This window comes from Phyllostomus hastatus, unplaced genomic scaffold, assembly GCF_019186645.2.
Source record: "Phyllostomus hastatus isolate PE091 unplaced genomic scaffold, TTU_PhHast_1.1 phas_scaffold_78, whole genome shotgun sequence".
Taxonomy (NCBI): domain Eukaryota; kingdom Metazoa; phylum Chordata; class Mammalia; order Chiroptera; family Phyllostomidae; genus Phyllostomus; species Phyllostomus hastatus.
Genome location: NW_025334041.1, coordinates 7,794,889 through 8,280,916, shown reverse-complemented (window position 1 = coordinate 8,280,916; position 486,028 = coordinate 7,794,889). Strand labels below are relative to the sequence as shown.

The window sequence follows — 486,028 nt, the reverse complement described above, 5'->3', positions numbered from 1 at the left end:
TAACATAATGGAATAAACCACGAAGGAAGTGACAGTAATAGCATAGGGAATATTTCCCTCAAACGTGGCGTTCAATATAATTAATACCTAAAATATCTGGGGAGATGTTTCATATTTATTCCAGGAAATCCGAATAAACACACGCACAAAGGACTATGAACAGACATGCAGTGTCACAGTGCATGGAAACCAGGAAACTGCACGGAAAACTTGGAAACCAGGTCTCCGCAATCCAGCTGTTCATGCAAGTGACCTGAGCCTAGAAATGCCTTGCAAGACATTCTGCATCTAGTCAAGAAGAATGCAGTCTCAGGAAGCTGTTTGAGAAGCAAAGAAAATGTAACCTAACAGAAGGAAGTGGGGCGTGGAGGGCGGTGGCTACAGAATCTACAAAGGGAGAGATCAAGGAAAGCAATGAGGTGGCGTTAGCTCAGCAAATAAACTCTAAGCGCACCTGAGAGTGTCCTGGTGGCTAGAGGAAAATATGCAGCATGTGGAGTAAGGTACAAAATGGACCGAACTTGGTCTCATGTTAAAGAAAACAGCCTCCAAGTCTAGGCACGCCCCCGTGCTGACTCCATTCCCACCCAGCAACATTCGGACAGTGTACCGCGTCAGACCGCACCACGAGGAGTAGGGTGTTCAGTCCGATCTCAGGACTGGGGTCAGGGGAAAGACATCTCTTCTACTATAAGTCAGACACTTGACACTGTGATTTAAAATGTAATATGACTTTGGCCGTGGTGGCAAATTGTACTCTACACGTTGGCTGCCATCGTCTCTCCGATCTCGCTTGTTCTCTGCAAATGAGCTTGACCCTCCTCCCGTGGAGAAGTAAGCCCTGTGCCTCTTTCCTTGAATCCAGACCATCTTTAGTGATATGCTTGTAACCAGTAGACAGGAGTGGAAGGGAGGTCTCCTCTTTGAGTGTGGGTCAGAAAAGGGCATTCGGCCTCCGCTTGGTTCTTTTGAAATGTTTCCTCCTGAAGCCTTCAGAGAGGTTCCACTGCCCTGGAGGCCACTATGCTGGGAGGAGGCCCCAACTAACTCCTGGGGAGAGATCCTGTGACCTGAAAAACACACAATAATAAAGAACAAACAAAAACAACAACCACGACAACAAAAGAACAAAACAAAGAGGCTTTGAGACTCAACAGACAGAGGGATGTCAGGGCAGGCCCCACTGCCTGACACGGTGCACGCCAGAGATGAATCTAAGTGGCTCCCATCAAACAGGCTGGGCTGGAACAGCCCTGCCCCTCCTAGGGCGGCTTTGTTGCTGGCCAAGATATGCCCCTAACATAAAAGAAAAGAAGAAAAACATAAAAAGAAAAAATACAAAACAGTCTTCAACCACAACCAGGGACCCTATAGCAAGCAAGCAAAAAAGCTGAAAACTTCAGGATATACTTCTACACAGAAACTAATTGAGTTCTTCACACTTGCAACTGGGTCTTAACTGATTCAAATATTTGCTTAACACAATGATTTTATGTCTTAGCAGAAAGACCCAGGGATTGGTAATTCCATTTTAGCAATTATTTTAGTCAAGACTCTTGAAAATCAAAAACCAAAATCCAAATCAAACTGTTTTTTTAAAAATGCATTTATTGTCTCATATATTTGAGATGTCACGGGGTAGAGCTTCAGGAATGGCTGGATCTAGGTGCTGAAATGTTAGAGTCAGCAATTTCTCTCTCAGCTTCACTTTCTTTTGTATTGCCTCATTCTGATGGAGGTTCTCCCATTGTGGGGGCAAAGGTGGCAACAACTTAGCAGCCCCAGCTGGTAGAAACTTTTCTCAGTTCCATGTATTACACTCACTGGCTTAGCAAGGGTCCTGTAGTTGTCATGGAAACAATCACTGTAGTCAGGGAGAAACAGTACTCCGTCTAGCCAAGCCTATGCCATGTGCCCACCCTAATTCCCAGGGGTGGGATCGACTTTACCCAAGCCATATAGACTAACAGCATTAACAGGATGAATTATATTAGTAGGCTTTCTATTTCAATAGAATAAGCTCTAATAGGAACAGTGAACACTTCTTTAGTGCTACATGAAGTTTCTCATTGGATTCTGGGATTGAATAAGGTCTGTAGTAATCGTACAGTGATCATGTTTTATCTTCATCTTGCAGGGGAAACTTCCCTTGCTGAAGGTCATTTAGGTAGTCCGTATATGATATGTATCATTCCTTCGATAAATTGTTGAACTCAGCTTGCTCATGTTTTATTTAGTTTTTCTGCATTTCTACTTATACATGAGATTGGTGCCCAGTTTCTCTCTCTCTCTCACTGTCATTGCCACATTTCAGTATCAGGTCTGTTTGCATCTGCCGACCCTGAGAAAGAAGATACCTACTAAGTAGGGCTCCTGGTGGCTAGCTGAGCTGGAATTTGAAAAACAGAGCCTAGCAGCCATTCCTACCCAGGGGCCTCTCATGCAAACTGAACTTCAGGGAGAAGCCTGAACTGGATGGGTTGCCTGCCTCGTGTTCCTGTCCTCCGAGCCAGGTCCCGGGCAGAGCGAAGTGGAGTGTGGCACAGTGGAGAGGACCAGAGCAGAGCTGTCTGCCTGGAGAGGGGCCTCACTCAGGGCCAGGCCCGGGGAGGTGTCTCACAACTGTGCTCTTCATAATTGAGCTGTAATACTCTTGAGCTGTTCCACAGCTGCGCTGTCCTCACGGCCACGCTGTATTTCTTAAGCTAAATGCGCCGAACGACTCCAATGATTTTCTTGGGGCATCTGAGTCTATTGTGAAGTCACGTGTGTGAGAGCGTGTGGGATGTTTGCTGATAAGTCAGCTGGCCGTCCGGCTAGATGGCTTGGGGGACACTCACAACCAGCCATTTAAAACTTTCCTCAGTGCGACCGTGAAGGCGGGGGTCTGGCAGCACAGGCCCCCCTCCCCCTTTCTAAAGCATTAAAAGAAATTCCTGACAAAAAGTCCTGAAGAGTGGTTTCGGTCTTTTTCAGTGTAGAATCCATCCTTGTAACTAAGTTAAAAAAAAAAAATCTAAGTTTCTCTCCCTCCCCAAAGCAGCAAGGGGTAACTGGATCCACAGCCACGTAGGGGCCTCTCCTGTTTCTAAATCCGGAGTCTCCAGGGACAGGCGGAGACCAGCGGGTCTGCTTAGGCGGTAAATGCTTTTCTCTCCCAACTTTGGGCCAATGCCCAGTCCCGAGGAGTGCACGATTTCTCCCGCGGGGACGGGTTCCCTCAGTGGCCGCCAGCCCTCTTCCCAGGGCGGGCCAGCGGGTCGGAGGGCTGGGCCAGGCGGCGGCGCAGGGCGCAGCCGGCCCCGCCCGCCCCGCGCAGGGCCGCAGCTCCTCCCCTCGCTCGGATGTGGCCGGGGGCGGGGGACCAGGGCGAGGGGGTGGTGGCTGTGGTCCGGGGAGGGCCGGGAGTCTTTTCCACGTTTGCAAACGCAGCTGCTTCCAGGCCCGACCCGCGCACCGCCCGAGCTCCGCGTGCCCTCGCCCGCTCCTTTCCCCGCAGCCCCCGATGGCGTTCAGGGCCCGGGGCTGGCGGCCCCCACCGCCGCCGCTGCTCTTGCTGCTGCTCTGGGTGACCGGGCAGGCAGCGCCCGTCGCCGGCCTGGGCCTGGGCTCCGACACGGAGCTGCAGATCGAACAGCGCTTCGTGCCTGACGAATGCCCGCGCACCGCGCGAAGCGGTGACTTCGTGCGCTACCACTACGTGGGAACGTTCCCCGACGGTCAGAAGTTCGACTCCAGGTACCGCGCCCCGAGCGCCCCCGGGGCTCTCCCGCTTCCCGCTCTCCGGGCAGGCCTTTCCCTCCCGACGGACCTCCCCCAGCTCCGCCCCGCGCCTCCCGCGCGCCTCCCTCTCCCTCCCCCCACTCGGGCGCTCTCGGACCCTAAACCCCCTACGCTGCGTGGAGAGCCTCCCCGCCCTCGTGGTCCCAGGGTCCTCTCACCCAGGACTGGAATCTTGGAGAAGACCTTGCGCGGCGCAGTTGGGGCGAGTCACGCCCTCCCTCTGCGCCCTGCTCCTTTACGTACGCGAAATCTACGTGGGACGGCCGCTCCGCGGGTCGCCCCGTGGGGTCCACGTGGATGTGCGCCTGCCGCCCCTTCCCGGTTCCTTCTCGCAGGCACCTTCCCCACACATGATGCGCGGCCGTTTATGGAGATATCACAACGTGCCAGGGTAGTTCTAAGTGCTTTCCATATAAGAAACTCATTTAGTTCTTACAACTTGAGGACACTGAGTCTAGGAAACTCGTTTAAGTGGAGTCGGGTTGAAACCCGGACAATCCAAGTCCAGAGTCTGTGCGGCTACCACTACCTCCCTCTGTCTGGCCTTAGAAAACCTCCCTTAGGCGGGAGGTAGTCCCGAGCAGTCTCTGAGCTTTGCTGCGGGCCCTGCGCCGTGCCCACGGTTCCTTCCCTTAACCCAAGATCACAGCCGCTCTGCCTCACTTCACTCCAGTGTCGCTTCCTGAGTTAACAACCCCTTCGGCTCCAGCTCCAGGCCGTCCGCCCCGAGACTTTGTCACCACCAGCCCAGGTGCGGGCCGTCTGAGTGAACCGACGGAGTAGGCTCAGAGGACTGTTGAGCATCTGCTCTGCGCCCTAGGCTGGGCTAGGCTCCTTAATGAAGTTATCTTTTAAAAAATGCTCTTATCACCCCAGTCGGTGTGGCCAGTTGGTTGGGGCGTCCTCCCGTACACCAAAAGCTCTCGGGTTCAATTCCCCATCGGACACATATGCAGGTTCGATCCCCAGTCGAGGCCTCTACAACAGGGCAGCCAATCGGTGTTTCTCTCTCTCCCCCTCCCTTTCTCTCTCCCTAAGAGCAATGAAAAAATGTCGAGTGAGGATTTTTAAAAAATGCCCTCCTTTTGCCTTTTGTGAAATGACAGTGTGTGGATCTATAAAAGCCGTTTAGCCTGCTATGGGGCACACAGCCAGTGCTTAGAAATGCTCGTTTTTACTATTGCTTCAATCACTTCTTTCTTTGGAGATATAATTCACATGCTATAATCGGCCCATTTACGGTGTGCAATTCAGTGGTTTTCAGTGTGGTGGCAGAGCTGTGCAATCACCACAACTCTCTAATTCCAGAGCATTCTCATCACTCCAAGGAAGAAAAGCTGGACCCCTTAGCCACCACTCAGTCCCTTCCCCGCCAGCTGTAGGCAGCCATTCACTTACTCCTCGTCTCTTACTGGCCTGGTTTCTGGCTTCTTTCGCTTCATGTCTTCAAGGTCTGTCCATGCTCTAGCCTGTATACTCCATTCATTTGTATGGGTGTCTATTTCATTATAAGGCTGTACCCCATTTTGCTTATCCATCAGTTGGTGGGCACTTGGGTTGATAACCCTCTTTGGCTGTTACGAATAGTGATGTGTGAACATTTATGCACAAGGTTTTGTGTGGATGTACGTTTTCATTTCTTTTGGACATATGCCCAGGAGTGCAATTGCTGGGTCCTTATGGTGACCATATTTAACTTTCTGAAGAATTGCCAGACTGTCTTCCGATGCGGCTGTCCCATTTTACGTTCCCGCCAGCCGTGCACGAGGGTTCCCATTTCTCCGCATTCTCCCAACGCCTGCAATTGTCAGTGTCTTTACTTACGGCCGTCCTAGGTGGGTGTGAAGTGGAATCTCACTGTGGTTTTAAGTGGCATTTCCCTCACGGTTGCTGATGCTGAGCATGTTTTCACGTGTTTATTGACCATATGTGTGTCTTCTTTCTTTTGCTTCTTCAGTTAGAAATAGGGAGGAGTTTCCTGCTCGTGCTGATGGTATTTAGGAACGCCCACTGGGACCCGTCGTCTGGCACTTTCTACCCTGCAGGCACAGCTGCCCCTCTGGGACAGTGTGGGGCAGCGGAGAGAATGCAGAGCAGCGACCATCCATTCAGCAAACGTGTATGCGGTGTCTGCCCCTGCCACTGATAGTTCAGGCAGTTACCTGGTGGGATAAGTACAGAAAAAATAATAGCACACTCTGCTTCTCACATAGAGCTCACATACAGTCTTTATCACATGCCTTTACTGATAATTCATTGGATCTCAGATAAGTTCATTTAACCTTGTAAGACAGTGAGGTAGATATCTCATGACGAAAGAAGAAACTGAGGTTCAGAAAGTTCAAGTAATTTGCCCATGGCAGCCAGCTGCCGAGTGGTGGAGCGGGGCTTTGAACCGAGGCGTTTCAGTGCCGGAGTGTATGGTCGACCACATCCACGATGGAAGACAAGCTCGGAGCTGTGGAAGCACACAGAGGGCCTAACTAACTGTGTGTGGGCCGCGGTCGGGGCATGGGGTCAGGATGAAGTCTCGGAATGGCAGGGATAAGCGCTGAGGGGATTACAGTTTACAGGGAGATGCGGAGGGGTGCGGGTTGCAGGCAGCAAGGACGTGGCTGGTGGGGGGAGACGCATAGTAGAGGCCTGGAGGTGGGGGCATCGTGTAGGGGGACAGTCGGGCTCTTCAGTGTGGCCTGAGCTTGGAGTGGGGACATGGCAGTGACCGGGGGCAATAAAAGGACCAGGGAGAGGAGGCCGGGGAGGAAGGCTGGGCCAGCTTTAGAGGGATGTTGCCTGCTTGTGTATATGGAGTTTGGACTTGGTCTAAGGACGACGGAAAACCCTTGAAGAATTTTAATCCGGGGAGTGAGGGACCAGACTTGTGTTTTACAAAGGTCCCTGTGGCTGCAGTGTGGACAGTGGAGGGGAAGCGGCAGGGCACACAGTAGGTCCTTCAGTAATGTGAGTTTTTCTCTAGCACCCCCACTCCTTGGGGAATTGATGAAGTACTAGGGCATGGCTTTGCCATTCCTGCTCAAAGGTCTCGAGCGAGGGGAACTCGAAGGTGTTTGGGCTTTGGCTGCAGATTGGCAGACTTTGCCGGGAAGGAAACAATGGCTGTCACCCTGTCCAGAGTCATAAACCTCAGAGGGCCTTTCTTTCCGCGGAGCTTTCTTCCTGCCTCTCTGCCTGGTGCTTGGGAGCAGTTGGTATCGTTTCAGCGGCTGGGCATTTGCAGTTGCCAGGAGGTCCAGCCCTTCAGCCCTTGGCCAGTGGCTCGGACATGGCTTGGTTTCATTCGGAGCTGCTGTGGGCTCTTGAGCATGCCCCCGTGGCACCCAGGGAGGAGAGGCCAGCTCTTGCTCTTGCGCTCCAGGTCTTGGAGCACCTTGTCCACCACTCCTGTCCTGAGCCAGCTGTTAGGATTTTTATAGCACTCCTAGCGCCACCCCCTAGAAGGGAGCGATCCCTTTGTTTGCTCTGATATCCTCCTAGGGACTGATGCTTAATGCGTTCCTATTATCTTCAGCAGGCAAACTAGCATTTGCCCAGTTCACCCCCGGCCTCCAGGCCTCTCTGCAGGTCCTTACAGTCCAGACACTCAATAAACGTTACTGGGGGCATACTGTGTGCCCCATTATGGGTGGGGCATGCTCTAACACAGCGGAGTTCAAACTGTGCATGTATCAGAATGCCCTGGGGAGCTGCACAGTTCCTACTTCAGTGGGTCTGGGGGAGACCTGAGAAACTGCACTCCTAGCAGGTTTCCAGGTGGTGCTGACTCTGCTGGGCTGAGGACCACACTTGGAGAACCACACAGGCTCACATTTACTTACTTATTTATTTTTTTTCCTCACCTGAGGACATTTTTTTTTTTCATTGCTTTCAGAGAGAGAGAGGGAGGGAGAGAGAGAGACATCGGTGCAAAAGAGAAGCAGTGATTGGTTGCCTCCCGTACATGCCTGGACTGGGAGTTGAACCCGCCACCTAGGTATGTGCCCTGACTGGGAATCGAACCCGCAGCCCTTCAGTTACGGGATGACGCTCCAACCAACTGAGCCATACCAACCAGGGCTCATAGACTCATTAACAGAGGTCAACTCTATTTTATATATTCATTCATTCATTTATTTATTTGTTCATTCAGCAAGTATTTACTGAACATCTACTGTTGTAGATGCTGGGATGTAGCAGAGAATAAGACGGGTAGAAATCCCTGTCCTTCAGGGAAACTGCTCTGTATGATGATGCTACAGTGGTGGCTGTGTGTCATAGCTTGGTCCACACCTGTGGGATGCACAACCCGAGAGTGAACCCTCGTGGAAACCGCAGACGTGGGGTGGCGGTGCTGGGTCAGTGTAGGTCACCATGACGAATGGACCGCTGAGGTGTGTGATGGCGATCTCGGGGCGAGCGGAGCTCGTGGAGGAGCAGGGGCTTTGTGGCAGGTCTCCGTACCTTCTCCATTTTGCCGTGAACCTAAAACTTCTTTAAAAAATGAAGTCTGTCTGAAATAAAACTGCTGCCCTCGAGTTGGGGAGGGCAGGAGACACACACCCGTTCCAGTTGGCTTCAGCAGAAAGGGAGGGAATTTTTGGATGGATCTCTGATTCCTCCCAAGGGTGCAGAGTCATGAAGCCAGGTGACCTTCTGCATGTCCCTGAGGGGTTGCAGAGGGGCTTCCTTCTTCCCCTCCCTGAAAGGCGAGCTCCTACAGACTTCCATACCACACCCGCGGCCTCTTGGGTCTAGCGATGCTAACCGGAATCTGATTCAGGTCCACACTCCCAGGAGAGCATCTGATTGGTCCTGTCTGGGTCAGGGGCCCACCCCGGTGGGTGGCAAGGGAAGGGGTGGTAAGGCTCGCCGCGTCTGCGGGCCTGGTTCCCAGAGAGGAGCCAGTGGGCAGGGTAGCACCCTGGATGGTACGTTTTAAGTGTTCTCAGCACAATAAAGTAAGAAAATGGTAATTATGTGACATGATGGATATGTTAATTAGCTTGATGTGGCAATAATCTTATGCTGTATGTAGCATATGTTTTGATCTACGTAGATCAAAACATCCAATCGTACATACAATTATTTGTCAATTATATCTCAGTATCAAATTATACCTCAGTGAAAAGGGGGGAAGTAATGTATCCAGTTTTGTTTTTTTGTTTTTTTTTTTGTCTAGAACTCGCATTGAGAACGAGCTGACTTTTCCTTCAGTTCTCACGGCAGGGCAGTTTTCTCCCCGCTGTGTGATGGCTGTTCTTCTGTTGTTTCTGGATCTGCGATCAGAATCATCTCAGCAACACGTACTATACCTGTATATCAGTTTTGCTGAAAGTTTAAAAGTTAGTTTTGAAGAGTAATACATGTGGTAATTAAAAACCAGTTAAGTAATTCCACAAAGCTTAAAATTATAGTCGCCAAGCTGCTAGGAGTGGGGAAAGGGCTCCGGGGTGGGGTGTCGCTGATCTGAACGCAGACTCGCCAGCTCCAGCTCCTGGCTTCCTTCTGCCCTGACCCCTTCCAGCCCGCCGGCTCTGCCCGACACGCAAAGGGTGCTTGGCCACGCCCCCTTTGCGTGCACGAGATTCTGTGTCTTCCCTTGTAGGTCAGTCCCTGCTGCTCCGTTCCCTTTCCACCCTCCAAAATGTTGTTGCCGTCTCTTCACAGCAACGGTCTCGTTTCCGGTGTTCTGAGTCCTTGTTTCAAAAGAGGAGCTTAGGAGCTCGGGGAGGAATGGGCTGTGGGGGCCCGAGGGAGGGAATGTGTTCAGTTTGCCATATGTTCTTCGAAAGGTTCGTCCTCATTGCAGATTGCACTTAGAAATAGAGCCACGGTATTTATGCCTTAAGAGTACAGCTCAGGGGTAGTCGTTTGTCCTGAGGACCACGCTGCAAGGTGATGTGTGCACCCTCGGGTGCCCAACCTGCCTGCCGCAGGCCGTGTGTGGCTCAAGGTGGTTGTGAATGTGCCCCAACACAAAATCGTAAATTTACTTAAAACATGATGAGATTTTTTGTGTGTGTGTGATTATGTGTCTCGGTGTATTTAATGTGTGGCCCAAGACAACTCTTGTTCTTCCAGTGTGGCCCAGAGATGCCAAAAGGTAGGACACCCCTGGGTGAGGCGAATAGGATGGTTTTACATGACGTCTCCAGCCTTAGTGGGTTTAGGGCTGCTCTTCTTGAAGAGCGCGACTGGAGGGTTACCACAGCCACCTCCCAGCATCCTGTGGGTCAGGGGAGGGTAGAAGTGTCAGGGGAAGGATGGAAGGGTCTTTAGCAGAGAATGAGCAGGAGAGAAAGAGAAGCTGGTGGAGAGGAGAAGGGACTATTGGAGGTAATGGATGATTTCCATTGGCCTTTCCAGGCCCACTTCGCCCTGTCCAGTGATATAAGAGGTTTGTTTTAGTGACCCCCTTGTCATCAGGCTTCTGATTGGGTTCAGCCAATGGGGCATCAGCAGCAGAAGAGAGGGAGGGAGGGAGGTGTGCAGATGGAGATGTTTATCCCCAGGCTCCCTGTCTGCAGAGTCGATGTGGACCGTGCCCCTAGACCAGAGGTCCTGCCTTAGCTTCTGTCTGGTGCCCCGAGGTACCCTCTCTGTCCCTGGATCCTTCCGGCCCGCCTGTGACAACAGCACCCCCTACTTGTCCTCAGAGGTACTGAATGCCCCTGTCTTTTCTCTGCACCCTGTGCGCACACACACTTTTGCACACAGCCTCTTCTATAACCCTTTCTTGGAACTGCCTAGCTTGGGCATATCACCTGTTTCCTGCAGCGCCTGACCCGGGATGTCTGCAAAGGGTGTCAGTCCCTCCGCCAGATACTGGGACAGGTTGTGTAACTGCTCCTTCCCGAGCTTCCTTTTCATGACCGGCTCTGGACGGGACGCTGCGCGTGAACGCATGCCAGGTGTAGTGATCAACACACATTTGCCACATTTGCTCAGAACGACTTTATTTTTCCAGATGGTCAGAGTTTTCAGCAGTAGGGAAGACCGGTCTTGCATTGTTAGTTTCTCACGCATGTGGATTACACGTTTTCTTACAGAAGGGTGCTTTTTGATTTTAGCACTTTGCTCAGAGAGGCATCAGGTGAAGAAATAGTACTGCAAAGCACCAGCGGTTCTTTGGGTTTTTTTGTTTTTGTTTTTCTTTTAAGATTTTATTTGTTTTTTAGAGAGAGGGGAAGGGAGGGAGAAAGGGAGAGAACCATTGATCAGTTGCCTCTCGCGTGCCCCCTACTGGGGACCTGGCCCGTAACTTAGGTATGTGCCCTGACTGGGAATCGAACCTTCGATCTTTCAGTTTGCAGGCTGGCACTCAATCCACTGAGCCATACCAGCCAGGGCAGCAGCAGCAGTTCTTACTAATCATCTAGGGAGGCGCTGTGCCTGGAGGGTAAGAATTGAACAGTCCTGGGTTCTAGCTTTTCTCCCCACTTGGCTAACTGTGTGAATGTGGGAGATTTTTCACCTCTGAGGAGCCTGAGTATCAGCACCCACCCGAAAGTGTTGTATGAGGAAGTGTATGGAAAAGTTAGTTTGCATGCCCTGGCTGGTGTAGCTCAGTGGATTGAACACAGGCTGTGAACCAAAGCATCGCAGGTTCGATTCCCAGCCAGGGCACATGCCTGGGTTGCAGGCCATGGCCCCCAGCAACCGCACATTGATGTTTCTCTCTCTCTCTCTCTCTCTCTCTCTCCCCCTCCCTTCCCTCTCTAAAAATAAATAAATAAATCTTAAAAAAAAAAGAAAAGTTAGTTTGCCACTGTGCCTGACATCATAAACACTCTCTAAGTAGTAGTTACTATTCAGGTGCCGTGGATGAAAACAGTTATAAAGTAATTTTCAGCCTGCACATTGGTGCTGTTTGCACATGTTCTGTGTCCAGAGAGTCTCTGAAGCTCTGAGTTCTGGTCCGTTATTAACACAAACCCGCCAGTTTGATGTTTGTCCAGGGCATGGCGGCCGGGCCACGTGAAATCCAAGAGCAGCCATTCGAGGGGGCGGGTGTCTGTGCTCCGGAGGTTGAGGGTGGAGGTGTAAAGCCAGCTAGGGTACAAAGCTGACCATGTTCTTTTGTCCTCTGGCCTGTTGGCCTGAACTTGGAATCTTGCTTTCTGTTCACTGCCCTTGGAGAAAGGAAGGCTATTAAAATGGGCCGTAAAACTGGGAGGACAAAGGGAAGTGGGGTGGGGGGGGGGAGGGGGGGTTGGTGTGCGGAAGCTGCCCTGGCTGGTCCTGAGGGAGACTGCGGTGTTTTCCTGAGCTTCTTTTTTTTATAGAGGAAATGAATAAAGGGTGGATAACCAAACAAAAGGCAGTGCATCCTAATGAGGTAAATTCCAACATTTTCGTACACAGCTGTTACATGATCATTTTGACAATATAGAGAGACTGAAAGAGAAAACAAATTAAGTCACCTAAAATCTACCCATAGATTATCACTGATAATATTTTCATGTATCACCTCGTGGATTTTTTCATGTGCATCTATCTAAATAAATTCAAAGTGGGATTATTTTCCATCGTGGCTGTGTAACCCACACTTTCTTCTTTGCCAGTGAATAAAAATGTGTGTTCTTTCAAATTTTTCATTGGTGTGTGATTGGGATATAGCATATCAGTTTTGGGTGTACAACACAGGGATCTGATGTTTGTATGGACTGCAGAATGGTCACCGTGGTAAGTGCAGGTAACATCTGTCACCAGACATGGTTACAAAAATGTTTTTCTTGTGATGGGAGTGTTTAAGATCTACTCTCTTGGCCCCTTACAAATGTGAAATACATGCACATTACTAACTGTAGACCTCAGGCTGTGTATCACATCCCCGTAACAGAAGTCTGTTATTTTTAAATGGCCATACACCCTTCATTGTGTGTCCTTGCTTTAAATGCAGCCAGCGCCGTACCCTTGACCTTGAAAGTCATCTCCAGGGTTTCGTTGTTACGCACCAAGCCCTGCCGGCGTGCTCTGCAGCACAGTGTCTGAAACTCTGGGGGTGTCTCTGCCAGATTGTTTTTCGTAGCCAAAGTCTACGCCTTGCTCTTCTTCCACACCCCCCCCCGAAGCACCCAGCGGTCTCCTCTTAGGCTAACCCTGGTTGTGTGCTGACTTCGACACTGCAGAGGGTGAGAGCAGGAGTCATAGTCGTGAGTCCGTGGTTTACCTTCCAACCTAATGGCCTCAGCAGTCAGCCTTTAAACCCCATGAACTACTGATTTCGAGACTACATCGGACTTTCTCTTACCTACAATAGTTATATAACATTGGCATGACCCTTAGGTGTTCAGAGCACTTTTCATGTTATTATGTCATACGGATCTGGGGGTGGCTATAATTAGTTAGTCCTGGTTTTTTGTTTGTTTGTTTGCTTTTTGCAGTGGAAGAAACAGGCTAAGAGAGTCTGCGTACCCTTTATGCCTCCCCATGCTGCCGCCTCTTGTTAGACTCACTGACTTAAAAGAAAGGAACTGTATCTTAACCTGGGCCTTAGTGTGTAGGGTGTTGCTTTTAGGGACCGATCACACAGCAATGGCGTAAACTGTATTTTTCGTAGAATATTGGGAGCTGTTTTGCAAAATAAACTTAATATATATTTGCGGGGGGACGGGAGCGTCGTGCCGATGCTCTCTAACTAGATCTTCGGGCAGCATTCACAGCAACTTAAAAATTCCGCCCTGCAAGAACTCTTCCTGGGCCTGGAGGCCCCCTGCCGGCCGTGTGCCTCGAAGGGCCCTTGCTCTGGCCATGGGTGCATTTTCCGAGGGTGGTTTCACTGAGGGAAGGGTTAGTGACCCTTTTCTTTCTCTCTCTCCCCCTTTCGGGCCATCAGCTATGACAGAGACTCCACGTTCAACGTGTTCGTGGGGAAAGGACAGCTGATCGCGGGGATGGACCAAGCCCTGGTGGGCATGTGCGTGAACGAGAGGCGCTTTGTGAAGATCCCCCCGAGGCTGGCTTACGGCAGTGAAGGCGTCTGTAAGTTTCCGTTCCGTGCTCGTAATCACGTGTGCAGAAGCCACCAGAACATTCGCAGGCTGTTTGGTCAGGCCGACCAGAGAATCTTTGGAAGCTCCAGGTTGGGAAATAGGCAGTGAACACACACAGAGCTAAAAGTTCTCTCTGTCTTGCTTAGATTTATTTCTTCTAGCTACGAAAGAAGGTGGTATTGACACAGGGGTAGTGAATGTTACCCTTGTTGAGAGAAAAATTTTGTTTTTTCTTCTTTCCTTCGGTTTCATTTAGTGGCAGGGGGGCGGGGGCGGGGAGTGTGGCTCATGCTGGACTTGGATGCCAGCGTCTTCTCGAGCCCTTGGCAGGACCCTAGGTGTTTACGTGGCCCAGAAGGCAGCAGCTTCTCAGCGTGAGCTTTCTTTATTCCTAGCGGGTGTGATCCCCCCCAACTCAGTGCTGCATTTCGATGTGCTTCTGATGGACATTTGGAACTCCGAAGATCAGGTGCAGGTCCACACTTACTTCAAGCCCCCGAGTTGCCCCCGGACCATCCAGGTGTCTGATTTTGTGAGGTACCACTACAACGGGACGTTCTTGGACGGGACGCTGTTCGACTCGAGGTAAGTCCCGCACCCACGCTGCTCTCCGTGAAACGCCCCCGAGCTCCTCCGTCTTGCCTGCTTTTCACGCCCCCAGAGAAACCTGAACACAGACCCTTCCCAGCTTTTGCCAGCACCGACTTCTCCCCTTGAGGCTTTTGGGTAATACTTGGTGCTCCGCAGTACCAGAGCCAAAATTGTAATACGTCTTGGAGACACCTCAGAGTGATGTCTATCTAAATTAACAGTATTTTCAGGTCTCATGAAATGAAAGGCCCTATTACCCAGTCATTCAGGCACTAGTGGTTCATGCTTGCAGTGTTTCCGTGGAAGGAGGAGGGTGAAGGCAGGAGGCACATGAAGTGATGGAGAAGGGTGGGTGTAAGGTGCCAAGCTGGGCACAGGGAACCCTTTCCTCTATTCTGGTGTATTTGGTTAGACAGAGGAACGGGCCTATTTTTGTGAATCGCTGTGGCTTCATTACAGGCTTTTATAAATTTGAGGACATCTGCCCCGAGATTGGGAGCAGAGATCCACGGAGGCTGGTCTCCGGGGCCGGGGGTGGGTCCTTCGTGAACCGAGATGTGGGTGAGAAACACCCTATGGGGAGTGAGCGGCGAACGTCCTCATGGTATGGGGCTTCCCCGTTTCTCGTTGGTTTTCAGTCATAATCGCATGAAAACATACGACACGTATGTGGGAATCGGCTGGCTGATCCCTGGAATGGACAAAGGGCTGCTGGGCATGTGTGTGGGGGAGAAGCGCCTCATCACCATCCCACCTTTCCTGGCCTACGGAGAAGACGGAGACGGTGAGTCCGTCTCGCCCTTCAAGCCGCGCCCGGCGGTCTCTGTTTTAATTGCTGAAATGAATTCAACTTGCTCTGTGAAATCCCCAGACCTTTCAGTCTGGATCAGCAGTTTTCAGCCGCCAGAATTTTTGAAACAGGCAATAAATGCTTGGCCATTCAGTCAAGGGGCACTGACCTCTTTTCCCTTAGACTGTCAAATAAAAAAAAGTGACAACGGCCAACATAGCAGTAGCTGTCCGGTGTGAACGCCCTGTCTTGAACCATAAATATGGGTCATGTAGTTGAGTTGCATCTTGTGGGTTGTGTTGCATAATAAGGTTACGTCTGGTTCATTCTTGGTACCAGCGATCCTTATGGACAAGTATAGGCACATGATTTTTTAAAAAAAGTCACTTTGGAGCAAAAAGGTAGGTGATTGCTATTATTATTTTTTGTAAGTCAATCAAAATTATACATTTTTTTCATATTGGTAAAAAATATATTTTTTGGTGGGCCGCAGAGGTTTACTCATCAGTTGAGGTGTGCCACAAGACGAAAAAGGCTGAAAATCACTGGGCAGACTTGCGCTGTCCAGCACGGCAGCCGTTAGGTCCATCCGTGTAGCCGTTTACGCTACCCAGTGCTCCTGTGCTGGGCGGGGCGGACACTGAGCACTTCCCCAGGGCGAAGGCCTGTGGGGGACAGTCTGGGTCACCTGCTACCTGATGACTGCGGGACGGCCACTCCACTTGTTCACGGTCACTGGCGTTCACCGTCTGCCGCTGCCTCGTCAGCTATAACCTTGGGCATCAGGCTCTCTGGCCCGTTTTCCCCATCTGTGAAGTATTTGAACTAGACGGTGTGGAGATTGTAGACCTCAAAGTAGAAGTTTAGCATTGGATGCCAGAATTGCCACTTTTTCCCCAGATTTGTACCTCCACTTCCAGTATGATGAGTTTCACCTGGGATATTAACTCCGTGGGGAGATGCAAAGATATTTACTGTTAGAAAAAAATTAAAAACATAGACTGTTGGCATAAATGGAATTACTCAGTTACTCGTATTTTGAATTTCAGGCGCAGTTAGTTGTATTGATAGGCTGATAGAACAAGAGACACCTAGGCCTTTGAACAAGCAGATACGTATGTAGTTAAGGAGAGAGATGAGGGGGTGGGCAGGGCAGGAGCGAGTGGTGGGGGGCAAAGGGGACAACTGTCATTGAACGGCAATAAAAGAAAGAGTAGGAATGAAAACCTGATGCTGTTCAGGAATTCTGCTGACAGTGCTACCCAACTTATAATAACCCCCTAATACAATGTTTTCCAAGATACCGGGCTGGAGGGAGGAGAGGGGAACTTGAGTGGGTGGGGCTCAGCCTTCCCCCCCTCCCTCCACTTTTATATATTCACACGCTGGGGACCTGCAGATGGGGCCTTTAAGAAATGGGGTGGGGGGTGGGGGAGTTCCTTGCTGCAAGAAGAGTTTGAGAACGATTTCCGTAAAGATGTCTTACTTCTCCCTTTCCCAAGACATGTCGTTATTCTTGCCAGTGCTCCAGTGGTCTCCTCCTTGCCCAGTGGCCATGCATTCGCCCGGGTACCCGGATTCTTTGGACGTCGTCCACACGCACCCGGCATATATGATAAAACTAGATGCCTAGCCCACTATGAGGAATATTACCTACTTATTTTAAAGAATTAATAATTTAAATATTTAAAATACATAGTGTATTTAACATAGTTACTTCTTAAATACTTTCTACTTTAATACTGTACGGAGCTATCCAGGTATCCCTTTGCATAAGTGAATTGTATGGTATGGGAATTATAACTCAATAAAGTTGTTAAGAAAAAAAACCCCAAATAGTCAATTAGTACACAATAATGCCAGAAACATGTAAACCCTGGGGTGACTTTCAAGGTTTTCTTTTTTTTCCTCTTAAGTTAAAAGGTAGAAAAGGGAAGCCTGGTGGAAAGGATGGTGTGATGGGAGCAACAGGTGTTTAAATCTATACGGAGGAAACGAAGATGCAGGAAGGTGGGAAGGACGAATATTGGGCCGCACAGCCTCCCCCGTGCACGCCCACGTTGCAGGGACAGACAGCGCATTCCAGAGGCTGACTCAGCAGCCTGGTGGCGCGGATTTCATCCTCTTGGCCCTCCCCACCCCTCCTGAGGGGGGCAGATAGCCAGCCGGAAGAGCACAGGCCTGGCTTGCCACGTGGTTCACGTGCCCAGGGCCACTCCTTCGCATGGTATAACAAGGGCGAGGAAGAGGGTTGAGTCAGTGGTTCATCCTTTAACTTCCTCGTATCCCCAAGTACTGGATTTAGAGTTATTTACTGGCTGATGCTGATCTTTGCGGGAAGAGCTAGTGCCCAATAATCTCGCCTTGTGAATATTGTCCCGTGATATTCAATGTATCTTTCCCGTTGGAAAGATCTGAAAGAGGCAGTGCCATCCAGCAGTGAGATAGAAATGATTTGAGGACTATTTCTATTTTAGATTACGGGTGCCATTTTTCCCTCCTACCTTGGCTAACTTTACTTTTATTTATATCTTGTTTTTGGAGGCATTTAGAGGATTGAATTTTGCATATTATCTCAAAAAATTGGCTGTGGCTTCCAGAGAACACATCTAGGTAGTGTTCCCCAGGACCAGACCTGAGCTTTGGAATTTGTGCTTTTCGATAGCTGTGATTTGCGTTTGTACACAGACTAGGGTTTGCATGTGTTGCACGTGGGTGCACCCACAGAGCCTCGATTTGCCAGCACAAGCATAGAAAACAGGGCCACAGTGTTACTGGGGACTGGCCTGGAGGGGGCCTGCCTCGGGCCAGCCTGCAGTGTGTGGGTTCTTGACTTTGTGTAGGGCATATTTCACAATGCGAGCCCAGGTGACTTTGCGAGCACATTTATTACGGCTGGGGGGCGTGAAACAAAGGAAAGGCTTAGGGCTGAAGAAGTAACAGGAGAGAGCCTAGGCAGTGGTCTGCTTTGGCCCCCTAGAGAAGGTAGAGTCAGGAGTGAAGGTCGCAGAGAGAGAAGTCAGCCAAGGCGGGGCTGCTGGTAGCTAACCGTGGAGTCAGAGGGACAGGGGGCTCTGGAGACAGGACTGGGGAGTAAGCCTGGTCGAACTGCCGCTGCCCACTGCTCCCTTGGCTGCAAGCCTCCTCGGGACCCTCAGAGTTTGGGAGGAGATAGAAGGCTTGTGCTCGGGAAGGGACGTGGGTGAGCTCTAGAGTGAGCCACCCGCTTAAGTCTTTGTCCCGAGGGCTTTTTACTTGTTTTTGTGTGGGTGCGAGTCTTAGGGGAGGGTTTCAGCAGAAGGGTCATCAGCTTTCCGGGTGCATTTTTGATACCCCGAGGTGTCCAAACAAGCGCGTAGCGGGGTTTGGGAATAGTCTTTGGTCTGTTAACACTGTTTTACTTTTATCTCGGGTCTGTCTGGCTTTTAGTGGTGTTTTTGTTATTTGTTCCCCTGACTTCATCTGTCCTTGGGTGTAGCTGGCACAGATGGCATTAACTGGGTCTATGTTTTCTATTTGCCCAGACCAGGGTGAGTTAAGCTATGTATTCTCTCCAGTCAGGGAGGACCAGCTGGAGCCATTGGCCCTCGAGTGTCCTTGGTTAGGGAAGAGGAAGTCTTGTGATTCACAGCTGGCTGTGAGCTGCTCAGAATGATTGGCCGTGTTTATGTTTCTTGTCTCAGTTTCCCCGTTCCACGTGCCCAGGAATTTCCCTTGCTTCTTCCTGCCCTGCCTCACCAGTAGTCTCTCGTGTCATGACTAGCACTGTGCTCCTTTTCCTAAGGAAGTCAGGCTTCCAATTACACCTGCCGGCCCACGGTGAGACACCGGGGGGAACCGCCCCAGACAGGGAAGACCAGGTGTTTCCTTGGCTTGAAAGCGTCAGGGAGGGTGTTGCCCCACCACGGAGGGCGCTGAGTTGTGGTCCCAGTGCCTCCGCCTCCCGGATCTCCTGTCCTGATCTCACGAGCCTCCTCTGCCGCCCTCTAGGGAAGGACATCCCGGGACAGGCGTCGCTGGTGTTCGATGTTGCCCTGTTGGACCTTCACAACCCCAAGGACGGCATTTCCATCGAGAATAAGGTGGTGCCTGAAAACTGCGAGCGACGAAGCCAGAGCGGGGACTTCCTCCGGTATCACTACAACGGCACGCTGCTGGACGGCACCCTCTTTGATTCCAGGTGAGGGTCAGGAGCTGCAGACTGTCAGTGTAGATTTTACGTACTTGTAGAGAGAGAGGGAGAAAGAGAGGGAGAGAAACATCGATGCGTGAGAGATTCTATCATTTGCTTCTCGCAAGCCCCCGCCTGGGGACCTGGCCTGCAACCCAGGGATGTGCCCTGACTGGGAATCGAACCGGCCACCTTTCGGTTCACAGGCCAGTGCTCAATCCACCGAGCCACTCCCGCCAGGGCAGGTTTCTCTTTTCTGATACTGAATTCCTTCAGGGGCTGTTAGGACTGTCTCCTTGGGACCTGGGGGAGACGAATCTGAAGGAAAGCAGGAAGACCTCACCCTAGACACCCACTGTCCCTGTTTACCGTGCTCAGTTCCTCCAGCATGAACTCAGCGACGGGGCCCGGGGTGGGAAGTGGCCAGAGGGAGATCCCGGCGGTAGCAGGGGAAACAACAGACTTGGTGCCAGGAGATGTGGGTTCCAGGCCCTGGGCACCGTGCACTGGCTGTGTGTGATTTTGGGCAGCAGTTGAGCTGCCTGTGCTTCAGTTTCTTACCCGTTATTAGCACCTTCCTCGAAGAGAAGGTGTAAGAGATAAGGGAGCTAAAAGCGCTCCGCAGACTTTAAAGGACTTTTTTTTTTAATGCAGGGGACTGGTTGGATCTACTCACCTTCCTTCCTGCTGTGGGCAGGGCTAATGACGGAGCCTCCGTCGCTCTTCAGAGCTGTGTGTTGTTTACGAGGCTCGGCCTGCGGGGTGCGGAGGGCTGGGGCGCGCCTGGCGTCCGCTGTGTCTTGCTCCTTCAAATGGCATGTGTTGTTTGGAAACTGCTCCTCGAGGGCGAGGGCGAGCAAGTCGTGGCAGCCCGCTGCCTGCCTCTCTGAGGTGGTGGACTTCGAGCTTGTTTAGTTATCCAGAAACATCACCGAAGAGTTGTTATACGGTATTATTTTACATGAAGCTCAGAATTAAAGTATGCATTAAGATACCTTGTACCACCTGTCCCTGCCTCCCTCACATCCCCCGGAGCCACCACGAGCTAATCACTTTTTTTTTTAATCTTTTTTTTTTAATATTTTACTTATTTATTTATTTTTTAGAGAGGGAAGGGAGGGAGATAGAGAAACATCAATGTGCGGTTGCTGGGGGCCATGGCCCGCAACCGGGAATGTACCCTGGCTGGGAATCGAACCTGGGACACTTTGGTTCCCAGCCCGTGCTCAATCCACTGAGCTACGCCAGCCAGGGCTGAGCTAATCACTTTTATTAATAAGTTCCTTTTTGTTTTTTTTAGTGTGTGGATTTTTTTTCTAATGCGGATATAAGTAGATGCAAATGTTACGTTATGTTCTCACATTTATGGTATATAGCATGCAGAATATGGTACACGGTATTGTTAGCAGCACAATGGCACCAGAATGTTCCTGGCGGTTGGACCTGGGTTCAGCCACCTCCGTTGTTGAGTTCTGGAGCCAAGACTCAGATACAAGCAGAAGTTTATTTAGAAAGTCACAGAGGGAGGAGAAGTGAGCCGTGGAAGAAGTGAGCCAGCTGGGCTGTGTGGGATCAGGAAACGAGTTGCAGAGGCAAAGAAGGGCCCTTAGGAGACAGCAAAGATACACACCTTGCGGAAAGAAGAAGGGGGAAGGGTGCAGGCGTGCCCCGGGGAGAGTGCGCAGGGGACAGGAGGGGGCGGGGGAAGAAGCAGGTGTGCTCCAGAGAGAGGAAGAGCAAGCACTGGGTCCTCCATCCCGAGGGTTTTCATCCCCTCTCCAAAGCAGGAGATCTTAGGGGAGGTCTGGGGGGGGGGCGGGGGTGGTTGCCAAGAGAATATTCATCAGCACTTCCAGGTGTGTGCTCTCAGGCTCGTGGCCTCTCCTGATTGGTTGGCGCCAGGGCAGGGGTTTGTTAGTCATTGTATCTGGTCCTGATGTCGGCTGTGTGTTGCTCTGTCTGGTTTTGCTGCTTTTCTGGGCCTGGAGCTGAAAAACAACTGAGGCCTGGATGTCACCTCTAGTTTGACCAAAACTCGGGCTCTGTGGCCAACAGACCGGAGGCTTGGTTCCTAAGATTGTCTGATTCGGGTCAGAATCCCATCGTCCGGAGGGCTTAAAGCTTCAGGCAGTGGTCGTGCAGGGGCTTGTACGGGGGTCTCCGCCCCCTTGCTCCTCCTCTAAGGGGGTCTGCCACAGGACTAGTGACATGCCTCCCTGGGGGTGAGGCCCCACCCTACAATTGCCCACACTAGGCTCCCAGGGCCCTGGGGACTTTTGGTACCTCACCTCCTGTCCTTGCTTTCAGCTCGTGCCTAACTGCCCACCACAGTATGTCCACTGTGAAATCTTCTTGCTTTCTTTCACCTTGAGATTCTTCTGTGTTAATACTTAGAGAGAAATCATTTATTTCTTATGTCTGCCTGGTGTTTCATTGGGTGAATGTATCATATTTATTTAAGCATTTCTCTGCTGATGGCCAATTGAGTTCTTTTCTTTTACTATTGTAGTAATCCTCCAGTATGTGTGTGTATATTATTACTTGTCATATATGAGCTTGGTTCTGTCCTTTATTGCTTGGAATTCTATTTCAATTTAAAAGCCCTTTTTCTTGTAGATACGACATTCTTTCCATTCTAATGGAATCACAGTTTTCTCGGGTTTCAAACAGGTTTTCATTTAGTATGTCGGGATCCAGTCTGTACTAACAGCTAAATAATATTCCATTGGAGAGATTTGTCTTAATTTGGGTAATCAGTCCCTGTTGCTTTCTACCTTTTGACATTTTAGGTAGGGCCCAGTAATTACTTGTAGCTAAATCTTAAAGGATCTGATAAGTTATTTCCTTGGGATACGTATCTGGAGGAATCTCTGGTCTCCAGTGACGAGTGTTTTCACAGCTGTTGGAAAACACCACCCAGTTGTCCCTCAAGGAAAGTTCCATCAGCGAGAGTGCCCCGTTCCCTGCAAACTTGGGGATGCTGGGCGTCATTGTAAACTAATCTTTGACAATTTCTAGAAGAAAAATCCAACCTTAGAGCTGTAATCAGAATTTCTTTGATTGGTCTTGAGGTTGAAATTTTTTAAAATATTTATTCACTCTTTGGATGTCTTCTTTTGTGATTTACCTATTTATTTTTTTTGCCTGATTTTATGTTGAGGGTATTGGTATGTGCCTTTTTCTTATCGATTTGAAGACTCTATACTACAGGTATTAACCTTTTTATGGCTGTATGTATTGTTGAACATATTTTCTGTTTATTTGTATTTTAACTTTGGTTATTGTGATTTTTGACTTATTTGAATGTAAACTTTCTTCTGGTTAAATATATTCTACTTCTCTTTTTATGACTCCTTTATTCTTATATAAATTCTTATATATTCTGTCTTCGGTGACTTCCTAAGAAGTCTGTCTCCTCCTTTAGAGTATATAAATGTTCACTTGCATTTTTCTCATGTCCTTTTTTCTTCATTAAAATTTTTTTTAAAAAATTTATTGATTTTTTTTTTTTTTAGAGAGAGAGAGAAACACTGACCTATTATTCCACGTGTTCACAATTCATTGGTTGATACCTGATTGGGCCGTGCATGGGGATCGAACCCATAACCTTCGCTCTAACCAACGCTCTAACCAACTGAGCTACCCAGTCAGGGCTCTCATGCCCTTTTAATGGTTTTATTTTTTATCCTGTAAAATATTCTTTATTAAAAATTTAATTTTATAATGTATTATTTTCTTATTATTCAGGTGAAATAATGCAAAGATATATAGTTAAATATAATAATTTCCCATCAGCCCCTTCTATTCTCGCTACCCAGAATAAACACTAATAACCTTCCACAGTCTCTCTCCACGCTTATAAATGCTTTCATGTTTAAATCTTCAATCCATCTGGAATTTGTTGTGGTGTTCAGTTCGGATCTAACTATTTTTTTTCCAGATGGTGAGCTAGTGCTTCCAACACCCTTTATTGAATAATTCTGGTTTTTTCCTCACTCATCACAAATCTGACTTTTATTAGGCACGAAATGCTTAGGTACACTCTTGGGCCTTTGTCTGGAATTTCTGTCCCTCACCATTGGTCTGACTCTCCCTGGGCCAGTGTCACCCCTGTAACTGGTGTAGCCTTTTAGTTTGTATGATAGAGAGCGTTCTTTTCCTTTTTTACACATTATTATCTTCCGCTAAGTGACACATGGACACGGTTCCGAAACCCACAGAGTGTAAGAGGGTATGCCGTGAAGACTTGAACTCTGATTCTTGCTCCTCGGTCACCCCGCTCCCCTCTTGACAGGGAAGGAGTGTTATGAGCGTCACAGGTCTGCATGCACACGCCGTGAAAAACGTCCCCCATTTAAATTTTTACAGGGATGAGAGCTTGCCATATCCTGCACCCTCAAAACTGTGGCCTTGATTATTCCTTTTTCCAAGTGAATTTTAGGGCCCCTCGGCTCCCCCATACACCCACCACTCAGATTTTGACTGGAATTGTTTTCAAATTCGTGAATTAGTTTTGGGGAACATGGATAGCTTGACAAACCGCAGCTTTCTCATTGGGGAACAGGATGGTTTCCCATTTATCTCTGTCTTTTTTTAAAGTTATTTAAAGTTCTCTGCACATCAAGCCCGCCCTGCCCCTCCAGTCTCTTTCCTGCGTCTTGGCCTTGACCTGGCTGCTCCCCATCAGCCGGTCCCTGCATCCCCCAGTGTCCACCATCTCCCCCAAACCTATGGAACCTTTGCCGACTATTCCAATGGGTGGCTTTGCCCTGCTCTGAGGGACCTGCCATCTCTCCTGCCACCTGGCGCCCCTTTCCAAGGGGATCCCACCTCACAGGTAGCCTCCTCTGACCGGAACAGCTGGGGCTGAGCTGCTCATGGCTGAGGGTCACCAAACACCTGCTGGCGAGGCAGCCCCCTGGGGACGGCGGGGGGGGGGGGATGCAGAGAGCCCCCTCCTGGGGGAGGGGAATCGTCTGTCACAAATGTCTTCACGGCTGGGGCTCTGTGGTCTCCGAGGGGTGTGAGAAGGAAGGCCCCTCCCTGCCCTCCTGGCCCCCCCCCTGCCCCAGGCTGGCATCCTTCGGCTGTGTTCGGGGAGGTAACGTGGATCCGACCCGCTCTTTCAGGGCAGCCTTTTCACCACGGGGTGGAGGCTGGCACAGACCGCTGTGGCTCGGGGCTGGGGAGTCGACGTGGCAGATGAAGTTTCATCATTTATTGCGGAGTCATCCGTCTTTGGGAAGCTGCTTCTGCCCTCACCAAACTCATGATACTTGAACTCCCTTGGCAGTGGGCACGGAGGCTGGAATGCCTGGGTCCCCGCCAGCGGCGTGGGGAAACCCAGGTCCGCACCCGCAGGCAGCGCGGTGAGCCGGGGCAGAGCCGGGAGCTTTCCTGGGCTCTCCGAGCACCTGCTGCTTTTCGGGACTGGAATACTCGTGTGCCACCTGCACAGATATTCTCATCTTTCGATGCTGGAGACATTGTCCTTGGACACACTCTTAGTTTCTTTTTTTATTGATTGGTTTTAGAGAGAGGAAAGGAGAGACTGGAAGGGGGTGAGAGAGAGAGAGAGAGAGAAACATCAATTTGTTGTTCCCCTTATATTTTTTCTTTCTTTTTGATTGTTCCACTTATTTGTGCATTCCTTGGTTGTTTCTTGTGTGTGTCCTGACCAGGGATTGAACCTGCAGCCTTGGCGTATCGGGAAGATGAGCTCACTGAGCTCCCAGCCGGGGCCTACTTTTAGTTTCTGATAAGGGCTCCCCTTGATGCTATTTTCATGAACTGGACACAGTTGCCAAGTGTACCGTCCAGCTGGCATGAGCTACATTTGTATGGTTGCTCCTCATCACCCCATCCCATTCATAACCTGACCAGAGGGTTGGTGGGCTTGTTTCTGGGGGTGCTTTTGTAGATGGCCACCTCCACGCTGTGTGTGGACAGAGGGGCCTGTTTCCTGAGATTGTGAGGACACAGTCTAAGGGTTCCCTATGTCCCTGGGGCTGGTGGCTTCTGTATCCTGTTGCCTCACGGTGCTGACTAATGTCACAGCTGCTGTGGTGTTCCTTGTGCGGAACCTCTTTCTTTTCTTCTTTTCTAGCTACTCACGGAACCGCACCTTTGACACTTACATTGGCCAGGGCTACGTGATTGCTGGGATGGACGAAGGTTTACTTGGCGTTTGCATCGGAGAGAAGCGGAGGATTGTGATCCCCCCTCACCTGGGGTATGGGGAGGAAGGGAGAGGTGAGTGCCCGCTCCCTTCTCCAGGTCCCACAAAGCAGCACCGATGGCTGCTTGCGCCCCGGTTCCAAGCTTCCAGGGCTTCTTGAGCGAAATGTCAAAACTGAATCCATCTGGCTGGTGTGGCTCAGTGGACTGAGCGTTGGCCTGCAAACCAAAGGGTTGCTGGTTCCATTCCAAGTCAGGGCACATGCCTGGGTGGCCGGTCATGCCAGGTCCCCAGTAGGGGGCGTGTGAGAGCCAACTACACGTTGATGTTTCTCTTTTTCTTTTTCTCCCTTCCTTCCCCTCTCTAAAATAAATAAATAAAATCTTTAGAAAAAAAAGTAAATTCCAAGACACCCTTTTTGCTCTTTACCAGCTTTATTCGAGGTATAATGTATATACCATAAGACTCACCCATCTTAAGCATCCATTCGGAGACTGGTAGTAAAGGTAGTGAGTGAAGGCACCACTCCCTTAGTCCCGTTTCAGAACAGTTTTGTCACTCTCATCCCAAGCTCCCTTCGGAAATTACACAAATAATACACGTTGACTTTGGACACTACAGACCGAGAAAATGAAAATCGGCCCTAATTTCCCCACCCAGGAATACGCATTGTAACACGGTGGAGGAAGAGTGGCCCCGTAAGTCCGTGTCAGTCCCAGACCCTGTGAATATGTGACCTTTCATGCCAAGAGGGACTTGGCAGATGTGGGGAAGGTAAAGATCTTGAGATGGGGACGGGATCCTGGGTCACTCAGGTGCCCTTGGTGGCCTTATAGGAGTCTTTGTACGAGGGACACAGGAGGTCAGAGAGAGGAGGACTCGCTGAGCTGCTGTCTTGGGAGGTGGAAGAAGGGACCGCACGTCCAGGAAGGAGGGTGGCCTTGGGAAGCCGGACAAAGCAAGGACACAGGTCCTGCCTTGAAGCCTCCAGGAGGAACGCATCCCTGCCAGTACCTTGGAATTAGACTTCGGACCTTGAGTTAGGAGAATAAATCTGCACTGTTTTAAGCCACCAAGTTCGTCGTGAGTTGTCACAGCAGCGATAGCAAACTAATACAGCCGTGAAGTGCAGGCTGTTCTGCCCCTTGAGTGTCCGTGAATCTGCGTCGATGAAAGGAAGCACGTGTCCACCGATGCAGGTGCTGGCAACACGGGGCCCGTCTCTGCACGCGACTCTGTGATTTCTCTCGCCGCCTAATGAGCTGTGAACGGCTCTCTGTGCCGCCAGGCAGTTTTCATGGTTGCATAGTATTCCACAGCAGACTTCCTTTCTTAATTATGTTTCTTCTCACATGCCATTTTTTGGCTAGCTCGCTTAGGAATCGTTGATACAGCGTTTATTTTGCTCTTGTTCTCTTTTTGCTGATGGGATTCTGGCTGGCCTGGCAGGCTGTACACATTCCTTTTATTAACCTGGATTTTTGGAATTTCCCCAGTAGGGTATGTCCAGAGTATCTAAGAAAAAACAGGTTGGTTGTACCGTGGATAAATGTAATTTATCTCCTGACTTACACTTCTGATTTATAAAGCCACAGCTGACTGCAGCTTAAGACACATTCAACAGTCTTGCCTCAGGTCCAGTTTGTCTAGGGGCTTCATGCTCTGTTGTTTTGTAGCATATAAACTTCTACTTCTAGCCAAATGCATGCAGAAACAGAAAACGACTTTCCGAGTACTTGTGTTGTGTAATAATGCCCTCAGGACTAATCCTTCCTCTCTCGAAAAAGACTACATTGATGGAAAACATTTGCTGAAATGATTTTTCTCCTTTTGGCTTTCTATCAACTATGAGACAGAGCTCTGCAGAGAATTATATAAGGTTGTGGGAAGCATCAGAAGGCTCATAAATTTTCTGGGCAGGAGGCTGCTGCATCCCGCGTCATTTGTGGCCTCGGGGGAGGGGCACCCTGCCCTGTAACACCCAGGTGCTTTTGTGTGGGGTCCACCTCTGTCTTCCTGTGACTGGCGCTCATGCCCACTCAGTAGCGGGGTGTGGTAGGACCTACTGCTAACCCCAGAAGGGTGCTGGAGCACAGGGGAAGCACTCAGCGGCTGTCTGTGGGAGGAGGCAGTGCTGGGCCCTGCGCGGGGCTCTCGGCTCTCGGGCTCCGTTCTTGGCACTGTGCTCCCTCTCAGCCATTTTTCTCACCGGGCTGCCGCGGAGGCTAAGAGAGAACACGCATGGAAACTACTTCTGCAAGGGAAGGCGTGGTTCAGAGGTCATGTTTCCAGGTGGAGGCAACAGTGGAGGAGAAAAGCACCTCCATGGTTTTGTGTAGACCAGACAAATAGGATGGCTGCAAAGGCGCTTGGGGAACCTTGGGTGTTCTGTGTCATAAGGGGTGTGGGTGGGCAGTTTGGGCCGGGGGTCTTTCCCCACGAACTTTCCGTAGGTTTTCTCTCTCTTGCGCAGTGACTCTCACCCTCATCTCACCTCTCACTTCTGGGAGGAGCGGGGTGAGCCTTAATGTGGCTGAGCTCTAGTGTCCTCGTCTGCGGGGAACTTAGCCCTAAATCTTTCAGGCTCATTGGCTGCATGGGGCTGGAGCTCATCAGCTTGCATTGTAGTCCGAACGGTGCTCTTAACTGGCTGCGTGACCCTGGCCAAATCCGTGCCTCCGACTCCCCAGCTGTTAAGTGAGGGTTAGGTTACCTCCAACAGCCCTTGCAGCTTCATTCTTCCGGAATGCTGTAGGATTTCGTGTCTGAGTCCCCTGGGCTGAGTCCCCTCAGTGGACACCTGTGAGGACTCCTGCGAGGAGACGCGCGTCCCGCTGCTTGGAGCGTTCCCTCACTCATTTCCCGCGTGTGTCCTCCAGGGAATATCCCCGGCTCGGCCGTGCTGGTGTTCGACATCCACGTGATCGACTTCCACAACCCCTCAGACTCCATCAGCATCACCTCCCACTACAAGCCGCCCGACTGCTCCGTGCTGAGTAAGAAGGGGGACTACCTCAAGTACCACTACAACGCGTCGCTTCTGGACGGGACCCTGCTGGATTCCACGTAAGGGCGCCCCCCCCCGGGATTGAGGGGGGAGGTGAGCCCCCCCCCCCCGGATTGGGGGGCAACAGTCGTGCAGTCCCAGGATCCTCCTTTTCTTCTCATCAGATACTGGCTGAGAACCTCCGTCACTGTTCTGCCTGTGCCCGCCCCCCAGCCTTAACCGCCCCGCCCCCTTAGCCCCGCCCCCCCCCCCCCCCCGCCCCCAGTGCAAAGAGCTAAGCCTCCATCCCTGCTCAGGAGCATCATTGCGAGTTCCCCGTGAATGATCGCCTGCCTCCCCCCCCCGCCCCTCAGTTCCTGGGAAGTTGTCTTTCTGAGAAACAGCTCTCAAAGCTACTGTCTTTACTGCTTCTTTAAACATGAGCCTGCAGATGACTCCAGACTCGGAGCCGGGCACGTCACGCTGTCCTTTGTGCCCTGCCTTCTGCCCCACTCCTCTCCTCTTCTGCTGGGGCCGGCCTCCCCCTCCCGCCTCCCGCGCCCCTGCAGTGGGGCAGGATGCGGCTGCCTGTCCTTTCCTTCCGGTCAGCGTCTGCCCCGGCTCCCTCCCTCTCCTCAGAGCCTCTCCTGAGTCCTGGGGAAGAACCAGCTGCTCCCTCCTCTGCAGTCTCCTCGTGTCTTCTGCAGTGCCCCCCTTTTATCTTCGTGTCTGTCTCGGTGGCCGGTCTGAATACCCGAGGGACGCCCTCGGTATTTATTCGTGTTTTTCTTCCTCACACCTCGCCCAGAGCAAGTGTTTTGTAAACGTTAATCGATTGAGAGGACGCTGGAAAGACATTAGAGGAATCAACAGTCTACACTAGCATCAGGGGCGCTAAAGGAGCTGTGCTTCTTGTGCATCTGCGTCTTCAGATGTCTCTGCGAGTTAGTACAATATTCCTCTCTTTGGGAAAGAGACACTTTGAGCCTTTCTTTAGATCTCCATGTAAGTGCGTCCGTTTTTGCACTGAGTCTGGCTCAGGTTCCTGTTCGGTCCTGGGGAGAAGAAGGACTTCACATACACAGTGTGTGCTGCACTTATTCCAGATGCGGAGGGTCTTCCCTCCCTCCCCCAGGTCCCTCTGCCTCCTGGCTTCCCGTGACAGCGTGCGGCTGGGGAGAGCCAGGCCTGGAGGGCCAGCCCTGGGGACGCACCGTCCAGGCCTCTCTCTGCTGCTGGGAGACCCTGTGCACTCACGCAGTGGGCCTGTTTGATCGCATCCAAACCTGTTAATTATTATTAGCGGCAGCATCTGACGAATCTCTAAGAAAGTAAAAATGCTTCCAAGAAATTATGACATGCTGTCCCTTGTAGCATGTACCCCAATTACAGAGATGTTAAAATGTGAGAAAATATGCATCACAGAGTCAGTGAAACAGGGACTGGCTTCTGGGGCGAAGGCGTCCATGGACGCGGCCGAACAAGCCTCCTTGCCCCCGTGTCGGAGGCCTGCGGAGGGCCGTGGGGGGGGAAGACTGGCTCGTGGTTGTTTTAGGGCCTCAGTGAGTTCACGAGGTTAGAACGGTCTGCAAGGTCGAGGGCATAGGTCATTGTTCTTGCTAGTGTTCACATTTTCGCCTGGCCGTGGAAAGGGGGCGCAGGGGCGGGAACCGAGCAAAGGAATTCCGACTTGGTGTGTTCAGGATGTGCCTCTCTCTCGGGGTGGGGGTCATCGGCTTCCCAGCCTTCTCCTGTGTGTTCGGTGGGTCCACATTCTTCCAGAGCAGCTGGGAGCCACGTGACGCCCCCTCCTCTTACCTGAGACTCCATTCTGCATCTTGAGGGTCATTTGTGGGGACCACGCCCTTGCTGGACTCTTCCCGGCGTGAGCATCCTGGGGCGAAGGGCCGTGCGGCGGGCTTCTGCCCACCTGTGTGTTCTGGAAGGTGGGACCTGGTCGCACTCCAGCCCTGGGAGGACCCTACGAACAAAGGAGGCAGCCAGCTGCTGCTGGGAAGATAGAGGGAATGTTGGAGGGAAGCCAGAGAGGCCGGATGCAGGCAGGAGGCAGGAGGCAGAAGGCAGGAAGCCTTCCAGAAGCTGGGAATGCCCGGAAGGAATGAGAAGAATGTCTGAGAGACAGACTGGGGGCAAAGGAAGAAAAGAAGGGCCCCAGGGAAGAGAGTCAGTGTGGTTTTCAGACATGACACATGAAGACACGTCGCTTGCTTGGAGGGTTTTCTTAACGTGTGTTGAAACTGGCCTCGGGGAGAGGAAGAATGGAGATTGGTCATGCGATGCCTGAGTGCGTTCCTGAAACCCAGTCGTCCCCTGGGGGGTCCCGGGGGTCCCAGCAGAAAAGCAGTGTGAAGGCGCCTGTGTGCCAGGGACAAAGGAGGGATTGTGTGGGCAGCGGCTGCGCAGGGGCCGCTCCCCCCGGGCTGCGGGCTGCGGGCTGAGGCATCCTGTAGCAGTTGGTTTTCTTTCTGTTTTGTCCCAGGTAGGACAAATGCAAACCCTGTTTGGGTTTCCCAGCCCCAGAGGACCCACCGGGCCCTGGGAACCCGCTGGAGGAGGGAAGGAGCTGGCAGCCCTGTGCCGTGGGGAGGGTAGGAAAGCAGAGGAGGGGATATGACCCAAAGGGGCTGACCCCTCCGTGTTGTCCCGACCTGGTGAGGGGCGCCAAGGGGCCTCTAGGACACTGGGAGGCTCTCTCTCCTCCTTGGCAGTGAAGAGCATTCACAGGAAGTGACGGGAAGGCCATAGGTTTGGAAACACATTTATTTTCAGCAGTGATGGGGGTGAGAGAGCCCCGGGACCGTGGCCGTCAGTGATGGTGAAGACCACGGTTCAAGTGAAACTCTGTGTTATTTTTCTGCAAAGACTGTTACAGACCCAGGCACCCAACACCCCCGAGGCCACCTGTCAGTGGAGTCTTGTGCACTTCCTCTCCGCCCAGCCAAGTGCAGTGTGTCACCTCCTGTTTAGAGCGTTCCTGTTCCCGTGTGACAGCTCTCCTTGTCTCCGTCCTGCAGAGGAGGAAACTGAGGCCACGCCTCCCAGGGTCGGATTACCGGGCCCAACCAGGATTCACACGCAGGCCTCGCTGACTCTGCAACCCAGGGTGTAACTGCATTTTCTGTTTATAACATTCCCATGGAAATGTCTGACGAGACTATTGACTAAGACCTAAAAAAGGAATTGTAAGAGCAGTACAAGGAGCTTTGTCCCCGCTGAACCATTGGAGAGTCAGTTGTCCCCACACTGTCCTGTCACCGCTGAGCGCTTTTGTGGGCTGTTCCCCAGCGCCAGGGCCCTTCTCCTGCGTAACTCAACCCCGGCATTAAAATCAGGAAGGCAGCATCGATCTGTCGCTACCTTTTCGTTTTCAGACACCACTTCGGTTCGGCTGAATGTTCCCAGAAGGTCTTCATTCGCCAGAGGACCCCACTCCCATATGTTCTAACACTGAACCGTGCCTCTGTCTTCCTCTGGTTTTCCCCTGGACGCTTTAGAAGATGGTCGGTGTTTTGCTGTTGTTTTTTGCAAAGTGTCCCCCGTGTGGGTTTGTCTGTTGCCTCGTGACCCGAGAGGGGCCCTGTGTCTCCGCCAGCGACGTGCCGTGCCGGAGAAGCGGATGACCTACCTAACCAGGGACTCTCCTCTTCCTCTTTCAGGTGGGATTTAGGCAAGACGTACAACATCGTCCTGGGGTCCGGACAGGTCGTGCTGGGCATGGACATGGGTCTCCGGGAGATGTGCGTCGGAGAGAAGCGGACGGTGGTCGTCCCGCCCCACCTGGGCTACGGGGAGGCTGGCGTCGGTACGTGGTGGCGTGAAGGGGTGTTTGGGGCACGTTCCTCCGAAGTCTGTGTTTTTGGGGTGCCATATTTAGAATCACGATATGCTTCTTCCATTTTTTAAAATGTTTTTTTATTTTTATTTTTCAATTACAGTTTACTTTCAATATTAGTTTGCATTGGTTTCAGGAATACAGCGCAGTGGTTAGACCACAATGTGGAATCACATACGTGACGAAGACTCCCCCCTCGAGACTCCCAGGGCCCACCTGGCACCATGCATAGTTACGGCGATATTATCGACTACGGTCCCTGTGCTGGACTTAATCCCCGTGACTCTTCGGTGACAGCCGGTCTGTCCTTCTCCGTCCCTTCACCTTTGTCGCCCAGGTGCCCTGCCCTGCTTCTTCCCTTTTGAGCCCCAAGAATCTGTTGGGTTTTTTAAAAAGCATTGAGCATTTTTGTATAAAGACCCCTGTGATTTCAGTGTTGGTGCCACGCTAATGCCCCACGCCCTCTTGAGAAAGTGGGGTTTCTATGAAATGAACTTGGACCTTCGAGCCCGCGTGTGGGAAACGTCCCTGCAGGAGCTGACAGGCAGCGTCTCGTAGGCGGGGCGAGGCCAGGCGCTCCCTTCGGGCCTGTGTCCGGGGACAGCGGAAGGCTACCGCCCTCTGCTTTTCACTTGTCCGGGTTTATCTGTCCAAGGAGGTTTCCTTCCATGAAAGATGAATCCACGTTCTGGAAGTGCTGGCTTTATCTCGCTCGCCCTCACAGCTGTCAGGGTTCATGTACTTGACGGTTTTGGCCAGAGTGAGTCCCCAGGGAGGACTTGGGAACCACCCTCTCTTCCGGTGTGTGAATGCTCCTGCTGTCCGGAGGGGAAGGGGGAGGCGGCGGGGAGTGCTAACTCGTAAAAGTGATGGGCGTTTTGGACTGATTTTCTGTTTTCAACAATTGTTAAATAACTGTAAAAATACTCCCTGCCACTCCTTCCCAATCCAAAAAGAAACAAAAAAATATGTTGTGTATCTTACAATACAGTACTCCTGTGATTATATACTAAATAATTATAACATAATCTGTAGTAACAATTTTAGGTAATACAGATTATATTTGTATGTATAGTCACATACTTATATAACTTCTTTTGGGTCCATGCTACATACAAGGTCCATCCAGAAAGTATCCAGCCATGCACTATGAAAAATAGAGACATTTACTGAAGAAGATACAAGAAACATTGTACATAGGACAGTGACCCCTCAGTCCCCTTCGAAGTAGGCACCTTGGGACCTCACACAGTTCTCCCAATCACTATCAGCTGCCCCTTCCTAATTTCCTGAATCTGATTAATGGTCTGAAATCTCTTCCCTCTCAAAGGTGATGTTAGTTTTGGGAAAAGCCAGAAATTGCAGGGCATTAAATCTGGGCTGTAGCAGGGTGGGGCTGAGTCACCTGGGTGACTTGATGTTTTGCAAAACAACTGCACGAGACGTGATGCACGAGTCGTTCATTGTAGCGATGAAGCTGCCAAACACTAGTTGCCCATAACTGAAGCCTTCTGAATCACCTGAATAGTTTCCACAGAGGAATGGTCAAGCTTAATGCAAAATTTGGTGCAGATTCATTACTGTACTTGCTCAGTCATTTTGAAGGCAATGGCCACACAGTACACACGCTCATTCAATGGCATCTGCTTCCCCTACTGACTAGTACAGTGAAGTTGTCATTGTTCACGCATGCGCATTCCAGTCCACTCTCCTTGTCTGCCAGGTTACATCAATGTTGCAAAAGCCATTCTCGTTATATTAACAACGGCTGGATTTTTCCTGGACAGACCTCATATACTGTTTTTGACTTTGTGTTTACAGTCCTATCTTGGATCATGATTTTAAGGCATACTCTATTATTCTTACAGTTCTGCTGTTAGATTTATTCAAAAGTTCCTCCATTGGAGTCTCTACTAGTTAGTGGCTTTCAAACATTTTTCGCCAAGATACACAGTAAGAAATACGTGTATCTCCTAATCTCTGTTACAAATAAATATGTACACGTACACTTAGTTTCATATATTAAGCTGAAACTCACGTTTCATAAAATGTTACTTAACCTTTCTATGTGCAAGGTACCTGGATCTGCTTCGTTCTGTTCCTTCGTTTAAACAAAAGATGCAGATCACCACCCTCTCAAATCACTTGGTGACTGCCTCGTAGTCACTACCTGTGGTTTGGAGAAACCAGGTGCTGATGCTGAATGTTCTCGCCTGCCCCGCGGCAGCGAGAGCCCAGGGGGAGGAGGGAAGTGGAGGGGGCCTGTCGGCTGCCGAGGGGCGCTGACCCGCCCCCTCCCTGTCGCCGAGGCAGCTGGAGAGGTGCCGGGCAGTGCCGTGTTGGTGTTCGACATCGAGCTGCTGGAGCTGGTGGCCGGCCTGCCCGAGGGGTACATGTTCATCTGGAACGGCGAGGTGTCCCCGAACCTCTTCGAGGAAATCGACAGGGATGGCAACGGAGAAGTCCTGCTGGAAGAGGTAACCGACCTTTGAAGGCGAGTGGGACTGAAGGAGCTCATGGGGCCTGACCGGGCCGGGGGACCCATTCCGAAGGGGAAGTCTTCTCCGGGTGCGGGGACACCTGTGTTTGTTTCCTGTGGTGACCCTGACCTGCACACTCATGTGTGCCCTGCACTGTCCCGTGTGCTCTCTAAGGTGAGGCTCTTTGAGGAAACTGAGGCCCCGAGAGGTACAGGCATGGATTCAGGGCTCACAGATCTGGATGGGTTCCCAGTTCCGGGGGGCCCACGCACACCTGCCCTGGGCTAAGTGTGCTTCACACACGTTATTTTGGTTGGCCCTCTGGAATCGTCCCTATCTTCTCAGAAGAAGCCACTATGCCCAAGCTCACACGGCTCCCCGTGGTTGGAGCCAGGACCCACAGGCCTGTTTGAGCTTCCGGATCCTGTGTTGTTTCTCCCGTATTGGATGCCCCTGTGTGGACCTGTCACAGCCCTGGGGAGTCCAGCTGTCATCCTTTCCCTGCCTGCTTGCCCAAGGACATCGCTCCAGCTTTCTCCCATTTCTCGCACGTTGTCCGCACGTCCCCAGCTGCTGGCCTGCTCGCATTGGCGCTGAACCTGGCCTTGCGAGGGGACCAGTGCCCCTCCCATTGCTGGGTCAAGTAGTCGGTCCTCCCTGTCTGACTCCTTTGCATGACGCCGTCTTTCCCCAGCTCCCAGACACCGCCACTTTCTTAGTGTTCCTTCCGTCGCACCGGTAGCTCCTCAGGAGTCTGTTCTCTGATCTAAAATGGGAGTGGGATCATGGCCCGCTGCAACTCAGAATGCTGTGGCAGCCCCCTCCCCACTTCCCAGGTCCTTACCGTGGCCGGTAAGGGTCCTACAGTGGCCGGTAAAGGCCCTGCAGAGGCCTCCCACAGCCTGCTCTCTGTGGCCTCCCCGCCCGCTGCTCTCCTCCTGCCGGCCTGTGAACGCGCCCGGCACGCAGGCACCAGCCTCCGCACCAGCTCCGCGCTCTGCTCCGGACACTCCTGCCCTAGATAACTGGCTCCTTCCCTCACTTCCTTCACCCCTTTTCCCAGGTCTTCCTTCTCCACTGGGTCTCACCCTGACCACCGAGTTGATGCTTTGACCCCCTCGTCCCCTTGTACTTTTGATCTTCCCTACTTGGCTCTGCTTTTTTGTTTTTCTAGAGCATTTTACTTTGCAGCTTAACATGTAACTTGGTGGTGGTACTCATTCTGAATGTGTGTCTTTCCTACGAGAATATGCTAGAATGACTAGGGCAGGACGTACCTCCAGGATGCTGCTCCGCATACAGCAGACGATGGGTTTCTCTTGTGGGAACGAACGGATGTGGGCAGCAGGGTTCTCCCAGGCTGGGTGGCGGGGGGCCAGCCCTGGGGAAGAACTGGGGGCGGGGGGTTGATGTGGGGAGACGGGACGGCTCCAGGAGCCACACCGCGCGTTGCCTGCCTGGACGTTGGGGGATTTTGACCTGCACCTGGCGAACAAGCCAGGCTGCGGAGCTGCCACGATTCTTCTCTCTGCTTCGCCGGCTCAGAGGCGGGTTCCGTCCTGTTCGGGCGGGGCTCGGCGCCCTCGGCTGCTCTGTCTCAGGGTCTGTGTGTCCTGTCCCCTTTCCAGTTCTCGGAGTACATCCATGCCCAGGTGGCCTCTGGCAAAGGGAAACTCGCTCCTGGTTTTGACACCGAGATGATTGTGAAGAATATGTTCACCAACCAGGACCGGAATGGCGATGGCAAGGTCACGGCGGAGGAATTTAAACTCAAAGACCAGGAGGCCAAACACGACGAACTCTAACCCAGATACAAGCCACCATGTGACACCAAGGGCCCCGTCACGACACGGCGTGCCGTGAGGGCGTGAGGGTCTCTCAGCAGGTGAATTGTCAGCAAGCGGTCGTGGGTCCCACATCAGGGGTGCGTCGATGCACGTGCTGAGAATTTTAGGCTGAATGCCGGTGATATTAGACAAAATTGGGGCGCAGTGCCTTAGCATGGGCTGTGTAGGACATGGAAAAGGCTGTCCTGCCAACCGTTGTGTGTGGGTCTCCTGGGTAGTTTTGTTGGTAAAGGAAAATAGTGTCACACAGAAGTTACAGCCATCTTGGAGGGAACAGAAGAAAAAGGGTCCAGGATATCTATGTAAAGAGGATGAAGAAAAAATTTTTTAACTTGCTGGTATTTTGCAAGCGTTGCCCAGATGGGCAGAAAAAAAATAAAGGGCGTGTCCCAGCAGGGTTCCCAGAAAGCCCCAGAAAACTCAGCAGCCTGTACAGCCTTCTGGTGAGGCCCAACCTCCACCTCCCCCCGACACACACACACACACACACACACACACACACACACTCTTCTAGTTATTCACGCCCCTCGCCATTGCGGTCCTCTGACTGGCTGGGTAACTTGGGTATCAGTGGGCCACACTAAAGGCATCTAGGACCACGGGTAGAGAACTTGATTCTGCGTCTGCCACGTGGGGTTCCCTGCGTCCCTCTTTCTTGTCCCCATCGCTCTGTCCCGTAGTGCACTGAACCCTTTGGTCATCAGTCAGAGACGCCCCGGGCTGCTGGCCAAGCCGAGCTCCACAGTATGTCACTGTGGCCGAGGTGGGTGTGTCTTCCCAACAGGTGAGCTTGAACAAGGTGACATACTTCTACTCATCTGTGTCCTGGACAGAGAGGTGCCCTAAAGCCGGGGCCTCACTCTGCAGAGGAAGGCGAGGACACCACACTGGCCGGCCTGGCCCCCCGTTTCGCGGTAACCACCCTGTGTCCTCTGTTCCCAACTGGTGGTGGCTCTCACCCTGAAGTCACGCAGGATTTCCCTTCTGAAACTGCCTTGTTTTACTAATTTAAACGGTTTTGTACTGACGTAGCTCTGAGGTAGTCCGTGAAAACACCAAGCACTTGTTCAGCTGAATGTTGGAAAACTGACCTTTTCCGTGTATAAAATGTTGAAGTCTCTTGTCCGGCTCTGTGGTGGCTTATTTGAATGAAGGCTGAGAGGACCCCGTGGGAACGAACCGTGCAGTCAGACAACAACCCAGTGGGACTGTGCCGGTGGAACTGGGAGAGCGCCGAACAGTATAGAGTAGGGGGTGAAGGGCCCGGGTCCCTGCAGGAGGCACCCTCCTAGGGACTTCTGCAGAGCGGCTAACGCGAGGGCTGTTGCAGAGGCGTGGACAGGACTCGGGGACCCAGGACAGCCGGTGGCCAGCAACCCCGGGAGGCAGTTACCACCTGGGTGTGGAGGGTCGCGGGAGCCCAGGCAGGGCCGTGTGGTGGGAGCAGTGGAGGGCCTGAGCCGCTCCCGGCACTGGGTCTGCTGCGGCAGCAGAGACGTGTGTCCACCCCTGCCACGGCCCAGGAGCTGAAACCAGCTGGCACCAGGAGGGAAGGGAGCGGAGGGGCTGGTGGTGGAGGTCAGAGAAAGGTGGAGGACGAGTCAGGGAGGGTCAGGGCGGGAGCAAACGGAGAGTAACATGGCACAAGGGTGTGGGGAACTATTAATATATGTATGTACGTACTCAGGTTTTTAAAAAGCAAATGTTAATTGTTTACTTTTTTGCAGAAGCCACCTCAGGGGCTCGGGGTGCTTTTGGGAAGGGAGACGCCCAGGCTTTCTGCCTGCTGCTGCCAGGGTCACTGATGCTCCTTACCCCTCCCCCAGCGGGTGCAGCCTGTCACTCAGTTTCACTGCACAGGGGTCCTCCCTCCCGTGCCCGGCAGGCCGATGACCGTGCTCCGTGGAACTGCCCTCGGAGCGCTCAGGCCTGTCACCCTGCACCACCCTCATGTATCTGCGCAGGGAAAAAGCCTTGTGCTTATCCTCTACCCCAGTTTTTAGCTGGTCCTGCTTGCATGTCTTCACTGGGGGACACGGGCTGGGGGAATAAAGTTAAGCTGCTCTGGAGGACTTAGGGACTGTGAGCCGTGCAGCTTCAAGAAGAGACGGACCTTCTAGCATGTCTTTGTTTGTAAACTCTGCCTGCCTGCCTGTAGGCCCCTTGTTATTTGTGTTCTCTTCAAAATACTTGTCTTAGGTATAACAGCTTCTTTTTTCCTCCTGAGCCATCCACTAGGATGGAGGAAGGTGCAGGAGGGCAGGAAGCAAGTCTCATTGGTTAACGACTTTCTCTAGAACCCCATTCACAGTAAGGACTTCCCTGTTCACTACTCATTCAATCCTCACCTCCAGAGCTAATACCTGACTTTACAGATGAGGAAACCAAAGCTTAGAAAAGTTAAGAAACTTGCTCCACATCATAGGATCAAAGACTCAGATCCAAGTTTAACTGATTTCAAAGCTTGTGTCCCTTACAACTCAGGCGTGTTGTGATCAGTTTTGTGCTGAAGTATGAGACTAAGTACAGAATTTAGCGTGATGGTTGAATTCCCAGTAACCTTGAGAGGTGTCAGGATTAGTCATTCAAGGTCACATGCATCTTCCTTTCTGATTCTCTGTAGTGTATACCAGAGAAAACCCTGAACCTGAACTCTGGATGGAAGAAGTGCCAGCGTTCTAATCTGCCTGATCAACACTGGTATCTGTTACAGCAGGGGACGGTGATATCTTAGGAAATCTCTCTGGAATGAGCTAGTACCGCTGACAGGTTTTTTTTTTTTTCTTCCAGTTTCATCAAAATTGTTCATCTTAGCACCAAAAACTGCCTTGCCTCATAAAGTAAAACTTGAAATTCTTTAGAGATGTGGCAGTTACTGTACACTACCAATGATCAGTAGGGCTGCAAAAGGTATTTTTGTTTTATCAATTCACCCAGACTACGCTGGGGGATATAACAGCTTACACTTTCGTGGGTGGATAACCTAACAATATTGAGTAGTTGTGCTAAGCTATTCTGAATGCAAATACAAGTTTTAAATGCACACACAGATGTCACAGGAAACGATCCACTTCTCTCCAGCTCCCCCGCCCCAGGGCACAGCTCTCCCTCGCCCATCTAGAGCCTGCATCATCACCCTGGCGCACAGGTGAGCAGACTGAGACGCAGCTTAAACAGCTCGTCCTGGTCTCACACGGAGGGGTAGGAGGAGGAGCCAAATCCAGGCTCTGTGGCCCCTTTCCTCCTGGCTGCCTCCCACGGCTCTGAAAGCCGAAGTTGGAACCAAGTATTTTCAACGTCAGTAGCAGCAGGGGCAGCAAGCTGTGATAGGGTCAGAGGCACAGAGCGGAAGAGGCAGGGGCCTTGGCTTGGTCATCAGGGTTCTGTGGACGTGGCTAGAAGGGCTGTGGAGACTGTGCCTTCATTTTATAGGGAGGTGACTGACCTACAGTCTTGGTAAAGGACTGATGCATGACTTGAATGCAGGTCACAATTGCAGTGTTCTTGACACTGACACTGCAATATGCTTTTTTGTGGAAGCATCCTATAAACTCCTTTGGAAAACAGCCAGGGGGGCAAGCAAGCTCCAACAGAAATATAGGGGTAAAAAGCTATCATGAGATAAGAGACTCCCAATTTTGTTCGGCGTGAAAAAGTCCTCCAGGTAATCCTGACACTCCCGTGCATGCTGTCTGCTTTCATTCAGGACCCTGGTTTGGGGTTTGATTTTGGAAATATCTAAGCAGGGAACAGTCTGCTTTTCACCAGCCCTCACTTGCACTGTTGACTGTAGCAACCACGAGAAGTAGTGCTGGAGGGTCGGGACGGGCTGCCTCAGGACAAAGGTTTGCATCTCTGAGATCTTGCTTCCCTGCCTCCTGATTGGGCTACAGATGGTAACCACACCAGGTGTCCAGAACCAGCTGGGTCGTGCTTTGTGCATATCAGCTCAGCTGTTTTAAGAAAACCAATTAGCTGCTCATTGGCACAGGAGTTACAGGGTTGGAATCAGGGTCGGAGTCATCACAACGGCAAGTCTAAGCCATTTATGAGGCAGCAGAAATTTGTGGCAGGAAGTAAGACTACGGAGGGCAATGATGGTTCCTGACTCCGCAGTATGACACCCAGCTACGCTTTGTTTCCCGACAGCCTCTATGCCACGGAGTCATAGGTCACACACACACAAGCCGAACCTGGCGGGTGCTTAATAAATATTTGTTGAATGAATGAAGAATAACAGTTATGCTGTAGAATTTAAAAGGCTTTTCAAGTTTATTTTCAGTGCATCAATATACAACATATTATAATTAGTGGTATGTGGATTTCAAGTTTTTTCAAACACCAAGTGCTAGTATGTTCGGGTAAATTTCAATTTTCCCAGAACAAAATAACAAAACACAATTTCAGGAGATGGTGATCGGCATAATTCACTCAAAATACAAAAATGGCAGTACTTAAAACCACACATGTAAAAAACTCCAAAACTTCAATGATAACATTCAACTACAAAAGTCACTCTGGAAATGCAGGGAGTTACTTTTCCAATTTTGACGTAGAGGTATTTTAATGTTAAAAACATGGTGAGGAGTGTTTTGGGAGATGTGGAGGAAAAGGAACTGCTGGTTGACGGATTCAACATGTCTGAAAATACTTCAAGAGCAAGGATGTGTCATAAATAAAAGTCTTTCCGCGAGACGAACACACGAGCAGTCCTTGCGCCGGCTGCGCCCGCGCGAGAGACGCCCTCTCGGAGGCTGTTATTTATACAGAATCTTCTGTAGGATGGAGTTGGCTAGCTCCAGGGACTCCTCTTTTACTAGAACAATGTCGTAAGAGTCCATGTAGTTGTCTAGAAGCTCATCCACCTGATCAACGACAGCAAAAAGCCATTTGGATTAATACACAGGAAGAAGCAAATCATTCCAGTACGAACCTCATCATTTTGTCTTAGATCTGCTGGGCAGCATGTGGTAAATTAAAGTCACTTTCTTAAAACGTCTGAAATGAAGCAATACTTTTAAGTATTCTGAGTTTTAAGGCTCACAGAGAAACTTTCCCCGTGGGGGCTTTTCTCCCCAGAGGAAATCTCTCTGGTCTGGCGGTTTCCCAGCGGGGACACAGTGCCCAAGGGACCCTGGGCGGCGTCCGAAGTTCTGACTCTCACGATGAGGGAATGCCACTGGCGTCCCGCAGGGAGAGGCCAGCGAGGCCTTTCACGTGCACACCCTCCCCCGCCCACACCTGTGAGCGTGCGCCCGTGCATCCCAACCCCCTCACTCATCGCCGAAGGAAAGCGGGGAGGAGCATGCCCGATGGCTCCAAAGGAACTGCTTTCTCAAGGACCTGATGGAAACAATCGCCTATCAAGTTTCACTCTGGTTGCTTCTTAGAAGGAAATTAGGTGACAGATTTGTATACTCACTCTATCATTTAGATACCCAATTTTCAGGATGTGTTCAACATTGGCTACTCCGTCCGCCATTCGCAAGTCGCCCTGGGAGTCTCCCAGCAGAATTATGTTGCTGTTGTCTTTCAGTTGGCTGAAGTATTTTGAGTTCTTCAAGGCACCGTCATGTTTGTTAAACACGTGAATTAGATCTCCTTTAAATCCTTTGAGCACCCCCTATTAACGACATATAACTGCTTTGAAGTAACAGGTTTTGCAAATTTTATTTGCTGTAGTTTCATACTTACAATAGATAAGTACTCTGAGAATTAACTTTCCAGAGACTTTAAATGGTGAACACAAGTTGAAAGTCCAATTTTTACTTTTCATTTGGTTCCTAACCAAAAGGTCCTGTTTTATGTATCATATATTGTCTTCATTAGAAGAACTTGTTCAAATGACATCAATTCTAATTCATTCCCCACCCACCCACCCACCCACAGATGTTAATTCCTTAGCGTTGTTGTATTAAGTTGCATTTTAAAAAGTTTTACTAATTGTTATATTAGTCTATAGCTTGGGAAGCAAAAGTGTAAGGAGTTAATTTTAAAATATGGATGTGGGGGAGGTGGGATGGGAGAAGGGGGAAGGGTTTTCAGGAACAGGTATAAAGGACACATGGACAAAACCAGAGGGGGTGGGATCGAGGGTGGCAAGTGAGGATGGCTGGGGTGGGAGGAGTGGTGGGGGGAAAATGGAGACAACTGTCCTTGAATAACAATAAAAGAAATTCAAGAAATGAATAAAAGTAAAGCACGGATGTAGATACGACACTGGGGGAGATGATGAGTCCCACAGTGGGCCTCTCAATGTGGCCCCATTTAGTGAGTACATATGGAATCATAAATAACAAATGCATTTATACGATCAAAATACTGACAGACTTTAAAAGTAATGATAAAGAGTAACTTGATATTCTTACATTGTCATCAAAATCCATGAAGTTGGACACTACTTTGACATTTGAATAATAAACCCCAGCTTGACGCATAATCTCCTCCAGTACATCTCCGATACCAGCCGAAAATATGAACACAGGGATATTGTGTTGTTGGAGCTTACTGAAAAAGTTCTCATATCCTTCCCTGCAAGGTGGAGGTACAACAGGACCGTTAAAGCGGGGACTATCTCCCTCTCCCTTAGGTGATAGAAAGGCTCACACATTTCTACCTCATTCTATGGCTCACTTGGTTCTCATTTGAAAGCACTGTCCAAGGGGGCTGTTACTGGTGTCCGACACCGGGACAAGTTTTTCAAACAACGGTTAACTTTTACCCTCCTTTTAATAAACTCTAAAAGAAATCAGGTGATTTTAGACTCGCACTGGATGTGCATAAGCCCGCGGTTCAGAATGCGCACACTACTGAACAGCAGATAATCAAGCCGTGCCTGGGAAAGCCCGTTTAGGGCGAGTGGGCAGACCTCCTGCTTGTCACTCTGCTCAAGCAGGCCCTGTTGCTAGTGGCAGGGGCTGGGCTGCGCTCTCTTCTCCTCTGGCGCCTCCTGCTGAAGACCTGGGGCTACAGGTCGTGTTTGTGTCTGAAAATCTTTTCCTCCCTTTCTACTCTTCCTGGGCTGCTGGATAAGCTGCCCGACACAGGAATGAAACACTTAAGAGCTGTCCTCTCACTCCTTCTGACAGTTAATGCTTTCCTGCTCAGAAGTAGGTTGCCTTAAAAACGTAGCATCATCACACACACACAAAAAAAGCATCGTATTTGCCCAGTGAGTTGCAGAAGTTAAGAGGTGGTAAACAGAATTGAAAAGTAAGCTTTTAAATGTTAATATCTTATAATTTGTGTTATTAGAAGTCTATTCATGATTTGCAAAAACAGATTCACCTTTCCTAGAGATAGCTTTCAAGGGACTTGTTTGCAGGGTGATGCCCCCTCCACTGAGCCACACCAGTCAGGGCAGTTTTGAAATTTTTAATTTGGAGAATGGAAATGCAAATTAGTACTTTAAGCTCACAGGCTTTTATTCTCTACATCAAGATCTAACATGTCATTCTAAATTCCTTAACCACTTTTACTCTGTGACAGGTGGCACAGTCTGTGTGTTATATGGATATTCTTATACATTATTTTAATAAAAATACACACTTCAATGCAACATGTAACAACAATTCAAGTCTGTATACCGTTGACAACAAAAAATACACAAGAAACTTACTTGAGCATAACGTTAGATTCTGCTACGACTTCTTGAAGTTTAGCTTTCGGTAAAGCCTGTTCAACAAGCAAACCATGTGATATAGTGTACCTGGAGTTTACGACCAAAGAAAAACAAAGTCAAGGAAAGGAAATTAAAATATCTTTATTACAAAGCATTCTTCAGTATGAGAAAATGCAGTATTTCACTTGTGATATTTTGGAATTAAATTTCAGATCTTTAAATTCACCGCTAATGAATGTATACCCCATGTGTCTCAAAAGGTGATACACAAGTTTTTGCTGGATTTCCTGGTTCTCCCTAATCTCTGGCTTACTTTAAATGCGTTAATAAAACAATGGAAGGATACTAGGTGTAAGCCTGTCCTGGGTCTACAGGTGAGACCTACAACCTCACGGGGCATTATCATTTCTTTGATTGCAACAGGAATTAAAACAAAGCTGTTTTTTCACCTGTCTGTGGTCTGAATTTTCATGAAATGCCTAAGTACGGAAGATGCTGCTTAGTGAGCAACAGGGAAAGTCCTTGTTATGGGAAGTTTTATACAGGGGTGGGCAAAAGTGGGTTTATGGTTGTTTGCATGGAAAAACAACACAGGGATAACCCTGTGCTTCATGTATTCACAACTGTAAACCTACTTTTGCCCATCATATCCAGGTGCTTTATCATTCCATAAAAGCACCTATAATCACACCATCTCAGTGGAACAGGCCTTTAAAGTCTCGCTACCTGATACCTAAAAATCCCTTCTGTAATACTCCTCAGTGAAACCCCTTCTCTGGTTTGGTTCCCACCCTGTTAGTGAGCTCATTCTCCTGGGAACCTTATATCACTGCTAGAAAATTCCAATTGCTAGACAGTCCTTCCGTCATGCTGAAAATCAGTGTTAGACCGCCTTCTGAGTCTGCTTCCAATTCCACATGTTGAGTAAGTCTGGCCTCTCTTCAACATCTTATACCATAAACATTGATGAAGTGTGCCAGGTACTCAGGTGATGGGATAATGACTACAAATGCATCATTTTTGGTCTCTTAAGATTCTAACACCACCGGGTGTTGCTTCTCGAATCAGAGCTCTCTATTCGTGGAAACACTCCTCGAGTGGAATGGCCCCAGCTCCCGGGATTGTCTCAGGGGACTCCTCTCGACCCACTTGCTGAGTCTGCCAGCGTTTCTCTCAACAGCGCCCTCCCAGGGTTCGACGCAGTGTTTCAGTGGGCCCTGCCGCCACCAGCACGGGGCCACGTCTCGGAAACTGTCACCTGCTGGTCCCACGTCAGTTCAGAGTCTGTCTACAGCCTAGCGCTTTTCCGTTACACACCCAGCCACAACTTGTCCATATACTTTAATGAAAAAAATTCTTGTTTTAGGTTTAAGGCTTAAGTGCAGAATTATAAATTTATTCCTATCAATCTTCATCTAAAAAACAACAACAAAAAACCAAAACTAATGCCAGACTGTGAAAATGATGAGAGAATTAGAGCTTATTATTAGAGAAACAGAGATTATATTTAGTTACTGCTGTAAGTCATTGCACAATTCATCAATCTATTCACACATGGAACACAGGGAAACAAACCATGAGTATAACTAATACAGTTTTTTAACCGTCCCACTGTCCAATACACACTTACCATTCTACCATATAAGGGTACTTCTGTTCTACAGTGAGAACAGGGTCAACTTCAATAGCATAGTATTTTTCCTTTAGCTGCAGTAACTAGAAAGAAGCACATAGTGTAATCATGAAGACTGCAGAGATGTCATTATTCTGCTTAATTTTATAAAGCAAAATAATAGAAACAAGCACTAAATGGTAAAGATTAGATCATGAGTACCTAATACATATATCAACTGAAAAGACCTTTGTTAATTTCAGTTTACATGTAACTGAATATACCTGCAAAAAGCTACTTTTCTTGTCTCTCTTTTTTTAATTTAAGTACTTTCAGGTCAGCAATCAGTGAAACTGACTAATAACCGATCAGTACCAAAAAAAATCTTCATTCTCATGTGAAAGTATTAAATTTGATTCACCTTTGGACTCTTACTTTGTTATGACAGACACAGAGACACCTACTCAAAAAAGCAGAGCATTAAGGCAATTTCCTGATAAATTTAAGGGAGCAAAGCCTGCATACAACCAAAGTAGTTTAGTTTTAACTTTCCAGGTAAGGTAAGGACACCAGAATATTCTGGCAATCATTTAAAAGTTTTTGTGTACGTTTTGTTGCTATTAAAAACTAAAATCTTAAAAAAACCCAAAAACCACTGTTTTATTTTTTTTCTCTAAAATAAGTTTGAGTGCTACAATCCAGAGAATAAACCTAACATTTATTGAGTGTTTACTGTATACCACGTTTGGCTGTAAGCACTTTGCATTCATTCTTGTCTGTGTGAATGAACCTGAAGAAATTCTCCGGCAAAAAGAGTGATGATGTCTTTCAGTAACCGGATTACTGTCAGTGCTCTTACCTTTTTCCGACATTCATCTGTAACCAGCTTACAGTTGTCAATGACATCTAAAGAGAAAGAGCAAACAACTCATGAAAAGAAAAAACACTCTCACTGGTGAGTGACGTACTACTTTAAAATTTAAATGCCAAGTCAAATAGCACAGTCAAAATCGTCAGGACGATTTTGCTGGTCTGGCGCTTTAATCCACATGGCATCCCTAGAGAATCTATTGGTTTTAAAATCCATGGTTTAGTGATTGCTCGTTGAGACCGCTGAGCTAGATACTTCAAAGTCTTCACTGTGAGTTGTATACTGACTAGTCCCCTTAACACCATCCTTTGTAATTAAATAGAAGCAAGGAATGCATCTGTAAAACACATGATTTTTCTTAATAAAATGTTAATAAACAATGTGAAAATCTGGAAAATATAGATTGTAAAAGAACCAAACATTATAATTTTACCTTTTAATCAATTACTAAAATTTTAGTATATTTCCTTTCAGTCTTAAAGTTTTATGCATTATCAATCAGATAAGAGATTGAACTAAATCTATACATCTGAAGTCTGCTTTTTTTTTTACTTCACAGTATAATCTGTATTTTTTAAATATGATTAAAAGCTCTCCACGAATATCATTCATGATGGCTATATACTCTGTCATGTGGGCATGGCATCATTGATACTATTTCTACAGTGTTAAAATTCTTAGGTTGTTTCCAAGCTTTTGCTAGTATAGATAATTTTATATTGAAGTTAGTTACCACTATTTCTGTGAATACAGTCCCCGCCCCCCAACTTTTGGGGTTAACTGATTAGAAATTTCCCAAAGAGGAATCACTGGGGCACACGCTATGATTTTCAGGTTCTGATGTAACTGATCAGGATGATGTCTCAAACTGCAGGTGCACCAGCTGTGAATGAGAGGGTTTGCGTCACTGCTTCTGTCAGGGTGAAGAGTATTGTTTTAGAAACTCACTGCCAAGTTCCGAAAATGAGAACAAAAAAGGTGTCTTGCCTTAGCAACACATTTTAACTTTATACCTATTTCCTCACTTATTCTTTAACTTAATTTACACATAAATGATACAGAAGTTTAGTAACATTCCTAGAAAATGTAACTAATGGATAAATAGTGTTTCTTAAGTTTAATCCAAAATTTTAAATCCACTTCTTGAATAATGAATAGACCACATTTGGAGAAAAAAAAATTCTGAAGTCTTTATTCCTCTTACAACCAAAACCATACAGGAAATAGCCATGTATGTGACCCGGGGAAAGACAAATCCTCCAAATGCAATAGGAAAAAGCAGGTCCCCTCACTTCCAATGTCCAAAAAGAAGAAAACCCCCCAACCTTATAGATAATATTATAGGTAGAGGATCTTAAAATAATGATTACTTTCATGATTTTGTTACACGTGCCACACTTACTATGACATGTTGGACATCTCTTCCCTTTGTAGGAAAACCTACTCAGTGTCATGTCAAAGTCTGTAATTATCTGTAAGAAAAGGGAAGAGGCATTATAAAAACACAGCTGCAAGGCCAGGCCCATGCTGTAAGCTTCCTAAAGGCTCGGCACTGTGCTTGGTACCTGGTCCCCACTGTGAGTTATTCCCTCTACATGGCGTTTTCTAATGCAGTTCATATACAAAGTCCTGAAAATTACCTTACTACGGCTTGCATGCCTGATTCCTGAACCACATAAAATCTGATTAATCAGTATGGGAATGTACAACCGCAGGTAATATGGTTACAGTTATCCAACAGAAATAAAACACTGCACAATTTCAGCACACTTGGTCGCTGTACAAAAATGTAGTGAAAGCAATTAAACTAGTAAGAGGCTTGGCTGGTGTGGCTCAGTGGACTGAGTGCCAGCCTGCGAACCGAAAGGTCGCAGGTTAGATTCCCAGTCAGGGCACATGCCTGGGTTGTGGCCAGGTCAACTGTTGGGGTGTGCAAGAGGCAACCCATCACACTGATGTTTCTCTCCCTTTCCTCCTCCCTCACTTACCCTCTCTCTAAAAATAAATAAATAAAATCTTAAAAAAAAAGATGGAAGAGCAACTTGAAACTGTACATACTTGGTATTATTCTTAAAATAGTTTAATACGTATGCATAATATTAGTTAACTTAGTACTTAATATTAAAGAACAGCTAAATTTATTTTAAGACTATTAATTTTTGTTTCCAACAGGGTATTCTATATATTTTTTTACCAACTCTAGGTATCTCCTTCAGATTTTACATTCTGCAAGGACAGGCAAAACTCATCTATCTACACTTTCTTGGCTCAGATTTCAGCAAAACAGGAGATGAATGTGTCCACCTGAACATCAGAAATGAGGGTCAGCAATAAAGGCTTCTTGATAATTGTTCACCTGAAGTTTATTAGCTCCTCCTTTGATGAGACCACAGATAATTTCTTCTACTCTTGCAGGGTTCTTGATGCGAACTGAAGTTTTCTGAAATTCTGGCATCTAAAAAGAAAAGGACATTACATGACTATTTTTAACTCCTCTTTTCTCAGGTTCCTTTGATACCAAGCAGAAGCTTATATTATTTAAAGGTTTTAAAATGTTGAGGCATTATACACAAACAAGCCAACCACTTGTTTGCTTGTTTGTGTATAAATGGTATCAAATTACCATTCATCACCATGTCAAGAATTTTAACAGCACATGAGTAGCTTTCCATCTACAAGATTAAGACAAAACTACATTTGTAATTAATACATTATCAGAGAGTATAATTTTTCTAATTATAAAAGTCATGCAGGCTTATGACAGACATTGCAGAAAAAATGTCTGGGATTCTATTACCCAAAGATAAACAAATGACCATTTTATTTTCCATGATTTTCATTTTTTGGATTGCAAACATGCATATATATGCACATGGTTCATCTCCTCACAGTATACTTTTGCATCTGGCTGTCTGACATTAGTATTATTACACATGCAGTTAAAAGAAAATGTTTTCAACAGAGTTCATTAACCAAAATGGAACGTAAGAATTGAATGGAGAATATATTTGAACTTTGTGATAAAGAATTTTCTTCTGAGAATCTTTCTGCTTAAGATTTAGTTTCTATTCATATTTACTTTTCCAAAAATTTTTTAGCAGGAAGGAAACAAATATTACAAGCTTATTCCCCACAATTTACCTTTGTACAGATAATTAAATTATATTTAATTTGAAAAGTTACTTAATGATGTTCGCTCCTTTATTGTACTATATCCCAAATAACTTCACTGTTCTTGGCATAAATTTTACAACACATTTATTCCAAGTCAGAACAACCACTAAAGAGCATTAGATTTATTTCAAATCAGAACAACCACTGAAGGGGCTTAGGCTGCCACAGGGATGGTTTATGCAGGCTTTAGTGTTTCTCAACAATTTAATGCCTTTTTCCCTACCATGGATCAAAGTAACTTCAGCACAAGTACAACACTTACAGCCCATGTACAAGTAGGCGGGGAGGAGGAAATTATGGGTCACCTTAATAGTAGGCTCCACAGTGTAAAAAGACAGTAACAGAGCCTCAGATCAAGGTTCTATACTGGCTTGTACCTGACAATCTCTATTTACTTGACATCATATTATCTGGGTGTGTTATCACCAATGTTAACATACTTCCCCTGGGTGATGGACACAGTTACGAAAAACTCCCTAGATCTAGTATCTGTGCTACAACAGAGCCTGACCAGGTAAGTCTGTTGGGTCCCATGCTGTCTCTACATAATGGACAAAATTAGAAAAACCAGAGGAAGGCTAAAATGTTCTCCAAAGACTGGAAGATGGATTCAGAAGTGTACAGGAAAGAGAAATGCAGACATTAAGATTTTCTCCATAAATGAAAGACTTGGACTCACAATACACTTACTTTTACAGAGCTGCATTGAAGAAGGAGAGGGTAAGCTACAATGCAACTGACCTTCATACAGTGATCCTTTTAATGTAACTGGGCTTTAAAGGGTTTTAACTGATTAAGGAAGGTTATCTGAATATATATATAGTGGTTTTTCAATAGATGAGACAAGCAGATAGGCACTTGTTTCTCGATTCCTTTTTTCATCCATTATTCTATTCATCTTCTTAACGAAGACTTACCTGTGCCCACTCTGTGTCAGACGGCCTGACTAGATGCCAGGGATGTGATGAGGGGCGCCACTTTACAGGTTTCCTGCTGAGTTTTAGGAGCCACTGCTATTTTGGAATGTCAGCTCCATGGCACTGGAAGTTACAAATGTCTCAGCCAGTAAGTTCATCTCCTAACAACTAAATTCTGCTCTTACCTCTACCTTAAGAGACAGATGCCTCGTAATCAATATATGCTTGACCCAGTAACTAACTCATACTGAAAGCAACAGGAGATCGATGTCACTGACTATACTTTCACCAAGGAAATGGAACACTGTATTGCAGTAAATCCAGACTGAGGAAGACATCCGGCCTCAAGCAGGTCACGTCCTCCGGTTTCCGAGAATAGGCGGGGGGAGGGGGGGGGGAGCACCAAGGCTTTGGCCAGGCTGACAACTTCTAGACGGGCTTCTTCTCCACAGCTGTGGTCCAAAAGAGACCCCACGGCTAGAGGCACTCGTGCCCCTGCATCTGCACCACACACAACCATTCCTTTTAAGATGGATCAGAAGTTAATTCCCAGATACCACTGGATGAAATAGCAGTGGTGAGAACGGATTAAAGAGCAGCTACTTTTCCTAGAGAACACAAGAGGGTGGTGGACACAGGTGTAAGAAATACAAAAGTCATAATTACATCTGCCTTGGGTTACATGGATACACTACCCTCCACCCCACAGTACACATAAAATGTCACTAAAATAGACTTTGGGCCAAAATGGAGGCGTAGGTAGATACACTGTGCCTCCTCACACAACCAAAATAAGGACAACAATTTAGAAACAAAATAACAACCAGAACTGGCAGAAAACTGAACCGTATGGAAGTGAGACAACCAAGAAGTTACAACAGACACATTCATCCTACCATCTAAACTGGTAGGAAGGGCGGAGTCAGGCAGCCGGGAGGACAGGGGTCACAGCACAAAAAGTGGTGGCACCGGCGTGTAAGCCATCCCGGGTGTGCAAGACTGCAGCGGGCGGACCCGGGGTGTGCAGGTGGCCGCTGGCAGACCCCGGGTGGCAATGGGCAGACCCAGCGAGGCGGCGATTGTGAAGCAAGGCACTGCCAGCAACCCAGGGACTCAGTGCAGGGAAATAGAGCCTCGGGGCACTGATTGAAAACACCTGTGGGGGGGGTTGAGTTGCCGGGAGAGACTCCCAGCCTCACAGGAGAGATCGCTGGAAAGATCCACAGGGTCCTAGAATGTGCACAAGCCCACCCACATGGGAATCAGCACCAGAAAGGGCCAGTTTGCTTGGGGGAAGTGGCTGAAGGGAATAAAATCCGACTGAGAGCGGAGCAAGTGCCATAGTTTCCTCTCCGACCCCGCCCCCACATACAACGTCACAACCCAACAACTGGATCGTCCCGCCCTGAGGAGCACCTAAGGCTCCACCCCTCCTACGTAACAGGTGCAACTAGACAAAAAAAAATATGGCCCAAATGGAAGAACAGATCAAAGCTCCACAGCAAATACAACTAAGCGACCAAGAGACAGCCAACCTATCGGATGCACAGTTCACAGCACTGGTGATCAGGATGCTCACAGAATTGGTTGAATTTGGTCACAGATTAGATGAAAAAATGAAGGCTACGCTAAGTCAAATGAAGGAAAATGCACAGGGAACCAATAGTGATGGCAAGAAAACTGGGACTCAGATCAATGGAGTGGATCTGAAGAAAGAAAGAAACAACCACACAGAAAAGAATGAAGAAACAAGAATTCAAAAAAATGAAGAGAGGCTTAGGAACCTCCAGGACATCTTTAAATGTTCCAACATTTGAATGATAGGGGTACCAGAAGGGGAAGAGCAACAAGTGGAAAAGTTATTTGAACAAATAATAAAGGAGAACTTCCCCAATCTGGCAAAGGAAACAAACTTCCAAGAAGTCCCGGAAGCTCCGAGAGTCCTAAAGAAGCTGGACCCAAGGAGGAACACACCCAGGCACATCATAATTACCTTAGCCAAGATTAAAATGAAAGAGAATCCTAGAAGCAGCAAGAGATAAGGAGACAGTTACCTACAAAGGAGTTCCCATCAGACTATCTGCTGATTTCTCAAAAGAGACCTTGCAGGGAAGAAGGGGCTGGAAAGAAGTATTCCGAGTCATGAAAGGCAAGGACCTATATCCAAGATTGCTCTATCCAGCAAAGCTTTCATTTACAATGGAAGGGCAGATAAAATACTTCTCAGATAAGGTCAAGTTAAAGGAGTTCATCATCACCAAGCCCTTATTTTATGAAATGTTAAAGGGACTTACCTAAGAAAAAGAAGATAAAAGACATGTACAGTAAAATGACAGCAAACTCACAATTATTAACAACCACACCTAAAGCAAAAACAAAAACAAACTAAGCAAACAACTAGAACAGGAACAGAATCACAGAAATGGAGATCACATGGAGGGTTAGCAACAGGGGAGTGGGAGGAAGAGAGAGGGGGAAAGGGTATGGAGAATAAGTAGCATAGATGGTAGGTAGAAAATAGACAGGGGGAGGGCAAGAACAGTATGGGAAATGTAGAAGCTAAAGAACTTATGACACATGGACATGAACTAAAGGGGGGAATGTGGGTGGGAGAGGGTGTGCAGGGTGGAGGCGAATGAAGGGGGGGAAATGGGACAACTATAATAGCACAATCAGTAAAATATATTTAAAAAATTAAAAAAGTCACTAAAATATTTCTAAGATATTGGAAATTTTACTTAAATATTTTAGAATGGACCTAAGAAATACAATGTTTTGAAATACACCTGAAATGTGTGAAAGATGATCAGAATATCAGAACATTAAGAAGCACACTCAGGAGTGTGCATTTCGTCACACTTTTGTCACTTCCTCAAACCCCGTGCAGTGCACACGTACCTGGTTGGAGTGTATGAAGTCATGACCCTTTGGATCTGAAGGGCAGGTTACTATGAGTGGTCCAAAGACCTCTGAATTTGATTATGATACGATTTTATGGAAGATAAATACAAGGTTGAAAATTTCCATCATTTGTGAACAAAAGAAAACGAATCATTCCATGAGGCCATGAGGCACAATGCTGGGGCACGGGCAAGGCTTCCCTGACAAGAATCGGGACGTGCCGCTTGACTGGAGCCTAATCGGCATCAACACTGAAGATGACTACGAAAAACCCAACATGCCTTTATTCTGGCCGATCTTTAGAATATTGTATTTGTGCAGAGCAAACAAACTCCTATTTGTCTACTTCCCTGTTCAAAAAGCAATGATTTCTAAGCTGATGTCAAAGATACACAGGTTTATTCAAAGCTCTATAGCAATGTTAGATTATTTGATATTATCTTACAGATACTTTATTCAATTATATACATGGCAAGACATAAATGAGCAGCTCCATGGCACAGCCACAAAACTGTCTTAGTATTCTTCTGAAAATAGCCTACATAAAAATCACTGTAAATTACTTAAGAATTTCTGCCCAAAACACATCTCAGGGGATGTGTTTTTTCCTTTGTTTTCTAATGTTAACATCTGGTGTAAGCAAAAGACTTCACTGCACTGTACAAAGTAGTGGGTACTACGATTTTTATGAAACTATACAAAAAGTATAGGTTTACCGAGACTGGCACATTTACTCACAGATGACTGATTCTATGATTTACTAGAAGATTATGCACGACTGAACTGTAGTGACAGCCCTATCTCCCTCGCCTCCCCCATATTTGGCCAGTCTCCAGAGTAAGGTCCTATAGGCCAAATTCTTCCACTCATTCACTTACCATACAGTCATTAAGTATAAGGCACTATGTTAAGCAGGTCTGTAAGTGATACAAAACTTTTAATACTTCTTATACTCAAGATACATATTCTATAACAGATTATAATAGGGAACCCAAATAACTACTACCTTGCCAAGATGCCCAGATAAAATACCAATGGAACAGAAGAAACGGAGGTTATTTATGCTGGGGTCAGAGGATGACGAGCCAGCTGAGCTAGGCTTTCAAAGAGAAGCAGGGTTTGGCTCAGCTGAGACTGGGAAGGAATCAAAGTGCAGGGTCTAATGTGGGAGACAGATAAGCAGCTCTGCTCGTCTAAACCCCAGTGTACGTGGAAGAGGGTGGGGGAGGGGAAGGCAGGAGAGCGTCAGTCAGTCAGTCTAGAAGAAGAGATGCGGAGCCAGACCATGGAAGGTTGAGGCTAACATCCTAAGGAGCTTTTAGCCTACGAGATGTATCAACCTTTGTAGAAAAGCAAACCCAAGGCAAAAAGTGTGTAAATTAATGCGATGATAATAAAAAATAGTAAGTACACATCATTCTTTGGCTTCTCTTCCTTCCGTAGTCTTTTTGTGGGTTGACTACATGGTTACCTGCTTCAAAAACAGGGTTCTGGGACCCAAATAATGAAAAATTATATAGTAGGGCATTCCTATATCACTTATATTCATTTTGGTTAAAAAAATAAATTGACCCAAGCAAGAAAAGTTTCTACTAATTTAATGCTACGTATCAGATATTCAAGCTCAATTATCAAAGAATCAAATAGCAATCATGCAATGGAGGCAAGGTTCACATCCATGAGTTAGGCTGAACCATATGAAATTGCCAATATTGGACCACATCTGACATATAAAACAGCAATTTCATTGCATGATTCATATGCTTCACCCTTACAGCAGTAACGACACTGATGACAGCTTTCCCAGAACTTTGAGTCAGCTCTCTCCTCCCATCACACACTGGATGGAAACTGAGGCTGAACAAGAAATTTACGAACTGTGACACACTACTGCTATGTGTGTGCTAAGTCTGTTCTGGTTTGTAAGCTCAAACCAGGAAGCCAGAAAGAGACACAGTGAAAAAATGAAAACAACAACAACAAAAAAAAACAAACAAAAAAAAACCCCAAAAACAAACCAGAAAGAAAAAATAAGAAAGATCATGGGAGAAATTGTGATTTTTAGGATTTTAAAACTGAATTTGGAGAATGGATATAATGTTTTCCACATGTACAAATAAATTTGTTACCTACCTAATTAAAACACTCACTAACGTAATACAGGAGAGTTCTTACTACGTGCTGGCAGGCACTTTACATATTTTTTTCACTAATATAAATAAGGACATTTCAGTTACAAGATGAATAAGGTCTGAGGTCTAATGTATAACATGGTAACTATAGTTTATAACTATAAACTATGACATAGCTGACATTTATATTTTTGTATAATTGTAATTTGCTGAAAGAGAACTTCAATGTTCTCACCAAAAAATAAAACAGTGAACATGTGAAAAGTAATGGATGTGTTAACTATAAAGGAATCTTTTTACATTCCATACATACATTAAATCATACATTGTACATGTCGAATATCTTACAATTTTCTTTGTCTGTTATACCTCAGCAGAGATGGGGAAACTGTGAGTAAGGACGACATGAGGTGGTTGGCAGTTCCTTCCTCTACCTGAAAGTCGAGGTCCTCGCCCTCCTTCCAGGGAAGCATGGCTCTGAAGGACGGAGGTAAGATTTCAAGCCAGTTCTGCCTCCAAAGGCTACATTTTTCCCACCTCACCCTGATGTCCACAATGTAATGAACTATACTGTTGACCAAAAAGGTTTTTTTTAAATGTAAATAAATGCTTGTTGTTTTCTGTTCAGAGGCCTAAGATAAGATGTCTCATGCTGTGTATGATTTAAGTGTGTTAAGCAAGGAAAATTTAGCATGAAAAAAATGGGGTAACCATCTTTTCTCACCATGGGGTAACCATGCTGAGAAACACGGTAATACACATTATATTTCAAGCAAAAAGATGTCAAAGGTAAGGGGAAATTCAATTCAACAAATTTTTGAGGGTCCACTGTGTGTCAAACATTGTGGAGAAAGAGCTGGAGAAGGGTACAGCCCCGTAAGTAACTATCTGGTTAGAGGCGGAGGCAGAAGTGGTGAATTCACCATTAATAAATAGAATGGGAAATGTTTAAATACCCACCATTTTCACATGTACAGCAGAATCTTGATTAGTCATATCTCAGTTATCCAGTCTTCTGGATTTCCCCGGGTGATGTCACAGCAGGAGAGAGAGAGAAAAGGTACACGTGACACACATGCATTTCAGTCTCTTCCTGTATGTTAATGACTCATGAAGGTGGTACTTTGGGAATGGTTTCAACGCCAAGTTCCTGGAGCCATCTTCTTTTTCCCTAAGGAGCTTCATAAAGATTTGACTGGGTCTCACACATTTGGGGTTAAAAGTTCGGTATGGAGAATGTGCAGCTTTCCTTTAAGAACTATGGTGTTAAGAAGATTTGAATAGATGGGTGGGTTGGGATGGGAGTAAAAGGTAGAAAATTGTACTGCAATAACAATTAAAATAAAAAATATTAAAAAAAGAAGATTTGAATAGAGTTAAAGTGAAGTAGATATTTGCAAGAAAATGCTTTACTACAAGAATGTTTTATCAGCATTTTCTCTACATGTCAGGATGAAGTTTGTGGGAAAACTATGCATTACTATTACTGAATCAATGAAGGGCTATACCAAAAGAATGTAAAGGAGAAACATGATATACGTACTTCATCTTTAAATGTCTCACATTAAAATTTTTAATTTTGTGAAATGATGTGGCTAAGATATGAATTGTGTTCAAATCTAGCATAGTATCCAGTACAAAACAGATATGTAATATTATTTGTTAATGATCATTTTAGGGGTTTGGATAAAATTTATACATGTTTAGTTTTTAAAATATCTCATTATAATTTTTTTCATTTTTGCAGTATAAATCATAAGGAAATTACTTATTTACTTTGTGATACTCAATGATTTTACTTTTACTTTATCCTACATAAGTAAAATTTTATAATAAAAGCACTATTTAAAAAGGGCAACTTTGTTGAAAGATGAAAAAATCAGACTTTTTCTTAAACTTTAGTAATAGAAGTTGGACATTAGATATCTGTGTTCTTGATAATTACAATGTGTTATAGCAGATATATAAAAATTTATTAAATTCTTAAACACACCCCCCACCTTCCATTTTAAGTGCATGAAACTGGGAAATGTCTTATAAAAAAAGTATTCTCACGCCTTTCTCAGAAAGGCTATTACTAAGGCGATGATGACCTTGTAATTGATGGCATCCTGGAGTTGAGTAAAAAGTACTTCCAAATAGTAAGATGCCTCCAATTTTTCACATGTGAAAAAATAATGTATCTGCTGTCCACATATATATACATACACTCTATATAACTCATAAAAATTTGATCACCACCCCCAAATGTAATTATGATGGTAGTTTGGAGGTTAGTAGGTAATTGCAGATACAGTCATCAAACGGTCAAATTTAAGTCGCCTTTGGTCTAACTTCCGTCTGTCCGAGTCGGCTCTCTTCAACACGCACCATGGAAGCTGCCTACGAGCCTACTTCCTTACTTACAAAACCAAAGCATACAACATCGAGTGCTTATGATTTTCCTTTGATGTTTTATATCTGAAAAGGAGACTACGTTTCCAGAAGGCACTATTTAAATAAAAGCATTTTATTAGCTGGAGGAAGAGGAGGGAGAATGTGGAAGAGTACAATCGGGTTTATAAAAATACCATATGCTCTGTGGGACACTGGAAATGCCCAATGAAAACAGAACTCAAGCAGTGACAACACAGTTCAGTATCCGGGAGTCTGAGCTCTTTTTGTTGCACATGGCCAGGGAGCCCGATTTCTCTCCACCCCCAACCCCCAAGTTGGGTTCCTTCTGTAGCATTTGTGCTTAGTTAAAAAAGAAAAAAAAGGCTGTGTTATTAGTTGAAAGAGTAATCGTCTTGCTCATGGTCTCTTTAAATTGTATTTAAGCAAAACGCACACCAAACAGAGTAATGAGAAATTTGCAACCGCTAAGTTTCTAACTCCGGGGCATTATTTTTGATAATCTGGATACTCTGCAAGTTTCAAGTGCAGGTCTTACGCTCTTCCCAGTCCCCAATGGCAATCTGACCAAAATTTATCTGTGTTAAAAAATAATCTCGCATTAACGAAGTGATACTGCAGGCGTAATACAAAAAACAGCCTGAGGTCACTAGCATTATAAAAGTGTAAAGACTAAGGCGCAAATGTCAGCATTCTGGCACAATTCTAAAGAAGACACAGAAAATGAGGGCAGGGTATTTTTAAACCAATCGGCTTGTAAACCTATACTCGGTATATAAAGTTCTGGCTCGCTCTGCCAACAGTCATCTGTCGCAGATGCTTCAGGAGAGTTGTTGGAAAAAACACATCAAGTGCACAAGACCTGTTCAAAAATAGAAAATACCACCCTTGAACTATGAACTCTCTCCAAAGGATGTCTGGAAGTCTGCCATCTTTGGAATCTTTCATTGTGGACCAGATCGTGTGGAAGGCGGAAGAGAGCTGCTGTGCTCTCTGGGGGGGGCTGAGGTCTGTACTGCAGGACCAGGCTAAGACTGAAGCAAGAGGGAAGACCTGCACTTGAAGAGCAGAGACTTGGAAACTGGAGGTTTCAGCTATCCTGGTCTTTCATTCTGAAATGATTAACTTTACCTTGAAAATACATTTACAAATCAATAAACTGAAAAGTTCTATGGCTACATCGACAATATCTACTTGTCTTTACACAAGTTTTAAAGAATCTGAATGAAAGTTGAATACTTCTAAAAGCCCATGATGTTCTGTTTTGTGGGGAAATGAAAAGACCAAATTCCTTATTCTAATTAGCTCAAAAAGTTACAATTCTGCTTTAATTTTGATCTTGAGTCATTTAAACTAAATACCAATAAGGTAATGAAATCTTGGCAAATGGCGTACTATTTGCCTAAGGAAAGGCATGCGGTGCTGTAACACAGACCAGGTGTCAGTAACACCACCGGACACCCACAATGAACCCATTTCACTGCCCTTCTCCACCAACCTGCGTTACTTGTCCTGTGCTTGGTCTTTTAATAATAACAACACTTTCTTAGGGTAATTAGCACATGGAATAATATCAAACTATAAGTTTATTATTTCCATAGCACTATAAATCAGTTGCTCAAGGCATTTAAATCATTCTCCCTAATTAAAATTTCAAGGCAGCAGTAAAAAAAACAAACAAACCGGAAAGTGAAACTTTCTCGATACAAACATAAGACAAAAATGAATCCGAACAGCAAAAGGTGGGAGAAGAGAAAGGGGTAGAAGAGGAAAAACAGATTTCAAAAGCCAGTTATTTAAAAATTGGCAATTTATAGCAATTTTCTTAAATAGTAAAACTTAGCTCCTTGTTAGAATTTAATGAATACTTGTGAAAATACGTAATTTCAGAGCCTAGAATTTATTCATCCACCCTTCCCATCTACACTGCCCTAATACATAATAGCATGTTTCAAGATGAATTAAACCAAGACACACAGAAATTAAACAGTTTATTCTGATTACCCTTAAGGCACTTTGAGTTCTTCTCTCCTTGAATTTGTCCTAGAACCACAGCACAGGGGGTAAGCAATATCCAGAGATGCTTGGATATAGGCTGCCAATAAAAACCAAGTAAAATACTTTAAGAAATAGCCTGCTGCATTAACTAATTTTCCTGATTAAAAAAACTATTAAAATGAGGTAAATTCAATTATTTACATGTGACCTAGTCATAATGTTCACCTTTCATGGTAATATGTATGTTTGAACCTTAATTTTACCATATGCAGTTTGTCGTAAGCCTTAGAGACAGTGATCCAGCTTTTAGCAATTCATGAAACATAGCAGTATAATCCTATTCCATGATATCCTGGATAAAGCTCAGAGGCACAAGATAAAAAAATTAATTACCTTTATTATTAGCTACAATAAATAGTTTCTAATTCACAAAGCATGTGGCTATCAGCAAAATTGAGCCACAGCAACTGAATGAACAACAAAATTGGATCTTACAATGTTTTTCCCTTAAGAAGAGATTTCTGAGGATTCTTTGCTTTTCCTTAACATCTAGATGTCAAACAAGAAGTTCTTAAAATTAGATCCTATAAATTTCTGAGACCTAAGACACTGCTAAGTTTTATATATTCAGATCTTTGCAAATTACAGTTTTGCATTATACATTCTATTTTCAGTTTCTTTATTTATGCTTTTAAATGCCTAAAATTTCAATCAGATACTAAACCAAATAAGGATCAGATAAAGTTAAGCAAGAGAAGCTCATTTGTATGCATGAACTGCACACACTTACCCCGAAGGTAACCGGACCAGATACACCAGCAAAAGAAAATTGTTCCTGTCTGAGAAGTCCTAATATAGCACAGGTGCAGCCAAGGGGCGGTCCCGAAAGCCTTGGCTAAGCTGTCTGCGAAGCCAGGCTGGTGACGCATTACTATGCTCTGCTGACAGGCCTCCCAGCTCGACTGAAGTAACGTGCCAGTTAAGAGAAGGTAAATTTGTAGCATTATAGCACTGGCAACTTCATGTGCAAAGGAAAAAAGGAACTGCAATATGAACACCAGTATTTCCTTCCTCACGGTGGGTTTTCTTGCAGGGGGTGGGGGTGGGTGTCAGTGTACTTGTGGCATGTGTGTTTTTCTGTGTGAATATTGTATTTCAGTGCAGCATAAAAAAGATCCGGTTTGTAGTTGGCTGGGGAAGGGGCCATGCATATTGCCCATGGGCACCGAGTTTCGGTCTGGAAGGTGAAAGGACTTCTGAGAGGGATGGTGCTGACGGTTGCCCAACTGTGTGCATGTACTTGAAGCCACCACACTTACAACTAGTTAAAATGGTTAAGTTTTTTGATATGAATGTTTTACAATTTTTAAAAGATTAGCTCATGTAAGACATGTGGGAAAAAAGATATGATGCATGTATGTATGGTCAACAGAATACTAACAGTCTTTATTGCAGGAGAGTGGGAATTGAAGTGTTTTTTAATGTTTTGTTTCACATTTTCCTAGTTGTTTGACAATTTTAACAGGACCATGCATGGATTTGCTAAAAAGAAAAAAATTCTGATCACGAATTGTGAAAGCTAATTTTTATGGTTAAAAAACAACTGAAAAAAGTTCCTTTCCTGCTGGAAATGAAAGCAGTCAATCTGTTGTGAAGGAATACATTTTTAACTTTTATGATTTATTCTTTTCAGTGCATTTCCAACGTTTGAGCAGAGCCGGTCTCGGTTTCACCCGAGGAGTGCTCGCCCCGTGTGCCGGGGCCTGATAAAGGCCGCCATGGGCTCCGGTGGCTTTATCGTCAGGAACAGGCAGGGCCCAGCCACCCTTCCGTAAATGCACTTTTCTATCGGTCTCCTCTCCTTTGCACTCGAGAGAAATCAAACCCACACAACGCTTCAGCAGTCAACTTGGTGAAGCAGCATTCTCTGTTAGGAACAATCCTCCAAATGTAAGAACTGCTTTAAAAAAGGGACACTAACAAATTACCCAAACTTGGTCTGTACCAAATGCTACAAACCCAGCACTGCTCCCTTGTTGTAGTAAGATGAGAAGACACAATGCATTCGCCTCTAAGAGCAAGTCTGTATGTACTCTCTGGTCGTGGGGGCTCGAGGGTGACGAGGTGGTTCATTTGGAAAATACTTCTGTGTCAATGGGTGAATACGATGACTTAACTCTTGGTCATGTATTAACACAGTTAGCGATGGTAAGAATTTTTGAGACATCATTTTGAAAGATGACTTCAGATAAATCACCTTCAACAACAACTACTACAGAATGCTGGAGTTAAGGCTCCACCTCAGTGACCAATATCTAAATGTTCAGAAGAATTCAGGAGAGGTGCATAAATTGTGGTATATACATAAGATGTAAAAGTACAGTTTTAAAAATAATTTTTAAAAATAGCCAAAATATACTGTACATGTACGATGTGCCAGATACTGCTAAGCACCCGACATTCCTCACCCCATGTGACGCTCATATCCCTGGACAGTATGCATTACTATCAGCCTCATGTCACAGGCAGATAAATTCAGGCTTGCAGCTGGCAAGTGGCAGAATTGATGCAACCTCAGGCCTCTCTGATTTCAGAACCTGTGCTTATAAATCACTGGACAGTACTGCTCTGTCAGAGCAGTATTCACAGAGGCATTGAGGTGTGCATGATCAACCGCTGAGGGGAAAAAGTCATGGGTGTCTACAGCAAGAGTTCCATTTGCGGACTAAATCTTCATACAAGCATGGGAGGTCTAAGACAGAATAGGCATGACAGTATCAGTGATGGAATTAAGAGGCCATTTTTATCTTCTGAGCTTTATAAAATAAACGAATTCCTTGGAAAATTAAAAAAGTGGCTTATGATTAAAAACGTTACAGCCCTGACCAGCATGGCTCAGTTGGATGGAGCATCATTCTGCAAAGCAACAGGTCGCTGGTTTGCATCCTAATCAAGGCACATGCCTTGGTTGTGGTTCGATCCCAGGTCTGAGCACCTACCAGAGAGACAATTGATGGATGCTTCTCTCTCACATCAATGTTTCTCTCTCTCTTTCTCCCTCCCTTCTCTTCTCTCTAAACATAAATAACAGGGATGCTTGGGTCTCTGAGACGGCTTTGGCTCTGCTGATGTTCTGCATGCTAGTCAGAGGAGACTAGAACACAGGAAGAATGAGTTGCTTGCTCCCTATAGGGGCTTCTGCTTTTTAGTTCCACCCAGTACGCGTTACCAAATATCCGCACGGGAGTGGGATGGTGCGGCTGGCGAAGTGTCCCTCCAGTGGGGAACTAACATTCTTCGAGTACTTTCTTACCCCTGTCAGTCCCAGAAGCATGCAACAGCCCTCTATATGCATACTAATTTATGTTAATGAGTAGGCTTAAAATAAAGATAATAGTTCCCCGTTTTGATAGATAAAGAATCTAAGGTTTGGAGAGGCTAAGTCACATTACTTAGTGTCACAAGAGCTGTTAACACTTTTTAAAAAATACTACATCATGTTGTTTCTAGGCAATAACAATGCACAGAGCAATTACATGAGAGGGCTAGAGATGTTTTGAATGTTTTGAAACTGCCACCAAAAAGATAAACAGGATGCAAAGAAGACACTGAATTAAAAAAGTGAATTTGGTTTCAATTAGCTGTAGGGTACTTTTTTTGAGAAGGGATATAAAGGAGCTACAAGTAAGAAGTCATAAAGGCAGTCTCTTCAGCAGCACAGTGGACACAATGACTGGGCCCTGTTACCTTGGAGTTTCTTTACTCGTCATAAAAACAGAAACCACTCATTCATGGCTCCTAATGCAAACTCGAGACCTGAGTTAGACGTGCCAAAGAGCAAATAACTTCTCATACAGGACACAACTTTTTTGGGAGATTTTTCTCTCCTTCTAACATTGAAACTTGCTCTTTTTAATCAATGGAGAAAGGGATATCCATTTGTATTTCTGAATAGCTACATCTTTTTAGATACTGTCAATTATCCAATCAATTTAAAAACCTATAATTACTTCAGTTTGTCATCACAAAGTTTCTGAGAATTATAAAAAGAACAAAAAAGCCCACAGAAAATAAAATCTCTCAATTTAACCTTAATTATTTATTGATTAGTTCATTTCACCCTTAATCTTAGGATAGAGGAGTAAAGGGTATAAAGTTATTACATTAATTAATAGTGGTGTGTGAAAGAAAAAACTTCATAATCCCACATAAAACCTGTATTATTTCTCAATAATCTGATCTAAGAGTTAACTACTAACTCACAGTCTACCATAATCCAATTATCATTCAGCTGTGCAATGTACTTTTTAAACTTCAGTATGAACTTGACTGACACCCTAAGGAAGTTATTTCAAACCAAACTATAAAGCCATATACAGAAGACAATTCAGTAGGAGGTGAGATGCAGTACTCTGTTTACAGCTCTTGTAAAACTTGTTCTGGTCAATTGCTGCACCATGTAAATAGAAGGATGACTTTGTAAACACGCAAGACACCTACCTAAGCACGTGATCTCTCTTAAAACTCCTCTGAGAACAGCCAACTTAGCTCAACACTGTGACTATTTAAAACAAAATTAAAATAAGGTGCTGTACATGTTTACATGAATACAGTTTAAAATGTTCGAGGAGCAAAAACAAAGATGAAACAATAAATTACTACATTTTGGGAAAATGAAGAGCAAGTAAAGATCATCTCATAAGTTTTTTATTGAAAATCATTCCTAAAGTTTATTGTTTAGGTTACTGCTGGTAAAGCTGATTGCTGCATTTATGAATTTACACACATATGTGCAAGCTGAGGAAAACCTATGGTTCAGATTTCAGTGCATTCTTAAAAATTCTACACAAAAATCTAAGATTGAGTAACTTAATTTTCAGAAACTCAAAGTTCTTGAATGGGGTGTATCTCATTTTTACTTTCTTACATAAAAAGTAATATATTCTGTAGTTTAAACTTGTGTGAAAGAGCCTTGACTTGCAGGCCAGGTTCCCCAGTGTGAAACATGCGAGAGGCAACCACACATTGATGTTTCTCTCCCTCCCTTCCCCTCTCTCTAGAAATAAATAAAATCTTTAAAAAAAAAAAAGAGCAGGCCTTCTTTAAAAAATTAAACTACTGTAGAAGAAGAAACAACATTGTTGCAACAGGAAGGTCAAGTTCAAGAAAATGGGATGTAAGACAGTATCATAAATGAATGGAGTCTTTCTTAGCTCTCCTCTCAAATGCATTATGTTCTAATACTTCAAGATGCTTAGCACTGAAATTGTTTCCATTTTATATCTGAATCTTTGTGCCTGAAATGGAACAAGATGAAAAATTTTGTTTTAATTTTGAACTCTTTCCACATTACACAGTTGGTATTCTGTCTGTCGAAAAGAAGCAGCATTGTTTAGGATTGCTATTTTGGTTACATTACAGATGGCAAAAGGTTATTTTGTTTAAGCTTTTATTTTATTATTGGTGTATTATATCCAGTATATTTAAATACAGAGTACAAAGACTTAACTCACTATGCCCTTTTTGTTGTGCCAAATAAACTCATTTAAAAAATAATAAGGCAGGAAAATGATGAAAAAAAAACTGTAGCAAAGAGTTACTAGAAATTATATGGAAGAGTAGTAGGTAATAACTTGAGTTTTAAAAGTATATAAGGTTTTGAAAATGTTCATAGGCTTGAAAAGAACCTAAAGAATATACTTTTTTACATTTTTAGGAATTCACGTAGATTTCTCACTTTCAATTTCTGTGCATATTTGAAACTTCTCATGATAAAATATGGAAAAATAGGTTAACTTACTTCTGTTTCACTGTTTTACAGTTTGTTCATTCAAGAAACAACAAAAGATAGCCCTTAAAAACTTCTTTGAAAATAAACTCAATGTAGTAAACCAAAGTATGTAATTTAACCGTCGAAAAGTTTTGATGACATGTATTACATTCAACAATGTATGTCGTAGAACAGAACTTACAGCCTTCCAAAGCTTTATGGACAAATTTTAGAGTGGTGAGCTCTTTCAAACTTTTAGAGAACAGATGCCTCCTATGTCAGACAGGCTATTTAAAAACACATGGAAAGAAGGTAAGCGATTCAATTCTGTTCATGAAACTAATTAGTATAAAACCCTGAAACAAGCTTGTCAAAAACAGCACGAAAAGAGGAAACATGCCTAACTTCAAGCATGAATACAGACATAAGAGTTCTTAAATAATCAGCAAGTGACAAACGAAACCCAACAGTACAAGGGTCATCATCTAACACAACTGCATCAAACGTATTCTAACGATCCACAGTCACCACACAGGAACGACAGGAGCGTGGGGGACCGCATGTTCTTCTTCAGACTCCGTGGTACTTTCTAAATTGTCTGTAATGAATATATTGTACACCCACAAGGAAAGAAAGATTATTTTTTAAATCAAAGCTACACGTTCCAAAATATAAGAAAGTAAGACTGTATGTGTATGATGCTGCTACATTTTGGAAGAAATGAGGTTGGCATATGTTGTCACACTTATGAAGATAAAGTAAAAAATTATCTACTGGAGCGAAATCATGCCTGGCTGTTTTTGCTTGCAGCAGCCTTCCTCATTCTATGGCTGGGAGGGTAAACTGAGGATTAAGAAACACACACTATTCAAACAGTATGCTATCTTCTCCGCCCACTCTGACTACAGCATGAAGTCATAATGTGTCAAAGTGCAAAGGAAGCTCTGCAAAACATTCTCAAGAATTAGTACATTGGTTGAAAGATGCCATGGAAAGGTTTGAAAAGGAGGGTCACATTTAGATTGCTCAAAAAATGGGACTAAAACAAAAAACACTTGGGAAAATACATTTCTAACATACTGTCATGGTTAAACTAATTTTATAAAGAGCCTCTGCAAATCAAGAAAAAAGAACTTATATGACTCAGAAAAGGAGATAATAAATGGCCATTTATTTTTAAATATTTAAACATTTAAATATTTAAATATTTATTTATTTATTAGAGAGGGGAAAAGGAGGAGAAAGAGAAGGAGAGAAATATTGATGTATAAGAGAAACATGGGTTGGTTGCCTCTTGCACGTCCCCAGCTGGGGACCTGGCCTGCAACCCAGGCATGTGGCCTGATGGGGAATCAAATCTGCAAACCCTCCGTCCACAGGCCTGTGCTCAATCCACTGAGCCACACCAACCAGGACGATTTTCAAAAGTTCGACTTCAAAAGTAATAGAAATACTTAAAAATAACTACTATTTGGAGAGATGAGAAAACAAAATCCCTACTCCCAGGAAAACAGGGACCGAGGGACTCGAATGACCGCTGGTGGAACTGTAAACCGGTCCAGCCCTTCCAGAGGGTAACCTGACAGCACATTCGAAGCCTTGGATTTGTGCTTGCCCCTTGACCTGCAACTCTATTCAAACAAACAACCGTGGGGTGGGGGGGGACAACTGCTGTAAGACTGTTCATGGGTCTATTTATTGTAACAAGAAAACAGGAAAACGTAAAGGTTCAAAAATGACGAACTGGCTAAATGATTTATGATATCAGTATATGGTATAATAACATAAAGTAATATAATAGCTATTAAAATAAGTATAAATTTACTACTAAGAAATAAATTAAGTGGATAATCTTGTTAAAAACAATGTCACAGTACGATCCAATTTTAGGAAAAATTATACTTAATATTTATATGCATAGAGAAAGAAGGGAGTATGCTTATTAAAATATGGGGGGGTTAAGGGGTATAAATCGTGGCTTACCGTTTTCCTTATATAGATTTAGTTATTTTTATATCAGAAAAAAAAAGAATCAAGGGGGAAATGGAGCTTAAAATACATAAATAATTAAAATGGACAAATTCCTTACAAAAAGCGGATCTTAATTCAGGTACTGATGAGTCCTCAATTATTAAAACTTCCCTAATGCTGAGTCACAGGCTTGGAAATCCCTGTGTATGGGTGGACCCCATGAGTTAATTTTTGGAAATCTACAGTGAATCACAGAATCTTTTTTTGTTGTAAGTGTACCAGAGGGGATTCAAAAGTGAGTCAAATACATATAGAAGCTTTATCCTTTACAGAAACCCATGTTTTTCACATAGTTTTAGTGAAATTAAATCTCAGTAACTGAAAACAACTTAAGTAATTATTCACGCCCAAGAGTGCGACCGGGACTGGTCCTGCAACGAGGACCGCAGGTGCAGAGGGATTAGGCCGTTTTGTAGCCTAGATGCTCAGGTTAAAAATTGTTCCTGAAAATTTAGTGTAATGCAGGACGTCCTCCTATCCCCAACCTTTTTAAAGTTAAGAAAGATTATGTTATAACTAGACATCCTATGTTTATTTTATTTACAAATCTGAAAGCTCAAAGAGAATACTGTTTAGAGACCATTTTTAAACATGTTACTTAATCTGACCCTACCACAGGATAACATGATGTCTGAAAGAAAGTTGTGAAAAGAATAGCTTTGTTTATTAATAGAAGGGAGAAGGTAAGAGAATTAACATTTATTGAATAAGTACTATGTGATAAATACTGTTTGGCATTCTATGTATATCACCTCTTTTTAAATTTTAATAACCCTGGAAGGTATTGAGAATAGTATACTGTTGGAATTATCCCATAGTGCAATAAAAAATACAACACAGGCCTGACCTGGTAGCTCAGTTGGTTACAGCATCAGCCCAATATGCCAAGGTTGCAGGTTCGATTCCAGGTCAGAGCTCATATAAGCATCAACCAATGAATGCATCAATAAGCAGAATGGCAAATCAATGTCTCTCTCAAATCAATTTAAAAAATACAACACAAAGATGGAACATACTGTTTTTTAAAAAAAGATTTATTTATATATTTATTTATTTATGAGAGAGACGGGAAGGGAGGGAGAAAGAGAGGGAGAGAAACAGTGATGTGAGAGAGAAACATCAATCAGTTGCCTTTTGTACATGCCCATAGCTGGCAATGAACCGCAATCTAGGCACGTGCCCAGACCAGGAATCGAACTGCCAGCCCTTTGCTTTTCAGGCTGATGCCTAACCAACGTCTTTGAGTCACACCAGCCAGGACTGGAACATATTCTTAATATAACACCCTGAAGGAATCAAAGGGGTAGGAGAATTTTTAGATGAATCCTCTCCATTCCAGAGAACTGGAAATGGAGGCTTAGAAAAGTACGGTAACTTGTCTGGAGCTAAGCCATTATTAGAATGTGGCCCCACTGAGACATGGATCAAGCGCAGGCTAAACTCTCAAACGTTGTACAGTACACAAAAGGGAATAAGTACAGTACGTATTCCCTAACAAGACTGCCTAGTGTTCAAATCACAGATTACTTTACTTTTTAAAGAAAGAAAACACAGTATATCTTTACTGGATAAGCCACAATACTTACAATATAGAGAATAACAGAACAATAATTATGGAACACTAGGTAGGTTTTCTTTTTCTACCCAAACTAGGGACGAATGTGACAAAATCATATCCATAGTACACGGTTATGCACAAAGGACAAAATAGAATAGAATATTTAATTAGCTTGGAAAGACAAAAAAGTTAAAGCTCAGCAACACAGTGACACTTTGCTAACAAAGTAATTCTCATCCCAACTGGGAAGTCTGCTTTACCAAAAAGCTTCAGAGAGCTAGAGTCGGACTGAATGCTGACCCTGCTGCTTGCTGGTTGTTCCCAGGCAAGTACAGAAATCTACAATGACCAGCTGGACCGTGTTTTAAGGATTAAAGAAGGTAAACATGCAGCGGGTGCTTGGTGCAAAGTTTCCATTCCTTCCTCCTGGTTACAGGATAATCGGACATGGCCAAATTAACCCAAATGGGAATCTGTTTCCAATTGTTTTCTAGTCCCGGTGTAGCCCAGTGTTTTCTAAAGATAACTCAGTGGGTTTCTATTTTATAACATTTTGGTATTCGATACTGTGCTTAGGTTCTCAATCTTTCCCTGTCTCCCTCCATCTGAATCAATCCAGGGTCTCATTCCCTAAGAACCCTAAGTGTTTGACAGAGAAATCTAGGTAAGTTGATAAATTGTTCATGGAGGAAACAGGGTAGGAGTATGATGATTTTTTTTTTTTTTGGATGACAGTGCTCTGACTCAGGGTGTTGGGGTGTGGGAGAGAGGGCCGTGCCCTGACAGACTGCAGAGCAGATAAAATGGGGGCAGGAAGGAGCTGGCGGAAGCCACAACGTGTGGCTCTACCCACCTCCACCTACTGATAGGCAGGAACTTGCCAAACAATGTAAGCAATCCTCCCGTGAATTACTAAACAATTTTGTCATTTACTAAGCACCCTGAAAATGAGGAAGACAAACAACATGTATGGAAAAACAAAATAGACAAACAGCATTTATAGCTGTAATGTCAGAACACAGTCCTCTTTGTGTGCAACAAAAATTGACTTCCACGGATGAAAGTCTTCTTTAAAAGAAAGGGTTTATTAGGCCACTGCTAGCAAGAAAAAGAAGACAGGTCCTGGGGCGTGGCGTCTACGCCACCAGCATCCGTCCTGGAGTTGGCAAGAGTTTTCACACAACACGTAAGTTGTTCTGAAATAATTTACCGGCACATTAGCTGTAGACAAAAGGGGCTGGGAGCAGCCGAAGCCCAGCGCAGGCCAGTTCTGGGATAGGTGCAGAGACTCGTAAGGAAGAACGGTCTGCATTAGCTGTGAGTAGTGGATTGGAAAATTCAAGAAGCAGAGGCTCCTGGCTATCTTTTCTTTTAGACAATCACGAAAATAACCACCTGAAAATGAATCCAAAATTCCAATTTACACTCAGGAGTGTGGGCAGTCTTCTGTTGGTTTAGCCCTGCACTTGTTTCTTTTGGCTCTTCCTTCCATCTTCTGGCCTGCTGTAATTTGATTTAGGACATCTTACCATTGTCTTCTTGTCAGGTCGTTTAAATTGTATGGATCGGTTTGAACAACACCAAGAGAGTAAACAAAAGTGCACAAACAAGAAAGGTAATTTAAACACGCAGCATAGCTCCACTGTGCCATAGCAAGGACAGAAGTCTGCCACCTGCTGACAAAAGTGATAATTGTACAGACTTCCCTGATTGACATTTCAGGTAAGGTTCATAACATTAGATTTCAAAGTAATTATTATATAAAAGACGTAAATTACAGCCTCTAATTTAAAAGAGAATACAGGTGAAAAGGACTCAAGATTACATACATGCTTCTTTTCACAAAAATATTCCTTGATCATTTATTTAATCCTCAGCTGAGGACATGCTTATCGCTTTTCAGAGAGAGGGGAAAGGAGGGAGAGGGAGAGGAATGTTGATATGAGAGAGAAACTAGGGGCTGAACCTGCAAACCAGGGATGTGTCCTGACCAGGAATCAAACCTGCTAACTTTCGGTTTACGGGAGAACGCTCTAACAGAGCCACCCTGGCCAGGGCAAGATGACTTATATGCTTAATTCAGTAAGTAGACATACTGTGATGCCTGGATTATTTTAAATGAGCAAACAAAATAGGGATCTCTGGAAATGATCAACAGAAACTATAGGGAACATCCAGACTACTCTAAGTTAAGGATAATCTAAAACACTTCGCAAAAGTCATAAGGCCTATAGATTTCACCCTGTCATTCTGTGTCTCTCTGTTTAAAAATTTTTATTCATTGATTTAAGAGAAAGAGAGAGAGACAGAGAGAGGAAACATCACTTTGTTGTTCCTCTTGACTTTTTGTTTCACTTATTGATGCATTCATTCGTTGATTCCTGTATGTGCCCTGACCGAGACTGAACCAGAACCTTGTCATACGGGGCGATGCTCTAACCAACTGACCTGCCCAGCCAGGGAAATCCCTCTCTGTTCTGTCCTCGCTCTCTGCTGCTTTCATGGCAGTCTTGGATCTCATGATCTTTCATCCAGGCTTTAATCCATTTTTTAATCAAAGGTGGCAGACTGTGCCACCCCAGTGTATGCCTTTTTGGCCTAAGGATTATTTTGAGTAGATTATTTACAGAAACAGCAGACACAGGGAAGGCTGAGAAAACACAGAAATTACCTTTTGTTAAAAAAAAAGTAAATTTATAAAGGAAATCTCCATTTGTAAGGGTGTCTTTTACTCTGTACCAGAACGAGGACAACGAAATCACAGGTAATTCTTAACAGCAGGGAAGCACTGCCTTAAATCTGCATATGCACCTGCCGTCACCCCGCCACATTCCCCTCCCCCGCCCCATAACAGACCTCCCCCATCCCCTTCTCCGTTGTTTAACTGCACCTGTCATAACTCTAAATCACCTAGGAGAGTCACTCATCTCCCCAAGGGTGTCTCCCATGTGTACATGGACAAGACAAAAGGGGCGGTTGTGTGCGAAGTTACCCCACAGGGTGATACGACCATAAATTCCTAACTGGGCAGGTCAAGGTCACAGCCCAACCTATAACTTCCTTAGTAAAAGGTTAACCTTACCTTAAACAAGCCTTGTCCATTGTTCTGGTGCAAAGGTTAACACACCTTTGCAGTAAGTAGAACCACCCTCAAGAGAGCACATGAGGTTAACTGTGCCATAATCGCGTCCTCACCTTGCTTTCTCCCACCCTCAGGTGATGTTCCTTACACGCCCTCCTTAATCCAGTTTGGCTCAAAGAAATTCTTATAAAAATTATTTACAGATTTGGACGTTTCTTATGTTGACATATATATGTGAATAAACTTTGGTTTTGTTAAAGAAAAAATTCACAGCCCAAAATGCCGTTTCTCATGCTAAATGTCCATGATACCAAACCTCGATTTAATACCTGATGTAACTGTAGTTCTAACCTCTTCCAGGCACAGTTTTTTTTTTTTAAATGGAGGTGATATTTATTTATTTAGATTTTATTTATTTTTGGAGTGGGGTAAAGGGAGGGAGAAAGAGAGGGAGAGAAGCATCTATCAGCTGCCTCTTGCATACCCATAATGGGGGACCTGGCCCAAAACCCAGACACGTGCCCTGACTGGGAACTGAACCAGTGACCTTTCAGTTGGCAAGCTGGTGCTCAATCCACTGAGCCACACCAGCCAGGGCGAAACACAGTCTTAATCAACCAGGATAGAATTTTCTGGTCAGGTACCATGGGGTGATCGACTGTCATACAGGCCCTCTCCATCCACCACATGGAGAGGCAATCTGTATAAAAACTCTTCCCCTAAAGAAAAGAGGTGCTACTGCAAAATAATCCTTCTTCCTACAAGATCCTTCCGTTTTTTACCACCCCTCATACCACCCTTCGAAACTGGAAAAGTTACAGAGTCCACACTGCCTGTCACCACCAGAGCCAACAAGTAGAGACAAGGATTGAGTTGTGATGGGTGCTTTATTCAGATGCCAGCGATGTGAGAAGATAGTGGGTTACGTACACCCAAAAACTGTCTTAACATCTCATCTCAAGCCAACCTTCATATAAGGAGAAGAAAGGGTAGGTAAGCGGTTTGGAAAAAAGGTTAATGGGATAAGAGTCGCAGTCCAGCATGATTTTCCTAGTATTTTGGCACAATTTTTGCAGTATTTCCTTATCTGTTGATCGACGATTCTAAAACTGCATCCCTCCCTGGAATCCAATGGCTCGGACACCTTGTCCATCACGTGCAGACACAAAGGCCCGCACAAAGGTCACATTGCTTGTCCACCTTCTGGAGTCAGGTAGGTCATGCATTCCAGTTCTTGGAATACCAGCTTTCTAAATGCCTCAGTCACTTAAGCCTAAGGAGTTCGGCTGAAGCTAAAATCTTTAACTCCTGAGTTCCCCATCTATTTGCTCGATGGGATGCTGCTCCATTCATGAATCACCTACTAAGGCCAATTAGGTCTTTGAATTTACTCGGGTGAATTTTGTTTTTTAAGTTTTTTTTTCTCTTGTTAGTATGTCTTTTTGTAGGTGTTTTTCTTTATAACCATTTATCCCCCTTATATTCTCTAGTCTGCCTTTTCTTTTAGGGTTCCCGGGGGAGAATTTAGAAAGTTAGAGAGAAAATTAGTTTTCCCTCGATCCACTCCTCACCTCCTGATTCTAGTAAAGCCACATTAAATGTTCTTAGTTGCCACATTAATCACACTAAAATGCACTCCAGGCCTGGGAGCACTGCCAACCCCGGGGGGACTTCAACATTAGCTCATGGGATCGGCTACTTCAAAGAATCAGGTCTGCCCATCTTTGTTGTGGTTTATCAAGTCAACACTCAGGAGATAGTAAAAAAATCGCCCTATTGAGGGGGAAATGCAGCTCATCCCCTTGAAGTAATGCAAATGAATCAAGTAAAGGTACCTAAGGGCATTCAGGCTTTCAGCCAGAAAAGAAAACTTCTGGACAGATTAAAAAAACTAGTGCCCAGCTCAAGTGTAGCTCCAGCTGAGTTCTTTATTCTTTCTGGCACTTCTTTCTCTGTTGATCAATAATTCTTTACCTGCATCACTGACATTCCTTCCCTGGAACACAATGGCTCAGATGCCATCTCCATTACCTGCAGACCCCCTGGGGCACCAGTCTGAATCGATGGTCAACTCCCCGGAGTCCCACACCTCATGCATTCCAGCTTCTGCAATAACAGCTTTCCACATACACATCAAATATAAACTACAGGTAAAATCTTTACCTGCTGAGTCCCCCTTTCATGATCATGATTGCTACCCTTCAAATACCACCATATCCATCAAATATTACCCAATTCCTTTGAAATCCACATAGCCTTTCATTGGTATCTCATGTTTGTAACTCATTCTAAAGTACTCTAGAGGTTAAGCTAGTTGTGACACGTAATTGTGGGAGCAGCTTCTACACCTCATTAGCATGTATGAAGCCAGTGGCCATGTCTCAAGAGCTATGTAAGATCTAGGTATTTTAAGTATGAATGAAAACGTCTTTTGCCTTGACATAGCCAGAAGAACAAAGCTAGTCTGCGTTTGTGTTCTTCACTGCTGTAGCACCAAGTACCTAGACTCGTTGGAATGCTCTATTTTTGGAATGCTACTGACCACTGGTAATACCAGATTGTATACATGTGTTTTACTTTGATCAAATATTAAGTCAATATATACTGAATGGCAAGTGGCATGGAAAAAGAATAGGCACTATGGTGTGGTGTGGCAGACTGTTAATAACTGATCAACTCACTCTTCCCTTCCTTCTTACTGATAGAATCTCAATTTTTTCAGAGTGTGGCAATTTGCTCAACCAAAAAGTAAAATAAAATAAAAAGATCTCAGCTTCCCTTGAGTTGGGGTGACCATGTGACACTGTTCTCTGCAATGACATGTAAGGAGAAAGTTCTGCTTTACTTGAAATAGGTTTCCTCCTTCCTGCTATCTGAAAAATAGGTGTGTTGGCCAAGGCTGCAACACCATCTCATGACCATAAGAAAAGCTAAGAAAATTTCACAGACTTCTGCTGTGATGTCCTTGTATCCTCTAAATAACATCAACAACTGCCTGCTTTTTGGACTTCTCATTAAATTACAAAAATAAAAATAATATCTGTTTACTGGGGTCACTGTTTTGGGGTCTTCATTTACCTAAGTCAAATGCAAGTAATAAAACAGAAAGAACAAGAAATATGTACCAGTTCAGACACTTAAAGAACATGTATGACAGTAAATAATATGACAGAATATAAATTGCTAAATTTTGAGGAAATCATCAGGAAATGCCACAGGAGCTCAGGGAATATGCTTTGTGGAACATAACAGGAATTCAACACATTAAGTAACAATATAATGGATTCATATCTCAAAAAAAAAAAAGAATTCAACACAGGTTCTAAAAGGTCATAAATCTGAGCAGTGTTATAAATTGCATAAATGCTGAGCTATGGAGATATTTAAAAAACCCTAAATATTAATCCACTTTCCAGTGTAAGAAACATTCAAACCTGTAGCGAGTTTTTGGTGAGTCTGAGCCAAACTGACAGACAACTGCCGAGAAGCAGTAGCTCAATGGATTGAGAAGTGCTCAGGAGAATGGCAGCTCAGCACCTTACTTTACGAATTAGACTCAAAAGAGGAGCTCTAAGGGGGTTACATGAAGTCCGCTGGCGATGGATTAGGGAGGTGGGGGAAAGCAAAGCAGGGAAACCTCTGGGATTGGATGAAAGGTAAAACTGGACTTTTACTTAATAAATTTTAATTTTAGACCATCCTTTGAGCTCGTCAGGTTAACGTGGCCCCTTTTATTTCACACACTAAAGCAGTTATGTTTTGGTTTCCCCCCTTCCTTTTTCTAAATATAGACTCAGGACTTGCCTCTTACTCAGTTATGGTGTCCAGACATCTGATACTACTTTACCACAGAAGAAAGGAGGAAGTTTTTGTTTTAAGTGTACCTCCAGGAAGGAAACACACTATACTAAAGTTCCAAAAACAGCACCAACTATTTAGGGAGTAACCCTGGATGTTCACAAGGAAGCGGTAAATTGCTGAGATGTGGTTAAATCAGAAATGACAATTTTAACTGGTTGGGGAGCTTTTAGAGACAGCTCCATCTCCCCTACCCTGTGGCCCAAGTAAGTCCCATCCTCCTTGTTGCTCCCTAGGGGGTAACGTTAAGACTCTACGTTTGTTCTGGTTTTGTGCTTGCATTTTATTGCATTTGACAGGTAATTGAACTTAGGGAGAATTTAATAAAGGAGATGAGAAGAACTGAGTAAGATTAAACCATCTCATCTTTGTTTGAAAGATTAGTTTCCTATTACAGAAAAAATAAGTAATTTGTTGGTAAATAAAACAAAAAAAAAACAGAATTGGAATATACCTATATTTTGCTGTGTATAATGTACACTTTTTTTGCCCAAATTTTTGAGGGAAAAATAAGGATGCACATCATACATGGGTATAATGACTACATACCATGGGCATGATAATCCCATGTATAATGCACACGAAACGTGGGTGTGCATCACATGTGGTAAAATATGGTAATCCAGTAATGCAGGAGAAATTAGTGGAAGTTCAGAATGAGTCACCCAAGGTGTGCCTCTAGAGGGCTCAAGAGAAACCTCTGTCCTCTCTTAATCTACAGGAACTTGAAATAGGGGCCCTACCCATCAGAAGAGATGATCAGAGATAACCTTTGACCTATCTGTAGGGCAGGGCAAACTTCTATTTACTTAACATCTGCTCTTATCATCCTGCAATACAGTCCCCAAGGCACCTTAACTCACCTCCAGCTCAGAATGTCTCAGACACCCATGTTCCCTTTGTGTCTCTGGACCTCTCTGCACACAAGGTCCCTGGCTGTCTCATGTATGTGGGCTTCCCATACATATGTATGTACTAAATTTGGTTATTTTCTCTCTCCTTTTTCCCCCAGGGGACAGCGTGAACTCAGTCCCTTACTGTTACAGAACAGACCTGAGGTGGGAGTGGGGGGGTGAGCGATATACTATTACCGAATGAACCCACCTGTGTACTCTGGGGGCCTCCCCCACTACTAGGTTTGCCTTGCCTGCCACCAGGGAAAGATGTCTCTCAGTGCTAGAGATTGGTAAAAAGGAGAGGGATTATTATTTATTTAAAAAGTTACATAGACTTACAGTAATGACTTAATGTCTTCATTAAAAATACTGAAGTCCTTTAGAATGCCTACAAATGCACAGTCCTTCCTTCTCCCCTTTGCCCTGTCCAGGGTACTGTATCTCGGGAAAAGAAGTAGAAGTCCATGGTTCAGGGTCCTGGCACCATCAGCTGTGCCACCGCCATGATCTCCAGTTAATCTAAAACCATGTGGCCCACGAGCAAGAATCTTTTCACCCCTTTTCTTCCAGGCAAAGTCTCTCCTGCTTCCTAAGCCACACGACAAAAAGGAAGCACCCTAAAGCCACATGGTCCCAGCCAAAAAGCCCCAGCATGGCTGCCGTACTGGGTTTAAATTCCAGCACCAATCTTCCTCTGCAGCCCTATTTCTGACTCCTCCCACAATCCGTTACTCCTGCCAGCATTTCCGTATTCTTCCAGCTTTACTGGGCTGCCACAGTAAGTCTGGGCAGGTGTGCCCCATGGCGTGGAGCCAATCATCTCCAAGCTCTCATGCAACCAGGGGAAGTTGCCTCCCAGTTCCATCATGTGTTGAAGTCACTCCCATCCCCCTGGCTCAAAGCATGGCCACAGCTGTTTAACATATCCATGAAACCAGTTAAAGATTACAGATAATGTTAAATGACCACTCTAGAGTAACTGTAAGTCTAGAGGTTACCTGCAAAACTGTTGCTATCCAAAACAACTCTCAATGGCCCTGCTCCATGTGTCCCATTCCCCAACTCAGACTTGTGGGGGTGAGGACATTCTATATATATTTTTCTAATATTTCCTGGACACCCTGAAATGGGGTTTTCTAGAACCCATTACAAATTCCCCTTTGGGGGTCCCCCCTTGGCTGCACCCTGTTACATCACCACCACAAATTACACTGTCCAATTTCCCACTTTGGGGGAAATCCTAGGACTCAGCAATAGATAAGTGTCACCCCAGGAAAATCACCTTCGTGACCAGGGTATCTCCCCTGCCAGGTAAGTAAGTTTATCTTCTCTTATAATCCTGTCATGTCTGATTATTAGACCAGCCAGAAGAACCTTGAGGGTAAAGTTTCTTCCTTCCCACATTAGGAAAGCAAGGTGGTATGTAAAATTAGGAAAAAGAAGTAATTTAATAGAAGAAGGTAGGTCACATGGACAGAAATACAGAATTAAGTAGGTAGAGGCAGGTACTGTAAGGCTGAAAAGAGTAAAACATAATGTAAATTAAGAATTTGCAGAAATAAGCAACTGTAAGTCAATGAGTATACGCTTGTTCAGAGGCAAGGATGTCCCTTATTCTTTTCCAAAGACATCTGTGCACCTGTGTTCTCTATCCCCTGACTTCCTATCTCCTCTGCAAACTGGCTTCATCATTTCCTCGTCTTTCTCACATCTTGAATCACTTGCTTTTCACCACCCTCCTGCCTACCATCAGGCTCCTGTGTCCATCATTCAAAGACAAAACACAACACATGTCCCCAGCACATGTATTTCTTACACTCGACAATCACTTTCTGGTCTTCATCACTTCGCTGTTTTTCGAGTGGCTGCTCAAACCACCGCCACAACAGCCTTTCAGCCCAACTTGTGACCTCTGCAGTCTGATACTGGTTCTGTCCCTAGTTTTGGAAACACTTCCTATTATTCCACCTTTAACAGCTGTTTTCCCACTGAACACCCCTCAAACGGCACAATTCCCAAGATTTCCCTTTTCTTCTTGCTCTAACATTATGGATAAGATACAGTATTCAGCCCTGGCCGGGTAGCTCAGTTGGTCGGAGCAGTGTCCTTAATGAGCCAGGGTTGCAGGTTTGATCCCGGTCAGGGCACATAACGGAATCAACCAATGAATGCACAAATAAGTAGAACAACAAGTTGATGTTTCTCTTTCCCTTCCTCTCTCTAAAATCAATCAAAAAATAATTTAAAAGAAAACATATCCATCCTCACAATCAATTTTTAAAAATTTCTTTTTATAGGGGAAGGGAGGGAGAGAGGGAAAGAAACATTGCTGCCTCTCACGGCCTGATAGGGGACCAAATACCGAACCCAGGCACGCACTCTAACTGGGAATCCAACTGAGCCTCACTGTTGGGGCCCCACAACCAACTTCTTGATGTCATAAACTGGTTGTTCCATCTCTAATATGAAGTGAAAACGATTACATATATCAACTCTAACAGGTTTTTTTGCCACTTCTGAAACTGTAGTAGGGGAAGCTCTTCCCAAAGGATCACTGCCATCTCAAGTATCACGAGAGGAGTACTCTAAGGGTAATTGGAAATACTCAGTTCACTCACAGCAAAACCTAAGATTAGGCAAAAAATCATCTTAAATGATGCTATAAGCATCATCCTAAAAGTACTATATATTTTGTGTGCTATGTTCTTAACAAATAAATTTGTGTGAATCTTTTTAATGAATGGTAATTTTTAAAAGATTTTATTTATTTATTTTTAGAGAGGAAAGAGAGGGAGAGAGAGAGAGAAACATCAATGTGCGGTTGCTGGGGGTCATGGCCTGCAACCCAGGCATGTACCCCGACTGGGAATTGAACCTACGACACTTTGGTTTGCAGCCCGTGCTCAATCCACTGAGCTACACCAGCCAGGGCTTGAATGGTAATTTAAGATACCATTACAAGTAACTGTTATCCAAATTATATTTTATATGAATCATGGACATAAGAACCTTTCCTTTGGGAAAAAAGTAAACCCTTTTGCTTGATTCCATTTTTCTCTGATTATCACCCCTTTCTTTTTACAAAAAAAGTTCTCAAAATGAGTAGTGTACCTTGACCACCCTCCTCCTCCTACTACTACTAAGTCACCCTATTAAAACTCTGACTAAATCTCATTTCCCTCCTGTCACTGTTTGATTATTCTTTTTCTTAAACTACCTGTATTCACGTCCCTTTGGGCTTTGGGAAAGCTATCCAATATCTCAATACTCCTAAAACCATGCTTCTTTTTTTCTCCAGCAACTTATCTGAGCATTTTCTGCAAAAATCACTCTCTGGCCTTTAGCTCTTTTCTCCTTCTCAGAACACCTCCTGGACTGTTTCAATTTTAACTTCTATGTGGCTCCCCAAATACTCTCTCCCTAGTACAGCCCTCTGTCTCTAAACGCCTGATGGGCATTTCCACTCAAGTGTCTGAAAACAGACTCCTCTTCTGTCTGAAGCCTGCCCTCCCGCCTCGTCTGCTTCTGCTAATTGTATGGTGCCACCTGGGAAAAAACATTTTGGAATCTTTAAAAAAATATCTATTTTTTAAATGTGTTGATTGGAGAGAGAAGGACAGGGAGGAGAAGGGTAAGGGGGAAGGGAAACATCAATTTGTTATTCCACTTATTTATGCATTCACCGGTTGATTTTTATAAAAGATTTTATTTATCTTTAGAGAGAGGAGAAAGGAAGAGAGGGAGGGAAACACCGATGCGTGAGAGAAACACCAGTTAGCTGCCTCTTGCACCTACCATCTGGGGACCTGGCCTGCAACCCAGGCATGTGCCCTGACTCACAACTGAACCAGCAACCTTCCGGTTCACAGAGCCACACCCGCCACGACACTGGTCGATTCTTGTATGTACCCTGACCGGGTATTGAATCTGTAACCTTGGTATATCCGGAACAAAGCTCAAACCAGCTGAGCTGCCTGGCCCGGTGGAATGAACTCTGAACCTCATTCTGTTGTCTCCATATCCAGTCAAGTAGGATTTATAAAATGGTACTTTCAATGAGCAACCCATTATAAGAACAACTTAAAGCATAGTATCAAAGGTCTCTGAAATTTGGCTCCAACTTGCTTTCAAACCTTGTCTCCTACTCTCCCTAAATTCATAACCCGCATTTGTCCCAACTGGATCTGACCATCCACTGTTCGCTTCACTCTCTTCCTCTGGCTATACTCACGTTACCAGACACCTCTCATACCCTTCATTCCTCTGAATTTCATTGAACCTATGGCCCAGCTCAAGTGCTACTTCTTCCAACGTTCCCTTCTCTGGCCACCCCAACCAAGCCCAGCACCCACCAGGACAGTGCTGTTTTGCTTTCTTAACTGATGGACCCAAATGCCCATAACAGTGGCTGCATGCAAAGGATATGCAGAAGTCTGAATTTCCGAAGAGCTTGTCTTCTGTCTATCCTCACATTTGTACATGCCTCGTTTCCTTCAAACTCAAGGTCTTACATTGCTCCTAGTGTTTTTACTTTTTTCCTGGTCGCTACTGTGAACAGGACTCTTTCTACTGCAACTTTGTTTTTGCTGGCATATTAAAATGTTAAAAGATTTTTGTACTTCAATCTGGTCTCTGGTCACCTTAATGAACTCATTAATTCTAACAGGTTTTCAGTTGGATCATTAGGATTTTCTTCTTTATTTTTTAAAGGATTTTAAAAAATTATTCTGTAACACAGGCACAATTACTTAAATTTCATAAATTTTTATTTAAGGTATTTCACATGTTCTGAGTCCTTCATTTCCTCATGAGTTTGAGTCTTACTCCCTTTTTTGCTCCACCCAGCCAGGTGCCATGACAGTGGGTCCTACGTAACAGGAACAGAGATGACCATGTGTTGGCAAACTATTTGGTCAGTAGCAACCTACAAAGATTCGCTAGACAAAGGACATCTGGAAGATTCCAGAAGTCTAAGACAGCTATTATAAAATCTTACTAATTACCAGTGGCCATTACAAAAATCACATACAGCTTGTGTTGTATTTATATCGGACAGTGCTGATCTAGGCAATGAAAATAAGTAAGGGTTAATAAAATTTCCCCAGTAGGCTGAATGCTAGCAATGAAGCAGAAAGAAAATCTAGTGGGAAAATGTTTCGTGGTCATATCCACGGCAAATGAGAAACTGCAGGTTCATTAGGATTTTCAAGGCAGACAATTATGTTGTCTTTAACTAGGGAGTTTAGAATATTCCTTTCAAATATGTATATTTTTCTCTCTTTTTTCCTTAGAATTTTTATGAGTTTACTTGAGCAAAGCTGATGACATGCTGGGAACCAAGATCTCAAATGCTCAGCTACTTTTTTTCTTTGATGAACATATTGGCCAGATCAGATTTATCATTTTTTTACATCTCAGAAGGCACGAGCAAGGTGTCAATCCCTTACTCCTATGTTACACACAGCAGTCCTCATGTAATGCTGCACATGAGAACATGATGTGTATTTTAACAATAAACTCAAGTGATTTCACACTCATTTTTAATTCGAATTCAGTGATATAGAGGGCTTGCAGAAAATACAATACTTTACAGCCTTCATTTTCTTTGAGGTGGGCTCAGTTTCTTCTTATAACAGATTAACTGGGCAAGGATAGCTTCAGAGAAAAAAAGGACACAGAAAAAAGAGAAAAAGATGACATATGCTCATTAAATAACAACAACAAAAACCCCAAACCACATGTATTTGTGAACCTCTCTTTAAACAGACAGACAGACAAACAAACAAACAAACAGACAGGAGTGCTGCTTAGGGAAGGCTGCTGCTGCCAGATACCAGACTGGGCAGTGGAAGCGACTGAAATTTATTTTGTCACAGTCCTGGAGGCTGGAAGTCCAAGATTAGATGTCGGTCACAGTTCTGGAGGCTGGAAGTCCAAGGTTAGTTGGTGGGGTTGGTTTTCTCTGAGGCCTCTTTCCTTGGCTTGTGGGCGGCGACCCGCTTGCTGCCTCTTTCACGAAGTTATTCTCCGTGCACAAATGGCCCTGGTTTTCCTTCCTCTTCTTATAAGGACACAGCAATGTTGGCTCAGGGCTGCTTCCTAACAACCTCATTTTAATTTCATCACCTCTCTGAAGGCCTTGTGGGGCTCCAAATGGGCTCACATTCTGATGTTGCGGGGGTTGGGGCTTCGACATTTGAATTTTGGGAGACACAATTCAGTTCCTAACAAAAGGTGACATCTAAAAGTTTTCATAGAATGTTAGGCTGTAAGAGGATGTTAAATTTTGAACCTGCCTGTTGAGGTTCAACCCAGGAACCAATATGATGGGTATCACACTTAAGGCAAGGGGAGGAGACCTCCATGCACACTCTGTAATGAGGAAAGGGAGAGAGTTGGTTTCATGACTCTTGGGCCCTCACCCATTTAAAGAATAAAAAAGGGTGAAAAAAATGATAGAAGACACACCTGTGAAGAGCTGTTCAAGGAGGTGATTTCTTAAGGTGAACTTTACAGCAGGCTGGCACAAGGGCCTTTGGAGGGATCACTTGGAGAACTTAAAATGTGTTTGCTGTGCAGGACTGATGCGTGACCCATGCTACAGAAAGACATGCAGGGGTTCTGTTGCGCTGTGTCATGAAGAGTTCCCTATTTTTAGTGTTTGTTTTTTTAGAGGTTTTATTTATTTACTTCTTAGAGAGAGCAGAGGGGAGGGAGAAAGGTCAATGTGTGAGAGATACATCAGTTGGTTGCCTCTCACATGCCCTCAGCTTGGAACCTGGCCTGCAACTCAGGCACGTGCCCTGACTGGGAGTCGAACCTCCGACCTTTTGGTTTGCAAGCCAGCACTCAATCCACTGAGCCACACCAGCCAGGACAACTTCCATATTTTTTACAATTTGTTAACACTGTACTGTTTAATGGATATTTGCTAAGAGTATAGAATTGAAATGTCCTCACAAAAAAAAAAAAAGAAAAAAGAAAAAAGAAAAAGATACATATGTAAGGTGATGGATGTGTCAGTTAATTTAGATGGAGGGAATCCTTTCACAATGTGAATGTATATCAAATCACCACTATGTGCACTTAAATACCTTACAGTTTTGTCAATTATATCTCAATACAGCTGAAATCTGAAAAAGAAAAGAAAAGAAAAAGGGGTTCTGTCCTAATGAGCCTGTAATCCTAGAGTTTGTCAGCGCTAGGACTGAGTGAACAGCTCCAGAGACTGCGTGGGGAGAACCTAATGAAGTCCAGCCTCGGAACCCTGTCCTTCAAAGCCTAAACCCTGTTGGGGTGAGTTTCTCTGCCTGGCAGGACGTGTTCAGTGAGGGCTCAAGCTTTGCTGCTGAATCTTTGTTTTTAGGGAGAGTGGCCATTCCTGGCTGTAAAGGCCTTATCTGAGTCCCGGGAGAGAGCTGGTCGAACCTGGTTGGCTTGCTTGATGGGACTGGGAAGCTAAAACTGAGAAGTGACGGTCAGCAGATATGAGGAAGGACTCGATACTGCATGACTCCAAGAGAGACTGGAGGAAGGAAGGAATTCAGGCTTGCAATTATACAATTCTTTCCCCAATACCAGTTTCATTCGTGCAAACTTCAATTGTATGTGTATAAACTTACGTATGTACATGTTTGGTAACCTCAACCCTTTTAGTGCAGTTTACAAAAACTGCAAGTCATCCTTATGGGGATAATTAGAAAGGGTAGTTTTCACAATAAGGCTTAGAAGAGAGAAACAAAGACGAAAGAAAGTAAGTTCAGTGTACAAAGATTATGCCCCACTGGTAGTGTCCAGGAGGAAACATGACGGTACAATGTCAGAGGAGCTGACAGTCTGCGCTCTGTGTAATAATTACAGCTCCCTTTGAAAGGATAAAGCCAGCCCCAGTTGCTATTGTGGCACCATTTGCCTAGCAGGCCTCTGACCCTGTGAAACATGACTGACATTTTTACTCTGCTGAGCTTCTGTCCCAGGACAGGAAGGTACTGGGAAGCAAGAACAGAACTCACCAACTGCTCCCTACAGCCGCAGGCGGAAGATGACACTGGAGCAAACTGCAGACGCACCTTCCAATGCCCCAGCGCCCAGGGGCCTCACAGCAGCATCCCCCCCAACCCTTTTAAATCCACTTATAATCCAACAAAAGCTCAAAGCCCCCACCCCTCAGTGCTGGTGTATCTCTCCACTCCATGCCCCTCTCCTTTCTTGGAGAGTGAATAAAAACTTGACACTTCTCTTTGTGAATTCTCTCACAGCCGGCATCACCGACCACCCTAACACCATGTTCAAGTTACAGCGCTTTACACTGAACTGTTTTTATACACAGCGCTGCTGGCACCAAATGTGTAATGCTTTTCTTCACACCAACCAATTCAACTCGCCGGCAAACTTGATTTTGACACTATTGACAGTAAGTGTCTGATCCCAGGAGTAAAGGACTCAGTCCCACAAGTCTGTCCTCTACTTCAGATGACAGTCAGCAAGTCCCGGGTTGCCACTCACAAGTCTGACAGCCTGGGTGAAAATTTGAGAGTTCCCACAATCCCTTCTTTAGGTCCCATTATTTGCACACAACTGGGGAGAGTGCTTTTTTTTTTTTTTTTTTACCATTACAGGTTTATTACAAACCAGGCAGCTTTCCTTTAGGGGATTTTATGGAGGCTCTGTTTTATAGGCAAAGTTGATTAAGTGATTGGCCAGGGGCCATTAGTCCAAACTCCAGCCCTTTCTCCCTCCACAGAAAGACAGAGGGGCACTGAAAGTCCCCATCCTGTGACCACGCCTGATCTTTCTGGATGCACCGGCCCACACCCACATCCTGAAGCCACCTTGGGGCCACCAGATGGCAGAGTCCATCTCATTAGCATGCAAGAGACACGCTTAACACTCCCCAGAGTCCAAGTGTGTTCTGAGCTATGTGTGTACCAGGAACCTGGGACAAACAACAAATGTATTAGTTCTTGTTGTATCGGAGACATAAGAAAAACCAAGGAAAATCTGAGAAACTGTCACGGCCAAGATGAGGTACGGAGGCATGATGACTAAATATAATATGATATTCTAGATGAGATCCTGGGACAGAGAAGGACATTAGGTAAAAGCAAAGAAAATCTGAACAAAGTATGGATATTTAAAATGAGTAAGTATTAATTTTAACAAATGCTCCATACTAATGATAATAACAGGGGAAAATGGTTGTAGAGTATAAAAGGACTCTACTAACCCACTCAACTTTTCTGTAAATTTAAAAATTTTCCAAAATAAAAAGTTTATTTAAAAATTCACATATGTTGACCATGGTAAATTAATCAGTAATCTTCAAGAGATTTGGGGTACAAGGAAGAGAAATCTGCCCACACCAGCTCCACTGTTTGGCTGGCCATTACGACGCCTTGGGGAACACACAGAATGATGAATTAGGCTTGAGGGGAACGAGACACCAGCTACGTGGAAGGGCTCCTCTGGTCTCCGAACATCTCCAGCACGTGTTCTGTCTGGCTTCCCCGGTATGTGCATCTTGCTGCCTTGGAGCGCAGTCCAGCTGCACTGCACGCAGCCACTAGCAACTCCCTGTGTCTCCCACTTAAAACTTAACAGCAGCACGACCTATTAATCCCAGTGCCAGAGGTCATCTACTGACCTCGTCAGCTTGGGGTGGGCCCACAGGGTTGGGCAGTTACTGCTGGTTCCATCACCCGTGACCAGTATGCGCTGCGTTCATTGGACATCCATGGGTTTGTACGGATTCTCTAAGGTGGGGGATTTCCAGGGTGAGGTGGGGGTGGGTGGGCAGGGCATGCCGCCTAAAACACATCTATTACCAAGAGATAAAACCAGCATTTGAATTCAGGTCTTCAGATTTCCAGTCAAATGTTTATCTCATTTGTATACGTAACCCATTCAAGTTACAAGTTAAAAACATCAAGCTCTTCAGACGTTTTTCCTTTTAACAGCTAGTAGCAGTCTGCACAGATATAAATTAATATAACAGTGGGTCCACATACGTGTATGTCAAGACTGACTGGTTTCTATACTACAAGTAAGTCAAGTCAGTCTGCCTGATGGCCTTCATTAAGAGAAGTGACGTAGCAGACCACACAGGAAGGTATGGTAATCAGTTTTCTTTTCACATGCACAGTGCAAATTTTCTTTTTCTTTTCTTTTCTTTAAACATCAATGTGCAGTTGCTGGGGGCCGTGGCCTGTGACCCAGGCATGTGCCCTGACTGGGAATCGAAACTGTGATGTCTGGTTCGCAGCCTGCGCTCAATCCACTGAGCTACACCAGCCAGGGCCAAAATTTTTAACAGAAAATTAAGTTTTATGAGTCATATAAAGATACTCATGAATAAATTTTTGGTTTGGGTCCCACCAAAGTTCTCTAAGCAGGACGGCACCATAAACAAAATGAAATGTCTGAGATAAAAATCGGCTGCTGTGGTTATACAAGTGTAGAAAAGAAGTAATAACCCAATACTAATTTAATTCTAGCAATAAACGAAACCTACAAATATTAGTGGCATTAGAGACATGTAGTGGTAATCATTTTTTTACTTTCAGTTACAGGAAGTATTTCTGTATTCCACCTCCGTCCAGTAGCAACCTAACAGTTTTTTAGATTTCTCAGCTGACAAATTTAAGTAACACATGAAACTAAAATAATTAATATTTAGTAGAGTTGTAGGTTGTCAACGGACTTGTCATAAATATTTAACCGCACATGCTCACGTGTGCAGCGCATGATCGGGAGTACACCTGGACTCTACACTCCATCCAGAAAGTATATCAGAAGCAAGGCAGTGAGTAACCTATCTTGACTCTAAAAAAACAAAAATCCCCGACTTTGGAGCAAATGCTGTTTATACTGTACCTCAAACAGAATACTTGAAACACTCTAATACAATAAAATTGTAGACAGATTTATAAAACGTTATGCAAGACGTTTGGGAAGAAAAAGACAGAAGATGCATCCTGGCGGGTTCGAGAGAAGAAGAAATAATATCCAAATACAATAGCACTCCAACTGGATAGATGGCATTCTTTGAACCACTGCGAAGTTACACCGATTCATAATCTGGCTCATCCTAGCCACGGTGCAGAAAGAACTGCTCTGTTAGAACTGGATGAACTGCAAGGGCTTGGCGGGGGACGCGGGAAGGAGGGAGGAACACGTCCAGGCGGCATTCAGTTCATTTCTAGAGAAACTCACTTTGCAGCGGGAGGCAGCTCGTGGTCTCATCACCTAGTTGCTGCCCGTTTCCAAAGAAGACCCAACAAAGGCCCGCCTGCCGCCGTCGAGGGCCCAGATCGGGTCCCCTGGGCTACCCGAGCGTTTCTACCGCGGCCGTAGCCCCACCAGCCGTCTCCCGCCCCGGCGCGCCGCGCCCCTGCACTCACCATCTCGATGATCTTGGTCTTCCTCCCCGTCCTCCTTTTCATGGTGAATAGGTACTGGGCGAGCACCACCGCCGCCACCAGGGCGCACACACTGGCGCTCGCTACCGCGCCCACCCGCGCCACGGCCGCCCGGTCCATGAACAGAGAGCTTCGCGCGCCTCCCAAGCGGAAAAGACCAGGCCGTGGGGCGGCTTAGGGGCCCCCCCCACAGGCGCGAGCCTAGCGACGGGGCCGAGACGCTCTGCGCGAGCCCCGCCCCCGTGGAGAGCCCCAACCGCGAACGCGGAGGGGCGGGGACCGGGGAAAAGGCGGGGAGGGGGGCGTGGCCTGGTGGGCCGGGGCGCCGCTACTGTCCCCGTCCTGAAAACGGACTTGTGTTGTATTAACTTTCTGTCTCTGCGAGAGAGAACCTAGCAGAGGTTCGTTCTAGCCCAGCCCAATAGAAATCGGATTCCAACCTTGGTCCTTCTGGGAAAGAAATCCAACTTCCAGCCTCCTCAGCCGCTCCGGACTACAACCCCCAGCAGGCCACGCGCGGCGCGGCCTTCGCAGTTGCGCAGTAGTGTAGACCGGCCAGTGTAAGGGAAACGGCGGAGTAAAAAGGCGACTAAGGGTATGTGAGAAAATATTTTCAAACCATATACCTGACTGATGGGGGTTAGTATCAAGACTACGTGGCCCTGGTAGGGTGCTTAGAGGGTTAGAGCAGCGGTTTTCAAGCCATGTGCCTCAAGAACTTTTAAAACATGCAATACCTGGTTATTTCGTCAGCGAAACTGACCTCTTTTCCCTTAGGTTGCCTAAACCAACAACAGCAAACCCGACAATTGCCAAGACAACAGTAGCCCTCTGGTGTGAATGAATGGAAATTATACCCGTTTTTTGTCAGCTTCGCAAAAAAGATATTTTTAGTGTACCGCAGAATTCGGTGATTCGATTCTGTGTGCCACGAGATGAAAAAGGTGGAAAGTGGCTGGGTTAGGGCATCGCGCTGACGGGCCGAGCGTGTGGGTTTGATCTCGGGTCTGGGAGACGTCTGTAAGAACCGGTTGCGGATGCATAAGTAAGTGGAACAACGAATCGGTGTTTCTCCGTCTCTCAAAGCGATAAATACTTTAAAAAAGATTTTATTTATTTATTTTTAGAGAGGGAAGGGAGGGAGATAGAGAGAGAAACATCAATGTGCGGTTGCTGGGGGTCATGGCCTGCAACCCAGGCATGCACCCTGACTGGGAATCTAACCTGCGACACTTTGGTTCGCAGCCCGCGCTCAATCCACTGAGCTACGCCAGCCAGGGCACGATAAATATTTTTTAAAGAATATATAAGGCACTCCAACAACTAAACATCAGAAAACAAACAATCTGGTTAAAAAATGGGTGACAGGCTCCGCTAGACGCATGGCCAAGAAGCTCCTGCAAGGACGGTCGAGGTCTCCAGGCATCAGGAACGTGAAGTGGAAACCCCGAGGAGACGTGACGTCGCGCAGCTGGGACGCCCGCGGTAAAACAGAGCAACACAAAAGCGGAAAGCAGCACGTGCCGGCGAGGAGGTGGACAAACGGGAGCCTCGGTCGCCGGCGGCAGGAACGGGAGCTGCTGCCGCCGCTGCGCCAGACGGGCGGGCGCGCCTCCAGCCATTACACCTCGAGCTGCCGCGCGGTCCAGCCGCCACCCCTCCTCTGGGTGTCCGTCCGGAAGAAGAGAAAGGGGGCGCTCGCGACCGGCCCTCCTGGGCTCATTCCCAGCAGCGCCGTTGGAGAGACGTGGAAGTCGCCCCCATGCCCGTCAGCCGAGGAACGGCTAAAGGAAATGTGGCCCTACTTCAAGCGGAGTACCGCTCAGCTGACGCGTGGGTCGCCGGCCAGCAGTGACCACGGAACGCTGCGGATGGCTCGTCGAAAACACGCGAGAAAAAACGACATGCACAGAGACAGACCAGTTTCTGTGGGGAAGTAGGGACGGAATGGCCACCCCCCTCTAGTGGGGAGCTCGCCGCTGTACCGTCCAAACTGGCTTTTATTGGGCTCGTTTTGCATAATAATTCAGGTAAAGCACATTACTCATTACGAGGAAGTAAGGAACCATAGAAAACAAGGAACTCTGAGGGTCTATTTTGAGTCGGGATCAAAGAGCTGTTAAGACTTTGAGGAACAAACTAACTTCCTCCTTGGACCCTTCTCATTCAACTGAGAGCATTCTAAACAAAGCAGATTTCACAGGATTTTACATACTCTTTCTTAGGCCTGATCACCTGGGGAACCCGCCCTTTTCAGCACAGAGCTGCACCACCCTCTGTCATTGTTTCAGGCTTAGGTGGAGCACGGGAACTAAGGCAGCCAAGAGATTAGGCGATTTTCTCCCAGACATGAGGACTCAGGTTATATCAAAGCTGAGGAGTGAGAGTCCAACACCCCTTTTTGCTGTAGCCCCCCAAGTCCTTTTGGGGGCCTCCCAAGTGATCATGCCTGTCTTAGATCATTCCCCCCGTGGGGAATCTTACCCGTCATTGGCTAACCGACCAAGCATTGGGGGTCAGTTATGAATGAAGCAGCAGAAGCAGCGCTCCTGCCAGGGAGATAAGCTTTTGTCTCCTTGCTGGCTTATGGTCCAAGGCCACGCCCTCAGCCTTAGCCTTGGTGGGGTTACAGCTTCTGATACCAGGCAGGGCGGTTCCCAACACTCAGCCTTGGAAAAGAAGGAAGTCTGCCAAGTTCGAGGGCAAGGATGACCCTTACCGGACGTCCCCGAGTCACTCCTCTTGTTTGATGAAGTCATCAGACTGTTAGAAACCAAAAGCAGGATGGTGGTTGAGGGGCCGGCCGAAGAGGAAACGGGGGAGTTGTTCGACTCAGTATTACTGAGTTTCGGTTTTGCAAGATGAGAAAGTTCTGGAGGAGCCCTGACCGGTGTGGCTGAGTGCCCTGGGCGTCGTCCTGCAAAGCGAAAGGTTGCCAGCTCGACTCCGGTCAGGGCACAGGCCTGGGCTGACAGCTCGTCCCACCTGGGGGCATGGGAGAGGCGATCCCTCTCCCTCACTTTCTTCCTCCCCGCCCCTCTGCGTGCTGTAAGATAAAAAACCCAGAGCTCTGTTTCACGACCAGGGGCCTATCAGTAACACTTCTGTACAGTACATTTGAGAATGGTTAAGTGGGTAAGTTTTATGTGTTTTATACCACAATTTTCTAGAAAGTGCTATGACAGCAGGGCAAAGATGGCTTGAAGTGAGGTGTCCCTTCCTCCACTGCTGTCTTTTTCTGCCGCATCCCACTTACCACCTTTTCCAACCTTTCCTCTTTGTGAGCAGCAGGACTCACTCTCACCTGCCTGGTGTCTTTCAAGGGATTAATGCATGTTCCCTTCTGGTCTCGGCAGTGACAGAGAAGGGATGCAGGGGGATCCTTGGGGTGATCCCTCCAACTCTGTCCTACCTGGTGAGGCTCTCTCTTTGCCTGGGACAGGGAACCAGTTGGAACAGGAGAAGGAGAGGGACATTTAGGGCAAGAGGTTCTTGGGAAGGTGGAGCACATGCGTCTGGTGAGAAAACAAGTCTGGCATTAACTGTCACGGGCATGGATGCCCTCTTTTGTGTTTTCTTTGGTGGAGAAGATGGATCCCATGACACTCATGTCACCTTATGGCTCTGAAGTGACTTCAGGTAATAAAGATGGGAGACAAAATACAATGAAAAGATATTGCTCCATTGCTCTTACTGCTCATGAAATTCCAAGGGTTTCGGGAACTGTGAGCCAGGAACGGTGGACTAAGTCCAAATATGAGAAACAAGTATTTGGCCATCTGAGTAACCAAATACATACTCCTTATAAATCACAGTGTCACAGAAGGACCAATGGAAACAACTGAACTGTGATAGAGGGAAGGTTAAATGAATCAGCACGTTCACACCAAAGACTGTTGTGGCCATTTCAAGCTCACAGTAAGCAGTAAGATTGCCCAGGTATACAAAGTGAAAGGAAGTCATAGGACAGTATTCAAAGTGTTATTCAGTTATGTAAAACAAGTGTGTGTTTGGTAATGCATTTTTAAAAATATTGGGAAGGCCATATACATAAAACCATTTAAGTAGATGCTCATTTTGTACTGCATAATGGCTCTGAATTGGGAACTTTTTATGACCATACATTACTTCTATAATTTTAAAACAATTTTTAAATTCTCACTTGAGGCTGTTTATTGGTTTAAAAGAGAGAAGACAGGGGAGAAAGGGTGAGGGGGAGAGAGAGAGATCTATTGCTTCCCATATGCATCACAACCAGGGATTGAGCCCCCAACCTAGGTATGTTCCCTGACTGGGAATCGAACCTGCAACCTTTTGGTGTACAGGATGATACTCTAATCAACTGAGCCACCCGGCCAGGGCTTAAAACAATTTTTAAATGTTTGCAACACAGCAGTCGAAAGAATTTGAGGACATGAGTGAGCAGGGAAAGTGAAAGGAAGAAGATTCCCTGAGGAAGCAGGAATACATAATGATAGCATGGGTAGTAGCAGAAGCAGCTAATGTTCAGTTAGGAATCGAAAGGGGCCAGACTGTGTTCTAAATGCTTTACAAGTATTAACGCCAATTCCTGATGACTGTGAAGTCAGTGTTGTCAGTCAAGGAAATGGAGACACAAAGGAGGTCAAGCAGCTGGCCCAATCTGATATGCCCAACCCGACTGAACCACTGTATTAATTTTCTGTTGCCGCATAACAAATTAGCACACAGTGGTTTAAAACAACCACCATCTGTTATCTTACAGTCCTGTAGGTCACCAGTCTGGGCAGGTTCAACTGGATTCTCTGCTTAGCGTCTCCCATGACCAAAATCAAGGTGTCTGCAGGGTTGGACTCCTATCTAGAGGCTCTGGTGAAGAGTATGCATTCGTTACTGAGTTGGAAAAACTGAATTCCCTTAGCTCTAGACTGACTTCCCCTCTCCTTGCTAGCCTGTGAGTTAGAATCTGCCAGTTAGTAATTCCAGTCTGTGGTACCCCGTGCATTGCAGCTCTTCGTCTTTACCTTGAAAGTCAGCAGCAGCATGTGGAATATTTTGCCGGCTTGGAATCGGTAAAAACCCTGGAATTTGACAGGGCTCTTACAATTTGGTTAGGAACACCCAGGTAATTTCCCTCTTCTTGTGCTTGTAACAATGATCAAATCATAAGAATAAAATTCACCATGTTAACAGTCTTGGAGATTAAGGGAGAAATCTTAGGGCCGTTTTAGAATTCTGCCTCCCATAACTATGATGATGGATTGGTAGGTTGGTAGGTTGGTAGGTTGTCTTTGTGAAGGGAGGTCTGAGGGCTCCCAAAACCTTCCTGGAGAGGAGTGGAAAATGTTCAGCTTGAAGGATGATGTCTGAGGATGAACTTTAAGGACTCAGTTGAGTTTGGAGATGATGAATTTGTGGGGGTACCAATCTACACAGCTGTGTGGGTTTAGGTGCAGAGGAGGTCTGAGGTTCTGAGACAGTTGGACAAAAGGACCGCAGCTCAGGAAGAGGTAGGGATAGTAGCTAACTTGTAGGGGGTGCAAGGGCTGCCTAGATTCCAGTTAAAGCAAGAAGTGGAGGGAGGCTCCCGTAAGAGGGGGAGAGAAGGAAGCATTTTCATAATTAAACTTTACATACCTTTTAAATTTCAAGCACATGCATGTATTATTCAGAAATAAAAAATAAACACATATGAAAAAATAAATAACGACCTTTTATTATCTGAAGAACAGAGGAAGGTCCAGCCTGCAGGCTGGGAACTCAGCAGCCTCACTGTGGAGGGTGACAGCGCCCGGGGCGCGTCCTCAGAGCCCCCTCGGTCCCGACCCGCCATCCCGCCGTGTCTCAGGAATCTCACACCCCAGTGGCCAGGAGGACGACACCGGAGAGAGCTTTCCTGCCAGAAGTCAGCTGCCGCCTGGAGCAGGCCCCTGGGAAGGTGCGAGTCCCTCTCCGCTGGTCACACCTCCACTGGAAGGTAGGTGAGAACGCACACGTGTGACCCCAGGCAGCCTCACTGGCGTCCTCTCTCCCGTCCTCGCCGACCCCGCGGTCCCCTGCTCTCTGGCCCCGGTGTCCGATCCCCGCCTGAGACGAGAGTCTGAACGAGCCCGGGGCCTGTCAGTCCGAGTCCGAGCTCTCGTGTGACTTGGAAGACTTGTGCTTTCGTTTCTTCTTCTTCTTCTTTTCTTTCTTCTTTTTCTTATGCTTTTCTTTCTTCCTTTTTTTCTTGGGTCTCTCATCCTCTGAGGAGCTGGAGCTGCTCCCATTGTCATCTGAGGTGGAATCTTCCAGTAACTGCTTTAGCTGTTGTATCCTGAACAGGTAAGATTGGTCAGAGGACTATAAACTGTAACTTAACTTAAAAATTTTTTTAGGTGTAAGATTAGCAGTGAGGGTAACAAAAATCACAAAATAATCACCTCATTAAGCACAGTTACCATTTTTATTTTTGCATGTTTTCCACATCCTTGTCCCCATCCACAGCTATTTCATAGGACTGTAACCAATGTGCAAGCATTCTGCACTCTTTTCATTGTGCTACATATTTCTGCATGTTTCTGTAGTCCCTACTATTATAACTTCCTTTTTTTTAGAATGTAAAAGTTTACAAAAACTTTTAGTCTTCATAGTCTATGCTCACTTTGGTATGGTTTTTTTTTTAATGTTCTATTGTTTATGCTATTACAGTTGTCCCTTATTGTTACAACTTCTAACAGAGACATACTTCCTAAATCACTCCCCCACTGCCCAAGTTCATACTAAGTAATCTACCTCCTCAAAACCACTCCTCTGATACTGGAATGGTTCTTTCCCACTTAATATAATTTAAAACTTTAAAAGGATATTGTCATCATCAGGGAACCTCACCTTATATCCTTCTCGTGTCTTTTATTCTCCCGTATGATGTCATACATGGGATCCTCATGTGCCTTGAGGGTTAGACAAGGTTAAGGTTTCGTTAGGCTTAATAGATTGTTAGTTAAATTAAAATTAAATCCCTGTTTCACTGAAATTGGCCCACCCCCCTGGTTTGGTGTAATTTTATATTTTCTATGTTCTAATTCTTCCTGAGGGTCACTATACTTCAAACTCACAGAGTATAAAAAAGATTTTCCAATTATACAAATATAGGATTATAATTTAAATATTCTTTATAAGGAAATAAACCTGGTAAAGTCATTAATAAATAATTCAAGGTTAGAAATATGGAGGTAATTCTCATTGTTTATGTGGACAGATGATCAAGAGAAATTATGGAAAATAAGCGAGGTGGAAAATGATATGTAAGAATGATTCATTTGTCAACCAATGATTGTATGGGTAGGTGGAACAACAAATTGACATTTTTCTCTCTCAAATCAATAAGTAAAAAAAAGAATGATTCATTTATAGATGCACAAAAAACCTGTGCCCAAAAAGAAGTCTGGAAGTATACTCATCAAACTACTTACTGTAGTTCCCTTTGGGGAGAGCAGCAAGTTTGGACTTGAAGAATCAATTTTGGAAAAGCTTATTGAAATGTTTTCATTTTGTTAAAATAAGGCAAATGTAGTAGTGCAGTAGCTATATAATTTAAAATCACTTAAAGTACTTAAAAATATGACTGCACATAGAGTGAATTTTATGGTATGTGAATTATCTTTGAACATGTTTTTCATAACAATTTCACATAGTAAATACAAAAATAAAGTTAAAAATAGCGATTATTTTACCACCTGGGAATATCCACTGCTGGCAGTTTAGTGTGTTCTTAAAGTCATTATATAATTTACAAAAAATTATAACCATATTATATATGGCTCTATTTTCTTTTTCACTTATGTTTCCATGCACACCTTCCCATGACATTACACCTTCTTCTAAAACATATAAATAATTCTGAAAGTGATCCTTCCATATTCATAAAAATTTGTGTATCTTGATGTTCTGTTATATCCTTAGGGTTAATTCTTAGCATTTAGGTTTCTAAATTTAAAAATATTGAATGTTTTTTAAGTTTTTGAGATTTATCACCAAATTATCTGTTAGAGGAGCTATAAAAACTGATCCAGCTATCAATGATTTATCCAGATAAATGAAAGCACAATGTCAGCTTGGTATGTGCTGACAATCCCAATATACCAGATACACATAGTGAAAATGGCCGAAACTGTTACTCAACAGTGAATTTTAGCAATAACTGAATGGTGAATTAACACCCCTGGGAGGTGACTCTGTTAAAATAAAGTGAGGAAATGACAGGTCTACTTTACTGTTATCTAATGGGGACATATCACTTACGCACACTTCCAGTTTATAATGTAAAGATATCTAATCTGTAGATAAGAACAGGAAACTAGCCCTGGCTGGAGTAGCTCAGTGGATTGAGCGCGGGCTGCGAACCAAAGTGTTGCAGGTTCAATTCCCAGTCAGGGCACATGCCTGGGTTGCAGGCCACGGCCCCCAGCAACTGCACATTGATGTTTCTCTCTCTCTCTTTCTCCCTCCCTTCCCTCTCTAAAAATAAAAATAAATGAAATCTTTTAAAAAAAAAAAGAACAGGAAACTAGAACGCTGTTTTTTTGTTATGAAATATTTTTTTACATAATAAAAAACAAGTGAGTAACTGTCTGCTTCAGAAAAAGAATCAGTGTCCCCAAGGCATAAGCAAATAACACTTCAATAAGAAGTTAGTTTTTTTGTTAATGTAACTAATCTGTCACAAATTTTCAATTTAACAGAGATGCAGTTAACACCAGATATTTGGCCAAAAGGTTTCTGTGAATATATTTTCCATAAACCTCCAGTTCACGTGTGATTGCCTGATTCATGGGTATTCACCATCTTTTGTAAACGTACATTGACACTCTGGGGTTTTACTTACTACTCTGAACTGTTCTAACTTTTGGTTGCCTTTGATAAAGAAAGGGCACTCTTTGTCGCCCGTTCGGTGACCATACCGTTTACAACGCCAACCTAAAAACAAAGAAAAAGGGGATATATTTTTGTGAGATAATGTATTTTTACTTAATAAGATAAAGTTATCAGTAGCTCATATTAAAAGTATTCTTCATTAGATTCCGATTTTAAAAGCAAATGCAATCAGTGGAGGAAACATGTAGGATCCCAGAAAATAGAGGAAAATTAATTGCTTCCTGAAGCATCCTTTAATCTTGGAGCTTTAGAAATGAACCAAACACTTACTAAGCAATCCCATGCAAAAAGCAAAGTGTAATTTCATTTTATTTTTTAACTGTGTGTTATGGGTTGAGTTATGTCATGCTTCTTTCCCCCTTCCTCTCATTATGTTGAATGTCTTAACTCCTAGTACTTCAAAATGTGGCCTTATTGGGAGATAAAGGCTTTAGGGAGGCCCTCAGTAGGAACAAACGCTGCTGGCACCCATTTCAGACTTTTAGCCTCTAGGACCATGAGATAATAATTTATCTGCTTTAAGTCACCCAGTCTGCGGTACCTGGTTTCAGCAGCCTGAGCAAACTATAGAGGCATCAGTGTCGACCAAGGAGTCAGGAAGAAGCATTATAACTAAGGTCAGCCAATTCTGCTCCATGCTGGCTGCTCCTGAATATGTGTAGTGACAGGAAAGGAATGCTGTTCCCTTTCTATTTCTGAGAGTTGGTAGTAGGAAACCATTGGAAAAAATGAAGTTTAGGGACTCTTGATTGCCCCTGACATGCCCCTGACCTTATCTCCTCACTATTTTGATTTCCTTCCAGCTGGGGAAGAAGGAATGCACTCTAATGCTAATGCAGACCCCTTAAACAGATGTCTGCCTTTATGACAAGGATGGAGGGATGGTCAGTGCCATGGATTGGTATGTGGGTATCAAGGATCCAGACCATCTGTGATCAAAACTCTGTTAAAGGAAAGGTGATCCCTGTAACTCAAAGTGTGGTTGATGGATCAGTCACGTGGGAGCCTGTTATAAACACAGACTATTGGGCCCACCCCAGGTGTGAGGAGCTCTGCTCTAGATAGCACTCAGATCACGGAAATCGGTGAGAGTGAGAGTAAGGGTTATATGTATGTTTTTTCTCACCTGGGATGGATCCATGTTTTGTGGAGTCTGAAACCTACATAACCTAAGGGGAGGTGAGGGTTTTTAGGGAAAAGAAAAATCTTGCCTTGGCAAGACAGGGCCGTATGAGCTCATGTTTGGGACTTCACAGGCCTTTAGAAGGTGCAAGTAAGGGGCCAACTTCATTAACTTCATGGTAAAACTGGTTCTAGTCCTAACCAAACACTCTTAATTTGCAAGTCAGTGAAAAGAACTGAAAATAGTAAGTGAAACACAACTAACTACCTCATTAAACAGAACAGTGATTTATAAAATTAAAAAAAAGTTCAGTGGACTGGGTAAAGATGGCAGACTGAAACAGTCATTTACTTTCATCACCTTCCATCCCATAAAAATGACAACAAAGAGAATACCTTTAAAAGGGCATGAACCACAAGGACAGGGACAATAGGAAAAGAGACAGCAGTAAAAAATTTTGGAAGTTAGAATGCAGGTAAGTGTGCAAAATGAACAGCAGATCCCAGGAAACTTGATTCTAACCCAGCACAAGGGAGAACTGAGAACCAAGTCAGTTTCAGTTTGTGGAACCCCCTGCATCTCAGGAACTGGCAGCATCCTCTGGAAATGGAATTGAAGGGGTAGCTTAAGTAAGGGGGATTGCACCTCTCCCCAGCCCTGGAGCAGAGGTTCATTCTTCGGAGAAGGTGAAAGGAGGGTTTCTGGCCGTGGAGGCCCCAGGCCCCTTGGAAGGCAAGGCGCCACACTGAACACAGGAAGGGGAGGAGGACGACTGATTGCTGATGCTGAGACTTCAAAGCCTCGTTCCTCACGTCAGGCCCTGAGACACAAGAATGTGGCCTTCACCTTTGGCCAGAAACAACTTTTCTGTTAACCAGCCGAATGAGAGTCAGAGATACTGTTTACTGTAAAATGACAATCTCAGAGCTTACTGTTTACAACAATAAATCTTTTGTTATCTGTCAATCAGCCCAGAAAGGTCACCCTACAGTGAGATCCAGTTACCAATCTCCGCTCAAAAGTGAACTCAGCCCTTCTACCTCTCTCACTGCTGGACAGGAGGTGGTGTGGTGCCAGCCTCCAAGAGCACTCCAGCAGGCCCCGGTCCTGGCATGCTCACCGTCATGCAGGCGCCTTGCACAGCGAACAGGCCTCGGCTGTGTAAGCAACAGCTTATAATTGTTGAGGGTAGGCCATGAGATCCAGTGTGGCTTGCACCTTGCTGTCTCTTGGATCACTGGCTCTGGGGGAAGCCTGCTCTAATAAAACATCCGTAGAGGTGGGGATACATAGAAAAACTGAGGGTTTTGTATAGGAAGAAGTCAACAGATAATGAAGAAACGTGAAAAATCAAGGGGCAGGAATATAGGGGTGGGCAAAAGTGGGTTTGTAGTTGTGAGTACATGAGAGGGTTCATTCTTATATTATTATTTATTAATTATGGTATTACTTATATTGTAACTGTAAACGTACTTTTGCCCACCCTTGTATAATCATGTTATTTAGAAAATGTGAAGCTAAGCTTCAAAATACCCTAAGAGAGGTTCAGGTGGTTAACTTTGAAGTGAGGGGAAATGGGGAAAAGCTCTTTTAATTATGTGCATGAAGAATCTCTGTACACACAGATGTCTTTAACAGCCTGCGGGGCCCTTTCTTCCAACGCCACCTTGTGCAGGACGCAGGTGCTGCTGCTCTGCAGGGGTGCGGGTGTGCACGCAGAGCTCTGCCCGGCCCAGACCCACCCTCTGTGGCCTGTGGCTCCTCTCAGGGTGAACCTCAACGCCACTGATGGAGGGGGACTGACTGAGGCAAGACCCAAAGGGACCTGCCGTCTGATGCATCCCTTGTGCCCCATGTCACTGCCGCCTCCTCGCAAGACCCTCTCTGTTGCAGGAGTACTGCACAAGAGTGCACTCCGCAGGCAGCTCCGTCCTGTGGGGAGGCTGCTGCCCTTGGAGGCAGAAGCCCTGGAGTCACACCTCTGCTGCACCTCTTACCTCGGGCCACTTACTGACACGTGCGCGTTGGTGTCTGACTCTACAAAACAGATCATGCCGTGACTTTAACGGAGTGAGGTGAGTGAAAGGCTAAATGTGCTTTGTGACTGGTGGTCCGTAACTTGCGTGTGTTCAGGAGGACTGGACGCACTTCCACACTCACACTGCATGACTTTGACCTCCTTCCCCAGCGGCATCCAAAGGCCTTTTGTCGGTGCGTGAGCCAGAAACTCCCTGGCGTGTTCATTGCCCGGTACGTCTGGTATACAGTCTTCTGGCCTCGTCTCATCTTCCTAGAACAGAAAACGGTGTGTAAGCAATGCGGCCAAAAAGCGCTGGAATTCTCTCCCACCTGCTTGAGAACATGGCATTGCTGGGCTTTCTCAGGGGGTGGAGCTCCCACGGTCATCATTACTTACCCTCCCAGGAACCGGAAAGACAATGAGACTGGACAGACAAATGGAAATAACTGCACCAGAGGAATTACATCATGAGAATGAAGCAGCTGTTCTTGGAGAAAGGTTACTAGTGTTCACTAGTAACGCAGAAATCACGTGCACAGAAATGATTTGTGAGTTCCAATTCTGATTCTAAGATTACAAGTTTTCCGCTAACTTTCATGAAATGTATTTTCACCACCAAAGAATTGTATTACAAAATTAATGAGTTTTTAACCTTTTGATTTTTTTCACATTTCCATGAATATTAAGTTTGTAATGAACTTTTTTAAAAAATTGAATGTTAGCAAACTGAAAAGGCTGCTTTGGTCTTGAACCAGTCTTCCAAGTTTCTCTCTCCCAGAGAGGCTGACCTGGGCCAGGCTGCTGGAGGAGGGGCTCCTACATCAGGGACTGGGGGCTGGATGAGCGCCAGGGCTCCCCAGGGTCTGCTGGTTTCTGAGCTGGTGACACTTAGGGGACCAGCACCAGGTGAGTGAGAGTTGGCACTGTGGCAGCAGAGCTTGGAGGAGGAGAGAGAAGGGAGTGGCGATGCCTGAGGAGCACACATGGGCCTGCTCCGGTTTCCTAGGGACAGACACTGGGCTGATGAAACTTCTACAAAGGACCAGGCCCGTGACAGAGCCCAAAGTGTGTGACTGGAGTCTGCAGAGAAGAAACAGGACCATCGTGGAGGAGATTCAAAACCACGGGCAGCTGTTTTCATAACAAGTGACTGAGCTGGAGCACTGAGTCTGACATGCCTAAGAGAGTAACCAAATGGACAAACTTCACACTGACCTTGATAAGCCCAGGAGGAGGTTTCTCGTAGCTAGAAGGAAAAGAAAAAGCCACCATCAACCACGTTACCAGGAACATGACACATTTTATTATTATTACTTTTAATTCTCACCCAAGGTTATGTTTATTGATTTTAGAGAGAGAGGAAGGGAGGTGGAGAGGGGAAGAGAGAGATGAGAAACATCGATTGGTTGCGTCTTGTATGTCCCCTGACCCGGGATGAACCCCCTCAACCTTTCTGTGTATGGGATGATGCTCCAACCAAGCCACTGGCCAGGGCAAAAAGTATACTTTTTAATGAAAACTTAAAAATATGTTATATCTAAAACAGTTAATAAAATATGTCCAGCACTCAAGAGATCACAGGTAATGAAACTGATGGTATACCACATCATGTTGAGATTTAGAACTTAAATTAACTGAAATAATAACTAACTTGGGTCTTAGCACAATTTTATTTTCGGAAGAAGGGAAAGCAAGAGATTATAGGGAAAATGTGAGGTAAGAAGACCTGTGAGTTGATTATGGTTCTAAACTGTTAGAGCAGTCAGGTTGTTTACCTAGCATAGCTTTCCCTTATTCAACATTGAATAGGGTAGCTCCTAAAACCCTTCTAACGATTTAATGTTTTCCTCATCCGGACCCTTTTCTTACGCATCCCCTGTAAAGACCATTTAAAGAGAGTAAATATGGGGGTGCAGTGGTTAGCATGGCTTGGGTAAGGGGAAAGTGAAATGCTTCTCCTGTCCTCTGAGATGTGAACAAAAGCATCTTTGGCGGTGTGATACTCTGATTTGTAATAAGAAATACATTCCTGGTCTTCATTCACTGCTCCTGGCAAAGAGCTCCTAAAACCCTCGTAATTCTTACATAAAGCTATAAGGGCATCTTTTGTTATAATATTGAGTTTTGTTCCCAATTCCTGATATAGCTCTAAAGCAATAAAGGTGAATATAGTTTCTTTTGTTATTTATAAGAAGCATCTTTCAGTGAAACTGAGTTTATGTTAATGCTGTGACTTTTGGAAAGCTCCTGAGGATGGCGGCTAGGTGCCAGGGGAAGTACCCAGGTGATTAGAGGGTTGGACTTTCAGTTCCGCATTTAGGGTGGTTGAATTAATCACCAATGCCAAAGATTAATCAGTCATGCCTACGTAATGAGGCCTCTATAAAATCCCAAAGGATGGGGTTCAGAGAGCTTCAGGGTGGGTGAACACACGGAGTGTGGCACCCCTGCATAGGGCATGGTTGGGAGCTCCCTGCCCCTTCCCACGTCTCTTGCCCATCTACCTCTTCCATCTGGCTGCTCCCAGAGCTACATCCTTTTATAAAGAACCAGTCATCTAGTAAGTGAAATGTTTTTCTGGGTTTCATGGGCTACTCTAGCAAATGAACCAAAATGCAGGAGGGGGCTGCAGGAACCTCTCATTTATAGCTGATCAGAACACAGGTGACAACCTGGATTTGGCGATTGGCACCTAAAGTGTGTGTGGGTGAGGCAGTCTTGTGGGACTGTTCCTTTAACTTGCAGGTTCTGATGCTCTATCTCCAGGTAGACAGTGTCGGAATTAAGTTAAATGTAGTTAAATGTGTAAGACATCCACTGGGTGTCCTCTGAGAACAGGAGAGTTGCTCAGTGGTGTTGGAAACCCGCCACGCAGCTGGACTGTAGTGTGCTGTTGTAAGTGAAGTCTGAGTGTAGTGAAGGAGAACAGGAGTGTTTTTTCCTGCACAGTAGGTGATGGATGAGAAGTGCCGTGAGCAGCCACAGCAAGAAACACTTCCCTTTGGCTTCCTCTCTGCACCTTTCCAAATAAGGAGTGGGATGGAGCCTTCTCTGAGCTCCTTCTCACCATCACTGATCCAGAGCTTTTCTGAAGGGACGGAGTGGGAATTATTCCCTAAAGGTTACACAGTAACGGGCAACAGTGTGGTGATCGAGGGGGGAGGGGGCCTAAGGGGGATATATGGTTATGGAAAAAAATACAGTAAAAATAAATAAATAATTTTTAAAAAGTGAAAAAAAATAAATAAAATGATTTACATTCCCTTAAAAAAATGGATTACATAGTAAATAACTTTTGTGATACGCTGTTTTCCAAAGCAAATACTGAAAATATTTTCCAGTGGAAAGCTGTGGCATGTCTTAAGCCCAGGCTTCTCTTAGCAGCAACCGTTTGCACAAGTTGGGAAGGGGCTGTATTTCACTGGCAGCCAGACCCTAGCAACAGAAATGCTGTGCTGTAGGCAAGGGAGTCTGGAAGGGAAGTGGTCAGTCTATGCATGTGCCCCACAACCCGATGATCAAGACTAAGGGAAACTGTAAGCAAACATAATCGGTGGGGAGGGTCTCCGGGGGGAGCCAGGGCTTGTGGCAGGTCTGGCACTGTACAACACCAGGAGGGCTCTACCTGGGAGAACCCTGCAGGAAGAACTATGTTTATAATAAAGCCCTCTGGTCTCAGCTTCCCTTTTCTGAAACCTCCATTTCTCTTCTACGAAAGCCCCTCCACCTTGGTACACAGGCCGGAGTGTGCATGCGGCTTGCCATGTCTTTGTGCACTGGGTTGCAACCCTTTCCTTTTCTTGAGTAAATTCTTTTTGGTGACAAAACACTTGGCTGATGTTTTTCGGTTGACTCGAACAGTGCTTTCTTTTTGCCATAGGAGCCGTACAAATAACATATGGCCAAACAAGCTAAGATCCAAATTCCTGAACAGTATGTAAATGGTTTTTTCCTAGGTGAAAAAGGAATTGGGTGGGACTGCATATTTTGAAATCAATTATTATTAGCAATGGCCTTCCCTAAAAGGTACATTTTCCAACTGTTTCCACAAATTTAAAGACATATGGTTAGTATTTTTTTTCCTAGTGCTAAAGAATTCCTTAGTTTATGCAGCATGTTAAAAAAGATATTTCTCAAATAGTAAGGTGATACTTAACTATTAAAAATAATAGATTTGGCCCTGGCTGGTGTGGCTCAGTGGATTGAGCACCAGCCTTTGAATCGAAAGGTTGCTGGTTCAGTTCTCTGTCAGGGCACTTTGATTGGTTGCTTCTTGTACAGGGCCTGATTGGGAACTGAACCTGCAACCTAGGCACACACCGTAACTGGGAATTGAACTGACAACCTTTCTTTTTGCATGATAACACCTACCCAACTGAGCTGCACCAGTCAGGGCTATAATGCCTCACTGTTAATGAGGAAGACCTAAGGATCCCTACACAGTAGGAAAAAACCTCTCAGTAAAAAAGATCAAAAGAAAAGGCAAATAAGAAACAGGCAATGGAAGATGAAGAAAACAAAGACTAATAAGTATCCTCAAAGATGAGAGAAGATATGTCATTGATGAAGTTAGCAATAGGATTCTATGAAAAAAAGGATTCTCAGAACAAAGACAATGTCTTGAAAATTAAAAATATAATTGGAACTTAAAAAAGTGCAATGGTGGAAGTATTGGAAGATAAATCTTACAGAAAGTAGAATGAAAAAACAAAAAGATGTAAAATAGGAGAGAAAAGATGTAAAATAGGAGAGAAAAGACAGAGGATCAACAGAAATCTAAGGAAAAAAAATGGAGGGAAGGAAATTAAAACGCAAATCATGTATGAATGTTAAATGCCATGAAATGTTAAGAAAATTAAAGTTTTTAAAAATCCAGGGAGAGGAGGAATAAAAAAAAAGAGAGAGAGAGAGAAAATCCAGTGAGGAAAAAGTTTACATTATCATAAAACTGCAAAATACCAGGGTTGAAGAATTCTTTAAAGCCTCCAAAGGCAGGGTGAGATAGAACAAGTAACTTATACGAGAAAGGGAACCAGAGCGGCATCAGATTTCTGAGCAGTATTGGGAGTTAAAAATGGTGCACGCCAGCTCTGAAGTTGGGTGAAAACAATTTTAACCTGGAATTCTGTACCTAGCCAAACTCTTATCATGTGTGAGAGAATAAAGACATTTTCAGGTATGAAAGGACTTAACAAATTTACCCCAAATGCACTTTTTTATAGGAATTACTGAATGTGCTTCAACAAAATGAGGTAAGGACAGAAGGAGGAAGACAGGGGATCCAGGAATGGGATCCAAGGCTCGACAGTGGTGGGGGCAGTCGCAGGATGGTTGCTGTGCACCCGGTCTGGAAGGGAACCAGAGTCTACTGGAGGAGAACAGGAGTTAGATTCTAGGTTTAAAAAAATTAATTGACAGATGCTCTGATGTGGAAAAAGTACTCTCACTTTCAGACCCTTTGGAATAAAATTAGCACTCAGTAATAGGAAATTAAGCAAATTAATAGAAGAACCCCCCCGAGGCTCTTATTAACTACCTGAAAAACAACACTGGTATGAAAGCAAAAGAAATCATAGAACACCATTTGGCTCAAAAGTGAAAAGTACTGCATAGTTTTAATAATGTTAATACTAACTTTATTTAACAGAATTATAATTGGAAGGGTGGAGACAAGAAAGTTAGGGAAAGAGAACTGAAGCCTCACCTTCTATGACATGAGGTTGAGAGGGAATGTCTATTGTTTAATAAAAAAAAAGCAGTATAAGCAGATAATTTAAAAATATGTAGCTGAATCCCAGTAGGAAAAAAAAAACTAATAGTTTACTAATTGAGGCTTAGAGGGAGGGTGCAGAGAGTGTGTGAAGTGTGTGGGGTGGATGAAGAGTAGGGATGCAGAACCATGCCCCCCACCCCCTTTTTAATCAGTCTTTTAGGAGTATTTGATATTTGAACTACATGACTCTGGAAATATAAATTTTTATTTAAACGTAAACAAGTTTCAGAACTAGCCAAACCAAATAAGTGAGCAACCAGAAAGTTTTAAGTTGCAAACTGAAAAATCTCATTGGTCTGGGAATCAGACACCTGGGTTCCTCTTTAGTTATACTGTTTATAGGTTGATGATTCCTTGATCAGATTACTTGACTCTTGAACCTACACTTTCTTATCTGCAAAAATGTTATAATCTCTCTGACGTCTGTGAATTGCACAATAAATGTATAGTATTAACCACTGTCTGGCACCCTACAGTTGAAGACATTGAGAGGTGGGCTGGGCTGGGCTAGGCCTTGCCTGAGCTTAAGCTGGGAAAGATTTTTGAGTATCTGCCTTATTGAGCAGATGGAATGAGCCAAACAGAGTCCCTGACCGGGCCAGGCCTGACCGGGCCAGGACTGTGGGTGCCTGCCATGCAAGGGCTCTATCCTGCAACCACTGCCCTACTGAGGTGACATTCAGCTCAAGGGCCACACTGGAAAGAGCAGGCGGGGCTCCAAGAAAGCATTGCATTGGGTGTCAAAGCTCAAGAGGCACTGACTCCTACAGCTGCTTACAGGGTCGCAGAATGACGGACAAGAACGGGAAGGTCATTAATGCAACTTCCCACCTGATGTTTCAATCTCCTTCACAACCTACCCTCCTCCCAGTGGTTACTTGGACTCTTCTTGACCCCTCAGGAGCTGGGAGCCCAGTGCCTCTTAAGTCGGGCTAGGCTCACCTGCAAGAGTGTATGTGTGACTCGACCTAACCCTTTTTTTGAGCTTCCACCCCTAATCCGGGTTCAAGTCCTCAGGGCTGGAGAGCAAGCCTAACACTCTTCTACCGGTCTGGCCACCTTCGCAGTAGTTAGGGACAGGTCCCTCACCCCTTTGTTTATTCTTACCACACTAAGGTTACAGGACTGCGTTTTCTCTTCCCTTAGTAACAGAAACGAAAAGACTGTATCGGGGTCACAGTGGGTCCTGTGACCTGAACACCGTGAAAGGACAGGGACCGAAGCGCACTTCTCGCGTATTCAGTCTCCAAGTCCAGAGAGAGCGCGTAATAGAGCGCAGGCGAAACTCTGACAGCGGCACGTGGACAGCAACAGCCACTCAGTTCTGCGGAAGCGCCCCCTGCACCCTGTCCCCCGCCTCCCGCTCCCCGCCAGCGCCCCGGAACCTGGGGGTGGGGCCCGCGCTCCCACCCAGCTCGGGCGGCGAGGGGGAGCCGGGCACTGACCCTCCCTCCCGCTGCGGGGCGGCAGCACCGCGCTGCGCGCCGCATTTGATCAAAACCCCAGCCGGGCCGCCTGCCCCCTACAGGCGGGTCTCGGACTGTGGCGTCCAGGCGGCGCCCATTCCTCGAAGGGGCCCGGAGGCGGGCGGGGACTCACAAGGACTCCAGGTGCTTGAGCTGCTGCAGCTGCTGCGCGTCTTGTCGTCGCCGCTTCTGCTCCCGGCGCCGCTGCAGCTCCTGATCCCGCGGCTCCCGCGGTCGCCGTGTGCCCTCGGCCCCCGAGTCGGCGTGCCCGTGCCGGGAGGACATCGCTGCCTGCGCAGCTCAGGCGGCGGCGAGGACGACACTTCCTCCGCGCCGTGCCCGCCGGGTCACCGCAGCGCCCCCTCCCGCCGCCGCCCGGGTCGTCCTCCCGAGGCGCGGTCTGGAGTTCTGGCTGGGAGCACCGGCCCACTGCCTGGCCGGTTAGAGCTGGAGGTTGGATCGCGCCCCCTGGCGGCAGCTGAGGGCCGGGATGCCGGCGGTGGGACGTTGGGAGTCCTTTTCTTCTGCCTGAGGACCTCTCTGGCTAGGAGGCTCCCCTCGCGTTGTTTTGATGGTTTTATATCAGTATTAAAAAATTAATGCTTTTCATGATTATGAAATACTTATATCTTTAAGAAAAGTAACTTAGAATTCATTTTCTAGGGTAATGTTAATTGGTAATGACAAACAGGACCTTTAAAGCGTAAGCTAAGATCCAATGAAGGAAGTTTCAAGGTTGGTTACTAGGAGGGTATTATACCTACATTGAATTTGAAAGCAAAGATGTGTAGACCCTGAGAAAAAAGGCAACTACCAAGAAATACTCTTGGTAGCTAACTGGGTTTAAATATAAAAAACGAAAATAGCACTCATTTCTAAATAGGGGCCTATCAGACAAGCCAGTTTCAGGAAGAAGACTTTACTGGATCTACCTCCTACCCTGAACTGTTCGCCTGCACTGTGTGGGGGATGTCTGAGCCAGTCTTTACAAATGAGAGCCTGGAATCCCAGTTGAACCAATAGGACTGAGAATTTCACTGTCTAATCAAAGTTGCACAGCTATATCCCTGACCAATCAGAGCAGCTCCATTTTGACCAATCTGAACAGTGCTGTTTGGACCAATCAAACTGTGAGAATTTGGAGTTTTCATTTGCATGAGGGTGGATCAATGATGGATCAGTAGTAGGATTTTCTTTTCATTTCATTATTATTATTTTTATTTTGAGAGTGTTTATTAAAGCTGGTGACCCTGAAATAAAGAGGTGGCTAAGAAGCAACAGGATAGACTAGGCAGGGCTGCGGTCAGCTCACTGGGCAGAGAAAAGTGGGCATTGGAGACAGTTCAGGGTGTTAGCGCAGGAAATGCTGCTGCCACCCATTGCTCCCCTGGTTGCAAATCTTGTGGGGGCCTTTAGAGTTTGAGTTGAAGGCCTGTGGGGGAAATAAGAGTTGGAAGGGAAAGGTGCTAGCATGCTCTTGGACTTCTTTCTATATAGGTTAGCTCCCCTCTGGATTGAGGAGTAGGCTTTCCCTTTCCCCTGAAGGCTGTATTTTTCCCTTTGGAGCTGAAGACATCTCACTGGAGTGTCTCCTAGGGCTGCCTCTTTGCCACAGCTGTGCTAGGTCGTCCGTGAGTTGTAATGCCATTGAGCTGTTCTACAACTGTGCTGTATCATAATTGAGCTGTTTGCCATGAATCAAGTTTCCTGCTTCACATCACCCCCATTTGGGGATTCCTGTTGGTGTTGAATTGGCGCCGATGGTCAACAGATGAAAAAAGGTTTGAAAAATTGGCATTTTTTGTTATGTTCAATTGTAAAGTTGAGTATTTGCATACCTATATACTAGGAATCCAATCCAATGTATATGCAATAGAGAATATTTAGCACGTGATCAGGAGAAATGTACAGATAACTTTATAGCAGCACTTTTTCCACTAGGAAAAAAATTAAACCACCAGAAGTTTGCCCCACCATCTCAGTGATCTTGGTCTTCTGATCTACCTCTTCCAGGTAAGCACTGGGCCAGCACTACCCTCACGCCCACCTGGGCCACTGCAGCTCATCTGGAGAGAGCCTCGTGGGTCTCTTAGGGGAAAAGATGAGGTCGCTCCTGGAGGCTTTGGTCCTGGGAACCCGGATCCTGTGGAAGGGCGCGGACGACCCGCCCCCGCAGAAAGCCCCACCCAGGAGCGCCGAGGGGAGGGGACGGAGAAGCTGCTGGAGGTTTGCGGCTTAAGTCCGCGGCCGAGACTCGGTGGAGAGGGTGGTGGATCTACCTCAGCGCAGAAATCGAAGAACTGTCCAAGGCCTGCAGAGGAAATTTGATTAATTACCTTTCTCTGCTAATGAGCACCCAACAGTAGTTCATCCCAGCCCCGCCCAGTAGAAATCTGACTCCCAGCACCGCCTACTCAGAAAAAATATTCCTTCTTCCGTCGTCTTAGCCTCCCCGGACTACATCCCCCAGAAGGCATCGGGGCTCAGCCATCTGACTTGTGCAGTAGCCTTCGTTGAAAAGTGCTATGACAACAGGGCGAAGATGGCTTGGAGTTAGGCGGGAGCCGGGAGGTGTCCCTTCCGCCGCTGCTGTCCTTTCTCTGCTACATCTCACTCACAGCCTCCTCCTTCATCCTGTCCTGTTCTTCGTGAGCTGCAGCTCTCGCCGTTGTTCTTGCCTGCCTGGTCTCTTCCAAGCGATCGATGCCGTTTTCCCTGCTTGTCTCTGGGGGTGACAGAGAAGGGATGCAGAGGAGCTCCTTGGGGTGATCCCTCCAACTCTGTGGAGCTGGCAGTGCTCTTCGCCTGGGGCGTGGAACGAGTTGGAGCCGGAGAGCAAGAGGGAGTAGCGAAGTTAGGGTTGCGTTTCTCTGCACTCTCCGCTCTCGCTCTCGCCGTTCCCCAGGACCCTGGCTGGCGTCCTTAAAGGGAAATCTGCGGAAAGAGAGTTCGAAGGAAGGTGGGGCAGGACCCACCTGATTCGGCCTCAGGTAAGAAAGTAGGTGTGGTATTAAACATCCAGGGCATGGATTCCCTTTGTGAGTTTTGTTTGTGGGCAAAATTGATCCTCTATTGCCGTGTAATGGTTTGGGGGGATATGGGGTGACAGGTTTCTTAGGAAGGATGTTTGCGTTGAAAACAAAACGAAACACAACTACGAGCACGATGTGTGTGAAGTCCCGAAAACATTTTACAGAAAGGGTGGTAAGAATTCTTAAAGATTGCATTCAGGAATGTCACGTGGTGCACGAGCATCCTACTCCTGTGGCACTTTAACAGGTCTTGTGAGCAAATGGTCAAAGCAGTTCCCAGCCTATGACTGAAGTGGGATGCATGTACTTATATCCTCTGATTCCTTCTTGCAACAGGATTATTGCTTCACTTTCTCCCTTTACATTGCAGACTACAGCAGCGTCGATGAACTGACCCGATTTTATTAGCATCTCCCTCCTCCAGCCAAGTCCTGAAGTTGACTAAGATTTCCAGCAGAAATTCAGTTTTTTTTTCCTAGCTCACTTTTACTTAAAAAAATGAAACCATGTCACACACGTGCATGAAACTATGAGTCTTAAAGCCTGCCAGCATTCAGAGAGGGAGAGATTTTTCTAATTTATTAGGAATATGTAAGTTGAGAACATGAGAATAATTGGTAGATTTTTTTGGTGAATAGACAGAACCATTATTCAGAAGAATCTAAAAAACTTTAAAAAATTGCAAATAATTTACAAGCTATTTATGAGAGTTTAAGGGATTTTTCACTTTGTGTAATTGTTGTTCTTAAATTACAACTACACTTATGTTTATCGTACAACTTAACCGATGGAAACATCACTAAAGGGAAAAAAGTCCGATATCAATAGTATATAATAATTTTAAAAGTTTTCCAAGGGTCTCCAACTTATTGCATCTCTGGGCCACACATCAAATACATTGCAACACGTGATCACAAAAAAATCTTGTACTGTTTTAAGTTAATTTATGTACGGTTTTGTGTTGGGCCTCATTCATAGCCACCCTGGGCTGCATGTGGCTCACAGGCTGCAGGTTGGACATTCCTGTACATCTTTTGATGTATGTAAGCAAGTCTTACCTCGCAGGATTAAGACTTTCAAATCTTTCTCAAAAATATTGAAACATACGAACTTATAAAACATCTCTGCTGATTGACAACATATCTATGAAAGATTACTGTCAGCCTTTTGAATGTCCCATTTAAACCTCAGCCCAGAGGGTCGGATTGGCCCTGTGTAAATTTGTCTTGCTCACAGCACACCGGCACCACCATTACTTCTTGTAAGTTACCACTGACATTTATCTGATGTGTCCTGTGGGTTGGGTATTGAGCTAAGCAGCTACATGTTAGGCCATTTTATCCTCCCCCACCCAGAACAGTTGGGAGACTGGGTGGTAAGGAACTTGTCTAAGGTCACATCGCTGGAGTATGGGGTCAGAAAGACTCCCTCTCCTGTGCTCTATGCCTTTTGTGTCTTTTATTGAAAGTTCCAACACTCAACCCTTACCATTATGTCTTCAAAAGCAGCATTCTATTGCCTGTATGTGCACTTGCCATCTTTCTTGGACTGGAAGACCTGAGTCCTATTTTGCAGAATTTGCGGCAGCTTTAGCACGACCCAGAGAAAGCAAAGCTGCAAATATGAACAACAGCAGTGTCAGAGCCTTAGCCTCCTAATCCCAGAATCTGCCTTCCTGACCACATGTCCCTGCACAGGCATTTCTCTAGCCACCCTTCCATATTGTAGCACCAGGCCAGTGAGGTGTTGGAATATGCATATCTTAAATAAAAACTCAGACTGAGCAGACTCTGTGTGGGAGATAATATGTGTGTAAGTAGGTATTAAAAACAAAAAAAAATGTAAAGTGATAAGTAGGGAGGAGAATTTCTGGAGCTTAGGGGATAAAAAGATTATCTTCTATTTATCATTCTAATGAAGCATATGAAATAAATCTTTTGTGGCTATTTATAGGTATGCACCTGCTAAAACCCTGTTAAACCTGTTAAAATTATTGTTTTCTAATCATCCTTTAACCCTTTAATTAAATGTATGAACTGCTTTTCTGCATTTTGAACTTGCAGGGATTAGAGTTACTGTGCACAGAGGTGCAGCCTTTCGGTCTTTGTGGTGTGGCTGCACGGGTCTAGGTTCTGGACTAGACAGCCTGGTTTGGGGTACTACTTCCACCACTTACTAGTTGTGAACCCTTGGGCAGGTTTCTTAACCTTTCTGTGTGCAAGGGATACCTGAATAATAATACTACCTATGATTTATTTTGTATTCTGGTAGGAAGATTAACATAGAATACTTACAAGGCACTGAGAACCCTGCCTGGGACTAGTCAATGATTAGTAAATTGTAGTTATTCATTTCCTTTCCAGGGAAGGGAGATGATGGGCATTGAAAACCTGATTTCTGGGTTTTGTTTTTCATTTGCTTAGAAATAAAAACTCACAGAGGAGCTGGAACTCAAACCTGAATGAATAGGGGATAAAATATGAATTCTTGTTTCTTCTTTAAAAAAATTTTTTTTATTTATTTACTTTTAGAGAGAGGAGAAGGGAGGGAGAAAGGGGGGGAGAGAAACATCAATGTTTGGTTGCCTCTCCAGCGCCCCCAATTGGGGACCTGGCCTGGTGGGCAGCTCAGGCATGTGCCTTGACTGGGAATCCAACCAGGTATCTTTCTATTTACAGGTCAGCACTCAATCCACTGAGCCATACCACCCAGGGCCTCTTGTTTCTTCTTTTTATTTAAGACTAAACCAAGTAAAAGCCAATTTTATACACCCTTAATTTTTGTTATTTGGAATACTTTTTATTTTTTGTAACAGAAAAGTCAGGTTTCATGATTGAAAAATGCCCTGTTATTTTTCTTTACTTCTTTCTTCCTAACCTGCCAGTAACTGACTTCCTCTACCTGCTGTTTACCTTAGTATCTTAAAGTCAAGACCTGTATCTTTCTGAGCTTGGAAAATTCTAAATTTATGGTTAGTTTTTCTTTCTCTCAATGTGGTGGTGGTTCTTCCAAGAGGAAGGGTAAAGTGCATTTTGCTGACTTTCTGGATTGAATGTGCTAACTCACTGTTCTTCTGAGAGAGTGGGAAATGCAACCAAAATATAGGCGTATCCTACTTTAAAAAAGGGAAACTTTATTGTATTATGAGAAAATGTAAACATAAACAAAAGCATAAGGAATACTCAGAAACAACCCCTCATGTATCCAACACCATTTACTCTTTCAAAAATAACAGTTTTATTGAAACATAATTCATATAATTCACCCTTTTAATAGGTACAATTCAGTGTTTTTTTGTATATTCACAGATATGTGCAACCATCCGTCGTACTGCAAATTTTGAATGTTTTCATCACTCAAAAAGAAACCTTTCATCCTTCCTCTATAACCTTCCTGTGCTCTCATTCCATCAGACCTAAGCAACCACTAATTAGTTACTTTATATCTCTATGGATTTGCCTATTCTGTACACTCTATGTAAATGGAATCATACAATAGGTGGCCTTTTGTGGCTGGCTTCTTTCTCCTAGTATAATGTTTTCGAGGTCCATCCCTGTGGTAGCCTGTCTCAGTACTGCATTCAAACAAGGATGTCTGGCAGCCTTAGGTTGTTCGACTTGCTGTCAGACCCATCTTTAAGACCAACGTGGAAAGGAACTCCCCTTTGTCATCTATTGTCCTGCAGCTAAGTTGTCATTTTAAAGTTCCACAGTTTTTGGGAAGGGAATCAGTGGCACGCCAGCTGAGCACAGATGAGTGAGTGAGTGGTTGCTCACTTCTCTGAGAGCAGGCAGTGTGCCCTTCGGTGCGTCCGTCTGTCCTTCAAGTCAGAGAGAAGCACTCGTTGACTATTACTGGGTACTGGCCATCAGCCCAAATTGTTGGTTTTCCTCTTGTTCCTTAACTTTTTAAAGATATAAGTCCTTATGTCCTTATGTAATAAATTATTGTTCATAATGGTGCACCATACCACCCGGGACATGGGGAACCAGTATGAGGAATTTGGATATAATGGAATTTATGCACTTTTGCTATGCATTACCTATGTTTTGCCCTGGGATGAAAGTGCACTTAAGGTAGTTGTGGTCTTGTGAGGAAGAGCCATTTGTTGGACCTAGGTTTCAGTTAGCATTGTCCCCACTTCCTTTTAAAAATTGTCATAAAGTAGGTCCTGACCAGGTAGCTCAGTTGGTTAGAGTGTCGTCCCCATGTGCCATGGTTGCAGATTTGATTCCTGGTCAGGGCACATACAAGAATCAACCAACGAATGCATAAATAAGTGGGACAACAAACTGATGTCTTTCTAAAAATCAATAAATGAAAAAAAATATAAAGCAAAACAAAGAAATCCTTTCACTGATCTATGCTTTTTCAGTTAAGTTGCGGGAAGTGGCAGCCCAGTAAAACAGGGATCTAGAGTCCGGGAAGCGGTATGCTAAAGCCAGTTTCTGCCATTAGTTGTGGGATTTAGGAGAGTCATAACCTTTTTGGGTCTCTCCTATAGAATGAGAGGATCAGCTGGTTGATGGATACTTTCTAGCTGTTAAAACTTCGTGAGTTGAAAAAATAAGTCTCTTTTTCAAGCTTTGGAAAGGTAACTCGTGGCAGGTGTCCCAGGAAAAAGAAAGGGCAGGGTGGTGGGGAAGAAGCGCCATACTCTTAAGAAAACATCCACTTAGGCTGTCAGCTCCTAGTTCAGCCAGTGCTTTTTGAAGTTTAAGGTGCATGTGAATCTCCTGGGAAGTTGCGTGGGGCACGCTGAGGTTCTGCATTTCTAAAAAGGATGCTGCTGATCAAGGGACCGCAAGGAGGTAAACTGCCTGGGAAAGGAGGACTTTCAGAAGCCAACAAAGTGCTGGGTGACGAAGGAGGCGTCGATAGAGCAGGAGGCACAGGAAGGAAGTCAGTGTTGCCTGTGCAATTTTTTTAAATCAGGATACGTCTTTAACTTTATGATAGAAGACCGTGAGAAATTAGTGCATGATGCAGAACATTTCCATTTACAATGTTGGAGAGTTCGTTTTTACATTGCAAGTTTTTTCCCCTTTATTCTAGGAAGCTAAACAAGTTTGTTGACTAACAAAGGTTTTTAAGGCCATTTTCACACAATAGCTATTTTCACTGAGTCCAGTTATGTGTTGTTTATGCTCCAGCTGCAGCTACGTCTCTTGTGGTCCCTTATCTCAGCATTTTGCTTTTTTATGTCCCATTCAATAGCATTGATGGGAAAAACTCATCTCTTTCACCCTCGCTTGGGCATTCGGTGTGCTCCATAGGCAGACCCTGTGAAGACCACAGTCAGACCCCTTTGAGGAACAGATCTTCCTTTCGTCTCTTCAAGGCTCCTTTTTTATTTTTTTAAAGATTTATTTATTTATTTTTAGAGAGGGAAGGAAGGGAGAGAGAGAGAGAGAGAGAAACATGAATGTGCGGTTGCTGGGGGCAGTGGCCTGCAACCCTGGCATGCGCCCTGGCTGGGAATCGAACCTGCGACACTTTGGTTCACAGCCCGTGCTCAATCCACTGAGCTACGCCAGCCAGGGCGAAACTCCTTTTAAACTGGCTGACGCAGAATGTGCGCAAAGGCTCCCCTGCTTGTGGGTGAGCCTGCTGATTTCTGTCCTGGCCGGGCCTCCCAATGGAGCTTGTCCCCCCGCCACCCCCCACCGAGTCTTCATTCTCCATGACGTGTCAGCAGCATTTCATATTGCCGATCACTCTCTTTTTCTAGATCCACTTTTCCCCACTTCCGTCCAGACATCAATCCTGGTTTTCCTTTGATCTCATTGGAAGCTCCTGTTCAGTTTTCTGGCACATTCCTCTTCTTCTGCCTTACCTCTCGCCCTGGAGCCCTGTCCTTCCACCTTGGAAGCTGGTGCCGGGTTTCCTCCGGACTTCCCCCTTCGCTGCACCTCATGCACCTTTTCCTTTTCCTGGTTAAGCTTTGTATCCTTTCTCTGTAACAAGTCTTTGCCGTGATGCTGGTTATATGCTGAGTGCTGTGCGTCCTAGGGATTCACTGAGTGGTACTGTGAGTGAGTCATTTTCTGTTCTGGGCGAGAGAACGACGTACCTTCATCTTGGCTGTCCAACAAGTGTGGCATATTACAATTTTCCAATGTATCTGGAGTGCGTGCTGAAAATACAGGGCATTTACTAAATACTGTTACTTTCCTCTCAAGTAAAAACTCCAGTGAAAGTGTGTGAAAGTGTGTGAAAGTGTTTATTATTACACGTTTTGAATACTTGTTGCCAGATTCGAAGCTCAGTCATCTGACAACTTGTATGGTTATACAGTGCTCTTAGTAATAACAAGTGATACAGATGTTTTCCAGAAACCCTTGCGTGTATATTAAAACTCATTATGAGTTTATCTGCGATGTGTCTTTCTTTCACTTTCTTTAATATCTTGCCCATATCTGACTCATTTCTTTTTTAGCATAAAAAGAGGGTCTGGAATGGAGTTTTCCTTCTTTCTATCTTTTTTATTTCATGTAGTTTGTTTCTTTAAACTTGTCATTTTGAAATAATTTTATACTCACATAGAAGTTGCAAAAATAGAGGCTTCTTAATACTGATTATCAAAACCATTAAATTCACATCAGTACAATATAATACACATCTTATTTCAATTTCACCATGTTTTACATCACATGCATTTTCCTTTTTGAAATATAGTTCTAAGAAATTAAAATTTATCCCATGAAACTATCACCAGTGCCCTGACTGGTGTGCCTCTGTTGGTTGAGTGTTGTCCTGCAAAGCGAAAGGTTACCAGTTCGATTCCCGGTCAGGACACATGCCTGGGCTGTGGGCAGGTTCCCGGTTGAGGGCATGCCAAAGGTGGCTGATCAGTGTTTGGAGTCCCTCCCTCTCTTTTTCCCTCCCTTCCCTTCTCTCTAAAAATAAATAAATAAAATCTTTAAAAAAAGGGAGAAACCATCACCATAGTCGGGTCATGGAACTTTCCCATCATTCCGAAGAAATTTCCCTGTACTAGCCCCTTAAAGTCACACCCTCCCTTAACCCTGCAACCAGTGGCCTGTTCTCCATCAGTTCAATTTTGTTGTTTTGAAAGTGTTATAGAAATGGGATTATTTAATATGTGGCCTTTTGGGATTGGGTGTGTTTTTTTTCACTCAACATCGTGTCCTTTAAGACCCATCCAAGTTGTTGTTACTTTGACTTTAAAAACTGCCGAGTTTTATTCCATGGTGCGGATGTATCATAGTTCGTTTAGCCATTCACACGTTGAAGGCCTTTTTGTTTTTTTCATCATTGTAGGTTTTAAAAACAATCATTAAAAGGGTAAAAACCATAGCAATAGCTAATGTTTACTGAGTCCTTATTATGTGCCAAGTGTTGTGCTAATACTACTATATTCCATCTTAACCGTTTTAAGTATAGTTCAGTAGTGTTAATTAGGTACATTAACATGTTTGTGCAGCCAATCTCCGAAATCCTTCATCTTGCCAAACTGAAATTCTGTATGCCATAAACAACGACTCCCCATGTTCCCCTCCCTGAACCCTGGCAGCCACGGCTCTGCTCTCTGTGAATTTGATGGCTCTTGGTATCTCCTGTGAATGGGATATGCGGTACTTGTCCTTGTGGCTGGCTTATTTCAGTAGCTTAATGAAGGTTCACCCATGTCCCGGGGCATGTGTTCGAGTTTCCTTCCTAATTTTTAAGGCCGATTGTATTCCATTGTCTGTACATGTCACATTTTGTTTTTCTACTCATTCGTCGATGGACACTTGGGTTGCTTCTGGCTTTCGGCTGCTGTGACTGATGCTGCTGTGAACTTGGGTGTATGCATATTTCTCCAAGAACTTGCTTTCAGTTCTTCTGGATATATATGCAGAAGTGGGATTGCTGGGTCATATGGTAGTTTTTATTTTTATCTTTATTGTTTTGGTAGTTTTTATCTTTAATATTTTGAGGAACCACCATACTGTGTCCACTGTGGCTGCACCGTTATACATACTCAGTAAGAGTGCGTAAGAGTTTCAGTTACTCCACATCCTTGCCAACAATGATTATTTTCTGTGTGTTTTTTTCAAAGATTTTATTTATTTATTTTTAAATGGGGTGGGGGAGGGAGAGAGAGAGGGAGAGAAACATCAGTGTGTGGTTGCCTCTTGCATGTCCCACACCAGGGAACCTGGCCCGCAACCCGGGCTTGTGCCCTGACTGGGCATTGAAGCAGTGACCCTTTGCTTTGCAGGCTGGCACTCAGTCCACCCAGCCACATCAGCCGGGGCTCTGTGTGTTTTTTTAATAGCCATCCATCCTAATGGGTATGAGGTGGTATCTCACTATGGTTTTGATTTGAATTCCCCAATGATTAAATCTTTTTCTGATGGGCGTCTTTTCATGGGCTTACTGGTCATTTATATATCTCCTTTGGAGAAACAGCTAGTCAAGTCCTTTGCCCATTAAAAAGATTTTTTTTTTGGTTGAGTTGTATGAGTTCTTTATGTATTCTGTATATTAACTTTTTATCAGATACAGATTTGCAAATATTTTCTCCTGTCCATTAGGCTGCCTTTGTGTTCTTCAGTCCTCACGGCACCATTCTTACCTGGATCTTACAGATGAGGAAGCTGAAGTATAGAGAAGGTCAGGAATCAGGGACTTTCAGTAGCCTGGCCCTGGCTGCATGGTTGCTACGGGCAGAGCAGGGATTCAGACTCGCGCCAAGTGCCTCCAGAGTCTGCGCTTGTCACCACCATGTCTTCTCAGCTAATGTCTGGGCCAGCTGTAAGAAAATGAGTCACCTTGGTTTCTGCAGTTAGCCTCTGTGGAGGCCTCCTTTAAGAAGCAGGTTGAGCCCTGACTGGTGTGGCTCACCTGGGTGGGCGTCGTCCCGCAAAGCAGAAGGTCGCCAGTTTGATTCCTGCTCAGGGCTCGTGCCTGGGTTGTGGGGTTTGGTCCTTGGGGCACGTGTGAGGCAACTGACTGCTGCTTCTCCCTCACACTGATGTGTCTCTTCCTCTCTTTCTCCCTCCCTTCCCCTCTCTCTTTCTAAAAGTAAATAAAATCTTAAAAAAAGAATTAGATTGATCTACATTTTTTAAAAAAGTAGTTCATCCTCGTTATTTACAAATTCCATATTTGTAAGTTTGCCCATTTGCTAAATTTTATCCACGATCCCAAAATCCATACTCATAGTGTTTTGAGGGCCATTTTCATGGTCATGCGCAGACTGGCAAAATCTGGGCCACCTGATGCACACTCCCCAGCTGATACGAAACAGCGACTCTGTCGCCTTGTTTCAGCTCTCAGACTGTAAGCAAATATCCTTTCCGCGGCCTCTTTAGCACCATGCTTGTTTGCATTTTTGGTGATTTTGCTATGCAAAATGCAAAATTAAATGCCATGCTGAAGTATTGTCTAATGTTCTTAAGTGTAAGAATGCTGTGATGAAGGTACCTTATGGAGAAAATGCATGGAAGCTTCATTCAAATGAGTTTTAGTGTTTTTGGCCATTGAGTTCAATGTTGACGAGTCAACAATAAAGTGGCTTTAAGCAGAAACACACACGCACAAAAGTTACGTGTTCAATGGTTGGTGAAAATGTTGTGACTGGAGGCTCGAGGCCACCTGGCACTGTATTTCCCCAGGACCAGTGGTTCCGTATTTGCTAATTCAGTGTTTGTCGTGTGACTTTATGGAACAAAACTTTGAATAGGGAGAATTGACTGCGTTTTCTACTATCATTTAAATCACTGCAGCAGGAAGGAAAGCCTCATTTCTGTTCCGTTGACTCTCATAGCATCCCAGGGTATGTGACGTTGTGTTGTGATTCAGAAGGTCCAGTGGGCGTTCCCATGCACCCTGTCAGGAACTCAGTGGTGGGAGTGGTGGGTACACCCTCCCTCTAGATGAGGAGTCAAAGCACAGAGAGGTGGTGTGGGGTGCCTGTGGACACATGGGTAGTGAGTGGTGTAAATGGGCCTGCGACCCAGTTTTCCTGCTTCTTTTTTTTGGTGTGAGTTTCCTTTTTCATCTTGCCTTTCCACAGTTAGAACCGGGAAAGGGAGTGAGTGCTTTCTGGGCACCTGTCCCATGCGAGTTCCAGTGTTAGGCGTTTGAAGCATTTGATCTCGTCCGCCCTTCTCTGCAACTCAGTGCAACAGCAGATGCTGCAGTCTTTCCCGTGACCAGACTGGAGGGAAGTCAGGTGTTTTGCTAAGGAACTACGTGCTAACTAGTGATGGTAGAATTAGAATCTTGATCCTCCCAGGAAAATTTTTTTTTTGTCACTTCGTGCAGTTGTCTACTGAATCTCCCAGAAGGGAGGACTGGCCCAACACACACGTATAATTTCTTAGCCTGGCTTGCCAACGTCCTTGCGAAACATCTGATTAATGCTTCCACCTGTTTGGGTTTGTGTTTCACATAGGTCCACAAAAATACAAGAAATTAAAGTTAATGCAGCACTGGTTTTGTCAAAGTTGTCCAGATTTCATTTGCTATGCCTTAAGAGAGAATTAATTCATAATTCATGTTGTGAAGAGGTTTTTTTTTGTGTGTGTGAAGTGGACTTTTTTAAAATTATAAACACACTTCTTTTTCTTTTTAGAGTGAACAAAAATGTCCTTGTTTAAAGCCCGTGATTGGTGGTCTACTGTTCTGGGAGAAAAAGAGGAATTTGATCAAGGCTGTTTGTGTCTGGCTGATGTTGACAATACTAGAAATGGACAAGGTGAGTAACTTATGGCCACACATCTTGGAGCAAAGCGTTACATGGATAAAACAAAAGCAACTTCCCTTTAAAATATGTACTTTATAGAGCCTAGGTGAACTGTCATAATTATGCACTAATTTTATTTTTTTAAATTATTTTTTAAAGATTTTATTTATTTATTTTTAGAGAAAGGGGGAGAGAGAAGGAGAGGGAGAGAAACATCAATGTGTGGTTGCCTCTCGTGTGCCCCCTAGTGGGGACCTGCCCCACACCCCAGGCGTGTGCCCTGACTGGGAATGAAACTGGAGACCCTTTGGTTTGCAGGCCAGTGCTCAGTCCACTGAGCCACACCAGCCAGGGCTTAAAAAGAATACTTATCACAGTATGGTTGTTCCTTTGTTCGGTGTGGCTAAGTATTGTCCCCTAACATTTTTCTTCACTCTGTTTTTCTTGCCTGTAATGAAAACAGTGAATCTGGGGGACAAGGTGAGAGGAGAAGATTACGTTGCCAAGGAAGAGCGGGGGCACTAAAGTGCAGTGGGCACCTGCCCAGTTGTGTCTAAGGACAGTCGGGCCCCTGTCCTCTCAGTGATAGGAGATGGGAAGGCCTGTTCAGCGGGTCTCCTGGGAGGGCCTTCAAAGATTGCCAACCCTGCCTCCTGCCCAACTCTCTGAAAGCTCCGTGATTTCCCTATTATTTGGCAACGTAAAAGAGGCACCCCATGAAAACACCTGCCAGAGAGAGCAATGTCAAAGCCGTTTCTGCCCAAACGATCTCATGCCCCTGTGGGTTGTAAACTGTACTTCCTGACTGTCATACCGCGGGTGACACCCCTGGATGACATACTGTGCACTCATCGTTTCCCTCAGGGCTCCTCACTGGGGGCCCCCCGTGGGTTCCCAATATGCTGGCATGTTGCTTCCCCCTGATTCGTGGACCCGCTGTGAGCTGCTTCGTCTGTTCACGCAAGCCTGCTGTACACGTTGTCCTGTGTGTGTCCCACACAGAAATAAACCACCGATCTTTGTCACTCAGAGCCTGGACCACTGTGTGTCATAGTGTCCTGGGGTGCTTGTTGTGTATGGAGACTTCCCGTTCCAGATGTACAGGACCCTAGAGGAGCATGCTCTCTGGGGGTCGGTGGACCAGAGGGGAGCTTAGGTGTCTGCACTTTGGACAAGCTCTCAAGTTGAGTGGTGGCATGCTAAAGTCTACGTATCATTATCACTGATCTCACGGAGGGGAAGGTTAATGGGAGAAGAAGTGTGGGACATGCTCTGTTTGAGGAAGCAATGTCGAGCAGGCAGGGCAGAGGGAGGGAGCAGTGTGCTGGTCGTCGTGTCTGACACTGTGAGAACGGGTGAGGTGCAGGGCGACAAGGTGGGCTAAGAGGGCGGGAACCTCAGCACCATGACCCGGAGAGTTAGCGCATTAAAGTGGGGGGGAGGGGGTGGGGGCTGGGAAGGGTGGGCAGTGATGGATTCCTAGAAGGGCGCAGGGCTGGGACCTGGGAGGCGAGGTTTGGTGGCATGAAGACTAAAGGGGTTCCATGCCATTCAGCAGGGAGTGGTTCATCACTGCCCTTGGGTAGGGTGGATGAGGGGGCACAACAGTAGCAAAGTCAGATCTTCACTGAGTGAGGGAGTGGGAGGGTGGGAAGACCGAGTGTTTATAGCCCTTTAAAGAAACTGAGGGGTGCAGGGAGGGGGAGAAGGGGGGATGGTTGGGGGCAATGTCGGGTGAAGAAGGTGGACAGAACTCAGCGGGTCACATAGAGGACATAGTTGGTAAAGCTGGCACCCAGAGAAGACGGTCCGAGACGGGGTCCGGTGTGCTGATGGAAGGGGTAAGCTGACACAGGCCCGAGGGCCCTTTCACTGTGGCCCAAGGCGGGAAGGTCAGGGTGAAAACAGAGGAGGAAGGGGAGTTTGCTGTCAGGCTGGGAAGCTGAGGCAGGCATGCCAGCTGACCCTTCCTTTGAAGAGGTCCGAGAGGGAAGGGATTCTGATAGGCATCCTGATACTGTTTTAGGTGAAGCTGACTCAATACACATAAGGATCCCTCGCTCACCTTGAGATCCTCGTTGAAATTAGACACTGGGCGTTTAAAGTGGTGCCCGCTCTCCTCCGGTTCTTCTCAGTTCAAGACTCAGACCCTCGAGCCAGATAACGGGAGTGGGGGTGAGAGGGAGAACCTGACTGGTCCGGGTGGGGTTCCGCGCCCACCTGTGGCCCCGAGGGAGAGTTCAACACAAGGGTCACTAGAACGCACGTGAGGCTGACCGAAAAGCGTGTGGCTCCTCCGTTTACCTGTCAGCTGCTCAGCCTTCAGGCCGGCCTCCTTCGGGCACCTGTCCCTGGCACCGCTGCACCTGCACGTGGGCGTCCCCTCTGCGGCGGGGACGGCAGGTGCACCCGCTGCCTCGGGGGCACTTTCAGGGAGCGCTGGCCCTTCAAGACCAGCGTGTCTGGGTGCTCCCCCTTTCCCTTGTCATTCAGCCATGGCCGCGGTCCAGTCTCTGCCGCCTCCAGACTAAGTGGTGCGTCCATCTGTGCTCACAGCCTGTGTGTAGTTGAGAAGAAGAAGAGAAGGAAACATTTAAAAATGTGAGGATGATGGAGAAGTAGGAGAAATTGTATGGCAACCTGAAGAAGTCATGTTGGGGGCTCCCTTCTCTTTTGCGACTGGTCAGCTGGCAGTGTGATCCTGCTACTACGTTTTCTTCCTGACTTGCTGGCCGTCTGTCTGGTTGGTGTTGGCAGGGCCAGGCCCCCTGGGACGCCTCTAGGACCCTTCTGTGCCTCTGGCAGCTGCTGAGAGCCCGGGTCTTCTTTGGCTGGTAGATGTTTCACTCCACGCCCTGCCTGCGTTGTCCCTCCATTGTCACTTGATCTTCATGTATGTCCGTGTCCTCGCATGGCACTCTCCTCCCTGGCTCCGTTTTCTCATCTGATGAGGATGCTGATAGAGTGCTATCACACCTGATCAAATGGGACCTCATCTTAATTCAGTTACATCTGCAAAGACCCTGTTTCCAAATAAAGTTACAGGTACTTGGGGCTAGGACTTCAGCCTATCTTTCTGGGGACACCTGCTGGAGGTAGAGTCCTCTGGTTGATGGTGAGACCTAGGAATCCCTTTTTTTTTTAAATAAGAATTTTACTTATTTATTTTTTAGAGAGGGGGAGGAAGGGAGAAGGAGAGAAGCATTGATGTGAGAGAGAAACGTCGATGGGCTGCCTCTTGCATGCACCCTAACCAGGGGCCTGGCCCATAACCCTGGCATGTGCCCTGACCGGGAATCAAACCAGTACCTTTTTGCTTTGTGGAATGATACTCAACCAACTGAGCTACACAGGTCAGGGTGTCAGAATCCTTTTTAATACAGTGTTTCCAGTAGCTGCAACTAGCTGTAGAGTTGACATTCTGATTAAATCAGTTTACAGCCTTATACCAATCCTTTGATAAAACAACTTGCTTTGACCAAGTTAAATTATGACTACTGATAACCAAATTGAGGCTTAGGAAAAAATGTGATATGTTAATATATTTGACTGTTGGTAAGTATAAAGCTACTTTTGAAAAGCTGTATATTATTGAATAAGCTCACTTTGATGACATGTTCTGTTGGTAGATCGGGCTTTGTATATAAAGCAAGACTCAATTCTTTCAATTTTTTTTAATCTTTATTTTTTTTAGAAGTTTTTCTCTCTTTTTTTTTTTTAAAGATTTATTTATTTTTAGAGAGGGAAGGGAGGGAAAAAGAGAGAGAGAGAGAGAGAAACATGAATGTGCGGTTGCTGGGGGCTGTGGCCTGCAACCCTGGCATGCGCCCTGGCTGGGAATCGAACCTGCGATACTTTGGTTTGCAGCCCGTACTCAATCCACTGAGCTATACCAGCCAGGGCCAATTCTTTTAATTCTTAGATTTGTTTTTTAACATTAAAAAGTTTATTTCCAAAGAAATGTTGTTGCTGTTTATTTCTTCCTAATTCTTTTTAAAAAAAATCTCTCCTCAGATAAAATAATTGTGGGTAGCTTTATGGGATACCTGCGAATCTTTAACCCCCACCCTGTGAAAACCGGAGATGGGGCTCAAGCTGAAGATTTGCTTCTAGAAGTTCATCTACAAGATCCAATACTGCAAGTGGAAGTAGGAAAATTTGTTTCGTAAGTACAGCCCACAAGTTCGGGTATTTTATTTTACTTGGAATATATCAGTCCCTTACTGTGTCACATTTAAGGATTCTTTAAAGAAGAAAAGACTATCCATGAACTTAATATATTTTCTGGATATTGTCACCTAGGTGTTCCTCATTTACTGAATTCTCTTTAATGTGGAAACCTGTACATTTAAGGTCAAATCATTTAGGACAGTTTTTGTAGTGACAGACCTAAGATTCCTGGTGGATCAGAAACTTAAAAGAGATAAGCTTTTGAAAATAACCAAATAAACAAATAGAAAGTATTCATTTAAAACACTAAATGTCCAGTTTATATAAGTATCTCTTTAAATAATTAGACAAAGTAACAGTTATGCTATTTGGCACATAGCTTTGAAGCTTTAAAACGAATTATGTGTTTGGGGTAGAGAGGTCCTTAGATCAACCTGCAAAATTAAGTCTTCCCTTACAAGGGCTTCATTTTAGAAAACTGTTTATTAGTTCACATTCTGTTTAATATGAGCGCTTTTTATTTACTGATGATAGTGCTGATTTCGTCTTATTTTCATACATGAATTTTCTTAAAACGAGTCTGTATTTCTTTTTTTTTTAAATTAAGTCTGTTGGGTAACGTTGGTTAATGATAACATTACATCAGTTTCAAGTGTACATTTCTGTGATATATCATCTGTGTATTGCACTGTATGCTCAGCACCCAAAAAGTCCAGCCTCCTTCTGTCACCATGTATGTCACCCCCTTTACTCTCTTTACTCTCCACCCTACCCTTTCCCTCTGGCAACCTTTTATGATTTCGTTTCGTTTGTGCCTTTGCTGCTTTCTGTTTTATGTCCCACATACGCGAGAAAGCGTATGGTTCTTGTCCTTTCCTGTCCGATTTTGCTTAGCGTGATACCCTCAGGATCCATCCATGTTGTTGAAAATGGCAGTATTTTATCCTTAAGCCTGTGTTTCTTAATCATTTATGAAAGTATCCCTTGTGAAAAGTTACGTAGGCAGTGGTGGTCTTGTTTTCTCTGCCTCTTCTTTCTGACCCCGTTTTGCCTTCTCAGGTCGGGGAGTGCCCTGAACTCTGGATTTTGGCTCACTCCATTCGCTTGTCATAATAATTAAAAATTACTTATTGATTGATGTTTTAGAGAGCTTGAGAGGAAAGGACGGAGGGAGGGAAAGAGAGAGAGAGAGAGAAACATTGATTTGTTGTTCCGTCCATCTATGCGTTCATTGGTTGTTTCCTGTAAGTGCCCTGACCGGGGATCAGACGCATAACCTCGGTGCATCAGGATGCTGCTCCAACCACCTGAGCTACCCAGCCAGGGCTGCTCATCACGATTTATTGGCCCCAGCTTCCATTTCTTCAGGGCCCTGAGTCCTGCTGAAAAACCTGACTGTTCCCCCTCTTTTCCTGCTGTGTCTCATTTTGAGGGAAGCAGCTTCATGGCCGTGCTCGCCTAGGGCTTTCACACACTGTGACAGGGTGCAGGGGGAGATGCTGTGACCGGCGTGGCTGGTAAACACCTACTCCGTCTAAAAGCTGATGGTGATGAGGTGCCCCTGGTGTACTTCTCTCCTATGGTACGGGATGGGTTTATACCATAAGGGGATGAAAGGATTCCTGCCTCTAAAAAGCATGTTTGCCTTTCTGTTTTTTTTTTCAAAAAGTGAAGTGCTGTGACAGCTATTCTGCCCAGTGGCCTGGTGTGTGGCCTCCGTCGCTGTGATCACTTGTGGGAAGGGAGGAGGTCAGCCGTAGGGAGTGGGTTCTGTATAGGCACTAGTGAACTAGCCCCGTCTCCTGCTCTGCCTTTGGAGGTGAGGCAGCTCGCCGGAGCTCAGGCTTCAGGTCACACGGCTGGGGTTCAGACCCAGATCTGCTTGCCTGACTCCATGCTTTACTGGCCCCTCGCGATGTCTTTTCCTGTGCGTGACGGAAAAATTATGTGGAGTGTTCAGGGCACATATAAGAAATTTTGAAGGCAATATTGGTTATTTGATCATTGTGTATATTTGCATTTTCTGATAGTACAGTGAGTGGTATTTGTATATTCATTGTGACAGTGTTTTGCAGGTGTTGTCTAGTATAATCCTTGTTTTCTAAATGAGAGACTAGCCTTCCGAAAGATCGAGTGATCACACAAATATCAAGCTGCAGAGTCAGCGCCCTAACCAGGACTTCGGATTTCAACGATAGTCCCTGTCCTTCAGAACAGAATCTCTAGGACGCAGATCATACACTGAGGCCTGCTTGCAGATGTGTCTGAAACTGAAGAGACTTGCCAGCATTTGAGAGCCACGAGGAGATCTTGCTCCGCAGTGTATGATGTCAGTGTGGCTCAAATAAACTCACTTATATGTATATGCAGTTGAGCCAGGAGATGTCACATTCTGGCTTTTCTTGAAGAAAAAAAAATGTGGAGACGTGGCCACAAGCCCGGACCTGAGTAGTAGTGGCCTGCGTTAGCCTGGCCCCAGCCGCAGTGGGTCCCAGCCACTGATACCCCTTTCTCATTTATACGTACTTGCTTGATCCTCGAAGACTTGGGAGTTCGGATTTCTAGACCCTGCCTTCCTTGTCTCTCGAAACCACTCAAGAGGGGCAGGGCGGCAGAGTGGTGACAGTGGTCAAACTGAAATACTTTTAGTGCCTCTCATTATGTTCAGAACTGGAAGTGATACACGCCATTTAAAATCATCACTGTTATTTAATAATGATTAGCGTTTTGTGGTGCTTTGCACTTTGCAAGGTGCTTTCTCATGATTTCATTTCATGCAATTGAAAACCCTTATTTTTATTTTCCAGGAGGGGAAACAGGTTTGGAGAGCTTAGGTGATGTGCTGAATGTCACAGGTTAATGAGCTGGAGAGGCAGGGCCTGCCGGGAGAGCCCTCTTGAAGGGGCCTCTAGGCACCTCCTCCGGGGGGTTCCCTGGGCTTCCGTTTGAAGGCAGCTCCGTAGCCCAGCTCCTGAGCCTCCGGGACTGTCAGACTGGCTGTTGGCTACCTCTGTTTTCCAGCTTGGAATGTCATCTAGTGAACTGTTTAGGTCACTCATGGTAGACCGTGGTGATAATCTCTTGTAAAAATTATTGAGTAATTTTTTGGTTATGTCTGAAACTAATATTTAAATTTTTAAAACTTTCTCCATTTTTCAGAGGTACTGAAATGCTTCATTTGGCTGTGCTGCATTCTAGAAAACTTTGTGTCTACTCTGTCTCAGGTAAGAAACATATTTTTCTGATGTCAAATTTCTATTAAAAATTGGCTTTTTATTTATTTTTTTATTTATTAAATATATTTTATTGATTATGCTATTACAGTTGTTCCAATTTTTACCTTTTGTGTCCCTCTGCCCAGTACTCCCATTCCTTCTAGCAATCTGCACCCTGCCCCCTGCCTTACTTAGTTCATGGGTCATGCATATAACTTCTTTGGCTACTCCATTTCCTATACTGTTCTTAACATCGCCCTGTCTATTTTATACCTACCAATTTGTAGTTCTTAATTCCTATGCCTTTCCCTGATTCACCCCCATTCCCCTTCCAGCTGATAACCTTCCAAATGATTTTCATATCTATGGTTCTGTTCCTGTTCTGGTGGTTTGCTTAGTTTGTTTTTTTATTTTTATTTTAAAAATGATTTTATTTATTTAATTGTAGAAAGAGGGGAAGGGAGTTAGAAAGAGAGGGAGAGAAACAACAATGTGTGAGAGGTACATCGGTCGGTTGCCTCTTGAACGCCCCCAGCCGGGAACCTAGCCCACAACTCAGGCATGTGCCCTGACAGGGAATTAATCGAACCAGTGACCTTTCGGTTTGCAGGCCTGCACTCAGTGATCCACTGAGCCACGCCAGCCAGGGCACTTAGTTTGTTTTTTAGATTCAGTTGTTGATAGTTGTGAATTTGTTGCCTTTTGAATGTTCATAGTTTTGGTCTTCTTTTTCTTATATAGTTCCCTTTAACATTTCATATAATAAGGTCTTGGTGATGATGAATTCCTTTAACTTGACCTTGTCTGGGAAGCACTTTATCTGCCCTTCCATTCTAAATGATAGCTTTACTAGATAGAATAATCTAGGTTGTAGGTCCTTGCTTTTCATCACTTCTTGACAGTCCCTTCTAGCCTGCAGAGTTTCTTTTGAGAGGTCAGCTGACAGTCTTATGGGAATTCCTTGTAGGTAACTTGCTGCTTTTAAGATTCTCTCTTTATCTTTAATCTTTGGCACTTTAATTATGATGTGTCTTGGTGTGGTCCTCTTTGGGTCCAACTTGTTTGGAATTTTCTATGCTTTCTGGACTTGTATGTCTATTTCCTTCACCAAATTAGGGAAGTTTATCCTGCTCTCCCTCCCCTTCCTTCCTCCCTTCCTTCCTCCCTCCCTTCCTCTCTTCCTCCCTCTCTTCCTTCCTTCCTTCAAGGGTTTTTATTTTTACTTTCCCAAGGGAGGGAAAGGGCTAGGTATGGGGGGATACACCAGCCAGGGAAGTGTTCTTTCATTACTTTTTCAATTAAGTTTTCAATTTCTTGTTCTTCTTCTGGCACCCCTATGATTCAGATGTTAGTACGTTTGGAGATGTCCCAGAGGCTCCTTAGTTGATCCTCATTTTTTTTGAAGTCTTTTTTTTTTCTTCTTGCTGTTTTGATTGAATGCTTTTTTTCTTCCTTATGGCGCAGATTGTTGATTTGATTTTTGGCTTCATCCCCTCCACTGTGGGTTCCCTGTAGACTTTTCTTTATTTCACTTAATGCAACCTTCATTTCTGCCTGGGTCTTTTTTATACTGTTGAAGTACCCAATGAGTTCTTTGAGCATCCTAATAGCCTGTGTTTTTGAACTCTGCATCTGGTAGGCTGCTTATCTGTATTTTGTTTTGTTCTTTTTCTGGAGTTTTGTTCTGTTTTGTTTTTTTCCCCCCCATTTGGGCCATATTTCTCTGTCTCCTCAATTTGGCAGCCTCCCTGTATGTTTCTGTGTATTAGGTAGAGGTGCTTTGACTCCCTGACTTATCAGCGTGGCCTATTATAGAAAAGCTCACCTGTAAATTGTGTGGGGCAGAGCTGTGGGTAATCATCAAGACAGAGCAACCTGTTTCACCGCCTCATGGCTCTGTGTGGGCGAGGACTCAGTAAGGGGATAATGCCACTGCCTGGCTTCTGGAAGTTAGCCCGGGAGGAAGCTGTCTCCCGGCACTCACCCTGTTGCCAGTCACTTCACTTTCGCCCCCTATGCCACTGGTGCCCTTCCAGCTGTTGCCCTGGTGCTGAATCCCAGCGGGGGTCAGTCTGCATAAGTCCTGAGACCTTTGTGGGCCTTTTAAGAGCAGCCTCCTGAGAATCCTAGAGTTTCTTCTGCTGCCCCAAACCCCACTGGTTTTTACAGCCAGAAGTTGTAGGGACTTACCTTTCTGGCACTGGAACCCTGGGCTTGTTCACCTGGCCTGGGCCTGGGATCCCTCGCTCCTGAGATATCCCTCCTGATTTTTATCTGCCACACATGAATGTGAGACCTCCTGTTCAGTCGCCTCTCCACCCCACCCTGTGTCTCCATGCCTCTCCGCCTCTCCATGTGTCCCCATGTCTCCGCCCCTCCTACCTGCCTGGATGAATGTGGCTTCTTTAACTCTTTGGTTGTTAGACTTCCATACCGCTTGATTTTCTGATAAATCTGGGTGATATTTGTCTGTAGTCTAGTTGTAGTTTTTACTGCAGTTGTGTAAGGAGGCGAAGCGTGTTTACCTACACCTCTATCTTCACCAGAAGTCTGGGCTTTTGAACATTGTGAAGGAATAGATATTCTCTAATGCTGACTTGGTGGAGAACACCAGACATTCGGTTGAAGGTTTTCTTATTTTTTATTTTTTAAAGATTTTATTTATTTTTAGAGATAGGGGAAGGAGAAAGAGGGAGAGAAACACCGATCAGTTCCTTCTTGCATGCCCCTAACCAGGGACCTGGCCTGCAACCCAGGCATGTGCCCTGACTGGGAATTGAACCAGAGAACTTTCAGTTCATAGGCTGGCTCTCAGCGTACTGAGCCACACCAGTCATGCCAAGGTTTTGCTATCTTGGTTAGAATTTTCCCTTTGTTCATTTGTTCTCTTGGGTGCTTAGGCTGTTATATTTTCTTGGTCTGCTATTTCCCTGCATAGTTAAAATTCTCATAGAGGGTTCCTTGTAATCCCCTTTCTCTCAAGGATCGCATCCAGGATTGCTCTAATAGGGGCTATTTCTGGGTATTTAGGACTCTTCAGTCTTAAGGAATATTCAATAGCAGTAACAAATTCATTAGGGGCTGAGTCATAGTGGTTCAAAGTACATTTTCTTTGGTGAACCTCAAGTCCTTTTTCTTTACAGTTCCGACTTCTTGGCCTCTGGTTTTCTTCACTCAACCCGACCTCAGGGCAGTTATCTGATGCTTATTTGGGTTTCATTCTCAACACTGCTCTCTGGGTGCAAGAATGCTAGTTAAATGTGGAATAGTTTCAGCATTTTGGCCTTTATTAAATATAAAAGGTAACTTAAAAAACTTTGTTTCTGTTATTAGATAAATTTTAGTTCAAGTTGAGAGAGCTATTTTTATGGATATCAATATTGGGAAGTGTTTTTATGGGTACTATAATAAAGTCAAAGTCTGGGGGCCTATTCCTTATCCAAATAATATGCATCTTTGGAGTTTGCTGTAAATGTAAGCTTTTTAGGATTTGTGTTTCTCACACTCATTCTCTTGATTTGAGCTTTCCTCATATTTTTCTTTCATTTCAAATACCGATTTGTTTTCCCCATCTCTGAGCTGGATGTTGTTAGGCAGTCTCTTTCTGGGGTGAAGGTCTTTTGGGTCCCTAAGGCAGGCTCAGTATCTGGCACGTGGTATGTGGTAGGCACACTTGTTGAATGAATGAGTGAACTAGCTTCCAGGTAGTGCTGAGGCAATTGGTCTTGGCTCATTATGATTCTCTTCATGTTACTTTCTCCCTTCCTTTTTTTTTCTCTGTTACCCCTATTATTTCCTTTTCCACTCTTTTTTCATCAGGGGCCTGGATAGTACCTCTCATGGTCACTGTGGAACATTCTCATTGGTTCCAGGGTAAAAGATGTTGCTCCTCCTGGTGGAGGGCAAATACTGAGTGTTGCAGAGTCAGCGGGAAGGTATGGTATAGGCCACTCCATTGCATGAATGCCGTTGTTCTTCTGTTTTCCACTGTAAACCTGCTGACTGCTAGGACTCCTATTAACTTCGTTACACGGACCACGGAAGAGGAAGCCTTGGCCACGGTCACCCCTGAAGACTTCTTAGAGAGTTGATTCCTTCTGGGAGCCCCGTGGCAGCTCCGAGAGGGCAGGGGAGGGAAGCATGCTGAAAACTAGAAATGGGGTTAGACTCGTGGCCTTCCCTTTGGTGGCCAAGGTGGCCCCCTTCGGCGGGTGGGTGTCTGAAGACAGGGGCCTTTAGAGCTGCACTCAGGCACGCAGGGCACAGTCGGGGGCAAGATGTGTACGTTTATTAAAGAAGCCCACGGAAAGAAACTGGCACGTTTGCTCAGAACTTGTGCATGGGACACGTGGGTCCTCCTGCAAATCAGTGTTGAAAATGAGAGTTTCTCGTCACCAGGACGGTGACTTTTATCGCTCTTCTGTGCGTGGCGTTTGCTCACAAGCCGTGTGTTCTGCGGGGATGAAGAGGCGTCTAGACTTAGACTGCCTTCCCTTACGCCCGCCTCGCTTCCCCTCTCCGTCTCCTTTCGGCAGCCTCTTACAATATTTGTAGTCTGACCACTTGTATATTTTTCCTGGCTTGGCTTAAATCCACAAGCAGGGAAGTTCATGTTTTTGTTCTTGAAAAATGTTTCTTGAAGTTCCTGCTGAACTTTTACCTAGCTTTTACCGTAACAGGGGATGCATAAACATTCTCTAGTTTAAGGGAAACCACTGGTGTCTGCAGATGCAAGTGTTGCTGAACTTGACATCCTTACCCTCAAGTGTCCCTCCCCAATTATCTTCTGTCTTTTTTTTATGCCCTGTGTGTGGCCAAAAAAGATCTGAAGCAAACTAGAGGAGGCCTCCTGGACACACCAGACACCCCTCAGTAGTCAGAGGCTACTGTGCCGACTTGGTTTTGGTGGGTGAGTGTCGTCAGCGGTGCGCTTACTCTGGGCAGCCAGCAGGCCCCCGCTGGCCTGTAGGTAGCCCACCTTACTGGACTCAGGGAGAGAAAGCATCACGTGTCATCTGAGGCTCCTGTGGGATGGGCTTCAGCTTCTGAGTAAGTGGTTACAGATGCGTGAGCATAAGCCATACTGATTATGTCCTCTTAAATATTCTTTCCCAAAACTTGTGTACTTCTCAACAAGCATTTACTATAAGCATTAGACATATTTATGGAATTTTAATGTTTGCCACAAGAGGGCAAAAACATGTGGTTCCTTACTTTTGACAGACTTATATAATCTAATTTGGTTATTTAACACAATGAACCTTTTAACTTACTCTTTAAAGGTTTTTATTTTATTTAACATCATTAGATTTTTCAACAGTTATTTCAGATGGCTCCAAAAACTGTTGTCAGGGTGACTTTTGATTTCTCATAGGATTATTAAAGATTTAAATCAGATTCTGTTTATATAGGGTCAAACAGCACAAATATAATAACATCCATTTACTTTCTAACTGAGGAAACTTTACAATAGCTTTAGCTATATGCAGACTGTAATTATGGGTATGTACTTACTATATTCAGTCTGTGTCTCCAAGGGCAAAACCTGTATAAGTAATTTCAATTGTTTGTCATTGGAACTTCTCTAGAAAAAAAATGGCCAGAGGTTTCAGGTTTTCAGACACCACTTTTGTTATAAGATGGTAGCTATGGCCAGATTGCTAAGAAAACTAAGTTTTTAAGTACTGTCACCTGACATGTGGACGTTTTCCAATATAAGCGGCGTGCTGTCAGGACACAGGCCCCAGTGTCACGGCAGGGCCACTTTGTGTCGTGTCCCCGCTCAGCCCCAGGTTTGCCGACCCTTCAGCTGGTGGGTGTGTGCGAGCTCCTTCCTTCCTCAGAGGGTGTGATCTGCTTTTGGGTGAAGAATGAGATTTGTAACTTCTGTAGGGACAAACCAAATGTTTCTTGGAACTTCTTTTTCTTAGGTTAATGCCAGGAGTTATTTGGTGGGTGGCTCCCCGCACCCCCGACCCCACGTGGCTCGTGTGGTGGTCATTCTTCCTCAGTCGTTGCCGTACGGGTTTCACTGCCGTTTGCACCCCGGAAAGTTTTCATCTCCTATCAGGGTTAGCTGGAAAATTTGAGTCTTTCTCTCTTTTTTTATTTTATTGGCATGCAAAGCCTATTATTACCATTTTCAAGGGCATAGATCTGAGTAGAAGTGATTCTACCCCAAGAAGTCCTCCTCTGGTAGTTTTTCTCTTTCAACCCTCCTCCACCTTCCAAATGAGTAAGAAAGGCCAGGCTGGGAAAGGAGGAGGTGGAAGCGACACTCTTCATGCCATTCTCCTTCGGGACACTGTCATCGGCTCACCAAGTTCCCTGGGAGTGGCTCAGTGAGGGACAACCAGGTACCAGGATGTCTGGTTCTGGATCTAAAGACCTAGTTCGAGTACTGGGCCCTTTACCAGCTGCGTGATTTGGGGAGAAATTTCTTAATTTTTTTTTAAATCCTCACCTGAGGACATGCTTACTGTTTTCAGAGGAAGGAAGGGAGGGAGAGAGAGGGACAGAAACATTGATGTGAGAGAGAAACAGATGCTGCTCTTTTGCACCTTATGCCCTGGCTGGGGATTGAACCTGCAGCCTTTTGGGTTAAGGGACGATGCTCCAATCAACTGAGCCACACTAGCCAGGAGTTAAATTTTTTTTGAATGTACGGTGCCTCAATTCTAAAATGGAAAGAGACATATTTGTATTCTTACAACCTCAGGGAATGTTGGTCAGTCCTTCTGGACAAAAAGCAAATGCTCATGTGTACATACATGTCTGTCTGTATGTGTGTACACACACCATCTATATTTAGGTTGTTTTAGTGATCTAATACTGTATAGTTTGGGGACTGTTTTATTGGCTTTTTGATATATTAAGTTTTTTTCTTTAACTTTTACATTTTTGAATGAGTGAGAAAGATGTGTCTTCATGGAAAAGCTGTATTCTTAATCAGTTTTCTTTTGAGCACCTCTTTTAACCCTGATCATTTCCAGCTGATCTCTGGGATACAGCTTCAACTATAAGTACTCTAGAAAGGCCAATAAACAGAGTAAAATATGGATAAATAATCTTTTCTTATTTGGAAAGAACTAGAAAGTGTTTATAACACATATGATTTGTTAAATGCAGAGAAAGCATCCTCCTTTGTTTTGAAGGAGATTTTTCTTGTCAGACTTAAAATAAAACATCATTGTCCTATTTACTTGCTGAGGGAAGCTTTAGAAAAATCTTTCCATTAAATTAGAATATAATGCATTAGGGCTTGAGTATTTTGCAAATTGGGACAGAAAATTGAATTGCTTGCAAGTGTGGGCAATTTTTTCCTTAGATACTTTGAGTCATATCCTTGCTCTGTTATTGCTTGTAAGTGCAAGGAACTTAATCTCATTTATTTCAGAACTGAAATTGGAAGGTTTTGTTGTTATTTAAATAATTGCATGTTCCTAATACATAATGAAAATAGATAACAAAGTGTTACCCAGGGTGTATTTCATCTAGTGATATAATCTAGCTGGGCAGAAATTGTTTTAACTGTGCCGGTGTTCTTTGTCCTCAGTATGGTGATTGTTTATGATTGTTCATAATGCACAATGTTTCAGTGTTTGGCCATTTAAATTTTTTTGAAATTCAATTACTTGGAATTGGTGTGGAGGTTGAGAAGAAATTAATATTTTTTAGTGTGAAGAAATACAAAGCAATAAAAGGATTTCTTTTTCTCCGTAGGAACCTTGGGTAATGTGGAGCATGGGAACCAATATCAGATCAAATTGATGTATGAACATAACCTTCAGAGAACGGCCTGCAATATGACTTATGGGTCATTTGGTGGTGTAAAAGGTAATTTGCATTTATTCGTGAATGCGTTATTGCCAGTACCAGGTTTAGAATACAGCAGGTCCTCAAATAATAACATCATTTCGTTCAATGTGGTTTAGTTGTAACGTTGATGAAATGTCGTAGACATTTAACTTTTGTTTCTGTCAGCCTCTGGTGAAACTGGTCCCATTATGTGTTGTCTCACTTACAGCTGAAGAACCTATCTGTGATGTTAAGTGAGAATGTATTTGGCCATATAGAAATGGATGATTATGTGGTATGAATCTCAGAAAGAGTTAAACATGTTTTACCAAAAGCTTTATATTCACATACCCAGGCAAAATAATAAGGAAAAACTTTACACATGAATGTGTTTGATTTTTCTTATAACCAGCATTTTTATGTGGTCTACGGAGACATTTCTAAAACTGACTTTTCTTCAGAGTCTGTCTTTTATTCGTGGGCCGGTGGAAATGGAGCTTTCTTGTGGTGGAGCTGTGTGCCTGCCTCTTGGTGGAAAAAGGAGTCGATCTCACTGAAGGGGGTCCCTGCTCCGCCTGCGCTAGTGCAGCCGGCCTGCCAAACCCTCTCTCCGCCCTCCCGTCTCCAGAGCCATCTGCACAAGGGCTCCAGGACCGGGGGCCAGGAGAGACTGAAATGCAGGCCTGATCCTCCTCTCAAGCCATGCGCCCCCAGAGGAAGGGTGCCTTTTCTGAATGTCACAGAGCCATCACCTTTACCAAGACCAGCTCAGTGCAGCTGGGTTCCTCTCACCTTGGGGGTAAATGTTTCTATTAGCACAAGGGCTACCTGCAGTGCCGGCGCCCTAGTCCCAGGGCCTCAGGGTGCCTGCAGTTTGGTGCTTGCTTCCGGGCACCAGTGCTGTTGCTGCCGGAGGGTCTTTGTGTGGAAGCGAACGCCTTTCGCTCCTCCGCGACAGCGTCATCTAGCTGTTGGCGCTCACTGGAGGACCAGCAGCCCACTGGTGACGCACACATGTGTGACTTTGTGTGGCCCCTGCAGAACGTGCAACTAGGGATTTCAGAACACATTCACCCTTTTCTGGCTGCTGTTTGTATGAGTTGATTAGCCATTGAATTAAAAAGTAGACTAGCTATTTAGATTTTTCTTCAGTGACAGGAAAAAACAACGTTATTTTGGAAGTATCTTTCATTCCTGTGAATTCAGGTTTTTTAGAAGATTTTGCTTATTTATTTTTAGAGAGAGGGGAAGGGAGGGAGAAAGAGAAGGAGAGAAGCATCAATGTGTGGTTGTCTCTCACACGACTCCCACTGGAGACCTGGCCTTTGATTCCCAGGCATGTGCCTTGACTGGGAATTGAGCCGGCGACCCTTTGGTTGGCAGGCCTGCACTCAATCCACTGAGCCATACCACCCAGGGCCCGTGAATTCAGTTTTGTCTTACCTAGAGGTGACTGTAAGGAATGGGTGAACTTGAGCACACCAGTTAGCAGTTGGGGGTGTTTTGGGTGGTAATGTGCAAAGAAACCATTTGAGTAATTAACATGAAACGATACAAAACCCTGGGCTGGAATGTGTAATTGCTGAACTTGAGTAACAGGAATTCTTTGAGAAATATGGGCGAAGTCTAGGGTTAGGTGAATAGAGGACAGAAGGAGCTAAAACGTGATGAGAGGCTACCTGCTGTCAGTGAAGTGTCCCCCGCCAGCCGCAGCTGCTGGAGCTGATTTTCACTGTTCTTTAAAAAAATGTCTGACATGATTGGGAGACCTAGGCCTTCCTCATTTAATTGACATTTTCAATTCTTTTTTTGCCTACAAAATTCCCAAAAGCCAAATTGCTAAATTCTGTATATCTGAAGTCCAAAAATTAAGACAGGAGAAAAAAGTGCTTTAGGTAAGTGGAAATAAGCATTTTTTTGGTAGCATCACAACAATTCTTTAGATCACATGTTAAGTGTCATCTTTTATAGGTTGCACTGTCCTTTTAATTTTATTATCAGGTAATAAAGTTTTAAACTAATCAAAGAAAAATAAATTCTTTGATTTTTGTGTGACATTTTTGCTGGATATAATAATGGACTTCCAAAGTGATAGAATCGCTGTTTTGAAAAGAACAGATAACTTTGTATTTATATGATATGTTCTCTTAGTTCTTAAATTATGCCTTACATTTCAGAAGTACCTTCAGAAGAAACAAGAGGATATTCTGACATGTTTTACTTTCCTGTGGTTGAGCAGAATAGTACAGATTGAAACAGAGAAATAGCTGAATAGCAGAAGGAATTTTTTCATTTCATGAGTTTGAAACACTTATCATTGAGGCATCTACAAGAAAACACGAAAAATTGTGGGGTGGTAAATTAGTAAAAATTAGACATATTGGGGAGGTTCCTGAGGGTATGAGGGGTTACTGCTATTGGGTTTCTTTTTGGGACAATGAAAATGTTCCAAAATTAGGTTATGGTGACAGTTGCATAGTTTTGTCAATATTACTAAAAATTATTGAGTTATATTCTTAAAAGGGTGGTATGTAAATGACATCTCAATCAAACTTAAAAAAATTAGCCATGGGGTAAACCTAATGCTGGAGAGGTTATGGTGGTCTCTGTCCTACATTGTTCATGGCCATGTAAAATGATACAACATTCTTATAAGGCAGCTGGGCTATTAAGAGCCATGAAAATGTTCTTGGGTGCAGAAATGTGACGCGCGGGAATGCACGTGAGGAAGTAATCCAAAATGTGGGACAGTCACATCAGGTTGTCTTGTGTTAATTTATTCTTCACTCTTTCTATCCTCCCTTCTTTCCTTTTGTAGCTACCTATGTGCATTTACTTGTAGACAATTAGAAGTGATTAAATTGTGTAATGGAGGAGAATGACTAAGTTTTGATGCATTGATTCAGTGGGTTATTGTGAAGCTATGAAGATTAAGTTTTGTTTGCTTGAATGAACATCTTCAAACATAATCTTTGTCTGCCTTTCTGACTATTTCATTAGGATAGACTGTAGGAATAGAGTTACTCACTCAGAAGGTCATAAATTTTTTCCCCCTCAATTTGGAAGATCAAATACTATATAAATAAATTGTAAAAAGTACAGAATTTAGAAAGCAGAAAATAAAAGTCACTCCAAGATATACATATGCCAAAAGAAAGCCCATTTTCTAAGCCTGTCTCTAGTGTTTTCTTTTTCTTTATTTTTTTAAAAAGGTTTTATTTATTTATTTTTAGAGAGAGGGGAAGGAAGGGAGAAAGAGAGGGAGAGAGACATCGATGTGCAAGAGATAGATCCATTCGTTGCCTCTTGCGGGTCCTCAACTGGGGACCCAGCCCACAACCCAGGCCTGTGCCCTGGTTGGGAATCGAAATGGCCACCTTTTGTTTTACAGGCTGGTGCTCAATCTGCTGAGCCACACCAGTCAGGGCTCTAGTGTTGTTTGAATGTGTATTTTTCTAGGTGCGAGCAGATCATTCTCTCGCAGTCCAATGGTTTGGCGTCTTTGCGTCACACTGGAAGAAGAGTTGTCTTGGGCCACACATTAAATACATTGTGCCACGTCATCACAAAATAATCGCATCATGTTTAAGGTAAATTTACGACTTTGTGTTGGGCCGCATCATAGCCATCCTGGGCTGCACACGGCCCACGGGCTGCAGGTTGGACACCCCTGGGTGAAAACTCCCCTACACTTCATCTGGGCTTTAAAGAGGACGATAAAAAAACCCCTTGCCTTTTACCTTCCTTGGTATTTATGACGGCTTCTTGTGGAGTTATTAAGTTGGGGGTAACTATGTTAGCAGTCCTCAAGAAAGGAATTCAGTAAAAAGGAAACCTGGCTGTATTGTAAACCAATGGAAGGCAGTGGAGTTTTCGGTGAGTGCATCAGAATGAACCACCACTAGATGGCAGTCCTCTACAGCCTTGGGCCTCTGTCGATACTGCTTTTGTAGGGTATGGTTAGGAATCAAAAATGGAGGAATTTTGATCCCAGCTAATACTTTGCCTTTTACTAAAAATAAATGCACTTGATCCAACTTGCAAAAAAGTAATGGAGTGGTTTTTTTTTAAATTAATTATAGTAGGCAATGCCTGAATATAATGTTAAAATGCATTTAGGTAGGCTTTTTAAAAATTTTATTTTAGTATTATTATCATTATATTATTTTATAAGAGAAAGTTTACTTAGAAGGCCACAGAGGCAGAAGGAGCGAGCCAGCCGGGCTGCGCAGGCTGAGAAACAAGTCACAGAGGCAGAAGAAGGCCCTTGGGGCTTAGGAGAGAGGAAGGCAAAGGCAGCACACCTGGGGAGGGAGGCAGGGGGAGGGTTCCCATCAGAGCACAATGGGCTCTTGATAAAAATGCAGCTTCAGCCCTGACCTGCACGGCTCAGTTGGCTGAGCTTCTACCAGCAAAGGAAAGGTTGCCGGTTCGATTTCCGCTCCAGTGGGTCAAGGCTCATGCCTGGGTGGTGGGGCAGGTCCCGTTTCGACTCCCATGCGAGAGACAACCAACCCATGTTTTTCTCTCACATTGATGTTTTCCTCCCTCTCATCCTCCCTTCCCCTCTTCCTAAAACTAAATAAATAAACTCTTTAAAAATGCAGGTTCTGATTCTGTAAGTCTGAAACTGTACCCGAGAGCCTGAATTTCTGACCATCTCCCAGGCGATGCCAAATCTCGGGCTCTAGACTGATGCTATCCAGCCCTGCGCCAACCAAGTGCATATCACCTGCCTGCCAGCGCTCCCAGTGCTTTACAGGTTGAGTAACTTACTCAGATATGCTTCGTGAGGGGCAGCGGAGGGATTCTAATCCAGACTCTGCCTCCAGAAGCTTATGCTGTTAATCATACTGAACTGCTTCCCTTTCTGGGCTGTGAGCAAATTTACCCTCTTCCTAATGCAGAAGCAAACTGTCCCATTACAAAGGGGTGTGCTTTGGTTTGGTCACAGTTAGTGCCTGACTTTGATTCTTTGTGGATTGTGGAACACATGTTGAATAAGCTTTTTGGAAAAGTGCCCTCCTCCAACAATCAGAGAGGTTATAGGTAGAAAGGTAATACAGGAGTTGAAACTAGCGAAAGAGTAAGTACTGTTTTTTTTTTTTCTTTTTTTTTGCTTGTCTGTTAAAGCAATCTTTTGAAAGCACCTTTTATACATTTGCAGTAACTCAAAGGTACATTCATTTGATGGAGTAAGGTTTGGTTTTACCTTCAGCCGTGTGCAGTGCTTATTAATGAGAAAGAAGTGATAAAGAAATAGGAACTCTAGTTTTATGAACTAGTTGGAGAATATTTGCCTAATATCTTCCATTATTCAGTCTACTACGTACCATTCCAGAACTTAAATTATGACATTTTCCATATTATACATTTTAGAGGGAAATAACTGAAATGTCAATATTAATGGCTGTATTGGGCTTTTTTTTTTTAATTACAGAGGGGGTGGAGGGCAGCATCTTGAAGTTAAAAGGTGTAGTTCTTTTGATTTGAATCTAAGCTACTTTTATTTTAAAGGGGTGTGTGGCTGTGAGTATCTATAAAAACGTTAGTTTATCTTTGCTTCTTACGCTATTGACAGATTAGTGCGTGTAAAATTTAATGGGTGGTGTAGCATGGGCAATCAAATTATGGTTTGGAAACATACTAAACAATTTTGAAAGGTGGATTCGGATTGATTTGAAACTATGTTAGTAAAATTGATGGAATTTATTTGGTTTGGTTAGTTGAACTCTACTTGGTTTTGAAAAAAGGAACAAATGATAGTTCTGCCAGATTTTTCTCTGATTTTGTTTTCCTGGTGTCACTACAGCTTCCGGTGGTTGTGGACGTGGTGTTTTAGCTGGTTAACAAGCTCGCCATGGTAGAACACTGCAGTGTCTGCACCAGGAGGGCGTTGGCACTGACTGGCAGAGAGCCAGTGGTGGGGGGAAGAAGGAATGTCACTGTTCAGGGATCACATCTGCACATGCTTAGCTTGGTGAGACACGCTGCTTTGTGCAGTCAGTCCACTGTGATGCGTCTTGCTACCGTCAAGAGAGTTGAGCGAGAATTTCCTTTGCTCGTGATTTGACTTTGAGACCCGATAGTTAGTTATATCCTCAGTTACACAAAATTTGTCCTGTAGGACTGTGACAGGTTGCTGAACCTTATCATGCGTAGGAATCTTTCAGGTGCTCGACGGGGACGCTGAGATGAAATTGTTGATTTGTTGGAAATGTGTGGGAATTTTCAGGGACTGAAGCGAGTCTGGCATTAGTGCTTCCTTGCATCACCTCCTCCTCTGTCTGTCTGTCCTTTCTTCCATCCCTGCATCTACCCAGTGTGCATGCACTGAGAGCCTTCTGAGTGCTCAGGCCCTGTACTAGTTTCTTGGAGTGAACAGATGAATGAAAGGCACTTTATGTTCTCAAGAGGCTCACAACCTGGTGTGTGTGGGGGCAATACAGACTAAGAACTAACTGGACCATAATAGAGATGGACATTACAACGTTATGCTGGGGCCCTGGGGGTAGCGCAGCTCTTCAAGGCTGAGTGTGTGTGTGTGTGTGTGTGTGTGCGCGCGTGTGCGAGTGAGGGGAGGGGAGTACATGAGGGTGGGCAAGTGTGCCGTTCCCCTTTTTCATTCCAGCTCTTCCTTTTTTATCCACCTTGATCTGGGGACCACTAGTTCCAGTGTCTGATACGTGAGCAGTTGTGTGGCCCTTGGTATAAAGCCTTCAGTGCCCATGGGATGGGCCTCCCAGATTTCTTCTGGGCCAGTTTGTTCCTCTCGGGCAGTGTATTTTTCAGACTTCGGAGCACTTTTAAAATTTTACTTTGATTTAAAGACCTTGGTATTCTCAGGCTACTAAACTGGTTTTTTACTTACAGCGGAAAGCCCCGAGTAAAGCAAAGCAGCCTCCGTAACTCCCAGCCGCCCTTTACCAGAGAAGGACGCAGTGTGTGTAGGTTCTGTGCGGTGGCCACAGTGGTGCTGAGAACAGCAGACTGCAGGGCAGGGGTGGGAAGAGGAACGAACACCAGAGATAGCCGACAGGAGAGAGAGCCTTTGCTCGAGAGAAGTGCAGAGACAGGAGGGGGAGGGGAGAGAGTTTGAGGAGTAGAAGGGGGTCCGGGGTGTCAGAGGTCAAGCAGCCGGAGTGTTTGTTGAGAGGAGAACCCTGGATTTTGCATTTGGAGGCCAGCGTTGATCATGAGCAGTTTATAGAGGAGAGGAACGTCAGCCTGGCTGCTCCGTGGAGAAGCAGCGGAAACCCTGAAGGGAAGCTCTTTCTGTGGGAGGTTTGGCCATGAAGGGGAGACAGAGAGGAGGCCCCAGCTGGAGGGCCCGGCTCCACGCCAGGGGCCGTCTTCGAGGTCTTCGAGGGCGCAGGGCGACATCTCGGTCCGAGGAGCAAACGCCTCCTGCGGTGTTTCTGGAAGGGTGGGCTGGAATGCACTTTTGATGAAACATTATGCTGTTTGGATTATGAAGGGCTAGTTTTGTTCCTTAAGATTTTATTTCTTATCACGTAATTTGTGCTTTAGTCACGTTGAATTGCCTTCTTTTCATGATGAATTTGTGGTTTATGGAAAAAGGCTTTTAGATACCTCATTAGAGATTATGACCGTCGTATGGTTCCCTCTTCAGTTTTCCCCCCGTCTCCAACATTTTTTGCTTTCATCTTACTTATTTAATCCATATATGTTTTAAAGACTTTTATTTATTTGTTTTAGAGGAAGGGAAGGAGAAAGAGAGGGAGAGAAACACTGACGTGTGAGAGAAACCTTTGACTGCCTCCTGCACTCCCCGAACCCGGGTTCCGGCCCGCGGCCCAGGCGTGCGCCGGACCAGGAATTGAACAGGCGACTTTTCGGTTTGCGGGGTGATGTGCCGTCCGCTGAGCCGCACCAGCCAGGGCCCCATCTATCTTTCTACACATTAGTCCTCTGACTGTCTGTCTGTCTATTATAATTTTACTGTGGTAAGAACAATTAACATGAGATCTACTCTCTTAACAGATTTTAAAGTGTGATACACTATCGTTACCTGTAGGCCTCTCTAGGTTTCTTGATCATACATTTCTGTTTTACATGAGGGTATTTATTTTTTGAGCTTATCTGGGCATAGCCAACTCAAGCCTTAGAGGACCATTAACATCAAAGCCCAGAACCTCCCAGTTTCTGCGGAGGCCACAGTTGTGCTTTTCCATTGGGTGTGTTCCTGTTCTCTTTCTAACCTCGCCTTTGGCACCCTGAGGATTCTTTTGACTGCACTTGGCCGTTGGCTTAAGCAAGAATAGGAGACGTGCTGCTTATCATCTGGGTCTCCAGTGTGATCGGACCTCTTGTTTCCGTCTCCTCAGACAGGCTCTTCCATTCTGGTCCCACGATGGCTATAGCAGCTCTCAGTCTTGCTTCTCCGGTTCTGGTCCACGTGGAAAAGTGCCCGCCTTCCTCCAAGGAGGCTCAGCCAAGGTCTTTCCCCAACTGATTGGCTCTGGTTTGCCCTCTCGGAACCAGTCACTGTCAGCACGGGCATAAGAGTAAGCGTGGGTCAGTCCTCCTCTGGCCGCTGAGACTAAGGGTGGGGAGGAGTGGCTCCTCAGCGGAATGGCGGTGAGTAGTAATCCGTGGCCAGTTGCAGGGTTCTGGAGCTGACCAAGGAACAAGACGCGGCTGTCAGACGGCAGTGGCACACCGTGAACTTCATTTTGGGTGTGCTTTGACAGGAGTGCACATGAGGGAAGGTCCTCAGAGCAGGGCACCTTCCACAGACAGCGACACAGGACAGCCCCCCAGACGGGGGAGAGGGTGGGAAACCTGCGGCGGGGGTGGGGGAAGGGGGCACTGAGTGGGGCCCTGTGCTGAGGAGGTGGCATTGCTCAGATGCAGGATGGGCGTCTGCGTCAGGGAGGCATGACGGGCGGCGGTGACTCAGCCTCTCACAGCGTCGGGGTTTGTCTTCTCTGTGGCTAGCAGGTGTTGGGTGCACTTTCGCAGGCTGTGCTAAGCAGGCACATGCCAAATGGCTAGAAATATGCTAATCTGGGCTCTATTTAAAGCAACTGGAGGTCTAAAAATCTGAGTTCGGCATCTGTGGGCTTCGAGTTCACAGTCAGCCTGCTGCAACGGAGTGAACAGCAGGGCCCCAGGATGCAGGGGCCACCTCGGACCCATTTATATAACGCCGACAAAAGAGAGTGCAGTGGGTGCTGGGTGGCCCAAAAAGTGCGCGTGTCCACTGCACTTGATTTCTCTTTCTCTCCCAGAACTTCTCTGGTGCTGCTGTGGAACTGATGGGAGAGGCAGCCCGTGGTGGGGGGAGCGGGTGCGGGTGCGCGGGTGCGCACGGGGTCAGAGGGTCAGGGCCCAGCCGTCCACGGTGCGCTCTGCTCTGGGCTGCACACAGCCTCGTGCTGGCTTCATTGTGGGGGGCTTGAGGGCAACCGGCGCTGCAGATGTTTGTTTGTATTTAGGGATTTGCTGTAATTCAGTTTAATTGAGTGCTTTTCAAGGCCATTTGTCCGTTTTTAGTCCTGGTGTGTATAGCTCTAGTGGGCATGTCCTATACTCAGTGCCATCGCCCAAACACGACCACCGACGGTGCTCCAGGGCTCCATGGACTGCGACCCACGTGCTCTGAGCGAACCCCGAGTGATTTTATCTCACTGGAGTTCAGCTGTCCTGCCGTCAAAAGGGCACAAACACGGAAAACGCACGTTTATCGTGCAGAGTCTGGTGCTGTATTATATGGAATGTAAGCAAGTTGTGGAAATAAATATGTTGAATAGATGTATTTCTTAGAAAAGCTTTCAATTCATATGACTGTATCCTGAAATCAGTTGAAGAATTTATTAAATATTGGTCCTCATTTTGCCTTCAGTTGTAAACACATGGATTTACTAGCAAAGGAAAAAAAGACATTACTTAGGTTTGTCTGTAAGCAGCAGAAATAGCATGGTATTTGACATTCCTAAATGTTATTATATTTGTCAGTTTTTGCACTCCAAGTCACGCTTGCCTTTTCTTTCAAATGGCAAAAAATTTTATATGGTGAGTTAAAAATTGTGCACATTTTAAACTCTGGGAAACTCTTGAGCTACACGTACTGTGTGTCTGAATCACACTTAAGGATTTCTGGTAACGGTGTCCGCAGGTGTGTGGGGCATACCCTGCACTGGTACCCTGGGATAGGTGGGGTGTATCCTGGTGAAGTACCCTGGAACTGGTAGGGAGGACCCTGCACTGGTACCCTGGGATAGGTGGGGAGTGCCCTGTGCCTGGACTCTGGGACTGATGGGAGTACCCTGCACTGGTACCCTGGGACTGGTGGGGAGTGCCCTGTGCCTGGACTCTGGGACTGATGGGAGTACCCTGCACTGGTACCCTGGGACTGGTGGGGAGTGCCCTGTGCCTGGACTCTGGGACTGATGGGAGTACCCTGCACTGGTACCCTGGGACTGGTGGGGAGTGCCCTGTGCCTGGACTCTGGGACTGAGGGGAGGACCCCAGACAGGCACTCTGGGACTGGTGGGGAGTGCCCTGTGCCTGGACTCTGGGACTGATGGGAGGACCCTGGACAGGCACTCTGGGACTGGTGGGGAGTGTGTACAGCAGCACTTCGGACAGACAACACCCTCTGCTTGTTCGGTCACCTTGCCTAGTCAGGTTCCTTTCCCAGTCTACAGACTACTTGGAACAGTGCTTGTGAATGACTTCTGTTCCGCGGAATTTGAGATTTACTGCCATGAAGTCGTTCTGAGAGTCATTTTGCATCTGTTCCTTCGCTTCCTGTCCACATTGTGTGGATGGTCCGCAGGTCATTTGAGACTGGGTAGATGACACCGAGCCATGTGTCACTTGTTTGCAGATTGTCCCTCAGTTATGACAGTGCTGATTTGCATACAGAGCGGCAGGGTTTCGGTTCTGTTTTTATTTTGTTGGTTTAGTTCTGCAGCCTGCCATAGCAGCCTGCTGTTGCCCGCCTTTAAAATTTAATTTATGTTCTTAAACTGCTCAGTAGTGTGAAATGTTTTCCGAGAGCTCTCTTCTGGTTCTTGGCTCTGTTTTTTCTTTTTTTTTTTTTTTTGCATGGTATCTTCCTTTCTCCCTGCCATTTTTCTGCACTGCGATTGTGGGTTTGTCAGGCCAGTCTCTTCTGGTCTTGCTCAGGCTCAGCTTGACCAGCTCCTGGGGGACTAATTTTAAGGAGCTGGTAAATTTCCCTTGCTTTGGCGTTCCCCTCTGCCCGTGACCCGCCCCCCCCGTCAGAGATGAGTTCATTTTCCTTTCTGTGACACACCTTCTTGAGGGCTGGGTGCTGCTCAGTGTCTCTGGCCTGTCCCTTGTCTGTGGGGGCGTTAGGGATGGGAGGGGCAGGCGAAATGGGTGTCTGCCACCAGAGCACCTTGCTGGATGATCTGGCCTTAGTCCCGTCTTCTGTGGTTTTGCTAAGTGTCTCTAATCAGTGTTCCTGCCACCTGGATGGTCTGTAACCTGTTAATCTTGGAAGGTGGGGAGATGTTCTCAGACTTCGGAGGTTTTCTTAGGGACAGCCCCATCTGTTCCTTCCCCTGTTTGACGGGCCTCGGGCCTCGTCAGAACCTGTTTGTGTCCCCACTCCCCCTCCTCCCCACCCCCACTTTTCTCCCGACCCCTGGGGGTGTGTGCAGGACTAGGCGAGGCAGCTCCCCTCCAGCCCATCCTGCTGCCCGGGCTCATCACTGTTGCTGGAGGTGTTTCACCTGATTGCTGTTTCTGTGGTTTGTGGCCTCTACGGCTCTCTCTCTCTGCAGAAGATCACCAGCAGTGGTAAAATGTGCTTTTCTTGTCCGGTAGAAGGGAATGTGGTGAAGGTAGAGCTTCTGGCATTCAGGGCATTTCCGTTTCACCAGGCTGTCTGAGTCCCCTCTGGGTCCTTTGTTTTTCACAGCCTTTGTGGAGTTCCGAGTTTGCACCTTCCCCAAGGCTCCGAGTCCAGCTACCCAGATTTTTGGAAACATTTGTTTCTTGACGGCTACCGTTTTTTGAAGGTTATAGCATGAAACTATGTTCTTTCCTTTGATTCATTGGTGCCGGAGCGTGTTTAGTGTTTAGTATCATGTACTCACTTATTGATTTGTTTAATACACAATATTGCATTTGCAAGAGTTTTTGAAAGTAGGCCTTGGGTTGCCAGATTTGAGAACTGGATGTTCAGAAAAGTTCTGTAGATTCAGCAGTTCAGTTGTTTGGATGATTCTGGTGGACTCCTTGAAAGATAATCTCTAAAAAAATTTTTATATTATATGATCTATTTATTTAGTGTGGGTTGATTTCTTTGTACTTGATGTGAATGTCTTTTTGCCAGATTATTCTTGGCTTTTAAATTGTGTGTTTTTTAATGCGGTCCAGTCATTGCTTTCCTATAGGATTTATTTCATTTCTTTTAAGCTTAGAAAGTTGTCTCCTGTGCAGTTTAAAAAAATTTTTTTATTGCATTTTTTCCCATTATGATTTAGTCTCCTTTTATACCCCTTTCCCCTCTCATGTGCAGTTTTAAGATTTCTATCTTTTGTGTTTTGATTTTCTAGCAGGAATTTTTATATTATTCATAGACAAGACTACGTGGAAAGAGAGCTAGTATTTATTATCTCCTTCACTGCAGTATCCTGTGCTGTTGCGTGCAACCCTGTGAGAGAGCTGACTTAATCGCTCTTTCCCAGAGTGGGAAACAAGCTCAGAGAAGGCAAGGGTCTTGCTGCAAATCATACCTGGGCATCGGGAGGTGCTGGACCCAGAGTTACCTGATTTCGAAGTCCCTGTTCTTTCTGATGCACACCCTTCATTTAAGGGCCTTGCTAGTTAGAGAGAGGGTCAGTGAGAACGGAGAGGGAGGACAGGGAGGCATCTCTGTGAGCTCCGTGAGGGCGGAGGCCACGCCCTTCCCTCTCCACTGGACCTGAGGTCTGGTGCGGTCCTTTACCCATAGTGGGTGCTGAGTAAGTATCTGTTGAGTGAATGCACCCAAACAGCCATGTGATTGGACAGGACTGATGTTACACACACGAGGCTTTAGGGGATATTTTTCCAGAGAAACAAACGTTAGCTAGTGCCCTCCTTTTAGCTAGCTTCTGAGTTTTTTCTTCTTCTTTCACAAACACACGTTGAGCCGGTGCCACGGTGCAAGACCTGTGGCAGTTACGGCCTCCCGCTGCGGCCAGAGTGGAGGGAGCACGTGGGGCCCCCGGACTCCCCGCTGCTTGGGTCCGTCCCCGTGTGCCCGAGAGGCAGCGCCTACACCAGGCACCAGGCGGGCTCACCAGCGGGAATCACGAGTGTTCCCATCTAGTTGGAGTCGTGTTTCTGCGTGTTATTCATCCTTTTGTTGTAATAATGTTCTTCTGCATAAAACGTGATATTCAGAATTAACTGAGTATTTGTGATAACGTTCACAGATCGAGAAGTTTTAAGTTTAAAAAAATTATTTAATTTCCTTCATTTTTAGTACAAAAGACATTCCTTCTTCCCTTTAACCCTTTATCTCTCTCTTTTTTTGTGTGTGCCTTGTAAAAGCTCATTTTCCTTTAACGCTTCCAGTTCTTTTATTTTATATTGATGTTTTTGCAGTCAGATGGAGCTTTAGGAAAGTAGAATTTTTTCAGGGAAGGTTTAATGTAAGAGTGTAGACATACTGTGGGCATGGTGTAGACTCTAAAGGTTGACAGCACAGTGGTCCCACGTTTGTGAGCGAGGTGGAAAGAAAGTACGGCATAGGAAAGGTTCATATGCTTGGGAAATAATTGTCAGTAAATGAGGTGAACAGATTTTACTAACATATATATATATGAGTATGGTAGAATGTTTTTTAATGATAAAAATAACTTCTATAAGCTTGTATGGGATTACATTGTCACATAAATAAAAACTTTTGAATTCTTTGGAAGAAAAAGCCCGCCGGAGAAAACAGTGAACTCCAGAATCAGTGAGTTGCCTTCTGCCTCACCTGGAGGATGCTCGGCCGGCCGGAACACAGCCTTGCTCTTTCGCGTGGGGACGTTAGTGCCAGTGAAAGCTGAACAGTGTTTTCCTTCTGGGGCGTCCACAGATAAGGCTCCAAAAACCCTCGTTTCACCAGTGAGCCGTATGGCCTTGCACTTGAATAGATGTGGTCGACACTCCAGAGAATCACGTTGGAGCAGAATTCCTATGGCGTGCTGGCCCCTGTTCCTTGCCTAAGCACTAACCCGTGGGTGTTTTATAATACTGGAGAGCTTCCCTCATTTGTTCTTAAGATCATTTATGGATCCACAGTGACAAGTCAGAAGATCAAGGGGACCATAGGACTGATTCTCATTCTGTGCTGGTTTTTCTCATATGTATGGTATTCATTTATAGACTTTCTGGTCCAAGACCCATAAAACAATGTTACTTTGAAACAGCGTCTTCCTGTATGTTACGTCGTATAAAACCTTTAGTTCCTGGGGGAAGGTCATAAAAGAGGATTCCCTGTCGTCTGCAAATTCATTTCTTACGTGGCCATTTAAAGTTGTTACTTTTCCTGAAAGGTGGGTTCTCATTCCTCCCCTGCACACACCGTCGATGTTCGGTGGTTAAATACTTCACTGCCTACTGTGGCTAACAGCGGGGAAAGGCTGGAAAGAATGTTTGAAGTTTCTTGGTGTTGTTTGAAAAAAAATAATAGTTTCTTTCGTGGTGGCTGGATGCCAAGACTGGAAGAGTATTAATGGGAACGTCTGTGGTCAGCTGCGTTTGACGAGAGGGCGGTTGAATGTGGTCGGCTCGATAGGAGCTGACAGCTATTTCTGACCCATGCACATCGTGGTCCCCTTCATTACAGTGGAGAGCTATTAAACATTTTACTCAATTGAGGAGGAAATGATTACCATAAAACTACTTTGTATTCAAATGACACTGAGATATAAAGGTCTCCAACAGTTCCAGAATTCATCTACGGAGCACATTGTTGTGGGAAATGGACACTCTTTCCCTCCCCCAGTCTCTCTCGAATTGATTCAGCAACCCTTTAATATTCTATATGGAAACTCTTGCTTGCAGATTTAAATTCTAAAACACAAGGGAGAGATTTATGCTAATGTTTGTGTTTACTACTACAATGTTAAAGGTGTTTTAAAAGTATTGCATTAGTAATACTCTGGGTAGAGGAGAGATATATCTATATATCTATATAGTCTGTTTGGAAAAAGTCCATTGTTAATATAATGAGAACAGTTTGCACGACATTGATGTACCCTGGCAGCCAAGCAGAGTGGACTGGAATGCACATGTGTGAACGATGATGACTTCACTGTACTAGTCAGTGGGGGCGGTAGCCACTGTCGAGTGAGCACGTGTCCTGTGTGGCCATTGCATTCGAAATGACCGAGCGAGTAGAGCAACGAATCTGCATCAAATTTTGCATTAAGCTTGAACATTCCTCTGTGGAAACTATCTGGATGATTCAGAAGGCCGCAGCTATGGGCAACTGGTGATTGGCAGCTTCATCACGACAGTATACCTGCGCAGGCATTATGTCTGGTGCAGAGTGTTTTTGGAGAAACATCAAATCCGCAGGCAACTCAGCCCCACTACAGCCCAGACTTGGTGCCCTGCAACTTCTGGCTTTTCCCAAAACTAAAATCACCTTTGAAAGGGAAGAGATTTCAGATTCTTGATGAAATTCAGGTAAATACGACGGGGCAGCTGGTGGCAGTTAGGAGAGCTGTGTGAAGTCCCAAGGCACCTACTTTGAGGGGGTCTGTGGTGTCATTGTCCTATGTACAATGTTTCTTGTATCTTCTTCAATAAATGTCTCTATATTTTATATTACATAGTTGGGTGCTTTCTTGACAGGCCATATATATATTTATATACACACACATATGTGTATATATGTATGACTAATGTGAATGAAGCTGTTATGAACATCCTTACATAATTCTTTATGTGGACTCTACAAAAATAAAAATCTCATATAAATGTAGGATGACTTTTAAAATTATAGTTCTAGAAAGATTTCCAATTCTTTTTGGTATTGTAATATTTTAAGACACTCAAGATTATTGAGAGTAGAGTTCTAATTTGCATCTTCAGTATTTCATATAGTACATAATTTAAATCCCTTCTGGCTAACTTAGAATATTAGAAATGATTAATGGCATATCAGAATAAGTCTCCCTGTATCATATTAACGTTTAAACTGTAGTTAAAATAAGCAGGGTTTTAAATCTGAGTTTCCTTGCATTGAAATTTGTGACTAAGAACCTTTCAAAGCAGCATTTCTGGCTCTTTGCTAAAATAAGACAGTGCTATTTGATATGGAAACAATAACTGTGAAGCATTCCTAAATCTAATTTAGAAAATTACATTCATGATTTTAGGGGACTGTGAACGTAAAAATGTGTGAGTGGAAAATAAAGATTTCCTATGGCGTTTTGCAGCTGGTTGATGAAGTCCCGTCCAGTTCATTGTCCTATGGACGGAATTTGTGCAAGGTTTTGGAAGGCAGGGGTTGTGTGTTAAAAGTGCTCATTTCCAAGGTGGTACAAACTGGTTTTAACAACCCATCATCTTTCATTTACCAAAGGAAATATGTACAAAGAAAAAGGAAAGTGTTCAGTGGGAACACAATGTTGAGATGATGAAAAGCTACAAGGAAAGAAAAAAGACTTTAGAAGGACTACTAAAAAGAAATAGCTTTTTTTCCTCAACAATCTGTCTGAGTTCATTTTGCTTTCATTACATATCTAGCCCGGAGGCACAGTATGCCGAGTATTACAACAAAGAGGGTGTTATAAGGAGTCCTTTTTTTCAATAATAAAGTAGAACATATGTGTACACCATGCAACTTTGTAACAGGAAACTTTATAATAAGGGAGGACTGGGCTTAGCTTTTCCACAATTTTGGAAGAATGAGTTTTATTGGGTGTTAGACAAAGAAATTATCAACTGACTTTTATGTCGTAAGGTTGAAAGATTTGTTACGACCGTTTCTAGACTTCAGCAGCGGTTTTAATGTGGGTCCTGATATATTAGGAACAGTGCCTGGCACTCTTAATATGTCTACTGTTGCTAGTCCTCTTAAGGGATATGATGTTTAACTTCTGCCTTTCAGTGAAAGATTATTCAAAATCCTGTTATTCTGTGGTTTTTCTCAGCAGTATTAGGCTGTTCTTGAATTGATCAACACATAATATAATTTGGGAACCCAATCAATGGTTCTTTTCTTTTTAAAAGATGGTGACAAATTCTTTTGCAACGTGGGAAATTGGCTCCATCATTCATCCCTTACTCTTTCCTTGCTCCTGCTGCCCGACTTCCTGAAAACCATATTGTTTTGATGTCAGTATGTAGAATAGATTATCTGTTGGGGGTTCAGTGTGTGTTAATTATACTGGAAGAAACGTAAACTGGACAAATGATATAGGCTACTGGGCATCAGGCTTAATAGGTTATTCAGTTAATGAGCACACAATTAGGGATCTTTAATATGCCCGAACCATATTTCTTGTAAAATTTCCCCTGCTTTGAGATTAACTGGCAATAGCTCTGTTTTTGGCCTTTAAAGGCCAATATATTATGGTAGAGTTTTAGGGTCTATATAGTGCTTATTATAGAATAGTTGAGCTGTCTGTATTTATCACGAAATTACTGAAGTAAGCCAGAAGAAGTGTAGAAGTCAGTCTTTTACCTTTTGCCTCTCCAGTAATCTATTTTTAAAATCATTATACATACTTATTCTCTTCTCTCTCCCACTTAAAAATGATTACACACTATGCACATTTATATCCTATTTTAAATGGAAGGTGGGGGAATTTAATGATACCCTTTTATATGGTTTGGTCCACTGCAGGGCAGTTAGAAAATCAGGTGTGAAGTTCCTAGGCTTAGAAGAGAGACGGTAGAAGTGTGCTAGCCAGATATATTATTGCATCTTTAAAAATAGACCCTTTAAACCTGGCAAGATCACAGAAGCATTCAAAATAGCTTTTAACTACATGCAGTTAATTTGATAAAAATAGAACACACGGTACAGACAAGCTGATGAAGCCATCGGCACCCCCAATTCCCCTCCTCTCCAACGTGATTCATATCTGCCCTTTTTCCTGATGTTGTCTATTGCTGTACCTCGGTGATAAGGGTTTTGATTAATGGGGCATGTGTTTTCTTACCCTTTTCCCAGTTATACCACTCTTCTCCTTTCTACTGCCACTCACTTCTGTGCCTACAAACCAGACACTTAAACTTCTGTTTCTTGTTCCGTCCACTTTCAACACCTTGATTCCATAGTTTGTCAAACGAGCACGTTAACCACTTTATGTTTACCATTCTTTCTTTCTACCTTAAGTCGCTTCTGCCCACTCCACCCTTGTTCTTGCCTTGTCAAGGTTGATCATGTTCACCTACTGGTCTGTAGTAATAGCGAAGTCTTCCGTGGCTCCTCTGTGGGTGTGTAAAAGTGAAAGCGTAGTGGGTTTGAAGCACGTGAGTGAGTGGTGTTCAGTACGTGAGTGTACCAGGGTCCCATTTCCCGCTGTGAGCACAGTGTTCTCAGCCACTCAAAGGAAAATGCTGCTGTGTTGTTTTTTTTTTTAAACATACTTTTCTTCACAGGTTTGTAGGCATTCTATCACCTGTTTTTTCTAGGAATTCAGTTTTTATCAAATGTGCTACAGAAGAGGTTTGGTCAAAAAGACAAAAGCCGTGTCATGATCAGACTCCTCGGATTCTTCTGCCTCTGCTTCTGCTGCCTTGTCCTCAGCTGAGCAGAGGTGGTGGAGGGGACCGACCCGCTGCTGCGGGGGCAGGTCCCTGGGCCCCTGCATTGCAGACGAGGCTCCCGATGGGGACACGGGCCAGAGCCTTTGCAAGTGAGCCTGGCCAGAAGGCTCAACATTTCCCCCAGCCCCTTTAATGAGGGCATTGTCCTCATCCTCCTTGAGCAGCACCAGGTCGTGGGGCAGGGTGTGGGCCCTGGGGATGCAGGCGAGCTCAGAGGCGACGCCACGAGGAAGCGTGGCCTCGCCCCAGAGGGTGGACTATTTTATCGGCAGCTGCGGAGAAGTCCGTCCTCCTGTTGAATCTGTCAGTCCCCTCTAGTTCCTGGAGACGGTCCTGTCATCCTGGAGATCTGGGACTTTTCCCTCCTAAGTTTTTAGTTTTCAAATTATCCTTTTTTTTTTCCCTGGAGTAATTTTTTTGTTCTTTTGTTTTTCTGGGGCTTTTCTTATTTCAGGCTTTCCTCAAATGTCTGGTGGTCAGTCTTCATTTGAGGATGGATCAATAGAAAGACTAAGTAGTATGGCTGTTGACCAGCTGGCCTAGCTTTAAAGTGAGTAGACAGGGAGGGGGCTCAAAGGGAGGGTCTCCAGACGCGAGGATGCGGGCAGGCAGGCCGTGCGCTCACAGGGGCTGGCGTCTGTGCCGGGCTGTGGTTCGTCCAGGCAGGTCGACGTGTTTCCAAAAGAGAAGACTCTTCCTCCTCTCTGCCCCGTTTTCTTTTTTTGTTTTGGGCCTGAGGGACAGTCAATACCTGGCTGCTGAGTGTATGACATGTGGAAGGAGGACAAGAAAATGGGCTGTTGGCATCTGTCCTTGCTGACTGTTTAGCAATCTATTTATTTATTTGTGTGTTTATCTATCTAATCTTTCTTTCAAAACATTTTTTTGAGATCTGTCACCTATGCAGTTTGCATATTTGTTGTACACAATTCAGTGGTTTTTAGGATACCCCCAGACTGATGCAGCCACCACCACATCGATTTTAGAACATCTGCACCCCTCCAGAATGAACTCGTGGCCCGTCAGAGTGGTTCGCAGACTCCGTTTCCAGTGTGTGCAGGGGTGGTTTCCCGCCCAGCACCCGGAGCTTCTCACCGACCGGCCGGGCCCCATGACCTCCTCCTTGGTTCAGTTAGTTTGCTAGAGTGGCCCACAGGACCTGGAAACCAGTTTGCTTACGAGATCGCTTGTTTTCCATAAGAGGATATGACTCGGGAACAGCTGGTTGGAAAAGGTGCCCGTGCACAGAGCAAGGTGTGTGGAGAGGGTGTGGAGCTTCCATGCCCTCCGCCAGCGAGCCACCCTCCCACACCGCACGTGTTTACCAACCAAGAGCTTCTCTGAGCCTCCTTCTTTTGGGTTTTTATGGAGGCTTCATTACATAGCATGATTGATCAAATGTTTGACCATTGATGATCGATTCCAATCTCCAGCCCCTCTTTCCTCCCCAGAGGTCAGAAGGTGCCACTGAAAGTTCCACCCTTCTCTGATCACATGGTTGGGTCACTATATCTTTAGATGAGGTTCAGGCACCTCATTAACATAAAAACACCTTCATTAATTTCAACACTTACTAGATTCCAAGGATTTTGGGAGCCGGAAGTCAAGAACTGTGCATAAAGACCAAATACATATGAGGTGTATATTTTGGTCATTTGAATGACCACATATATATTTCTTATAAATTACAATATTGCACCCATTAACAGTCTCTCCCCATTTCCATCTAAGCTCCTCAGTCCCTAGGCAGTTACACTCTGTCTCACTAGATTTGCATATTCTGGGCATTTCATGTAAATGAAATCCTACAATATGAGATCTTGGTGATGGTTTTCTTTCACTTACAACATGATTTCAAGGTTTATCCACAGCGCAGCGTGTACCAGTACTTCATTGCTTTTATTGCAGGTGGCATTTCATTGTGTGGGTAGACCACAACGTATGTATTCATCAGTCGACAGGCATTTAGATTTTCTGTTATGGCTATTGTGAATAATGCTGTGATGAACATCTATATGCAAGTTTTTGTGTGGACATAAGTTTTCATTTCTCTCGGATATAGGAGTGGAATTCCTGGGTCCTGTGGTAACTCAATGTTTAACCTTTCGAGGAATGGCCGGACTGTTTTCCAAAGTTGCTACGCTGATTTTAATTCCTACCAGCAATGCACAAGGGTTCCACTGAAGGATGAAGTTCTCCAGGGCCTTGTCAGCACTTGTTCTTACCCATCTTTTTGATTATAGCAACCCTAGTGGGTGTGTGGTGGTATCTTACTGTGGTTTTGACTTGCATTTCTATGGTGGTTAATGATGTTGAACCTCTTTTTATTCACTATTGGCTGCTCGTTTACATCTAACAGTAGCAATAAAGGCTGGCTGTAAGCTGTATGTCCCTGGGGCCAGGGGCCAGCACTGGTCACCTGGTGGGCTTCCCTTTAGGACAGTTAGGGAGCTATCTGGCTGTTTCACTGAGGACTCTAATACCTGTAGGTGTAGGTCATTTCTCTTGAGGTGTTTTTTTCTTCCCTGGAGATTTAACTCCTGTCCGGGGAGCATGGGCCTGGCCCCATGTATTCTGGAGCCGGGTGGGGAATGGAGATAGAGGGTTGACTCTCCAGGATGTGGACTTCTTCTTCACCCATGTATTTTCAGGAGCTGGCCCCGTTCCCGTGCTGTTCCATACCTAGCCTCCCCTAACCTGGAATCCCTTGTTCAGCTGAGCGCCTCCAAAGATTGTGCTCTCTGTGCCCTGTGGCGGTCTGGGGATCTGTCCCTTACGCAGACTTGTAGATAACCCGCTTGTCTTCAGGTCACGGCTCTCCCCTCATTTTGTGGTGCCTGGCGCTTTCACTTCCTGAGCCCTTTCAGAATTTTAAGGGTGAATAAATCTGTTCCTCTGTAGGCACTTGGATTTGACCTTGCTCTGGTCCCCTGCACTGTTTCTCCGTTCCCGTTCCACCTTCACAGATGGCTACTGCCGGTCTTCCCATTTCTCTGAAGGAGCTGATGTCTGCTTATTTTATTCTTCGTTGTTTGGAGTGGGGTTTTTAATTTTTTTTTTCGTGGAGGAGGGGATGTAAGAGTCTTTAATTCACTATCTTGAAATATCAAGTCATACTTACTCTTTTGATATAATGCTCTGTAAAATATGGGGGAGAAACTTTTTCTCAGAGTCACTAGTCCAGTAAAAGAAAATGTGAGTGGCTGTCTCCACAGGCTCCTAGTTTTTCCCCTGAGTGAATCCATAATGAAGGGGTCAGAGTGGTTGCCAGGCCATGATTACAGAAGCTTGGCTGTAAGTCCTGGGCAGAAAGCTTGGTTGTCTGCCCCCGGGGGTGAGTGAGTTACTTCACCTCTGGGACCCAGCGAATGTTCAGACAGTTGAGTAATCCCACTCAAAGGCACGTGGTTGGCAGCAGGGCAAGTAATATCTGAGGACTTGGCATAATAGTGGGTGTGGGATACAAGGGGCACGTAAACGTTTGATGGGACTCTGTCTCTTAGTTTCCTGCAGTTTCGTTCTCAGTGCTGTCAACGGGAATCGTTTTGCCCAGAGAATGGGGGCGGTTTGGACGGACGCTGGGATTACTCTCATTCTCATTCGGTTTCTGGAGGGAGAGGAGGTGAACGCAGTGTTAGTCCACAGTCTGCGATCAGCATTTTCCTCCAGTGTTTGGGACACAGTCTGACTGCCCCGGGTTTCAGTTTTTCACTTCCAGTTAGGAGGCCTGGCTCTGTCTCGTAACAGCACGTAAGTCATTTCACACGGTTCTTCCCAGCCACCCAGCACTTGACGTGCCCGGAAGAGTCAGCGTCTGAGATAACATCCACGCAGCACTCAGTGCTGCGCTTGGGTCCGTTCCCCCACTGTCAGCCTCTGGTGTAGAAAATAAGAGTCTGTCGTAATCATTCTCACCAGTGAAGACCTGCCAAGGACTTTGAGTAGCTCAAGTTGGAGCATATGCTCCTTCTTGAGCCCACTCCTGAGGTCGGAGGATGGTCTGCCCTTTATGGGTCAGGTCTTGGTTAAGTGCTCAGCTCTTTGGTGGGTGGTGTGAGTTGGGGAGGTGGTTAGCGGTATTTGGATCACATAGAGTTTGGAACAGATGCTGTCTGACAAAAACTGGACGTTGGCTATACAGAGAGAAGACCAAAGTCTAGAGCAGTGGCTGTCAAACTTTAGTGTCGACCAGGATGACCTAGAAGGCTTGTTGGAACACAGATCTCTGGGCCCCCTCTCAGATTGTCCGACTCGGGGGCGGGGGTGGGGCCCGAGCGTCTGCATTTGTACCAGGTTCCTGGTGATGCCGATGCTGCTGGTGCAGGGGGGGGACCACCCTCTGACAACCCCTACTTTTGAACAGTGGGCCCTAAACTTCAGTGTGCACGCAGTTCTCTGGGAGGGCTTGCCAGAAGTATTCCTTCTAGGGCCTCACTTCCAAAAATTCAGAGTGGAGAAGTTTGGGACGGAGCCTAGGAATCTGCATTTTGAGCGCCCCGACTAATTCTCGTGCAGGAGCCACAGGAGTTCAGCAGGCCATGCCATGGCAGGTGCTGCTGTGGGGGCTTCCCGGAACAAAGACCGTGAGTCAGTGGTCCTCATTTACTGATTTCCAGTGAGTTGGAAATGGCTTTTTATTTATTTTTATTCTTTTGTATTTATTTCATTTTTAGGGAGTTGGGGAGTGGGGAGAGAGAGAGGGAGGGAAACATTGATGAGAGAAACATAGATCAGTTATCTCTCACACACCCCCAACCAGTGACCTGGCCTGCAACCCAGGCATGTGCCCTGACTGGGAATCGAACTGACAGCTTTTGGCTTGTAGGCCGGTGCTCAGTGGCGGAAGCTACTTTTTAAATGTCCACATGTACATTTGCGTCTGTGTGAATATGAATCTCAGGCCTTGTCACAGTTGCGGTGAAGCGATGGACCAGATGCATTGCTCCAAGTTAAACTCACTGGGAAGATTTTCCTTAGAAGATTTTCTGTTTTTCAGGGGTACGCTGGAGTGGGAAACTGAGCAAGCCGGCCATCAGTATTGGGTAGACCCCCCAGTGAACCAAGTCTGTGTGTGTTTTCTTCTTCCGATCGGAGCTCCTAGGGACCCGCTCCCCGGGGACCTTGGAAGCGGCAGTGGGGCAGCAGGAGTGGGCCCTGTGGGAATTTGAGCCTCTTGCTCCGTCAACTTATGCTTCTTTTTTTCTATATTTCATTTCTACTTAATGTTGAAATGCTGCTTCCCATGCTCAGTTTCATGACTCAGGTACCCACTTCGTGATGGGCAGCTCTGGTCTTGGGTCATGTTGCTGCTTGGTGTCCTATAGTGAGGTGTTCAGTCTCCACCATAGCCCAGCAGAACGAGAAGCTGTTTCTCAGGGGGGAATGATTGTTGACTGAAGACTCTGTGGTCTGTGCAGTGACTCTCCCTGTGGGGCTTTTCGGAGGTGCTGTACGCGTCTCCAGCGGACCTGTCTTCCGCTGCAGATAATTCAGGTACCGCTGGGCCTGCTGGGCCATAAGGCAGGAGGCTCCCATTGCAGCCTCGGTCAGCTGTGGCGCCCTCTCCTGCTCTGCACTCTACCTAAAAATAGTAATTCCACTCGACTGTGCTGTACCTTGCTTCTAGAATTCAAAGAGACTCTCCAAGTTATGTGCTTTTGTTCTTTTTGGAAGCCAGTGTAGTACAACATTTTTTTAGAGGGCGTACCCTGACATGCCCCAGACGTTCCTGGAAACTTCACTGTGTGCAGGCCCTTGAATTGTTGTGGGGTACTTGCTGTTTCCTGCCCACCACGTCTAGTTGTAATGTCATCAATGGATTTGGACTAGCATTGAGTTCCTTGGGATAGATGGCAGGATGACCAAGTTCCCCGAGGACAGCCTTGTAACAAAGATCAGGAGAACGGAAATAGCCCGGAAGCAAGAGAGTGAAGATATCCATTTTGTTTTTTTGCGCACAAAGTGTCTTTGCTTTTAAATGATTATCAGTATACTGAGTAATAACATGTAACATGTAAAACTTCTTGAATTCTATAATCTAGGAATTTTGATTAAGATAAACTAAAAGCAGCCCAAACAGTTACACTAGTACTCATTGTTCTAACCCTTAGTCAGAAAAGACTGTTTTCAGGTTGGGGACTGATTCACACAGGTTACAGATAACTATTTACTATTTTTTCATGGATAAAGTCCCTGATCTTTAAGAAAACTGTAGGGAAAAAAATTAATCTCCATCTTTCTTCAAAATATTTTTTAAAAAGTGTATACAAGAAAAAGCCAGTATTGATATAAATGTTGCTTGGGCTGAAAGGCACAGAAAAACAGACATTTCTGTAATGAAAAAAATCACTACATTTCTAAGAAATACAAGGTAAAAAGATGAAATCTTTGGATAAGCTGTAAGTTTGTACAAAGAAGCTGGATTTGCTATTTTCCAAGAAGTAAAGGAACCCACTCTCTATTGTGCTGTAGTGCTGTTTCTCGACGGGACATTGTGTCTCACAGCATGTAGGTTGCGCTGTGCTGCAGCTTCATGTTCCGTGAAGGCACTGAACTGCCATCCATGGGACAGGGACTTCGTTCTCTTTATCCTGCCCGTTTGAGCGGCAGTGTTTATTTCCGGCCGGAAGTCACAGACCGAGGCCAAGAAGTTACCCAGGACTCCATCCCTGTTCTGCCAGAAATAGGCCTGGCGGATGGTCATGCCCTGGGTCTTCTCCACGGCAGCACTGCAGCTGACTGCCCTGGGATCCCAGAGCCGCAGTGTCCTTGGCCTTAAACGTTTTCTCCCTCTGCGGGTGGTTCTGTTCAATTTCAGCCTGAGCTGCTGTGACCTGCGTCCACCTTGGGCTTGTGGGTATCAGACGGCCTCTGGGCAGCCCGCTCCTCGGCCGGCGGCAGCTGCCGGATGCCCTGTGACTGACGACCATGGCCATGGCCTGTTCTGCCACCTTCAGCAGACGACGGGAACAGCTTCTGACTGTCTTTGTTAATTTGTATTAAAACAATGTACTAGGTTAATATTTGTACCGGGTTTCATGGGATGTGTTGACCTTTTTCACTAAATATACCGTATTTTTAAATGGTAGCTATAATTGGAATCTCTCCGAACTAAGTTTATGATAATCCACAGTCACTATCCAAGATCCATTTGGCTTTTTCACGGGCCAAACAGGACACTGAATGAGGGTGTGTCGTCTTTGTGTCTTTCAAGTCTTGGATGGTGGCACTAGACTCTGCAGTTCCCTCAGAGAAGGGTGCTGAGTTTGAAAAGAGTGCTGTGTTGGTGGGTCGGGGGCAGTCCCAAGGGATTCCAGTTAGCCCTGCTATCACCAGAGCCTTTGTAATAAATGCTCTCCACCAGGCAGGAGCTAGTGCAGGTCTCCAGCCAGGTCCCGAGTGTGTCTGTCCCAGCTGTGCACTGAGCAGATGGGACAATCACGGCAGGAGGAGCCGGCCGGCGCGCTCATTGGGTTCACTCTGAGAAAGAGCGTGAGCAAGCCTTCACTTGTAACCGGAATTCCGGCAGCCCCAGTTTGACTGGTGAGTCCTGTGGCGTTTGAATTCTCAGGGATCAGCCAACCCTAAAAAGGTCTGTGTGTTTTCTTCTTTGTTCGAGGTGACCCTATCCCTCGGCTTCCTCTGGCATTTTTTTTTTTCCCGCTCTGAAGTGTTTTCTTCTCACATTTTATCCACTTGTTTGTGTACAGATTCTAAGGGGTGCCCCATGGTAAGGATGCCTTGTGCGAGGGAGTATCGCCTTGAGAGGCAGGGCGGTCTGATTCCCTCGCCAACTAACGGCACCTGCCCAACTTCTGTGCCGTTTGGGGATTAAATGTTATGGTTGATTTCATAGACACTTATTCTCATGACCAGAAAACAGTCCAGAATGCATTTATTACTCACTGGACCCATGTTCTTAAATTCCCAGGTGAGTGGAGGTCATTCTTCTCCAGGAAGTGGTCTAAAGTGCCCCAGTTTGCCGCCCACCCCCACTTCTGTTTGGTTAGAGGAAGAAACTTCGCGTGTCTTTATCCCATGTGTTGGAGCCAACGTGGGGGACCAAGAGAGACAGTAGAGGCTTGATGAGAGGAGAAACTTAGAACCATTTTATCATTAAATTTATAAATATACTCTATAAATATATATAAATATAGATTATGAGATCGTTTCTCTTTGATTTGCATCCTGTTCCTTTTTCTTGAAATTTTTTCTTAGAAAAATTTTATGCTTTTGGGAGACTAACATAAAAGGGAAGACCTGAGTGCTGGTTCCTGCATTAGACAGGGGAAGGGTTGTTATTACCATCTGTAATTCACTATTATTAGTTCCCTTGTTCTTGCCCTCTTGAGGATCAAAGGCATTGTTTAATGCCATTGAACTCTGATCCCTTATAAGGCAGCACATACTTCTGAAACGAGGCCACCAGGCCTTTTGTGTTCTTGTTAGATGCACGTTGTCATAATGTACACACTGTTCTTTTGGCTAATATAATGACATCCACACTTCTGCTTTTAATAAGAGTAAGAGTACTGTAACCTCTTTGCACATTCCGCCATTAAAAATAGAATGGTTCTTCCATTAGTAGCAGAAGTTCTTTACTGATGGTTGACACTATTTTTGGTCCCAAACCGAGACCTCAGTCCAATCCTTGCAAAAAACAAAGCTGTACTCGATGTTGTCTGTTGACCAGGGAAAGAGATCAGTGTCCCTCTGTACGGAGAAAAGTGATTATTTTCCATACAAGTGTGGATACTCTGTTCCGCTCAAGGAAACAAATCACTGGAGTACAAAAGAATTGCCTTTTAATAATGAATACAGTTCCTGATCTCTTGGGAAAAAAAGAAGATATCTGTGGGGAGCATAAAGGCTATCAGGTAATAAGAACCGTGCTGGAAATCGGCTTTAGTGCCTGCAGGTCTACCGTGCTCGGCTTCTTCCCCGGCCAGAGCTGTGGGGCGGCTTCGACCGCATTCAGCGCGTGCGTGTGCGCCTCGCGCGGGGCCGTGGGAAGGCAGTGGGCTCTTGGACGGGCCAAACTGCTTTTTTTTCTTCGTTGTTTGTTTGGTGAAAGTGGGATAGCCTTTCTTTTGAAAATAGTTACCCAATAAAAATGTAGCCTTTTGGAAAAACAGTGAATACATTTAGTGCAATTTGACACTTCATTTTTAATAACTGAAATATTCTCATACTTGATGTATTTATGGAAATTTTTACTAAAAAGGCTGTATGCTAATCATCATTTGTTATGTTACAGAAAAGAACATACTTAAGATAATTTTCAGTCCCTAATTTTTTGACACTAAAGATGCTTTTTTTTTTTTTTTGGACATTTAGCATTTCTGCTTATATGAGCCATTATTTTATGGGTCAAGTGTTTTGGGCTTAAGAATCTTTGAAAACAGAGGAAATTATTAAAATTAAAATGTTTAGCTTCCCAAACACTATGCACTGGTTACTTAAATTTTATACAGACTTCATGCAGTGTTTATACCGTGAACATATTCTAATTATATTTTGATACAGAGTAACGTGTAATTCTCAGACTACACGTATACTTTAATAATGTGGATCTAGATAACACCGGCATGCAAACAGCAGTAGCTGATGTGAGGTTCAGAAGAAACACTTGCTAGCTGAAGGACTTTCCTCTTGAGGCATGGGCTGGAAACCATGGTGAGTCTGCTAAGTGATTCCATCTGACCTGCAGAAAATCACTCGGTTACATTTTCACTTTGCACATGTCACCGACAAAGCCAACTGGCTGGAGTGAGCTTTCTGAAATGGACATTTCTGGCTGAGCTTTTGGAAGACTGCATTTTTTAAAATGTAAAACATAAAAAAACTCATTGTTCACCGGTTGCGCATTAAAAGCAAATGGCCAATGGAAACAAGATGGACTGTATGAAGCTCATAGGATAAAAACATTACATTTTGTGTACAGTTTTAATTCTGTTTGTAGGAAGTTTAAAAATAATTATGCTTAATATAATAAATCAACCTCCCTGAAAAAGTGAAAAGATTTAGAATCAACCTCAGATGTTACAGAGAAGGGTACGTTGGTATAGCTTAATAAAGAAAAGATTTTGACATTGTTCCTTTTGTAAACATTTAATCACAGCTGTATATAGATTTCATACTTACTGCGTGGAGACTTGGGAAATTGATGCGAATCAATGAACTTTTGTACTTTAAGGAAATGCAATCTGGGCTGGAAAAAAACTCTCCATTCCGGCAAAAATTTCTGAGTTTGAGTCCTTGTTTTGCCATTGACTGACTTTGCGGTATAAAACACGTCCTCTTTTAGCCTTGGGTTTCCCTCAAAATATGGTTGTATATTTGCCCGATCCTGTCATTGTTAGTAATGAACTGTTATTTGTAAGTGGCTTACGCGCCTGGTAAGAAAGCTGATGGTGTAAATTCAGGGGATTATTTTTGCAGTGCGCAGTAACTGAACTGGCCAAGCCAGAGCTTGTGCACCACGCGTGGCATTGAGAAATTGTTGAGTGAGTTTTCAGAAGCTGCACAGGCCTTGTTAGGTAGTTAGGATTGACCATAGGCTTCTTTTGTGAAGCTCTTCTCTAGATCCTGCTAGAAGGACGAGATAAATGAATGCTAGTGCCCCAGCCCTAAGGAAGGAAAGAAACCAACAGGAGAAGGCAACATACTCGAGTCAGTGCTGACTTGTGCCCAGTGCTTTGCTGGTAATTGACAGACCTCATGTACTCACCTGTATAAGTTGAAGGGCCTCACAACAACGTTTCCTGAGTACCTACTGTGTGCTGGGCATTTTGCCAAGAGTCACATAACTAGTTTGTTTTACAGGTGAGGAAACTCAGGGTTAAGAAATTGCCTTAAGGGTGTATAACCGACAGGTGGGCAGAGGGCACATTTCACACCTGTATTGCTTCACAGCTGTGGGCAGCATCTTCAAATGGGAAGTTTGTTGAGTTAGGTATCATGACATGAAAAAAAAGACACATTTCCAAATTGAGGGATAGTCAGAACAGATGTCACTCTGATATTTTTTATTGACACTGTGCTGCCGAATGTGAGAAGCTCTCAGGTGTTGGGATGGTGGGGCTATTCCTACTTGACCTGCACTTGGGATTTGCTTTAGATGTTGCCAGAGTCCTGCTGTGGTGAGACTGAGTCCTCACCATTGTAGTGATTCCTATTATATATAAAACTACTTGGTACACAATCATGTCCCTAAACACAAAGGCTAGATTTAAGCAGTTCTGAGCAGCATCATGATCATGAAATGTGAAGATAATTGTTTCTCAGGCAAGCACACTGTGATTTTATTAGTGAAAGAATGAGTTCTAGTGATACCTTCTTTTGTACATATATTGATTGCCTATTGTAAGTTACCCAATTCACATGTTTACCAATTTACATTCAGCCTTATACCTACGAGTACTAAACAAATGCCAATACCCTTCTTAATTCTGAAATTAGCATGGAATAATAATAAAATCAAATACTCTGAGCCCCTTTTACATGCAAGTTATACAATTTCACTTGGCTAAGGATAAGGGGAAAGAAATTAGGTTTCATGGTTTTGGTTTAGACTAAGAAATTGGTTTTACAGCTGCAAAATTAAAGCCATGCACCTTTTCTAAAGTGTAAGGGCTGAGCCTAAAGCCCCTCGCATGTTCAGCAGCGCTTTCTGCACATGCAGTTTCTCCTGTCCTGACTGCACTTACCTGTTCTGACCTGAGGGCTCCCCAGTGCAGCCAGCACCTACTCGGAGAACCTGATCTGCTGGTACCACTTTCTCCGGGGAGCCCTCCTGGTTTGGCCTTCCGGTTTGGTTGTGTATGCTGCTTTATTTCTATAGAATTTTTAAAAAGAGTTTATTTATATTTAGAGAGAGGGGAAGGGTTGCCGAGAGCCAACCCAGCCCTGCTGTCTGACACAGTCACAGAGGGAGCCGCACGTCCGCACAGTAGACACAGCGGGAGAAAGTACTTGGCACTTCTCTGCTTAATCATTGTATTACTGCCCGTGCTTAGGGTCTATGTGATTTACCATGGGGCTGGGACAAATGGCAATTCCACAGAAGAAATACAGTTCTTTGAAAGTAAGCAAGAAAATGACAGCTCATTGGAGAGTGACTCCCTACCAGAGTGTCCTCCTAAGTGGGCTAGAGAGTTAAAAGAATGGGTATTGGAAAGATTATTATACACTCCTTTTCTATGAATGCTTAAGTGATCAGGACCCCCATGGTGTTTATTGCCTAAAAAGTCAGACATCAAAGATAGAAACAAAGAATAAAAATACATCAACACCAAGGTGGATGGCAGGCAGCCGAATGGACTGAGCAAAACAAAGATTATTTATTACTTGCACAAGATGATAGGGCTCTGGCGCTGAAGTGAGAAGTGAGAGATGGATACTAACCACACTGACCATGAAAGCCTTCCACATGTCCTTTGCCAGTGAGCTAAAACAGCCCTGTGCCCAGCTACGTGCCCAGCTTGCAACTTTAGAATTATAGATGAAAATTAAGTTAAGCTTTAAGAAATTAAGGTGTTATATAGTGTGGTAAAATGTGTTACTGATTAATTGCAAAGATTAGGAGCTAGAGCTTGGACAATAATATGCAATAGAGAGTTGCTTCCTATTTTCTACAGAATAAGGATAAAGCAAATATGCCTTAAAAACCTCATTTTTTAATTGCTTTCACATATGCCACATGTACACACCCAACTGTATAAAAATAAAAAACTCAAGAGCCCAGGCAGAGATGCCTGGCCGCTGAGCTTGAAACTGCACCTCTCATGTTTTTCCTTCGCTGATGCCGTCCATCCATTGGGAATCCCTGGACCTGCTGGAGCTGGACTCCGGCAAGGGTGGAGAAAGAGAGGGAGAGAAACATCAATGCGTGGTTGCCTCTCATGCACTCCCTTACTGGGGATCTGGTTCACAACCCAGGCATGTGCCCTGACTGGGAATCAAACGGGTGACCCTTTAGTTCACAGGTCCATGCTCAACCCACTGAGCCACACCAGCCAGGGCTATTTCTATAGAATTTGTTTATACATTACCTTTATTATTGCATGTATTAATAATGATTAATTTGTTTTAGTATTCCTTGATCTCCGGTATTTTTCTTGAGATCAAGGGCTATATTTTTATTCATGTTTTTAATATTCAGTACATAGCCCAATGCTAGATGTACAGCAAGCAATTAATGTCTGGAATGAATGAACATGCTAATTATAGCTTGATTTAAAAAATATGTATAAGATTGAAATCAAGCACAGTGAACTCCCTGCAAGCAGTATTTATTTAAAACAGTCCAGCTTGAAATGAAAATGTCTTCTTTTGGTCATTTCATTTTAACAAGAAGAAAACAATATTAGGGAAACTGCTCTCTGCTGTGAGAGGTCATGTTCTTGACCAAACAATTCTCTCATTTTTCGAGCAGACAGAATTATTTGTCTGATTCCCACTGTCTGGGTCTTGCTCACTGCATCCGCAGCGTGTCTTGAAGTTGTAGATGTCTTCCTTTATCCTTCAAATTTGTAAAATTGTAGTTAGGCATAGAAGGCTTATGAGATTCTGGTTTGATTTTTTTTTTTTTTTTTTTTGGCAAGACGACTTTACAGCTGGTATCATGTACTTCCATAAGGAGGCATGTGATACCTGATCAGATATCTGTCTGTGTTGTCCCTAGTGATTGGCGATCATTGTTTTATTAGGGGTTCAAAATGGTATATCCTGATTTTATCATTCCTTTATTATACATCACCTAAAATATATTACAAGAACAAATCTTTAATAAATTACCAACTCTCTGGTTCCCCAGAGGTATATTTCATGTAGGAAAGGCAGGGTAAAAGCTTGGTTCTCCCTTTGTTTTCAAAATACAGGGTTGGTTCCCTTGCATCCTCCAAAGATGACAGAGTAGTTGTTGTTTTTGTTATTTGCTTATTATTATGAAGTCATGGATTTAAATATTTGATGCACTTGAATGTATTAGAGTTATTGTTTTTTAATCCTCACTCAAGGGTATGTTTATTGATTTTAGAGAGAGGAAGAGAGGGAGAGGGAGAAAGAAAAAGAAAGAAAGAAAGAAAGAAAGAGAAAGAAAGAAAGAGAAAGAGAGAAAAAGAGAAAGTTACATTGATTGCATCCCATACATACCGTGACCAGGGATCCAATTTGCAACCTAGGTATGTGCCCTGACCAGCAATTGAACCTGCTACCTTTTTGGTGCACAAGATGTCTCTCCAGCCAACTGAGCCACCTGGCCAGGGCAAAGTTACTGTTTTTATTAATGCTGAAAATTATCGCACGTTTGGCTAAGAGAGGTTTTCCAAGTTTGCTCCGGAGCCCTTTAGACATAGTTTCAGTAATCTTTGTCTGCTTTCTTGCTCTCTGTTATGAGATGTTCCAGACTCATCTCATATATTTCCTCTTCCAGAACTAGAATCAATCATTTTTTAAAGGAGTCTGCTTCTTTTTTGGTGGGAAATGACATTTACAATCTGGGTGCTAGTGGTGCTCATTGCTCCTGAACCTTTTGGTGGATAGAATATATAAATACTTTTTAAAGGTAAAATATATTATGGGTTCATATTGATTATACTTCTAATTCACATTCAGAACTACAGAACTTTTACTTACCTCATGGATCTTGCATATACATGCACTTGTGTTCTAGACCACTTTGGGAAACACTGTTCTAGTCATTGGTTTGCAGACTTTTTTTTCTTTCTGAAATATTCAAAGCTACAGCACACCCCTTTGGCAATAATGGCTTGGTGGCAATGATTTTCATTCTCAAGGGAAAACAGAGGTGGAGGGAGTATCTATAGATTTTCACTGGTGGGTGGGTGTTAGGGCTGTTTGAAAGAGCAGCCCTTACCCAGACCCCCTTGAGAATTCATACCCAGAAACGGAAAATTTTCCTATGCTCTCCATAATAGATTTTTAATGTTAGAATTTTGAGTGTTGGCATGGAAGATCATTTTTAATACATTTTTAACTGTTAGATGGTGTCAGCTTTAAGATTTAAACAAACACACGGGTCTGTTTTTATATCTTGTGGGTCTTTTATTGACAAGTGTTAGATAAGTACTGCTAGATTAGAGAAATCTCTTTCTTCCAATAGTAGAACAAATTAGAGGGTGGAAAAGTCAAATTCATAGATTAGCCTTTTGGTGCTACACATTTTATTGGGAGGGAGTGACCAATACCATATTCTCTGATTTATAGTTCATACTCAGAAGTGTTAATTATTGCTTAAAAATAACTTCTTTTTAAAATTACCAAGGCAATGTATAATTTGCAGAAAATTTGGAAAAATACAGGAAATTATTAAGAAGAAATTTAAATCACCTTTAATCCTAAAATTTAGACATGAACAAAAATACATATATTTGTAAATCAAATATTGATTTAAAAGCTTTGTTTTTTTTTAAAATTGAATTCATCGAGGTGACATAGGTTAATAAAATCATATAGGTTTCAAGTGTGCAGTCGTATAACACATGATCCGCACACTGTACTGTGTGTTCACCGCCCAAAGTCCAGTCTCCATCCATCAGCATTTACCGCCCCTCCACCCTCTTCTACCTCCCCCACTCCTTTGTCCCCTGGTGACTGCCACGCTGTCCCTGAGGTTTTGCTTGTTGCTGTTTTCGTGGTATGTATGTGTGCATGTATGTATATTTTCTTTTTGAAAGAGCCATGGGATTTTGATGAGCACTTAAAACTCGAGATTAAAATATAGAGTCCTCCCTTTCTGGGTGAAAATGGCACACAATGATTGTAAATTCTTGTTTAAAAAAAATAAAGATGCTAGAGCTCATCAGTATTTTCACGTAATTTTGACTGTATAAATTCTTGTGATGGCACATACAAGGATATCTTTGAAATTGGAAGAGTCTTGTTTATGAATGAATTATCCATCTGAAAGATTAAAGTTAATTTCCTCGTATGTGTGTCAACTACCATCTTATATAACACATTAAACCTTGCAACTGTTCCTATATAATATATAGCCTAGGTGTATATGTGTGTACATATATTTATATATATTTGTATCTGTTTCTAATTTTATAAACAATAAAAGCTAGGTTTGAACAGAAGCCATAGTCTTTGCGATATAATTGAAAACACATGTGTTTCCATGTAGGCAAACCTAAGGCAAGTAGTAACACTCAAACAATTCATGTGTTTAGAAAATGCTTTCAGGACTTTACATGTTAAATCCATAATTCTATTACAAATATTGAATTTTGTAATGAGAAGCATTTGTTCATTGACTTAGACTTTTAGCAGTATTTAACAATGAGATATTTAACAGAATTTAACAATGAGAATGATGCATCATGCTGTGTCTATTGGAGAAACAGCAGGGATTGAGAAATGAGACATTGGTTAAATCTGAAGCTTGGCATTGATAGTTTAGGTAGGTGTTGATGATGCTGAAACATCAATTTATTTTATTTTATTTTTTAAAAATCAAGTGTCTCTTTTTTCCCCTTTATTTTTATAGAGGGGAAGGTGGGGGAGAGAGAGGGAGAGAAACATCAATGTGTGGTTGCCTCTTGCATGACCCTTACTGGGGGCCTGGCCCGCAGCCCAGGTGTGTGCCCTGACTGGGAATCGAACTGGTGACTCTTTGGTTCTCAGGCCAGCACTCAATCCACTGAGCCACACTAGCCAGGGCTATTTTTGTTTTTAATATTTCTTTTAGAATGTACCATAGTGATTGTGACTGATTCCAAGTAGTTAGTAACATGTAACCAGGTCACAAATACATTTAAAAAAATTATAAATAATGTGTTCAGAATCTTATTTATTTTATCTAGGAGAGGGAAAGTTTTCATTATTAACTTTTTCCCATCTCTTTCTTAGAGAGATGGAGTCATTAGAGATTTATTGACTAGTGATTTATTTTATTTCATATCGTATTAAGGGATATGGACATTTTTTAAATTTTATTTTTTTTATCCTCACTTGAGGACATGTTTTCATTGCTATTTTTAGGGGGAGAGGAAGGGGAGAGAGAAACGTCAATGTGAGGGAGAAGGATTGATTGGTTGCCTCTCGGACACGCCCAGACCAGGGATCACTCGCACCTGGACTGGGGATGGAACCCGCCACCCAGGCAGTCAAACCCGCAACCTTTTGGTTACCGGAGGATGCTCCAACCATCTGAGCCACACCCACCAGGGCGAGGATGGACTTTCTATGAGGAGGAACAACACTGCATCTCATACATCAGTTTATGTTTTTGTTATGCCAACGACTCTTTTTTAAAATGAAAGCTGCTGGTATTATATAGCTGGCATCCCAAAGTGTGAAGTCGGTAAAGAACTATTAAAATATCTTAGATGGAGAGTAGATGTGTATTTGATGAAGAAAGAAAAAACAAAAGGCAGCTGCTGATATTATTACTTTTTCTTATGTTAGATATATCTTTTAAAGAGGGCTGTTAACTTGTAAATTTCTATTGTCTTTCCAAGGGCTAAGAAAAAGAAACATTTTTGGGGACTGCAGGTTATAGTTATGAGTCTGGCCCTGTGCCAGGTGCTCTCATATGTTTGCATTTAGTTCTTAAAACAACCTGTGAAGTGTGTATTATTTTCATCCTGCGGATGAGGAAATTGGCAGAGTCAGAGTTCTATAGTTATATATACTTGTGTATGTACAGATGTGTATGTATGTATATGTACAGATACATACAAATACACACACATATATTAAAAGATTAAAAAATTTCAAGGTTTAAATATCATAATGGCAATCTCAAGGGAACAGAGAAGAATGAAGTCTTGGAAATACTGATTTTTTTTTTTTGAAAAAAATGATTGTACCACTAGAGGAATCTGAATGGACAATAATAAAACTAGTGGTTTTATAGTGCACTTTCATTTTTCTCCTTGAAATTGTCATTGCTGATATATTCTGATTTTGAATTTGACATGTGTCAAGTATATTTCAATATTTTATTAGAGGAGTGCCATCAAGTAAGGGGTCCTTCTAGTGATCTCAGAGTGTGGATCCAGAGAACAGGAGGTTCTGCTTTTTTGGGGAATGAGGATGGCGCCTTAGGCAGCATGAAGGGTTTATTTAAGTGGCTTCACTTGCCTTTCCACCTGTGAACATGTAGTTTTCTATTCCCTTTTCCTCTTTCTTTCTTTAAGTAAGACGGGGTTCAGATCTGAGGTTTCTGGGAAATCCACTTGAGGTAGGTCATGAAGGACTTGCCTTTCTCTTCTGAAGGAGGTGGCAGTCTTAGCACATTGACTTCTAATTAAAACCAGAGCTCGAGGTTTCACTAGGGAATTTATTATTACTTTCAAGCAATGAGAATTTTGAACTTGGGAGTGGAGTTTTCTCTTATAAATCTTACAGTGCATTTGGGCCTCAGGATTTAAAAAACCTGTGGACTGGCCACTGTTCATTAAAAAGGTTGAAAGTCATCATTTTAAATAGATTTGTGGCACTTAAACTTTCATTATAATGCTTGGTTTATATTTTTATTTTTATTTTTTATAAGGGTACGTTAAGTGCAGCAGCTTCTGTTGGAGTGATACTAAATTGAGTTCTTGGCTTTTCTGGCAACATTTTTTTTTGTCTTTGACAAAATTGGCTGGATTTGTAAAGTTATACATATGACTGAAGACGGAAATATTTGTGCCCTGACGTATACAAAGTAATTGTGTGTGTTGTGTGTGCACAACATAAGGAAGTGAGTAAGGAAGTGAGGTGGAAAAGTGGAGGTGCCCACCTGGGCAATTCAGACTCTGACTTCTAGGAAATACTTGGCTCTTTTCTGTCTTTCTGTGTGTATATATCTATATATCTATATACCTACATATGTATATCTATCTATCTATTTATACATGTATAGAAACATACGTGTGTATATGTGTCTAGGTATAGATATATACCCATATACATACCTACATACATACATGGGTGGGCAAAAATAGGTTTACATAATACAAAAATAAATAATAATATAAGAATCAACTCATGTACTCAGAACTGTAAACTTATTTTTGCCAACCCCTGTATATATGATATGTAAAAAATTCATTATATTTTTTACTCACTTTGTGTGGCTAGAAACCATATTAACAATTATATATTCATGAACTTTTAGATATATAGCTTTTTTTTGTGTAATGAAACTGCTTTAAGGAGTATTTTTCCTTATAACACTGCTACTTTATAGATTATTTATAAATTAGAGAATACAGTCAAATGAATAAACACAATTATATGAAGGGTTACTATTTTTATGATAATTGTGGTTATGAATTCACTTTTATATATTTATTTCTACACACATACATACTTTAAACAAACTGGGTTATACTCTTTATTCTCCCTTTTTTTTGCCATATAGATTGCGACTATCTTCTCATGTCAATAAATATATATCTACTACCCTGGCTGGTATGGCTCAGTAGATTTAGTGCCAGACTGGGAACCAAAGGGTCGCTGGTTCGATTCCCAGTCAGGGCACATGCCTGGGTTATGGGCCAGGTCCTCAGTTGGGGGGAGCATGGGAGCCAACCACACATTGATCTCCCTCTCTTTCTCCTTCCCTTCCACTCTCTAAAAATAAATAAATAAAATTTAAAAAAATATATAAATCTTCATTTTTAATGGCATAGAATTTGTATTATATACATAACTATATATCAGTTAATGCCTGTTGCTATATCTACTGCTTTTCGTATTTTTCTTCATATTCTGTGGCAGAACCAATCATTGGTGGAGTCTGAGCTTCAGGAATGGTGGGCAGTTTGATGGATGCTCGCCCCCCACAAAAGTTGTTTTTTTAAAAATAAATTTAAGTAGCATGTTTATTTTAAAAAATCCTTAGATGAGGTTTATATGAGGAGGGAAATAAAATAATCTTTACTTTTGCTGTGAAGCACTAACTAATCATCATGACTATTTTAGTGTATTTATGTTGTCATTTTACTCTGACTTTTTATGCCGTAAAACTGGATTCATATTGTATTTACTCTTTTAAGGTCTTTTTTCTCATTTAACAATATCATGAGCATTTATTTACTAAATCAAGAACAATCTACTGTAATAGAATTCTAAATGATTGTAGAGAATTCTGTGATATACCTCTGCTGGTGGAATTGTTTCTAATATTTTACTCTCAAAGATTCTATAGCCAGCCTGAAATTTGTATGGAACCACAAAGGAACTGAAGTAGCCACAGCAATCTGTAGAAAGAACAGGTGGAGGAGGATATGGGGGGGTACATGCTGATGGATGGAGACTTCGCTTGGGGTGATGAACACACAACACAGTGTACAGATGATGTATTGTAGAATTGTGCATCTGAAACCTGTGTAATTTTGTTAACCAGTGTCACCCCAATAAATTTAATAAAGAGGAAAAAAAAGAAAGAAGAACAAAGCTAGAGGCATATGATACGTTGTGATTTCAAACTATATCTATAGTAATCAAAACAATCTGGTACTGGCATAAAAACAGACACGGAGATCAGTGGAACAGGAAAGAGAGCCCAGAAATTAATTTAAGGCCAAGGAGCCAAGAATCTATAACGGGGAAAGGATAACCTTTTCAATAAATAGTATTGGAAAGATTGGATTGCCACATGCAAAGGAGTGAAACTTGGATCCCTATCTATGCCATATACAAAAATCAGTTCCAAAGAGATTAAAGATTTGAATGTAAGACCTGAAACTATAAACTCCTCGAAGACATAGGGGGTAAGCTCCTTGACATCAGTCTTGGCAATGATTTTTTTTTTGGATTTGATACCAAAGCAAAGAAACAAAAAATGGGGCAACAAAAGCAAAACTGCACAAGTGGCAAATAACACTGTGTGAGTTTAAGATATATGGCATAAATTATCTGACTTACTTATATTGTGAAATGGTTACCATAATAAGTTTAGTTAGTATTCATCATGTCATAGATACCAAAAAAAAAAGAAAGGAAAAGAAAAATATTTTTTTTTACTAGTGATGAAACTCTTAGGATATACTCTGATAACAACTTTCAAATATTGTATCTCACTAAAACTGGAAAGGAAAAACGAAAGAACAGTTAGCACCACAAAAATCAAAAGGGAAATAGAAATACAGAAATTTTATATTCAAAACAGAGTTGCCTGATGATCAAAAGTGAGCGTAATAAGAGTAGCAAGGAGTAGGTAGTATACATTTTTCTTACTGATCATAGGATGACCATCTGGATTTATTATTTCTGTTATATTTTTGTTAAACTCTTTGGAATGAAAAGTGGGGTTGGGCGAGGCCAAAGTGGGACCTTCTCTTGGACTGCATCATTACAATCATTACAGCAAAATGTGTTTATGAGATTGCTTGCGACTTTAGAAATAATCACTGCCTATTAAAAAAAAACAAAACAAAACGAAATAACCAAGTAGGACTGCATCAAACCAAAAAGCTTCTGTACAGCAAAGAAAACTTATCAACAGAATGAAAAGGCACCCAATGGAATGGCAGAAAATATTTGCAAATTGTGTATCTGATGAAGGGTTAATATTCAAAGTATATAAAGAGCCCATACAATTCAATGGAAAAAAAATGCCATATTAATGAGAGAATATTTTAGGGATATATTGCTTAACTTGGCTTTGCTTAATTTGACCTACCTAAGGAAGTTAAGGTCTGGGAGTTGAGTTAGAGTCAGTGTGTTAGGAACCTAATTGCTTTGGTTGCCATTGTGAGTGGAATCTTTGTTCCATCACATTAAAATTACTTTTAGGGGGGATAGGAGGGAGGACGGTACACAGTGCTGCACTGCAGTTACTTTTCCTTTTGCTCCCATTGGTGTTAAGAAGTCAGCTTACAGTCTAGCAGCTCTAGCTGTTATTCCTCTGCTTGTTGGTCTGTTTTCTTTTCTTTTCCTATTGCTTTTAAGAGATTCTTTGGTGTTCCTCAGTGTTTCTCTTGGATATCTAAGGAAGGATTTATTTTTACTTACCCGACTTGGAATTTATTTGGCTTAACACTGGATCTTAGGATTGGAACCCTTCAAACACTCAGCCATTCTTTCTTTGAATATTACCTCTTCCATATTCTCTCCTTTGTCTCCTAATGGGAATCTGAACGGGTACATGTTGGCCTGTCTTACCCGAGTGTTCATGTCTCCCTTGTCTTTCCTGTCTCCGTTTCTTGTTCATGCATTCTAGATTATTTCCTTAGACTTCGTTTCCATTCCCTAAACCACTGCTATTTCCAGATAATTTCTATTGAAACTACCTTGGAATTTTGTTAACTTTGTTAAGTCTAATTATATTTTTAACTTCTCAAAGTTTATTTGGTCCTTAAAAACCTGCTTGGTCATCAATTAAGTCTCTTGATGATATTTTTAATACCTGTTTTTGTTTCTTTGACTATAAAATGTAGTACTTTTGTATTCTCTCTGGATAATGTCAGTATATGAAATGTTTGCCGTTCTGATTCTGCATGCTATTATTTTTGCTGTCTCATGCTCAATTTGCCTTAATTCCTTGTATATTGTGATTTTGCCAGTGAGGCCATATTCCTTGGAACTTAACCCATGGGGGTGGTCTGTGTGTTCCTTCAGAGATTTGCATTTCCTTTTGTCAGGTGCTTGCTGGTACTTCTAACCCAGAATCTCTTTATAGTAAAGTCACAGGCCGAGTCTTTGTGGGCAATGATTAGAGTGAATTTGGTCTGAAAACCCACAGTAAGATCAGCTTGGTGTTTGTGAATTCTTTGGAGAGATTCTTTTTTTTTCCTTTGTCTGGTTCCAGGTTTTGAGATGTGCATTTCATTTTGCTCTTTCCTGGCCTTGAGGGCGAGTGCTGCTTCTGAGTTCTCCGTACACTAAGGGTAGAGCCCTTTGCAGATGTGGCTTTGTGCTGGGAGGAAGACGGTCATGCCCGGGATCAATTAGGTGCCCCTCACAGTGCGGGCTCCCAGGCCCTTCTCCTTCACCGGATGTCATCTGAGACCCTGAACGCTGAGGCTGACCCGGACCTGTGTTAGGACAATGCCCCAGTGGCTCTGTTGACCTTTGTGGGGTCCCACTTTCACTTAGTGTTCAGCTTCTGAACATGACTTCCGTTTTTTGGCAGCGTATTGATGTGCTTAAAAACTCTGCTTTAACCTGCCATTTTGTGTAAGCATTTTAATGGGAGAGTCGGGGTCTTATTTGCTATTCTCCTCATCTACTTATTTTTAATATTTGTTTAGTTTTATTTATGTTTGTAAGCAGTTCTTTCGGAAACCAGGCAAGAATAAATACATTATAACAAGGAATTCACCAAGCAGCTCTCACGTTTTATCTGCTCAAGTGAAATAGTTAACATTTTGTATTCAAACCTGATGATACCTGCAAACACACAATTAATTATGTCCAGTTATGCTGATAGGCCGTGCTGAATTTGAAACCAGAACAGGAGTGAGTACGTTGTTAGGGCACCTCCTCTGTGCGTATTTTCAGCCGAGGAGACAGACTGGGGATCGGAAGGGCTGAGTTCTGGCCCTCCCCTTAACCAGTGTGCGTCCTTGGCAGGTCATCAGACTTCCCTGAGCCTTGGGTTTCCCCACGTTTGAGTGAGAACAATGGTTCTTGACCTTTCCAAGTTACAGCATAGTTGCTGGCGTTGGATGCGCTAATAATGTATGGGCCAGCGCTCAAAAACTGTCATTATTACTTTGAGGTCTTTAATTTGCTTCCATTAATCTCCTGAGACTTGGTCATCAATGCATTCATTGATTGCTACCTTTGTTCCATATAACCTCTTGAAACCTACCTCAATTTTTAAGCCTTCTTTAATTTCCTCTTTGTATGACATTGTAGCTCAGTTAACCTTAGGGCATAGAGCAGAAACCGAGAAATGTGAAAGCTGGTTGAGAAAGGTGTATTGAATTGTACTTGGAGTGTTACTGCGTTAATACATGTCTTTCATGTTAGTATCAGACGGAGCTGTATTCCAGGGTTTTAGGGCACAAAGGGAACAGTGAAAGCACATGTACTGTCCAGCCAGTATGGTGACAGCCTTTCAAGCCTTTTGGTAGGATTTGACTCTTCATGTACTCGTCAGCAGAGGGAGCCTTTGCCTCACTTTTTGGTTTCAGAAGTCTTGGTGGTGAGTTTGTAAAGAGCCAAAATATTTATGGAAAATGCTTGTTTCCTCACCCAGGATTGAAAAGGTTTTGGAACCAGTTTTTCCTTTGTTCCTATAAAGGAAAGCCTTTCTGTCTGAGTTCTTGGTAATAGTGGTTCTTAAGAGCTGGTTGGGGTGTCCTTTGACAGTGCTTAATGCTGGGATAAAGTAGTGCTTCTCAAATGCCATGCCCTGTTAACGTTTTGACGGGTCTTGAGGTAATCAAGGTAAAATCAGCTGATGTACTAAATTTTTTTTTAAAGTACTGGCAGAGGCCATTGTACCTTTTTAAAAAAGATTTTATTTATTTATTTTTAGAGAGAGGGAGAGAGAGAGAGAGAGAGAGAGAGAGAGAGAGAGAGAAACATCAATGTGCAGTTGCTGGGGGTAATGGCTTGCAACCCAGGCATGTACCCTGACTGGGAATTGAACCTGGGACCTTTTGGTTCGCAGCCCGCACTCAATCCACTGAGCTATGCCAGCCAGGGCTTGATGTACTAAATTTTTCATGGAGCTACATTTTGTTCAGGTAAAGGGTTTACTCAGTGCTAACATTTTCTACTTTGTACTTGCATGTGTCATATTGTTTTTGCAGAAACTGTTGGTGATATTAGTCTCTTTGTTATTTAAAAAAAATCCTGATTGGGCAATTCACAAGGTTCACAACCCTATGATGATCCCCAAGAATTTCTGAAATTTTATAGATCAGTGAAATTCAAGAGCCTGGGAATCACTGCTTTAGCAAGTACTTGAGCAAATAAAGACTGGAATTTCTGAACTGAACCATTTCCAACTTTCTGGTCAATTTTTGTCCCAACTTTCCCAAGATGTTTTCTATCCTTTTATACCTAAAGAGCTAGATGTGATGATCAAATCATCTGCTATCCAAGATACAGATAAGGACAGGTATGAGGGAAAGTTGTTCGGTGGTTTTCCTTGAGCATGCGAAATTTAGGATGAAGATCAGCACACATTTCTGTCGTGCTCCAGTTACTGTGCTTCGCAGTCTGCACATGTCCCCTTCTGTAATCGTCACAGCCGTGTCACAGACGGAATGAAATTCAGCAAAGTAGCTAATGTCACACACCTGGGGTGTGTCAGAGCCAGGATTCAGAACCATATCATCTTACCTTTCTGATTCAAAATCATGGCTCTTTCCACTACGTCTTAATACTTGAGTCCACATTCGCATCTGTCCCGCATGTGCTCAGTTTGTTCTTTGGTGATGTGCCACCCTGCTCTGGCAGCAGCGTGCCCCCAGAGAGTATCCTGTTCGGCAGCCTTTTGGGGGTACTTTTCCTGCTGGCAATAATCCCTCGTTTCATATCACCCAGAAAAAGACTCTGTGGCCAGGGCTCTAATAATTACTAATGCTTTAAAGTTTATTCTGTGCATGTGTTTGAGGGTAGAGTTTTATATAATGCTGAAGGAGGTAAAGATCAGGTTACCCCTTGGGTTTCCTCTTCCAGCTTCCACAGTTTACTCTTACATTTGGGTGGTTTCCCCACTGACACGTATCTGTTCCTGTTGGGGGTCCTCCTGCATCTCACCTTCATTTCCTGTGTCTTTCCAATAGGCTTTATCTTTCTTAAGAGCAGAGTTATCCTTGACCTGTCCTCTTCTTAATATTCCTTCGTGTAGCTAACGTTGGGCATACAATGAGTACTTCGCCTTTTGCCATAGAACCAAACCGTAAAATAATTTAGAGTTACAATTTGTTAAGTGTCATGTATTAAAAACAAATCATTTCGGGGCTTTCACCATACCATTTTTACTTCAGTGCCATTCATTCATCCATTCACCAAATATTTGCTGAGCTCAGCTGTACACGGGGGACTGTGGCAGGCATGGAGGTGCAGTGAGTAAAGGGAAATGCCAGATCTCAGGGCGTCTCCATGTGAATGTGGGGATGTTGTCAACTATCTTGGCCCACGTGGTGATCATTGGTGTCTTATTACGGCAGTCTGACGCGCGTTTTACTTTTATGAGGGTTCCGTTGACTTGAAAACATAGTTTCGGAGCACCAACGTCCCCGGGACTGCACTCAGTGCTGTGAGCCAGACAAGGAAAAGAAAGGAGACTTATCTTCAAGGAATTTATGCTTCAGTTGTGGATGTTTGGGGTATGCCACATTTAGCTGTGTCAGTAGGAAAAATATTGTCAGTGCTAATGAGGAGCGAGGCAGAATGTCCTAAGAAACAATGGGGGGGGGGGGCGTGGGTGGTTGGTGTCTACAGTGGACAGGGGAAGGCCGTGACGTGGTGGCACTGGACCTGGGGTCGAGGCCACGTGGGAGGGTTTGTGAAGCCAAGATGGGGGAGTGGCACCCGAGGTGAACTGAACCAGACTGACCAACGCATAAGGCGTCATGTTACCCGAAGTATCTGGTGCCCGGGACCAGAGGGGAGGCAGTGGTCCAGGTCCATTTAGCAGACTCATCGGAAGAGGTCTTCGCAAGTCCAGCTCGTTCATTTGTGCTTGCTCCTGGAGACACTGAGGTGCCTGGGGAGTTTTTGAGTGTGTTATAATACGATTGTTACATTTGTTTTTGTGACTTCTATTAAAGATACGGCATATTAACTGCTTCTTTTAGAAGAACCCAAGGAAATTGAATGGACCAAACAGTGGTTGAATGGCACATTGAACTTAGTGATGTGAGCTGACATTTGAGGAAGGTGAAAGCTACATTTGTCATTATCTTTAACTCATTTTGATTGCCTTTTTAAATGGTATGAGTTTAGATAAAGTCGAACCTCAGTTGAGGATTTCCTGACTTTAGTTATTTTTTTCACTACTTAATTTAATTGGTTATAGTGAGCTCAGTGTTTTTTTTCCTTGTTCCTTCTTTCGATGAACTGATGATTTTAGGGTTAAGAGACTTAACAATATATAAAAAGCAAATATTGAGCTTTTGGAGTTCTTACTTTATGGGACTAATAATATTGCAAATGGGGAATATTTGTACACAATGAAGAGGTATTTAAACATTTTTCTCTTTTTAATATTTCTGGGGGGAAGGGTCTCTGGGTTTCTCATCACAACAGGTTATTATGTTGAGAAAGTGACCTCCCTTTGAACTAGTTATTTAAAAACAAAATCAGGCCCCCAGCGTTATATTCACTCTGGGAGACTTTTTCCTTCGGATGAGCTAGAAGAAAGGAATGCTGATACGTAGCGGGCGCTTCTGCGTGACATCACCTGTCCTGTCTTTCCTGTGTTGCTTGGGGTCGTCCTGCGAAGAGCATCAATAAGAGAGGATGGGGAAGAACATGGCGTGTGGGGGGCGGTGTGGAGGCAGAGCCGGCTCATTCCCAGACGGGGCTCTGGGGACACCCGCTGCGTGCACTCTTCTCTAGGGGCTTCAGTGGTTATCGCTGGAGGGAGATTGCCGTTTTGAGAAAAGTGAATTTAAAATGGGCAGATAATCATGTTGAATAGCCAGCAGCTGACATGAACCTAGGTTTTGAAAGATTTTTTTTATAGTTCTTAACATCTTAAAAACCCTTTGCTTTGGCAAAAAAGGAGAATTTCTGATTGTGCGTGTGCTTCTCACGTTAAATTTTATTTTATCTTTTTTGCTTGGAAGGATTCTACCCCTTAATTGTAAGTTTTTCACCTATGTTGGTTTGTGGGGAATAGGGTAATCCAGTAATATCATTTACTTATCATTCATCGCTTGCTTACCGTAAGCACCGAGCAGTGCGTAGTGCTTTTATTGTATTTTGTCACAGCAGCAGCGTGTAATCCCCTCATACCACTGCTTTACGGGCCAGGAAACTGGCGGTGCTTCCGGGACTGAACCGAGGAGGCAGCAGATCCGTCTCAGGTTGCAGCTCTGTCTCGGGTTCTGGGGTTCTGGGGTTCTGAGGAGCGGGCTGCCTCTTCATCAGCAGCAGCGGCTCCCCTCCCCCAGAGTTCACTGGTCTCAGACTCTCCTTTCTACACCCGGCTCCCTGGTGACCGCCTGTCTCTGCAGAGGGCCCCTGCTTCTGCGTCTCCCTGTGTCTGGCCAAGTCTCTCTCAGTCTGCAAGGCCCTGACCTTCCATCTCTGTTCTTGATTCTTGATTCTTGAGTCTTCCAGACACTGTTAGCCATGCTCCCATAGCCGTCTCAGTTATTTGAATATGCCCCTGTTCTCGTATTGTTGCCGTATGGGTTAACTCCCATAGTCACTGAATTTCCGAGGGTAGCAATCATGCCTCTCCTAGCACGTACTAGGTGCGCAGGGGATGTGCGTGGAATTTGCTGAACGAATGTGAGATGCAGAGAACGTTATCAAGCCTGTCATGATGTTTACATCTCACGAAGGAATTTATGCCGTATTTTGTGATGCAAGTGATGATATAATGTTCAGGGCCTTCTTCCAAACCCAGCCTTACATTCACATTGAATCCATCACATATAATGCTAATGTAATGAATGACTGTAATTTCTTTATAATATGTTATTGACCTTGTTCATGGTTCAGGGGGAAAAAACTGATAAATAACTTGGTGGCGCACACACTGGTGGTCTTTGTCGGGCTGTTACAGTTCTCATGAAAATGAGACACATTAAAATGTCAAAAGGCAAGTTCATAGGAAGAGTTAGTGTGTAGACCCAATTTTTATTTTCTTGAGTTTTAAAGTAATTAGTTTCATGAAGTTATTTATTGGGGTAACACTTGCATAATAGTTGAGAATTTGTGCAATTTTTCCCTGGTAATATTTTAAAATATTAGCTATTTAGCTCAACACATATATTCTATTTATTGGTTTACTCTGCTGAGGGCTTTAAAATTTATTTATTTATTTCTAACTAAGGTTTTCAGCTTAGAGTCTTCTTGAGTATTACATATTATCAGGCACTAATTACTTTTAAATACTCAAATAAAATAGGATATGAGGAAGAGAATCATTAGAAAGCAGTTAGCTATTTTATTCAATTAATTACTAATTATTAATTATTAAGCATAGCCAAATTGTAGCATGGATCTCAAAACAATTGTGGTAGTCTTATTTGTATGATAATATGAGTGAAAAAGCACAAAAAGGTTACTTCATGGCAAATTTACAATCCTGCAAGCTCTAGAAATACATCTACCTTTTGTTTTTAAGTAAGTATGTGTTGAAATCCCCTTCTGAACATTTTTATCTCCTTGCTCATAGCAAACATGTTATATCATTTTTGAATTAGGTTTGCAATAAAGGTTAATGAGTTAGGGTTTCAGTTTTTATGTAACAACAACAACAAACATTTTTCCGAGCGTGTGTAAAACCAGCGGAAGTTCCACAGACTTTTGGACTCTTCTGTTCTTCTGTATCAGTCTCTCAGTGTTTCCTGTCTGCCTTTTTGACTACCTATACAGCTGTTTTTCATGTGTTCCTCAGACTTGGAGAAAGACCAAGTATTTTTGACAGCTGCATGCTGAACTGCAATATATGCTTGGCCACAGGTCACGTTTGCATTTCTTCACCTGTGTTTTTACTCATGGTGTAAAAGAAATATGAGCGTAGAGAGAGTCAGAAAACACGGAGCATGCTGAGTAATGGTAGGTAGCCTTCTTTCACGCACGCCACTCCACTTCCTGTGCTGCGTCGATTCCGCAGGAAGAAAAAGACAGCAGAGAAGTGGAGGAAATGGTGCTCGGGACTGAACCTCCGTGGGGCCCTTGCTGCTGTGGTCGTGAATGATGGAAAATGCTGTGGGCCAGCGTGGGGGAAAGAACTCCTGGGCACGAACACACACACACACCCCATTTTAGTGACCAGACTATAATTTAGTAGCGAAGACTGTTAATCTAGCAGTCTGTCCAGCATGTAATTGATTACCAGTTTATGCATCATGGTAAAGCTTCGGCTACATGATATTTTAACACCAGGAAATGAGACACACTATTTAATAAATATTCATTTCATGAGACTGCCGTAATGGAACTTTCCTGCCCTCACCCCTCAGCTCCACAGGCGCAACAATTTTCTTTGCCTTTGAAAATGAAAAATACTGATTTCCAAAATCTTTTCAAAATGGTTTTGGTAGGTCCTTTCTCAAACTGTTCTGAGATCTTGCAAATCAAAAATGGCTGTTTTTCTCTCTTCCTGGTCTTAACCAATAGGAGAAGCATCCAGATTTAAAATTCTGATGAAATCTCTAACTTTCCTAATTATTTCAACATTAAAAGATATTTTTCTCTGTATGGTTTAGGCATACTTTTTGAGGAAGAATCATTAAGATGTTGTCATCCATTCATTCAGTTGATTTTACATTTCATGCCCTGTTGGTAAAACTTGATCCATTCATTGGATCAAGTCTAACTGCCTCTGTATGTTTTTCTAATATGTTCCTTTTCCCTCCCAGAAAATTCCTCTACTTTTACCTTTGACCCCTATTCATGCTACCTATCCTTCTCAGTCCTACCTCTATCACGAGACCTTTCCCAGGAAGTTCACTGCCATTGAGCTCTTTGATTTCCTGTAGCACTGAGTCTGTTTCACCTCATTTAGATGGTCTCCATTAACTTATGTTACTTGTAAAAATGGATTTAGTGTGGTATCAGGGAGCCTCCTGGGGAACAATCATGGTAAAATGGAGCCAGAGAGATTCTGACTTGAGTTCTAGCGCTGTCCTTTTCTAACTTTTTTGGTGTTAGGCAAATTATTTAAGCTTTGTGAGTGTCAGTCTTCTTATGTGTAAAATGGGGCAATTGTCCACCTTTTAGAGTGATTCAAGGTTATTGCTAATGGGCTGGATAAATGGTTTGTCAAAGACCGGGGTCAAACAGGTGCTTGGGAAATGGCCGTAGTGGCCGCTCTTGCTGTGGCTCTGCGCTCCTTGCAGCTCCTAATGTGGCACTGCGAGTGTGGGGCGGCACCACGGGGCACGGTTCACCGCTGGGTCACTTAAAGAGCTCCTGCAGTCCCATCGCTTTTATGAAGGCTTCCTGTTGGCTCTGTTCTATCAGAACTACAGAACTTGCGTGGTGTCTCTGGACCGTTCTTTCCGTTCCCATTATCTGTAAGGGGAGCCTCTGGTATGTCTTCTGAAGTGGCTTCCAAAACAGTGATTGGAAGGATTTATTTATTTATTTAGTTTTGAGTAATGTTTTGGATTGGTCCCTGCATTTTTCTAAACGTCAGCAGCCAGGATTGTAATAAATAAAGCATCTTTCACTTACTTCAAAGGCAATATGTGAAACACATAGAATAAAATCTCAGCCAATGGAGCTGCAGATGAATAAACTATTTTGCCTAGCTTACTTCAGCCCAACAGATGCTTATTAGCATATCTCTGATGTGCCAGGCATTTTATAGTTGTTGGATTACAAAGATGAGCAAGAGTCGGCTCCTGCCTGTGGGGGAAAGACATAGAAACTGATCATTTCAGTCGTTCATTGGTTGCGTGGGGATCCCTGGGATCACAGATGGAGGATAGTTGAGGGGGAAAGAGAAGAATTCTAGGAAGACAGGAACCTCAGCCTGTGATGTCTCTTTGAGGACAAACGGGATGATCCCCTTGGTGTAGGGACAGAGACCCAACTCAGAGAGACGCCCACATTTATGGGAATTTATTGCCTGCAGAGTTCACCGGTAGGATTGACTCCAGGTGGGCTGAAGGCACCAGCTCAGCAGTGACTCCCGTGGCTCTGTCCTAACTGTGCCCATGTGCGGTCACATGGCCTCTCCTCTGTGATTCCGCATCCAATCCTCCGCACACACTCCTCCCCAAGGTGCAGGAGTGAGGTTTTCTCTCGTTCCAGCTCGACCTAAGGATTTAGGCACTGGTGGTAAATTGTACCTGTCCCTGAGCCAGTCACTGTGACTGGTGAGATCCTAACTGGCTTCCCTAAGTCAGGGCCTACCCTCAAGCTTAGAATAAAGTCAGTCTCACTCAAGCCTCGGGGCTAAAGATGAGTGAGGAAGGGAATGGATGACCAGGAGGCAGCCAGCAAGTGTTTACTAGAGCGGGGGAAGAGAAATGAAAGAGCCTTTTGGGTAAAGGTAGTAATATAAGCGAAAGTAGGAAGCACGCCCCATCCCAGTGTGTGTGGGAAACAGCAAGCAGGTAAATGTTAATTTGACATGTAGTAAGAGACGTAGAAAATAATTATAAAACAGTAATGTGATGTTATATTTACCATCTGTGGGATCTAGTTTCCATATATTATTTCACTGAATTCCCCCAACAACTAAGTTAGGCATGTCATCTTGCAGGTAAAGAAACTTGAGCCCAAGCTCACAGCTAATAACCGGGGAAGCTGGACTCAAACTCAGCTCATCCGCCTCTAGCGGCAGTCCACGTGGACACTGCAGTGCATTAAGTACTGTCCTCTAGCTTGCTGGAGTTTCAGAAAGAAGACCTCACCCACCACGCTGAGGAGCCGGGTTTCCTCTGGGGCTCCAGTTTTCTTCAAGCTCTAACTCCTTGCCTTGCCACGCATGCACGACAAGGCACTGGCTCTCAAACTTGAGCATGCATCAGATAGCTTTTTAAGGGGGTCCTAACACCACATTTCCTGGTTCAGTAGATCTAGAGTGGGTCTCCAAAATTTGTATTTCTTTTCTCTTCTTTTCTTTTTAGAATTTGCATTTCTAAGAAGTTTCTAAATGAAGCTGAGGCTGGTGGTCTGGGAGCCACACTTTGAGATCTTTGGGAACTGAAGATTTGTGGTTCAATGATATTCTAACCTATCAAAATGCTGCTTGGAAATACACGTGCTCTTACCTCACATTCTTTAATAATACAGGAAGCAAGACTACATTTGGTCTTAGTGATGTCCTCCCCCAAAGGTCAAGATCATTGCATAAGTGTTTTATTGATTGAATTTCTTCTGTCTCTCTGATTCTTGATTTATTAAAACTAAATTTATTGCTCTCTTTCTAGGGCTTGCTCAGTTCGCTAATGCTCAGTTCCCTCTTGACTGTTCAAAGGTATATTTGTGTAGAAAAGACATATGTTTAAACACTTTATTTTATTGGTCTACATTTTTAGTATGAGAAATTAAAATATCAGAAAGAGTAACATGAATACTCATATTTCCACCATCTAGAGTCAACAGTTGTAAATGTATATACGTGTGTTTACACACATTTTGCTTTTAATGAACCATTTTAAAGTAAGTTCCAGACCTTGTGCCAGTTCACCCACAAATAGAACAGGGCATACTGCTTGGGAAGAACATTCTCTTCTGTAATCACAGTTCCATGATCACATTTAAGAAAATTAACAATAATTCCGAATGTTTTCTAACATGTAGGCATATTCTAATTTCTGCAGTTGTCCCAATATCTCCTGTGTGTGCAGGTGTGCGTGTATTTGTTATCAGGATCCCATCGAGTGAAACTAAATCCTAAGGTTCTGCAATACTGAATGGACCTTTTGGCTCAGATAAATTGTGTGTTATTTAAATAACTGACTTGATTGTTTTAAGGAAAACCCACCTTAATGATGGCTTGAATAAAGAAGATGTTTATTTCTTTCCTTTGTAACCAACTGGAGAGAAAGTGTCCTGGGCTAGTTGGGGAGCTCTGTTCTACTCAATATGTGGCTTCAGTTTTTGAGGCCAAGGTAGCTGTTGCAGCCCTAGCATCATGCGGGACAGAGGGGAGGGGAGTGCATACTCAGTCCTGTTACAGGCACGTTTGGATGTCGCACATGTCGCCTCTGCTCCCGTCTCATTGGTAAGAATGTAATCATGTGATGTTTCTGCATATTAGAGGCCTGGAAATGCAGGCTGTGTTCTGGATGGCCATGCGTATGGTGATAATTCAAGTGCCCGAAGAAAGACCGACTCCTGGGGCAGCAGGTAGCATCTCTGCCACAAGTTCTCTTTTTGAAAATGACTGAGCTGTTCCAAACGATATTAAACCCATTTAATTACCCTGAATCCATTGCGATGTGACATTTCTCTTTTGAGCTATAATCGGGCTTGTCATTGCTCCTATGCTGAGCCCAGAATGTTATTTTTAAAAAATTATTTTACAGATGTTCTGTCATCGTTTTTTATTAGGGCATAGCCGTTGTTGCTGACAGCTGTCAGTGTGTTCACACTTTTCTGGTTTGCTATTTTCTTTTCTCTGGGCTGGGAAAGCAGGTGACAGTCCCCATCATAATAATGCTGTGATGGTGTGTTTTATGCGTGCTGTCCAGTATTAGGGACTTCGACATCTTACATCTAACTTTGGAACTCTTATACAAACAGTCATTTTGCAAGTGAGGGAGGCTCCAGCTCCTGGGATATCAGCAACCTGTGTATGAGAACTGCACTGTTAGAACCAGAACTGACGTAAGAACTGAGGCCCTGACTGAGGCCTGGGAATCTACCCGTAAGAAGTTTCATGGTTTTCATTACAAAGACATTGAAGCATCTTTTTCAATGATGACTTAGAGGCATTTTTATACTTTTTTATTTTTGCTGGCTACAGACAAATGGGATTGCTAAATAGTTAAATTCTCAATAGACAAAGTTCTCATTGCCTAAAGAGATCTCTGTGACTATACTTGTATAACATGCATACAAACTCATAGCTTTTAGGGAAACCTTTAAGAAGCATAGTAGAAAACTATTAGATTTTAAAAAGCTTAAAACAGTGACTGTAAATCTCACTGAGCATCATAAAAATATGAATACTGAGGGAATACTCTTCAAAACAGCTTCAGTGGGAATAATCCTTTTCTCTCTAGGGAGATCCCAGAGTGGTTCAGATCTGTGTTTAGTGGGCGTTCTTATGCTAAGACAGAATTCAACCTGGAGCTTCTCTCTGGTGATAGAACTATCGAGCAATCAAGATGGGCTAGGGCATGTGGCGGTAATAAACACCCCCAAATCTTAGTCTTCTTTTTCAAAAAACTCCTTTGGCAACACATTTTCTTTTTAGAAATTGCCCCTGAGTCCATAGTCAGATACAATAATTAGAATGTCATCCATTTCTATGCAATTTAATTTTATTTGACCAAAGTATTCTTTAAATTTCAAAATTTAAGTGTACTATATTGGCACTTATATCCAAGGTAATATGGAATAGTTCTACAGGACTTGCTGTATGTGGTAGGTATGGGTTAGAGACAACAAATTAATTAGAGGATTGACCTTTTATTTATTTCCTTAGTGAGTAGCTTACCTGTATTTTTTGGACCATAGGACATACCTAGGTTTTAGAGGAGGAAAATAGGGGAAAAAATTTGAAGCAAAAAATGTAAAATATTTAATAACATAAATAACACAATATTTCACCAATATAAATGTAAACAGAACTCAACAGCGGCATTAACAACCGTTATTCTTCCCAAACTGGGGGGGGGGGTGCATCTTGTAGTCCGAAAAATATGGTAATTATTCTTTGACATTGTTCCTCCCTATATAATCCCACCAGCGGAACGTAAAAAGTTACAGCCACCAGATCTTTTTCAGATTAGGGATACTGCAGTGTCATAGAAGTCATCATCATTATCATCCTCTTAATATATTTTAAGAATTGTGAATTTCATGGTTGATACTTATAGACTGATAGTAGAAGATCCTTTAAAATCAATCTGTAGTTTAGTGCAATCCATGATTATTAGTATTTTTGACTGTGTATATTTTTTTCACTCCCAACAGTGATTAACACTGTGACTTGTGTAGAGTGTGCTGTGTTTGACAGGTGCCCAGGTCACTGGAAAGAATGAGGCTGGTGTGTTCTGAAGAAAAGTAGCCTTTTGCAGAGCAGTCGTCATACTTCTGATTTTGGGGAACATGATACATTGCAAAGAGTCCTGATTGTCGTTGAGGATTATCTTGAACTAGGAAATTTAACATACAGTAAATGAGAGTAATTGTACTTAAAAATATAGACATCTAAATCCTTTAAAATGGAGATGTGTATATATACTGATACACAATAATCTGATGGCTTCATCAGTTCATAATTTAAAGTTTGAACTTCTCCTTTTCCCCCTGGGGGAAAAATAAACTTATGACATATTTGTGGTGGGTAGCGATAAATATTTAAGAATAGGTCAACTAATTTTCTCTAATTCTTCTTCAGGTAGAGATTTGATTTGCATCCAGTCCGTGGATGGGATGCTGATGGTGTTTGAGCAGGAGAGCTATGCTTTTGGGCGGTTTCTCCCCGGTTCTCTCTTGCCTGGCCCGCTTGCCTACAGTTCCCGGACAGATTCCTTCATCACCGTCTCTTCCTGCCGACACGTGGAAAGTTACAAGTAAGTTTGGATGTCCGGCCTTTGAAATCATGGTTTTTTGGTGTGTACGTTGCTGATTAGTTCTTTTCCACAAAGAGCTTCAATATCACAAATAAAGAAGACCTCCCCCCCCCCGCCCACCCCGCTTTAAAATAAAATGTACTTCCCGTGACGCAGAGGTATCTTTTACGTGCGGTGAGATATCTGAAAGGCGGTCTGGTGCAGAGGCTGAGAGGAGGGGTGTGCAGAGAGGTGGACCTGGCTGGAACCATGACTTTGCTACTCCCAGCTGTTGGGTGGTCAGTGTCCTGGCTGCAAGGTGGATAATAACAGCTCTTTGACAAGTTTTTTATGAGGATGACGTGGTGTCAAGTTGCCACCCTATAGAAAATGTTCAACAATTCTTGGGACTGTTCCCTGAAGTATAAATAATAAAACACAGGGTCAGCGAAAAAAGCCCAATATAAAGATGCATATATGGAATTGTTTTATAAAAAAAAAAGAATGTATGTGTACATAGGAAGAAGTCTGGCAAGACATACAAGCGTTGTTACAAATGTTTATAAAAGAATGATGATAATAGAAGTGAAGTATGAAAACAGCCCTGTGAAAGCAGTTTATATTTTTTACTAGAAATCCTTACTGATCTTGGTGACTTGTGTTTAGAGAGAGAGCTTTTTCTCCTCTATCAGCTACATTTCAATAAAAGTTAAGCTTCTGAGGTTTTGGAGGCTGTGTTTTACGTTGGAAGGGAGAATGGGGAAAAGAAGTCCATGCTGGGAAAGAAATCAGCTTGGGGACTTACAGTGTCTTCAGGAACTTTTTTTGTTGTTATCTTACTGATGGCAACAGTTAGAACTTTAAACGTCTGAGTAACACTTCATTATAGTTTTTTGGTATTATTTTTGGCCACACGTTTTTCCCAGGGCAGGAAGAAAATATAAATCCATCAGGCAACAGCTGTACATTTTTGTCTTCAAGTTTCAATACAGCATCCATAGCAAGGCGATGCAGTTTTCCCTTCGCACGTGGCAACCTGGCTTTTGTGAATTACTGTCAGGGCACCTAGGATCCAGAACTCTGAAAACAGGCCAGTGTTTGTGACGAGGAAGTTGACTGGTGGAGGTAGTGTATCATTATGTCACATTCCTGCCGTCACTCCTGTGGCCCTTGTCCACAGGAGATGAATGAGTTGTGGCATTGCTACTGTAATAAATAAAATATTATAGTTATCTTGAGAGGCTGAGAAAAGTATCTGTATAATGCATTCAGGCCTGTCAAAACCGAAGTAGTATTGAGGAGATCTGCTTTTCAGCTTTCCACCCAGTGCTGTGTCTCAACTCCTGCCAAGCTGTGATTCTGGCGGTGCTAGACAAGGGTCACAGCACGGAGATCTGAGTGCTCCATGACCTACTCTTTGAAATATGTGCATAGGAATTAACTTGGTAATAACCCCAGGAGCGACTGGATGAGGAAGCGATGTGTAGGTTCCCTTAATGCGTAAATTTAATCCCACCGAAGCTCACGCTGTTTTAACTGCGGTGATTCAGCATGCCAATCTGTTAAATTCATCTCCATTTAGGACTAAAGAATTCACCACTTGATCCGTCATGTGGGTCTTTGATAATGGTAAAAATGCATGGGTTATGTGATTATTGTGCAATGGTGACAGTTAGGAGGGTTTATAACATTAAATAGTGCGTTGTATTTACCTGCGCTTTCAAGTTTAATAGATAAAATTGAATGATAATCACAGGTGCAGTTTGGGATGGGAGGAAGCGTGGAAACCGTAGGTTCTTTTGAAGCTTCACTAAACATATTTATAATCAGTTAATAGAATTTAATCAGTTAGTATAAAAGGCTTTTCAGACAGGACTCATTTTTCATTTTTGATACTGTTGTTTAATTACTTTAAAACAAGCTCGGTTATGTTCAGAGAGAAGCTAGGGGAGGCCGTGGGTCTCCGACTTCAGTGTGGGAAGCCTGCTCAGACGCTCATTTGCAGATTCCCAGTCCCCAATGCTCTAGATCTGGGTTTAGTAATTTTGGGAAATGTCCCAGAAATTGTCATTGCAAACACACAGGTAGGATTCTAATTCAGGGACACACGTTGAGAGTTGTTTTTCTTTTGAAGTGAGGGAATCGTTGGCCTTTTTGGGAGGGGTAGCTTCTGTATCACTGTACTTCTGGCCATATTTATCAAACCTGAGAATCATTTTCTATTCTCTTTTTCTTTCCTTGTCAGAGTTATTTAGTCAGTAGATCCTGACCTTTCTACCTTTTTTTCCTCTTATTCAACCATTACTTCCTGTTACCATTGGCACTGAGGCCTTTATTTTTTCACTTAGATATCTGGTTTTCTTGACTCTGGATTTTAGGGTCCTTCTTATAGCTACCTTAAAATATTTTTTATCCTCACCTGAGGATGTTTTTCCATTGCTTTTAGAGGGAGAGGGAGGCAGAGAGGAACACCGATGTGAGAGAGAAACATCAATGGAATGCCTCTGTTATGTGCCTGGATGGGTAGGTCAAATCCACAACCCAGGCATGTGCCCTGACTGAGAATCGAACCCACAGCCTTTTGGCTATGGGATGGTGCTCCCAACCAACTGCACCACATCGGCCAGGGCTATAGCTATCTTTTTAAAACACCCTTTAAGCCAGAATTTTTGTTTCTCATTAAAAAATCCAAACTTTCTTATATTGGCATTTAGTGCTCTCTATAATCAAGTCCCATTTTATCTCTGTTATGTTGACTTTCAGATTTGAATAGACTTTTAAAGTTAACTGGTTTGACTATCCCTCTTTTTTCACCTCCTAGAGATATTTTTTGGCTAGTAAAGTGATTTTTGCACAATATCATATATTGCCTTCTTCTACTGTGCAAAATGTTCCAGAGGATGGCTTGCATTATCAGGTTCCTGAGACCAGAATCTGTCTTAAATATCTGCTCACTGATGGAATAATTTGGTTTGTTTGTTCAATCTTTCATTTAGAAAACATTTTTCAAGAGGCTCCTATGTGCCACACACCGTGCAAAGTACAGGAAGTGCAAGTTAAATGAGACCTGTCTCTTGTCCTCAGGTGGCATGTAAGCAAGTGGGGGAGGTGGCAAATCAGTTGGCAGTTTCAGTTCGTTGTGATCCAGGATGCAGCAGAACTGTGCACGGGGTACTGAGGAGGCCTGCAGGGGACTCCTTTAAAAAAGAGTCGATTGTGGGGAGGCTCCCTGAAGAAGTGTATGTATTTGCCATGAGTTTTGTTTTTCTCCTTTGTGCCCTACACTTTCCCTGCACTCTTATAGTGGCTCCCAGTATATTGTAAATAGATAATAGGCTTTAAATTCATATTTTGAAAACTACATTTGTCAAATTTAATTGACAGTACTTAAAAAAGAAGAGTATGTTCTTTGCCAGTCTCAGCCCCTTGTTGAATTGAAATATCTGGGGTTCTCCCTATACATCCACTTTCCTTCTCTCTCCCCTTTCTGGCACAGGCTGTTCTCTTTCTGAGATGCTCCCCCTCCCTGCTCTGCACACGGCAATCCCGTCTGGAAGCCTCCCTGCTCCCTTCAGGTCTTCTGTGACTTGGGTCTAAGCCGCATCTCCTCCTCCTCAATTCAGAGTAGTTTTCCACGTTTTCCACAAGTGCTGTTCATGCTTTCATCGATACTACATATTTGCTTCTTTTTCTTCTCAACTGAGCTTCATGATCCTTGATGGCAGGGATTTTCTATCTCTTAAAGTGCCCAGCACTGCACCTGCCTGAAAGTAGGTGTTTAAGAAGATCTTGATGAATGTGCAAGGTTTGTAGGGGATGTTTCTGTTTTGCTACTGGCTTCTCTCAGTGAAAAGAAGTCATTGCTTCTCTCTGGCACACTCAAGGACGTTTTAGCTACAGTTGAAAAGGAACAACGTGAGGCTTTGTGTCCAGGGCCTCCATTTCTAGTAGAGTTCCCCGAGTTTAAATATCAAGGGTCCAAATATCCTGCTATCCTTTGAGGTGCCAGCTATGTTTCATTAGAAAATAAATGATTTTGGAGGGTTTCCCTTTTGTACTCCGTGACACCTCAGTCTATATTTTAGTTCCTTGCTGCCGTTTTTACGATGTGACACAGAAGAGCACTAAATTACGTGGTTGAGTGTGTCACTGGTGCTCCCCAGGATCCATTAAGCACTTGCGGTTATTGAGCTAAAAAGCACCGCCGTTCACCTGGACCTGCTGCGTTTGTGATTACCCCCTCTCCACTCTGAGAACCACGTGAGACAGTCTTTCATGAGATCTTGTTGCCCTGGGCCGCACTGTTCCTCAGCAGTCTCAGCAAGGGAAGCGTGTTCTGTAGCTTTATCACTGAGCGCTTGCCTGCTAAGAAAAAAATCCAAGAGTTTTCTTTATTTTAGAATTTCTAAGTGTGCTTGGAATTCTTTGGTTCTGGAAATAGATTACCATGTACATTATTGGTCACAGTTCAGAGGACTTAAAGGAGAACCATAAAATAGATGCCGCTGTAGGTTTGTCGTCATCTGCATTTACTGTCAGCTCTGCTCAGTAATAAAATACTCTTCTGGGTCACCTTCCAGGGAGAGGCAGGATCTGGACTTGGACATCTGCAGTCAGTTTGGCTGTGTCTCTGCTTGCTGTTCTGATGTTAACGAGGCCACTTTAGGGGCTCACCCCTTCCTCAGATGAAAGAAGAACTCTTTGCAGTTCTATAAGAAGCTTCAAACAACTCAGAAGCTTTGGATTTTTGCAATGATCTCATTAATATCTGTATCTTCTGGTAGGTTGGTGTCTGCTGCAGGAAATTAACCATCTAGGTAATTAGTTGCCTAAGGTTAGATCCTCAGCAGGACCAGCTCTGGGTTCATGTTCCAGCCACCAGTGCACACTGTTTCTCTTACCATGAACTGCGAAGAGTAAAACAATCCTGTTTGGGGGTTGGAATGTGAGGTCTAATTATTTGGCACTTTTGGGGACATAGGCATTTTGAAAGTCAGTCTCAGTTGGTATGGAGACGTTTGCTGCAGCTGCCCATGGGATTTTTTCGCAGGGTTTTCCAAGGCTGAGCCCCTCATCCTCCTGCCTGCTGGTCTCATTGCCCGTGACTCAGTCCTCCCTGCCGTGTGTCTGTCCTAAACTCCTCTCATGGCCTTTCATGTCTCTCACTGCCACACGCCTTTGCACGTGCTGTTTGTTTTGCCGTAACGCCTTCACCTCTTTACCAGCACGATGAGTTTTCACTCACTCTTTAAAATGTAGTGTTCTCCCCCTGAACCTAGAGCAAGAACACGTACGTTCTTCCACTGCAGTGTCTGCTCCTGCCACCTTGTTCCCTTGGCACTGTGTGCACACCTTCTGCTAGCACAGTGCGTTCTAAGTTACACTTATTTGTACATGAATCTCCACCACTTTGGGAGGTCCTGGTGGGTACAGACCATGTAGTAGTTTTTTCCTTTGTCCATGCTTGTATTAGGCCCCTGCTCTATGTTTAGTGAATGAATGAAATTTGTATACTTTTTCTCAGACAACGTGAGGTGTCTTACTAGAGCTTTTACAAATTTTCCTCTTAGCTGTGGAAGAACAATGCAAAGAGTTGTGCTTCAGTAGGAGGGAAAGGAATCCATAAGCCTTAAATTTCTTCATTGACAGTAGGATTATTACTCTAACATATCATTGATTAATGGGAAACAAGCAAATTTAAACTTTCTGGCTAAATCAGTCACTTCTAGAGTGAATGACATTTACAAGTTAAATAATGATTTGTGCTAAATGTTACTACTGAAATAAAAGCTGTAAAACACTTATAGAAAGTAATAATATCCATTATTGAGAACTTATTATATAGATAGACTACTAGGTTATTGATCTCTCTGCTTATATAGACCTTTATCTGTCTGTCACTTTATCAATGAATGTTTAAGCACCTAAAATATACCAGATACTATACTAGGCACTCCATTATTTTTTAAATTCTTTGAACAATGTTTGAGTTAGAGATTATTCTTCCCATTTTATATATGGGGAAGATCAGACACAGAGTGTTTAATTTTCCAAAATTCACTGAACTAGTAAGTGATTTAGCTGGGGCTTAGACCCGGGTCTTCTGAGCTCCATATTATGCGTTAATAATTTCTGCTACATCTGGCTGCCTTGCATTATTTACATTTTTTTCTGTTTGGTGTTTTGGTACTAGATCTTCCTTGAGTATTGCTATTCGTCACACAAAATTTAATGGAAATGCTTTGATATTTGGCAGAACTATTTTCTCAGTATTGGATTTTGGGACATATATAGTTGTCATTTCTTGATTGTGATAGTTTTACATAGTCTTACATCAGAGTATCATTTTGTAAGAATTCAGTCCTCAGTTTTACAGTTTTTAAAACCAAGGTCAAAGTGGTTCATAAGGTTTATAGATTAAGTGCTTTATCTTCTTGATCAGCATATTGAGATAATATGCATTTAAAGTTTAAAATAATTTACACTTTTTAATTATAAAGTCACTTTTAATTATTCCTTATCTTTTTTACAGGTACCAAGTACTTGCTTTTGCAACAGATGCAGATAAAAGACAGGAGACTGAACAGCAGAAACTTGGTTCTGGAAAAAGACTTGTTGTAAGGCCATTTTTTTAGTATATAAAAATTTCAGTAATGTTACATTTATTTTTTTATTGATTTATTTTCTATTTTTTAGAGATTTTATTTATTTATTTTTAGAGAATGGGGAGGGAAGGAGAAAGAGAGAGAAAAACATTACTGTGTGTTTGCCTCTCATGTGCTCCCTACTGGGGACCTGGCCCACAACCCAGACATGTGTCCTGACTGGGAATTGAACCAGTGACACTTCGGTTTGCAGGCCCATGCTCAATCCACTGAACCACACCAGCCAGGGCTTTATTTTCTATTTCTTAAATTATTTTTTTCTATTTTTCAATTAGTGTTGACATTCAAGATCATTTTATATTAGTTCCAGGTATACAGCATAGTGGTTAGATGTTTATGTAATCTACAAAGTGATCCCCCCACCCCCACTCCCATAAGTCTAGTACCCACCTGGCACCAACACATCGTTATTCCAATGTTGTTCACTGTGTTTCCTGTCCTACACTTTACATCCCCGTGACTATTTTGTAACCGCCAATTTGTAGTTCCTGACCCCTTCCACCCAGCTGCCCAACCCCTCTCCCATCTGGAAAACATCAGTATCTATGAGTCTGTTTGTTTTGTGTCTTTTATTCTTTAGATCTCACGTGTAAGTGAAATGATACAATATTTGTCTTTCTCTTTCTGACTTATTTCACTTAGTATAATACCATCTAGGTCCATCGATGTTGTCACAAATGGTAAGATTTCACTCTTTATCGCTGAGTACTACTCCATCGTATATCTGTGCCACATCTTCTTTATCCACTCATCCATCAGTGGGCACTTAGGTTGCTTCCATATTTTGGCTGTTGTAAATAATTCTGTAATGAACATAGGGGGTGCCTGTATCTTTTCACATTAGTGTTTTGGATTTTTTCAGACAAATACCCAGAAATGGAATTCCTGAGTCATTAGGTAGTTTATTTCAATTTTTTAAGGAACCTCCATACTGTTTCCCAGGTTGGCCGCACCAATCTGCAGTCGCACCAACAATGGGCCAAGGTTCCCTTTTCTCCACATCCTTGCCAACACTTGTGTTTTATTGATTAATTGGTGGTAGCCATTCTGACAGGCGTGAGGTGATATCTCATTGTGGTTTTAATTTGCATTTCTGTGATGATTAGTGATGTGAGCGTCTTTTCATATGTCTGTTGGCCATCTGTTGTCTTCTTGGGGAAATGTCTGTTCAGGTTCTCTGCCCACTATTTAAGTGGATCTTTGGTTTTTTGATGTTAAGCTATGTGAGTTCTTTATAAATTTTGGATTTTAACTCCTTGTTGGATGTGTCATTGGTGAAAATCTTCTCCAGTTTAGAAGGTTGTCTTTATTAATTATGCTGTTACAGTCGCCTCACTTTTTTCTCCTCTTCGTTCCCCTCCACCCTGTACCCCTTGTCACCAGCAGTCCCTGTTCGTGTCCGTGGGTCATACATGTAAGTTCTTCGGCTTCTCCACTTTGTATACTATTCTTAGCCTCCCCCTGTCTGTTTTGTATCTACCATTTACACTTCTTATTCCCTTTACTTTTCCCTCATTATCTCCCCGAACCCTCCCCGCTGATAACCCTCCATGTGAACTCCATTTCTGTGATTCTATTCCTGTTTTAGTTGTTTGCTTATTTTTTTTTTTTTTAGGTTCAGTTGTTGATAGTTGTGAGTTTGATGTTATTTTACTATTCATATTTTTGATCATCTTCTTTTTCTTAGATAAGTCCCTTTAACATTTCATATAATAAGGGTTTGGTGATGACGAGCTCCTTTAACTTGACCTTGCCTGGGAAGCACTTTATTTGCCCTTCCATTCTAAATGGTAGCTTTGCTGTATAGAGTAATCTTGGATGGAGGTCCTTGCCTTTCATGACTTGGAATACTTCTTTCCAGCTCCTTCTTGCCTGCAAGGTTTCTTTTGAGAAATCAGCTGATAGTCTTATGTGAACTCCTTTGTAGGTAACTGTCTCTTTTTCTGTTGTTGTTTTTAAGATTCTTTTCTTATTTTTAATCTTGGGTAATGTAATTATGATGTGTCTTAGTGTGTTCCTCTTTGGGTCCAACTTCTTTGGGACTCTCTGAGCTTCCTGGACTTCCTGGAAGTCTATTTCCTTTGCCAGATTAGGGAAGTTCTCCTTCATTATGTTTTCAAATAAATTTTTAATTTCTTGCTCCTCTTCTTCTCCTTCTGGCATCCCTAAGATTTGGATGTTGGAACATTTAAAGTTGTCCCTGAGGTTCCTAAGCCTGTCCTCATTTTTTTTGAATTTTTGTTTCTTCATTCTGTTCTGGTCGAACAGAATGGTTCTGTTCATTTCTTCCTTCTGGTCCACACCATTGATTTGAGTCCTGGTGTCCTTCCCTTCACTGTTGGTTCCCTGTGCATTTTTCCTTATTTCACTTCACATGGCCTTCACTTTTTCCTCTATTTTGTGACTGTACTCCACCATTTCTGTGGGCATCCTGATGACCACTGTTTTGAACTGTGCATCTGATAGGTTGGCTATCTCTTCATCGCTTAGTTATATTTTTTCTAGAGCTTTGATTTGTTGTTTCATTTAGGCCATATTTCTTTGTCTGGGCACAGCTATTACATAGTAAGGGGTGGAGCCTTATGTATTCGCCAGGGCAAGGCAACTCACATCACTGTGTCGTGGTGTTCTATGTGGGGGAAGGGTACCAGAGGGAACAATGCCACTTGTTTGGCTCCACCCTGGCTTTCTCTGCTGGCTTTCAGTCACTTCCCCTACTATCCACAAGCAAATTGGGCCTTTCTGGTGCTGATTCCTGGGTAGGTGGGCTTGTGTACATTCTAGGACCCTGTGGGTCTCTTCAACAGGCTCTCCTGTGAGGCTGGGAGTTTCTCCTGCCCTCACAACCCCTGCAGGTTTTTTCAGTTACAGGTTTTGAGGCTTTATTTCCCTGTGCCGGAACCCTAGGTTGTGTGATCTGTCTCACTCCCCAGTTGTTCCTCCTGGTTTATTTGCATGTGAATGTGGTACAACAGCTGCCACCTTACCCTACATGGTCTTCCAGCCACTGCCTTGCTGCACATCTGCTCCTCCCTGGTTGCCTGTCTTCTCCCCTCCTACTGGTCTGGATGAATATTTCTTCCTTAACTCCTTCATTATCGGACTTCCATACAGTTGTCCTTCTTTTGCTTGTGTGAGGAGGCAAAGTGTACCTACCTACCCCTCCATCTTGCCCGGAAGTCAGAAATTTCTTAATAGTATTGATATAAAAGTGTTCTGTTTTTTAGCAACTAAATTGATCTTAGGTTTTCCTTTGCAGGTAGACTGGACTTTAAACATTGGAGAGCAAGCCCTTGATATAAGTATTATGTCTTTCAATCAGTCAGCATCTTCTGTTTTTGTTCTTGGTGAAAGAAACTTTTTTTGCCTGAAGGATAATGGACAAATTCAGTTCATGAAGAAACTTGATTATAGCCCAAGTTGTTTTCTCCCGTACTGCTCAGGTGTGTAGAAAGATTCTCTTTTATCTTTTCCATATGTTAAAGCTGCGTTATATACATCAGAAAGAGGCAAACTCACACATGTACATTTTAAACCTCTAGGAAAATAGTTTTATACTGAGCATGTAATGGAAATTTTGACCTTTAAAGTTTGAATAGAAGTTTGATATAAAGCACACATTTGGGTTTGTCGGTCATTTTACTTTGTACAAAATGATTTGTAGAATGGGCCTCAGGCATACATTTAATGCTTTCCAAAATGTGGCTGTTCAAGATGCTTCCAAGAGAACATCAGACTCTTTTTTATGGGCAGAATGGAGCATAGTAATGCCCAATAGAATGACTTTTCTGTAGTGAATGCCCAGTAAATCACTAGCTTAACTGTGCTAAATATTAATGAAATTCATGCTTGCTAGATGAAATGCAAAAATGTTGGCCACTATTTCGTTATAGTTTCCAAGTCTATAATTTTTTCTTTTAAACGTTAGTTCGAAGTTGAAAAATCATGTCTTATTACTTAAAATCTTTACACTCTAACACCAAGACATTATAATTGGTTTGTATCATAAATCCCCTAAAAGGAATATAATATACTGTGGCAAAGGACAGTGTCCTCATTATCCTCTCTTTCTGTCTTCAACCTCCTCCAGTTTCCGAAGGGACAGTGAACACGCTGATTGGAAACCATCACCGCATGCTGCATGTTTTTCAGGACGTGACGCTGAAGTGGGCCACGCAGCTCCCCCACGTCCCCGTGGCTGTGAGAGTGGGCTCTCTGCAGTAAGTGACTCAGTTAACACTTTTTTAAAAAAGAGAATCCTGGCCAAGGGATTCTCAAGACGTTTTATGGAACAATGGCAAGTGATGTTACTGAGAAATGAATTTTACTGAAAAAGTGGCATTGCGGTGCGAGCGTCAGCGGTAGAAATAATTTAAAACATAACTGCAATTGGAAAAGAGGAATGTAAAAATTCTTTTTTTTAAAGATTTTATTTGTTTATTTTTAGAGAGGGAAGGGAGGGAGAAAGAGAGAGAGAGAGAAACATCAATGTGCGGATGCTGGGGGCCATGGCCTGCAACCCAGGCATGTGCCCTGACTGGGAATCGAACCTGTGGCACTTTGGTTCTCAGCCCATGCTCAATCCACTGAGCTACGCCAGCCAGGGCGGAATGTAAAAATTCTTAATTCGAACCATTGATAATTTTTATTTAGTATTTCTAGTGAGATATCCTTTGTAAATTAAAGGTTTCAAGAAAATGGTTTGCCTGATAGATTTCTTTTTCAAAATAGGAAGGAATTTCTGTAAGCATTGGATGCTTAGCATCCAGAGATCCCTTGTTGTTGGACTGTGAGACCGTTGTCCTTCAGACTTGCGTTAGGCCTTGTGCCCAGTGGGGCAGAATCGCTCATGATGACGTGTGTGAGACAGTTTAGATATTAAATAGGGCCACTTTGTATTTATAATGATAGGCAAAATTTATGTCTTGATATTAAATTTGCAAAATTTATCAAAAACAAGAGAAAGGTAATGGGAAGTGTGTATTTTTTCAGATTGTCAGTATAAAAGGCAAGATCTCAGATTATGCTTAGAAATTGAAAATCTTGGTAAATGTATAGAAACATACTTTCTATAAAGTGTTGTAGGTTCCCGGATTTATTCAGTTTTGCCTATTATATCATGTTATTGACCATTTATAAACTATACATAGAATTCTTCTGTGGCATGTACGGTATCTATCTGATCAGTAGGACTTATCCCCCCAAATTAGGAGCTTGAATGTTATGCATCACATAAGGCATGTTGGCCGACAATGGTGGTCCCATAAGATTATGATGGGGCTGAAGAATTTGTATAGCCTAGCGACGATGCAGCTGTCGTCACATGTAGAACAACACACCACTCACGCGTTTGTGGTGAAGCTGGTGTAAGCAAATCTGCTGACCTGCCAGTTGTATACAAGTATAGCACATACAGTTATGTACAGTGCATAATACTTGACAGTGACAATAAATGAAAATGTTACTGGTTTATGTATTTATTATACTACACTTTTTATTGTTATTTTAGTGTAGTCTTTCTATTTATGAAAAATATTTTGCTGTATAACTATGCCATATTACTTCGGCAAGCCTCATATACCTCATGATTACCGAGTCTCTTAATTGTATCATTTTCTATTGCGTTGGATTTAATTTTATGTTATTTTGTCCCTCATGGTTCCTAAACACACAAAACCCACTGCTAATGTTGCTAGTAAGAGGCCACATCAAGTGACTGGACTGGAAACGAAATTAGAATTGATTAAGAACTAAGAAGGTGGAAGATCAGCAATGGTTATTGATTCCAGTCAGGCCTGTCCCCTTTCACCATAGTTACAAACTTGAAGAATAAGAACCGAGTGACAGAAGCTGTGAGAGGATCTGCGTCACTGAAGGCAGCAAGACTTAACAGAGATCGAAGGAGGATCTCTGTTAGACGTGCAGAATCTTCTGATGACCAGACACAGACGTGTATTCCTTTCAGCACCAGGCTGGCCACGGGCAGAGCAAAAGTGTTTGTGATGTTGGAAGATGAGGCTGGACCCGACTACAGTGTTGAGTTTCTGCTAGCTCTGGGTGGTTTAAACGTATCAAAATTTGTTATTCAAGCTATGTATGGTGGCAGGTGGGTAGTAGACTTTTAAGGATAATCGCATAGTAAGTTCTATAACATCTAACTACTCGGTTGTGCACCTCAAACTAATATTATATGTGAACTGTAATTTAAAAATAAAAAAGGTTTGAGAATTGAAAAAATTATTATTCATCCCATAATGTACGAGTGAGTGGCAAGTCTGCGAGTGCTGATATGAGAGCAGCTGAGGAATTTTTGGAAATTCTAGATAAGCTGACTGTGGAGGAAAATTATTTACCAGAGCAAATATTCAGTGTGGATGAAACCTTCCTCTTCTGCAGAGGGAGGCCTGAAAGGACTTCCATCCACAAGAAGGCCAAGTCAACACTAGGTTTCAAGGCTCTTAAGGACAGGGTAGCAGCCTTGCTGGGGACATGCTGCAGGCTACAGATGGAAGCCCTCTGTGACCTGGCTCCGTGAGAACCCAGGGCCTTCAGACACAGGAGTAACCCCCCAGCCCCCCAGGGAACTACAGGCACAGTAAGAGGGCATGAGGCATGAGGATGCAGCTCCTCTCCCAAGGTGCCCTCTTGAGTTGCTCTGCAGCAAAATTGCGGAGTAATGTTTGGGGGATTAAATACCTTTCAAGGCGTTTCTTGTTGTTGATAATACTCCTGGATACTCTCCTTTTATTGGCCTTCCTCATCCCAATATCAACATGGTGTTTCTCCCTCCAACCATCACCTCTTTGATTCAACCAATGGATTAAGGAGTTATATCAGCTTCTAAGACCTCTACCTTGCAAGGACCTTTGCCCAGGCTGTTGCTGCAACTGAGGAAAACACTGAGAGGACACTGATACAATTCTGGAAGGGTGGCCACATCCATGATGGTATCAAGAACCTTGCTTGGGCTTCAGGTGATGTCACCAAGAAGCGTATGAATGGCATCTGGTAGACGTCACTCAAGAGGTTTGTCCATGACTTCAAAAGACTTGCCGATGATGGAGAAGTTGCAAAAATCAACAAGGCTGTGGTGGAGATGGCAAATAGCTTTAACCTGGGTATGGGTGAGGGTGACGCTGAGGAGCTTCTGGAGGTGGCTCCTGAGGAATTGGCTAATGAGGAGGTGTTGGAACTGGAACAAGGAATGCAGAGCTGAAGGAGGGACAGGAGGAAAGGAAGCTGCAAGAGAAGAAAAAGAAGAACCCAAATAAAATTCACAGTGAGAGGTGTAACAGCAGTTTTTGCAGATCTCAACAAGCTCCTTAAAAACTTTGAAAACATGGACCCCAATAGCAAAAGGTTTTCATTAATAGGGAAGAATGTTTGTGGTGCATTATATGTGTACAAGCAAATCTACAACGAAAAAAAAAAAAAGAAGCAAACTCAGCAACCCCCTGTAGACATATTTCTGAAAAGAATGGCACCTTCTCAAGAAGAGCCTCAGGCAGGCCCTTCAGGGGGTGTTCCAGGAGAAGGCTTTGCTATCACAGGAGAGGGTGGCTCCGCCTGAGTTATTATTGCCCCAAGACCTTCCAGTGGGACAAGTCGTGGCGGAGGAAGACAGTGATGTTGGTGATCCCAACTCTGTGTAGGCTTTGGCTAATGTTTGTGTTTGTGTATTAGTTTTTAAAATTTGTATTGTCCCCTGAGGCTATGTTCATTGATTCTAGAGAGAGAGGAAGGGAGAGACAGAGATAGAGAGATCAGTGTGAGAGACATCAATTGGTTGCCTCCTGTATGCGCCCTGACTGGGGATCGGACCCACAAACTAGGTATGTGCCCTGACTGGGAATCAAACCTGCAACCACTTGGTGTACAAGATGATGCTCCAACCAGCTGAGCCACCTGGCCAGGGCGGTGTCTTAGTTTTTAACAAAAAATAAATAAAAAATACTTTTTACAGCCATACACAGTATTTGTGTTTTAAGCTAAGTGTTATTACAAAAGAGTTGAAAATTGAAAACTTGTAAAGGAAAAAAGGTTACAGTAACCTGAGGTTAATTTATTATTAAAGAAAGGAAAGTATTTTAAAATAAGTTTAGTGTAGCCTAAGTCACGTCCCAGGCCTCCACATTCACTCACCACTCACTCACTGACTCATCCAGAGCAACTCCCCATCCTGCAGGCTCCATGCATGGTAAGCGCCCTGTATAGCTGCACCATTTTTCGTCTTTTACTGAACCTTTTCTATGTGTAGATACACAGATACTTACCATCGTGTACAACCACCTACAGTGTTCAGCACAGTGGCCTGCTGTGCAGGTTTGTAGCCTAGGAGCAAAGGCTAAACCGCACCGCCCAGGTGTGCAGCAGGCCAGACCATCCAAGGTCTGTGTAAGCGCACTCCATGATGCTCACACACGACACAATTGCCTAATGGCTCAGAATGTGTCCCTGTCGTTAAGGGACGCATGACTGTGTTGTTGTTGAAGCTCAGTTAAGCGCATTCATATTTGCATTAGTGGTTAATCTGAAACCTGAATGTTGGAGAAATGGAAACTTTTGAAAACATTGCATATTTTCAAAGAAGTTGCTTTTTCATGTTTTATGGGAAGACACCATCATATAATTCTAATTGGTATTCAGTTAACACAAATTGTAGTTATTTTGTACCTGAAGAAAAATGTAAAGTTTTGAGATTGGCTTTTGCAGTGTTCACAAAATGGTCTTTTAAGTTCAACCAAACACTCAGACTCACCAGACGTGTTACATACGATTTACTTAGAAGGATTTAGAACAGGAAAAATGTCTTGCCAGCAGGGCCATGTCAAGTATTTCTCTTCAGGGAGAGTAATTCTCACAACAGCACATATATCCTTCCAAGAGTTGTTCTCTTTGGCCCCCGAGTGACAGCACAGGTGCAAGAAGACAGGTCCGCGCGGGTGGGTGTGGATTGCAGTCTCCGTGCCCCCCCGCAGCCAGTGTCTTCAAACACTGAAAGGTCATCGTGGTTCATGTAGGTGTGTGCAGCATGGGAGAGTGATGTGTAGAAAGGCGTTATTGAGACCGTTTGGTTGACATTCTTATTCTACACGTATGTTATTTACAAGGAACGTGCCTACGTCGAGTCCCCATACTCAAGCTCCAAGTTATGGCTCCTCAGCAGATAGGTATAGTTAATGTACAGTTGCTGGTCCAGATGCACCTACAAATCAAGGGTCTAGTAGTAGCTGAAGTGATTATGAGTAAAAAATCAAATTTCTATATAGTGTGCATCAAGATGCTTATATGAGAAAATAGCCTGTCACATCTAGACTTTGGTGCTCGTGAAACTTCTATTTCTCATAGCTTTCTTTTAATTGTTTAAAATGATGCCATTAATGTTGCCATTCATGATTTCCCCAGTTAATATATAGCAGTAACTCACTGGAAGATTTTTCTTGTTTTTTATATACTTTAACATAAAAGTATGGGATTAGACTGTTTGAAAGAATTTCATTGTAACTTTTGGAAAAATTTTAAAAGTGATTATTACCGACTTAGCTATAGCGTATTTATATTTAGAAGTTATTGTTTGAAATTAGAAACACTGAAATAATTTGGCTTCTGCTTTTAATTACTTCTGGGGTTCAACTTTTTGGGTAGAAGCTTCCTTGGCTGAATGTGTTTATTTGTAAAGGAAATTGCTGCTATTTTAATATGTTTCTTTTTAGTGAATAAGAAATATTGGATTTGGATCAAGTTGATGCAATTATACTTAATAACAGCATTTTGCTCAGAAACTAAGATGCTTTATTTCTCCCACTCCCACCTACTTGGCAGTCCTAGCCCTCTCCACCTTGTTTATTATAAGCCAATTCTAAATCCGTCTGTGTTTCCTTCTCTTTTTTTTTTTTTTTTAGGGTAGACGGGCTTCTTGATGAGACAGAGTTCTTTCAGTTTAGTTATTTTAATTTTGGGTTAGACTATGGGAATGTGAAATAAGCATATAGTTTACAGAGTCAGAAGAGTCTGAATGTGATAATGTTCTTTAAATTCTTAGCTATGGTTGTTTTCCATTTATACGGAAGCCAGGCCAAATATCATACGTCTGCTGTGGTCGGTTTCCCAACTGGCAAATAAAGATCATCATTTATCGGTAACGTATTCTCTCTGGAGATATGAACTGTACCTAAAAGGGGAAGTGGATTTGACTGAAAGTTCAAAGTGGTGGTGGCCTTTCCAAACTTCAGCTGGCAGCCACAGCCGCTGCGCTTTAAAATCTTGTTGCAGCTCATTTTATAGTATAAACAATTTGGTCTAGTACTTCGGAGTTTTTCTTCCTAGACTGTATCCACAATAGTAACTTATGTCAGTGTTTACCATGATAATTTTTAGCCTTTATTGATGTAATACCAGAATATTTTCCCTACTTCTCTGGATTTTCAAATTTCTGGTCTTCAAGTTCTAATTCGAATCACATAAAGAAGCCTTCCCTATCCACCCTGGTCTCGATAAATACGTAAAAGCCATTGTTGTTTGTGTGTGTGTGGAGGGGGTTGGCTAGGAAGACCACATAAGAGTTTTAAGTTGAAGAGCTTCTCTTACATATGAAAAATGGAGACTCAGAGATGAAAGGATATTATTTCTCTGAAAACAAATTTATTAGGATCATTTTTTAAAATTTCAAAGTGACTTTTTCTTTCTTTTTTAGTTTTTCTTTTTGCTGTTAATTGTCATCTTTTTTTTTTGTGCTTTGTAGCAGTGGGCCTAGATATGTACACTTTTTTGTTATGTTATAATTTTAAGGATTTCTTTTGTTGTTTAATAATTAACATTCCACATGAAATTGGTAAGTATTCCTTGAATTGGGGTAGAGCAGAGATTCTGTTTTGAGAGCTTCTGCATTTCGTTAACAGTGCCGAGGTCCTTTTGTCCCAGGCACCTCTCACCGCCATGAGTTCACAGGGGTGCGACCACCTGGCTCCTTCCCCAGCTGCACAGCACGTGCTCCTCGGGTGCAGCCGGCTGGCGCTTCAGCTGAGCCCACGCCCCTTTGTCTTGGGAAGGAATAAGTGAATCTTGCATCAATGTTTATCTATAGCAGTATGTTTTAGTTTCTGAAAGACCCCTTTAAAGAAGAATAGAAAAAAGTAAAATGTTAATCATTTTTTAAAGCTGCATTTCCTTTTTGGGTGGTGTCTGTTGACCCTGTTATAGGCGATAAAGCAAGCAGCACACCTGTGCTTTCTCCCGCCTCTCTTCCTGCCATGTTCTTAAACGTCTGCATCCATTTTGGTAAACATAATTTTCACAGCCCTTTCAACCTATTCATACATCTAAAAGGACTCAAAGCTTATCCCAGTTCTTTGACTATTCCTGAATTATCTCAACTTACTTCCTGGTAAGTTGGATTTAATCATCTGGTAGTTTCTGAGGAAAGGCATATAAATCTCCTTGCATTCTTGACAATTGTTTATTGCTTTTATACTTGAAGGTTATCTTGGCTTTCCTCAGAAATTTGGATGTTCCATTTGGTATTGATAGTTGCTGTGGGAAAGCCTGAGCTTGGCTTAATTTTTTTTTGGTTAACATCTTATTGAGTGAATTATTTTTCTGTCTTGATGCCTATATCTGACTTATTTTTAAAAATTTTTAAAGGACTGCAAATTCTCTAGAATCGTCTCACAATTGATTAATTCTGTACCAGTTTGTCCTGGGACAAGTGAGATTCAAAAGATTCAAGTTTTTATTCACTACAAGAAAAAATTTTCCAACTATACCTGTGACTATGGGTTCTGCTAGGTTAGTTGTCTTAGTCAATGTTGTTGTTATAAACATGTTAGCCCCACCCTGTCTTCCAGGCTAGCAACTGCTCATTAGTTATTTGTATATATATTTTTCTGTTTTGATTTCTGTGATTTTTTCCATGTCTCTCTCCCATGCTCTTCAGTTTGTTTTTAGTGTATTCTGATTTTTTTCTTGTTATTGTTCCTTAATGTGGCTTTCATCGCAGTAGCTTTTGTTTGAGCTTTTTTAAACAAAGAGAAAATTGTTTCTTTCATTTTACTGATATGCTTCTGGTTGCCCGATTTCTTCTTTTGTTACCTTAGAAAGTTCTTGGTGTAGATAGTTCCTGCCTTTTATTTATGTTCCTAATCCCCCTTATCTCCATCTCTTTATTTGCAATTTCTGCACATAGATCCTCTGTTAAATACTTTGCGATTATTGCCCATTTTAAAAACGGTGACAGCAGTTTGCTCTAGAATCACGTGGGAAGTGATGGGAGAGATTAACGAGCTCCGACCAACTGGGTCTTGTCACCATCTCACTGGGTTTATTTTCTCTTTTGCCCTGGGGGCCCAGCTCCCCCAGTTTCCAGGGTCCAGGAGTTCGGCGTGTGTAACAGAAGCCCCCCTGTGTCCCCAGTTGCAGGCCCTTGGTGCTGTGAATCTGTGCCTACTGCTTGGCCTCTGATCTTCCTTGATTAGGCAGCTACCTGATTAATAAATGCATCTTTCACTTTGACTCTGGTTCTCTGAGGTTGTGTCTCCTGCATGCACCTGTGCCCTTGGGTCTCATCTTGCTGGTCTGAGACCCAGCTGTGTTCCACCCAGAGCCTGGGAGCCCGTGTCGCCTCTGAGCATCCTGTCCCACTGTGGTCCAGACTTTAACATGTTCAGCAGGAGGAGATGGGCCTCAGAGTTTGTTGATTGTGAGTATAGTCATTTCCTTGTTCAGTTTCCCTTTTCCAGGCATCAGTGGTGGTGGTTGTTACTGTCGTCCTTTCTGTTGTTGTGATGAGTTTTGAGCAGTTTTGCTCCACCACCTTTGACTGGGAGTCATTTATCAGTTGATGTTATTGTTGCTAGGGAGAGAATTATGGACAAGTTGATGTTTGTTGTGTTGTAAGTAACTAGTTCTTCAGGCATGGCTGCTTGTAGAATGTTTCTCATTTTCTATGTAAATGTCACATTTGTCCCCATATGCTTTGCATGTTATTGTTTCCCTGGATACAGGTGGCAGTGCAGTGAATTTAATCTGTGTAAACCACTTGTCTGCTGAAGAAAGCTTCCTTCTGTTATGCATTTGATTAGTTCTTCAGTTCTGTTTGATAGAGTCCACCCTTCAGGGAAACTAATACATTTTGGTTGGCTATTCATTTTCTGTTCCCCATATCTGCTGTCTTCTTCTTTGTAATTTTCGTTTCTTTGTCATGCCCGCCCCCCTGTTTTCTGGGAGAGTGTTTTATATCCCTGGTTTGAGCTTCCACATCATTTGTTTTGCTCTTTTCTGTGTCTCCATGGGAGATTTATGTAGTCTACTGAGCTGTTACCTTGTACCTACCACCTCCTGCATCTTTGGTATTATTAACCACTGTAGTACATGGCAGGCCATCATACCCATGGTGCACTTGTGCCAGGTATGTCTTACTTTGGAATATTTGATAGTGTTTATTTTGGGACTCTATCTATGAACATATAATGTCCTACTATTGATTTCTGTTCATTACTTGGCCAGTTATTATATATAATTTATTACCTCTGTGTGGATGTAGATAGCGTAGGAGGGGCTGAGGGCCATGGTCAATTCTATTGAAGCAATTTGGGGGTTAGATGAGTTGCATTATTTTTGATGGCTATCATTATTTACATGCACATATTTCCATTGTGTGAGGTCAAGAACCTTAATGAGGCGATCTGTAGGTTTTATATTGATTGATTTTTCTATCGATTAATCAAGAATTGTGCTTGTAATGTCCTTAGAGCCATGTGGCTAAGCCAGCCTATCATTTGGTGAGCCACTTTTATAAACTTCATTATTGCTACTTTAGAAGTTTTATTCACATGAAAACGACTTGCAGTAATCTTATAAATAAATTAGGAAACCATGTCTTTATTGTTATTTGCCAGTTGGAGTTATGACCCTCAGAAAAACTCTCCTTATGAAATCTTCTGCTTGGTCCTGTGTTTTCACTGTCATTTTATTTTTTATGTAATAATGTAAAACACAGCATCTTCCATTCTCATGAAAAGTTTACTAGTAATTATAGTTCCAGATTGTTTGACTTTGTAGCATTCCGCAGTAAACCTGTTCAGTTTGCCTGCCAGAGGTTTTAGAAGCACTGTATGGCCCAGGATGAGGAGTTGGACTTAGAGTGCTAGTTGGGTTTAAGCTTCTCTGTTTTATGAATTAAATGTTTTAATGGCAGAATTCTTATGACCATGTATTTCCACTGAAAGATTTCTTTGGACGTACTGTCCCTGAGCCTGGGAACTTCTCTTGAAAAACGAAGCTCTTAGTCTAAAAAGTGCCTTTGCGTTTTGGGTTTGAATCTCGCACTGTTGACTGGTGGGGGGGGGTTACCGCGATAGTGGCTCCGGGGCGGGGGTGCGGCTCTGGGGCGGGGGGTGCGGCCGGCCCGGGGAGTCGGTTGCCCTCTGGAACGGTGGCCAGCGGGAAGGCGCTGGCTTTTCACTGGGCATGGTGGGTTCTGCCTCAGCAGTGAGCACACGTCTCCCTGCCCCCTTCGTTCTAGAGATCCCTCGTCTCAGGTCGGTGGCTTGCGCTCAGCTTTCTCGGAAATCCATGCCATTGAGCGTCTTCTCTCCTCGTTTCAAAGACTCTAATTTCTAAGGTGGAATGAGTTTCTTTTACTATCTCTGTGGTCCAGTGGAAAATGCTTACATCCTCTAAGTGGCTTACTGGAGAATGTAAACAGGAAACAAAGTGATGTTTGGGGCGGTGTTAGATTTCTATGCTGCTTAGAACTTTGGAACTTCAGGTGGACTGAGTTCCCTTTCCCAATTCACGGGTAATGGCCCTTATTTTAGAACTGGCTTTGGAGTGCCAATCTGGGCTATCGGCAACATAAAAAGAAACGTTTTCAAATGTGTACATCTTACTGTACAGGCTAAAGCTGATTAAATTAGGATTATCAGCTTATAATTATCTAAAAATCTAACTTATAATTAGAATCAATTGTTACCTGACAGGAAACGCCAGAACTACAGCCCGTGCACTGGCATTGTTGCATCGTTGGGGTCTTCACTTCTGACACGAACTAAGTCAGTAGCTTACTCCAAACCTTTGAAGTGTTTAAATGTCAGGTGCGATAGAAACTGCCGATAACTCCCTACATGTTTAAAAAACAAATTTGGGAGAAAGATGGTGCATTTCTTCATGTTAAGAGAAGAGCATATTAATTAAAATTACTAAGAAATGTAACATAGTCAATAATCATGTCATCTTTTAAGCCTTCTTTGTGACTTTAACTTGAAATCTGAAAGTACACCAAATCTCGCCTGCTAAGTGGGGCTTTAGCTTTCAATGATCTGACCTCTGTGACCCACTGAGTCTGCCCCTGGGCAGAGAGGGTTCCCATGTCTTCTGAGTGGAGATCTGTGCTCCGTGCTTTTCCTGCCTGTAGATAAAGTCTACTGACTCTTGTTCACTGAACTACAGTTTGTTGCTTAAAGTAAGTGTGAAATAAAAACAGAGGCAGAAAGAGTTGTCTCCCTGCCTCTTTGATTTCTGCAGGCTTCTGGACGGCAGCCGATGCTCCGTTCCTCCCTGTGGCCCAGCTGTCAGTGATCAGTGTGGCCGACAGCAGGCCCCCGCGCCGTTTCAGCATCACCGCCTGCAAATGGCACCGTGCGGGGCTTGCTGCGTAGTTGCGTGGAGGAGGATCGCGAGGACCAGCGTTATAGCTTGTTGAAATATGTGCCCTTTTAGTTTTTTGGTGTTTTGGTGTGTGTGTGGCATAGTGGTACGAGGAAGTGATGCCTGGGGGTGATGTGCTCCAAGACGGGGACAGGTTTCCCTTGGTTCAGTGGTGCAGCAAGTTTCTCGTGATTGAGAATTAATTAGTCTATGGATCATTCTTAAATGTATCATTGAAATGAATTACTTTTAAAATAAGGGAATCTACTAACACATTTTTTTATTTCTTGTGTTTTCTCAGACGATAGTATTTTTTTTTACCAGAAATAGAAATGTGTAGTACTGTTCTCTACAAAAAATTATTTTAAAGAAAATAGCTATAATAAGTAATTTGTGCCAATTTTAGTTCAGCAAATATAGCACTTTTGTAGTTTCTTAAAATTAAAAAAATTAGGGTGCTAAGCAAAATAAATTTCTTTTTAAATAATATGAAATACTATCAAATCGTTCTTATCTATTTTATCTGCCTAAAGGCAGACCTCATAAATTTTAGTTATTTCTCTTCATTTTAAATTTTATTTTAATCATTGTTCAAGTACAGTTTTCTGCCTTTTACTCCCATTCCAGCCCGCCCCCCCATCCCTCCCCACTTCCCTCCCATTACCACCAGTTGTTACTCTTTTGGCTCTTTGATCAAACAGCTTGTGTTTCCTAGTGTAGAATTTAGAAAGTGAATTTTTTGCTCTTAAAAATGAAGTCTCAGTCCTCATGGTAATTTTGGATTGATTATTCATTTTAATTCTCTTTTTCTTTTCTATTCCTTAATTACCTAGTATCTAAAGTCTGGTCTTTGAAGAAGGGTTGGATAAAGTTTCGTTAAAATCAGGAGGATAATTCTTGTCCAGGTTACTTTTGTCCATTGTCAAGGGCTGTAACATAAAAATACTTCAGAAAAATCAACCAGTATTTGTTCTGTGTTGTTTCTAGGGAGACTATTGTCATCTTTCTTGTGTTATCCCCCCAAACGCATGTACTCCAGTTTGTACATATTTCATGAAAATTCACATTTATTTTGAAAAAGCCTTTCAATATGATGTCACATTTGAGTCCAGGAAATCCAGTTACAATCAGAAGTAGTATTTTATTTTTAGGGATATGAAAAATAAATTATACAGTACCTTGAATTTTGGCAAACCTCATTTTCAAGCTGTTTGAACCATCCAAGTGATATTCAGGTATGTAGTGGAATTTGCTAGCCCCTAGAAGCCCAGCGAGTTCTACAGTATTTGGTTTCTTAAAGGCAAACTCAACTGAACAGCACTGTTGGGTGAATTTCGTTCAGAGTGCCATGTAGCATATGAACAAGCCAGTTGCCTTCCAGTGTGAATTCTAATAGGTCTTCGTTCCTCAATCTAGGCTCTTTCTGTGGCCAGGCTTGGAGTCCTGGGATGTGTATGCTGTGTTGAGGGCCACTCTGGTTCCGCGTCTGGGGAGGCCACCTTCTCCAGCTGAGGTTTTCTCCAGGGAGCTGGCCTGTGGAATGGGCGTGTGTCAGAGAGTAGCCTGGTGGTTCCCAGGGGCTGGGGCTGGGGAGATGCATAAGCGCTGGTCAAGGGCACAGGCCTGCAGTTGTGGGATGAGTAAGCTTTGGCATCTGACATGCAGCACGATGACTATAGGTAGTAATACTGACATTCGTACTCAGAGTTTTCTAAGAGAATAGACCTTAAGCATCCTCACCACAAAAGAAACACGAATGACAACTATGTGAAGTAAGGGATGTGCAAATTAATCTGATTGTGATACTCATTTCACAAAGTATATGAAATCACGTCAACTGTGCCTCCATAAAGCAGGAAAGAAAAAGAGGACTAGGCATTTTTTATTTTTGCGTGGGGACCACCCTTATTCTCTTCCTTCGTGCTCGGCTGTGAGTTCGTGCTCAGTGGACGGTGGCTGAGCGAGTGACTGGCTGACAGCAGGGGGCGCTCTGCAAACGAGTGACCCTTAGAGGATGGCTCAGAGGCACAGTCTGCGGCAGAGCTGGAGTGCTTTGCCTATGGAAAATTAAAGGAGCATTTGCCTTCGCTACTTAAGTTTTTTTGACCATGATGCATTTGTTACGAGAGTAGGTTAAAACTATGGCCTAACACAAGGGTTTTCAGTTTTGTGGGAATTTAATTTAGTCTCAGTAATACTGTCTTCTCTTCTTTGGATGACGAGCATTTGTTTGTGGAACGTTTATTTGTTTGTTTAGGTCAAACATTTTACTGACCTTTCTTTATTCTGTTAGACATAGATGAATACCTCATGAAGAGTCTTGGATGCGTCTTCCATAAAGGGCATGGTTGCAGTTTGAATTTCTTGTATGCGTAATTATTCACTATGCTAAAGAGCATGCCTGTACTGTTACTTTAGATCATAGAAAAGACATTTTAAAAGAATTATGTTTTTATTGGCCTTGACTTTGTGTCAGCAGTCACGAGTTCAAGTATTTTTATGTACAAAATGTCTCATACCACTTTATAGAAAGTTTATTTGATTATTTCTAATGGACTTTGTCAAAATTTCTTTCACTTATATAATTGGCATAAAGATATTTATAGGCTTATCAAACTTGTATCTATATATGTTAGCACTGATGACTTAAAATGCATAATTTTTAAAAAAAGATTTTATTTATTTTTAGAGAGGGAGAAGGGAAGGAGAAAGAGAGGGAGAGAAACAGCAGTGTGTGGTTGCCTCTCACACGCCCCCTACTGGGGACCTGGCCCACAACCCAGGCACGTGCCCTGGCTGGGAATTGAACCAGTGACTCTTTGGTTTGCAGGCCCGTGCTCAATCCACTGAGCCACACCAGTCAGGGCAGAATGTATAATTATAAGAAAGCTAAATATCTGAAGGGGCTGTGGCAAAAAGAATTGATAATCAGAAGTACACAGTATGATTGTTCCCTGGGAAGAACACCAGACTTTTAAATGGTGAAGTGGACAAGCAGAGGTCTCACAAGCAGAAGAAAAAGGACCTGTAATTTGTCACAAGGGAGGAACTGAGTTAATGCATGTCACAGTACACATAGATTTCTACCTAGGCCTTGAACAGGCTCATACATTTAACGGAAACTTCTGGTGCTTCTATTGAAATACTGTTTCTTGAGGTCACATATTATCTAGGAAACAGTGTAAGCAAAGAGAAGTTGTAATAACGTCAAGTATATGTTTGGATAGGTCCAACAGTGCGGCGTATCGTCCATCACGTCCTTCCATACTGTCTGTGGTTTCTCCCTTTTTCTGTGGGTCTCAATAATGTGTCTTGTTCCGTCAGTAAGTAAGAACCTGTATCTGTGGACCACTGTGTCACAGTGGTTCATGTGTTTTTAGTTCCTAGAACTGTTATTGAGTAATGTATTTATTTTCCCACAATGTCTTCCATTCTCCATTACATACCTCTTTACTTCATGACGGTCTCCTGCTGGGAGACTTGCCTTTTTTTCTAGATAAAGAGGTATGACCAAACTTTTACTGTGCTTTAATGTAACTGCTAGGAATACTTGCATGCTACTTCACTTCTCCGTGGAGCACAGGTTACTACATTGCCCTGAGGTGGGGCTGTCTTAAAGAAAACTTCCTTACTCTCAGAGTGGCCTCGAACATTTGAACTGAAGGCATAGAAACACAGAACTGCGCATCTCAGTTTAATACACATTTTCTTAGAAGCCTTTCCAGGTACGTAATTTACTCTGAATTATCTGATGCTGTGACCCTAAGACTCCGTCTGAGTATCTTTCCGTTCGGTGATGTCTGCTGCCGCCATCAGCAGCGGCGCCCTGCCCTCCCCCACAACAACCTTCCACACGCGTGTGTGTGTCTGCGAGTATGTCTGTTTGCATTCCCATCGGCTGTCCTCCCCTCACAGTGTTGGCATGTGGGCGGCTTTCTGGAGAGGGGACAAGGCAGGAGGCTGTGGATTGAGGGCAGCGAGCATCTGCGCCCTCGCTTCTGTGATGCTGCTCAGCGGTTCCAGCTGCTGGAGACCCGAGCTGGCGCGCTGGAAGTGGCAGCTTTAATGTGATGCCTTAGGGTTGTGTTCCTACTAAATAAATCATGTTTAGAAGCTTTTAGGCAATCGTAGTCATGCTTGTATTTTAAAAAGTCTAAACGAGGCACACATTAAAAATGAATTTATATTCATGAAGCCAAATTTGATTTTCTGGATAATGACCCATTCATCTAGAAATTCAAATGGTTGCTTTTAGGGTTCGTCTGTGTAAAGTGACAGCGTTGAAACAGTGAGCTGTGCTGTGGGGGTCTGCGCTTCGTCGCAAGTGGTTCTCTGGATGGTGCGTTTGCAAACGGCCTCTCCTTTCCTAAGCAGACCTGGCTCTCGTTGGAAATAACTTAATAATATGTTTACTCTTTGAATAAGACCGACAGGATCTTTACTTAGTCTTCTATTTAGATCTCTGGTTTAGGAGCGTTTCCTTCGGTTAGCACCGCCTGAGTGGGCGCGTTGAAAATGTGGAGCACGGTTGCCGATGAAAGGGTGCACAGAGGCAGAATGAAACCTCGCGGATTTCTGCCTTTGAACCTCACAGTGCTGGAGTCTGTGCTCAGTGAGGTCGGGTCTAAAACTGGATCAAAGGGGGAGAAAATTGGCGGCATTTAGGCCCCGCTAACGTGCAACGCGAGAGAAAGAGGTGACTTGCCATCGGGGTTGAAGAGCGAGATTCTCAACCAGAATGGAGACTTTCCTGGTTTTTTCTCCTCTCATTCTCCTGATGTTATTCATACGCAGTTTTGGCATTTAATTTTATATTTGAGATGGGAAATTGCCAAAAAGCATTTAAAAAATGGAACCTCAAAGATTGACTGTATAGTTAAAATTATTTAAAAAGCAATAAAGTAGACAAAATTAAGAAATAAATTTAAGAAAACCCCCAAATTTTATGAGACTTAAATTTTAAACTTTAGTTTTCCTTTACTTAATTACAGTTACAGCTTTTCCCTCATCTCTTTAAATTTCTAGTTTCCTACCCCCCACCTTTAGGTTTTTTTTTTAAACAGTATAGTCTATTATTATTTTAGTTTATGGAAAGAAAACATAGTCCCAGATAATATTGGAGTAGAGCAGCTTTCTATTTTAGAAAACATTGACGCTGAAGAACAGATGTGAGAATTTACAACATGGCCGTAGCAGGCAGAGAAATTAAGAAAAAGTTATTGAAAAATACATTGCTGTATGATTTAATCACTACCGCAATGATTATTTACTTCAGATTATTGACAAAATAGCTCAGAGAATATTACAATTGAATTTATTTTTGTTCATCTACAACTCTTGATAGTAGTTTTCTGAATAAGATCTCAGAATTGGTTAGTACTTTTAAGTTACAGATCTGTGGAAAATATTACATACCACATATAAAGTCCTACATCATTATAATTTAATTTGTGAATAGATGATATTTGATCATATTTTGATACATTTTATTGAGATTATAAACAAACTTGACACCTCATTAATTTAATGCAATTATTTAATATTCACAAATTGCATTATTTGGCATGCTTTCATTTTGGGTTTATAGTTTGGAAATTCTTTTAAGCCAGGGAATGACCACCAGCTCAGCGAGCGGTCTGCAAGAGCGAGACGGGGCTCCTGCCGAAACGCGACCTGTGACCCGAAGTTGGCAGGTCTCGTGGCCTGCCAGGGAAAACACTTGCAGGGTTCATGACTTTCTTCCGTCATCTCGAGAGATTCTGCCCCACTTTTCTCCTCCAGTAACTAACCTTTGACCTCCCAGACCTGCGTTTCTTTCCAGTGCGGGTGAATAAACACTCCTGGAATGTGGTGAGGAAAGGTCCAAGGCCCCTGCAGGTGCCCTGGAGCAGATTCCTTCAGGATTAATCTGGCACCTCCAGCCGCGGTTTGTTTGGGACAGGAAACCAGATAGAATTCAATAGTTTATCTTGAATCTTAGGACTTAGGACTTCTGTTACAAACAACAGAAGAGAAGAAGACCAATTCCGTTGCCAGTAACATTTACTCTTCAAAGGAAAGTTTTTTTTGGTCTTTCTGTGCCTGGTTATCTTCAAGAGTTGCAGAGTGAAAAATAAAATTTCAGTGGAAATATATTTCTGTCTCTGATATAGAAAAGGCATTTAAAAGAGTCATTGTTGACAGGAAAGGGAAAACATTCTGATTTTTTGGGGATGTAAGCCTTAGAAAACAAGCCAAAGTAAAAAAAAAAGAAGTAGAAATGAAAAAAACTTACGACTCCAGGGATGACCTGCTGTGAATTATTTCAGAACTCACTGGCTATCTCAGATGGTTGGTTGCTTTTCCTCTGGAGCTCACCTTACTGAGTGGGCATCCACTTTGTTTTCTAGGTAAAAACCACTAACACCACTATTCTGAATACATAAAGCAGTTGCTATAGACAACATACTGTAAATACTGTAAAGAACAAAATGAGTTCATGACTCAAGAATACAAAGAGGCATTTCTTAAAGAAATTGTACCTATTGAGTGGTCTCTGTAGGAGGTGACTGTGGCACATCGACACTTAGAATCTAAAAGTAGGGAGCGCATTTTGCCAGTTCCCGTTAGGTGCTTCTGGCGTCAGACCCGGGAGTCTGGAAGCAATAGAGGAGTCAACAGGCTGAGAAGCAAGAAGGAATAGATCCTTTCTGAGGCATGTACTTTCCACCTTTTTGTAAAATAAACGGACGACAGGAGATATGTTTCACAATACTACCGAAGCAGCTGACGCCTGAAGTTTAGTTGAGTATATTTTATGTGGAAACAGAAGCCGCTAAGGACAGGGGTTTGAATGCATTCGATAAGTTCTGAGTTGGGTGGTAAAATAGTACAAAATGCAAAATGATGAAAGGGTGCTTTTCTTTAAATACGGAACATAGGACAGAATCAACTTTGTTCGATGCGAGTACCATCATGTTACTGACAACTTCTTGAATAATTGGGCTCCTTAGAAATAGTTATCAAAGACATTTTATAAACATTCTGCAGTTTCATTGGATAGAAATTTTATTATAACCACTCTTAGTAAAGATATGCTCGGTTTTATTTATTTGTGAATCTAGACTTCGCATTAATTTGATAATACATAGATAAGAAGAATCATAGTCAGTGCAGTAATAGCATGGTCCAGGACTGTTTTAAAAAGCCATGTTTTTGCTGTGGGGGTGTCGTGATGGTTAAAGCAGAGGACTCTCACCACTAGCTTACTCAACAGCTCTGACAGCAAGGTGTTTGAGTTCTCTGGGCCTCAGGCCCCTTGTGGTGAATGGGGCTAATAATAGTACCTCCCTCATGGGGTTATGAGGATCGAATAAGCTAATATTAGCACTTAGAGGAGTGCCTGGCAATAGCACTATACATACATGTTTTAGTCAACATTATTGCTAGATTTGGTGCATTTACCAATATGCTCACGTTGACACTTATTTTACTTACAGAACCCATACCTGTAGTTAGTGAATCAAATTTCTTGCAGAAATACAGTTGTCTCTGAAGTAAATCTCTCTTGAAGATTAAGCCCAAGACAGGAACACTAGGCAAACTTTATTTCCTGGTAAATGCTCTGTAATTGTTAGCCAGCGACATCCTTTCATGCCCACGGGTACAGAGTTTTGTTTAACTTCCTCTGCTTGCTCGATCACATCAAGATGAAACAGTTCCAGTCAGAGGGGTTTGGAACTGTGTGTCATAGAGGGGTTTGGTTCAGGAAGGCTCAGGCAACGGTCTCTGAGAGCAAGGACTTGAGCTGCAGTCCACATGGAAGCCACGTCGAACTGGTACCTCGACACAGTACAAAGGAACAAGTCTTACTTTTGTTTTCCTGCCTACTGAACCAGGACCATAACCAACCTGCAGAAAAACTACGTTGGCTCACGGTTTAAATTAGGAGCCAGGAGTCTTTTATTGTAGTCGATGCTGTTTTTCACTCGGAGAAAATTTGGAAGATGCTTATCTGTTTAGTGCTGCCAAGTGCGTTATTAGTATGCAGACCCCGCAGGCAGCAGCTGAAGTTGTTTTCCAAACACACGCAACCTGTGTAGCTGTTGTGCACTTGGCTTCAGTACTGCCAGCCGCGCTGGGTCTTCTACTCACAGTTGCATGCATGCTAACAAATGCTGCTAGTCACAAGAGTAAAATGGGAGGATGGGTACTGCATTTTGATGGTTTTTATCTTTTTCATTGTTCTTGGTTTTAGTTCTTAAATTACTGCCATTATTTGGGGGCATTTCCGATCACGAGTGTACATTGGAGTTCTAACATACGCATTTTCTTTTTGTTCAGGGCAGTTATATTGTTGTGAAATGGTTTGCTTTGATTCGACCTGATCAGAATTTACTTTAGCCCTCAGCTGGCTGAAACAAGATCGAGCTAATGTATAGCACTGTTTTTCCCTCGTGATGCTGAATTGGGGCAAAACCACTTCCTGTGCTAATGTTCTCTTCTAAGATGTATGGGTGCTTTTTTTATAGGCAGAAGAATTATCCATACTAGTTACATTTTAATCTTGTGGTAGGCAAAGTATACTATTGTAAAAGGTATAGTTTGCTTCTTTGCCTCTGGTATGAAACATGATGTGTTAAGTATTAGTCAAAAAGTTGGAGTGGGATGGGTCTATTTACTTCATAGCTAAGTCATGTGGTCCATTTTGCACCATACCTGTGAAACAAAAAGTAATCAAAAATAATAATGACAATAACAATAATTTAGTATTTAGTAAGCCCGTATTTTGTACCAGGAACCAGTTTAAGCTCTTTGCATTAAATAATTGACACTACACAACAATTTTTGAAGCAGATACTAGTATTAGTATTGTTTTTTACCAACGAGATAACAGAGGCTTAGAGATGTTAACATGCTCTTTCGAGGTCCCAGTTTTGGAGCTGGGGTCCAATTCCAGGTGCTTCTGACTTTAGAGTCTGAGCTGTTAGTGTCTGTTCTGCTTTTACGACCTTGGATGTTACAAATAGGCATGACTGTATAGGTCCAGTGCTTGGCACGCTCCCGTAGGGCACTTGAGAAAGCAGTTGTGAACAAGGGTAAGAGGTAATACTGGGGGGTGATGAGACTAGCAGTGGTGGGAACTAGTGTCATCCGTATGTGTGAAGGCACAAGAAAAGGCACTGCTTACTGGGTCCTGGAGTAGAGCTGGAGCTGTCGGAGAGGGCCATCTGGCAGGACTGTTGCCTTAGGCTGAGCGACACGGCCAGCCTTGGTGACCTCGCGGGGAAAGTGCTGAGGAAATAAATACCGTGACCCCAATTTCCTCCCTCTCTCCAGTCTCTTGCCAATGATTCTCATTGGCCAAACTCAACTGGAAGCCAGAGGAAAAGGGATCTTTTGATGCAATGGTCAGCTTCTTCTGGCACAGAGCAAATTGGAAACAGATGGAAAGTTTGCAGGACAGACGGAAAATATCCAGTTCATGGATGCACTGCCCCAGAAATGGCTTCTCCAAGTCAAAGCATCAGTGAATCCAGGATTCCCTACTTCTGTCTCTAATCATTTAACCGGCTTCTTTTTAATTTTGCATTCTATTTTGTCTTCTTAATTACAGATTCCAGAAACAGTGGGTTGGTAGGGAGGATGTAGACTAAGATCCTTTTCTTCTAATTTCCTGGGTTACCCTTAGGATTTCAAACAAATGAATGTTGGATATGCCTTTTCTTTTTCTTTTTTCCTTCTTCTTAAAGATAGGAATAATATCAGTACTATCCCTATTCTAGGTAGATGCAATGAGGGTTCGTGCAATAGTAATGAACTTTTGAACTTTGGACATTAAATAATACATAAATACATACACATTTTAATTTTCATCTGTCTTCTTCCTTCCTAAATCTTTAAGCTTCTGTCTGGGATTATTTTCCTTCTGCCTAAAAAATATTGACTTTTTTTTGTATGGATCTGCTGGTAAGTAAATCTTTCAGTTTTTTTATATGTCTGAAAAGATTTCTTTATGTTCATTTTTTTGTTTTATTTTTTTAATCAAATTTTTAATTGTTGTTTGAATATAGTTGTCTCCATTTTCCCACCACTACTTTCCCCCACCCCACTCACCCCCACCCCTACCCTCTATCCCACCCACCTTTGGCATTTTTGAAGGATATTTTTGCTAGGTATAGAATTTTAGATTAGCAAGTTATTTTCCTTTAGCACATTGAAAATATAAATGTGGTGGTTATCTGGCTTCTGAAGTTACTATTGGGAATTTAGCTATGTTATTCTTTTTTCTTAATCTCAAAACTTATTTTTTATTATATTTTTTCCATTACCATTTAGTCCTTTTATACCACTCTTTACCACACAATCACCACACTGTTGTCCATGTCCATGAGTCCTTTTTCCTTTTCACTTGATTTCCCCGCTCCCTAACCTCCCCTGTAGCTCTCAGCCTGCTCTCCATCTATCAGTCTGTTTCTATTCAGCCTGTTAGGTCAGTTTGTTCATTAGATTCCACAGATGCGCGACATCGTATGGTATTTGTCTTTCTCTGACTGGCTTATTTCACTTAGCATAATGTTCTCCAGGTCTATCCATGTTGTTGCAAAGAGTAAATTTTTTTTCTTTTTTATAGCCAAGTAGTATTCCATTGTGTAAATGCCCCATAGTTGTTTTATCCACTCATCTACTAAAGGACACTTGGGCTGTTTCCATATCTTGATGATTGTAAATAATGCTGCAATAAACATAGGAATGCTTATGTTCTTTTGAATTAGTGTTTTTGGGTTTGTTCTGTTATATTCTCAGAAGTGGAATTGCTGGGTTGAAAGGCAGATCCATTTTTAATTTTTTGAGGTATCTCCATATTGCTTTCCACAGTGGCTGCACCAATCTCCATTCCCACCAACAATGCAAAAGGTTTCCCCCTTTTCCACATCCTCACTAGCACTTGTTGTTTGTTGATTTATTGATGGTAGCCATTCTGACCTGTGTGAGGTGATCTAGTTATTTTTTTGGTTCTTTTCTGACTGCTTTTAAGATTTTTCTCTTTTTGATTTTCAGCAGTTTTAGTATGATTTTTTTACAACTTGCTTCTTTCTAAATTTCTTGTTTCAAGAAGACCTGAAATGTTGGGGTGTTGTTATTTTTAAAAAAGAAAATTGATTTTAAAAAACCAGTAGGTAATGAGGGTTGATGTAGGTAAGTGAACAGGCTATACTTTTAAATATTTTAATGTATTTCTTCTTAACATTGCTTCTTTTTCTTCTCAGATTTATTGAGGTAGACTTGACAAATTAAATAGCATATATTTGAGGAATGCAATGTAATGGTTTGATACACAGCCATATCTTGGTAATTGCTGGCTTCAGAACTTGTCAGAAGGGTTTGCATATCACCCGTCGCATATTGATGAGAAAAATGTTTCAGCACTCGGCGCTTGCTCACCACTTGGTGCCCCTGCCTTGCGCTGAAACAGAGGTCGATGCGCCAGTCTCACGGTAGCTCATGAGCTGTTAGGTATGTGTCGGTGTTTGGCATTCGTCGAGAGTTCCGGAATGAATTAATGAATGTGTATGTGATCACTGCCATCAAGCTAGCTAACACATTCATTACCTCACATAACTACCATTTGTGTGTGTGTCAATATTGCTTCTTAACCGAAGAATGATGATAGTGCAGGAAGTCAGAAAAGGTCAAAGAGAATCTAACAAGGTTCCTCCTTTCCCTTATCCAATGCCAGAAAAGTGGAAGACAAGGAAAGGGTAGACTTTCCCCCCTTTATCTGGAATACCAGGAGAGAAGAGAGAAGAGAGGCAGGTGATTTTTAGGGATCTTATTGTTTACTACAGTATAGTGTATAGACTTGTTAGTATTCTCATTAGTCTTCATCATTTCATGGTGAAATAATTCATGTTAAAGGGACAGATGCTTTCTAATGAAAAGCATTACACTAATTCAGAAGTATCACACAAAGTGAAGGAACTTGAGAATGGTAGAAGATTGTTTATTTTAAAAGACAAATTACTTTATCTAATGACTGTCAATCTCTAGTCAAGGCCACAGGCTTCTGAAGCCATGTTTTCTTCCATGTTGTGTGTGGGTCACCGGCCAGCAGTGACCACGGAACGCTGTGGATGGCTCGACAATAAACACGCGAGAAATAACAACATGCACAGAGACAAACTAGTTTCTGTGGGGAAGTAGGGACGAAATGGCCACCCCCCCCCTAGTGGGGAGCGCGCTGATTTACCGTCCATACCTGCTTTTATTAGGCTCATGCTGCATAATAATTCAGGTAAAGTACAGTACTCATTAGGGGGAAGTAAGGAACTATAGAAAACAAAGAACTCTGCCTGTCTATTGAGTTGGGGGTCAAAGAGCTGTAAGAGTGAGGAACAAAATAACTTCCTCCTAAGACCCTTCTCATTCAACTGAGAGCATTCTAAACAAAGAAGGTTTCACAGTAATTTACATGTTCTTTCTTAGGCCTGATCACCCCGGGAAATCCGCACTTCTCAGTACCGAGCTGTACCACCCTGTCATTGTTTCAGGCTTAGGTGGAGCAAGGGAACTAAGGCAACCGAGAGATAAGGAGATTTTCTTCCAGACGCTGAGAACTCAGGCTATGTCAAAGCTGAGGAGCGAGGGTCCATCACCCCCTTTTGCTGCAGCCCCCTCAAGTCCTTCTTTTGGGGGGCCTCCCAAAGTGATCGTGCCTGTCTTAGGTCGCTCTCCCCGTGGGGAATCTTACCCGCCTTTGGCTAACTGACCAAGCTTTTTGGGGGTTCAGTCATGAATAAAGCAGCAGAAGCAGCATTCCTGCCAGGAAGACAAGCTTTTGTCTCCTTGCTGGCTTACAGTTCCAAGGGCGTTCTCTTAGCCTTAGCTAGGTGGGGGTTTCAGCCTCTGATACCAGTCAGCGCGGTTCCCAACACTTCCAAACCCCAAATTGATCTTCTGTTAGCATCAGGGAGGCCTCCCATACTCGATCCCACCAGGGCAAGGACATGGAGGGAAAGGAAAACAAGGAACTTTAAGATTTCAAATGTTTAAGAGTCTTTTTTGCCATCACTAAACTGTGTGGAAGGGATGATGAGGAATGCTTTCTCTGATAATAATCTGAAGTAGTTGTCCTAAATCCTGTAAGCCACACCTTGGAGTTCCTGGATTGACAGTGTGTGATGGAAAGTATCCGAAGCATTTTGATTTCTTGAGAGGTTATGTTGTGAAGAATTTGTTTTGTAAGAGGAGACATACAAAAAGCACGTGCCATTGTTACTACCTGGAATCCAGTAAAAGATAGCTTTTGCAAATTCATTCCACATGTGTGTAGGGGTTGCTTTCACAGTTAGGTTTTTTAGATGCCAGAGTAATTTGTTACATATTTTAAGCATCGAAATGCTCCTTGAAATTCAGTGCTCCTGTGACTCTAACATGGTATATAGTAGAAATAGCACAAAATAAAATATTTCAGTGAGTAATTGCAATAGCAAATTCTATGGACACTGTACTGGATGAGATGATATTTGCAGGGACATCATAGCAGTGAGTATCTGTGAGGGGTCCTCCCCAAAAGCTACTACCTTTAAGAGTTATGTTCTTAAATGATGTAATTTAAAAAAAAAGCACGAACACAAAACAATTTGATTGAATGACAAGCAATCCACTGATTACCACAGTATAGTTTTCAGCTCGTAACATGTATTTGCTTTTAAAATACCACTTAGCTGTGTATGTGCAGTAGCAAAATTAGGATTTTTTCCCCCTTCTTCCTGTGGTGTGTTTATTGGATTTTAAGTGATGGCAAAATCCTGAGGTCATTTGAACCCTAAGGAATTTACAGTCTGCAGTAATAGTAGTAGCAGAAGTTCTCAGTAACTATAAAGGCTTTTCTCATTTCCCACTTAAAAGGGCACATGCCTTGTGTGGTCTGCTACTATTGACGACTTATCAGAGACCATGTAGCATTTAAAAAAATTCCCTATTGGTACTGAAATGTGTTTTAAAAACGGACTGTCCAGGTTAGGAGCACAATCTCTGCCTTACCTGTTGAATTTTTGTGTATATTTGTTAGCAGTGATTCCTCAGCTGTAGGCACTTTTACAACCTAAAGATGCTACTACCTTTGGCTCAGTTCCAGTAGATTTAGATGATTTGTTTACTGTTAAATGTGATTGCATGTAAGTCAGTTCCGTAGGCCTATAAAAAGGAGATAGATTTGTACTGTTATAAAACCCTTTGAAGCTATTTAATTTATATTATGTTCTGTCGCAATATTATCCCTTGATACTGTACAAAAATGAAGTTTTAAAACAAACCAATTGACATCGTTAGCAGGTCTGCAAAATGGCCTCAATCATGGAATGAAGAAGAAGTTAAAAGCCAAGAAGTAATAAACTAAGAAGTGTTCGTTCACTGGGGTGTATGTGTGCAGAGAGGCGGGAACCAAAGATGCACACGTGAATACTCTTCATCTTCTGCCTGGTGAGGGGAGGGTAGGCAGGATGTTGTTGGCCGGCTGCACTCGGCGGCTCGGGCAGCTGTCTACCTGCATGCCCCGCGAAGACCACACCTACCACGAAGACCACAAGGTCTGCTGAGAGGCTGGCCATCGAGTTAGGGAGGATTGGGGTTGGAGGATGCAGCTCATCACAGAACCTTCTGCCCTCCTAGAGGAGAAAGTAAGGCCTGAATCAAGAGGTTAGCTGCTCAGAAAGACTCATGAATACTAATTCAGAGGTTGATTTGTCAAGATGAGCCTAAACTTTCAGGCAGGAGTAATGTAGGTGAGAAAATAGACATCAGTGAGTTTCTGAAATGTTTTGTTTTGACTCATTTGTGCTGCAGAATTATCACTACTAAGGTGTCTACTCACAAGATTTGTTTCTTTGCTAAAGGTCTGAAGTTTGGAAGCCTGACTTTATAGAGCTATGGGAAAACACCATTTATCACAATTCCGAGTATGGGAATTTTCCTTCCCTTCCAAACTGTGTGCCACCCTGATTCTCTATCTCAGCCAGTTGACGGTGTCCCTCAATTATTGTGGCAGTTTTGAAAAGATGAATAGATCTCTTATTGGTCTTTTTGAAAATGCAAACCCAAATCACTACTTAATCAGAGATGTTTTTAAGAAAAGACTTTGGACTTACTGTCCTCAATCCTGACATAGTTTCTATGGGGGAAATTAGAAGATTCCAATTCTGACTTACGGCCTTTTAGGAGACAGCAGCCATATACTTGCAGGGGGGAAAAAAATAAAACACTTTAGAAGCAACATGAAGGCAAGCATCACATCAGTTGGTATAGACTGTAAGTTTAAGTACCAGTTGGTTTTTGGCACAATGGAAATTAATGAGCTTTGCAATCAGAACTCAGTCCATTTAGTAGCCATAAAATCTTGGGCTAACTTTCTTCTCTGATTCTGAATTTCATCCTCTGGGAAAGGTAGGTGACAATAAGGAGGGCTTAGTTTTGTGAGTCTTAGTTTTGGAAACATTAGCATCGCTGGAGCAGGCTGTCTTTAAGGAACTTTCATGTCTGGACCCCAGAAGGAGCAGGTAAAGGTGGTTTTTAGTAGTTTCCCCAGGAGATTCTCATGTACTCCTGGAACGAAGAATCACTAGCCTAGACTGAGGTAGTGGTAAATGAATCCAAGACTTTTGAAGACTTAAAATCCTAATTACAGTTGAGCTAGAAGGGCATTGAATCATCTGGTTTAACTGCTTCATTTTGCAAATGAGGAAACTCAGAAGCAAGTAAATAATTTGATTTAGTGACTTATAGAGGGCATGAAGCTGGGAAAGAATTACGGTCATTCTTTGGAACACAGTGATAGTTAATTGCAGTGATATTGAAAGTGATGGCAAGTAGAAAAGAACAGGTTTATAGAAAGAAGAGTTTGGTTTTCAGCATGTCGAAGTTAATGTGGCAGAGGGACCGATGGAAGTATATGTGTGCAAAACCCCTTTTGAAACTGGAGAGACTCACACGTGCAAATTAACATAATTCAAGTGCAAACACTCAGAGCGATCTGGCCATGTGATATTTGAGATTACAGGCTAGGAGTGAGGCTGGCATTTGTCAGCACGGATTTAATAGCTCGTAAACATTGCTTTCTCAGAGAGTTAGCAGAGAATGGGAAGAAGAGAGGTGTCAAACTACTCAGTGTTTCAGGATTCTCAGCAGTAGGAGGTGGGGAGAGGAGCCCTTGGAGACAGCCAAGCAGTGGTCAGAGGAGTGAGCAAAGTCCAGTGCCCCTGGAGCCGGAGGAGTGGTGTGAATCACAGCAAAGATCTGCGTGTCTGCAAGACCCGTGTGCCCACGTGTGTGGGGGGCGGGTATCGCCCGAGTGCCGAGGTGCTCACAGGCAGGCTTGCTACCTTCTTCCCCTCTTCGTCTGCCCCACAGAATCCGACCCTCCTGCTGCTGTCTGTCTAATCTGGCCGCTGGGTTTATACCCAGCCTTCCCAGGCTAAAACTTAGGAACCTTCTGGGACTCCTTTCTCTCATTCTTTCCCCACGTTTAGTTTATCATCATGTATTATTATTCACTGGATCTGTCATGTTTTTTCTGTCCATTGTCATTATACTATTTCCACTAATTCCAAAGCCTATCACATAGGTTTTTTTAAACTGTGTTTTTCTGAAGCAATGTTAATGTTATCATTTCTGTTATGTTAGAGCAAAACCATGGTCATCATGTAGGTAAGAGTTCATTTTCGGAGCAAAAGAACCCATACACACACACACACACATCCCAGGAGGATAAACGACATCATTAATCCTCCAAACTGGGGCACTCCTGAGAGTGAGGGGGGATGCTGTTAACGATTTCACCAGGACACGGGCCCGAAGAGGGACCACCCCGCACACCCCAGGATGTGTGATCATCTGGGTCAGCGCTTCCCAGCTGGGAGCAGTCTCACCCCCTCAGGGACGTTGGGCCCGTGCCGGCAGACATTTCTGGTTGTCATACCTGGGGGAGGGAGAGTGCTTTCTGGCGTGTAGTGGGAGGAGGCTGGGGTGCTGCTCCACACCCTACAGTGTGCGGGGTGGCCCCACAACAGGGAGCTCAGCCCCCACAACAAGGACTCATTTGGCTTCCTTCGTTTAGTGCAGCGGTGGGGGGTGGGGGGGTTAGCCTCCCTCTGTACCAGGTCCTGTGCTAGGTTCTGGGATACGTTCATGAGCAAAGCGGTCACCGTCACTGAATTCATGGAAGTTGTAGTGGGGAGACCAAGATTAAATCCGTAATTGCACAAATAAATATGTTGTGTCAACAGTGGAAAGTCCCATGACAGAATCGTACCTGGCACTTTGGGAGCATATAACAGGGCGCCTTACCTAGCCTGTGGGCCGGGGCAGAGCTGTCTGACGTTTGAGTAGGAATCTGGGGGATGAGTAGGCAAAGATCCTTTCTAAAGGGAGGGGCGGAAGAGCATACCGGTCACCAAAGGGCCACGGAGACCAACAGACCCAGAGAGCCGGCAGAGTCCAGTGGGGTAGCAGGGTGGGGTGGCGGGGGGGTGGCGGCGGGGAGAGGTGACCAGAGGAGCCGGGTGAAGGAAGCGGCAGTCTGATCCTAGCTTTGACAAAGGATTTTGGTTTCTGAGGGGAAACCGTTGGAGGTATCTGATCCCGGGGACGATGTGATCAGCACTGCATGGGAAGGAAGAGCTGTTTCCAGGAGTGCTCACGCCTTCAGGGGCAGACCTCGCCTGGCCCGCCTGCCTCTGCGCCCTCATCCCTCGGTCCCTGCAGTCTCCTCGCATCCCTGCCTTGTTCACTGCATGGTGTGCAGGCTGCCTGCATTGTTTCTCCTCAAAAACATCTCTATGGCACCATTTCCGTGGCTTAAAAACAGGGCCCAATTTTTCCCACTGACATTCTTCTATTCAATACAGTGTTAATCTAAATAGTAAGAAATACACTTTTCCCAATGGGTCATATTAAAACATGCTTTAATTTTGAAAGGAAAGTAATGTGGCTCAGAAACATCTGCATTTTTTGCAGAGTTAACTCGTTCTTTTCCTTTTTATTGACTTTGTTGGAGTGACACTGGTTAACGAAAGTGTACAGGTTGCAGGCACACATTTCTGCAGCACACCCTCTGGACACCGTGCCGTGTGTCTGCTGCCCCAAGCCCAGTGCCTGTCCCTCACCGGTTACCCCACTACGGCGGAGTTAACTCACGTGCAGGAGAGGTGCGTGCCCCGCTGGGGCCCCGCTGCGTCTGCAGCGGCTTGTGAATCCATGCCTCCACCCCCTGCCCGTGCCGTTCCTCTACCTGGGATACCTTTTCCCACCCCTCTCGTTTTGTTTAAATTCTTGTTTTTCACGTCCTCCATGAAGGCATTCCTAGTGTCAAAAGATTGGCATTTCCTAATGTCCTTTCCTATGTTGCCACTGGGCTTTGCTCATCCACTATGTCACTGAGCACCGTGTCTAGTGTTGTCTGGAACAGGATATGGGAACCTATTTTCCCGAGTGACTGGACATGAGCCACAACTCTGTCACCGTTCATCACATGAAAGATGTGAGATCGATATAAAATGTATCCAACTTTATTTATAGTTATCTAATATCCCTTTCTTAATCGTTTTAATCACCAAATAATGAGGCAATGACTAAAGGAGTAAGAGCGTTGTATTGAACACGGTGTCATGGAGCTGCACAGACAATGCCTATGGAGTGAGTGGGTGGGAGGGGCAGGATCAGTTCTGTGAATACCACATAGAGGCTGCGGAGGACTGGGAAAAGGTATTGTTTCCTCTTCACTGGGATGTTTCAGTGGCTTCCTGTTGCTTGTGGGGTAAGGCCCATGATTCTTTGCAAGACCTTCAGAGTTTCTTTCTACCTTTAATTTTTGTCACCAGCCACTTTTCCATCCGAGTCCTCTATGGGGAGGAGTAGACTTTCTGGCTGATAGGAACACGTGTTTCTTAATACTTACACTCATGCCATTCCAACTACGTGCATCACCTCCCCAGCCTCCCCACCCAAGCAAATCATGCCTTGCCTTCTCGGCCCAGTCTGAATCTTACTCTCCCTGCTAACTTTGTCTCCATGCCCCTGTCACCCGTGAACATACCATATATTTATTCCTCTTGTGCATTGTGTTTTTCTTCCTCTTTTTTTTAATTTGTATTTTTAAATATATTTTTTAGAGATTTTATTTATTTATTTTTAGAGATGGAAGGGAAGGAGAAAGAGAGAGAAACATCAATGTGCGGTTGCTGTGGGTCATGGCCTGTAACCCAGGCATGTACCCTGACTGGGAATCGAACCTGCGACACTTGTGTTTTTCTTCTTATTAGAATGGGAGCACACTAGAAAGCTTACTAGCTTTCTGTGGGATTTCTTGCCTGATAGTCTCACTCTGAGAACTGCGCGTGGTGCATCTTTGACACGCAATAGAGATTTGTGGCACGAGTGGCTCTGGCCTTCGTAAAACGCTGTGCCCAGGTGTCCTGGACTCCGAGGGGTGTGTCCCCTGCATGGAGGACACTTGGCTGGGGTGCCCTGTTTTCTCTCTCATCTACTCCTGCTCGTGTTGTCTGCTGTAGGGAGTACTTCTCTCTCTGGTTTCGATGTCCTTTCTCTTTGTTTCTTTGGCTCCCCTGTCCATCGTCTACCAGGGCATGCCTCATGCACTCTTGTTTGATTCACACACCTGTGGTGCCCACTGCATTTGAAGTTCTCAGAGGAAAACCACCAGCGTAACCTGCCTGCTTGTCTTTAGCATCTAGAATGGTGCCTGAATACAGTAGGTAATAAATAAGTAATTTCTGTAATGATGAAAGACGTACAAATTGAGTCAGATCCTTATAAACATGTTTTGCTTCCCCAGTACAAAAGAGTCACTTCTAGAAGTTACATCTTTTTTTTCCCCTCTGGTTAACGGTTTACTTGTTTAGTCTGTGAGCATAACTTGTCAGACTTAACAGTGTTGCGTTGACTTTCTAGTTGGTCTAATAAGACGAGCTAGTTTTCAAAGGACAGGCTGACCTCTGAGTTCTTTTTTTTTTTGGTCCTTTAAAAACAATTTATTTTAATCATTGTTCAAATACAGTTTTCTGTCCTTTAATTCCATCCCAGCCCACTGACTTCGGAGTTCTTGATGCTTAGACATTTCTTCACTGCAAGAAATTTCAGTCCAGTCTCCCCACTACAACCTCTGCAGTTTCTGCAATTTGCTGTGGCATCTTTTTTCAGGGCTCCTGCTACTTTGACACCTTTAGAAGCGCCTTGGCTCCCCCATTTCCCTTGTCCTTTTCTTGGGCGTTCTAATGACCACGTCTCTCCCATTAAATAGTCCAGCTCCTGATTATTGGGGCTAATTGTGGGTAGCAGTCGTAACTGAAAACTGTTTACACTAATCTCAAATTGCAACTTAAAAATTGTCTTACATTTTTGATTCCTCGGAAATCAGTGTGGAAGGGTGGGCCAAAAAAAAAAAAAAAACAATGCCTACGGTGAAACAGGAAACTTAGATTCTATGCTTGATTCTTCCTGGTGCCTAGATTTTTGTACTTATCACGAGCTATGTGTGTGAAAATGTGTTGATAGGAAGCTTTGCCTGAGAGATGGTCATGTAGGAAAGGTCCAGGAAGGCGTAATTATTTTAAAAAATTGCAGAAGTAACTCCTCAACACATAGGTGCTAAAAATACAAAGGTGGTTGGCTTAATGCCTGACTCGATTCTGGTAAGGGCTCGATGCATTAGAAAATTATGGCACCAACCATGTCTTCTTTCCTGCATCAGGGAAGGATTCCAACATCTAGTTTATTTATGGAAAGATTCATTGCCTTGAACGTCTACTTTAGAAAACTTCCTTCTTTTCCTCAGGAGAGAATATATTTGCATACCGGCTCTCTTGGCATTTATACGTTCAAGGCACAGTGCCGGGTGAGAGCTGCCACCTGCATACTCAGTCTTCCCACTCCTTCAGTCATTGCCTTATTATTTGGTGATTAAAAGGATTAAGGAAGGGATATTAGATAACTGTAAGTAAAGTTGGATACATTTTCTATTGATCTCACGTGTTCCATTTGAAGTGTTATGGGCAATTTCAGAGGTCTTCCTTGTTGACTTGATAGTCTGTAATTATTGATTGGTCCATGGAATGTTGTGGTGTTTCTTATTTGCTTATAAGTAGGTATGACGAATTTAGAATGAATTGTTTTGGAAAACTTCATGTAGATGAAGTCATTGTCCCTGACATTCAGGGATACAAATTCAATGTTATATAATCCCTGCCCTGAGGGAGTTTACAGCCTGGTCAAAGATGACAAATGTACAAAAAATTTTTAAAGATGCTATAACATTTTATAAGTTCTATTACAGAAGTATTATTTAGTGGGTGTAGTGAGGTGGTCTGTTTTATCTGAAGGTAAGAAGATTGGCTGTGGAAGAGGTAATGTTTGAAAGAGGAGTGGGCACTTGGGAGGTCAGTCGTGTTAATTAGCTTTGCTGTGTAACAAACCACCTCAAAACTTAGTAGCTTATAATAATGAGTGTTCGTTTGCGTCATGATTCTGGGGGCTGTCAGTTTGGGGCTGGGCTTAGCTGGGTGCCTTTTCTGCTCTGTGCTGTGTGTTGGTTTTCTGGGTTTGCTGTTACAAATTACAACAAGCTGTATCTTTCAGAACAATAATAATGCATTCTCTCACAGTTCTGTAGGACAGAGGTCCAAAATCAAGGTGTGAACAGGTCTGGTTCCCTCCGGAGGTTCTGAGTGAGAATCCGATTGCATGCCTCTCTCCTAGCTGTTGGCAACTTCTGGCAGCCCTTGGTGTTCTTGGCTTGTGGTCTCATCACTCCAGTCTCTCTCTTCCTCTGCCGTTACCTGGCCTTCTCCTCCATGTTGCTCTGTGGCTTAGCTTTTTTCTTTTGTCTCTTACAGGGATACACATAATTGTCCTTACAGCCCATCCTAATTCTGAGAATGATCTCATCATTCTCTTAGCCAAAGCAAGATGTGAGTTTAGTCCAGAGTCAAGGGGTGCAGAATAGACTTCACCCCTTCATGGGAGTTGTAAAGTCACATTGAAAGAGCCGTAGATACTTGGCTAAAGAAAATTTAGGCCATTTTTACAGTCTGCCACACTAATAGAGAGGAATGGGCAGGATGGAAGAGATGGTTAAGTGGGGGAGAAAACACTTGTGGCATAAATATAGAGCTAAAATCTCAGGCGGTCCCTAGGTCATGTCAGGGTAGATTTACACATCATCTCTATAGGTAGTGTGTGGGTGGTGCCGTTTATATATGCAGGGTGGGGCAAAGGAGGTTTGCAGTTATTTGTATGGAAAGTAATACAATACTTAATAAATAAAATAGAAGAATAAAGTCCATGTTTTGCATACTCACAACTGTAAACCTCCTTTTGCCCCCACCCTGCGTTTATGTATGTAATGCATTTTATTTGCTGTTTTTTAACCCCCCAAATTTTTACATTATAGACAAGTTTAAATATATACTAAGTAAGTGGATAGTATAATGAACTCCCTTGTACCCAGTGCTCAGCTTCAACAATTACCAACATTCTGCCATGCTTCCTTTTTTATACCTCCACCTCCTTTATTTTAAATTTATTTTTTAAGATAAAATTTACATACATTGGGAGGCACAAACCTTAATGGTACAGTTTCAACAAATAGATACACCTGTGTAACCCATGGCTCTCTCAAGTTACAGAACGTATCCATCACCAGAATTTTTCTGGGTCCTTTTCCAGTTAATAACTCCCTTCTCCCCTGCTTCCGGGTAACCACTATTCACACTTTTTTTGGTAATAGATACGTGTTGCTTATTCTGGCACTTCATGTTAATGGAATTACGCAGTATGCACTTTTTAATATCTGTCTTATTTTGGTCAATATATTTTTAAACATTATTTTTTGTTGCATGTAACAGCGATTATTTTTTTATTGCTTAGTAGTGTTCCATTTCATGAATATACCATAATTAATTGTCTTTTCTTCTGTATAAGCCTTTTTTCGGGCATACATTATCAGTTATCTTAGATAAATAATTAGGAGTAAAATTTCTAGGCCAAAGGGTTGATACATGTTTAATCTTACAAGAAGCCACGAAAGGTTTTTGCAAAGTAGGGGACCTACTTTAGATTCCCGCCAAGGACATGTGAGCCCTCTGGTTGCCCCACATCCTCTCCAGCAGTTAGACTGACTTCTAAACAGGAAGGTGAAGGCAGCGTGGAGGAAGGGTGGAGGAGACAGGCGCGGAATCCATGCTGCTCACGAGAACCACGTAAGAAGCCCTTTCAGCCCAGGGCACGCAGGCGAACTGAGCCGCGAAGGACAGTGGAAGAGCGGCGCATGCGTACGGTCAGGTACGGTATCTCTCTGCAGCTACTCTGAGGTTCAGAACACTCAGGGACTGGGGAGAGTTGAGCGTGAACCAACCTCCAAGTTCTACTAACATCATCTCCTTGTGCACCGGACACATCAGCATTAATTCAGATTTCAGAAACAGTTGTCGAAGAACAGACCGTATTTCGGTGTCCAGCTTAAGCTTTATTTCCACCGTCAAGATTTCCCCCATCTCCCTGGCTAGCAGTGGCTTTCCTACTTCTGAACAGTGAAGTACTTTCTGCTTGTCTTGGGTACTTATGTCTTCTACCCCATGTTACACTTGTCAGGGTGCATTTCATATTCTTTTATGGGAGTGTGGTGTCTTTGAGATAATTTTTGATTTTCAATTCCATTTATCTGTGTGCTCTATAGCACTTCAGATGGTGTTTGAAAATAGTTGATGAATGAATGCATGAGTGAACAAATGAATGAACGAAATACAGTGGAGAAATGAGAGGTAAACAGTAAATAAAACAGAACCTAGAACCAAACTGTGCACCCCCTTTTTGCTTTCTGTTTCAGTGTTAGCTCAGTGAGGGCATTAAAGACCCCAAAGCTGGTTTAACCATCAGAACAATTACAATTGAGGTTTTTCCAGCATGAAAATTATTTCTCTTTTGTTTAAGACATACTTGTCTTCACAAGAACTAACCTGAAAGCCCCATCCCTGTTAGATTCTGTGGTTAGTCATTAACAGTCATTAATCTACTTTATAATGCAGATAATTTTAACAATTGATAACTCGCATCCAAAGAGATCTTAGTTTTTTTCTAAATGTACAATGTTGGAACCTGCTGATAATAGCGTCTTCCAAGTGGCTGTCTGATATGCTTTTGCTACTGAATTCCAAACAGGTGTGTCAGCTGGTTTCCCCTCAATCAGAGGGAACAGGAAATACCCATAATCACTTTGTATTTAACTTTGTAGATTGAAGGGAAATATTCATAGGACATTTTGCGTAGAATTGGCCTCTTCTTTTCCTTTTCTTTCTTATTTTCTGTATTTCATTTCTGACTATTTATGCATTGTGCTAAGAAAAATAATGGAGAAAACCCTTCTGTGGTTTATTTAACATACAATTTAGTTAAATGTAAACTCATTGTGTAAAAAGCACTTTCTATTTGTTGACTACACAGTCTACTCTGAAAAACCATTCTGCGTGAAGAGTCACCTGCTGCCTTCTGAGGGCAGCCGTGTGGGGATGCAGAGGTTCGGGTCTGGAGCCAGGAAGCCTGGCTCTCTGTGGCTTCGCGTGTCATCTGCCGGTAACCACGATTGATTATTCCGTCTTACCTGGGAGCCGGGTTCATTCCTGTGTTTCCACAGTGGAGGCACTCAGTGCTTTTCCTCACCAGTGATTGGGGATTAAATGAGACGATGTGGCTTTACCTTCTAACTAGGTTTTGATGTCTCCCCTTTTCTCCATTCCTCTCATCTCCGCCTGGGCCCCCACCTCCCCTCCCCTGCACTTACTGTACTCCCCCCACCTGGAGTGGTCTCTCCGCGCTGCAGTCCGAGGGGTTCTTTGTAAGATGAATCTGATCATGTTATTTCTCACTCCTATACTTAAAACCCTTTTGTGATTTCCTATTGCTTGAGGACAAAATTCACTCTTTTTAATAGTTTACGTGGGTCTGTGTGATTTAACCCAATTTCTTGGCCCCATCTTGACCCACTCCCCCCGTGACTTTCTTTGTTCCAGTGTCCCGGGCTTCTTTATTTCACTGAGTGTTTAATACATCGTCTTGTCTTGGAAATACAGAAAGGCTGCAGGGGGAACAGGTCTGAGCCGGGCAGGAGGAGCCAGGATCAGGAACTCAGTGGCAGCCACGTTCAGCTTTAGATGCCCGTTGGCCCGGCACGTGGGGAGCAGTGGAGTGGGCTGCTGCCCATCCATGGCTGGACTTGGGGGGCGAAGTTTGTCTGCAGGTGTAAACATGGGAGACGGCCCGCCGAAAGGGGTGTTTAAAGTCACGAGACTGAATGAGTTCACTAAGACCAGAGCCATCTTCCTTCGGTCTACCTGTTTTTCACCCGAGGGTCTGCTTCTGGGAGGATGCAGCCTTTGCGTCCTCTGCCCCGTGAAGCCGTGTGCAGTTTTCTCGTGCACGGTTATGCACTCTCTGCCTGCCGTGCTGATGGCACCTGCATGTGATGTTGCAGTTGCTATTTTTTTTAAAGCGCAAGTTTACCTTTACAACTAGACCAGTTTGTTAGGGGCAAGACCATGTTTTATTTGCCTTTGCGGCTTCTGTTATTGCGTGATGGTGGGACGAATCAAAATACATTCGAGTGACCAAGCCCAGCGTGGTGGGGCTGAGAGGGGGCTCAAGGAGAGGGCCGTGGAATCGTGTGCTCCTTTCCCAGGCAGGGTAAAAATTGCATGAACTAAATATTGTTTAAGTTTTCAAGAGTTTTTGATTACGGATATATAATAATAAAATCCAAACTTACAGTTTGACTTAAAATATTTCTATTTTGTGTAAAAAGCAGTTGAGCAAGAAGACATTTGATTGAGTGCATTTCTTTTAATTTATTTTTAAAACAATTGCTCATTCGTTTTGTTGTATTGGCAAACAAAAGAAACTGTTCATTTTTTAAAGTCTCTTGTAAGCTGTATTTTAAATATTTTCAGGTTGTATATTTTATAGCTTGGCCTTGTCAGAAAGAGAGAATTAGATAAACATTTTAGTGCTGTAGATTATTTAAACTCTAAGTCGACAATTTAAATTCGGTATGTGGGGATGGAAAATGGAACATATTTTTTTCTTATGAAGACAAAATAGTTTTTTATCTTACTTTGTAAGAACTGTAAGACATGATTAAAAATAGCTCGTAATCTCACTAACCAGAGGACTCACCATTTTGTTAGCATTCAGGGTTTTTTTTTCCTGGTCTGTGTTTTATACCTGTATTTTATAAAATTAGGATAAAATGTTTATACAGTAGTATTTTGGTTTTTCACTTAATATTTATTTTTTTTACTATTTTTTCTGAGAGCAGATATTTTGTAAGACGTGATTGTTTATTGCCTTCTAAACATTCTATTATAGCTGTATCATGATTAAAAAATATTTCGCCTTTTTCTTATCATTTAGTTGCTTTTAAAATTTTCTTAATAACTGTGAAAGGAGGTTACTGTATAAAAGACAATGAGCATTTTTAAGTCTTTTGATATGTATTTCTAAAATGTTCTCTGAAAGGATTTTTAACAAATTTACATTCCCGTTGAAAGTGTGTGAGAATTTCTATCTCCATGTACCTTCTGTAACAGTGGGGCTGATTTTTAAATGCAGTTTTTGCTAGTTTGAGATATTAAATAATCAAATATAGCTTTTTAAAGTATATATTTTATTGATTTTGGAATTTTTAAAATCCATTTATTATTTTTAATGTGAATTGTACATTTCTTTTGACCTTTTTATTTTCAGGTATAATCTTATTTTCATTGTTTTGTAAGAGTTCTTTACATATTAGCTGAAATACTTCAAATTGATTTTACAGGTCGAAAACAGTTGAATATTCTTAACTTCATATGGTTTAACTTAAATTATGTGTTTTATGTTGGTTGCCAATGTTTTCCCAGTTTGCCTTTGGTTCTTTTTGCCACGTTGTTTTTTAAAAGCATATAATAAGTTTAAATTATTGTTGTGGTTTGGTCTAGAGATCTTTTCCTTTGTAGTTTCCTCTATAGCTTTCTTGCAGCGAAAGTTCTTTCCATCCCAAGGGCAGATAAATATTTTTGTAGTTTCATATTTTTAAATTTAACTTTTAAAATCCAGCCGGAGTTTTGTTTGAATGTACTATTAAGGCAGGGATCTGTTTAGTGAGTGATAAAACAATTACTTTCAGATTCCTGAGCAAACACTATTGTTGAATGTCATGTCTCATTGCTAAAAATCACAGAACTGTTGTGTGTCCTGTGCACATAACATCTGTGACCTCGGTTCTTGGTGAAATACTGGTGTCCTGGGTTAGCGGGTGGGCTTCAAGGATCGGCAGTAATCCAGAGACCTTAATGCTGGCGATGTGAACTCTGCTTTCATGGTGTAAGGAGCGCGGTTCACAGTCCTCCGTCTGCTCGATGGCTTCTTGCAGCAGGAAATCCTGTCACAGCTCACAGAACCTGCCTCCCACATTAACTCGTACGGACGATATTGTTAAATAAAGTGTTCTTGAAGTAGAAAGGCTTGACCATCTTAAGAATGTTTTACTTTTCCTCTTCATACTTAAGTTGGGCTTTACTTTAAGGATGATATATATTTTTAAAGATTTTATTTATTTATTTATTTATTTATTTATTTATTTTAGAGAGGGAAGGGAGGAGAGAGAGAGAGAGAGAGAAACATCAATGTGCGGTTGCTGGGGGTCATGGCCTGCAACCCAGGCATGTGCCCTGACTGGGAATCAAACCTGCGATACTTTGGTTCTTATCCCGCGCTCAATCCACTGAGCTATGCCAGCCAGGGCCCTAAAGATGATATATTTTAAAGTTTGCCCTTTGCACAAGACTCCAAGAGACAACGTGACTTACTAAGCCGTGCTGCAGGCCTGAGTCTCGGTGCCCGCCCCACACAGGGCCTTCAGACACAAGTCCCGAGGACTCATTCTGGAGTTGTCGGCGCTCATTGCAGGGTTACTGTGGGGCAGAGCGTGCAGTGTAAGTGGGTTCATCTCTGGTCTGCATTTCTGTTATTTGATTTAAATTATATGCAGTGGTTCTTATGCTTTTGACATTCGGTGAGTCCTTTCAGTAAGGCGGGGGACTCTGGCTCCTCCTTTTTTCCATTTGGGTACCTCAAGCACCAGTAAAGAGTGTTTTTGAGTGTATGTATTTCTGTTCAAACTCTTCCTTTCTGAACTCAGAAACTTAACAGGTTCAGATAAATTCTTAGATAAATCCCTTGTTGCTATGCTATCTAAAACAGTGGGACAAAACTGATTCAGTAATGAGCTGTGCAACTCAGTGACCCAATAAATTTGCGAAGTGAAGGATGCTGGGATTAGGCCATGCAAGGTTTCCTGCATTATGGAGCACTCCGAGGGTGAGGATGAAGTGGAAAAACCCTTCTGGGTTCAAAGGACTGATGATCCTACCTCCCCGAGAAGCCAGCCAAAGACCTGCCCCTAGTGTCCCAGAGTGTCTGAGGATTCATGTCATTGGGTCCCTAGACCTGTGAGGGGCTGCGTGGAATGGGGAACCCACTACAGGGACCACTTCGAGGGGCAGAGCGTTTGCCCTGGTGAAGTGGGCTTGTCCTGGCTAGAGGTTAGCATCTCCATGACCACTAGGGGGCTTCCGTTGCCCGCAAAGGAAGGGCCAAGCCCCCAGGTACTGTGGTGTTGCTCTTCACACTTTATTTCAAGAACAAAATTTCATTTGGGGAGTATTTGTTTTCTGAGATAGATCGACAGAGCCAATTCATAAAAATTAAAGACCTTTGAGAGTCCTCTAGTCTTACCTTCTCACTTTGGAGATGAAGAATATGTAGGAAGGCTTCTCTAAGTTGACTCGCTGTCTAGTGGCAGAGTCAGAGTTAGAAGCCAAGTCTCTCACCCACTCCGAGTGTAGTTCTTTAGCTGTCGAGTCAGTGATGTAACTCTCTGTTCTATTTCTCTGAGGTTACCCCACAGGGCAAGGTGGCACAGGTTGCGCCTGAGCTCTGGAGAAAGCCTGTACGGGCGTCACAGTGAAGGCAGGCGGTACAGGGGTGCTGGGCCACCTGATGAGAAGGCTGGGACAGTGTGGCGTCCACTCTCCGTGCAGTCGGGGCATGAGAGTGACTCAGTTTTGGGGAGTTTTAAGAATTCTTATTTATTCTGAATAAGGCCTAGACCCTTATATAACGTATCCTTTTTCTTCAGATGAATAGCAAGAATTAAAAAAAAATTCTTTTTCTCTAAATTATGTTTATGATTTTCATTAAAATTTAACCTTTAGAACAGAGTTGATAACCCTTTTTCTTCGTAAACAAAATCCGTGGTCACTGGAAACTGTAAAAACATCAGGCAAACAAACTCATTATGTATCAGCTCAGAATGACTTACGACAATGTGGAGTGTTTTTTCTTCTGGGAAAACTATGGAGGAAGCAAATAGTGTTCATTTCAAGTACTGTTAATAGCAAATTCAGCACAACTTACGACTTCTGTTTTTAAAAATCGTGGGCTAAATTTTTGATTTCTATGTCATGGCGAGATTCCCGAGCAGAGCAGAGCTGAGGAGTCTGAGGGAAGGCAGAGGGAGTGAAGGGACGGGGAGGGGGGATCGTCGGGACACGCAGATGGTGGAGAAGGGGCTGCCGCATGGGGAAATGGGGTGCTTCCACCTAAGAGGGAAGGGAGGGGGAGGAGCGTGCGTGAAGGAGGTGGTTGGTGGCCCTGGGGAAGCAGAGCAGACACGAGTCCCACGGGCAGAGAGGAGGAAAAGGAGGAGGGCAGGAGTGCGTTTCTCTTCACGTCCTCCCGGGGTCCACTCCGCCACCCTCCTCGCCGTTCCCCTTCACAGTCCTGCCTTGGCTCCCGGGCCTCACCCTGGCCTTCGGCCGGCCAGCAGCCCAGCTCTGGGTCCACTGTGGCTCCCCAAGTGGTGTTCGCGTGCTCAGCATGAATCTGCCAAGTGGGAGCCGGAGAGAGGAGGAAAAGATGCAGTACTTGAACGACGGAATACTACTCAGCCGTGAAAAAGGAGAAAATTTTACCCTTTGTGACAGTATGGATGGACCTGGAGAACATTACACTAGCTGAAATCAGCCAGTCAGGGAAAGACAGATACCATATGATCTCACTCATGTGTGGAATCTAAAGAAACAAACTGACCTAACAAGCAAAACAGAGAGAGACTCGTTGATAGGGAGCAGATGACAGCTAAGTGGGTGGTGGGGGGCCGGGAGGAGAGAGGATGGAGGGATGGAGCAAGAAGGGAAAAAGACTCCTGGACATGGACAACAGTGTGGGGGTTGCTGCGGGGAAGGAGCATAAGGGAACTAAATGGTAATGGAAAAATACAATAAAAATTAAATAAAGAAACAAAGATACGATAATAGAAAAAGCTCTTGAAGCATGGTTTGCCATGTAGTTAGGTCCCCAAAATGGCAGCTGTTAAAATAATTGTTAAAGTGTTTTTTTTCCCCTTTGATAAATCAGAACATTGGGAATGCTTCTGTAAATATAAATCATGTTTGAAACATTTGAGTTGAGAGTTGGATGTGGAACTTTAGAAATAGATATGTCATATTCTTAATGGTATATTGAAGCTTAATTGAATAAAAGTGTAGTTGCTCAAGTCTACATCCACTGACAAATTTAATGATGTCTTCTTTTCTCTGCTTTATTGTAGTGATTTAAAGGGAGTGATCGTCACTCTGAGTGACGATGGCCACTTGCAGTGTTCGTACCTGGGGACAGACCCCTCTTTGTTCCAAGCCCCGAAGGTTGAATCTAGAGAACTGAACTATGATGCACTTGACGCAGAGTTGAAAGAACTTCAGAGAATCATCAGAGATGTTAACAAATCACAAGGTATCTCATTTGAAGCTTTTTATTATTTGATTTTCCTGTTCATTGTAGAATTCACATTATTGTGTATGTGGGTAACGTTTTGTACGTATGAATTAATTTTCTCCTCCAGGCTTAATTAAAGTCATAGTTGAAAAAACTGTGCAGCTCTTTAGCACACAAGGTCTTTGTGCTCAGTTTGTATTTTGTAGCTTCTGAAAAATACGTCCTGTTTAAGATACTGGTTTTGCCAGTGTCCCTTTTGCAGGGACAGTGCTATCGAGTTTTTTTCTTTGTACTCTAAAAAAACAACAAGAACTTCTTTGGGTAGTGGCTTCAGGCCTTGATTCTTATTAAAGTTCAGAGTGGCCATTTATTAACTTCTAATATACCTGAAAAAAAGTGTTAGTTGCTCTTTTTAAAAGAAACCAAAGCAGTACATGAGTTGCCACTTTGTTACTAAAAATGTGGTCATTTATAGCTTAGTAATATACTTTATGCTTGTAGTTAATTAGCCGTCCAAATGGAGGGCAGCCTGTGGTGTGCTGATTTCTAATGACTCAAGAGACTGATGATGTTTTCGGTTCCTGAGTTTTGGATAACTCAGTATTATCTGACGTTGGGATTCACAGGGGTATAATTTTATTGTAAATTAAAAGGAGAAATAAAACACCAGTCCTGAAGTTTGAGTTGGACATGTGAAAAGCATTACTTTAAGTTTCCTTCTCAGGGTCAGGTAAAAAGTATTTTTTTAATGAGAGAAAATATGGACTATTTTCACATAAAAGAAATGTTAAAACAAGTAGGAATAATAAAAGAAGCAGAGCATCAAAAGCCAATGAAAACAACAGAGCCAATCTTAATCCTGGTCCAATCATCTTACGAGATTTATGTATTTTTGAGTCTATATTACCAAGACAGATTCAGACGGTATTAGATAATATATATATAAATATATGAGTATTAAAGAGTAATTATTCTTTGGCTTCACACCTTCTCTTAGAAAGTTTTGAAAGCAAACCAGTGAAACTTAGGTCTTTTAAGTCGTATCTCTAATTAGTTAATTTGTTGTCAGCAGCCCCTGTCAAGTAGAGAATGGTTAAAATTGAATGTGACACATTGCAATGTGCATTTTTCCCCCATTTTTGATACTAGTGTTTTGGGATTATTGGAATTATAAGTCTCACTTTGTCATTTAAAAATATAATTGGGAAAGAGTGGCATGTATATGAAACAGGAAATTTCTAGAGTTCATTAAATAAATGTAATGTGACTTTTCACTCCAGATTTTGCCTTGAGATTTTGCTCTTTCCATAAACAATGTGCTAATGATATTTTGATTAACACTTAATTGTGTAAAATGTTTCTCAGAAAAATCCCTCGCAGCTAAAGGTTATTTTTTTGTGACCATGGCGATGCCCTTGGGTGAGAAGGTTAGGTTGTTTTCCTTGTCATCGCCTTGACCCTCTGTGTAATTTGAAATAACTGCTAATTAGGTTAGGGATGTGCCCACGGACTTGGGTGCAAAGTTCATTATTTGCGTAACCTTGGGTTTCAGTTGATATTTGAAGTTCTCTGCCCTTTCTCCACCATCATTTGGTTTTATTCCTGAAAAAGAAACAAAGAGAACCTTCTTTAAAAAGAGAGGCTTTAAAAATACTTTATTTCTGAATATGGAAAAAAATTAGTATTCTGTACTCTTATAAAACTGTGGTATATTTTTTATTAAAATACCTGTAATTATATGAAAGCACTAAATTGTTTCAGTATAGAAAATTATGAGAAGTTAAAACTCTGAACTTTTTGATGACCTCATTATTCATTTAAATGCCACTTATTTTAGTATAGCAACTTAAGATTACAAAAAAATTTCACAGTCTTGTGGGCTATGTTCAGTACTTAAAGCTTTTTTTTTTTATTTCTTCAAAGTAAGGGTTGCAGCAAAATTTAAAGCCCATTTAAATAGTACATTTTGTTGTACACATGGTGTATATTATCTACCGTAATGAAAGTGTTTTGAACCCGATTTTATGTGTGTAATGAGGAATGCATGTTGTAAGGATGAAATTACAGTAATGATTTCAGAACGGCTTATGGATTCTGAAGCGTTTCGTACTCACCTCCCTGGTGTGAACCCTGCCCAGCGTTTCTGTTCCCAGTAGTCAGCAGCGCCTGTCAGTGGGCACTTTCAAAGGTGGGGGAGTTTCCTTGTGGCACAGACAGTCGGTCAGGTTCCCTCCTTGGGGTGAGTCTGAGGGAGTGAGCACGATACTGAGCCTCCCGCCCAGCGGCGGCGCCTTCAGGAAGGGACAGAGAGCAGCGGGACGCGGGGTTGTTGTCAGAAGTCTGCATCCCAGGTGAACTACATCCAGGATAACCCAGCTGCCTCCACCACCGAGTACTGCCATCCTTTGTACTTGGAGGCCTTGTCGGAAGGGTTGTGTGGGGCTGCATGTAACAGAATACCCAACTAAAGTGGCTTGTGCTACTTTCCCGTGCAAGAGAAGGCCCTCGGCTGGCAGACCAGGGTTGGCCTGGCAGCTCCCCTGTCATCGGGGACTGCGGCTCCTTCCTGCCCGGAGCCATCTGTCGGACCAGGGTGGCTTCTGGAACTCCTGCCCCTGCATCTGCAGCTGCGTCAGCCCGCAGGAGGAGCTCCCCTGGAAGCCACACCCTGGACAGCTTTACTCACATCTCACTGGCCGCTCGAGGCTGCAAAAGAGGCTGGGAAACTTAGGGTTTAAGCCGAGCACTTTGTTGCTCAGAATAAAACTGGGCTTCTTGTAGTAAAAAAGAACTGAGGAATGGTGGCCGGGTGGGTGATGAGCAGCCGTCTGCACTCTCACTAAGGAAGTTCTGGAAATTCCTATCCCAAATATTGCAGTGTTGGCGGGCACGCCCGATGGCGATGGTAGGCAGGTCTTCTCTCCATCAGACGGCTGCTTCTCCCGTGGCGTCGGCCCGTGCTTTCCACCTTCTCAGCCCGCCACCTGCAGCGTGTGGGCCACGTTCCTCTGAGAGTCAAGGGTGGTCTCAGCAGACCCAGGCATCATGTGCAAATTCGATTTCCAGAGAAGAGACAGAGTTCTCTTGAGTCCCCGCTTTTATTGAGGAGGTTTGGCTCTCCCAGAAGCAAGTGCCAGCACCCCACCCACACCCAGCTTTTCTTCCCTCACATCTGCCAGGATGAACCCCCTGCTCGTGCCTGAAACAACAAATGGTCCGGGGAGTGAAGTCACCGTGATTGAATTTGACCAGTCCAGTGACTGTGAGATGAAGGTGGATGCGGCGACAGAATTAGGGCTCGGCCACAACGAAGGAGGGGGGAGGGTGGGTGTTGAGTGGGCAACCAACAGTCCCTCTCTCTCTCTCTCTCTCTCTCTCTCACACACACACACACACACACACGTCTGTCCGGAAAAAGTCTAGTCACTGTTAATATAAGGAGAACAGTTTGCACGACATTGGTATAAATTGGCAACCAAGGAGATTGGACTGGAATGCACATGCATGAACAATGGCAACTTCACTGACCTACTCAGTGGGGGTGGTAGATGCTGTTGAGTGAGCACGTGTCCTGTGTGGCCGTTGCATGCAAAATGAGCAAGTAGAGCAACAGATCTGCACCAAATTTTGCGTCAGGCTGTAACATTCCTCCGCAGAAACTATTCGGATGATTCAGGAGGCTTTCGGGGATGATGCAATGAGTGCAGCGCAAATGAAAGTGTGGCTCAGATGCTTCAGAGATGGTTGAGAATCTAGTGAAAGTGACAGGAAGTTCGTTCTGGAAGGCCTGCAACAAGCAAAACACCCGAGATTGTTGAACATGTACGGGCTGCAATCTGACAGGGCAAGAACTAGAAGCTGATCTGGGGATTCTAAAAACTTCTGCATCTGAGATTTTGATGCAGGATCTTGGCATGAAATGTGTCGTGGCAAAATTCATTCCGTGGCTTCTGCTACCAGAGCGGGAGGTACATCGCGCTGCAGTCGCCAATGACATCATTCAAACTGCCACCGATGAACCAGACTTCCTCAAGGTCATAATGCTGGGAGAAGCACGTGAAGTCCCAAGGTGCCTGCTCTGAAGGGGACTGAGGTGTCATTGTCCCCTGTACAATGTTTCTTGCATCTTCTGCAATAAATGCCTCTATCTTTCATCTTATGTGGCTGGATTCTTCCTGGACAAACCTCATCCGCACATGCACACACTCGTACTGTGTGAATATCATTTATGTTCCTTATTTAGGATCTCTGTCACTTGTTCATACTATCCTATTCACCATAGACATTTTTTAAATTGTGGAACTTGAAGTTGTGACACTAACATGAATGTGGTGAAGAGAATTCAGACAGCACTAATAGGGCAAACTGCAGGTCCTCCTCTGTGAGGTTTTTGACAGGGAACCTTTATCAAGAGCATTTGTGCGTTCTTGAAGGAGATGTTCATGGTTATATAACCACATACTAGACACATTGTGCTGCATCTTCTGTGCCTTGCTTTTTCACTAATAGGCATATCTCGGAGTCTTTCTTATCAGTATGTAAAGATGAACAGCTCTCTTATTTATAGCTTAGACCATTGCTCAGCACAGATACACCATAATTTTGTTAGCTGTTTCCCTGTTGACAGAAATACAGAGATTCAGGTTGTTTGGTTTTTGTTCCCAATAAGTACGAGCAGCAGAGGATTCCCTGGGCATGTCTGTGAACTGGCTGTGACTGTCACAGTGTAAGTCATACAGGTCCTGCGACCTGACAGTTCTGCTCCCCAGCTGTAGAATGACTTGCCTTCCAACGTACTTCCCTTCAAACCAGCTTCCCTTCGGAAGGACTGTACTGATTTGGGCTCCTGCCAGCAGTTAAGGAGAAGGCATCAAAATTCCCAACACTGATCAGTCAGTAGGTCCCATCTTAGCTAATATCTTTGGGGGAAGAGACAGCTTTGCTTTGAAGTATGGTAGAGGGGACAGAATTAACATCAAGCTTCTAATTCTGTAATGTATTAGTTTTTTAAACTTGTATGGGTATGGGGTTATTTTTTGACTTACAGTATAGATAACCCTTAACTATACAGCAGGTTTTACTTGATGATTAAATGTCTTTTCTTTTTCTGTTTTCAAATTACAGGTGTCTGGCCCATGACCGAGAGGGAAGATGACCTGAAAATCTCCGTCATGGTTTCTCCTAACTTGGACTCCGTGTCTGTAGGTGTATTTGCAGACTTTAAAAGGGTTTGTGATTGTAGTGGACTTGGGTGAATTGGGGCCAAAATGTATTGGTTTAAATTATGTGCCTTCAGAAAGAAACTTTAGGGAGGGAGGATGACAACTTTTAATCTTCGTTATTTTCTAGAAATACACATTTATAGCCTCTTAGTGTGGTAAGGAGTTCCTTAGGCAGATTTCTGCCCCCCAAAAGGAGAGGGGGACCAGTAGAAGAGATTCTCACCATTATTCTGAATCTATTTTTTTTTAAGTTTAACTTTTTCAGTACCAGAATATTGAGATAGTTCTAATCCAGATGAATAACACTGACCCCACAAGACTTTTGTTGAAGGTTTAGTGACGTAATGTTCACGAAAGGCCCAGCTCAGGGTTTGTGAGTGTGCGGCCTTTCATACATTATGGTGGTTGTGAAGGGGGAGGAGATGAAGAGTAAACAGTTGGGCCGGGGATCATTTTTCCCTCTATTTCTGTCCGTGTGTCCCAGGGCGAGGTATTTAGTTTTCTTAGTCTCAGTTTTCTCATCTGGAAAATGAGAATGGTAGTAGAATCTCTTAGGTTGAATTGTTATGATAATTAACCAGTATCATCACCATCAGCACCATCACCACCACCTCCTACATTTCGCTACCTGTGTCCTTCACCACCGTTACCTTAGTGCTTATCACACACGAGTACTCAACATATACTTGCTCCGAGAATGAATGAATGAAGCTGAGAAACAGGAAGGATGAAAGGGGGGTTGTCCTTGGTTCTATCGCCCCATCTCCTTGTAAGCACTTGTTAGATTATGACTGGTTGTGTCTCACTGCCTGCCGTTTGGGCAAAATCTATGTGTTTATCTGTGTTCCTACCAAAGGCTGATCGATTTAGACAAGGGATCAAATTCACTGCTTTTATGTAGTTGGAGTTCACGTCATGTAATTTTGCTAAGGAAGTGATTTTAATATCTAGGTATCAGAGCATAATATAGTAAGTAGTTGTCATAAATGTTCAAAGGTTAGTTTTAGTATGAACAGCCAACCCCAGTTGTGATAAAAACCACGTTAACGTGGCCGTGGCATGGACAGTTGCGTACACTTACAGGAATAGGACCGTGCGTGAAAGAAGCATTCACCAGCCGCGCCACGGAGTAGAGGCACTGTCTGAAACGCTGCCCGCTCCGCGCACGCCGCGTCTCACTCCGCCTGAAGGGCGCAGTCCGAGTGGGACATTTCTGCTCCGTTAGCCGACAAACGTACACACGTTTTCTTGCCTTGGGAATGATCCTTTTTTTCCTCTGGGCCACTTGTTAATTTTTTTTTAGATTCTCTTAAACATAGGCTTTTTGGAATGAGGAATTGCCTTTCTGTTCTCTAGCAACTTTTGGTCTTTGTAGGAAAAGGCTTATGTAACGGCGCTATATTGTAATGTATGTTCCCCTGCTGTCAATCTGGAGTAATATTTCCTTTCAGCTAGGTGTCTCTTTCCAGCTTCGTTTTCCCTCTCGCTCATTTTTCCTTCTTAAGAGAGTCTTGAGAGTGTAGCCTTCATTCCACTGGAAAACATGAGACCAGCGACTCATGTGGCTCTGGTATAGCCACGTGTCTTTGTGTAGCCGTTTCCCTCTGGCTCCACTTCTACTTCCCGAAGGACTGCTGTCCTCGAAGTCCCTCGGTGTTTAGACGATGGGTTGAAAAGAGTAGGAAACAGGAGATGTCTGTGTCTTTTCTAGGTCTCTGGACAGCTAAAGTAAAGCATTTCCTGGATTCAAAGTACTACTAGAGCAGAAAGCCTGGCTTAACATTTGATTTTGAATCATTAATATGAAAGCACACATCTACAAAACAGTGCAATTTCTATTAGAATGGGGTCTTTTAGAGAGGAGGCGAGCATTCGGTCCTATCGTCCTGCATGCGAAGTTGGATTCGAGTTCATATGTGATTTCGTAGCGAGTCATAAATAGAATTTGGATCTCCCAGCTCTTGACTGTGCCGGTGCCCATTATATCATAGCGGTCTCCATTGCTTAGATGTGGCTTAATTTTTCCTGGTGAAAACATTTCAAATAGGTTAAGTTAAAGTACAGTGGGTCCATTCACTGGCTGGATAGAGGTTTTAGGACCTGAGTGGTTCCCCAGGTATTCGTTTGGGTATTACTAGAAAATACGTTACCCCTTCGTTTGATTCTGCCACAGAGTGAGACTTTTTCTCTAAATCTACCAGTCTAAAAAATAAGTTATAAATTGTAAGGAAATGTTTGCTCTATGATATTATACTCTAAATTCTTTGACAGGTAGAGCCAGGTAGCCTGGGCCGATGCTCCAAGAGTAACTAGTTTATCATATGAGCTAGTGGAAAAAAAAGTCTCACTCCTACCTTTATTCTGTTTGCTAGGGGAAAGGGTGCTCAATATTTATATTATTAGTTATGTGTCTTAGTTACATGTTCATACTGTTAGTCGGAATTAAACATTCCTTTGTCGAGTTAAAAATAAAATGGCCTAAAAGAATGGCATAATGTTTATCTGAGAAATGCAGGGTGGCCTTCTATATAATATAAAGGATGTGTTACTAGAATTAATTAGTTTCAACACTTAAGTAAATTTGGCAATGGAGTAGCTTGATAATAAAATATGTGACTTTGGGGGGCGGGAGGGTGGGTGTCTGAATATTATTAGCTCGTGACTTTCTAGATGAAGACATTCAAAAAGTCACACTGACTCTCTGAGTCTGTCACTAGGGTGATAAATCCTTTACAGTTGTTTTTTCCCGGCTTCCGTGGTGAGAGGTATGGATTGCACCTGGGTTTTCACTCATTGTTTCCTTCCTTTCTTCTCTGTGTTTGCAGCAAGCTCCTGACGCTGAGGTGGGAACTGACCTTGTCCCTTCAGTCACGGTGAAGGTATTGTACCGTGGTTCTAGACTGTAACATGCAGACAGTATTACACATTTTGTCACATTTGTCACCCTATAAATAACCTTTGGAAATGTCAAACACACACTTGATATTTCCACCATTTCCTCAGCCTTGGGGGGTGAATCAATAACCTTCATTGTTTTTCTACAAATACAACACTGATCATTGCATTCATAGCAATGTGCAAGTAATACAAACAATTGTTATGACTTATTCTTATTTAAATGTGTTACATGATCCAGGATCTTTTTTTCTAAATACAACATGAACATTAAAGTATGCTGAAGTGTGTCATCACCACAGACCAACCAGTTGATGGAAGCATCGTGTATATACTGGGGAATTATGTGAATGCTAATAATATCTTTCTTCCATGTATCATTATATGTGGGTTGGGAAAGAATTTCCAGTCATCTATCTGCCATAATATTAGCTTTTAAGGGGTATATTTATAGCAAGAACATATGAAATGAAGAAGCCACAAAGTAGAGTAGTGACAAATTGATAGTCCTAAAAAAACAGAGGATGAACGATGTGGTTTTGGTTAAAAGTTTTGGTCCTGTCATTGTAGAATGTTAGACGAGAACTCAAATGTAGAACCCTCTTAAGGCATTTAGATTAAAGTGTGGTAATCAGTCAGCACACTATTAAGCTGAAAATATTTATCACTGCCCAGTCCTCGGAGCCAGGAAAAGTTGTGGATCTTGGCGATTCACTTAGTTAAAACTTGGACCGGGCTTCACATTTTCTTAGATTATGGGTTGCTGTCCTTGGAGAAGCTTGACAGAGCACCAGGCTTTACCAATTGTGTTCGCTTGCCCTGGCCCAGCGGGTGGCCCTGGTGTGGGGATCTGTGGTCGACGCTGAAGGGAGCCCAATCTTTTAACAGTTTCCTAAGCTAATTTTTTTGGCTTCTTGCCACTGGAAACAAGGGTGGTCTTTCCCCAGTCTTCCCGCCCCTATTCAATCAAAGGCTCTATCTCATTAATACTTCTGAGTCTGGAAAAGCGTTAGTGGCAAGAAATCAAACGCTTAAGGAAAAAAAAACCTGCCCAGTTCCAGGAATGATCTATAGACTTTTGTGTGGGGGACCCTTTTTTTATATCTATCTACTGATATTGTTCAGACACATACACATAGTGATTCAGGCACACAGTATAAATTGTGAAAAAGTCTTGTCGCTAAACCAGATAGCGTTGCTCACGTTAATCCCCGCCCCCAGCTACTACTTGTTGCTGTAAGTAAACACACCTTTCTGTCCCATGAAGTTCTTAGTCTTTCATGTGTAATAGCTGCCTTAAAATGATGGCATGGCACTACTGGAGAATTCTCTTTCATTAGTGCAGTTTACTATATTTGAGAATGACTAAGTCGTTCCTAACTCCCTTCCTCATTGCCACTGGAAGAGCTCAAGAAAGAAGGCAACACACAAGGGTTGCACCAAGTCAGCTGGACGGATGCGGCAGACACAATGACTTCCTGATTCTGTCTGACAGTTTCTGTACACATTTCTGCTATAAGTCGCTCCTTATAGCCTTTTAGAGCAGCGGCAGCCAAGATATATAACCATGCAAGTTTCCATCATAATAAATCCTGTTAATTGAGAAAATGTTTCCATCCGTTCCAATGGGCGAAGACGTGGCTGCCTTGAGTATGTGCGCGTGATGTGAGAGTGGTTGTTCGTACCTGGCCTTTGGAGTCGCAGTTTTATATCTAGGATAAAATTTGGTATTATATTCCCTAAAGATCATGTTTCATTTTGTCAGAAGCGGAAAATAGCATGGAAAATTCTTTTATTAATGTTTTATATTTTTCCCTCAATATTTTATAATTATTTTTTCTCTTAAAATACGAGGTTTGTGATCTAGCCAAGTCTTTAACTCCTTTTTTGGCTCAAACACAACTCTTCTTTGTTACTGTAGTTATTTTCCTCACACATCTTCTTGATTCACTTTCGAAAGTGCCTAGCCCATTGTTAGGGTCCAGTAAATCCGTGTATGTGTATGAGAGCTGTTGTAAGTGCACATCTCAGCCAGATGCAGACACTTGTGTGACAAGGGAAAATGTGCGATCTTGTGGAAGCACACATTGTCAGGCTAGGCCGAGTCAGGTGTCTGCTCCCTTACAGGTGGCCTGTCACTCTTCAATTGGACTTTTCATTTTTGTTCCTGAAACTAAGTTTTCAGCTCTCTTGTGCATATTGACTCGAAGGTCTCGGTCATTTATTTATTTTCTTTGAACTTCTGTTTTTATTTTATTATTTATTTACTCTCATTTTTATTTTTTAAGTTATATTTTATTGATTATGGTATTGCAGTTGTCCCAATTTTTCTGCCTTTGCTCCCCTCCACCCAGCACCACCCACTCATTCAGGCACTCCCCCCACCATCGTTCGTGTCCACGGGTCATGTGGACAGGCTCTTTGACCACTCCACTTTCTCTACTGCACTTCACATCCCCATGCCATTCTGTAGCTACCTGTTTGTACTTCTTAGTCCCCTCACCTCTTCACCTGTTTCCCCACATCCCTCTCTGGCAACCATCAAAATGCTCCCCATATCCATGATTCTGTCTCTGTTCTTCTTGTTTGCTTCATTTGTTTTTTAGGTTCAATTGTTGATATGTATTTATTGCCATTTTATTGATCATAGTTTTGATCTACTTTTTCTTAAGTAAGTCCCTTTGACAGTTTATATAATAATGGTTTGGTAATGAACTACTTTAGTTTTTTTTGTCTGGGAAACTTTTTGTCTGCTTTGATTCTTAATGACAACTTTGCTGGGTAGAGCAGTCCTGGCTGTAGGTCCCTGCTTTTCATGACTTTGACTATTTCTTGCCAATCACTTCATGCCTACAAAGTTTCTTTTGAGGAATCAGTTGATAGTCTTATGGGAACTCCTTTGTAGGTAACTACCTGCTTTTCTCTTGCTGCTTTAAAGATTATCTCTTTCTCTTTAACCTTTGGTATTTTAGTTAGGATGTGTCTTGGAGTGGACCTCTTTGAGTCCATCTTGTTTGGGACTCCCTGTGCTTCCTGGACTTCAGTGTCTATTTCCTTCATTAAATTAGGGAACTTTTCTTTCACTATTTTTTCAAGTAGATTTCCAATTTCTTGCTTTTTCTCTTCTTGTTCGGGAATCCCTGTGATGTGAATGTTGGACTACTTGAAGTTGTCCCAGAGGTTGCTTATACTATCCTCATTTTTTTTTTATTGTTTTTACTTCTTGTTGTTCTGATTGGTTGTTTTTGCTTCCTTATGTTCCAAATCATTAATATGATTCTTAGCTTCACCCACTCTACTGTTGTTTCCCTGTAAATTGTTCTTTATTTCAATTAGTGTATTCTTTGTTTCTGACTGTATTTTTTTATGCTGTTGAGGTCTTTACTAAGTTCCTTGAGAATCCTTATAACCAGTGTTTTGAACTCTGCATCTGATAGATGCTTATCTCCATTTTGTTTAGGTATTTTTCTGGAGCTTTGATCTGTTCTTTCATTTGGGACATGTTTCTTGGTCTCTTCATTTTGACAGCCTCCCTGTGTTTGTTTCTGTGTATTAGGTAGAGCTGCTATGACACCATGTTTTGGTAGAATGGCCTAATGTAGTAGGTGCCCTGTAGGGTCCAGTGGCACAGCTTCTACTATCACCCACGCTAGGTATTCGTGATGCACCCTTTGTGGGAGTGAGTATACCCAACTCCTGTAGTTGAGCCTTGGTTGCTATTGGTGGATCAATGGGAGGGATTTAGTCAGGCCAGTCAGCTTCAAGTACTGGCTGTGACCACTTACCACCAACCTCTGCTCTCCATGGAGGATTAGCTGTGCAGGGGCAGGGTGGTGGTGCTGTGACATAATCTGTAGCTGTCCAATGTGTGTGCAGGCCCTGGAGTTTCCCTGACAATGCAGGCCAAGGTCATCCCCGACTTGTGTTTTTCCCCAAGGCCACCCTGCCTAAGCTATAAAGCAATCTGAGATGACTGCTATTTGTGCTGGGTTGGAGATCCCGGGCAAAGCCAAACTGTGCATCTAGACTTGCTGCTGTTAGTGCTGGGCCTGGGGCCACTTAGCAAGATATATGGGGCAGAGGGCTCACTGAAGCTGGCTGTTGCTTGTTTGAAAGGATTTAGAAAGTAGTGAAGCATGAGCCAAGACCAGCCATTCACATGGAAAAGTCACTGTTAACTGCTATAAGTTGGGTGGGACAGAGCTTCAGGGGATCTTCAGGGTGGGGCCAACAGTGTTAGCCAGTTTGATGGAGTCTCAGATATGGCACCCAACTGCCAGCTTTGTGGCTCTGTGTGGAAAGGGTTCAGAAAAGGGACAATGGCCTCTGCCTACCTTTCTGTCTATGAGAAAGCTGTCCCCTAACACTTGCCTCGATGCCAGACACTTCAATTTCTCCCAGTACGCCACTAATGCCTTTCAAGCTGCTACCCTGGTGCTGGAGCTCAGAGGGAGTGAGTCTGAGTAAGTGTGTGTGTGGGTTCTTTAAGAAGAACTCCTTGGGACTCCAGAATTTTCTTCCACCAACTTAGTCCCTGCTGGTTTTTGCAGCCAGAAGTTATGGAGACTTATCTTCCTTGCATTGGTACCCTGGGCTTGAGGGCCTGGTGTGGGACTGGGGCTTCTCGCTCCCGAGATAGCGCTCCCAAATTTTCATCCACCTCATATGGATGTAGGATCAGCCCATTCTGCATCTTTTCCCCACCTGCCAGTCTGGATGGATGTGGTTTCTTTAATTCTGTAGTTCTCAGACTTCCATTCAACTCAATTTCTGCTGGTTCTGAGTGATGGCTGTTCTGTAATTTAGTTGTAATTTTGATGTGGTTGTCCAAGGAGGCGAGTTGTGTTCACCTGTGCTGCCATCTGACCAGAGGTCCTGAACTTCTGTTTTTAAACTGTAAAATGGGGATACTTTTTCACTTACAGAGTTGTTTTGAGACTTAACCACAGTTGATTGGGAACATGGGTTCTGAGTTTTGGCAGACAGAAGTTCACCTGTGGTTCCACCACTTGTAAACAGAATAGCCCTGAGCAAATTATTTAGCCTCTCTAAGCCATAGTTTTCTTTTTTATAAAATGGTGTATAGTAGTAGTAGGCGTTTCACCATGTTGTAGGTATTAAGTGAGATAATGCACATAAATAATTTATTATCATGGTTCTATGAGTATAGAAAGCTGCTAATGGTTATCATTAGTATGAATAATTTCATTTTTAAAATGTATGTATAGACTAGCATTATATTATTATTAATAGAAAAATATTTAAATTGTGTCTATATTTTCAGTGGACTAGGTATTTGAAAGAATGTTGTCTGTGGTGCATATTACGGTTTCTTCTCATAGTTACCATCAGGGTTTTATAACAGACATCATTTAGGAAGCTTTTGCGGATGCAAATTCCCCTCACATAGTTTCAGGGTCAGTAAAGTAAAAATTGAGGATTGATTGTTCATCTGCTGTGTTTATTGTATTTGTTTGTACCCAATAGTGAGTGGTCTTTAAAAAGTTTTGCTTTGCAAATCAAAATTATGTTTAACTTACTTTTAAGTTATACAGAATACCCATATTATTTAAAATTAATATAAGACATTTACTGAATATAATTACATGTGTATAGTGTTTGTAGGCCAGTTGTATATTGCTATGTATTGTTTCTTTCTCTATTGTATGCATATATACATATATATGTGGTCTGTCCAGAAGGTATCCAGCCATGTAAAATGAAAAATAGAGACGTTCATTGAAGAAGATCCAAGATCCAAAAACCTTGTACATAGGACAAGGATGCCTCAGTCTCCTTCAAAGTAGGCACCTTGGGACTTCACTCAGTTTTCCCAGCGTTTCTTCTGCTGTTCAATACACTCTGCAAAATCCTTTGCTGGAATCACCATCAGATGCCCTGTTGTATTTTCCTGAATCTCATCGATGGTCCAAAATCTCTTCTGTTTCAAAGATGCTTTTAGTTTTAGGAAAAGCCAGAAGTCTCAGGACATCAAATCTGGGTTGTTGGGGGGCTGAGTCACCTGGGTGATTTGATATTTTGCCAAAAATTTCTGCACGAGATTTGATGGATGAGTGGGTGCATTGTCGTGATGAAGCTGCCAATCACCAGTTGCCCATAGCTATGGACTTCTGAATCATCCAAATAGTTTCTGCAGAGGAATGCTCAAGCTTAATGAAAAATGTGATGCAGATTTTTGCTGTACTAGCTGTTATTTTGAATGTGACAGCCACACAGTACACATGCTCACTGAATGGCGTCTACCACCCCCACTGACTAGTACAGTGAAGTCGTCATTGTTCACGCTTGCATATTCCAGTCCACTCTCTTTGGCTGCCAGGTTACATCAGTGTTGTGGAAACTGTTCTCATTATATTAACAATGGCTAGACTTTTTCCAGACAGATCACATATAATTAAGGAATAGGTGATGCACGTGTTTTAGTTAAGAGAAAATTTAAAAATACTTTTATTAAAAATACTTGCATTATGTCAGTTAATAGTGATATGTACCTGTTTCATATATGAGTGTCTAGTAACTAGACTGTACTGTTCTGTAGCAAAGGTGCTAGGCAGAGAGTGCTTCTTAACTCTGATTATACACAGATATCACATGAAGATCTGTAAAAAAATGATCAATATCCAGGTTTACTGTGGTAAGTCTGGCTTACCATACCAGCTGTGTGAACTCATCCAAAGGAGACTTTTCAAAGAAGCTGGGACTTTTAGGAGACAAAACCGCGAGAGATAGCATGCCTAGTGGAAGCTAGAATGTTAAGCTTTTTCTTTGATAGCCTGAAAGTGATGGCCCTTACCACTGGCCCAGTCAAGATCATTGGGCCTGATGGTTTGTTTCTGCTGGCGCCCTCACAGGGGCAGTGAGGGAAGTCCTGGTCTTGTCTACCTATCGCCGGCCCACTTCCCAGCTAAACTGCTACCCCACAGTTCTCACCTGTTGACCCTAATCGCAGTGGAAAGGTTTTGTTAGCATCAACCAAGAGCAGCGGCTTAGAAATCCAGCCAGCTTAGGTATGCGACAGTGAATATTGCCATTCTTTGATATTTTTCTAGAATTAGTTATGTCAGATATTTTGTGGTAAGCCATGGAGGAAAATAGAGTGCTTTGATATGTATCTAAGCTAGTAAATGTCCACCTAGTAAGGAAATCTTTAAGTATAATTTACCTGTGTAAAAGGTAACATACTGATACTGGATAAGATAAATAATTCGTGATGCCACATCTGTGTATGAAAAACAGAATGAACACGTCACATTTCATGATGTAATTATTTTATCAGCCACTGACGGCAGATTTTTCTTTTTTTGCTTTTGATAGAACATTTTTAAGTTAAAATTTAAAAAATTTTAAATTAGCCCTGGCTGGCGTGATTGAGCTCAGTGGATTGAGCATGGGCTGCGAACCAAAGTATCGCAGGTTCGATTCCCAGCCAGGGCACATGCCTGGGTTGCAGGCCATGGCCTCCAGCAACCGCACATTGATGTTTCTCTCTCTCTCTCTCTCCCCCTCCCTTCCCTCTCTAAAAATAAAATAAAATAAATCTTTAAAAAAAATTTGAAATTAAAAAACCAATTTCTCAATTATGTTGACATACAATATTATACTAGTTTCAGGTATACAACCTAGTATTAGACATTCATATAATTTACAAAGTTATATAAGGATAAGGTTAGAACATTTTAATAGTTTCATTGAGATATAATTCACATACCTTACAATTACTCATTTAGAGTGTATAATTCAATGTTTTTTAGCATATTTGCAGAGTTGCGGACCATCACCACAATTTAATTTTAGAACATTGTCATCCCCCCTAAAAACAGGCCCATATCCATTAGCTTTTACTTCCTTTTTCCTTCCTCTCTTGCATTTGCCCCCTCAAACCCCCTACTCCATTCATCAGCAACTGAAAGTCTATTTTCTGTTTGCATAGATTTGCCTATTGTGGACATTTGGTATAAATGGAATCATACAACATGTATTTCTCTGTGACTGGCTTCTTTTACTTAGCTGCTGCTTTGAAGGTTTGCCCGTGTTGTAACAGGTGTCTGCACTTCGTTTCTTTTCGTTGACGAATAGTGCTTCATTGTGTGGACGTACTGCATTTTACCTACCCGTTCATCAGCTAGTCGGTGGACGTTTGGGTTTTTTCTAATTTTGGCTCTTATGAATAATGCCAGTTTTAACATTTCTTGTGTGTACAAGTTCTTGGGTGAACATATGTTTTCATTTCTCTTGGCATGGAATTGCGAGATTGTATGGTAAGTTGCTGTTTAATTTTCAAAGAAAGTGTCACACTTTTTTGTAAGACTGCACTATTTCACATTCCTATCAGCAGTATTTAAGAGTGTTAGTTTCTTTATGTTCTTTCTGGCACCTGTTTTTGTCTATCCTTTTGATGATGACATTTCAGTGGCTGTGTAGTGTATCTCATTGTGGCTTTAATTTGTTTTTCATAGCGATTAAAAACATGAAACATGTTTTCCTGTGCTTTTTGGCCTTTCCTGTATCTTCATTGGGGGGAAGTCTGTTCAAGCCCTTTGCCCAGTCTCTAACTGGGTGGGACATTTAATCTGCTACCTACGTTACGTGTTATGATTTGTGACTACTACTAATTTTTTTTCAGATGATGTTTGCTAATTATTTGCTAGTGATTTTCTTAGGTAGTTGAGATATTTATTAATTTGGATAGAATATAATTTTCAATTGATATCAATGCCTGCCTCCCTAGGTTGCACTGCAGACCCGTGTGGCATTGCAGAAAGCCAAGTTATCAGTCTATGTGCAGCCACCTCTAGTCCCGTCATGTGACCGGTTTGCTTTTGAGTTGATGGGTAAGTGTTTTGTTTTGGCCTAAAGTCTATCAAGGTGTGAGGGCTTTTTGAATTAAAAATTTTTTTTATTAGTGTATTTATTTCATGGATATATTTCTTGTCTGAATCATGAGACTGGTATCTTCCTGAAATTAATGCTTGTGTTGTTTTGCTCATAGAATTTTCCCTCTGAACCTCAAGCATGGTCATTCAATGAATGGTTGAGTCTGAAGTAATTACAGATTTCCAAGTGCTTTCCTTAACTAGATGGGCCTGTAATTGTACTTAAACACTGTAATTGGGAAGGCTCTCTTTACTGGTGTTTCTCTAGTGAGCTCTTTATTGAATCAGTAATGTTTGAAGAAAGAATATTGACTTTGGAGTCTGGCCTGAATTTGAATCCTGGCCCTGACTCTCACTCTGTGTGTGACCTTGGGCAGGCTCCCTTCGCGATGACTTGGAGCCTCAGCTTTTTTAAACCTGCAGAAAGGGGATAATGGTGTCTTTCTTGTAAGACAAGCAATGGCTGCTTCGAGGATTCAATTAAAAATGAATCTATGTAATATATCTGCAGTAATGCCTAAAATAGTAGACATGTTGTTAATGGCAGTTCTTACTCTTTGCTTAGAATCTCTTATCCTTTACCACTTATATCTGAGTTGTCATTGGTCCTGTTGAAGTGATTTCTAAAATATTTTTAAGCCTTTTTCTTTACTGCCACTGTTCAGCAGGGGATCCTATATCCTACTCGTGAATCAGGAACATCTCTCTCCTTTGCCTTTGTATAACCAACCCTCAGCTAGGTGCCTGGCTGGTAGTGGGCGCTCGATAAATGCTCACTGGCCGAGTGAAGGGATGGTTGGATGACTGGAAGTGACCTTGGAGGTGATATCCAACCATTGGGTTCTCACTTTATTTTCTAATTTTTCACAGTACTTCCAATGGATCTTTTTAAAACACATTCCAATCTTTCCAATGAGAGACCTCCTCTGGCTCTCGAACGTAGGCTGGAGGTCAAACACTTGCCTGCCTGTAAAGGCTGCGCACACTCGGCCGAGTCTCTGCAGTCGTGGTTACGTCCGTGTTCAGCCCCACCTCGCTTTCCCCTGCAGTCTGTGTGCTCCCCCGACACAGCACTGCCCCCCGCTCCGAGAGTCTCTCGCCCTTTCACGTACCTGTCGCTGCTCACGCTGCCTCTTCCTCTGAGGAACGGGAGGCACTGGGGTGGGGTGTCAGGCACCTTGTCCTGGAGCCGGGTCCTAGCTGCGTGTTCGCTGTGTGACCAGGGGCAGCCTCTTCATCTCTCTGTGACCGGATTTCTCCTGGGGGAAGAACAGAGAGAAAGAAATGGAGCCAGCAGTACCGCCTACCTCATAGGGTTGCTGTGAGGGCGAAGTGAATTCATCCATGTAAAGTGCTTAGGACTGTAGATGGCGTGCAGAATGTGCCTAATTTTAACTGTTCCCAATAATCACTGCCCAAAATGGTATACCTTATGTTACTTTCACGTTGCTTATAGCACCAGAGACGACCAGAACAGTAGCCTTTTCCGTTTATCTGAAAGGAAGTTTTGTGCCGCCCGAACTGGAAGGAAATGCTGTTGTTTCCTATTCCAGACCAACAGGTAAGCGTACAGCTGTTCCGGAATTTGCAAGATGAATCCATCGCTCCTTTGCACTTGTTGGAATGATGAGTTACATGTTTAAGTGTTAAAATGGGAAAACACATCGTAAAATATTATTAAATGAAAAAATATGATTTTTTAGTGTTAAATAAATTGTATGTCCAAATTAACTTCATGTTACACATAATTAGTGGTAAGTATTTAGCTGATGTCTGTCCATGTTGCTCGACTCTATCTTTTCAATTATTTTTAGTCTCACTAGAAGGATGATATCTAGTCAGACTTCATCTGTTTGAGCTAAAGAGAAAAGCCTGATCTGAGTAAGTGAAAGAAACTATTGTGGTCTCCTCCAACATTGGGGAAGTATTCAGTTTGAGTGACTAATACTCTTTAGTGTCTTACGCGTTAATGTATTTAAGAACAGATCTACTAAACGGTGATCTGTATTTTTTCAAAAAACCCTCTTTAGATTAAAAAGGTTATCCTTAATAAAATCATCATTGCCGAGGGTCCGGGAGGTGTGTGAAACGGGAAGGTGCTGGTCAGAGGGCACCTGCCCGCTTCAGGTCTAGGGTGCGTGAGCGCCCGGGGCCTGGTATAGTGCGGCGACTGTGAGTAACGATGCTGAGAGAGCCGGTCTCAGGTGGTATCATAAGTACCGCCTGAAGTGGTACTTAGTGAGGAGACGGAGACGTTAACCACCCTGGTTGTGGTGATCTTTTTGCAGTATATGCCTGTGTCAAATCACCAGGGGCTGTACTTTAAACTGACCTGTATGTCAATAATATCTCAATAAGCTGGAAAAAACGGGGGGAGGGGGGAGGTTATCTTTAGTCCAGTTGAGATTCAATTATTACCAGTTTGAACTTAATTGGGTCAATTTTTTATATATTTTTCATGTATAGTGAATTTTTTGTGGTAATACTTTGACAGTATGTTGATTGGTAGAAGAAGAATAATTTGTCAGTGCTTTTAAAAAAAATGTTTAAATGTAGTGTAACTGATAAGGTATTTCAGCAATGTTCCTTTTTAAAAAACATTTCTATATAATTTTCTGTTTTTTTCCTCTATTGATGCCCACTTTGCTTATTTTAGCAATGTTTTTTTTAAAGATTTTATTTATTTATTTTTAGAGAGAGGGGAAGGGAGGGAGAAAGAGAGACAGAGAAACCTCAGTGTGTGGTTGCCTCTCGTGCATCCCCCACTGGGGACCTGACCCGCAACCCAGGCACGTGCCCTGACTAGGAATTGGACCAGTGACCCTTTGGGTCGCAGGCCGGCACTGAATCCACTGAGCCACACAGGCCAGGGAGCAATGTTTTTTAAAAATATATTTTATTGCTCTCCGAATCTCCATATGCCTCCACATCTGTGCCCCTCTTACCAGTCTGGATGAATGTGACATCTTTAATTCCTTGGTTGTCAGACTTCCATACAGCTCGATTTTCTGATGATTCTGAGTGATAGTGGTTTTGTAGTCTAGTTGTCATTTTTGCTATGGTTGTGTGAGGAGTCGAGCTGTGTTTACCTATGCCTCCATCTTGACTGGAAGTCTAAATCCTTTGCCACTGTTTTCAATAACTGTAGTTTTTATTTTGTCTACCTGAATTTTTGGGCTTATACATGGACAGTTCTGTGCTCTGAGATGATTTTATAACTTTAGTACATGTTTTGAAAATCTGTTTCTTCTGCTTTGTAAGTTATTTTGCTTTAAATTGTTGAGAAATTAATTTTTAGCCAGAAGTGACCACTTTAATTATTTACCTTATTTTCAAAATTTGGGGTTATATAAATACTTTATATTTAAGGGGTTTTGAGAAAGCTGCCTTCAGAAGGAAATAGAAAACTTTAAAGGATGAAGGACTGATGGGCTTTTAGTGAGATATTTCTGAAAAGAATGTTGACATTTCAATGTGGTTATGAATTGTGAACTAAAAAGTGAGATACAGTTGATTAAAATCTCTAGATTATTGATCATTAATCAAGCATCCCAATAATCATAGGCATTGTTATACTTTTTTACCTAGTTACACTTTGAATATGCAGTTGTAGAGACTTTTGATGCCTTAATACAATGAGTTGTTTTATTTGTCTTCAAGGAAAAGTAATGACACTGTTTGAAAATAAATTTAAGATAGAGAAATGGGTCACATAGCAAATGGATAAAATGCTGAAAAGTACATTAGAAAGTTGTAATGTAAGTCTGTGAGCTCATTGTTGCACACAGCACTTTTGGCTGTTACGCTTTTCTATAGCCAGATTTTAAAAGATTACAAATTACTGCTCAACTGCAGAGCATAGCATTAATTGGCTGAAAGTTAGTTAGAAATTAAAGTAAAAGAAGTCTATAAGAGTAAAGACTGCCAAGAGAAGAAGAGACATTATCCCATAGTAGTATCTACTGATTGGAATTATAATATAAGAGACTAATTGGAAATATTAATATTATGATGTATTTGGCCTTTCACTCAACTTTTTTCCCCCCAACAGTTCATTTTATGCTCTTGATGCCATTTACTTATTGAGTTTGGTTTGCTGTTTGGCTAGATCATATCTTTACCTTTTTTTGCCATATTTATGCTGGAATCATACACCCTCATGGACTTTGAGAATGGAAGTGCAGATATATTATTAGGTTTCATTTATTCATGTTTTATTCTTCAATTGTGGATTGATTTAACTAATTTTATTGGAGAGCCATTTAAATCATCAGTGAGACTCCTGAAATTTTTAATTTATATACTTTTAGCAGATATGTATTAAATTTATGTTGTAATTTTATCACTGACCATTTGTTTCATTTTTTCTCCCCTCACCCTTTTTGCATTGCTTCTGGTGGACAGATCGAAATCCTGAAGGTAAGAAGATAATTTATAACAAAACGAATTTCTGAACTGCATTGTGGTCAGTGCATTGAATGGGTATTAAGCCATGAATGAACTCATTTTATGGACTGCTATTTTCACTGTGGAGACCTCTTGAGGGATGATTCAGTTCCCCGATCCAGCGGCAGAGGGTATACTAGACGTTTTCTTTCGTAGAGTCTTGTCATTCAGATTACTTGTTTCAGAATCATGAGAAAGAGTGGAACTCCATGACTCTTTAAAAAAAACAAATCCATGTGTCATTGACAAGTTATTTCGGTGAGTCATTGGTGGTTTACCTATGTTCTGTTATCTTATTTTACTAAAATAAAGAAATAGAAAGGAACAAAAGATGTTTGCCCCTGAATGCTAAACTGTCTGCTTTCTGTGTGCGCCAACGGAGCCACCTCTGTCTCTGATTGGAATGCCCCACACACTCATTCTGTGGGCCTGTGCCTTGTTCCGTTCAGGATTTATGGGGGAATGTCATTCAAGGTCTGACCCCTTGAACTTGCTGGGTCAGTGTTAATTGTTACCCATTCTGTATGCCCCCAAACCTTTGTTTATCACTCTACTATAATCCTTATCATAATATGAATGTCACTAAGTCTGTTCCTTAGGTTCCTCTAGTAGGTTTTGAGTTCTTTGAGAGCAGGGTTCAACCACTCATGTTTGAATGACAAAATATTAGGGCAAATGACAGGAGCTATAAAGGAATAATCTAATTTGATTATTTTCCTCCTATGCACAGACTTTATTTGATGGTTTACCTTAGTGTTGGCTATTTTAAGATAAATATTACATAACAATGTTAATTGGTAATAACTATATAAAATATTTAATAATGGCAGTATTTACTCATACAGTTTTTGTGATGCCTGCAACCTGTTACATAGTATTTGGGAGGTGAAAATGTACTTAGAAATATTTTAATAGAAGTACGTGATTAGCTTAATAACCTAAAGTAAACTTGTCAAATTAGAATTTGGGTTATTAAAAAACCTATTATTAATGAATATTTATTTTACTTTGCAAGATTGCATGTAACTGATAAGATTTGCACTAATTTTTGTAAAATACCATGTTAGTATTTAAATGATTTGTTTTAAGTTTAAAAAAATAAGTAAAGGTTATTATTGAAAGTAATTTATTCCCTCTTACTGTAAATTCAGTCCCAAAAATTAGGGGAAAAAATCACAATATATTTTAATATAGAGCTAAAGCTGGTTTTAATACTCTCTTATGACATATTTTAAAATTATAATTACGCTTTAGGGAGTAGAGTTGAAGTACTCAGCTTCATCTAGTAGGCAAGGAAATCGTATGTTGCCACACAGCTCTCACTGTGCACACCAGGCTTCAGATTTCAAAGCCAGGTCCATTTTATTGTCCTGACCTGTTCAGGCTGCATTGTGGGTAAGCGCTCTTGCTTTTACATGCGGAAAGGAAGAAGCCGACGAGGTTTTCTGCTGTCCCATAGGAGTTGGTCTCCATTATTCCTGCATTACAGCCGCATGACATGGGCAGTGTGGAACACGAGTGCAGGTAGAGCACGGTACGGAGCCAGACATAACAGGAAGGGATCAAGGAAGTTCTGGCTCCCAGACACCGGTCCTGCCCCGGGGCCCGTGTTTGCAGTACCAGATGACTCTAGCAGGCCCTGGAAGGAGCTCGACAGGCATGACAGAGAGGCGTACTGCATGCACATAGTTACTCTGCCCCGAGACCTGTGTTCTTTTCCTGTCTCATTTAAAGCACATTTCGGCTTCCCTCTTGACAGTGACACTGGGCTCTTGGATGTGCCAGGTGTAATTAGAATTCCCTTCCTGGAAAAAGCGTTGTGTCAGGAGTGATTTTGATGTGAATTTTCCCTCTAAGTGTTAAATAATTTTGTGATTAATGGCAGTGTTGTAAATGGGACTATCCATTTCCGCTAACAGGCTGCAGAGGGAAGTGTTTGAGGGAGAGGTGATGGTATTTGGTAAAAATTGCAGCCCAGTCAGGCTGATGAATGAGTAGACCAATATTTGGGTATTATAAAATGATCGAAATTTTCTTTTCTCTCAGCGTAACATTCAGAGTTGAATAAGCCCATTTTCCAACTATGTAGAGAAAATATCGCTGATGGCCGGCAAAGTTAGGACCAATGAAGTTGCTTTCAGCTCAGTTGAAAGCTAGTTGGAAAGTCTTTAAATACATGCAATTCCTTCCTTCCTTATACAGATACACACATGCACACCCTCACACACATCTCCAAGTGTCCCTGGCTTAGGGTCTTAGATACCATCATAGCCTGAAGAGTAATCGATAGCCAAATTTACACTTCAAGATTCTCAAGAAAATGTAAATCTCAGTAGAAATGTGCCTCTCTGATAAAGCCCAGGACTAAATACTAGAGGCTGTATTTTGAAATGGTTGGGTTTTAATTTGCTGGGAAGTAATATAAACACTGGCATTGTGATTTTTCTTTCTAAAAGTACAGTTTCTTTAAACTGGTTTCTAAAGGATTTCATATTTTCCCTCCTCATGGTAAAACTTTTCAAGCTGCCATGATTTAAAAAATAGCCATAATCATTTTATTAAGTATGAGTGTCATCATTTTTCAAAATAATGTTTTCCAAATGTCCCATGAAATAGGCTTACAATTCCTAGAGAAAAAAGAAATTCTGGAGGGGTCCTATGAATCTGAGCAATTGCAGACCATTGCCCAAATGTGTGATATTGTCATTAAGTGACCTAATGGAGCTGTGAATTGAGTTACAATATGTTTCCCTTGTTTGGTTAGTTAGTGCTTGTAATCTGTTTGTTTCAATTTCTGAGAACATGTATACACCACCAATTTCTTTAGCTCTGGGTTCTTAGAGATTTGATAACAATCTTTAAATATAGACTCACTAACATAAAGCAAGTGTTGATTATGATTAATTAGTATTATTATTTTTTACCACAAGTTCATTCAGTGCCTGGTCCAAGTGAAATAGAGCCACAGTTTTAGCCACATAGTTTTAGAAGAACATTTACACCCAAATTTTGTTTGAATAATTAGCTCAGACTTTTGGTTCAAAGTACATAGAAAATAGCTTATTTTTGTGCTCATGTGAAATTACCAGAAGATGAAGGAGTTTTTCCTGTTATTCTGTTTACTAAAAATGAGGGAAATGAAATGGTGTTGGGAGATCTGGACAGCTACATGCAAAAAAAGAAACTAGACCACCAACTTACACCACACACAAAAATAAACTCAAGGTGGATAAAAGACTTAGCTATAAGTCACAACACCATTGAAGTCCTAGAGGAGAACATAGGCAGGAAAATCTCAGATATTCCACACAGCAATATTTTCACTGATATGTCCCCTAAAGCAAGGGACATAGAGGAAAGAATAAACAAATGGGACTTCATTAAAATAAAAAGCTTCTGCATAGCTAAAGAAAACAGCTAAATGAAAAGGGAACCAGCCATATGGGAAAATATATTTGCCAATGATACCTTGGACAAGGGTTTGATCTCCAAAATATATAAAGAAGTCACATAGCTTCCCTCCAGGAAGACAAACAACCCAATTGAAAAATGGGCAAAGCACCTGAATAGACACTTCTCCAAGGAAGACGTACAGAGGTCCCAGGGACATATGAAAGGATGTTCAGCATCACTAATCATCAGAGAGATGCAGATTAAAACCACAATGAGATACCACTTCACACAGGTCAGAATGGCCATCATAAACAAATCAACAAACAAATGCTGGTGAGACTGTAGAGAGAAGGGAACCCTAGTACACTGTTGGTGGGAATGCAGACTGGTGCAGCCACTGTGGAAAACAGTATGGAATTTCCTAAAAACTAAAAATGGAACCGCCTTTTGACCCTGAAGTTCCACTGCTGGGATTATACCCTAAGAGCCCTGAAACACCAATCCAAAAGAACCCATGCACCCCATTGTTCATAGCAGCACAATTTACAATAGCCAGATGCTGGAAGCAATCTAAGTGCCCATCAGTAAATGAGTGGACCAAAAACCTGTGGTATATTTACACAATAGAATACTATGCAGCAGAAAGAAAGAAGGAGCTCCTACCCTTTGCAACAGTGTGAATGGAACTAGAGAGCATTATGCTAAGTGACATAAGCCAGGTGGTGAAAAACAAATACCATATGATCTCACCTATAAGTGGAACCTAATCAATAAATAAAGAAGCAAGCAAAATATAACCAGAGACACTGAAATAAAGAACAAACTTACAGTAACCAGAGGGGAAGGAGTAGGGGGATAATGGGAGAAAGACAGGGAAGAGTCGTCAAGGACATGTATAAAGGAGCCATGGACAAAGCCAAAGGGGGGTAGGATTGAGGGTGGGAGGTCGGGGAGAGTGATGAGGGAAACATGGAGACAACTATACTTGAACAACAATAAAAAAGAAAAAAATACTAAATATATATACACACACATATAGTTCAGTTTCTTTTGTTTGTTCCAGTCTGCATCCATTAATTGAGGTTATAATTTATATATTGTAGAGTAAACATATTAGTAGGTATATTTCCATAATTTTGGGGATGTAGGGAATATATAAAGTTGAAAAAATAATGCTTCAGAATATTTTTTGTGGTGTTTGATTCAGAGTTGTGGTTTGAACAGTAGCATATCATGCTACCACAGTGTTTAGTGTCAAAATATTTCACCACTGTAAAGTGCAAATACACATGCCGTTAAAATCTCACAGAATTGCAGGAAATCATACCCTGGGACTTTTATGAAGAGCCACCAGTTATAATTTGCATCTGGGATTCCAGGGGAAGCAAATTTCACATCTGTTGGTTACGAGCAGAAAATGAGCTATGTAAAATTGGATGGATAATAGATTATGTTGAAGAGAATGACAAATATCCTCCACATGTTCTGAAAAAGTATCTAATTGACCTCATAGATCAATGTGTTTCCATTGCGGCTGATCTCTCACTATCCCAGTGAATAAGTAATACTGAAAAGTATATACCCCCAGCTTGGACACAGAGTAAGCCACTCAACTCCAATTGGCTTTAACAAAATGTATTGCCAATTCTAGGGATCCTACTTTGGGATCATGTCTCCAGACTTGAACTACTCTGACTTTGCTATTTTTAAGCTGCTCACTCACTTCACTATAAAGAAGTAAAGGAATTAATGTGTGGGTCCATCAAGTAGAGTACAGCAGTATACTGAGATACAGGTTTTGTATATTATCTTTTATGTTACACAATCAAAAATAGAATTCTAGCTGTGGCTGTGTGGCTGAGTTTGTTTGAGCATCGTTCCATGCATCAAAAGGTTGTGGGTTCAATTCCCAGTCAGGGCACATACCTAGGTTGTGGGTTTGATCCCTGGTTGGGACATGTGCAGGAGAAACTTACCATCATTTCTCTCTCACATCGATGTTTCTCTTTTGTCTGTCTGTCTGTCTCTCTCCCCCCCGTGTCTGCCCCTCTTCCTCTCTCTAAAATCAATAAACCATATCCTTAGGTGAGGAATTAAAAAAAAAATCCTAGAGTAAAAGGAGAGAAAACTAAAGTTGTTGAATTGCTTTTCTAGATTTATAAGTAGAGAGCCTAATTCGCTTCAGTTTCAGTTTCATTCTCTGTAAAGGTATTGAAAGGAACTGATTTTTAAAAAGTTTTAATTCTGTCCCTGAGGATGTGGCTCAGTTGGTTGGGCATCGTCCCGTAAACTGAAAGGTTGCTGGTTTGATTCCTGGTCAGGTCACATGCCAGGGTTGCAGGTTTAGTCCCCCATCGGGCATGTATAAAAGGCAACCAGTTGATGTTTCTCTCTCACATCGATGTTTTTTGCTCCCTCTTTATCCCTCCTCCCCCCCCAAACAAAATTCAATATGAACGACCCATGGACATGCCCAGCTGTGTGGGGTTTGACTGTGGGAGTGTGGGGGTGGGCTGGGAAGAGGAGGGCAAAGGGGGAAAATTGGGACAGCTGTAATAGAACAACAATAAAAAGCTAAAAAAAGAAAAATATTTAAAAACTTCGAATTCTGACATAAAATTCTTTATTTGTCAGATATCTATTTCAGTATGCCTGAATACATAATAAAAATCAGGCCTTTCAAAGTGTCACTTAACTGTGATACATAAAGTTAGGTGGATTGAGAAAAATTTAATTCATATGAAAGTCATATTCTTAATATTAATGAAAAAGTCATGAACTTCAGTAGCACTTAAGTAGAGCAAATTCTGCCTTCATACTTGTAATTTATTGCAAATGGTTAATTGTAATTTGAATTTTTAATAAGTAAAAAAAGGTAAAGATTAAAAAACTTTTGGGGCAGAGAAATTGTTAGATATGGTCATATAGAGTCTTTATGATGTAAATTTCATGTTCATTGCTCACTTTAGCTGATAAATTAGATCTAGAACTTTGAAGGTCTTAGTTTAAAGATTGCTCAGTAATTGGCTGTAATTATTCATATAGGTTTAACTGATGACTTAAAATATGGTATTACTGTTAAAAGCAGACCTTATGCCTGTGTTTATTTTTAACATTTTATTTTTGCATTTCACTTAAAAAATTCTGCAGTACTCTTTATTTTTAATTTTTAAATTACAGTTGACATCCAATGTTATATTAGTTTCAGGTGTACAGCATAGTGGTTAAGCACTTATATAACTTACAGAGTAATCTCCCCAGTGTTGCTTTGTGCTTTTTGACAATAACATAAAATTGAATCACGATGATGTACTGTTATTTCAGTTATGCTGGACAGAAGGGGCTGGCAGCAAGCTTTTAAACTGAGATATGTTGCTACTCGGACTTTTTTTTTTGGTCACATTATTTGTCAAATCTATGACTCTGCATTTTTTTCTTTTTATTTCAGGCATTCCTCGAGTTAGCCAGCGTAAATTTAGGCTTCCCCTGAAATTAGTCTGCCTACCAGGTCAGCCTTCAAAAATTGCAAGCCACAAACTGACTGTCGATACCAACAAATCCCCAGTCAGCCTTCTCAGCCTCTTTCCAGGTAGGACTTTTGAAGGAACATGCCTATAATATCAGAAATGTTAAGAATTTAGAAAGGAATCCTTCATCAGCAGGTAATGATGGGGTAATTATCAGATAATTGTTAAGTCAGAGTATAAAAATGCCTCCAGGATTTTTTCCTGGCCTGTTCAAAGGCGAATAGCTTATATCAACAAGGTAATAAGGTGTACCTTTTAAGTTTGATTAAAATTAGTATAATCATTATTTTGCTTCAGTATTCAGAAATGAAAACATCAAATGTTTCTTCTTAGACTGTGGAATTTTTTGGCTTACAATGTAAATATTTATTATTCATTTTCATTGTAGGTTTTTGGCTGTGCACCTTTTCAAAGTATAGTGTTATGCCCCCGAAAAGTAATCACTTAAGTAGGCGCTCTCTCTGGCCCTGCTGTGGGCAGCAGCTGGAGGCAGCGAATGTTCATTCCCGGGCTCTGATCGTGTGGAAGGGGCTTCGTGTATAAAGCTCCAACATCCCCATGAACCTTTGGGGTAATTTGTGAAGGCGTGACTTTCTCCAGGTGTCAGTGTTTTCTTTCTGAGTAGCCTGGAAAAAAGAGAGGTGCCGATTGGTTAAAACATCTTCAGTAACCAGGGTGTCTGATGTGTCCCATCTAGTTACTTTCTTGGGGATGGGGTGGAATTAAAGAAACAAATCTGGGAATTAAATCAGCCCTGTGAAATCCCTCATCAAAAATAGTCACTGTTGACTGTGCTACGCATCCTCGCCCTCGCATTGGTGGGGAGGATTTAGCACACAAAGAGTGTTTCCCACGAGGTTTAGCAATTTATGGTAAGTCAGCTTTTCTGTTATTAACTACTTAAAGTGCTTAACATTTATTTTCCATTAATTTGAAGTGTTTAAAAAGCTTTATTTATGTATAACTCCCAAAAGCCTTCAAAGTGGAATGCTTTTTATTACAGTTGATCTATTTAGTTTGAATTGAATTGGGATATATATATACACACACACATATATATGTTTTTGGCAAATAGTTTTGTGCCTTTTGGTTTTCCCTTTTCCTTCTCAGTCAATTTTCTTATGACAGACTTGGATTATAAAAAAAGGCAGAGTCATTACCTTTATAACATCTCGTATAAATGTATTAATTCCATGGGTCTCCTATATTATCCTGGGAACTTAGTGGGAAATTATATGTTGCATACCGAATTTATTGGTGCCTTTGAAAAGTGTTTAAGACTCTAGCTTCTGAGTGGTTGATGTCTACTGCAGATGGACGAAACCCACAGAGACTGAATGAAAACGCATGCTTTCGATCACACAGGTCATTTCTGCACGCCAGGGAGAGCTTAGATAACTCATCCCTCTTTCTCCTGATTTGGGGCTTAACTGGTTTTGATATCACAGGTATCTTAGGCTTATCAGCATGTATTTGCTTCTTTTCTCACTTTAGAAACGGGACTCAATGACAGATTTTTAAAAATGTCCCTCAAGCTCCAACATATATAGTGTAGGGCGCTCTTGCCCGAGCTCCTGGGCTTGTGTCCTGCGGAGCGTGGCAGAGGCCCGGAGCTGTAGGCACCGGGCAAGCTCTCTAGGCGCCTTTTCACTCCTCCTGCGTCCTTTTCGCTTTTTGTGTGGCTAAGACTTCTACATATTGATGTCGAAGTTGCTATTGAAAATCTGCTTTTTAACTGAAATAAACAAAATGAATGACCTTCATTGAGAAGAAATAAATCTTTTAATCTACATCTTTGTTTGTTTACTTCAGTTCTTTATTTGTAAAAAAAAAGTATATTTAAAATAACTTTAATTTTCCTTATTACAAAAGAAATGTGAAATTTAGAAATCAATAACCAAAAGAAAATAAAAAAACAAAAAGTTTGCTCCAACTTTATTTTACTTCAACATATGAAAGTCTTATATATACAAAGAGTGAAAAGTGCTCATGAAAAAGGAAAAGTGGAAAAGTATCAAGAGTGCTTTTTAAAAAGATTTTATTTATTTACTTCTTAGAGGCAGGGGAAGGGAGGGAAAAAAAAGAGGGAGAGAAACATCAGTGTGTGAGTACATCAATTGGTTGCCTCTCTCACGCCCCCAACTGGGGACCTGGCCCACAACGCAGGCACGTGCCCTGACAGGGAATCGAACGTGCAACCTTTTGGTTCACAGGCCTGCACTCAATCCACTGAGCCACACCAGCCAGGGCAAGAGTGCTTCTTTTGAACAATTACAGGATTCCAGCACGTTCAGTATAAACACAAATCCAGGATCTCAAAAAAAAACACACAAGAAAAAACCCCCATACACACTATACCACATATGTTGTATCTTGAGTGAAAATTTTAAAAATCTGTCATTGAGTCCCAGAGTTCAATGATGCTCTGTTTTTTTCAGCCATATTTTCTCCTTGCACTTTATTTTGGGTAGTTTCTATTGTTCTTGACTCAAGCAGTTCTCTTCTGCAGTGTGTGGTGTGCTTGTGATCCCGCTCAGTGTGTTGACTGTTTTTCATCTCAGACATTGTAGTTGTCATTTCCCAAAGTTTGATATGGGTCTTTTTTTTTCCTTCTTAAAAATATCTTCTGTGTTTCTAATTTTTTTGAACATAGATAACAATATAATAACTGTTTAAATGCCCTTGTCTACTGATTCTGTCGTCTGTGTCATTTCTGTGTGAGTTTCGATTGATTTGCTCCTTGTTATGGATCGTAATATCTTCCTTCTTTGCATGTCCTAAGACTGAAGAACAGAACTTCTGAGTTTTATCTAGTTGTATGTTGAACATTTTAGTTTTCCTCTAAATATTCTTGAGCTTTTTTCCTGAGACACATTTAAGTTCCTTGAAAACGTCTGATCCTTTCAGGTGTTTCTTTTAAGCTTCGTTAGGCCGGATGGGAGCAGCATGTATTCTAGGGCAGACTTCACCTCCTACTGAGACCTGACTCTCGTATGAATTCTTCATGATGCCTAGTGACTTAGGCCGGTTTATATTCCATCCAGTGCGAACAGGGATTATTCCTGGCTCCGTGTGGAATCATGGAGTCCATATTCCCTGAAATCTTTTCGGGTGGTTATTGTCCTCGCCTCACATAGTTTCCTTACAGACGAGCACTGGGTGGTATTTTTATATGTACTTGAGGGGCACTCCGCAGATCTCTGAAGATCTCCCTCTGCCACTCTCTTGTCTCTGATACCCTGCCCTTGAACTCTGGCTGCTCTGGCCTTTCCAGAGTCCTAACTCTGTCCCCAGTTCTTGGGGACAGTGCTGGGCTGCTCTTGCTTCCCCTCCTAGTGTTGTAGCCTGGAGAGCTTCCTCCAGGCAGCAAGCTGCTGCGGTCCAGGGCTCACTTCATTGCCTCTTGTTTGTTAGGGATCGTTGCGGTTCACTTCTTCATTTCCAGTGTCTTTTAAAAAATGTTTCATATTTTTTGCTTCTTCTTTTTAGTTGTTTTAGATGGAAGGGTGGCTTTGGCTCCAGTCTTTATCGTGACTTGAAGTGAAAGTCTCCAACAGTATAATTTTTTTGTTTGTTTTGAGTCAGGATTCAACTGGGGTTTACTTTTTGCATTTTTTGGATATGCAGTTTTCGATATGTTCTTTTCCATAGGTTTCCCCCTTCATCTCCCTTTCTAATTGTTTGTTGAAGAGCTCAGATTAATTCTATTTAATGTGGTTTACTCCATTGCAGTTATTAGTTACTACCTTTTGTGATACTTAAATATTTTCATCTCTGGCCACTGGTCTTGTTGTTAAATTGGCTCTTACGTCCTTTTCATACCATTCCTCTGGTCACTGAGAGTGTCCTTGCTGCTATTCTAGGTTCAGCTTGTACATTTCCTGCCTGGGACTGAGAAAGAGCCGGTGGGAGAAAGGGAGTGGATGACTGCGGAGGGTCGTTGCGGGGCAGAAGTTTCAGCACTTGGAAGCCGTTACTGTGGCTCATATGTGGGCCGTAGACATGACTAGTGACATACAAATATTTCTCATCAGCTAAGCTTCCTATTTCAGATGTTAAGTATTTTGCCTTGTGACTTTTTCCTTTTCTTATTTTGTAGGCTTTGCCAATCAGTCGGAAGACGATCAGGTGAATGTAATGGGTTTTCGCTTCTTAGGAGGTTCCCAGGTTACTCTTCTTGCTTCCAAAACTTCACGTAAGTGACACCATGGTATGACGGCTTTTGAAACTTTCTGCTAAGCACACTACATCAACACGAAGGAGTTCTGCGAAGGGTGATGTTCGGCTAAATATTGAAAAGGGCCATGGTATTAATTATAGAGGAATTATGAAGGTATTAATTATAGAAGTTACAAAAATAGGATCCTGTTTTATTAGAGATGAGTCTTTGTATGGGAATGAGGAGACCCTGAGAGAGGAATTTAAAGAACTGAACAATGTTTCTGAGATAGGTTTATGGTGAATTCGCTTCAGGGACTACCAGGAGCTGGAATTAGTTTTTAAGAGTGTGTATTTCCTCATATGCTTCTTTGGATGTTGGCAAAGATGAAGGTGAAAGTGAATGACTTTCGCTGAGACTAATCTTAGCAGAATGAAAAGTACTAATTATATAAAGTTTGAAGTTCAGATTTAAATACACTTTATTGATTTTCTTGCTTCGCATAGGAATGACAGTTAAAACTACTCAATGAAAAACTGTCTTTTGATGTATGTAGGATACCAGACCTACTAAACTCACTCAGTTAATTACACCTTCATGGAAACAGAGTAAATTTTAAGGAAGTGTTTAACACATTTTAGAAACACTGGAGTGTTAGGCAGAATGAATCTATGTATATATACAGGGTGGAGCAAAAGCAGGCTTACAGTTCTTCATGCGGAAAATAATACAGTGATTAAGAAAAAATAATACAAGAATAAACTCTGTGTTTCACGTACTCGCAGCTGTGACCTACTTTGTCCCACACTGCATTTGTAGACACACACATGTGTTCGGCAGAGCACCGACCTCAGCTTTTTAAATCCCCACAGCGTGTGCAGCGGGCTGTCACTTTCTGCTTTAGACATTTGTAATTTTACTTGGGTATTGCTTATATAGGCAGGATTTATAGTAAAATAAGTGTCAACTTATTTCTCAAAAAGGACATGTCCTTTTTGAAAAATAAAGCTGTTGGCAGGCAGAACATACGTGCCTGGTTTAGAAACTGACAATGTTTCTGTGGCTAAAATGGTAACAGCTTCTGGAATATACAGATTGGTGGCTGGTGAAATATACATGGATACACCTGGATATTCTAGAGTAAGGCCCAGAAATCCAAGACAATTCTGAGAAGAACGAGAAGATTCTGTATTTCTGGAGGGTTTTGTGATTGGCCGTGATTGTAATCTTCTTCTCATCGACACCATTGTGTTTCGATTAGCTCTCCTCTTCACTTGGATGATGGAATCAGTGTGGTACATGTCTGTTTGTTAAACTCTTTAGTTAAACTCAAAAATTGTTGCCAACATTTCTGTGGGAAACTGTGCACATCTGTTTGACTTCAGGTGATGAGGCTGTGTGATGAGTCTGCAGTTGAGGTCATTAAAGAAAGGCAAGAAGTTATTCTTTGTGAAAAATAGGGATATTTCTGTCCCAATGCATTATATTTATCCTTTTTTAGATAAAGTAACGTTTAGAGCATTGCTGGGGGACATGATTATGTTACCATTAAGTAAACATCACCAAATATTTGGCTATTTACCTGATTTAGTCACATGTGTTTGCATGGGTGGCAGTCTCTGGACATAGCCGTGGTGTGGGCAGACAGGCTAAGGGGGTGGGAGTAGGACCTTTAAAGTAAGGAACCACACGAACTGTGTCACCTGCCCCCTGAAGAGAAGCTGTTACAATTCCCTGATGGTTTTTTGGCTTCAGGGACACACAGAATTCTACTTAGGAGCTGCCCTTGTTGATGAAGGGAGATGGATGTGTAGGAAATCCAGCTTCCTGGGGCGGGGGCAGGTGTTAGAGCTCCGTACTGCTCTGTCGGAACGTCGAGCCCCAAGGAAGCAGTGAAGTAATTTGTGCCCAGTCTGCGCCTGGCATTTCTCGGCTTTGTGAAAGACACATCATCTTCAGTCTAAACATCTGGGTTGGCAGAAAAAGTCTACATATTCGAAGAACCCATTTCTTCTCTAGTAAACAGGCGAGTGCCTCTACAGAGTTGCCCTTGGGTCTTGGTGAGTGTTTTCTCTGGGTTGCACAGGTTCATCTCTTTTTAAAACCAGCGTGGCAGTCAACCAGGGCGTCAGAGTGCTGCATGGCAGCACAGTGTGCTGTGTGGCAGCTCACTGAGTTCCGTTCCCCGATTCAGGAGAGAGCAGGCAACACAGACAGGAAAGAATGCACGAAGCTCATTGTCTCAGATATTAAATCGCAGTGACTGGGGCAGCTGAATAGGTTTTTATTTTCAGAAAGTAGAGTTGTTAGAGTTTATTATGTAAATTCTGAAAAAGCAAAGCTTTGAAGGTAAGGGTATTTAGGAAAAATACTCTACACTAGTAAAATTCTTAAAGTGATTTCCACAGTCCTAAACTGAAAGTAATGAGACAGGTGGCAGGTGATGTCTGTTACTTTGATCCTCGTGACAGTTTTACGGATGTATGAGCAGGTCTAAGTTAACTAACTCACACACAGTACACATGTGCAGGGGTTTTGTATATGATACCTCTATGGACTTGTTAAGAATAACAAGACAGGTCAAATTTTATGAGATCAAATATTTTTCTAATCAGAATCGTAGACTATTTCTACATGGGCGTCAATGACTTTGCCTGATTCAGTCCAGTGGGACGTCGGAAGAAATATGCTGTTGCCTGAGTGAGTGATGCATTCCTGCCAGGCCCGTTTCTTAAGATGCAGATCCACCTGGTGACTTGTCACCTCGCACAGCGAACACTGCCCTTTCTTTCCCAGCCTCCTCCTGCCCCTTTCCATGTCTGTGCTCTCCTCGGTCGTCTTCTCTCTAGCTCTGTCTTAACCTTCACTGTCCTGCACCTATTTGTACCTTGCCTTGTTCTGCATGTTTCTTAAAGGATTTAAAATAGTCTACAAGAATTTTCACAATTTGAAAGGAGAAAATAAATAGTGAAGGAAACAGAGAAAATAAGAGCATGCAGTTAATAAAGGTAAGGATTCCCAAGATCAGCACTCAGATGAGCCCTGTACAACCAGTAAGGTGCTTGCAGGCTAAAAACGACAGGAGAGCATTTTAGTTTTAATTTGCAGAATGTTCAAAGAGTAAATCAGTTTAGGAAATGGACAGCATTTACTGATGCAGAGTTCAGGATGCAGTTTCTCTTCTGAATGTCACAAAGACAACTTAACTTCTTCAATAATGTCTACAACTTGTCTTTATAATTATTATACTTATGCAGTTATAACTTACTAGCAGCAAATTTTGTAGACCATTAAAAATAATGATGAAACTCAATTTACTGTGTATAATTCTGTCTGAGCTCAAATCGGGCAGTCTAAACGGCAGCTTAATCCAAGGATAAATTTAGAGTATCCAGTGTTGCAAGTATGAAGTGTTTTCAGAAGGAATTGGACAGCCAAACTCAGTAATTCAGAAGTGAGATGTAGCTGGAAGGAATGTTTCGTTTCATTTTTAAATGAGCAATATTAGAACACATTTGAATATTAACTGAAATGATTGAGTTAAGTGGGAGAGGCAGATAATCAAGAAGGAGACAGGGATCACAAAGCAGTGAAGTCTTTGGGGATGAGGAGGGGTGGGATGCAGATCCAAGGAGACTTTGTAGACTTGTTGGTAGAAAGATAAGGAAGCTTGATGAAAAACTAACTTTGAAAAAAAGGTATGACCTTGGTGTCTTAGAGAATAAGGAAGCAAACTCATGAATAAGGCAATGTTGAGTCTCATTTGAAGTTCGAGATCCTGCATTCTGAAGTAAAACCAGTCATCCTTCATCTATTCGTCCTGGTGGTGATTTATCAGCCTCCAAGCAACTAAACTCAGGGCTGGGATTTTGAAACAGAATTGTAGATAAACTATTTTTATGAGAATATTTATAATAGTGGACTACCAAATCTAAAATGACAAGAGAAATAAAGATTAGAGAAAGCTGATATATGGTGAAAAATTGTGGCTTCAGTGGATCCCAATAAGGTTTAAGAAGTGAAATGGGAATTACAGATCACGTGAACTAGAAGAACCTAAGTGGTGATTGGAGAGCGAATGGGATGTTGAAGTTCAGAAGGACTGCAGATTCAGATGAGGACAAGCTCGTCAGGAGAGGCGTGACGATGGGGGAGAGGCTTGTGATGACGGGGAGGAGAACAATGGAGACGAAGACTTCGAAGATATGAGGTCTCTGGGTTGTGGATATTCAAAGAGCCTGTTTGATGTTAGCACAATGAATGAGAAAAAGAAGCACATCTAGGTATAGTATTGTGAGATCTTGGAGCACTGAGGATCAGGAGCAGGTCCTCAAAGATTAAAAAGGAGGAAGCAAGGTACTCAATGAGATTTAATCAAAATCAGTGGATTCTAGGAGACAGTAGAAGAGTTTTCTACAAGATTTGAGGGAAATGCCATGTCCAGTGTGGCTCAGATGGTTGGTTGTTGTCCCACAAAGCAAAAGGTCACCAGTTCGATTCCTGGTCAGGGCACATGTCCTGAGCTGTGGGTTTGGTCCCCAGTTGGGGCTGTGTAAGAAACAACTGATTGATGTTTCCCTTTCTTCCTTTCTCCCTTCCCCTCTCTCTAAAAATAAATAAATAAAATATTAAAAGATTTGAGGAAAATGATTTTCAACTTAGATTCCTGTACCCTGCTAAACTGTTCATTAGTAGTGAGTACTCAGTAAATACATATTTTCAGTGTCACAAGCAAGGTTAAGCAATTGCAGATAGCAAATTTATGTAGTCTGAAGTAGGCCTTTGGAATTGGAAAAGGTAACTAATACACAGAAAGATTATCCTGAAAGATTTTAACATTGTAGAAAGAGTGATTGAATTGCACATAGTCTAATTAATTAATTATTTTTAAAAATAAGGTCAAGTTTAAAAATCCTTTGCTTGTCTCTGGATTATTTTGCTTTCAAGTACAATGAAAACATTGTAGTCATGCATATCAATCAGAGTTGGGCCTTGTAAAGCCTTTTTTTTTCTTTTTTTTGCATATGCCATATTTAATCTTTGTTTTTACTTATGTATTTAAATCAAATTTACTGGGGTGACATTGGTTAATGCATTCCAAGAATAGGCCAGAGTAGGTTTACTGTTGTTCATGTGGAAAATAGTACAATAAGTAATAAATAATAATACAAGAATAAACTTTGTTTCTTGTACTCACAGCTATAGACTTACTTTTCCCAATCCCTGTATATAAGTTTCAAGTGCATAGTTCTTTAGTACATCATCTGTATATTGCACTGTGGGCCCACCACCCAAAGTAGTCTCTTTCTGTCACCATATATTGTGCCCCTTTACCCTCTTTACCCTCCTCCCACTTCCTTCCACTCTGGTGACCGCCCTACTGTTGTCTGTGCCTATGAGTTTGTTTGTTGCTTTCTGTTTTATATCTTACAGCATATGTAATCTTGGAACACGTTAACCTGTCTTCAGAAACAAAGAAGGGAGAGTCTTGCTCTTGCCTCTGTTCATTTTGCATTTAGCTCCTGGACTAACGAGAGAGACAAATGGGTAGAGAACCCATAATAGTGCTTGGGATGCTTACGGAAGTCCACTTTAGGTGCTATTGAAGCCCCAAGGAATGAAGTTCCTTAAGAGATTTCCTTTGTAAAGGATCTCAGAGGATGAGTAGGAGGTTAGGTGGAAGACATTCCACAAAGAGGAAAAGCTCTCTTTAGATGCTTGATAGAGCATGGGGTTTTAGAAATCAGTGAAGTTTCTTCCATGCTGTAAGTTGTATATAGTAGAGGCTTTGTGATAGCTTTTCTGTGGAGCCAAACGTTTTAGGGGTAAGCATAATGATTAAGTCCAAAGTCACTTGAAACCTACCCCGAGCACTGGGAGCCCTTGAGTGTATGCAGTGATTTATCAATATATTACTGCTTAATATTTATCTTCGAGTTTCTTTGCAATATTATCAAAGGGCAATGGGCAAGTTATATAAACCCAGCTTGGAAAAAGCCTTTTGAAAAGTAAATTTAGAGAAATCATCTATAGTTTCCACTAATATTGGAGAGGTTGTGTATTTAGAATATTATACTAATATCTACTGAAATTGTTTATATTACTTTCTCAAACTTTTTGATTTAAAAAGCATTCATCTGCCTTTCCAGCTCACATTTAAAAATTTCCACATAGCATAAATTATACTGATGCTTTGTTTATGACAGGCATGCAAACATTATTTATATTGATGAGCTTCAGATGTTCTGACATGAATAGACACTGACGTGGTGCATTTCTGTGCCCTGCTCTGTGAAATCCGTTATTGTCTCCACTTGTAGTGCAGTGGAATGGCCATTGACTGGGCTCCAGTCTTCCAAATTTGTTTCCTTTGGAAGCCAGAGTGGTTATTTCCACTGAGCTGCTATTACAAGATGCAGAGGCAGAGATAAAAAAATAAATCGAATGTTCATTTTGGAAGCTATTTTAATTACCAGTATTGTAAGGGTGTATTTTAAAATAAAACTTTCTTCTTTCATGTCATATTATTATAAATAGATTTTTATTTCTTCTTTCCATGAAATGTATACTCTGGAAAGTCTCCAGGGCAATGTTAACCACTTTGGAACACAAATACTGAGAAAATGCTTAATAATCAAAATAATGCCTTATAAATCTTTGACTCATTCATTCTTGTTGATTTTTGGTCATCTGAAACAAATGAACTTAAAAATAATTGTGTTTATATTTCTGAATCCAAAGTATAATTATAATTTTTTATTGCAAAAAATATAGTTTTCTTTCTTTCCTGCATGTATTAATGATAATAAGATAACTGAAGCCAAATATGCTACAGAAAATATTAAATCTACTTAAATGTTAATTGTTTTTATAATTCCATTATTTGGTGGCATTTATGCATTATACTTGGCCATAGTGGTGTATTTGTTTTAGTCTGCTTGGGCTGCTGTAACAAAACACCATTGCCTGGGTGGCTTTTGTTTGATAAAAATTTATTTCTCAAAGTTCTCGGGGCTGGAAAGTCCAAGATAAAGGTTGGTGTCTGGTGGAGGCCTGCGTCATGGTTCATAGATGTCTGTCTTTTTGCTGTGTCCTCACATAGCAAAGGGGCAGGGGAGCGCTCTGAGGTCTGTTTCAGAAGGGCACTAATCCCAGTCCTGAGGGCCCCACCCTCATGACCTAGTCACCTCCTCAAGGCCCCGCCTCCAAACACCATCACCCTGGGCATTAGGGTTGAACAGAGGAATTTGGAGGGGGATATACACATTCAGTTCTACCAAGTAGCTGCTGGGTACCTAGAATTTTATTTATATTTGGATTTTTAATTGAGCTTTAGATGTTTTACTTAATTCCACGCTTTTTGTATCAGAGTGTTTTAATTTTTTGACTATTATTTTTTTGAACATCTAATTGTGATTGATCTAAATTTTGTAATTCAAAGATAAATCACATTTACATAGGTCTTTCCCATGCAGCATTATATTTTATCTCCATGCCAACGTTGTGAAGTATGTTTTATTTTTCCCTTTGTGTATATGAGGACATTAAAGATTGGATAATATATTTGTATTGAAGTCACAGATTTAAAAATTTGCTAGATTTTAAGTTTTGCTCAGAGGAATGACCTGAGAAATGGGAACTCCCCGCCCAATGCGATGACCTTAATTGCTACACCTACCACCATCTGTCGCCCGGACTGTGATTATAATATCCTCACCGTAAGCCTGTTCTTGCCCCTTTCCAACTCATTTTGTACTTGGCAGCTCTTGTAATCAAAACAAAGAAACACAAATTATTCATGCTACTCTACAGCATGAAGTCCTCTGTGTTATGATAATATCCACCTCTTTACCAACCCTTACGGGTCTCCCCGTGTGTTCCGGCTCAGCCTCACATCCAGCCTCCTCTAAGGGCACACTCTTCCTCACTCTGGCCCACGTCTGACCTTTCTTAGTCCCTGGGATCTGTCTGATTTTGTCTCCTCAGCGGTCTTGGAGCTTGCCGTTCCTTCTACCTGGACTGTACTTCCCATCCTTAAAGTCCAAGCTTTGTGCACAAAATGATTAGGAACGGGGTTTAGACTGAAAGTCGAAAGTTTAAATCCCAGTTCTGGCTTACAATTAGTCTGAATGACTGGAAAATTACTGTGCCTGCAAACAGGGATGAAATAGTACAATTATAACGTGTAAGAATCAACTGAGATAATTCCTAAAAAGCATGTAGCAATTTCCTGGTACACTGTTAAGTGCTAGGTAAATTTTAGCTGGCAATACTGTTTTCATCATTGTCACATTAGTTCCACCACTGATGGCAACTTCCCAGTGCAGCTTTCTCGGACCACAGTTAGCTCAAGAAAGAACACTCGCTGGTTTTTATCACAGTTCCCTCTTTTGTTTCCTGCAGCATGGTCCTTTCATAAGTTGTAACTGCGTATTTGTCATTCATGCATCTGTTTTCTGCCCTTCTCACTAATATGATGACCAGTATATGTTATTTCCCATCAGCTCCCCAGCACCTACCACGTAACAATAGTTTTTGAATGAATGAATAGGTGCAGTGTTACCTTGAATCTTCTTCTAAAGATAGTCTTGCATTCTGGCACTTTCACAAAGGAAATTGCATTTCATTTCTTTCCTTTTCCCTTTACTTTGAACCTAGTGCACATGACTTTTCTGGCTTTCATTTAAAATTTTTTTTGCATGTTTTATTGAATTTTGGGGGGTGACACTGGTTAATAAAGTAATCGAGGTTTCAGGTGTAGCATTCTATAACATATCATCTGCACCACTCACAGTCAAGTTTCCTTCCATCACTATTTGTCCCCCCAGCCCCTCTCCCTCTGGTGATCACCACACTGTTGCCTGTGCCTGTGAGTTGTTGTTGTTTTTGCTTCATCCCTTCACCTGTTTCACCCAGCCCCCACCCTGTGCCGCTCTGACAGCTGTCAGTCTGCTCTCTGCATCTGTGAGTCTGTTTCTGTTTTGTTAGTTTATTTTATTCATTAGATTCTGCATGTAAGTGAAATCATATGGTATTTGTCTTTCTCTGACTGGCTTATTTCACTTAGTATAATGTTCTCCAGGTCCATCCATGCTGTCACAGAAGGTAAGAAAATTTTCTTCTATGTTTATGGCCGAGTAGTATTCCACTGTGTAACTGTACCACAGATTCTAATCCACTCATCTACTGATGGGCACTTGGGCTACTTCCAAATCTGGGTTATTGTAAATAATGCTGCAATAAACATAGGGGTGCACGGGTTCTTTTGAATTGGTACATCAGGATTCTTAGGGTATATTCCCAGCAGCAGAATCACTGGGCCAAAAGGCAGTTCCATTTTTAGTTTTTTGGAGAAATTCCATGCTGTTTTCCACAGTGGCTGCACCAGTCTGCATTCCCACCAACAGTGCACTAGGCTTCCCTTTTCTCCACATCCTCTCCAGCACTCGTAATTTGTTGATTTGTTGGTGATAGCCATTTTGGCAGGTGTGGGGTGATCTCTCATTATGGTTTTAATTTGCACTTCTCTGAGGATTAATGACATCAAGCATCTTTTCATATGTCTATTAGCCATGTGTATGTCCTCTTTGGAGAAGTGTCTATTCAGATCATTTGCCCGTTTTTAAATTGGATTGTTTGTTTTTTCAGTGTTGAGTTTTATAAATTCTTTATAAATTTTGGAATATTAACCCCTTATCAGATACATCTGCGAATATGTTTTCCCATTGTCTGGGTTGGCTTTTCTGGTGCCATCAGCTCTCGGGGCTAGTGGATTCTGCAGGTGAGTTGTTCCACCCTCCTTAACAGATTCCGACAGCCTGTCGGGGGCGTCCTGGCACTTCTGTGGGGAGTCAGAGAATCAATGAGGGCAGTTCACTCCCCCCATTATCCTGTCTTTCCAGGTCTACTATGAGCTCCTGCGGGCTGAGTCTGTTGCTTTATTAGGATTTTGTCTCCAGCATTTTGCACCAAGTTACATTCATGAATGAAAGAGTAAATAAATACCTGTCCCAGTTTAAAATGTCAGCTCCCAAACTTAGCTTGTAGGGGACCCTACATCTAGCAGATTCTACTACTGTGGCTTGTCAGCATCATTCTCCCTCCCCCCTGTGTGCTCCCACCCCATCACAGCTGGGATCTCTGGTTCTCTTCTAAAGCATATGCCACTTTTAGTGGCATTTACAAAGAAAGCTAAAAGCTGCTATATCTGGCCTTGGTCCTAATATCTTTGGTGGGAGAATCGAGGAAATCATCTGATCAGCACCATGGGCAGAAGCCAGTGCCCAGAATAAGGCCGTGAGGGGAGGCTGGGGGAGCTCCCCGGGGAATGGGGTGACAGCAGCGGGGACCAGGGTGTTTGCCGTGCACCGTGGCAGGCATGGCATACCCAGTATATTTTATTCCTTACATAACTGAAAGAGAGGTTGATTAGGGGAATGAGAGAGGCATATTCCTGAATATCAGCAGAGAACAATGAATGGAAATCCTAATGACCAGGCTGAAGATACGATATGTTCATAGACTTTGTTGAGCTAGCATCAGGACTACAAAGCAATACTCCGTGTGTCCCATGCCATGCTCCCAAAGCAGGAAGACATTCACTTTGTGCTCCCAGCATTTCTTTCTTCTTGAAACTGCACCTTCTTCAACAAACGGCAAGTTGAGTGGGATAGGAGGCTTAGTCCTGGATCTCAAAAACTGTGTAATCGCCTTGAAGAGACTGAATATAATCCTCTGGGAAGTTCAGTAAGAATACATGGTTGTGTGTGGTTAAGTGCGTGGTGAACTGCAGACATACTAAGTCCCTCCCGAAATTCAGAGAGCTGCAGTTTCAGGAGGCGGTGGAGACCGACGCTGACCTTTCGATTAATAGCTGGAGTTCCCATCCCTGCTCTGTTACTAACTGGCCAGATGAGCTAGCAGATTATTTACCCTCTTCCGGGACTGGATTTATTCTTCCATAAAATGGGCATAATGGTATTCCCCCTAGGGATGCTGAGGTGACACAAGAAGGTGAATGTACAGTGCTTCATTTTGCATGCACCTCGGCCCATGTTGGGCTGCTGTGGACGGTGGAGGAGCACAGGTTTCTCGGGGTGGATGAGGGCGAAGCCAGGTCCCAGAGCATAGGGAGGATTTAGGCAGGTCGGGAAGAAGTGAACAATTTGAAGGCCTTTGGCTCGTAACAAATGAGCTCATTATCCGCCTCTCATGAATTCTAGCTCTGATACTTAAATTGCTTCGTGGCCTTCGGCAAGTCTGAGGTCCTCTGTGCCTAGTTTTCCTTTTTATTAAAAAAAAGAAGGTTGTTACAGTCACAGTGGCTGGTGGATAGCTGGTGCTCGACAACAACAGGCTCTCTTTCATAGACGTAGTTACTGCCACTGCGGTCCTCCTCATTGTCATCCCTGCTGTCGTCGTTGTTGTAGTGGTCACCAGGGGCGGAGACGGACAGAGTCTCGCTGTCTTGGAGCTAAGGTCTCAGGGACTGGAGACAAATAAGATTTATATTTGGGGAAGGGTCTGACTGCTGAATCTCTCTTCAAATGAAAGAACTACTTGAAAAATAGAAAACTTTGTTTATGACTGCAAGGATTTAAGCTGGCCATGGTGTCTAGGACATGGGACTCTCTGCAGAACAAACTGTATTTCACATCAGTATTCTTTTCCCCCTGCTTTATTTATTTTTTTATTGTTTATTCTCTTACAGTTTTCCCAATAACTTTCCCTTTTGCCTCCCTCCACCCAGCCCACCGCTCCCTCCCACAGCTGGTCCCCTTTCCCTTGTCCGTGTCCATCACTCACTCATACGTGTCCTTTGACTAATCCCTTCCCCTTCCGGATATTTTACAACGGCTGTTTTCTTACGTTTTAAGTAAAACGTTTTTCTTTTAGGAGGACCCAAGTTTGGATTCTGTTCCTTTTATTGCACTGAAACCTGTTATAAGACACACACGTAGTAAAATGGACCATACGCGCTGCAGCTCGCCACTGTGACCACATGCCTTTGGCATTGAATTTGACAGTGTTAAGTGGCTAATGCAGAAAACCTCAGTAACACACCAGAAATATTTTGATCAAGCCGGTAGAAATCATTTCCATATTCCACAAAAGAAATCTCTGTCCTTTTTGTTTTGGTATTCATATCAGAGTTAGTGATAACGCGTCTATTTTTAGCCAGTAATAAGCATTTTCTGTGATTATTTTTCTCTCTTAGAACGATATCGCATTCAGAGTGAACAATTTGAAGATCTTTGGCTCATAACCAATGAGCTTATAATCCGCCTTCAAGACTATTTTGACAAGCAGGGAGTCAAAGACTTCACATGTTCTTTTTCTGGATCCGTGCCCCTTCAAGAATATTTCGAGTTGATCGATCATCATTTCGAGGTGTGTATGGTCCCGGCCCACGTGATTCATAATTCTCGAGCGCACAGAAGGGAGAGGTGCTGGGGGGGTAGGACCTGTCACACCCTCCCCACTCTTAGGCCGCGTGCTTGTAGTTGCTCTTTTGTGGGCGGTGGGTTTCGTGAGTCCGCTCCTGCCCTCTTGCCTGGCCAGTGATCAGTTGCAGACCTTTAAGAGGGGCCGCCTGGAGCTAAGCATGCGGTCTGGCCGCAGAACAGAGCTGATTTAATTCTTCCACGCGGGGACTTAACCTCTGACCCCAATAACCCAGTGCTGAAGCTGTTGGAGCTTATCAGCAGCCATTTGGCTAACTAATTCCAGCGAGCCACAAATGAGGTGTGATTATAAAGTGAAATGATTTTTCCTTTTCTTTTTTAACAAGCGCACCAGACCTTCTACACCTGAATGAGGGCTAAACACCTATAATATTCTCCAGTATCGGGCATAACGGGCGCTTAGCAAACGATGAATGGCGAAATGTCTAAATAAATGAGATCCGACAGCAACTTGGTTGCCTGAGTGCTTTTACATTTCTTCTGTGGAAGCACCTTCCAAGCCTGTTTTGGATTCTCGTGGGGATCTTGGTGGTGTCCAGTCTTTATCCTTTGAAGACTGATTTGATATTGGGAATAGTCTAGAGTCATGTTTTGTGAATGAATTGGACAATGACGGTCTTTGTTTAAAATTCACCATGTTCTACTTGCTTATTTGCTTATAAATAGACTTTGAAGGGAATTCAAAGGAGACTTCCAAAAGAATTTTGAATGTCATTCAAGGAAGCATCGGTTTCTAGCATGACTGCTTTTTAGGAAATTGATAGGTGTTTGCATTTCATTTTATAAACTCTGGTGTGTGTGTGTGTGTGTGTGTGTGTGTGTGAGTGAGAGAGAGAGAGAGTGAGAGGGAACAAACATGTCATGTGACTTGCTAGTCATGCGAATATCCTGCCGAATTTCTGTCCCTTTCAACACTCCAAAGGCATTGACTTCAAGTGATAAAGACTTCTTTTAATATAGTGTGAACATGCAGGGAAGATCTCAGTGCAAACAATCCAATAAAAATGAACATGTCATCATCAAAGAAAGTTGAACTTACTTGGGTTTCCCTTATATATGCAGATATGTTATAGGGAAGTATACTTTTGACCAAATTGGGGCACCAAAATTGGCAATTTGGGAATATTTAGGAGTTTTCAGGGTTGATAACCTTTGCCATTCCCTAGGGTATACTTTAATAAAGTCCTGTGTCACTGGTTTACAGAAGAGTGGACTGTGCTAATTGTTACCGCGCCCCTGCGGCCCCTTGGCCGGCCCTGCCCCGCATGGCCAGGCCATGGAGCTTGTGTGTCAGGCGGCCTCTGCGCCTCCACTCGCCCAGGAATGATTTTGAGGATGAATCGGAGCAAGAATAAAGCAGGTTTTCCTGACTGGCGTAGCTCAGTGGATTGAGCACGGGCTGCGAACCAAGGTGTCGCAGGTTCAATTCCCAGTCAGGGTACATGCTTGGGTTGCAGGCCATGACCCCCAGCAACCGCACATTGATGTTTCTCTCTCTCTCTCTATCTCCCTTCCTTCCCTCTCTAAAAATAAATAAATAAAATCTTGAAAAAGAAAAAAGCAGGTTTTATTCAGGTAGAGAAAAAGAAAGAGGCTGGAGTGTGGGCACCGCTGTGAAAGGAGTGAAAAATGTGCGTCTGAGTGAAACATTTTTTTAACCATACGGAATTATTTTCAGTACTTTATTGTGTGGGTGTGTATGAGTATGTGTGTGTGGCTTTGAGCTTTGACTGCACTCATAAGGGTCTTTCTTATGCTGAAATGATTTAAAAATTCTAATTTTCTGGTACTTTTATTGTGTCTAAACTTTTTGATTCATCTGCAGTTGATTTTGCTATAAATACTAGGAGATACATTCTTACTCTTTTCTCCCATGTATTTAATTAGTTTTCACAAGACTTTTTAAGTCTTTGTTTCACAAGACTTAAATCATCTGTTCTTTCCCCAGTGATACAAGGTATCTTGACTAAATTTTTATTTGACCTATTCTACTATTTTATCTATTTTTTTCATGTACCAAATGCCACCAATTTAATTCTTTTGACTCTGACACTCTTGAATTTCTTCATTATCCTTTCAGACTTTTATTGGCATTTTCTGTATTTTTACTTTAAGTATGTGTTTTTGTGCACATTTAACATGAGTTTAAGAAATTCTTCATTGTAGCTGCGGCTAAATGGTGAAAAATTGGAAGAACTCTTATCTGAAAGAGCCGTCCAGTTTCGGGCCATTCAACGCCGGCTGCTAACAAGGTTCAAAGACAAAACACCTGCCCCCCTCCAACACCTGGACACCTTGCTAGATGGAACTTACAAGCAGGTGAGTATACTGTCACTGCATTTTCCGCAACTACAGTCTGTTGATGTTGAAAATGAGATTTTTTTTTTCAGAGTTAGCTTCCCTGGAGGAAAGAAAAAAAAAAACTTACTATGTAAACACCAATACCTGCATTGACAGTGCCTCTGCTTCCTGAAATGCTCACGGTTGCTGGAAAAATCAGCACTTGGAAGGACAGTCCGCGGCAGCCGTCGGGCGTTCTGGGGAGAACTCTGGGCCTGGAGTCCACAGTCCCTGGTTCTGGGTTAGCTGTGTGGCCTTTGGCAGCCCCCTTGCCCTCTCAGAACCTCAGTGTATCTCCATAAAGTGGGGTCACTCCTCACTGCGTCGTTACAAAGATCCTGTTGGACAGTGTGCGTGGCAGCGCTGGTGAGCTGCCGCACACACGCAGGCCACTAGTTTCTTCGGCGCAGGAGCAGTCACGTGACCCCTGGCAGGCACTAGTGCGGGTCCTGTTCCACGCGTGTCTCTTCAGTACACTCTTTGTCCTGGTTTCGTTACTTCCGCTTTTCCCGCCTCCTCCTTCCCATCTCTGTTGACTGTCCCTCTCGCTCTCGGGCCTCCTGCCGTGTCGCCCACTCCTGGGGCTGCAGGTAAGCCGAGTCTCGTCTTTAATGACGCGGGATCTTCTCGTGGACACAACGGCCAGGAGGGTGTTTAAAGGGTTTGGTGAGGATGCTTGATTTAATGCTTCCCACGTTGTCTTTTTCTCTTTTTATTGTGGTTCTAGTACAGTTGTCCCACTTTCTCCCCCACCGCTCTCCCCTGCCCTGCCCAATGCCCCATTCCCACAGTCAGGCCCCCTCAGTGTCCATGTCCATGGGTCCTGTTCTTCAACTAGGCCCTTCAAGACTCCCTTTGTCTTCATACATGTACAGTGTCGGGGGTTTATTTTTTCTGCTCAGCCTTGGGGTTGGGTTTTTCCAGGGTACATACTATCACGGAAAAGATGATCAAAACCACGGGTTTTCACTTGAATCTATAGTTTTAAGTCTCTGTTCTTTTTTAGATTAAAAAGAGAATGAATCAGTTTTCAAAAGAAAAATATGAATATTATAAGAAATTTGACTTAGTTTTAATGTACTTTACTACTCAATTTTATTATAAATATTCACATTAAATTATGGTGAGATATTGTTCTGTATTTTAATTCTTTTTAGTAAATTTCATAATAACATAGTTAATACATGAACATAGTTTCCCCATGAAAATTACAAGATTATACATGGTGCTAAATTCTCCAGCTTGGTTCTTTATTATGATCTCAGAAATGTAGTCGCTTTTATATGTTTTTGTGTGTTTTCAAACCTTTTGCACTTAGAAATGAAATATTGCTTTGTGAGGCTAAAAAAATTCACACATAGCATCGCTGTGTATGTGCTGGCCTACCTCTTTTTCCCTGTTACTTCTCACAGTATGTGCGGGAGTGCTTTCCTTGTGAATGTGTAGGTCCACCCCTCTGTTTGTGGTGGCTGTATTGTGCGATACAGACATTCTGTAGTCTGGACAAACCCCAGTCTATTAGAGGATAAATCTTAATAATAGTTTTAATGTCGAGTTTAACGCCGAGAAAAATCCCTTGCAGACAACTCTGTTGTGACCACACAGGCGTACGACATGCCTTGCTATCACACACCTTCTATTGAGTGTAAATTCTTCTCATCTTTACACTTTGCCTGGACAGCGGGCAGGGTTTGCTGGGCAGGGGAGCCAAGCCTGTGAGGGCAGCGGCCGGGCTAGGGCCCCACCTCACTGTCCCTGGCGTGACTGCACAGCCTGGAGAACCACTGGATTCGGCGAGTGTTTCCCAGTGCACCAGTTTAACATGAGATCAGCCTGCGCGGAGTCCTTGTTCTCTTGTGTGCAGGGAGCTTTCACTTTGTCACCTAGTCCTTCCGTGGGTCTCAGCGCCGCTGCAGTGCCACCGGGCGCAGTGAGGTGCGCGCTGTGAGCTGCGCGTGGGGTTTGCATCGGTCCCGTTCGGCAGTGTGCGTCTCGGTGCAGCAGTGCCAATGGGCTGATGGGAAAGTGGAAGCAGGAGCCCGTGTCCTAAAGCCCTCGGAAGGCAGGGGCTTTCTCCTTTTTTTGTCTTTATCACCACCATAATGTATGCTTTCTCAGCATAATGTATGTCTTGCCTCATTATAGGTACTTACTACATATTTGCTCTATGGATGAATTCTTTATTGGCATTAAGGTACTTTCTTGAAATTATATGTCTGTGACCAGGGTAGCCCTACAAAGAATGGAGTAGCAGAGAATTCTTTTGGTTCGGGATGGCTAATTCTAAATCCTCAAAGGCCACGAAAACATGAAAACTCTCTTTTTTCCTAAATAATCAGGGAAAATGTCACAGTTAGGAAAGCTTTATAACTGTATATTCTTGACTGAGAAGATCTTTCCTGTTGTTTTCTTGTGAGTATGTGTGTGCCAGTGTTAAATATGATCCAATTGTGTGTTGAGATGCACCTATGCACACAGGGTGTTGTTGGGGTCAAAGCCCTTCGTATTTTAAGTGCGATGAGAATTAACTGGGCTTTTTCAGTATTAATACATATCCAGAAGCACACAAAGTTTATTCTCCTCATTTCCTATTTACATAATTGTTGAGCTCTTCCTCTTGGAAGGCATTTTTTTCCCTATAAAACATACCCTTTTAGCAGCGAGGATAGGGGGTATAGAAATGTAGGACTGGAAGGAGTTTGGGGGTCTCATTGGTGATTGGTGATGGATCAGGAACAGCAGTGAATCCAATGCAGTCCTTGAGACATGCTGAAACTGAAGCCTGGGGCCCTTCATATACGAACGGTTAGGTATTGCTGAGTAGGCCACAATGTGCGGGAGTTTGCATGGTAAGCCTGTTCGTAACAGAGCCAGGGAAGATACATACACTCGTGGGTTCTGAGGTCAAAGTCTGGTTTCCTACTTCTTCACTCACTGGTAGTAGCTGTTGTTATTATTTAGGCACCCGAAGGTTTGCTGACTAGATGCAGATGTAGGTAAGGCCAGGGCAGGCTCTGTAGAATCTGTGCTCTCGGTGTTTAGGAGAATCCTGGGGTACCACTAGCGGATACAGTGAGCCCGTGAAGGGGGTCTCTAATCTTCCACTGACCTGGAATTTAGCAAGAGCCTGTTAGAGAAAGCCGTTGCTTCTTAGGTTGCAGTGAGACGACAATATTGTTTCTGTAAATACATGCTAGTAAATGCTGTCCCAGGGGGGCGGGGCGGGGGGGAGTCCAGCCTTTTGGCATCTCTGGGCTGCACTGGAAGCAGATTTGTCTTGGGCCAAACATTAAATACACAAACACCAGTGAAGACTGGTGAGCAAAGAAAAGGTTTTGAGTTAATTTACAATTTTGTGTTGGGCCACGTTCATGGCCATCCCGGGCCACATGCAGTTGGACACACCCCTGCTAGGGTCCGAGGTGGCATACCTGATGTGGCCTAGTGTAATGATTAAGAGCTTTGGGTCTAGCGTCAGCTTGCTTGCATGTCGGCCCTGGCTCTGCGACCTGGGGCAAATGACTTAAACAGACCTTCCCACCTGTGGCAATGGCGCCTCCTTCCTGGGGCTGTGGTGAGGACTGAAATGTGCAAACACATAAAATGCTTAGAATAGTGCTGGCCCACAGTAAGCCTGCAGCAGATGTTAACTACGGTTTCGGGGACTGTTCTCCATGGTTATTTGACTGATAAGTTACGCCATCTCAAAAGTGGTGCTGTTCACTGATCAGACAAAAGGGGTTATCGTCATACATCATCTTTCTGAGACTGCTGCTTGTCGGCCTCACGGATCTGGATCTCAGCTGACAGTCAAGAGGCTCCTGTACCCCCAGGGCACCCTCAAACTCCTTTAGCATACCTACATGCCTTGGGCAATGTTCAGTTTCAGAGGGGACCCCAAAAGGGAGGGGGCGTCACCAGATCATGGGGTCAAGTGCCCCCTCTTCCCTGAATCCCTGATTGTTTCAGTATTTAACTGGAAGATAATTTGATTGTTGTTCTACTGTTTCTTTCTTTGCTTTCCAGTGAGGCTCAGCATTTTAAAAATACTAATTGGTCATTTGTATTTTTTTCTTGTGATTTACATATGTACGTCTTTTCTGTCAGGCAGTTTGGCTTTTTCTTGTTATTTTGTGAATATTAGAAGTTGCCTTCTTTTATCATTCTTTATCATTTGTAAAAATGTATTTTGTATATAAGGAACATAATCTCTCTTCATGTATAAAGAACTTTTACTAATTTGTCATTTGCCTTTATTTTTATTTATAATGTTTTTTGACGTAAAATTTTAAAAGTATTTCATAGTAAAATCTATCCATCTTTCTTCTTTATGCTTCTCTGTCTAGGAAAGCCTTTTCCAGGCCAAGAGTATGTGAACATAGACCTATAATTTATGCTAACATTTTCCTGCTATCATGCTTTATAGACACTTTTAAATCCATGTGGAATGTATTATGCAATTTAGTGGGAATCTAATCTCCTTACCAAAAATGGTGAGCTAGTTGTCTGGGCCCCTGCTTATTGCGTAATCCCTTTCTCTCCCACTGAGCGGAAACCCTACCTGTGCTACTCACCAGTTTTACTGTACAGCACACCACCCCAATTCTTAGTTAGTGCCTTCAAACAACAGCACCTCATCATTGGCCCCGAGAGGAAGAGGAAGGGGCGCAGTGGGCGTCAGTGAGAGCTCGAGGGCTTCTTTCTGGGAAAGGCCTCTTGGTTCCGTGACAATGAAGTGGCAAGGGTGGTCTCGTTTAGGAACACCGGCCTGCGACTAGTTGTCCCTAGGCATGCTGTGGGTCACTGCCTCTTTTTAGACTTCCAGCAGGCAGGTCACTGGCGTTGAGACCCTACATCACTAGTCATGAGTCTTGGTGCCCATGGGGCCAGCCAGCCGCTTTTCGCCTGCTTTTAACTGCGAGCCAGTCCCTGTGTCCTGTCCCTTTGAGTGGGTGGGGGCCCCAAACCCACATCCCCACACTACCAGTGCTCTCCTGCTGGCATGTCTGTCTTGCATAGTGTCAGCCTGCTGCCCCATCGCACGCCCCGGGGGCACCCACCACGTGCCCCTCACTGAGGGCGGCCAGTGGCTGAAGCGAGGAGCAAAGACCAGCCCTGTCCCTCTGGGAGACACCTTGTGATTCCCGCACAGGAAGGAGCTGGCCCCCAGAGAATGAAGATTCTCCAGTTGCTCCCCACAATAATTTCAATAATTTATTCCAGAATTTTCGGGGAAGAGCTTCCTTTTTGAAAGAACATTCACCTTCTGGCTTTAGAGGCATCATGCTAAAAGAAAGTAAGCATGTCAAGAATTCCTTTTTTCAGCATCAAGAAACCCAAATATCCTCATCTGTATAACTGGAATACTGCCTTGTCAACCATCTGAATCTAGTTTTGGATGGTCTAAGACAGGGATTAAGGGAAGAGAAGGGGAGTTCATATTTATTGAGCATCTGTTGAGTCTGAGGCAAATTTCGTGTATTACTTTATTTAATACTCACGATCGTTTTGGGAGGGTGGCCTTGTCATTTCCATTTTTTGGAGGAAGAACTTAAACTCCATGCAGAGTTGGGCAACTTGCTCGTTGTTACAGACCATGAGCAATCAGTTCCAAAGCCCGTGCTGTGCTAACCCATGTGGCATTTTTATTTAATCATTTCCAGGTGGAACGTAGACATCCTAGGTTTCTTGAGCAAAACCACAGTCAGGTCAAAGAAGAAGGAAATTCATGCAAAGTTTCTTCACGTCGGCCTGGCATGTATTTGGGAGCCCCCAGTGTTCATAGCGTGTGCCCCTTTCACAAAGGTAACGCATCTTCTGGAGCGTTCCCCGGAGTACACATCACCTCTGAAACCTGCGTACCAGAGGAAGAGGCAGCTTTGTTAATTTGCTAACTTACACTGAAGTTCAGCTTTCTTTGCCATCAAATGCTAATGCTTATTGCATTTGGCAGAAAAGCTTTGGAAAGTAAGTTCTCTTCATGTTGTAAGATTTTCACGTACGTTTGTTAGTCAAAGCAGGATGGTTGGTTGAATTGAAACAGAGGAAAGTTAGACTCACCCTCCAGTTTGGCTCATGTTTTGATGCTTTTATGTGTACTGAGGGTTTTTTTTTTCCTCTCAACTTGAACACTGACCCTCTGTTGAGGTAGAGGAAAAGTGTTTACTAATCCGAAAGTTTAATTGTGTCAGATGACATGTGTGTGATGTAATGACTGATAGTCACTAATGTTCTAGAAAGGCACTTGGCTGATTTTTCTCTTGTGCAAAACAGAGGCTGTATGAGGCATAATTTTAAACAGAGATCCTGTGGTTTGGATTTGCTATTTGTTACTTCTTCTGTACTTAAAACTTCCTTCCAATCTGTTTATTTGTATGGAACTGATATAGAAGAATCATTTTAAGTCACGCAGGAGTCTGAGAGCTTTTTGGTCTGTGACTTTTAAAAGGAGCGTGATTTTGGCGGATAACACAAAGGGCGAAGTGAGGATGCCGTCAGAGGCTGAGTCCCCTCGGGGCCCTGGCGGGAGAGACGGGCGGCGGGTCGGTTCGGAAGGAGGCACCGGGGACTCGGGGTGGTGCTGCACTTGTTTTTCTCCTGCCCACTTAAGAGCTAGAAGGAAGCTCTTTCTCTGAAGGAGAGAAGAAACAGGTCAGAAAGGGGAGGCACAGAAATTTGCAACCACATGTTTGTGGGGTGAATGGGAGAGCTGAGTTTAAAAAAGAAAGATGGTTAAAAAGAGAAGTTTGTATGTATTTGTACCCCATACTCCTACCCTTGCGTATTTACTTAAGAAAATAGTTCACAAAGGAAAAATACCTTCATCGAGTTGTTTATTTACAATATTGGTCACCTCTGTGAGAAATTAGAAACCAGCTTTTCGTAGTTGGACAATGATTAGGTTATTATAGTAACACCATTTGATATACTATCATTTCATGTCATTATTTTAAAAAATGGAATAATATAAACATTTCTAGTAATTGAAAAACACAGATTAATATGTAGTAACAGATAATGAAATAGATGTATCTAAAATAGATAAGCATGCAAAATTTGAAGAGAATCCAAAATTGAAAATGGTATATTTTATATTCTTAAATAATCTTAAATATTATTATGATCATAATTTGATAAGCATGAAAATACTTTTTTCACAATATGTGAATGTACCTAATACTACTGAACTATACCCTTCAAAATGGTTAAGATGATAAATTTTGTAGTGTTTGTGTTTTACTACAATTGAAAGGAATAAGAACTTTTTGAAAAATGGGATATGGTCCCAAACTCCTGGTTTTTATTAGTATTTTCTGTGAGAAGTTCTGTCTCCTGTATATACCTTAGAAACCCATTTTTCTGGTCTCCGCATGGTTGGTACTGCGAATGGTCATTCCGAGGATGAGCTAGTTTGTTTCTCGCGTGCTTGGACGAACGCGGCAATAAGGGTGGGGTTGTCTTGCTGACGTTAACCTCACTAGTCCCCCCTCCAGACGAGACAAATGTACAGAGCTCTTCCAAAATTGTGTAAGTTTTTCTTCATCCAGGTCAGAGTGCAGCCTTGAATGCGATCTCCAAAGTGTGCTTGTTGCAAGACCTCACTCGTATCCAGTGTGCATGTGTGTGTGTGGCTGCACGGTCCAGTCCAGCAGAAGTCTGCACGAAGCCACAAGTGTCAGCCGTATGTGTGATTTTCAGTTTTCTAGTAGCCACATTAAAAGTGTAAAATGAAACAAGTGGAATTAATGTTATCATTTCAACATGCAATCAAATAAAAATGGTTAATGAGATTTTTATATTTTTTCATAGTAAATAAAATAAGCATGGTTCATTTTACACTTGCAACATATTTCAAGTGCGGCACGCCTGCAGGTGGCCGAGGGTGGCTCCCACAGCGGCCACTGCAGTACCAGCTGCTGTTGTCAACTCGTCACTTTATGTTGTTTCTTGTAAAGTCTCTTTTCTTGATTTTTTCCTTCCTTTAGTTGTTGTAAGTTCTTGTTTATGATCAGACCATCGTTGGCCTGGGGACTTCCACGTGCTGGGTGTAGATAGCAAGCAGCGGGGAGCGGAGAGCACTCTCGCACTGGATGGCTGGGCGACTGACTACCGGAACCTCTCTCACGTGTACGGCCGAGTCTCCGGGATTTTGTTTCTGTTTCTGTTTTTGTTTTTAGAGGCCCAGTCTCCTGCTCCCTCTCCGACCACAAGGCATCTCCCCCCCTCCCCCCCTTCTTCCCTCAGGCCCCTTCCCTCTGCCTCTCTGTCCCCTAAGCCCCAGGGACCCTGCCTCCGCCTCCGCCTCCGTGAGTTGTTTTCGGAGCCTGCGCAGCCCCACTGGCTCACCCCTTCTACCTCTGTGACTTTCTAAGTAAACCTTCCCTTATAATCTGGAAGAAAGAGGAGAGTCATATTAGTGTCCACAGACTTGTCTCCGAGTCCCAGCCCCCCCAGCTCTCTGACGGTGGGCCTGTCTCCCCACTCTCTGGGCCTCGCTTCTTCGGTTTCCTCGGCGGCCCCCTCGGGAGCTGTCTGAGGAGCCTCCACCACGGTGCTCCTCTCTGGTAAATTCTCCACAAATAGTTATTGTAGCTGCATGACAGTTAGGGCAAGGGACGTGGAGTCTTACGTTTCTGGCAGTTCAGAATTTCAGAAACAAAGGGAGGCGTCGGGGTCACCTGGGGTCAGCCCCAGACTGGGGTGTGGTTGCTGACCTGGCGACCTTGTTTGGACTCCGATGGCAGTGATGTAAGCCACGAGGCTTCGCGAGACCGAACTAGTTCTCCCACTAAGTGTGCGAGTGCAAAGGAGTAGCGTGACACTGGGGTTATGCTTCCCTGGGTTTACGTGTGCAATGCTAATTGACATTAATGGGTGTTGTTCATAAATCAAAGGGAGAACAGACCTATTAGTGTCTAAAAGACATTCTACTTTTAATATCCATCTGGTATGCTTTGCTTCCCTGGGGCGTATGTGCTTTTTACAAATTGAAGGCATACTTCTTTATCTGTGTGCTCTTCAGTCAGTGTTTGCATTTTCTGCTCGCTAGTGTTGGTTTGAACAATTCCCTAGACTCTAAATTCAATGTCAGGATTTTGCTTCGGTGAACTTACCAGATTCAGAAATTTGATCATCTGTCTGATATAAAGCACGCTAAGCCCAAGTAATCAGGGGGCATGCTCTTCTGCTAAAATTTCATTCTATTTGATGTTTGATCTTTTTTTAAAAAATTAGTCTTTTGAGATACACGCAGGAGCAAGACGTTTCTAGTATGACAATAAAGCTATTTATGGGCCCATCATAAGGAAATGAAAATCTTATCTTTTTGTGTCAGTGATGAGAGAAAAATATATAAGGGGCCTCCAATTATCTGTAATTGTAGGAGGTTTTCTTTCATTTATGTTATCTATCTTCCTGTTTAATCCCATCCAGCACAATTATTCCTTTTGTATTAGTTTTCTGTAAATGGAGTTCTGAATGGTTTGAATGGTGAATTAACAATGATCATGACCCTCATGTCCCTCCTGTCTTCCTGCCCTCCCCCGCCCTCTCTCTTTAAATACAGGGGACAGACCAGTTTCCTTGTAGAAGGGCCTGGAAATATTGAAAGAAATGTACAGCCTCTATAGGAACATCTGTGAACAGCTGAGCAGTGTTATCAGCTCTGATGTGTCTCTCTGTGTGTTAATAAACAGCGGGCTGATGATGCCCCGGGTATTGCTTCAAAGTAACAGATGCAACCAAGGATAAATTGAGGTGATGTATTTGTACAATTTAAATTGAGGTGATGTGAGACTCACCTGTATGTATATCCAAGAATAAGGTTACAGTAGGCAAAAGCAATTTAATTTAATTAAAAGAAGTGGACTTCGAACACTGAGTTTTAAGTGGATTTATTTATTATTTTTTAGATTATATTCTACTGTTTATGCAGTTGCATTTGTCCCAGTTTTTCACTCTACCTGGGAATCACAAGTAGCATATTGTGCCGTCAAATCAGCAGCCATTTAGCGTCACTGTTTTTGCTGATGGGTCGGCTCCTGTTTTTAAGTTTCCTTTTATATGATTTTCAAACTTCTTATAGCTGAACACTAGGTTCGCAGCCACCGCCCCTCCCACACAGATGTCGATTCTTGCCCCCCTCCCCTGCCATCTAGGACCGGCTTCTGGCCAGTCCTTAATATCCCCGTTCACTTGGTTCGGCAGTTAAGAGGGATGGGCTCGGACACCGTGTGTCCTTGGAGACGTTTTTCCCAGGGCGGTGACAGCTTTCACTGGGCCATCTCCCTCCTCCGTCTTTGATCTGCCTTTGTGATTCAAGGCAGAGGTGTGTGAGCGGAGCGGCCCTGGCTAGAGGGAGGCCCCGGGCTCCAGGAAGCCCACAGGTCCGGGTCCTTAGGATCTCGTGAGTCAACCGCCACAGGACACATCAGCTGAGACTGATCTATGAAGTCCATCTCCTTTTGGAAGCCTTTCCTGATTTTATCTCCCCGCTCCTCATTACCTGTAATCTCCACTTTATACCTCAGGAGCATTTTGATTAGGCCTCTGTTAGGGCATTTCCTTATATTATTCTGCCTGACGTTATAGTTACTTGAGTACGTGCCTCTTTTCTCCTGGTGACCCATCAGCTCGTGGATGGCTGGGGACTGGGACTTTGCTCTTGCATCAGTGCACCGAGCAGTGACACACTGGGGGACATGCTCCAGGACTGTCTGCCAGAGGCATTTGCAGAGAAGGGTCTGTGTGTGTTAAGGAAGAGAGGCTTCATGAGCGAACGATGAAGGCAGAGAGGCTAAGTGGGCTCCCTCGGTTCTGCGTTAGCGGCAGCAGAACCCTTCCTCTCTGCCTCGCTCGGGGCCGTTCTTCCATTTATGTTCCTGCTCCTCGCTTCCTGTAGGGCATGGACTTCAATGTGTGGATCATTCCAAGTGCTTGCTTCCCGATTCCCTGAGCCTCCTGTTCTCCTCTTCCCTTGTCTTCGGGAATCCAGCCTCATCAGAACGAGCAATAGGATATTGCTGCTCGAAAGCATGCCTCCAAGTTCATTGGCCTACAGTTCTAGCTGCACCTGGCTCGGTCACTTCTCCCCTTTCTCTTAGTCAGTCCGCAGTGACCTTGAGCCATCGCTCACCCGGCCCCACACCCCTTCACTCCCAGGAGACCACTGTAAATCCTGTCTCATGGGGAAGGTGGAGACCCTCTTCTTCAAGGTCAGCTCTTCCCTTGACCCTTTGGACCTTCCACTAGCTTCTGGAGCACTAATTAATTAGCCATGTATTCTGGCTCTTACATTTTTGATCTCTGCCCTTTTCTGTTCCTTGCCTACAGTCTATAAACATGCAGAAGTTTATCCCAACCTAGACCTGCCTCCTGTAACCTTTCTTTGTGTTTCTTTTTTAAATGTAGCCCATCCTTACTTTTCACCTTTCACACACTTGTCTCATAAGAACTATCCACTTGTGTTTTCTCTAGCTTCTCATCTTCCACTTTATTAATCCATCCACCATTTTACTGTGGTAAAAAAACTGCATAATAGTAACCCCGAGAACAAATGTTTAAGGGTACCGTATAGTTTTGTTAGCTATAGGCACATTGTTACACAGCAGAGCTCTAAAACTTTTTCCTTCCGCAGGACTGAAACTCTATAGCCTTTGCCTAGCAACTCCCCTTGCGGCTCACCCCACCCTCCAGCCCCCGGCCTCCTTCCCAGCAAGATCAGGGAGCCATGTAGATAAATAACCCTTCTCAGACTGTCCTGAGTTGCTTTTAAACTTCAGGCAAGCTAAAGACAATATTTGATGAAGTCGAAGCTGTTTTTTGTTTGTAATTTTGGGGTACAGTGAAGTGATTTAGGGAGTGCCTTTGATATCAGATCCAGTTATGTAGTTTGAAACATCACGTACTTTATCAAAGAGTGAGGTTGGCACATTTTTAACTTAGAAGATAAAATTATTTAGGAGGTTAAATTTGGATCGTGCACATGTAGAAGCAGACCACAGAAGAATTTAAAATTTTTCCTTTTTTTTTTTTTTTTGGCTTTATGTACTTCTGGTATAATGCAGGCCCTATGTATACATAAGGAAATAATTAAATACAGAAATTCAGCCTACTTGTTAGCCAGAAAGGATGCCTGGAACATGTGGATAAGCTTGGATATTTGTCTAATGTTAATTGGAATATTGGTTTTCAGTTGAAGATGCCAAATCTTCAGAAAAGTAATTGGATTTAGCTTCCTATTTAGCAAACTACTTCAAATCCCTGAAGTATCCCACATCCGAAACTAATTTTTCTTGATTGTATCAAGTTTAGTCACGACTAGAACAAGGGTTGACATAGTTTTTTAATATTTAAAATATTTCCTGACAAGGTTTCAACACTGTTGCTTGTCCACAAACCTTACTGTGAGGTTAACTAACGACAGATGAAGTCCCAGCTCTGTGGGGCCAGCTTCACCGTTTTGCAAAGCTGTCCTCTTGAAATAAGCCCATTTATTGTTTTTTCCTATACACTTAAATTTAAAGTCAGATTTTGATGGGATTTCAAGAAACAAGACAAAAAAGGTGTATTTCGTAATTGCTTTCTATATAAACTTATATGTGCTTAATTTGACTCCTTTAGATTGAGTCTTGAAAGCATTATTCAGTCTACAAGTGTTTAATGTGAAGTGTCAAAATATTTGTAAATGACTTCAAAAATATATTAGAAAGAACAGGGTATTTGATCACTGGAATTCAGGGATTAAGAGATTCAGGTTAAGGACCTGTGTGAAATGTTATTGAGCAACTATCATGTATAGGTTTTGTGATGGAGGGACTTACCTAAGGGTGTTTCTGATACGGTCTAGAGTCTAAAGGGCACGGATTCCTAATACTGATGGGAACTATGAAGATCGGTGAATATTATCTCTTAGTTTGGTCCTTTGCCATTGAGGATGATCACTTAAATATTTGAAACGATAAATTGGTGCTTCCTAAGTGAAATATGAGCAGACATATATAATTTAAATGTTTTATCAGATGGAAATCATTTTAATTGATGTTAACAGTGACTAATAGGAGCTTACAGCTCAACAGTGGATTATTCTAATGTGTTCTTTGTACTAGGACCCGTCCTGTTGGGAAAAATTTATTGCCTTGCTTGCACATCCTTTCTCTCCCAGAACACCAAACTCATATAGCAGATAAGGGGTGTACGTTTTAGTTAAAGTGGATTTTCCATCTGCTTTTCGTCTGTCTCCAGGGTAGAACTGACAGCCAGACCTACCACTGTTCCCTACTGTGCCTAGAATAGAGTCTGGTGTGGTGCATAGTAGGTGCTCAGTACATGTTTGTTGAGCTTGGTGGTCCTGCCCAAGGGTAGTCAGCATTTTTTTAGGGAGCTCCTGGAGGCACGCCTTCTGTCTCTACCAATAATTTCCTCTGGGACCAGGGTATTATTTTGCTAATGAAATATGCACTTTATAACTTGCATGTTTTTTTTTTTTAAACTAGATTTTAGAGAGAGACAGGGGAAGGAGGGGAGGGAGGGAGAAAAAAAGAGCTGGGGAGAGAAAGAGAGAGATATTTGTTGTTTCACTTATTCATGCATTCATTGGTTGATTCTTGTGTGTGTCCTGCCTGGGGACGGAGCCTGTGACCCTGGCGTTATCTGGACGATGCTCTAATCAACAGCGCTGCCCGGCCAGGCGAAACTTCCACGTTTAGACCTGTGTTTATCATTCCCACTCCCGGGGCTGAGCAGTCACTGCAGGTGCTGTGGGCCATCCTGCTAATCCCCCTCTGCGATGATTGCTTTAACTAGGGAGTTGTTTCTGGGATGTGTTTTGTCGCTGTGGAATTTTTATGATCCCTTTGTGCTTAAAAAGCAATTATCATCTTGGAACAAGAATAGGCTTCATCATCTTTCTGGTGTTAAGTTGCAAGTGTTTGAAAGGTTTATGCTGTGTATCATTTGAGGTAAATTATTTCCTACATTCCAGTTCAGTTTCTGGTTCTTTTAAATGCGCGTCTCCTGACCCTGAATCACGGGTTCAGATGAGGTTCCTCATCTTTCCACATTTTTGTTTCTAGTCCGATAGTGCTCTCCTTGAGTTTGGCGTTTACCCCTAAAATAAAATTTATTTCCTATAAAATTTGAAGCTGGTGACTACACTATTTGATACGGTTTAATAGGGAATCTTAGGCAGTAATTGGATTCCCAGGGCCTAGAAAAGCAGTCCACTCATTTTTTACTAGGAATTTGTTTTTCTGAACTCCTTTTAGCCCACACTGTTTGCAGAGCGCCTCACAGGGAATGGACCCCAAAATATGTCTGCGGAGCTGGCATGAATAGCTGGAGACGGCGGCCGGTCAGGGCGTCCTTACTTCCTGCGAGTTAGACACCAAGCCCAACCAAAGCCCCCAGCTTCCCCGCGTGGGCGGGGCAGACACAGTTTGTGAGTGGCCCTGCTTCTAACTTCACGTAGAGGTTGAGGTCAGCTGGTAGCAATTTCTCTCTCTGCTTGGGGCCCTTGGACGTCTCCATTCACTGGGAGAAACAGCAGAGGAAGGGCCCGTGGACAGGAGAAGTGATGATTGACTTTCGATCGGGTTATGTAGTGACATGAGTTGAAATGACACCCACGTGGGAAAGGTTTACAGAAGTCTTTCAAAACGATCATAAATGCCTTCATTTTATATATCTTTTGAAGAAGTTAAGAATTATATTACATACTATGATGGCAGAAAATTTGTGTTACAAGATGCAAAACTAAAATGAAAAACACCCGTAATTCCTTATGAGCATTCCTCTTCCTCTCTGAGTGCCTTTATTATTTTAACAATTGGGATCATTATATATATATATATATATATATATAAATAAAAAGATGTACTCGTCCTATTTTTCTTCTTACTTTAGTGTTTCCCATGTTGTTACAAATATTATTATAACATATATTAGTACATTTAAGGCTGCATAGTGCGGCCATGTGAAAATCAATGTAACCAGTTTTCCGGTGCTGAGTAAGTTGGTTGCTTTGCTGTCATGATTTGCGTAAATACTGCTGCAGTGAATGTCTTTGGGGGGAAGACTCGGTACCTTCATGACCATTTCCTCAGGACAAGTCTGCAGCTGTGGAATCGATGGGCCAAGGTCCCCGTGTGTTTGTAAAAAGGGTCCTCACACCTGTTTCCCCTCAGAAGGCTGTGTCGGGTCCTCTCCCTCCGGCAGCACAGGAGGAAGTCCATCTGCCAGCATTTCTGTCAACGCTGGGATTACCATTAAACCACAAAAAGCCTTTGCCAGCGTTATAGATGGAATGGCGTCTCCTTGCTCTAGTGTGAGTGTGCGGTGTGGCCTTGGTGCTGATCTCTGTCGGCTGTGGGGGTGGGGGGGGGGTGGTTGGCTCCTCCCAGCTCTGCTGTGGGATGTGCAGGTTAAAGCACAGAACTCCTCCCCGATTCCTGGCTTCTGAGTAGTTGTATTGAGTTTGTCTCTGGGCCTCGACGCGCATCCGCTCTTCCCTGCACTTCCTGGACTCAAATGTGGGCAGAACTGCGGTTCTCAGCCGGCGTCACTGAGGGCTCTCCTCCTGACCTCGGCTCTGACCCACCGCCCTGGAGAGTGGGGCCTTTCACAAGACATGTCTTGACTTTCGATTGTGACTCCAAGCCCATTCCCTTCTTGGATGTGCCTTAGACGTTGTCTCCGGTCCTTTCACCCCAGGAAATCCGCCCTGTAGTCACTGATTTCCAAAGTGCCTCCAGCGGGACCGCTGGGCCTCAGGGGAGCCCCTCGGGCCATCAGGCCACAGGTGGGGGGTCAGCCGTCAACCGGAGTGCCTCCGTGCTATTCTCTTTGGGTACTGGGCGTCGAGAAAGGTTTCAGTTTTCTTAAAGTGTGGAAACCGTTGCGCTGGTTAGAGCCAGAAGGGGCCTCTCTAGAGGTTGTCTGCGCAGCGTCCTGCTTGTTGGGTCCCTGACTTGCGGCCACCTTGGTCTCCCTCTAACCCTCGGAAGGAAGCAGCTTGCTCTCTCTTCTCTCCCCCCGCCCTTGTCTTTAGGAAAAGCATGGGAATAAGTCACCTTCACCTTTGATCAGACACCAGAACTGGCTAACCACAGGGTTGTTATGAAAACATTTATTAGTTGCCAAAATTAAAAACTAGGAGACTCTGTACTTAAAAATTTGACTTTTGGTTTCTCTTGAAAAAACTTAGAAGTCCCAGCCATACCAGACCTGTCCCCTTCGTGGGGGCCCTGTCGTCTGCCTGTAGCCTGTGCTGCTCCTGTCTCCCGGCACCTTTTCCCGTCAAGGTAACGACGCCTTTTAAAAAAATATTCTAAAGTTAAAAGGAGAGGGAAGTTGTTCTTTTACCCACGTTTACAAAAATTAGCAAAGTCAATGATAGCTGATTAGTTATGGACACTGACCCGTAAAGTGTCCCCCCCAGGGCCCTGCTAGAAGCCATCGACTGGACCCTGTGGTCTCTCATGCATTCACTCCTCCAGCATTGTTCGCGGGCCTGCTGCGTGCCGACTCACTGAGCCAGTCACCAGGGCCTCAGTAGCTAGCTCATCAGGCGGTCCTGGTCCCCGCCACCCCAGAGTGTCAACTCCAGTGGGGTTTTCCATGTTATCGCAGACTTACAGCTTGTCAGCGTCTCACAGGTGGAAATGGCCATTCCAGGTGACATGGCGGCGGTGGAGGAGGTCATTGTCTCTCTTTGGTGGGCGGTAAGTGACGCTGAAACCGCATTGGCCCTTTTCCCTTTGATGTGGAGAGAAAAGAGTAGGGCCCTTTACTTCCCTGATGCTCCTAGGTTTCTTTCTAGGAAAATCGCTTCTCTGTCCTTGCTCAGTATGAGTTAGGGCACTGGGCGGGGGAGCTGAGGGATTCCGCATGTGTTAGAAGTGGTTGCTGTCCTCCAGTGGCTCCCAGTCTAGCTGGGGAGATACACGCACCCCAGCAGCTGCAACAGACACACAGTTTAACCGTTCGAGTAGCTGTTAGGTCTTGGCTCTAGTCCACAAAGCTGTTTCAAACCTTTACTATAAATAATACAGTAACCCCTTATAAGTCCATTATTTTCTACTAGTTTTTCATTTCAAATGTGTACTGGTTCAGTTCCATTTTGGCATATAAGAGCCAACAGAGTCTTTTGAGGATTGGTTTGTGAAATAACCACAATTTAAAGTATTGTCTCACTGGGGAAATTCCTTCTAGGGGCTTAAATACCCTGCTAATAAACACACTTTTGGGATCTTGTAATTAATTTGAGTTGCATACTTCCCATTTTTAGAATTTCATACTTCTAGATGTAAGACATCGCAACCAGCTGCAGTCCAGTCTTCTCCTGGGTCCACCCTTCTCTGGGGTGCAGAACCCCTTTCTTTGGAAGCAGTCTAAGACTGCAGTAGCAAATGGGTTTCACCTCCTACACCGGTGCTCAACTATGGGTTGTGGCTGCCCAAAATGCCGGGTGGAGAAGGGTTTTGAGGCTCTATTCCAGCTCTAAGGCAAAGTTTTCCGTAGCCATTCAGCAGAGTCTTTCAAGGGCACAGGAATCAAGACTGTTTTAGGATGTGCCTCACCCTAAGAAAGGAGATTTTCTGACTAATCACAGCGGGTTTTCGCTCTCAGCCTTGAGGAGTCTTAGCAGCATTTTCTCTTTGTAACGGCCCATTGTTCGTTCAGCCAAGGTCTCGAGGAATTTCACCGAAGGGTTACAGCGCAGGAAAGAGCACACAGTGAAGACAGAAAGAAGTGGCGTTTCCACTGACCTGCCGCGTTCCCTCTCTGAGTTTGCGCACTTGCCCCTTTGCCACGGGTGAAGCCAGCTGATGGAGATGACGTGGCAGTGTATATAGCGCCTGGGTCCTGGGTCCTAGGTCCTGTGAGGACAGGGACACACTTGTCTCGTTCAGTATGCCACATTGCCTGGCACATGGTAGGTAACGCAGAGTTTACAGAGTGAACGCATTAATACAGCTTCTGACTTCTTGGGAGGAAATTGAAGATCAGCTCTTAGTGGTCTTGAAAGTTACACGGTATTGGTCTTTCCGGATGCTTAGGCAGGTTTGTGAGTAGACATGGGGTCAGCAGAAGGATGATGGATATGTTTTCACCCCTGGTGATGAGGAACGAGAGCTGACCGTGGCGCCGACCCTCTCCCTTGGGAGACAGTGTGGCACGGTGACTTCTTGCAAGGCCCTCCTGAAGCTTGGGTGTGTGCCCCCTCTGCTCTCGGCAAGCTTTAGAGTGAGGTCACGGGGGTCTTTTCACAGTGGAAACCATTTTCGCTCAATTAATTGGATGAAAACAAAGGCTGGCCCCATGCCCCGTGGTTATTGCTTTACAAGCAGGAGGTGCAGATTGCATTGTCGGCTCCCCAGGTTCTGGCCAGGAATGCCACGGTGGCTCTGCCCCTGCAGAGAGCGCCAGGTTTACGGGCACCTTGTAGCCACCTTTCTGGTTGACTTAATAGGGCGGAAGGCAGGAGGAGCTGCTCCCAGCGTAGGATCGTGCGGGGCAGGAATTCTGGGAGCACGCTAACAAAACTCTTGAAAGCGTTTTGATCTTTTTCCCTCTTTTAAAAAGAAACAACAAACAAAACATGCCAGTCAGAATCCAGAATCCAGAGCCTTTCATGTCACAAAGTGTCCATTTACTGCAGCATTTAGCAGGCTAATAATGCCTTTAGCTTAAAGTAGTTAACAAGCACACTTCACCATGCTACTTTTATTTTCTTCCCCCCGCGACCCCACCCCCCAGCACTTAGCAAAATCCCATTATGCAATTGGGTATTATTAAATGTTAAAAAGTTAATTTGTTCTGCATTCCATTAAAATTGCACTTTTTTTTTCATGTGCATTGGTCCTTACATCTTGTTTAAAACCTATAATTTAAGCTCACACTGTAGTCAAGTCTTAAGTAACCTTTTGCCCCTCGCTACCTTAATTATTCTTCATCACACACATTATTTCAGGAAGATTGTGCAACAGCTTAACTCTGTGTTAGTTAATGAAGATATCTGTAATTTAAAATGCAAAATGTGGATGTGGAGTTTTAATTAAAACTACATCAATAATGAAATAAAGTGTACCTTTTGTTGAGGAAAATAGGTCTTAAAAGTGTTGGAGGTTGTTTGAATAACCACACAATTTTTTGGTTAAGGCCAAACAATTGATGGAAATGAGAAGCTTATTTCCCTTTAGCATATTAAAACATTTGCTTTGCATACGTGACGGTTTTCCCATTAAATGCATTGTCGTCTTGTATGAAGATACTGAGGGATTGCAATACAGTCATGAAATGTGAAACCAGACCCTAATGATGACGTGGCAGAAACACCTTTTATGAGTTGATTTCAAATCTGTTAGGTTTTTTTCTTTGTTTCTCTCTTTTGGCAAACCTGTGAATAAATAATAAACAATATTAGGCACCAACGTTTGTGAGCCCACGCTGAATACTATCGCAGCGCTTGGTTCTTCATGCGGCTTGCTTTCGTTTGATGACCAGCATCTGCCGCTGAACTTGCCCAGGGTCGGGGGAGCATTCCTCCAGCCACAGCAGTGACATGGGAAGCCCTTGGAATTACCGCGGATCGTTTTTTAGCATAGAGAATTTATATCGTGTCATATTACAAAAAGGGGGGCGGTGGCAGAGAAGAAACGAGGAGGTCTTGAGAATAATGGATTCTGGGAGTTGAAGGGAGTCTTAGAAATGTGGTTTGGTTACCCTGATTTACAGGAGAATAAGGAGAAGCCCCAAAGATTCAGCGACCTGCCCAAAGTCCCCCACCTGCAGGAAGCTGGGACGGGACGAGCTCTGGCACCTCTGAGGCAGGTGGGTGGACTCGAAAGAGGTTTTGGGGTCGGACTGATCTGGGTTTCAGTGCCCACTTCACTGTTAACCATGGGCAGATGAGTGGAGCTTTCTGAGCCTCAGTTTTGTTGTCTGTGAAAGGGGGATAATTTCCTGCCTAGGGGCCTTGAGGGATTTCATGAGAGAATGGATTTGAAGGGCTGGTTCAGGGCCTGGCCCTTCTGAGTGCTTAGTTGGAGTGGATTCCTTTCCCTTTGCAAGGCCAGTGGATTTTCTTTTTTTAATTAATTATTTTAACAAGACACGGTTGTCTTATAGCAGGTCGTTTGTGCAAAACAAGACGCTGGCCACTTTGGCCACGAGGTCTGGGTTTGCGGCCCGCCCAGTGCCGGGCACATGGGGGCAATAGTGTGCACGTCGGCTTCTGATGACACTGTCGGAAGGTCGGGGGTCCACGCTGTGGCCAGCCCACCGTTTTGTTCTGTGGCCTGTGGGCTCGCATTTGATAGCGCAGCAGAGAAATCCGTGGAGGGAGATGATGTTGAGGAGGTCGCTGCACTCCCCCCTCCGCACCCAGAGAAATGTTCAGTGGAAACCATCCCCATGAACTCTCTTCACAAGATTTATGCAGATTATGAAGTCAAGAGACAGGGCCATTCCAGACGCTTCTTTCCAGGCACAGAGGCCAAAACATAATTTTAGCAGGTATTAGTACAAGTCGAGAAGTATTTTGTGTATGCTGGGATTCTTGCCAACATCTGTGTCTGCAGCTCCCAAGGCAGGGCTTAGGTGGGAGTGTTCCTCGCCGCCCTCGCAAGGCTGTAGAGACAAGCGGCCTCGATGCTTTTCCTTTGCACCCGCGGCTCCGTGGCCCCTCCGGACGCTCGCTGTGTTGCGCAGTGTGGGGCCGGCACTACCTGATCGGCTTGCACCGGAGGGGCTTCATGCTAAATGTTGCCGGCAGGTGTGTTGTGGGGGAAGGGATAAAAGTGGAAAAAAAAAAACCCCAAAAAACCAAACACAAAAAACCCTGAGGGACTGGTAGTTAGACAAAGCAGGTGTAAGTCCTCTGACTGCTTCCCAACAAACTGGAAAACTGCTTTAATTTGGAAAGGGTTTTCATTTTCATCTTCTAAATCTACCAAATGATTCTATAGAACGTGACGTACCAGTTAGGTACATCTGGGGAATCTACAAGATTAAAGGTGTATCTCTGAACTTGTTAGGAAGAGACGAGAAAGAGATCTGTCTGTGCGGAGGGTACAACATAAATATTTTAAAATACAAGCTCCAACCTACAGTGATCAACCGTCACATGTGTAGCTATTTATTAACTAACATGCGAGCGTAGTGACCCCGGTAGTTGTTTGCAAGCCAAAGAACATTCTCATTTATCCACAGGAATGTGTCCACCTCCGCGGAACGTTCCAACCAGGTGCAGCAGAGACCTACGCCTTCTTTACTGATCATTTTGTGCAGAACACCAGGGAAGGTTCCAGCAGAGTGCAGCAAAAGCCAGTTATTACAAAACACGCTCTTGTCTCTGCTTAGTCCGTCTGGAATGTGGAGACGTGGAGGCATTTCGGGGTAAAAAGACGATGACGACAAACCCCAGAGACCCCGGGGCAGGGTGCCCGAGTCCTGTGAGCAGGCCCGAGCAGGAGACGCTTTCTCTCGCTCACTCGGCAGCGCTGCTCTTCCTGGAAGAGGGGGCCGGGTGTCAGCCCCGAGTAACACCTAAAAGTTAGCACGACACCGTTCATTTTCTTTTCTCTGAAATACAACTTTTAAAAAAGCAATAAGAACTACATGTCAGATGTCTTTGTCAGATAGTATAGGTAAGGAGAGGGAAGTAATGAAAATTGCCCTCATCCCTACCACCCAGGAAGAAATCATATTTTAAGTTTAGTGTATGTCCTTCCAGATTCGTGAATGTGTCGTATTGCGTGTAAATAGAAATAAAAAAAATCAAAATATTTTAAAATGGGGTCATAATGTATATGCTCTTCAGAAAGTTCTTTTTTTCTATGTAAAAGTGAATCATTAACATATTCCATGTTAGTATATGCAGTTGTAGCTACTATAGCTTTTTAACAAATACAGTTACCTGAGCTGCTAGTAGTTTTAATGACATTTGCACGGTAAGTGTCTGCCTTTCGGGGGAAAAAGTGACATGCTGCTTTACAGTGACATGTAAGTAATTCACTTCACTTTGCGCATAAATATTATTCCGATGCAGGCCCCTGTATATTTGATGCGTACCACAAGGAATAAATATTTACTATTGCAGATTAGCTGATTTTTCTTTCTGGTGGTGATTTCCTTTAAGAAGCTTCCCTCTCTAACTTGGAGCCCACTTTTGGAGAGTGTTTTTATTTACTCGAATGTGATCACACAATGATAGTAACTTTAATTTGGTATTTTTAAAGTATTGGTTAAGTAGGAAAGTAGATACCTATCTTTTCTTCTTTCTGTCTACCAAATTCTATTACTTCTGATGGCTCTACTTAAATTTCTACTATAAAAAAATAATAGTTCTCTCTGTTTACAACATGATAATTTAAGAAAAGAAGCATAAAAGGTTATATATACTTGGCTTTCCACAAAGAGGAAAGAGCTTATTACCAGAGAAAAGAGCTCTCGAGTTTTCAAAAGATGCAGTTAATAAATACTAACTGTTCAGTTTGCACAGCAGCTGTTTGGATGGTGCCGGCACCTGACTATTCCTGATGGGGTCCTGAGCGGGGAGGGAACTTGGGGGGATCGAGTACCATCAAAAGGGGTGTGTGCCGCTTGCCCAAAAGCCCAGAGCAGGCACCTGGATGAGGGCCTGGGACCCAGGCCTTGTTGATTCGGGAGCAAGGAGATTAGAAAGTAGGAAACTACAGCCAGGTTAGAGCAATTACGGAAGCTACCTGCTGAGGGGTTGCGGATTTAGTGGGCCTGGCTGTGGCGTAAGTCTGGCTGCGGGAGCACAGGTGTGGACCAGATTCCGAAGCCCAGACATCTGCTGCTGGGGCAGGAGCAGCCCTGGGCCTGCCCGGACACAGTGGGCAGAGCTGGGGGGGGTGCGTTGCGCAGAGTCAGGGCCCACACTAGGCACGCCCTTCATCTGGTCGCCAGCAGGAGCGAAAGAGGTCTTTTATACGGTGTCTAAAGGATATATAAATGTAGAAAAACAAGGAAAGCATAAATATAACGTGCATTGTTTTAGCAACACAGTTCAAAGTCAGTAAACCTTAACAATTGTAGATGCCCTAGGAAATAAATTAAAGGGCTGGAGATAGTCACTTTACAAGAATTTGTACATCAGGACATTTAGAAAGCAACTTTCCTTTAGTTTCTGGTCTTCAAAGATGAAGCTTGAAGTATTTCAAGACGTAATGTAAGCCTACCTTAAAAACTTGTAATTGGGGTAAGCAGCCACCAGGGGGCAGTCATGACTTGTGTAAACAGTCAAGTATTGCTTTGGTGAGCTTTGAAAGGACCACTTTTCTGTTTAAAATAAAGCAAATAAAATAAAAAAAGAAAGCTCAGTAAAATTTACAAAACAATGAATTTCTTGACTTGTTTTAAAAGATACATGAACTTTTCAGCTACTAAGTGGCATTTTCTGCTTCAGCCTCAGGTCGCACAGCCTTTGACTCGACTTTGCCTGATACTGACTTCTGTTTTCCTCATCACCTTGTAGCGAGGAAAACACACACATACACCATGCATCTGTATTTTTATTGTAAAATTCGACTTGTTTTCTGATTCTGTGTCTGAAGAACTAGTGGCTCCAGGGAAGGTGGGGTGGGCAGGGGCAGAAGGAAGCTCCCTGCCAAGCGCGAAAGGGCTCACGAGAGGACTGCCCTCCGCTCTCACAAGAGGCGACCCGCCCTGCTCCAGAGCGCAGACTTCCGCTGCCAGCTAGATGCTGCCTGGCACGCACCAGCACTGACAGCCTCGGCCCTTTCCTCTCGCGGGGCTAAGGCTCGCCTTCTTGGGTCGACTCTACAGGGGAGCGTTTGAGAATACCGAGTCCGGGGGCAGCCCGCCCCCGGCTCCCTGAGCATCCAGGAAGAAGGGGTTTTTAGAAAGAGGTTCTGCGGGGATTCCGCCGCGTTTAGAAAGAGGTTCTGCGGGGATTCCGCCGCGATGCCCAGGGAGACGCCTGGTAACTTTGTCTCTCTTGTAACTTGTGAGAACTGTACCAGTGAGACAGTTCCTCGGGATTTAAAACATGTTGTGTTATTGGAAACAGGAACTTCCAAATGTCTACAAATAGCCCTGGCTGGTGTGGCTCGCTTGGTTGAGTGTCCTCCCGTCGACTGAAATGTTTTGGGTCGATCCCTGGTCGGGGCGCACGCCTAGGCTGTGGGGTTCTGTCCCTGGTTGGGAGGGAACCGCTTGGTGTTTCTGTCTCACACCCTGTTTCTCTCTCTCTTTCATCTGAAGCAATGAAAAAATGCCCTAAGGTGAGGATTAAAAATTTTAAAAAATAAAAAAAGCAAAATAGCTACAAATAGTACATGTAATAAGGTTTTAAGCAGAGTCAATACAATTTTGCAGAAAATTTTAGTATGCAGACCACATTTTAAGGGAATTTCTTATTTGGGGTTTCTCCTTCACATGGATGGCTCTAGACCATTTGTTTTTTAAATTTTGGTTTGGAAATGCACTTTCTTGTTTAGCTGCTGTTCGGGAAAGATCTGGAATGCCAGAGTAATCGAAGTGTTTTTTCTTACGATTTCACTGAGGGGTTTGATCACTCTACAAGTAACAAGTGTGAAATAGTGTGTTCCCCATCACGTTGTGGTAAAAAAAGAAAGTCATTTATGATTTATTTGGTATAAATTTAGTATTTTATAACTGCTCATTAGCCTCTATAAACTGGGAAATGCAGCGGGAGGAGGCTGCATTCTCGTTATGGACGAGAAACTGAGTGATGAGGGAAAGCATGTATCCGGGGACATCCTGCCGTGATACAAACGCCCAGAGGAACACTAGATGATTTTTATTTCTGTCTAGTTAAATTTTTTTTTAATTTTTAAAAACCGATTTGAGAGAGGGAGAAGAAGGGGGTGAGAGAGAGAGAGGGAGAGAGAAAGAAAGAAAAACATTGATTTGTTGTTCCGCTTATGTATGTGTTCACTGGTTGATTCGTGTATGTGCCCCGACGGGGGACCAGACCTTGGTGCACTGGGATGACGCTCTAACCAACTGAGCTGCCCGGCCAGGGCTCCCTGCCATTTGGACCTCCACGGTTCTGGTGTAATTGGGGAGGTTGCCTCCCTTCCCTGCCCCACGCCTGAACTTAGAGGCGGGTTCCTGGGCCCATTATTGAGTCTTTCACTCTTCCCTCTGTATCCGGTGGTTTGTCGTTAAGAGATTCAGAGCAGGGTGAGGTACCAACAGGCACACTTTTGAGAACAGTGTGGCTGAGGGGTGGGTGTCTCGTGGAAATGGTTGCCAGCTGGCCTGCCAGGCCCGTCCTCCCCGAAAGCTCAGGGGGTGGGGGTGGGGGCGGGGGGAGCTACTTCATGGGAGGAGCTGGAGGAAGCAGGGAGGTAACAAACCTCTTCTGGGACCAGCTCAGGCTAACTCGACTCGGCCTTTGCTTTGAAACACCGGACAGGCCTCGCGTTTTCATTTTGATGTCGAGCTGCAGATAATTAAACCAGTGTCTTTGGCCCCGTGCTCGTGCGATGCAGCCTGACCTTTCAGTGGCAGCCCCGCGAAGGGGGGAAAGAAAACAAAAGAAGAAAGCACAAACACAGAGACTTTGAATTAGTTCTTCTAAACAAACGGGGAGCTGATTTTTTTTTACGTTAAAAGAAAACAGAAAGGAAGACTGGCTTTGAGTACCATTTATCAAATTTAGATGAAAATAAACCCAAGGGTCCATAAGGTCCAGTTTTGTGGAATAAAATGCTGGCACGAGGAGAATGGAAACATCGCGTGTAGGAAAATGCACGGTAGTAGAGTTAGAAAAGGAAAAATCACTAGTCATGACCCGGTGTTACTGCAGCCACACCAGCCCGCGTCGAATAGGAATCCAGTGTGCTCCAACAAAGAGGGTTCTGTAAATGCAGCGTGATAGAAATGGCCAATACGCATAATAGCGGCTATGTTCGGAGCCCTTGCTGCGTGCCAGCTCGCGCTAAGCACTTTCCCTACATTATCTCAATTATTTTTAAGAGTTCTTTTGCACGGAGGGACCCTGTCATTTTTTTTTAATTTCAATAATTTAATGCTTTAAAAAAAAAGCATTTCTTTGTGTAAACACTTCCCTGTGGATTTGGGACTTCAGGAAACCAATGGGAAAATAAATATTAGCCAACCCTGTACAAGAGAGAACGATGGTATCGGGCACATCTGGGGGATACACCCTCCCCAGACTCCCCAGACTGTGATCCAGGGAATATTCTTCTGGGAGATTTGAATAGGTGTTTTGTGAAACACGGGTTTTTACAACACTGCACTCAGTATCCTCCTTTTGGAGATCCACTGAGCTACCTTGGGTTATTCAAGGCTCGGAGAAGTTCTCTAAAGAAACTTGAGCAAGCAGACTGTGTTTACTATTCCCCTCGTTTATCTAAGCACAGAACACTGTGTGTGTGCACGCGTGTGTGCGCACGTGTGCGTGTAGAGGGCAGCACATCCTGTGAGTGCCCAGGGGGTGCCAGGAGACAGTTCTGCGTGGGCCCTCGTGTTTCTGTCCATCTGGGGAGCAGAGACACGGCCCACCTTCAGTCTGGACCATCTTTCCAAGGGTACTTTTATAGGGAATAGTCGTGGGTGAGAGAGGCAGTAGTTGCTCCAGAGCAAAAGGTGGGTTGTTAATTGCCTAGTACAATAAAGATAATTATTCCTTACTTACTGCTAAAAAACATTTAGGTTCCCCAAACTCTGGGTTCCCCTCCTTACCCTAGTCCACTGCAGGTGTGGGTGTAGGTGTCGTTTGGTCCATTCATATCGCCTGAGGGAGTCGGGGCCTGGGGAGGTGGTGCAATTGCTGGCGTTCTGGCTCCTGCTCGTGGTGGAAGTTATAAAATCCTTTGCCTCTGATCCAGGAGTCCTGAATCTTCTACAAGCATCCGTGGATCTGTGGCAGGTTAACTTGTTAGTCTGCAGTCGGGTCAAAGCCTAGGATCTGTACAATCCTTGACAGTTAGGCAAGGCTACACTATATCTTGGACCTCTCCGTGGTTGGTTAGATCTACTTCTCGCCGAGTAGACTCGGGTGGGACGGGGTAGAGGGGTGGAGGAAAGCTGTGACGAATGGAGAAAGAAAAGAGAGGTTTTAAAACGTCTCCAAATCAAGCACCTTCTAAAATCCTGGAATATTTGAACCTCCTTGCAATTTTGCTCCTCTAAGCCAATTAATCTTCGTCCCTGTTGCCTTCCTTTTAGGTTTTATCATTTAGACATCAGTGATCTTTTTGCTGCTGTTCTTTTCTGCGCTTCGTCTTTCCAGGTGTAGGATTTCTGTTCATGTAACGAAACCCCAAGTGGCAGTGGGTCATCAGCACTGCAGCTGCTGTAGGTTTTGGGGGAGGGAGGAAGTGCACGTCTGTGGAGCGCGCATTGTGTACCCGGCCCTGTGCTAGGCACGTTTCGTGGGGTTTCTAACACAACCTTGCGTGTTACTCAGGACTTTGGCATTATTACACTCAGTCTACATGGGAAGAAGCTTGGGACTCTGTGAGGTAGTCTGAGAATATTCACGTCATATATGATGTTATGATCGTCATACTATAATGTGCTTACTAAACACCAGTTACTGTGCTAAGTGTAGGATATTTCCTTCTTTTATCCTCACAGTGACCCTGAAGTAGTTACTATTATTGTCCCACTTTATGCATGGGGGAACTGAGGACAAGGGAGGAGGTGGCCTCTCCCAGGCCACATAATTAGCAGAGCCGTGATAGGGATGTATGGGTGGCATCAATGCATACTCTTCCCTCCCACCCTCCCACCCCAAACGACGACTCGAGGTTTTATGAAGATAGTGGTAGTTTGGCATGAGCTTAGGGTGACTGTGGAGCTGCAGTCCAAACTGGACCTGCGGGAGAGGAGAGGGGGCTGGTATTGACAACTGCACCGGCGCACCCGGTATCGATGCGCCCAGACCGTCACGGTCACGGAGGGGCAGGCAGGGTGTGCCGCCGCTCGCCTGGGCATGAACCAGACAGACGCACGACCGCATCCTGGACTCCAGGTGCATGTGCAGCACCGCTCTCTGACAGCTGTGTTTCCGGGGTCTACCTCCCACCGAGTCACCGTGAACCCACGTGGTTTTAAATATACATGATGGCGCTGTACCGGTGTTTTCTTGCCGGGGCGGCCCCGCCCTGGTGGACCGGTCCAGCGCAGGTAGAACGGACCACCGCCCTTCCCCCCTCCCACTGCGTCCTCCGCTCGCACCTCCCTGTTCGGTGGGTCTCCAGAACTGCGTGCAGCCCTGAGTTGAAGCAATAGTTCAGACAGTTTTTGAAAAAAAGCAAAACTAGAGAGAATTACTTTCTTCTGTTTTCCTCTCCTCCCGAAACCGGGGGCCATGACTGACTTGGCTTTATGGGGTCCACATTCCTCGTGGGAATGAAACCCAGCTGAGGATGGAGAACTGCAACACTAGCTCGTCTTCCCGTGTCAGCTGACAAAGCATAAGGTACGCACGCTTTGCTTTCCTTGATGCCATTATCAGCGGGAGTTAAAAAGAAAGGGAAAAAACACTTAAGGTACAGATCTGTAATAACTACGGTAGTTTTCTTGTTGTGGTTAATACATAGTTGTTTAGTTTGCCTCTACAGGGTATTATAGTGGTTTTCAATTGGTTTTTCTCTATCGCATTACTTACTAGATATTTTGATATTGTTAGACTAGCTCCGTAAGTACATTTTGTGCATTTTTCTATACTGAAGTATTTTTATTTTATTGTATTTTTTCCATTACCATTTATCCCCCCATCCCCTTTTCCACCTCTACCCATCCCTTCCCCCCATACTGAAGTATTTTTAAAGAGTATATTCTGTGAAACAATCCCACCATCAAATAATGTTTCTTTTGGAGATTAACCATACACTTTAACACCATGTTCAAGACTAGGAGAAATGCTGGAAATAACTTGTTCACTTTGTGTAGCCCTGCATTTCTCAAATTCCCCTACTTTTTTTTTCTTTTTTTTCCCCTTCCCTTTTTTCCCCTTTGCAGAGCATCTGTTAGCTTTCTGCAGAACCGGAAGCACGCCCTGCAATCCACTGGCATCTGCGGAGTTCTCCATTTAAAAAATGCCACGCTTGCTTGTTCTTACAGCTCCTTTTCTTTCCTAATGTAGTGCTGTGTTCACTTCCCCTCTCATTTTTTAAGAGTAGTCTGCCTTGGAACTTAAATTCTACCAGAACTGTTATTTATTTATTAAATATCCTCTAATTTATTATACTCAGACTCTGTTAATGTCCTGTGCCTTGCCCACTCTGGGATTGCTTCGTTTCTTTTTCAGACTTTTTACTTGAATGTTTGCGTAATTTATTTTTATTCTTCCAGAACACTGAAAGCACACAAAGCTATGAATTTGCCTTTGGATACAGCCTTGCCACCACACATGCTGACGTGTTGTGACGATGCAGCATGGCTCAGTGAAGACAGCAGGGGCTTAGGGGGCAGCAAGACCTTTGTTAGGGTCCTGTCCCTTATTTTGTAACCTTGAGCCCCCATTTTTGCTATTGTAAAGTGGGACTATTAATACTTACCTTTCAGGTTTAAAAAACTGTGATTAAATTTGGCCAGAGAGTTCATAGCAGAGTACTTCGAAGGTAGACTGTTGGCCAGTTGGTTCCAATCTTTATTATTTTTATGATTTTATGAACCTAAGTTCAATTTTGATTTTCCTTTGACACAGTAGTTGTACAGTAACTGTTTAGGAGAGTGACTTTACTTGCTAAATAGCAAAGTTTAAAAACATATAGTTTTATTAATTTTTAGTTTTATAAATTGATCAGATCATGTGGTCTTTAAAATCTCACATGGCTAAACCCACACAGGCAAAGGATAGGTTTGGATCTTGGTGGGAATCTCTTTGAAGGTCGAACTCTTTCTGTTGAACCCGGCTTTCCTGTTCAAAGCAGGAGCCGCATGTTTAGCAGAGGTTGCTCCTGGCGTGTGGTGGTAGCTGATGCGTATTCGTACTTTGCATTGCTTTGTAACCAGGTCTCTCTTTGTGTGTATTCGAGAGGATCAATGTTGAAATAGGAGAGAAGAGCAAATCAAGGGCCACTTGCTAGCTACTGTGTCCGCCCAAGAGCCCCTGTGTTACGTCCGTTCTTGTAAAGATCAGCAAAGGAGAGATACTTCATAACATCTCCAAGAAACTCATGTCATTCTGTGCAACACTTATGTCAGGGATTTTTTTTCTTAAATTCCTCTCAAAAATCTCTAATTGGCTCTGTAATTCCATTGTGATATGACTTTATATCTTCTTTTCCTTTTATGATGAACCTGAAGGATTCCATGGAAAACTAGCTAATCTCAAATTTAAACTGTTCTTTTCCATCATTATGCTAAAGTGTTAAACTGTGCAGGCAGCTTTGTTTCTTTTTCTTTCTTGTTTTACAGGAAAAAAATTAGGCGACCAATGTTCTTAGAAAATCAAAGGTGTACATTTTATAAGTCATAATGGAAGATGATTTGAAATAAAAATGACATCATTTTTATTAAGCCTGTGGACGAGCTATTATGAACATCTCTAAGCAACTTTTTATGATGAACATGCTTTTCCTTTTTCCCCGAGGTGTTTTTCCCATTTGTACCCTATGTGGCATGTTCTGCCCTCAGAGTTTCCCCCGTAGGATTTTAGAGTTGAGGAGTTACTTACCTGCTCGCATCCTCTCTCCTGAGGCACTGATGTACTCTGTAATTCAGACCCCGGGTGAAAAGGAGCTGGCACATCTGTGAGTGAGCCAGGGCCTCTGTTCCTTGAGGCCGCTTGAGCTGGAGACGGACAGCCGCGAATCGTTTCCTCTGCGCTGCATGTTGGGAGAGCCTTGATTTAGGAATATGGCGGACGTGTGCTACAATGGACTCTTTTATATCTGTCTTATTTCTGTTCTTTGCTTTAACATATGCATACAATTGTCTACTAATTGCAGAGATGGACAATTGAAGTTTTGCATTTCCTAGCATCACAGCCAGTCTTTTGTTGAGGGTCGTACATATAGTGTGAAAATAAATGTCTGTGTATCCATAATTTACCTTCCATGCCAGTCCTCTGTAGAATGCCTCTCTCTGATACAACATTGGTAGAGAACAATTTGGCAGTGAGAAAGCAACAGTTGTTATCGATTTTTACCTCTTTTCTGGCAGAGTTGCAACAATTCACCATACCCTAATCCAGTACAGATATTAGATGGATTGCTCTACTTGACTTGCACTTGAAATTTCTTCCTCTGTTTTTACTCTACGTATTTATTTTCCATCAGCTTGTAATGCTGTAACATTGATTGGTGCAAGTGATGTATTATTCATGCCATTCTGGTTTCATTCCATTAGTGCCATCAGCATCAGTATTCAGCCTGAGGAGACACAATTATGTCAAGAGCTCTCTGGATCAGCTTACCTTGCTTTACAATTGTTCCGCATTCACAGAAGAGACTTCTTTTGTGTAGTACATCCTTTTATTTTGTTTCTGCCAATTGGAACGATATAAGAAGCTAATATGAGGCTGATATAAATATAACCTCTTAAATAACTTTTTAGTTTACAAATAACCATTGTATCAAATTTGGAAAATTTGGAAACATAAGGAAGAAAATCAAATTATCCATAATTTCATCCCTCTGTCTGAAAGTGGATCCACTTCCTTGCCTTCTAGTCTTTAAAAAAAATTATTAAAAGAAAATAAAGTTAAGTTCATGTTGTATACACAGTTTGAATAGTGATTTTTCTTTATCGTTATATGTAGTAATATTTTGGAAAATACGATTTTAATGTGTTTATAATAATTATTCATACTGTATCATTTTCAAACATTTAGATTTCTATGGTATTACTTTATCAATAGTCATATGCATTCTTATTCATGTATCTGTGACCAAATCTCTGGTTATTTCCTTAGGATAGATTTCTAGAAGTGCAATGAGAGCCAAGGAATGCAAACGTTGAAAAAGCTCTTGATACGTATTGCCAAACAACTTTCCAAAGACACTGGACCGCTATTGTCTGTTTGGTCAAGAAATTACAATCTTTTTCTTTTATGTTGCTGTAGTCATTTTTCATTATGTTTCCTGTCTTTTCAGTAATGTATTCATTAAAATAGACAAATTAGGGCACTCTCAGATTGCTAGAATAACTAGAGCAACTCGATGGTAGCTCCCTAGTGCGATAAGCCCCCTGACACTCTGCTGGACCATCCTCTCTTCCCATGTCATTGTTACGACTGAAACCGCCAGGTCCCGTGGTTGGAGGTATGAACCGAGACGTGGTGCGGGCGGAGCGTTCAGACCGAGAACAACGGTTCTGTTAGTCTGCTGCAGGAAAAACAGCCGCCGCTCGCCAGGGCTTCATAGATAACAACTGAGATTTCATTGCTTTGCCTGTGTTTTCACCTATTTTTAAAAAAATTTTATTTATTTATTTTTAGAGAGGGAAGGGAGGGAGAGAGAGAGAGAGCGAGAGAGAGAAACATCAATGTGCGGTTGCTGGGGGTCATGGCTTGCAACCCAGGCATGTACCCTGACTGGGAATCGAACCTACGACATTTTGGTTCGCAGCCAGTGCTCAATCCACTGAGCTACACCAGCCAGGGCCGTTTTCACCTATTTCATAGAACAATTTAGTGACCTAGTTTTGTCTTTTTATTTATAAATGTCAAAAATCAGCAGAAGATCCTTGTAACCTAATCAAAACAAGTTTCATTTGAAATGACATAGCTGTTCATTTACTCATTGGATCTTTTTTTTTAAATGATCTATCATTGATTCTGCTGCTACAGTTGTCCCAATTTTTTCCTCCCTGGCCCCCCTCCACCCGGTAACCCCCATTCCCTCAGGCAGTACCCCCACCATTGTTTCTGTCCATGGGTCTGAGCGTAAGTTTTTTGGCTTCCCTTTCCCATACTGTACGTCACACCCCCGTAGGCATTCTCTAACTACCTATTTCTGCTTCTTAATCCCCTCACCCTAAGTAATGGAGTCCAAAAGGAACAGTGATGGTTGACAGAGTATTACATGAATTTAAAGTAATGTGATTTTGACCTCATAAAAAAATACAGAAAATCCTAAGTTCAAAGGGAATGTTTTCATGAGAGCATTGTATCTCTGTGACTTCCTTTTAGCCTCTATCAGAAGGCATTTGAGGGAATATTAGGAAGCCTCACATCCTCTGGAAAGGCTGTGTGAAATGAACACCGACTCCTGTTCCTCCGCCCGGCCAGGTGGGAACCCTGTCTTACTGCCTTGTTGAGTAGCCCTAAACTTGGGCCGACTGCAAACACTGCACTGGGGAGGGTCATTTCTGGTGCCCTCTCTACTCGCACACCTCTCGCCAGGGGTCCTGCGTCGCCAGACTTCTTGCTGGTGGGGAAGGGGAGGAAGCCCTGGGATTATCCAGACTCTTGGGGTCATGTACCAGTTCTGTCTGTAACGTTCACTGGCAATATATATATATGACTTTTGTCCAGTTCTTGAGACTTCGTAAGCCTAGGTTTTCTCTCCTGTTATCGAGGGATGACGTCACTGCGAAGGTTTAAGGGAATGATGAGAGAAACGCCCCATGTGCAGAAGGCGCTTAAGGAAAGTCTGTCCCTTTCTTGTCCTCATATGTGAGACGTGTGGCAGTCGGGGCCGGGCCCAGGGCTCTGGGGAGGGCGGCCAAACCAGTGAGCACGCCTCGCGCAGCCCTCAGAGAGGCGGTGCCTGCGGAGAGCTCCCGTCTGTCCGTCCTCTGCAGCACAGATGCCCCGATGTGCCGAGCTGAACGCCAGCTCCGTGTGTCGACAACATCCTGTGTTTTCAGCTGCTGGAGCCGGTTTGCCCGGTTTGCAGGAGCCGTGGTCGTAAATATGTTATTCACAAACAGCAGTGCGTGTTCGTCGCGGAGTCATATTTTCCATGAAAGACATTAAGTGGGTTGCAAGAGGATTTAGTGTGTTCCTCTGTTCCGCTGAGTTTTTGGTCCCTTCTGTTTCGGGTGTGTGCAAATGGAAGTGCTCAGAATCATCAGCACCATTTGGCCCTTCATCGCGTGGAAGCAAGGGTCCTGAGAAGAGTTACCAGGGCATTCCTTGGGGTCCGAGGTGGCGCCAAGCGTCCACTTGGAGGGGTGGCCAGAGTCTTCCTCTGAGCGCCAGCAGCCTGCCTCAGTTCCTCGATAGGGAGAGAGGACTTTTCTCAGTCTTTCATGAAAGCACTGTGTGCGTGCAGCTTCAAGGTGTCGGCCCCCGAACTGCCAAGTAGGTCGCCGCCCTGAAGGTGGAGCCACTAAAATTTGGGGCTACCTGGAATGAGCAAGGACTGTTGGTTTGCCCTCACTTTCGATCTTTCTGCTGCTGCTGAACTCTGTCCTGGGTCCTAGAGATGGGGGAACCCTGTAACGAAAGCACGTGGGCACCGCCGTCCCGGGTGACGCGGACTCCTGTCGCAGTTCTGTGTGTGGGGGGCAGCGCACTTGAAGGAAGGTGCCATTGACTAGAAATTTTGCCTTGTTATTATTAATGGTTGATACACTATTCCTTTGATCGGTGTATTGACTTTGAAGCATCTCAGATCTAACTTCAGATTGCCATTGTTCAGGAAGTTAGTTGCTTGGGATTCTGTCATTGACACTTATAATCACATAATTTTTAATGTCAAACTCTCATACTAGAAGCAATGAGTGGAAGCATCTGGTGTGTAAAGCCTACGGCGAAGGCACTAGACCCACCAGAGTTGTGTGAGGTGCCCTCCCTGAAGACTCTGGCCCACTGGTAGTGCCCGATTTGCCGTCGTAGCTTTCAGATCCCCTTCGACTGTGATGTTTAGGGATCTGTCTCGATCTTTCGATTACATATCTGATTTATTTAAACATAAATGTTTTCTGAATGATGTTGAAATGGCTTAACCATAAATAGCAGATAAAATACTAAAGCTGTAAAGCATTAGTGGTCTGAGATCATTTTTGTGTAACTTGCCATGTAACTGTGACATGATTTATTGAACATGAACTTGGTGGTGATATTTGTAAGCGAGGAAATGTTAGCAGATGATTCAAAACATCAGGACTTGGAAAAAGAACAAAGGCACAGCCTGCAGGTGGACAGTGGCTGCCGGACCTTCTGGAATTCGTACCTGTCCGTCACAACCTTGTCCCTGCTTCAGGCCCATCTCAAACGTGTAATCCTTGTCTAGAAGGATCATCAGAAGCCCGATTCAGCGTCACTCCCGTTGGGGTAAGTTGAGTTCGGATTACCTGGTTTGGCCTGGGCATTGCCCTCCACACGGGCAGAGCAAGCGTGCGCGCAGTGCGAGTCTGGGCGGCTGCCTCTCAGCGCCCGCACCCCCTCTTTCCGTGCAGCGGCGTCTGCCAGGCCCGTCTCGGGGCGACCCCAGGCTGTTTGCAGTGCTGTTTGTCGGACCGTCAGCTTACACCGCTGAGTGTCAGAGGAACCTCCGAGCGGTGTCCATAAGACTGTCTCCCAAGTTCTTTCGGAGCATTCTTTTGAATTCCACCTTAATCCCTGAGCTAGAAAGATAGGTGAATTTTTATTGAGAATTACTGCACATGAGAAGTGAGAGCCTCCTATGGAAATGTCTGACCACCGTGCTGTCCGCCCGAAACTGATGTAAATATTCAGTGTCCACTGTAATGGGAAAGTAAATATTGACCAACCTGGATCAGTGAGAGCTTCTTAGATAACAGCGTTCATACATTCCCAGCGTAGCTCTCCGGAGAGCTTTCGTGCCTTCACAGTAAATTCAGCGTTTTTGCCGAGTGCGACATTAGGTTCTGGAGCTCGGAGACAAAGAAGACATTGACTCTCCTTAGCTATTGCAGTCCACAGGCAAAAAACAAAAACCACATTGCAGTACCCTGTGACAAGGACAACCATACAAGTTTTATGTTGTTTTGTTTTTTAAAGTACCGCAGAACTAATCCTACTGGCTATCCATACGTAAAAATTACAGCTAGATCCTGACTTCTCACCGTAGACAAAAATATATTCTAAGTGAATTACGTACCCAAGTGTGAAAGGTATAGCTTTTTACAAGAGAAGAGAGAAACCTATCTTTATAACCTCAGCGTTGGGAAGGATGTCCTTAAAAAATGACTATAAAAAGCATAGCTAGTCCTTAAAAAAAAAGGCTGATCAATTTGACTACATTAAAATGTAAAACTTTTGTACAACAAGGGAAACTATAAACAAAATTTAGACAAAATGTTTTTGGTTTATTCTCCCAACAAAGGAGGATGCAAAGAACTCTATATAAATAAGGAAAACAAACCTGGGAGGAAAAGGGCCGTGGGCATGTGAAGACCGTTCCAAAAGAGGATATGTACGTAGCCAAAAGCACAGAAAAAGATGCTTAGCCTTGGTAGTAGTGAGAGAAGTGTAAGTGAAAACCACAGTGCAATTCTGTTTTGCACGCAAACCGCAAACGTTGAAAAGTCTGATAGGACGGAGTGCTGGCAAGTCTGTGGAGTCGCGAGAACTCCGCGTACACTGCTGGTGAGAGGAGAAGCTGGTACACTGTTTGGAGAGCGTTTACAATCAGCTGACGGGGGCTCTGTGTGTCCACATGTAAAACAGTCTCCAAAACGCGATGCTGAGACCGTAGTTCTTAACAGCAATTGGTGCTCCCAGGGTTCTGAGCACTTGCTGGTGCTTCGGTAGGTAGGCAGTCGATGAAAGTGAAAATAGAGCTTGCAAGCGCTGAGCAGCCAGTACAGCCAGAATGCCTGTACCATCGAGCAAGCTTTATAGGCATCCAGTCTGCAAGCCTGGGGCCAGCTCAGGTCTGGGGGGCGTGCTAGGCAGGGTCCCAGTTCTCCTCCCAGGCCAGCTGGGAAGGGCAGTGTCACCTTCTGCTGCCACTCATATGCCTCTGCCATTCACAGCTCTGTTCTACCCTTTTTGAATACACTTGTCTTTTTGCAAGAACTTCCTCTTGGGGTGCTGTGGAGTGGAGGGTTTTGATTTTTTTGAGGTCTTACTTTGTTTTGCTTATATCAAATGGCCTTGTCTGAGTCTCAGATAATGCCATTTTGTGGTATTATGTTAGAGGAAGTGCTATTATCCTTTTTGTGCCATCCACGACTTCAGAGATTTCCACAGGCTGAGGTGTCCCTGTCTCCATAGGGCTGTACCCACGCCCACTTCCCCTCTGTCTGCTGCTTCTTACGGGAGCCCTTTCCTCTCTAGTCTCCTCCGCTCTCTAGAGGAGCGAACGGGGAGGTCGTGCTGGAGGTTAGGTTTTGTTTGCACAAGGTGCTCATCTAGAGTCATACACGGCATACCAGGGGAAAGTGGTGATATCAAATCAGAAAGTGTATCCTGGTGGAATCACGCAGGATGGTTTGGAGGTTAGAATTGGTTGTTTTCTAGCTATGTAATCTTGGCGAAGACTCTTAGTATGTCTAAGTCATATTTTCATCCACTAAAAGATGGAACTAATAAAATTTACGAAGTTGTATAGTTTGATTTACTTTAAAGTACCTTGCAGATTACATAGTACCATGCCAGTGTATGATGTTAGCATCGTCAGTATTCTTTTTAATGATAATTAATATTCTTTTGGCCTTTTTTTGCCTCATCAATACCTGATGCCAGTGTGCTCATAGCTCAACCCAGAGTAACTCTCATCTGTATTTTCTTCGTGACCTTTGTTTTATAAAGAAAGGGCAGATCATTTACCTAGAGATCAATCACAGCTTGGGACATCCTTTTTAACACAGAGTACTGGTGTAACCTAATCAAGAAGGGTGACCTTTTGTGTTAGTACATCTTTTGTTCAAATATGGTAGACCAGTAGATCAATCAGCAGACTTCAGCCCAAAGGAGCCAGAGATGTAGATGAAATTTGAACAGTAGGAGTGTGTTAGCAGCATTCGAGGACCTATGGAATGGTATATGGCAATATGACAGTGGCATACAATGACTTATAATTTAGCAAATGGACATGATCTGCAGGACTAGAAATCAGAAGAATGATTGTTTTCTAGGAGGAAGTGGGATTCACTGGAAAAGGGAGGGAAGGAATTTTCTAGTCCTAGGGTGGCGGAAATGTTCTGTATATGGAGTCGGGTGTTGGTTATACAGATGTGTATGTTATAAACACTCATTGGACTGAACACTTACAATCTGTTTAGTTTTGTGTATAATTGTGCTTCATATTGAAAACAAAATGTTTAAATGGAAAAAGTACCAGGTGTGAAAGCAATAATCAAGGGGATATATATTATCATAGTGCAAGTAGAACATCTCATTTTGATGGAAAACAGGTGAAAGAATAATCAAAATAGACCGGAGTGGAGTTAATCCAGGAATGCCCCCTATTTGATGAGCTCTTGAGCTGGACTTTGATGAAAGGATGAACTGTGGATTGGAAAAAGAAGGGCAAGGTCTTTCCAGTCCTGCAAACCCAGATGCACCAGGGCACCTGGGGAGCATCGTGCAACGTAAGGCAGGACAGCAGGCTGCTTTTTGAAGGATTGATGATGGAGTAGTGATACTTTATGTGCCTGTTCATAAATGAGAATCCTGACAACTGCTTCTCGAAACTTAATACAGAAATTAATTTAATGATATTTTGAGTTATTACTACATAATATATGTGTATTTCTTTAGAATGTTCTTTTCGAGATCTTGAGTATTCTTGTGAGTTAAGCCTGAAGCTTGAACACACACTTTTTCCCCTTCGTATCTGTAATATCTCTGTTATGCCAGGAGGTTGGTATTCACAAGGCGATCACCCATTTTAATTGTAATAGCTAATGTGTGCTTCTGTTTTATCTCATTCCCTTTTTGATTTGTTTTGTTTCATAAGAATCCATTATGAAGACTTCAATCCATCTTTTGCGGAGCTCAGGAAGTTTAAGATGTGTGAAATGCATTTCTTTTATAGGTTATCTCAATTCAAACCATAAAAATTGCCCATCAATTATAGGGATCTTTTCAACCATCCCTGACATGTAGTTCTAAGAAATTTCCACATTCACTTGGTTTAGCAGTTGAATCTGTGACCTCTTGGTCTAAAGGCTTTTGATATTGATTATTGTATTACGTCCATCAAAGGACAGGATGGAGGTTAAGGATCGTCCAGGTTGTAATGTATCTCACAGAAGGAGAGCAGTGTGGGTTTGGTGGGTAAGCTCTATGTAGAATATAAGCGTGAACTTTTCAAAACTAAAATGTTCTCAGGAAAGTCTGAGTGACATGTATTTGAAGTGCTTTGGAAACATTTCACCAAATTATTGTATTTGTCATGGCATCAGAGGCTGTGAAAATGGATCATTTTAGAAAGCTTTTTTAAACCACAGGCTAAAATATTGCAGTTGATTAAAATGGAAGCAAGCCCATATTTATCTGAAAAATTATTCCTTTCATTTGGTCGGGAAGGAGAAGGTGATTAGAACCTTAAAGGGGAGTGGCCCTGACGGAGAGCTCCGCGGTGAGGACACCGTGCCGGCGGCTATTGTTCCTGAAGAAGCTGTACCCTCAAGATGACCTGGCCGCTGGTGATTGTCTCATCCGCTTTGTGTCCGTTGGCTGTCTGTGGTGCACCCAGGTCTGCTCAGAGCCGTAAGCCGCTTTCACCTGGGTGGGCCCTGCTCAGTTTTCACACTATGGAGACATAGGCAGAAATTTAAAAAATGTTCATGAGGAATCACTTGGAAAACTATGAGAGTCTGTTGGAGACGTGAAGCATTTCTGGTGTCTTACATGTCAGGTGTGAGAAGCTGATGGAATCGGTTTTTACGACTTACAGAATTGGTTTCGCTGTTCTCCTTTCACCCCCTGTGTGTGGGTAAATGGGTGGAGCATCTACTCATTTTCCTGAAAAATTATGGCTGCTTTGTAGTGGAACTGGCAAAATTATCAGGAATTTATAAATTGGGCATTGGTTTTTGATAAAAATGGACTTTGTTTTAAGCTACATGCCTTAATAACCAAACCTTTCTGCCTGTAACCGTTCCCCAGAATTACTTGATTGGGGTTTGATAAAACGATGGAGATGGGAGAGGAGACTCACGGGTTATTATATCTGCTGGTTCCTAAAAAGAACCTTTCATCCCCGCGTCTTCGGAGTGTGGCTGGTGGAGGACTGGCGTTGTCGCCGGGGTCATCTTAGATCCAGGGAGCTGTCTCCCGGCCCCCACACGCCCACTCTGGGGCCTCGTGTATCACCCTTCCCTGTGGACTCCGTGCGCTAAGTAATGTCTACAAGAGTAGTGTATCATGTTTACATGTTTTTATTAATAACCACGTAGAGCTACGTATTAAGGTTTCTGATAAGCGTGAAATTATCTGTATTGCTACAAAGAGACTTGGTGTTTGACTTACTTTGGAAGCCACATTATACATAAACAAGCATGTTCCATCATTGAAAAAATATTGAAAATGTCTTGTGGATTCTTCATTTCGGCCTTTAAGGAGGCATTTTCTTATAGTCCTGCTAGCAAGCATTGACCTGTACTCAAGCCAAAATGGGGTACCACAGGACACCAGACCTCTTCTCTGTGAACAGGGATTATAACTTTTTCAAAGAGGCTTTACTTTCAACAAGTTTAGGACAATAAGGCAGATGCCTGAGAAAAGAAGTCATCAGCAGAAGTTCATGAGTTACTAAAATACAGGGTTCAAGCCGTGCTCAGCACCAGTCGGAGTTAAAAAATTAGAGGAGGTGTCTGAGTTGATGAGCGGCTGGAATGGGCTCTCTGACCTCTGAAATGACCTTTCGCATTACCTCCCCAGGTTTGAAAGATGATTACTCTCCTCTGCTTTCCCCCTAAGGCAACCCTGGCCGGAATGTCAGCTGCTCCCTTTGAAGGGTTTTGCCGCAGTGCAGAGTGTTGGGTAGGGATATGACCTCAAGTGTCTGTGTTTCACTGGGACCCCTGAATGGGGAGGGCCCCCCTGTGGCTGGCTGTGGGGGCCTGGGGTTGGTGAGGAGCCCCCCCACATCCAAACCAGTCTGCACCTTGATAGCTCCTAATAACATGAGGATCATTCTCTTCCACTCTGAAACTGGTTTTTGTTTTTTTTTTTCAGTTGTCAGTTTTGGAAAACAGTAACTCTATCATTCAAAGAGGTAAAAACAAGTTATTTGAAAATGGTGGCATAGGATTTAGTTATTTTGTTTGATATAGATTAAGCTTCCGTTTTTCAACATTTTTAGCTACTGCCATATCTTCCCAGCACTTTTGGAGTTGCAGTACTGAACAGTTTAATTGGGTCATGTAAATGTTTTGTACACTACTAAGGACTTTAACTTGAGATACAGTGAATCCTGTGAGGGCCGGTCATTGTAGAAAGCTGACTTACAAGAGCTGAACGTTCACATTATACTAAAGTGAGATATAAACACTCCTTTGTAACTTGCATGTCATTATAACACACAGATGTCTTGGCTCCAGGAACACGTGTATTTAATGAGTGCTGGCTTGGATTCACGCCAGGGTCGAGGCTTAGTGATCTTAAGAGCGGGCCCAGAACATCGCACGATGGGAGGTCAGGCCAACTGCCTTTTCATTGCGAGGGCTCCAGCCCACGGTTGGGAGTCCGCACTGGTGGCGAGGAGGTGCCCGGTACAGCCCGTTCTCCCGCAGCACACTCGACGCTTTCTCACAACTGAAGACAAAGCCCTGTCTGTGCACGGACACCTTAAGAGACAAGTAGAAAACCTTGTAGAAGAGTCTTTCCAGCAAGTGGTGGCCGGTTTAGTTATTTTAAGAGCCGTTGCATTTCCCACAATACTTAGTTATCTGGGTAGGCGGCGAGTGTACATCCTTCCTTGTGTTTGACAAAATTGCGTGTGTTGCGGGGAGGTGGGCGGAAGGAGGGAGAGGAAGCCACCTGCGTGCCGGGTCAGATCCCCAGGTCGGACGTAGAATGTTGACGAGTCTGGTCTGTGTGAGAGGGGAGTCCCTGTGAGGACCTGCATGCTGCAGGAGGGGGGACGGGCCTGGGTTTGAAGGCTCTGAACCATCGACCGAGCGGTGGCTGCACGCACGTGCCAGTGGGGACTGAGCTATTAGAGCTGCTCTCCCAGCGAGTGCTCCGATTACAGAACTTCGTAAGTTCTGAGTGGTCTTCCCGCAGTGTCTTTCCCCCCACAAGCCCTGTTATTTTTAGGAGGCAGTTTTGCAGAACGGGAAGTTTTGTAAATACACATGTATTGAATTTATATCAGAAAAGCTGGTATTCCCAGGTATGTGCTCAGTAAATTACTTGCACGTTGATGTATAAAGGTAAACATTTTGTAATAAGATCTCTGTAACCAGATTGGGAAGGTGAGACATCAAAAGTTCATGCGTTACCATATCATAGGAGTATTCTCCGTTTTTCAAATTGCTCCTCATTTTGTTGTAACTATTTTAACCCATCTCAATGATGTTAGTATAGTTTTGAAGCAGGTAACATATAATTGTATCCTCCTTCTTCCAGATAATATATTGAGACCTAAAGCCTCAGGTTTAAATTTATTTGGTGTGAGAGTGGGGCTTCTGGCTGATGGTTGCTTGAGATTAAGGCGGCAGCAGCAGCAGCAGCAGCAGCAGCAGCCGCCGCTGCAACAAGCCCTTTTATCATGGAGACAAGGCCACCTGCCTTCACCAGTGAATATAGTCACAACCCTTTTTAAGTGAGCAAAGGAGGACCTAAAACCGCTAAGAACACGGTCCCTGTGAGCACAGAGAATCCCTTACCCGAGCCACAAGTCCCCGTGTCCTTCCTCTGTGTAATATCAGGGAACAAGTCTGAGTCTACAGATGTGGTTAGTATTTTGACAGTGAATATTAAATTAATATTTAGGCATTAGTATAGAGCTAATATTCACAATACAATTAAACATTAAAGCTCTTTTCTTGAAAGAGCTCAGAGTTCCCTTGCAGGGTCCAGTGTCATACCTGTCGTTGTGTCTGAAACCGGGCAAACACTCGCCACCGGCTGGGTCCCTGCTCAGTGCTGTGATCCCCTCTGACAGAGAGCTGGGTTTTTTGGAAACCTAGTGTCTGGCTGAGAAAAAGAAGAAAATGATTCAGTGAGAGAGTGGCTTAATTTTTGCCCTTTTCATTGTCTGTGTGCATTTCTTGTATTCCACCAAAAAGACAATAGCACATTTTCCAGGGTCTGCTTGTGCGGTGGGGGGCACAGGAGGGGCCTTCCGGCTGGCCTCTGGACAGGCCTGAGTGTGTGGGGAACAGACTTGGTCCAAGTGGACTGTGGGCCACACTTCACCCGACATTAGGCCAAAGGTGGCAAGCCCTGTTACGGAGCTGAGGTTGCTTTCTGCTTTAGGGAGGGGGAAAAAAAAAGCCAAGCATGGGCAGTAAAGAAAAGAATGAACTTGTAACGTAAGCAGAGAAGCATGTCCCGTTATCCAAGTCCCAGGTCAGACCTCAGGAGCATCCATCCCAAGACCATGCAAGTATTTTAGGATTCTGTTTCTTACACATTGTCATGGAGGGGGAAACAGGAAAACAAAGATTGCTGAAGATGTGTAAGAAGAGACAGACCAGAATAGCCCATGTGTTCCTAGTTGGCAGTCGCCTCTTGTCACTTGTGGGCCAGATGGCCACAGGCTGATACTGGTGTAACGGTAGGCCCGGAGGCCACCGTTAATTACCGCAGCAGCCGCCAGAGGGACACCTCCCAAGGAGACAGACTTCCATTGGGTGGTCCCGTGAGAACCGGTGTTTCCGAGGACGAACCTCAGCACAATGAGCATTTACCATACTTTACAAATAATAGTAACAAATAGTATCTACAGTTTCAGGAGTCATGACTTGAATTGACTTTGGGTATTGCCCTGAAGTAATTTGAAACAATTTACATATAGGAAATTTAGATCTGATTTGGATGCTCGTTAGAAGGTTAGTCAACGAATTGTTTCCAAAAAGACTTTTTTCCACAAGTATCTTCCTTAATTTGCTACTAGATATACTTACTGTTTTTTTTCTTTCTTTTTTTTTTAAAGATTTTATTTATTTATTTTTAGAGAGGGAAGGGGGGTGGGGGGGAGAGAGAGAGAGAGAGAGAGAGAGAGAGAGAGAGAGAGAGAGACATCAATGTGCAGTTGCTGGGGGTTCTGGCCTGCAACCCAGGAATGTACCCTGGCTGGGAATCAAACCTGGGACACTTTGGTTCCCAGCCCGCGCTCAATCCACTGAGCTACGCCAGCCAGGGCACTGTTTTTTTTTTTCAATAGAAGTTTATCACTGATCTGTTAAATATTTTTTGGATGTCTGTGGAATGATGGGCCTGATGATCTTAGATTAGCTGCTTTGGGTCATGTGTCTATTAGAGAACTGCGATTTTTATTTATTTATTTACTTTTAATCCTCACCTGAGGATATATGTATTGACTTTCAAAAGAGAGGAAGAGTTGGGGAGAGAGAGAAAGAGAGATACATCAATGGGTTGCCTCTACACACACCCCAGTCAGGGATCGAACCTGCAACCCAGGCATGTGCCCTGACTGGCAGTCGAACGCATAACCTTTGTGGTGCATGGAATGGTGCTCTACCCAACTGAGCCATCCAGCCAGGGCACTTCTGTGATTTTTAAACCAATGCTGACTTTGGGTGCCTTTTGCCCTAGGTATAATAGATACATTATTTTTGGTCATTTCCCCCCCAAAATTTAGAGTCAGAGCCGATTTTCACGAAGAAGAAAGGGTGGATATATGTCATTCAGGGACTTAGGATGCATATATGGTGTCTGGCATCCCTTTCCTTACAGACAGAACCCCCATTTTAGTTGGGGTTTGGGGAAAGGAGTGGGTGGGCCAAGTGTGTTTGGTGCTTAGGGGTTTGGTTTAAACCCCTCCATTTCCTGAGCTCTCCATCAGCTCAGAGCGGACACGGCCCACAGTCCTGAGTGGGGAGGAGGAAGAGGAAGGCCTTGAGGACCCATCACCCTGACTTCTGGCTGCCGGAGTTCTGGCCTCTGTTGACCCTGTGGCTGCTGCATTGCCCACCTTATGGGAAAACAGGCCTTGCTCTGGGTGGGGTGGTGTTGCTGCCAGACTCTTCCCTTGGCCCCCAAAGGCCCCGATCTCAGCCCTGCTCAGACCTCCAGACAGTCCCCAGCTCAGGCCCTCTCCCTCCTCTGCTCTGTATGCATCCTGGTGTCCACACACATCCTCTTAGGCTAGGGGCAGCAGACCAGATTGAGGTGGAGTCCAGGTGCATGCATTCCCTGGTGACTGGCAGCCATCCACTCCAGGGGCTCCTGTGGAGTCTCCTGTTGGCTGTTACTCGGATAGGATGGGGGAGGGGCACAGAGCAGCCGCTCTGGAATCAGACAGATCTGAATTCGAATATTGGGAACTGCTTCACCTCCCTGTTCCTCAGTTTCCCGAGCTGTAAAATGAGGATGCTTGCATCTGTCTTGTTATGTCGTGAGGGTTAGGTGAGGTAGTAGTTGTAAGGCGTTTGGCGTAATGTCTGGGCATGTAGCAGGACTCACTAAAGTTGAAATGATTTTGTATGACAGTGATGATTGTTGAGATAAACCAAAAAGAAACATGAATAGGGTTATTTCTTCTAACGGGCAGGAATCTGAGATGGTTTGCTCACACGGTGTCAGAGCTGGTGCCCAGTCTGTGCGTCGGAGAGCCCCATGGGGAGGACCCGCGTCAGTCCCCTTCCCCGCTGCCCCCTAGCATCCGCCACCAGGCCTGGCCTGGCACAGCAGGAAAAATTGCTAACATTTACTGAACACTTAATTGATATTCATCCGTTTGAATATCATGCTTTCTGTGTATTAATTCATTGCCTTCTAAGAACGTGGAGTTGGGATTATTACTACCCCCATTCTGGAGGTAAATTCAAATCTAGAGAATTTAGGTAATTAGCCCAAGGTCACACACATCAACTGGCCAAGGAGGCCGGCTGTCTGGTGCCAGCGCGGCAACCCTTGTTGGATGCACGAGGGAAGGAAGGAGGGAGGAAGGGTGAAATCCTGCCCCTTGACTCCTAGTGTGCGAGGTTGATTGTGGCAGTTGGCACAATCAACTACCACATGTGGAACTGGGTTTTGCACTACTGTAGCAAGAGCTGTCAGCCCCGAATGATGGCTCTGGGGAGCGCTCTGATGTCCTGTGTGTTCCCTAGGGCTTCCCTGCAGTCAGCAGTACAGGAGCGTGGACGTGAATTACCACCCTTAGCAAACAGATCACTAGTGAAATATGCTGCAGGCAGTTTCCCACGTGTGGGCAGGCTGGCTTTCTAAGACGTGCAGTTTCTGTTTGAAACAGCGTGCTCCACCAGTAAATGCCTAAGTTCCCCAGTGGAGCAGCCGGGGCAGGTCTAGGGCCCAGAGCCCGGGAGAGGCCTGGGGGCTGCGTGCAGTGGGGGCCCAGCGATGCAAAGCCGGCAGCGAGGGCTCAGCACGACCTCAGGTTTTACCATTTTTGAGAAACTGGCTATTTTGGAGAAATTCTTATAGTTTATATAAAAGATTTTATGTCACTGGAGGGCATGGGATGCATGTATCTGTGCTAGAGTACATTTTTCAGAACTTATTCACGTATAATCTGGAAATAAAACATTTTTTTTAGTCGAATATCATATTAGTTTTATTAGTGCATAAAAGTTTAAATTTGAAATGTTTGCCAATGTATTAAGAGCTGTAAGAGTTTTTAATACAGCGGTGAATAACTCATTGAATTTATAGTCTCGGAAATCTGAATAAGATGTATCGTCATGATGTAGAAACAAGAAACTAATTTGTACAAAAAGTGCTCAAGGACTGTAAGGAGAGCCCTGTTTCTGTGCTTGCAGCCCCCGCCACGCAGCGCCTTAGAAGGCGAGACACAGTTTGCATGCAAACACAGCGTCCCGAGCAAGCAGGCAGACCCGTCCGGCTGTGCCTGGCAGGCTGTTCTCCTTCCTGCAGCGGGAACCGACGACACGAACGGCGTCACGTTTGGCCAATAACAGAAGTACCTCTTTCTTCAACAAAAGTGCATGGAGTTGAGTTTATGTCCAGGTTTCTCCTTCTACAATAACACTCTGTTTTCCTGAACTTTAGCTTCCCCTCTCCCTCACCCAAAGCCACAGCCCTTTGAACAATTGAAATCATGTTCACACAGCCCTTACAGTGTACTTCTAGGAAAGCCCTGTACATCCTCACCTTGAGCTTTGCCCTTAACCGCTGTCTAACCTGGGAACAGGTGCCCAGCACACTGGTGCCTCTGCTCTCACTTCTCTCGCGGGGGGAGCCGGGGGTGGGGCGGTGTTCCTCCTTTGAGGGTGTTTATTAAATGCAATGGACACAAAACTGAGTACAGTTTATGGACCATAGTAAGCGCTCTCAGTAAATGGTACTTATTACATATTATTAAGATAATGTACTCTTAATGTTTCTTGGATTTCAAAAACACAGTGGAATAAATGTAGTCATTTATGAAGTCGGAGGGGAGGGCTGTTATGAGAAGACACTCGGGCAAGAGTGGGCCCCGCGGATCTCGGGATGGGGAGAAAGAAGACAGAAGCTGCAGAGGTCGGTGCGAGAACAACTGTGCAGTAGTCTCAGCCACGCAGTGCAGGATCAAAAGGGCTCCCCCCCACCCCCCGTAATTTCTTCCAGCTGGATAAATGTGCAGCCTAATACGGCAATCGATGTTCATAATTGTGACTTCTTTGAGTCATCAGGAAAAGGTTAAATTACATGAAGCGCGCTCCATTTAAGAAGGCCATGGGGTTGGAGCACAATTTGGAAAGATTTTCCTTCAGAATAGTGACTGTTTTACTGATGGGCCTATACCCCCCACCCCTCCCAGTTTTTCTGAAGACCCCCGCTGTCCTGTGTGACTAGGATTTTAAAGGACTGGTGGCCGGGCTCGATCTCAGCTGCGGTGCCGGAGTGAGACTGGCGGTGCCGGGGGACGAGGCGGTTCAGGTGGTGGAGTGGTCTGAGGACTCAGGGGTAGCTGCTATAGTTACAGCAAAGCCTCGTCACTGTTGTTGAGGCCTTAGAACCTTCCAGAGGAGACATCCATGGGGATAAAGTAGTATTTCAGTAAACATATGCATATAGATTTATCATTTCCTAGAGAACATGCAACTGGTGTCTGAAGAATAGGAAAATATGTTATAAAACCCACCTGATAAAAGGCCTCAAAGAATGCAGTGTTTTGCATTTCAGATGGAAGATTCAATTCTGTGTAGAAGCTGAATTAAGCCATTTAGAATGTTTTTGCAGCTGAGACCCCTCCCAATGTGTCTAGTCACCAGAGTTGCCACTTCTTGAGTATGTCAGAGGATTTACTGTACCATCCTGCCTTCAAATGTGTTTTTGTTATGCTACTGACATGGGATTCTGTGAGTCATTTACCTTTGCGTACGTTTTATTTATTTGCTTCCAGGTATGTTATTATTATTCACTTTTTCTCTGAATTCCATGCATGAAACATAAGAATGCTGTGTGAAATGTACAGCGGAATAGGCAAAGTGAATTTAGCTTTGTGCCTCTGAAAAAAAAAAAAAAAACTCGTGGTTGGCTGGCCTCTTTAGTTTTCCGGCAGAGCTGTTGCTGATAAGTGGTTGCTTATTGGACACCACATATTTTGTTTCAATGTTAGGAAAGAGGAAATCATTTATTTAATTAGTGCTATTGCATAAGTCAGTATATCTGCCTTTTAGATACTTAATAGCAAGCAGTTTCAGAACTATTGGGAATGTGAGGAGATAATGAAATTGTTGTGTGAGGAACAATTCCCCATCAAAGCAGAGGCGCGGGGTGACACACACACACCAACAGCCCAGTTAATCCGGGCTGTGGTGCGCGTTTGTGTAGTTAATATCAGTGCTCTTTGGGAAACAATTTTGGTTTATCATAGAGATCACAAATATTTTGGGTTATACTACATAGAGGAGAGGTGGCCCAGTATCTTGGAACTGATTTAGAGATGGTCCTAGGTTTTTAAAAATTTAGGTTCTAAGTTGAAATACTTTAAATTATTTGGTCACTTCAAATTTCTGGCTGGCTTTGAATTTGAATGTAGGTACCAGAATCAATTCTGTATTAGAGAAAAAATATGCATTTGATGAAGAAAACATGCCACAGTGGCAGCTGTGTTGCTGTAATTAGGAATAAGGAAAGACACTTAAAAAAGTGAGATGGTGTCTTCACTTCAGAATCTTTCCTCTTAAATGCGCGCCTGGATGATTTGTGTTGGTCTAATGGAAAGAGTCATTTTTTAAAGATTTTATTTATTTATTTTTAGAGAGGGAAGGGAGGGAGAAAGAGAGAGAGAAACATCAATGTGCGGTTGCTGGGGGCCATGGCCTGCAACCCAGGCATGTGCACTGACTGGGAATCAAACCTGCGATGCTTTGGTTTGCAGCCCACGCTCAATCCACTGAGCTACGCCAGCCAGGGCTTAGAAAGAGTCGTTTTTAAGCTGTATTTGGAAGACTGTTACTTTGTTCTAGGTGGGTTTAATGATTCTAGATTTTAGAGTGAGGAGGCAAATGCTGAGTGAGGACCAGGGCTTTCTTGTCTTCCGTCTCTCTGCTGAAGTGTCCAGTTGTTGTGTCTTTGGTGCGGGTAAATGCGTGTTTCTTCCAGACGAAATGGAAAGTTTAGGATTGCCATCCGAGGCCACCAGACCGCGAATATAGGATCACACTGAATAATGTCTCTGCGTTTCCCACGGTGTCCGATGGAACTTTGGTTAGAAAAGTGGCAAGATGTAACATCATCCAACAAGTTCACGTTTTTAAATAGAACTAACAGGACAGAAAAAGGAAGGGTTACCAATTATTCTTAAAGCCGATTTGATGGTGACACGATTTTTCTTCATAAAAGAGGTAGAACAAACGAGCCAAGTGTTAATTAGTGCGATGACTGGTGAGTGCAAGGGCCGGGGCTTGGTCGCCATGGTGCCCGGGGAGAATGCGTGAGCGTCCCCTGCAAGGGGGCCGCAGGGCACTCCAGGCCTGTCTGACAGCTGGGCTTTGAGAGAGAGACTGGGACTGATCCGCACGCCCTCTCCGCTGGCTCCTGGGGGCCTCTTCAGACATTGTTTACACGGAGGGTCATCTTTCTGGAAAATCCACGGGGCACACTGATTAATGAGTCACAGAAGCAATTAGCTCTGTAATACTGAGAGTTATTGGCAAGAGGCCGTGCATTTTCCTAAGGTCCAAGAGGAATGTCAAGAATGAAATAAATTAGTTTATGCTTGTTCAGAGGAGTTCTTACCCTCAAAACCAGCCTCTTATTGATACACTTAGAAATGGAGTGGGACAGATGGAGGGGTCCGTCTTCCGCTTACCCTGAGGGCAAGATTTTAAGACTTTCTTTGGACCAAAGGGAAAGGACTCATGAATCTTGGCTAACACTATTGTTTTAATAAGCCCTTCCACTATAGTTAATTGATGAGAAATGTCACCGCACTAATTTTCACTCATTATGAGATCAGATGGCTTTAGAAACTTATTTGTTGATGGAATGAGATATAATTTTTGTAATTAAATGTTTCACCGAAAGCACGCACCTTAGGATAGCCTTCTGCATTTTCCTTAGCCCGCTGATAATTTTGAACTCAAGGTGAATTTGTCCAGCAGCGTGTAAGATTTGCATGTGGAAAAACTTTAGCCTAATTGTGTCTGAAAATTTAAAGACCCCCAATATCTCTATTTAGAGTTTAAAAATACAATTTAACTTTTATTTGACAACTCTTAGCCAATGCTCCTAAAGTGTTCCTTCCATAAATTACCCTATCATTTGCCAAACACTTGCAATTTATAGATCAATAAAAGTCCAAAGAGGTTAAGTGACTTGTCAAAATAACCCAGCAAGCAGCAGAATCAGAAGAGTTGGGGCTTTTAATTTCTAGTCTCTTGCTCTAAGACAATCTGCTAATTCTCCACTGAGCTCAGCACAAGACACTTTAAATGGAGATTCCAGGTGCACTTTGTAAAAGGGACAGTTGTCTGGCTTGGATGAATATGTATTTTTTTTTTGAATAGTACTCATTATACAAGATGTCTGGTTTCGGCTACACTGTTTATGTCACTCTTTATTTAAGAAGGAACGTAAAACTCAGCTGAAGAAAGGGTGAAAGGCACCTCTCTGTAAAGCTGATTTCTGAATGAGACAAAAAAGTGAAAGAGAAAACAAGCTTCTTTTACCTTGAGACAGTGTATCTGTTTGTTTGTTTGGTCCATAAAGTTTCTTCCTTGAGAGCATCTAGTATCAGTATACAATCAAACTCGCACTTAAAATTTTTGCCCAGTTTAAGAATTTGTAGAAATGGCTTATCGTTTTAGAGAGATGTTTGTATGAACGATCCCTTAGTCATTTCTCTTTGTGCAAAACCCTTCTCTGCTTCTAGGCTAAAGCAAGTAGCAAGAAGCTAAGGGTCGCAGCTAATTGTCTGGAACACAGAATCCCAATCCTGACAGAAGCCAAGGAGTGACACTGCGTCTGGCCCAGGGGGTAAAGAAGCTGGTCTCTGTTAATGACACGTTCTCGTTCACAGACAGGTGCTTGCCCCAGGGGAGTAGACTTCGCGTCTTTGCCAACGTTACCTTACCTTACGGAAGAGCGATTCCCCGGAACAGGGGGACGTTTCCCCGCTTCGCAGCCCGAGTGTGCTGGGCCTTCCTCGCGGTGCTCCGGGTTCAGCGAGCCTTTGACGGCAGCGTGAGAGCGGGGCTGGCAGAGACGGCGACAGCCTCCTCGCTTGGTGTTCCTGCGTCTCCCTGGAGGTTGCTGTCCCTGTCCTTACCAGAGCTGCCCAGTGGCCGGGAAAGACAGCTTCTGGGAAGAAGGTCAAGTGCTGGGCCTTTTCTCTTTTCTAGCAGGAGGCTCTTGATAGCAGCAGCGGGAATGAAGTTAGGGGGTCAGGAGGACAGCACTGGCCAGGTAGCTCCGTCGGTTGGAGCATCACCCTGATAGCCTCAGGTTGAGGGTTCGGTCCCCGGTCAGGGCACATACAAGAGTCAACCAATGAATGCATGAGTAAGTGGAACAACAACTCGATGTTTCTCTCTCTTTCTCGTTCTCTCCTTTCCTCTCTCTAAAATCAATAAATTTTTTAAAAGGTCATCGAAAAGGCCTTATTGCTGATCGTTGACGGGGAAAGAAGAAAACGTTCAAGAAAATAACCGGATCCTTTCTCCCCCGATCCTCCTTCCCCTCACTATGTTGGCTGTTCACACCAGCCAGAGCCCGGCAGCGCCGTCCTGTCAGCGTGCTTGCTGAACTGTTGTTCTAGTTCGTTCGTCATTTTGGAAGTTTCTTTACAGCAGGGGCGCTCAGTGTGGGAGGGGATTTTGAGCCCCACCCCCAAGCGCTGGGCACTGCCTGGCAACATTCTCTGTTGTCACAGCCGGGGAGAGGGGATGCGGCCGGCACCGCTTTGGCAGAGGGGCGCTGCTGAAAGGCCCGCAGGGGAGCAGGACCGTCCCCACTCAGGCGTCGCCAGAGACGTCAACAGCTCCGATGTTGAGAAACGCTGCTCTGGATGAGGAAATGAGGAGGCTTTTGAAAGAACTGGCCTGTCTCTGCAGATTCATAGCCAGCTTGTGAGAGTCCGACCGCCCTCTCCCAGCAGGGAAGGCTCTGAGCGGGGTTTGTTTTTGTTCAGTTTTGAGCACTTCAAGTTTCCGCCACCACAGGATGCTCCGGGCTCACCTTGTCTGTGTCCTGGCGCAGCCCCCGACCAGCCGTTTCTCCGAGGGGCCTCGGCCCTTCGCTGGAGAGCGGGGCTGGGGACCGCGGCCCAGGGGCCGGGCGTGCTCCTTGGCACTCGGGGTTCTCAGCTCCATTATCTGCACTCCCTGTGCTCACCAGGCCAGTTTCAAAACTGTGAGAAGACTCCTCTCATGTCTGAGCTTATGCGGAAGATTCTGATTGCTCAAGCAGTATTGGAATTCGAAATGCCATTTTTTAAATAAGTAAAATATCTAATGTGATTTGTAAAAATACATGTCTTCTTTTATAACACACTGATGGCATTTGGGGCTTCTTTCCCTGTGAGTCTGCTTTTGTTACTGAACACGTGCCTAGTGCAGTTTTATTTAGTTTCACTCCGGGGCTCCCCTGGCGGGCAGGTGTTTAATCCTGCCCTGTCTGCCTCCAGGTGGTTCGTCCTCAAGCCTGTGGAGATCTGCGCCATGGGCAAACCTGGCCTCGAGAGTGCCATTGTGACCGAGTTAGGTTTATCTAGAGTCTTCAGTCTTTTCACTAGTCAATGCTCACATCTAGGTAGGAATTTAAGATTTAAATTCTACTGAGATGGTTTCTCAAATTTCTTGGCTTTGCCTTTAGCTACTGTGCTTATTTAAAAAAACGGCCTTCAATGCCCGTGGTTGGTCTGTGTGACTTGTTGAGGTGTTCTCTTTATGTGGCATCAGTAGCTTTGAAAACATTTCAGGCAAGTGAATATAATTTCGGTTTTAAAACAAAACAGGGCAAGATTTAAAAAAAACATTTTGTTTATTTATTTTTTTAGGGAAAGGGGAAGGGAGGGAGAAAGGGAGAGAAGCATCGATCAGTTTTGCCCCCAGGCAGTGACCTGGCTCGCAACCCAGGCATGTACCCTGTCCGGGAATCGAACAGGTGACCTTTCGGTTCACAGGCTGACTGTCAATCCCCTGAGCCACACCAGCCAGTGCAGATTTTTTTATTACTTAAATGGTTATATGTATTGGGAGAAGCCTTTGAGATTTAGTTAGACATAAATTTTATAATTTATCACCCTTAAATATACACATAAAGAAAAATATAAACAAAATAAATTGTTCAGGATATTCTTAAAACTTCAGTGCATTCAAGGGTCTGTTAGGGATGACTTTTAAACCTGAGTTGCCGTCCTGTCCACAGACCTGGCAAACAGCAATGTAAGCTCTGTGTCTGTGGTTTATCTAACCTGGGTATTTCATGTAGACACAATCATGCAACACGTGACATTTTGTGTCTCACTTCTTTCACTTAGCATCACGTTTAACAGGTAACAATACTCCATTCCCTTTTCACGGCCGAGTAGTGTTTCATTGGGCGGCAATATCAATTTGTCCATTTATTTGTTAAAGACATTCGGGGTGTTTCCGCCTTTCTGGCCATTGTGCCCAGCGCTGATAGGAACATGCGTATGTGTGTGCTTATTTGAATACTTGTTTTCACTTCTTTTGGGCATAATCCTAGGAGTGGGATTTGGGGTCATATGGTGATTCTGTGTTTAACTTTTTGAGGGATCATTAGATAGTTTTCCACAGCAGTGGAGTGATTTTAAAAAATTATCCTTAAGTTTTTTACCTAAATCAAAATACCCAATTTGGAAGCATATCTCTTCAGTGCTCTTTGTTTTTAAAAAATATCCTTTAAAAACAAATCTTTGGATAATTTCTATGTTCCTCTCGGGGGAGTGTGTAAGACTCAGAAAAATATTCAAGGCTTATAATTTCTAATCTTCTGCTCTGAGACAATTAGCTACTTCTCCCCTGAGCTTAGCTTGAGCCAATTTAAATGTTCAGATACAGAATCTGTTTTCCAGATGATTTGACCAAAAAAAAAAAAGAAAAGAAAAACAAACAGAAAACTACATTAGTGTTTAATAGTCTTTTATGTATTTAAGAAGATAATATTTGTTTCCTCTGGACAGGAGAAAAAGAGACCAGCATTTTAAGATGTACCCATGAAATAGAATGCTAATTTCTTTTTTTTTCCTTGTTGGGCTTTTCATGATTTACTTAAAAAGATAATTATTTTGCATCGGACTCTAATTAAACTTCATAGAGCATATGCCGTTACCAAGTGGATTCGGAAATAATGTATGCATTCTGTGGCGCTTATTAGAGGCAACTCCCAGTTTGTATTTTCTAAGAACTTTATTGATGTGACATTTTTGTTTCCAGTGACCCAGAAGGGGACTCAGGGACCCTGTGTTAGCTTTCTTGTATCTGAAGTGGACCCACACAGTACTGGTTTATTGCAGAGGCCTGGTGATGCGCTCAGTGGGGTTGTCGGTGAATTCTGCGGGCAGGAGACCGCACGGCGCAGGAAGCACACCCGCTGGTTCCCGGGAATATCGCCAGCACCTGGCACTGTCTTTTCTACGTACTAAATATTAATCCAACGAGTGAACAACTCTAATGTAGAATATAATTATTTTCTTTTTTTTTTAATTATGTTGAGGTGTTTCCTTCTGTACACACTTTCTTGAGAGTTTTTTTTATCATAAATTGATGGTGAATTTTGTCAAATGCTTTTTCTGCACATATTCAAATAATCAGGCGAATTCGACCTTTCATCTTTTTAACTTGGTTTTTCATGTTGATTGATTTATGAATGTTGAACCATCCTTGCATCCCTGGAATAAATCCCACTCAATCATGATGTGTGACCCTTATAATGTATTGTGAATTCAATTTGTTAATATTTCCTTGAGAGTTTTTGCATTTATGTTCATCAGGGCCATTGGCCTGTAATTTTCCTTTTCTGTGATGCCTTTGGGTTTTGTTACTAGGTTTATGCTGACCTCATAATGTAACTTTGGAAGCATTCCTTCCTGTTCAGTTTTTTGAAATAATTTGGGAAGCGTTGGTGTTAATTGTTATTTAAAGATTTAGTGGAGCTCACTTATGAAGCCTTCTGATTCTGGACCGTGGTTTTTTTTGAGAGTTTTATAGTTACTGGTTCAATTTCATCACTTGTAATCAGCTCCTTCAGATGTTCTATTTCTTCATGATTTAGTCTTAAAAGGTTGTGTGTTTCTAGTAACTCATCCATTTCTCCTAGGTTCTCCCATTCATTGGTGTGTAATGGTTCCCAGTGGTTCCTTATAACCTTTGTACCTCTGTGGTGTTGTCACTGGGAAGGACCGGGCTGGCCTACAGCGTGTGGGTCCTCACCTTCGTGCGGGAAAGGTTTCACCCCACAAGGCCGGTGATTTTGAGAGCACGTTTGTTACAGCTGGGGACGGTGAAACCAGGAAGGGCCCAGGCCAGGCGGGGCTGGCTTGGCTCCCTGGACTGGAGATGCTGTAGGAAGGAAGGGGGCCCCACTGGGCTGCACGAACTTGCTGATGAGTGAAGTCACGGGGACAGAGGTGAGCCGAGCCCCGGCTGCTCTCCGCTCCCTGGAGAGTCAGGGACAAAGGGGGCCTTGGAGACAGGTTCAGGGCCAGCCCAGGAGAGCAGTGTCAACTGCTCATTGCTCCCCTGGTTGCCAGTCTCGTGGGGACCCTTCGAGTTTAGGAGAGAAGAGTAAAGGCGCACGCCTGAGAGGGGAGAAGGGCGTGGGCATGCCCCCGAGAGATGCTGCCACGTAAATGCTGTCTAATTGCTGCTGTTTTCTGAAGCAAGTTCTTTCTATCTCAAAGGCCATTTTAATTGTATTTCTCTATGTGGTATCTTTATGCTATTCAAACACGAAGATACGTAGTTTTTCCTTGGGGTAGGTACACTAGGGTAATGGTTAAATAATAAAAGTCCATTTAAATTTAAGACCTTGACTCTCTAGCCTGATTACACAAGGACATTTTATTGGGCTAATACTTGGTTATTTGTTTGCCTCTCCTATTGTGAAATGCTCCCATTCTATTAACTCTCTGAAATAGTCCAAATTTGTGGCCATAATCCTGGCTGTCTTTTATAGCCCAGATGTGTTTTGCATTTACTGTTGAAGTCAATCAAAGCTTTTCTTGCAATCATTTCCTTGGTTAAGGAAATATGTACAGTTTTTTTGGCAAGGAATATAATGTCATTGTAGGAAGTGAAGTCATATAGTTCCCCTTGGGGCTTGGCATTGAAAGATGACTCATATAGCAAATGTAACTCTTCAGTTGCTGCAGCGATTAGACACGGAGGTTTCTCCCGTGGGTGGCTACACTTATCCGAAGACCCCGTGGGCCGAACTGAAAATACTCACAGTACGTTGACTTGGAAAACTGCAGTGGTCCAACTTGGGGCTGGGACAGTTTGAAGAACTGTTCCCATCATTTCTGGCAGCGACAAAAAAGCAATGATGAGCTCTACGTGCCTTGAACTACACGTTAAGAGGAAATCTGTGCCCAGACCCGAACGTACGGGACGTCGAGAGACTGAGTGGGTTCTGAAATCCCTGCTGCACGTGCGCCGCAGCCGCTGGGGCCCGAGGCAGAAGGAGGTTACTGGGACTGCGGGGGGGAGGGGCATGGCCGGGAGGGCACGGTGGGACTGCTCTGCTGGATTTGCTTCAAGAAACACCCATGAAGCCCAGGTTCTTTCTGCTTTTTAAAAATATTCTAAAAAATGTATTAGGGAACAGTTAAAGACAGCCTGAGTGAGCGGATCCAGTAGAAAGTCGTTCTGCACATTAAAGCTTTTCAGGGTTTGGAACCCCAGGGACCAGCCAGGAGAGGACGGGGGACAGACGGGGGTGTGCGGGTGTGTGCCGAGCGGACGGGAGGCCTTTGGGAGCTGGAGGGTCCGCGTGAGGGGTGATGGGTTTGCGGTCTGCCGGCGTGTGCCAAGGTTTCTCAAGGGGAGCGGTTGTGTCCAGGTCACCCGTGTATTGGGTTGTTCCTGGCCAGAGGATTGAGGCTATAAACAGCTGATCAATTAATTGACAGAACTAAACCAAGCTGGTTGCTGGGAGTCATGGAGACCAAAACACAGATGTCCAAAGGTTTGGATTTCCCCTTTGCAGCCAGTTGTGCTGGCCTTGTACATTCGAAAGTGAAACAGCACAGGGAGTTCCTGCGTTAACTTTCCGACGTGGGGATGCCTGTATGCTGCTCTGTGTATCCAGTTTCAGTGAGGGACCTGGTGAAAGGGAAAGACCGTTGTATCGTTTGGAGCAGCGAGCAAAATAGGTTCCCGAGAACTTCCCTGTTACAGTGTCCCCTCTGGCTCTAAAATTTTTGAATTCTAGACTGTGAGTCTACACAGTATCTCCAGCAGCCTTACCTCCAGCCTCATCTCCAGATGCACTCTTACCACGGCCTCCGATCTTTTATTTTCGTTAGAACTAAAGTTAAACCTTTGTTGAACGTAGGACTAGAATGTAAGCTCCCCGAGGGGAGAGGCCACGCCTCCTTCATCTCTGGGCCTCCCCCTCCTGGGCCGAGGCGGGGCCTCGGAAGTACTTCCTGTCAAACCCAGCCGTGGTGTTGCTTTGCTCTTTCATAAACATACAGCGTTGCAATAATTATTTTTCCCAGAATCTCATGTGTATTTTTAGTATCTCTTTTCTAGATTTTTGTAAACAGTGAATACCAGCATCTTTTTTTCTCAGACAAATGATCTGATACAGGTCATTCAACTAACTGTTTCTGTAGTGAAAAATTAGAACCTAGGGTTTTTGTTTTTTTTTTAATCATGTCCAGATCTCCTAAAATCTTGTCCTTTTCTGTTGATACTCAGGTCTCTCCCTAATCTCCTCATGTAAATTCCACCTCTTCCCCTTTGCTTTTGTGTTCATTGCTCAGCTGGGAATCATCTCCAGTTGTCCATGAAGATAGCATGTGCTTCTCCCCTACTGAGCTGTGTGATGGATTCCCTCCTTTCAAAGTGGTACTGGACTTCCATTTCAGCATACCAGGCCTTGGAGGACGTGAAGCCAGGGGAGGCAGAAAAGAGGGGAGAGTGTGTACTCGCCCTGGGCTGTAATAAGATTCCACCCCTGAAGAATTTGAGATCTGCTGTGGAAGAGAGATCACACACAAGCTCACAGGCAATGCATGAAGAATCCAAGAGAATTCTTGGACCCGCTGAGCTCTTGTGGCGAACTGGGCAGCAAAGTGCACCTGCAGCAGGGAACCAGCCGGGGTGGGGGCCGTGGGGGCCGGGGTGGGGGTTGTGAGCAGGCTTTTCGAGAGCAGGTGAACCGGGGGCGGCTGAGAGAGAGACGGTGACGCGCCTTAGCAGATTCTAGAATGCCACGCCACATCTCGGTACAGGTTGTCCTCCTGTGTACGACTCATGAACCATTCTCAGTGCGACATCTTCACATGTGGCATCATCTACAGTTTTTAGCTGGTGTCACTAAAAAGTGTGTTTTTCTTTAGCATTCAATCCAGGCCACTTTTTGTTGTTCAGGGGGCTCATTCTTTAACTGACTTGCCCAAGTTGTTTCTCCTTTTCATCCTCTTTCACCGAGCTTGTGAGCGGACGATTCTTGTGGAACAAGGGGAGGAAGGTGGGAGCGGGTCTCTCCCTTGTTCCGGAGCTGTAGCCTGCCCGCCTGTACAGAGAGGCTGGTGGAGAAGAAGTTTTCAAAGCGTCAGCCGCAGCGGGACTGTGGAGTGGAGTTTGGATTGGTCAGCAGTATTGGTTGTTCGTGTAAAAGATGGCACGTTGGCTGTGTATAGAATCGGAATCATTGGACCGGGGACTCCTGGGGCGTCGCGGCTGGGACTTGGGTCCTAGGTTGCTCACTTGGCTCCTGTTGGGTGCTCATGACCTGCTGTGGCATAGCTGTCTGACTAGAGCTGGAAGGGAGCTGAGAGGTGCGGAAGCCAGCGTCCAGGAAATTTGAGGGCATCTCGTTAAGTGACTGGAGCAGGACTGGTCCCAGGTCTCCTCACCTTCCTTCTGCTGGGCTTTGCCCCACAGCACGTGGCCAGAGGCCACAGTGGAGCCTGTGGGTTAGGGCCCAAGAGCCAAGTTGGGACAGTGCCCCAGGACAGGAAATCGAAGCAGCTGGGGTGAGAGGGGTTTCCTGCCAAATTTGCAAATGCTGGTTGTCAGCAAACCAGAGCTACAGAACCGTTTTAGAAAATGTCCAGTGAAAGTGGAATTTTTGAAACCTGTGCACTGCCACCAGGTGGGTGAAGCTGGTTTTATGGGCAGCCGGGGCTCCGCACAGACTGGTGAGGGCACCCGGGCCGAGCATCAGTGTTGGGCTGGAGGGCCTCTGGGCACAGCCCCTGAAGCCACCCACGCCCAAGGGCCGTTCTCCTCGTTTCTCAGGACGGAGCCCCACTGTCTCTCTCAGGCCTGTTGACTGACTCACAGAGCGACTGCTAGGGAGACGCTCACCCATCTCATCTCTCTGGGCTCTGGCTGAGAACTGGGGACGTGAGCAAGGAGGGGCAGGGACTGCTCAGTGGTGACTGACAGCTTGCCCAGGGGAGCGACCCTTTCATTTCTTCAGAGGCAGTGGGCGTATCTCAGGCAGCGCGCGGAGGTCCAGGTGAGTTTGGTGGGTTTGGAGAGAAGAGAAAGAGATGAGGAGCAGATGGGAATCTTGGATGAAGGCCTAGACCTTGATCCTGAGGGATTTTATTTACTTTTTGATACTTAGAGTGGATTAGAGCAAAGCAAGATTCATAAGGAGGGTCATTTTCCAGAAAAAAAAAATGTAGCACTGATTTATGTAGTACTTTAGAAAATATCTCTCAGAGAAGATTCTGGATCTGATTCCAGTGAACAGGCCACTGTAATAAGTAAGCTTGAAGCTAGGTAACCTCGCAGGTCTGAGAAGATGAAGGCATGCTGTTGAATAGCGTGGGGCCGGCTGGCGTTCATGGACGGACCTTCCCTAGCCAGTCAGGAGTGAGTTAACCATTGGAGAGGTTTTTTAGCAGCGAGTTTAGCTGCAGGATGCATGGACAAGCAGAGTTCATGGTTGAAGCCAGTGGCACAGTCCGTTGTGTGAGCTCTCTGGGCCAAATGGCTTCTGTCCTAGCCTGGGTCCTGCCACGCAGTAGCTGGCTTTACTTTTCTCTTCCGTGAATGTAGAAACCTGATTGCTTGTGGGTCTCACCACACGAGGAACGTCGTCAACAGTGTCAGGGACCGTAACCACATAGCAAACCTCCTTTTCACTACAACGATTGCATCCCACGTCCCTCCTTCACGGTGCCTTGAGTGGGCGTTCACCTGGCGCCTGGGGCCTCTCTCTAACCCCGGGCTCTGATTTGGCCTGTGGACCCCGCGTGGCCCTGCTGAACTCCAGCTCTCAGGGTGGGGGCGGGGGGGCTCTTCTTTATACTTGGGGAGCCTTTGTCAGTCCAGACATTTGGACCATCCTTGTCAGCCTTTTTTGTTTTTTAAAAAGATTTTATTTATTTATTTTGAGAGAGAGGGGAAGGGCAGGAGAAGGGGAGGGAGAGACACACTGATGTGTGAGAGAAACATCAGTCGCTTGCCTCACACACGCACGCCCCCATCTGGGGACCTGGTCCGCAACCCAGGCCTGTGCCCTGACCGGGAATCAAACTGGCGGCCTTTCAGTTAGCGGGACGATGCCCAGCTCACTGATCCACATTGGTCAGGGCCATCCTTGTCAGTCTCGGTAGATGATGCCTTCCCCTAGAAGGTGTACATTGAGAAATTAATGAGGATTATCTCTGAGTGCAGTCGCCTTTTAGGAAGATTAGTGTTTTGCAAACCAAAAAAGTTGCCTGTGGACTAATGTGTTTTAAATAATCACATTTACATTAATTTGTGATAGAAGCTTCACATTTATATTAATTTGTGATAGAAGCTTTACACCATTTAAAAATACCAGTTTTCCAAAGAGTAGCTTCTAAAATCTTTGTATTTGTGTGCTAAATTAGTTTCCATAATTTTTTCTCACACATGACATTGATTCTGGTTAGAATATCTGTTTTTCCTCTGTGTTTTCATATGTTCTGCAAACTCCTACACGGTGATTCCGTGTCTTACATGCTCTGTGTGTACTTACCATTTTCTGCACCAGGTGGAAAGCTGCTTGAAGGCAGGGGATCCTGTCTTACTTGTTTTTGTGTCTCTGGAAACTAGCACAGTGCCAGCTGCCTTATACAGGGTCCGGCACAAATAATGCCTCCTTTTTAAATTACAAACTCTTTCCTTGCAAAATTATAAGCATGTGATTCTATAACATAACAATTTCACACTCAAGCACATCCTATGACATTTTAGGTGAAATGTTCAAATTAAAACTCAAAATTATCACGCCCGTATTATTACTCTACCAGCCACACTCAAGCGGGCCTTACTTCTGCCGGACCCTGGATGTTATGTAAATGTGTGCAGGGCTAGTCTAGATCGTGTGGAAAAGGAGGGTCTTCACAACTTGAAGATTTTAGGTATTCATTTGGGTTAGGTGAATCACAAATGTGAGCTGATTAGAATCCAAGTGGTGGTCTCTTTAGTTGCTGCTGATTTCTTGGAGAAAATGGTTTCCGGTAGGAAGGGCTGGGCCGTGTGCTTCCCGTGGTAAACTTCTGGTCATGTTTCTGCAGACAGCGCCGATTAGTTCAAACTGCTCTGGTCGCGGTGGGGAAGGGAACAGTTACACTTCACTGTTGTTGGGGAAAATTTTAAATTTGTTTCAAACCAGGATTGTTTTTACTTTAGAATTTGTATAGATTATGAATTCAAACATACATACACTAAAACATAGACTTAAGGTAATTAAAACTCCTGTGATTATTTGAGTTTAGCCTTTTTGGGGGAAGGGAGGGTTTGTTATCTAGTCTTTTTGCCTCTGAATTTTAATTTTTTCTTATTATTCATGTACTACAGCTCCGTTGTGGAAAAATTAACATAAAAATCAGGTTCTTTCCATCTCTCACTTCCTCTGTGGAATATTGGTCCAGCCCTTGGCCTGCCTCCTTACCTCTTGGTTGCAAGATGGCTGCTGAAGTTCCAGCTGTCCCATCGAGACAACATGATATCTGGAATAAAAATGAGAACCCCTCCCTTCTATCTCTCTCCCTTAGACATACAGGATGCTTTCCCAGTGGTCTGCCTGCTTGCCCAGCAATATTCTTCTCTCATCCTATCGATCACAGTGATCTTATGCCTTCCTGAGCAGCCCATTCCTAAACCGGTACCTGGCCAGAATAATAAAATTACCACGACTGGTTTCAGGGCTTGGCAAGCTCTTTTGTAAAGGGCTGGATAGTAGATATTTTCGGCTTTGCAACCCATCTTGTCTCTGTGTCAACTGTTTGACTCTGCTGTTGTCGCAACGATAGACACAGTGTACATGGTGGCCGTGTTTCAGTAAAACTTGGTTTGCAGAAATAGACGGCGGGCCCGTGGGCCGTACACGGCCAACTCCTAGGGCCTCTGAGCAGTGACTCTGAAACAGTGGCATGTGTCAGAACCAGCGAGGAGCTTGTTAAAGTGCGAGGTGCCAGGCCCAGGGTTCTGGGCCGATTCAGCAGATTTGGGGTAGAGCCAGAGAATTCACATTTCTAACAAGCCCTACTTGATACTGGGTTCAAGATCAAGTTGATGCTGGTTCAGGAACATCATTTTGAAAACCCATGGCGTAACCCATGGTTTCCGGACACTCTTCAGTGTGTGTGTGTGGGGTGGGGGGTGCGGGGGGTGGGTGGGTGGGCCATCCTGTGCATTGTAGGGTGTTCGGCAGCATCCTCGGCCTTTACCAACCATGTGGCATCAACCTCTGGGCCCTTCCTCGGTCTGAGGAGCAGGGAGGCCTGAGACATTGCCCAAAGCAGTGTGCCCGGGGGGCAAGATCTCTGACTCTCCCTCCTGCTCAGACTGGCACTATTCAGCCCTGTCCCCTGGGTCTGCAAGCAGGTTTCTGCTTCCCTGTCCTGGAGGGGAGGAGTGTCCCTGTCCTGGGAGGAAGGAAGGGACTGAAGGACTGTTGTGTAGGCCACCAGCAGTGTCCACTGCTGTCACATTGTAATCCTGATAAAAAAAAAAAAAGGTCTCATTGGCCAAAATAGTCCAGAAAGTGGAACAAGAATATCCATTTTCTAAGACTGTTTTGAGCACGTAATCTAATTGCGTAATTGAAGGAACTTAACAGAGGGTCTGGCAATGCATACAGATGGGTGGACAACTCATAAGCAAACATTCTATGTAGTAAAGCGTTAGTTAAAGGTGACATCTGTGCTTGGTTCCTATAGGATGTTTTTTTATGCAAAGTCATAAAAGAGTTAATGTTAGGTTAATAAAATTTTGTTGGCCTTGCAAAAAGAACACGAATAGCCATTAATTTGTTTTCTCTTTAATATAGTTAAAATGTGAAAAATCTGTTTTTGATGAATTTATGGGCCTGTTGCTTAGGAAGTCTTTACTCTTGGATGATCCTACTTGAACTTGAACTTTGTGTATGGAGGCAACAGTGGAGACCCATGCGTTGGCTGAGCCATTCCTCACCCTTCTCTCACTCCACTGCGGGTCACAGAGGGTGCAGGCTGCACCCCTCAGGACCCCTGGCTGCGGGGCGGTGCTGGGAGGAGACCAGGGGGTGCAGGGTGTCGGTGTCCACGCCCCCCCACCCCCAGCAGCTTTGGGCAGCACCTCATCAGCGGCTGCGTTTCCCCCAGGGCCCCAGCTCCCTCCAGAGAAGCCCGCCCTTGTTCTGTGGTGGGGTCCCGGGTTCCTGGGCCCCAGCCCCTCTGTCTCCTCTCCTTCTGTGCTTCCGGCCTGGGAGCTGGCAGTCGCTTCCTGTTGTGGCTCACCTCTAGGCTACCTCTGCACCCGCCCCGCCTCCCTTCTCGGCTCCTCCGTGCCCCCAGACCCCACCTCCCAGCCCCTGACTGGCGAATGTGCCAAGTGGTTTCTGTTTTCTCAAACTCATGCTGATACAAAGCCCACCTCCCACCTTCTGGTCATGCACATCGAAACAAGTTATATCTCATCATGAGATGCTGTCAGTTCCCAGATGAAGTACAACTAGAGTATCTATTGGAATTGTCCGTGATAGCCCATGTACTAATGTCCAGTAGTGGTAGCTGTTGGTTTTAGATTCTCATAAACAGAAAAGGAGATTAAAAATTGATAGATTATTTTCTACGAGGACCCATGATAATCTAGAGACAAAGAACACTAGTCCTGACATTGAACTTCCCAGGTTCAGTTGGACCCTCCCCCTTACAAGCAGTTGCAGCTTTAAGCACGTGATCTAACTTCTCAGCACCTCAGTTTTCTCATCCATAATGGGAATTAGTAACAGTGCACATTAGGTCTCAAAGGGACTCTCAGGAGGACGAAGTGAGTAATGCACCAAAAACACTTTCACAAGTGTTTGGCTGATAAGGAACACCCCAGAAACATCAGCCCTCATCACCACTGTGCTAACTCGTCCCAGCAGAACCAGCCTGCCACTGTGGAGAACTCCGGGGCCTAAAAATAAGTGTCTGCATGGAATAAGGAGGAAAATGTGTGCCGAAGGGAGACACATCCCTTGCATGCCGGCCCCCTGAAACCTCCCTGTCCTTCCTGTTTGCCGTGACCGACTGCTTTCACACATGCACACATTAACACCTCACCATCCCCTACTAGAGGTTATCATGGTTAAAAAGGCTTTCCCGAACACCAGGTCCTCAGCTGTAAGAAGAGTAGGACCGTTTCCCCTGATGACGTGGGTTTAATTGGCCAAGGGCAGGGAGTGACCCGGTCTGCCAGTTCTGCCAGCCACGGTGTCCTGGAGCCACACAGCACGTGCCTGTGAAAGTATAGCATCGGCTTGTTCCCCGACCGTGGGCATTTTACTCATGGCCCGTGAGCAGTGGGCTTCTCGAAGGGCATTTGTTAAATGTCCGTGCAAGTCTGTGCGCTGACCGGGCGCTGCGCAGACACCGCCCCTGGTAGACGGAACAGATGTCGGGAATGGACGGACGGGGAGCATCTGGCGAAACTGCACAAGGGTGCCGTTGTGCAGTGTTTTTGTTTGTTCGTTTGTTTGTTTGTTTTCAGGAAGAAGAGAGAAGTCATCTGAGAGATTAAAAAAAAAGCAGGAAATAGGAAACATGACTTGTTAATCATTAAAAAGGTTTTTTAAAAACAGAAGGTCTTCTGTTTAACATTTTGACTTTTCTGTGGGTCACGCTGTATTTGTTCCTTCATTAGTCTTAAATTTCTTACAAGCAATCCAGGATGTTGGAAACACTTTGTTGGGATGTAGAAATTTGTTTTGTCACTTGTATCCAGCTGAGTTTCTAAAAACAGTTTCGGTCGCCTGTTAGATTTCTCAGGTAACTTGCCACAAAGCAGAACTGAAGCAACAACAGAGGAGGAAAAGCAACATGTATTTCATTCCAGATTGAACTTACTATTTATGCACTTGAACATTAATTACTGATGTGTAAATTGAAAGACAGATTGTTATTAGGGTTCGTCTTTTTCATTTCTTGGGTGAGAGTCGTCCCACAAGAGTTGGAGCTGGGTGGCGACAGGGCGTGACGCTAAGGGTGACGTAAGACCCAGCCTGCCGTGAACTGCCTGGCTGGGATGCTTGCAGTTTCCATCATGAGAGTTACGGTTTCATCTCAGTGCTGGTCCTGCAGAGTCCTGGGGACGTGGTTACGGGGAAAGGTATCACAGAAGCCCCCCACGAACACATCTGCCCACACGAGGTCCAGCAGACTGGCCTGGTCCCTAACCAGGTAGTTAGCTGCGCCATCTGTCAGGGTGACAAATCAGTTACTTGGATACCCCCGGGGGGACTGGGTCGGTGAGGCCTGGTGGGATGGGATGGCGGAGGGGGACCCTCAAAGAGAGCTTTGTGAGGGTGAGAGCATTTGAAGCGAAGGAAGTCATATGTCTCTGGCTTCGAGGCAGCAGGTACGTTTTCCTGAGTCTGCTGGAAATTCCAGATCTGTGAAATAGTAACGGACGCGGGCCATTAGATATGATGGAGGTGGTGAGAGGGGGGTATTAACATTGTGCTTGTGGACCTTTCTTGAGGTCAGAGACTCCAGTGGGACTCTGAGAGCTCTGGGTTCTTTCCTCCAGAAAATACGTAAAACACCCAAAATGTTGCCTTCAGTTGCTGGGGATTTACTGACCCTGGAAGCCCATTCTTGGGTCCAGGTTACAAAGCACTAGGCTAAAGGAATCATAGAGTATTTTAGAACACGGCAGTTTTTATAACTGTATTACTCCTTTGGGAAGCTGCTGGGAGCATTTGTAGCTTTCTGGTTTGGGGGTTGGCACGGTCACGGTAACTCTTCCATTTCTTAGAGAACGCCCATGGAATCCTGTTATACAGAACATTGTAGCTGACGCAAGGTGCGACAGAGTTAAAGCTATTGAACTGAAGAAGTAAGAGCTTCCAGTGTTCAGCACAGGAAATACAAAACATGCATTAAACGTAACTCTATTTCACAGTACAAGGTGTTCTCAGTGGAAGCTTTGACTTAGTTATAATAACCAGGGAGATTTGTTAGTGAATAGAGATGATTCTGCATTTGTCTGTTTCGTTTCTTTTAATTCTGCATGCATCATATCATGATGTATCAGAGCTAGGTATTTTGTTTTTGTGACTGTTTGTAGATCTTGACTTACACAATCTTGACATGTCTGCAAAGTAGTCAACATAGATTCTTCTTCCAAATAGGCAGGAGAAGCAGGACATGCAGGTACAGAAGATGATATTTTAGAATTAAATCACATAGTGTGATTTTATCGTATAATGTTGTGCAAAACGCACAAAGCATCTGAAGTACATTCCCATTCATGTAAATTTGTATACACATCTGTTTATGCGGAGCTGAGCCTCAGGAGGCATCGTCTGAGAAGATGTTTCCTGAAATGGAAATAATGCGTCTCTCCAGGAAGTGTAATCAGAGGGATCGCTTCTCCCCGTTTCCTCCGTCGCCGAAGTCTGCCTCCGTGACCTGGCGGTGGTCTGAGCGGAATGGTGGTGGTCGGAGCAGAGGAAGGAGCAACTGTGGGGAGAACTTTCGCAGGCAGAGCGAAAGTCCTTGGGGTGCCCCTTCATGAAGGGGGGACGGAGGAACTGTGAGTTAAGTCTGATGTCAGGGTTCGGGGCCCGCTGGCATTCGAGGATAGCACATTTGGGAGGGGCGTGCCCCCCGCAGGCTGGGACGCAGCACTTTGTTCCGTGAGTGACCGAGAAAGCCACAGCTGGAGCCTGGCCGGGCCCCGGGGAAGCGGGGATGGGAGTGCACAGAGAGCGGTGCTAAATCGTGATCCTTTTTTCCTATCACAGAACTCAGCATCCTTGAGAGACACAAGCGTCTTCTCAGTTCTCATACATTCTCGAAGAGGCTGGACGGTGCGGTTTGTTCCCCTTTAGAGGCTGAGAAAGTAGTAAGAGTCAGGGAAGTGGAGGGACTTCCAGGGACCTTCAGTGCCACTCGCCGGGCGGCAGAGGGAGGGTCTGCCGGGGGGTCACTGCCACAGATGCCCGGCCTGGGGGAGAGGGCCCGTCCCTGAGGCCCACGCACCCGGGGGCAACCGACCGGTCCTTCGGCTGAAACGCGCTCTCCTGCTTCAATCCAGATCAACAAGGGCCCTGTGGCCAAAAGCCGCGGTGGCCTAGTTTTTAAGTATAACTAATGACATAGATGAGCCCCCATGAAGAAGGGCTCAGAATAGAAAATCCAGTTGTGTAATTGAGACAAAAAGGGATATCCTGGAAGTAATGTTATGTTTAGTAGTGAGTCTTAGAGCTTCTAATTACCCTGGTCTTTTCCCTCCCCTAATCACTAATTTTAGAAAATGCTTCTTTCAATTTAGGAGTTAGTCAGCCTTAAATTTGTCTGCCGAAACTATGTCAGAAACCACACCATTTCCAGTTCAGTTGAAATTACATGCTATTAAACCCGAATCTCCCCAGGTTCCGTGGACTTGGGTAGCAATGTTGGGATTTAAAGCATTAGTGCCTCAGAGGCTGCGACCCTCCTGCGTGGGCCGGGCCGGCCTCTGGGCGGCTCTGGGATGCCGGGGGGTTTATGTGTTTCCTCGGGATGAAGGTGTGTTACTCACCCCCACTGTCGGGGTGGGTTGGATGAGTAAACCAAATTCTGCCTCCATTTTGTTTAGTTCTTTTTCTGGAGGTTTCTCCTGTTCTTTCTTGAGACATATTTCTTTGTCTCCTCAGTTTGGCTGTTTCCCTGTGTGTGTTTCCATGTGTTAGGTAGATCTGCTATGTCTCCCAGTCTGGATGGAATGGCCTGATGTAGGAGGTGTCCTGTGGGGCCAGTGGCGCAGTTTCCCCGGTCACCTGAGCCAGGCGTTGCGGAGGAGTCCCTTGTGTGGGGTGTGTACGCCCTCCTGTCGTAGTTGAGTCTCGGTGGCTGCTGGCACGTCCAGGGGTGGCCTGTCTGTGAGGACCGGCCATGACTACAGCGGAGGAGCTATCGTGAGGGGCTGACCCCACAGGGCGGGACTCGCTGCGGCAGGGCTCTGGTGCCTGCCGGGTCTGCCCTCTGGGTGTGTCGTTTGCAGAGCTGGTTGGCTGGTGTTCTCCTGTGGTCTGAAGCTGGCCGCCGGGTGCGTTGGTGCTGGGGCCGTTTGGGAGGGGCTCCGGTGCAGGCCAGGGTCAGCCCCTGCCTGTGCCTGGCAGGGGCCACCTGGTGGGAGCTACAGAGTGACCTGTGGTTGGGACCTGCCTGTGCTGGACTTGGGGTGCCTGGGAGAGGCTAGATTGCTAACCAAGGTCGGCTGCCATCGATGAGGGCTGGGGGCCACTTAGCAAGAGGTACAGGGCACACCCCACCAGCCATTGCTTGTTTGGGGATTGTGGACCTTGGGGAGATGTTAGGAAAGCCCGCACTGGGAGTCCGTGGAGGCTGCTGGTGTGGAAAAGCTGCTGGAAGATGTTGGGTCCTGGGGCTCCAGGTGGGAGGAGCTGGGTCTCAGGGAGCCACCAGGGTGGGGCAGAAGGTTTGAGCCAAGTTCACGGAGAGGTCAGCTTTGGCAATGGACTGCGCCTGCCGGCTGAGTGAGGGGAGGGACTCAACAGGGGTGCCGCCAGCTCTTCTGCACGTGAGGCCAGCTGGCTGGGTGGGGGAGGCTCCGGAACAACTGATGTCTGCCAGCATGGCCCTCCCCTCCTGCCGGGCTCCATGGGGCTTCCGTACATCCGTAGTTACCGGGCTCAGCTCTCCTGCCAGCCAGTCGCCATTCCAGCGTGGTTGCGGGAGGAGGTGAGCCCGGCGTTTCTCTGCGCCGCCGCCCTGACAGGAAGCTTCTCCGGATTCTGGATGGAAATCAAGAAAAGGGGCAGTTTTACCTTTTAATGCCATAGCTGGAGTAAGTCGTGGATTCTGAATGAAGAATAAACATCTTTGTTTTCTTCTCGGAAATAGCTCAAACACAGACTGAAATGTGTGATCATTGGTAGCCTGTGACCTTGACCTTGAGCAGAAAACCCCTGCACTCTAGAGAGAGTTGTTACCCTCTCTCTATCCACCCGGCCCGAGATGGAAAGACTGGGCACCCTTCTCAGGCTTTGGAATCACCAAGCTCAAATCTTTGATTCGATCCAATATACCCTTCCATATTTGACTCTTTCAAAACTCTGTATAACTTTTCCTTTTCTTCACATGGCTCTCTTTAGTGGTTGATGAGAATACGGTGTCAGTGGCCTGGGACGACCCAGAGCCTTCCCGCAGGGCCTCCACTGGCGCATATACTTCTCCTGGAACCCACTTCAGCCTTCTGCGACAGACTAACTCAGGCTCTCCCGTCCCCAACGAGTCCTTCCTACCAGCTTCAGGCTTCATTTACGCAGCTCATCAAGACCGCTTATGGGAAACACTTGGAAGTTTACCCCTGCATTCAGGACCATGTGATATTTTCCTTGGTTTAATAGATGCTACTTTGATCTCAACTTAACAGACTTTCACTGAGTGTCACTGTTAAGCTGCCAAAGATAAGAACCTTCTTTCTGAGTGTCAGGCACACCGTAAATGACCCACAGGGGGCTGGCGTGAGTATCAAGGGTATATGGAGAAAAAGTTCTGGAATGAGGCTAACTGGACTGAGACCCAACTACTCGCTAATATTCATTGTGCTGAATGGAGACTCTTTCTATTACACTCATCTTGCCATGAGCCACTTAAATCTAATTCAGCAAGAAAGTATGCTTATGAATCAGGAGAGTCAGCTTAGTAGTGCCCAGAAAAACCTAGAGAAAAGTAGGTTAAATCAAAGCAGATTTCTTAACAAGTCTCATGTAGTCTGGATAGAAATACACGTCCTATATAGAAGATATTCCTATACTGCTGAACGCGGCTACAGGTTTGACTTCTCTCTAATCACTGCAAAACTGGAATCACAGCCATTTAAAAGACTTTTAATGTTTTAAAGGGACAGGGGGAATGTTTTTCTTGTTTTAATGTGTTTCGTGCTTTCGTTTGCTGGTTTGTTTTTTGTTGGTGCGTGGTGGTTCAGCAGCAGAGGGGCCTTCCCGATACTGCGCTGTGCGAGGAGTTTGCCTCCTGGTGGATGTGGTGTGATGCAGGGATAACAACTCTGACCGGTGTGGGAAGGTATGGTTCAATTAGCTGACACATTCAAGTCCAAAATTAAGTAGTTGATTAGGCGAGAGTCTTAAGGAGGCGACCGGTTCGCTTTCTCCAAGTTGTTCATTCTTGCGAGTTCTTCGCTGCCATGGAGAAGGCCCCAGAAGAGGTGGATTCACCTGCTGACTGAGTCCAGTGCCCGGTGACTGAGTAGTTGGGTGTAACCCTTATGGCCACACAGTGGTGGGTTGAATCCTGCTTTCCTGACTTTGGAAATTACTCCTTTTTTTATGCTCTTTCAGGGGGTGGTGGTGTGTGTCTTTGGGGCAGACAACCAAAGTGGTCTCTGTCCTTTCCAAAACTCAAGGACATAATTTAGCCTTACTGGTCAAGACTTCCTTTTGAGTCGAGTCTGGGGCAGAATTCTTTCCCTCCGTCTGAGTCATCTTGGCTACATTGCTTTTCAGCTAAGGATCAGGAGCATCCTTAGCACAAGGCACTGCCCCGCACCTTGCACTCATGACATTCAGGTGGGCCGGAAGTGGTCTCTGGAGGCTTGGCCCAGGGGCCGTCCCAGGAGATGCCCGGGGGAAGCAGGCCTGGAAGACGGGCTGCTTCAGTGTCTGCTCCTGAGAATAAAGCTGCAAAGGAAGGACATGGGTTTAAATCAAGTTCTATTTTTGCACTTAGGGAGTTGCTGAACATAAAAAGGGTTCTGTTAAAAGTCATTCTTTAAAGCGAATAAACTCCTCTAATTGTGTCATTTCATGTTTTTTACACTCGGGATCCTTGCCTCACTTTTGCGTGCGTGGTTTTTAAGGCATGGGCTTGTTGCAGAACTGTGAGGTTCACGGTACAAAGTCAAGGCCCTGCTCTTCCTTTGCCCTAATGGGAAGCCAGAGCCTTGCTGTTCTTGTTACTGCGATCGATGCTGAAGACAAACCCCAAGTTCCTTTCCAGTAACTTCTCACTTGGCGCAGTGAGCCAGGGGCCTGTTCAGAGGGGGTCCTGGTAGCTGTTCAGATGAACGGGGGAAGTCTCACGGGAGCCTTTTTCTCTGAGTCCTCTCCAGTCGCTAAGGCCAGAGCTAATGCTCCCAGTTACTCTCACCAGCCGAGAAAACACGCCTCGTCGTCGGAGCCAGTAACGTCTTGTGTTGCGCTGGTGATTGTCGGGTATTGTCTCACCCCGTGTCTTCACCGTGTGCGTGTCCAGAGCCAGTGACAGTGTTTTGTCTTAGACGTTGAAATTCAACACCAGTGTCACAGAAAGCAAAGTTCTTCCCGTAAAGTTTTTTAATATTGAAAATCCTGTGATCTTCACCCCGTGACTGTTGAATGTCCCCGCTGCTCCTAGGTAATTTGGCAAATCTTCACTCTTAGGTAGCATTCCTTGGGTGAGGACGTGGGCCAAGGATTTGTTGTCATTCATCGGTAACCCCATTTCTTAGACAGTAATTTGCTTCAGGTATTATTTGTCCCCAGATAAGGTATGGATTTTGTATTCTATCCTTGTAAATTATTTGAATAGTAGGCCATGATTTGGGGAATTCAGACTATTTGGAGATGTTAAGTTCCTTATTCTTTTAGTGTAATGACATCTAACATTTATATTGGATCTCCCAATTTACTAAGAACTATTACATCCATTCTTTTTATTGGCCCCTATAATAACTCTGTGAAGCCAGCCAGCATTACTTTGCTTCTTTTTACATTAGACAAACAAGAATCGCCTAGGACAGAATGACTTGCCTGAGATAGACAGCAACACTGGGATTCAGACGGTGGAGTCAGAGGCCTGTGTCCTCTCCACCACAGCAAGCCATTTTTAGGCAGGTTTTTCATCGATGTGAGGGAGTAACATCGATTGGTCGCCTCCTGTATGCGCCCTGACCAGGGGTTGAACCTGCAACCCAGGCACGTGCCCTGATTGGGAATTGAACCTGCAACCTTCTGGTGTGTGGGATGGCGCTCCTACCAAATGAGCCACCCGGCCAGGACAAAATGTGGGTATTTTTGTGCCTTATCAGAGTAGTGTTGACGACTAAGACCTTCCCATCGCTCCCGTCTCTATTCAGGCGACAGTGCTATCTTGAGCATCCGTAAACTAAGATGTGACTGGTCGGCCCGTCACTCTCAGGTTCCCGCCAGAGTGGATTTCTGACATCCTGGAAGTTTTATGGTGAGCAGTTCCCCAATAACGCATATAAACTTTCAGAGTACTGTGCTTTAATGATCAAATCGTAGTTTTTCTAAAGAATGCTAAAACCTGCTTTCTAAGGCGTCCTTAGGGGAATGAAACTGATGGCTGCGGATGAAACTCGGCCGTGCTGCGTGCGACCAGGGATGGCTTCCTGAGGGTCCGCGGGCTGCGGTGTCGTCTGTGCCAGGACTCCTCCACGCCTGCAGGTGCCGCTGTGGCGTGCTGGCCCGAGATTTAGAATTCCTCCTCCGGATGGCGCTGTGATCGCTGTCACTTGATCCAAATTCGGCTCGTTATCACATTTTTGGATATTAATGCCAAGAATGGAAATATAAAGTGGCTGCGTGAATCAGTTACTGGCGCGATGATAATCTTTTTCTTTTGTTATTCTCTGAAAATAGACTCGGGTTTCTGGGAAATGGACTCTATTGGAGGATTCTGATTTAAACTGTGACACCCATTTAATTCAGTTCAGCAAACTGGAAAGTGATTTTTTAAACTAGCTTGTAACTCATACCTCTATTATCAGCTACTGTCTTTCTCTTACAGTCGATTTCAGCCACTTAGAAGGAGGACGACCTATGGGTGGGTTAGAAGGGCCTTTCACCCAGTGAAACGCAAATATGGACATTTCAAGAAGAGATCTCATTTTAATTTTTGCCACATTTATTTGCTTCTGTTTGTAGATTATTTCCCCCTCCTCCTCCTCCTCTCCATCCCCTCTCCCTCCTCCTCCTCCTTCTTCGGCAAATTTTTTTCTTTTGTTTTTCTGCCTGTTTTGTTTTTGCTTTTATTCGTGTGTTTTGTTTCAACGGAGAAACTTAGAATTAGAATATTGATCCCCAGACTAAAACCATCGTGGATTTTTTCCATTTGATTTCATTCTGGTCTGTATTAGAAACATACCTAGATATTTACTGTCTTTCCGCTAGTTTCAAAGAGCAACATCACTTACTCACGTGATTATGAAAACTGTGACCATCTCACAAGTGTTGATGAGCCTCACCCCTCACCTCTGACCCTCTCCAAGACATGTTTTTTTCCCAAGTTAAGGTCAGTACAACACCTGCTACCTGGTGTGTGCTTAATTGATGTTTGTTGAAAAATCAAATAAAAATACATTTTCTTCTTACTAGGGTGATTCAATCTTAGCCTCTATTCATAAGAAGTATATTTTCTTCTGTATACTTTTTTATTGAAATCATAAAAAGCAGCAGAATTAAATTTAAAAACTAAGTGAAAAATTTGCAGAAGGGAATCTTCTAGCTCCAGGGAGCTGTCATTTTATAGAAACAGTGTGTGCAGTGAAGGAACATGGGCTTGTGGCTGGGCAGGCCGGGTTCGAATCTGCGTGTTTGTGGATGGCCAGTCCTTTTTTTTTCCCTGTTATATTTGTGTTTCAGTGTTTGTTTTCATCTTTATTGAATTTATTGGGGTGCTATTGGTTAAGAAAATTATATAGGTTTCAAGTGTACAGTTCTATAATGCATCATCTAGACCTTGTATTGTGTTCACCACCCCAAGTCAAGTTTCCTTCCATCACCATTCATCCCGCTTTACCACCTTCTGCCTCCCCCACTCCTCTTTCCCTCTGCCCTTCACCGTACTGACTTTTCAGCCTTTCCGGGCATCAGTTTCATTGCGGCCACAGAAATCTAGCAAACAGAGCTCACGGCTTTGTTATAGAGATCCACTGTGTTATGCTGGGAAATGCTGGGGCTTTGGAGGTTTTAGACAGATGTGGTTTGAATATAGACACTGCTGCGTGGTTTTGAACAAGTTTCTTACCTTCTCTGGACCTTGTTTTCCTCATCAGTCAGAAATAATAATCACCTTGAGGGATAGTTGAAAGGTGCAGGAATAAGATACGTGGGGTTCTCAGGACTGTGCCTGGGACACAGTGGACACACAATAAGCAGCAGCTGTTGTTCTTAATGAATTTGTTCTCCTTCCTAGACTGTTAGTTCTTTGCAGGCAGCTCTCAAATCCCATATATCACCACCACTTGGCGCACACTTGACATTGCATACTGCCTTCGCCAGTTTGCTCATACATAACCCTTACATTCTTTTCAGTAAGTAATGATAGCCACCGGACAGCTTAGAATGGATGAGAATGAGCTGTTTTCACACGACATCTCTCCTGGTTATAATGAAGGTCTCATGCTAAATTGTGCCACACGTGTAGACATTTATTAAGTGAACGTTTATTAGCATGGAGCAGTTCAGGCACCCTGTCCTGAAGGCTGGTCAGTGCTCTGTGTCTTTTAGGTGCTAGACTGCCACCTGCCTGGGAGGGTTCGCCTGAGGCAGATTGGACAGTAACCCAACACAGGACCCCTTACCCTCCTCATGGGCATCAGATAGCTAGAAACCTGCTGCTCCAGAGGCAAGGCCCAGTGTCATTTAGGCTCAAGCCTTGGGCCGTACCCATCGGTGTCCTCCTGCAGACACATTTGGCTGTCACCTCTGTGGGGAGGGTGCTGCTGGCAGCTAGAATGTAGAGTCCAGGGGTGCTGTTCAGCTGCCAGCAGGGCCCATAACCCCCAGCCCCCACCCCAATAGGGGATTATCTGGCCCCAACTGTCATTAGCAAGGAGGTGGAGAAACTCTGCTCTAGAGGGTAGCTTAAAGTGGCCTATGTGCTCACATTATATGTATGGCCCTATCTATAATGACGTATTTTATGTTACATCACAGACTTTATAACGCTGGCCACATAAACTCAGTGGTGAAGACTTGAATGAATTTAGTAATTCCTTGTAATATATGTGGAAGGTATGAATTTAGGTTCTAGTTATTTACTACCTATGATAGATCCAATACATCACATGGCCTGTAAGAACTTTCCAAAAACGAGAGGTTGTGGTCTTGTCTACCTGGAAGGTAAGCATGGGCTTCTGTTGCCCAGGTGGTGCTCCCGTGAACTGCCGTCCTAACGGCATCAGGCCTTGCCACTCACGCCCGTGTGACAACAGACACTGAACGCCCGGGACTGGGGAGGGGCACAGCCAGCAGCAGAGCGGTCTCGGCCCTGGAGGGGTTTACAAGGCAGTGGAAGTCAGGCCCCAGGTGTCTTCCGCAAGGCCCTTTCCAGTGCTAAAAATGCCCCCGTCGCCTGTGACTGTAGAAACACCCCCTGATTCCCCCAGTTTCACTCCGCATGGACCAGGCCGCTCCATTCATCGCTTTGTGTATTATTTCCGTGTGGTTGGAGCCGCATAGGCCTGTAGAGGTCTTGCCAGAGCACTCCCAGAAAGCAGTGGTGTAACTGTGTAGTTTATCTAAAACAGCGAAGGTAATGAAAACCGCAGGTGCCCAAGAGGAAGCAGCTCTCTGAAACAGAAGAGTCACAGAAAGAAAGAAAAACCTCTACAGTGTGACTGTACCGTGAAAACGTCGTGCTCACCCTTCTGCTCTGAAACAGTAGCGTCCTCCTTGCTGGCTGGGTCTCCAGTCGCTCTCTGCGCCTTTTCGGTGGCGCAGCAGCAACGCACCGGTGCCCCGGAGCCAGGCGGGTCGGCCTTCGCCGCCTTGGCTGAAGGCAGGCTCCCGGGAGCCCTGGCTCCTGCCCAGGCCGCCGCCCTTTCCCGTCAGGGAGGCGGCTCTCAGGCTTGCGGGGGTGGCCCCGCGGTGACTGCCTGCCTGCCTGCCTGCGGGCACGTGCCCAAAACATTCTAAACTGCGCGACTGTTCGCATCATCGGACCTCCGTGCTGTTTTTGGACGGCAAGGCGCCGCGGAGGGGTCTGCGGGCGGGCCTGGCGCTGCGGGCCGCGGACGTCGTGGGCGTCCACAGCGGCCCGTTCAGCGCGCAACCGCGTCCCCGCGAACACGCACTCTTCTTTTCACAGCCGACTCGGTTCATTATTATTAATGACGGTTTTTTAAACTGGGGTTTCACCGGGCCGCGGGCGGATAATTTCGTGGAACGGGGTGAAAGTGCGGTCAGCGGGAGCGCGGGGTGTAAAAGCAGTAATCAGGGCGCAGGCCGGTCGTGTTTTTAATATCACATTAGCCAAGCGGTGGGGTTAGTTTCCTTTCGGCCGATTAAGTTACATGTCTGTTTGGTGAATAAACCTTGCAGAAATAGCGAAATTTGTCTCGGTGTCACTTGTAAATGATTTATTGTCTTTCTCATTTAACATTTTTATGTGTCAGTGGTATATGTTTTAAAATTCCCAGCCAAAGTCTATATTGCAGCGCTGCCTGCCTTTTATATTCTTCTGGGCAGAACATTAAACAAGAAAAGAAAAAAAAATGGGCCTGCAGTATATAGCATAAAGACATTTCTCGGGAATAATTTGTTTTTCTAAATCTGGTTTTATATGAATTCTCAAGGCATTCAGCAAGTGTGGATTGGTGGCAAGGAGAGTTACAATCCTAGACCAGAAAAGCCGTCATGACTCCTGAGAGTTACAGCAGTCGTACCTGGGTGTCCCGAAGCATCAGGTGATTTAGCCAAGGGGGCGCGGGTCTCTTTTTATGAGGACAAATAACATGTGTGACTGAAGTTTTTTTACCCAAAGGGTACACTTTTCCTTTAGTTTTAATTGCTACCCCCAAATGGTAGCATGGTTAAAAATATATTCTAATCCTGGGTTTGGTTTAGGAATTTCAGCTAAATGCAGGCTGTAGAGGAATCTTAGGTTTTCACTCCACGTGAGGTGCGAAAGAACGCGGCCCAGTCCTCTCTCCCGTTTATACAAAATAACATAGTAGCGAACGCAGTTAGGAATTAGATTCTCGGTCTGCCTTTGAAGTAAGAACTCAGGGTTCTCTTTTATCTCGCCGAGGGTTCGGCAGGTAGAGAATGGAACACTTCTTTCAGGCTTACCCGGCATCGAAGTCACCTCCACACCCCTTCTGTCTTCATGTTGAACCTTATTTGCTATTGGTAAAAGAACACGTCTTTTGGATAAAAGCTGGGCGTTCGCAGCCAGCGTTAACATTTAAACCTGGTGAGCTTTTCCTTCTTCCCTGTGTCCAGGCCTCTGCCGCGTTGGAGTCTGCAGCCCTAAACGCCATCGCAGGCAGCGCCGTGGGATGGGGCGTGTGCCCTGTTTCCTGCCCGCTTCCCAGTCCCTCTGAGGACGAGCGTGTGTCCTTGTGACCAGAGGGCGGCCACGTGAAGAACCCCTTCCTCTCAGTGGTCATCAGGGCTGTCTGCAGCTCGGTGTCTGGCGGCTGTGTCTGAGGGTGCAGCGGAGTGACTGTTTCAGAAGTGAATGACAGGCTGGGGCAGGTCTGCCGTTTCCGTGGGGCATCACGCGGGTTCCGTGCACACCGGCAGCCTGGCAGCGCGCGACGGAGCGTGTCTGGGGTCGGAGAGACAGCTGAGTTCAGGCTCCTCGTTGCGCTGGACTGCAGGCGGACTGACCCGGAGGTCTCTCAGGTCAGCCCGTGTTCACGGGGTGCCCACTGCACCCCAAGTCCTGGAGAATCAAGGGCACGCGGGGGACTTACCAATTGCCGTGTTTACCCTGGGATTTTCTGGGCCGGGTATGAGTTTAATTTTCTTTCTTCATTCTCATAGGGTACTTCAGAAACATTTTATTCAAATCGCCACTTTTTCTAGCACTTTCAATAAGGTCCAAAAGAAAATTAAACAACATCCAGCTCCCTGAATAACCAGGGGGGTTTCTCAGACTAAGTCATTCTTATAGGACTTCTATAGAATAAGTTATACCAGGCAAAGCTCTTTGTGTTGTGTGTATTTTAATAGAATTTCTGGAGGAGTCAAAAAGGGGGCCCAGTGCATGACTCTTCATGATACATTTGATACGGAGTCTCACGACATTGCACTGTGGAACTCGGTGAGCCTCGGCTGCCAAAGGAGCACCGTCTCGCTGGGTGACGGACTGTACAGAGGGAGGGGCCAAGGGGCCTTGCAGAGGAGTCAGCATCCCTGAAGAGCTGGGAGCTAGCGGTGCGCCTGGAGGACCGGGAGAAAGGTCCTCCTTTTGCAGTGTCATGGGGAACCTGGCAGAAAAGGTAGGCTTTACCAGGTGTTACTGAATTGAAATAAATCCTCAACTGTCAGCTGTATTAAGAATTGATAACCAGGAGCCAAACAGACTAGAATGAGTAGAAGGGGCCCTAGCAAGCTTTACTGAGTATTGTCACGTAGTGGAGAAAACAGCCTGAGGGCGATGACGGAACTCTCCAAAGCTCGTCCAGCCAGTGCGGAGCACCGCCGATATCCGTGCTGAGATCTTACTGACTTCAGGGTCACACGGTTATTCTGTCACTCAAATCGTTGCTAGCCCCATTTGCAATATGCCATAGCCATGAATATATCAGAGTTGTCGCTTACGTAGGGGTGACTTAATTTGCATTTAGTTATTTTTTAAAAGATTTTATTTATTTTTAGAGAGAGGGGAAGGGAGGAAGAAAGAGAAACATGTGAGAGTTACACGAATCAGTTGCTTCCCACGTGCCCCAGCTGGGGACCTAGCCCGAAACCCAGGCACATGCCCTGACTGGAATCGAACCAGTGACCTTGTGGTTCACCAACTGACACTCAGCCCACTGAGCCACACTAAGCCAGGGCCATTTGAGTTTATTTATTTACATTAAATGAATTATACTTTCATGTACTTTTACTTCTCTTATTATTTTTGACAGCTTTATTGAGATACAATTTGCATAGATATAATTTACAGATTTAAAGTATACAATTGAATGATTTTTAGTATAGTTTTATTCCCTTTAAAGAAACTCTACACTAATAAGTAGTTACTTTCTGGTGTTCTTATCCCTTCAGCTCCCCTTTGTCTTTTGGTCATAGCATTTAAGCCCTTTACATTTAAGGTGATTATTGATAGATATGTATTTATTGTCGTTTTGTTTTTTAGCTGTTTTCCTCTGTTTTTCTTTCTCATCTTCTCCTCCTCTTCCTTGGACTCCTCCTCCTCTTCTTCCTTCTTCTTCTTAAAACTAGCCCTTTGACATTTGTTGTAGTACTGGTTTGATATTAACAAATTCCTTTAGCTTTTTCTTGTCTGGGAAACCCTTTATTCTGCCTTCAATTTTAAATGATAGCCTTGCTGGGTGAAGTATCTTTGTTTGTGGATCCTTGCTTTTCATCACCTTGAATGTTTCATGCCAGTCCCCTTCTGGCCTGAAATGTTTCTGTTGGGAAATCAGATGACAGTCTAATTGTAGCTCCCTTGTAGGTAACTGCCTGCTTTTCTCTTGCAGCTTATACGATTCTGTCCTTGCCCTTAAGCTTTGCCATTTTAATAGTGATGTGTCTTGGTGTGGTCCTCTTTGGGCTCATCTTGTTGGGCACTCTCTGCACTTCCTGGACTTGCATGTCTGTCCCCTTCACCTGATTAGAGAAGTTTTCTGTCATTATTTCTTCCAGTAGGCTCTCGATCCTATGCTCACTCGCTTCCCCTTCTGGTGTTCTCGTGATGCGGATGTTGTTGTGCTTCATGTTGTCCCAAAGATTTCTTCAGCTCTCCTAATTTTTAAAAAATTCTTTTTAGTTCTTTTTGCTCTGTTAGCGTGGGTTTTTCTACCTTGTTTTCCAAATGGCTGATGTGATCCTCTGCTTCATCTAACCTACTATTTGTTTTTTCCAGTGTATTATTTATTTTAGATATTCCATTCTTTATTTCTGACTGGTCCTTTTTTATAGTTTCTGAGTCTTTCTTCATGCTGTTGAGTATCCTTATAATCATTACTCTAAACTCTATATCTGATAAATTGCTTGCCTTCATTTCATTTAGTTCTTCTTATGGAGGATTCCCTTGTTCTTTCATTTGGGGCCTGTTTCTTTTTCTTCCCACTTTGGCTGCCTCTTTTTGCTTGTTTCTGTGTATTAGGTAGATCTGCAAAGACTCTGGTGCAGTCCTATGTCAGATGCTGCCTGTGACCGACCTTGGGCAACCTGTTTGGAGCTACCAGCAATGCACAGCTTCTGGTTTTCCTCTGCTGGGCCTGTTTGTATGCAGAAAGAACCAGGCTGTGTGCCCAGACTGGCTTTTATCAGCCCTGGGCCCGGGGGAGGGTTGGCTAAAGTCTCAGCTCCCAGAGGTCCACCTTAGCTGTTAAACTAATCACTAGTATATCACTTTATGGGTGGGGCAGAGTACTTCCTGCAGGCGGGGCTGTGGCTCCCCCTCAGGCTGCTGCCACTTGGAGGGGAGTGCTCTGCCTGAGAAAGGTGCCCTCTGCAGTGTGGGCAATGACCCAGCTCAGGGATCCTGTCGGTTGTTCCTTCAGGTCTCTTCCCAGAGCCTCCAGCCCCAGACTCTCCTCCTATGTTTCTAGTCCGCCTTTCCTTCCCTTTGCCGGAGCTCAGGGTAAGTGGCTGCAAACAGAATTTTGTGTGTTGGCCCTTTAAGAGGCTCTCTGCGTCTCCAGCTGTCTCTCCCCGGCAGACAGAAACCCCGCTGCTTTTCACAGCTGGATGTTATCTGGGTACCTTTCCAGCTCTGGCGCTGTAGGCTGGGGAGCCCAGCTTGGGGTTTCTGTAACCCCACACTTCTCAGGGGGACCCCCCTGGCTGCTGAAATGTCCTTCCAGCACTTCAGCTGCCACCGTGGGAGACTAACCAGCCCTCTCGTGTCTCCTCCGCACTTCCTACAAGTCACATTGCGGTGGTGTGGTTTTTTCTGCCTGGCCTTGGTTATAAGGTTTCTCTCTGGCTAGTGTTCAGTAGGTGATTCAGGATCTTTTCTCTACGGTTTTGTTGCAATTCCAGTTTGGTCCCAGGAAGAGGTCCGTGCAGCTTCCACTTACTCCCCCGCCATCTTGGATCTCTAGTCATTACTTTCCCTTCCCACTTTTCACCCCCCGTTCCAGCCCGAAGCAACTGCTGTGTTTATAGATTTGCTTATTTTGGACATTTCATGCACATGGAATAATGCAACATGCAGACCTTTGCGACTGGCTTCTTGATCTTAGAATAATGTTTTAAGGTTCATCACATAGTGGCCTGTGTAAGTACTTCATTTGTTTTTATGGCTGAATAATATTCCATTATATGCCACATTTATGTATTTGTCAGTTCGTGGACATTTGAGTTATTTCTACTTTTAGCTCTGTACACAACGTAACTCGAAACATTCACGAACAAGTTTTTGGGTGGACATATGTGTTCATTTCTTTTGGGCATAAGCCTTGAAGCGGAATTCTTAGCTTATGGTAACTCAGTGTTTAACTTTTTGAGGAACTGCCAGACTGTTTTTTTTTTAATTATAATAACTATTCAGTGTCTTTTTTATTTTAAAGATTTTTTAAAAGATTTTACTTATTTATTTTTAGAGATGGAAGGGAGGGAGAAAGAGAGAGAGAGAAACATCAATGTGCAGTTGCTGGGGGCTGTGGCCTGCAGCTCAGGCAAGTGCCCTGACTGGGAATTGAACCTGCGGTGCTTTGGTTCACAGCCCGTGCTCAATCCACTGAGCTGCGCCAGCCAGGGCTACTGCCAGACTGCTTTCAAAGCAGCTGCACCATATTGCATTCTGACTGGCCATGGAGGAGGGTTCCGGTTTCTCCACGTTCTTGCCAACACTTGGTATTGTCCATCTTTTTATCTCTCCGGTTGACTTTGTATAAGTCTACGAGTTCGCCAGAGAAAAATGTCCTTACTGTTCTCTTATGCATAAAGACTCCAATCAGCAGATGTTGAATAAAAAGCCCAGTGCACGTGTGATTAGAGAGGAAGAGAGGCACGAATAGTTCAAAACAGCAGATCACCTGAAAGCCGCTGAACAGTTTTTGAACCTGTCAATGATGGCTATGATTGATGTCAGAGGTCGCATTTTGCACCGCTGCACGTGAAAGGTGATAAGGTGAGAGCCCAGAAAAGGGGAGTGAGCTGAAAGCTGACATGAAGCGACTGGGTAGAGAGGCCGGAGCTAGCAGCTCTGTCTCCTGGACTCTGGGGTCGTCGTCTGTCCTGGCACAGCACTGCCCATTGGCCCCCGGGGACTTACAAGCTCATCCGTGTCCTAGGAACTCCACTTTCTCGACTCGTTCATCCGCGCCGGCCTTTTACCAGATAAGCCTATCTCACTTCACAGGGGTATCGGGAGGCCAGCAAAGCCGAAACCTCCCACTGGGAAGCTTTTGACAGAATCTGTTCCACATATTACTTGTGGTGAAACTGGTGTGCAGGCAGAAAATTAGCGCAGGCAGCCTGACTTGGGGACGTTCCTTGGATCAGATTGCGTGGGTATGAACCCTGGCTCTTGCTGCTCACTCACTGCCTGACCCTTTCTGTAATTGTTTCCTTATTTTTAAAGTGGGGACAACAGTGGTATATCTGCCTCGTGAAACTGTTTCAAGAACGAAATGAGATAATCCCTGTAAAGAGGTGAGCGCCATGCTGGGTCCTAGAAAACCCTGGGCAAATGTTGACAGAGTCTTATCAGAGAGCGTCCGCTTGCACAGACCACCGAAAACATTGTAAACTGAGATGTTTTTTAGACAATAAATGAATCATCCCGTTAATACAAGTAGTATCACTAATACTAGTAGTGATCACTAATAGTAGTGATCACAAGTAGTATCACTAATACCAGCAGTAGGCCTGGAAAGTAGCTGTTTTCTACGGTCATCGTGATTTTGAACTATCTGCAGCAGAATACACTTCCCTTTGTGAAGAGGGAAGAAACATACTGTGTTAACTTCTCAACCTTCACAAACCATGAGCAACTTTCCTCTCTGTCGTAACTTCCGGCAGAAACCCACCTGGAGTTTTCAGCCCGAGCGGACGCTGTGTTAAGAGCCCCAACCGTGGGAAAACTGAACCAAAGCACATACGCCTATTGTTTCCTGTGATGGACGTGTACGTTCCCTTAATATCTTTGTTGGCTTATCAAGATAAAAACCCACTGGATTGTTTTAGGGCCCGCTGTCTACGTTTGTGTGTTGCTGCAGGAGAGGGGCGCCCAGTAGTCGCGAGTCAGGGTTGGAATCCCCGCCCTTCTCCCCAGTCCGTGACCGTGGGCAGTGTGTTCACCTGAGCCGTAAGCTTGTTGGAGCCGTGAGCCTCTGTCTCCTCACCACAGTGTCGGGGCCCAGGGGACCCAGGGGACCCACGGTTCCTACTGCAGAGGGTAGTCCCGAGGGTAACCTGAGCCCAGCAGCCCGAGCGCAGGGCCTGGCCCGTGGCCGGGGATCTGTCAATGACAGCCAAATAACAATGCAGTGGGGTCCCGTGTGCCACACTGGAGCTGCGGAGGCAGATTTGATGGCGCGTTTAGGTGAAGCAGTTGGACATGTCCTTGTTGACATCGCATGATTCACGTCTCCTCGGCTGTTGCGGCTGCTGCTTTCCTGTAACCCGTTTCAGAGCCCGTCTTGGCAGCTGGAAGTGTTTGGGATTAATTTCACACTCACTTTACGAGCTGAGCGTTTTCCTGCAGGCAGCTCCCTGGGCCTCTGCCGCGTTACTTTGGCATCGGCCGATATGGCAGTGGGACAGGGATGTCCTTTGGGGTCTCCATTTTATTTGGAAACGTTCAATTTGAAAAAGCAAAACAAAGGCCATCAACACGTTGTGCTCGAAACCGTTGGTATTTATTGTTTCCTAAGCCCTTCCCTTGCTGTATCCCATGGAGCACCAGGGAACACACATCTTGCACAGCCTGTGATGAGCTCGGGAAGATCCCTCCCCCTCACGCTGAGGTCCTGCAGCTGGTTGGCCTCATTTTCTCAGTTCCAGGTGAGCTGCGAAATCTTCTCGGCCTTGGTCAGATCTGACTCCTGATGGGGCCGGTTTTTCCAGCCCTTTTTTTTTATTGTGTTAATTCCGCAACATTCATTTGGCTCTCATGGAGGACAAAGTAAACTTGGCTGTTACGTGCACGACCAGATGGAGAACACGGAGATCTGTTTAGTGTTTCGTGCTGGCCGGTGGGTCAGGGAGATTTTCCTTGGGGGTAATTGACATAAGGAATTGTTTATTCCTTTTCTTTCCAGTTGCCATGACCATTTGGGGATAGCGGACTCTCTCCACAAGGGCGCAGACACTTGTCCAGGCGGGGACTGGGGCCTGGAGAAGTGAGTGGCTCATGTCCTGGACGGAGGCGCCGTGGGCCCCGCTCAGGGAAGAGCCCGTGGCCCTCTCCACTGTCTCACGGAGGAGTCTCTCCACCACCACAGCTGCGCTTAGCAAGTTGGGTGGGTCCACGCACTGACATGTTGTTACACTTAGTAAGAGTTTTCCCTTGGTAGTGAGGAACATGCGTAAACGCCTCTCTTAAGTCCCAGCAAATGCCCCGAATGTTCACCGTGCTCCGACGTGGCTCAGAGGGTCCCCTCCATCCGGCGAAGCCCACCCTCCGTGGCTCCCCAGTGCCGACGGCGTGGAGTGCATGTCCTTCATCCTGACGCTGTGGTTCTTTGACAGCGGTTGCTCACGCTATCTTCGTTTGGCTCATCAGCTGCTGTTCCCCGACGGGAACACTCGTTCTTCTCCAGACAAGCAGCCTCACTCTTCTGCTTCAATGCAGTTGGTCAAGTCGTTTCCTTCAGTTTTTCTTTTCCTTTTTAATTCCCACCTGAGGATTTGTTTAGTGATTTGAGAGAGAGAGAAAGAGAAACACCAATGTCAGAGAGAAGCATCGACCAGTTACATTCCATACATAGCCAACCTGGGATCGAACCCACAACCTAGGTCTGTGCCCTGACTGGGAATTGAACCTGCAACCTTTTGGTGCATGGGACGATGCTCCAACCACCTGAGCCACCTGGCCAGGGCATTCCCTTCACTTTTAAAGCCCCCACATCCAGTATCTATTCTTGAGGACAAATTTCAGGTACCTGTCCTAAGTGGCGTGCTGGTGAGTGTTTAGCCACCAGCTCCCTGGGGAGAAGGCTGGCTTTGAGGCGTTGTTCACCTCTGTGTGGCAGATGCTTCCACCATGGCCAATTTCAAGTGACCAGCATGATGTCACGGAATGTAGACTTGGGCAAGAAATGGGCAGTAGCCATTTCTATTTCCAGTCTGTAGGGGATAATAGATGTAAATTACCTCAAGGACCTAGATAAGAGTCAAGTAATTAAAAAGTAATTTTGAGTATGTATTACCTTTGCTTTAATGTATTTAATTTAATTTTAAATTTGTGTAATTTCATTTTTCATAGTGGCCGTGTTTGACAGCTGGCTCAGCACATTTCCGGAACTTGAACAATCGGTTCTCCCCCCCGAGCCGGTTGGAGCTGGCTGCTGCTTCCTCCTTTCCTTTCAGAGACCCTGCCCATTCAGTAGTGGGTGGGCCCTGCTCCACACCTGCGAGGGGCTTCAGGACTCCTGCGGGCTTGGGAGCGAGAGACTGCGGCCTCTCAACCCTGGTCTCCTGTTCGCTGGGTAATGGTCAAGCCAGCGACTGAATTTGCAGTTCGCGGGGCAGAATGAAAAGGCAGGCCCTTGTTAACGGCAGGAAGAAAGTGCTGTCCAAACAGCTATTAAAGTAGAAAGCATTTCCCTTTCCTCAGTGGTCTCCCTTTCACACCTGCTGATGGTATCTAATCTTTTCTAGCTCATGTCACCCCAAGCAAGGGAAAGTTAACATTCTAAACTGTTAGTATGAATTCGGCCATTCATCTTTGTGTTATACGATGCCGGTGGTAGGTGCAAGTCTAAGAGCGTGTAGCTCTAGCAGCTAGTGAGCACGTCTCCTCTGCTCCCGTGCACGCTCCATTATCCCACGGACTTCACTTACAAGCCACAGCTTCGGAAATGAAATTATTAAGAATTTCAGGACAGCAGGGCACTACACCAGGCACGGAGCCCTCCTAAGCAAGGGCGCCATGTGCATGCCCTGTGTGCAGTACTGGCACACGCCTTCCGCGGGCTAAGCCTCGGGGGCATCATCTGCACAGTGGAGATAGTGCCAGCCAAGTCACGGTGGAGGTGTGATGGGCAAATGCATAGAGCAGGGTGCTTGGCATGCGGTCGATGCCCAGCTCACTGGACGGGTTTTTCTCCACAATAACCCTCCTGTCAGTGGCGTTCTTCATTCCAGCCTGTGGGGCCTTCCCTGCGTGCTCCACATTGGCCTTGACCTGTTTTCCTTTCTCCATTCTAAACTCTTTGAAGGTGGAGCTATTTGTCTTCATCGAATTCCCTATAGTGCTTCCTGCACATTTGTGCACATACCTGGTACTCAGGCGGTATGCATGACCTTGATCTTTGTATGATCTGGCCTATTGACAATAAGCATCTGTGCTATAATACCATGACCCCCTCAATGAGGCTAAATTGGTAATGTTCCCAGGAAGGGAAAAATATATAAATTTAGACTTTAGCAGGAGTTAGCTGTAATTGTGGGGAGGGTGGGGGACACAGATGATTCCAGGTGTTTTGGTTTAAGGAAAGTGGCCTCTTTCTGTCTCTGCGAGGGGACTGCTGGGAGTAATGGGCAAGGGATGAGTTCCAAGCCTCCTTGGATTAAAAAAGGCCCCAGGGATATTAACTCTGGCCCATAATAATTTGTCCCTTTGGTAACTTCTTTCACACTTACTTTTTGTTCCACATAATTAAGGCATTATTACAGTAATGTTTCTTTCCACTAACTGGTTGTGTATGTATGTTTCTATCCAAAAAATTATAAGATCCTCGTGGGCTGTAGGATGTCTTGCCCGTCTTTTGAGTATGATGGAAAGAGGCCCAGTGCTAGGCACACAGGAAACAAAGTACTTGATTGTGCTGCTGACCTTGGTCCAAACACCCGGGGCTCCCTGGAGAGCCGAATGTGGATTCCCTGCCTTTTGCAACTCCTGCAAGCCCTGAACCATGTGGTGGAGAACCCCAGTCTGCGCTCTTGTCTTTCTCTCGCCTGCCTCTCTGTTCCAGTGTCTCCTGGACGCTCTGAGGACTGTCCCCCTACAGCGCCACTCCGCCTGTGGGATTTGGGAGGAGGAATTGGGGAGGCCCTGTAGAGTCTGCTTGTCTGAATGATGGCGTTTTCACAGGCTCTTTGGGCCAGCGTCAGCAGCCCATGCAACGGCCCCGAATGGACCATGTGCACTAGACTTCCGCTACTCACCTGAGCGCCAGTCACTCAAGCCGGTCGGTGGGCCTGCAGGGAGGAGCGTGCGCTGCTCTGGCTCTCGCCGTCCCCATCTCGGGGGCTGCCGGACGCCGTGAGCCCTGGGGCCGGTCAGTTCATTACTTCTAATGAGCGCAGCATTCCCCAAGGCACTCACGTAAAATAAAACACCAGTGGGCAGTCTTGGATGTCCCATCCAGTTGCTGCTTTAGTTCTTTTTTCCACGGGACTACTCAAGAGGGTAAAAAAAAAAAAAAAAAGCAGTTCTACTCCTTCCTGCCAATTTTATCCCAAGTAGGTTTGGCGTTGTAAAGCTAACACACCTTAAACGTTTTTTTTTCTTCCAGGTCCCTGTGGGCTGGTGCCTGACATTTGTATTTCAAAAATGACACATTACTCAACTGGCTAAGTGCTTGGACATTATCTGCCTTTTGGATAAAATAAAGAAATATTAATATTCCAACCATGACATGGATAAAGAATAATAATCAGAGGGAGATAGTGATTTTCTGAAAAGGGTGCAATGAACTTATGATTTTAAATTATGAGGCAAATGCAATTATTTTATTAAGAATTTTTAAAGTCGACCCATCTCTGCAGCTAGTGTTAAAGGCTATTGTAACTGTAGTAGAGGTTACTTATATTATCATATATTGTAGAAGGTCACCGCAGTGAAGCAACACTGAACAATGTCCCCATTAAGCTGATTTCATGGATATTTTTTATCTCCTGGCCATATGGATTTGGAATTACTTGGGGCATATTTTTCACAGGAGGAAGGGAGCAGATGAATGATAACTCTTTTATTACTCAATATAGCTTGTGTTTGGGGAGACAGAGCTCATCGAGCTGTTTGAAAGAAAAACAGGAGTGAGCCAACGGTAATTTGTGGAGGGCCCAAGAACTGGGAAATTACCCCTAACCGAAGCTGGTGATTTCTGCAGATAATCGCTCTAGCAGACGCTATCGAGGAAAACCAGGACAGTCTGTTCCAGTCCCTCACCCGGCTGAAGAGTGCCACCCGCCTGCTGATCCTGCTGATCGGACTGTGGCAGAAGCTCAGCGCCGACCAGCTTGCGATTCTGGAGGCCGCGCTCCTGCCGCTGCAGCAGGACACTCAAGAGTTGGTAAGGACCCCCGGTCTGCAGCAGGAACGGCCACTGCTGTTGGAAAATGGTGCTTTTAGGAAGATATCACATGGCTGGCATGGCTTTGCTTGTTGGCTTGTTTCGTGCACGAGAGAGAGAGGAAGAGAGAGAGAGGTTGAGAGAGAGAGAGAGAGAAACATCGGTCAGTTGCCTCCCGTATGTGCCCCGACCAGGGATTGAACTTACAACCTAGGTGTGCGCCCTGACCGGCGATGGAACCTTCAGGGTTTTGGTGTACAGAATGATGTTCCAACCGAGTCACTTGGCTGGGGCACATGGCTATCATGTTTTTTAAGATACCACATAGTGGCTTGGGTTTTTAAATTTTTTTAACCCAAATCCTGTTTTTTTTTTAATTATTATAAAAATGTCAAATAAAAGCCTTCATTTTCTAGAGCTATTTTAAAAATCAGCATATGGTCCATTTTTAGGTGATACCCAGTCTGTTATTCTATGTGCCCTGCAACCCCTGAGGAGACAGGGACACCGTCTGTTGACCGCCCGGGTGCCCGCGGCACCCCTTCGGGCAGCTCATGCTCCCCTCTCCTGCCGGAGGGAGCAGCCGGCCGTTGCACTTCGCTCGGTGTCCCCAAGTGCAAGTGTCGCTCCCAGGGGCAGAGAGAGCTGCGACAGTTGTGCTTTGCGACAGGACTAGTTCATTACGTTTATTCCGTTCTTTATACACAGTTCATAAACTCTCATTTACCCTTGATCTTTGGAATATGTGGTTTAAATGGAAAGGGGAGAAATGGGGGTTTATATTTGGGGTTTTGGGTAAAGGATTACTTAAATGAAAAGATTGCAGATCCATTGCTTTGTAGAGGTATCTATGATCACCAGTTGCTTTTATTACAAAGAAATAATAGACTTTTTGGAAATTAGAGAACCTTGTACTTAGTTATTGTATTGTTGGGAACCATTTCAAGAAAAAAAGTCATTTCAAATCTTTTTTTCAGCACAGGTACGAGAACATGGTACTAAAAATAACTGTACTAAAAATACCATTTTTGAGTGCTTACTAGGTACCAGGTGTCACTTTAAATGTTTTAGAAGGATTACCTTGTTTAAATTTACACATGCCCATGTAAGGTAGTCAAGGTACTATTTTCATCCCCATTTTACATAATGGAAAATTTAGGCTTTGAGCGTTAAGTCCCTCTCCGAAACCAGTGGGGCGGAGCCAGGGTTTGGGGCCAGGTCTGCCCGCCCTGAAGGACATATTTTTGACCGGCACACTGTATTTTAGCAGGCAAAGTCACGAACATGATTTTGAAAATAACAACTTTTGTCCGTTGAATCCAGTTTTCTACAGTAGTGTTAAGAGATTGTACAATTAAAAAAAAATCCACCTTTATTTTATATCCTAAATCAAACACTAATAAATCATTTGGAAAAAATTAAGAGTACATTTTTTTTTTAGATAGATAAAATTATAGCTGAAAATGACCTGTGAGAAAGTGGCAATGTTGACATTAGCATACAGTTTTACCTCGGTACTCGTTCATTTGTTCTGGAACGCATCATGAGTGTCAGAACCAACAAGCAGCGAACGATGAAGCATCTTCTCTTGCGGGGCGGCGGCGTGACTCATGCAAGCTCTAGCAGGTGTGACGGGTCCCGAGCAGGCACTGACTGCCGAGGCGCTTTCTTCTTGTCAAAATTCAGTAAGTCCAGGGTGTGACGAGTTCTGAAGCCAACAAGTCCCGAGGTGTGACTGTAGTAGAAGATAAAGAATACAGTGGTTCGAGTTACACTATTAAGAACGATCACTTACGAGCTCAGTTTTAGTCATCAAAGAGACCGGGGTGGCCTCAGGTCCCGATCCTACCGCTCAGAGACCAAGTCCCTGTGGGCAGGTTTCTAACTGCTCTAAACCCCTGCGTCTATAGCCACACGATGGACACGGGCATGGGCCCGCCCCAGTAGGTTGTATTGAGGTAACTGAACAGAGTGCTCATCGTGATCGGAAGTGGTTTGTACAGTTTACATGCATTACTTACATTTTGCACTGAAGTCGTGCAAGGTAGCTATTATTACCTTTCCAGGGATGGTTATTTGTGTCCTCCACTGCACTGGAGGGTGGGGATGGCATCTGACTCATTTTCATGTTTTCAGAGCCTGGCACAACGCCTTACCTAGTGCAGCCAGTGTTGGTTGGGTGCCTGGCGAGAGGTGATTGGCAGGATGGACACAGCGCATGTGCCTGGGAGCATGGGGAGGCAGGACGGGCCTGCGGTGTGATTTACAGGGCCTAGTGCAAAATGGCAACGCGGACCCCTTGTTCCAGAAAAGCAGGGAAAGGGCTCCAGTGCTGTTAAAACAGGCTCTATGAACAAAGCCTTTACTTTGTGCAGCCTGTCTCTCCCATCATGGTGTTTTTGTTATTTTATGTTCTGAATATAGGAAAATTAAAAATTTACATTGTCACAGCATGCATTTGACCATTAATCTTTATAACGGGCAATGTCAGTTTTAGTACAGATAGAACAGCATTAGACTCATTTCTGGACTCATCATAATAGCACCATTTGTATCTGGCAGCCAATGCACGCGTATCTATTTCGTTCTTACAGAACTGTGGAATCTGCACAAAGCCTGTCTGCATTTCACTTCTTGCAACACACACATCTACCCACACTTTCTACCTTCTGCCTCCTGATGATGAAGGAAGGACCAAGAGCCCAGTGGCTCCCTGTCACTGCCGTCCCTGAAGCATAGTAGTGGACCAGTACAGGAAAGTAGCAGGAGTGAAATGGGCTTCCTTAGTCACTCCTGTTTCTTTGAATCTATTGCCTTCTTTCCTCATGCAAAAACAAGTTCTAGTTCAAATGAAAAGCCTTTTAGGGCTGACCTTGCCCCTGCTCTATCTGTTCAGGTGTAACCTGCCTTCCTCGTACTTGCTCTGAGCCTCCCATTCATCCCGGGACCACAGGAATTCAGAGCTTAGGGGCCCGTGTATGAATAGGGCACAGAGGAGGAGGGTGCGCACATGGTTGTGTGTCTTCCCTTCTCACACGCACTTTATTGTCTCATCAGACTTCACTGACAAGTTCAGAGATAAAATCACTGAGAAGTTCAAGATGGTGACATCAAGCATGAAAGCAAATGCGGGGCCCTTGCAGGAGGGGGCCCCTGTGTGGCTGCACTGTGCACGTGCTCCTGAAACACGGTTAGATCCAAAGGAAGAGCTTCCTAGAAGTAAGCATTCTCAAAGGTAGGGATTGCACCCCAAGAGAGACTGTGGGAATTCCGACTCTCGAGATCTTTCGGAGCAGCCTCATTTTACTGGGAGTATACGTGTATTCATCCCTGTAGGCAGGTGGGTGGACTTGGCCTCTTCTCACAGCCCCTTTCCACCGCACATCCATATTCTCTGCTGTCAACCCTCCCAAACCATGCGGGGGAAGTTCGTTCGACTCTCTTCTGAATTCGGTGGGATTAGGAGGTGTGTATACTCATTATGTCCATTGAAGTCATTAATGAGACAGGACGTTGGATAAAAACATAACTTGGAGAGGAATGAATCCATAAAGACATTTTAATATTGCTTGTTCTGCCCTTCATCTTTGATTAGGCTGTTGCATTCACGTTGGACTTACACTGTTGCGACAGCTTATATATCTTGAGAAAAAAAGGAATCCTTTTTCATTCTCGAAGACGTACGCACGCAGTGTGTGGTTTGGACATGGCAGTTCACAATCCCCCGCATTATGCCTGTAGACCTCACAAATAAATGCTATGTGATGGGCGTCCCACTGAGATGTGAAAATGAAATATGCAAGCCTGAAATAACTTGGAAGGAGGGTGAGGCGGGGAAGAAAGGAGTCTCTGACCAGAATGTTGAAAATATATCCCATATTGAAGTTATTATGATACCACAAAAATCTGAATGTAATTTAGCCCGTTCGGTTGAGGGTGGATGGCAGAGTGCATGTGTGAGGGGGAGAGCGTCAGACATGTGGACGACATTTTCAGCGGAGACTCTCCGTTCAAGGTCAGACGTCCCCAGACGCATTGAGAGGTGGAAGAAAGTGCTCAGGAGATGTTTCATTTGCGTTCCGAGCAGCACCGCATAATGGCTAATTCTATTTCACGTAGATGGTGTGCGTTCCAAGGCAGGCTAAACGCTGTAGTCGACTCTGGAATATTTTCTTCTTAATGACATTAGGTTTGCAAAGCAAAAGTGTTCAGAACATATCATTGCTGATTAAAGTAATATTCCTTGCACTATATTATCATTTTTGTTTTTTTTTTTTTAAGAAAAATGCCATCCCATTTGGAACAGAACACGTTTTCTTTCATCTCTCTCTTTAGTAACACTTCTCCATTTTTGCCACTTCTTGGTACTATTTTGGGGGCAAGTAAATGTTGGTATTGCAGACTATTATATGTGATTTTTTTTTAAGGTGCTGAAAGTTATATATGCTAAATGTGTTTTGGTAGGGATACTCCCTTTCACTTTAAGAAAAACATTAAATGTTCTGTTTGGCATCTCCAAAAAGAGCTCTTAACCTCAGTTCCACGGTGGATTCGGTCATACGCCCAAAATAACGTTCTGCCAGAGTACCTGACAGGGCACTTCTGAAAGGAGTTTTCTTCCCTTTCGGGTTAGGGACTGAGGATGCTTCGGGGCATTTGGATTCTCGGCGCAGAACCCAAACCTGCCTCTCCTGACACTCTGCTGCCGAAGTTCTACAGGAAACACTGTCTGTCCTCAGCTCAGGGAGGGCTGTGTTGCTGGCTTGAGCGTGAGAGAGTATTCAGTTGTGATGTTAGACACGCCCCCTCCCACGATGCTGTGCAGAACCCGAAGCCATAAAACCGTACACATCTTAGGATGGGCTGGACACGACCAGTCTTTTACCCCGTCGGGGGGGAGTCATATTCCGTGCATGTTTATTCAGTGCCTACTGTGTTTCAGGCGGTGCTCTAAACACTCGGCCCACCTCCGTAAGCAGAGCACTGGCCACCCTCTGGGGGTTTACGTCAGCATTACGAGCAGACAGATCCAGGTCGTATTCAGCCGTGAACATACTTGCATCTAAAATGGTAGCCACTTACCGTGTGTGGTCATTTAAATTGAAATTTAAATAAATTAAAGTGAAATAACATTAAGATTTAGCTCCTCAGTCTCACTAGCTGTATTTGAATTACTACTCAACAGCCACAAGTGGTAAGTGGCAGCCCCGTGAGACAGGGCAGATACAGGACGTTTTCATCACTGCAGAAAATTCCGGTGCATTCCAGCAGTTGTTGCAAGAGAAAGGGTTTTGTCAGTGTGTGAGCAAATGCAGTGCATTTTAGCGGACGAAGGAAGTGGGACAGGAACCAGCATTTAGTTCTGCCGTGGTGTGGGCGTTAGCCGCCCTGACTCCTGGCGTTCTGGGATGAGCCTGGTCCTGTGCATGGTAACCAGACTTGCCCCGGGGACAGGAGATTTCTTGGGGCGGGGGTGGGGGGGGTGCACCTACATGCAGAGAAGGCAAGAAGCTGCTATTCTTCTCCGTGTGGCCTCAGCCGGCCGTGTCATCGTCGCGGATCCCTTCCTCTCCCGCCCGCACACGGCCTGGTGGTCCTCGGGAACCCAGCTCTGGAGGACGCACCGTCGCTCGGAGCTGGTGTGCGGTGCCCCCTCCCTGCCCTTTCTGGTCTCTGCGAGGACCTGCTTCCCGCTCTCCTAGTAAACAGCTCAGAGGACTGAGGTTCTTTGACATGAAGTCCAGCAGATGGCAAGGCAGCAAGGAGGGGCGTGTCTGCCGGCTTTTCCAAACGGGCTCTCTCACGCTTTTGCCCCGGATGTTCGTGCGTGCCCACATGTGTCCAGAGGAAGCCCTGCTGACGCAGCTGCAGTGCAGTGGGGCGGGGACCCGGTTACAGACAGGCCTACAGGCAGAGGCATATGGGCACATGGCAGAGCATCGGGCCTTCCGCTTCGCCTTCGCGGTGCGTGTGCCGTCCTCAGCGGGCGTCGTGCACCGTGTGCGGGACAAACGCTGTACGGGGCTCTTCAGGGTTCAACAGTTAGCCTTCCTCAGCACTGAACTTTAAAACCCCCGGGAAAGTGAAGATGGAGCTTTGAATGCCCAGCCTAACTTTTTGACGGATTGTTCCTTTTGCCAACTGATAGGGAACGAGAAGCCTATTTTTAACATGTTCCGCGTGGTTCACGTGAGAAAACAGATGTTTATAATGGGAAATGCGATTGTGTGGCAGTTCTTATCAAGGCTCACTTACCGGGTTTCCAGACTTGGACGTCACAGGTCAGGGTTGCTGCGAGGGCCATTGTGCCGCCGGTCTGGACCGAGTGATGACGGAGATGGCTGATCGTGACTGTTATTAACGACTCGCCGTGGAGGGCGGACAAAAGGAGGAAGTCGGCCGTCAGCGCGCAGCCTGCCGCTCTCGAGTGTCAGAGCGGCGTCATAATCACCACGGACTGTGGGAACGCAGTGCCGGCAGCAGGTACTCCGGTGACTCCCGAGATCTTGGCCCGCAAGGCAAACTGGAAGGACAGAGTTTCTGATGTCCACAGTGGCCACGCCCTCTGTGTTGTTGCCGGTTCCAGGCGACGCGGTCACTCCATCAGAGCTTACAGGGCCTGCCCAGTGACCTGCTTGCTGTTTTAAAATTGAGGCAGTTGAAACACAGCAGAACTGGAGCCAAGTAGAATATAGTGAACAAGCGGTGACATGTGACTTTTTAAAACTTTGCTCAGGTATGTCCAATATGGGTCCATGTATACTATGTGCGCATTTAAGAATAAAGACACGGAATAACCGAGCACAGAACGGATTAATTGGAGCTTCACTCTCCTGCATGCCAGCTCAGATACTTTTGGAAATGAGATGCGAGTTAAATACGAAAACCGAGTAAGGGAAAGGGACACCACCACCGTGGGGAAAACAGTGACCCTCACCATCCCCACACTGCTCACCCTTTGATTCCAGGCTGCGAGTGTATTTATATTAGTTCCATTCCTTAAAATACCTCTACATAACCTAGATCAAGCCTACTAATTACGAAGTGCCGATTTGGCCATGTCTGGGGCCTTGTGCCCTTTTAGAAATGCACCGTGGGTCCCGGTGAGCTGCTCCTCTAAAGCCAGCGCTCTCTGTCTGTAACAGCGCGCAGAGCTGCGCCCAGTGGCGGTCCCAGCCCTCACTGCCCTGGTTATTGTTCCCTGGAAATGTGTCTAGGAAACCCCTGGGCTAGCGGCCTTGCTGTGCTGCCCGGCCTTCCATGGTGGCATTTGAATTAGCCGTTCTGCCCCTGCCTCTTGGTTGGCCTGCCCTGTGTCTCTGCTAGGCCCCGCCCACTGTCCTCCGGCCCCTCGTGTGCTTGCACACTGGCTGGGGCTCTCGGACCCGGTTCAGCTTGGACTCCAGAACCAGGCAGCCAGGACTTACAGTCGCTTGGCTCCCGCGGGTCTTCTGTCAAAAAGTCACTTTCTGTGACTCTCCAGGTGCCCCTCCCCTCCCCCACCCGGCTTCCTTCTGGAAAGCTGACTTTTCACGGGCACTCAGCTTCCTTCTGTCAAGCGGGGCTGACAGTGCCTCTCTCTTCACCTCACATAGTGTCCTCGGTTTAGCCCTCTGTCCGCCCTCTTCAAGAGCGGATAAGTTTTCATTTCCTCCCTATTTATTCTGGCTTCCATTCTCCTGTGAATTTCGCTTGCGGGTATGACATAATTTAGCTTTCATTATATACTCTAAAACTGTCCATGTGCATGTCTTACACTCTAATAAATGTAAGGATAGATTCTTCTATCTCCCCACAGAATTAAAGCTTAAATTAAACATGCAGTCAGATATAGGTATCTGGGGATTGCTTGATACCTTATTTATTTTTGTAACATTTTATACAATTACAGATTTTCCTTGAACAATTTATAGTTTTTTAAAAATCGCTTTTTTAAAAGGGAAGAATTCTACTTTAATTTCGCACTGTCCATTTTTTTGGCAACCCACCTCAAATATTTTTGGGTTCTGTAGGTGCAAAACCTGATCTCTCCTGCACAGATGATAAAGACACAGATGATAGCCAGACCACCACACACTTTCATTTATACATATTCATTCGTGCCCTGTAATTACAATCAGTAAACACAGAAATTTTCCTTCTTAATATATTCATCCCGATGAATATAATAAAGTGAGAGTGACTATTAGTTATACTTCACCTACACTGACTTAGCCAAATTTGGTAATAGTGCTGACAGGTATGTAGTGAAATAGACATACTCATGTTTCTTTTTTAAAAAACTTTATTTATTTTTAGAGAGAGGGGAACAGGAGGACAAAGAGGGAAATAAACATCAATGTGTGAGAGATACACCAGTTTGTTGCCTCTTGCGTACCCCCAACCGGGGGCCTGGCCCACAACCCAGGCATGTGCCTGCCTGGGAATCGAACTGGTGACCTTTTGGTTTGCAGGCCTGTGCTCAGTCCACTGAGCCACACCAGCCAGGGCACCCACCTATTTCTGACACAGCCTTTCCAGATAGCCCTCTCGGAAAATGTGGGCCATAAAACTAACCCAACACTTGGCTCTGTGGTCTAAATTAATACACTCCAAGTAATTAACTGAAATTTATTTGGTGCTGTAATGTTTATGTTTTTAATTATGAAATGCTGAAAGCAACCTAAGTGCTAATGGTTGGAAAATGCAAATTGTGGTCTATCAGTTGACTAGAATCCTAGGTCAGGCTGGGGTTCAAATCCCCTTTTTGAGGAAATAGCTAGCTAGCTGTGCATCCCCTGGCAGATTACGACACTCTCCAAGCCTTGGTTCTGCCTGGAAGAGAAGCGGGACTGGCCATTCAGAGTGCATTCCTGCTCGTTCTCCCTTCGCATTCCTAGAGGAAGGCCGTGAAAGCAGGAAGTGAGTGGGCGTGGCTCCCTGGTGCCTTGCTCAGGAGGTGCAGCCAGGGGGTGCGGGAATCAGTTTGTGCAGCGAGGCATCAGCCAGTGCAGAGGCCTCAGACGGGGGTCCTGGCCCTGCGCACCTGTCAGGCTGGGGCAAGGGCCAGGCCTGCACCCAAGGAGCTGCTACTCAGGGAACCACTTTTTACATTTCAGGTGTATTTTTTACTGTGTCTTTTTTTTACTGCATAATCTGGCCTTCAATAGGTCACCATGGCTTACTACCAATGATTCACTGAAGCATCATAAACCGAAATGAAAATATATTTAATAAGGTTTTTCTTCTTCAGTAACTCCTGTCCAAGTTCTATTTCTCACCCACAGTAACCGAAAACCCCACTGCTTGTTTGGTCTCAGTGAACTAGACCCCATACTGAGCCTCCCTGGGGCATCTTCACCCTCATTTGCAGCTTCGGGGTTTGCGTGTTTGGTCACCTTTGTCACCTGGAAGGCCGAAACACCACTGCTTCCAGCACGACAGTGACCACAGAGGTCCTAGACCACGCCTGCAAGTGTTGCATTGCACCTGTGGCCTCCTTTGGGAGCCCCTTGTCAGAGGTGTGCAGGTGACGTGAGGAATCTCTTCCTCCCCTAAAATGCTCACAAGGACTAATGTCCTGAAGGTGCTGATGCGACTCGGGGCCTACGAGTCGTCCGAGACATCACAGCCGGCGCCGTATTCCTACAGCGTTTCAGCAGTAAGACGCCCTCGTTGCGAGTTTCGGCATTATTTTATGCAGCCCTTAGAAAAGACCCGCTGCCAATTCAACGTTATGACACAGTGGTTTTCTATGACCTAACGCCTTTAGTAATCATTGGGAGTGCTCTTTTAGACTTATCTAGACCTAAGTTTTCTATGAGAAGAAATAGAGAAGCCACATACATTGGTTAAGGTATTCCTGAAATTTCTGGACATTCAGCGTTTGACTCCAGGCCGCCACTACCCACGTTTTCCCACGCGTAACCCTGTGGTCCCACGTGTAACCCTGTGGTCCCACACTCCACGAAGGGCATTGTTGATGCAGCGTTTGAGAGCACTGTTGCCTTTCTGACTTTTTTTCTGAGCCTCCGATATCCGTTCTGAGCATTTTCAACTAAACTCAAAGCCTCAATTTCCCCCCTCAGCTGAATCATATGTTGCTGGATGTTAAGCAGCTTCTGTTCAGCATTAGCAGAAAATTTTAGGCAAATTGATGTTTACTGCTCTACCAGTCTACCGTGTGCTGCTTTGAATAATCGGCCCGGTCTCCTCCTGGCATTTGGCGATTTCCCTGCCTCAGCTGTATTTGCCTGGCATAGGGCGGTAGTCTGTGTGCGTGCATCTTGGAAACGGGACATAGCACAGCCCTGTCCGTAGCTTCCTGTGGCACAGCCTGGAAAGCTCTCAGCTTTTGTTTTGCAAGAAACTATGGAATCGCTGTTGTTCTTTTGTCATGAGTATTTGTTTGCTATTTCACTTAAATCAGCGGTTTCTTGTACTGTTAGACATCGTTTTCCTCAGGTTGGCCCTTCTTTGCACTTTGAGATTGTTAAGAACACGGCATCGCGAGTGGGGGAGCCGATACCTTGCGTTCATTCACGTGGTCCTCTCTTGTCCTAGCTTCAGTGAGGTTTTCTCCAGACTTCCGCCCGGTGGGCACTCGGGGAGTCTGTGATCCCGTGTATGTTGTGGTTCCACAGTCGGAGTGGCCTCAACAAGTAGTCTCCATGATGAGTCCCTGAAACGAGCTTCTGTCAGGCCCATCAGAGTTACGTTTTCAGGGGGCAGGGTTCCCCAAGGCCGCTTCTAGATGTCAGTTTCAGTAGCTGATGCAGCTGCTAAAAGTTTGACCCCTGCAAACTGGTACAGATCATAATGCTTTTTGATTCTGCAGTAAAGTGTCATTTAATTGTATGCAGACCATTCACTTGGATACAGAAACTGATTTAAATTTTGGTTCCATGAATGTGTTCATTGTGGCCATACTTTTTCTGGGGGAAGACCTTTGATATTTCCTAAAGCGTGTTTGGTAAAGGAACCTAAGGTGGTCTGATGACAGTGGACTGACAGGCATGCACGTGACATGGGACAGATGTGCTCTGTGGCACGGGGGTCTGGAGCAGGACATTTGGAGCTGGGTGGTCCTGGACTCACGGCCTCTCCTACTGGTAGCGTGTAACAGCTAGAGCCTTAGTTACACGTTATGATACCTGTCCAATAGGATAGTGTAGGAGCTGGTCGCAATAATGCTTGTGAAATCCTTTGCACATTTTCCAACACACAAGGTCCTAGGTAGTTTTTACTCTTGCTGCTGTTGTTATTTCTGCTGCTATTAATATCCATGGGCACCAGCTCAAGAGAGAAACTTTTTAAAAGAATCTCACAAGTAAGAATTATTGCATGGAATTATGTACCTGCCTACAGTTGCTCAATATGTCTCATTCTATCTGCAAGCACCTGGCAAGGGGAATCGTTTTTCTGGTTTTAAACTGGGGAGGAAGCTGAGCCCCAGAGATCCAAACTGTCTTTTCTAGGACATGCAGCTGGTGAGGAAAGGTGCCACGAGTCAGCCGAGGTCTTCTGACCTGTGCCGCATCCTAGGGGACACATATGAGCGAGCCTAAGTCCTTAGCTGGGGCGGGGGACAGAGCTGCCTGTCAGACCTGGTGGGCAACGACCTCAAACTAGGACTCACCTTCCTGGGCCTCCACTGTCCCATCCATCCTGGTCTGCTACTTATTATCTTGTTAGCTTCCCTATACCTTCCAAGAAATGACTTTGATAAATTTTCCTCGTCAGTCTCAGTGGGATAATTGGTCCAAATTATCCCATCTACCATCCCCAGAAGCAGCTTTCCTTTGGAGTCGTCATCATCAGTTTGATTCTCCAGTCTACATTTTTGGGTGAGTTGCTCCTGGATAGTGAGTGCACGGGACTGGAGGAGACTTGAACGCTCCGTCAAGGGGACTGGCTCTGTGGGGCAGCCCTGGTGTTTCATTTTGTCTGAAACAGAACATGGCTCCCCAGGACCCAGTTCCACGGTAATGCAGGGGGTCCACTTCATGTTCCTCTACCCAAGTGGATCTTGGGGTCCGAGAGGGAGCCCAGGTCCGATGCAAAGCGTGAGTATAAACGGGGAGGATCAGCGCGGCTGCTTTGTATTGCAGCCACACTGGTCGTCAGGGGCTGGAGGTGGCTGAAACAGCTTCCCTTCAAGGTACTTCTCGCTCTCGAGATTCCAGATCTCCACGGCTTTGTTTTACCTTTCATCAGGCAGGTATGCTACGTGTTTGATCAGTGAATGATCACATCGCATTTTTGTTTAATGAAACACTCAAAACTCAAAGGCTCTTTTTTCTTCGTCTTGTAAACATTCCTTTTCATTATCATATTTGAGTTTGTGTAGCCATTCAGGCCCTCCACATAATGACCCTGTATTTTCACAGCAATCTTCCTGAAGTATTGGCATCATGCCTCATTATATTAAAGAAATAGGCATGCCAAATACCTAAACACGACATGGTTTTTCACTTGATTGGCAAGCTGGCAGGAGGGAAGGAAATTCTGCAGTACCTCTACATGAACTAAATGCATTTCTGCTTAAATTACCTAATATATACCTAATATTACCTAATATATAATTACCCACTGGAGCCTACTTTTAGAAGCGGTACTCTGCCTAGACAAGCAGTCTCTAAGACGGCAGGGACCGTTGTGATGCCCACATGACCGCAGGGCACCCAAAGGCTGAACTGTATTCGGAGGGCCTGTCCTCGGTATCCCCCAGAAGTCGTCACCAGCGGCTCTAGATCCACTGGAAAATGTGTCCCCTCCTACGACATCTGGGTTACTGCTCTGTCTTCATCGGCCTCTTCCCATCGCTATTGAAATACAGTTTTAGGTGTTTAGTTTAGATTTTGGCAGTTGTATAGAGAGATACCTTTGTAGTAACCAGAGACTTACTGTTCTCTGATGGCTCGGAGTAGGTAGCTGGTTTTACAGTCTTTGACATCTCTTGAAAAAAATTTCAAGGTCAATCTGAAGTAATTCATTTGTTTCTTAATTTGCCCAGTGGCATCTGTAATGGGTCACGAGGATGAAAGGACTCCTGATTTCGGCAAGCATTTGGAAGGTCCGGAGGAGGTCTGCACGGAGCCTGCGCGTGGGCCTGCAGCACCAACTGTGCAAGCCTCGCGGGCAGAGGTTTGGGGGGCAGGGGTGGAGGCGGCCTGCGGCTCAGTCGTCTGCTCCCTGCGCAGCGAGGGTGCGCGGTGCAGGTGCCTGGAGAGCAGAGGCAGCCCGAGGCCAGGCTGGCCGGGGGAATCCCCAGGAAACAAGAGGGAGCGCTGTGCCCTTCGCTGCCATCCCCTCCCCAGCCTGCTATCTCCGGGTCAGTTTGGGATTCTCTAGTTAGCTGTGTACATTTTTAAGTGTCTAAAATTGGCGCTCATTCAAAGGCAAGTGGTTAGGATAGAGAGAGAAGTCGAACCCGTGTTTACGTAAGGAAGAGCTGGAGGAACTGGGGATGTTTGTTCTGGAAGAGAGGGTACTGAACTGCTGTCTTCGCAGATACGGAGGGCTGTCGTGCAGAAGGGAGGTTAGATTTATTCTGCCTGGCTCTGGAGGGTGGAGCAGGGGCCAGTGGGGCAGATTTTGGCTCAGCATAGGAATAGCTTTTTACTGGTTACACATGTCCCTGAAAGTAGTTAACTGCCTCCAAAATGGTAATTTTGGATCCTGCAAACAGCCACGCCTGGGCAGATGGCTGCTATTGTAGAAGAAATCCTGGTGAAAAAAACCCCTCAAGACTGGACTAAAGATGCTCGGGTCCTCCCCGTCTGTAGGATCCCGGTTCTCTGTCTCTCCACCTCTCTGCCCAGCAGACCCGTTTCTTGAGCTGCCTCTGTTTACTCAGCGCAGTCTGGAAAGCGGGGCACTCTGGCACCATCGTGGGGACACAGGCCCGTGGGTGGTGACCTCAGCCCGGTGTGTGTAGGGGGGCAGGTGCTGGGATGGACCTGGCTGTGTGGGGCCTCAGGGCCCTGGAGAGGGCCCATGAATGCGATCCATGGAAGGCAGGGCCTGAGCTGAGCTGTAAGTGGGGGTCGCCCAGGTACAGAGCGGAGACAGGGCGTTGCAGAGGGGAGCCAGGGCAGAGACCAGGTGAGAGTGTGGGCACAGGTGGGTAGGAGGAGAGGGCAGTGGAGCAGGAGTTGGAGCAGAAGGTGCTTTGTACGCTAAACTGAGCATCTGGATTTAGGAGTGGCCACATCCGATTTGCCTGTTTGAAAGGTGGCCCAGCTGACAAGGTGGGGGGTGACGTGGTACTGACAGTAACGTCTCCCAGGTCTCGGGTTTCTCACCTCGTGTGGAAGGGGTTGGGCTGCTCTGCATCATCCCGTGGGGATACATTCATTCGCTGACTTCCTCTGTCATTCCGAGTTCATTGTCAGACCCGTGGTGCGCGAGGCCTTCCTGGGCACGAGTGGAGTCACCCTGGCCACGAGAGCCAGACTGCACTCACACTTCCCGGATGTGCTGCTGGTGGATGTGCACCGCCAGACGCCCTGGGGGCCCCCAGAGATGCCCAGTAGGTGCGCATGCGCTGACCCCTCCTGCTCCTCGCCCGAGCTGTTACCTGAGGATCGCGCCTCCTCGTCCTGGTGCTGCTGGTGCTGACCGCCTCCCAGGCACCCCGAGGTCACTGCCTAGCACTCACATTCCCAGGACTGCAGCCTCCACTATGCTATTCTCGAGGCCTTCACTGCAGCACAGCCACCCTGTTCCTCGCACAAGGGGGGACCCCCTCTCTTTGTGCTACTCTGTCACCTGGGTCATGAGGTGGGACTGGATAGGCCTGTGTCTCACGAAAGCCCTCTGGTCTCTGCCTGCAAGCTCAAGGCTGTGGGCCCAAGAGCTGAGAGAGAGAACAGGTTTTCCCCCACGATATCTTGAGGTGCCCCCTGTCCTGACTTGTCCCTGACCCTTTGGCAGAACGATAGGGCACAGTGAACGGGAATCCTGGCAGCGTCACCCTCAGGTCTTCAAACGCACCCACACCTGAGATGACAGTGACCGTTGCCGATTGCTCGTGCCTGGCACAGGGCCGAGGCTTCTCACGCACCATCTCATCCTGTCCCCCAGCCCTTGGAGGTGCAGACCGTCCGTGTCCTCATTTGCAGAGGAGGCTGAGGCCAGGAGGAGTTAAGTGCCTTGCTCAGGGTCAAGCAGCTTGCAGAGCTAGAATTCAAAACCAGACTGGTCTGGGGTAATCTGAGAACCCGATTAACAGACAGGTGCCTGCTCTGCTCATTTACCACCTTTGCATGTATTTAAAATGGGCTTTTGCCTCCAGGGCTGGGAAGAGACGGTGGATGCTGCTGTCTCCTACCTCTTGAAGACCTGCCTGTCGAAGAGTTCCAAGGAGCAGGCTTTGAACCTCAGCAGCCAGCTGACCAAACCCAAAGACACGGGCCGACTGAAGAAGCACATCACCTTGCTCTGCGACAGACTGGCCAAAGGCGGGCGTCTCTGCCTGAGTGCGGACGCGGCTGCCCCGCCGACCATGGTCATGCCAGGTAAGCGCCCTGCCCGCGCCGCCGCGCACCGCTGGGCTTTCCCTACGTAGGGGCGTGTGTCTGGGGTGTGCTTGGGATACTAAAGTGCTGGTGGCCAGGGAAATTGCTTTCACATTTCTCCTCAGATTTCCCCGGGTAACCACTTGGATAAATATTCTTGGGGTATTTGCTTGCTAGACATTTCTAGAATGGTATGCCTTTTTTTTTCCTTCTCCCTGCTTTTAAATGTGTGATCCTTTTTGTTTTGCTTCTCACCAATGAAAAGTGGATTAGAGAGTGAAACTGAATGTGATCTCACGATACCACATTTCTTAGATGAAAATAGCATCGTGCAAGCGCTAATGTTATCCAGATGAGCCCCGGCCCTTCTGCTGCCTGCTTGGACTGGGGTCATCAGAATGCGGAGAAGAGACAAAGAAGAAGCCTGGGGAATGGGAGACGAGGCACCCGTCAGCCAGGGTGAAAGGGTCAGCCCTCCCCTGAGTGACAGGCAGGCATGGCCGTGGGCATCCAGACCAGCCCTGCCCGCCCCCAGGCAGAGGGTCCCTTGCAGGCAGCGGTGCACCCCGACTTCCTGCTTCCGAGGGTCTCTCTTCATGGCAGCAGGAAGGAGCTAAAGTGAATGAACTGGTTAAGTGCAGCAGTCGTAGCATCTATTTCCTCCCGAAGCAAGGACCGGAGTAAGGGACCTGGTTTCCTCTTCTTCCTTCTTACCTGCCTTGTGCCCCTCCCCCACCTGTGCTGATGCTCTTCCTGTTGCTGCCTCTCCTCCCCAATCGGCACTTCTAGAAGAAAAGGGAATGCAAGCAGAAACTCAAAAAGATAAACTGGGAGACCAAGTCGCCTGCTCTGGTGGGTGCGGACTCCGGAGGCAGACGGCCCAGAGTCTGGGTCCGGCCCCTACCCCCAGCTGCGCGTATGGCCCTGGGTGTGTTAGTCAGCTTTCCGGACTGTTGGTTTCTTCCCTCTGGGAGTGGATATAATAATTCGCCTCTGGTGGCCAGGGCCTCAGATGCTTGTAACGTACCTAGTACAATGCTTGGAGCAGAGACACGCTTAGAAAATTGAAGCTATAATTTTTACCATTGTTATGGGTGCACGTGTGATTCGGCCTCTGAATTTGGTGTAGGGGCATGGAGTCCCTAGTCTGGGGTCGTGGGGCTCTATATTCTGTGGTTTTTCCTATTAAATATTCCTAACTTGGTGTTTCAGAATAGAAGTGCCGTAAAAGCAGTTGGGATAGTTTGTCAAATTTAGGTCCTCTTCGTGTCACCCTTGTTAACATCCTCCAAACCGGTCCTTCAGCCTCTGCTTTTTCCATCTTCTGTCCACTATTGCCAGATGATTTTCCTAAGAAATAAGTATTTAGACTTAATGAGATAGTAAATGGAAAATGTTCACTATAGTCAGCACTCAGTATGCGGCTCCCCTCCTTCCTTGCCAGCTGGGAACCCCGAGTGGCTGGGGCAGGAGAAATGTGTGGAAGAGACGGGGACCGGGCCCCCGGGTGGCTGGGGCACCTGCCTTCTCTCCCCCACGCCCCTGTGGCCGTGTCTTTGGGAGGAGCCACGAGGAGTCCAGTGACCATGCCGTGCACAAAGACGGGGGCACCCGGAGAGATAGAGGCTCCCCTAGTCTCATCTGTTGCTTCTGGGACTTGGGTCACTTGGTTCAATAACGACATTTGGGAGCAACATGAGGGCTGCGTGCCTGTGAGCCCTCAGTGCAGAGTTTGAACTGTACGGAAAGAAGGGGCAGAGGAAAGGAGGAGGAGAAGGGAGGAAAGGAGAAGTGAGGGAAGATAGGAAACATATTTGTCCACAACCAGGAGTCTATAAACCGCGTCTGTGTCTCATGCCTAGCCCGGCCAAGTTCATCCCGCTGGGGAGACGGGGGCTGTGCGTGTTTGTGCCTCACTGTCACGGTCATACTCACCGCTGTACCTGCCCGAGACGCCCCCTTTGACCCTGGCTGAGTGACGCTGTCACTCGCCCGGACCAGTCCCGACAGTGAGCGGGTTCCTGCTCCGCCGGCTCTTCGCCACTGCCGCGCTCCTTTACCGCCGGGGCCCTGTCCGCCCTCGCACTCAGACCTTCCCACGCTCATTTCTGTGCTCTTGCACATTTTTGAGGTCGAAGAACCACATCGAATTTTTGCTGTTTTACAAATAGAAAGTGGAGCTAAGAAAAGCTAAGTACCTTGCCCAGAGTTCCACGCTTACGGGAAGGGCTAGGCCTAGACTCCAAGTCTCCCAGCCCACTGGGCCCGCAGTGGTGCCGTGCATTTCGAGCTGGGCCCCCCCCCCACCCGCCCCGCCCCGCCTGCCCCGTGTGGGCGGTTCTGGATCTGGCCTCCTTTCCCTCCCACTGGCCCAGCCTGTGGGAGGGAAAGGGCAGAAATAGCTTCGCGCAGCCTCTTCTTCACTGTGAGGACTAACGATACATCTTTGTTTTGTGCTGAATTTTTATTGTCTCCACAGTTGACGTGATGCCATTATCATCACAGAGATAACAATGCTCTGGGTTATTTCTGTTTCAAGCCAGTAACTGTGCACTTTCCAACGTGAGTTTGGTTACGATAGTCGTTTCAGAATACGTGAAGGTACGGTGGCGTGTTGGAAAGGATGGGTTACTGGACACATGAGCGTGCAAGTACTTTTCACAGCCGTGCTCTCTCTTTAATAGCTGGGCAGGAACTCAGAGATCATCCGGGCTCACCTCCTGCCCCCAGTGGCTGAGCGAACTGCGTCCCGGACAGAAGAAGTGACTTCGTGGTTGGCAGGGAAGGGAGGGGCAGGGGTGTGTGTGCTTTCACCATGTTCCCTATGAAACTGCGGGCGGATAAACATCTCAGAATAGGAACCCCTTGGTGTTTTCCGGCCTCGTGGCTTTATGAGCCCGGCGCCTTGGCTGGGCCTTTCTTGGCTCCGGTGAAGGCCGCGATGACAGCATCCACCCTGGCGTCCTGCGCTGGAACGTCTCTCCCCCTCGGAACCCCCTGGTGGCCTCCTTGGCCACACATCCCTCCTGCTGGCCTTACCGGCCGTCAGGCTCCTGTCACGGGCTAGCCTCTCCTTTCCTGTGTGAGTCCTTCCCATCGCAGGGCCGTCAGACTCACACATCTCTTCTCCGGAGCTCTGCCACTACGTCTCTGTGCTGGGGAACGGCACTTGCATTAATGTCTCTTTTCTGATCTCAGCTGTAGGCGTTCTGCCCCGAGGCCGGGGTCACAGAGGGCCACCGGGCAGTGTTTTTGGGAATCAGAATGTCAGTACCTTTAGCAGCCTGGCTGGTATTCTCATACACCTGTGTCACCTGCCTCGTCCCTGCAGGTGCTTGAGGCTGAGATTTGCGTCAGATTGCCTGAGGCATCCTTTGGTGACCTCGGTGTCCAGGACTGTATTTCAATGGCCTGATTCCAGCCAAGACTTGAATCTCTCGAGCTCACAGGCACAACTGAGGGCATATCTGGGCGGGCCTGACACGGGGTATTTGGAAACGAAGCGTGTGAACCTCTCGAACGCTGGCACTGTTACCCTCTCTGTTTGCCTCGTTACACTTGACCTCATCTGGTTGATGCCTTGTCCACCGAGAGGTGGTGTGGACCAGCGACGGCCCACGGGCTTGCAGAGCCAATGGTACATACGGGCCCACGGCAGGGCAGGCCGAGCAAGCTGGGTGAGGACCAGACTCACAGACAGTCCGGGCTCATCGAGGGTCTCGAGTGAGTATTTCCTCAACGTGGGCGAATGAGTCGGAGCCGTAACGGGCCAGAGCTTCCCCCGTGTTTCCCTTGGCACCATCGGGTCCTGGGCCCACAGGAGGCCAAGACTGGGGCGGGAGGCAAAGAAGCTTTGAACGTAACATGAGCCTCTTTGTGGGTACGGGTTAGGAAACTTATTTCGAGATGCGGTGTGGACCACCCAAGAATTAGGATTTTGTGCATTTTTACTGTATTGAGTGGGTAGGAGAACAAAGGAGTATAAATCTGACTGAGGTATCTTTTCTGTCCTTTTGGGAGATTTATTTAAAACTACCACTTTTTAATATTTAAACAAGTCAATGACCCTTTGCCGTGAGGGTTGGATGTCATTTTTAGGCTACTTCCGAGTAACCCATTTCAACAGAATGTAAATTTGGTTCTTTGAGGTCTCACTTAGGTGCTGGATAAGACATTTGGTGTTGTCAGTGTGGTTTAGCTTTTGGTTTTATATTTTATTTGAAATTTTGTAAGTTTGAAATCCTTCATTAAGAAAATTTAGACCAATTCAATATCGGAAAAGTCACAGGAAAAATTACTAAGTGGATTCGGAATTGATTTCTCCTACAGAGGATATAATACTTTGTGTATTTTTTTTAAAGGAGCAAGTTTCAACAGGGGAAAACATTTACGAACAGTGGACTTTGCATCCGAAGTTCGTGGGGTCCAGTAGCTTGGCCCTTTACCCATCGTGTGACATAGGACACGTCTCTTAGCTTGTCTCCCTCTCGGTTCTCTCAGCTCTAAGGAGGAATGACACTGCTGCTTTTCCACAGAGTTGTTGTTGGCCAAATTAAAGCCAATAGTACTTGGAAAATGCTTAGCAGGTGCCTGACACATAGCAGATTCTCACTACATACGAGCTTCTATTAACCGTAATTATAAATGCTAATGTAAAATCTCAACGGTACCTGTGGGAGCTTAACAAATGTATTCTCGAGTTAGAAGAGTGAAAATACAAGGTCAGACAGGGAGTTTTCAAAGGGGAGAACGTCAGAGTTGCCCGTTCAGAACACGTGTTACAAAGTAACAGTAAATGGCAGTGCTGCAATTATAACAAAAAGAGAGCTTGTTGCCCCAGATAGAAGGCCCAGAATTGGTTCAGCTGTGGAAGGTCTGAGACGAACTAATGTCAGAAAAAGACGGCCTGAAACTGGGGCCAACGTTTCATTGTTTTCACTGGTAAAACAAAACACGGACTTGAAAAATAAGTAAAGTTAAAATTAACAGTAAGTTTATTGTAGCGTATATTTGCCAAAATGTATGTTATACCTAAAATTATGTGCTAATTCTTAGAGACACCCCCGAAAGAGTTGTGTGGGGTCTTGTTTTTGCTTTGTTCCAGGCAGGACGGTGCATGCTGAATCGGAGTGCATGCATGGGCACCTTTACAAAGAGGGTCCTGTTTAGGGAAAAGGATTTCAAGGCACCAGCCATTTTCCTTGGAGTCTGCCCTTGTTTTGTAAATTTCTTTTTTGTAGCCTTGTTTTCCATCACCATTTGTCTCCCCTGTACCCTCTTCCACCTCTCCCTACCCCCCGCCCCAGGAGTCTCTCTCCATCATTTGATGTGCAAGTCATTTCTTCAGAAACATCTGTCATGTCATGATTCTTGTCAGGTTTCTTCTCTTCTTCCTTCGCTGGACTGGCTGCCAGATTGCCTCTGGTTACTGTCCTTGCATGTGACAAGAGCAGTTCTCCAGTGACACGGTGACTGCAGTCAATCTTGCATTGTCGGCAAGATCTGCAGTTTCCCTCTGCAGCCAATTTATGTGCCTTTGCAGCAATTTCAGGCAGCCGGGGAGAGGGGAGCCGATATAACATGTCGGTCGTGGGGGGATTCACCCAGTGTTCGTCATGAAAGATACTGGAGTGGGGACTAACTGTATCAAGTGGTCGGTGGGTGTTGGAGTGAACATCTTTGCGCTGTGGTTTTGCTTTTCTGTGACTACAGCTGGTATAATTATAACTTCTATAAATAGGAGGGCCCACCCCCTAATTATATATGTAAATATTTAGAATGTGCTGTTCCGAACTCAGACCTCTTGTGTGAATGTGGCATTTCAAAGCACTGGAGAGAGGGCAGGATGAATGAGACCAAAAAAAAAAAAACGGCACCAGGAATTAGCCAACCATGTGGACAGAAAAGAAAAAAAAACAGATTCCCTAGCCTATGCCATGTGCCACAGCACATTTCAGATAAAGGAGAGATTTAAATATAAAGCAGTGAAATCACAGAACTCACAGGAGACGGAAGTGGCTGGGCACACAGATCCGGAGGCAGGGTAGGCCCTTCGGAGTCAGTCGGCCGGAGTCAGTCGGCCGGAGTCAGTCGGCCAGAGCCCGCCAACCAGGGCGTGTGTTAGTGGCAGCTGCCCCGGGGGCGCAGGGCGTCAGGTGGCGTCTGCGCGTCTTCCCGCTCCTCTGCCGTATCTTGTGCGTGTGTGTTCCTCCAAGGGACCGTGATGGAACTTACTAAAGGGACCGTGATGGAAAGTACCAGTAGGAAGCCAACTATGATTACATCGGAACTGGTAGTCGGGGAAAAACAAGGACCAGTTTTATAAATCAGAAGCTATGGCTTTTTATTCCCCAAGGAAACGAGTCATCCGAGGGCAGCGACTCGGCGTTTATGGGGCTCGTTTGCATGTCATTGCTGACACGTGAATGCCCACGTCCTTCAGGGGCCCTGCCTGCAGGTGCAGCTCGTCTGCGGATGCCGCCTCCCACCGTCTCTGAGCCTCCTCGCCGGGAGAGGGCCACGTCGTCGTGCAGGGCGCTGACCTCCGAGTGGTTTTCTCACCTTCTCACGGTGACTTCAGCGTTGCTAAACCCGGTGAGCGCTGCGCCTGCAACCCACTTGGCTGCTCCGCAGCGTGGTCACAGTGATGCCATTTCCTTCTTAGAATATCCTCACTCCTTGGCGTCTCCCTCACCTCTGGAACCTGTCCCTGTCTCCTCAGACCCGTCTTTTCCAGTCTGCCTGGTGGCTGCTGGTCCTGCCTCTGTCTCTTGTCTGATGGTGCTCTGACTTCATGCTTTCCTGGACAGCCTCATCGACCTGCCACCTGGAACCCGCGGGCTTCCAAGCTCACGCCTTGCTCTCTGCCTCTCTCCCAGCTTTCACGCGCCTCTCTCTCGCTGGCCCACGGGCCTCTCCTGTTCCACACGCCCGAGTGGAACCCGTCTCCTGTGTGTGCGAGCTCAGTGCGTGACACTACCCCACGCCCAGGCCAGGGACCTCGGAGGCAACCTTGACCCCCCGTTTCCCTTACTCACCGTGGTGTTAGTCACCGGGACGTGATGACGGCACCTCCCACATACATCTCTTTCGCCATCGCCACTGCTGTCACCTCCCTTAAGGCCCCTGTTTCCCACTGAGACCATTAAAACGACCTGCCAAGAGTCTTCTCGTATCAAGTCCTCCTTTATTTTTAGTACTCCCCCCAAAAAAACAACTTATGAATGTTCATAGCGGAATCATAGTCAAAAAGGGGAATAGCTGTCAATATTCATCAACTCGTGGATATATAAAGAAGTGTGGTATATCCATACAGTGGAATATTCTTTAGCAATCCGAAGAACCGTAACATGATGCACCTTGAAAAATTATGCTAAGTGGAAGAGGCTGGTGGTCCGAAATCACACATTGTACGGTTCTGTCCATATGAAATGTCCAGAATGGGCAAGCCCATGGGGACAGAGTGTATTCGTGTTTGCCTAAGGCTGGGGGAGATGGGGTGGGTGGGGAAACGGGTATGATGGCTAATGGGTGTGGGGTTTCTTTTAGGGTGAGAAAAATATGCTCAGATCAAATTGTAGCGATGGCTGCACAACTCTGTGAGTATACTAAACTATCGAATGTACATCTTTAAAAGTATAAATTGGCCCTGGCTGGTGTGGCTCAGTGGATTGAGTGCCAGCCTGCGAACCAAAGGGTCGCCGTTTGATTCCCAGTCAGGGTGCATGCCTGGGTTGTGGGTCAGGTCCCCAGTAGGGGCCCCGTGAGAGGTAACCTCACATTGGTGTTTCTCTCCCTCTTTTTCTCCCTCCCTTGTCCTGTGTCTAAAAATAAGAGTCTTTAAAAGCATACTTTAAAAAAAGAAAGAAAAGTGTACATTGTATGATATGTGAATTATATTGCAATACATTTTTGAAAATAGCTTATATTTGTTGGTACCCAGATAAACATCATCTTTGTAGAAATTTAGAAAATTCAAATGAGAAGAAGAAAATTAAAAATCCCTAATAATCTAACTACCTGACAGTTACAAACTTTACCAGATACAGATTTATGTATGTGTATACATACATAGTCTACATATGTATATATACATATTCTGCCTGCCTTTTTTCTTTACATGTATGTACTTTTGCTTTATTAAATTGGATCATTCTGTACCTACTGCTTCATAACCCACTTTTAAAACTTTACTTATCATATATCACTATTGCAGTGTTAAATATTATACATTATCTAGTAGTTGCATACTTTACCAGTCCCCTTTTGTCAAATATACAAACTGCAACGGACTCTAACATGATAAATAATTATTTAGTGAATACTCTTTTAGCTAAATCTGTGTGTGCATCTGCACTGAATTTATGCTCTTTCATGAGTGTGAGTTTCTTTCCAAAAGCAGAGGTCTGGGTTTGTCGCTTCTCTGCTTGAAAAGAGGCTGCAGCTCCCTGTCACCTACCAATTACATCACAAGTCCTGAGCCTGAAATGCCGTGTTCTTTACTAAATAGAGCGACCCCATCCTTCCAGCTCTTATATGGTGCATTTTCTTCCTCAAGACCCTTTAGTGATAGAGAATTACTTGGTATCTTCCCAGCACACATGCTTTGCAAGTTTCTATGAGTTTAAATAATTTCCTCAGCTGAGAGAGTCCGTCTCTGGCTGGTGGTAAAGTCACACCGATTTCTGGTTCAAAGGTGGTCCACAAGGCACCCCTGTCCTCCCGCTGCTGCTGTCCCTCTCTCCTCCGTGTTCCCCGGGCCCCTGGGCCCATGGCCGGCGTAGCACTTAGCACAGGTCCAGTCATTTAACACTTTTATCTCATCCGCTGCCCCTGCACCAGTCTGCTGGGACTCCCACATCACAGTACCGCAGGCCGGGCGGCCCAACCGACAGAAGTTCACGTCTCACTGTTCTCGAGGCTGGAACTTCAAGATTAAGGTGCCAGCTGGTGCGTCTCTCCTGAGGCCCCTCTGCTGGGCGTGCAGATGGCCGGCTTCTCCCCGAGTCCTCACGGGGCCCTGCCTCCCTGCTTGCTCACTCCTGGCGTCTCTCCCTCCTGTTATAAGGACACCGGTCCTTTTGCATTAGCGCCCCATCCCTGTGACCTCATTTAACCTCGGCTGCTTCTTTAAAGGGCCTGTCTCCCAACACTCACACTGGGGGTTAGGACCTCAACCTGTGAAGTCCAGGGAGGATGCAATCTAGCTCATAACACCCCGGGGCAGGGGTGGTGGTGGGGGGAGAAGGGCATGGAGTGCGCCGTCTGTACTGCGCGCTGCTCTGCGACCTCAGAGCCCGCTTGTGCCTGGCAGGTGTATGGTCATGCCCCCCATGTATTTTAAACCTTTTTGTTTTGGAATAACGTAAAATACCTATAACAATTTTAATTACAGACTCACAGGAAGATACAGAAATACTACCCAGAATCCCTGCCCTTCCTCCAGCTTTCCCCAGCGGGACTATTTTATGTAACCATAGCGCAGTGTCAAAAAACAGGGAGTGCACATTGGTCCACCTTATATTTTCAGAATGAATCAGCGGACCTTCTAATCAAGAGGGTGAGTCTTGAAGTAGGTGTAAGTTTTAGACTTTTAGAAACGACAGAGGCAGACATTGCGGGTAGAATCAGGGATGTGAGCAAGGAGACGTGGGCCGGTAAGGAGGCTGGGTGAGTTTCAGGTTAGAAATTCAGGTGGCTAGATCGGCGGGCACTAGCCCCTCGGGGACTTGGAAGCCGCATCAGAGAGACCGAGCAGCTGCTAACGTAACGGGAGCTGTTGCAGGTTCTGAAGCTGCAAGGACACACAGACAGCAGTGCTTTAGAAATACTAATCTCGGCCCTGGCTGGCGTAGCTCAGTGGATTGAGCGCGGGCTGGGAACCAAAGTGTCCTAGGTTCGATTCCCAGCCAGGGCACATGCCTGGGTTGCAGGCCATGACCCCCAGCAACCACACATTGATGGTTCTCTCTCTCTCTCTCTCTCTCTCTCTCTCTCTCTCTCTCTCTCTCTCTCCTTCCCTTCCCTCCCTAAAAAAATAAATAAAATCTTTTAAAAAAAAAAGAAATACTAATCTCACGGTGGTGTGCAGGATAGAGGGAAGTGTGAGAATAGGTTAGAATACAGATAGTCCATCAGGTTTTTTGGTTGCCGTTGATGGAAATGATCAAGCTGGTGAAGTGGATCTTGTTTGTCGTGGATAACGTGCTTCGTCTGTAGTACCGTGAGCTTCCGCTGATGTGGGCACGCCCAAGAAGAGACATGTCAACAGCTGGGTCTGAGGAATTTCAGCTTAAGGGAAAGACTGAAGCTTGAAAAGTATATTTTTGTGTCCTCAGCTTCGAGTTCATATTTTTGCAATTGGATGAAACCTCGGGGGGCATGGAGGCATCGGGGCGGGACCACTAGACCGAGGATTGAGCTGCAGAGCCACGAATGTGGGACAAGAAGGGAATTCTATGGGAGGAGTGAATTTCAAGGAATTCCCAGAAGAGGCGGGATCAGCACCATCAGGGGCAGTGAAGGTCAAGGAAAGGTCCTTTGCCAACTGGAAGGAACAACAGGGGAAGGCAGATGGAAGGAGAAGGCTGTTGTCGGGGTTTTAATTTCTTTTCTTTTTCTTTAAAAAAGATGCAGAGAGGTTTGAAGGTCAGGGGTGGTGGCAAGATGAGAATGTTAAAATCCAATCTTCAGGTTAAGTGGGAAACTTTGAGGAGGCAGAAAAATAATCTAGAATATAGGTAAACGGAATAGATTTAGTATTCGAGAAGAGAAAAACATTAGAACCCGGATTTAAGTTGGGAATGTGTGGAGATTAAAAAGAAAAGTTTAACGAAGTCCAGCCACATGGGCTTTGCAGAAGCCGTTTTCCACCGACCCGTGAGAGAGCGGGAGGCATGAATGGTGGGGCGGGCACCGACCCGTGAGAGAGCGGGAGGCATGAATGGTGGGGCGGGCACGAAGGCCGACCTGCGGCAGCCACTCACTGCGGGAAGGAGAAGCGCAGCCATTTAGCAACTGTGTCGCTTCTTATTCTTGTGGAGTCTTAGTTCCTAGCTTGAAACGTTGAGATAATACCTGCTTGCTTTGAAACAACATACTGTTTCAAAAAGCAGACTATATTGTTTAAGAAAGCATTCAGGCCCTGACTGGTGTGGGCTTGGTTGGAGCATTGTCCTGTATACTGCAAGGTTGTGGGTTCAATTCCTGGTCAGGGCACATATGCAGGTTGTAGGTTCGATCCCCAGTTGGGGTGTGTATGAGAAGGCAGCCAGTCTGTCTGTCTGTCTGTCTGTCTCTCTCTCTCTCCCCCCCTTCCCCCCCCCATCTTCCTTCTCCCAAAAGAATTAAGATGTCCTTGGGTAAGGATTAAAAATAAAAAGAAAGCAGTCGATTATTAATAGGATGGTTCTTATCCATTGCAATAGGGAGGTCTTAATGGGCTGAATGGAAGGTTAGTGGAAGAATATTTGAACCCAGGATTTGGATTGTGTCCAACAGGAGAAGCAATTAGGAGTAACTCCAGGGGAAGTCTGCCATCAAAGACTCTTACTGTCCCTGTGTGTACTCAGCAAATACTGGTTGACAGACAGCTGGCTGGTAACTAATTATTGTACAATGTGGTGACCAAAGCCCGTTCCTGGAAGTGGGGTTGTTGATGCCGGAAGAGAGTACCGGGGGAGTTTGAGGAATTTCCTTTCCTGCAGATGTTTAAACTAATGTGGACACTCACCGGTCTGAAGATAATTGTGGGGGAAGCCTGGCTTGAAAGCAGAGGAGTAAATTAAATACCTTTTAAAGGACACGACTATTTCTGTTTCTTTGCTGTGTCGTATGGACAGATCGGTCGAATGCTGACCCTGTACCTTCGCCCCACTGTGAAGTGAGCTTTTCTTTGGACTCTTTACATAGGAAATACTACAATGGAAACCCTAACTCTGTAACTTTCGTACCCTTAAAATTGCTTAAATTGGTCAAAAGAGGGGTATTTCAATACCTGGGGCATCCCTCAGCAAGGTTCCATCTCTGAGGCTTTGCATTCTGTCAGAAGTAACCGTCCTCGCTTGCTGTTGGCATTTGGGCTGTTGGAGCTTCAAATGTGAGGATAAACATGGTATGTATTCTAGCAGTTGCTGGTCTGAAGGGGTTTCCACAGTCACCATAAACTTGTAACTATTTTGCGGGGGGGGGTTTCTCCCCCTCAACTTGCACCCCCACCTCCACTGCCGCCACCTCAGTGGCCGTGTGTGCGACAGTAGGTTTCCCCGTTTCCTCCACATTCTGATGAACGCACTGCCCGCTTTCCGCCCTTGCCCTTCTCCAGCTGCTGCTGCTCCCGGTGCCTGGGGTCTCCCTACCAAGTCTGGTCCTGAACAATAACATGTTTCTCCACTCTCAGTGTAAATTCACGAGGATCATTAAAGTTGTGTTTATCGTTTTTAATTTTCCTGGAGATCCCAGGGTGCCTGGGTAAAGGCATTGGAAGTGCTCAAAAGCAATTCATTGATCAGTTACCTACATGAGACCACCATTCAGACTTGTTTTATGTCATTATTTTTATTACAAATTTAAAATATATGAGTGATGAGAATGTCCGCAGGTAGATGGGGCAGACCCAACAATTTGGCCCATTCCTGAGGCTGAGTCGTTTTTTAATTCTGGCCAGCACACACACGGCCTAAGATAGGAGGGACCCCACTTCTGACACCGCGTGGCCCCGGCAGCAAAGACGGCTCCTCCCCCGTGGGCTGGCGTGCCGAGTGAAGGCGGGCTCACGCTCCTGCCGCCAGCCTTTAAAAACTCTTAAAAAAAAACGACCACGTGTAGTGTGTTTATTCAGATGAACTGTTGGAACAGTCAGTCCCTTCTCATGTGGGTATAATATGGATTTCTTAAACAATTAAAAATTAAAATGAAATCCTATTTCGCTTGATCCTGGCGGCTCTCGGAACGTGCAACTATCGGATTCTAGAAAGCGGACACCTTTAGCTGTCTCCCTCTGCGTGGCGAGGCTCACCTCTGTGTGTGGCTCTCAAATGCAGCCTTTCGTTCCTAACTCCACAGGTTCCGGTTAGCTGCAGTTCTTGAGTTTCTCTGCAGACCGCTCTCCGAGCCGCCCTCCAGGGTCACGCGGAAAGTGTGACCCAGAACGAGGGGAGGCCACTCTCCATCTTTCAGGAGCCGAGCTTTGCGCTGCTACCGATGGGGCGGCCTCTCCCGAGTGCAGGCGTGTGCGTGGCGGCCGCTCTGAGACACGGGTGGCCTGCGTTAAACACAGGCTCGGAAGTGGCTGCAGCCGTGAAGCGAGAAGCCAAACAGAATTGCTTTCTCCTCTCATGCTGTGTGATCTCACCTGGTCCTTCCTCGGCGAATCAGTTTCGTTCACTTGTTTTGATTGGTTTCCTCACTCAGCCCTAACACTGAATTGCCGTGACTTTGCTCAAGCCCCAGCCTCTTCAACCCGCCCTCACCAGACGCTGCAGGGGACATCACACCTGCCGCACCCTGAAGGTCAGAACTGTCCAAAGCAAACTCTGGTTCCCCACCGGTTCATCTAAAAACTTCTTTTTGTTTTTATTCATCTTTTGTCTCTCTGTGTTTTCTCAGAAGAAGACACATGTGCTCTTAGCATCAGACTCAGACTTGTTTGTCATCTTGCCTACAGGACTCTGTTTCTTCTCTCTCTCTGTCCTTTCTCCGCCAGCAACGCCCCCTCCCAATTCCCCGTTGCCCTGTCTGCTTTCGCCACGCAAGTCTCACCATCAGCCTTCCTCCTGCCCCTGCTCTTTGCATACAGTTCCCTTTGCCTTGAACACCATGCTCTGTTCGCCCCCTGATACTCCCCCCTGCCACTGATGCACTTGCTCACCAGCTAATTTATAGCCATGCTCAGGTCTCAAGTTCAAGGTCACTTTTCTTGCTCATGGGCTCTTTGACTTTTCTTCATAGCACGAAGCGTAGTTCACAATTACATCTTCATTGTGGGTTTAATATTTCCCCCACTGTAAGTCTGTGCTGTGAGTTTCACGAGGGAAGGGGCCACATCTGTGTTATCAGTGCCGTAGACTCAGCCGAGTGCCTGTCATGCCGTGGGTATCCCAGAGACAGTCGATGGGTGGATTACATCTCCCCCCGTTTCCCTGTTTCCTCAGGGACCTTGTAGTCCCACATTCATCTCAACTGAACCATCCATCTTTTCTTTGTTGTTGTCGCATTCACACTTCTTAACTTTGCTCAGTTTTTCTTTTTTTGATTATGTTAAACTGTCTTGTTATTCTTCCCTGCCAGACTTATAAATTATACCAATTTTACTGTGGTCTCTTAAAGACAAATTTGGGATGAAGCTAAATAGCAGCATCTGTAAACAATTCATCTGTTGGCCCAAGGAACAATATTAGGAGCTTAATGAACACATGTCAAGTTCTTAAAAAGGGTAAAGGAGCTTTATCCATGAAACAGGACTATTTTTTTGTTGTTCATGTAACAGATACTTGAAAAAGTAGTACCATGTTCCAGGCACTATACTGGGCATTTGGGTGTGCTGATTCAGAAGAGAGACTGCGGTCCTGCCCCCACGGAGCTTGTATCCTGGAGGGAGATGCAGATAATGAGCAGGGGTGCAGCCACGCAGGGGAGTTCCTGGGCGTGTTCCGTGCAGTGAAACAAGCCGGGAGGTGAGAGAGTTGGGGTGGAGCTACTGCAGGCAAAGTGACTGGAGACGGCTTCTGGGAGAGGAAGGGTGAGCGGCTAGGGGAAGTCAGCCAAGCCAAAGGAATGGAATTTAAGGGCCAGGATTTGCGAAGAGAGTAGAACATATGTATTCTCATAAAAAGGGGGGGGGGGTGGTGGTGAGAAGGATATATGTGAGGTGATGGATATGATGGGGGATCCTTTCAAAATGTATTCAAATATCAAACCAGCACATTGTAAACTTTGTTTTTTATTTTTATTTTGAATTCCCTCCCCTTACCCTGAGGACATCTCTCCATTGCTTTTAGAGAGAGAGGAAGGGAGGGAGAGAGAAAGAGAGAAAACATCGACGTGAGAGAGAAACATCAGTTGATTACCTTTTGTACGTACGTGCCCCAAGCAGGGACTGAACCTGCAGCTTAGGCATGTGCCCCAAACAGGAATCCCACCGTGACATTTTGGTTTGCAGGACAGCGCTCAACCAACTGAGCCACACTGGCTGGGGCACACATTGTAGACTTTAAATATGTAACAATTTTATTCGTCAGTGATACCTTCATAAAGCTGGGGGTGGGGTGGGGGGAATTTAAAAGCCTGGAGGGGATACAAGGCTCTCTCTGGCCTGGTCTTAATGAGGAGGCATGGCAGGGGGCCCATTCGGTCGTGGGGTGTCCCTTACATCCCACGGTAAGAAACTTAGATGTGATCGTGTAAGAAGTGGCAAGGCACTGAATGGTTTCATACAGGGAAGCTGCACGATTTGATGTAAGTTTTAAAGACTTACTCTGGCTACTGCGTGTGTGGGGGGCGTGATCTGGAGAAGGGATGGAATGAGAACGGGGAGCGGGTAGAGAAACGTCGTGGAAGTTCAGGCAGGAGACGACAGTGACCGGGCGTGTGGCAGTGGGGTAGGTTTAGAAAGAAGTCGGGCATTTTCAGAGGCTGGAACCCGTGGAATTTGGTCGTGGGTTGCACGTCAGGGGTGCGGTGAGGGAGGAGGCAGCGCTGACTCCCGGGGTGTGGGCCCGGGGAACGAGGGGGACAGCGGTACTGTGTGTGCATGTGGGCAGGGGGTGGTGGGCAGAATCAAAGACTCTGTTTCGGGTCTGTCTCACTTGAGGGGCCGAGCGGGCCCCCGGCTGTGGATGGCAAGTGGCCCGGAGCCCAGGGGAGACGCCCGGGCTGCAGAGAGTGTCGGGAGATGGCAGCCCCCGCGTGGTGTTTGCAGTCGGCTGGGCTCCCTCTGTGGGGAGAGCAGAGGGAAGGGGGCACTCGTCTGAACCCTGGGGCCTCCCAGCATCTAGAGGTCAGGAAGAGGGGCAAGGACCGGGACTGGAAATTGCGGAGAGGCAACCAGGGAGTGAGTAAGAGGAAAACTGAGCGAGGGCAGTCACATGGCTGCCAGGAGAGGAAGGACGTCCGAGGTCAGCACGGCCGCGTGCGGCCGGCCGGGGCGGGCACCAGGGGGACAGGGCGGGGGCTGACATTCTCTGACCTGGGATTCTTAGGGATTTTGTAACATTTCTTCTCTTGTGCATTTATTCCTCGTCGATAGTGGAAATAAAGATTTACGTGTTTTTTAACCATTTTCTTCGGGCTGTAGAAAGAGCAAAACTAAGCAGTGTCTCGAACAAACCCCACTTTCTCCCGTCCTGTTACGTCTTCAGAGGGACGCGGTGTCAGCCCGTCCCTAACTGAACCACCTCACGCTTCTCGTTCGAGGGCCGGCCGGGCCCTTGGCCATGTCCCACGCCTTTTCGCCTTGAACCCTCGGCTCCACGTGGGTCAGCTTCTTCGCTTACCCCTTCCTGTGTTGCCGGGACAGCCAGGCAGTGGACAGTTGATGGGGAGCAAAGCAGGCGTGGTCCACACTGCTGGGGAGCCTCCCTTCTCAGTTGATGAAGTAAGGACGAGCGTCCAGTGACAAAATGAGGCCAGTGCTGTGACGGCAAGAGAGGACCGAGGCTCCGACTTGGGAGGTGGCCGTGGAGACCCGGGGGAGCGGGTGGAGAGGAGGGCCTTGTCGGGAGAGGACCTCGCCGGGGTCTGGAGCTGGCCCGGGGCCGGAGCTGAGCGGCTCCCGGATGCTCGTGCCCGCCCGCCGGCCCGCGCGCCCTCCCCGAGGAGGCACCTTGGCAGAGCACAGGGCCCGAGGGAGACAGAGCATGAGTCACTTCTGTCCGTGTGGAATTGGAGGGCTTATCTCATGTCTGCTTTTTCCTGAGGAAGGCTTCCCCGAACAGTCTGCCCTCAGCTAATTGTTCTGACTCACATCGATTAAATATTAGCAGTTTCATCTGCCGCGGCCTAGTGCTCACGGTCCGTTGGCACTTCGAGTTACACTGTCTGGTTCTCTGATTGCCGTGTGCACGCGCTAAGTTAGAACCTGAAATCGGCTTGGGACACAGATGAAGTGATTCCTGGTTTTGTTCCTGCGACTGATAACACTTGGCCGAGCATGAAGTTATGCTGGGGTGCAGGTGTGGGCTCCCAGGGTCGCTTGGTGACTTTCCTGAGACCCAGCATAATTTCCTATGAGTTAATTAACAACCTACAGAGATTCAGCAAATAGCACGTGTGTTCCAGGCGACAGGACGGGTGAGATTGTGGCCATCGAGTCGATGACACACTCTGTCTGACCTACTCGTGTCAGATGCTCTCTATCGGGAACTACCTTCTGATTAAGGTCGTGAGACCCAGGCTACTGAAGTTCAAGTCAAACCCAGGGTGAAGAACCCCTTAGGAGTTTTCTCAGTCTTCAGTTTTGCTTCCTGTGAGTTTTTTTTTCCTTTAACACATTACAAAGTATCTTCTAAATTTGCCTCTGTAATAGACCTTGATAGCCCTCTTCATGCTTCGAATTGGCCTCAGCGATTTCAGTGTTGGAAAGTCGGGATTTTATTTCCCCAGCTGTTTCAGTGTAATATATTTGAAGACAGAGGCACTGTCCTGTAAGTTTATAGCCTAAATAAATCTATTTTGAAGGTGTGCTGGTCCGAGGCCAGGTGGCATAAGGGGAGGACATACGAGCTATTCAGAGTTGAGGAGCTGGCAGTGACTTCGCCTCGGGCCGCCAGGAAAATGACCTGAGGGGCGTGGCCTTGCCGGAGTCGTCTGCGGGCACCCGAGAGCGGCACGGCGCCGCCGTCAGGTCTGACACGCTGTGTCCTCTGTGAATGGTATTGCCACGTTCGCCACCTGGGGGGGACGAGAAGGGGCAGCGTGGGTGACTTCAGGAGGCATTCTGAACGCTCGTTCCAACAACGAGGAGGACGAGCCCGTGTAAAAGGAGGCAGGCCTAAGCTACAGGGCTGCGTGGGGGGGCGGGGAGTCGAAACGTAAGCTTTCCTGTTCTCCAGTCTGTGTTTGGCTCATCAGTCATTTAGCAAATATTGACTTAAGCTCCTCTTTCTGAATCTTTATCACTTTAGGCATGGATTTTATTACAGGACTAGTTACCTTTCTTTTCCCTGGTCTTGGCTCTCCTGTAAATGCCAATAATAGTATTCCAAAGAGGTGTTGTGAAAAACTTATTAGTATTAAAAATATATATCATGATAACGCTGTCTTGAATGCTTGTAAAATCATCTCTCAGTAATCCCAAGGTGCCTAATTGGACCGCTTATCTGAAGATCTCTCACTTGTTATCATTTGCATTTGCCAAGAATGTCTAGAAGGTATGCACTGAGTTTCCATTTGAGTAGCTTTTTGAATTACTTAAAGGGCCATCATCATTAATTCATATTTAATATCCGAATCTAAGGTTTCCTTATTGCACTAACACACTGTGGGTTAGCCGGAGACATCACTTAATTTGAGAAAGCAGAAATGCTCAAAGGTACCAGCCAGACTTTGATTTTTATAGTGAAAATTAATTTCAGTAGCTCCCAGACTTGCCCTCTATTAACCTGGCCAACTCCACTCCTGGGCTGTGGCATCTGGCGTCAGGCCTCCGCACAGAGCGCTCTGGGTGATGAGAGTTCCGAGGGACCATCAGCTGGAGGGCCGTGAGGGGGCGGACCCTGCACAAAGGGTGCCCTCCTTCTCTGCCCGAGAGGGCGGTGCAGTCTGACACTGAGCTGCACGTGGACGTGGGCATTTCTGACGGCTCCGTCCAGGCCGACGTGCTGCAGGCTGTCCTCTTCCCAAAGACCCTACGGTTGTGGGGGGGCACCCCCATGGGAGGCTGGGTACTGTTCCCCCAACTCTGAGCACCAGTTTCCTTTTCTCCGCCTCTAATTGTCAGGATCTCAAGATCCTCCTCTCAGTGAGAGTCTGGGATGCAGCCTCCTCCCTGCAACCGTCCCAAGTTCTAGGTCATGGCCTGTGGCCCTGCCGGCTGCTTGGGTGGAGCCCTCTGATGGCTCATGAAGTCCATTCCCAGAAAGATGGAAGGGGAATTGGGGACACTCTCTCTGTCCTTACTCAACATACTCTACTTAACTTGAGGCATTTTCAATTAAATTGTACTTTGATCATTATCTCTTGGAATTAAAAATTCATTTATTTTGTAAATCTTTATTAAGTACCTATGTGCCTGTTGCCGTGCTACAGTCTGGATATGCCCTAGTGAACAGCAAGGAAACGGCTCCACCTCCCTCGAGCGGCGGCCCGGCCCTAGTTAGGAAGGCCGAGGACACACACACACACACACACACACCCTGACATGGGGCTCCCAGACTGCGGTGAGCAGCAGGAGGGCGGTGAGCCGGGTGGCGCTGTGAGGAGTGGCCCGCAGCAGGGGAAGCTGCTCTGAGGAGGGGTCTTCCGAGGAGAGACGGGAAGCAGGAGATGCAGCAGCTCCGTGGAGGTGCACTTGGCTTGGCTTGAGAGCAGGGCGGCTGTCCCATCCTGTCCCGGGGGAGGGAACAGGAAACGCAGAGGGGCTGGGGGGCGGGGGGCAGGCCACGGGGACGGGGGAGGCCTCCTTTCAGAGTTCAGGTTTTATTGGAAATGACGATTCTTGAGAGAGGACATTTTTCAGGAACCTGTATCCCTTGGAGCAGGTGACAAGTGGCAGCCCCAACCTTGGGGAGCCAGCCTGCGTTTGCACGGCGGAGCGACTGGGCGCAGGTGCCCGCGGCACGTCCAGAAAGCACTCTGCTGCGTCCGGAGGCCGGAGGCGGTGCGCCCCGCCTTTACCGCCTGAGAGTGGGGGAGCGGAGAAGTTTAAAAGGCCACGGCAGCAGCATTTGAGAAAATGAATAATTCAAAGCTAATGAGGTCATGAATTATAAATCGTAAAAAGCGAAGCCTCGCTTGTGATTAGAGATTCATAATTTTCACTTTAGAGCGAAGTACAGTTGGCTGGCACGCACTCCCGCCTCACTTCATCGAGGCACAATTAGGCCCGACACATTAGTGCCCTGGCGTGCCGACGGACGACCGGCTTCTCGCGTCGAAGCCATTAAAGTTTAATGCACGCAGCTTAGGCATAAGTGGTCACAGATGATTCATAACCCTGCTCCCTGCTTTTGGGGAAAATGATCGTTAGCAAGAGAATTGTCCCCAATGGCCACACTTATCTTCGTAGCTGATTTCCTACACATTTCTCGTGTCTGCAGGAGCCCGGGAATAAATATCGCCTGGCAGATGGGTACAGCGCAGTGATAATTGCTCTGGAGGTAATTGCTCCGAAACCGCAGGATGGCTGATGATGATGAAGTGCAGCTCTGCAGCTGCTGACGTTTTCTTTTTTAATTCCCGGTGCCAGGAAGGTGCAAGTGATAGGAGCGACTCTTCAAGAATGGAGTCAGCCAACCACGATATATTTTTTTTTTCCCTTTAAGGAGCCTATGCCAAGAGTTGCCCTCAGTATTATGACCTCATCATTTAGCTGCCGGGCACGGAGGCGGGATGCGCCAGCAGGCTTGCCTGGCCAGAGCTTTAGACAGCAGCTGCGCCCAATAAAAACAGGATTGTGGCTTGGGCGTGTGAGACTTACTGGCCTGGTAATTACTCGAATGCTCACCTCACCCAAACACTGTCCAGATCCTGAGACACTGCACCCCGAGATGCTGCCAGCAGAGTGTACTTACCTGTACAGTCCACATGGACACGAGGTCTGATTCCGCCCCTCCAGAGCCCGAAGTTCTGATCGCCTTCAGAATCAACTCCCAGTTACCTGCCATGGCTCCCGAGTCCCTTCAGGAGCTGGCCCCTGTGTCTCCAGCCCCTGCACCCTCACTTGCCCCGGCTGACGTGTGCTTCTACCATTCTGGCCCACTTGCGACTCCCAAAAGGAAACGTGCTCTCCCTGGCTCTCGTGTCTCCCTCATCCCCGCCTGTAGCTCCTCGGCCCAGGAGCCCCATCTTGCCTACTCCAGCTGAGTGACTCCTGTGGTCCTCCCCAACTCGGATGTTGTCTGTGGCCACTTCTGCCTCCCTCCCACTCCTCATAGTCCTCTGTGCCTGAGCCATGCCCCCCGCCCACCACAAGTTGCCCATCACACCTCTGTGGGGTTGCATCGTATTGCGGAGATCAGTGTTCACTCACTTGCTGCGCTGTGGGCTCCTCGGGGATGGAGGTGGTGCTTGGTGCCCTAGCTGTCCGCACGGGGTCGGCACCCGGTAGCCGCTCTGTGTTGCACAGACGGAGGGGTATGTATCTCTTTCCTGGCTCTGAGCTGACGCAGAATGGTGGATCTCCTCCAAAGCAGTCCAGGTGTCATCCCGGATTATTTCTGGTACTTACAATATTACCAAGCTTACTTCAGTCTCATCACATCACAGCTTGACGGCTGCCTTTTCTAAAAGAAGGCATCTTTACAATCCCCTGACTTATTTAACGAAGGGGCATGGTCCAAACTTGTTGTAACGCCATAAAACCCTCCCAAGACTCATTCATTAACTGTGATGAGATTAGGCACACCTGGGTGTGGGCTTCGGCTCAGGGGCCCTGAGAGCTGCTTTCATCCGAGCAAGTTCACAGAGTGTGAGGGCTGCTGCTCTCTCCCCGCCCCCTCCGCTGCAGCGTCAGTGGCTGTGCCATCGATCCGTCTGCCTCGTCCCATGACGTGAGAGGGTTTCAGGACTGGGAGGTCAATCTGCAAGTCTCCATGCCAGTATGCCGGGCCCCCCTTATCTCAAACCACGCCAGGGAGATAGATGCTGATTCTTCAGCCTCTCTCGGGAGAGACTTCCACAGACCTCTCGGTTACGGGTTCCATGATCTCACCAGCCTGCTCATCGGGAAGGTCCCCCCCCCCCCACCCGATGTCTGACGTTGATCTCTCCTGTTGCGATACAAGCTCATTTCCTGTTGTCCTGGCTTCCGTGGGAATAAAACCCAATAACTCACCAGCACCCTACCCCCTCCCCATTGTCACTGAAGATGTCTGACTTCCTCCAGCCGTCTCTTTCTACTGAGAAATGGATCCCACTTTGCCTTTTTCTCCTTCTGCCATTTTTTTGGAGACTCTTCAACTTTTGTTGCAGCAAATGTCAGGAACCGTACACTTCAGGTCTGTCATTGTAATCCTGCATCCTGTTTTCCCAGCCTACCAGTCTGTAGAACCTTAGCAAGTCTCCTGCACTGACAAAGAGCCCATGGACACCGTGGTCACGTGCTTGCCAGCTGGGGGATTCCTGCCGTCCAAGTGATCTGTGACCCTGCCTGGCACCCTCCCCGCCCCCCTTTTCATGCTGACAGTGAAATGTTTTTCCTGTCTTACTTCTTGCTTCTTCATGCCTAAATTTCATGTGGCCACAACGGCAGTGTTTCTGAGTCTTAGGTCTCCTCGCTGCTCTGCCAAGATCGGGTAGGGGGTGGAGGGAGAAGGAGAAGGGCAGTAGCCTCTCCCCCTCTGGCCTTTCCCAGATCCCAGAGGCTGGAACCACCACAGCGGGCGAAAGCTACCACCTCCAGCTCCCGGAGCACTGATCTGTTTGGGAATCTGAGTGAAGAACTTGGGAATAATATGAGAGGAAGATGAGCTGGAAAATAAGTATACAACTTGAGTCGACCACCTAAAAATAGAAACCTCTCCCTAAAGATTAGAAGGGAGATGATGCCGGATGTGAGTGAGGATGAAGTTGAATTAAACAGGAAGGCAAGGAGGAGAGGAGGCAGAGCAGGAAGACAGCGCAGATGTGATCAAGTGTGAAGAAGGAAAAAAGACTTAATTTGAGATCCCTAAGCAGGAAAATATCACAGTAAGATTTCTTAGTAAAACTGAAAAATAAACAAGCGACAAGTTCTACTATAAGAGCAGTGACTCAATTGATAGCATAAATTCGACGAGATTTTCTATAGATGGCTGTGTAGACAGTGCTGCTAATTCAGCAACTCCTTATAGACATGTTACCAGTAACTGCCTCTACTTTGAGGAAGGATAGGCGTTATGAACTTGACCCCTTACCAATTCTGCGTATTCTGACCCTTCAGGGGTAACCCTCAACAGTAAATAGAGTTGCCACTGAAACTAGTGTGACTTCAGAGCAACTTCAAAGTAGGAATATAAGTAGTAGTATGTTTTCTCCCACTAATTGGAGATTATATTAATGAGAGCATAATTATAAAAGGGCACGCCCTTCACTTAGTGGAAGCCAGTTGATTTAATTTGAGGGAAGACGACATTCTGTCCAGTCTGCAGATTGAAACTCTGGTCAAATGGTACCTTTTTAGAGAAAGAAAAGAAAGGGCTATTTAATTTTCTTTGGAGTAGCCGTTGTTAATTTTGAATACTCCTAGGTAGCAGACATGCATTTTAAAAAGGACATCTCTCCTGAGCGAGTCCTCCAGAAGTCATCACTAGTCAAGTTCGTTGTCGCCCTATTGGATGGATGGCCCAGCCTGAATTCTACACTGAACTTGAAACATCTGACCTATAATACAGACTTAAAAAGCTTAAAGTCCTGGCACCTTGCTGATAGGAACCATAGAAAAGAGAAAGGAGACATTCTTAGCATTTCTTCACACCACCAAAAACGGTCCATTTTGATGACACACTGTTGCTGCCATGGTGAGCAGGGGTCACGTGTGATTATCTCCACAGAGTGTGTTTTTGACTTGCGTCACTGAGGCCTAGGCAGTTGTGTGGGGTCCGAGGAGAGTAAATCAGAGACGCCGTTAGAACAGGGCTCCAGATGCGTCACGCCACCTCTGGGGTCAGGCTGGCGCATACACAGAAATCAGCTGATGGGCAAGAATGTGACGTGTGTGGGCACACGCCGGGACGGAGGCCCCCGGATTGTGAGACGTCTCTATGTTTCGGTCCAACTTTAAGCCAGGGTCAAGGCCACTGCAACCCGCGATCTAAAAATAAGTTTATTCTTAGGATTAGTAACCGTTGCTTCATTTTAATTCATTGTCACCTTTTGGCCATCATCCTAAGAGACTGTTTTTGAAAGATTTATGATGCCTGCAAACACGGGGGGTAACGTCTACCTGGAAAAAAATCATTCTATTTTGAGCCACTTCTGATGTCATTCTGATCTGAAATCAAGACATCGATGAGACTACCCTCCTTCTTGAACAGGAGACAGCGTGGTGCTCTCGCTGCCAGACAAATGGCATGTGTTGGTCTGTTCTCCCGCACTTTAAAAGCAACGTTTCATTTTAGTCTGGTGTAAGATGGATTTTTATGTGAATAACTCAATTCTCTGCCCAGTGAGTTGCACGCACACGTCCGTGGAGCCGCGGCGTGGACAGCAGTGATGGAGGAGGGAAGGAATGTCTGAGTAGGAGTGCAGCGTGGTGTCTGGGCCAGCCTGCCCGCGTTTGGTGCTGGGGCAGAGGTGGAGGGGGGACGGGGGGGGGGCGCAAAGCAAGAGCGTCTTCCAACAGCGTGCACAGTGGGCCCGCTTGCAGGACCGCAGCGTCTGAGAAAAAAGCTCGCTCAGAACTTGAGCTCTCAGCACGCTGCTGCCAGTAAAAGACCAAACGCTTACTGGAACTTATGCTTTAACTCATTTTAGCTTTGAGAGATGAAAAAAGAAATTGTGCCTGGAATTCATCAATTTAAAAAGTATCTTTCATTATGTTACTGTGTCTTGCTTTAAAGATAAAGACTCTCTTATTTTAAGCTGCTCCTTCTCTCTTTGTTTAACTGACACAGAGAGAGAGAGAGTTCTTTTTTTATTTGATGTGCATTTTGGTTACAGTGTGATCTATTCTTTCTGTCTCCCTCTCTTTTTTTTCCAATTCCAATTGACATTTATTTTACATTAGTGCCAGGTGTACAGCATAGTAGTTAGACATTTATACGGTTTATGAAGTGGTCCCCTTGTTTATACCCACCTGGCACCATGCACCGTTATTACATTATTGTTGACTGTATTCCTCATGCTGTAGTTCACATCCCTGTGACTATTTTGTAACCACCAACCTGTACTTCTTGCTCCCTTCAGTTTTTTCCCCCGGCCCCCCAACTCCACTCCCATCTGGCAACCATCAATTTGTCCTGGGTATCTATAAATCTGTTTCTGTTTTGTTTGTTCAGTTATACTGTTTTTTAGATTGCAGATATGAATGAAATCATATGATATTTGTGTTTCTTTCCAACTTATTTCACTTAACATAATACCCTCTAGGTAAGTCCATTCTTGTAGTCACAGATGGTAAGATTTCATTTTTTTTTTTATGGCTGAGTAGTATTCCATTGTGTGTGTGTGTGTGTGTGTGTGTGTGTGTGTGTGTGTGTATCTCACATCTTCTTTATCCAATCACCAACTTAGGTTGCTTCCCTATCTTGGCTTTTGTAAATAATGCTGCAATGAACACAGGGGTGCACATAGCTTTTTGAAATAGTGTTTTGGATTTCTTTCAATACATTCCCAGAAGTAGGATCACTGGATCATAGGGCAGTTCTATTTTTAATTTTTTGAGAAGCCTCCATACTGTTTTCCACAGGGGCTGCACCGATTTACAATCCTACCAACAGTGCACAAGGGTTTCCTTTTCTCCACATCCTTGCCAGCACTTGTTGTTTGTTCCTTTATTAATGATACCCTTTCTGCCAGGTGTGAGGTGATATCTCACTGTGGTTTTAATTTGCATTCTCTGATGATTAGTGATACTGAACATCTTTCCACAAGTCTGTTGACCATCTGTATGTCCTCTTTGGAGAAGCGTCTATTCAGATCCTTTGCCCATTTTTGATAGGGTTGTTTGTTTTTTCAGTGTTAAGTTGTATGAGTTCTTCGTAAATTTTGGATATCAACCCCTTATTGGGTGTATCATTGGTGGATATCTTCTTCCAATCTATAGGTTGTCTGTTCATTTTATTGATGGTTCCCTTTGCTGTGCAAAAACGTTTTAGTCTGATGTAGTCCCATTTGTTTATTTTTGCTCTTGTTTCCCTTGCTCAAGGAGATAGGCCATAAGCAATATTACTAAGATCAAGGTCAGAGTTTATTGCCTATGTTTTCTTCTAGGAATTTTATGGTTTGGGATCTTCCATTTAAGCTATGGATCCATTCTTACAGTATTCACCCCATGCCCCTCTGTTGTCCTCTTTGTAATTCTCACCTCTCATACCTCTTGTGTTTTAACGTCGGAAGGCATTTCAGTATAAGGCAACCAACACTAGTTTGTTAGAGGTCATGTGCTGTGGTTTTGGAGCATGACACATTGAGGCCGGTGACAGGGCTTTGCATCCCAGTCTACCACTGACTGGACATGTGATTTTGAGCAAGCACCTTAACCCATCTGAGCCTCTGTCACATTGACTGATACAGTGGTGGTTTTGGGAGGACCGTTTGAGACAATGCATGGAAGACAGCATAGGACCTTTAGTCTGTGGGTAATGCCCAATTTGTGATGACTTTTCAACATTTTATTTTGACTGAGAACAATTTATCCCTTTTGCGTTAGATGTTCTAAAACTACCGCGGGAGAGTGCATAAAGAAATTCTTGGCTGTTACTTTAAAACCCTGATTAATTGCTTCTGGAAAGGAGGCGAACATCTCGTGTGTGCTAATTATATGATCAGAATAACAATCTCAAAAATGTTTCTGTGTTGCCTTACCAGGCATTTGAGATTGAAAGCAGATCCAGTCTGCTTCTCCAAAAACTGAACTCATTGCTGGGAGGCAATCTCTCTCTTTGAGGTAAAGAATGATTTGTACTGATTTTTTTGGAACTAACACTTCATCTCTAGCTGTGGAACTGCAGTGTAGATGTAACATCAGGAGGAAATACTCGTGTAGTGCGGTGGGCGAGGCTACCTGGGGAAGTGGAAACAGCGTAAGGTTGGTGTTGGGTGAACCTGCGTAAATCCAGGTTCCACCTAGTGACTGCATATCATTTGCTCCGGTGTCATTTCTAAAATGATGGCTATCATGCTAATTCACAAGGATATGGACATATCAAAAATGATAACATGCCTTACTGAAGCTGGTATCTGGCATACAGTAGATGCAGAGTAAATGCACTCTCCCCTGGTCCTCTTACCCTGCACTGGAGGTGTTTGCAACTCACCCTGCTCTTGAGGCACTCCGGCTTTCAGCTCCCATTTCTGACCCCTCGTTAGCTCCGTCTGCTTGGTACGGTGCTTTGGTGCCAACCGACGACGTCCTCCTTTCTACCCATCCCAGTCAACAAACACTTTTGTTCTTTCCCCCAGCCCTCTGCCTTTTCTTCCCCACTGCACGAAGACAGCGGGGGTTGTTTTACATTCTGTCTTTGGTTCAGAGCTGCCAGGTTGTGTGTCTTCTCTTGCCAGTGAAGGAGAAAAGTTCGCATGCTGTACATTTAAGCTTTAACAGCCCCTCTCTGGGGCTGACTGGGAGACTCGCTCAGCTGCCGGCATCCCAGTGAGGTCGAAAGCAGAGCCCAGATCAATACAAACCACGGTGGCCCTCAGCTCCCCGCACGAGGTGTCCATTGTAAGGACGACTCTAAAGTAGAGCCGGAAAAAATCAGAGCTCTTCTTAGACGGCAGCTACGGAGTATCCGTTTACACAAGTACCAGGTGGGGAGTAGGGGCGCCTGCGTCCCAGCCTCCGATTCGGATCACTTACCCAGCGTCGGAGAAGAGCACAGGGAGTGTGGTCCGCAGGTAACGTCTGGGCCCGTTTTACCTTCCGTGTCTATTTGGGCTTGTTCCCTCTAGACGTGGAGTCTGTTGGGGTCACAGACTCCACTTTACGCTTCACATCTTCACATAGAGAGAGACATAATATTGACGTGTGCCGATGAGAAGGTTTGGGTCTCGTTGTCGTTAGGATGGTGGCATGAAGTTAGGTTGGGGATCGAGAAATACTCTAGATAAGCAATAATGAAAGTTTTTGGAAAACGCTGCCTGCACTTTTGTGAATTTTGAAAGATCTCATACTGCAGTATACGCATATCTGTGTATATGTATGTGTTTGTCTCCATATAGTTTTATATACCTGTAATAGATACATGTATATGTGTTTAATGCTGATAGTAAGTTATTTCCTAGAAGAGAAAATTTGGAGAATAACATCAGCCTTGAAGTTCCCATTTAATGAGGAGAACCAAGCATTTCTAATAAGGACTGCTGAGCTAAAAATTAAAAATTGTTTTGTTTGGTTGTTTCCAAGTAGCATCTGTGATTTGGAAGTAGAGTGAAAAGATTTAGTGTCTCTCAAATGAAAACACTTGATTGCTATTTTTATAGCTCTGGTTATTATCAAAGTGCTCTCCTTTTTTCTTTTCCCACAAGGTGATTTAGTGAGTCATATGTATACAGTTCCTTTTTTCCAAAAAGTTATAAAATACATGTGTTATTAGTATAAAGCAAAACTTCCAAATGAAATATTCTAAATTGGCTTAAAATTTCATTGAAGAAGAATGTACGTTTGAAAAATCAGAGACACATTTTTCCTAAAGGAAATCACAAGAACAAACATGAAATCCTTTATGTGAAGAGTGTAAAATGCTATTTAAGAACATAAGAAAAACAGCCATTTGGGGAACTAGGTTTCCCTGGCTTGTGAGTGCCTTCCACTCGGTGGTTCGGTCGGAAAGGGAGGTTACCAGAGGCCCGGGAGGCTGGGACGGCCCCCAGGAGGGGGCGCTTGGTGCTGTGCTGGGAGAGGTTTAATCAGTGTGTGTGTTACTGCAGGGGTCCCTAAATCAGGTCCAGTGAGCGCTCTGTTAAATACGTAGGGCGAGCCTACCTGAGACCCTGTCTTCATGTTTTCTCTTTCCATCCCATGATACAGGACTCTTTAGTTGACCCGACATTTTATAAACTCACTCGTTCTCCATCGGCTGTCTTTGCCTTCTTCCGCCATAAGCGTGGGCGTGTAACATTAGATGCGTTTCCGAGGACTGCAGGACTCTCCATAGATAGAGCTGTTGCCAATTCTTTCTCCTTCTTTCAAAGCCGAACTTCTCTGAACTCGCCCCCCTCGCCACCCCTCTGGACCTCGAGCAGCGGTGGGTGCTGCCGCCGGTCCTGGTCCTTCCTCCTGGGAACAGTCCTCTCCCGGCTCCGAGACACGCTTCTCCTCTGTCCGCTCTCCTCCCTGCGTGCTCCTGGGCCTCTCTTCCTTCGCTTCGCCCGAGAAGATGATACTCCTTCAGGTTCTGTCCTTGGCTCTCTCCTCACCTGCTGGCTGGTTTTAACTCTGTCACCGGGTTCTTGTCCGTGTGCTGAGGACTTCCAGACTCGGGTCCTCTCCCCATGTCTCTCCCCCAAGTCCCAGACCCCCACCGCCAGCCCCTTGCTGGCCTTCTCACTCCCACGTGGCCTGTGCACCTTCAGCTCGGCGTTTGCAGAAACTCGAGTCGTCCTCCACGCCCCACCCTCCCGAGAGCCTGCTCCTCTTTTATTCCTCCCTCGGGGTGAGCCCCCACTGCCGCCTGTGCAGCCGGCCCTCCGTCGCCCAGCCACAGTGCAGTCAGCGCCACACTCTCTCCTCTCGAACCATTCCTCTCCTCCCTGCACACCCCCCCCCCCACCCCCGGGGGCTCTGGGCCACCACTACGGCCACCCTGGCCTGTTTTAGCAGCCTGCCCTCCTTTCCTCGAGTCCTTATTCTGCAACACATGCTCCCCGTCTCAGAGCACGCAGAAGGGACGCCCGTGGCTGAGATCCTACTTCAGCGGCTCCCGTCGCCTCCGGGACTCAGTGTGAACGCCCCACCACGGTCACGGCCCCTCCGGACCTCCCGTCTCATCCCTGCTTTTTTTTTCCCTAGCCCTATCTCTCGCTGCTCCCTGCGTGTCTCTCACTCCATGACACGAACAGGCTGGATTTTCTCAGCCTCTAAGTATCTGGACATGGCTTCCTCTTTGGGACACCTGCCCATGCGCCTCCCTTCCCACGTGCGTCTGGCCGGGTGCCCACTGACCTTCACAGCTCAGCTGGCGTGGTGTGGCCCCCAGAAGCTCATGCTGCTCCCCACTTCCCCCTCCCACTCCCTGGTCACGGTTTGTGTTTCCTCTGCACCCCGAGCCTACCGCGGCCCACACCCCACTGTGCTAGTGGTGCCATCTTACTCCGGACTTCCCCCACACCCCCCCGCACTGTCATTTCCTTACGTTTAAGATGTTGAAACTTGTTCATAGTTCCTGGAATATAGTGTGTGCGTGGAAAGTATTTCTTGAACTGAGCGTACGAGGGAATGCCTGTGACTGTCCCTGAACGTGTCCTTGGCGGTTTGGCCATTGTCATCATGTCCCCCATCTTCCCCCAGTTTCAGGATCTCTCTTGTAATTTCACGTGGGAGCTTAACTTCAGAACACATTGAACAGTATGTACTGTTAAGTGAAAATACTTCACTGCTAAGTGGGACAATACTGTCTGGAGTAGCATCTCAGTAATCTCCCCTTCAGGCCAGAGGGAAGGAGCGTAAGAAAACAGGCGTGTGTCGGGTCAGTTGTGCCAGAGGAATACGGGACGGAGAAACCAGAAGCCAGAGAGGTTGGTTGGCTGCCCGCGGGGAGAGCGTGGTGAAGCGGTGGGCAGGAGGGGCTGATGGGGGCGGAGGGAGCAGTTCTCTTCTGAGAAGTCCTGCGTGTTTTGCTTTGATTCCTGGAACCGTAGCAATCTTACACGCCCGCCCCCCCACCTCTCAAATGTGGGGGGACTCAAAGTAGAATACAAAGTGTAACAGATGAGCCTGACTCCGCTGTGAATTAATAGCGCACCCACACTGGTGAAGTGCACTAATCTGAGGGATTCTGGAAAGCAGTATTTTGACTAGGTGTTGGGAGGCCCAGGGCAAGGAGAACTGCACACACACAGATACTGAGCTCTAGTCAGTGACCCTGTTTCTCAGGGAGCTGTGGGTTCTCGGTTCCAGAACTGCTTTGCGTGTGCGCTAAGGTTGTAGAGACTGGACCGATGGAGGCGGGGCCCTGTGGGACGGGACTGAAATCGCAGGTAGTGGCATGGACATGATGTGTGTGTGTGTGTGTGGGCTGTGGTTGGTACACACACCACGCCCTGGCTCCTCGTGTGCATTCCCCGTGTGCTGAGGGGCCGAGTCGGGGACACACAGCTAGGGCCGAGCCCTCCCAGCGCCTCGCTTTCATAAATGCCATCTCCCCTCAGAGGTATAAGGCTAATGATGTGGGAAGTGCACGCTCTTCTTAAAACATAGCTTTACATTCTGCATTTTTTTATTTTTCTCTGTCACAAGTATTGTCCTGTGTGTGGAAAAAGCATTTCCAAGAGTAAAAACACACCAAGATGCAAGGGGTTTTCGCATTAAAGGTCAACAGTCATAGCCCCTTTATCTCTAAGACAAAAATGATACAATTTTGAAACTTAAACAATGGTGAAGACAAAAAGAGCAGAGGAACTGAGGCTCCCGGAGAGGAAGTGCATTCCGGAGCGGAGGCAGGACCGAGCTCTGCCTGGGGCGCCGTGTAGGGCCGGGGAGGACCGCAGGCGCGTCCGGGAGCCGCAGAGAGCCTGGGGGCCTCTCAGCAGCTGGAACGGCTTTAACAACAAATAAATAATGATGCTATTGGACGGTAACCCCTAGAATAAAATAAATATCCATGACCCCATCTGGACATAAATAAATAATTGAGTGACTCACTGGGGGATCTGGAGGATAGGGGACAGCCCTTCCCCACGGGAGGTTTTATTTAATAGACACAGAAGGAATGGGGGAAATACAAGGTCATCACGAGGCAAACGCCCGCACGGTGGCTGCAGGTGCACCCACCAGGGGGTGCTGACATCAGTGGGAGGGGGTCTGAGGGGAAACAGGGTGTTGGCATAGTCTCAAGGTGTCCCCCCAACAGGCTTACCAATTAGAAAGGGAAAACTTACTTTAAGCGAAAAAAGCATGTCGACGCCGTCTTTACCAAACACTCACAGTTAACGTCACTCCTAGTAAGACACGCCCACGTTGGGTACCACTGACGTGAGTCACTGAGAAGCGCACGGACTTTACTTCTGGAAGGATTAAAAACACAAAGCTTCAGTACAGTCACGAGGAAGCACCAGACAAACCCAAACTGCAAAACATTCCAGAAGAGAACTCATTACACTTCCGAAGGGTCAAGGTCATGAGAGACTGAGAGACCCTCACCTATTCGAGGAGACCACAGGATACAGGACTGGACGCAGTGTGGACTCTCGGACTGGATCCCGGGAGAGAGCAGGGACACTGGTGGGAAGCCGGCGAGTGCAGGCTGTGGGTTAACTGGTGGACAGCGTGGTGCCCGTGTGGATGTCCCGGTGTTGACCGCTGGCTGTGGTTACCAAGCTGTGACACAGGCGAAGGGATGCGGGAACCCACCGGCTTCTCCTGTTACACAACCTTATCTGGCTGGTGCAGGGCAGGCGATAAGAGTGATTAACCGCTCTGAACTGCAGGCCTTCAGGCTGGTAAATATTTGTCTTAAAAAAAAATGAAATGATTAAGAAAATAGATATTCCCTCCTCTCCGAAGCAGGGGAGGACAGAGAAGGATGGACGCTGTGCACTCCCCTTGGCTCCGTGTTTCTCTCAGCTGCTCGGCGCGGGAGGAAGAGAGAGCTCTCACGGCCCCCTCGCCTGGCCAAGGGTGTTTGCGCCGCGCAGTGAAGGCCTTCGAGAAGTGTCCCCTCCCGGGGAAGGCTGGAAGGTCGACTCTGGTGTACTGAGACACTGTAACTCTGCGTCTTTGTGATAATGTTGTACCAGCACAGTGCTCTCACTTAAGTTACCACGTTTTCTTTTCCCATCAACCCTGAAGTAAGGAGGGGAGGTGGCGCCAGCACTGTGCAGGGAAAACAGGCTTCGGCAGCTTAAGCAATCTGCCCGAGGTTGCAGAGCCCAGGCTGGGTGGAGCTGGTGGGAGGTGGTGAGCCGGCCCCTGCCTCATGCTCATCCTACCCACCCTCCCCCACGCAGGATGGCTCCCAAACCAGAAGCCCGCATGGCCCCAGACCACAGTGATTGTCCAGCTGTGGCCAGGGATGGAGCAAGAAGGCGTCAGGGTCGCTTCTGTCTTTCACGGGCCGTCGGCCATCGCTTGTGCTGGCCTTTTAAGACCATTTTAGCCCTGGCTGGCATAGCTCAGTGGATTGAGCTCGGGCTGCGAAGCAAAGTGTCGCAGGTTCGATTCCCAGTCAGGGCACATGCCTGGGTTGCAGGCCACGGCCCCCAGCTACTGTACATGGATGTTTCTCTCTCTTTCTCCCTCCCTTCCCTCTCTAAACATAAATAAATAAAATCTTTAAAAAAAATCTTTAAAAACAAATCATTCCATATGCATCGTATTTGCTATAAAAAAAAAGAGACCATCTTTACACTTCTTGGCATGTTTCTGCTAAAAAACTGAAGCCTAGTTTCGGCAAGTCCTGGAGGGCAAACCAGGAATCACACAGGAAGCCGCGTGCGTTGCCACTTACCTCGCACACTGCCTGTGCGTGCCCCAGCCTCCAGAAACATGGTGGCAGGGCTGCGAGGGGTGATGTCTGGCTTTATGGCACGTTGCCTGTCAGGGAGGGCTCGCCACAGCCGTGCCCCGGGATGCGCGAGCTGCTGAAACCCATCCCACGTCGGCGTGTGCGCTTTCCTGTCTCCTGCATCTGGGACGCAGGGCGATGGCGCAGCCTTCCGTCTGGACCTGGAGCACACACCGGGCGAAGGAGAAGCACGTGTGAGAGCGAGCACGAGGCGCTGGCTGCAAGCCCGGAGGACATCCGCCCCGGAAGCGCCAGAACGCGGAAACCCCCCAAGTTCAAAGGACAGGACGCTCCCGGCACTGGGCCGCAGCCTTTCCCGGGCTCTGCTTCCCGACCGATCCGGGGGCCGGCTGTTCCTCCCCGTTCGGGGGCTCGCTCTGGCCCTAAGTCCTAGCAGCTTGAAAATCTTGACGTTGGGTATTCCTGTTTGAAGTCCCTGATGAAAGTGGGACGTTTCCGAGGGTCGGGTTTTGTTTGGAGCTCGTCCTGTGCTTCAGGGGCCCCCAGAGACTGACCACCTCGCCCGCAGAGACGCTTCACCGTGGGCCGCAAGGGGGCCGGGCCCCAGACCCCGGCCTGCCCGAGCTGCAGCAGCGTGGCACACTTGTCCGCCTGGTCCCCGATGCTACCAGACCAGGGCTTGGGTCCCCGCGCTGGTCGCCAGCCTGAGTTGGTCCCATTTGTTTGTGTCATGGAAGGGGAATTTATTTTCTAAATTATTAAGAGTTTGAATATACTTCTTACCGTGCTTTGGAAGGTTGGGCCGCATCCTCGTCCTGAGGTGTGCTTCCCATCAACCTGAGCCTCGAATGCAGAAGAGTCTCCGCAGTGGCGGGACGTCGCCTGTCCCTTGAACGATCGGATGAGGGAGGTTGACTTACGAGACGAGCCAGCCGGCAGCCAGACCTCAGCAGCCGTTTCAGCGGAGTGTCAGTGCGCTGCCCAGCGCCCTCGGTGGTGGTGGGAAAAAAAAAAAGTAAATAAAATGTCAGCCCCGTTTCTCAAGACAGATCAGAGAATTACCCAATTCCCTTACCCTCTTCACTCCAAGTCGAAGGCAAATGTTTGCTGACAGTTTTAAAAACCGAGCAGTTTCCGTGCTGCCGGGTGAACTGTGTGCGTTTGGGGCGGACCAGCCGCCCAGACGGCGGGCTGGCGCGTTGGGGCTGCAGCTGGTTGGTTCTCGGTGCAGAACGGTCTCCGTGTGCCGGTCCTCGCCCGGGGCTGTGAGCGCGGCAGAGGTTTCACCCAGTCCTCCTCTGTCTTTAACGAATTTCTTCATGACAGAGATAATCGTCGCTAACATTTATTGGCCGTCTCTGTAACATCTTTGTGTGGCGGACGTGTTGTAGATGGTCCCCTTTCATCTTTGAGAGTCCCTAAGCTCGGTCCCCTTAACTCCCGGACTCTGGACGACCACGCAGAGGCTTCCAGGGTCCCCCTGGAGCCCGGGCAGCTGCGGGTCGGAATCGGGTCCATTGGGTTTCCCTGCCGTGCGCTCGGCCGCACTCCAGATGGGGCTGTGTTCCCACGCTCCGCTCCTCCAGGTGATGATCCGTTCACTGCGGTCCGCGGGTGACAGGTGTACCGGCTGCTGACTCGGGAACAGACAGCGAATCACGCGGCATTGCCCAGCAGAGCGGTGGGGAAACTGACAGTTTGGGAACGTGTGAATGGAGCCTCTACACGGTGTCACTGCAGGCACGTCCTGAGTCAGTCAGCTCAGGGAAGTTGGGTGGAACTGAAGCCCCGTGGGCATCAGGGAGTAAGATCGCTTATTTGTATGCGAAGCGATTGTTACTCATTGTGTTTCCAGGTGAGTCTGCTTTTCTTTATGTCAGGGCTGCCCATACGCTGCTCACGAGAGACCAGAGAAGAACATATCAAAGAGTCCTACAAGAGACTGTAGCACAGTGTCCTGGGAGGTGGTTAAAGGATAATTTTACCAAGGGGGAAATTTTTACAGAACACACAGGCAGATGGGGTTTATTCAGCTGTCTCTTCTAGAAAGAGCCAAAGCGGGTATAACAGAAATCGTGGCCGTGCCAACATTTATAGGGAGGCAGATTCAGCCAGGATGCTGAGGTAATTGGAGGCTTGTTGCGTTTTAGAAGGTGAGGGTTTCCGTGCACAGCACCGGGACCCGTGGTTCAGTGCCTTGGAGGGCTGGAGGCTGCACCCTCTCTGAGCTGCGAGCGGCATCACTCGGCCCCGAGCCCCTGGGAGGAGGAGCCGCTCCGAGTCCTTACACACAGCCACGCCTGGCCACAGCCTTCAGGGAAAATGTTCGCCGGCCATCTCCCCCAGGTTGTGTGTGAGAAGGACCGTATCTTCAGTTCCCAGACGGCCACTTTGCACCCACTGTGGGGAAAGACTGCAGAGCCCATTGCTTTCAAAGCTCAGTGGTTTTCCTGGCAGATGTAGATGTGACAGTAGAGTCAGTTCTCACTGGCAGGATGGAAGGGCCCTGTGTGTCTGGGTCTTTATTTCTGTGCGCACCATGGCCCTGGGACATTAAGCCCTTTTCCTGTACATAGCAAGCCGGCCGCTGCACCTCTGCTTTCTCTCCTGTAAAGACAGAGTTTGTTTCATGGCCGGGCTAGTCGCATCTCTGCTTGACAAACGGATACCAAACAGAGAGCCGATTGTTGCGGCTTCCTCGGAGACGTGGGCCGGACCTGCTTCCCGGGAGCCCGCAGCAGCGACACGCAGCCCCGCTGACGGACGGCGGGGTCTGTTTCCACGAACGTCAGAGGCGTCACCCGCGGGGGGGCGGGGGGTGGTCTCGGTCTTGCCGGGAAGAGCCTTCGCTGGTTCTAGAACGATGACAGACACTGATACTTACGTGATATTCTGCCCTCTCCAGAATCGTTGATACGATCTCATTTGATCCTTACAGGTCTTTTTAAGTAAGAGCCATACTATACAAAGGATATACTGTTTCAGTTTAAATACACACACACACACACACACACACACACAGTCCGATTTCCAGAAATATTCACTACTGATTTTTTAACAGGTTAATATGCTCTTTTTTCTTTCCATTTTACCCCCCCCTTTCTCTCTCTCTCTCTGCTTTTTCTTGGACAGCACCCCTTTCGACACCTGTGGGCCCCCCAAGGGTCTTTGTGGTGCCCTGCAACGATTTGTTCTTTTTCTTTTCTTTTTTCCTCAGGTTGGGAGTAAAACTGTGGCTTGTCTTTTGTTCCCTTGGTTTCCCCACCCACCCCCAGCCTCTTTTCCCCTGGCCAAATGTTGACCCAGAGTCTTTGAGCCAAGCACAGCCAGGGTCAGGGGTCACAGAAGGCCCCTCGGGCCGTCAGCAGGCTCGGGGAGGACAAGCAGGCGTGCAGGCCAAGGCACAGAGGGGACGGGCAGTGGGGCGGCCTTCGGGGCCCGGGCAGACCGGCGCGTCTCCACTGAGAGGGTGGTGCCTGCGAGCGGAGGCTGGGCGGAGGCTCATGGGAGGCCTGGCCTGCTCAGATGGTGAGAACGTCAGCCTTTACCCTGAAAAGTGAAGTGGAGCCCTTGCAGGCTTTTTTTAAAAAAGATTTTTTAAATTTAGTTTTTAGAGAGGGGCAGGGAGGGAGAAAGAGAAGGAGAGAAACGTCAATGTGTGGTTGCCTCTCGCATGCCCCACGCCGGGGACCTGGCCCACACACCAGGCACGTGCCCTGAGTGGGAATCAAACCGGCAACCCTCTGGTTTGCAGGCTGACATTCAGTCCACTGAGCCACACCAGTCAGGGCCCATTGCAGGCTTTTAAGCAGAAGAATGTGGTATGGTCTCTGTCTTCTTGCTATATTTGCACCTGGTTTCTGCAAAAATTGATATATTTCTTTAACGAGTCTGATGATGACAAGGTGAAGCTCACGTGGCCAGCATTTCCGGGCACCTCTGTCCACTTCGGCTTTGTCTGCACTCCCCCGACACGCCGCCCGTCTCAGTGGCACTCAGTTCAGGACGCACGCAGCTCGGGGCGTCTCGAAGCCTTCAGGAGCTGATCTGGCACATCAAGTATTTAGATGGACTCAGAGAGAAGGTGGGGATTTGGTTGTCAAAGATGTTTTTAAAATGAAACTTGGTAAACATCCCCAGTTCTCGTGTTGCCTTGTCACGCCGTTCTGATAGGACCGCGAGAGGCCGCCCGTGCTGCTGGTGGCAGGCAGCTCAGTGCCTCGCCCGCTCCCGCCTGCTGCCCTGGGCGCCCACCTTTGGAACAGGACCCCCGACCAGCGCTTAGTAATGTGTCATTCAGTAACGACACATTACTCCCCCTCCCCCCTCCTTATTTGTGGTTGTAAGTTATCTTAGATGTACCCTCTTGTGTCATTTTGCTGGTGTCTGCAGTTTGGCCCTTCGTGGCAATGGAAAGAGACTCGCCTCACCAGCTGTGTGGCGCTCAAGGGGCACCTGAGAGCCACCAGTGTGGAAATCTCCTTTCTGGGCACGTAAGCGACTTACCGTATATGAAAGTATGTGACACAGTGTCTGCCAAGTGGTCGGTGCTCAGAGTTGGCTTCTGTTCCTCGTCCCCGCTCCCTGTTTTTATTTTTGCTTTAATTTTGGTCTGTTGGTTGCTGCTGTGGTGTTAGTCCACATCTGATAGGTAGGTAAGTAGGTGGATAGATGGGTAGTTTATCCATCTGCCTATCCACCCATCCACCCACCCACGCACCATCCATCCAACCATCCTTGCTCCTTGATGAGTAATAGAGTTCTCCATGTAATAGAGTTCTTTCCTTTGATCTTGGTACTCCGTTTCTGTAATTTTTTATGGGTATATGTTATGTTTACTTATTTACTAGGTGAAACAGGCCCTGAAAATGTTGTTCTATTGACTGTGCTTGATCGTGAGAGGTACAAACCAGAGTAAGACACAGTCTTGTTCTAAAGCATCCCTTTCTTTTTCTTACTACATCGCTTTTCATTTGTAGAACAATGTTAAATAACAGTCGTGATAGACGGCCAAGCCCCCCATCTGTCCTCTGACTAATGTATGTATCTGCTTCACTCATAAATTTGATGTTTCCTATTAATTTCACCCAGTTCTTCCTAGTCCACTGGGTTTGGCTTTGTTTCTTTTTAAAAATCAGAGTGAATGTTCAGTGTTATCCCCTGCTGAGATGCAAGAAATTACATTAATTGAATCATTTTGTATTCCTGGAGTAATTTTTCCTTCTTTTGCTTTGTAAGTTTTGCCTACGGAGTTTGATTTGTTGACACCTCACTCTGGATTCTTGCATCTGTGTGCACCCGCATCCTCATCCTCTGGAGGCTTTCTCCGCCCAGCCCTGCGCGCTCGGGAGGCGGGTCTTCGTGTTGGCGCTGCAGGCTCCGCCACTGCCCTGTGTCTTGAGAGACGTTCCGTTTTCTTCCTGTGATCGTTGTTATAATCACGCTTCTTTATTTTTGCTGCAATTAAGATTTATCATGTGGACTCCTTGGAAGCGCACCAACTTTTAGGAGACTGGTCTTGTCTTCTCCGCAGTGTGGTTGGAGAAGGCAACACCTCCCCCTTCCTTCCGGCTGTAGCTCCTGCCTTCTCTGCCGCTCTGCTGCTCTCCTTTGTGGTTGTGTCCTGTTGCAGCATCTGTCAGTGCTGAACTCGTTTTCAGTGGTCCGAGGGTCTTTTCAGACAGTTGAAGGATCCACCTTCACTGGTTATTTCTGTGCTGATTCCTTTTCTCCTGAGACCAGACCTTCCCAAGCCCTTCCCCTTTTCTTTTGAGCAACAGTGTGGGGGGTGGGAGGTGGATATGGAGGATATGAGGTGTCCACCTTGATCCTGTCTTTGCCAGTCGAATAACTCTTATTTGAAGAGTAACTCACAATCCTATGACAGCATGTGTCTTCTTTCAATCAGAGAGAAGCAAGATAATAGAATGGTTTGAGATTTGGATTTTGGAGTCAGCACAAAGCAGATTCTCATACCTAACTAGCTATATATGTGACTTGGAGCGAGTCACTTTTGCGTTTTAGGGCCCAGCGCCATCGCCTGCGAAGTGAGACACTCGTAACTGCCGTTTCAGTGGCTGTGAGACGGGCAGATCTGGAAAGGAAGCAGCGCTGGGCTAGCACGTCCGGCACCTAGAGCGGTGCTGATGTAGTTCGTACTCAGCTCTCACAGATAAGGCCCGGGTCTCGCCCCTTCGAGTGCCATGGTCTTCTTTGCATCTTCTTACGCAAAAACTGCATCCAGTGCGCCCTGCAGAGCCCGGAGTCTGGGCTTTCCGTCGTCTGCACGGCGCTGTGCCTCCCGCCCCGCACGTGTGTACCTCCTTCGGGCCCGCCGTCTCTGCCGCGTCTCTCTCCGCCGCAGTGAGCTGAGCGCCGGGAAACCCAGCCTCCACTCAGACGGCGTTGTTGTCTGGCCTCGGGTCAGTCAGCCTTATTTATTATAATAACTTCCAATTGTTGAGCTTGACTCCGTCTCTGTCTACATCCGCCTACATCGTATCTCACTGACTCCTCACAGTCACTCGTCAGGAAGATAGTGTTTCTGTTTTGCAAATGAGGACAAGGAAACTCAAAAATGTTAAGTAACTTTCCCAGGAGCCGGGTGGGTGGTGTCCAGAGGGGTGGGGTGCAGGTGTGACCGACGTTACCACTCCAGGTTGTTGCGAGGGCCAAGGTCAAGTGGGAGTGTTTCATGAACTGTGCAACATGGTGCGGACGCAAGGGCTCTGTCAGCCTAGTCTTTTCTCTTCTCTCCCGGCCGCTTCCTTTTATTCCTAAACCCTCTGACACGGGCGGCACTGTGGGCGGTTACCCTCATTTCCTCCCCTCCACCCTCTCCTTCCGGTCCTTCTTTCCCCCGTGGCGTCCCTGCAGAGCCACTCCTCCCGGTGAGGCCTGACTCCAGGACCCTCCTCAGCCAGAGAGTGCGCCTCTCCCCGGTGTCCTCACGCCTTACCGACTCTCTTGACCTGTCTTGTCTGTGCTTGACACCATTTAAAAATTGTTTTCGTAGCTTAATTGTATGCAGACACCTTTAGATTTCCCCTCCGTGGCGTCCCCTCTGCAGAGCCTTGCTTTGCAGCGCAGGAGGCACAGGAGGGCGGAAAGAAGGGAACAGAAACTGCTGGGAAAGGTTTGCTGCGTTCCGTCTTCAAAGGGAACAGAGGTGGGCTGATCCGAGTTGTTTTACAGTTGGAAGAGAGTCATAGTACCAGAGTTTGGACGAAACCTGGCTTTTTATTGCCAAAAAAGGTATAAGATGGAAACGGAGGTCAATGTGAATCATTCAGAGCGATGTTCAACTTTGAGGCTGGTTCACCTTCCCTGGAATTAGAGATTTATGCTAGGAAAGGGCTGGGGAGGAATTTGAAGTGTTTATGTTACCAGAGTGTAAAAAACACTGTCCAGTTGTGTATCTAATCTTTCACTGGGCTTGCTTTTAAAAACACGTTCAGAGGTGGAGTAGCCGGGGAGAGCTAAGCCATTCCAGGCCGTAACGCGATGCCCCGGTGGAAGTCAGATGGATCCTTTTCCTCGTGCTCTGAGAAACTTCCCAAGCAGGCAGACGTCTCTGTACCTCCCTCCGCAGTTCCTTCGTCCACAAATAACTTTTACCAAGAATGAGAGTTACAAGGGCTCTGTTACTTCTTTCTAACTTGAGCTTCTGCAAAAGTTACCTCGGAGATCCCGTTTCTCCTCTGGGCTGGACATTCCGTCAAGGCGCCCCATCAGCCTGCGTGCATCCTCCGTGCATTACCACCCAGTGGGACTCACTTCTTAAGGAGAGGGGTTGGCTAGTGCAGGGGACTCTCCGAGCCACCAGAGCAACCGGGGCGGCTGCGGGGGAGGAAAAAGAGGTTCTGTACCCACAGTCTGCTGCAGTCACCAGCCTCCCGTATTCCTGAGTGAAAAAATAGAAAGGATTTGGGTTTCCAGGGCTTCCTCCTTCTCTCTCAGCCTAAGTTCACTCACTCGGGTCAACGAGTAGGGGTTCTGTGCCCGCTGTGTGCCGGGCATGATGGTGGGGCTTGGGATACGGCAGCAAACAAGCAGACGCAGGTCCCTGCAACCTTGGAGCTCTTGTTCCAGCACGGGAGGCAGCGAACCGAAGCGTGGGAAATAAAACTGACCTCACAGTGTGTTAGAAAATAGCGTCAGTGTTAAAAGGTGATCAGTACTGTGGAATGAGAAAAGGACTATTGGAAAATGAGCAGTGGCAAGATTGTTATTTTATATTTTAAAGATTTTATGTATTTATTTTTGGAGAGAGGGAGAAGGAGAGGGAGAGAAACATTGAAGTGTGAAAGATACATCAATTGGTTGCCTCTCGCACGCCCCTAACTGGGGACCCGGCCCGAAACTCAGGCATGCGCCCTGACTGGGAATTGAACCAGCGACCTCTCAGTCTGCAGGCCAGCACTCAGTCCACTGAGCCACACCAGCCAGGACCAAGACTGTAATTTTAAAACGGGTTATTGATAAGGCGACTTTTGAACAGAGACTTGAAGGTGGTGAGGCATTTATCCGTGCGGAGATCAGAGACACGCGTGTCCCGGGTGGAGACAGCGGGCCCGGAGCGTTCCGGGACCAGCGAGGGGGCCGGCCGGCACGGCAGAGCGGGTGGGGGAGGAGAGGTCGGAGGGCTCAGAGCACGGACAGCCTCCTGGCAGGCCTCGGGTTTTTCTCCCGGTGAAATGGAGAGAACCACTTTGAGCAGAGGAATGACCCCTGGCTGCTGCATCGAGGCTAGTCGGCGGGGGCGTCAGAGGCAGAGGTGGGAAGTCAGTTTGAAGTGCACTCAGGCGGGTGACTCGGCGGTAATTCCGGGAAGAAACGGCGGTGAGTTGTACCAAAGTGGCGCTAGTGGTGGACAAGGTGCGGCATGGTCTGACCCTGGATGTACTGTAAATGCAGAGAGAGCAGACTCCCTTCCCACAGTGGCCTGGGTGTGTGTGTGTGGGAGGGGGGAGAAGGGAGTCCAGGCGACCCCCCGAGCTGCGGGTCAGGCCCCTGGGAGGGGGAGTGGAGGTGCGAGAGGCCGTGGGTGGGACAGGGTGGTGGGTGGGGACAGGCCGGCGGTGCGGTGTGGGGCACGTGGCGTGCGAGACGCTGTCAGACAGCGAGCGGAGATGCTGAGGGAGCACGCAGTGGGGTGCGGGCGTCTGAAGTTCGGGGGAGAAAGCCGAGCCGAAGGTGGAGAATTAGCACTTGGCAGCGTGAAAGTGTCATTTAGACTCGGAGGCCGGGTGCGGTCAGGGAGGGAGTGGGTTTGGTAAACAGGGGAGGATTGAGACTGAGGGCCCGATACTGTACTTTCAGGTGGTGTGGGGGAGCAGCAGGACCCGTAGGGGGAACTGGGAAGGGGCATGCCGCGAGGCCGGTGGGTGGGGGGCTCGGAATCGGTAGACTGAGGCGTCCCGGAAGCCCGTGGGAGGATCAGCCCCATAAATGCTGCTCCTGCGCCAGGTGCACCGAGGGCTGAGAGCGGCCTGTGGGTGTGGCGGTGGGGAGGTCCGTGGGGACCCGGACAGAAGCTGCTTCTCTGGAGGGCAGAGGCGGGGGGCTAGGCTGGGAGGGTGTACAGAGAAGGGGAAGAGAGGAGCTGAAAACAGCTGCCACGGGGGAGCAAGGAACTGAAAGGAGGTGCAGGCAGTGGGGTCAGGAGACGGTAGCATTCCCGAGTGAGTGTTCACTGTTGTCCTTTGTTATTTGCACAGACCAGACGGCAGTCACTGTCCTTTCCTCGCCAGGCTGTTGCTGCCTGCTGGGCACTACCCTCTGCCCGGCCAGACACCCGGGGAGGCGCTCCCGGACAGACACAGAGTGCGTGTCCCTGGGGGTCAGACGGCTCAGCTGCTGTTCTCTGGGTCCCTTCCAGTCCCCGTTCTCCTCTTCTTCGGCTTAGGGGAGGGAGTTTTGGCAGTAGAAGGCAACGGTGATGATGGTAATAATGGTAATACTTCTTTTCTAACACATATCACTTACTAGGAGGCAGTGTTGGAAATGCTTCACATAAATTAACCCACTTAATCTTCATAATTGCCCTCTGAGCTCTGCACAGTGATTATCTGCATTTTACAGAGAAGTAAATTGAGGCAGAGAAAGATTAAGGAGCCAGTTTAAAAGGATGACCGGTAACAGTGGGCCTGGGCTAGAACCTCTGACAAGCCAGCCAGCTGGGAGTCCGTGCGCTGGAGGGCGCTGGAGAGTTTTCGGAGCAGGATGTTAGCTGGAGCGGCTCCGTTTCACAGTGGGTGAGACCGGGCGAGGGTGGGGCGCCGAGCTCCCGCAGGCCCGAGGGAGAGCAGGGAGAGCACCGGGACCAATCGGGTGCCTCCCCGGCTCACCAGCTCGCGCGTCGTCGGCAGGCCGTCACCTGGAATGATGTGGTGGGACGCTCTTCAGAGGTCACCTGTTAAAAGACGGTGTTTCCCCCAGTCTCATGGATTCCCTTTCAAACCCTCAAGTACGTATTAAGCACCTATTCTTTGTGTAAGAGGAAAAACTGGAACTGCTTCCCTCCGTGTGTTTATTTTGCTGTGGGAAGCCTGTTTGTTTATTGCGCGGGCTGCAGGACCATCTGGAGACTCCAGGCAGGAAGGCTTGTATATGTGACCATAATACTTTGCTATTTTTAAGGGACCCTTGAAACGTCTGTGTCACTGGAGGCGGGGTACGAGCTAAATGACTCTGTGCCACTGAGCCCTCCCCCAGCAGTCCCTGCCTTCTCCAGAAGGACCCGCCCGCACCGTCAAGTGCTCGCTCACTGGGAGAATTAAAGCCACATAAAGACAACCGCTTCCTTCGAGGCACACGTTCAGACGCCCCGCTTCACCCCTCCGCCCCTCGGCCGCCCCCTGCGCTCAGCGGCGCTCAGTCAGCGGTCAGCGGTCAGCGGGCTGCCTCTCCCAGGGCTCGTCCGCTGGCCGCTTCAGCTCCCCATGGCAAAGCCAGCCTGCCTCTGCCTCGCCCTTGGGTCTCAGCGGCCCCTGCATTCGCGTCAGACCGTCCTGCGGGACGATCTGGAGTCGGGGCTTCTCGGGAGTCTCAGGGCGCTGCTGGCGGCGGGAGGCAGGGGCTGCGACCGTGGGGTGCTCAGCCCATCGCCGCTGCCGTCAGGGGAACCCTTCCGGGGGCGGGGTGGGGGGCGTTCTCGTGGGGTCCCCGGAGGGCGGGTGTCTCTGAGAGTAGGTCACCGATGATTCCTCCTCAAAGCACACTGGGGCTCCGTTTTCGGGTGGGTTATTTTAATGCCCCATGGACGGTTTTCGCTCTGGCCCCTGGGTGCAGCCGGAAACATCCCCGCTGGGCTGCTCCCCCATCCTCGGTTCTCCCCTGGGCGCTTCTCAGGGGTCCAGTGTGAATGTGCACTGTCCGAGTGGCTTGCAGCTTCGTGTGCAGTGGGCTGTAACTGTAACAACTGATGCCTGTGGGCGGTCTGTGGGGGGTTAGGACTGACAATAGCAGCTACCACTGACTGGGGGCTCACTCTGTGCCAGGCCCTGGGGTAACCGTATTGCCAGCAGGAAGTAATTCCATCTTCATCTCTTACGAAGTAGGCCCTACGTGTTTGCATTGTAGGAAGCGGAAACGAAGGCCCAGACCCATGTGGCTTCGCTGCAGACACGGGGACACTGGCCGTGCCCCCTTTCGGGGTGCCCGTGAGCATGGACGGGGCCGGCCCACCATCCCGCGTGCATTTCCCTGCGCTGCAAAATATGACGCCGTTTGATGTGCCGTTTCAGAAATGTCAGAGTTGCTCTCACATGAGTCCCGCGTGTTTATCTGGGTCCCTCGTCGCACGCGAGAGAAGATGCTGCGGCCGGGGCTGCAGATCTGTGGGGTCCCTCTTTCCCCTCAGCCGCAGCCACCCCGACGAACTCCCGGTTTCATGATGGCCACGTAGACACTGTCCTTGCTAAAGACAACCCAGTTTGGCTAAGGTGATGGCTTCTAATTGGGCTGCGGAAAGAAACTCCAGCTGAGGAACTATTGCCAGGGTCCCTGGGGAATTAATACCACTTGGTGCAAGGGGAGGCTGGGACGAGCACGGCCTCTCCTCGTTATGGGGTGTCCGGGCGAAGTAGAGTTACGTTCTTACTATTCCATTTTTTTAAGGAATTATTATTGCAGAACCATTGGCTTCCTTTCTTTCTCCACTGTAGCTATAACGTTTTATTTGTACATGTGTACTTTTGAGAGAGAGTTGGTCTCTGAAGAGGGAGTTAGGAGAGGAAAGTATTTGAAATGGAAATGTCTTAAAATTATGTCTCTTTCCACTTGTACGTTGGATTTCCTTAGGATTTAGAAACAAAATGGAAACTGAAAACCACACCACCTTTCTGAACATGCGTCTGTACCGAGCGGGCCTGGCAGGCGGCGGGGGTCTCGAGTGTGTCACAGGGCGCCCCGCGGCGGACCAGCTGGCGGGGACCGGCACACGCCAGCCTTCCCTGCCTCCCCCCCTTTCCCCAGGGCTGGCCGCACGTTCGTGTTTCTGTCTGGAGGATGTAGTGGCCCTACCGACGTGTGGGGACATTGTGACGGAGAGTTGGACAAAGTAGCGAGCACTGTTTTCCCTTAAGTTCCATGTTTCTGTTCGTACGGGGTGTGTGTCTTTCCAAGTGCTCCAGGTTAAGAAATAAACGTGCTGGAAGAACACACGTCACGCAAATGAACTGGGGAGTTCCCCCCGCCTGCAGGGACCAGAGCTCCCAAGTTCTGCGCAGTAACCCTATGGTACCGTCTCTCCGTGTCGGAAGAGGTTGCGCTGACCCCAGCTCCTTCCCCCACTGGGCTGTGCTGCATCGGAGTGATTAGCGTTCCCCGGGGCCAGACAACAAGTCACCTACATATGGTGGGGGGTCACGATGCATTCACATAGTGCGGAGACCACTCTTGCCAACAATTAATTGGGGAATTCACTTTATGAAGCCCTGTTTACAGACTGACATCTGGAGAAATTCTTACCCTGGACCCATTCCAACCCATTGGATTTGTGGACTGCCCTTGCTTTTCTGTAAATAGGGCTCTTTTTGAGCTTGGTGCGTTCTGTTTACACAGTTACCAGTGGACGAAAGCAGCTCTGTCCCTGTGCTGCTCAGCCCTCCCTCGGGACGAGGTGGACCTGGGTTCGAAGCGGCGGTCCGGCCCAGAGAGCACTGGACGCCTCTCGTCGTCGTCGTCATCGTCGTGGTGCTGCGGAAACGTCCTCGGGCCAGGAGCCCCCCGCTCGCTTCGGCCCAGACCCTCGGGCTGGAGCCCGCACCCCCCGAGGGACCTAGCACTCGGCCTTTATGGGGAGTTTAAAGCTCGTTGAGACACATGCTAGACCTTTTAAAATATATTAGGCTCCCTTTTACTCTCACCCTTGGTCTCTGCCGGGAGGTGTGAAATGGAAACAGTTTCAAACACAGGTACATGCAGAGTCTTGAACACATTTCAAGTTCTCACCGTGTGTGGGGGGATCAAAGCTCGTCGGGCGGTGGGACTGAACTCCCAAGCGTTCCACGAGGCGTCGCGCCGGACACGCATCGCGGGGGCCCTCCCCCGCCTCGCTGTGGCCCAGCACCAAGCGCCACCTCGGTGGCCAGCGGATGGGCCGCTGGCTGTCAGCGTGGCCGGCATGACCGCTGCAGGTGCGGGAAGAGAGGGAAGTGGTAGAGTGGGTTTAAAAAGACCCTGGAACGGACACTGTGTGCTGGAACTGGAAACCTGGGACTGTGTGAAGAAAGGTGTCTTCTCCCGCTTCGCTGAGTTTTGGAGCTGTGAAGCTGCATCAGGTCAGGGGCGGGGCGCCCTCACGCCGCAGCAGGGTGCGGGGCGCAGTGGAAGTGGCGACAAGGAAGGCCTGGGCTCGGCGGCTACTCCTCCTGGAGGGCAGAGTGCTCAGCTGGTCCGCCCGGCCACGGTCGGAACCCAGGCCAGCGGCGTGTCCCGTTCCCCTCCCCCCCCGCACCGCCCCGGGCTTCCTTTCCTCCCCGCGGGCTGCGCCTGCGGTGTGTATGAGCAGCCTCCTGCTGGGTGTCTCTTTCTCGGAGGAGGCATCTGCTCAGCAAGCCCCTTCGCAAACCCAGTTTCACAGACGGGCGGGCTCTGCACAATGGCCCGTAGGGTCAGAACAGACGCACACGCTCGTCAGACACCTCCAGCCAGCGCAGCGTTCCCAGTGGCGGCGTGTGCTCCGGGGCATGGGAAGTCCAGCCGTGGGGTGGACGGGCCCCTCGATCTGCATCGGGTTTGGAAGGAGGGGTCCCTGGAGGGTCGATCAGGGGAAGCACAGCCCACTTCTCCTGCGAGCCGTTTGGTCTTTATCTCTGCTCTGGCCCTTGTGGAAGTCCCTCTCCATGTTCTACCCACAGTTCTTCCTCGCTGTGCTTGCTAATCTGCATGAGGAGGTGTTCACACAATGGAAAACAGTAGTATTTTTCAAACTGCTAACATGCTTTTTATACTTTAATGTTTTACCATCCACACCTTCAGTAAGGCACCCCAGATATTGTACACGGGGGCGTATGCACAGGAAATCGAATATGTTGATGAGTAGTCATTTCCCTCCCCGCTTTCTCTTCATCTTCTGTCTTCCTCTCTCTTCCTCCCATTATTCCATTTTGCCAAATGCTTGGCTTTTTAGAGCTTATATGTCCTCGAGCTAGAAGTAAAATACATTTTAAAAAACTAGAAAAATGAGCAGAGTAGAGAGAATTATCAGGAAAGCTCCCATACATGTCTGCATGCCTGTCTGTGGGGGGTGGGGCACACGTACAGGGGGGTGGGGATGAAGAATAAAACTTTTCCAAATGGCTGTATTTGCAGGAAATGTTTTAACTACTCAGAGTCTCTCAGGGGAGGTCTTTGACTTAAGACAGTGAAATATTCTTTTCAAAGCACCCCTTCCCCACACTTCCCATGAATTAGAAATCTTTGACATCTGAATGCGAACCTTGGAAACCGCTCCACCCATCAAGTGAATCTTGATGACGAGGCACACGTCACTAGTGTGTGTCCCGACGTTCTGTGCTCTCTGGTCCCCGGTGGCAGGCAGTTCGCGCGTGCGAACGGAAGGTGCTTTGGTTGGCAAGTCAGAGTGAGGTCTGTGGTCCTTGGTGGTTCTCAGTGCGTCTCCTTGTTCTGTTCCTCTTGCATTCGGGGGATGGGGGGGTGGGGAATCCTCCCCTCCCTGCGGGAATGGAGCGGGCGCACCCACACACCCAGTTGGTTGCAGAGGCTGCTGTTGCAAGAAAGTAAGTCAGTAAAGGTTCTCAGATCTACCCAAAGAATGGTTTGCCAGCTCCTCCCCTCCTCCTCCTCCTCCTCCTCCTCCTTCCTGCATAGCTGTGTCTTTGACCCATGGGTAGACCAGCTTGTGTGAACCCTCCCCCTTCAGACTCCCACCTCCAGGGACTTTCATCTTCACCTGGTTCGCAAATTAACATTGACACCTGTACCATGGGGCCAGCGCACCCTTCCTTACAGGGTTGTTTGAGAACTGACTTAATCCATTGGGAATTTGAAGCCGAGTGCCCAGCACACAGTAGGTCCACATGCTGTGACTTCCAGATCAGGAAGTCCCCAGCTGTCGCTCGCGTTGGCCAGTTGGCGCACACCTGCTGCACACGACGTGGTGTGTGTTCGGATGACACCCCGTGGCTGTGGTTCCCTGCGCCTCTGCCGCTGGGACGCCCTTCCCCACTCCCGGAGCTTCCTTGGGGGCGAAGGGAGGTGCCTGAAGAACAGGCAGTCCTGGCCTCGCCCCACTTTCTCCCTTCTCCTGCCTCAGGGGTGGAGCAGTGACTCGATGGCACTAGTGAGTCTGGAAGGAGGAACCGAGCCATATCCGTCAGCCTTTTTCTTGGGATCGGGGCTGCATTCCGCGGGGAACACGTTCTTTCCCTTCCTCTCCGCCAGCCAGTCGCCTCACAGGCCTGCACTTCCCTGTCCCCGCGCACCCTGGTTCTTCTTCGCCAGTTGATGAGGGGCCAGGAGGAGAAGGCCGCCATTTCTTGGGCTTCTCCAAGGATCCCGGGACCCAGAGATGGCCCTGGCCTTCACGGTGCTCAGCAGCACCCCTAGCCGCCACGCTGGGCAGACAGAACATGCCGGCGCCGAGGGCTCTTCGGCTGGCGCTGCGGCCGGGAGCCACGTGGTGGATGACGGGGTGGCTCGGGCTTTGGGAATCGTCGGGCCCGAGTGTGAGTTTCGTCTCACTGCACAGGGACCCGTGACCCGGCGAGCTACCAGGTCTCGTGAGAGCTTAGTTCCCTTCTCCGTAACCTGAGAAGAATAATATCTATTTTGTGGTGTGGTTGGCAGGAACTAAATGAGATAATACGAGCAGAGCCTGTAGCATTCTGAAAGTGCTTAACAGTAGTCGTGATCGTTACCGTGACCTGCAGGCTTGGGACAGAGGCTAAAGACAAGCCTGGTGACAGCTGTGTGGTCTTGTGGGTCAACCCCGATAAATCCAGCTTTTAAGAAGGCCTGGTTCTTCTGGGTGGGGCCCTGGCCATTTTCAGGTGTGGCTGGGCTGATTCCATCGCATCGACGGATAGTCCCGACACTTCCTGGGCGGGAACCCGCTGGGGCTGCGGCCGAGTCTCGTGTGACACGCGTGTGAAAGTGCTCTTCCTCCGGGTCTTCCTCAGCGTCGGTTTCTTCGCCGCAGCTGATGCGGAGGGCTGCACGGGGTGGTTCACAACCCGGGGCTGCCGACCCCTCCCTCTCTTCCTTCATAAACCCCTCACCTGTGACGCCCACCCTGCGTACGGAAGCTTTGGACTCGGTGTGTGGGAGACCTCAGAAAAAGAAAAAAGAAATCACACTTCATTAACGAGAAGAATGGCTCGGGGAAGAAAATGTGCACAGCACCCCGCATGTCCCTGGGTGTCCAGGAAATGAGGGCAGATCGGCCCAGCCAGGTGCAGACGCCGTCGGGGATGCTCGCGTGAGCCCCCTGCAGGGTTCTGGTGGGTACAACCTGGTGATGTACGCCCCGCGTTTCCAGAGGGCAGTGGTGCCAGCTCGTCCTCAGGCCACCTTGGGAGTGCCTGGGAACAGAAAGCTTCCCCGACGCCATCTGTGGCTTTGCTGTTGAGTGATGGGGCGTGTGTGTCTGTGCGGTCAAGTGTCGGGGTCCAGGGAGGGAGTCTCAGTGCAGAGAAAACCCCCGCAGGCGCCGTGTCGGGGTGCCAGCAGCCCCCGCCGTGGCCGTGCTCGTGCCCAAGGAAGCGCTGTTTCCCTGCTGACCACGCGCTCTGCGTTCGGTTGTTTCCGCGCTCTGGGATTAAAGGGCGTGCCTGCCGAAGGGCCACGGCCGCGCGGGCGCCACGTCTGCGCGGGGTCTGTCCTTTCCGACCTTGAAGAGGATGAGCTTAAAGACAGCACCGCGGCCGCCGCCGCCACTCAGCGATCGCTCATCGGGCTAATGTGCCTGTGAGGGCGGTGACCGTTCCCAGTGTTCTCACCGGAGAGCGGCAGTGGGACTGTTCTTCCTGGGCTGCTCCTGAGGACGGCCGCCACACCATCGGTTCCCTTTACGATCGCTGTGCGTTCGTCAGCTGTGGCTGCCGTGTGAGGCGCAGGTTTCCCCCCACACACGCTGCTTGAGATGCTGTTTGTGTTTTCCAACCAGGTGGCTGTGCTCCCATCCTGGAGTCCGACCTGGAGGAGAGGGCAGTGGAGCAAGACTCCGCCGAGATGTTTCCCGGCCACCAGCACCTCCTGGCGGAGACGCCCGTGCCCGGTAAGGGAGTGGGCGGCGGTCTCCAGTGACACGTCCGGCCCAGCCACAGCGGTCAGTGCAGTTGAGCCAGGGAGCACTTCGAGAAGCCGCCTGCTCCCCCCGCTTCCTCCTCCTCTTCCTCCTCAGCCCTGGTGCACCTCGGGGGGATCATCTGTGTATTCCTTTCACAACTCAGACCTTCTCCTCTCTCTTTTTCTAGAAGTTTCACCCCTCCGAGGAATCTTGGAGTAGTTCCAGCAGACTTGTCCAGTGGAGGGGAAGACGGCTCTCCCAGGGCCGACCCTGCGTGGATCCCGGGCCAAGCAGCGATGCAGAGCTGGACGGGGGATTTGTCCGCCTGTCGGGAGAGGACCTGGTGTGGGGGAGGGGCCGGGACGCCGCACTGGGCTGCGAGGGCTGCAGCAGCACCAGCAGGTCGGCTGGGACTTGCCTCACCGGGGAAGGGTGTGGCTGCTTTCTGGTCACGCGTGTGCTTGCGGCCTGAGATGACATCTCTCGGGGACAGCCTTTGTAATGCAGAGACCTAGATCCAAAATACTTTGATACCCATTATTTTTCAGAATTCTTATATAGTTCATGTATCAAGTTTAATAAAGCATCTCATTGTCAAGCAATACCTTGGATTTGATTGGTCGTCAGAGGTTATTTAACCAGAGGTGGCAATTTCTTCGAAGGAGAGACGCTGAAAGGAAGCGGACACTGGGCCAGTCCACGGTACAGCCCAGCTGGCGTGGTTGTGTGAACAGAAGGAACCACAGACCTCGCACACGGTCCGTTCCCTTCAGGCGACGAGTGGAAGCAGGTGCGTGTTCTCGTGTTGTGCGTGAAAACGTTTTCAAGGAAGCGAGTACATCAACGTCCTCTGCATCACCACAGTGCACGACACTTTCTAAAAATTCGGGTTCAAAAGGGATTCGCACTTTATTACAATTAAAATGCAAGGTTTTTACATGCGAGAAGTCAGAGAGACTTCGCCAATTTCAAGCTGAAACTACCATCTTGAGACCAGTTCACTTAGATGAAAGCCTGTCTGTGCCGGCTTTGAAACGCCTGTCGGTACCAGGGGGAGTGGTTTGAGCTTTTTCTTTGGTGGAATGTCAGAAACCACGGAGGATGTCTTATTGTTTCTAGCCTTCTTGTTTGGGATACGCAGCAGAACTCTAGTATTTTTAATTGTCATGTGTGGGAGCGGACAACCTCCAGACGTCGGGCCAGAAGCAACCGTCAGGCTAAGGTCTCGGGCCTGGGGGGCCGGGGGTGTGCGGTGGGAGAGTCGGGGCTGGCCGGGTGTCTGCGGCTGGTGTCCCTGAGGGGCGGCTGCAAGAGGGGTGTGGGACTCCTTACACGCGTGTTTCCGCGACGTCTGTGTTTGCTCCATGGCCCACACAGGCTTTTGGTACCGGTCATGTTCTACGCACTTTCTGCCCTCCCCTCTCTGTCTGTCTGTCTGTCTGGAGTCATGTCCTGTCTGTCCGTGTTCTTCCGACGGCCCTTCTTGAATGGTTTCTTTGTCCCTGTGTTTCAGTGTCCAACGGCCCCAGTCAGCTCTCCTCTCCCTTCCCTGCCCCCCCCCACCCCCCAGTTCTTGCCCTTCGCCTTTTGATTTCCTCCCTCATTTCCCACGGTGTGAAACTGACACGTGTCGTTCGATTTGCCAAGGTTCCCTCATGGTGCGTGGGTGCCGTGACGTCCCCCTTTCAAGCCCCTCCTCCCGGTTTTCCTCCCCTGTGCTGCCCTCGTGGTCGCCCTGCCCGCTGAGGGGAGAAGTCAGATGGCCCAGGCATCTCGTTGTTACCCACTCACTCTCGTCGTTACCCACCATATCAGAGCAGGCCCCAGTACAAGGGCGTGGCAAAGACTAAATAAGCTCTTACTGCGTGCTGGTGCTTCATATGCACACTTCCAACACTCCTGACACTACTGTGACGTAGGTAGTGTTGTTTTCTGTGTCTTACTGACGAGAGTCCTCAGGTCGTTAGAGGCTAAATAATTCATCCAGGATCCCACAGTCAGTATGCAGCACAGAACTGGGGTTTTAACCCAGAGACCCAGACTCACACCCAAGTGTGCAGACCGACGGCGGGACTACAGTGAGGTCCACTTCACCACCGAAGGCTCTTAGTACAAGACGGCTGCATTTCTCTTGGTTTCTGATGTGCTTGCGCTTTTTAAAAACATACATATTTGCCATTTATATCTTTCCTTTGGTGAATTACCCATTCATGGTCTTCGTTCCCTTTTCGGGTGGGGGCTTGGTGGTGGTGATGTCATCTCGTTGATTTACAGGAGCAGTTTGAGGTGACGCTGGTCTTTGGTTGACCGCGTACGACACAGACACCGTTCTCAGTCTTTCACTTGTCTTTTCACTTTGTTTCTGAGTTTGTTTTTTCTTTAATAGGAGTTTTTAAGTTCTTACGTAGATGTCTGAACACACTTCTCTGTGGCCTCTGCCCTCGGCGTCCGGCCGGGGGGTCTGACGCAGCCTCTCCTGCTGCTTCCCCGTGCCGGCCGGCGCTCGTGCTCCGGCTGCTGTGTTCTGTGTGTGTGTGTGTGTGTGTGTGTGCGTGCACACATGCGTGTGCACTGTGTGTTCAGGCACGTCCTCCCTGGCAGTGCGCTGGGCTGTGGGAGCCACGGAGCTGGGCTCTCTCTCACTCTCACGTCTCTCGACGTGCTTCGCACGACGTGCCCCCCCCCGTTTGATTCAGCTCCTTCCCCCGGGACCGTCACCAAGTGACAGCTGCTCCAGAACGCTTTCAAAGCCCCGCTCCCCTCTGACGCTTGGCCCCGCTTGTGTCCCTCCCAGTGCAGGAGGACTGGCTTGCCAGGAGGCTCCTCAGCCTGCCGACAGACTGCCGTGCCCACACCCACACCCGCCCTCCAGACATGGCCAGGCGTGTTCCCCTCGCATGTGAACGTGTTAGGCTCAGCTTGGGCGCGCTGTGCCCGCTTAAATCCGCAGGCACAGCGGCAAGAGGGCGAGTCGGCCACGGCGTCCGTGTCCCAGTTCTCCGATTCCCCAAGCTCTTTGGTTTCCGAGCCCCCCAAGGGGCTGCTGGCTTGCTGTCTCCATGGCCCGGGTACGCCTGGTGCCACGGGGCTTCCTCTGCGTGGGGAAGAGCAGAGTGTGTTGTGCATGGCTTTGCTCTCATCTCATTCATCTTAAAAAAGCTATTCTTTGGCTTAAAAGTGGCTAGGCCAGGAGACCTCTATGTCATTATTATTTTCTTTTAATGCCTGCTTCTGACTAGCTGGTGGTCTGTGCTACCCTGGGCACGATTCCCGATCACGTACAAATGGTGGCAAAGATGAGCAAAAGAATCAAAACAGAATATGTGTGTGTGTTCAAACCCCTTAAAAAGCATCGTATCGATGCAGAATGGTCACTGGCCGTCTGCCACAGCAGCAGTGTCCTCACCACCGTGAGCCCGCGGGTGTCACCCACAGCCTGTGGGTGGGAGACGCACGCAGGGTGTGCCCGCCAGACAGGGAGCAGCGGGGGCGGGCTGGTGGGGAGGGAGCCCTACTGGCGGTCTCAGCCTCGGCTGAGCACTAGGATCCGTGTTTTCAGAGTATTTTTAATGAGTAGGTACTGCTCTTGTCATGAGAGAAGGGACCCCATCTTTGTGTGTGTGTGTCAGGATGTCAGTGTTAATGACGTAAATAATGATTAGCAGTGGAGTCCCATGGTGTGGCGTTGGGTAGATGAACAGCATGAGTTTTAGAGAATGATTTACTTAGACATTGTTCTGTGGTAATTCTCAAAGGTGAAGAGTATAACATGTGATCACAATAACATGATCAATGTAATTTATAGCAGCACTAATATAAGCATAAAACGATATTGAAAATTACAGTTTTCTCTTCGCGTCCTTAACCTCTCCTGATGTGGAAAGTGAGTGCATCGATCCAACACGAAAGCAGTACCAGCATTCTGACTGGCGCTGACTTCTCTGTAGCCTTGTTGAAATAGCTGGCATTTAATTTTCTGTTTTAGCCCCTAAACTGTGGAAGTCATACGGCGGTCCCAGGTGTTGGGGGTTTTGTAGACTTGGACTTGGAAGGACGGAACTTACAGTAACACCACATGGCGACCGAGGCCCAATGGGAGCAAGATGCCTGTTGGGGTGGTCAGCGCCCCGGGGCCTGACCCCTGGGCCAGGGAGAGGTCCCTGTTCTGGTTGATGTGTGGGGGGAGTGGCAAACCCCCTAATTCTCAGGCTTTCCATGAGTTCACTTTAACCATATTCAGCCCAATCCTTTCTTTGAGGTTTAATCTGAATGCATTTCTCTCTATCCGGACACCAAGAGCAGAGTTAGAGGCCCTCTTGGAACAAGAGGGGAGACATGGTGGGTCACGTCGTTGAGTCACATCTTCTGGCTTTTTGTGACGTTCTCCTCTGCTTTGTCTCTTTGTTGTGGCCATTGAACTAATGACTCTTGGTAGCCAGTTTGTCATCAATGTCCTCACTGACATTATCGTCATCACCACCAGTGTTTTATGTCAGGTCAGCCAGCCATTTAAATATTTTCCAGTGTATTCATGTCATGGACTCTTTACTAACGAGACTATTGAGTAATCCGAAATCTTCCATATTACTTCCATTTGAAATTTATCGTCTCATCTTAATGATTTTTGCTGCTTTTATAAAGGAGTGAGATGACAAAGAACATCACTGTACGATGGGTTTGTAATTGTATTCTGAGTTAGCCAGTGTCCCCGACAGGCAAGGACTTCTGCTTTGACTCAGTGTCCATGACACTGAAATCTTCTCCTCGTGCTTTCAGGTGCCTGACGTTCAAACTGGGTTCCCCCCTGCCACACTCACACCGCAGGCGCCAGGGGCATAGACTGTTGCCCCCGTGCGGCCACCCTCTGCTCTGCACCTTCCTCATGCACAGAGCGAGGGGAGGGCGCCATGGCAGTGGTGGGATTCCTGGAATCCATTCCTTCAGCAGAACAGCAACTGATAATTTAACCATATTCAGAGTTGACCGCAAGCCACGTAAATATACCCCATTAACCCAAAATAAATGTCTCCCAGCTCACCTTTCTGGTAGCCAGGGCCCCGAGTGCACAGTTGCTCCGATGCCCGATGGCAGGGAAGCCAAGGAGAAGAGACAGTGTGTTCACCCATCACGATTGAAGTGTCTTTTTCAAATTTTACAAAGATGTGACCATGTGCCTGGGTAAGGAGCGTGCCCTGAGGTTTAAGCCTGATTACATCACTAATCTACCTTCACTATAGCATGAGAGTCAGAATAGAAACTATGCTTCGACAAGTTCATTTGTTGTTGTTGTTGTTGTTGTAATTTTTTATCCATAAAAAATAACTCCAAAAAATGTATGGGACTAGGGTGTGTACATGGGGATGGTGAGGGTGGATTTTGTAAGGAAGCATAAAATCCCTTCACGTGCATCCTGGGTCACGTCGAGCATGGCAGTGTGAGCCTGGGCCTAGCTTTGGGCTCAGCCCCGCTTACACCTGCACCTTTCGGTTTTGGCATTTAACGTTCCCCTTAGAGACATCAGTAAGCCCTGGGGACTCGCCGGGCAGCAGGTGTCTAGTGCACATCCTTGATTCTGTAGAGAGACACTTCACCTTGAATTTCAGGGGCAGTCATATTGACCCCTGACTCTCAGCAGCCACTCCAAGGGAGGTCACCCAGGGGAGTGAGTCAGTCTTCCTTCCCGGCTGGCAGGGAAATATTTGAGATTTAAAAAGCACAAAGCAGGCTGTCGAATTGAACAGGCCCCAGCCTGGGCTCCAGGATCATCGGCATGGTGAGAAGGAAGGGGTTTACAATGCTATTAATTTAGCTACATTCTGTTGAACTGGCCTCCGTAATCAATGTGTATTCCATCCGGTACTGGATTCAGAGAGAGAGCTAGCCTCATGGTGTCTCCGTAAACTCTCATTTCTATGTATCAGGCGTCTGCTAAGAACGTTAAGATCATTTGAATGTGGGGAGCCGTTGGAATCAGATCATTTTATGTAAAACAAAAATAAAAAACCTAGAAATGGCACTTTCTCACTTAGGACAGAGTGCTAATTAAGCCCAGACTCCAGTCACTTGCCATTCAGTGAGGTTTAAGACAGGAATGTTCACTGACTCCTTTAATGTTATTTTCCTGCATTTAGGCAAATTGTCTTAGTTATTTGAGGACAAAAATTAAGAAATCTTGTTAGGTCACTAGTCATAGGTAACGAAGCAGAAGCTTTATTTTACTAAGCTTCTTGGGATGAATTAAGTAGTTACGTATTCCTTGGGGAAAAGGATGGTGTGTAACCCTCATCAGTCTCATTCAGCAGCTCACGAAAATGAAAAAAAAAAAAGCAATTAACAAGTAATTCTGAAAGAAAACATGAACATTCCCCAGGCTTGAATCCTACACGAGATGAAGAGAGGATAGAGTTGGGATTGATTTTTTACTTTTCCCAAAGCGTCGATAACAAATCATAACACGTGTACACACACGTGCACACTTGACGTGCTCCACCTCTGAAACCAGTGCCACCTGGACGTGGTCCTCCCTTTCCGTCCCAGGAGCTGCGGTGAACTTCTCCCCAGGCCGGACTGCAGTTTTACCGCCTCCCCCGATGCCTTGGTTGCCTTTGTTCTTCATCTGAGCCCAGCGTTCGCATGCATGGAACTGACCCCTGCAGTGGTGTTGGCTCGGGCCACCTCCCCATCATCTTTGGTGGTGCAGTCTGTGACACTGGACCCCTGGACGCAGGGGCATAGACACGCCACAAAATGAATCTAGACACAAACCCTATGGACTCAAAATGGTTCAGAGACCTAAATGTAAAACACAAAGCAGTAAAACTCCCAGAAGATAACACAGGGGGAAATATGTTGTCCTTGAGTAGGGAGATGACTTTTTAGATACAACACTGAAGTTGTGATCCATGAAAGAACTGGTAGATAAGCTGGAATTTATTAAAGTTAAAAACGTCTGCCCTGTGACAGACACTGTCAAGAGAATGGGAAGACAAGACCCAGACTTGTCTTTACCAACAAAGAACTGTTATCCAAAAATACACAGACTCTCAAAACTCAACAATAAGAAAAAAATCCTGATTTTCAAAAACTGGGCAACAAACCTGAACAGACACTTGACCAAAGAAGATACATAAATGGCAAATAAGCATAGGTAGATATGCTGGGCAGCATACATCGTTAGGGAATTGCAAGGTAAACAAGGGGCCGTGGCACCCCTGTCAGAACGGCCTGGGTCCGTCACAGTGACGCCACCACGCCGGCAGGGACGGGGATGCAGAGCGGCCGGAACACCTGCTCGCTGCCAGTGGGAGTGCACGAGGACACAGCCACTTTGGGGGACGAGGCAGCAGCGTCTTGCTAAGCTAACCCTACTCTTACCATGTAGTTCAGCATTCACGCTTCTTGGCATTTGCCTGAATTCACTGAAAACGTATGTCCACAAAACCCGCATGTGAATATTCATAGCAGCTTGTTTTATCAATGCGGAAACATGGAAGTGACCGTGATGTCTTTCAGTCGGTTAATGGATAAAAATACTGCGGTCCAGCTCGGTGGGAGACCTCTTCCCAGCGCTGAAATAAATGAGCTGTCCGAGCATGGGAAGACTGCGGGGACCCTGGGTGGTGAAGGCTGTGCTGTGATGTCTGTGGTGGTGGCGGAGGATGCAGGGAGCTGCTGGTCTCCTTCCTCCATGAGGGGACATCGTGGTCCAGGGGCTCCCCCGCGGCACCAAGCCGTGCGGGTAAAATGCTCCCTACGATATTCTGTGCAGCCGCCGTCCGCAGTTGTGCTCCACCGGATTGCTGCAGCTATCGCACGGTCTCTCGGAGCTGTTTGCATTCGTACGTAGTTGTTAAAGTGCCTTTCTGTGGGGGACGAAGGTTGGGACCTCCTAGTCTAACATCACTCTCAAGAAAAACTACTACCATCCACTTTTTTTGGCAAGAAGGACCAGCCAGTAGTAGAGAAAGGAAGAGATACACAAAGTATGTGGATTGGAAAGGAAGGTACAAAATTGTCATTATTTGCAGATATCGTGATTATCTGTATAGAACACTCACCCAAATTGCAGATAAAATACACAGTAACTACTTTCATTGTCAAGAGTTAGCAACTTTGCTTGGCACCAAACCCATACGCAAACGTGAATTTTGTGTCTCTGCAATAGCAATTCAAAGTTAGAAAATGAAATTTTAACAATAAAGATAGCACTTAAAATGGCAATGAAAATACAAAGTGCAAGGGGCAAAATCACAAAAGATATGTAAGTTTTTATGTAGAAATTTGTAAAATTTAAATTAGTGGAGAAAGAGAACATGTTCTTGAATAAGAAAACTCAATCAAGAGGATAGATTTTAATGCTATTCCAATAAAAAATCTCAACCGGGCTTTTCATTGTCCTTGACAATCTGATTCCAAAATTTACATGGAAGAGGAAAGACCCCAGAGTAGTCGCTCCTGAAGAACTTGCTGTCAAGTACCAAATGTCAAGTCTAATCGTAGAGCTTGGAGGCAGCATGGACTGAATACAGGATCACACTAATAAGTCAATGTAACATGAGGATGTGTCCAGAGACAGAAATGCCCAAATATGAGAGAGAATATTGCGTAACAGATGGTGAAGCATGGACTTTTCAATAAATGCGGTTGAAGCCATTATAAACTGGGAAAAATGAAATTATTGTATTACTCATACCTCAACATACAGAAAAATTAAGTTGGGTTAAATATTTAAATGTGAAAGGAAACGCTATAGGTATGGTAGAAAAACATATAAGAAAATGTGTTTATGACCCCAGTGTAGTGAGGGATTCTTTATTTAAAAATTTAGCCATAAAATAAACTTGTTAAATTGGACTGACTTAAAATTAAGAATTTATATCCATCAAAAGACACCACAAATAAACTGAAAATCCTCTTGCACAGTGAAAGAAAATATTCCCAACGCATATAAACAGTGAAGGATTCATATCTAGAATGTATAAGGACCTTCCTACAAGTCAATAATAAAGAACCATCTTAACAGTAATATAAGGAAAAATATGAATGGATGTCTCACAGAAGGTAAAAAAGAATATAGTAAAATAATACGCTAAAAATGAAAATTTAAAAGCATAATCTCGATGGTAATCAAGGAAATGCAACTACAACTGCCTTATGATTTTCCTTCCACCGGATAGGAAAAAACGAGTCTACAAATGTCAGTTATTGCAAAGGGTGTGGAATAGCAAGCACTCGTGTCTGCAGAGGTAGGAGTATTGGTTGACTCAGCGATTTTTGGTCAAGAGTTTGGCATTCCATAGCAAAGTTGCACATGCACGTGACCTGTAACCAGGAACCACATTCCTAGGTGTGTGCCCTAGAGACTCTTGCACCCGTGCCCAAAGGAAATGTCTAAGAATGCTTACAGGAGAGTTATTCATAAACCAAAAAAACCACCAAACCATCCAAATAGTCATCAGATAGGATGTCCAAACTCTCCAATAGAGCTGACCAATTTTAACATATTTTTATGATGAATTACTATATAATAATAAAATTTAATTAAAGCTACCAGGATTAACATGGATGACTCTCAAAAACATACTTGTTTAAGCAACAGAAGCAAATCATAAAATGCCTTCATTATGATTATTGATAAAAAGTGAAAAATCAGATTCCACATAACAACATATTGTTTTGGGGATACTTATCTAGGTGACAAGCTGTAAGGCAGAGATTAACAAAGTTTTGGAACTGAGGCCACCTTTTGGAGGTAGAGGAGGGAGAAAATACCACTAAGGAGAGGTATCAGAAGGCATGTTTCATTTCTTGAGCTGATTAGTAGGCAAATCTTTTTTCATCTTATTTTTTAAAAACATATATGTTTGTGGGTTTTATATATCCTTTGGGTTGTATTTATTTTGCCATAAGAAACTGAAAACAGACACCATCATGTCCCTCAAGATTATGATACATCTCAGCCTTTGAGACATGACCCCCAAGTTGCAAATCTCTGTATCACCTTGCCAATGGAGGTTTGGGTTAAACTTTACTTTCCTGGGTTTAAAAAAATAGTGGGTACTTTTGTTCTTCAAATGTTAAATTATATGTGATGCTATATTGAATATGCCTTTTCTAATCATATATACCCATCCTCTGTTTAGATTGTGATTTCTTCTGCACCCACCACCTACTCCTCCTTGCCTCCACCCTCACCCCTGGAGAATTATCATACAGTAGCCATGGTAGAAGCCAAGGATTGCTAGTGGGCAGTGAGCTTTGCAAATATTAACTTTCTGATCTAACAGTCCCATCTGTATCTCCTCATCCTGTAAACATTCTGTTTGGCAGTGCTGCGGAGATCTGCTTCTCCTCTTTCACTTTCTAATTAAGTTGCAGTGTGTTTCCTCTAAACTCACAATGAGCTGGGCATGGAAGTAATTTGCTTCACCAGGTGGTGTTTCTCACGTTCCAGATGTTGATGTAAGTCCTAGCCCTCCATCAGCTTGAAGAGTAACAATAGTGCAATAGTACTTATGATTCTACCACGAGTTGCAGAATGGAGTTGGTAAAGAGTAATTACATTGATGGATAGAGTAACCATGTCACTGATTATTCAGATGCTTTTGGGAAGGAAAGGGGGGCGCACATTAGTAATTATTCTGGGACAGCAGGCACAAACTGGAATAGTTCTAGGCAAACTGGGATCTTTGCTCATCCTGATTATGGAGGGATCTAGCTCAGCGGGCACCCAGCTCAAGACCCACAGGGTCTGGCACAGGTCCCATCTCAACAATGAAAACAGTGTGAACAGCAACTGCCCTGGCTTTAAAATCATGTCCTCCCGTAACTGTGGCAGTGATGTTTGCCCGCCTTCACGAGCACCCACGCATGGGTGCCTGTTTATGGAGAAGGGGTTTTCTTAGCAGTCCATGCAAGATGATGTGTCCAGCTATTCCATGAAGGAGGATGATTTTGTATTTTTTTGTCATTTTAAAACTGTGATTATCACCTGAAACAGCACAAAAGGTAGGAACTTGGGTTCTATTCCATATAGACTCAAAATTTAGAAAAATGGTTTAGATATAAAACAAGGAGAATAAAAATTATTTCTGGAGATGAGATGGAATTATTTATACAGGTTTATAAATAATAAAATAATGAGATGAGCTTTTATTGAGTTCCTACTGATGTGTCCGGCACTGATCTATATATATATATCAAATCAAATATATATGTATGCATATCTGTACTTAATCTTCTTAACATCCATATTTAGAAGTTATTATTTCTATATTGTCCATATGAGAAAACTGTAAGGAATTTGTCCAAGTTACATAAATGTCTGATTCAAAAGCCTGTCTTCTATCTATTATGCCTACTCACTCTCTGTTTCTTTGTTTTTTTTTAATACTTATATTGCCCCTGTACCAATACCAGGGTCATACTCCCCTTGGACATTTGTAAATTGGCTCTTTAATTCTACTATGCAACTAGTAGATTCATTGGATTTATTCAGTTGATGTTAGGAAGCATTTTCCCATGATTTTGGATTATGGTTATATCTATAGAGCCTAACCAATCAAATGAGGAGCCAAACAAACAAAAAAAGTGGAACTTCTAGAGAAAAATAATAATGCATGAGATAGAAAATACACTAGGTAGGCTTACCAGTAAATTAGACATTGTAAAAGAAAAGATGATGAAATTGAAGACATAGCAATAGATACTACCCAAACCAAAGCTCAAGGAGAAAAAAACCTGCAAATAAAATAAACAAAGCCATTTCTGGCCAAGATGGAGGTGTAGGTAACACACTGTGCCTCCTTGCACAACCAAAATAAGGACAATAATTTAGAAATAAAATAACCAGAACTGACAGAAAATTGAACTGTATGGAAGTCTGACAACCAAGGAGTTAAAATAGACACATTCATCCAGACAGGTAGGAGGGGCGGAGTCAGCTGGTGGGTGCAGAGGGGTCACGGCAAAAAAAACGGTGGCATTGGGCACGCAAGATGGCAGCAGGCAGACCCCAGGCATGAAGTGGCAATGGGCAGACCCAGAGAGGCGGCAATTGTGAAGTGGGGCACTGTGCGCAAGGTGGCTGGCTGACCAAGTGGTCCCACATTCATGCGCAGATAAGCCAGGAGAAACTGGGGAGCGAGGCAGACCATGCAACCCAGGGTCCCAGCATTGGGAAATAAAGCCTCAAAACACCGATTGAAAACACGTGTGGGGATTGAGGTGCAGGGAGAGACTCCCAGCCTCACGGGAGAGTTTGTTGGAGAGACCCACAGGGTCCTAGAATGTATACAAGCCCACCCACATGGGAATCAGCACCAGAAAGGCCCAGTTTGCTTGTGGGAAGTGGCGGAGGAGACTGGGATCCCACAGAGAGCAGAGCAAGTGCCGTTGTTCCCTCTTGGACCCCGCCCCCAGAAACAGCATCACAACCCAGCAACTGAATTGTCCCACCTTGGTGAACACCTAAGGCTCTGCCCCTCAATGTAACAGGTGTGGCAAGACATATATATATATCCCAAATGGAAAAAATAGATCAAAGCTCCACAGCAAATATAACTAAGTGACCAAGAGATAGCCAGCCTAAAAACACTGGTGATCAGGATGCTCACAGAATTGGTTGAATTTGGTCACAAATTAGATGAAAAAATGCAGGCTATGCCAAGTGAAATGAAGGAAAATTCACAGGGAACCAATAGTGATGGGAAGAAAACTGGGACTCAGATCAATGGAGTAGACCAGAAGGAACAACCAAACAGAAAAGAATGGAGAAATAAGAATTAAAAAAATTAGGAGAGGCTTAGGAACTTCCAGGACATCTTTAAATGTTCCAACATCCAAATTATAGGGGTACCAGAAGGGGAAGAGGAAGAGCAACAAGTAGAAAAAATATTTGAACAATTAATAAAGGAGAATTTCCCCAATCTGGCAAAGGAAATAGACTCCTAGGAAGTCCAGGAAGCTCAGAGAGTCCCAAAGAAGCTGGACCCAAGGAGGAACACACCAAGGCACATCATAATTACATTAGCCAAGATTAAAATGAAAGAGAGAATCCTAGAAGCAGCAAGAGATAAGGAGACGGTAACCTACAAAGGAGTTCCCATCAGACTGTCCACTGATTTCTCAAAAGAGACCTTGCAGGCAAGAAGGGGCTGGAAAGAAGTATTCCAAGTTATGAAAGACAAGGACCTACATCCAAGATTATTCTATCTAGCAAAGCTTTCATTTAGAATGGAAGGGCAGATAAAATGCTTCCCAGATAAGGTCAAGTTGAAGGAGTTCATCATCACCAAGCCCTTATTATACAAAATGTTCAAGGGACTTATCTAAGAAAAAGAAGATAAAAAACATGTATAGTAAAATGACAGCAAACTCACAATTATTAACAACCACACCTAAAACAAAAACAAAAACAAACTAAGCAATCAACTAGAACAGGAAAAGAATCACAGAAATGGAGATCACATGGAGGGTTATCACCAGGGGGGTGGGAGGAGGAGAGAGGGGGAAAAGGTACAGAGAATAAGTAGCATAGATGGTAGGTAGAAATAGGGAGAAGGCAAGAATAGTATGGGGCATGTAGAAACTAAAGAACTTATGACACATGGATATGAACTAAAGGCGGGTAATGTGGGTGGGAGAGGGTGTGCAAGGCGGAGGAGAATGAAGAGGGGAAAATGGGACAACTGTAATAGCATAATCAATAAAATATATTTTAAAAATAAAATAAATGTATTAAAAAATAAAATAAAGCCTCTATAATCTGTGTGAAAATATCAAGCACTTAAAAATATATACATAATTTGATCCTTGAAATAAGTTGGTGTTTGAAGGATGAGAAGGGAGAAAATATTTGAAGAAATAATAGGTGAAAAATTTCCAAATTTTGTGAAGGCCTATAAATCCAAGAAGCTCAATGAACACCAAACAAAAATATTAAAAAAAGATCATACTAGGGTGTATGTCATAATCAGTTTTCTGAATAACAGTGATAAAGAGAAAATCTTATAAGTGACTAATGAAAAAGACATATTTATGCAGGTAAACAGGGGTAAGAGTATTGATGATTTCTCACTAGAAATAACGCAAACAAGAACACAATGGAACATCATTTTTAATGCACTAAAAGAAAACTGTCAACTGAGAGTTTTATATCCAATGAAAATATCCCTCAAAAACAAAGTTAAGAGAAAACCATTTTCAGATCAACAAATATACAGAATTTATAGTTCATTGTCAGTAGGTTGGTATTACAATAAGTATTTTTAAAGTTCTTCAGGCTGACAGAAAATGATTCTAAATGGAAACTCAGACCTACACAAAGGAATGAAGAGTGCCAGTGTGGCTAAATGTATAAAACATTTTTTTCTCAAGTTTTTATTTAAAAGAAAAGTGAAGGTTTGTAGCAAAAATAATAACATATTTTAGTACCAATGATAGAAAATTGAAAATATACAGTTGCAAATTTCTCACATTATACAAGATTTATCACATAATATTTGAAGGGAGGCTTTGATGTGATATATATATGCATATATACACACATATGTATATATGTGCATATATGTGTATGTATATATGTACACACACACACATATGGTAAATCCAAGAGGAAGCAGTAAACAAAAGTCAAACAAGTATAGAAGGCAATATAGGACATAAAATAGAGTACTAAGAAATACTCCAAAAAGCATCAAAAGAAACATTAAAGAATCAAAGAAAATTTAGGGAAAATAGAAAAGAACAAGTAAGATGGTAGATTTATACCCAACCACATTGATAACTATATCAATGTGATATTTTTCAGACTGAATAAATAATCAAGAGCTAACAAAGTACTGTCCATAAGATACAAAATTTTAATACAGAGACACATTTAGGTTAAAAGTAAAAGGAAGAAAAAGATACACTATGCAAGCATTAATCATACATAAACTGTAAAGGCCATATTAGTGTCAGACAAAGTAGATTTAAAAACAAAGAATTTAGCTGATAAAAATTGATGTTTAATAATAATGAAAGATACATGAGGAAGACATAAACTTTCTTAAATGTGTATGCATCTGGAAGTTGAACTTCAAAACACATGAGGCAAAACCTGATAGAACTAAAAGAAAAAATAGACAAATCTACAATTAAGATTTACAGGTTTCAACAATCCTTTCTCCATAACTGATCAAAGAATAAACAGACTGAAAATGAGTAAGAATATAGATGATACAGACAATCTCATCAATCTAATTAACATCTATAGAATACCATGTCTCACAATTTCAGAAAACATTTCTTTTTAAGTAGCTATGGAATATTCTCCTAGGTAGACCATATGCTTAGCCACAAAATAAGTCCCAGTAGATTTAAAGGTATTGGACTCAATCAGAATATGTTCTCTGATGACAACAGATTTAAACAGAAATCAATATAAAAAGATAATTGGAAAATTCTATATATTTATATGTTAAATAACATAATTCTAAGTAACCCATGGGTCAAAGAAATTGCAAGAGAACTTAGAGCATATTTTGAGTTGAATGATCAAGAATATATGACATCAAAATTTGTGGGATAAATCTAATGCAGTGCTTAGAGAGAAAATTATAGCTGTAAGTATTTGTATTGGGCAAGGAGAAATGTCTGAAATGAATGATTTAAGCTTCTGCTCCCAGTGCCAGTAAGATAAGTCCCCACAACTTCTGGCTGAAAAAAACAAACAAACAAACAAACAAACAAAACAAACAGTGGGGATTGAGACAGAAGCTTCTGGAGTCCCAGGCAGTTTCCCTTGAAGGGCCTGCACACAGACTCACTCAGACTCGTACCCTCTGAGCACCTTCGTGGGGCAGCAGATTTAAGGGCATCAGAGATGTACGGGGGGGAACTGAACTGTGCGGAATCGGGGTGAGAAGCAGCCTTCCCCCAGGAAGAAGAGCTGTCACGGCACCCCGGTGACTCCCTGAGGCCCTGCCACATCCCGCACTCAGGCCCACTCAAGCTACAAGCTGTCTCCAGTGGCTTTTCCGCAGGAATGGCTTGTCTTGGCCCATGTTTCAGGCTCCCCTAAATTCTCTCCAGCAAGCAGCATCTGGCTTCAGCAAGCCCTGTACCTCCTGCTAAGCTGCCGCAGGCACAGCTGTAGGAACAGCAGGCCTTGGCTCACAGGTTGGCCTTGCCTAGGCACCTCTAAGCCCAGCACAGGTAGCAGCCATCTGCAGACTGCCTTGTAGCTAATGCCATGGGACCCTAGACAGAACACAGGCAGAGGCTGACCTTGGACATGCCAACAGCAATCAAGGCTCAACTACAAGAAGAGGGTGTACACAAACCACAGAGTGGGCATGCATTTAGTATCCAGCTGGGGTAATAGGGGAGGCTGTGTCACTGGAACCCACAGGACACCTAATACATCAGGGCACTCTGTCAACCCTGGGATATGTAGCAGCTCTATCTAATACATAGAAACAAACACAGGGAGGCTGGACAAATGAGGAGACAAGGAAACATGGCCCAAATGAAAGAACAGATGAAAACTCCAGAAAAATAACTAAACAAAATGGAGAAAAGCAATCTCTTAGATGCAGAGTTCAAAACACTGGTTATAGGCATTCTCAAGGAACTTAGGACCTCAGCAGCACAAAAAAGATCCAGTCAGAATGGACACAATGCTTGAAATAAAGTACAATGTGCAGGGTATCAACGGTAGGGTGAATGAAGCTGAGAATCAAATCAATGATACAGAACATAAGGAAGCAAAAAACACCCAATCAGAAGAGGAAGAAGAAAAAATACAAAAAACGAGGGTAGTGGAAGGAGCCTCGGGCAACTTCAAGCATACCAACATTCACATCATAGGGGTGCAGGAAGGAGAAGAGAAATGGCAAGAAATTGGAAACCTATTTGAAAAAAATAATGAAAGAAACTTACCTAACTTGGTGAAGGAAATAGACATGCAAGTCCAGGAAGCACAGAGAATCCCAAACAAGATGGATCCAAAGAGCCCCACTCCAAGACACATCCTAATTAAAATGCCAAACGTTAAATACAGAGAACCTTAAAAGTAGCAAGAGAAAAGCAGTTAGTTACCCTACAAGGGAGCCCCCATGAGATTGTCCACTGATTTCTCAAAAGGAACTTTGCAGGCTAGAAGGGACTGGCAGGAAATATTCAAAGTCATGCAAAGCAAGGACCTACAACCAGGATCACTCTATCAGCAAAGCTATCAATTTAGAATCGGAGGACCAATAAAGAGTTTCCTAAACAAGAAAAAGCTAAAGGAATTCATCACCACCAAACCAGTATTATATGAAATGTTAAAGGGTCAAGAAGAAGAAGGAGAAGAAGGAGGAGAAGGAGAAGGAGAAAGAAGAAGAAGAAGGAGGAGGAGGAGGAGGAGAAGGAGAAAAAGAAGAAGAAGAAGAAGAAGAGGAGGAGGAGGGAGGGGAGGGGGAGGAGGAGGAGGAACAAGAAGAAAATAATGAACAATAAAGTGGCAAGAGATATGTATTTACCAACAATTGAATCTAAAAAAAATAAGTGAACAAGCAGAACAGAAACAGACTCATAGATACAAGGAACGTTTTGACGGTTGCCAGAGGGAGGGGCTCAGGAGGCAGGGGGCAGAGGGTGTAGGGGTTACGAAGTACGAGTTGGCAGTCCGGAACAGCCGTGGGGAGGGGAGGTGCAGCAGAGGGACACAGTAACCGGAGAACATACACGCGGGACCCTGGACATGGACAACGGTGCGGGATGGCCTGAGGGGGTGGGGGTGGGTGGAGGGAGACACAGGGGAAAATTGGGACAGTTGTAACAGCATAATCAATAAAATATAATAAAAAAGTAAAGACTGGGAATCTGGTGAGATGTGCCTGCTCCAGCCATTTCTATTCGACATGATGCGGGAGGTCCTGTTTAGCACAGTGAGACCAGACGAAAAACACCCAGGTGCTGGTGTGGGGACTTAGAAACTGGAGAAGAATAAATAAAATTTTTTATTCACAGACAATATCATCTTAGAAAAACTACCAGGATGAGTGAATTTAACACAGTCACAGGAGACAAGGTGAATGTAAGGAATCAGCCATATTACTATATGCTAGCAACGAACAACTGGAGAGTGACGTGAGGAGGGAGTGCTCTTTGCTGTCCTCAGACCAGAAGGGGCCGGAGCACAGCGCAGTGCAAGGCGCCCCTGTCTGCCGCGCTGCGCCCAGAGAGCGAGAGCGTGCCGGAGGGTCTCCACTCCGCTCCGCCAGGGTGGAGGCGGGGCTGGGGTCCAGGATGGGGAGTGGGTGGGCTCTGGGTGAACTGAGTGATTGTTCTCAGCCGCGTCCTTGCGTTCCGGCCACCTGTGGAACAGCGTCTGTGCCCAGCGAGCGGAAGAACACTGACCTCCAGGACTCAGCATTTTAAAGGGGTAAAAACACAAACAAGGACAATGTGCCCCTTGGGTGACTTAGGGGCTTTGTCTCCAAAGCTGAAGAGTATCATTTCCATAATTACGTTTAATCCTGCGTTTGGACCCGTGTCGGTTTGCCCCTCATGTGGGAAGTGGTTCGGGACCCGTCCTTGTGGCCCGTGCTGTGTTCTCCTGGCCCTCGCCCTGAGACCGCGGACAGTGCACTGCTGTCCCCGACCCTCGGTTCCCAGCCGCACAGGGAGGGTGAAGGACACCCGCCCCGGCCAGGTGTGCGGACAGGGTGGAGATGAAACACAGGACGTTTTCCGTACGAGGCTGCCCAGGCCCGGGGAGCTTACCACTGCAACATTCTGCTTCTTCCCCGTTCACATATGTTAAAACGGTGTCTTTGAACTTTACTGGAGTGAGGTACTTAAGCCTCCCAGGTGACATCTCACGGTGACATATCCTTATTTAATGTTAAAACTACATTTCTGTGAAGCCATGTATTCAACTGAATCTCCCTTGAATAAACACAATCTTTCTTACATTATCAGCAAATTATACTCCGATAATTGCCCTTGCTACTGTGGTTACCTCTGAGTTCCTCTACAACTCCTCTGTATTTTATTGCTGTGTAAATATTTAGAAGGGTTTAAAAGGCTCATTTCAGATTCAGGCCTCCTCTGTCCAACAGTTTGTATTTCCAGGCCTTTCACACAGGTCATGTTCTCTTTTGTGAGACCTAGCTCGGGTCTCACATTGATACTATTTACATTTTTTTTTGCCATGTGCCACAGGTTTATACAACTTTCCATTTAAATGTTTTGATGTGATTAGCTGCTTTTAATTACATCTGGAACCCCCTTGCCAAATAATGATTAAAACCCACAGACACGGTGCGGTTGAGACACCAGCAAAAGCAAAGCGGATCTGTGTGCAAGCTGCGCCCAGCGGTGTGTCAAACGCAGACCCGTTTCATTCGTACGCGGACGGAGGCCTGAATTCACAGTGACACAGAGCGGAAGGTGAGTACGGCGCGAGAGGGAGATAAGGGACCTTCAAAGCACGGGAGTCCAAACGCTGCTTTGCTCTTCCTTAAATCAGCATAATGGATTCTTCTGGGGAAAATTTCGGAGCAAAAAAGAAAACTCTCATATAATTACGGTTCACAGTAAATTGCATTTACTGCCTGTTGAGCAAACTCAATTGGATTTACTAAACCACAGTCTTTCCCGCCCTGCACAGTTAGAAGTGAAACTCTCTGCTCGCCGGCTGTCTGAGGCCCTGGATGCTTCAGCGCACGGAGTGTCCAGGCTGTGCCTCAGGTTTTCAGGCGGCTCCTCCTCTCCCCTTTCCCAGCAGGTCCCACAGCCTTCAGCATCAAGTTCAAGTTCACATCCTTGGTGGACCCAAGTCCCTTCATGACTTTCTCTGGCTTCTCTCCCAGCGGCCCCTACCCACCACACACACACTTTCCTGTGGCCAGGAGGTACTTCCTGGGCATATGGCTCTACACCTCCCTCCCTCCTTCATTCATTCATTCATTCATTCATTCATTCCATTATTTAGTCATTCGCCCCACAGATATGATGGGCGCTCTGCTCAGTGGTAGGGATCCATCGGAAGCCAGAAGAAAACCCTCTCCCTGCCCTCCTAGGACCACAGTCACGTGGACGAAACAGGCTTGAAGATGCTCACAGGCATCTCTGAAATGATGCCTCTGATGGGTGATGCAGAGGTGAGACACGTGGGTTATAGACGCCTTGTTAAATACGGGGACTCGATCTGGCTGCAGAGTTGGGAAGGCTTCCCCGAGCAAGCCACTGTGGCGCGGAGCAGCCGCTACCCGGGTGCAGACAGAGCACGGGGGCGGGAGCAGGAGTGCGGCAGGAGCTGCGGCTCAGAACACAGGAGAGGAGCGGATGGAGCTGGTCCCCAGCGAGGGAGGAGAGCGGTGGGGCCAGACTCATCAGAGGGAGATGGACAGACCACCGGGGCTCACGGTCCCCCAAGGACTTCAAGGCTTATCCTGCTGGCAGTTGTTTCAGTGGCTCTGCCTTCCCTCCGGACTCTCCTCCCCCATCACCTTCCTGTCTCGGGGCTCAGCGTGACGGTCCATTCTCGAGGAAGCCTTTGGTGGCCCCACCCTCTCTGGAGGGCCACGTGTCCTCTCTCTGGAACTCGGGCCTATGGACCTTGCACCCTCGCCTCCTTTCCCAGGCTCCCGCACTAACGAGGACTGGTGGGTGCTGTGGGGGAATGGCTGGTGGGAAAGCATGAGTGGGGGGCCTCGCTCGAATGCTGAGCGTGGAGACGGGCGACTTGGCCTTAGAGTCCGATTCTCCCAGGCGGTGGCCCTAACTTTTGCAGCATCAGATCAGGAGCCCCTTCCCTCTAAGAGACCCCTTGCTTTTAATCCAAACCAAAGCTCAGCTCGCTGTAGCTTCTGAGGCTGAGGAAACGCTGGCCCCGGAGTGGGGGCATGGGATCGGCGGAGAAGAACTCAACCGTGACCTCTGCACACCACGGGTGCCATCCCGCTTCTCGCCAGCCTGCCGGCCCGGTGCGCCGCTGACAGGGCTTACTGAAGGGATCCGGGAGAGAGAGGCGGTTCCCCCTTGGGGATGTTCCAGGGAGCCGCGGGGGGGACCAGGACGGGGGACCAGAGCCGCTAATTGGGGCATAGATGGGACAAATTGCCCCTCATCACAGAAACGTATTGTATTTCCTGCTTAGGGAAAGGAGAGCTCTGCCTACAAATGAGGCTGCAGACCGTACAGAAGGAACTGTCTGCTGGCCAGACGGGTGTGCAGGATGCTAATGAGACACGACGTGCGGAGAGGGGGTGGGCGCCCCAGCAAGGACGTGGGCTTCTTCAGGATCTCCTTTGCCGTCCTGGAGAAGGGCTGCATCCCTCGTGCCGCCGGCGTTTCCTGGCACTCGCCAACCCTTCCCTGGGAGATGGCTGAGCCCTCTGCTCAGTTGTCACATCCTGGAAGCAGCAGCGACGGACCTGACAAATGTCATTGAGGAATGTCCCTGTTCGTGGTGCCGTGGACGGCACGGAGAAGAGCGTGGGCGCTGCCTTCCATGGATTTCAGAATCACAACGTGAAGGCCAAGGCCGTGTGAACACTCCTCCTGTTTGTAAATGAGGGACGAGGTTGGACAGGTGCCCAGCCCAGAGGGTCTGCGGCCGCCCCACCCCTGCACCTTGCACCCTGCACCGTCTCCCTCCTGCCCTGCAGCCCTCCTCCCCAGAGCGACTGCACCACCCTCGGGTGCCTCTGCAGCTTGGAACACAATTACTAGGGTGCCTTTGTGTGTTGGCTTTAACTTATATGCAGATGATAAAAAGGTCACACTTCTACACTCACTTATGCTTCCTTTAAAAACAAAACACAGCGGAGATAGAGAGATGTCAACAAAAGCATCGAACCAACTGCTGGTTTCTTTTGGGGGGTGAGTTGGACTAAGTGGGCCATTCTGAGGCTGGCGAGGCGATGTTTTCGTTTTAATTAAGGACGGATTTCTTTGGTTCATGACGAGGGATCCGGAAGCCTTTCAACCAGGCGCGAGGTGGGCAGTGCCAGCCTCCTAAAGCGTTTGTGGGACCCCTCGGGCAGCTCAAAGGTGGATTAACCACGGCAAACAGGGCCCCCCGGGGGTCACGGCACTCTGCATGAGGGAAGCCCCTGGCCCGAGCACTGGACTCCTGAGAGAGGTCCCGGCCTGCTGCCCCTGGAAGCCTGGCCTGCACCCCACACGCCCCTCTCTCCACCTGCTACTTCTGACTTGACTGCCTTTTCCATAAGGCCCAGTGTGCGTGCGGTCACTGACTTTACTAGAAAGCACTTCGTATAGTTTTCAGGAGTTTTGAACAAGGGCTAACAATACTTTTAAAACATCCCTTGATTGCCTTTTCTTCCAAGAAAACTGCCAGATGTATTTCAGGGGATGCATTTTGGGAATGTTTTATAGGAAAAACCCTATTACTCAGCTGACAGACTTCACGGGCCATATGAATAATTGTCTTGCGTGGTGAAGTTGGGGAAGGGAACTTTTTTTTTTTCAGCTTTGAAAGATACTGGGATGGGGACGAGAGAGGGGCTCTTTACCCAGTAGAAAGCCCAATACTGCCTATTTATCGTGTTATTTGGCAGGTCCTCCTACCTTCCCAAGATCCTCAGCATACCTTCCTCATGCAGTAATGAAGGGGTAGCCTGGTACTCCCTTCTCCGGCCCCTGGACAACCCACTGCTGCTCTGAGGGGGTGCGGTTTCTTCTCCTCCAGTAAAAGCTGTGTCCATGCGGTTATCTCAGAAAATGTGCTTTGGAGGTCGGGGTTAGGGACACTTCCTCCTGCCTGGAGCCCACCTTCTGTCCACGTGACCCAGAGCCGTGTCCCCACCCGGCCCTCTCCGCCCTGTGCGAACCCCCCTCTGCGTCCTCACCCAGTGTCTCCACCCTCTCCCTGCTCGGTCCCCAGTCCCCAGTCCGGCCCAAAGATCTGATTGGGGACTCAGCAGCACACAGGCATGACACAGCCATCCTCTGTCCCCAGGCGCCTGGCCACCCCACCTCAAAAGCTGCGCAAACCTGCTTCTCGCCAGGCCCCGGGCCCCACGTAGGCCGGAGAATGAAAGCCTGGGCGCCCCCTGCTCTCCCGTGTTGGAGTCCGCGTGTAGGTGATCGGAAATCGGCCAGAGATTAAATGCCGATTCCTGGGTCCTGACTTTAGGTTATGACCCAAGTTAGGGTCACGGAGGGTATCTAAAAGGTCTGCGAGATTATTATTTTTTAAACCCAATATGTTATCTTTACATCCGAGCTACACGTTATTGGGATGGGCAAGGGGATGGCTCTTCAAAGGGGCGGGGCTACCGGGAAGAAGCGCGGTCCAGGGGCGCTGGTCCAGCCGGGCGGCAGTGCTGGAGCTCCGGTCCGGGCAGTGACGAACCGCTTACACCAGGGACAGGGGTTTGCACGGGCCCCATTGGGTTGGAACGAGGTAGAGAAGTGAGTTTCCTCTTGCACGACAGTTCCAAAGGCGTGGGAGGCCCAGTGGGTGGGCCGCGGTGAGTGACTGCTGACGTCTGCCTTGGGCACCGGAGTGGATTCCGGTGATCCCACGGGGATCGCGCGTTCCGCATCCCAAATTCAGATTCTCGGCAGCAGAGGGAGGAAGAAATTCCACCTCGTGACAGCAGAGCCATGCTCAACGAGTGCCCGCTCGTTCCGTGGAGTTGGGCAGCGAGAAGTTCACATCAGGCCACGGGCGGATCCGGCCGGAGCTCCGGGGAGCCAGTGCCTCGCTGTGGGCAGGGAAGGCCGTGAGTGCTGCGGGGTATTGACGAATGTTGAGCTCAGAAAACTCTCCTATAGAGGACAGACAATTAAGGGACAAAAAACACACGACTCCACTGTGGGCTGGTGGGGGAAAAAACTGTAGAATGAGGGAAAGGGAACATCCTGTAGACCAAGAAAAAGAGATGACCACCAACAAAAAAAATTGATCTGCTTCAGATTCTGGAAGAAATGTTTAGGAGGATAATAAAGCCACAGCAGTAAGTTTAAAAACAAAATAAAACAATGCTCACAGGAAGATCAGGCTGAGATGAAGAGGCGGTGGAATAAAATGAAATTCGCTTATTTTCTGCAGGTTCATCTCGTTCTTTTGTTCCGAGTGGTTTGCTCTTCTGTCTGCAGCATTTCTTCGTTTCTCATAGGCGGAGTTAAGTGAGAGCGTGTTCTCCGAGCACAGTCCTGGGCGGGCCGCGCCCCACGACCTTTGCTCTGCCAGGTTGAAAACAGTCTGACGTCTCAGCCTTGACACCCTCTGGTATCCGCATCCCTGGAAAGAAAGTATGACAATATTTTCTCTGAAGGGGATTCTGTGTGCTGTCTTCTGACCGTTACTTTCCATGTTTATTATATTGTAATCAGAGAATAAGTGTTGTGGTTTTTACTTTCTAGACTCTTTCCCTTGAGGACCACTGCATCCTCATTTTTTTTTTGGTAAATACTCTGTAGCTTTTTACTTAGGATTTCTCTGCACGATCTGTTGAGTAGGCTAAAGTCTCCCACTGTGACATTGGCTTTGTTACTCTCTCCTTCTTCTAACAAGTTGTTCCGTTTACTGTATTACTACTCAGGCGCTGCTAGAGTGAGTCATTGAAAGGTTTCTCCCTTCTGCCAATCCATCCTCCCTTTGTTGGGTCTGATGTTTTCGAGTTACATGTTTGGAATACTAATGTTGTTACAGCCAATTCTTTTAGGAAAGCAGCATTTATCTGATGTAGTATTGTCCATCTATTTTTAGCCCTTCTGAATAATTTTGTTGAAAATGTGTCTCTTTTAAACATTGACATAGATTTAAAAAAAATTTTGCCCCCAAGTCTCCCGTGTCTTTCAACAAGAGGAAGTTTGACGTATGTTTCTGTAATGGGAAGTGTCAAGTGTACACAACAGGAGGGGACCATGAATGCCACTCTGCTTTCTAAACAGTCAGTTCCCACCGATTCAGATCGTCCTGAAACACGGTTTTTTAAAATTTGGAAAAACTAGCAGCAGGGATTTTTATTACAGATGGGAATGCCCCAGAAGAAGAGAAAAAATTAATGCTGATATTAAAAATATTCTGTACCATGCTTCTACTTAGGCATAATTCCCTGACAAATGCATGAAGTAGTAGTCTTAACAATGAGTAAATATTCTGTGGATTTTTACTTAGGGTTGCCCCGTGTGACCTGTTGATTAGGTCAACTTTCCCACTAAGACATTGGATTTGTTAGTCTCTCCTTATTTTTCTAATAATTTTTACTTTATACATTATTGTCTAGATGCTGCTATAAAGAGTCATTAAAAGATTTCTACCTTTTTTCAGTGTATTCTCTTTTTGTCCTGTCCAATATTTTCATTTAAGTTCTACTTTTAAGTTTACCGAGTTTTTCTCATTTCTTTACTGCTTTTTCTCAGATCCCATATTTCCCTCTTGTCTTAGATTTGTGTTTTAGATTTTTAAAAAATTTTCTAGGAGCTATCCTTTAATAATTCTCACAGAGAAGGTTCTTGATTAATCCATTTTCAGTGAATATTTTTCCCATCAATAGAATTTCAGTTCAAAATTCTTTTTTCCCTTTGAATTTTGGAGTTTTTGTTTTCTTGCCCTTTTGCATGTGGGTTACATTTTTTCCGTTATGGTAAAGGGATTTTCATTTTTGTTTTGCAGTGTCCAATCATTTATTCATAAGTGAAGTTGTTTATCACATAGCAAAGCAACAGAGAGACATGTTCGGGTAGCTAGAGCTCGGAAATTTATAGTAACTTTATATATGATTTTAAATATTTACTCAAAGACATACATCAACCACCTGAGACAGGAATTAATTGACAATCCCGGTTATTCATGATCCATCAACCTCTCCCTCCCCGAGTTTCCACGCTCCCTAAATCGGGCCGCTGCCCGGTTATTTGTCGGCAGAGACATTCTGCCCCAGCAGGGAGAGGCCAGCCGTACGGTGTCTCAAGCAAACATTTTCCTTTGTTCTTCTCCAGCTTATGAGGATGTTTTTCAAGCTCTGTCCCTCACCCTTGAAATTCAAAGGAAATGTCTTCTCTTTCTTAGCGGTCACTGAAAGCAAGAATCGTGCTTTCTGCTCCAGCGGTTGCTAACATCGGCTAAATATTTTGCGGAGACAGATGGGGAGAGGCAGCGTGCCATGCCGTTAGCGGCTCCCGTCAGAATTCCCCTCTTCCCACTCGTGGCTTCAGAAGGGCCTCCTAATTTCCTCTGCTCCCCCCGCCCCCAGTTTGGAGTAACTTAACGCCCCCTCTGTCTCCCTTTTCCTGAAGCATTTGTCCTCTTTTCAGTTGGCTGAAGCTAAAAACGATTCGAGAAGGAAGGAAGGGTTAAAAACTGTGTTTTCAGTTTCTGGTCCTGAGAATGTGGACAATTAAAAGAGAAACACAAGCTGGATTTGTTTTTAATGAGATAGATACAGTTTCCACTTCGCCCCCGGTAGAATACCGAACGGAGACAGAGCTGAGAGCCGCGGAGCGAGGCCGCTGGCCGAGAATAACAACGATTGGGTTATGTTGTCCACTCCATGCTCTGCGAGACCCATTCCAGGATCCCTTCTGCTATTTTCCTAACACTTCAAATGGCTTCACATCTGCAAGTAATTAGTTGCAAAATAATCTATCTTGGGACTGTGGGCTAGCGAAGGGTTGGGCAAGAGGAGTTCCGACCGTGGTGTAACAGGGCGCACATGCTGCATTCCCTCTGTCCCCATCCACGCGGACAGCTGTCGGCACAGTGCGTGGACGTGGCGGGTCCCACGAGCCTGTGATCCCGGCCCTCTGGGAAACCCATCGTCTGTGAGGACGGCACCAGAAACCACGCTCATGCTCACCGACACCCTCCCAGTCTACACAGCGCCCTCCCAACGTTTCTTGATTCCTTTTCCACAACAGCCCTGAGAGAGGGGAGATGGTGAAATTCCAGTCTGGGGCAGAAGGAACCACGGTCATTAAGCTACTCGTCAGTAGGCGACATGATTTGTTTTGTTGGTTTTTTGTTTTTTTTTTTTTTTGCAAACATTCTGTTAACAGCTTATGACTGTCAGAACATACACAGAGAGAGGTGCCAAAAAACACGGTGGCAGCGTGGCATGGAGAATTATTACAGAGAGAATGCATTCATGGAACCAGCTCCCAGGGGGAGAAGCAGAACCCTATCGCACCTTCGCAGTTTCCCGACCACCCCGGAGGGGAGCTACCACCCTGCCTCCTAAATGGGCGGCAGGTTTACTTGAATGAATTGTGTGTGGACGGTGAACCAGGACCTTGCCACGCATGGATGCATTACACGTGTGCTTGATCCATGCAGGAATAATCTTCACGTGACGTAATGTGACACACACGGGAAATGATGACGGGACGAAGGTGGCCCGACCTGAAGAAGATGTCTGGGGCATTATAGGATGCTTTCTCCATTTCTGCTAAGAATGGACAGAAACGCAGTTTATGTGGAAGGAGAACAATACCTTTCTTTCATTCTCAGAACTCTGTGGACAAGGAGGAATCCGTTCATTTCCTTCTACAGAGACTTTAAACTTGAGGCCGAAAGTGCTAGCTTCGAGATGTCTGTCTGCTTCGGTCTTCCCCACAGGCCAGGAGTGGACAGAGTGGTTTTTCCAGAGGGTTTTCTCTCTTTCCCTTTCCATTTCTGTACTGTGTTCTTGTAAGGGAAATGATGTTTGGCTGGCGTAGGAGGCAGTGTCTAACTGGCCTCCCTCCCTTGGAGGTAAGAGCGTCCCCGGGGATGAAGTCTTTGCTTGCTGCCTTTCTTTGGGAAGGGCAGAGCCAGAGACTGACGGTAATCCTTCCAGCTGGTATCCTTCATCAGATGAATTCTGGAAGCTTCCCCTCCCGTGTCCTCACCATGATTTTCCTCCACTGTCGGGAGAATCAGAGCCAATGGGCAACCAGGGACTAGTTTGGAACAGACTGGGGCTCCCACACACAGGGGCATGCAGGGGAACACAGACGAAGAAGGCCCCCAGGTTCAGAGCTGCCCCTCAGTGGGGTCCTGACGTTAGCGAGGGCTGTGTTGCCGTGGCCTCCTTCCATAGAGACCTGCTTCCTCCTGGGAGCGTGTGTGTCCCTCTGCTGCTCCCCCAGCCCCTACCCTGGACCCCGCACTGAGCTCAGAGCAGAGGACTGTTTACCAGGAAAGAGACGGCCAAGGTTTTAAGTTGCACTCATTAAGAAATGAATTATCCTCTTAATTGTTCTTTGTTTCATTCCTCAAAAGATGAAAATGCTTTTAATTTAATAAAGTTTGGAAAACTAGGGAAGTCTATAAGTTTGTGAAAGTGTGTTCAGAGCAGTGAGAGCACCCAGGGACTCTGGAGGATGCTGGCGTTGCCCGTTCGGGTCCCCTTCCTCTCCCGCTCCTGCCATGCAAGGCCGTGGCCCCGGTCGGCCACCCGCTCTCCTTGACTGGTGCTGGGGCTGTTCTTCTTCCTATCAAATCAGTGAAGTCAGAGTGTAGGTTGGAATCTTAAAAAAAAAAAAGGCTGGCCTTTCTTCCCTTCAACACACTGACCCTCTAGACAGACAGACCTGCTTGGAGAGAAATGCTGGTTTCATTTCCTCTCTCTCCCCTAATTCATCCCGCAGAAACGTGGAAATGTAGATCACAAATGAAATCGGTAGTGTGGCGTTCTGAGGTCAGCTCTGACATGGAGGAACAGAGGACAAGGACCCATTTGTTACAAATAAGTACCGTGAATGACACTGTCCATGCTGGGAGGAAGAGGAGCTGGTGCCGGTGCCGGTGCTGGTGCCGGTGCTGACCCACTGTTCCCTGCTCATAGACTCCTCCTGGGGATGGCAGGTCGTCACTGACCTGACAACGAGACAGGGAGCTGGTGGCAAAGCAGAGACTCACACACCGTCATCACTTCGGCTGAACGTCCTGAACGCTTCTGCAATAGGCCATGGCTGCATCACAGCTACTTAGAGTGCAAACACGTCTTGTTGTCACGAGGTGCTATAGATGGATGCTCGTGTCCCCTCTGAATTCATAGGTTGAAATCTCACCCCCCAACGTGGGGATTGACGGTAACAGGAGGTGGAGCCCTTGGGAGGTGACTAGGTCAGGAGGCCAAGGCCCTGGAGAGTGGAAGGAGTGTGCGGCAAGGCTCCCTGGCTGCTTCGGTCATGTGAGGCCGCAGCCGGAAGGGGCCACCGGAACCCAACACAGGGTCTCGGCAGGCACAGCATCGGCCGGCCGCTGTCCTGGACTCCCTGCCTTCAGAACGGCGAGAAATACATCCCTGTGGTTTCAGTGCCCCCCACACAGTGTGCTGGTAGAGCAGCGAGTGGACTCGCGGGCAAGGCCTGCAGGTGCGTGCTGTGGATGTCCCTCGGAGGCGTGGCTAGGCCACCCGCGTCCGGAATGCCGGGAGGTGGTACCTGGCACCTTGCTGCACCTTGGAGTATTCGTGCTCTCCTGCTTTCCTGAAGAAGAAGAGGAAGATGTAAACTTTAACATTTTCTTTATAAACATTTGAGCGAGTAATTATTTAACTGAAATTTTGAAAAACAAAAGATGTAAAATGACTAAAAGAACTAAATCTCCTCGGCCTGATGACTGTAACACTTGTGACTGGCGTCTTCTATACCCTTCTGTTTGGTCCGCTTTGCTTTACTCCTTCTTTCCTCCAACGCCTGGAAGTTCTGCTCCACTCGAGTCTTGTTTTGTGCTATTGGGATAGAGAAATCCGAGGCCAAACTGATTTTCTTTTCTCCGTAAGTGCCTTGGTCATTTTGTTTGGAGGCCCAGGGGACTTTTCCCCTTTTCTTTAGGAAGGTATTACTTGTCCTGCTAGGGTGTGTCTTGAGTTGACCATTCTGGATCAGTCTTTCTAGATACACAGGGGACCATTTCATTATGTAAATGATGTGAATGCACGTCCTTTTTATCTCTGGAAATTTTTCTTGGGTTATAGTTTTAAATACTGGTTCTATTTCATTATGTGGTTTTTGATTTTTTAGTGATTTCAGTTATTCATATATTAGATCTCTTAAATTATCTTCTACCTTAATCACTTTCTCTCTGTTCGTATAAATACATTTAATTGTGTTTTCGTTATTTTGTTTGTTTTTGTGCCTTTCCTGGATAGTCTTTATCATATCTGTCTTCTCTTGGGCGTCTTGTGATTTAACCATCATTTCTGAGATGATTTTATTCTTTTAAAAATTTCTAGACTGATCTTTATCCATTTATGTGTTCAAGTTTTAAAATTTCTGAGTCAGGCTGGGTTTTTTCCATTCCCAATGCTTATTTAAGGACACTTCATTCGGATTGGGATGTTCACCCTTTCTTCTGCTTTGTTCGTATTTTGGAGGGGAGAATATTGATCAACTAAAAGGGTTTTTGATATTTATATTCTATTTTCTTATAAGAACCTTGTATGGGAATTGTGATGTTTACTCTTCATGTTGAGATTTTTTTCTCGGACTAGCAGTAACTGGTGGACCCAGGTGAGGAGGTGAAGGTTGAGGTTACACCTGGGATTTCTTCATTCAAGAGCTTCCTCTTCCATTTGTTTATGAAGTATAATTTCTGAAAAATTTCCCTCTTTTCAGAGTTGGTGGTGATATATCTTCTGATGTCATGATTTTCTTCTTTTTGAAGTACTCCTAATTTCCAGTTCTTTCTTATTTTTTTTTTCCTGCTCTTTCCAAGTTACCTTTCTCCTCCGGAGCTGGTACTTTCCCAAGATTTCCACCCAACACCTTCCCTTGGGTTTGTAGGAACCAGCACTGCAATCTGCCATGTGTCATACCTGGGGTCAGTGTTTTCCCACCTGGCAGAGACGTTCTTTCTCTGAGGCGTGTGGCCTCTGTTTCCCCACACCTGGGCCCCTGTGTTCCTTCCTTTTTTTCTGAGCTGGCTCTTCCGACTGGGGCCACTTATTTACCTACTTGGACGTAGTTTGAAGCCCGTAGTATTCTCTGTCTCACAGCCGAGCTATGGACACAGATTCCAATAACTTTAGCCGCTCATCTTGTTGAGCTGTGTGGTTATTGGGATGTTTATGGAGATATTCAGAATATAGTATGTTTATGTCCTTCTGATTTTTCCTTTCCCATCTTCTGTCTCTGCATAATTTTACAGAGTTGTCATCACAGAGCTAGCCAATGTTGCTTCTTTTTAACAATATTATTTTAATTTCCCCAATTTTCTTTCATAATCCTATGGATGCTGTCATTATTTATGAATAGGCCTGTAATATTTTGCCAAGTGGACATGTCATGCTATATTTTATCACTTTTCTGTAGTTGGAGACTCACACTGGAAAGGAAGACTACAGTGTGTCTGGCATCCATAAATCCAGCTCGGGCCGTTTTTAGAGACGAGCCCTTGGCCCGGTCAGCATGTAACAAATGTTTGTGGAATCAGTGATTTAAAAGCAAACTAAAGCTGGACAAAACTGCCCAAGTGGGGAGAAAACTGAAGAGTCCTTTAGCATGTTCAGTCAAGACACGTAGGTCTCACGTTCTGCAAGAGTGTCGTTAACTGGGTAAGGCCCCCTGGGAGCACGCCCCCGTCAGATGGTCTAGGAACGGCAGCTGGGCACACTGGATAATTAAGTTCGGGGCTTGGTGGGCTCAGAGCCAACGACTGTGTCTTGGAACGAAGGTCCCCCCAAAAGTGCTTCAATCTGAGGGTAACTTTCACTCGGGGTGACTCTGGGATGTCACCAAGTGGCCTGGTCGTGTGGTCCCCTCCCCTTCGAGTGGCGGTGGTGCCTGGACCCGGGCAGCGCAGGAGGTGGGCGGCACTGGCGGTGGCCGGTCCCCATAAATCATTTCTTCCGTTGTCGGGACATATTCGGGCATCCACAGTAGTTCTTTTCCAAAGTGTACAAAGCAGCACAGGCCAAGGGTGTAATCTTGGAGCTATTTAAATAGAGCGGTTCCAGTCAAGACAAGCAGCTGTTTCCAATTATTAGTCCATATATTCTAGGTGCCAGGGACAGCCCACAAGGGTGTCACTAAACTGAGTTTTAAAGTGACCTCCTGGTCAGATGAAAATCTCCTAGCTGTAGTGTTTTCCCCACAGACTGGTCTCCTGCTGAACAAGTTCGCCACACTCCCGTCACCAGTGAATCACTGCTACCGTCTATAGAGGAGGCCTGTATTGTTCCATAGGGGTCCCGAGGAGCGCGGCCTTGCCCTCCAGGGGCCCTTCTGTGAGTGCCCTTGACTGAAAGGCCGAGCCCACGGACGAGGCGGGAACCTGCGGGAAGACCCAGCCTGCATGAGCAGGAGGGACTGTGCTGTTTTCAGCTCATGTGAGCTGTGTCAAAGCGTGATTCCAAGGCCTGGCTCCTCACACACATCTTTTTTAAAAATAAAGATTTTATTTATTGTTTTTTAGAGTGAGGGGAAGGGAAGGAGCAAGGGAGGCAGAGAAACATCGATCAGTTGCGTCTCACACACACTCCAACCAGGGACTGGCCCACCACCCGGGCATGTGCCCTGACCGGGAATCGAACCAGCGACCTTTTACTTTGGGGATGATGCCCAACCCACTGAGCCACACTGGTCAGGGCCTGACACTCATCTTGATGGTCCCTGTAGGATCATGGGACTTGTGAGACATTTGAAATCAGGGGAACAGGTCTTTCTCTCTTTGGGGTTTATTGCAGGTTATAGGAGTAACTTCCGCCAGCACCGTCCCGGGGAGACGCGAGCCCCCACGGAGTGACAGGGCTCGCCCACAGCACGCGCGGGTGCCTCCGAGTCCCCTTCACCTGACGCTGTGGACTGCAGTGTGAGAGCGGGCGTTCCCCAGCCACGCGGCCTGCGTCTGCATCTGGGCTTCATCACCTGTTACACGCAGCCCTGGGAGAGTTCGCTGGTTGGCTTCTTCTTCATCTCCGTGTTTGCACCTGCAGAACGGAGATGACCAACTCCCAGCTTACCAGGACTGTTGTGAGAAGTCCACGAGGCTGTTCACTGCTCCGAGTGCGCTTGCCGAACGGCCAGGCTCCTCTGCCTCTCTGTGGTCACCGCCGGCTGTCCTTCCTCTCAGGGATATATGCACACACACACACATGTGCACACATCCATGCACACACATGTATACACACACGTGCACACAGATACACGTGCACACACTGATGTGTCCACACACGTGGACACACTCTGCTTCCATTTACCTGGCTCCCTTTCCTGAAGTCATCCCTGTATGGAGCACGGGTTCTTTAAATTATTCAAGGCCAACCGTTTTCCTCTTCCTCGCTCCCCATACGTGGCGGTGGCAGGGAGAGGTCTATGCAGCTGTCTCACGATTCGCAGAGCTGAAGGAGTCCTTCGTTAGGCTAATGGGATATCTCCTGGGTCCCCCAGAGCCTCACCCCACGCAGGCTCCCCCAGCCGCCTCAGGTCGGTGAAAAGTCCCTGGCGGGGCGCGTTGGTCCCTCCGCGGCTCTGAGAACCGGAGCTGCGGGACGCATACGTGGTGAGTGTTGCGGAGAAAGAACCCTGACAGCAGCGGTGTGTGTGTGTGACTGCACCGGCCTCGGAGAGACGGAGCCATAGCGTATTTATTTCACGAATAGGAAAAAGGCCCGTTTAATGAGTCGTCAGGGTCAGGGCGTTTGTATCTCCGAGCGCACGGGAAAGCTCTTTGAACGGCAGCACAGAGAGTGTATTTAGTTGCGCTGCGTTCGTGCTGGGGGAGGTGCCGAGCCGCCCCGAGCCACCTCGCCCCGCGGTGCCTGGGAGTCTGCGGCCGCCTGCCCTCCCGCACCCGGCTGGAGAGCGACCTCGGGGGCGGCGGGCCTTGCATTCCACACGGATGCAAGCTCACGGTGGATGTTTACGACTCTTTTTACATACAGTTTTTACGGCTTATTTTATGTCGACAAGGTTGCTAGGTTATGCGTCCCCGAGTTCAGTGTTTCCCCTTGATTCCCGCAGACCTGACTGGGTTCGACATGCTGCATTTGATATGCTATCTTTTATTAGGCAGAGGTCCTTTGATCTCCGCCGAGGGAAGGCGCCGTACACAGGCAGAAACCCATTATGATCCTGCAGAGAGCGGCTTTATGGGCGCGGTCCAGCCCCCGTCAGGCTGCTGGACGGAGCAGTGCACTGGGCTGCCGCTGGCTCCTGCCAAAGTGGTGTTCAGCTGAGTGGGCTGGTGTGAGAAATTTATGTTTTAAGTGAGCTTTTTAGCGAAGCAGACATACGGCCTTAAGTGTGCTCACATCCTAAGGGCTCAGCTTGGTGCCTGTGAACCCAGGGGCTGCACCCATGTCTCCAGCACCCAGATCAAGCAGTAGAGCATTGCAGCCTCCCTCCTGCCCCCTCCTTTCCCTACACCCCTACAAGCTGTTCTTTCTTTTTCTTTTTTTTTTTTCTTATCACCATAGGTTAGTTTCACTTGATTTTGAACTTCATGTAGATCAGGTCGCACAGCACACTCTGTGGGTCTGACTTCTTGCTCTCAGTGTCGCGTCAGCAAGGTTCAGCCGGGCAGTGCTTCTCCCCTCCTCTTTTTTTTTTTTAAGATTTTATTTATTTATTTTTAGGGAGGGAAGGGAGGGGGGTGAGAGAGAGAGAGAGAGAGAGAAAGAGAGAGAAACATCAATGTGCAGTTGCTGGGGGTTATGGCCTGCAACCCAGGAATGTACCCTGGCTGGGAATCGAACCTGGGACACTTTGGTTCCCAGCCCGCGCTCAATCCACTGAGCTATGCCAGCCAGGGCTCCCCTCCTCTTTACTGCTCACATTTTACTGTGTGGCCGTTGTGGTCTGAATACGGCACTGTTCGCCCATTCTGCTGTCGAAGGGCATTTGAATTGTTCCCAGTATTTGGCTATCCACGTGCAGTGCTGCTAAACATTCCTTCAGGTGCCTTTGGATGGGCGTACGTGTGTGTCTATATATAGATAGGATGTATGCTCAGGAGTGGAATTCCTGGGTCATACAACTTGGCCTTGGTGGATATGGCCAAACAGTTTTCCAAAGTGGCTGTGCTAATTTTTGCTTCCATGAAGTCATGTGTGAGTTCTCTGGCTGCTCCACAGCCTGTCCGACACCACGGTGTGCACAGGCAGTTTTAAACACTGTAGCCACTCTGGTGGGTGTCAAGTTACAGCTCTCTTTGTGGTTTTAACTTTCACCTCCCTGATAACTAATAGTGTTGGACACCCTTGTCTAGGTTTATTCCCTTTTACGAGGAGCCTGTTCAAGTCTTCTGTCTATCTCATTGTCAAGTTCCTTTTATGGGTTTATGGGAGTTCTTTATTTATTCTGGCTATAAGTCCGTTGTCAGACATGATATATGTATTGCAAATATCTTTCTGTGACTTTCTTACTCATGTCTTTTGATAACATCAGTTCTTGATTTTTATGTGTTTCAATTTATATTTTTTTCTTGAAGGAAAAAGTGTTTAATGCTTTCTGTGAACTCTTAAGAAATCCTTTCTTATTCTAAGTCATGAAGCCATTCTTCTATGGTTTTTTCCAGAAGAGTAATTGTTTGATGTTTTCTATATAGTTCTACAAACCACTTGGAATTGATATTTTGTTTGTCAAGATACAGGGTTTGTTTTTTTTTTTTTTCTATACAGTTTTGCAATTTCTCCAACATCATTTTTTGGAAAAGATCACACTCTCTCCACTAAAATTCACATTTGAAACAAGTTCAAGGTTGAAATGCACAGCAGGGAATCAGTCTCTTCTCATGCACAGGGCTTCAGGCGGCTCTTTGCAGCACCCGCCCTGGAATGTGCTGGCAGCGGGGGCGCCCGGGCTCCCCGGAGGTCCCGGCTTGCTGCGGGCGGTTCTCGGGCCCGAGTCCGGCCTGTCGTCTAAGGGTGGGGTCGCGCCCGGCCACCCCAGGCTGGCCAGACTGCATCTCTCCACCTCACTCACCCGCGGGGAGGCACTCGTACCCTTTATAGATTTCCGGGGTTGGGAAGGCCAGCTAGCGAGTCAGTTTGGGGCGATCTTGCTCATCTTACTAACGCTAGTGTTTTGTTTGATGGGGGCCGTTAATGACCATTGATTCGAGCTGCCCGTGGCCATTCCGCCGTCTCCCTCGCCCCCTGTCCGGTTCTCGCCACAGCGCATTGCACAGCCAGCCGTTGGAGACAACGTGCCCATCTCCTGACACAGCTTCACCCATTGGCTCGTCCTTCTGTTTGGACCCATCACATTCCATCAGCCTTCCCTGAGCACCAACCGGTTGCCAAGCCTTGTCTTAGAACCAACTCTTCATCCTCAACGTTTTCACGTCCCTAGCAGGGCTGGGGACACTGGCCAGCTTCTTAAAAGACAAGTGCCAATGAAGGGTGGTCGATGGCACCAACGGGGGCCGTGTAAGGCCGCCCGCCCATGGGCAGTCCGAGGAGCCTGCAGCCATGGTGCCGTGGTGCTCCTCGACGAGCGTGTAGGAGTTGGCCGTGGGGTAAGTGAATGAGGAAAAAGACACGGAACAACTCGGCACGTTGGCCACCTTCACGTCCTCCCATGTGGTGTGCTCCCCCTTCGGCAGCCCGAGAGCCCCTGGAACATGGAGGGCCAGAGCCCTGGACCACTGACTTTCAAACAGAAAGCAGACAGAGTCCCAATCCGCATCAGTGAAATTTGGGGTAAGGTGGCATATGAACCACAGATGCCCGTGGTCCTGGAGATCGAAACCCACTTCTTCTCCAAGGGTAGACGTGTAGACCAGCAAAATCTCGGAGCCCTCGCAAGCGAGTGTGTGAGTCCGTTGACTCAGGGCTCGCTGCGGCTCTCCCGGCCTGTCCGAGGACACCGCCCGGTGCCCAAGGGGCAGCTCTCCACCGGCCCCCTCCTGGCCGAGGAGGCTCCAGCAGTGGGAGGGGCCCCTACGGACCCTCGTGGGGGTGGTGGCTGCACGGAGGGAACTCTGAGGACAGCCACCGTTCCCAGGGAGCTGGGGTGGCCTCGGGGCTGTAAGCAGGGGAAGGATAGGGCTGCTGTTGTATCACAGGTAACGAAAAGGGGAAAACCCTGCTAATTCGGTGTAACAATAATTCGGAGCCATAAATACCCCAAACTGAAAGCGAACTCCAGAAAGGCTCATTTTGAAATTGGAGGTAATTAGTTCCTTATGCAATGTGCTGAAACTCAACCCAGCCATGCCTTTTTTTTTTTTTTTTTTTTTTGTTCCTCTCAGACAGTTTACAGTCCGGTGGAAAGTAAAACCAGGCAGTCCCTCGGTGCGGTACCGTTTTACT

At 45.3% G+C, this 486,028-nt stretch overlaps 4 protein-coding genes, 1 non-coding gene and 1 pseudogene across 10 annotated transcripts; 2 read left to right on the top strand and 4 right to left on the bottom strand.

Moving 5' to 3' along the window:
• Window positions 1-3,333: 3,333 nt before the first annotated feature.
• On the top strand, window positions 3,334-37,791 carry FKBP9 (FKBP prolyl isomerase 9). The gene is made up of 10 exons (XM_045827674.1): window positions 3,334-3,738; window positions 13,619-13,764; window positions 14,171-14,360; window positions 15,005-15,150; window positions 19,147-19,336; window positions 25,434-25,579; window positions 28,385-28,571; window positions 32,169-32,314; window positions 34,658-34,821; window positions 36,453-37,791. The coding sequence occupies exons 1-10, from the start codon at window positions 3,506-3,508 to the stop codon at window positions 36,627-36,629; spliced, it is 1,725 nt and encodes a 574-aa protein (XP_045683630.1). The 5' UTR covers window positions 3,334-3,505; the 3' UTR covers window positions 36,630-37,791.
• Window positions 37,792-40,919: 3,128 nt separating this feature from the next.
• Window positions 40,920-89,139, bottom strand: NT5C3A (5'-nucleotidase, cytosolic IIIA). Of its 5 annotated transcripts, none has more exons than XM_045828775.1 (11): window positions 88,886-88,992; window positions 60,298-60,388; window positions 56,860-56,914; window positions 49,132-49,230; window positions 48,178-48,247; window positions 46,764-46,810; window positions 45,923-46,008; window positions 44,290-44,379; window positions 43,040-43,202; window positions 42,094-42,294; window positions 40,920-41,536 (listed from the first exon to the last, which is right to left on the bottom strand). In XM_045828775.1, exons 3-11 carry the CDS (start codon window positions 56,893-56,895, stop codon window positions 41,429-41,431), a joined length of 900 nt encoding a protein of 299 aa, XP_045684731.1. In that variant the 5' UTR covers window positions 56,896-56,914; window positions 60,298-60,388; window positions 88,886-88,992; the 3' UTR covers window positions 40,920-41,428. The 5 variants fall into 5 exon arrangements, with proteins under 5 accessions (XP_045684731.1, XP_045684729.1, XP_045684730.1 ...); XM_045828773.1 differs by lacking the exon at window positions 88,886-88,992 and adding an exon at window positions 61,082-61,132; XM_045828774.1 differs by lacking the exon at window positions 60,298-60,388 and having other exon boundaries at window positions 88,886-89,017.
• Window positions 78,663-78,805, bottom strand: LOC123812312 (annotated as a pseudogene).
• LOC123812280 lies at window positions 82,580-82,695 on the bottom strand. Its single transcript, XR_006784556.1, has one exon. It is a non-coding gene; the product is annotated as a small nucleolar RNA SNORA32 (small nucleolar RNA).
• Window positions 89,140-94,574: 5,435 nt separating the features above from the next.
• RP9 (RP9 pre-mRNA splicing factor) lies at window positions 94,575-108,603 on the bottom strand. The gene is made up of 6 exons (XM_045827321.1): window positions 108,314-108,603; window positions 102,157-102,187; window positions 101,082-101,211; window positions 97,749-97,840; window positions 95,753-95,814; window positions 94,575-95,198 (listed from the first exon to the last, which is right to left on the bottom strand). Exons 1-6 carry the CDS (start codon window positions 108,463-108,465, stop codon window positions 95,003-95,005), a joined length of 663 nt encoding a protein of 220 aa, XP_045683277.1. The 5' UTR covers window positions 108,466-108,603; the 3' UTR covers window positions 94,575-95,002.
• A 169-nt stretch (window positions 108,604-108,772) lies between these two features.
• Window positions 108,773-449,429, top strand: BBS9 (Bardet-Biedl syndrome 9). 2 transcript variants are annotated; one of them, XM_045827319.1, is made up of 24 exons: window positions 108,773-109,961; window positions 110,194-111,170; window positions 121,801-121,923; window positions 125,926-126,076; window positions 129,241-129,305; window positions 137,019-137,132; window positions 191,992-192,166; window positions 198,678-198,762; window positions 202,070-202,253; window positions 202,901-203,030; window positions 245,144-245,325; window positions 250,432-250,508; window positions 253,355-253,408; window positions 262,174-262,276; window positions 263,775-263,879; window positions 266,723-266,737; window positions 273,606-273,746; window positions 277,784-277,879; window positions 290,061-290,233; window positions 292,474-292,626; window positions 381,922-382,104; window positions 397,382-397,604; window positions 448,713-448,823; window positions 449,023-449,429. In XM_045827319.1, exons 3-24 carry the CDS (start codon window positions 121,812-121,814, stop codon window positions 449,052-449,054), a joined length of 2,664 nt encoding a protein of 887 aa, XP_045683275.1. In that variant the 5' UTR covers window positions 108,773-109,961; window positions 110,194-111,170; window positions 121,801-121,811; the 3' UTR covers window positions 449,055-449,429. The 2 variants fall into 2 exon arrangements, with proteins under 2 accessions (XP_045683275.1, XP_045683276.1); XM_045827320.1 differs by lacking the exons at window positions 108,773-109,961; window positions 110,194-111,170 and adding an exon at window positions 120,968-120,999.
• Window positions 449,430-486,028: the final 36,599 nt, after the last annotated feature.

What these genes read in the sequence shown, in the direction of transcription:
- RP9 (XM_045827321.1), bottom strand. Translation starts at nt 108,465, where the DNA reads ATGTCCTCCCGGCACGGGCACGCCGACTCGGGGGCCGAGGGCACACGG. An exon ending in CTCAAGCACCTGGAGTCCTT is followed by an intron (nt 102,188 to 108,313) that starts GTGAGTCCCCGC and finishes TTTTCCTTCTAG; the next exon opens with CTACGAGAAACCTCCTCCTG. An exon ending in GGAGGTCAAAGTCATGCAGT is followed by an intron (nt 97,841 to 101,081) that starts GTGAGTGTGGAA and finishes CTTTGTTTTTAG; the next exon opens with GTTGGCGTTGTAAACGGTAT.
- FKBP9 (XM_045827674.1), top strand. Translation starts at nt 3,506, where the DNA reads ATGGCGTTCAGGGCCCGGGGCTGGCGGCCCCCACCGCCGCCGCTGCTC. An exon ending in GGGACGCTGTTCGACTCGAG is followed by an intron (nt 14,361 to 15,004) that starts GTAAGTCCCGCA and finishes GTTGGTTTTCAG; the next exon opens with TCATAATCGCATGAAAACAT. An exon ending in CTACGGAGAAGACGGAGACG is followed by an intron (nt 15,151 to 19,146) that starts GTGAGTCCGTCT and finishes GCCGCCCTCTAG; the next exon opens with GGAAGGACATCCCGGGACAG.
- NT5C3A (XM_045828772.1), bottom strand. Translation starts at nt 89,023, where the DNA reads ATGGACCGGGCGGCCGTGGCGCGGGTGGGCGCGGTAGCGAGCGCCAGT. An exon ending in TCATGGATTTTGATGACAAT is followed by an intron (nt 42,295 to 43,039) that starts GTAAGAATATCA and finishes TGTCGTTAATAG; the next exon opens with GGGGTGCTCAAAGGATTTAA. An exon ending in TTGGGTATCTAAATGATAGA is followed by an intron (nt 41,537 to 42,093) that starts GTGAGTATACAA and finishes GTCGTTGATCAG; the next exon opens with GTGGATGAGCTTCTAGACAA.
- BBS9 (XM_045827319.1), top strand. Translation starts at nt 121,812, where the DNA reads ATGTCCTTGTTTAAAGCCCGTGATTGGTGGTCTACTGTTCTGGGAGAA. An exon ending in AGATGTTAACAAATCACAAG is followed by an intron (nt 245,326 to 250,431) that starts GTATCTCATTTG and finishes TTCAAATTACAG; the next exon opens with GTGTCTGGCCCATGACCGAG. An exon ending in TAGATGGAACTTACAAGCAG is followed by an intron (nt 292,627 to 381,921) that starts GTGAGTATACTG and finishes TGATTTCTGCAG; the next exon opens with ATAATCGCTCTAGCAGACGC.